This window comes from Ceratotherium simum, chromosome 14, assembly GCF_057802395.1.
Source record: "Ceratotherium simum simum isolate JZ-2026a chromosome 14, ASM5780239v1, whole genome shotgun sequence".
Taxonomy (NCBI): Eukaryota; Metazoa; Chordata; class Mammalia; order Perissodactyla; family Rhinocerotidae; genus Ceratotherium; species Ceratotherium simum.
The window spans coordinates 4,730,916-5,307,631 of NC_141913.1; the positions used below are offsets into that span (position 1 = coordinate 4,730,916).

General features: G+C 41.4%; 3 protein-coding genes across 3 annotated transcripts; 1 reads left to right on the forward strand and 2 right to left on the reverse strand.

The window, feature by feature from the left end:
- Positions 1-2,656: 2,656 nt before the first annotated feature.
- NAPG (NSF attachment protein gamma) lies at positions 2,657-27,387 on the forward strand. Its single transcript, XM_004421075.3, has 12 exons — positions 2,657-2,805; positions 6,378-6,445; positions 9,378-9,462; positions 10,191-10,208; positions 10,877-10,907; positions 14,515-14,624; positions 14,742-14,808; positions 15,092-15,162; positions 21,075-21,153; positions 23,550-23,629; positions 24,185-24,314; positions 25,025-27,387. The coding sequence occupies exons 1-12, from the start codon at positions 2,750-2,752 to the stop codon at positions 25,166-25,168; spliced, it is 939 nt and encodes a 312-aa protein (XP_004421132.1). The 5' UTR covers positions 2,657-2,749; the 3' UTR covers positions 25,169-27,387.
- A 70,096-nt stretch (positions 27,388-97,483) lies between these two features.
- On the reverse strand, positions 97,484-376,851 carry PIEZO2 (piezo type mechanosensitive ion channel component 2). The gene is made up of 48 exons (XM_087439398.1): positions 376,730-376,851; positions 313,884-313,926; positions 280,043-280,205; positions 268,473-268,683; positions 267,009-267,222; positions 221,273-221,435; positions 218,737-218,856; positions 215,868-215,906; positions 214,737-214,875; positions 211,527-211,675; positions 208,134-208,364; positions 203,959-204,082; positions 203,002-203,288; positions 201,692-201,840; positions 199,151-199,324; positions 188,330-188,535; positions 186,214-186,374; positions 178,504-178,680; positions 178,143-178,268; positions 176,546-176,746; positions 175,702-175,906; positions 175,482-175,583; positions 174,215-174,380; positions 169,563-169,806; positions 167,029-167,125; positions 165,767-165,926; positions 161,845-161,934; positions 160,202-160,323; positions 154,658-154,764; positions 153,286-153,384; positions 144,890-144,997; positions 139,863-140,029; positions 130,453-130,815; positions 129,810-130,068; positions 126,617-126,799; positions 123,256-123,508; positions 122,144-122,276; positions 120,796-120,943; positions 120,499-120,713; positions 114,682-114,840; positions 112,798-112,945; positions 108,348-108,536; positions 107,926-108,018; positions 106,227-106,399; positions 104,457-104,585; positions 103,128-103,207; positions 99,941-100,124; positions 97,484-98,844 (listed from the first exon to the last, which is right to left on the reverse strand). The coding sequence occupies exons 3-48, from the start codon at positions 280,148-280,150 to the stop codon at positions 98,592-98,594; spliced, it is 7,608 nt and encodes a 2,535-aa protein (XP_087295524.1). The 5' UTR covers positions 280,151-280,205; positions 313,884-313,926; positions 376,730-376,851; the 3' UTR covers positions 97,484-98,591.
- A 72,216-nt stretch (positions 376,852-449,067) lies between these two features.
- On the reverse strand, positions 449,068-526,137 carry LOC106800320 (uncharacterized). Its single transcript, XM_014779925.2, has 3 exons — positions 525,888-526,137; positions 524,954-525,807; positions 449,068-449,163 (listed from the first exon to the last, which is right to left on the reverse strand). Exons 1-2 carry the CDS (start codon positions 526,135-526,137, stop codon positions 525,095-525,097), a joined length of 963 nt encoding a protein of 320 aa, XP_014635411.2. The 3' UTR covers positions 449,068-449,163; positions 524,954-525,094.
- Positions 526,138-576,716: the final 50,579 nt, after the last annotated feature.

The window sequence follows — 576,716 nt, forward strand, 5'->3', positions numbered from 1 at the left end:
GGATGAGGCAAGTGCAATGCAGTGGGGGAGACTGAGCAAGGCCTGTTTGTTCCGAGTCCTCCCCTCCTCGCTCGGTCTTCAGAGGTAAGGAAGCGCCTTTCCTCTGGTGTACAGAGGGCACCTGTCACATGAGGATTTTATGACCTGTTTCAGGGGAGAAGGATGAGGGCAAGAGAAGGTCAGAGTGACCTTCTTCCTCCTCCCATTTTCTCACACTTCTACAGCTTAAAATAGTCAACGTGCCAAGGTGCCGTATTTGGGGTAGCATGTCCTGAACCCCATCAACCCTCATGTGAGAGGCGTCCTCCCTATACTGGGAGGAAGGGGGCATCCTGATCTCCAAAGACGGAGGGACACCGAGGGGAATCTGAACGAAGTCCTTGCTAAGTTGTCCCCCACTTACTATGCTTGGCTCATACTTGTTGTTCTATCACGTTTTCCCACCCTTCATCAAACCAAGCATAAAATCACTCAGGTTTAACCACTTTTGCGGGGCTTCATTTCCTTAGGAATGCTCTCATGTCAAGTAAAACTTACATTAAATAAATATGTGCTTCCCTCCTGCTGCTCTGTCTTTGCTGATCTCAGTTACAGGGGCCCACTGGAGAACCTCAGATGAGGGAGGAAGAGACTTTTTCTCTCTTACATTCCCAAGCTCACAGTTGTGTCCTGGGTGTGTAGGCACAGTGCATTGTGCAGAGTAGGTGCTCAGGAAGTACCTAATAAATGAGTGTGTGGACACGGGAGAATGAGGAGGAGGCTATAGACTTTTTGTGTGGATCCCTTAGAAAAACTTCTGGGCACTTTCAGTGGTTTTAGAGGTTGATGGCACTGGGTGGATATCAAGTCTAATTTCACTTAAAAATGTAAGGCTTTCCTGTTTCCTGATAAGGGCACCAGTAACAGTCCTCAGACTTAATCAGTCACCCCAGAGTTGTGGTGAACTGGAACTCATGGCCATAATATTTTACAACTCCTCTATTTCCCCACCTCTTGAATCTGGACTTGCCTCGACCAATAGAGTGTGGCAGAAGTGATGCTGAGTTGGTCCTGAGAGCCTAGGCCTTATGAGGCCAATAGCTTCTACTTTTACCCTCTTGGAGGCTGCAGCGTTTGTATAAGGAAGCTCAGGCTAGGCAACGGGATGATGGGAGGCCTCCTGCCTGCATGGTACTTAAACCCAAGAGACTAAATAAGGAATGAGGGTAGACGGGGGGAGAGGGCCAAGGCCAGTTCACCCATTGACACCAGAGAAAAGGCAAGATATTTGGGAACAGATGCAGGTGGACTGGTAGATGGGGTGGTGGGGCGAATTGAAAGATCTCTTCTAATTGCTTCTTTTTTTGCTGAGGAAGATTAGCCCTGAGCTAACATCTGTGCCAGTCCTCCTCTACTTTATATGTGGGACACTTCCACAGCATGGCTGGTGAGTGGAGTATGTCTGCACCCAGGATCCGAACCCGTGAACCCAGCCGCTGACGCGGAGAGCACTGAACTTGAACCACTCGGCCACGGGCTGGGCCCAACTAATTGCTATTTTTTATTAAGCAAGAAGTAAGAGTTGGCAGGCAGGCAGGGAGATGGTGTTGCAGTTTTGAGGAGAAGGAGGGTGTGACCAGCCATCCAAGTGAGGAGGTGAGTGATTTGACCAGGGAAATGTAGCACCAAAGGTCTCACCAAAGGTCATGTGCATGATCATTAAAATGAGTAATGTTCCATGCCGGTTTATTTTTCTCCAGCTACATTCACTTGCTCAGGAGCAGTTCCAGAGTAGGTGGAGAGTTGGGGTTTTCCTAGACAAGGAGAAAGGAGGGAGAGGGGGCCAAAGAAGTTGAGGGTATGCAAAAGAGTAGCTAAAATGATGGGACACGGAATCTATGCTGGGTAGGGAGAGAAGTGTGAGTAAGAGCAGGGGGAGAGGAAAAAGGCTGGAGTTTGTTGAAGGTGAAGAATGGCACAGGGAAGGGTGAGCTGGGATGATAGGAAGAGGTCAAGTGGGCTGCTTGAAACTGACACCCTGGAGGGCCCTGTTACTAGTGATTGACTGGCAAGGCCGACGGTGTGATCCTGGGATGGGTGGCTGCGTGGTTGGGTTAGAAACTGGGAGACTGCATGGGCATTGCAGGAAGGTGATGTGGACACTGAAAAAACGTGGATTATGGATTGAGTCTGCTGTATTGCTGGCTATTGATCCTAACGCCTAAACTTTTCCTTCAGAGCACTCACAACAGTTTGTGTTGGTCGAGTGATTATCTGACAGCAATCAGGACTGACAGTCTGTTCGCTTACTGGCTGAAATACAGCTGGCGCTCAAAAGGCAGAATGAATGAATGAATGCTATTCCAGCTATAAACAAATGCAATAAATTACGGCGCCAACGCGTTTTCACATGAACGAGAGAGCAAGGCTCCACAAGGGCGATGTTTCTGTCTGTTGTACTCCCTGCTGATTTTCTGCTGCTTACTCAGTGTCTGACACAATCAATACTTGTTGAGTGAACGACCGACCGACCTTCGCTACCCCACTGCGCCTGCGCTGGAAGCCCGCGGGTCTGGCGAGCCCGGGCGCTCTGCGCCTGCGTGGCGTCTCCTGCGCCGCGCCCTGCCTGGCTCTCGAGCCTGCATTGCCGCGTTAGGTTTGAGCCCTGCAGGCCCCTGTAGCCGCCGGGCTGTAGCGCGGCCCCGGCGTCCCTCGCGGTGTCTCCCGCCTCCCTCGGCGGGTTCTGTCGTCCGCTGGGGCCGGACCTGGGATGGCGGCTCAGAAGATCAATGAAGGGCTGGAGCACCTCGCCAAAGCCGAGAAGTAGTGAGTGAGACCCTCGCGCGGGCCTCCGTATGGCGCGGGCCGGCCGCGCCCTGGGGCGGCCGGGGCCGGAGGGCGGGCGCTGCGCCTCCGGAGCCGGGCTGTCCCTGCCTACCCGGGGTCGTCTCCCTTGCGCGTCCGGGGCTTTCGGGCTAAAACTGTCGCTAAAACTGTCGCAGCCTCGGCCCTCGGGGCTGCACGGTTCGCTGCGGCGGGGCCGTCCTGGGCAGTGTGGCCTGGTTAGAGCGTCCCCGGCCACTGCCCCCTGGATGCCGGTAGCACCTCTCCGTCCTGTCTGACAGCCAGAACTGTCCCCGGCGGCTCACAGCGCCCTGTCGAGAACCTCTGCTATGAAAGACTTCCTTGTGTTGGGGAGGGGGCTAGAGATTTACCCTGAACGCCCCTCGGCGACCCCTTGTCGTGTTGTGTTGTAGAGTTCCTGGGGGCAGAACTGCGCCCCCTTAGCCGTTCTATGCGTTTATTCTGCCAGCGTATGGTACGGTACGTAGTAGGCCGCCAACGAATATTTGCGGAACTGACTGATGCTGCCTTATCCATCCTTGGGACACTCGCCTCCTCGTCAGTTTCATTACTCCAACGAATTTTCATCTGTCAGTTATAGATAGTGAAAAGTCTACGTTGTGCTGTGTATTAGGTGCTTCACATACCTAATCTGAGGTCTTCGCAACTGTCCCGTAGAGATTCTCATTATACAGGAGAGGAATGAGGCTTGGGGAAGCCTCATAATGACTTGCCCAAGGCTGCGCAGTTGAAAGTTGGCAGAGCTAGTTTTCGAACAGCGGAAAAACTCAAGCTCTTTCTGTCGTGCCACATTATTTCCCAGGCAGTGTGTAAGGGGCGGGGGCTCTTTTGGTGCAGGAGGCGCCCACAGCAATCTTACTTTCTATTGGGAACAAACGGTAATACAAAAGTATTCTTAGAATAGTGTGTGTAGCAAAGACTAGTAAAGCTGTGTTAACAGTGCTTTGGTAACACAGAGGAAGGAGTTTATCCTACCTGGTGAAGTTTAGGAAGATTTGACAGAGGGGATTTCTGAGAAAGGCCTGGAAAATAATACATTTTTTAGGTGGAGGGAAATCCTGTGAGAGAGAATCTAGGCACAGGATGTGGTATATGCACAGGCCTCAGAGTGTGTTGGGGGACAGTGAACGCAGGGGAGCTGCAGTGCCACAGGATGAGCTAGAGCAGAGGGGTTGGGACCAGGATGTGAAGGGGCTGCCCCTCGCATGGCGGGGAGTCTCAGCTGTGCTAAGGATCAAATAACCACTGCAACCTGGTGAGACTGATTTTTGGCTGAAGAAATGTGGCAACGTGGAGAACGGACTAGGGGGGAGAGGAGAGTGAGGACTTGGGCATATTCAGTAAGCAAACATTTATGACATTGTCACCACGTGTCTGTATCAGCCACTGGGGTGACTGAGGTGACCAAAAGTGATCCCTTCCTCAAGAGCTTAGAATTCACAGGAGGGCACACAAGTAAACAGATGAATGAAAATAAGATATTAAACGCTAGAACAGAAGTATACAGTGGTTTCGGTGGAGATACAAAGTAAGGAAAAGTCAGTATCCCCAGGATGGAGGGATGGAAAAGGAGGGCAGAGCAGGAAAGGTGACTTTCCTGTGACAGGTTAGTAGGCTGTCAGGATGAGGGCCCGAATTAAAGTGACAATACAAGGGGCAGGATTGGGCAACATTTGTCAAATAGAATTGACAAGCTTTCATGGCTAGACTGGATGTGGAGGGAAATCCTGACTCCCAGGATTCTAACTCGGGATGGAGTGGAGGAGAGACCTTCTGTTGAGACAAGGGGTATAGACAAGTAAACACGGTGGGTGGGTAGGCCTAAGGGTAGGGAGGTGTTGGCTTGCGTGTGTTGTTTGAAGTGCCTCTAGATGGAGTTGTCAGTAGGTGGCAGGAAAAGTGGGCCAGGAGCTTAGGAGAGATGTGATTTTTCTGTTTTCTAATGCTAATGTAGCTCAATAATGCTGAGTAGTTTTGCAATTATAATTGATCCCCTCAAACAGATGGTGGTTTTGCGGTTTTTGGTCCTATGGAAATTGATCAAGCTGTTGGCCCCAAGAGAATTTCCTTATTGACTCTTTTGACAGAGTCAAAAGCGCTCACAGGTAGAGCCTTTAAAGCTAAATTAACCAGACTGCCTTCTCTCTTCCTGATTTGAGGTGCTGAGTTGACTCGGGATGATTTGCTATATTTTAAAATCTCTAGCTCTTTCCATGTGTAGCACATTAGACAATTGAATGATTGTATCTTGGTTTTGGTGGGATTTTAAAAATTATGTTAATATACAGAGTATAATGAGTACTTTGGGGTAGAGGTGGAGGAATAGAATTTTGCTTTATTGCCTGCTTCCTCAGTTTTGTGCATTAGAGTAGACAGGCTGCAATTTAAGGATTTTATTTTTCTGAGCAATAATATTCTTGGTAAGCTTGAAAAATTGCTTATAAATTTGAATCTAATAGCAGTGTATACACAAACATAATTGTTAAATAAATTTAATTGACAAAAAAATGTTCCTTAAAAGTTAGGGCGTTTGGGCAGTGCATACAACCCTCACAAATGAAGGGTGTACTTCAGAGGGCTCTTGGGGATTCCCTATCTCTCAGTTAAAGTGCTCCCCTGAGTCCTTTGAAGCTTACAGTGTTATATGTGAGCAGGCTTTCTCTAACTGATTTCAGATTTAGAGTTTAATATGGTGTTTAGCAATTCTTATGCACACCCAAGTTTGACAGTGACTGAGTTAGTTTAAACTAGAAGTCCGAAATTATTTTAAAATGAAAAAAGAACGCAGAAAGGACAAGTAAGATAAGGACTCAAAATTGATTGTCCTTTGGTTTGGCCTCTGGGAAGCTAATAGCGATCCTGGAAAGCAGCTTCTCTTGTTTTCATAATGTCCTTGTCTTTCTGGTTATCCTTCCTGTTCACTGGTGGCTAATTTGCAGCCTTTTTGTGACTCCCTCTGTTGTTCTTCTGAATGGTTGTATTCTGTAGTCTTTCTGGCCTCTTTTTACAGTTTCCCTAGGGGATCTTAACTGGGCTCTTGGCGTGGCATAATGCTGATGACTCCTCAGTTAATATCTCTATCCTCTCCTGAGCTTCAGTCTCATTGATGCTGTGCGTCATTGGGTCTCAAACATTAATGTGCCCTCAGGGCTTGTTACACCCTGGATTGCTGTGCCCCCACGAGCCCCCCCCTCCCCAGTTTCTTGTTCTGTAGCTCTGGGGTGGGGGTCAACAATTTACATTTCTAGCACGCTTCCAGGTCATGCTGATTCTGCTAGTCTTTGGACCACACATTGAGAACGTGTGCTCTAATTGGATGTTACACAGGCATTTCAAAAGGAGAAAAACCACGTCTATGACAGTGGGAGGGAAAGTAATGAGGTTGTATTTAATTATAAGTAAGTTTGGGTGGAGGTGGGTGAGATGGGGACTTTGTACCTGATGTAATGTGCTACAAGGTTGCTACAAGCAGGGTTTCTGACTTATAAATGTGGTTGGTAACTTCTGTTAAATGTGTCTTCCTTTCATTTTAGCTTGAAAACTGGTTTTTTAAAATGGAAGCCAGATTATGACAGTGCTGCCTCTGAATATGGAAAAGCAGGTACGTGTGACCATAGCCCTTTCACTCCAATGTGTCATCTTAAAGTAGGTGATAACTTCATCTCAGCATAATGCTTACTCTTAATGCTTCCTATAAGATTTTAATTGTTTAAAATAAAAAAACCTACCCAGACCCTTGCATTTTTTCCACTTATTTTGACATGTGTTATGTGCTGAGTTGCAGATCCAGCTGCTGCTTCCTCTCCTGTGACAGCAGAGATGGGTGGAGTTGGTGGTGCGCAGTGCAGGTTTTTAGCATTGTTCATATATTCTTGAACTTCAGTCAGTTGCATACTGCTTCCAGGAGTTTTGTCATATTTTTCTATTAAACTTCCTATTATTGAATAAAGATTTTTCTTTAACGTTTTTTTAAAACTTAACCTTATTCTAAGCAGAGCTGCAAATCATGTGTTTGTTTGGCACGTGTTTTTTTATAAGCCTCACTTTGAAATACTCTGATAAACATTCATTGAGCATTAAGCTATGTACATATTTTAATACATTTATCTGCATATAAGATAAAAATGATCTGAAATATGCAACAGAAAGGGAATTTACTAAATATTTAACATTTTAAATTATGGAATGATAGCTTTCAGCATATCTATGATTATTTTAGATATAAAGCCTAACATAATTTTGAGTTGTGTTTCAGCCATAGCCCTGATCACATTTGTTGGCCTAGTATAGAGATTACCTAGGTAATGTGCTTTTGGCAAACTTTAGTTTTAGTATGTCACCAAATAAAAAAGAAATCGGGTGAATTGAAACTAATCAGTATAATATAAGATTTATTTTCTGGATAATAGAAGGGATGACAACAAATGAGTCTTTAGCACTTTTATTTGAATTCTGAGTAAATTCTCTCCATTGCATTATGCAATTTATATCTCATATTTAAAAGGAAAATTATTAAAAGTTCAAAATGGTACAAGAACACTTTTGTAACTGAGGGTGCAACATTTTGCAAGTCTCCTCCATGAGGGAAATTGAACACAGATTTGTTTTATATGCATCTGAGACCATGAGCTGCTTTCAAAAATAAATATTTGGTCAGATTTTCACATTAAAGCATTCTTCGTTTATTTTCTTTAAGCGGTTATGCAAAATACGTTTAATCAGTAGAATAAATTTTTTACAAAATGTGGAAATCCAGGGATGAAATGAGTTTCAGTAGTTTATTTTCAACATTTTATTAAAGAGAATTTTAAGAGCATGCGTTTAACAAATAACGTTTCTTAAAATGGTATCCTTTTTTGCTTATTTGTAAGCAACTGTGGTAAGTTTTCCAAAATCTCTAAGATTGTAATTTAGGGCCACTCCTAATTGTTTTGCTCTCATGATGACATTTTTACAGTATATTTTAGCTCTTTGGACTCTGAGAGCTCTTTTTCACAGAGCCCTAAACAGCATGAAAGCTTTATTTTAAAAAAATGCATTGTTAATTTTTTTAGACATTTATTTAAAGATTGTGCCAAAAAGGAGAGTTTATTATAAAAATAATATATTTATTGGCCTTCAGTTTCTAAATAATTTAAAAGATGGAATAAGCTATAACTAAAGCACTGTCCTTATTGTTAAATGTAAAACTGGTGACATAAGATACTGTCTTTTGTGACAGATACTCTTTGGGAGTATTGGTTTGACTGATGCAATCTTAGTTTCTCAAAGCTTAGATGTTAGTGTTAGCAAGACTTGGTTTTGAGTGGAAGTAGCACTGATTAATTGCTAATAGTCTACAATTTAAAAAAAAAAAAGTTTTGGGGCCCGCCCGGTGGCACAAGTGGTTAAGTGCGTGCCCACCGCTTCGGCAGCCAAGGTTTTGCAGGTTCGGATCCCGGGCGCGCACTGACGCACCACTTGGTAAGCCATGCTGTGGCGGTGTCCCATATAAAGTAGAGGAAGATGGGCACTGATGTTAGATCAGGGCCACTTTTCCTCAAGAAAAAAGGGGAGGATTGGCATTGGAGGTTAGCTCAGGGCTAGTCCTCCTCACAAAAAAAAAAAACATTTGAGCAAATCAAAACAACACTAAGATACCACCTCACGCCCGTTAGAATGGCTATAATCACCAAGACAAAAAACAACAAATGTTGGAGAGGATGTGGAGAAACAGGAACTCTCATACACAGCTGGTGGGAATGCAAATTAGTGCAGCCTCTATGGAAAACGGTATAGAGATTCCTCAAAGAATTGAAAATAGAGATGCCCTATGATCCAGCCATCCCACTACTGGGAATCTATCCAACGCACCTGAAATCAACAATCCAAAGAGGCTTATGCACCCCTGTGTTCATTGCAGCATTATTCACCATAGCCAAGAAGTGGAAGCAACCTAAGTGTCCCTCGACTGACGATTGGATTAAGAAAATGTAGTATATATATACAATGGAATACTACTCAGCCATAAAAAAAGACAAAATCGTCCCATTTGCAACAACATGGATGGGCCTGGAGCGTATTATGTTAAGTGAAATAAGCCAGAAAGAGAAAGACAAACACTGTGTGATCTCACTCATATGTGGCATATAAACCAACAGATGGACAGAGAAAACTGGACTGTGGTTACCAGGGGCAGTGGGGGTGGGGGGTGGGCACAAGGGGTGAAGGGAGTCATATATATGGTGATGGACAAACAAAAATGTACAACCCAAAATTTCACAATGTTAGAAACCATTAAAACATCAATAAAAAAATCAATAAAAAAAAAAAAATTTGAAAATATTTCTAAGTCATTGATAATCAAAAAAGTTTTAAGAAAATCACTTAGATAAAAGTAGTATTTTATAGTTTTATGAAACTTCCTAAGTATTTGATTAAAATAAGTATATTTTCTAATACTTCACACATGATGCAGATTTTGGTATGGATTCATTTGAAGATTTTTAGTGATGGAAATAGAAAGTCTGTTTTTTTTTTTTGTTCTATTTCAGCTGTTGCTTTTAAAAATGCCAAACAGTTTGAGCAAGCAAAAGATGCCTGCCTGAGAGAAGCTGTTGCCCATGAGAATAACAGGGCGTATCTTTTTCAGCCTTAACAAAGGAATTCAGCAATTTGATGATTTTGACAGAAACTCATGATTTTTTCTTATAAATTTGCTACATGTGGAGTATAGTGCTATTCAGTTAGAAAATGATTAGAAAAATTCTGCATTTTTAAACTCTGAAGGAGCATTTATACGGACTTTTAGTCATGAGGTCCATACTGTTTTGCAGGGCTACATTTGAGAGTTTATTTCTACTATTTCTGGATGTTCTTGATGATGGTTTACTTGGGATGAAGTGAGGGAAGGATGAAGAAGTAGCACAGGTATTAGAAATGTATAAACTGCTATATAAGTATTTTTAAAATAGAGTCTTCTGTAGGTATTTCAAATAATATTTTTAAGTAATATAAAACAATAAATTTTCCTGAGGTATTTTAAAACTGATAGACTAAAAAAATGTTTATCTCACTTGCAAATTATGGTTATAATAACCTTGCATTTTTAGTAAAAGTCTTTAGATAATGCATAATGGAAGTAGCTTGAAAACCTATGTGATGTTTTGTCAGTGTTTTTGTGAATTATGTAGTTTTAAGAGACTTCAACAGGCATTAAATTATTTCTTTTTTACCTGTTTGTAGGATTTGTCTTTTGGAACCAACTGGGGCAGTGATTTAGTTAACATTGTTTTTTAAATAGTAGATCTTTAGAAACTGTTGATTTGCTTTTTTTCCTTAATTTTGACTTTGTTACATCCATTCAGTCTTTTTCATGCTGCCAAGTAAGTAAATATTCTCCATGTTTTCGTGTGCTTGCAGATTATTATGTTTTAAATGTTGCTATTTTTCCATAGGTAAGTAAATTTTTCCTAAGTTACAAATTCATAAATAGTGAATTATTTTGTATTGATTTAAATAAAATAGGCATTTCCATTTGTTTCAGTCTTCACTTGAACCTTAAAAATTATCACTCCTAACTAAGATATATAGTGTTTAAGTTAAATTCACCATAATATTTTTAGGACCATTTTGTTCAATAACCTATGAGAAAACAAGTAAGCTAGAATCTCTTTTTTCCCTCTTTATAGTCAATAGTGCCTGTGGAAAGAAACAGGAAGCTTTCTCCTGCTTTTGTGGGTCTTATTTATTTGTTTCAAAACTTGGCTTTAAGTTTGTCAAATAGAAAATCATCTCACCTCTCTGAGCTTTACTTAAGTTTGCATCTGCAAAATAAAATCCCTTTAACTTAGATATCTGTTGTTTACAATGCATTATTGCCCACGAAAATAAAAAGAAGGAAAAATGATGTCATGTGATAATGAAAGCCTTAAGTATTACATAGTGTGTGGGCCAGTTTTAATTGACATAATTTCTCATATCTGTGGTAGGAAGTTTCTCCTCCCCCTTATTTCATTAAGATCTCATCCAGGAAATTATGTTCTCTTTGCAGAGCTTATGAGCAAGCTGGCATGATGTTGAAGGTCAGTAATGTTGTGTCACAACTGTTCCGTAGGCAAAATGAATTAACTATAAGGTGTTAAGTAAATTTGTGTTGAAGTTGAAAAGTCTCCTTGCTGTAAGGCAAGAGATACTAAGATTTCTTGACCAAAGTAATGCTAATTGGACCTATAGGGTACCTTCTGCGTGTCTTAAGACAGAGAGTTTTAAAAGTGCAGTTTAAGAGACACCGTTGGAGGGAACTGGGAACACCAAGGTTGTAAGCTTTGTAACCACAAGAGAGTGGACTGCTAAACAAAGAGCTGTGTGGGAAGTTCCCTAATTTTGAGAACTTCAGGACATCTTAACGTAGTAAGAATTTACAATTGTATATTTTTTACTACCCATAGATTATAGAAGAGATTTTTGCTTGTTTTATAAATATCAGTTGACATTGAAGAGAACCTTAGACTTAAGCTATTGTTATTTAACTCTGATTCTCTTTGAATGGAATATTTTGGCTAATGTACTTAAGCTGCTTTTCATATTTCTGCTTCTTAAAAGCACGTTGAGAGTTAATATCCTGTTGTGGTAAGGCAGAACATGTTATTTTATGACACTGACTCTCAAAGTATGCCAAGTGGCATTGAAATAGAACATCTTCCTTTCCATTTTTATGTTCTCTGATATGGTAAAAGCTATTTTGAATTATTTATTATAAAGCTTTGTTTTAAGAACTTATACTTTAATAAAGCTTTTGTTTTTGATTTCTACTACTTTTATAATCTTAACTTACTGATTTTTTTAAGTGAATACATGCTGATTGTAGAACATTTTGAAACACTGGAAAGATTAAAGAATGTTAGTAATAACTGTTAACATATTTGGTTTTTTTCCTTCTAGTTATTTTTCTATACACATACATTTTCATGTAGATATATATATACACACACATCACTGAGATAATGCTCTACACACTTTATCTTACTGTTTACATTTAACCCTTTCATGCAGATTTTCTAATGTCATTTAAAAAATGCTGTCATAATATAGACCAGCGCTTTAAGAATTTTCATAGTCTTTGACCCAGGAGTTCCAATTCTGTGACTTTATCATAAAGAAATAGAGAGAGTGCAAAGATTTATGCATAAGGATTTTTATTGCCGTATTGTAAAGAAAAAATGGCAACTATATAAATTTTTAATAATAGGAAAATATGACATTATGAGGCTTTATGATAAATTGTTATATAGCCATTTGTAATAAAGCTTTTCTGGCTGAAACATGCAACCAAATTGATATTTGGTGATGCAAGTCAGGTTATTGGCAGCAATTCCTCAGCAACTAGAATTTCTTTTATAGCTGAAGAAGGCAGCGTCTGCCCTGACCTTCTCCTGTCTCCGTGTCCCCTGAGAACTAGGAAGCTCCCAGTTGGCTCTTGTAGTCTTGGTGTACTTTGTTAGGATTGTTAGGTTACACTGTCTTAGTACAGAAATGCCAGAACGCTATAATATAATATATAATCCTCACAGTCTCAGTTTCTGTTCTAACAGCTGTGCTAAGACTTGGGTCTTCATCAAAAGTTATTATTCCAACATATTACCATTGCTCTAGTATCTGTTTAATTTGAGGATTTGAAAGGCACTGCGTTGAATGAAGGGAAAATAAACCTAATGGATAGGGAAAAAAGGGAAAAAGACAAAAGAAAATGCTTCTGGCAGGCTCTTGTGTTTAAATTAAATGCCTTTGGACAGTCCTTGGCAGCATTAGGAGTCCTGAACTGCATGGTCCACAGTTAACTCTGTGTGCTAAAATTTCCACCAGCTTGTCATACAGACCTTCATTTATCCCTCAACGAGGCTCAGGAAGTGACGGTTTGTGGATGGGGCATGGGAGAAGACACAGGGACTTGTTGGATCAGCCTCTGGTTCTTCATTTTACAGCTGTTATGATTTCATATCCTGTTTACTCCACAGAAACGAAGTGACTAAGGCACACAAGCCACTGCGAATAGGCATATTTTTATCTTCTTCTCCATGATTTTGCTGTACTAGAAGAACACGGTGAAGAGTATAAAATAGTGTGACTTTTAAGTAGGTAGCCCATCATTTCTTATGGAGGTGTCAGTATTGTGGTTGGGCCTCTGCTAGTCACAGTCACACTCGATTTGATGCAAAAGCAGGGAGATATACTTACTAGTTTTTGAATGTGTGACTTAGATGGTACTTATTTCATACTGCCATCTCCTGTACTTATTGCTCTGTGTCTTATTTATGAGGGTCAAATTCAGGAAGGATAGTACCTGTGTTAGACTTCTTTTTATCCCCCAAATGTTTTGCATGTTGTAGATGCTCAATATGTATTTGATCAGTTAACAGATAAGTCAATTGGGAGAAGAAATACTCTGTAAAGCCCAAGTGACCCTCAGGACTAAAGTGGGTGAAATGGATTTTGTTAGACTTCCCTCCCCTTCATATATCCTTCAGCATATACCCTAGAAGCTTGATTCTTTCGTTGACCTTTGGTTTCTACAGCAAAAAAAGAGTTTTTCACTGAGATTTGAAGATATGTTAACTGATATCATTCTACTTGAGTATGATAGCAACTTTATCTTGTATAGTTTTTTTCAGTCTGTTTTATTGTTATTTAGCTGCATAGCTAAATAATAAAAAAGTTATATTTTGAAGTTGATAAGAATGAGACCATCAGTTTTGTATCCTAAAGAATTTTTCAACTTAAAGACTGAACAGGCAGATTTGAAAACAACCCAAGAGATGTCAGCATGGAGCCTACTTTAAGATACACCATGTCAACCCCAAATAGATAATGCCGATAAACTTTATATCTAGCTTCTAAATGATTTTTTTTTTCAGTTTTTTAAAAAACGTTTTGATTTGGAGATATTAGATATAAGGACCACAGGATGCTGAGACTTGTGCTTTAATGGTAAGATAGAGAGTTACTCTGTGGATGGCACTCGGCGTGGAAGAGGGTCGAAAGCTCAGATCAACTCAGGGCGTAGGGGAATTAGAGGCAGTCTGGGTGTAGGGCAGTAGGGAGTGGGGAGAAATGCAACCACATCCATGCAGCGGCAGGCCTCGTCTGATGGGGACAGCTACTGCTCCGCCCAGCCCACTATTGCTACGTGGGAATGCACGCCTGCTGATGTCATAGCTTTTGACATTTTTTTAAAATAGGAAGCCATAAAACAACTTTTGTGAAAGTATCTGATTTAAAAATACTGAATGGTATTAAGCATGACGCACTTGGAAATGAGATACAGCCTCTGGCTACCAGTTTGCAACCTTTGGCGTAGGCCTTCCATATAGTAGGGACTCAGTAAATGTTCAAAGAATTGTAAACGGTTAGAAAACAGTAAAGAATAAGTGTTTTGGTTTCTCCTATTTGTATAGTTTCCCTAAAACTCTGTGAAGTCATGATGAACTGTGTGTGGAAGTTAACTGATACATTTTTGGTTTGACTAAGTGAAGCTTGATGAGGAGAGTAACCATGTGAAAGCATTTATTTTGAATGTATTTATTGTTGTATAAGGTTTTGAATTAGGGATAAAATAATTGAATTTTAGGTTGTTAACTCTGTATTTCTTAAGTGGATGCAGTTACTGATCCATGCTGTATCCTTTGCCTAAAGGAGATGCAGAAACTACCAGAGGCTGTTCAGCTGATTGAGAAAGCCAGCATGATGTACCTAGAGAACGGTACCCCTGACACAGCAGCCATGGCACTGGAGCGAGCTGGAAAGTGAGTGTGCAGAGCACAAGTCTTTGCCAAGAAGTCATGGCTTTTTGTTTTAATAAAGTCCTTTGAAAAACAAGTTTGCTATTTCTCATATAAGCCAAATTTTCTTGTCTAATTTAGGCTTATAGAAAATGTAGATCCAGAAAAGGCTGTACAGTTATATCAACAGACAGCTAATGTGTTTGAAGTAAGTTTGAATTTTATTTTTTTCTTTAAGTATACTTAGAATGATTAGGTTCACCGTATACAGGAAAACAGAAATGCAGTGGCTACTTTTTAAAACTTTTCACTGCTCACAACTGAACTCCATTTTTTCTGTTGGAGAGTAATGAAATGGATCAGCAGCTTTGGTGTGTTGCGCCCCTCTGCCCCCATCGAGTGCTGTTACTTTTTTATCAAATAATTGTTGTGGGCTAAAGAAGATTCTTACATTGAAGCAGCCAACACTCTCTTTTCTTTGATTCCCTCAGAATGAAGAGCGTTTACGACAGGCAGTTGAATTGCTAGGAAAAGCCTCCAGACTGCTAGTCCGAGGACGCCGGTGAGTTTTACAGGACTGTGTTCCTGTGTGTCCATGTACACCTTCAGTCCACATTTGCAAATTAAGTAATTTTGGGAATGGCTTGTTAATCTTTTGGTGTAAGCCATAGGCACAGCAGGTTACCCAGTAGAAAAATTGATGTCTACAAGACGGCACATTGAATTAAATATGAAAAGATCTGCTGTTTTTCTAAAGAGTAATATATTTGCCAAAATGTATCATGCATTGTGCTTTCATTGGTTAAGACCTGGGTCAGCATGAGAAAGCAGTTTTCTTGATCTGTTATTTGGTTAGATTATAATGTCTCTCTCTTGAGGAGAAATGTCTATATAGGCATAAATAATCGGATGCCCTAAATGCTCACCCGTGAAAACTGACAGGTTCTTGACAGCATACAGTGTCATTAAATAGGATATTTACTGTTTTATCCTTTAAAAGTATGACCTAAGGCACAAATAGCTGGACCCCAGAAACCTAGAATCCTGTTGGATTTTCCTTCTAGTTTTTTTTTTTTTTTTTTTCCTGTGAGGAAGATCAGCCCTGAGCTAACATCCATGCTTATCCTCCTCTTTTTGCTGAGGAAGACCAGCTCTGAGCTAACATCTATTGCCAATCCTCCTCCTTTTTTTTTTTCCCCCAAATCCCCAGTAGATAGTTGTATGTCATAGTTGCACATCCTTCTAGTTGCTGTGTGTGGGATGCGGCCTCAGCATGGCTGGAGAAGCGGTGCATCGGTGCGCACCCAGCATTGAACCTGGGCCGCCAGTAGTGGAGCGCGCTCACTTAACTGCTAAGCCACGAGACCAGCCCTCGTTTTTTACTTTACCTTAATTTAAGCTTAGTAAACAATTTCTATCATTAATAAAATTCTGTTTGCCAGGACCTTGTTTAGTAACATTTAAGGTCAACACCCTTAGGAGACTATAAGTCTGAAGATAGATATCTTAATTGAAATTTGTCCCTAACTCTCCAGTGACAGAAAAGACCCAAGATATGTTTTGTCAAGGAATTGAAAAACAAATGACTGAAGAATCTATTGACCCTTTCTGAGACTGGATTAAGTTTTTTCTTCATGAAGGTGGCAGATTCTAAAATACAATTCAATCGGGTTTAGAGTAGCATCAAAATAAATTAATATAGAATTAATAACTATTAAACATTCTCATTTAGATATACTACTTTATAGGACTTTCTTTCATTGATTAGTTTTTTTGTTGGTTTAAATGGAATAGCATTTTTTTTTCATTGGCCCTGTGCTAACATCTGTTGCCAATCTTCCTCTTTTTCTTTTTTCTCCCCAAAGCCCCAGTACATAGTTGTGTATCATAATTGTAGAGTTGTAGCTCTTCTATGTGAGATGCCACCTCAGCATGGTTTGATGAGTGGTGAGTAGATCTGCGCCCAGGATCTGAGCTGGCAAACCCCGGGCCGCTGAAGTGGAACATGTGAACTTAACTGCTGTGCTGCTGGGCTGGCACCCTGGAATAGCATTTTTATTTTGTTTTCAAATTAGGGCTTTTGTATTAAACCGTGAGGCAAAATTTAATTTATAAATGAGCTTTGGGTCATTACCTTTATTCATCTTAATAATTGTGGCTTCCTAGAAATCAGAACGACTGAATGCTAACTCTGGCAGTTCCCAATTTATAAATGGTGGTCTAATAAGTTCCGTTTAGTCTCTGAAGTGGTTTCCCACAGAAGCAGAGCTGTTGGTGGGGTGGTCCCAGCTGTTGCAGAAGAGCTGAACTGTAAAGTGCTACCTAGCTTCTGACCTTGGTGAGCAGGCCCGGCACTCTGGAAACTGGAGCAGTGTCCTGCACTCTGCTGTTACAGGGCTCACAGTAGGCACCTTCTGGTTTGCTTTACCTCCTTTTCTCATCCATTCCCACCCCTAGTGATCCTCCTGTGATGTTCCCAGTGCCTTCCCAGAGGCCTAGGCCCCTCACTGAGGGCCCCGCTGAAGGCCTAAGAGGTGAGGTTGGAGAGGGGCAGAAGGTAAGGACAGCTCTGTGTGGGAGTCTGCTCCGCTCCAGCTTCCCTGGAGGATTGCAGCTTTTCACATCCTTTTCCCTTTTGCTTCCCAAACTGTAGATTATCTAGAACTGTGTTTTAGGGGAGCAGCAAAGGGGAAGAGAAGGGCCAGGATCTCCCTTAGGGGGTCAGCTGAGGAACGTTTTCCAGCTATATGTACATGTTTCTCTCAAGGGCTCCATTAGGGATGGTAGCCACCATCATTCCGAAAAAGTTACTGATTGGTTGTGATGTGTAATGAGAATCATTATTCTAAAGCAAGTACTAAGTGTCCTTCAGGTGTCAGTGGAGGGGGAAAAGTGTGAACTGAATGAGTAGCAGGATCGGGCATGTTGTGTGGGTATATTTGAAAGGGGATATTTATAAATCCGGGGCAACCAATAAGTCTTTTATTTACTTTGTGAATTTGTTCTATTGGTTTTTTTTCTTTTTAGTAAAAATGCATTTAAAAATGATAGTATTTTATGCAATGTTTCAACAATAATTAATTTTATGGAAATATTTTAAAAAATTGTATAACAATGTAAGAATTGATTTAAATTTATTAAGGAATATTAATGAATTTGATATTTTGAAAAGTATCACTGGGTATGTGTGGTATGAAAGAATTAAAAGTCAGCTGGCACAGTACTTCTATCAGGAATTTAAATAGTGGAGGGTAAGAAAAGCATGGAGCATCTATACTAATGGAAAGATAACTGGGATAATATATGTGATATCTGAGTATCTTGATTATATACTTTGATTATAATCTGATTTGAGGCTATCAATTGCCTAAAAGAACTAAAACTTGTGGTAATTTTATAGTTCATACAAATAACATCTACCAATAGAATGTGGTGGGAAATTTTAATTTTATGCTTGTTATATCTAGTTAGTATGCTTATATTTTTACATTAACGTGAGACTGTAACATTTAATCCTAGTTTAGTCTGTATCTTAGTATAGCAAAATTAAATAACTTATTTAATACATATTGTACTAGTCTCCTGCTTTTCCCTCGTTTCTGGAGAGTCCTAATTCAGCAGTGAGTCAGCTTTTATTTAGGTAGCCTCTGGGAGACCTGAAATCAGTCCTAATCCAGCGCCCTTGTCCCTGCATTGAAAAGGCCTTTCCAGCAAGTTCATCTGCCTCACCAGTGAGACTTCCATTCCTGTGCCTTCCAGAGAAGTTCTTGCAGCTCAGGAGATTGGCAGGCTGTGTGGTTGGCTCTCAGTGAACCAAATCCGGAGTGCCTTCCTGGAGCTCTGCTGCAGCTCCCAGCGGGGACAATGGTCTTCCATGTCGGTTAACCACCCTGCCCTGCCCCGCTCCTGCTTGTAAGACTCTTCGCAAAGCGAAGCACTCTTGCTCACCATTGGCCGAGACAGTTGCTAGATTGTGAATGCAGGGAGGGCTGGGCGAGTGTGTGTGCAGAGATTCTAGTTGAGGGTAGTCACTGGGTTTCTTCTTGCGTGACTGTGTCCTGTCCATTGTGGTGCCAGGTTTATCAGGGATGGTGATAAGCTAAGGTGGTAATGTGACAAATCCGCTGAAAAGTTCCGTAGGTGGTTAAAATATATTCTGGAGCTCAGGAGGTAGTTGGGGCCCGAGGAGGAGTTTTGAGTCATTGTGAGGAGGTGCCCATTGAAAGCTGGGGTGAGTGAAGTCTTATGACAGTTTCCTGTCATACAGGCATAATTTTTGTGGGGCTTACATTTTGTTTTATTTTTGAATTACAGGAAGATAACAATTCTCTTTTCAGCAAAACCTGTTTTGTTAGGAGTATTGAGGATTATCTTTGCGTTTCATTAGAATAAGTAATGAATAATTTCCTGGATAGATTTGAAAATAGATGCTTTATATGTCAATTTCATGAACTTTTAGCAACGTCGATTCATTGTTTTGATTACAAACCCATATAAATGTACAGTATTTCTTTTGGATGGCTGTCTTGCTAGGTAGCTGTTAGCACATAGAAATGCTGTTTTTATACCAAGGAATTAAATAATTCATGCGTGAAGAATGTAGCCTTAATCAAATATAAGAAAAGCTTAAAATACTGAGATTCCTACTAGAATGATATCCTCTGGACGGTATGTTCACAGAATGTTCTGATGTAATTTATTTGTAAAACAGGATCTGTGATAAGCTCATGGTCACAAGTACAAATGATACAGATATGTGTAATCTTCCTTTATTAGTTTTCTGTTTCTGCATAACAAATAACCACCAACCGAGCAGCTTAAAACAACCCTCACTTACCGTCTCACATTTCTGTGGGTCAGAAGTCCGGCACAGTGTGGCTGGGTGCTCTGTTCAGGGTCTTACCAGGCTGGAATAATGGTGTCCCGTGGGGCTGCGATCTCACTCCAGGATCACGGGTTGTTGGCAGGATTCCTTGCAGCTGTGGGACACACTTTTGTGTTTTTTTGTTGGCTGTTGGCCAGGGGTTGCTCTCAGTTCTGGAAGTGCATGCCGTGCCTTGGCATGTGCCCTCTGGGTGGTTTACACATGGTAGTTGCTGCTTCTTCAAGGTTGGCAAGAGCATGTCTCTCTCAACTTGACTTCCAATCTCTAACCTTTCAAGGGCTCACCTGATTGGGTCAGGCCCACCCAGACAATCCCTCTTTGATTCACTCGAAGTCAGTTGATTAGTATCCTACTCACAGGAGTGAATCCTATCATACTCAGAGGTCATGCCCACATTCAAGGGGAGATTATGCAGGGAGTGTATTCGAGGAGTAAGAATCTTGGGGGAGAATCTTAGAATTCTGCTGCCACGTCCAACTCGTAAACTGACTTGGTTCTCAAGTTGATCTTTGGAAGTTCAGAAAGTATTTCTCCAGTGAGCCTTATTTTATGAGGTAAAGTTGCCAGGGTGCCACCCCAGAAATTCAGTTTAATTCATATGTGAGCTAAATCAAGCCACTGAGTGTGTGTGTATACATATATGCACATGTTTTTTAAAGATAATTGTTAACATACAGAAAAATACAGTATAACATTTTTATATTTTTGATTTGGGTCACAGAAACACCTCTCTCCCTCTGTATCCTCACAGTGTAGACTGCTCGCCCTTTCTGGCTGTTGGGAGGGGAGACATGGGTGAAGACTGCACAGTTCATCCAGGCACAAGTTAGCGCCAGGAAGAGAGTCCTGGAATCAGAAGTCTATGGCAGCTTTACAGGGAGATGGGGACCTGGGTCTGATGGGGTCAGGGCTGGGAAGGTAGGAAGGGCTAGGGCCTTGAGGATTTGGGCACAGTTTTGGTGATCCCTTTCCTCTTCATTCTGCCATCTGAGGGGGATGGAGGAAAAGGAAAATGTGTGAGAGTAGATGAAAAAAGGTGAAAGTTGAGGATCAAAGATGGCAGGAAGGACTTTTTCTAGCCCTCTCCCTGCCCCCTACTGCGGCCCTTGTCAGCACCGGGAGCTGTTAGGGCTCACCGGGGCAGCACTGGGGCATGCGCAGGACAGAGCGAGGACAGAGCAGGAGAAATTCCTCAGCAGGGAGGCAGGCTCTCGGGTGTCTGGATGGCCTTTCGGTGGATGATTAAATCAGGATTGTCTAATTTTTTTCACAGATGTTCACAGAGCAGTTTGTTGAATTTGGTAGATACTCATTAATGGATGAACCTTGGAAGACTTAAAGCTGTCCATTGGAGTGACCAGTCCTTACGTTCTTTTGCTTTGTCTGTCTACTTGATGCCTAAAAGGGCAAGTTATGCATTTAAAGGACAGGCCAGAGGAGCAGAGCTCATGGAAACATGGGTTACAGAGCAGCTGCTGAAATACCTGACTTTATTTCTCTAACATTTCCTGTCAAACACAGACAAGAGTGACCTCTGCTCTAGATCCCCTAGGCCTGCCTTATTTCACATTTCTTTGTTTTGTCTTTAGGTTTGATGAGGCGGCACTCTCTATTCAGAAAGAAAAAAATATTTATAAGGAAATTGAGAATTATCCAACTTGTTATAAGGTATGCTTTTAAAGTGCTTATTTTGAGTTTTACAGTAGATAATTTTTCATATTGGTACAACTGTGTACCGAAGACTGGATTCCATGGATATTTGTATATTTTTTAAATAATACTTTATGGGCCTCTGTTTTTGGCCAAGGTGGAGTAAACCCACGATAGCCTATCTCTCCTGCTGATTACAACTAAAACTTCTGGACAAAATACAAAGCCGTTGCCCGGCGACTCTGAAAAGTCAGTGAAAGCAGGACTGGGGAGGGGGTGATACATGGAGAAGCTGCCAGCATGGGATTGGGTGTCCGGGGTTTTTCCCTCTTTTCTTTTTGAGGCACTGCCTTGAGCGAGGCCCTAGTCATGGAGTTGGGCAGCAGAGGCTCCAGTAGCTACAACTCCCGAAGAACCCATCTACCCCTCTTTCTAACCAGAGGGACTGGGGAAGCAGGCCCCTAGTTTTCCTCTCTTTTTTTCTGCTTGCCTTTGCTGTGAGGGTGAGCCCTAGTCGTGGAGCTACAGCTGTGATGGTGGCGCAGGCAGATAAAACACCAAAAGAAACCCAATCTCTTTGGTCAGAGGAACTGGAAAGATGAGCTGAGAGAGCAAGGAGGAAACCCCAGAAAGGAGAGCTGGGAAAGGGACTCCCCTGAGTGTGTGTTTGGGGAGGGGCGCACAAGTCGCAGGTTTTCTCTCCAGCTTTGCACGTGCGGGACAGACCCAGAGCAGCAGAGCATAGGCTTTGAGAACTGAAATAAGATTAAATCACTGTCCTGGGCACATGTGTGGGGCCGAGCAGAGGGGCTGAACTAAGACTAGAGCCACTGTCCACCATAGAGCAGACGGAACATGCAGTCTGAGCCCAACTGGGTGATCCACACTCTCCTGAGAATTAGAGGAGGGCCTCTAGCATAACCCTCCCAATGTCTAGGATACAATCCAAATTACTCAACATAGAAAGAACCAGGAAAATAGGACCAGTCTTGAAGAGAAAGGACAACTTTGCCAACCCAGAAATGACCCAGATGTTGGCGTTACCAGATCAGGACTTTGGAGCAGCTGTTAGAACTGCTCCCTGAGGTAAAGGTAAACACGAGTGAACAAAAGGATTGATTTTTTATTTATTTTTTAATTTTTTTTGGTGCAGAAGATTGGCCCTGAGCTAACATTTGTTGCCACTTTTCTTCTCTTTGCTTGAGGAAGATTGGCCCCGGGCTAACATCCGTGCCCATCTTTCTCTACTTTATGTGGGACGCTGCCACAGCATGGCTTGATGAGTGGTGTGTAGGTCCACACCTGGGATCCAAACCTGCGAACCCTGGGCCACTGAAGTGGAATGCGTGAGCATAACCGCTACTGGGCTGGCCCCTAGGACTGATTTTTTTTTATAGAATGTATTAAAATGAACTAAATGAGAATTTTCTTTTCTTTCTTTCTTTAGTTTTTTGAGGAAGATTGGCCCTGAGCTAACATCTGTTGCCAATCTTCCTCTTTTTCTTTTTTCTCCCCAAAACCCCAGTACATAGTTGTATATCCTAGTTGTAGGTCCTTCTGGTTCTTCTATGTGGGATGCCACGTCAGCATGGCTTGATGAGCGGTGAGTAGGTGCGAGCCCAGGATCCGAACCGGCGAACCCCGGGCCGCCAAAGCAGAACGCGTGAACTTAACCGCTGTGTCACCAGGCCGGCCCCTAAATGAGAATTTTAAAACTGAAAAAGCAATGTATGAGATAAAGTACCAGATGGACTTTTAATCTGATGATGGAGAAAATGAAAGATTCAGTGAACTTAAAGGTAGATCAATAAAGGTTATCTGAAAAACAGAGATTAAAAAAATTGAAAAATGCCTTATGAAGAGCTGTTTTACCAATACGATCTTACCAGTCATATCTTGGATCTTATTAATGCTCTTGTTGGTCTATATGTACTATCATTGTTTCTGTTATGTACAGTTTTCATCCATTCATCTTTTTCCTCGTATCTCTTTAAAAATTCCAAAGTATAGTTGTAGAGCCACCAGTCCCCCTGCTTCTTTTTGCCTTTTTAAGATTAAACCTATATAGATATTTAGAAGAAATTTTCTGTAAAATGTGTGGCTGCTTTGTTCCGCAGTGCCTGGTCTTCAGACTGCAGTGGTGGGACCACCTGGGAGCTTGTTGGAAACAGCAGACTCGCAGGCTTGCCTCGGGCCTTCTAAATCAGTTTTCATTTTAACAGGAGCCCTGGGTGGTTCTTGTGCACGTTACTGTTCTGGGATATTTTCCCTCAGATATCCTGTGGAAGTTACTACAGAATTTATAAATCTCTCTCTATGTAAACCAAGACTCTGAAATTCCAATTCCAGATGTCGGGAAATTAACTTTATTAAATAGATACAAATTTGGACTATAATCACCTTTTTTGTTTTAGAAAACAATTGCTCAAGTCTTAGTTCATCTCCACAGAAATGACTACGTGGCTGCAGAACGATGTGTCAGGGAGAGCTACAGGTAGGACACTGACTTGACGCGCAGTTTTAACATTTCTGTTTCTTAGTCTAAGATTACTACTTAGACAGATATTCTTGGCCATGAAACTTTTTTTTTGAAAAGTAAATTTCTTAGTGATAGGAGTTCTTGACTACCATTTCAGCTTTTACAGCAGGATTTTTACAAGTTGTGTTCTTTCCTGTGTTTTTCTCCTGGGCGCTTCCATGGGAGTGAATGACTTGAATGGTTTCTTGTATTTGCCTTCTAAGAAAAAAAGAAAAGTACAGGAAAGTTCTCGGATTGTATGTTACAGAAGATCAGAATAAGGGATTTTCTTGTTAGAGAGTTTAAAATGGCAGTGCCTGTCGGGGCCTGTTGACGTTCGGGCTGCATAGTTCTGTGGTTGGGCCTGTCCTGTGCGTTGTCGGATGTTGGCCACGTCCCTGGCTTCTGCCCACTGGTGACAATTAGACGTCTCCAGTTGGTGCCAGACATTTGCTGCGGGCAGAGTCATCTCTGGTTGCACTGCATTCTGTTAAGGAACAGGGGGAGACATGTGACTTGTGTTTGCTGTAGCATTCCAGGGTTCAATGGGAGTGAAGATTGTGCTGCGCTGGAACAGCTTCTCGAAGGATATGATCAGCAAGACCAAGATCAAGTGTCAGAGGTCTGCAACTCACCGCTTTTCAAGTACATGGACAATGACGTAAGTGGCCTTTGTTTAGCTTTCTTTTTTCCTCTTGAAAGGAAGAGACTTCTAGTGAGATTATCTTTCTCCCATGGACTTGTGAGCTTTTATTCCTCAATTTCTCACCTCAAGCTACTTCTCAAAAAGAAACTTGGAATTTGCACTGAATTTCACTTTAAGATTGTTTGGATGTCAACCATGTGGGTTTACAGCCATTTGTTTATCCATCTAACTGTTGAGCACGTGTATTTTTTAATTCAGCCCCGTTTTTCAGCTTCTCCTTCCATCTGTCAGCCTCTATAGATTGCTTAGTTTATGAAGTTTCTTTCAGGTTCACTGTCTGAAAGAGGCCCATCATGTAATGGCCTTTGTAACTCAGTAGACTGGAATCCCACTTCTAGCTTACACTCTTCATTTACTCCACAGATCTTTATCTCACAGGTACTACAAATGTTACTTAACTTAGTATGTCCCGATGATCGCAAATTCCTAAGTGCGGAGTATAATTGATATTTTTACCAGTTGTGTACCTGTCACGTCATGGTCATGAGCCATCTGACGGCAGAGCAATGTTGAGTTTTGTTGTGGTTGTTTTTCCGTCTACTGGCAGTATTGGTTTTCAGAAGGCAGAGAGCTAGGATCTGTCTTTTATAGATAACTATTGTTGAGACACCACATGTCAAGATTCTCGTTACTCAGCTTTTGAGAACATGCTTTGTCATTGACAGTATGCTAAACTGGGCCTGAGTTTGGTGGTTCCGGGAGGGGGAATCAAGAAGAAATCTACAGCAACACCACAGGCCAAGCCTGAAGGCACCGCTGCTTCCCCTGCCGAAGAAGAGGAGGACGAATATGCAGGAGGGCTGTGCTAGGAGCTTGCTTAGCAGAAAGGAAGAGAACAGTCCTGAGACACCATTTGCGGACTTGGAATGTGTCTAAGGGTATCCAAACTTCATTGCAGGCCTGGTTTTGAATGCCAACAAAGACTAATTTTTAGTTACCATTTCCCCAAATCATCCATTGTACCCATTATCTGTGAAGCATTTTTTTTTCTTTCCATGATAAGAGCTTTTGTAAGACACCAGCAAGAATTAACAGAAAAATGTACTGTGACGTTTTAATACAGTTGATTTTAAAATTTGCAAGCCAAATTCTAGACAAATTACGTTCTAAACAAAAGGGACAATAGGCATAGATATTCTTTTCTCTTGGGTTCTTGTAATTTATCGTGCAAGGATTTTCTTTGCATTTTATTTAATAATTGCTGCTAAAAGTGAAGTTTACTGGTTAAACAAAATAGTATTACTTTTAAATATTTTTTGGTTTTGCAAAGGAAATTTATCCCCCATGATATTAGATACCTTTAAATTAGTAAATCTATTCAGAGAAGAGATTGGGACAGGAAGCTATTTTGAGTCTTACAATATTATTTAGCCCAGTAAGGTTTGAAAATTTTGAAGGTAGCATATTAAAGTCATTCTATAAATGTCTTCAGTTCTCTCTGAAATATGGATATTTTTTCCACGTAAAAAACACACAGTGACTGTCTCTACACCTACTTGGTTCTTGACTAAATGGGCACTAGTGAGCACCTTTTTTATGCATTCTAACAGACGTAATGTTTCCATCAATCTAGTATATGTATGCATTTCTTCCCTCCAAAGCAATTTCTGATTCATTTAGAGTTGTAACAGGACAGTAGCTTGACATGGGAAATGCTATCAGGGCAGATGGTTTTTGAAGTACTTATATTTAAAGTACTGTACTGCCAATGTGTTAATCCTTTATAGGTATTTCCTAAAAGGGTATTTTTGAAGCATTCCTTTTTCATGCTGTGTGGCTTAGACTCATCTCCCAATCTGTTCACTGGAAGGAGGCTCCAGAGCCTAGCAGTGAGCATTCTGTGGGCAGGTGCTGCCCAGAGTGGTTTTCTGTTTGTCTGCCCTCCGTCTCTTCAGAGTCCTGCTTCGTGGGAGTACAGTGTGCTTAGTTCTGCTAGGCTTCCTGAAAACACTAAGGTAGGCGAGCACAGTGGGTTTAGTCCCAGCTGACTCCGTGGGAGAGCTTAGATGGAATACTATCCTTGTTTGGCAGGTGGGCTTGGGGGGTGGATGTTAGGATAGGAATCTTTATTGAAGGTTTGATTCAAAACACTAATCAATGTAATGTTTTGATTCCTTAAGTTACTTGCATGGTTCTGCAGGTGGCAGCTCATTTTCAATAACTATGCAGATCAATTTTGAACAGTCTCAATAAAGCTGTATTTAGGCATTTGTATTTAATGACATGTTAATATTTAAAGATCCCATCATTGCTGCTCTGCCCTGTAGAGCCAGTCAGAAACTTCAGCACTCTTATGTTAATGCTTATTTGAGTTAATTAACAGTCTGTTTAAATAGATTTGGCAGCACTTAAAAGATATTTTAGACCCTTTGTTTAGACCATATTATAGACCATCCATTATGGTCCATATTATCCATGACAGCCTTGGAAAAAATCTTTTACTCTTTTCATACATATTAAACAAACATGAGGAATGAATCAGTGCACTCTGTAGCAGCAATGCAACTTGTCTTAAGTAAAGGCTTTGTACAAGTGCAGCCTCTCTCCACCCTCCCTGCCCACATGTGAGAACTGACGTGCAGGACTTGGGGATACTTGGGGTCTCAGGGTTATTCTATGTGGTGTCTGATAAAGAGCATTTGTTCCACCTTTATGCGTTTTATTTTTCCGCTTAGTAAGTCTATCCTGAGGGTATAGTCAGAAGTGGAAAACTTGGTGTTTACAACAGGAAAAATTATTTTCCAGAACTCATGTGATCACTTTTACCAAAATGGAAGTCTGCATGAATATGCTCAGAATCTAATAGTCAATATTCTCTTATATCATAAGTGAAGTCAGTCTACAAAATATATTTAATATATTGAATTTATTTGTACATATGCAGAGTATGGTATTTGTGTATGGAATCTGGGCTTTATTCCTATTTTTTCCAGCTCTTTGATGAGTAGAATATTAAATGTGTTGTTATGGAAATGTAGACTGTTGCTTCTCTAGGAAGATAATTATGAAAATAAAATCTGAAACTCTGTATGATGATTATTCTTATTATTCATTTTGCTTTGCTTGCTTATTTCCTCTTTTCCAAGGAGACATTCTCCTTTATTTATATGATTCCAGCTATATTACACAAGAACAATATTTTGTTCTCAAGTTGTATATTCTGCTTTTTGGGAGTCAGTTAAATACCTTTGGGAGTTACTGTAAACTATTTAAACTTTTTAAGATAGTGATCATCCAGTTACTTGAATACTGTACCACCTGCTACTCAGTGAGATGGAAGACTAATATATCTTCCAGGAGAATAATTCTTTCATTGAGGTAAGAGAAGTAAAAATACACGATTAGGAGGCTAAGAAAACAAATGTGAAATGGCATTGTTTTGCATTTATACATTGGTAGCACCTTAATCACCAGTGGATTTACTTACAATTAATCAGACATTTATTGAGTTCCCACTATGTGATATTGTCCCTGTCTTTCATAGAATGGGAATTGATAATATGATTTGATACCAGGACTTAGTAGAAGTTGGAGTGCGAGACAGAAATAATGGAGAGAGAAGAGTGGCTCTGGGATGTAATGCGATTTTGCATTTCTTTCTGGACACCTTGGAGTGTTCTGAGTGTGCTTTGTGGTCACCCGGTATTTGTAGCATTAAGGTGAGACAGGGAGGAAAGATGAACAAAATCTATCTCCCTCTATCCCTCTCCCATTGTTTTCATTAGGCCAGTACCAATAAAAGGCTGAATGTTGACCTTAATTTGATGTTAAATTTAAGGGTATTAAAAATATCTTGAGGGGGCCGGCCCTGTGGTGTAGTGGTTAAGTGTGCGTGCTCTGCTGCTGGCGGCCTGGGTTGGGACCCCAGGCGCGCACCAATGTACCACTTGTCAGGCCATGCTGTGGTGGCATCTCATATAAAGTAGAGGAGGATGGGCACGGATGTGAGCTCAGGGCCAGTCCTCCTCAGCAAAAAGAGGAGGATTGGTATGGATGTTAGCTCAGGGCTGATCTTCCTCACACACAGAAAAAATCTTGGAAGAAGAAAGGACTGAGTCAAACATCAGTTTGAAAAAGGAGAGCAAACCTCTTTCATTTAAGTGGTTTTTTAAATAGCCAAGAGACTTTCGTGAGTAGAAAGAACTTAACGTGGCTTTTAATTAACTTCCAAGGGCACTGAATAAAATTCCCCTAAATAATTAGCCCCAATAACAAACTAGGTTAATTAAATCCCCTTAGAGTTTAAGGCTTAAATATTTTAAATTATATTGATAAATTTTTTTATATCTGATTCTCCCAAAGCTTTTAAGGGCCTAATTAGGGCAGTCTTAAAACTTTCAGAATTTTTGTAAGCACTCAATTAACTTATAAAGCTAATAAATCCAACTTGCACATATAGTAAATTGTTTCCAAATTTTCATATTACTGTTTGTGAACTTAAATGCTCAATCACAAACTTTTAAAATGAAAATCAAAAAGGTAATATGTCAGATCCTGTTAAATGTTTCAAAACCTTAAATATAAACATACACGAGGGGCCAGCCCCATGGCTTAGTGGTTAAGTGCCAGCACTCCGATACTGGCGGCCTGGGTTCGGATCCCAGGCACGCACCGATGAACTGCTTGTCCGGCCATGCTGAGGCAGCGTCCCACATAAAACCGCAACTAGAAGGATGTGCAACTGTGACATACAACTATCTACTGGGGCCTTGGGCGGGGGGTGCAAAAAAAAGGAGGAGGATTGGCATGGATGTTAGCTCAGGGCTGATCTTCCTCACACAAAAAAAAAAAAAATACACGGGTTATCACAATGATTATAAAACTTATTCCTAACCTAACAAGAAAGTATTACCACCATGGGGTTGACTGACTTTATCAGTATGAAATACTTATTTCTACACCTACCCAGGGTAAGTAATCTACCCAATTAAGGGGAACAAATTTGCCATCTTGGGTGGGCCAACATGCTGTTAGGACCACAATACACTTGGAGGTCAGAGACTAGGATGTGGGTGTTGGGTGCTAAATACTTGCAGGATGATTCTGCACATACCACAGATGAGCAAACCTGGCCTTTTCTTTGGTTCTTGCGCTATGTCAATAGAGGACACCAAGCCTGTGCCTTTTAGCTCAGGGTTTAGTTTCACAATGCAGTGGACCACACACCCTCTGGGCATTTCTAAAACTTCATCCTATGCAGGTTTTTTTTTTTTAATAACCTCACAATGTTTTATAGTGTGATTTGGATAGAATTCTGCACCTATAACTAGTTTGAAGATCATTTCTTTCCCTACTTGATTTGGATTCTAGTGTTATCTTTATTGTCTAGTTGGTTTCTGCGTCTTTTCATATTTCATGGACTTTAGGCCATGATTCAGTGGTCTTTATATTGATAAACTCATAATTCAGTAGGCATTATTTTGATAAACAACTACCACCCCAGATAATGTGGTCTGGATCAGAGGGGATTAGTCAGGAAGGGCCAAGTTATGCTGTAGTAACAACCTCAGAATCTCCAGAGAAAACAGAAACAAGGGCTCATTTTCGTTCATGCTCCACGTGCGTCACAGGTCAGCTGGGGGCCCTGCTTCATGTCTTCCACTCTTACGGCAGGACAAGGGAGCATTACGGGTCACAGAGGCAGGGGAAAGGGAACTCAAGAGAGGGTCCCACAGCAATAAGTGGTCCATCCCAGAAGTGACGCACTTGACTTCCACCCACCTAATCAGAAAGGGGCCTGACCTTCAGTCTCTTGTGGGCCTATAAGGAGAGGAGAATACGCCACGCTGGGGGCTACCGAATCACTATGCTTTAAAGCATTTGCAGTCCATTGTAAATTAATTTTTGTTAAATTTCCATAGGATTTTAATAGAAAACACCAAGTCCCACCCGAAGGCAGTCACTGTTATCTTGCTACACGTACAGAGTGATTTCACGGACATAGTCATGTTTATCCCTGACAGTCATTCTCTGTTACCCCCGTTTTCAGGTGAGTAAGCAAACCCAGAGGAATTAATTTACTCCGAGTGTTTTTGGTGTTAAGATATCTAATGGAGATGTTACTTGATCTGATTTCTTGGTTTTCTATCATTGATTTGAAAAGGAAAACAACTTCAGCAGGCCAGCTTGGAGTTTGCGCTTTTAATTTAATTTTTAAATAGGAATGTGAATAATCGGTTGTTAAAAACATTATGACCTGGCTCAGACTGCCTGGTATTCTAGCTTAGATGTGTGTGACTTTTCCCCAGGGTGATCTCTGAGATCTGAGATGCTCTGCACTAGCTGACGCCTGAGCATCGGGGAGATCTAAGGCAGGGTCTCGGTTGTCTTGACGATTTCTTCCTCCCTTTGCTTGCTTTATGTTTCATATTCCAATTTTTTCTGTCAAATCTCAACATTTGTCGTAATTCCCATCTAAGTACTATTTGACAGTGCCTTCTTCATGGTTGGTGGAAGGGTAAAGTGGGTGATGGAGGATGGAGAACCTGACACACTCTTCCCTGTGGGGGTTGGAGGGTGAAATGGTTGCTGGAAAATGACAGTGCCACTGCATGGAGGTTTGGTGGACAATGGAGAGTATGATGCTTTCCCCTTGGGTGGGTGGGAGGCAGAGGGGGGTTGAAGGAAAATGGAGATTATGACCAAGATTATGAGCAAGTTCTGGGGGAGACCCAGGCCCTGAGCGAGGGCAGTCCCGGCTCAGCTCCTCCAGGCTAACGACAGGGCCTCGGACTGGGGGCGGGGGAGGCGTCAGGAGAACAGGCCGCGCGGTGGAGTCAGCGGCAGGCCTGGTGGGGAGCTGCAGAGCTTCCACCAGACAGGCGGGGACTCCTGAAGCTTTTGCCTTCCAGGCAACGCTCTCACGCCGGCGCACGCGCCCATCCCAGGAGGACATGGAGCTGGGGCTGCGTGTGGGTCCCTCCCCGAGAGGTGGGCGAGCTCACGATGGCCGTGAGGCTGAATAACTGTGTGGAAAGGCGGAAGCGTCCCGGGTGGCTGTGATGTGCAGCCCGGGGTCACGTCACGGCCCCGCCACACGAGTCCTCACGGTCTCCAGCTGGTCGTCCCGACAGGGCCGGCGTCTAATCCGACCCTGAGAGCAGAGCCTGAGGGGGCAGGGGTCCCCCCGCTCTGAGAAGGTGTCGGGAACCACAGGGAGGGGACGCTGAGCACAGCCCGCCCGCCCCGTCAACACCTCACCCTGGTGACTCCTCGGAAACTCAAGCGGGCTGAGGGGGCGCCGTCCTGACGGGAAGGAAAGCGGAGCGGTGTCCGCGCCCGGGTTTCTGCCGAGACCACTTCCGCCCGGGACCTCCCAGCCAGCTGGTGGCGGACGTGGGCTTGGACCCCGGCGTTGTGGCTCCGAACTCCGGCGCGGAGCAGGCGCTTCTCCCCCGCGGGCTCCTGTCTGCTGCGGGCCCTTGATGAGCAGACGTGCGGGGAGCGGGGGGAGAGAGGCCGGAGGGTGGGCCGCAGGCCCTGTCCCTGGGGGAGGGGGGGTGAGGGCCGCAGGGGAGAGACTGGAGGGGGCGCCGGGGTGCGGGCTGCGTGCTCGGAGCCGCGGAGGCCCCGCAGGATGGGGGGAGACGGGGGTGCGCTGTGCTGCTCCCGTGCGGGGTGGAGGGGGGCGCGGGGCGGAGCAGGAGACGGGCGGGCGCAGGTGCGGCGGGAGACGGGAGGGTGTCCGTGGACGCGGAGGGAGGGGGCCCCTCCGAGAGGCAGAGCTGAGAATCGGGGATGAATTGGATGCTGGGGGCGGGGAGGGAGGAGGAGGCCGAGGTCCCGGGCTCGCCCCTCCCGGGTGATGACCCTCAGCTCAGGGACTGTGGCTGGAGCTCAGGTGAGGTGCGGACCCCAGTGAGCGGCCGCCTGAGGCTCAGGTGAGGTGGAGGTGGAGAGCCTGGAGCCGTGGCCCAGGGCGGTGCTGGAGGCACACGCGCTCATAGCAGCCGGGCCTGAAGGGAGGAGAGTCATCCAGAAGGCTGGGTCTGGGGGAAGGTGAGCCCGAGGGCGACTGGGACGGTGTCGGAGCTGTTTCCAGGGCTGCTGGTTTCAGGGGCCAGTGGGGAGGGCGGTGGAGTCCAGGTAACAGAGCTGAGGGGAAGTGGCTCAGAGCTGGTGTTAATGTGATAAATGTCATGTCAGACACTGGGAGGAGGTGCGGTTTGAGGAGGGACATTTGGTGAAGGTCTGCCATGGGGTGGACACTGTGTGGGACCTGGACCTCTGGGCCGGCCCTCCCACAGGCAGAGGGAACATGTCACACTTGGTTCTTTTCTGCTGGGGACCCCAGGTCTCCTGCACTGGGTGGGGACTGAGGGGCAGAGGTCAGAGGGCACAGGGTGCACTTGTGTGGTCCCAACACTGGGAACTTCCTCTGCTCAGCTGCTCAGACCCAGCTCACCTGCTACCTGGGTACTTGAACACAGCAGCCTCCTGGAGGCTGGAGGCACCTCGAGTTTGGGGAAGTGATCTGGAGCTGCTCACCCCTATGGATGCCCCAGTTCCTTCATCTGTAAAATGTGGATGACTCAGGTGGGGTGGGGGTGGTGTGAGCAAGAGCCAGCCAGGACCCTGTGGGGGCTCCAGAACCATCGGCATCAGCAAGGCCAGCGGGGATGCAGGCACGCCCAGGATGGGGATGTCCCATGCTCAGAGTGGTCAGGTGTGGGGCCCGAGGAAATTGCAAGACATAGGATTTGGAGATGAAGTGTGGTGACAGCTGCTGACCTGTCCACCAGGCAAGACCCTCCGCCAGCAAAAACATTACGACTCACTGAAGGCTCAGAGGATGGTTAGCATTTTTTAGCAATAACGTATTTTTATTTATTTATTTTTAAAATTTTTTTTTGAGGAAGATTGGCCCTGAGCTAACATCTATTGCCAATCCTCCTCTTTTTTGCTGAGGAAGATTGGCTGTGGGCTAACATCCATGCCCATCTTCCTCTACTTTATATGGGACGCCACCACAGCGTGGCTTGATGAGTGGTGTATAGGTCGACGCCCGGGATCCGAACCTGTGAACCCTGGGCCACTGAAGCAGAGCACGCGCACTTAACCACTACGCCACCAGGCTGGCCCCCCTAGCAATAAAGTATTTTTAATTAAGGTATGGACATCGTTTTTTAAGACATAATACTATTGCACACGTAATAGACTACAGCATAGTGTAAACATAACTTTTATACGTACTCAGAACAGAAAATTCGTGTGACCTGATTCACTGCGTATTTATTGCGGTGGTCTGGAACTGAACCGGCACTATCCCTGAGGTGTACCTCTAAAACAGACATGCCATCTGAAGCATCGGAATGCAGTGCTTGGCTGACTGGGAAGTAGCTTTCCAGAAGGGGCATCATAAAATGAAAAAGGTCTCTGGTGCATCTTAGTATGTAAAGAATGTCCCAGGATTGGGACATCAGTTGACTATTACTAACTATTCAAGAAATTTTTCACTTTCTCCACGTTTAAGACTATAAACCTGGAGTAAGGCACATTTGGTTGTAAACTATTTTAATTGGTCTTTTAAAAAGCGTGCATGACTTTGCTATTAGAGTTCATTGAAGCCGGTTGCAGCAGTGTTGCATAGTGTTGGGGGCCAGGCTTCTGCCTGCGTGATTCCTTCTGCCTCGCCAAGCATCTTGGGCAAGCTCATTTCCTTGTTTAAGAACATGAGCATGACAGCACCCACTGAAGAGTAGTGTTGAGGATTAAATGAGTTCACAGATGCAAAGCACTTAAAAGAGTTATTGGCGAATAGTAGAGACTCAATAAACACTAGTAAGGATGATGAACGAGATCATGAACTTTGTGAAAGAAAAGGTCAGTTAAGAGTTCCAATTTGATAGCCAAACTTTCTTGGGAATTTAGGCATTTCAGACTAGAGTGTAAGTCATTTCCTCTAGGACCTCATGTTATCTTCATCAGGGCCTGGTCACCACTGAGGAATGTCCTATCTCTGTGCATGTGGCACCTCACACTTAGACGCCTGTAACTGATGGGCCTTAGCCTTCAGGATTTGCATCCGGATCACTGCCCATCGTCCCATTCCAGATTTTTGTCTAGATCCTTCTCTGCTTGGTGATCTCTTGGAGGCCATCTGCCTGCCTACAGACCAGGACTGAGGCCCTGACCCTGTGGGGTATTGATGGCCCAACATCTCCCTCCTGCTTTGGGAAGCTGCACTACCTTTCAACTCTGCTGGGCCCCAGCAGTCATGTTTAAACAGTGTGTCCCCACCATCCTGGCCACAGTTGTTTGATCCCAAAATAGGCTTCTGACTCAAGCTAAGCAAATCAGGGTTCCCTCCCAGAGAGTGTGGATTTGCTCTCACTATCCAGATGGCTCGCTCTCTTTATCCTGTTTTATTTTACTTCCTAGTACTGCTCAGTACTTGGAATTATGCTATGTATTTATGTGTGTATTGTCTGAAATGTGAACTTCATTAAATTAAACTGTGGCCTCCAGGAGAGAAGGACCTTGATTCTCTTCCTCACCAATGAATCTTCTGGAACAGTGCTTGGCACATAGTAGGTATGGAATAAATATTAATAAATACATGAACAAAAGCACTCAACAAATGTTATTTTGTTTGTTTTTACTGGAATTGGCTGGTCTCTAGTCATGCTCTTTGTCATTCTTTTTTTGTGTGTGTGTGAGGAAGACCAGCCCTGAGCTAACATCCTCCTCTTGATGCCAATCCTCCTCTTTTTTGCTGAGGAAGACTGGCCCTGGGCTAACATCCGTGCCCATCTTCCTCTACTTTATATGGGACGCCACAGCGGCATGGCTTGACAAGCAGTTCGTTGGTGCGCACCTGGGATCTGAACCTGCAAACCCTGGGCTGCTGAAGTGGAGCGCGAGAACTTAACCGCTGCACCACCGGGGTGGCCCCCTCTTTGTCATTCTTAATTTCTATTGACCAATAGAAATCCAACACTTTTCAGATCAAATAGATCTAACATTCCTAAGTGCATGAAAATGTTCTTTAACTTTTGGGGATTCTTTGTTTTCCCCCACCCTCCATACCTAATTCAGAGGGACTGAACACACCCTACTAGATATTAGCCCAAGGCACAGCTGGGACTTAACGACATGCTCTGAAAAATACATAAGCTCATGGAAATACATTCAGCCACCTGCCTCCCAGGGCCCAGCGAGGGTATCTTGGGTAATTCTTGGGTTCCAAGTTTTCTAAATTTCAGAGCCAAACCATAAAGTTGTTTATTGCTTGAAGCTAAGATGCGATTTGGCTGTGATTTCACAGAGGTGATACATTGGAGGGGTGGTGATGGGGAGAGAAAAAGAAATCTGAAACAAAATTGGTTTGAATGACCCTGTTCAAATATTAGAACTTGTACACAGAAGGCTTGCCTTTCCTCTTCACTGAAAGCACTTCTTAAGCCCTTCCTAGAATTTGGGCTTTCCAGGTCAAGAAGTGGAACGTTCTACAGCTTACATTCTCTACGCTGAAGACCAGTAGAACAAACAACATGGCAGTAGCTCATTGCATCAATAGCTTATAGAATTCCTTTTCTGGAAGATTTCTGTTCAAAATTAGTATTTCACCTGTTTAGTGTGGTTAGGTTCAATCCTGCTGCCAATAGCTCCTTCTTTTAACTGTGGTTTTAGCACATGTTACTTGGGATTTGATTGAATATGATTTTAATTAAGGATGCTTTAGAAATGTCACTGAGCAGAGTGATGCCCTCACAGAACCATGCTGAGAAATATCTTTAACTTCAAGCCTAAAGTCAAGCATACAGAGTGAACTCACAATTAAACTGCAATGTTTAGAACATTGTAGAATTAGCAGCACACGTTTTGATACATTCCTAGATTTTGAAAGTGGTTTTGTAGCTGAGTTGCATTTCCCACATCTTCACCAGCTTCCTCAGTCTCAGAATGTTTTCCCCTTCCTATCCCTGACCGCCCAGCCCCACTTCTACGTCAGCTGCTTTGCTTGAGGTCCATATCCATGGTGTATGTGTGCATGTAGACAGACGAACACCCCACAGGAAGCCAGATGATCCTGTCATCTTGCAGATATGTTTAAGAGGGTATCCAGACCTTATTTTCAGAGCTGAACATTGGCTTAAGTAAACTAATGCCATAATCCTACTGATTCTCTTGGCAAAAACAGTGAGTTCATATATCTGTTTTATCAGAGAAGAGCGTAGAAGGCACAAGAAGAGCAGATGAATGGGATATGATTTATTAAGACCTGACTGCCCCTGAGACGCAGAGACTCCTTACACCATCACTCCTTGTCTGTCCGGGAACACGGATTAAGACATTGTTGTGTGGCTACGAGGAACAGCGAGCTCAAGCCCTGGCAGGAGCTCACCATTGTCCGGCAGACTCTAGCCCTGCCCCCCGTTTCGTGTGTCCTCTTGCATCAGCCGTGTGCCTGAGGACAGCCGCAGAAGAGATGGAAAATGCATGGGCACAGACTGCTCTGATGGTCACTGCAAATTCAAATCAGGATAGGAACAGGATAGGGACAGGATGACCTAGTGGAAATCAGACTGACCTGGGCACCTGGAGGAAGTTGTACGTCATCTCTAAGCTGCAGAGCATCCTGGTCCAGGATAGACACAGACGCCCTTCCCCAAATGACCTAGAATTTCAGGACTGCCAAGCGTTCCCACGCAGCTGCCAGAGATTCCATCCTGGTCCTCATGACTCATCCCCAGCTCTGGCCAGCAGTGAGTCCAGAGTTTGAAGGTGCTCCCCAGCCAGGGCTGGCTGCATGATTTTCAGGGCCCAGTACAAAATGAAAATGCAGGGCCCTTTGTTCAAAAATTGGGGAAAAAAAGGCTTGTTCCTCTCCTCTGCGCACCTCTCTCTGCCTGTCATGGTGTTTGCATTTGCTATTCAATGTCCGTCCTTCAGGAGCAAACTCTCCTGGGGGCTTGGGCCCTGCCTTGCAACTTGGCACAGGGGCGCGTGCCTGACACAGCCCTTCCCACGCTCAGGTCACCATGGGGCAGAGGGCAGCTGCAGGTCGGTGGGTAGGCGTGGGAGCCGGCTGCCAAGACCCGGTCCTGGGGAGATGCCCGGTGGGCCCTGTAAGAGCCGAGGCTCCGAGCCCCTGGCACATCCTCCACTGTCCCATCAGACTTTGCTTACAGAACACAAATCCAAAGATAAAATGATTGAGAAATTCAGGACGACCCCAGGCGCACGCGCCTTTGAGTGTGGGCCCCGCCAAGTCATCTGAGCCAGACCCGGGGTGGGGTGGGGGTGGGGGGCTCCGGTCAGGTGTGGTTCCCCTCCCGGGCACGCAGCTTTCACGTGGGGATGTGCACCTGGGAGTCCCTGGTACCCCACCCTGGCTGCTGTTCTCCCTGGAGGAGTTCCCCAGGGGCCCTGGGCATCTTGGTTCCGGCCTGTGCAAAAAAGGAGGGGAAGATGGATCCTTAGGGTCCTGACGCCCTCACGGTCATGAGCAGGAGTGGGCCGCGGCCTTTCAGGCTCTTCGCTGGGCGAGTAAATAAACGCAAATGGCGTTTCTCATGCTAATATTGATCCCTTCTCATAATCCAGCTTCCTTGAATCATTCAGCTAAGAGGCGCCCCTGGGGGGAGGGGGCGGAGGGGAGACTACACCCGGCCTCACCGTCTGCAGTCGCACAGCCCTGGGCCCAACAGAAATGCACCGGGAAGGATGCTGAAAGTGAGCTGCTGTTTACAGCGGGCCCGAGCCCTTCTCTCAGCAGCTGTGAATTGAGCTGTGAGTTGTGTCCACGGCCTTCCTTGTCCTCTGTGTTGCGTTTCTCCCTCACTTTCTCAAGGGCAGAGCACGTTGGCTTGGTGATGGCGCCTCGGGCTCCCTGGGGTGCCCTCCGGAAATGTCCCCCCACCCGCCACCTAGGTGCACTCAAACCGCCTGATAACCCGCCCAGGAGCCGTAGCCCCGCCTCAGAGATGAGATGAAGGGAGCCAGGCAGACAGGGAGCGCGGCAAGCCCATCTGGAAGGAGCCACGTGAGATTGGGAACTCAGAGGGTGGATGGAAAGGCAGAGAGTGAGGAAGGCCACGGAGCAAGGCGAGGAAGCCACCAGCCCACGTGGAGACAGGAAGCTGGGGGAACCAGTGGGCCTTGTCCGGCTTTCCCGGGGCGACTGGAGGCTGGGAGCGCCATCCGGGTTAGCTCCTTCCTGGAGACAGACCCCCCTCTGAGACCTGCCCCAGATCTCAGCTTGGAATAGAGTTCCGAAGACCACCTGAGGCCGTTTTCCACCAGAAAACATTTTTGGAATGGAACCACCTTTATTTGCTGTTTGTTCCTCTTCTCCTTTTTTGGCATAATGCTTTAGGTATATCAAGGCGAGGCAGCTTCTTCAGGGCCCCAGTGTCAGAATTTTTACAGCCACCAGGTGGTGCTGCAGAGCAAGCCTAGAGGTTGCCTGGTGGGAGACAGCTGGTGGGGATCCTGGGTCTGCTGCCTGGGCAGGCATGGCTTTATACAGACCAGCTCCAAAGTTAATGTTGATGGAGACTGCGGACAAGCTGTAGGATGGGTGAGCAGGATTGAAACTCACCAATCAGATGAAAACCTGCAGCCATGGTGTCTGTCTGTCTCTCGGAATCATGCACGTAGGCGTGCATGCACACACACACATGCACTCTGTGCAAACTCTTGGTTGTGTTTACCTGTTGTTACTCTCCGGGCCACAACCGTAATTTAAGATTATGTAGTGGACAAGGACCGGCCTGGGCCTTTGCTGAGGCTCCGTCCCGGGCTGCTGGCAGCGCTTTGGGGAATTCTTCATGTAAGCCTGCTAGTCCTGTGGCTGGTCATTTAGCCTCCACGGCTCCTGCCCAGTAAATGCTAGTATGTCCCCAAGCATTGTGACAAACCAACAATGTCCTCACACGCACGCAGGTGCCCCACCCAGGGTTGGGGTGTTGTCCTTGTTGGAAACCAAGACAGCTTTGAGAACACATTGTGCCCCTGCCCTGCCATCTAAACGCTGTGTGATGTCAGAACAACAGCGCACGGCTCTGGGCCATGCTCTCCTACACGATAGCCACATGTAGCTTTTAAATTTAAATTAATTAAAATAAAATAAAACTTAATTTCTTTGGTCACACATCGCATCTCAAATGCTCTATAGCCCCACGTGTCTCGTGGCTACCGTGCTGGGCAGTGCACACGTAGAGCTCTCCATCGCTGCAGAAAGTTCTCTCAGACAGTGCTGGTCCGGGTCGTCCTTTTGAAGCGCAGTGAGCTGCTTTGGCCCCATGCCACAGAGCCCCACCTTAGTGGGTCCAGTGCAGGTGGGGCGTCTGCTGACCAGCCCTGGTGATCTGTGGGGTGACAGCGTGGCTCGCTGTGCAGGGACAGCTACAGAGAGAGCAGATTCAGAGCGTCATTTCTGACGCTCTGGAGCCAGCTCTTCCTGAAGCCCTTCATTTGGCCCTTCTCTATGACCCTGAGTCTGACATATGCCTGGTGCTTTGTCTGTCTTACCTCACTGGATATATTCTCTCCTGAGAATTCACAAAGTTTCCTAAATACAAAGTCCTTGGCTCTTTCTCTGTTTCCTTTCAGACTGAATTATTGGATTAGAAGAAGGTTTCCTAGTTTAGCAACCCAGAGACATGTAAAGGTTTCTGATAGAAATGCCCTCTTCCCCAACAGAGAACACAGGGACTCAGGCACACGGAAAGCCTCTGGCGGGGTGGTTGGGGAGCCAGGAAGTGCAGACACTCCTCAGTGAGATACTGTGGGAGTGGCTTCAGAATACCCACCACCCACACACTTCCTGTGCAGGGGGTTCTCTAAGTGGCTTCAACAAGTAACACTGGTACCTTACCTATTAGCAGAGAGAGAGGCCTGCTTCAAGTGAGATAAACATCTCCAGGAGGGACCTTGAAGCTCTACGCAGTATGCTGGTGGGAATGGGAGCCTGCTGTGGAATCGAGGGCCCACCCAATACTTTTTCCATCTCGACTACTTGTTTCTTAAACCTTTCCAGCATGTAGCATTTCCCAGGGTGTGTCACAGGCCATTCGTCTCATGAGATGCTTCTTGAATAAACAGTTCCAAGAAAACAGCTCAAAATGTTTAAGAAACTCGACGTAACATTTTCTGGAACTTCACAGTGCACTATAGCCTATTAAACATTCTGAGGAGTTACAGACAAGAAAATAGTTGCATATTGTGGAACTCAGCATTTCCCTGACGCATTTGACCCTAATGGCCTTCTCTCGTAGAACCCCATCCACGTCCTGCAGACCAGGGCCCTCAAAGACACAGCTGTGGTGTGCAAGATTATCCCCAGGTCCTCCTACCCAGCCGCAGCCCCGGAAGGCCACCCCGATGTATTTCTGAGCTTGGGCTTCCCGTCTGGAGAACAACACTGAGCTGGAGCCCATCTAGAGAAGCCCCCAGCAACAAGCTTCACCAGAGTGAAACAGCTATTTCATAATCTCACAGCCCTGGGGAGGAAAGGCTTCTCCTTATCACTGACAAACACAACAGCAAGAATACAGCACCTTACACTCACGAAAGTCTGCATTTGTGTTTTAATGTCTAACAATCCTGAGGGGTAGGAGGACATTTTATAGTTAGGGCAAAGGGGGTTCAAAAAAGTTAAGTGATTTGCCCTAGATCATCAACCTGCTGAAGCAGAAGTTCAAACCCAATTCTTGTGCTTCTGGGTCCTTGACACTCTTCTCTCTGCCAAACTGTTATGCAGAAATGGCATTTGCTCTCCTGTTTCTTCAACTCATACGTCCTAGCTCTGCCCTCTAGATTCATAAGGTAAAAGTCTATTTCTGTTGCTGTGGTTAAAAGCACAGGCTTCAGAATTAAAGATATGAGGATTTAAATTAAAAATTTGTCACTTAGAGCTGTATGATCTTGGAATAGTTACTAAACCCTTCCGAGCCTCAACTTCCTCACTGGTAATACTTCCTACTTTGGATGGTTGTGGTAAGGATGTGCTAAAATTAAAGAGGGGATGACAGAGTCCACACTTCAAGGAGCTTAGAAGCCCAGAAGGGAATGAGACAGATACACCCTCAACAGGCAGTATAGCACGGTGGTTACTAGAGAGACCCTGGACCACTCTACTGGGGGTCAGATCCCAGCTCCATTGGGCATGTAACTCAACCTCTCTGGGCCTCAGTTTCCTCATCTGTAAATGGAGCTCTTATGAGTCCCCACATTCAAGAGTGGTTGGCAGGGCTGAGGGAGGTAATATATGCAAAACATTTAGCACGATGCCTGGCATATTTCAGGGAGCTGAAGTAGTGGGATGAGAGGGCAGTTTGGGGAGGGCATGGACCACGAGTCAAACCTCGACAGCTCCAGATCAATTGGTGTGGTGGCGCTTGGGTGGTGGTTTGGCAGGTACAGGGCAGCAGGATCCAGAAAGTTTATGGAGAGTCTAAGACTGCGCTTTTAGTTTTACATTTCAAATTCCTAATTTCCAAAGGAAAACATCTAGCCCTCAAAGGAACAGATGACAAAGAAACATCTGGTGTTGACCCCAGATGAGCGTGGCAGGAGTGCAGATCTGAGATCTGACTCTGGGCTGACACTGCAGGTCCGTCCTCTGCCCAGGAATCTTATTTTTTTCTGCTGGTCCCAGCTTGGCATTCCCTGGGCTGAAATGTTGCCCTCTTTCCACACTTGGGCCAAGCATCTGTACACACTGAGGGCCCGCCAGCGTACGCTGGCCTTGGGCCCAGAGAGTAACTGCATTTCCATAGCGAGAAAGAAGGAACTGAGCCTCCCCGAGGGAGCTGGATGGGCCCAATCAGGGTCGCGTCTCACGGGGAGGTGGCGTCCGCTGTCCTTTCCAGAGGGCGCAGGTGCAGAGGAGGACGCCAGGCCCCTCACCCTCTTCTCGCCCCTTCTCTCCGTGGAAGGCCACCTCCTCCCTTCTCTTTCTTTTCTTTCACTGTGAGCACATCTTTTCCTGTGGATTAAAAGACCTTGTATTTCTGAGGATTCCTGAATCTAGGTCTCAGGCCCGACCTTTCTTCTGAGTTCTAGTCTTTTACATCTGCTTGATCCCTCTCATTTCGATGCCTCAAACTCATCATGTTCTAAGACAAACCTGGAGTCCCCACCTCCACTGTCCCATTTAGCAAATAGCTGTGTCCAGTCACTGGTGTCACAACCAGAGGGATTCTCCTTGATCCCTCCCTTTCACATGTCCAGTCCATTAGCAAGTCCTGTCAACTCTGTCTTCAAAATCCATCCATCCATCCCTTCCACTTTCATGGCTCCTGCCTAGCCCAGGCTGTGGTGTGCTGGAGACAGCTCGTTCTGCTCCGGAGAGCTGATGATGAGTACCTCTTCCTAACTCCACCTTGAGAGCTTGAAAACAGCGCTGGGGGAGTATTTCCACCACGGAAACTGACAAAGTCTACCAATCAGGGTTTTTTTCTTTTTTCTTTTCTCCAAAGAGCTGATGTTAAACATTTTACCAGCACAGCACCAGGACAGCTACCATCTTTTACCTCTACAAACGCAATGGCCTCCCGGTTCCCATGCCAATCCATTTTTCTACTCAGCAGCAAGAACAGGTTTCTGGAAATACAAGTGAAATCACGCCCTGCTCTTCCTTAAAGCCTTTTGATAGCCCCTCCTTGCACTTGGAAAAAACTCGACTTCTTCATATGGTTTACCAGGGTAGTCCACGTCTCCAGGCTCATTCGTGCCAATTGCTTTTAGGAACCAAGTCAGCCTGGGCTTGGGTGAGGACAGGTTTTGCCGGGCGAGTTGAATAACGCACGTGGTGATTGTGAACTCCACAGACCTCACTTTCAGGGCGCAGCGCTGAGGCTCTGTAGTTTATAGAATGTGCAGTAACTCTAACTTTGCTACCCCATTCAGTCTGATGAAGAAAACAGTCTAGACCAGCACTGATAAAAAATGCAATGTGCATCACATACGTAATTTTCAGTGTTCTAGTAGTCGTATTAAAAAGTAAAAAAAAAAAAAGGTGAATCAATTTTAATAAAATGTTTTCTTTAGCCCAATGTATGCTGCTCCAGATATAACTTTTTCCCGCTGTCCTAGGGCATGTCCTCGGTTCACTGCCGAACTCCCGAGGGGCTGATTCACCTGGCGTGGCTTCAGGTATCTACCTGCCCTTTGCCCTGCAGCCTCCACCGAGCCCTCCAGGATTCCACACCCCCCCCGGCCCCTGAAGTCAGGGTCCCGGGTCACTCCATGTGGTTCCCAGCCCTCACCTCTGGCCCTGCTTCAGGATAACCAGCTTCCCTGCCTGGGGCCCCTTTCTGACACCCCCAGGACACTGGAGGCTGCCCTTAGGCACTTGCTCTGCCCCTAAACTTCTCACAATGATCTTGCCTTTGTGGCAAAGCTCCCAAGGCCAGGGGTCAGGACAGGCACACAAGACCAGGCCCAGGGTCCACTGGACTCTTGTACCCTCCATCTCATCCAGCTGGAGTGGGATGGGTAAGACACCTGCAGCCCCGTTCCAGGCTCTCCTGCTTCCCCACCATCCCCTTTTCCACGTAGGGGGTTGATCCTCTCTCAGGGGTGGTCCTGGAGAGGACTGGGCTGGGCACTGGGTGGCAGCTTCTTTCACGTATTTTCACCAATGGCAGGCCTGCTTCCAGCCCCTCTCTGCCCAGAGGTGCTGGCAGGGCAACCCCTAGGGAGGCCACTGCCGTCCATCACCCGGCCCCCGCGGGTACACGCTGGTTGGGGGATGGGAAATGGGGTCAGAGAGGTGTGAGATTCATTACCCAGGTGCCCCTGTGCCTGCACTGGAGGGACAGGAATTGAAGTGATTGTCTTCAGGGATCTGGACACAGTTCCAGGGGCCCTGACCTGACTTCCCTCCCATGAGTTCCTAGCTTCAGGCTCTGTTTCTCTCTATCTTCTGTAACCTCAGTTTCCTGGCTTTAATGTTCACCTCCAGGTTGGTGACTTTTAAAATCTTCATCTTCAGCTATGACTTTTCTCCAAAACTTCATCCTCAGTCGTCTGTTATCCCACTGACGAGACTCTCCTGAGGACCAATCTGACTTCCTCCTATCTCTTCTCAGACCTGCTTATTTCCTCCATCCGAGTGTGGTTGTTCCAATCTTTCCTTGTCCCATTTATCAAATCTTTTTTTTTTTGAGGAAGATTAGCCCTGAGCTAACATCTGTCGCCAATCCTCCTCTTTTGCTGAGGAAGATTGGCCCTGGGCTAACATCCGTGCCCATCTTCCTCTAATTTATATGTAGTATGCAGCCACAGCATGGCTTGATAAACAGTGCATAGGTCCGCACCTGGGATCCAAACCTGCGAACCCCAGGCCACCTGAGCTGAGCACTCGAACTTAACCACTACACCATGGGGTGGCCCCCCATTTATCAAATCTTGATCATTATCACACTGCTATTATGAAAATCATCATGTTCATCAGGTCACTATCAGAATAGCCAATGTGTATTGAGAAGGTTTTAGGAACCAGACAAGGTGTTAAAATCTGGCCTTCTGGCTGGGGGCACGTGGCTGTCCATGGGGACGTGGCTGTCCACAACGGGCCCCAAGTTAATCTCTTGCTCTGGTTTCCACCGTGTTTCTTTACACTACACCACTTGTGCTGATCCGGCTGCTGGTTCCCCTCTCCTTTTGCCCTCTGCTGTGCCTTCAGGCCACTCCCTTCCTCTCCCCTCCATCTCCATACATTCAAGCCCTCCTGACCCAGAAGATCTGGGTCAAATGCTCCTCCCTCCAGGTGCCCTCCCGCTCCTCCTCCTCCCATGTTCCCCAGGCGCCCTCCCTGGGCCCTCGTCCCTCACTCCATGTACTGTGGGCCAGGCGTGGAGGGAGGATCCAGGGACACGGGGAGTGGGACCCACTTGTCAGTGACTTCTGTCTCTCCTGTGCCATCTTTAGGTGCTCCTATCATCTCCCCTCCTAAATCGTGAACCCCCACATGGTCTAGAAAACTCTTCTAAATAAAAGAGTGTGAACACCCAATCATGGATGAACAAAGGAAAGTGTGCAGGTTCCTCAACGTTCTTAGGGCAGTGGAGCGGCGGAGGGCAGAGCTCAGAAGAAATGCTCTCGGTGCACCTCTCTTTACACGATACCTACACGTCGTCCTGAAAGTCGAGTGAACACCAAATGTTTACGAACCCAAAGCTCCATTAATGGAGGAACCTGCATCTTTTAAAGAAATCTTTGATAAAGAGAAGAATGAACCTCATTTGTCTTTGATTTAAATCTTGGCCTTACATAAACATTTCCTCAAATCTCCTTATGTTCATTCCTGTAGACATTTTCTGCACACGAGCCTGTGTGCATGTATGTGTGTGTGTGCATGTATGTGTATGTACATATGTGTAGACCTCTGCTCATCGCCTATGTCTGAAGACGACAGGAACAGAGGTTAACAGTGCAGTTGTAGTTGATTTATTTACGCTACAGACACTAACTTAGCCCTTCCTCTGTGCAGGGCACCGTTTTAAGTGTTTTACAGTTACTTCCTCCTTTAACCCTCAGAACAATTTTATGAAGTAGATACCATTACTGCTGGAGATTGGGAGACTAAGGCACAAGGACCCTTTCTGTTACTCAACTCATTACTTATTGCTTGGTTATTGTTTTAGAAAAAAACTTTGACTCACTTTGATCCACATCTCCAGACATGAGAAGGCTCCCTCAGGATTTGGTGTCAAGACACCTCACTGATTTTCTTGGGTGAAGACACAGTAAGGCCTGCGGCAGAGTTCCATTAACACCATAATCTTCAGTATAAAGCAAATCACACTTTGATTCAGCAGCTGGAGTAATTTAAGACTGTTCTTATTGGATTTACACATTTAATTTTGTATATCATTGGAGAAGAGTTTAACAATCAACTTGACAAAGGAAAATAAAGGTAGAGAGCAACAATAAATACTGTTGAAATTATCTGAAACATTAGGGTGGCCAACCATGTGGATTTGCCAGGGTCTGAGAGGTTACCCAAGACCTGGGACTGTTCTGGCACCCTGACAGTCTTGGGCAAGTGGGGTAGCTGGTCTCCCTACTTTGGCGTCAGGCTTCTGACAGCGACGGATGCAAGCGAGTTAGAATTCAGCATCAGTAGGGCTTGTAATCTGGAAAATGTGCCCCTCGAGCCCGCACTTGGGACCCCGCCATTGACAGAAGAAGGGTGCTGTGTTAGAAATGGACTTCCTGCCTTAGAAATGGGCTTTCCCGGTCTTTGCGGCTCCCTCTTGTGTTAGTGCAGCTGCTCTGTATTTTAGACGCAACACACGTTTGTGATCTCCTAAGTATTTTTGAGCCTCTCGACATGATTGCCCTTTGATATCTGACTTTTTTTCCTTTTCTGTTCACTTGTCCCAGCCTCTTCATGAGAAGGTGGATCTCACCAAATAGATGGGTAGAACCAACCTGGGAAAATGTCTTTTAATTCTCCTGGCGTAAAGCTTTGTAATGGGGCTATCTCATGAAGAAACTCTGCAATTCTCATCTTTCAGGTAAGTCTTAAGAGTAAATTTTTCCACTTTAGATCTGATCACATGTCTGAAACCTATATGAACACAGTTTAATTAGCTGTTTTTCTAGAAATAGAGCTTTTTTTTAATTGCTCAAAAGGGGCCGGGAAAAATGAGCCACTAAAATCCAGAGTAAGCATTACCTCTGATGCTGTCCCCTTCTCACCGTAGCTCCATATTTCCTCTCCGTCAATCTCTCTCTTCCCCATGTGTCACTTGCTTAAGAAAAAGGCAAATATATGCCAGTGATGGGCACGTAAGGCGAGAGCGGCCGATCTTAGTAGATAAAGACCCACTGCCATGGAGCCTGTCTTTTTCTCATTTTCTCCATCTCAGTTGTTTCGGCATTCTGCTGGTGCAGTTTTAGATGTTACCCCCATCCCCACCCCGGCTCCCCCTTGTCCCAGCCCAGCAGCGAAGTGGAGCAGTCCTGATGTCAAAAAAACAAAGTTTAGTTTAGTCAAATGACTGCATAATTTAGTGAAAATATTTAGATTTCAGCTCAATCAGTGAAATTAATAGAGCATTTGAACTGTGTTTTTAGGGTGCCAAAATAATTGTTCTAAATGAGACTACTTCAAATACACTGGCTTGAAGTAAAACTGATTGGTTTTCTACCTTATTTTTTAAAAAAGGTTCTGGTGTGGATTCAGCTGCCACGTTGCTTAACTGTGGAGATCTAGCTTCCCACATCACCTTTAAAGCTATTTCATGCAGGAGTAAATTAAGCTCAAAATGTATTATTTCTCCTCTGGTTCATCTATAGCAGTGAAAGCAATCACTTAGTGCTGCAGGATTAGCCTGGTGTGGCAGGAAAACCACGATGGCCCGGCCGCGGAGCAGGGTGCCTGGACCACAGCTGTGACTGTGGGCAGGCCGCTGGACCCTGGGTTTCCTTCTCTTCTGTGAAAACAGGGGCTGGGACCAGGTGCGCATCAAGGTCCTAAATGTCGAAGACTTGGGATTTACGGAAAAGTTACCTAATGCCCTCTTTCCTCCGGTTGGCTTGAGTTTATTTTTCCTCCCCTTTCACAAGTATAAAATTCCATTTCTTAGGTTGTGTATACGCTTACTGCACCTGTAAACCCTGCTCAGGGAAATTAAGATTGGTATTAGGCATCACGCCAAGCTTCTCAACATCCTGCTATAAAGTCCGTTGCTCAAAAAGGGGCTCCAGGCTCCTTCTGCAGAGTGACAGGTCTCCCGAGCGGTGACTCGGCCTGCTAGGGTGTTGGAAACACTCTGCTCTGGGTTAGGCTAGAGGAAAAGTCTCAATGCCTTTGATTAAAACTTTCTGATCTTTTAAGGTCTTGGTCTTCTGCCACCTCTTCCACGAAGCCTCCAGCATCTACTTCCCACACCTGCCCCTTCCTCCCCTGAGCTCCTAGAGCATTTGCTTATGTGCACTAGCTTTACCTAATTCTGCTGCACGGTACAGTCAGACTCTTCTGGACTGTCAGCTACTTAGGAATAGGGATTACGTTTTACATCCAAACTATCTTTTCATTCATTCATTCATTCATTCATTCATTCATTCATTCACTCATTCACTCTTAGTGTCTGTGTCTGTGGAGGATTACATCTGAAGAATGGTCATGTGAGTCCTGACAACCCCACTGCCTGACTTGTGATCTGAACCTTACATGGACGTCGTTAGAGAAGGGTGCTTGGTTCCCAAGGCAGCTTATGTTTTAGGGCCTTCCAGGACTAGGGGAGAGGCCTCAACAAGGTGATCGTAGAAGTTTTTGTAAAACATTCAAATGTGAGATATTTTAAAGACAATTGGGTGAGACAGTCTCTTTCCATTCCGACCTCTCTTCCCCATCACAAATGCATTCTGTGAAGTGGCTGGCCAGGACAATTATAGGCTCCAGCTAAGGGGACTGTTTCCTAATTTCCTAGGGCTACTATGACAAAGTGCCACAAACCGGGTGGCTCCAAGCAACAGAAATTTATTCTCTCACAGTTCTGAAGACTAGACATCCGAGATCAAGGTGTCAGCAGGGCTGCACTCTCTCTGAAGTCTCCAGGGAAGAAACCTTCCTTGCTCCTTCCCAGCTCCTAGTGGCTCCTGGCGATCCATGGTGCTCCTCGGCTTGTGGCTGCCTCACTGCAGTCTCTGCCTCATCTTTACATGGCTTGGTCTCTGTGTCTCTGTGCTTCCTCCCCTCTTTTATAGGGACACCAGCTGTTAGATTAGGGCCCACCCTACTCCATTATGACTTCATCTTAACTAATCACATCTGCAAAGACCCCATTTCCAAACAAGGTCCCATTCTGATGTTCCAGGTGGACACGAATTTTGAGGGGACACTATTCAACACAGCACAGGTTGGTTCTCCGGAAACCAACCCTGAGATGGAGATTTGTGTGTAGGAGGTGTATGGAGTAGGCTGTCAGGAACAACACCGTTACAGGAATGAGGGAAGCAGGGGAGAAGTTGACTAAGAAGTGGCGTGAATGAAGAGAAGGGAAGTGTATTAACACGCTGGGAAAAGACGTGGATTTCTTGCTGACTTATCAAACACTGACATTCTCGGTAAAATTTGCAGTACACCATTACAGTGAGAACATCAGTTACAAACTGGTTAATGAGTGTTGTTAATTGAAAGTGTATTTATGAAAACTTGAAATGTCCTGAAATCTTTCAATTAACATATAAAAGAAACACAATGGAGGCCCCCCAAATTTGACAAAAATTTGATATACAGCATTACCAATAATGAGCTGTTAGCACAAAAGAAACTTTCCTAAATTATCTATAATAGAAAACAAATTTTGATCGATCATGTTACAGAAAAGACTGAACTATTCTCTTTACGGAAAAATGATATAAAGCCATTGTCATATAAGGAGAAGATCAAAGAGTATGAAACCCAAGAGTATTAGGGAAATTAAGTATTATAAAATTATAAGAAAAGTACTAAAAAATTATTAAAAGGAGAGTAAGTTAATTAAAAATATTATTTTATGGATTTTGTGATGTTTATCAGCTTTTTAAAATTTTAGAGTGCTGTGATTTCTTTCTCCTTCTAAATAAATATGCACTTAAACCTAATGTTGCATTCGTATTTTTCTTAAAGAAGGCTCTTCCAAATAGTACAAGCTTCAGGTTCACCCAGGGCGATGCAGCTGTCCACAGGGATGGAGAGCCAGAAGATCAACGGGTATAAACAAGGGAACTCAGGATCCCTGGACCCCAGACCACAGAAGCCCATGTTGCTGAGGTGGCACTTGAGCACAGGTCCGGGGAGTGTGGCCCAGAGCAGAGCCGTAGGTGGAATGGCCCGAGGTCACCTAAAGGGCTGTCCCCTCCAGAACTCTGCCCAGCCCCCTGGAGTGTGCGACACTGCTTGGACCTCTGGGCTTGGCTGCATTGGGGTCGCACGTGCAAGGCTGGGTAGCAGGGGAGGGGATGGCCTTTCTAAAGAGACTTTCCTTGAGAAATTCAGTCATATCCATCATCTATTTATAGTAAATTTTAAATAACCACAAATGGGGGATTCCAGGCCAAAGAAGTGGGGTCAAGAAGCTGCTTCTCTGAAGGCAGCGGGATCGCTCTGCAGAGGAGATGAGGCCCCACGGGTCACGCAGGAAGGCAGCTGTGCCTGTGCACGCACTCACAGCTCCGCGATGGGACTGGACTGTTGGCCCATTTAGGGTCCGATTTGTTCCTACCCTTTGTCAAGCAAGGAAAAATCACTACAATTTAAAGAGCAGATATTTCTTTGGGCGATTAGAATTGCAATTCGGGAGATACAGATACAGGTAGAAACCCCAAATGTATTCTGATTATAGGAGAGGGGCTCAGGGTTTTTATAGAAAAAAGGGAGGATGAGGTGAGTTGTATATAAAGAAGAGTTCACTGGCGCTAGATGAGGTAAGGCCAGGTTTGTACTTCACAGATTGGCCTGAGATTCGATCATCAGGCAGAAGGCTAGACTTGTCCTTCATTGATTTGTTAGCGATTTGGTCATCAGCAAAGTCCAGTTACATCAGTCCTTACAGAGCGGATATCCTTGTCCTCACTGACTTCTTGGAATGTTGGTGGTTTGGTCCAGCTTGGAAGATTAAAAAAAACAAGACTGCAAGGCAATTCCTCTGAAATGGTTGCTCTGGCTCTATTTTAATATGGCTCCACTCATGTCATCTTTCACCTTTCGCCAGGGAAGGAAAAGCCAGCCACGTGACTGCCAAACTGGGGGGAGGCCAGAATACGCCATGTAGGCAGGTACCTGCATTCCCAGCACATGCCGGCTCCCACGACAACCAGGAAGATCTGGGCCAGTTTCACCTTTGTGCTTAGGAATTCAGTTTCGTTGGGTCAAAATCAATTTTCTTGGAGCACAAAGTAGCTTTTTGTTCTAAGTTTTTTGTTGAAACTGGCCATGGGGACACAGAAGGCTGGTGGACATCTTCACATCTCAGAGAACGTGAATCCTACCAGGGACAAGAGAGCCTGCCATGCCCTGCCTCGGAGCACACAGCCCTCTGTACAGACTTCCTGGGAAGCTAGACTCAGAGAATAGAGGGAATATTTATGCAGGTTCAGGGTGGCATCACAATTCTTTCTTCTGTACCCGCTGGCCCTGCCCTCGCCCAAGCCACGTGACTCACCTCTGGTAGACTCTCCATCAGCAGTAGGGGTGATAACAACCCAGGGCATCTCACTGCGTCTGCAGACCCTCAGACACTCTGGGCAGAAGCAGTTTCCCCCTTCCTGGCTCTAAGCTGCCTCATACTAAAACCAAAGCTGTGGCACAAAGGAGGGAGGAATCTGTCCCACGGAAACACCCAGCAGACCTGGGATGTGAGAGGAATTGCTTATTGAATAAATTTTTTAACACAGCCTGTGCCTGCCTCAGGACTAGTCACTACTGTAAATCGATGGGATCCACAAACGGGCAGCACCCGTTTTCTGTCTGAGCCTGTCTGTAGCGGGGTTGGGGTGGATGGGGGCTTGGTTGCAGTCACAGAGGCTGAGGGTCCTTCAGCTGGGGTGGAAGGGATGTGTTGCTGGCTGCACATTTCAAGCCAACAGTGCTGCTCCAGATGCTCAGAAGGCTGGAAAATGGACAGCATGCAGGCAATAGAGCTCGATGACTTAGCTCTTCTAAATACCCTTTGCTCACCTCAGACTCAGCTAACGTATGCTTTACTCCGCTATTAGGTAACTTTAAAAAATAATCTGAAGCTTTCTCACCCTCAGTCAGAGGTACACAGGTTTGCTTTGACGGCCATCTCCCTTCTCGCTGTGGCGTGTACCAGGCACCCCGACAGGCCCTCTCGGTCAGCAGGTGATCTCCACGTGGCTGCTGCTTTGCTGCAGGTGGGTTGCATGACGATACAGCTGAAGCAGGGGAGACCGTCAGACCTCACACGCCCACATCACTGGGCGCAGGCGCCGTTGCTTATGGAGTTTACTCGGGCACTATCTCCTTCCCTGTCTCTTCACTTTCCGGGATGGCAAGTTCAGGGGCGAGTGTAAGGGCCCCCCAGAAGTGGTGGTGAAGTAGCGGTTGCTCTGGTGGCTGGCAGTGCAGGGGCGAGGGCAAGGCGGCCCCTCCAGGTTCTGCCCGTTCCTGCTCCCGCCAGTGCTGCTCCCGAGGGTGGGAGATTTGGGGCCGTGCTCCTTCCTCTTCTGCCCAGCACCAGTCCCGTCTTCCTTAGTGTTCTCTGGTCAAGAGTCATTGTAAAATGTGGTCTACAGATGATCCCATCAACTCAGTCAGTCTTTCACTTAACAAACACGTGGGAAACACTCTGCATGTTCTGGCAAAGTGCTCTGTGAGGGGAAAACAAAGATGAATGGCACAGGCCTTTGCCGTGAGGAAGTCATGCCCTTTCATAGGAGGCTGCCTTGTAGATGATGCAAACAGATGGGCCCCAGCCCTTTCTGCTTTGGGGCGCAATGACACCACGTTAACACTATGTCCACCATGACTTCTTAGATGGCACCTGCACAACTGCAAACTCTTAGGCCTTTCTCCAACTACTACCCCACCCCCGCCATTATTTCTGGGGGTCCCCAGAGTACAGCTTCCCACCCCTCTCAAAGCTACCAGAGTGAATTGGTGTTCATGCTGGGGGAGCCAGCCTCCAAGATATCTCACAAGGACCCTTGCCTTTCGTCATTCCTGCCCTTGCACAGTCCTCTCCCACAATGAATCTGGGCTCAACCGGGGGACCAATCGAAGACAGCGGAAGCGTGGTGTCTGCCTTCTGAGGCAAGGTCATAAAAGGCACTGCAGCTTCCCCCTGGTCTGCGGGATCGCTCATTCTAGGGCAACCAGCTGCCACATTGTGAGGACACTCCAGCAGCTTTGTGGAGAGGTTCACATGGAGAGGAACTGAGGCCTCCCACCAACGGCCAGCACCAGCTTTCTCATTATGTGAGTGGGCCACCTTGGAAGTGGATCCTTCAGCCTCAGTCAGACCTTCAGATTTACAGCCCCAGCCCATATTTTACCTGCAGACTCAGGTAAAACCACTCAGTCAGGCTTTTCCCAAATTCCTGACCCATAGAAACTGTGAGAAATAAATATTTTGTTGTAAGTCTCTAGGTTTCAGGGTGATTTGTTATACAGCACTAGATAGCTACTACACATTCTGTGTAGTGAATCCCCTACCACCAATTGTGTCTCATTTGGGGCCTCAAAGCAGTACCACTTGGGACTCAGCTTCCCACAGACTACCTAATAAAAACAGTTCCTTCTGCCTCTTGCTCTACTCCCACTGTCTACGTTAACGCAAAATCCGAGGGGTCAGAAGCCAGGTCATTATCCTGTCCACTGCCCAGACTATGGGCACCTGTCCAGTTAGCAGTAACTGTCACTTGATCTCAAGGAAAGCAGGCCCTGCCTCAACCCGAGGGCATGAGTCATGGTTGGTCTAAGCCAGGCCTGGTCATCTCATCTCTTTTCATCTAAGGCAGGATTGTCACCTAGTTACAGGCAATGTCATGTCATGGAGGTGTGCCCGAGAGGCTGCCCCTACCAAATGAAAAAAACAAAGTCTTCTAGGAGAAAGCTCTTTGCTCCCACCCCTTTCAGCCTTCTTCCAGCATTGAATGTGGGAACACCGTCTGCACACCTCGCATATGTCTGGCACTCATGGGGCAACATGTCAACACTCTAAGAATGTGAGAGCAGAAAGTAGAGGAGGCTGGAACCCTTTGTGATGTTTTTAAGCTACTGCATCAATCTATTCCAGCTCTGCCCAGACTTCCTGTTAGATGGACAAGACAAACAAACCTATGTGTTTAAGGCACCAAGGCAACTTGTATTGCCTCGTCTTTCTGACAATTCTGCCTTTTCTTCTTCCCTAGGCCCAAAATAAAAACTGGTGCAAGTAGACCTGCCGAGGACTGGCTGCTTCCACCTTACAGAGACCCTGGTCTGAGTTCCAGCCTGGGCTCATCTGGGATGTCCTGATGCACAAATATTTATGAAGTAGTCAGAAAGTACCATGATCCTATGATTGGACAAGAGGAAGGGACTTCTTCTTACGGGGAGGAGGACTCTTACCCGAGCCGTTAAAAACTAGTGAGAACTCGCTGGAGGGACAAATGGTTGTGCTACTTCCTGGGAAAGCACTTTGTCGTTTCTAAAACTTCACATAAAATTGTTGAGGGGGGTTATCACCTTCAGAAAGAAAAGATCAATGTGCTTTCAAACCTGCATTCCTGAAAGAGCCATCTGCGTGCTGGCATTTCAGTAATTCACCCACTTTGTTTTCCATTGAGGTTGGTGACGTTTCCTGTTCTGTGACTAGATTCATATCCTCTCTTGAATTCATAAAGTGATGAAACATGGCCAGTATGCAGGAGGCTTTCACAACGCACTGCCCAGGAAAGCTCTTCTGCAGCATTATGTGGCCTTTCACTTCTCTGATTAGAGCAGCAAACACGTGGTGCAGACACGAAGGCAGTTTTCAGTTCTTTATTGCCTCAAGCTCTCCGCTGGGGACAGGACCAGTAGGCACATGCCTGCACCCTTGAGAGTGTTTTCTCCCGCGAACGACGGAAGACCCTTCCTTCTGAACAGGGAGAAAGACGAACACAGACGAGGTGAGGGGTAAATCAAACAAATGCCAGTTTTATTTCTTTGGCTCCTGAGCGTGTCCCAGCAGAGGGACCGTGAGAGAGCTGTGAGGCTGAGGGCGGCCTCCTCCGCGCCTGCCACATCGGCCTTTCTCCCGGGCTCCCTCTTCCCGTCACAGGTGAATGGTGGCCACTGGTTGTGATGGCCTCTTGGTCTGAAAAACTATGCTTCCTTTACGCCTGTGTAACTAAACTAAAAAGTACAATGGCCGTTTCCCCTTTGATTGGTAGATATTACAATCTTTCAAAAGTCTTGATCAAAACTATCCAGTATATCCAATTTGAAAATTAGCATGACATTTTATTCAAATAGGACACGCTATTATGAATAAAGGAATTAGAAAGTATCTTAATAAATAACAGCACCCGTGTAGGGATATTTCATCTCTCCCTAACTGAGTTAGACAATATCACAATATCCAGAAAATCTTTCTGCTTTTATTTCCTTAGTGAACAAATTGATGGTAAACTCAGATGCAACTGCACGGTGTTCTGGTCGTGAATTACTGTGCTGTTATGTACTCTACATCTATTTGGCTGACTATTTATCTTTCTGTGCATTGCGAACCCATCTTATTTATCATGTATTTATCTCTATATAGCAATTCCATCACCATCACTACCACCAATTCTGTCTGTCCTCCAGGACTGCGCAGGAGGACTGCGCGCACAGTTGACTTCTGTGTGTGCCCTGGAGCTCAAGCATAGCCGGCCAGAGCACACAAAAATAACTAGTCATTAACATTTCTTTTTGGTTTTTGTTTTATGGAAATTATGCAAATTTTTTTTTATTTAAAAAACAAAGTACAGCAAGCAACCCAAAAAGTGCAAAGAAAAAAAATTCTCTCAAATCTCCTCATTCAGAAATGAACCCTTCCTCCGCGACCTTCACTGAGTCCAAGCTCTGTGCAAACTGGTCAAAGGACCAATAGACACAACGAAGATTTGACAGCGTGGCATCCTATTTACTATTTTAAAGTAAAATGGTAACACTTAATCCTCATGGAATTTAGCGAAAGAGAGGAAAAACTAAAGGAATTGTTGGAATTCAGATAAATGGTTCTTCACAACAGAGATGCATTTCCATAAGATTCCTCTCAAATTTCAAATAGACTGGACTGGGGCTGCTCTTACCCCTCCTTCAACCTCACACACTTTCTGTTGATTCCTTGCCCTGAAATATGGAGAGAGTAGCACAACCTCAGATCCTTGCATCTTTTTTCATAATATGTCCTATTTTTTAAAGTTATGTTATTAATTTTCCATTTTCAAGGTTTATAACATTTGCATTCTGTTCTTCAACCACAATTTCCTCAGTTTTTTAGCCTGTTTTGTATTTAAATGAGTTTAGAACTGACCACCACTTTGTAACCATCAATTTTTCTTTTTTAAAAAATGGTTTTGATTCATCCCTTGATTGGCTAAATTTCATTGTCTTTCTTTTCCCAAGAAAAGCTCATGGACTTTTTGAATTATTGACTACTTGACAGCATCTGCTTTTTGTCTTTGTACTTTATGTATAACTTGGCTAAGAAGGAAACTCCTGGGCGACGCTTTCCCCACTCAGAACCTTGTAAACATTACTTCCCTGACTTCTGGCATTGGATATTGCATGGACGAAATCTGAGCCCAAACTAGTCTTTCCCACGTACGTAATGTGGATTTTCTGCCTGGCTGAACACATGAATCTTTCTGTACCCTTGGAGTTCAGTAACCACTCTGGACTAAGTTTGGTGTTGATAATTCTACATCAATCTATCTATATAAATACATATATATATATATTTATAGTGCAGGTTGTATTCTTTTAAGCTGTAGAATCAAGTATGTCATTATTTCAGGAATATTTAATTCTACTAAATGAATTTATTATTTCCATCAAAGTAATATATGCACTTACTTAAGAGTCAAATACACTCTGCCCCACACTTCCCCAAGCCCCAACCCTGTTTTCCAGAGACTACCTAATTCAAATTTTCTGTTTCTTTATATATGTCCTTCCATAGTTCTAAATAACATACTTATAATGCTCTTTCTTGATTTTTAGATTTTAGAAATTATTGAATAATATCCTTTGGTGAAAGTTGAGATCTCTCCTCTCTGAGCACCCCTGCTGGGCTAACAATTTTGATTAATTAGTGCTTTGTGTTTTCCTTATTTTAAGTACATAAATAATGTTTACTACCTGTCCCATATTGCCATAACTAACTCAGAGGTTTTCCCTGAGCACCTGAAGGCTTTCCCTAGCTTCCTGACTCCCATTGTTTTTTCTCCTGCCTTTCCTCCCCTCAAGAATACCATCCAGGGGCTTGATCTGTTTTTTCCCTGCTTCATTCCCACAGCCTAGAATCAGGCGTGCCTTGAAACGGTTACTCATTAAATCTAAAGCTAAGTGAGCAAATGCTGAGAAAATAGACTGCTGTGATTATAGATTCTTTCTTGTGCTTCTTTCTGTTTTTCCTCAAATTGATAATTGCCTGGAATTAATCATTGCCTCACCTTTTTACTTGCTTAGACTTCTATGTAATTACAATCGGTCCTTCCCAAAATTTCCAAAGGCATTGTAAGCCCCCCTGAATACTGTCACTCCATGTTGTAATGACGCATCTGGTGGTCTCTGTCCCGCCCCACAGCCTCCCTGATGTTGGTGTTCAGGACTGTGAACTGCTGTGGGGGGACCCCCTCCTCATGTAAGATCTCTGTGTCCCTCCCCGACTGGGCCCTGCTTCCTGGTGCCCAGTCTTCTTCTTCTTGGTTTATACCCTCATTTTAGTGGAGCATATCTGCCCATAATTTCCTGAAAAATAGGGGGAGAGGTACTGTTTGAGCTATTGCCTGTCTGAACTTTCACTCTAATATTTGTGATTCGGCTGGGACAAACATTCTAGGTTGGAAATCCTCTTCCCTCGGAAATCTGAAGGCATTGCTCCATTATCGTTCAGTTCCCATGTTGCTGTTGAGAAGGCCATAGCCATTCTGACGGTTTTCCCTGTCTCTCTCTGAAATTATTTAGGATGTTCTCGTCAACTCTGGTATTCTGCACTTTCACAATGATGTGCCTTGGCATTGTTCTTTTCATTGATTATGCTGAGAAAATCAAGCTCTTCATTTATTTTTAAAAATAATTTCCACTCTGTTTTTTCTTCTTAGATTTCCTGTTAGTGGGGTGTTGCATATCCTGATTTAATCCTCTAATTTTATTACCTGTTCTCTCCTATTTTTCATTGTTTTACATAATTGAGGATTTTCTCAGTTTTATTTTTCCAATCTTTCAGGCATTTTTCATTTAAGGTTTCATACTTTTAGTTTTCACTGAGCCCTTTCTTCTTACCTAGTTTCCTAATTGTTTCTTTTCTTTGTTTTTTTTTTTGTTTTGTTTTCTTTAATTGATTTTTTTTTTTGAGGAAGATTGGCCCTGAGCTAACATCTGTTGCCAATCTTCCTCTTTTTTCCTTTTTTCTCCCCAAAGCCCCAGTAGATAGTTGTACGTCATAGCTGTACATCCTTCTAGTTGCTCTATGTGGGATGCCGCCTCAACATGGCCTGATGAGCAGTTTGCAGGTCTGCGCCCAGGATCCGAACTGGCAAACCCCAGGCTGCAGAAGTGGAACACGCGAACCTAACCACTACACCACCAGGCCGGCCCCCTAATTGTTTCTTTTTTCTCTCCAACATGAACTTTTTTTATTTCTTGCATGCAATATTATATACTATCTTTTGGAAGATGTTAATTATTGTGCTTTTCAAACTCTGCCCCTCAGTTCCATCTTTGTGCATGTTTGGCCTCCGTCTTTCATGCTGAAGGCACTCCCCAAATGTCTGGTGAGACTTGGTGACTCCTTAAATTTAAGAGAGAGGCACCAAAAGCTAATGAGAAAAGCTGTTTGTGGGCTGGGCTTACCGATGAACTGGCTGTGCTGTAGGGTGATTTGGACAGGCACCCAGAAGTTTCTTAGGGGGGATCCCTAGATGTTCAGGAACTGAAGGTCTTTTCTCTGGGTCTCTGGGTCCTTCCAGAGGAGACACCTCCAGCATTCTGTGAGCAGGCAGAAGAAGGGGCTGAGACTCGCCACAGCCCGTGGACTTCCACTTGGCCTCCAAGACAGCCCTTCACGCCTGCCTCTACCAATCCTGAGCCCCTGTGGAGGGGAGAGACTTTCACTCAATGGAGCACACCCAGCCAGAGAATATGCAGGTCAAACTGCTCTTTAGCTGGAATTGGGGCCTGCTTCCCTGTTTTCCACCTCTTACCTCGCCTCTCTGATTCCTGGCATAGCTAGACTTTCCGGGGCCCGCGGGGGTGGACCGGCTCCCTTCTTGCTGCCATCACTTTCCACAGCCACTTAAGGTTTAGTGCTCTCTGTGCTTCTCTTCTACTTAATTTACAACCTGCAGAATTTGTTAACGTTTCTCACTCAACACTTTAGCATTCTCCTTTGTTGGGGGTTTTAACTTGCTTTATTCTTTCACTCTCCTTTTAGTACAGTTCTGCAAGGGAGCATGGCTATAAGCATGCACTGCATGTGCCATGACTGATCATTAGCTTTTTTGTAATTTCACATCTTTTCTATGCCATTTGCTTTGCTTTCTTCTTCAGGAACATGTTGGATTCCAACGTTATATTTTACACTTCTTCCAACGTGAGCATGTTGGCTTTCCTTTCAGGCCATCCATAACACCCTCTATATGGCAATCTGATAAGTGTACTCTCAGGCTCTTGGTCCTGCCTACCTCATCTCCACAGCTTGTGTGTCTGTTACTTCCAATGCCATTTTTGTCTTTTAAAAATCTGTTTTTGGGGCCGACCCCGTGGTGTAACCGTTAAGTGTGGCATGCTCCACTTCGGTGGCCTGGGTTCAAGGGTACAGATCCTGGGCACGGACCTACACTACACATCAGCCATGCTGTGGCAGCAACCAACAAACAAAATAGAGGAAAGATTGGCACAGATGTTAGTTCAGGGACAATTTTCCTCAAGGAAAAAAAGAGGAAGATTGGTAACAGATGTTAGCTTGGGCTGATCTTCCTCACCAAAAAAAAAATCTGTTTTTATCTTCTATTTCTTCCTTGAGAAGATTACTTTGAACCTTAATATCTTTTTTTTCCATGTCATAGCATTTGTATTAGTAATTTCTTTAAGACTATGGAGACCTATTTGTCTAAATTCTGCCTCTCTTTCGTATGCAGTATCTCCTGTGGTACACACATCCTACTTAAAAAATAGTTAGGCCCAATGTGGGATCCTTCCTAATTATTACTCATCTTTAAGTATTACTCAAGACTTACATGGTGAGGGCAGTATTGCCCTTCAAGACCTGTTGTTTGCCCGTGAACACGGCTTCTGTGTGCGTGAAGGAGAGAAGCTAGTGCTTCTTATGTCTCTGAGGTGTGCAAATACCCAGCTTCTGTTCTCTTAGTTCTGCCAGCTGCATCCTTGAACCCTGTGGGTGATTTATTCCATTGGCTCAGTATTACTTGACTGTCAGTATTTCCAGAGCTGTCTCAGGGATTTGACTCATCATCCTTGAATTCTGGTGAGAAAATCCTACAAAGTACTATATGTGCAGATGTCAGTACGAGGAGGCAGTGTGATTGAAGTGGACTGGCCGACCTGCAGCAGCCCTGAGCCTGGAGCCCTCACCCCTTCCTTCTGCAGGTGGGGCCTTTTCCAAAGAAAAAGAAATCAGAGAGAGGCTTACACAGAGAGCAAGTACATGAACTCTTCAGGAGGCTGCTTTAGGCATCTAGATGACCCCGAGGGAATTTGCTCCTGTTATGGTTCTATTATGCAGAACAGAATTGGCGGAGATGTCAGACTCTCCTACCTGTAGGTCAACAGAAAGGGGGTATTGTGGCAGGAAGAGCACCTCTGTGGGTCAGAATGAGCTCCCTCTGAGCCAGCCAGCCTCAATGAGTCCACAGCGTAGGAGGTGAACGTATGTTTTGACTATCTACTTCTGCATAACAAGCCACCCCAAGATTTAGAGGCTTAATCCAGTACTTTATCATCTTTCCTGGTTCTGTGGATTGACTAGATTCACCGAGAGAGTCTCACTTGGGTTTCCTGGATTGCAGCTAGAAGGAAGCCAAGGTTGGATTCAGATAAAGGCTTAGCTGGCTGAATATCAAAGATGGCACTCTCACTCCACGGCTGGTAGTTGATGCTAGATGTTGGCTTGGGGCTGAGCTACAGTTGTCAACTGGAACACCTACACATGGCCTCCCTGTGTGGTTGGACTTTCTACATCATGACAGCTGTATTCCGAGGTGGAGTGTCCAAGAACAAACATTCCAGGGGACCCAGGTGGGAGCTGTAAAACTTGTTATGACCTACGTTCAGAAGTCTCAAAATGTCATTTCCTCCTCAATCTATTGGTCAAGCAAATTATGGAGGCTGGCCCAGATTGAAGGAGAGGGGAATTAGATTCCACTTCTAGATGGAGGAATGGCAAGGTCAGCTTGCAGAAGAGCATGTGGCTGCCACAGGGTGAGGTGAGAAGGCAGCAAGAAAAGCTAAGGTCAGGACCACCTCCTACCTCCCCCTCTAGTAGGGAGAGGACAGCCAGACCACTCCTTACAGCTTTCTTCCTGGCACCTGCACCGCAGAAATGAATTGGGCCAGACATGAATGAGGTGGGTAGCCTGGGGCATGATCATTATCCCTCAGACCTCCAAGATCAATGTATGCTTCCTTGAATATCCCAACCCGTGAGCACAGAGAAGAACCATGATGGGTGACTCTTCCAGGACCAAGCTGGGAGCATGGGCTCTGCTCTCTGCCCTGGCTCCGGATGCACTGTTCTGACTCTCATTGCATCCCCAGGCCCCAGAGGAGAGAAGCCACCCATGTTTGGACCACATAGGAATCCATGGATTTGCCATGGACCCCTTCACATGCCCCTTGCCCTGTTCTTTTGCTGTTTCTCTGGTTTCATTGCCCATTAGAGAGCACTGACCCAGGGGAGTTGATGGCAGTGCGGAGCTTGATGGGGGCCTTTTCTGTAAGGAAATCTGCCAGTGTGAGAATGCAGAACTGGCTAAGAGAAGGCCCCTCCTCACAAATGGTGCAAATGGCAAACATCTCCAGGCTTAACTTCCCAAACTTGTTTTGGAGGCTTGGCCCAAGACATCTAGATATAGAAGTTTCACACTGGCTATGTCTCTCAACCCAAAGAGGAATTATTTCTTCTTCCTTTATGGGTGGGCAGAGCATGGTGTCACATTCATTAACTAAGACCTGCTGTCCTCCTCTTCCCCAGGAGCAGGATGTCTCTGTGAATAGGGACCGGCAAGCACATGGTTGCTTGCTAATCTCCTCCTGGAACAGGACTCTGGAGTGGGGACCAAGGTGGAAACCAGCTTCAGGAACTTGAGTGTGCTCAGGGCTTAGAGGCTGGCACACTGGAGCCCCACTGGCGGGAAGGAGTAGGGAAGCTGGGTGTGTGGTCAGCAGGCATGCAGGGGAGCACTGCAAGGCGCATTCCCAGGGATGGCTGAGGAGCCAAGCAGGAGCTCAGTGTCCAGCTCTTGTTCCTTGATTCCTGGGTCAGACTAAGAGGGAGGAAAGGTCACAGCGAACATCTAGTGGGTGCCAGGCACACTCCCATATGCCATCCTACGTAGTCACGTCAGTACTCTTCAGGGGACTTTTTAAGAAGATGCAAAGAGGAGGAAGAGGAAAAGGAGGGGTGATCATTACTTTATGTACATTGCCTCATCTAATGCAATTTTCAAAATAAGAACTACTATTTCTATTTTGACTGAAACTGAGGCTAAGTAATGCTTAAGACCACTCAGCTGAGAAGTGATAGTGCCGTGCTAAGAAGCCAGGAGAGTTCCTGTCTCCCGTCCCTCCTCCACAGGGTCTTAGTAGAAAGCTTGGCCTGATGGCCGGCCAGTGGGGTAAGTGTTTTTGGTCTCACTTCAGGGCTGGGTTGCCAGCGCTGAGGCAAAGGAGGTCAACAGCCTGGATGTGGGCTTGTGGGGAAAGCAGATGTAGAGAAGGTAGGGCAGAGATGCGCCCAGGAGGGACCCAGAGGTGGCCGTTCTGTGCCTCACCATCACAGGATGGCTCTGTGTGGTCTACCACATTCACGGCTGCAGTTTTATGTTGAGTCTCCTCACTAGGAAAGCAAATGATGAAAAGATTCCTTTGACTTTTCTCTCTGACTGGAACACTCCCCTGCCACCCATGTCATCAGCCATGTAAACACTGAAAACTAATGTAGTTTACTCTGGATAAATGCTGGAAATCAATGAACCCTCCTACGGAAGTTCTCTTTCATCCCCTGCCATCACTTTGGGACTTACCCGAACATCTCGGGAAAACGAACCCCATGACCAGGATGTAGGTCACTAGCCTATCACTTAACCACGGATAATTTCCTTTGGTTTATTTGGGAAAACATAAGTTCTTTTTTTTTTTTCCAAACTCAAAATAACTCAAGTTGTGCTGTCTGGCAAATGCAGTTTTACCTAACACCAGAACAAGTTAATGGATTTTTCTTTCATGTCGAAAAAGTTTTTGATGGCAAATCCTGAGTTTGGCTTAAAAAGCATGATGAATAGCTGGGAGATGGTTGTGAATTATGTACGAATCCAGAGACTCACACATGGGGAAGTCACATGAAGGTGACAAGGAGAAGGCAATACCCTTAACAAATTGCAGATCATGCCCCAGAGCTTTCATCTCCTCAGTGGGGAATCAAACTCATCGTAGGCTACAGATGTCTGAGCTGCATGGCGGAGATGAGAGGAGAATCGGACCAGGCTGTGGATAGGAGGCCTGGGACCATGAAAATCAATCCAGCTTGCTGTCTTTTCTCTGTCTCTCTCTCCTTCTTGCTTCTTTCTTTCAATGCTTCCTTGCTCCTTTTCTTTTCTTTCCTTCCCTTCTCTTCCCCTCCCTCCCTCCCTGTCTTCTTTTTCATCCCTTATTCCCTCCTTCTTTCCTGTCTTCCCTTCTTTCCTTCCTTTCTTTCCTTTCTTCTCACTTCTGCCCCCTTCTCTCCGTGTATCTCTCTCTCCCTCTCTCTCCTTCTCTCTTTCTCTCTCTCTCTCCCTTTGTTTCGGCAACTAACACTCTGGTTTATGGGAGGAAAACTGTCAAACTAACAAAAACAAATCAACTGAGACAGAAAAATATATACCTGTAGAGCCTCAAGCTAAAGGGCAAAGCATTAACTACATTTGTATTTTGTCAGAGAGGGGCATGTGGTTCCAAAATGCTGGGAATGCAGTTCTGTCTCTTAGAATAAAGAGTATTTGATAACCTGAAGTCAATCTGCTAACTCACTGGCATTCCTTGTGGAAGTGAAGAGATAGTCATTGTGTGGTTTGGCAGCCAGGAGGCTGTGGACAAGTCTTCATTGGCTCATTTCTTTGGAGCAAGGGTGAACAAGGCACTGTGGGAACCCAGAAGTGTGGGATTTTTGCATGTCTGCCGAAGAGAAAGTGTGGAGTCATGAACTGAGAGGTTTGGTCACCATCGTCTCTCTCTCCTTCATGTGCTTTACCATTATAACCTACACCATTACCGTCACAACGTACAGAGTTACCATCACAACCTACAGAGTTACCAGCACAACCTACAGCATTACCATCACAACCTGCAGAGTTACCATCACAACCTACAGAGTTACCATCACAACCTACAGAGTTACCAGCACAACCTACAGTTACCATCACAGCCTACAGCATTACCATCACAACCTACAGAGTTACCAGCACAACCTACAGACTTACCAGCACAACCTTACAGAGTTACCAGCACGACCTACAGAGTTACCAGCACAACCTACAGAGTTACCAGCACAGCCTACAGCATTACCATCACAACCTACAGCGTTACCAGCACAGCCTACAGGGTTACCAGCACAACCTACAGAATTAGGTGGATTATAAAGAAGTATAAAGAAGAGTTACAGGGAGAGTTTAATGTGGTTTATCTAGAAGGCTCTGTTTTTTATTTTGAAACTTGCACTGAGTGGAGGGATGATTGGTTTCCATTCACCCATGTCTCATCTATCTTACAAATATTTTGAGCACCATTAGTTAGGAAAAAAAAGTTGAGAGTTCAAAAGAAAATAAAACAGCAGGATTAAGAAGGCCTCATGCCTTAAGAATCATTTGGACTAAGCCTTAAGAATGAAGAGGACGGGAAGAGAAAAGGTTTCTGGCATAGTGAGGCAGGGGGAGGTGGGGATTCCAGTGGGAGAAAACGCCTGAGCCATGACCAGTGTTGTTCCCTAGCAGCCTTCTGTGCACACAGAACCCCACGTTGTAACACATCTGTTTATTTGTCTGCTCCCCGCCTCCGTATTTCCTGTGAGTTAAGCTAACCCCTGTGCTTGGCATACAGTTGGCATTCCATGTATGTTTGCAAAATGAATGAATGCAAGGGGGCAGGCAGCAGTTGCCAGGTGAATCCAGGAAAGAGTACATATGGCAACAATCCTTTACTGAGGGCTTTCTGTGGGTGGGAGATATAAAACTAGGTCTTAGGGGCTGTACAGAGGAAAAGGTCCCCACAAAGGGCTCAGATTCCCTAAGATATTTTCTCCTAAACAGATAAAATATTTCCCTTCTCTGCACACGCAGTACTTACATACCTGTGGGTAAGCATCCTTCCACTGGGGAGGTGGCGGGGATCATAGTGTATTCCTGCTGGACCCTTGTCCTCATATGGAATATGATACCTAGAGTTTACTGGGACACCACAGCATACAGAGAATTGACACCCATATCACCTTACTGAATCCTCACAAAAGGCTGGAGAAATCAGAGGGATACATTTTAGTAGCCATATATTTTTTCTTTTTTCTTTAACTTTTTATTTTGACAAAATTTCAGACAGGGCTTCAAGAATAGTATAGAATCCCGGTATCGCCTCCAACCCGGTTCCTCAAACGTTAACATTTCACCCCATTCGTTAGTGGGGGGGGGCGTGGGGCCTGGGGGAAGGCGCAGTCCCTGTAGCCCAGGGTCCCGCCCACGTTCTCGGTGGGGGGCGCCACCTGGGGCACCCTGGCGCTCCAAGGTGGCCCCTCCCCTACCCTCGACGCTGCCCCTACCCCCGACGCCCCCCACACGACCCCGACGACTCCCCGCACCCCCCACACACGCTGCTGGACCAGAGGAAGAGAAAACACTGGAGGGAAGTATCGAGCAGGCGGGAGAAGATTACACATGCTGCTAGGGAGCCAGGGTATTTGGTGGGAAGCCCAGAAGAGGGCGAGGGAATTTTGGCTTAGGAATCAGGGAAAGTTCCCTTGTGTCTGCTCCAGCCTGAGTCTTGAAAGCCAACTCACACACAGTGCTGTGCTTCCTGTCTCTGCCAGGAAAGGCAGGCAGGACATCGCGCTGCATTCCAACCCGCTCTAAAGGGCTCAGATGAGCTCCTCGTCCCGGGCCTTTGCTTTCCTCTCTTATTGGAGACCCAAGTCCTTTCCACTTGTATTTCGTGTTGTAGTCTCTTCACCTAGCTTTGCCCTTGTCTGTGGCCTTCTGCTTAAATCAGGCTTTGGTCTTTCCTTGAATAAGCTATTCAAGGGGCCGTGGGCGGGGTTGGGGGGGGGGGGGGGGTGGGGGGGGGTTGGGACACGACCCAACCTTGTCAGTCACGGTTTAATCACACAATACTTAAGGTGATGATTTCCATGGTTGGTTGGGAATTTACATATGTTGTATATTTGTAATACATTTCTCATTTGTATAAATGGGAATCTGCCAACATTTTACTTTGTAATCAACTTTAAAATCTTACGTGTGCGAACATTTTACCGTGTCAGTAAAAATACTTAGAAAACATAAAATTTAATGCCTGTACAGAGATGCCTGCCGTCCCAACTAGAGTGTAACCTTTAGAGGGCAGGGATCCTGGCTGTACTGCTCAATCTCATATCCACAGCCTCTGTCACAGTACCTGACGCACAGCCGGTGCTGAGTATCATTTGAGTGAATGAATATCGATGAAGACTGAGAGGAGGAGGCAAGCTTGTCTCAATAACAACACTTAGGCTGTTGGAAGGGAGGAACAATTCTTATATTTTCCAATATTTAAATATGAAAAATTTCGAACAGATAGCAAAGGCAAAAGAAATTTACACTGAACACCATATACACACCATCTAGATTCTATCATTAACATTTACTATACATGCTTTGTCCCATATCTCTTCATCTATCAATCCATCTTACTTTTTGGGCTGCATTCCAAAGTAAATTGCAGACATTAGTAACTAAAGCTCAATATTTGTTTAGAGTTTTGTTTTTGTTTTTTTGAATGTAAAATCTAAATTCACAAATCTATCAAGAGGTAGAACATTATTGCCATCACCCAAGAAAATTCTTCTGGGTCCTTTTACTTGAGTTCCATTTCCCACCCACCCAGAGGCTCCACAGATCAGTGCTGCCTGTTTTAGACTTTCGTGTAAATGGGAGCAGACGGTACGTGCTGTTCTTTGTAAGGTTTTTCTCACACAGCACAGTGTTTCCGAGGTTCAGCTGCACTGCTGTGTATACGAGCAGTTCACCACTCTTTATCGCTGAGCAGTATCCGTTGTGGGGTTAGACCACCTCTTATCCACCTGACCTCTTAACTGATGATCACCTGGGCTGTTGGAGAGAATTTTCTTCTTCCTTTCTTATTTTGATGACTTTTATTTCTTTTTCTTCTCTTAATGCATTGGTTAGACCTCTGGTGTGGTGTTCAATAGGTGTGCAGAGAATAGACATCCTTACCTTTTTCCTGGCTTAGGTGGAAAGCATTCGGTTGTTCACAATTCTGTACTATAGGGTTTTCATAGATGCCCTTTATTATGTCAAGGGGATTCCCCTTTATTTCTGCTTTACTGAGAGTTTACTTGACTGCTATCATGTTGAATTTTGTCAAATAACTTTACTGCATGTATCAAAATGATAATATTGGTTTTCTCCTTTATTTTGTTAAATTGTTGGATTACAATAATTGATTTTTGAATGTGATTTCAGCCCTGCAATCCTGGGATAAATCTTATTTAGTTGTAATGTATAATCTTTCAAAAATATTACTGGATTCAATTCGTTAGTATTTTCTTAGGAATTTTGTGTCTATTTTCCTGGGGGATAGTGATCTGTGTTTTTCTTTTCTTGTGATATTTTGTCATATTTTGATATTAGGATTATGCTAGCCTCATAAAACAAGTTTAGGAATTTTCTTTTTCTTCTCTACTTTCTGAAAGAATTTGTGTAATATTAGTGTTATTTCTTCCTTAAATGTTTGATAGAATTATCCAGTCACATCATCTATGCCTGGATCTTCCTTTGTGGAAAAATGTTGATAATAAATTCAATTTCTTTAATACACATATGGCTATTCAAATTTCCTATTTCATCTTGTGCCAGTTTTGCCAGGTTTTATTTTTCAAGGAATTTGTTCACTTTATCTGAGTTGTCAGTGTCTTTCTGTATTCAATTTCTCTCTTCTGTGGGTTGGGTACTTTCTACTAATCTTTCTTCAAGTTCAGTGACTGTTTCTTCTGTTATTTCTATCAAGCAGACAAATATTTCCATTTTTTAAATTTGAGTCTCAGAATTACCACTTGGAGTTTTTAATATTTTCTGTTCCTCTGCTGGGGATTCCTATCTTTTTATTCATTAGGAGCTTGCTGTTCACTGAGCATAGTTCTCATAGCTGTTTTAAAATCCTTGACTGCTAATTTTAACATCTGGGTCATAGCAGGGTGGTCTCCATTGTTGTCTTTTCTCTTGAGAATGTGTCCCATTTTCTAGTTTCTTTATATTTCAGATAATCTTAGTTTGTGTCCTGATCATTGTGAATGTTCTGCTGTGGAGACTTTAGATTCTGGCACATTCTTCCAATGAATGTGATTGTTTTGTTTTATCAAAATTAATTCGGTTGCTCTCAGACTTCAAAGCTTGTCTCTTGAGCAGCCGCAGCTCCAATCTCAGCTCAGTTCTTTCCTCTCTAACTGGTTGCTTGCCGCCTCTCTGCCCATGCTCTGTTCCAAGTGGCCAGAAGATTCGAGACTCACCTCCTTGGCTCTCTTATTTCCAGGATCCCCTTCCTCACTCTTCTCACTGCCCTGAACCATGGCCTCTGTTTCCTCAGGCCAGAGGACAGAGGCGTGGCACCCCCGTGGTCACTGCTCCGTGCAGCTCTCCCTGCGCTCTGGCCTCAGGCTGGAGGTCATGAACCCTGGAGCACGCCCAGTGCCTCCGCATCTCCCGGGTGCCGGCCCGCTTGTTCCGTTGCTAGTCCCTCCTTCACGTTGGCTTTCTCTCTCCTCTCCTCCTCCTCCTCCTTCTCGTATTCTGGCCAGTGGTTTATAGCTATCACCTGCCGGAGGGCTTTCCTGGCAGGAGGTACCCGGCCGTATCAAAAGACGGGAGGGCAGTTCTGGTGGAACAGAGTAGTTCTCACACGTGTGTTCGTGGCCTTGCCTGTCCTGGGTTTACAGCTGAGTCCTAGGGAGATAAACCCAAACAAACTGGCAAACAAAACAGATACAGGAGTCTGCTCTGTGGCTTTTGTGTTGACACTGCATCTCTCGCAGCACTGCAGTGGTTTCCCACGTGAAAAGGAAGCCTCCCCAGGCCCATATCCACCCAGAAACCATGGGCCTTGTGGGCATCAAGGCGTCCAAGGGATGCAGCATACTCTGGAGCCCCGCAGACTTCCTTTACGGAGGAGGGGACACTGGTGGATGCCAAGGGGCCACATAAAGGACTAATTCACAAGTGCAAGAAGCCACCTTCCTGGGAGTCTAGAGGTGCCTGGATGTGACTTTGTGGTGGAGCAAGGGGTTCAGACTGGAACAGCAAGAGGAAGGAGAGACTGCTCATTGCTCTTAAGGTGACCCATTTTTTTTTAATGGGGGAGTAAAGAAATTGAAATTACGTGTCATGATTACGAACAAAGTCTCCAGTGCAGCACTGTGTCAAAGAAAGGGATGGACTCTTCCTCTTCCCAGACTCCCAGCAAAAGTGGGCTCTGAGAAAGCCTGGCCCACGTCTACCATCTACACACTTCATGAGGCCTTTGTCCTGGTGATTGAAACATCAGCCAGTCCTGTGGCAGCTAGGGAAATAGCCCATGAGAGGCCTTTGGCTCACTTGATGCCATACAGGTGAAAGGGGACACAGTCTGAAAGGCCACTGTGAGCGGTGGGGATGAAGGAAAGAAAGAACCCCAAAATGCGTATTAATACCTATTACCCTGGGGGCTGAGATGACCCTGTGAATTGTGAGGCAATTAGGATACTGTTACTCTTTTTTTGAGTTTAGGCTGTACTGTCTCAGAGAATTAATGTTTGTCTTTAGGAATGTGTGTGTGGGTTTAATTTTTTTCAAAAGTAGGTAGAGGTACAAATGGTGGATTTTTGAAGAAAAAGGTCCTATTGAGGAGAAGGGAAGAACCTGGGGACATGAAAGAAAGGTTGAGTTCTGTGTTGCTTTCCCTTGGACCACATAAAGGTAAGGATTCCCACTTCTCCTTTCACAATTATGCTCTAATTTTCTGAGGTTTTCACCAGCCCGTCAGTAAGGACTCTTGTGTATGGTACAAGGGGAGAAGGGAGGAAGTGCTGGTGTGTCAGGCAGGGTTCAAGTGGAGAAACAGAACCAGTAGGAGACATTGTGAGGAGGTTTACTATAAGGCATCGGCTTACACGACTGCAGGGCTGGCCAGCAAGTGTGGACTTCTCGGGCTGACTGTGAGGAAGGGCAGCTGGAATCTGGGCACCGCCGCTGTCCACACTTGGAATTTCCTCTTTTTCAGGGAAGCTTGGCTCTCTTTGAAGGTCTTCCAGCTGATTGACTCAGGCTAATTCCCCTTACTTGAAGTTCATTCATTATGGACTTTAGTCGCATCTACAAAGTACCTCCACAGCGACATCCTGCATGAGGGTTTGAATGAATAACTGGGGCTTGCAGCCTAGCCAAGCGGACACATCCAAAAGGCCATCGCAAGAGCTGAGGCCAGTTCCATGTTTGAGACTCTTGCAGTGCTGCTGCCACCCCCATCCCTCAACCGCCTACTGTAGAAGCTGCTGCAGAGAGGACCGCCGAGGGGCTGCAGTTCCTGTGGTGTAGGGGGCAGCCAGGATAATGCAGCCTGTGATCCAGCGTGGCCCAGGAAGGGGCTCATGGCATGGAGAAGCAGTGGGCACTTAGGGAGATGTTCCCTTATAAACCAGGCTGTGTGATCCGTCGTGGGGTGGGGGAGACAGGAGGAACTGACACCTATTGCCCTGGACAGACCGAAGAATCCTGGAGAGATGCATCTGCTTTATCAATAGAAACTTGGCCACTGAGAAGTAAGACAAGTCCGAGTTCAGCTCCACCCTTGGAGGGGAGCCACTGAGCAAGCTGCAGGCGTGGGATCTGCAGAAATCCTCACCAAGTCACCTCGACCTTTCCTCGGTTCCTGCCCGGAGCCCTGACTCATCCCCATGGGGGCATCTGGCCCACAGACAGTTCCTTTATCTCACAGCCCATGCCTTTCAAACTGTGAGAAGAGCGTTGTCAGGAACCAAGGAACCAACCCTTGTTTGTGCTGTGTTCTCTGTAAAAGTCAAACTTAGTTTGTCAACAACGTTATGATAAATCTCTCACACAGCCCTCTGTGATGGCTGCAGAGCAGTCAAACTTCTGGTGAACTTCGTTTTGGAAGTAATGCTCTCTGGACTTACCACCATGGAAATATTGAAAACGAAATCCTTTCCCTCTCGTCTCTGACTGCCAAGCTTTCCCATCCCTAAGCAGTTATTTTTCTCCTTCCTCCTGCAGAGGGAAAGTTCCAGTGGTTATTGCTCTTGCCTGCTTTCCGGCTCTCACTGCCCACACGCTGGGGGGTTCACAGCCGCTGGGTATTCATCCAGGGACCCCCACTTCATCAATAATGCACCTCTGTGGCGGCAGGAACAGCGGGGTTGACGTATTAGGCACCTAGATGGATGTAAGTAGCTGAGGCGTGCAAGTTACTATGAAAAACAAACAAAGCAAAAAGCCTGCCGTCAGCCTCCCTGACAGACTGTCAACTGGCTTCAGTCGGGTTTTGTCTTCCCTGGAGGAAAGCACGGAAAAGTCGGGAAGATCCTGTAGTTCTCCTGTTAGCTCCGCACACATCTGCTGGGGTCACGGGGTGTGTATCAAGCCATTTCACTTCTAGTGTTTCTGGCATTTGTCCCAGCGTCCTGGCAGGTCTTCATGAGCTCTATCAGTGTGTCCAACACTATGGCCCCTCGGGGACCAAAGATGACACCGTCCCTGTCTTCCAGAGCAGGGGTCCCTGAACTACAGCGGGGCCATGTGTACTACAGTTAATCATTTTACTATTATTGGACATTTATTTCATTTATTTCCAATGTTTTATTATAACTAATAGTACATTGAACATCATTGTACATATGAAATTCCATGTTTTGAATTATTCTCTTTTTATAGAAATTAATGCATGCCATTTTAATCTTTATACCAACAGTGTATAAAAGTAGTAATTTCTTCATAAAGCTCACTCATATTAGCTATCTTTTTCTTTTCTTTTCTAAAGCATTAATATTCTGACCTTCTAGATAAAGAATGGAAAAATGTGATGCCTGGAGCCCATCATACCTGGAGACCAACTTGCTTGGACCCCCTCCTTATTGCCCATTTTCCCTATATAAGTGCTTCGAGATTCTGTAATCCTTGAAGATGGTTTTTTGAGACATTAGTCTACTATCTTCCCGGTTACGCTGACTAATTCAATTAAAACTTTCTTTCTTGATCCCTAGCTTGTTGGGCTTAATTGGCTCAGACGCGGCGAGCAGAGAGAGCCCATTGCTCAGTAACACACACTGTTATGCAACCAATCTCCAGAACCTTCTCATCTTGTAAAACCAAAACTCTGTACCCATTAAACAACAATTCCCCATATCCCCTGCCCGTCAGCTGCTGGCAACCACCATTCTACTTTCTGTTTCTATGAACTGGATTACTCTAGGTACCTCATATAAGTGGAATCACATAGTAATTGTCCTTTTGTGATTGGCTTATTTCATTTAACATAATGTCCTCAAAATTCATCTTATTGTAGGATGTGTCAGAATTTCCTTCCTTTTTAAGCTAAATAATATTCCATTGTATGTATATACACCATTTTGTTTATCCAAGTGTCATGTTGATGGACACTGGAGTTGTTTCCACCTTTGGCTATTGTGAATAATGCTGCTATGAATATGAACAGGGGTGTGCAAATATCTGTTTTAGTCCCTGCTTTCAATTCTTTTGGGTATATACCCAGAAGTGGGATTGCTGGATCATATGGTAGTTCTATTTTTAATTTTTTGAGGAACCTCCATACTATTTTCCATAGGGTCTGCACCATTTTATGCTCCCACCATCAGTGCACAAGCATTCCAATTTCTCCTCATCCTGGCCAACACTTATTTTCTACTATTTTTTTTAAATTTGATAGCAGCCATGCTAATGAGTGTGAGGCTAACAGTTGTGCTTGAAAATAAAATTTTATTGGAACACAGCTATGATTATTCATGTATGTGCTGTCTCCAGCTGTTTTTGAGCCTCAATGGCAGAGTTAAATAGTTGCAGCAGAGATAGTATGGCCCATAAAGCCAAAAATATTTACTATATGCCGCTTAACAGAAAAAATTTGCCCATCCCTGTTCTAGAGATTTCCAATCTAGTGGAGGGAATAGCACATACACCTGAATCATTAAGTAGTGATGCAGGGAAGTCCATGTTGAAGGTCCAAATGCAAATAATAGTGTTCCTTTTCATTGTTAACTAGTATTCCATTGCATGGATATACCACAATTTGTTTATCCATTTACCAGTTGATGGACGTTAGCTTGTTTCCAGTTTGGGACTATCATGAATAATGATGCTATGAATATTCACTTCAAAGTCCTTAGGATTTTTCTGTGCCAAAATGACTTTGCCTGCAAATAAAGACAGTTTACTTCTTCCTTCCTAATCTGTATCTTTTCCCTTTGCCTCATTACAATAACTAGAAACTCAAGTGCAGTGTTGAGTAGAAGTGGTTAGAGTAGGCATCCTTGCTTTGTTCCTGATCTCAGGGGCAAAATATACAGTCTTTTACCACTAAGGATGTCAGCTGGAGGATTTTGTTTGTTTTGTTTTTGTAGGTATTCTTCATGAGTTGAGGAAATTCTCTTCTCTTCCTAGTGTGCTGAGAATCTTTATCATGAAAAGATGTTGAACACATTCAATTTTTTTTCTGCATGTTTTGAGATGATCATAAGATTTTCATCACTTACTCTCTTAACATGGTGAATTATAATGATATTTTCTGATGTTAAACCAACCTTGCATTTTGGGATAGAACCCACTTGATCATGATGGAATTGTTTGTTTGTTTTTTTTTTAGTATACTGCTGAATTCTGCTTGCTAATATTTTGTTAAGGATTTCTGTGTCTATGCTCATGAGGGGTGTCTTTCTTTCCTTTCGATGTCCTTGATGATTTTGGAATCAGAGTAATACCAGCTTTGTCAAGTGAGTGGGAAATTCTTCCTATCTCCTCTATTTTTTAAAAGAGTATGTGTAAGAATTGGCATTTATTTTTAAATTTTTGCCTGTATTCTTCAGTGAATCTATCTGGCCTAGGGTTTCGTTGTGGGATATTTTTCTATTATGAATTCAATTTCCTTAATTGGCATAGGGCTATTCCATTTTTTGAAACATTCATTTGAGTTAACTTCTGCAATATATGTCTTTCATGGAAATTTTCCATTTTATTTAAGTTATAAAATTTATTGTTCATAATATTTGTAACCTTATTGTCTTTTTAATAGTCTGTAGAATCTGGAGTGATGTTCCTCTTTCCTTCCTGATATTGTTACTGTATCTTTTCTTTTTGTACTATTACTATCAGTTTTTTGGTCTTTTTAAAAAATTGGCTTTTGGTCTTGTTTATTTATTTTTTAATTATTTGTTTTCTATTTCATTGCTTTCTGGTCCTAACATTATTATTTCTTTCCTTACATTTTATTTTGGTTGAATTTGCTCTTCTTTTTCCATTTTTTAAAGATAGAAGCTTAGACTTTAAATTTTACACTTTTTAAATTTTCTAATAGAGACAGTTAAATTTGTCCCCTAAGTACTGGCTTAACTGCATCCCACAAATTTTGACATGTTGTGTTTTCATTTATGTTCAGTTCTAGTTCTTTTCTAATTTATCTTGTGATTCCCTCCTTGATCTATTAATTTTGGGGAGATTTTCAGATATATTTCAATTTCTGATTTCTTATTTAATTGTCTTGTGATCATAAAACATACTCTACATGCTTTCATTCCTTGTAAATTTATTCAGTCTTGTTTTATGGCTTCACATGTCTATCTTGGTGAATGTTCTACTTGAAAGTAGGTGTATTTTGTTGTTGTTGGGTGGAGTTCTCCACAGGTCAGTTAGGTTCAGTTGGTTGGGAGTGTTGTTCAGATCTTCTATATCCTTACTGATTTTTTTCTACTTATTCTGTCAATTACTGAGAGAGACGTATTGAAATATCCAATGAAAATTTGTTTATAACTTGTTGACTCTTTGTTTCTCCTTTCAGTTTGTCAACATTTGTTTCCTGTGTCTTGGAGCTGTGTTATTAGACATATATATACACACATTTATAATCATAATATTGTACTGCCATATTAACCTTTTTATCTCTATGTAATGTCTCTCTGCATTTCTGGTAATTCATGTTTTCTTATTGTCTATTGTGTCTGACATCAATATAACCTTCCCAGCTTTCCTATGTTAACTACAGATATGGTATATATTTTTATATGTTTTTGCTTTTAACCACTTTGTGTCTCTATTTTTTGTTTTGTTTGTTTTTTTGCTGAGGAAGATCAGCCCTGAGCTAATATCTGAAGCCAATCTCCTCTTTTTGCTGAGGAGGACTGGCCCTGGGCTAACATGCATGGCCACTTTCCTCTACTTTATATGGGATGCTGCCACAGCATGGCTTGACAAGCAGTGCATCGGTGTGCACCTAGGATCCAAACCTTTGAATCCTGGGCCGCCGAAGCAGAGCGAGTGCACTTAATGGCTAAGCCACCGGGCCAATCCCTTGTGTCTCTATTTTTAAAGCTCCTCTCTTCTAGAGAGCATATAGTTGGATCTTGCTTTTTAATCCAGTCCAAAAGTTTCTGGATTTTAACTAGAATTTATAGTTCATTTATATTTGATTATGTGTTTATGTAATTTTATATTAAGTTAATTTAATTGTACAGTTAATCACATGATATGTATAAATTTAGGTCTGTCATTTTCTTATTTGTTTTCTATTTGTCTCATCTATTTTCTGGCATCTCCTTTTCCTTTACTGTCATTTTTTTGTGTTAAGCAAATTATTTTATTGGCTTTTTAGCTTTGTTTTATTGTATCATTTTTGGAGGTTTCTCTAGGGATTAAATTAGCTTCTTTAACTTATCCAAATATTTTAAAAGTTAACACTGAATTACTTCTGTTAAAATATAGGAATCTTGCAATGGTATTGCATATTATACCTATATAAATTAAAAATACAAAAAAACAAAAATACAGTATTATAAATTTTACTTTAAACATTTAGGAAATAAAGGAAAACATACAGTCTGTTAAGGTTATCCTAAACATTTTCTGTTTCTGATGCCCTTGATTCCTTTTGTATATCCTGGTTACTTTCTGGTGTCATTTCAATTCAGCCTGAAGGACTTTTTAAAAAATATTTTTGGTAGCAACAGATTCTCTGTTTTTATTTATCTGAACATGTCTTTTCATTTTGGACGTATAATTTTACTTAGTGTAAAATTCTTGTTTGACAGGTTTTTCTTCAGCACTTTTGAACTTGTCATTTCAACTTTTTCTGGCCTCCCTTGTTTCTGATATGAGATCAACTGTTAACCATATCATTCTTCCCCTGAATACATTGTCTTTTTTCATGGCTCCTCACGATTTTCTTTTTATATTTGGCTACAGAAGTTTCATTAAATGTGCCTAGGTGTAGTTTTCTTTGTGTTTCTCGTATTTCAGAGATTTTGATCTTGGATCTATAAGTTATGGTTTATTTTTTTTAAATCAAATTTGGTAAGCTTTCAGCTGCTATTTCTTCAAATATTTTTTCCTACCCCCTTCTCTCTGTTTTATTCTTCTGGAACTCCTATTACATGTATACGGGCTGCTTGATTTTTGTTCACAGATTTCTATGTTTTCTCCATGTTTCTCAAATCTTTTTCTCTCTCTCTCTTTTTTTTTTTTTTGGATTGGATAATTTCTACTTGTTTATCTTCAAATTCACTCATTTTAAAATTCTACATTCTCATTCTGTTGTTGATCTGAGGTATTATCTACAAACATGATGTACTTCTCTATTAGTTTTCTTTCATTTCCTTCAAGTACATTGTAAATTGTATTCACAGCAGTTTTACACCCCATCTCTCAGATGTATTGCTCAGTAGTTTCAAGGTTTATCCCGTTTTGCATGATTTGAGTGTTATCCTTTTTTTCTGTTACATTTCATGATTGGTTATTTCTGTTTCACGGAAATACTATTGATTTTTGTGTGTGAATCTGTTTTTCAGCAACCTTGCCAGATACTCTTATTAGTTTTATTGGTTTTTGGGTGGCTTCTCTTGGATTTCCTAAATAGACAATCATACCAATAAGGACAGTTTTTTTTATATCTCTGAACATTTTTTATTTCTCATTTCTTTTATTTTCTTTGCTCTCTCTAGGGCATCAAATACAATATTTCTTGGAATCACTAATAATGAGTATTCTTGTCTTGTTCATAACATTAATGTGAATTCCCTAAAGTTTTACTATTACATTTGTTAGATAACCTTTATCCTTTTAAGGGAATTCTTTTTTTGTTCCTAGTTCACTAAGAGATGTTTATTAATGATGAATCAGTATTGAATTTTATCAAATGCTTATTTTCTGTATATAGTGTGATGATTTTACTGCTTTTCTCATTTTAGCTGATATTGAATCATCCTTGAATTCATGGTATTTACCCTAATTAGTCACAATATACTTAGTCATGTTATACTATCTCTTTTTCAAACATATATAGTACTAAAATTGATTCTCTTTATTATTTTTACATATTTATTATAAATGATATTTCATGATTTTCTTTTCTTAAACTGTCTCTGCAGTTTTTTTTGAAATCAAGATTATATTAGCCTTATGATATTATTTACAAAGTTTGCCTTCTTTTCTTGACATTGAAATATTTTGTGTAAAACAGTAATTATCTGTTCTTTGAAAGTTTGGCAAAACTCACGTGTACAGTTTCACAAGATTGGCATGTTTCTTATTTTTGTAGGGTGGAAGGTGATTTTGACTATTAAGTCAATGCTTATTGCTTTAGTCTATTTCTATTTCTTATTGCATTAAATTTTATAATTTATATATTGATTTGAAGAAAATTTTCTATTTGATCTAAGTTTTCAAGAATATTAGTACATAATTGCTTGTAATATTTCCTTATGATTACTTATTTTTATTTATTCTTTGCCTTTCTTTTTTTACTTTTGCTTCTTATCAGCTTTGGTAAAGCTTTGTTTATGATTTTATTCTTCAGAAAAAACTTGATTTTAGTTTACTCGCTTGCATTTTTGCTTTTCTTTTCATGTATTTACTCTCTGACATATTATTTTTTACCTTTTACTTCCTTCAGTTATTCTCTTTCCTTTCTATCTATATTCCTTCTTGAATTGAATGCTTAATTTCATTTAATTCAATAAATTATCATTTAATTCATAAGACGCTTAATTCATTTATTTTCAGTCTCATTGATTAGTGCACCTTACTTACATTCTACAAAGTTTGATATGTAGCAGTTTTATTTTGACAAGTTTAAATTTTTTGCATTTAATTTTTTTAAACTCATGAGTTATGTAGGAATTCATATTTTCCTACCATAATTTAAGAATTATATTTGGTTAGTCATTTGTAATTTAATTTAATATTGGTTTAAAAACATGTTAATCAGGGTATGCTTGATCATGCTGCCATAATAAATAAGCCCCAAATCCCTGTGGCTTAAAATAAAATTTACGTCTTACCTAGGTTATATGACCATCAAAGTTTGGCAGGTAGGATCTGCTCATTGTAGTTACTTAGACACCCAGGTTAATGGAGCAGCCACTATTTCAAATGTTGCCAGTTGCTGCGTCAGAGGTTCAGGGAGAGAAAGAGAGAAAGCTCTGAAGGGATTCCCCTGGGCAACTGAATGCTCCAGGACACAAGTCACACATTTCTCTTCTGCTCACGACTCTTTGGCCAGAACTCGTCACACACTCACACCCATTCACAAGTGAGGCAGTGGTAGGAAATGCAATAGAGAACTGTGTTGGGTGAACAGCATAGTATGATGACAAGTGTTAGCAATTTGTTGATACCTTTTTCCTACCTGGTCAACTTTTTTTTTTTTTTTTGTGAGGAAGATTGGCCCTGAGCTAACATCTGTTGCCAATCCTCCTCTTTTTGCTTGAGGAAGATGGTCCCTGAGCTAATATCCATGCCAATCTTCCTCTATTTTGTGCGTGGGATGCTGTCACAGCTTGACGTGATGAGCGGTGTGTAGGTCCACACTCAGGATCTGAACCCACGAACCCTGGGCCGCCTAAGCGGAGTGCATGAACTTAACCACTATGCCACCAGGCCAGACCCTTCTACCTGGTCAACTTTTGTGAATGTTCCATGTATCCTTGGAGAGTGCATATATTCTCTATTTGTAGAGGCTTGTGTTCTAGAAATAACTAATGCATCAATCTTCTAGCTTATTTGTCCAGATCTTATTTTTACTCACTTGATCTGTGAGATTCTACAAGAGTTATGTTATAATTTCCCACTATTGCTGTGACTTTGGTTTTGTCATTTTCTCCTTGCAATGATGTTTGTTTATTATTTATTTTTTGTTGAGGAGGATTAGCCCTGAGCTGACATCTGTGCCCATCTTCCACTATTTTGTATGATGTGGGACGCTGCCACAGCATGGCTTGATGAGCAGTGTGTAGGTCTGTGCATGGGATCTGAGTCTGCAAAACCTGGGCCACCAAAGCAGAGTGCACAAATTTAACAACTATGCCACAGCGCCAGCCCTGATGTTCATATATTTTGAAGGTGATATGGTTAGGTCCCATTTATTACTAGCTACTTTTGCTCTGTATTTCTATCTCTACCAAAAGTAATGAAAATTATTGGCCAAGAGGGTACATAATTTTCCTATACCTACCATCTTCACTAATTGACAGGACTTAGCACTGGTAGTTATTCATAGCAGATGTACATGATTTTATTTAACCTTACAGCATCATAGTAAGGCCATTGCAGTATTGTTATTCCTGATTTACTCCTGAACACATGGGTCCCAGAGCAGAACCTCAAAGCCCACTCTTTCCTCAGCCCATGCTGCTCTCAGAAAAGACAAGCCAACATTTAAGGCCAAAACAACTTTGAAAGACCCGTTCTCCCCCGAAGCTGTTTTGGTGGATCTCTCCGGTGCAAATACTTGTACTAGAAATTCACCGTTCAATCTCCAAGTCTTGTCGCTTTTCCACGTTGAAGGGCACTTACCTGGAGTGCTGGTGACGTGTCTTTCATTTCCCTGTACACCATTAGCACCTAGCACAGCACCAGGACAAAGAAGGAGAATGGACTATCAGTTCTTGAGTAAACCTTCCTCCTTCTAATTCCTTCCCTGAAACATGCATCCCCTTTTCTGTAGCTCATTTCCTGGGTCACTCTCATGAAGGGTCCCAGGATGCTGTCCTGCGTCTGGTGACTCGTGCTCATACCTCCTCCGCGTGATCCTTTTGGCCCAGTTCCCCTTTGGTGTTTCTGTGGAGCCAGCCGAACTCTGGGATTCTCTCTCTGGCAGACCCCAGCTTGGAGAGGCGACCTGGTGGCCTGGTGGCGTAGGTGGGCTCCCAAAGTGACTGCTGTCTGCAAGGACCCCCTCTCTGCCATTCTGCAGAAAGGCTTTATTTTCAGTATATTAACTGAAACCAGAGGCTTCTTTCCCTCTATTTTCTGGCTTTATTATATTGTCTGGGTTTTTTTTCTGTTTTTTTTTTTTTTCTTTAATATTTTCTGGGTTTCTGGTCCCAAGTGTGATGCAGGACAAAGGCTGCTTGTTATTGACTGCTGAGGGCTCAGGGCACTGCTGAACAACGTAGGCACAGCCATCTGCAAGGCTCATCAATATCTCACCGCTTGCATCAGTCTGGGTGCCACGAAGAAGCATAATTCATAATTTAATACTGCTGGCGTGCTGTTCCCTAATGCATCGTTAGTGTTGGAGGAAGGCCTGGCTCGTGGAGCGCTCTGCACATGTGCTGGCAGCCTCAGAGGTCAGGCTCTGGGCAGCCCCTCCGGGCTGGGGAGGGGAGAGCAGGCTGCACGGAGCAGCCCAGTTGAGAGCCAGAGGCACCCGGAGTCAAGAGAGGTTACCCTAGAACTTTCCATGGCTTAATTGGCCTCTGTTTTTCATGAAGCCTTCCTACATGGAGATGGAACAACATTCATGGACGTAAAATTTTCCCAGAACAAACCTTGCTGACACTGAGATTGTACCAAAAATATCAACAGATGAATGAATTATGAAAAAGCTAGTAGATGAAAACCAATTTTATTTAGTGAGATTTTAAATGTGTCTGTTTCCACACTTGGAAGTGTACGCACTTCGGATTTGGCTTTGGTTTAGGCTTGGTAAAAAGCCGTCGTAGTCTCCAACTTTTGTGTACTTTGTTGAATACTGCATCCTGTAGACTAGTCTGAATGCAGGCCTCTGTGCTGGTCCAAGCTCTCTAGGCATCGTCCCTGGGGTGTCCTTCCCTGGGTGACTCCAGTCTCCCCTACCCTCACTCTCTCATATTTACTACCCACCTGCCCTCCATACATCAGAACGAACTCTCAGAGATCCACCCCTTAGCCTAACTTCAAGGCAATGTGCTACCCTTCCCAGTGTGCTTACATTTAGGTATTCTCTCTAGCTATAGACAGCAAATTTATTTTTTCTTTACAAAATCATTTCTAGTATAATCTAGTGGGAGGAGAATGATTTCACATGAGGTATGAGAGCCTTCTTAGTGTTTGTGAACCCATACCAAGTGGGTGACTCACTGCCTTCTCTGGTTAGCTTAGAGACCAGGCTTGGGACCGCTGGTTGTGCATCATTTATTGTCATTTATTATCATTTATTAATGAGGCTGACCGGACATTTGCAATGATTGGCTACTGGGTTCTGAGCCTAGAGACTTCCCTTGTCAGCCATCATTTTTATAAGGCTGCAGAAAATTTTCACCTTTTTCAGTAAAATTGACCTAATTTTCCCATTAGACATTTGACCAACACCGGAGAAAGTGGAAATGATAAGGAAGTGAATGCGAGGGAAATGGATTGTACCTTCCATCTCTGGAACTTTAGTTTCTTAATTGCTTTAGACATTCCTTTCTTGAGGGTGGTGAAGACACAACTGTGGAGCCAGGCAGGGTAGACAGCCAGCTTGGCTAGAAGGAAGGCAGAACCAACATCGACTGAACACCTTCCATCCAGTGTCATGATGCTTTAGATCTAGAGGTATCTCGCAAGGCTCCCTTAGAAACAGGATGGGAAGGGAGTATCCTCAAACCTGGCTGGTGTCAGAATCATCTGGCAGGATTTAAATACAGGTAGATTCTTGGATGCTGGCCCCCTAAGTCAGAGTCTTGGGGGCAGCATGAAGTCCAGAAGTGTGTATTTTTTTTTTTTTGAGAAAGCTACCTAATATGATAAGGTTTGTTTTTTTTTTTTTTGAGGAAGATTGGCCCTGAGCTAACATCAGTTGCTAATCTACCTCCTTTTTTCCTTTTTTTCTTCCCAAAGTCCCAGTACATAATTGTATATCCTAGTTGTAGGTCCTTCTAGTTCCTCTATGTGGGACGCCACCTCAGCATGGCTTGATGAGTGGTGTGTAGGTCTGCACCCAGGATCCGAACCACCGAACCCCAGGCCACCGAAGCAGAATGCACGAACTTAGCCACTACGCCACCAGGCAGGCCCCCAGAAGTTTATATTTTTTAACAAGAGCCAGAGGTGATTTTGATGACTAGGCAGTGGATTAGGCATAGCGTTCCAAAACACAGATCAATGACCAGTACTTCAGAATCAGCTGAGACACTGATGAAAAGAGATATTTCTGGGCCCTAGATCTATATGATCCAATAAATGAGTCTTGTAGGGTTCTGAATCAATAGTTTTTCAAAGCTCTTCTGTTGATTCTGATGATCGGGCAGGTACAAAAACTCCTGGAATAGAGTGAGTGGAGAGCAGAAGGCTGAAAGCCCACGTGGGAGCTGCTGCATAAACAACAGGAATGGCCTGACTAGGGTGGGGACAGGGCCACAGGACGAGAGGGGCAGAAGTTCCAGAGACTTGACCAGACAGGGAGCTGCTTGACTTCGTGGCCTGAGTGAGTCTCAGACCCTCTGAGGTCTTTAGCCTGAAGCAGTGAGTATTGTTAACAAACTGAAGGCAGGAAAATGAAGAGGGCTCTGGAGGTGAAAATCATGATTTTGGTTTTGGGCATATTGAATTTGAAGTGCCAATGGATCATTAATCTGGAATCCCTCTGAGCAGTTGAAAGGAGCAGGAGTGACAGTAAGGAAAGAAGTCAGATTAGAGATCTAGAGCTGCCTGCCTGGAGGGGGTGTTAAATCCATGGGCATGAATGACATTTGTCACTGATGGTGACATTCATCATCCACAAAGTGAGCTTGGCAAGAGAGACAGAAACATCAGAAGAAAGATGGATTCTTAGGGAAGCTTCTGGTGGTATTTTAAGTACTTTTCAAAGGTTGTCTTGTTATCTCAGGTGCATGGGAGTCCCCGGGAGCAGTGCTGCTCTGTTGGACGATGACTTGTCTTGTTTGCACCCTGGGACTTGGGTTACTGATGAGGAAGAGCTCACATGGTTGATCCTCCACTGAGAGTCAGGCCCTTACATTCCTTCCGTGACCCTGAAGCTCCTGCACTGTTCTGAGCTTACAGGCTCGCCTCTCAGGTGTGGAGACTGGATGGTATCCTCTTCACGCCCAAGGCAACATTAATAAGCCTAGAGCCTGAGAACCCTGAGTAATGGAAAGATGTCTTTTAAAAATATAACTCAACAGGGAAGGAGACAGAAACTCTTTTAGATAAGACAACACAGGAGATATTCCAGTAAGACATGAATCTCCACAGTGGGGAAGGTCCTGTGATCGCTTAGGGTTTCTGCCTGGAGCACAGATCACATGGAGGGCCTCTTTTCCCTCTCCCCTTCCATTCTGGAAAACTGAAGCCCATTTCCTCAGCTTTTTTCTAATCCCACCCCTCTCTCTCCCAAATAGCAGCTGAAACTGGATCTAGCAGAGGATGATGGCCACGCACACTGACGGCAAGGAAGAACGTGAGACAGGACCTGGTGAGGAGTAAAGATACTGATGGGGCTGAGAGGCTGTGGGGAGGGCATGGAGCCTGTGGAGGAGATGATCCTGGGTGCTCACTGTGAATGGGCCAGGCCACCTCGTGGGTTCAGGTGTCTGAGACCACACTCATGCACGGAGCCTGTGGATACGTGGAATAGAATAGGTGGCCTCTTCCAAATCTCTACCTCTCTGGGCCTCTCTCTCTATGCATTACATCACTTGATGTAATAAATTGACTAAATACTCCTCCAGAATCTGGGTGTTTGCTGACACAAGGCTGGGTTCCAAGCCACCAGGCCTACTGAGCTCACTGAAATGAACCTGCCAGGCTGTGTCACTTGCCAGCGGGGTCAACACTGGGCGAATTACTTGACTCCATGGTGCCTCAGTTTCTTCATCTAGGATAGAATTTTGGGGAGGTTTAAGTAAATAAATATTCTGCAAAGCTCTGTAGTGGATGGCACATAGCAGGTTCTTAATAAATATAGTATTATTATTATTTACTTGTATTGACAAAAAAAGATCACACTGTTAATATTGCTTTGTAACCTACTTTTTGTATTTAACAATATATTCAAGAACATCTTTCCACATCAATAAGTATAGGTGTGTATCATAATTTTTGTGGATGTGTTGTGTTCTAATCCTCTCTTTTGGAATGTTTTTTCCCCAGTGTTTGAATATTGTAAACAATACAGAGGTGAACATCTTTGGAGATGTCTGTGTGTAAGTTCATCTGTTTCCTTTGGAGAAATTCTCAGAAGTGGAGTTGTTGAATCTAGGAGGAAGCAGGGTTGTGAGAGCTGATACGCAGTGCTAAATGGCCCTCCAGAAAGGATGCGCCAATTTACTCCACAGACAGGGTGAGGGAGCACCCATTTCTCTGCACATCTCCGCAACGCCGGGAATTAGAAGTCTCTGTATTCCTTGCCAATATGTTAGGAAGCAAACGATCTCACTGATATTTTAAGTTGTATTTTTCTCTTGCTGTTGTCTTCAAATATTTAAATACTTACTAAAAATCTTATGAACACATCAATTAATAATCTAAGATGTAGTTGTGAAGTTGTAATTGATCATTAAAATAAGCACGGAATTTCCCCCCACCACACACACCAACTTAGATATTTCAACCAATATAGCCATGGGTGGTTCACCTTCCTGCACATGTCATCTCATTCATAATGCTCATTAAATGAGCATTTGTTGAAATCCTGAGGACAGTTCTGAGCAAAGGAACTGCCACCATGGCCCAGCAGTCATGCACTGGGGCACAGTCTGAACTGCCCTGGCCTTCTCTCTTGGTATCATCACCTCCACTGGCCTCACCAGCCTCTTGGGGAGGACCAACCACTGGGCTTCCGCTTCCCAGTGAGCAAATTCTGTCTGACTTCAGACTGCCATTCTCAAAAGGAACTTAAGGAACATTTGGAAAAAGAAAGAAGCATTTGGAAGAGGAGCCCAGAAGGGCCATGCTTTTGTGTCTTGGATAACTAGAGTCCAGACTTTTGTGTCTATAGTCAAACAAATCCTCATTCCCTCCCTCTGAGAAGATTCGACCAGTGATGCCTTTGGGAGGGCATGAGTGTTAAGCCTGGTGGTCCTCAGTCCCTCTGGAATGCAGTCCAGTCTCTGAGTGTGGCCTGGGCCGCCTGCCCTTTGCTTGCCGAGTGCCCCTGGCCCATGGCCTGTGGATGAGCAGGGTCCCTCCAGAGTGGGCCCTGCTTCCTCTTCGGGCTGTCCGGGCATCCTGCAGGGGCTTGTTCCGGGTCTGTTCTTCATGCTCTATGATTTCTGCGTTGTTTGCTTCACCACCTGTGCCATCGGTGTGGGTCTGATGGCGCTCAGCTCCCTGGAGGTCCAGGGATCCCAGGGCAAGGCCAAGGGGCACTGAGCCCTCACCCCAGGTGAGGCTGACCTCATCTGCTCTGCTTTGGCCTGTGATCCTTGCACTAGGGGGCCACATCTGGTTCCTTAGAAGACTCTGCAACCCGCCCCCGCCATATGCCACACATGACAATGGACCAACATGCCACGCTCTGCCCTTCCCGCCCAGTGCTTCTGGCTCTGTCCCTGAGGGCTGCTTTCCAAAGCTCTTGCCATTGCCTAAGGAGGGAAGGTTCTGAGCAATAAAATTTATGAAAAACAAACTAACAAAATAAAACCCCACGCCCTCACCCAGGAAAGCAGAAGCCCAGGGGTCAGTCCTCCAGGGGGCCTGGTGAGACCAGTCAGGGCGATGAGACTGAGGGGCCCAGGCAAGTCAGACTGGGCTCCCTAGTGTGTGGCCTCTGGGCCATGCCCATCTCTTTCCCTCCTGTTGTCCTGTCTGAACTGCAGGAACGAGGACGACAAAATGCAGGCTCAGCCTCTCGGGAAAGGTCAGCTTCTTCACCAGCGCTACCAGCTTGTCTCTGATCATGGTGGCCCTCCCAGATAGATTCAGACGGTTGTGCAAAGAGGCCTGGAGCCTTAATCCATGAATGGCACCTGCAAATATGTTAACTTGGGTGGGAACCTCCAGCTCTGGTTGCTCTGTCCTTCTGAGGAAGCAGGGCTCCATGTGCCCACCTTAGAAGTTAGAGGGCTGGGATGGGGTGAAGGCCTCAGAAAGGCCTCAGCCCCAGGAGGGCTTGGCTAAATGCAGGTGCGCAGGCCTCTGCAGAGGCCGGCCTCCTTAGCCTCAGCAAGGCGGGCCTGTTCATGGGCACACGTGGCCTCAGGATGCAGCTGCTGCTGCTCGGTCTGGGGTTACAAGTTCAGCTTGGAGGTTCATCTTCCAGGGGCCGACCTGAGCCTGCCCGCAGATGCGCGTGCAGGCCTCAGCACGGGGTAGGCCGTGTAGGCGGCCTTGGCCAGGGGAGCAGCTTCGCAGCAGGCTGGTGGTGCTGGCCTTAGCCCATGTGGGGGCTGCCCAGGGCCTCAGTAGACTCCGTGGGCCACACGCTCTCAGCCAACGAGCACTGCAGAGGCAGAGTCTTTATGGTCTTGAGACACCTGGGAGCATGTGCGCTGCTTTAGAACTGTGAGTCAGCTGTGTTCTGTGGGCACCACTGAGTGCTAGGGACACACAGCCATATAGTGCTGGCACTATATCAGCTGTCTGCATTTGCACCCAAGGAAGAGGCTGTGGCGAGGCTCACCTTGTATTCATGCAGCTGGTCCCCAAACTCAAGAGCCAATCCCCTCCCCATAGTCTGGATAATTAATTGCACATGAGGAAGAATCCTTCCCTAGGAGGCCAATTTCAGAGGTCGAATAACTCTATGATAAGGGACAACGAAAGCAGTTACTGTGGCTCAGGACTAACACTGCTGTTTTGTGCTTAAATAGAAAGTACACCCAACGGCATTTTAGCATGTAGAAATATGAGGCACAAAGTGGGACTGGAAATTGAGAAGTTACTAAGATATTGGTGGGGAAAGAAGAACATCCCCAATCAGATCTTGGGGCTGGAGCTGCCGTCATTGCAAACCTCTCCACTCCGCAGGAAGGCAGCCCTGCTCCCTGGCAGCCTCGTCTCTCTTAGAGCGGGGGCAGGACGCAAACGTGGGTGTCTCCCCAGTATGGCAAATGCAGCAAGCCAAGGTTAGCCCCCCACCGGGCCATGTCTCTCCACTGAGTTAGGGTCGCAGTCATGGATTCCGCTTGCCCCGCATGGACTGGCTTCCTAGAGAATCTTGGACCGACAGGATTTTCTTGTTTCTCTTCACTCAAGCACCAGTGAGCCTCTGCTCCAGGTTTTGGCAACGTTCTTCACGGTTCTGCGCACATAGTTTTGCCTGGGATAACAGGGGAGGCAGGGACTTGTCATGTTTTAAAATTCAGTTCGTCTAGGCAAGTTCTGTGGGTCCTACTGACTTTTGGATTCTTTAAAAAACGAAGCACAATCAGAAATGTGGTGTTGAATTGAGTTAACATCTGAAGGACTGAAGCTGTGCAGCCAACACAAGCTGCTTTCCTGAGGTGACCGCAAGGCCTCTAAGGTGCTGAGAACGCCTCAGGTGGAGACTGACAGAGTCATAAACTGGGGGTGGTGGGGGCGGGGCACAACGTTAATCTCTTTGATTTTTCACTCGTGAAGGTAAGAGAATTTAATTAATGTTCTTTGGTTCTTGGTTTAATATTTTAACTTTCAATTTTCCCTGAAAAATAATGAGAAGAGGTCTATATTTAAATTTGGAACATTTCCACATTAGCATTTTGTTTCTGAAGTATATTAACACTGTCATTTCATTTCACGGCAGAGCCTCATGTAGGTGACGTTGGACAAAGTGCCTGGGTACAGTTTGTGATGTTTGAATAGAGACTGAAATTTTGGTCTTAGGTATAGAAATTACTAATTAATAGAGTGTTCTGAGCTATTTCACAACCTTCTGGGGACAAAATAGAGACTGACCGTGAGGTCCCATGAGGACATCCCAAAAATCGGTGTGGTTGGCCTTGAAGGATGGACCCACCAATGTGGGTGCAGGAGGGTTGATGGGGCTACTAGGCTGGCTTCCTCCCTCTAGTGGGACGGCCACACGCTAGGCTCGCCAGAGGCTAATGACTAGGCCTAAGGGGTTTAAAGAACAAAAAACTGGGAGGACTTTTTTCCCCCTACTCTGTATGGTTTTTCCATGGGGAGGATTATCATCACCATAGCATTCCTGGTCTCTCTTCACTTTCAAATTCATTCTCCCAGCTGAGCTTTTATCAATATCACAGGTGACATTTTTCAAATCAAGACTTTATTCTTTTAGAGCAGTTTTAGATTTACAGCAAAATTGAGCAGAAAGTACAGAGATTTCCCATATACTCCCTGCCCCACACATGCATAGCCTCCCCCATCAATCAACATCCTCCACCAGGGTGGTCCATTTGTTACAACTGATGACCTACATTGACAGACACATCATAATCAGCCAGAGTCCATAGTTTACATTAGGGTTCACCCTTGGTGTTGTATATTCTGCGGGTGTGGACAAATGTATAATGACATGTATCCACTATTATAGTATCATACAGAGCATTTTCACTGCCCTAAAAATCCTCTGTGTTCTGCTTATTTATCCCTCCCTCCCCTCTAACCATTGGCAACCACTGATTTTTTTACTGTCTCTATAGTTTTGCTTTTTCCAGAATGTCATATAGTTGGAATCATACAATATGTAGCCTTTCCAGGCTGGTTTCTTTCACTCAGCAATATGCATTTAGGTTTTTCCTTGTTTTTTTCATGGCTTGATAGCTCATTTCTTTTTAGCACTGAATAGTATTGTATTTACCGGATATATCACAGTTTATTTATCCATTCATCTACTGAAGGACATCTTGGTTGCTTCCTGGTTTGGGCGATTATGAATAAAGCTGCTACAAACATCCATGTGCAGATATTTGTGTGAACATAAGTTTTCAACTCTTTTGGGTAAATATCAAGGAGTTCGATTGATGGGTCATATGATAAGAGTATGTTTAGTTTTGTAAGAAACCACCAAACTGTCTTCCAAAGTGGCTGTACAATTTTGCATTCCCACCAGCAATGAATGAAAGTTGCTGTTGCTGCACATTCCCATCAGCATTTGTGTTGTCAGTGTTCAGATATTGGCCATTCTAATAGGCGTGTGATGGCATCTCAACACTGTTTTTTTTACATTTCCCTGATGACACATGATGTGGAGCATCTTTCCATATGCTTACTTGCCATCGGTATTATCTTCTTTGGTGTGGTGTCTGTTAATGTCTTTGGCACATTTTTTAATCAAGTTGTTTATTTTCTTATTGTTGAGTTTTAAGAGTTCTACGTATATTTCAGAAATAGCCCTTTATCAGGTGTGTCTTTTGCGAACACTTTCTCCCAGTCTGCGGCTTGTCTTTTCATTCTCTTGACAGTGTCTTGCACAGAGCAGTGTTTAATTTTAATTAAGTCCCGCTTATCAATTATTCCTTTCATGGATTGTGCATTTGGTGCTGTATTGAAAAAGTCATCACCACTCTCGAGGTCATTTAGGTTTTCTCCTGTGTTGTCTTCTAGGAGTTTTGTAGTTTTGTTTTATATTTAGGTCCATGTTGAGTTCATTTCTGTGAAGGGGACAGGTGACATTTCAGTCTGTCATCTTTCCCTCCCTTTCCTCTTGATTCAGAGTTTGTTTCATAGCCCAAGAAGGCAAAATAGGAGCTCTTTATTGGGTATTCCTAAATACTCAACATGTGGTACTTGTTTTTGCTGTTTTGTTTTTCTTTTTTTCGTTAGAATGTCACCTCGATGAGAGTAGAGTTCTCCAGAACCAGTAATTTCAACCTTATTGAAAAATTAGAGTCACCCTTTGGGCTTTTAAGACTCCACGTGCTCAGGCCCCACATCCTTAGATTTGGGTTGACAAGCCCTGAGATAAATGCAAACCTGGGCATTTGCATTTTTTGTAAACTCCATTTGAGTATCTGGCGTGCTGCTAAGGTTGAGAATCAGCATGTTGCACTATGGGATAATTGCAGGAGTTGCTGAGGCATGATGTTAGAGGTAAAAAGCCTGATCACAGTCCATATCTCTGCTTTATTAGGAAAACAATGCCTGTTTTATTTATTCAATTACCACATCCATTATGAATCTCAAACTTTCTGATTTTCGAAAAAAGACAAACTAAAAGCCTAATCATTTGAAAGATACTAAAAATCCTCACCTACAAATTCTAGTGCTTTTACCCTTTGATAGGACCAATTCCAGAACATACAACCTGTAGGATCTCACGGGGTTCTCGTTGCCAGACTGGAGACTAGTAGTCCATTACTAGGATGTAGTTGTAAAAGATTTAAGGCTTTTTGCGGGAGTAGTAAGGAGAAAGGCCTAGATATTAAAGCACGATAGAAGTGGTAGAGGTCTGGTGGGCTGAAAGGGAGCACGTCCAGCAAGAACGTGAAGTAGTGACCGTGGCCACCATGTCTAATCCATCATGACAGTGGACTGACCCCATTCTCCAGGCAGCAGTCCACCATCTCTGAAATGAGGCCGTCTGACAGTAGGAGGCTCAGATCTGCTACCCTGTTACTTTCTCCCATACCTGGATGGAAGGGCTTTGATTCAGATGAGCAACATTTGTTTATTTCACCTAGTGGCTTTTATTCAATAGACACCTGTAGAAACCATGACACCTTGAGATACCCACATTTCTCAAGTACGTTAATTTTTCCATCTTGATCAACTAACCCTTTTGTCAAAAACATGCAAACACAAAAGGAAAAATAGATCTGGCATACAAGAACAGATTAAGAATGAGACGAGCATTTTATAATTTATCATGAGATTAAGGACAGTACTTTATTCCACATGCAAAAAAGTTACTTGAAAATGATCTTCTTCCAGGTTTTCAGATATCTCCCCTTCTCTATTATCATGATGATTTTCTTTGTAACTAGGAAATTGATATGGGGGATTTGGTTCCAAGTAAGGTGGTTCCAAGTATGGCGGGAAGCATGGGTGCTTACGAGCACTGGCTATGTCACACGGGGAAAAGTATTTAAACTCTTTGTGCCTCAGTTTCCTCATCTGTAAAATGAGAAAAACAGTCCCTCCCCCTTGGTTTGCTACACTAAAAGAGATAATCCATGTGAAGCCCATGTGAAGAGGCTGTCCCCATGAAAATGTCAACACATGGCGGTTGTTTCTCTAGAAGACACAGTAAAGGAGGGAGGAACCAGAGAGCCACTTGTCAGAGAGCACTCCACCCTCACTTGCACACAAAAATGTTCTTCTGGCAAGTCCACCACAGTCAGGAACAGAGAGACAACCTCCAGTCTGGAAAGTAATCGAGCCCCTTTTCTTCTTGCCTTTTGGCTTATCCAAGGAGAAGACATTGCCAAGGGGTGGCCAATGATCTCAGTGGCTTAGGAAAGCACTTCTCCTACGTGTGGTTGAGAGCAAGTGACCTAACCGTGGAGGGACTCTGGGCTTGGCTTAGCCAGGTGAGCAGAGGACGAGAGTTTCCCCCGGGACAGGAGCCGGGTGGAGGTTGTCTTCCCTTCCACAGTACTGGCTTTGAGGAGTGCATGCTCACTGTTAGTGTCAGTGAAATGGGGTGACTGGTTAAGGGCAGTATAAGATTTAGCCAACTGTCAACATCAGACATGTTCCCCCAGGCTCATTTTGATTGTGATAGAAAAGTCCTCACACCAGAATGTAGTCCATTAAGTCATTGATCCTAACAGAAGTCAGAACATCAGGATGTAGTAAATTAAGTCACCGATCCTATAACAGTAATATTCTTCTATATTGCCCATATCTGTAGCATTATTTTGTTTATCTGAGCTAACTTATGAGATTGTCAAGGAATATGGAAAGACCAGTCCATCAAGCACAAAAATCAGATTCTTAGGTTAAAAAAGAAACCTGAGAGATCCTATAACTCCTTGGAAGGTTGTTCAATTACCCACATTTGACCTGGGTGGCACTTCAGACCAGGGATGTTCTCTTATGCTCTGTGCTTATTAGAAGAGTCCAAGGTTCTGCAGCCACCTGGCCTTCTGACCTCAGAGCAAGTGGCTTGAGAGAAAGCCGGGTGAGGTGTAGAGGGAGGGTTGCCTCTATTGCCCTCTTTCTCCCATTACTTGAGAAATTCAGCGACACCTCCATGTGGAAAAGGGTGTGTCTCATGGTACGTTTCCCTGCCAGAAACTTGGTTGCCTGGGAAAAAAATATTGTAGGAGACAAAAAGGTGGGCTTGACGAAAAATTGCTCAGTACTACCTAACCTGACACTAAATACACCAAAAAGGTGTTTGGGAATCTAGGGGTCCAGTGAGGTCTGAGAAGGGGGAGTGCTCACGTTACTGACGTAGTGGAGGGCTGACCAGGCCTAGGCTGGGCAGAGACAGAGGCTGGAGAGAAGGAGACTTCAGTGGGGAGGCTATGCCAGCAGGAGGCTGGGGTTCCTGCAGGGCAGGCGGGTTCCTGGGGGAAACGAGTCAATTCCCGGCTCATCCTAAGGCTTCTTTACACCTCTGAGTCCTCATGCTTTTAGCACAGGGTTTGGCGCATCACAAGAAGAGCCAGTTCTAATGGAGCGTTACCTATTACCATTGCTATTCTAGCAGCTCCCACACTCGTTTCCAGCAATCTTCTTCAGGCTCACTTGGATGCAGTGAAGGGTGGGTAGAGAGGCCAGGAACTGTTTCCTTGGGCTTTTCCCGAACATTGTAAACAAAGCCAACAGCCGGTCCAGAGTCCCAGGATGATCTCGGAAGTCCATCTTCCCACAGCTTCCCATGGGCACCCTCGGTGTCTCCCCCCTCTTTCCTCACCATCTCTGTTCCCACTTCTGCTATCAACATGTGACTTTCTTCTGGAATGCTGTGAGACCCCACCTGTGAATGTCCCTAGGACAGAGCTCAGTCCTCCACAGAAGAAACAGAGGGTCCCGCAGTCTCACTATAGATCTAAACTTGGACGGTTTTAGAAGTATGAACACTACAGCTTAGAAAAGGCAATACTCTAAAGGATAACCATTTAATATTTTAAGATACTAATATCTTTCTCATTGCATTCAAAATAACCACTGTCTAGCGCTAGAGGTTCTAGTCAATTTTCAAATTGCAAAAACTGAGCCGCAGCAACTGAAAGGATTGCATTTGCAGGTCATTCAAGAACAAAAATGTATGGGACAGTCTGCTCTGATGCCGCAGCCACGGGTCTGGTGGGGGCAGGAGGGAGCTAGGAGGCCTCCTTGATGAAGCCACTGGTCTGGGACAGGCCAGCCTGACACGGTTGCACATGTGGAATAAAACCCAAAATGTAATATTCAGAGTTCACAAGCTGAATAAGTGCACAATATTTAAATAATTAAACCTTTAAATGACGATTTCTGTAAGTCTGTAGAATTTACACTTCTGATTTGGAACACTGTGAATATAGCCTCAAATGTTCACATTAGAAAAGAAAAATAAGGAGCTCTGGACCCAACCCAGGAAGTCAGGAAAAGAATAAAGAATAACACGAGTAAGCAAAAGAAGAAACAAGAAAGACAGGAGCAGAAATTTATAACTAGAGAGCAGATAAACAATAGGGAAGATTACCAACCACTCCTTGAAAATACTGGTAAGAGAGATGAAGAATAGGCACATCTGATCAATACAAAGTTGTGGGAACATGACTACAGATACTTACGACTTAAAATGATGCTTTAATTAAAAATATTTTATTTTTAAGAAATACCTTTTAGTCCAAACGATGTAGGCTCTGAGAACCAATCATTTGTGCACACTGAGTACACGAAAGCACTGTCATGCCAAATAATTAACTAATTTAAGCAGCCAATGAAATTTAAGACTGTTATCTCTGTGAAATTAAATGTGTTCTTCCCTGTTGAATATGGTGTTTAGAGGAATGAGGGCAGGTCAAGGCAGCAGCAGCTCGCTCAATCACTCTCTATCCCCTCCCTGCCTCCCAAAACCCCAGGCGAGAAGTAGGCCAGCAGGAAGAAACCCCAGAGTCTGTGATAGCACCAGGGCGGGTGGGGGTGCCCCCTATGCAGGGGGAAGAAGAGAGAGGCAATGGGTGGTCTGGCAGAGCTGGGATCAGGAGCCCATACAGGCCACGCTGACCCCTGGACATGCTCAGAGGGGATTTTGCACACCCCACTCAGGGAGGGCAGTGTCAGGGGCAGGGGCTGAGCTCTTACAACTAACCGGCTGACACCGCCTCCCAGGTGCAGAATCCACGTCGAGGAGAAGCTGCTGGGAATAGAGATGGAGCAGAACAGCTACTCTTGGGAAGACAGGGCCCATATAAAGTAGGCGAGGAGAACAGAGCGGGGCCTGAGAAGTGAAGGGTGCGTCTGTGAACACTTCAGAACCACAGGAGTGGGCTCAAAGCCACAGAGCCAGAGGAGCTGTCCCCGCACGCCCAAGTTAGGAAAACTGTCACACACACAGGAGCCACAGAAAATGACTGTGCTTCAATCCAATACCGAATTCTTATCAGTAGAAAAACAATAAGGGGCAGGATCAGGTCCTTAGACATGGAAAAAGTTTACCAGCAAGATATGCCCACAAAATGGGCAAAAACTATAATCCAATATTTCAAAATGAACTACAATAAATTAAGAAAATAGCAGAGGACATTAAAGAACAATAGAAATCAGAATTTGAAAACTAGTGTAAAAAGGAAAGTAATTATTTCAGAAAGGATGACTAAACTAGGACAATAAGACAGTTCCGGCAAGGGACAGGGTCACCTTATGGGCAGGAGTGACTGACCAGGGCCATCGGAAGGAGGGCTGCGGTCATTCAGCTGGGTAGGAAGAATCTGCTGGTGCTCAGGGGGTCCCTGGGGGACCAGGTGGTGCTCCATGGCCAGACTGAACGATAAAGAGGTCAGTGCTGTGGCCTGCGGAGGGCTGGTAACCAGATCCCCAGAGCTGAGGGTCCGGCTCACCCCACCAGGCTCGCTGTGCGATGGCAGAGGGGCTAAACAGGGGTGAGGGGGATCCAGAATGGTGTGGAGGGGATGACAGCGAAGCTCACACATGGACTTGAAACAGCGGCCACACGGAGACGGCAGCTCCTGCATCTGACTCTGCTCAGGTGAGGGCAATAAGACCTTACTCTCTTATTATAAGAAGCCAGTGGGTCTGAGATGCCCGAGGGTAGATGGTGATAGACACTGAGATCTCCTCGGATGCCCTCTGCACACCCACACATCGGTGCCCATGGGTCACGACCGTGACCCTCAAAGGCAGTAAGCTCCAGCTGCAGGGAACGGCCTTGTCAAAGGGGAAGCCCTGCCCGGCGGGTGGCTGTGGCAATGACCTGCATCCACACAGTGCCTTCACTCGGGACAAGGAAGGGCCACCCCAGCTCCTGAGCACCCCATCGGGTTGGGTGAAGCTGAGCTTCGGCTGCATGGCGAGGCAGCCTGTCTCGCTGCCTCATCCTGCCTTCCTCCCTGACTGCTGTAACTCCCAGGACCACTGGCCCAAATGTCCTCTGGTGACCGTCCTCGGAGGCTCTCTCCAGAGAACCCAATCTAAGGTGGCAGGCCACTCTGATAAGGGGCATCTACGGGGCCAGGGTAGGCACTCACTTGAGGCTTAGATTGTGGCTGGTTACAGCTTGACAATCCCTTCTCCTTGTCAGATAAATGAGGCCGAGAGGGGAAGCTACCTGCTGGCCCGCAGCTCCCAATGGGATGGTGGCCAAGCGGGCCTAGAAGCCGCCGCCGCCTCATCCTCTGTGATTTCCACTCCAGCACACGCCTCCCTGGACGCAGTGCTTTCCTTTTACATATCTGTATTTCTGTCTTCTATCTTCTCCCTCTTACACACCGGGAAGCTTTTACTTGAACTCGGGAAACGGTTTTCTTGAGGAATATTACCGTTCTGCTGCCCTTTGACCTTCACACTGCTTCTCAGGAGCATCTTCCTACTTGCCTCTTTCCTTTAACATGCTGTAATACTCTCTCTGGAAGTTCCCTGTTGACGTCTTTAAAAGAAAGAATTCACAAGCAGAAATATGCAGTGATTCTTCCTGTTGTCTGGAAATCAGAACGTGATCCAGAGAGTTCCCCTAAGTGGTCTGAGTTTGTCGTTAAAATGACTGAAGTGTTTATTTCGGAGGGTGGAAGTGTGCTGGCTTTCATGGTGGAGAACAAATACGCACTAATTCTCTAGTAAGACACTGGGCGTCATTTGAACTCTGCTATTTTTTTTAAAGATCCATATTCACTGTAATAGTTTCCTCTTTGGAAATTAATTTGTTACCAGTTGTCTCCGTTCATATTATTCATACAGAGAACGCACATGTGAAAAAATAAATAAAAACAATAAGAAGTGGATTCTTATTTCAGTTAATTTTTTTAACTCCTTGTACACAGTATTGAAAATGATCACTTTTCCTATTTCATGCAAAAAAGGCAGAAGGAGGGGTATTCTTAAAATGACTTTGCAAGATGTGCTTTATTTTAAGTCAGTCCTGAACCCAAACTACATAGGATCATTTTTTGACACATTCTAGTCCATTCAATGATTCTTCTCAGAAACTGTATTTTAATATGGAATGAAAACTACGTTTCAATCATAAATTTTCATGCTACATTGTTATTTAATGAAGAGATTGTATTATCAATAATAATAATTTAAGAAAAGGCCATTTTTTATTTCCCCAAGCTCAATATACATATTTCTTTCATAATTATGAACTTAAAAAACCCGTCTCGGATGTAAAAATGTGAATGGGAATATGTAAACTCTTTGATATACCTGAAAAACAGGGAGGAAAATGTCACATACTGGAAAAACCATTGCCTTAAATCATTGACATGGGAAAAAGCGTGTTGAAGGCTGGGGAAAGGCAGAAGAGAGCTCATGACCTCAGTGAGTAAAGCTACAAAGTCTGAGCGTTCCACACCCAGTGGGGGCACGTTTATCTTTCTGCCTGTGTCTGTGTTTCAGAGGAGCAGTCACTCTCTGAGGCAGAACAGCCACCACCACTGACGGGCGTCACCAGCTGGGCCTCAGCAAAGCCGAGGTCCACATATTTGTTTTGCTGCTTTTTTTTCCTGAGACGTCACTGGTGTTTAATGGAAAGATTTCTTATGAGTCTTCAGTTCAGATAAGGCAGTAAGAGTGTCGCTAATATCACTTTTTGCTTAGAATGAGGCTTATCCTTCCACTGGCGTCTTCACAGCCATCGGCTCCCTGTCTCTCTCCCCTCAGAATTGTTCAGGAATTTTCAGCCTGCTATTGCTGCTGCCTTTCGGGGTGTGCTGAGGCCCATCTGTTCTCCTCACAGCAGCCTCCCCTTTGGCGACAGAGCGCTGTATACTGCATCACAGCATCTCTGCAGGAGGGGCCACGGGCCCTGCACGGGAGAACACGGGAGTCTCTCCTCTTCGTTCTCCCTCTCTTCTGTTTCTCTGAGGGAAGAGACCCATCAATGATTCCTTCACGTAGTCAATCAGAATGCAAGACACCGTTGACTAAACATAAAGCAAGTAGCCCTGACTGCAGAGAAATGGAATTACAAATAACTTTTTCAATAGCGCCTTAACTTGCAAGGTAGCTTGATTGCAAAAGGAAGTTGACTCCTTTTGGCCACCTGCCAGAAGAGAAACCATTTCCATCGAACTAGAAATGTTTAGCTCTTATGAGAATATTGTGCTTTTTTTTTTTTTTGAAAATTCAAATGTTAACTTGATTTGCAGTCTGTGTCCTAAGGTATCAATTTGTTTTTTCCCTGGTCCATTTGATCATGGTTTCTGGTGAACGGTACAGGAATATTAATTTGGCATAGAGATCTTCCTCTAGTTCCAGTTCCCCTGTCTCTCGAACCAAAAAAATATCTGTGCACAACTTCAAAATTCGATCGACATTTGGAAGCTCTTCAAACATGATGGAGTGAGAAATTCCACTGAAGAATTCACGGACAAACTTCCCAATCACGAGGACAACTGAAGCATACAGTCCCATGATACTGAAAAAAAATTAAGTAGAAATTGTACTTAACAGTTAAATATGGTTAATAGAACGTATCTAAAAGAAAAAATAATAACATTTTCCCTCAAACTTCATAGAAGATACGATAAACTTATCAAAGCTTAAATTTTTTCCCTTTGGTGAAAACATTCACTTTTTTCTGATTAAAAAGATAATTTACGTTCTTTGAAAAAAAATTTACACATTACAAAGCTATAAGACATGAAAAATCAAAGTCCTATGAAATCTCACATTCTGGAAATAACGCTAATGGTTTCATGTATGAACCTCAGGTGGATTTCTGCATATATTCTATGCATAGACCACATATTGTATTTGGTAGAAATGCATCTGCACCATATATACTTTTCATACCTAGCACTTTTCACTTTAACAATACTGTCTTTCTCAGAGATTCAACTTTTTATTGAGGTAACATAATTTTATTGAGGTAATATAATTACAACATTATATAAATTTCAGGTGGACATCATTATATTTCAATTTCAATGACTACATTGTGTTCACCACCCCAAGTCTAATTGCCATCTGTCACTGTATGGAGATTCATTTTTATAATAAAATTCTAGATAGACAATGATTTCTTAAGAGGCTCTTTCTGGGAAACAGAAAACTTTCTATTTGTGTCTTCTAGGAGATGTGTGTGTCCTAAGATTTAAGACTCAGAATGTGGTAAAATGGTAACATTGGACATATCAAAAACTGTGATTTCTAAGTGATCCTATATCTGCTAAGGTCAGAAGTAAATGTAAGCAGAAAAGAGACCCTATGCCAATTTCTAAGTTTAAACACTGAATTGCATCAAACTATGCCGTAATAGGAAAGTGTAGAGTTAAGAAGCTGAAAATATGGCTTCCAGTACTGTTATTAATGTTGTGACTCACACAAGGCATTTTGACTTCTTCAGGACACTGGTTCCTTATTTTTTTAAATGAAGGGCCAAGGATATGTGAATTTTAATATTTCAACTATAAAATTCGAGAACTCTAAGAAGACAAAAGGCTTCCCATCCTCAACTTGATATGACACAGAAGTAGACTCCTGTAACTGTTAACCATTAAATGAGTCCTTACCCATAGCCAGCCAGGAACCCCAGGCTAGGGGGGCTGACTTTGTCATTGAAGACCACCAGCTCCAAGGCCTGAGCATGCTGGTTGTATATTCTGTTTCCAGTCAGGTTGAGAACCCACCACTCACTGTTAGATTTAGTTGAAGTGTCTCTGGACAAAATGATGGTGATATTCATGAAATTATTTTCTGGAAGAGGAGAAAAATAAAATCAAGTTAGCTTGAGAATTTTAGAATTTAATGTACATCAACAGTTCTCGGATGACAAAACCTGGTTACCCTTCATAGCATATGGTTCCAGGATGAGAAGGACATTTGGACATGCTAACAATGCAAGTGGAAAAGGAAGAGTGGGCCTTAGAGGTGTATGGGGTGTCTGTTTGTCACTAAAGAGGTCAGTCATGGTCACTACATGTGCATGGCAGCCAAATCACAGCTGGAGAGTGGAAGACCCATCACCTGACCATCTTTGCTGATAGTTCTAAACAACTAACTAGACATTTAAAAATCCAAATCGCCGACTCTTGATTGAATTGACTGATTCATTCACATTACCAGGATTTACTGATTATCTTCTAGGAGGAAGGTACTCTGTTAGGTGCTAGGGGTTAGAAAGTTGCATACAGTATGGTTCCTTATCTCAATGGGAAAGACCATGGACAGGAGCACAATTTAAGGGCATGTGGCAACCACTCAAAGACCTGCACTGACAAGGTCTGTTAGCTTAGAGAGATTGCTTCTGGTTGGTAAGATCCATGAGGACTTCTCAGAGGAGATGACTTCTGAGCTGAGTTTTGCTGAGTGAGAACTTCAATAGGTGGAGATAGGGTGGGCAGAGGAGACCCTTTCAGCAAGGATTGATGCCATGAAGCTCTGCAAAGTTCTGAAAACCCCCGTTATGTATGGTCAGTGATTGCTTTTGTTGAAGCATAGGGTGATTATGAAAGAATAGTAAAAGATAAGGCCAACAAAAAGCTTAGGACTACATTGCAGGTCTTTCTACAGGTCTTTCTAAGAAGAGCCACCCTTGTCAACGATAATAGGGCCTCCACTGAGAAACATGGCAGTGGGTTGTAAACTCTGTGAGGGCAGGAACCATGTCTGTATTATCTCATGCTAAATTCCTAGATCAGAGGAATCTATGACAGTGCCTGGTAAGAAACATCTGTTTGTTGGATGGATGGATGGATGGATGGATGGATGGGTGAAGGAGAGTGAGGAAATGCAGGAGACTGGGAAAGATAAAGTCCTTGCCCAGGAAGAATGTGAACCACTCAGAACATTCAAGAACAGGAAAACTTTGGTTCTGACGTCTAGAGACAGTTCTGAGGGGAAATCTGGCCTGGGGCCCAGATAGGCCAGGTTTCGATCTGGTTCTTTCACATACTGGTTGTATAACCTCACTTGAGTAATTCACACCCTGAGCCTCAGTTTCCTCACTCATAAACTGGTGATAACCAGCAACCTATGCTAAATATACCTTATGGTGAAGATCAGAAATAGCTCAGTGAAGCTCATCAGAAAAGCTGTAGGCAGGATCTGAGAGCACCAAGGCCATGTGGTCTGGGGAACAGGGACTATGGAGGTTGGAATTCAGATCACTCACAGGCAGACAAGCTAGTGTGGGGAGAGCGACAGAACTGGTCAAAGAGGAGGCAGATAAAGGATGCTGCTGGGATGAAGGCAGGGAAGGGATGGGACCCAGGGCACAGGGAGAGGCTGACCTGGCAAGGGAGAGAGGATACATCTTTCTTTGAGGCTGAAGGGAAGAAAGAAGGTGCCTGTGAAAATACAAGATGTTTTGCCAAGAAGAGGAAGGAGGTTGAAAGTGTGGCTCCTAGCAGGCTGGGGTCTGCTGGGAAGGCAATGGGAGATATTCTGCTGAGATAAAGCAGCAGGGAAAAGCCTGTTCAGGGACAGAATTGTTTCAGGAGGAATGACTGATTGTGGAGCAATCTGTACTGTCAAACTAAACATTTCTAGAACTATTCCAGACTGAAAGGGAAAACAGTGGGCCCTCTGTATCCCCAGGTTCTGCATCTGCGGAGTTAACCGACAGCAGATAGAAAGGCCTGCGACTGTTGCATCTGTCCTGAACATGTACAGGCTTTTTTCCTTGTCATTATTCCCTAAACAATACAGTATAACAACTATTTACACAGCATTTACCTTGTATTGGGTTCTGTAAGTAATCTAGAGATGATTTAAAGTAAACAGGAGGATGTGGGTAGGTTATACACAAATACTACACCATTTTATATAAGAGACTTGAGCATCTGTGGACCTTAGTGTCCTCGAGGGTCCTGGAACCAAACGCCCATGGATACCGAGGGATGACTGTACCAAGTTCTTAATGCATCTTGCAATTACCTTGTAAGACATATGTTTTTACTGTTGAGGAAGAAGAGCATACAGATGTGGGCTCCAGCCAGTGCTATCCTCCAGCCTTCTTTTCTGCCTGTATTTCTGGCAATCTCCATGGGGGATTCTAACTATTTATTTACATCTCTATCTTTCCAGCTAAACGTGAGCCATGCAGAGCCTGGTCTCCAGGTCTGGCACATGGCCTGGCGACAGTAAGTGATCCACGTTGGCAATGAATGAACATGAGCTGGATAACTGCACTGTCCTTCTACCTTTACCAGATGTATACATCTACTCTGCTCCAGGTAACTGATTAAGTCACACAATGCTTTCTAATTAAAATAATCTAAAATTACCAATTCACTACCATCACTGTTAAATTGAGAAGACACTGTCTCTCGAGTAGTACTATTGATAGTTAATCACCCTTAGGCTGAATCAAGTATATTTCCTACTATCTTTTTATTGTTCTTATTGGGGGGGCCTTCATATTTAACACTGTATGAGACAGTTTTCAGCCAAAAATATGGTTGCTAACAGAAACAAGTAAAGAGACTGATTAATCAGTAACATAAGTCACTAAACATGAATTTAAGTCAATTGCATTCTATAACAGTGAAAGAAAGAAAATGAAGAATATGGCTCCTGGATGAGTAAATGACTCCTTCTGGCTGGTGAATGCAGCCAGCAGTCTTAGGCTTCTTGCAAGCCACGTCACACAGGGAAAGAAACTGGAAAGGAGCTCGATGAAGGCTGAAAATGCAATGGTAGAAGCTGAATAAAATAAGGACTAAAAAAAGTTCTGAAACAATTCCTCCTTGTTCTTACCAGACAGAAGTTGCTTTATGGGTTTTGAGTTAGAATCACTGGGCGCTTTCACGTAATATGGGTAGATCTTTTCTATAGTCCTGTGCATTAGGACAAAAAAAGAGGTAATTAAGTTTTAGTCGGTTTACTCACATAAAGTTGATTTTTTTTGTTGCTATTTTTGACCTCATATCAAACAAATAATGGTGAGAGTCTTCACACATTTACACAACATGTAGTCATCATAATTTATGGGTCTCCATTATAATCAGAATTCTCTGAGGCTGAGCAAATTCACCAGGTTCTATCCAGATACTCATGTAAACTCTGTATACCAGCTAGTTAATGGCTTAAAACCTGCTACAAACATTTTCCCGTGTCTGTGACTGTGTCTGAAGCAAGGGCTGTCTTTCTTGCCAGGATCCTATAACTCTTATCAATCACATTGAGCACTGTTCTCATTTTAATTTTTAGGATTTTAAAACTATCCATAATCAAGTGGACTGCATGAGTTGATCTCACGCAGAGTGAGGGTCGAGAGGAGACCTGGCGACCTCGACCTTATCCTGCCTCTGCGGTGGACGAGCTGAGTGACCTGAGGCCATTCCGTCTTTCCAGACCTGTGTTCTCGCCTGCGGAATGATAGGGGGATTTGACTGTTTTCAAGGGCCCTTCCACTTTAGGGATTAACAAAGGCCGTCTTGGGGACACATCTGAGGACTGCATCACGGTGGTTCCTATTGTCACCGCATTATAACAGGGCCCGGGCAGACTGGAGGACAGCCTGGGCAAGGGCCGGGGGAAGCTGGGAATACTGCGTTTAGTAGTTTTACGCCAAAAGCATTTTTTTCTCTTGCTAGTTCTCCTATCAGAATCTACACATCACAGTTTGGATTTGTTTGATAATTAAAAGAATCCAAAGTTGTAGGCAGGATTTGTTTGAAGTGGAGTATTTGTATGGCAGGATAATATGTTAAGATGTAGTTTTGCCCCCAAAATTTCCTTTTACCCCTTGTCTTCTCCCACCCCCCATTCATTGGCCAGGCATTCAGTGACCCCGGGGGCAAGAATAACAGTGGCAGAGGGTCGCAGAGGGTCTTTCCCTGGCTTCTGGTGAGTAGGGTCAGATACAGCAAGGTCTGCTACCCAGAGATGAGATCAACCCTCCCCATGCGAGTGGACAGAGAGTAGGAGGGAAGAAATGGAGTTGCTTTAATCCAGCACAGCGAGCCCTCCAAACAGAAATTCACTCAGTTACTGAAGTTCTTGCACACATGCATGTGTAGATGGAGATTTGGTACCAAATACATACATCTATTAAAGCTGTATTAACAGCAACAATCAACTTACACCGGTGTTTTGGAACTTTCTGTGTCGTTGCCAGCTATCATTTTAGCTATATTCTCTCGCGTAGTGTTTTTAAGAGGAAAAGAAAGCTTGTCTGTTGCTATTTCTGCTTTTGCACCCAGACTCATGTTTCTGCGGGGGGGAAAAAAAGAGCTCAATGTCAGTGATTATTCAGAAGTCGGGAAGAGAGATTTAAAAACTCAGATGACTCTTCATTTTATTATTCTCACCAAGTTTTCACTGGATCCACAAGTGTCAACCCAACCCTGTGTGTCCACCTTAAATCTACGTCCAGCCACTTAGACACCAAGTTAGTACAACCCTGGAAGGCCACATACACCTTCAGAACAGAGGTGCGCGAGGAACAGAGCCTCCTGACTCGCAGGAAACCGTCTTGATGCTCTCACATGAGTTTCCCTAACTCCTTATAGTAACCCAATGAAGCTAGTCCCCATGGTGACTAATAAAGTCCACATTTTAAAAAGAATGTTCAATCAGAAGTTGATTTTTAATTTTCACTATTGTTGTTCTTTTTTTGGTAGCTCTTCAGAAAAAGGCCAAGAAGTAAATTTTTGGCAGTACGGAATTCCACGTGAGAAATTTGGAACATTTAAAAGGAGAAAATGAGATTAAAAAAGGAGTTCTTCAAATTCTGAACAGCTCCCTCTGAAATATTCTTTACTGTTTCCTTGTGAATTCACTGTAGATTGCAGAAGGCTTCTTCTCCATCTATCATGATTCTTTATTAACTCCAACCTAGAAACTGGCATTGTGGACCCAAATGAACCTATCCCTTGCCTGTCCAAATAAGCTTGCCCAGAGTCCGGGTCACAGGACTGTGATGAGAGAAACTACTCTCATTAGCTCCTGTATGCATCGAGGCCCCCAAGCGGCTCTACTGACACATCCAGCTGGACGTGTTGGATGCAAGAACGTTCCTAAGATGTGCTCTGTCTAAACGAGAAGCAGTGGCCGCATGCTGCCATCGGCTTAGGTTAGGTGGAAAGGAATCTCCCCAGCTCTCCCCATCCCGGGACTGCCAAGCTGCTCTCACACCCCACACCTGGAGAAAAGATCTGCGAGGCCTTCCCCCATGGAGAAGGCATGGAGTCAGAATCCGAGGTTCCAGAGGCTGCAAATTCTTTATTATTAAGACCAAACTTCAACTTTTCAGGGAAATCTTACAATTCACCCAGACTGCTTCATTTTATAACCATTACCATCTTTCTCTTCTTTCTGTCTCTCTCTCATGTTCGCAGAACTCATTGCCAGCCTCTCTTTCAAAACTGAAGTTAATACAAAAAAAGGAAAACTAAGAAGTTCTTAGTTTTGCCAGTGATTCTCAGGCAAATGATTATTTAATAAATAAAAATGTTAGCTTTAGGGGCTGGCCCGGTGGCGTAGCAGTTAATTGTGCGCTCTCCACTTCAGCGGCCGGGGGTTTCCAGGTTCGTATCCTGGGCGTGCACCGATGCACCGCTTGTCAAGCCATGCTGTGGCGGCGTCCGGTATAAAATAGAGGAAGATGGGCACGGATGTTAGCCCAGGGCCAGTCTTCCTCAGCAAAAAGAGGAGGATTGGCATCAGACGTTAGCTCAGGGCTAATCTTCCTCACAAAAAAAAAAAAAAAGTTAACTTTAGAATGGATGCTCCCAAGATGTAATGTCAACCAAGATCCACATTAATCAAATTTTTCTATCCTTCTACCCCCACCCCTGCCCCAAGTTTAGATGGGGGAAAGGGAGAAATTATGCATGGAAGCACAGTAACTACCTCTGAATACTCCAGGAAAAAACAACAGAGAAGCTACTATTGGGGTCCATGAGTTCCTGTATCATTTTCTGCTTACTGGGAGGGCTGATGGTCCACAAAGAATTTGAGTTTCCTTCCAGTTCTGCTACTGTTATGTCTTCTTTTTCATAATTTTCCAGAAATTGCATGGCACCCTGTATGCACACAAATATACATGCATAAATAGATCACATACATGATGATGTATGAAGAGAGTGATCACTCTGCCTTGTAACTGATTGCACAGAGAGGACTTCTTCCTATGAAAGGAAGATCTCTGTAATGGACTGCCTTGGTGCTCCATTGTACTAACTATGTTCCCACAGGCATGTGCAGTCACATAGCCAGACCCAGTGGTGGTGTTTCCACAGAAATGTAGTTATGGAGTCATTCCAGTTAAACAGTAAAGAAAAATCAGACGATTGTCGCTTTTCCTCCCCACCAAGAAGGAGATCTATCAACTATTGGGGAACGGCCCTCTCATGAGAGAGTCAAATTTAACCCACCCAGGACATCCTGGACCTGTCCCCATAGCTGCTCATTCCTCAAGATTAGTTTTGACACTGTGCGTTATAGGCCGACAATTTTACAAAAGAGAAAAGTTTGCCTAATCACTTTCTTTAAATAAAAAGCATTATTGGGGCTGGCTCTGTTGCATAGCGGTTAAGTTCGTGCACTCGGCTTCGGGGGCCCGGGGCTTCGCGGGTTTGGATCCCGGGTGTGGACTTACACACCACTCATCAAACCATGCTGTGGTGGCATCCCACATACAAAATAGAATAAGATGGGCACAGATGTCAGCTCAGGGACAATCTTCCTTCCTCACCAAATAAATAAATAAATAAAAGCATTACTGGTAAAGCAAATTTTAATTATGAAAACTCATGTTATCATATTATCAAAAGTGTGGAGTGTAGAGAAAAGAATAACATCAGCCACAACTCCACCACCAGAATATTATCACTGTTTTATGCAGTAGGGAATGTATATCTGATTTTTTATCATTTTAAAAATAACAGTGTGTCTCCTTTTTCGTTTGTTTTATCTTGAAAAATTTTCATGCCATGTATAGTTTTTGTAATGATTATTTTTCATTACAAAAGAAGTTGCTTGGAAAATATTCAGACAACATGGCATGTAAATAAAATAAAAAGTGGTAGCCCCTTTTCCTCCGCTGACTGCCCTGGAAGCCAGTGCCAATCAAATCCATTCGATATACCTGCTGTGATTTATTCAACCAGTTCCCACTTGTTGGACCCTCAAGTGGCTTCCGGTTTTCACTACCACAGAAGATACTCTCACGAGCAGGTACCTGCACAGAGCTTTCCTATATTTTGAATTCCTTCCTTTGGATAGATTCCCAGGGTAGACCCACCAGTCAAAGGGATCAATATCTACCACAGTTAAAAAATTTAAAAAATTTTTAAAAGAATCAACATCTGTTGTGCTTAGAATAAAATGTTCTGAATTAAGATTATGTTTGTTAACACTGCGTCCATATAGACATAACGTCTTAGACTATCAAAGTGCCAGGTGGCCAGGAATCTGCTGGGCATAATTGATAATCCCTGAAAGGTCCTTCCCCCCATCACAGGCATGGCAGATTGTGACTCATATGACAACCAGGAAGCTCGCCTAGATGAAAGATCTTCATAGAGATCTGTTATATGCATTTACTTACAGTGTCCCTAGAAAAAGATTTCACAAATTTATTAAACTTTGGCTGGTCCATAACTTTCAACTGGCTTTGCTGGGCACTCATCGTGAAAATAGGCTGAAAAACAAAGATATACAGTGTCGTCAATATTCTGAAGCTGTTCTCTGCATCCTGGATTAAAGAAAACCATTTACATGTATATCACCCACTGAGTACCCAAAGGCAACTAGCCACAGAGATCTCTCAAAACCGGGACAGAACTATTCTTTCACTGTCTTGTGCACCTTGTTACAAACATCACACATTGGGTGACCAGTCAAAATTGATGTGGGAAATATGGACCTGCAACACCTAACCACACGTCCCATAGGTGGTCATCAGGAAAGAGCCCTGTGTCAGGGAAGGGGCCAGCAGGTGGTGGGACGAGAGAAGTGCACAGCCGTTACCTGGTACCCTCCCAGGGTGATTGTGACCGAGACGTCCAGGGGCTGGTTGATCACCCCAGCGACAGATTTGATCAGAGACATGAAGAGAAGAGGAAACCAGACAATGCAGATGAGCAGCACGATGATCATGCCCCCCATGCCGTACTTCACCACTTTCTTCTTCTTCTGCCCCCGCGGCTGTGGGTATCTCTGCAACAGAAGAGTGTACAGAGGCTCAGCACTGCCCCAGGAGGAGGGCGCACACTCTCCCCATGGGGAGGCGGCTGGATGAAGTCCTGATTCTGCTTAGCGGGCAGAGCAGCGTTGTCCCCACCTGGTAGGAAGTTAGGTGGTGACGTGAGGCTGTAACAAGCTCACCGCAGGTCCCCCAGGAGGTACCATGAGGGGCCACCGTGGCCTGAGTGCCTTTCTCCTTAAAACGGCTGTATGGTTTTCAGTGACCCACAGATCAAATACTCTGCTGAACAGAGCTTCTTTCTGCTTTTAAGGGATCATGGGAGAGAAAGACATTTGGTTTTAAACTTCTGACTTTAAATTTCCTTTCAACTGACCCCTTCCTACCCTTGGTGGGTGGAAAAACATGTTTAATTTGATTCATGACACAGGTTGTCAGAAGGTGTTTTTCACACCCTACACTAAGACCTGTAGGGTCAAGAGAGCCCTCTCTGGGCCACTGTGATTCTGCACAGGCCCTCGCTGGGTGCTGTGCTGGGGGTGGTGTTGGAGGGAGGGTAGGTGTGTGTTGAGGGGGGTAGGTGTGTGTGTCACACAAGGGACTTGCACAAGAGCACTGCTCTGGTAGGGTGGAGTCATGTCCATTCGCTTTATCTTTATAAAAGATAAGCACTGAGCTCGGAGGTTGTGCACAGGTGGAAGGGGCCAGCTCTGCTGCCTGGTATTAAAGTTGCTTTACCAGATCTGTATGTGCTTTCCTACTTCTGGGTGGCTTCTCAGTGACCTGCTTTCTTCCAGGGTTACCCTGGAGGTTAGGCTACATACATCACGTATCAGATGTCCCCAACCCGGCCTGAGTTACCCTGGGGCTCACACTCCCTCAGCGGGGATCTGCTCACTTCAGTAGATTAAGGTAGGGAAAGATAATCTACATTCTACCTGTAGACACTGAGCTCTAGGTTACAAACTCGGAGAGGGCTGGGAGTCAGCACTGATGTCCCCCAGGACTGTAAAGGACACTGCTACAAAGGCTCTACAAGCCTTGACACTCAGTGATCACCAGAGACGGGCATAGAAACCAGAGGATGTGGGTGGAGTGGGGTGCAGAGCGGAGCCAGGATGGGGAGCAGAATTCACCCAGGGGACAGAAGATAACGCTTCTAGATGACTCTGCTCTGTGAAAGCGGTGCGAAGTTCAGATCACAGCAGTGTATTTTGATATTTTTACACTGGAATTTGATACTGTTGGTTATAATTTTCTATTTTGAAAGAAAAACTGGAGTCTACTATTTAAAAATTTTAAATATATATCCATACACATACATGCACACATGCACATACCTATACGCATACACACACATACAGGTTTGCTTTTTCATGATTTTCTCAATGAGGCACGTTTAGACAACAGGCCACCCCTCCCACTCCAACAGCACCCTAGCATTCCATAAGGAAGAGCCGTGTGAATTAAGGGAGATTTATCTTATCTCTTCCAAGAACAGCCTCGGTTTCTTTTGCCTGAAGTGGGACCACACCAGTTCCTTTCCTGAAGACTCATCTCAAAGTCCCCAGAACCCCCACCCATCTCCTCCGTCCTCCTGCACACCTCTCCACGCATCTCCCTGGAGAGAACAGGGCCAAGACCTTCGGACCTGTCTCTAACTGTGAGGCCACTTTCCCCCTCGTGTTCCAAAGGGATTGCACCTTCTCGTCCCGCGCTGCTCCATCCGCCCCTTCCTGGGGAAGCCAGCTCTGTCCTGTGTTCCTGTTGCCTACACTTCCAGCCAGCTTCCTACAGTGTTTGGGGAAGTGGCTGCGTGGGGATCTTTGTAAAATATGACTAGGAGTGAGTGGCCTCTATTGTGTGTGTTCATGCTAAGTTTGTCTTTCAGGAAATTGTTCTCACTTCACAAAGTATATTCATAAAGCCCCAGGAGCATATTACATTCGACATGGAAAAAATCCCCAAGAAAAGTAACTTTTAAAAGAAGCTGATTCTTCTGCTTCGTACTCGACAAGTGATTGTCACTGGTAATGTTTCGTCTCTGATAGGATGGAGTAGAAACTAGTGCCAGATTCATTTAGACTCCCTTACTACAACCTCCCACATGCCTACATACCTCAGGAAGTTTTACCATGCCTGACTTCAAAGGCAGATACTCTGAAACAGCCATCAACTTAGCCTACGATGGAAGTATATATTTAAGTAGAGGTGATGCGTTAAAGTGAGGCTTTTTATTTCTTAAAGATAAAATAAAAAGGGTAATTGGAAGTTTTTTGTTGGGTGGGAGCGCCTAACGCTCTAGGCCAGATTGACCCTGTCCTTCATAAGGAGAATGGGCAATGGGTATGACTGCCTCACTACAGTATTAAGAACATTGTCACCTGTTGGCTTAAAGGCAGTGAAAATCGAGTATGAGCTGAGGAACTGGGCAGCCACAGCTGCTCACATGAAAAATGGGCCCGCATCTGCGTGACAGAGTTACTTGAGTTCTGACTCAGAAGCCCTCCGTAAAGGGCCCCCATCCTGTTCATTCAGGGGAAGCAATGTCTCCCCATTTCTGCCACCCTTTGGGCAGGCTCTGGATCTTAGAATGCCATCTCTCACTCCTGTTCTCAACAGATGAGCTCATCTACTCATGGAGAAGACAGGCTATCGGGCATGAGTTTGTTCACTGCCCATCTCTCTCTCCAACTTTCTGTAGGATGGCCGTTCCTCTTTGCTACTGCTGACTCGTTTTTCCACGCCTCTGATTCTATGCTTTCCAGATCCCCATCGGGACCTTCCTCCTTTGGCTCTGATATAAGAATTTTTACTTTTCATTTTTCTCCTGGTCTTTTGCTTACAATCTCAGAGAGGTTCAGACCCTCTCGTTCTGAAATCATCCTCTTGACTTGCCTCTCTTGAACTGATTCTCTCTCTTGCCTTTCCCTTGCCTATGCTTGGTCCCTCCAAAATGGCAGCTACAGGAGTGACCCCAGGCAAGGCTGTCCCCCAGAACTGTGAGCAGGTAAAATGGTTATCTTCAAACCACTAAGTTTTGAGGTATTTGTTAGCAACAATGGACAACTGATACAATACCTGTTGAACGAATGGTTCCAGGAACTGGAGGGAGATCTCCCACCTTTGGAGGTGACCCACTCGTGATGAGGTAGATTTGAGTATTAGAAAGTTCTTTATGTTCCATTGAAACTTATTGGAGCTTTTGTCTACTTGTCTTAATTCTGTTTTCTTAAGTTTCACAAACTAATTTGAATTTTTTGTCTATTTTCCAATATTTCCAATAGTGAAAAACAGCTATTAGTTTTGCCTCCCCCCACTGTTTTCTACTTCAGACTGAATAAGTCTTGATTCTTCCTACTTGTCCTTATATGTCATGATTACCAGACCCATTGTTACCTTGATTGTTACCCTCAATGTCCCTTTGGTAGACTGGCTCTCATATTCTGTCATATCTCAACTCTTGCTCTCCTTAAAAATCAGGACAAGCTAGTATGATTTTAAGTATACTGTCAGTCCCCATCTTCTTCACTCCCACAAACCCCACAAACACAGAGGCCACAGTACAATGGGCCCCATGACTTTAAAGCTGAAATTCCCAGAAGAAGCTACAGAACACACCAGAAATTATACGGAGTGGAGAAGACTTTTCCAAAGAAGGTATTCTCGAGATGAGGAAAAAGCACATTTCATACCACCTTGGCTCATGTTTGTTGGGTATTTCTATTGCTATTATGCAACAGTCTCCTGTTTCAAAACTTGAAGTTCTGAAAAATCCAATAAATAATAGTAATTCTATGCATATTTAAACCTTAACATTCAATGTAGCAGAATAAGAAAATATTTGCACTTCAATTTCCTTTGCACAGAGGTTAGATTGTCCCTCATCAAAGAGTGAATCAGAGGATGAGCCTGAGTCCAGGCCACCTGACCCCACTGCTCTCTACCATACCACATTCTCTCCTGCTCCCAAAGGAGCCATTTAAGAATTATTGGGTCATACAGCTATATATCATTCTTCTTTTTAAAATAACTACAACGTACAGTTGCCAAAAGAAGAACACATCTGGATGCTATTGCTGACTAAGGCAGCAGTAAGTCCAAAATTCCCAAGCCCAGCAGGGTGGAAATCAACGGGACTTTTATAGGTCTTGGTAGTTTTTGCCCCCTGTCTCCACTTATTTGGCCACAATACTCGCAGAAGTTCACATTAATCTTATAACCAGCCTGTATCCAAGAGAAACAAGCAGGGATAAGGCATTTTTATTGGCTTACTTTTTCTGACTCCCGCCAACACTTCAGGATGAATATGTGAGCATAGATGTCCTCCACACAGATCCAGCTGGAGAGGCTCAAGGTCGTGTCTGTCCACACCCAGTCCATCACGGCCCTCAGCTCAGTCAAAAACGGAACGAGGCGGAACCTGGCAGAAACCATGCCTTGTTAGAGAGACAGTTGTGGGATGGCCCTCCTCACCCGGCCAACCCTGGGGGCTCGTGGAGTTCCTTATTGTTTTAGCCCTTGTGACTTAAGAAAATTCTCAAGGTGACCTTTATGGTGAAATCCAACTTGGAATACAACTGACTTTCATTATAAATCCAACATAGGTTTTGGTATTTTCCATTCCTTTTTTTTTTTTTTGGCTGATGGCTTTAACAAATTGGGATTCCCTTTTTAAAGAAGTTTGAAGGTGTCTTCTGCAATTTTTCATCAGTCTTGTAGTTTTCACCGTATAAATCTTTCACTTATTTGGTTAAATGTATTTCAAAGTACTTTATTGTTTTTGGTGCTATTGTGAATGGGAGAGTTTTCTTTATTTCTTTTTCAGATCTCGTTGTTAGCATATAGAAACATAACTGATTTATGTATGTTCATTTTATATCCTACAACTTTACAGAATTTGTTGATTAGTTCCAACAGTTTTTTGGGTGAGTCTTTAGAATTTTCTCTATATAAGATCATATCATCTACAAATAACCAGAATTTTACTTTTTTAAACATTTATTTGTTTATGTTATGAGAATTTGTTGGTCATAGGATGATTGAATTATTGGGGCTTTGCTGCTGAATGAGCTAGGAAAGACTATTCACTTGGTAAGTGGAAGAAGAGGGCAAATGAGAGAAGCGAGATGGAGCCGCACATGTCTTCAGGAGCGGCAGCAGGAGGGCCACAGCCAGTGGCCTTACTAGATTAAGGCCGATGGGACTCTGGCTTAGCCTCTTGTACTTCAGTTGGGAATGGGTTGACCTGGGCTCCTCTCGGGTCTGGGGACTCTTCCTTGTTTCCTGACTGACACAGAGCTTCTCCCGAGCTGGAGAACCTGCGTTCATCACTGGGCCCTCACAGCAGCTGAGTTACCACTCAGAAATCCGCCCTGTGCTACTCAGCTTTGTTCAGTGAACACTAACTCAACCCCTGGAAGAAATATCAGGCCCCCACACGGGATGGCACTAAGTGAAACACCGTTCCACGCATGACAGTTCACAACATCTGAGCACCTTCAACACCCTTTTGTGACTAAGTCACCGGTCCCCAGGTCTTGTGCTACTGAGGAGTCAGCAGTGCCATGAGCAGGCTGACCCTCTACATCATGGTATAATTTCCGAGGGAACAGAGAAGAGATGCTACCACTGAAATCCTCATATGGAAGAGCCAATATGCTTTGTTTGAGTAGCTAACTTACTACCAGGAACAAGCAAGCTGTGTGGCATTCGGGTTGGTATTAGGTGGAACAAATGCTCCTCTTCAATGGATGAACTTACTGTATATCTAAAATTCCAAAGGTATTTTGGAATAGTCCAGATTCCAAATATTCTGTTCTGTTGTGCCCAGAAGTATATTAATACTTAAGGACCATGTATACCTATTTACCTCCTGCAATTTTATCACAGTGATTATGTAGGATACAGAAATAGAAAATTAACCCACGCGGATGACCTAGAACAAATATCCTGGCCAGGTGTGTGACAACTAAGTTTGGAAAGGTGTTTAAAGAGGCGTATCTGTTCTTTCGGCAGGCACTGTAAGAGGCCACGAGGATCGACACTGCTGCCTGTCAGCACTCTCCCTCTCCCATCCGTCCCCAGAGAGGAAAGAGAATGCCTTTCAGTTGCCAGCCTCTCCTCTGTGAGTGACGTGACAATGCAGAGCGTCCTTACCCCTGAAACAAGAAGAGGTTGACATAATTGTAACTCTTTGTGAGGAAGTTTCCAAGGACGCGCGTTGGGTAACCACAACGGATTTGGTAGGCAGACAACCCGAAGTAAACACACTTCACAAAGTACCAAAGCTGAGCCACCAGATTCTGGCTGAATTTCCTAAAATGTAAAAAATCAGAAAAGTGAAGGAATGGAATACTCTTCCGCTACAAAAGGACACCAGTTTAGGATTAAAAAAAAAAACAAAACCTAATTGCCCCTCTGGCACTTAAAGTCATTCAGTCAATTCTAGGGAATTCTCTATATATAGCGGATCACTTCAAAGGCAAAAGGTAGGGTAAGAAAATCTAATAATTAAAAAAAATTCCTACGGATGGTGGCCCCAACTAGTAAGTACATTTACAACTAATAAGTGTATTATTCTGTTGTTTAGGCCATAATTACAATAAATTACTAGGTGAATTTACTAATAAATGCTTTCTTCCAATGTCAATGCTGCTGGTACCATGGCCCAAAGTAAAGCTTGACAAAGAAAAAACAAAATGCATTTCTTACTTAAAAGGACCCATAATTTGGAAGATGTAGGAGAAAGAATTCTGAGAAGAGAACTCCCAATTTTGTTTTGCTACACATCTATAAAGATGGACAATGTATTAACAAAGTTTCGACAACTGGATTTTGGTTCCAGTTCTGTTTATAAGCTACGGGGTTTGTTCCTTAAGCCATCATTTCTCAAGACAGCAACGTCTTTATTTGAAAATCTTCCCTAACTCTGAAAATCTATGACTCTATGATCTAACCTTCCTTTTTTAAATGATGTCCTTAAACATAGAGATGGTAGTCCCTTCTCCTAGTGAATAGGAGACCTGTTCTAGTGAAGAGACCTATAGGGTTGTGCAGTTCATGAATGCTACCGTAAGTTGGAGCAAAAACTTAGCAGAACTAAATTTCACACTAGAAAAATATTTGGAACACATTTTTAAAGAATGATGAGCTATAGGGCCATTTGTTAGTTTGGATAAATGCAGCATTCTGCGTCTTTAACATGGTCAGTACACATTTTAAAAAGGAAATAAAAAGTAAGACTTTTGACTCAGCAAGACCTAGTAGAATCTCCCCTGTGTTTAAAATTAAGAACAATATTGGAAATTTTTTATACAAGCAGTGTATCATTCTTTATGTTGTATTTTGGATTTGTCTTATTAACTTTTAATTTTGTTATTAGAAGAAAACATGTATTATTTTTAAATTGAAAATAGCTATTCTTTAGTTGACAAGATCTAAGGACAAGCCAGGAACATGTGGGCCTATGTGTCTGGGGAACCTAGGGTCCTTTACGTAGATCCCAACAACTAGATCTCAAAAATATTGCTTGTGAATGTCTCCTCTGTAGAGAAATACAGCTTTGGTACTTGAGGACCTAATGAATTAATTTAACTATATTTGACCATGATCTAGCACTTGACAAGTTATCAACAAAAATATCAGATATTTTACAGAGAGCCCATGTCAATTATCCCTTCCCCCACTCTTTCTAGGCACTGTCTATATTTGTAGAGCATTAGGAAGAACATTATTTTAGCCCTCCAGAAAAATGCCCTTTGATTTTACAGAGACTTGATATGAAAACTGCATGGGAAAGAATTCTTCTACATATATTAAAATTATAGTCAAAGACAGATAAGCTGTGTTGCCTTCTATTCTTTATAAAAGGACCAACCCATGTTTTACTCATTAAAAAAAAATAAACATTTTCCTTCCTACAGTCTTAAAATGTGTCAGCTTGGAATAAGTAATAGTTAATCTGTAGTTCCTCAAGTAATCATGTTAAATGTAATTAGGGACATTAGGGTGTCCAATCCCGGAAGCCTTTTTTCTTTGGTGGCCTCTACCTGTTTTATTGCTGCAGCCTACAGACATGCCTTACTCATCTCACAGCACCTACTTACACAGTGGTTTGTAGACTGTAGGCAACTACTGAATGTTTGTGGACTAAATGATGTGCATGAACACAGGAAAACTCATTTATTGGATTAATTATTCAAGATATCAGAGCTTCCTGATGCTCAGTATTCTGACTGGTAGCCATAATTTTCTTCTGTATAGCTTAAAAGACTGCTAATTTATTTCTTCTTTTTTCTTTTCTTGTTTTGAAAAGAATCTAAACAATATGACCATTAATATGAACAATAATGAATTAAATTATCCATAACAATATTTAAAGGAGGAAAAATGAATTTTGGATGTTAAGTAATGGCAGCATGGTTTGAAATGTCAGTAAATTATGTTGCCCCTGACATGCTGGCAACGAAGACAGAAGGTTTGCCAGTCCTAATATAACTTGTATTAAAGATCCAAAAATAAAGATAGGATGATCTGTTGCACTAGGAACGGCCATTAGGTGAGGCTCAATGGTGAGATCCAGTGAGCTGGAAATGGTCTCTGTGGCCACGGCTTTAGCAATTGTCACAGTGCCTTGAGCTCTGAGTGCCACTGTGTGGGCCTTCCCACATGGGGTTGGGTCCATGCTTTATTCACATTGGTGTCATGCCGCTTCTTGTCTGGTCTACTGCCCTGGACACAGTAGGTGCTCAATAAATGTGAAATTGAACTGAATATGCATGACTGCAAGTCACCACAGGAGAAGCCTTCATTCACTCAGTCATTATAACAAATATTTCAGCTCTCTTTCGTTTGGAAGGTGTTTTGTTATGCTGTTAATCTCTTCAAAAGCCTGGTAGAACAGTGTGGTAGATAGAAAAATGCACCCCCCTTCTGCCCAAAGATGTGCATGTCCTAATCCCCAGAACCTGTGAACATGTCATCCTTACAGGGCAAAGAGGACTCTACAGATGTGATTAAGGATAAGGACCTTGAGATGGGGAGATCGCCTGGGTTATCCAGGTGAACCCAATCTAATCAGCAAGTCCTCAAAGAGAGAGACTCTTTCTCAGCTGTGGTCAGAGGCAGATGTGACAAGAGAAGAAGGGTCAGAGAGACGCAATGAGAAAAGGACTCAACAACTCTGCTGCTGGTTTTGCAGAAGGAGGAAGAGGCCACCAGCCAAGGAATGCGGGCACCTCTTGAAGCTGGAAAAGTCAAGGAAGTGGATTCTCCCCTAGAGCCTCCAGAAAGGAACAGCCCTCTCAACACCTTGATTGTAGTCTAGTGAGACCTGTGTCAGACTCCTGACCCACCAAATTGTAAGACGATAAATTTGCATTGTTTTAAGCCCTAGGTTTGTGGTAATTTGCTATAGCAGCAATAGGAAACTGACACAAACAGGAAAAGCAAAGCTATTTGGTGATTTGATCTTGCTAAAGCGACTCTCTGTGGCTCCGCCATTGCCATATTTCTGGAAGCACTGATCTCCGTGGGGCTTCCCTGTTAGGACATGGCAAAGATCCCTGCTCTGGGGCTCTGAGCTCTCTTCTGGGATTGGAACCATCAAATCCTTTTCACACTGCACAATGAAATAGTAGATTCTGTCACTTTAAAAAAACCTGCTTGGGGGGCCGGCCTGGTGGCGCAGTGGTTAAGTGCGCGCGCTCTGCTGTGGTGGCCCAGGGTTTGCTGGTTCGGATCCCGGGCGTGCACTGACGCCCTGCTTGTCAAGCCATGCTGTGGCGGCATCCCATATAAAGTAGAGGAAGATGGGCACGGATGTTAGCCCAGGGCCAGTCTTCCTCAGCAAAAAAGAGGAGGATTGGCATCGGATGTTAGCTCAGGGCTGCTCTTCCTCACAAAAAAAAAAAAGAAAAAAAATCTGCTTGGAACCAAATGCGAGATACTTCCCATTGGTGGGGGTGTATCACATAGTAGGTGTGGTGTACAGTAGGTGTAGTATACCATAGGGCCAAGAGGCCTGGGATTGGGATCTGGCCTCACCAATAATTAGCCCAATGACTTTGGAAAGATCACTCTTCTTTATGGGTTTCACCTATCTCAATCTGTAAAATTACACAGTAGGTCTAGAAAGCTTTTTAAGGTCTCTTCTCTGAAATTAAGAGTCTCTATGAGGGCTGGTGGAGAATGCCTATTTCATGCTTTTAAATATTAAAGAAATAGTCAACATTCATCATCCAGCTACCATGGGTGTTGAATTTGGTTTATTTCTCTGAGTTGAGAGATAGCTATAATTACATATTTATAAAGAAAATTATATTTATTCTATTTTAAAGACAACAAATAAGATTCACAACACTATCATGAACAAATTAGAATATTTTTATGAGCAGCTTGTCTTAATCTGAATTATTTTTTTATCATCAGAGATATGTTTACTCTCCCAACATACAGTGTGGAATGGGAGACTTACCAGGCTCTTGGGTGTCTTCTTTATTTACTTAGTTCTACTAATTCTTTATTTAGTTGTTCTACTTTAGACTCAGGAAAAATTATCCTAATTCAATTTTTCCTTTTAAAATATTTTGCATTGCCACCATTTATTATTCCAAAGCAATAATTCTTATACTGAAATCAGAAAGTTGGAGCCTAAACATTTAGGTGAGAACAGACATTAGCTCCAGCCATTGTTAGGAGAGATGTGGATTTCCTCATCAGGAATTACATTTGAGTCAGTTTATGTGCCACATAAGTAAAATCCATTTTCCCTACTTTCTATTCACACTTCCAAAAAACGGTGTTAGCCAGACTGATTGACATGTTAGTTATAAAGCTTGTCTGTGAATGACTCTTGAGTTATGATAAAAGGATCAAATTAATGTTAAACACGAAGACCTTGTTAACGATATGTTTATTAAAAAAACCATTCCTCTGACCTCATACGGATACTTCCACCTCCCCTTCTGCAGACCTCACACTCACACCTAACAGCCCTCTCCTGTTTCTAGCAATCTCCCTTGTCTTTCTGTTATCCGCTGTCCCATTCATTGGCTCCTGCATTAACACCAACTTGGTCTCAAGGACTGTTCTGAGTGGAGGTGTGGGGTGGGAAGAAATGCCATCTGGGCTGAGATCTAAATAGTGAGGAGGAAGAAGCACTGTGGTTTGGAGCGGGGAGGCGCGGAGGGAGCAGATGGGCTTTGAGGTGCCTCTGGAGGTCACGGCGCCCTTGGGGAACTGAAGAGGGTCAAGGTCACGGAGAGAAAGACAGCAGCCACCTCCTAGGATCTCACTAGCCCTTTTCCTTCCGAACTTCAGGCTGCTCTACTTAAATACCCACTCCTTTAATCCCCCAACCCATTTTAACTGGCAGCAAGAGGTGTGTTAACGGAGCAGAGTCCTGGAGTCACAGGTCTGCATGCTTCCCTCTCCGTGTGCTGAGACCCTGACAGGGCCAGGAGCTTTCCAAACGCCGTTAAACGTAACCCTCACAGCCACTATCTGTGGTAGACACTATTATCATCTGACGCCCCCCATCCCTATATTTTCTTCTACTGGTTAAACAGTCTCTATTTTTTTCATCCACTTCTCATATGACATAGTTTCACATCCTCTCATCCTCTTAATAATGTTCCTAAGATCGTGCTCCAATTCATCTCTGTATCTACAAAGGGTGGAGACAGTCACAACATGAGGACCTAGGTTTTCTCTGATCGTCAAGGCTGTCACCTCCCTTATTCTGAAAACTCTACTTCTACAAATGCATATCGGAATGCGGTGAAAATATTTTTGAGGAATTAGTTCACATTTTGGATTCACATTGAATTTAATATTGATTAAAATCTCTGATTTTTCCTATCTGTGGTGCTGCTCTGCCACACTTCTGCCTGTACCAAAGCACATGGGGTGACTACCCTCTGAGATATATTTGCATCAAAGGGGGCCCATGCCTCCAGCTTCTGAAGACCTTACCTCTCAGTCACACCGGGCAAGATGAAGAACATCCAGAAGTGAATTCCAAACACAAGAATGACCTGGAAAATGACCTTTCCCAATACAGTCTTCCTGAGGTACAGTGCTCGGTCCACCACCATGGTTCCAAACTGAATGAGGACCATCACCAAAAACGGCCCAGGGACCTGGTCCTCGGACAGCGAGGAGGTGATGTCTGCTGCTGCTGAGTGTTTCTGGGAAGGAGACAACAGGTTCAGGCCTGAACACAGGACACCATCACTCTTGGATGTCTGGTGGCCTTCACCCCCAACCTACCCCAAAGGCCCAAAAGCCAAAGACGATGATGACGAAGTCGACAGTGTCAGCCAGGAACATGAGCACGTACACATCAGTCACAGCGCTGTAGTCTGGGTGGATGAGGTCGTAGAAGAACTGTCTGATGGGCACGTATATTTGCAGAGTCCTGCAAAACAGAAACCCCCCACTCACTTGCTTCAGGAGGGGCAGGAGGGGAGGAAGGACCAGATACTGCAACCTTTCTGTTCCTCTGCATTGCTCTTTCCAACCATGTCACCCCTCCCTCCATGGGCCTCAGGACAGTCCCACTGGGGGTGGCTCCTGCTCTAACAGAGAGTGCATGTAAGTTCTTTGCCAAGATAGGCCCAAGGGCCCTTTTTGCCAATGGGATCATGGACCTCTTCTCTTGCTTGAAGCGTAATAGAGTGGTATAACGCCCTGGAAATGAGGTGCTGGGTTTGTCTCCTGATTCAGTTACCCTCTACCTGTGAGACCTTGAGCACCTCTCTGCATTTTCGTTGCTTCTTCTGTAAACCACAGGTAGTAATAAGACCCGAGGCAAGGGGCTGAGGTGAGAATTAAGTGGGAATGTACTAAGGTGCTTAGCCAGAAGTCCTGACCCGAGCCCCAGGTAAACATTAGGGAGCCCCAGCTCCTCCCTTTTTCAGGCCCTGTGCCTCTCCTGTGCCCAGGCATTGCCCTGGGCTTGCTCTCTCCTCAATTATGTGAGCTCCTGGCTCTGGCCTGTCTGTCCAGCCTCTGCCCTATCTTCACTGTGCTCTGGGTTCTGCCTTCAATTCAAGGCCATGTTCAGGTGTGGACAGCCCTCCAGGTCTCGGAGCCCACATTCAGGGCCAGCCTGGATAAGGCTGCACCTCCTCCATCTCCACTCCTGTCTGCTGCCTGTCTGCGTCCCTGACACCTGGGGGAACCTGTGCATTTTTCTGGAGACTGGCTGTGCGATGTTGGACAAACCATTTTTCTGCCAAGGGCCTTGATTTCCCTTCCCTAGGATGAGAGTTTATTTCTAAGGCCCTTCTAACTTGGACATTGAATTCCTTTTTGTACTGTTGGACTTTACTGTGATAATGCCTAGAATTACATACTGTGAGCCCATGAAATTATTTATCTTGTTCAAAGAGAAAAAGTGTGTTTCTAAATGCAATGGATATAAAAATGAATCATACTTATTAGAAAATGATTTTTAAAAACAATATAATAATGGGTCATTTTATTCTGCCTTAAGCAGATGAAGTCTGTGATACAAGGAGTCACTTCTCTGCTCTTCGCCTCTGGTTTACAAGAAATAATTACACCAGTTCCCCAGCCCAAAAATAAAATACAGGACCCAAACTCATGCACTCACTTCTTTATAGTAAATGCTTTTGCTTTGATTAAATGTTCTTGAAGCTTTTCCATATAAAGCTCTCTTTTGCTTTTTTGCTTAACGCTCAAAACACTACTTCCTTTTTGACTGCTGTTTCGGGTGCTTGTGCTGCCTAGAAATAAAAAGAAACGAAGATGGACTGTGAGTTATGGGTTTGTTGACAAGAATATCGCAGAAGCCCCCAGAGCCCACAACGCAGGAGGACGGCTTGAAACTGTTTTAGAGGGTGAGTGGGCATAGACGCTGTAAGATGGGGACTGAGAATTTAGAATCTGCTGTCTCCACTCTACTGCCGTAGTAAAACTCGTTTGTACATGTAGTGCTGGGTCTTTCCTGGGTTGTCACGTAATTTTTGTCCCAGGAAGAAACACATCGCAAGAACAGTTTTTATAGTGCTAAACGGGGTCCTAGGTTGCAGGTTTTCAAGATTGGGTCTATGACCCAGGCCTTTTTTCATGTCCTAATTTCTCTAAGTGTAAAACGAATATGAGATGACCTGCCAGCGTCTGCCCAGAAAGTGTACTCTGAAGATGAATACTCAAGTGTTTGGAAAGCTTCAGACAGGAGCACTATAAATACAAAAGCCCAATTACTCTGAGTGGAAACTGTAAGGCATGTTTGCTTTCTGACTGTACTCGCTGTTTAGTAAGAAATTAATAACTAGTTGAGGAATTGACTAGATAGTTTTGCTAAAAGTTCCCATCAATTAAATCTAAATAGTCTTTTGAAACAGACTGATTTACAGCAGTCTGGACACACCCGCAGAATCTCTGGGTATGATTTTAAATCTACCGCGAGCCCAGCACTCACTAGGTACTAGGCAGTGTGCTGGCTTTTCACAATTATCTGATATCCTTGTCCTGGGGAGGAATCAGACATTTTGAGCAATGATGTGACTGCCCCAGGTCACTTGCACAGCTGAGCCAGGATTTGAACTTGGGTCTCTCTCACTTTGAAGCACTTCTTTTTCACATCACAATATCTATCTCTTTGGTAGCACCCAACCAACTCCCTCTGCCCCAGACCCGATGGCACCAGAAAAACGAGACAGCTAGGGGGTTATTCCAGCCCAGTGACCACATGACGGATACCTCTTTTGGATCTGTTTGAAGAAAAGCTGGACCTATGCGACGTCTGGGAGCTGCTGCCGGAGCGCTTCCTCCGGACAGCCGCCAGCTGCTCTGGGAAGGTCACGTGCACCGACTCCGCGGACGCAGCCAGGTTGATGGATTTCAGAGAATCGGAGGAGGCTCTTCGGCCGTGACTGAGGGAGAGCTCATCATCTGACTCTTCCTTGTCCATGCCACTGTCAGAGACGTCATCTTCATCCCACAAGCCGTGGCACTGAAAGTGGGAAGGGACAGCTCAGACTGCCGTTCCAGGTGTGGGAGCTGGTATTCTGCCCTCCAATATCTCATCCAACGAACTGTCCCCCAAGGTTAGGAAACCAAAAGTAAAACAGGGTGACTGTAGTTGATAACACTGTATTGTATGACTGAAATTAGCTAAGAGAGCAGAACTTAAATGTTTTGGCCACAAAAAAAAAAAAAAGATACATAGGTGAGGTGATGAATGTGTTAATTAACTAGGTGGGGGGCATCCTTTCACAATGTAGACATTTATCAAATCACCATGATGTATGCTGTAAATATCTTACAATTTTATTTGTCAATTATACCTCAATAAAGCTGAAATTTTAAAAAAAATATTAGAAACCAGGGCAGGGTAAGGGATTCTAAGAAACCTTATTTCCCATAATTTTATGATAGTCCCAGCAGAGTGGAGATGGGTGGGTGTAGATGATAAGAGTTTGGCTAATTAATTGAGATGGAGACAGATAATGTTTTGCAGATGGAACAAAGGTGAAATTATAGTCACTTGACTTGTTCCTTGAGTCAAAGCACCTTCCAGAACACATCTCTCCGTGCTTACTACCAGCATTTGAAGTATCAGCAGGTGAATTTAGCCCCACTGCCTATGTTCACCAAATATCTACTTGAGTAATGATGCTGTCCCTCCCCTAGCCTGTAAAGCAAGATGTGGATCCTTGAATCATCCATGGCTGACTTAGAAACAGAGCTGCAAATACTTTACTCAAAAAAAGTTGGCTCACGTGTGAGATAGAGATTATGATGCATTCTACAGAGCCTGGTGTTTGCTTCAAGGAATGGGATAAAAGAGGCTGATAAAGAGGGGAGGAGTGAAGCAGAAGAGGAGGCTGAGAACCAGGGCCTTGCTGGGGTGCGATGCTACCTGGACCACAAGTCACCTTTACGATGACCTTGCTGTTGTTGGACGAAGCTCTCCAATGAGCTCACTGCCTCCTGACTGCTCAGACTGCCAGGCTATGCATTTCTTCCCCAGGACCTCGCCCAATCCTCCCTCTGATGCATACTTCAGAGGATGAGAGCTCCAGCCCAATTTGCCAAAAATCGGTTGCTTAAAAACCAACTCGTAGAATAATCAATTCATCAAAAGACAAAATCACCTAATTTACGGATTATTCTTAAACATTTACTTATAGATATATTATTTTTTAAACATCCATGAATATATTCTTATAAACATAAACATTTTAGATTTTCATAGTGGGATTTTTCAATTTATATCGACTTTCAAAAGTTTTCTCTTTTGCCAACATTTTAACATACTTAGATTCTTTTACTACTTTCTTAGTAGCATATTTATTTGTTTGTGAACTCTTCCAATTATTTATAAAATTTACAGCAATTCATACTAAATAGGAAAGTTTTAACCACCTTTGAAATTTCCCCATTATTTTAATGGTTTGGTTTTCATAGCAGCATTGTTTAATAGGTTTATTTTTTCAAAAGCTGTAGGTGGTTTTGTCTTCTTACAAAAAGATTTGGCATTCCAAAAACTATTTTTCACATCATTAGCCAAAATTTCAGCATAATAGCACCTCAAATAGATTCACCACATATATGAAATTTTCAAAGAAGAAATCAGAGTAAGTATATCAATATGAAACACCAAAATTTTGTTTATTGTATGCTTTAAATATAAAATTGTACCTGTTAAACCATTTAAATATTAATGAAAAAATAGCAAAATGCCTAAAGGTTTAAACAAATTTTTCAAATGACATGAGAAAGGATACAAAAGTTGCAAGAGAATTCTGAAGTGGCCAAATTATACCCTCATGCCTTTTTCTTTTTTTATTGAGGTATAATTAACCTATAACATTATACCATCACGTCTTAAATGCTGAAATTTAAAACTTTAATTTCTAGAAATAAAAAAGTAAGGTTAATACATTTATTAATATACTCATAACAAGAATAGCAAATTGGACAAATTCAGGTAATTTATCAGAAGAACTGGAAAATGTAGGCAAATTCCATTTTGGCCAGCTGGTTTCCTTGGATAACATACCTTTGCAAAATACCCCAGTGACCCTGGTAATGCTCCCCCACAATGGAGGGTTAGGGGCTTGGGCACTTTGCAAGGTGATAGAAGAGACAGAGTGAAGATCTTGACCAAGGTGTATGCAGATGAAACCCAGTTTGAAATAGCCCCTGAGCAGGAATGAAGTTGAACACACGGTTACATAGGTAGGCGTGCATGTTTGTGGGTATGTATATATGCATTAACTTAGGCCAAGCTTGATCTAAAAAGGAACTAATAAAGATATTACTTGATAAAATGAATTAAAAATATTTTATAAAAGGAGACAAGGTTAAAATAAGAGAAGGAAGGTAAGATTGTGACAATAGGCACGTTGGTACATACAATGTATGCTGTGCAATGATTTCTCATTTTTAGAGTTTAGTGGCATATTTACAAGCTTAGCTTATAATTCACATTGTATGAGAAGAAAAAAACCCACACATTGCTCAGGAGGATGACAAGGGTTACTGAGCTTGAGACGGGTCATCCTGCAGGCAGAGCGTGTAATGACTGGCTTTCTCAACAGTAAGCTCACAGGGAGAACCACCTGGCTTCACTGGACCACTTAATGTGTGGCCTTTACTAAAGCTAATGTTTCATGACAAGAAATACCCAATCAAAGCAATTCTACCAAAAGAAGGTGGGCAGAAAGTAGAATGGAGATGAAAGGCAATATAATCCACCCCAGACTGTAGCTCTCTGATGCTCTGGCTTAAACCCGGAGTAGAATTTAGTGTGTCAGACATTAAGATACTGCACACCATCCAGGCAATTCCCACATACATGGATTATTTGTGATATGTTCAATCCAGGGTAGAGATACGGGGAAATTTCCTCTCAGATTTGTTACAAGTTTTATTATTGAGCACACAACGTGGGAGAAAATGTCCACATAACTGTCTGTTAAAAAAAGAAAGAGCACACAAGTAGATGCCACCCACTGGCCCCACGGCCCACCACCAATCCCAGTGTTCAGGCTCTCCACGGACAGGCCGGGGCTGCCGTGGTCAGCATGTGCTGCTCAGTGCTAACGTGCAGTACCTTCAAAATTGATCGATGGAAAAACAGAGCCAGGAGCTGAATGAGATCATAAAGGACATAACCTTCTTTCTTCTCCACTCCTATGATATTAGGTGGGTGGTAAGGTTTATCTTTGTGCAATTCCACATTCTTGTTCCAGGGAAAGAACCCAAATTGAAAGAAATACTTGACCACAATGGCCACCTACAAACAGAGGACAGAAATTAAAAAGAAAATTACTCCTTTCAAGAAGAGTTATATATGAGAAACAGTGATATGAAAATTTAAGAAAAAGATTATTTCACAGGTTTGATGACAAGAATGCACACGGTTATGTGGAGTAATAACATTATCACTCTCACAGTCTACTGATTTCAGAACAAGCACCACATCTTACTTGCGCAGGGGCCTCCCACTGCAATGTATTCCACCGCAAGAGCCTTCAGTGTATGAGCGCCAGCAGGCTGTTCAGGACACTGCTCAAATGATTTCCTCTATTTTTGAAGAGTTGGCTAATTTATACTGATTTAATTAGGTATTTATAAAATTATTCAGCTATGAAAAAATGATAATTAGGACAAACTGGTAGAGAAAGATGTTTACATTTTCCATATTGCTTTAATTTGTCATCTTTATAAGCATATCACACAGTTTTGATGTACAGTTTTCACTTTCCTCCAGTCTCTTTCTTCTCACCACTTTATTGCTCACTAGAAGCTCTCCTCAAGAAGAAATAAACAGAAACGAAACAAACTGGCCAGCTGTGCTAGTAACTGGTCCAGGGTATAAGTGTTGTAGAGAAGTGGTAAGCTGAGACAGAAGGACAAACGGGAAAATCTGTGAGTTTCATGGAAGCAGACCTCTGATGTCTAGATCATCTGGAATTAATTGCAATATACACAATTCATCAATAAAAACACTTTAAATAAAGTCTTCTCTTGAGCTAGAGTCTCCCTTTAGCTTTTCTTCTCTCTCTTCTCTTTTACACAATCAAGCTTCTACAAAGAACAGTCCTGTGTTTCTCATCTTGGTGAAGCGCATCCCCACATACCGGATGCCACAGCAAAAACCTGGAGATCATCCTTGCCTCTCCCCTTCTCCCTCACACCCCAGCCAGCTTCAGTCAATCACTAAAACTCTTCTCATCTACCCACCCCTCTTCAACCTCATTGCCTTCAAGTTCAGACCTTATTATTTCTCACTCAGACAGTTAAAATAGTTTCCTGGCTGGTCTCCATGCCTCCACTTTCATTCTGTATAAAAACTTGCTAAAACACAAACCTGATGGAGTCACACCCTTGTTCAAATCTTTCAATACCAGGGGATAAAGTCCTGACATAAACCCTGTGGACAGTCCCAAGCCCCCTCTGCTGTGCTCTCCACGCACAGCCTGCCTTTCAACCATCATAAGCCACCTGCCATTCTTGGCACGTGCCAGGTTGTCTTATGTCTTACTTTGTTTCTTTGCAATGACCGGAGGTCACTGCTCTTCATCCTTTGGTGAACTTACACTCATCTCTCAAGACTCAGTTCTAAGTGCTTCCACTGAGGAGTCGCCGTGATAACCTCTCCACCCCAGCCAGCTGCATAGGGCACGACATCCGTGTAACTCTTGCAAAGTCTCTAACGCAGTTTTGTATTGTATTGTAGGGCAATTCTTTGTTTACATCATATCTGTTTGCCACATTACTCTGTGAGACATTGTGAAACATAAATATCTTTTTTGGTTTTTTTTCCCACTTATTTTTGGATTCTCATGCCTAGCATAGTTCTCAGGTTTTGGCACTTCATCCAAGTTGTAGAGTTAATTGACATAAACTTAATTTCCCACTTCTTCACTCCTCAGTGTGACAGAGAAAATGGAAAGCCCCAGTTTAACTTAACCAGGAAGATTTTATTTTTAAGGTGAAAGCTGTATAAGCATCTCTTTTCCCCTTCTTCCACTCCTAGGAAGAAACTCCCTCATACCGAGGAGGTACAGAATGGACCCAGTCCCTAAATAGGAGTCATGTCCTGCGTCATGAAGTCATGTAATGGAAGTAATATTTAAGATTAAGTATTTTGACAAGATTGTGATAGACAGGCTAATTAAAGTAATAGATATGTATTTGGCTTTACATCTTTTATTTTTATTATGCAAATAAGATACATGATATGAGTACTCTGAGTACTTTTAAGATGATTTAATATATAACTTTATTTTAATTTTACTGTTGAATTATTTATAAAGATTTATTATTTACAAAATTTCTAGACTGTGCACATCCATCACGAGTACTATCCTTTAAGAAGCAATTACAGTACTACTGTAAATGAATATTTTTCCTTATGAGCCAGGTAAGAAAATTCACCTTCTTCACAAACCTGAGAACACAAGAACCATGATGACCCAAGGCACAAAGTCTCAGAGCTTCCCTTTTCCCAGTTTATGGTTGCCATGGGAATTTGTGATCTTGTATATATTTAACAGGGCCGGAGAGAAAAGCACGTCCAAACAACTGGGCAGAGTGTCTCTCATCCCCTCAAGTGTGATGAAAACGGGTGGCAATTCCCCCTTTCTGTCATTCAGGTTGTTAAGTGGGTGCTTATATGACTTTGGGTTTTTTTTTTTTTTTTTATTGATGTTTTAATGGTTTCTAACTGTGAAATTTTGGGTTGTACATTTTTGTTTGTCCATCACCATATATATGACTCCCTTCACCCCTTGTGCCCAACCCCCACCCCCTGACTTTGGGTTTTGACATGTGGAAACTGGCTCCTAGGTTTAAAAATGGGAAATACATGTGTTGCATCAAACAATATTCTAAGTGCTTACTGTACTGTTAATTCAGTGTCCATTCACTGAACACCCACTGGTGCCAGGCACTAGCTTGTTTCTGTGTAACACTTATTATCTTAGTGGTCAATGTCATAGGGCTTCAAAAACCTACTCTGTCACTTGCCAGTTGGGTAACTTTGGGCCAATTATTTAATCTTACTAAAGCTGTTTCTTTATCTGTTAAACAGAATGATATTGGCACCTCTCTTGTGTGAGGTGTGTAATGTGAAAAGACGTATACAAATACTAGCACGAGATAACAGTTAGTTATACTCATTGGTCTGTCTGAGAGTATCCATCCAGCTGACTGTTCTGTGTGAACTGCCTGGGAGTTTGGCAGGCCCACCTAGAGCAACTGCCCGAGGCGATTTGCAGGAAGGTTCCACACAGGCCTACCTCTGTGTAGACAATGGCCATCATCCAGAACCGTTTGCTAGGCCTAGGGACAGACAGCATGGCCCAGAGGAAGATCAGAATGGGAAGCACCAGGGTGATCATGGAGGCAGAGACCATGTGGTTGAGGATGATCACGAAATAGCACACCATTTCTGAGCGGGCCACCAGCGTGTTGTACATGGCATAGAACAGCAGCAAGAACCGGGGCTGGCCAACGTAGAATTTCTCCGACTCCTCGAGCTCATCGTCATGGAACATCCTGTTAGAGTACACAACACGACAATAACTTTGTGCTTAATTTCTCCAAATGACTGATATCCATTTTGCACGATCTTTCCTGTCCCACGCCCATTCCTACATCCCTAGATTTCTTGTGGAGACAACCTCATATCACATGCATATAGAAAGAACTGTGAGCAGAAGCGTTTACTGCCAGTTTTTGCTAGTTCTAGCATTCAGTGATAGAAGCACTGAAATCGGTTTTGTCTTGGCAGCAGAGAATACCGGAAATCGTGTCTGTGTGCTGCAGACGCGGAGGCGGATTCGCGGCCTGTGCGTTTCCCGTGCGCAGCAGCACGGCGCGCACCAGGCGCTGGCTCCGGGCGGCCTTCCCCGTGCCGGCCCGCCCACCCGCGGCGCTTACTTGTTCAGCAGCAGCTCGCTGGCCGTCAGCTCGTGAGTCAGGGGCGGTAAGATGCTGGACTCCAGCCTGTCGGAGCGGCTGTCGTCGGGGCTGACCGCCATGTGGTTCCGGCCTGCAGAGCCATCCCGCGAGTCCAAGGACAGGCGCTCCAGGCTGACGGCCTTGCTGTAGGACGGCGGGGCTTCCTCGTCGCCCTCCTCACCATCCTCGGGGGCCTCCTCACCCGCCTCGTCTGCGTCCCCGACCCCCGCCTCCTCGGCCTCCTCGTCCCTCTCGGCTTCCTCGTCCTGCTCGGCTTCCACCTCCTCGATGGTTTCCGTGGTCCCCTGGCGCGAGGACAGTATGGTGCACTGGGTGGGCTCGCTGTCAGGAGAAAGGGGCGGCCACAGACCCTCGTCTTAGCGTCCAGCTCCTCCAGTCCTCCCAGATTCCCAAGACTCCTTCTCAGCACTCCCAAATAAAAACATGAAGGCGTGTGAGAAAATGAAATACCCCATTTCTCCCCTGCATTCCGTCTGCTTTGCTCCTTCAGGATGTTCACGTTTGGTCTGCAGAGACCGCAAACAGCAGCCTCTCAAATGCAAAAGCTGACTGTGCACATACCCGGTTGAAAACCAGAGCAAGTCACAGCTCATAAGTTGCTAAACCCACCTATGCAGAGAGATTTTGAACATTGTACCAAGATTCGCAGCCGTGGGTTCCAGGGTTTATTTCCAAATCAAGACAGAGTTAGCACAGCATACCTACCATTGTATACATCGTAAAGAAGAGTGCATATGGAAATGAGAAGCCTTGCCAGTTTGGGTCTCTGGGTGTTGGCCAAGATGTATTCTACTCTGTATGCAGTGGACCCGCCCAGACGGATAAGGGGAGGACAAGAATGACAGAATATTGGCCAAGCTGAACAGCTGCATGCTGTATGAAGAAATGGCATCCTTCTTTATTATCTGTTCCTCCTCCCAGTGCTTCCATCCTCTGCCTTTTTCTTACTGCTGATATGACATGTGACTGAATTTTCACCATCTCTCCAGCCCCCAACCATCTCCCATTGAGTTCTTTGCCCTACACATGGAAACACCTGCCATTTTCTCCTCCCCTGTGCCTCTCCTGCGGTTGCTTGCTCCACCCTCGGGTTGCATGCCTGCACTCTCTCCTCCCATCGCCTTCAACTTACTTTCTCCTCGTTGTTCCCCTGCTAGTGTTGATTTTCCATCAGCTTCTCTACTTTTCACTCTCTATTTTGGGCGTCCTGTTCTTTTCTCCTGCATCCCTCCTCTCCTTCTTTTAGTCTTTTATCTTCTAACTTCCCCTGCCAGGTCTGTGCAGGAAAAGTAGAAAATGAAAACACAGCAGCCACACCAGTGAAATTCGTGGCATGCCTGTTATTACTGTCCACCCCAGACACATCCTGGCCCGAACAGGAGAGGGGCAAAGATTATCTGAAGATGTGGAATCTGGTGGATGTAGGGCCATAATTTGTTAGACTCTGAAATTTGTACTGTTATCTGAATGGCATATAGTGAGCATCTAGGGTCCATAAACACTGAGCTTCTCAAATGCAAATTGTACTTATTTTTCTTGTCATGGACACCGGTGCAGACATGTCAATGAATGCATGAATGAATGAAAGGGCCTTGCCTGAGCCTTGAGACTGAAGAACCAGATTTGCAGGAGCCCTTGGTCCCGCTCCAGTATGTAACATTCCCAGGGCTTTGGCCTTAAGTGAGCACATCACAGAGAAGTCTCTTGGAATGCCAAGCCAAGCTGGCTCTTTGCCAACACTTACCTCGATTAGACACAGCCTCCTAGGAAGGCCACGAAATTGACTGATCACCCCAGGGAATTTTCAGACCTGGAGCAAACCCCACACCTGGTCTTACTTCCAGTTGGACTATAACCAATGACAGGCATGCTCTCTATGGCTTTGGATTTGGTCTGGCCCTGAGGGGATTCAGCAAATCCTGGTACCTTCAGGAATCAACAAAGTGGAATGACATATGTGCCTGCCAGAGGACATCTCAAATGGCCAAGGCATTCCCATTAATGCTAGGCTCCAGTGTACTGCAGCGCTGTGTTAGGATACATAGCTGCCAGCAAAAAGAAGTTAGCACCTCTCTAATTTGCCAAAATTGAAATCAGTTTTGGATTGGGTTATTTTGGGGTCAAGATAAGCACAATGTAGCTGATGCTCTGTGCCTCTGCTGACCATTCAAAAGCAATTCACAAAAGAGCTTTTGGATACTATGCAAATAATTTCATTTCTAAATGATTATTGTTTTATGGTAGGATTCAATGAGAAAACTTAAGCCCAAAGTAATCTTTTCCAAACAAAACAAGTTATGGTCTCCAAACAAGTTATGGTATCCAAAGGTGATAATTTCTACTGCATAATAATATTCTTTTAAAAAACCAATGGTAAAATATATTCTGATTTTATGTCAGTTATGCACATAATATGTGGACAGATTTATTCTGTATCAACTAAAAATGAGTACATATGGCAGATTTTCAGATTTTTCCCACTGCGTTTATCTTCTGATGAAATCTTGAGAAGAAGGTTTCTACCTTCCCTGTCACCTTTCCCCCGTGAGGACTGCCCACGTGAGCTCCCAGTCAAGGAGGAATCATGCTTCTCCTGCTGAAAACGGAATATGTGAAATACTTACAAAATGGAAGACAATGTTTGTAGGAAGGAGTTTTAAGAAACTCTTAACAGACAAAGACTAGAGAGCGATTAGTTTAATGGAATGCCATCCTGGGAACGACCAGTTATGTCCTAGAAAGGGCGGTGGTTATGCTTTTGTTAGTCATGCAAATTCTTAAAAAAAAAAACAAACACATCACAAGAACTTATATTTGCAATGACAGGAAGGGGGAAATGTGATAAAATTACAGAACAAAGCATGCACGAGTTAAGCACCTGGATGCTAAACTGCCACTGTCAGCTGATGAGGAGGACATATCCATGCTGAACATTTTACGGAGCCTAGGTCGAGCACGCTCACTTGTTTTAGGAACAGTTTCTGGTCCATCTAAATCATCAAGGGTAGACTGCCTTGAGAACAGCATGGTTGCTTCAGTGTAGCAGCTAGCAGCGCAAACAGTTACAGAGACACAGTGTTAAATGCCAGTGGTACATCAGTTCACACATGGATCAACTGACCAACACACTGCCATGCAGCAAACCACACGCGACACCAACGCCACTGACAACTATGACCGCCACAGCGGGGTTCAAGGACAGGAAAGGACCTGTTTGGCAGGACAATGAAACACAACAGTACTGGATTTTTAAAAATATATTGGCTAGTGATAAATTATGAAATGTCACTTTCTGGGAGGGACAAGGAAATAGAATAACTGCAAGTCCCAACATTTCTCTCACAGAGAAGAATTCATATCTTTATAGCTTTGCAACTGAGGATGCTTGTAATTAAAGAAAATATGTTTTATTTGGAGCTTCCAATCTGAGTCCATTGAGAGCATTTTGTAACCAAATTGCTTAAGCAGAGCTATCTGCTCATGTAAAATTTATATAAAAGATTTCAATCTTGTTTTTTTTTTTTTTTTTTTAACACAGTATCCAAAATGAGAGAGGGAAGCTCAGGAATGACCACAGCAAACTGAATTTTCCACCCCATTTTCTGAGTAATATTCAGTGAAGCCAAACTCGATGCCTTGCATGGAGAAGAGATGCTGGTTTGAGATGCAACTGGATATAAACCAACATCAAAAAAATGAAATAAAATGGTACAAAGAAAACAACAAAGGAAGTTTAGCAATGGCAGGGTCATTTTGTCTGTTAACTCTTCATTTTGCTTAATGAACTTTTTCTTCTGGATCACGTTTTAAGTCTTGGCAGATGTCATTTGGGCGAGAACCCACTGGCTAAAATCCTCAGCTCCTTTACCCAATGGAGCAACAATTGGGAAGGGAGTGATGGCCAATTCAGGACTGAGATGCTACTGGGTGAGGCTACTAACAAGAAGAAGCAAAGAGAGTTATGGCATGGGCATGATTTCAGTTCAGACATCTAGTTTAACCCCAAAGGCCAATGAGGGCAGCTACTGGAATACAGTCTTCCAACTTGAGTGCTAATGACCTGGCGGACCCAGGGGAACAGGCTCTTGTGATACAGAATGGATTGCCCGGTGATGCTGTTGGCTGAACATTATCATCAAGTGACCGCACTAGGAGACCTACTGTGTGCACATCCTGAACTGCCAGATGCCCTCAGTCAGTAATTGTGAGGCAGGAATGGAAACCATTCAGGCTGTACCAGCCTCTGGGGGTGGGGAGTAGGGACTATGAGTCACTGGCTCATGGAACCAGTTAAAGGGCTCTTCACGTTCCAAGTGCTTGAGCTCAACCCCAGCAGTGTGCTAGTGGGGCCATCCTGCTGTGCATGTCAGACAGGGGCAGGGCAGTGAGGGAGGTGAGCATGTAAGCAAGCAGATGGTTGCTAATAAGCACATGAAGACTGATTTCGTAAGAAGGCCTTAACTCCTTTGGATGGGACCCAAGGTGGGGTCCCATTTTCATCATCTATGACATGAGGGAACTGGATCATTGAGTTTCTGTATTAATTTCATATTTTTAGAGGTGTGATCCCATGGCCTTTTAGGGGTTTTCAGGCAGAAAGATACCTTGTACCCTCTTCTGCCTTACTGCTCAGTTTCTCTCAAGGGAACCCTGGTTCTAATTCCAAAGTCCTATTGATCTTGTTAATTCTTGGGTCGAATTCTCCTGTCACATCAGCCCGCCTTCAGACCCTATACAGTCTCACACAATTGGGTTATTTGTAGTGTGACCCATTTGTCATCCAAGCCAGGACAGTTTTAAATGCGAAAGGGACAGGGAGGAGCTTTACAAGAGCAGGGCCAGGTGACAAGCCTAAAGGGATGGACAGTGGTCGTCACTTCCCTGATCAGGCCTGCACTTGGAGCAACCTCTAGGTGACATTTCTCAAATGACAATCACTCTCTTCTTATGTAGGAATGCTCCTTAGAATGTCGCTAATGTTTCTTGCAGCAATTTAAACTAATTTATTTTCTGAGAAGGTAGATGATATCTGATTTCATGAAACAACCGTTAAAAATATAAGTTGCTATTTTACATCTGGATTTGAAGGAAATTGTGACTATTCCAGTAATTTAAAGGGAAGACAAATTCACTTGGTAGGTTCCCACCTCAACCTTGTCTACTGTATGCCCAAAAGTAAAAATAGGTGACATGGATGCCAGAGCAGGAGCTGTGGCAGGTGGGATGGCTCCACCCAAGGTCGGTCCTCTGCAAAGGGGGTGGGGCCACACTAAGCATGCCAGTACCCACTGGGGGATGATACTAGACCCTGCCCAATGACACAGGTGTCTGAGAAAGAGCTTTGACACTCGGAATCCCTTCTAGGAAGATGACCGCCTTTCTAGCCATCAGCATGGCTTCCTTAGACTGCAGTGTAGACAAATAATTGGAGATTTGAAAGTTTCCTAAAGCAAAGAAAAAAGGAACGTGGCTCAGCCATTAAGAAAAGGGCAAACGTGAACTCATTTACTAACAATGTAATGGACCATATTGTGTTCCCACTTTCTTTAGGTTGAAAACAAAAAGTAAAAATACCTTAAAAACTAATTTTAAAGCTACTGGTGTTCTACTAGTAAGTTCACTGATTGACCATTTTTAAATTTTGACAGTCTTTGTTAAAAAGCAATCAATGGATTTAAATACCTCCTACCTCACGATTCTTGTTCATGGATACAGTTTTATATTTGCCATCTTGGGTCAGATTTAAAGGCAGTCACTTGATTTTACTATAACCTGTCTTTCTTATTATTTTTTTTCCTCCTAAACTGTGATTTATAATATTTAGTTAATTTCTTAATTGGACATATTTTCAATTGTTATGCAGTTAAAAGTTACTAACATAGGAATTATGTAAGTTTATTTTATGGAAAATCTATTTTCAATTCACTTTCTCATACTCTCTTGGCTTCATCTGACTCAGAGTTGGGATCTGTAGCAGCTATTCTCAAGCCAGGCTCGTGGATAACAGCCAGGAGGCCTGTGGAACCCTTGAAAATTTATGGGAAAAATATGTATTTTTGTGCACTTTTCCCCTTTGGGAGATAGTATATAGCTTCATGAAATCTCAAAAGAGGTTCATGAAAAAAGTTACCAACCACTGTTAGTGTCATTGCAAATTAACGAAGAAAGGCTATTCCATCCTTCTCCTTTTTACTTGCCACGCTGAGGGATCCAGCTAATAAAAAAATCTCTGTGTTATGAAACAAGGCAAGAAGGGAGGAAAAATAAATTCATGTGAAAAAATATAAATGACATGGGGCAGCATTTTTTTGGAGAACAGATGCATACATGTGATAATCAAATTATATACTATGCATGTATATAATTGCATTCTTCACTATGTGGGGGGAAATAATTCCAATTGAATATGAACATGACTTGCAGTTAAGTTAACCAGAACTGTCTGAAGCCTTTCATTTTGGAATTCAGAAAGATTCCTCTTTCAAACTCTTTTAGAGTTTGCCTCAGACCCCGTCCATATTCAATAAATGCAGAGCAGTGCAGTCCAAAGCTGAGAGATGTTTGTACATGGTGTACAAAAATAAATGCATCCATAGAAGAGATTTATAAAGGTATTATTTATAAAAAATATATATTTATTTATTACAATAAAAATATATATTTATTTATTACAATAAATAAATATATTTTGGAAAATGTACATCTAGAGTATCTCAGCATTTTTCTCATCCTACCATTCTCCTCTTTTTTGAAAAACGGTTGTTTGGTCATGAATAGGTTATAAAGTGGGTGGACTGGAAACTTTTAGATTCCCCAGTTCCCTTTCATTCACCCTGTAACTAGGAAGCAGTGATAGTCAGCACCTTGAATACTCCCTACGTTCAGATGAATCTTGCCTCCTCCGCACGCCCCCGCCGACACACCTGTGCACTTCTGCACACATGCCCGCGTGGTCTCCATTTATTAGTAAGGGAAGAGCTACCATGAAATAAGGAATATGTATGAGCCTGGGTAGAATGGGGGTACAAGTGGATTTTCAATTTTAGCATGAATATGAATTAAAGAGAAATTAATTCAGTTTAAATATATCAATCAATAGATATAGAGGGAATGGTTGCAACAAGAACAAACTTAAGAAGGTAGGCCGCTTCCAAATAGGACAGTTATTATGGTTTGCAAAAAATAAAAATAAAATCCAAACAATAGTGACTTTTTGTCTCAACAGAGTCTGTCAAAGGAGACGGAAGCTCCCCTTTCAGAATTGCCGATTGTGAGACTTTTCAGGAGGGCACACAAGGGGGCGAGGTCAGCACTTGCCAATCAAAACTAAATTTTCACTTTGTAACTGATATTACTGATGGTTTCAGAAATTAATAATTGAGAAATGTGCATATGTTGGGCAGAAAGAGAATGAGAAAGAATGTGTTATTACCATGCCCATTGTTCTAATAATTATTTTGTTCTAGGAATTAAAAGCTTCTTGAACAGGATCTCAATTAGCAAATAAATGTTTTGACCTTGAAATCCTTCAGAGTTTCTGTCCTGAGTGTTTCTTCTGCCCACAAAAATACATAATAGCTATAATATATCTATTTCTTTAGAACTTATAAATAAGCAAAGATTATTCCCAAATTTAAGGAAGAATATAATATCTTTTATTATGCCTCAAAAGACTTTAAAAGAATCAATACCTAATTTGGGGGGCTGGAAGTGATATAACCATGAAGAATTTTATCTGTACAAAAATCACATTTAAATCAATGTATGTATGAATACACATACTTTTTAAAAATTAAAATGAAGTTGTAGCATACATTCTATTTAAAATTGAATTTTTCTAAAAAATAAAAAAAATATATATATATACGATGAATATCTTTCCTACAATAAACAGATCTGCCTCAATAAATAATTATTGAGTAGCAAAAGAAAGGCACAATTGGAGAAGCTCAAATATAGCAATTCAGCCAATAGCTAAAAACAGCACTTCAAGGTGAAACATTTTTTTACCCACCTCTCCCTGTTCAGGTTGCAATTTCAACTTCTAGTGATCTATTTTGGGTTTCGTATTGATCGAGTAGTCTCAGTTCCCTCCCCTATTTCGTCCTGTAACATATTCAGCATTTGTGAAGGGCGAATATCCCACCAGGCCCCTGTGCTTGCTCAGTGTATGCAGTGTGACAGAGGAATTCAGGAGCTTCTAGACCAGCAGTCAAGACGCAGCCCATCTCTGCTGTCTTTTTCCAGCAGGAATCTTAGCCCAGAGGCTCTTCCCAAGGTCAAACCTTTTAGAGATGACTCTTATCTTTATATCTCTATCCCAGAATTGAGCCCAGGGCCTGGCATGGAATAGGTGCTTTGTAATATGTCTAATGAGAACCATAAATACAAGAATGTCCTCTCTGGTAAAATTCTTTTCCTATAAAGATGGAAACAAGGTGTAATTCATTCAGTTTAGCTAATCACCCTAAGAAAGGCCTTCTGCTTTACTCAGAAGATAGCTCTGTGCAATCGACAGCAGCTTTCTAGAACACTGTGAGCAAAGAATCTGGAGGCTTTTCTGGGATAGGCAGTAAGAAAGACAGGTCAGTTCTCAAAGTTGGCCTGGAGTGCAGGAAGAGGCATTGAGAGGCAGCATACCACGGTGGTTGAGAGCTTGGACTCTGAGCTGAAGTATGTGGTTTTGAATCCTGGGTCTGCTTCTATATACTTCTTTACTGTGTGACTTTGGGAGAATTACTTAACCTCTCTGTAACTGAACTTTGTCTTCTGTAAAATGGGGATGATAATAGCATGCCTCTTGTAGGGTCTTATAAAGACAAAGAGAGGTACCCCCTGTACAGTGCTGAGTGCTGGCCCATGGTCCCTGTTGTGAGACAATGCAGGTGGTCACACGACTCAGGGAAGGTGGAAGCTGACAAGATCACGTCTCGAATGTTTACTATGAACTGTACAGTAACAGCTCTGAAAGGAAAAGATCAAGGATAGCAACAGACGGCAGATGATTCTCGTATAGAAGACACTTTGAAGCAGCATTTTAAAAAGGCATTAAAGGTGCTGCTCTGATACGAATAGTAATTCTGTGATAGGGAAGGCTCATTCTTACGTGCCGCCAGCTTAGAAATCTCTGTCCTGTGCCTGTGAATCACGTGGGTATTTCTAATAGTTTATTATCAATTCCTGATTTAGGATCTAGGAAAGGACAATATTCCTTTTGCTTTGTTGTAAACATGGAGATAGCCTGAGGAGGGTGGGGTCCATGTAAGTTTTTGATTAACTTGCACTTCATCCATTCATTGCTCGCATTGATGAAGTCCACCACTTTTACCTTCATCAAAAGCAAACCCATTGTTTAGAACGTGAAATACCTGGAGATACTGTCATGTGAATCTAAGCTATCCATCCTGTGGGCTGTCTGTGCACCTGAAGCAGCACCAGGACGGTCGTCAATGGTGTCCAGTCCAGACTCTCGGGACAGGTTCATGATGTGGTTCTGATAGTACATGTGGATGCTCTCCCGAGTGGGAACGTTGCCCTGCGGAGAGGGAGACAGTGCCACAGTTCTTACTTGCCTGTGCAGCCACCTGGCATTTCTCAATACCGACAGCTCTCAGCCATCACACACTCCTTGAATAAGGATTAAAACAAAGCTAGTAAAGTTGGCGTTGGATGTCAGCTCATTGAATTAATGGTACCCAATATTACTGGGTTATACTAAACAAGAAATCCCCTCTTATATGTAGATAATTTCGCTAAGTCATAGCAACTTTTCCAGAAATGAACTATTATTCTGAAATACAATCTATAAACCACATATGACTATATTTTGTAGCTCTTCATATATCTTAATTTTTCCTATGAGAAGTTTCAAATCAAACTTCCCAGACCAAACAACATCATTCTTTATGGACATGACAGTCCGTGCATCTGCAAACTCTGGTGAGGAGGAGGGATAGAATGAATAAACTGGCCATTATCCCAGAACTCTGTATGTGTGTGTGTGCAGGGCCTGATTATTTTAATTCTGAGCATGGAACAGATTTAACTATACAGAAGAGCAAGGGGGTTATGCAAAGACTCTGGAAAGAAAGGATTTTGTCTTATCCAACTTGGAGTTCTGGATACTGACTTTTAAAATCTTTACAATGTTGGGGCCGGCCCGGTGGCGGAGCAGTTAAGTGCACACGCTCTGCTGTGGCGGCCTGGGGTTTGCAGGTTCGGATCCCGGGCATGCACCGATGCACCCCGCATGTCAGGCCATGCTCTGGCGGCGTCCCACATAAAGTAGAGGAAGATGGGCATGGATCTTAGCCCAGGGACAATCTTTCTCAGCAAAAAGAGGAGGATTGGCATGGATGTTAGCTCGGGGCTGGTCTTCCTCACACAAAAACAAATCTTTACAATGTGGAAAGAAGCAAAAAGAATTATACCAACAGTGTTACCTTTTTAATTTCTCTGGTCAGCATGCATCTTTCAATTCTCAGAACGGTGGATATATCAATATGCTCCCTTGAAATGGAGTTAAGCCAAGTTGTGAAACTATCCACTGTTGCCAGAAACAGGACCCAGGTAAATTTCAAAATATTAAATATTCTCTTGATGATATTATCTAGGAGGAAAAAAAGCAACCAGATTTCAAAGGAACAAAGAACCATCAACCATTTTGCTGCTGTGTGGCGCAGTGATGTTTTACCAAAGGCAGACCTGGCTGTGGCCCTGTGCACCTCATACAGGTGGGGCACGTGACACTCAGCAAGACAGGGCCACAGGGGAGGACTGCAGGACAGGAGGCTATGGGTGGGTCTCTCCACACATGCACTGGCAGCATCAAAACCAACCTAGGGTAGAATTTTTACCCTTTGGTCAAAACATCAGTCAGAACAGGTCCATATACACACAATAGGTTTGATTAAAAGTAGAGATTGCATTCATGGAGATTTCTGTTATTGACACAGGGATAGAAATAGTCGGCATCTATCCAGGTAACTGCGTCCTTTAATGCTTTTTCTATGTTTCCTGAATAATTGTTGAAAAAAAGTCTGCTGATTCAGGAAGGCTTGGATGCTTCCCACTGCAGACGCATTTCAGTTAAGTCACCTTAAAGCTATTTTGTAGAGTACACATATGAAGAGTGTATCTAAACCACTGTATTATCTTCATCATTCTTATTTGATTGTACTTAGCTGCGCTAACAACAAAATTCTGCACATGGGATCAATCCTCTCCAACGGAAGCCGTGAGGTTCCTGATGTACTGAGGTTCTCTGCCTTATCTGTGGCTGTGCCTTGGGGAGCCCAGGAAACCTGCTCAGCTCAAACTGCCGTCGTGTCCATAACGTTGTCTCCACACAGCACACGCCTCTCCGGTGCCCTCAGAGAACGTAACACCAGCTCCTCGATCGCTGACAAGATTTGAGGAGGTTCCATAACTGTGACCTCACTTATTTTAGGTCAGAATCAAAATAAAAGAGGGAAGATCCCATATTAACTGTCTGTCCTAGTCATTCATTCGTGTAACCAATGGTTTCTCAACTGGGATGCAAGGAATCCTTCAACATGTTTCACCAAATTTCAATCAGTGTGCAATTTTTTTATTTGGCACTTAAAAATTTCAGTCTTATTAACTATTTCAAACACTGACTGTGATAAAGGGAATACTTAGTGAACATGGCAGTGAATTAAGAATTGCCTTACTGTTTATTAAAAAAAAAACAAAACAACAAATCACCACTACCACCACCAACACCAAGAAAGACAGCTTGTATCTTTCACCTTTCCCCTCATCAAAAAGAAAAAGAAAACCAGATTCAAGTGTTATAGTAAAATCTTAAGGAATTATGATTAATGATTATCATTTGGAATTGTAGTTTAAAATCATTAATATAGCATGGAGAAAAGGGCAAAATTCACTGAGATAAGCGTTTATGATCCTGGGCAGGGCCGGATAGTAAATATTTTCAGCTTTGCAGGCCATACTGTCTTTGTTGCAACTACTCATGTCTGTTGTTGTGTTTGAAAGCAGCCCCAGACAAAGAATGAATTGTCTATGAATGGGCATGGCTGGGTTTCTAATAGAACTTTATTTATGGACACTGAAACTTGAATTTCATAATTTTCATATGTCATGAAATACTCTTCCTCTTTTGATTTTTTTCAGCCATTAAAAATTATAAAAGTCATCCTTAGATAACAAGCCTCATAAAAAACAGGTGGCAGGTGGGATTTGGCCCAGGGGTCATATAGTTTTCTGACCTCTAATCCAGTGTAATCAGATGCAACCACTGAATGACTTACCCTGCTCTCCACTAATCCTCTCTCTCTACTTTAAAGACCACAGTGTGAATCAGAGTTTGACTTTGTAATTGAAAAAAAAGTTCTTTATGAATTGGGTGGCCTAGAAGGAAGGCAGAATGTCTCTCAGGTTAAAGGTTTGCCCTTTTCAAAAGGAAAACCATCAACAGGAAGTTTAGCTATGAATGGTATGGCCTCCAGACAGAGTCCAGATGGGTAAGGTGGAGACAAAGAAGAGTTGAACAGTTCTACCTACTGAAGTAACAGGAATCTTGGAGTTGTCAGCTGGTACCTGGAGAAGAAAACTGGGAATCTGCAAAAGGAGATGGGGGGATGATCTAGTGAAGCCAGGCCCCAAGGAACCAGCTGGTGAGAGATCTGCTCAGGTGGGAAGAGTGATGGCTGACTTTCTCTTTGAAGTTGTTTCCTGCCTGTGCTGTCACTACCCCACTGTCCCCAACACCTCTGTAAAACTGTGTCGCACCTAACAGTCACACCTGAGGTGTACTTCAGGGAGCAGGGACATGAGAGAGTATCCTTTGTTGAGCAAAGAAGCCCAGGAAGGGAACAGCTGCTAGATGAAGCTGGAAGGAGTGAGGAGCTACAGATTCCACAGAAGAGCAATTCTGAGCAAGGGAGGAACACTTGAATTTCTCTTTTGACCCCACACCCCTATTCTTGTTTTATTCTTGAGTAAGGTATGCATTTCCCACAGGAGTTTGGATGGAACCTCTAGCTGTTTTGTGCAGACATAAAAGGAAAGTTTGGCCCCCGGAGGCTGGAGGACTTGGGGTTACACCTACTAATAAACTTTAGCAGCATCTTGTATTTTTGACAACTTATTTTTTTTCTCATATTTACAATTATTTTCTTAGCGGTGGTAAAGATAAACACTTATTTCACAGTTTTGCTTATGGTGGTTTGATGGCAAAACTAAAATTGCTGTGTTGGAGACACACATAACATTCACTTTAATAATTTGGAGGATCACAAACTCACATGTGAAATTAGAATTTCTATTTTTATTTATTTTTTAACCATAGAGGCAGTAGAGTGTAGTGGTTAAGAGCACAGACTGTGGATTCAGATTCTTTGGGTTCAAATCCCAACTCTACCCCTTAGTGGTGGTGTAGACTAGAAAAAGTCAGCTAATCTTCTTCGGCCTCAGTTTTTATCGGTTAAAAAGGGTTTTTGAGGGTGTTAAACAACTTAATGAGCCCAAACCTCTTGGAAAAGTACCTGGCAAAGAAGATGTGCACTCTAAAGTGTTAGCCACTATCATTGTATAGAACTTCGCAGCAATAATAGATTATCTGGCTCCATATACATGTGAGTCAAATTATCCGGAAATGGAGGCCAGGTTTAACGATTGTGCCACAGATGGTGTTAGACAGCCTTCGAGAAGTCTCATTTTGTGCCAGCAGATGGCATCCTTGGAAGTATTGTGTCCAGAGTAAAAGAGCCTGAAAATCTTGCCTGCTGATAATGATGAACACAGGCATTCCAACCCCATGAGACAGAGGAACCGGCATGTCTATGGAACTAGAGAGGCATTTAAGTTCATTTCATTGGGAAGTTTTTGTTTTGCCTTTTTTTTTCCTGCATGGAGAAATCTTCCTCCCAATCACATACTACGTGAAGCTCCAAAGGCACTGTGACTGGGGGGATGTTAGAGGACATGGATTCTGTCCCTGGCTCTGTCACTTAGTAGCTGTGGAATGCTGAGCAAACTCACTGGGATTTGGTTTCCCCTCATAAAATGAGGAGGCTGGCCCAAGCTTCTAAAGTACCTATCATTTCCCCAACTATACTTACCTCTCATTTAACTCCTTCTTTCCAGGTTCTTTAAAATTAATTGTCAATATTTTTTGTGCCTCTATTCTGATGGCTTCCATGGGGCATTTCTGATTTTCTCCCTAAACCCCCCTTTCATAGGTACTTGGATAAAGGAATTTACAAACCAGCTCTAATCCAACAGCAAAGATCAGATCTACTTTGAGAGTCATTTGCAGCTTCACTAGAGATGAGATTTCAAGGGACACTGATTATTTAGTGGTAGTCTGGAGCAGGATCTGATTATTCTCAGGCAGCCTTCCACTACATACCATCCGGGCAAGTGTCATTGTCAAATAGCCCCGCTCGTATTTGTCTTCATTTGTTACCTGGTCCATCAGACTTCTTTTTGACTGGTTCATCCTCTCGATCTTCCCACTCTACGGGACCTGCCAAGTGTGTTAACAAACATGAGTTAGATCTTTTGAGGGTAAATTGCATGCCAACACTTTTCTTCTGGATTAAAAGGGATTTTAAAATTAATCCAGAGCATTCTGCCTATTTAGGAGTTCCTGGGGAAAAGGTGTAAGAATGCATAGCTTTCAGATTCTCTTTACTCCATTCCAGAATAAGAATCATGTATACAGGGGTGGTAAGCTATAATCCGCTGGTCAAATCTTGTCACCTTTCTGTTGTTAAACGGACTGTGAGTTCAGAATGGTTTTTATATTTTTAATAGTAAAAAAAATCTAAAAAAGAATAACGTTTTGTACTTGTGAAAATTACACAAAATTCAAATTTTAATGGAGCAAAGCCACACCATTTGTTTATGTATAGTCTGTGGCTGTTTTAGCCCAACAATGGCAGAGTTGAGTTGCAACAAAGACTTATGGTGTGCAAAACTTAAAATATTTACTATCAGGCCCTTTACAGAAAAAATGTGCCGATTCTTGATACATACTATGAAATTTTAATTTTGAATACCTTGGGATAATGTTACAGATTTTAGTTTGTCACTCCCTAAAATGACATCATAGGGTTTCATTTTAATTTTTAGCCTCTTATTTGAGGCTAAAGTTGTCATATCTAGCAAATAAAAATACGGGACACCCAATTAAATTTGAGCTTAAGATACATAACAAATAATTTTTTAGTATAAGTTCTGTGCAATATGCCCACATTACACTTAAGCTAAAAAATTATTTGTTTTTTATCTAAAAAAGTCAAATTTAACTGGGCTTCTTGAATTTTATCTGGTAACCCTATCTAAGACCATTCATGATCTGACTCCAGTTAATCTTCCCAAACTTATTTTCTGCTGTGCTATTTTCTACTACTCTGTCTCACATCTCGTCTCTACCAGCTAAGCTGACCTACTCTTTGTTTTTCATACATGGTCTTGCTTTCTTCTCCCAGAACGTCAGGCTTTATTCAAACGCTATCTTTTTTTTCATTGCATTCTCTTACACTCTTGGCTACAAGTAATCTTTTCTCCCTCTGGTCCCATGCTATTTCATCTTATTTTGTAAATGGAACTTCGTGGTTTCTATGTCATTGGGGATTTTTTTACACTTGTGTTTAAGAGAGAAGGGTCTAGAGCCAGGATGCCTGGTGTGAATTCCAGACCCACCACTCACTGAATGGCTGTGTGACCTGAGGCACTTCCTTCCCTCTTGGGGACCTCCTTTCCTCATCCCTGTAGAGCAGGGAGAACAAAATGCCCCTGGGCCATTGTGAGGGTCAAATGAGTTACTGTAGAGAAAGCACGGACATCAGCACCTGGCCCACTGGAGGGACAGAATCTGTGTGCTTCATCTGTCCGAAAGAAACCTACCAGAGACGACGCCTTGTACCAAGAAGATGCTGAATAAATATTTATTAAAGGACTAAATAAACATTTATTTCAGCCCCGATATCTTTGAATTATTGCTGTCTTTGATTTGTAGGTAAACAGTGGTGCACCTGCACATAAAATCACCTTCATGATACAGAGGAATATTTACAAGATGACTAGAGGACACATTTTTAAAACTGGTCAAACAATTTTGGAAGAACAAATGTCTGAGAATAGCAAACACAATTTTGAAAAAAAAAACAAACGGGAGTTGTGAGGGGAGTTTGGAATTAAATATTAAAACTAACTCTATAGCTACTGGACTCAAAAACAGAGGACATTGGCCCAGAGCAATAATAGGACAGTGGATCAGAATACAGAGTCCAGAAACACATCTAAGAATAAATGGGAGCCTAATACTGACAAAAGTAGCATTTAAATGCAATAGAAAAAGGAAGACTCATTTAATAAACAAGGATAGCATAATTGCCTATCCATCTAAAAGTGAACAAATTAGATCTCTACTTCATGAATATAAAAACTTCAAAATGTAAATAAAATTAGGAGGAAATATAGGAAAACATTAACATAATATTTGAAGGGAGACTTTCTTAAGCAAGATGGAAACCTTGAAACTGCAAAAACAAATGTAGACATCAGAAAAAATTAAGGATTGTTTAGATAACATACTCCATAAACAAAATCAAAAGATAAGCTTTGGGTTGGAAAAAGTATTTGTAATAAATGAAAAAAGGATAATATCCCTAACATGTAAACATTTTCTAGATTAAGAAGGACAAACAACCCAACAGAATGATATTATGGAAAATGATAAAAATGTTTAAATCTTAGATTAGGAAGTACAAATTACCAAGAAAATAAAAAATGTTCAGTCTCATTACTTAGAAAAATTCAAATGAAAATAAAAGCCATTTATCATCCCTGAGAAAGACAAACAATAACAAGAGTAATAATACCCTTCTGGATAAAGCTATAGGGAAATGGACACTCCTGTACCTTACACATGTGAGTGTAAATTACTAAAACCTTGTATGAAACTGTCTATTAAAGTAAAAAAAGGCAGATCCTTTAACCCAGTAACCCCACTTTCGATAATCTATTCTGTGGAAAGCACATGTTCTTCCCGACCTTTTGCTATGCATTTAAATACACACACATACATGTACAACTGTATACAAATTTTTGTGCAAGGATATCTATGCTAGCGTTGTTCACTGTGGCAAAAATCTGCAAGCAAACTTTATGTCCATTGTGATGGAATAATTGAATGAATAATGCATATCCATATTATAGAATATTTTGCAGCTATTAAAGAAGAATGGTGGATTGTAATTAGTATTTGGGTGGTGAACATGAGAACACGACGTAATCCATGCAGAAATAGAAGTATAATGATGTACACCTGAATTTTATACAATGTTATAAACCAATGTTACTGCAATAAATAAAAACAAACAAACGAACAAACAAAAAAAATGATATCGTTTTATAAATACTTAATTGGAGAAATGTTCACAATACACTGCTGATGAACCTACAAGAGTACTTTGTATAGCCTGAGCTCATTTTTGAAAGACAAACAAAGGAAACCATGCCTGCACAAATGTACATGTGCACCTGAGTAAGGAATGGAGTGAACACAACATATTGTGAGGATTTGGCACCTGAGGGGATGGGTTTCCAAGGCAGATTCTGCATCTACTTCTTTACTGCTTGACTTGTTACATCAGCCGTGTCTTAATTTTGTCTTTTTAAACCAATAAATCAAAATAAAATTAAAGTTACCAGGAGGTAGCAGGGAGCAGAATGGTCAAAAAGGAGAGAGGTTTTGCAATTAGAGCTCCATTAGAAATTATGTTTTCCTTCTCTTTTATTTTTTAATGCATTTTTAATTTCACAAGGCATTGATATATATGTTTTCCTTGTAAAGATTCAAAATATAACAGATAAGCCTAAAATTCCCTTTAAGAATACCACTTAACCTCAGTCTCTCTACCCCTCCCCCAAGAAGTAACCACTGTTATTAATTTGCTAAGTATTCTTCCTGATCTTTCTCTTGCATTTATACACTATTATATGCACCCATTAAAAATGCAAAATATTGTCTTGAGGTGCTTTGGTTTCCTTTGTTTCATAAATGGTTTTATAACGTGCATGCTATTTTGCAACACAATGTTTTTCATTTAATAATAGGTCAGGAATTATTTTCCAAGTCAGTTCAAAGTAATCCATCTCATTTCTTAAACTACTGAGTAGTATTCTATAATATATTGGTAACATAATTTACTTGACTCTTCTTTATGTGAGCGTTTAGGATTTTTCCAAATTTTTGTTAGTAGCAAACAATGGTGAATGTTCTTAGACATGTGTCCTTGTGCACATGTACAAATATTGCTTCAGGTTAAGCCACGCACCTAGAAGTGGGCCTGATCTTTAGTAGGACAAGTACATTTTAAATGTTCATAGATATTGGCTCACTACTCTTCAAAGTGGATGTACTACTCTACAACACCGCTCGCTCACAGTGCGTGCAAACACTTATCTTCCCACCAGCTCCAAACAGTGATATTATAAAATGTTCAGGTTCTTGCCAATCTGATAGGCAAAAAAACCAATATGTCAAAATATTTAGTTTGTGTTTCTCGTATTACTGGTGAAGCTGAGTATCTTATGGCCATTTATATTTTCTGATCTGAGAACTGGTTTTCATATCCATTCATCTATTGAGTGGAATTTTTCTTTTCCTGATTTTTAGGAGTTCTTAGTATATCCAGAATACTAACCTTTAGTAGGATACATATAATGAAAATATTTTTCTTGAGTGCCCCACTTGCACTTCGACTTTGCTTTTGGTGTGTTTTGTTGTAGTTTGGAATTATCACCCCCTGAGAAATGTGTCCCTATCGTATGTTTTCCAGTGTTTCGGTATCATGTTGCATGTGGCATTGGTAGTTATGTTCCATTTCTGATTCCTGATCACTAAGCGTGTAATATCCCTCTCCTGCACCCCTTTTCTTCTTGATCAAATTGTCAAAGGTTCATCTTTCTTACTAGTTTTTCCCAAGAACAGCTTTTCACTTAATGATCTGGTCTCGTCTTGCATTTCTTTTCTATGACTTAATAACCACCTAAAGATTAATTTTTTCCTTCTACTTTCTTTGGGTTTATTTTGCCCCCCTCTTTTCCAATTTTATGAAATGCTTCTTAACTTAAATTCAGGTTTTAATTTATTCCAGCATCAGACACGAGCAAGTAAGTACAGGTAAAAACCCTTTGCACTCTTCAGAATTTAAGAATTTCATTCCTCCAAAGCTTCTGTCTTTGCAGTTCCTCTTTTGTAGTCAAGGGCCACAGAAACGAAACGGGGGTGCTGGCGAGGCTGCTGCACCCCCTGACACTCACCCTCCCCAGATCCCTTTCTCCTGCGTTTCTGACCTTCTCTTGCAGACCTTTTTTTCTCTTTGCGCCTCTGACGGAGTGCTGTTTTAGGGTCAGTAATCCAGGCTTGATAAACAAACTGAAGGGGGAAAGTTCAATTATTTTCTGGCTTTTTAATAATTTGAATTAAAAGAAAAGGAACCAACACCAAGCTTCCTGACTTTCAGAAATATTTTTTCTCCCAATGCAAAATAAATATCCCTCTCCCGCACCCCTCAGTATTCTCAGCTGACCTGTGCTATTTCCATTATCATGAAATAAAATATGCAAACAGATGCTGTAGGAATATGTTTCATGAGCTGTCACAGGCAATCATGAGATACTCTGGGAATATACCAACCATTTCTCCCAAGTCCCCACACACATCACCATTTGTGGGACTTAGTTACCAATTCTTTTTCATTACACACAATAGGAATAAACTGGAAGCCTTGCTAAGTATAAATAGAGTAGTTTTCTCTCATTGCAAATAAACTTTCAGTCAAAAACAAAACAACATCTTTTACTCATTTACTTTGGGAAAATAGTTTTGTATATTTGATACTCTTGTGAATAACAGCTATTATCAGCAACTTGAGAAAGGGCTTTGTAGATTGATTAGATTTGGAGAGGAAAAATAATGTGGTATCGAGGTTAAGGAGTTATTCCAGGATGGTATGGAAGGAAAACTATGGTGCTTTTGGTTGCCTTTTGTCATTTTCGTTCAAGAGCTGAAATATAGTTGCATTAGTATATTATAACCAATAACCACAACAGAGCAATTTTGAACAGCCCCCCACCAATAGTCTCCCAAGTCATGCAGAATGAACACAAAGAAAACCTTGATATGCAAAATCAGCCATCTATGATCATGAAGCCAAGCAGGCATGCTCCTCATGCACCCGCAAACACACCTGCGTCTCAGGGAAGCTGGGTTTTCTACTGTGATGATAAAGTTAAAGGAATGTTTCATGGGGGTGCTTGTAAACCCAGATTCTATATTATTTTCAAATTTCTGAAATCTTTGAAAAACACAGTATAAGCAAACCACTGGCATTGTGATGTCATTAAAAATAAAGAGGGATTCAACTTTTCCATATATGGAAATGTAAAGGTCATAGGTTACTAAAACAGAACATTTCTTTTTTCTCACTGGTAGAAATCTGAATCTTATGGGCAATTAACCATGTAACATCTGTATTATTTCTGAATAACAAACCCAGGAGGCAAAAAAAATTATCCTATTTTATGCCAAAAACATATTTTGAAAAACGAGAAGATGAACTGGAATTTGAAGAAGCACGAACTCAAGGAATTCATGGTAGATGTCTATTGAGCATGTTGTCAGGAATTCTATCAAGAATATCTCTGAGGTTTAGTACATTAATAAGCAAACTTACTTCAGGAAAATATTAATTCTTTAAAAAAACTGAACTGCTAAAGGTAAGAAATTTTCAGGCTTAAGAGCAACATATGATGACATATCCTTCAAAAAAAGTGTTATTACACTATTGCTTTAGATAATGTAAGAATGCCAAAAATAGAAAATAAAAAAGTAATTCAGGATTTGTGAATATAATAGGAGTGCAAGTTGGAGGAATTCTTTTGCTCTGAAAAAAATGAAATCACTGGGAGGGAGGCTGAGAAGGAGAGAGAGAAGAGGATGTTTAGGATAGAAGTGAAGAGGTGTTATAGAAAGGGTGAGTGCCAGAAACTTTTTCTCTTATTAAAAGGAAGCTCCTGGTTCTCCATATAATCCCTAAATGATTAAGCCTATCAGTGCTTTCTTGTTGAGATGAGAATTTAGATAGTGCAAGTAAGAGGAAATGAAGGAGAGAGAGAGAATCTTATGATAGGTCCTTATTTGTAGGCAAATTATCTTGATGTTTGGAAATACAAACATTTTATAGTTCCAGGGTCAGTCCGACTGTCTCAGGAAAAAGTTGATAATGAAGGAATAAGAGGAGACATTCAATTCTTACTGGGTCAAAAAATGTAAGTTTCTTACTGAAACTTCTCAATTCTTACATTGCAACTGTAACTATCATCCAATTTCATGGGTTTCCCTGGGGAATTAAACACGTGCACCACTAACCATAAGTAGAAAAATGCATGAAAATGTACATAAATCATCTTTGGCTTCTCCAAACTGCCACTATTGTGTATTCCCAACTTTATCTTAAATGCTATCATAAATATTAGGGAAAAACGGGATTCATTTTACTGAAAACCTATTATGCAAAAAGCATTTAATTTTTAAAATGGGACAATTTTATCGAAGTGGAGATCCTTAACTAAAAATGGCTAAGGTTCATAAACTGTCCTTTGATTCAAATGTAATCTAGGACTTTCTTTATGTTGTAAGAAGATTTTTTTTTTAAAGTAAGATGGGGGATAATTCTATTGCAATCTTTCACATGAATTATCAAAGATAAATGGAGAGACTCATATGGTAGTCATAAAAGGGAAAAGAAAGAATCCTGGGGTGGTGGCAACAGTGAATATTACACTGAAAACCAGAATCCTGGCATTTTAAGAATGGAAGAAACCTAGAGGTCTGGACCCTGCTGCTCAAGGTGGAGCAGCAGCTGTGCCTCACCTGGGGGCTAGAGAGAGACAGACTTTCCGGTCCCACCGGGGCTGCTGAATTTAAATAACTTGCATTCAAATAAGATCCTAGGCAAAATGTGAGAAGCACTGGTCTTCCTCACTGTCCAAACCATTCGCTTAACACTTAAGGAGCATGAAGACCTCCAAGTTTCAGTGTCTGCCCTAGATTAAGTCAGGAGAAACAGCTTTCCATAAAGTACAAGAATAGTAATTCATTATCTATGATTTTCAGTAACGAAGTGACTATAGCATAGGTATCTAGATAATTTCTGTTGGGCATTAGGTTCATTAACAAATAACTTTTTAACAGTTTTTTCAGCACCATCACTGAGGACGTGAGGTGAGGAGCTACACAGACTGTACATGGCAGCACAGCCTAGTGAGGTGCTGGGCTGACCTCAGAATAGCAAACGGAAGCCAAAAAGGAGATGAAGCAAAATGAGTCTTTTATTAGCTTATTCGTAATTTTACCAGCTTTCTGAGAAAATTTATCACACTTTTTACACATCATAACTGATGCATGCAACCAGATGTGACCCTTTGAAACTGAGATGTGACTTAGGCAAAACTATGAGACGGACAGAAAGTAGTGTGTATCTGCATTTTCTCTTTCTATTTTTTGATAGGCTCTGGTGTTGACTGAAAAACAAGAATCGAATAATAAGAAATTTGGCTTCTCAGAACTCTTTTTGGAAAAGTTTGCCTACTATGTTGAGTTGTCATAACTCCTTCACTGTGCGATCTCTAGAACAGGGAAAATGCAGATGAAGGGCAACAGGGGTCTGCTTGTCTACAGTTCTACGGAGCGGAGGGTCACACGCCACACACCAGTAAAACACCAAGTACCTTTGCAGCTCTGATTAAATACTGAAGAATAGTTTTGGGAAGTTTAAGGACAGACTTTGGCAAGGCTAAAATGGCTGACGCAAACTTCCCAATAGCTCTCTACAAAGAAGGACAAAGCAAGAGCAATTAGTAGGAAAAAACCAAAAACTAAGAATTTAATATATGACGTCAGTATGAGTTTGTCTCTACAATTACATCAACCAGGTTAAAATGTGCCCATCATGGAAGCTAGAATAAAATGTGCACTGCTTGTAAGTTAGGAATAAAGAAAAGTCAATCATTGCATGTAATCCATATGGTGAAGATGATCATGTTCTCTCCTTTGCTGCATGATGAGTGATGGTGAGAAAAAACCTCATTAGAACAAAAATAAACAAGTTAAGTCATTAGTAGTTGACAAGCCAGCCACACGCATGCACACAGACACAGTCATCAAAAAACACACACAGATAGCGATGGGGCCAGTGAGAAAGCACCAGAGCGAGGTGTCTCTGTGAATAATTTAGTTCTTCCATTTCACTGGGAAGATGGGGTGGATGTAATCTGCCAGCTTGAGAGGACCTGGCCAGCAAACTGACAGTGGCTTATCATGGACACATCATGTAGCTGACAGATATTGTTCTATGTGCTTTATAGTACAACAAACGGGAAACACCAGTCCTAGGATGTGGCTCCTTCATCAGAGAAATATATACCAAGCTTTCATCCCATATGTAACTCTACTGACAAAGCCTCATCTTTAACAAGCATGAATTATATATTCACTGGCTACAATATATTAGACTGGTGATCTATATAGTTGAAAATGATACGGCAGATTCTGAAAAAGAAAAGCAGTTAAGCTGAAAAGACCAGAACTGTGCTAGATATTTTCATAAATTCTCAAATCTTTAGAAATACAAATGAAACTGATTTTCAAAATTTGGAGCAATATTTAAATGATCGTTTCTTTCAAAATGAAGCAAGTATTTTTTTTCATGATCCACAATTTCACATATCAAAATGTACATCCACTCAAGCAATCCAAAGCAATGCCAGAGAAGTCTTCTTCAGTCCTACTTGCAACAAAAAAATAAAGTTCACCCAAGGAAGCTTTATTTTTTGTTTATAGCATCAGAAAATGTTTTGATGCCAGTGAATGAAGACCTGACTGGAACACTGTTCTTGCACGGCACTAATTCTGACAATGCTGAGAGCAAGCAGCATTATACTTTAATGAGAAATAAACAATTTTGGATGTAAATCAGAAGCTTCTGGGAGCTATAACACATATGACCATGGCAGAAGAATTCTAGGCCTGCAATTAAGGTGTGTCAAAAAGAAAAACTCTCCCAACAAGCAAAGGACATGGTTTCCCCAACCCTAGAATTACCTGGAAAGCTGACCTTCTTGGAGGTTCTTCATCTTCCTTTCTAAATTCTTCCTCTTCCTCCTCTTCACTATCCGTTTCAAACAAATAATAATCTCCACTCCTGACCACTAAGCAAAACAAAATATTTTCTTATTTCTTGAACGAGATATGAGGTAATTGGGGGCTTATTAATGAAATGCTCCCCCCCCCACACACACACCAAAGATACACAAATTGTCCATAAAAGGACCAGAGCAAGAGATGTTGGTAGGGAGAAAAAAACCAGAGATGAACAGAACGCATTCTGGCTAATGCTATGTGGTGTTGGCATGACTGGGTCTACATAGCACAAGGCCTTGTCTATGCCACGTAAGAGAACTGGCTACTACCGGGCTCATCTGGTATTTTCCTCCTTCTTCATTGGAAATTCTACACAGATGCATCAGATCAACTCTGAAGCAACCAGTTTTGTTACTAAGATGGCCAAAACAATTGAAAATTATTGCTTCACAATTCATAAATTTTGGTCCTTTAGACAAGGCCAAAGTGAAGAGGAGAATTTGGTGTCCTCTGAAGGGGTCCAAATTGTTGTAGAAAAGCCAATCTGGATGATCCAGGACCAAGAATCAGTGTCACCAACCTCCTACTTCACTTCATACGCTGCAGACCTGGCTTCTCCAAATGTGAAACAAGGAACATAATATATATGGCAAGACATCTAAGAGAATTTAAAAAAAAAAATCACACATTTCCATGAGGAGGAAATGGGCAGGTAACAATAAAAAAGTACAACCACAAAAACACCACCACCACTCTGTCTATTTCTACGCATAGCATGGGACAGACTGAGGCATGGCAGACAGGGTCCATACTGTTTAGCACTGTTGGGCTTCTGGTCAACCAGGAGCTCCCCAGCGGCTTCTGAAGTGTGAAGAGAACTGTCCTGACCATAAGACACAGAGCACAAACAGTGTGGACCACCTTGTCTTGCCTGACATTTTCCCTTCAGAACATACTGCTGTGTTAAGAGTTGGGAGTAGAGAAAGCTGAAATGTCCAGAGATTTAAAGAAGTTTGAGAATCAAATCTTTACCAGTTTGATCATTATTTTGAGTTTGTCAGAGAAAAGAGACCCAGCATATACATTTCTGATGCTACAAGAACTGTACCACCATTTGTGTGTACCACCATAAAACACATTAATATTTTCAAGTTATGTTCAAGTTTTCAAATGCTGAGGTGTCTTTTGGATGACGTAACAGGATGTCTTTAGTTATCAGTTTGGACTTATACATTGTAAAGTAATGGAAAACCTTGGCTTGCTCTAAATTAGTTGCTTCAATATCACTAAACATGATCAAAAGGTCAGTAATTTTGCCCATGATTTCAGACGTATCTGAAGCCTCCATCCACGAAGATGCAGAGTGAGTGAATTGGGCCTTATATCCTTGAACAGAAGCACTGTAATCTGTCATTTTTATTTTGAAGAAAGAAACAGGCTCAGAGTACTGGGCCCAGGCCTGAGGAAATAAATGCAATACAACATAAGGTAAGAATAAGCGAGAACAAACCAAAGTCACAGCGTTACGTTTGACAGTGAGGAAGCCCATGAAAGTAACGCCTTCCTGTAAGCTCAGAGATTTGCAGGAAAGTCACATGGACTCTACGTCACATGGTCATTTGGTAAAAACAGAGTATTACAGATTGAGCATTTTACCCTCATTATAGGCTCGAAAATCAACAACAGCTTAAATGTATTCAATCATACCTTCTGTAACTTTTATTCATGTGGACACTGTGAGCCCAAACAGTTTTCATCTCAAATAGTATAACACTGATTTTATCATTTAAAAAACTTTACCAATTTGTATGTGAGAAGTAGAGTTAACACACTAGAAAAAGAAGGAAATGATAAAAAAAAAAGTTTCCTATTCCTTTATAAAATGTGATTGAAATAAAACTAGGAAAATAACAGACAATATTTTCTGTAGTGCTGTCTGCTAATACTAAGTACAGAAGCTCTTATATATACACGTTTGTTAGTTCAGACAGACATCCTGCCTCCAGCCTGTGTCCATACATACATCATGGACGTTGATGCTATTGCTGCACAACCAAGCATGAAAATAACTTTTAAAGTCTCACCACCTGTATGCACAGAAACTTGGCCCTTTATTTCAGATATTTAACATTAAAGTGAGCCTTGGCGTTGATTTAGGCAGTACTGAATTGACCCGGAGACATAAGACACTGGAGTGGAAGGTATCATTGAACAGCAATAATGCAATCACATGTGTGCACATAGGGATGGAAGTGGGAGATCTGTCAACTATAGACTATGATAAGATCTTGAATGCTTACCAATAATATGAACAACATAGCAACATCATTATATCGTCAATAGATTTACACAAGGGTATTCCAACTACACTTATTCTTACACTCAGCACCTCTAAGAAATATCTCTTTAAAAGCCCAGTGACTCAAGAGATCAGAAGAAGGGCTTTTAATAAAATGCTTCCAGATCTAAAGATAAATTTTGGAATTTGTTATGGTCTAAAAAATAAACCACATATTCATTCTTTTCCTTTCCTCACAAGCTTGTAAAAGGAAATACATTTTGTAGAAAAATTTTAACATCACGGTTAGAATCTGATTCCAAACTATGAATTACACACATTCCTGCATTATTGCACAGTAAGGTATTGTAACAAGGCACATTTAGTTTGATACCAATCTTCAAGAACTTGATATAATGAGGGTGAAATGAATCAGAAAATCTAAAGTCAATAACCTTTATAGGAAGTTCTCTAAATTATTACCAACATATAAGATGATTATCAAAGACCATATCCAATTCCTTCCAAAATGCAATGTTCAGGTGAGAAAACAAAAGACAACCACAATGATTGCAATGGGAATTTACCCCAAGTGAAAGCATAAAACATTCAGTACGACATAATTTTGAAATGGATAGGTCTCTCTACACTAGCAAAGGGCCCTTTCAAACAGAAAGATAGCATAGTTTACTTGTGACTTGATAGAAACAGGCATACAGTGCACTGCAGTATTAAATCATCAGCGTGATGAACATGGCAATGGACAACAAATTAGAGTCACATAAAATTTCCACTTGAATCCTTGTCTTTTGACTTGGGCATCAAACGAATGAAACTCTTCATAATTCGTGGATTTTTTTTCTGCCATAATGCTAAAATTCAATATTTGGGATTAAATTTAACTACATCCAGGCATACTGAGCAAATTTGGAATATTGCTTTATTCAGTTGGCTTGCTGATTTTAGAAAATTATTTCTTGGGTGACAGAGGCCAATACCAGATCTAGGTGACACTAAGAATTAGACACAAGAAAAGATTCTGATCAATTTGACTTTGTAGTGATTCTGAATATCCTATTAGTAGAGGCCTTCCCATCATCACGTGACTTTGGGGGCCTTGTTGATAACCCTTGTCTACTACATTAGCTACAGTTATTGAGACACAGTATAAGACATAAAAGACTGAAGACACTACAATTAATTTGCAAAATAATTAATGATTATTCAATATTCTCACAAATTTAAGGGGCTAGATTGAAATGGATCATTCCCATTATGATACTATTGGCCAATAGTGAGTGATATTTCCTTTGCTAAATGGAACGAATTTAGCCACGGAGTTCCATAATTCCTCATTTTTTTTTATGATCAGGAGAGAAACACACTAATTCTATGTGGCTATCAAGCTCTGCTTTTCAAAAACTGTTTCCTGACTTTGCTCTTCATTGATCATGGCTGAGTTGCAGGTAGATCTGAGGCTGTACCACGTTCTGGGAGTTGGATTTGAAGTGTCATTTTTGAGACTTTTTGAAACTGGGGAGGAGGTAGAGTGAGAAAGTAAATGCATTTTAAATTATTCTCATCTTTATATTTAATAAATTGCCAAAAAATCTTACATGTAAATAAAATCCAGGCTCTGGGAATGAGGGGAGGGAGGCTCACTGGCATCCACGCCAAGCGCCTGACAAAGAGAGTCACAGACACTGGGAACATATACTTACCCTGAAATCAGAGTCCCAGGAGGAGCCAGAACTCATTTTCAATAAGGGTTTGTAGCCACAAAATGAAAACATATCAGCAGAGCCCTAAACCTCAGAAGTGGATAACACTGTAGTCAGTTCTCCTTCCCTTTCTGAGCCCGCAGATGGTACTCAGGAGGACACGAGCTAGTACCTGGCTTTCTTCAGCCAGCAGGGTAATTAGCTGGTTTCTCTGGCAGATTTGATCCACAGGGCTCAGAGACCCTTTTCATCACAATTTTCCTACACTCTGACCACCTATCAAGTCACAAGGATCAAACCATGCATAGAACACACAGGTCACAGGGACGCCTGAATTCTGGTCAAGGATATAAGGGTTAGAATCAATGAAACTGTAAGAGGATCGAGGAAACCTACTGGAAGCATGATCGACCCAAGGCCGCCACCACTGCTTTTTTTTGCCCTTGGCTTTCTGTTTGTCTGCTTCTCCTAAAATAAAATATGTCCAAATATTAATTCTTATAAAGTGAGAAAACAAATTTTGAAAACCAAGCTTTAACAACTCAATTGTCAAAATCTAGCTAAGTTGCAAAAGTACATTAGGGGTCAGGCAAAGGAATTACACTGACTGAAAAGTTCACATGTATTAGCAGGCGGTTTTACAAGGTAAATACTAAGTGTCTAGTAACATTATGCCACATTTTCGCTTTCTTTTTAGTAACTGAGGTATATAAAGAAATATAAAAAAGAAGGGATTATCTGTCAAAAATCTCACATTGAATTTTCCATTGAGTTAACAGAAAAGAAACATCATCCAAATTTTATAGAACAATGTAGTGGCAAATAATTTGTTAAAATGTATACATTCCAATAACCAGAAATTTTTCTTGTGATTCTTTTAATGTATGCTTGGAAAAATATAAATTTACTGGTGATTAATAGATACTATGTACTAGAAAAATATAATGCACTATTTCTCCATTCCTTTCAAATAGAAAGCATGTAAACATCCGTAAGAAGACTTTTAAACTTAATTGGATATAATAAATCTATAATTAGATATAATAAATATATATTTCATCTTAAGTTTCATTGGAACAGATAATTGAATATTTTAACTACTATATTTAGATGCCACATAAAATATGCATACATATTTCATTTTTGTATAAAATTTTAGAAATCAAAGACAACAGTAGACTGCATATCTGAAATATCTTCCCTAAAGGAACAAATTAAGCAAATTCATGCCCATTTTCTTCAGAAACACGTCTGTGAAACAGAAGCGAGGTTATGTGCTGATTAAGTTGTCTTGATACTTATAAAGTCATGGATTCATTACATATGTACTTTAGGGAACAAATAAACTTATCCCATTCACAATGGGAAGGTAAAACTTTCTAAGTTAAAAAAATACTTTGATAATATTGGCAGAATGAAAACTAATGTTATTTTATAGCCCTACCCAATATCATGCTATTATTCACTGTCAAGGTACTTGAACAGGAGGGAAGTGTCTCGACATACTTTCGTCATCCTCTTCAGAGAGCTTTTGGATGTCTTGGCCTTCCCCTGACTCCTGGGTCAAGCTCAGCATCCTCTCCTTACCCTTTTTGTATTTCTGTTGCCTGGCCTTGATGCGATCCATCCTGTCAAACAGAAGAGCAGCAGCAATGCCAAGAACACATCCCCAGTTATCATATGGTCAGCACGCTGGGTTTACACTTTTATGCATAAAGCTGAAATCATGGACAAAGTGATCAATACTTGAGAATTGTGAATGGTTGCTTACTGGCAACAAGTATCTCCCTGCTTTTGTTTTACATACCCATGTTATTCCGCCCTACATAGACGCTACTCTTAGTAATATGATCAATAATAATTATGCTACGGTTTGATATATAATACATTATGTTCATTTATACCTTGTACCACAGCCATTCTGAAATATAAGTCCTTCATTTTCCCAGGTTTTGCATTCTTAAACAAATGGAAAAATTCAGTGAAAATTGTAGTAACAGGCCTCACTTCTGGGAAACCAGGAACATATTATAAATGGGTCTAAATTTGTTGTTTCTCTAGACCTGATTTAGCTAGAAACAATAAGAGCAACAGTTATACCACATTGTACTTGCATTATATATATATTTTTATATAATGCATATCTTTGTGAAAATGACCATGCCATGGGATAGTGAAACTGATACTAGCAAATATTTTTGCATGGGGAAAAATGCTAGGAAAGGAGGTCAGAGAGGAATGAAACTCTCTTTGCAAACTCAGAGAATTTTCCCGATGAGCTGATAGTGTGTCTGCGTTTTCTTGGGGAAAGTTGCTAGGTTCTGAGTTCTACGGCCATCAGCTGTTAAACCTGGCCCCATACATATGCAGTGTTACCAATCCTCAGAATTTCTGTTCACTGCTGGAAATTTTACTGCAACAAAATTCTTTTCAATGGGCTAACTAAAAAAAAAAAAAGAAAAAAAAAGGAATTCCCAAATCTGGGTGGAGTCAGTTCATTACTTGACTTCTCCAAAATGGTGTGCTGGGAAAGGCTTTAAACTGATTATAGGGGAATACGGGTTGTATTTCTAGTGTCACCTCTAGTTAGTTGTGGATTTTAAGTCATCGAATATCATGGGTCATCAGTTTCTTCCTGAAGAGACTGGATTATATTATCTCTAAAGATCTTTCCAAAGAGAGGGTTCTGCATTTATTCCCTTAACCCACAGATGTAATGCACATTCACCCCAAGTGCCTGGCACTGGGCAAGACCCCATCTCATTCATCAACTCATTTAATCACTACAAAAACCCAGATGGGATTGTGAACTCTGGTTTAAAACACAAAATCAAATTTCAGAGAATTTGAACGACTTGCTCAAGGTTCCAAAGTAAGCAGCTGAACTAGGACTTGACCTGGTCTTACTCACGTTGGCTCCCTTTCCATCACATTGCAGCTATATTTCTTTCAATGACTTCCATTTTCAACCCAGCAGGCATAAGCCACTGCCCTGACACAAGAGCAAATACCTGGGCAGTTGGGAAAGTTAACTCAAATAGGTTTTTCAGGGAGTTGAGGCTCCCCAGGAGCTGAGAGCCGGCTGAATGGTAGTGCACAAACCAAAAACAAAAGGAGAGGAGAAACAGAGTAACACAAAGCATCCTTACTGTCTCTTCAGCTGGTCCATTGACTTTTTCTCTTCCTCAATTCTGGCCTTTACAGCCTTCACAATTGTGGCCTGGAAAAGTTCAGCCCCTCTGAAGGAAAATTGGAAACACAGAACAAATCAGTATTTCTGTCATTGTCACTCACCTTCCCCTGAGCATGAATACGGAGGGATGGGAAACATGGAGTCTCCTGGCTGGAGTGGACGTTGCAAGGCCCTGTCTCAAAGCCTCTTCCAGAAGAGGAACAAGGTGCAGCCTCCCCCTGGGAGGTCAGTAAAGAGAAAATGGTCTGTGTTTTCTATGACATTCAAGGCCATGCATCTCTGCAAACCCATCTGGTAGAATGTTATACTTCAGCAAAGTGTCACTCACCCGACCTTTTTATAGTTGTCCCCTGAGGCGACATTTGCAAGGAGTGAGTTCAGATTGGTTTTCTACTCAGTATGCAGAAAAGGGTATGGAGTGAGCTGGGGCTTCCTTAAGGGAATATGCAAAGTTGGAGTTCGAGCCCAGCTGTGGGATTCTCTTCTTCCTATCCTTCGCTCCCTTCTGTTCTTCCTCACTTTTCAGGTCAACATAAGGGTCCCCAAAGATCTCATCAACCTCTCTTAATATCTTCAACTCTGTCCCATTGTCATCTGGTCCCATCTGCTTGGCAAATCCCAAGCCTGTAGGAACCCAATGGTGCGCCAGTCGTGTGCTCAGATGGGCTATGTGAGCGGTGCAGAGAACGCAGGACTGGGCAGATTATTAACTGCTCCCCACACTCGGGGGAAATTCTTCTGCTTCTCTACAGCACTATTTCAATCTCCCTACACTTTTCTCAAATCTCGAAATCTGTCAAGGGCTTTTCACTCCTGGTAAATGACCCAGCTTCCTACTTCCCAGAAAACCTAAGTCATGAGGCAATAATTTGCCCAACTTCCTGCCACCTAACCCCTGGACACCATTTCCTGCAGTGACAGAGAAGAGGTGACATCCTTCTGCTGATGTCTGCCCATGCTCAGGTCCCTCCCCACCCACAGCCTGACGGACTCCATCCTTCCATTTATTCCTCTCTTCCTGCATTTCAACCTTTGCACTGCTACTGAATCCCGCTTACAAGAGGCAAACATGCTCAGGTCTTACTAATCTTAGAAAAAGAACCCATGTACAGCCCGCAGTTTTCTATGTACAGCCTTACATCCCTGCCCCTGCACAGCAAATATCTTGCTATCGCATCTCCAAGTCTTTCACTTCAACCTCAGCGCATCGGTGTATAGCTCTGACCCCCACCTGCCGAGGTCGCTGACCGCACTCTTCAACTTCCAGTCTTGTCTTTAGATGTCCCGTCTGCTGAGCTTCTGCTTTCAAACAGCCTTCCTCAGGCTGCGACGGCACCTGCTCTTTTAGTTTTCCTTCTTCATTGCTGGCTCAGAGTTCCCGGTCTTCTCTGCCCATCTCTTCAATGTGAACACTCCCCAGGGTCCTCGTCTCATTCTCCACATTCTTCCCAGGCAGCTCCAGCCACTCACCTGCTCCAATACCGTGTGTGTAATGACGACACTCAAGCCTATTCACATCTCCATCTGTCCACTCAGCTGCCCGCCGCACTTCCCCCACACTTCCCAGTGGGGTGAACTTCACACACCCACGAGACCTACAACTGCCCCACGGCAGTTGGTCTGCTTTCCCAGTCTGCAGCTCCATAGGTTCTCTACATTTAGGATTGGCACCACCACTTGCTTAAGCCGGAATCCTGGGCACATCATCCTCTACTCTTCCCTTTCCATCACCATCTCCCTTCCTTCCAATCAACTTTCCAGTTGTGCCAATTTTACCTCTTAATATCTTTCTAATTTATCCCCTCTTGGTCCTAGCTATTATCTGTATCCTGGATCATCAGAGCAGCCACCTAACTGGTCCCTCTGCCTACAGTCCTCCTTATATACCTAACATATTCTCTACACCACAAGCAGAGTGAGCTTCTGAAATGCAAATACAGCCACCTCACTCCCTCGTTTGAACACATCAATGCCTTCCTATTGTCTATGGGATTACTTCTAAAGTCATAAACATGACTTATGAGGCCCCTGATAATCTGGCCTCTCCTTACCTCTCCAGCTTATTTCTCACTACTCACAATCTTCATCTTCAGACTTCCGTGTTTCGGCCACTCTGAGCTTCTCACGATTCCTCAGTGAAAACTTCCCTCAGTAACTTCACTCAGGCTGCTTCCCCTACCTCCCTCCTCTACCTCTTAGTCACCCCTCAGATGGCAGCTCAGAATTGAAGGCTGCCTTGGTTCCTGCCCCCGCTGTTGGCTGTCTGCCCTTGATATAACCCCACAGCTTCCCGAACGTCTCCTCCCATCACACTAGCTGCACTGGATTACGACTGCTTATTGGGGTGTTTATCTCCCTAGCAGTCTGTAAGCTCTGTGAGGGCAGGGCAAGCATCCACGTCCTTGTAGCACAGTAGGCAGTGAGTAAAGGGATGAATGAATGAATGTCTATTCTTCAGAAAGTCCATTGTGAGTTCAGTGCTTATTAGACAGGGCTTTTCTTTGACAGGCATGAGCTGTACTCTGAACCAAAGCCATCACTTTCTATAACAGGAAGAATATGCTTTCTAAATAATTGTGACAACTTTGAGAACAAGATACTGGCTTCTGATTATGGCCTGGATCCCTAAGCACCAAACGTTTAGGGGAAGCAAAAAAGATGCATTTACCAGCGAAATACCAGCTGATATGTACAAGCAAATAAGGTTACTATTGGCACAGGACGAGACATTGTGCTCTGCTCTGAAAATGATGTCCCAGATATTGGTAAAACAATTATAATGGTAAATTCCAGGGCCAATGGTGTACATAAAATGAAGTCACTGTTCATCTACATAGTGAGGGCCAAGGGTGCCACAAGTCTCCTTGCATTAAACGTAGGTCCCCTACTAGGCCCTCTTTCTATCTGGCTCAAAGCTAATTTACAAAGGCTGGGAATTGCCCCCATATAAATGGACTTTTAAAATAAGTATTTTGTGCATCCTGACAGGGAAAGAGAATAGGCTCCAGGAACACTGGTGGTATAAACACAGATGTATTTGTTTAAACTACAATTCAAAATGATAGATATTGGCAATTTCATATGATACAACCTAATGTTTATCAGGTTCGTTAGCACCATGGATCCGATGGGATCTAGGCTGGGATCTAGGCAAGGTCAGTGTCTCTCAGAGGTGCCCTGCAGTCTAGGGGATCACGCACCTGGCCACTGACCACCCCCCTCTCAATGGCGTTCCCTTTAACACTTAGTCCTCCTCATAGTCTTCCTGGTCTTTTCCTTTGAACCTACAGGATCAGGGGCAAAAACTGGAGAAAGGTAGTAATCCAGTAGTGCCAGTGTCCCCGAGAAGAGAAAATCAGGTCGTTGGGGAAAAATAGAGTGAGAGGAGGGGAAGGGGAAGGAAAGACAAGTAAGAAGGGTTTAGAACGAGGCTGCAGTAACACACTCCTCATCTGAGACCTAAGGAATAATAGGTAGTTATGTTTTATCTATTTTCAAGAGTTTCTTCTTAAAATAGAGGCAGGGAGGGGCAGAGGGACCAGACGGCAGCCCAACATGGCCTATGTTGCTGTTCTGACTGAGGTCAGAACCAGCACCTCCTCATGAGGGGTCCACACCGAGGGCTCTAGACCACCAGGCATTCTGACCTTCCAGAGTGTCCCAATTCCTGTAAACTGTGACTCGGCTCCACGGACTTTCTTGTACTTTTCTATTTTTGATTTTAAAGGCTGTAGGCTAAAGCCGTCTTGGATTGATTTTCTTGGAAGGAATTTCTTAATTTCTTGTGGGTTCTACAAGCGAGCTCAGAAAGCACAGCACAGCATTACTTCCAGACAGGTTTCTTCAGAGAAACCACGTGATTCCCTGGCCTGACCCACCTTGATGCCAGGATCTGTGAAGCTTTTATATCTGCCACGACATGTAGAAAATAGTAACTCATGAAAACTCTTCTTTGCAGCAGGAGGAAGGCAAAACATATGCTGTCCCAGATAATTCCTGCTTCACCACTGGGCAGTTTACAGGAGGAGTCGTCATCAGCTGGGGCAAAAAAGTAGAAAAAAATTAACATCCATTTTCACTGTTATTTTATAAAATCTGTAGAATGATCAGATTTGGGAGGTCACACAGGCATAAGAGCAACATTCTTATGCATCGACTCACTCCTGAGTGGATTTATTTACAATTGAGGCCACACACTTCAAATCCAATATCAACACTGATTCATAAGGCTGACCACAAAGTGAACTCTTGATAATGCAAGGTACAGCGGGGCCTCTTTGCCAGGGAGGGCTCCTGAGTATTTCTTTCTCTTAGGGAGGAAGGAGCCCTTTCCCCTCAACAAGGGCTGTGGAGAAATAATGTCAGTACGTCCCAGTGCCAGAACAAATGCGCTGGTACAAAAAAAAATCACCCCTCTGGGAACGGGCTCTCCCCAGCAGTAACCAGCAGAGCCGGTAACGCAGTATGGTCTATTACAAGAAGCACATCTGATCCTAAGTCAAGACAAATTCCCAGTGACTCCTCTTCTTCGGCAAAGCATAGTCTGCATTGGAAGCCACAGTGAGGAAAGTGTCATGTTCAAGTTGCCCCCATTCTGGGCACCATGGAGAACCATGTGTGGTGTTGCCCTGGGTTCTGAGGCAGAGGGATGGGAATGGGACTTCTGCCTCTGTTCCGGGGAGAGTCTAACTACAAAGACCCTGGTGCTCCTCCCCATTATTGTCCTGAGTTTGAAGTTCTCTGAGCTTCCTGAGGAGACAACGGCCTGGAAGTCAGAATTACTTTGAGGACCCAAGATTCTAACTGCAACAACCACAGGCTTGACTGGGTTTCTCTAACCCTTTCCAACCGTAGCTCAAAAAAGTTCAGGGAGTTACTAGAGGCCACACCCAATCCCCAGGCCTGCCAGGGTTTGGGAAGTTTCTAGAGGATGATCAAAGATGCCTCAAGTAGAGACACTTCATGTTACGGGCAGCAGTTTCACAGTGCAATACAATCTCACAGCCTCTGTGCAGAGAGAGAATTGAACGCCACTTTCTTCTCTTTTCTTTATGTGCTTTGGCCCAATTTTTAAACTGGAGCAATATGACTGTCCTTCCTTCTCTGTCCGCCCACTCCCAAATTTGCTTTCCATACTTACGCATTTTATAGCCTTTGACTGTGCAGGCCAGGCTGAAAGCTTGGATCAACCAGCAACTATTTTGAACCAATTTTTCAATGTATCCACATGCTCCTATCTGAAAAACAAATGGGAAAGGCAAATCCTGAAACTCTGCACTCAGAGAAAGAGGCTGATGTCTTGTGATCCCACCATGTGCAAGAATTCACCAAGTCTCAGTGCCAATGACTGCGGAAGATGCCAACAGCACCTAAAATTTCAGTTACCATGAGGCAGTGCAATTGATGCTTCAGGAGAATCATCGTTTCCTGGGGGAAATCAAACCCAGTGAGCAAAGGAGGAGCTTTAGCGTGATGTTTTCTGCACTGGGACTATCCCTCTTTTCAAAGAGGAAATCCTGGACTATTGTAGGAACAAGCTGAACTCTGTGATAGCGAACACATGACCTTGAGCCCCAGGAATTTGATTGCTTAGTCACTTTCTCACAAGTGAAACATAGAAAACCTATGCTACTGCCAGGAGATCACCACAAACATAAGCTGCATGATACACTTGGAATAAGAACAGAGTATGTGTTTTGAGGCTTTTTTTTTTGGCCAATTCTCTGGGTAAAGGAATCTTCTTTATGATTTGCACGTGGTTGTCTCATAACAATGATTTCTTGTCATAGTTATGCTAAGTTCACAACCTGAGAGGGGAAAAGTTTAAACAAACATTGATCATTGCAAGCCAACACAGAAAGGTGATGGCTGGCTTGTGTTTATTTCCTGGGAACATGTGAACTAGGAGAATATAATTAGGATTTGCTCCCAAATCAGCAGTCAGCCAGCGTGAGTACCTCCACACATCAGAACATGATTTCTGAACTAATATCTCAGTCCTACATGGCCAGGCTTTGGTTCAGGTTCTCTAGGTTGGGGATATACTCCCACTTTGTCTCCCTGGACACTCCTGAGTCTATCTTTCTAGTCTCTGATGGGTTCAAATGGCATTGCCTCCAAGAAGCCTGTTCCCAACTCATCAGGCATGATATTAGGTACTCTTTTGTTTTGTTTTCCTAAAATGTTGTGATAATTAGCATTCACAGGTCACATTATAATTATTTATAAGTAGGTCTATCTTCCCTTTTAGAATGAAGAGTTCCTTGAGAGTAAAATCTGGGTTCTATTTATCTCTAGATCTTTAAGATATAAAACTGCCTGGCAAAGAACAGTTCTGCAATATAGGTTTACAAAATGAATGAACGGACTTTGTAGCCACACATTTTCCAGGAATGGCTGTAGGGATCAGCTTCTGGCAATGGATTCTTCACCATCAGGCTGACTTTAGAATGAAATGGTATTCTGCTGTGCTATCTCACACTCTCTCCAACAACTCTCAATACTATCCCGAATGTAAATAAATATTGGTGGGGTAAAATTGATGAATAAAAGTCACTTTTACTATCAACTAGAAAATTAACATTTCAATTGACTGTAGACAAAATAAATTATTCAAATACATATTCATGGTTACATAGACTTGATTTTCCAAGGCCTCTAAATGCAGCAATGGATGTGCCAAGGAAAAAAAAAATCAAATGCTTTCACAGTTGAATTGCCTGGTGAGCTTATCTCTAAGTAGCTCGGAAGGGGAGAGGCAGGAAATCATTACATCTCTGTGCTCCTAATGCACTACCACTTATAGCCTGTGAGTAGCGGGCACAAGGACTAACTAAGTTAGGGCCAGCTACAATTGGATTAACTCGTTCAGCTCATGAAAAGTGGTTTAATATCCTGAAACAATAAATAACTTAAATGGTGTCCTTGTGGCCCAAAAGATTTTATGTGACTCTGGGATGATAGTAGGCAGTTTGAGCTACCTCCCAGGTCAGAGAAAAAGCTGTGCCCTGGAACATGGGAATCTAAGAGCAGAGCAGCCAGAGTAGCGGAGGGGGTTGTGCTTTGCCTCAACCCTCTGCTGCCTCAGCTCTGCCCTGATCAGGGTGCCTGTGCTCAGAGGCAACCGGGAAGCTGTTTCCTCTGTGTCTGCCATATCTCACAGGTACATAAAACATCCGTGCATTCAACAGTGTATTCCACCTCAATCCCCAGACCGCACAGTGTTACAGAGAACATGCTCATTTTATCTTATACTTCCACAGCTCTTTCTAGGTAAGAAAGTTGCTTTTAGCCAACATGGTATGACTTTGAAGAGATTCAATGACTGAATCAACTTGTAAAAGGGCCATTTTGTAGCACAAAGAATGAGTGATGACAAATTATTCCTCAGAAGGGATAGGATTTCAATAAATAACTACACTTTAGAATTTATTTCTACAAATACACATCCTCTTGTCATGTGACCTTGAGATGGTAGAAATGAGCAAACAGGATTCTGCTGAATACAGCAAGACAAAGAGTAATGAATGGCCATTTGAATTCTGAGTTTGCAGCATCTTATTTAGGGCTTTTAAGAGAGCAGTGTGATGGGCAATGGGCTTTTAATAACCACTGAATGGACTGTTTACTCTCGCGCTGAAACCACAAATGCGTTGTACGGTGGGAGCCACTTACTGATAGTATGTTTTTCATTGTAATCACAAAAACGTTGTATGCAATCAGCCAGTCCCAATAGCGCAGGATGCTCCTGATGGGTTTCAATAGCAAATCGCCCCCAAAGAGCAGGAAATAGAAGCAGGCCACCAAGTAACCCATGCAAAAGATGCTGATCCTGGTGGTCCCGGTGATGAAGATGATGGTGAGCACGAACCAGAAGAGGTAGCTGAAGATGATTACTTTGGACATGTCTAAGTATGATCTGGAAGACAAAACTGAACCATCAGAGGACAACAGCACATACAAACAAAAATACTGAGTCGGGAGATCCTCCTTTAATAGGGAAACAATTCAAACTACACATTTGATTCTCTATGAAAGCATGACACAAGTTGTACTGTGAGCTCTGTGTCCATCTCTCATTCAACACTGCCTGGTCTATAGGAAATCCTTACCTAGCCAGTCATGGCCAAGTAGGTAAGTTTGTGAAAACACCATGTGCACGTTTGTTATCAGCGTACTTGGCCCAAATTTCCCACAAACAGCAACATTTTCTGCCTACTACTTGAGCACTGGAAAATCCTCTCTTTTTCTACAGAAGGCATGAATAATTGTATGGCGAAGGGAATTCTAAGATACAGATGCCTCCTGGAGCAAGAGAATGTGAAGAATGGATTCCTCTCGATGAACTAGAAATGAATAGATTAAAACAAATCCCTGTTACACACAAAGGTTACTAGAGATGAAATCTCTCCCTGGAGATGAGAAGTAACTCTGACAAAGCAGATGCAGTCACAGTGTGTGTGTCGGGGGTGCTTTTAAGCTCTTTCTAACACCCCGTCTTTGCACGTCCCTGGTCCCTGGGTGGAGTCAAGATTCTTTTTTTTGGGGAGCCATTCCTCCCCTATGACCTTGCTGAGAAGGCGGAAGGTGAGGCAGCATTCAGTCTGCAGGGAGTTTCCCCTGGTCACTGCCCCCTGGTGGGAGTTGTACCCATAGCCCACAGGCCAAGTCTCATCTGTATTTACTTAATTAGAGCTTCTTTGTTTTGGAGATTTTGCTTTGATTGTTCCTCCTCCCAGGGTTGGGGAGAAGTATAGGAGAACCACCAATTCTGGGTGTTATTTGACTAATGAGCTATTTTGTAACCTCTTGATAAAACATGCACTACACTATCCAGTATCATTGGGAAGGGAGTTGTGCCTTAAAGGTACACTGTCAGACAAGCGAACCTTTGAACTTGACTCTTTTTAGAGTAAAATACTCAACACTTTTAAATGTTTTTACAAAATTCTTTTCTAAAATATATCACACCCTTCCCTGACTTCACACACAAAGGAGAGTGAACAAAATGTCAGTACTGCTCAGCATCCCAGGATCATGACAGCAGAGCTAGTGATTCAGTCCAGCTGTCATATCGGGACGTGTGTGTGGTTTTAAGTCAGTGGAATCGGGCTGCTGGCATTTTTGAGTATGTGTGTATGTGTGCGTGCGAGCCCATATAGAAAGTGCACTGTGTACTTTCTACAAATTTCCCTTCCTTGCCTGCAGTTGTTAATACCTGCTCTGGAGCCCTGGCCCTGACTCCTCAGCACTTAACCTGCGTCAGGTTCAGAAATCATAAAGCTTTACTTGTGAGAATAACATGGAAAACTAGTAACCTGCTCTGAAGAGGAGCCTAAGGCCCCCGAGCAGATGAGTGAGCACTGGGGGCGTGTCCTCAGGTCCAGAGGCCCCTGAACTGCTGGTGCTCTGGCTGCTTCCCTGAGCTGCCCAGGAGTGCGCAGCGCAGAGAGGGAGTGTGGGACAGCACAGTGGCCACTAGCTTCCTGCTCACAACTGTGGTAGTTCACAGGTTACTCTCTGAGGGGGCCACTTCTCTGGCAGTCCTAATTGAGAAACAAATCTGAAATAATTCAATTAAAAAAAAGATACAGCTTTAGAAATCAGTGAGGCAAAAAAGCTTTCCAGTGGATATTTAGGTTTCCCATTTGTACAGTCAGGGTTGAGTACGTATTTTTTTTCCCTTTACTTTAGGGAAAAGAGTGAGCTGGACTGATTTTTCTCTTCGCACCACAGAGAAGAGGCAAAAAGGGAAGTCTTGTTGCATATTAGTGTTTAGTGTGGTCCTTTAGTCATCAAGAGAATCTTCAAGTCTACATAGCTCAGCATTTTAAAGCAAATTCACTGACTAATTTACTCAGCACAAACGGAGTTTCTCACGCTGCCAAGAGGCACGTTGTGCTTACATGTGCAGTCTTTGGAGCTGGAGCGACTGGGTTCAAACCCGTGCTCAGTTTCCTCATCCACGAAGGTGGGAGGATAACATCCCCACTCAGAGGGTGGTCACTGGGGTGAAATGCTGCATCCACATAAAGCGGACAAAACCCAGCCTGCACAGAGTGAGCCCCTACGACTGCCGGCTACTAACACTCTGATGTGCGCTGGAGGCCAAAACGATGTATATGCGTGGGGAATGGGGACAAGTGCAAACATAAGTGAGAAGTAGACTCTGCCCTAGGTGGCCTGTACCTTAGACTGGGGGATAAGACAGGTTCTTAAAATACCAACACCGTGCAACACCATACTCCAGGAGGTCAGAGATGCAGAGCGAATTTCAGGTGTGGAGAGTCGCACTGGCTTGTATGAAACAGCCATGTCCACACTGTGCACGAATGTGCAGCTGCTCACTGGATCCCCACAGCAGTACTGGAGGATGGATGCTAGCTAGTGAGGATCAGAGAGGTTTCATAATTAGTCCGAAGACATACAGTTAGTAAAGGAGGCATAATAAATCACACCCATTTGTCAGACTCCTACTGTGGTGGTTGACTTGAGTCTTAAAGGCACTACAGGACTGAAGAGCTGACTAGAGAGGCAGATGGGACTGCCCTCCACGAAGTGGGCCTCAGGCGAAAAAACTACAAGGACTTGGGAACCCAGAGAACTCAGAAAGAATGCACAGCGAGAAATGTAGTTTGGTTTAAACACGAACTCTGAGGAGGAGATAATCAGGCTGCCAAGATCAGCTATCACTAGACTGCAGAGGGCAGTGGAGGGCAGAAAAGGTGCTACAAAGGGATCCCACACATGGCCACAGAGCGGACACTGCTGGAGAGTGTGCCAACACAGGGCGGGCTGTGGTGACTGGTCCTCCTCGGTGTCCACTGAATATGGGGACAAGAAGGAGGGACGGGGGTGAGGAGGAGGGACAGGGGATGAGGGGAGGGACAGGGGATGAGGAGAGGGACGGGGATGAGGAGAGGGACAGGGGATGAGGGGAGGGACAGGGGATGAGGAGGAGGGACAGGGGATGAGGAACAGAGGATGAGGGAGGGACAGGGGATGAGGAGGAGGGACAGGGGATGAGGAGGAGTGACAGAGGATGAGGAACAGACGATGAGGGGAGGGACGGGGAAGAGGAGGAGGGACAGAGGATGAGGGGAGGGACAGGGGATGAGGAAGGGGACAGGGGATGAGGAGGAGGGAGAGGGGATGAGGAGGAGGGATAGGGGATGAGGAGAGGGACAGGGGATGAGGAGGAGGGACAGGGGATGAGGGGAGGGACAGGGGATGAGGAGGAGGGATAGGGGATGAGGAGGAGGGATAGGGGATGAGGAGAGGGACAGGGGATGAGGAGGAGGGACAGGGGATGAGGAGGAGGGATAGGGGATGAGGAGGAGGGACAGGGGATGAGGAGGAGGGATAGGGGATGAGGGGAGGGACAGGGGATGAGGGCAGGGACAGGTGATGAGGAGATGGACAGGGGATGAGGAGGAGGGACAGGGGATGAGGAGGAGGGATAGGGGATGAGGAGGAGGGATAGGGGATGAGGAGAGGGACAGGGGATGAGGAGAGGGACAGGGGATGAGGAGGAGGGATGGGGATGAGGAGAGGGACAGGGGATGAGGGAGGGACAGGGGATGAGGGGAGGGACAGGGGATGAGGAGGAGGGAGAGGGGATGAGGAGGAGGGATAGGGGATGAGGAGAGGGACAGGGGATGAGGAGGAGGGACAGGGGATGAGGGGAGGGACAGGGGATGAGGAGGAGGGATAGGGGATGAGGAGAGGGACAGGTGATGAGGAGGAGGGAGAGGGGATGAGGAGGAGGGATAGGGGATGAGGAGAGGGACAGGGGATGAGGAGGAGGGACAGGAGATGAGGAGGAGGGATAGGGGATGAGGGCAGGGACAGGGGATGAGGGCAGGGACAGGGGATGAGGAGGAGGGACAGGAGATGAGGAGGAGGGATAGGGGATGAGGGGAGGGACAGGGGATGAGGGGAGGGACAGGGGATGAGGAGGAGGGACAGGGGATGAGGAGGAGGGACAGAAGATAAAGATGAGAGACAGAGGGCAAAGGTGAGGGATCTCTGCTGGAGTGCCAGGAAGCAGTATTATGTGCAGAAGTCAGTTTGTGTATGAAGAAGAGGAGGAAAACTGAGGCTAAAAAAAAAAAATTGGTTAATGCTAAAATAAACAGAAGCAGAACTATAATTCAGAGTCTCAGCTCTTAGAGTACTGATTTACCTGTCTACATTTATTAGCTTCATGTATACAAGTAGCTGATCAATTTCCCAACAATAGCAGAGAGAAAGTGGAAGTAGAGGTCTATACTGTAAGTGAAATGCACACACCAAAATGGCTTTGAAACCCATGCGGCTGTTGTTACCTGCAGTGAATGAAGTCTGGAACAGGGTTATGTTGGCTGAAGGAGGCGGCGTCAAGGTTCATGCAAATCTCAACATTGTCTCCTGCCATGATTCGCACTGCAGCCTTATTTTCATCCTCAAAAATTTGCCTTTGTAAGGAGGCACACAGAAGCAGCATGAAGTCATCTGGCAAGACAGAAATAAGAGAATTAAACCACCTTCATCTTCTGGGTTTACATATGTGAGAAAGAGTCCCAACATGGTCTCAGCTGCTCCCCAACTCCTAGGTGAGTCGTGTTCCCTAAGTTCATAGTATAATTCTTCCTGGATTCCAATGTTGGGGCCAAGTCCACCTTCCCCACCATGGGTGACACAGGAGGGACCACGGACATCGGGTGCTCCCAGTGGGAGAGCCCCTGGATTCTATCTGCACAGTGGTGAGTGAAAGTATCAGGTGCAATTACTAGTCTCCAGGATTTGCTTATATGATCATGTTTATCTGCATTTATCTCCCACCAAATTTCTGAGGAGGCCATTTGAGCACTTTCCCCACCAAAGCCTCTTCCCAGAGCAGAAACCACAGTGAAGGCTTGCTGAGGGCAGACGAAGATGGTGGGCCGATTTGTGGGAGTGGAGGAGAAGTCTGGCGCAGCTGTTCTCGTGGCCGACTGCCCAGAACAGGCCCTCCACCAGCTGGGCTGGCAGCCTCTAGCACCAAGTGGCTTCGTTGTTCTTTAAATTAAACCTGAATGTTCAGCACAATCACTCCTTGGTTTTCAGAGCACCTGGCACTCCCTGTCGTCTTAGGGGGGCTGCTCCAACCTTTGGATCATCAGCCTGCCCTCGGAAGGGCTGGGGGCTGCAGCCCAGCTCTAGAGCATCTGTAATTCGGGCAGCATTTTCCTCGCCAACACAGTCTTCTCCGTAGATTTGGTCTGTCTGTAGTGGCAACCAGAAACAACTGCTTCACAAAATACAAGGCCTGCCTGTCCAGCCTACCTTCTAGAAGACTGTGGGGGGTGGGGGGGTGGCGGGTGGGCGTGTGTGTTGGGAGGTGAAATTATGAAAGTGAATATGGTATTTCAATGTTTATTTATTAATTTTGCAAACATAATAGAGCAAGAAGAAGCCATTAACGACTTGTGATACTAATGCATTGAGATAAGCCTTCACATGGTTAGCAAGTGCGGTGAAGAAGCAAAGGCACTAATGCATAACACACAAGACTAATTAGCAAATGCAACACCAAACAGCAGCGCTCCGTGGCCCTGGGGCTGCAGCACTCACAGATGAGGAACACTGGGTTGGGCCGCACAATGAAGTCTGGGAAGTACAGCCACTTAATGATGTTGTCGTTGAAGCTGGCACCCTTGAATCTCCACGGGTAATCTGCAGGGAGGGAAGTGGTGGAGACAAAGATCAATACCTCTCCACTGCCCTTCGCTCACCCACCCACTCCGGAGGGGCTGGCGGTAAGTGCAGCTGGCTCCTGGCAAGGCCCGCTCACCTCTGCAAGGAGCCGGAGGGATGCCGATGCAGATGAGGTACTGGAACGTGAGGATGCAGGCCAGGAAGCAGCAGTACTTGGGCCAGATCTCTGCAATGGCTTTCCTTCTGCGTCGATACAAGACAGCGATCAACCAGCAGGCGTGAATCATGGCATAGAAGTCCATTCGCTGCCCAATGACGTTAACTGACATTAGGAAACAGGTCTGTGTAAGGAGGAAAAGAGGCACAAAAATTGGGTGTCAGGGAAGGGGAGTGGGGTCAGCTGTCAGCCCTGAGGGTAGGTCTCTGGACATGTTCACCAAGGCTTGCCTCTTTTGGGTGTCTTTCACTGCGAAGACAGAAATACTGTACAAATGACTATTCACTGTTACTAAGAACCACTCCAAATGGTGACGAGAACTACAGCTATGATCTCCTCATGAAACATCACTGTTCCAAATACATTCTGTTAAGGGACAGGCTCCACCACACCATTTCATGTCCAAACAGTCCATTTTGGCTAAGGTTACACTTTCAGAATGCATAAAATAGAAAGAAGATTAATAACATTTTATTCTTAATAAGAAACCAGCTAAAATGACAAGTAATATCCATTCATCTGTAAGAGCACAGAGATGCAGGGGGACCAAGTCCACTACTGCACAGCAGGGGCAATGGCATTTGTCTCGGAAAATTTTCAGCCAGGCCAGGTTAACCCCTCAGGGATCTCCTCCCGCTGATCCTGAGGAGACAGAAATCGTGGCATGGAGATGTGCAATGAAGCTCCAGTGGCCGTCTGCCCAAGGCTGCTATTGGAATTTTCACAGAAGAGAGAAAGAAAACACATCAGCAAGGAAACTTACCTCTAGACCAAACTTGTAGAAGAAGTAATTTATGAAATATTTGGCACAATTAATAAGTCCATCATCCAGATGGAGTCTTGTGATGTCATGAAAGATGGTTTTAGACACAGGGGCCGTGAGATTGTTTCGACCTCGGTAGTATTCCTGATGGCGGTAAATTGTAACCTCAAAGGCCAGAATGGCCAGCATCAGGAGATTATTCTACAAAGCAAGAAAACACAGTTGTGTGAAGCCAAATGCTTTATGATCTGGTAATTTTAAGCAATCCTCATAATAAATCATTTTATTCCATTCTTGATGTCTAAAAGGACAAAGCTTTATAAAATCCCACCTCTATAAAATATAGCCTTGAATTCAATGTTCACTTTCTCTGTTTTCAGGTAACAAGGGTGGAGTTATCTCCATTATGCAAGTCAGGATCGTTTCCATGATAATAGGATCTGGAATCTCTAGGCAAAAGACTGGTGATGCACCTTACTGTTCCTGTACCAGGCAGCAGTGTCCCGTTACCTTGGGAGGGTGGGTCAGCCTTATTTGCAACTAGAAGCATGAAACACTTCTACACGGCCCCCAGGGAAACAGACTAAGCTGGAGGAGTGGGATCTGAGTTAGTGGGGAAATTTTTGTACACCTCCAAAATCTGGCTAGAGAGCAGTAGATTGAGAAGCATACTGATGACGATAAAATAATAACAATAATAGTGAGGATAATAATAATAAAATAGTTAACATTTATGGAACCATATGTGCCAGACACTATTCTAATCATCCTTTTCAAATATAAGTTTGTTTCATCCTTATAACAGCTCTTTATGGTAGAAACTATTTGTACATTACAAAAGATATCTGCCGTATGAGAAAAAACTAGAAAGTTATACAGAGAAAGATGAGATGCTTAGTACATTTTAAAATTCCTGATGTTGAGTATAAATGTTTTATTTTTAGGTGTAGTGTCAGCATAATATTATTAAGACTGCTCAGATTATCCATCAAAGTAAAATGTGGAAAATCTGAAGTATATTGCTTTTATTACGTTTGTTACAACTATTTGCAGAGTTCTTTTTCCAAAGATATGCTCTTTACTTGATTACCTCTAAGCATAATATATGCCCTTTATTAAAATTTGTAGAGAAACAAAATTTAGATAGCAAAAATGTCTTGTAATGCTACACCTACTTCTCAGAAATAATCACTACTGACCATTTGGAATATTTTACTTAATATTTTTTCTCTGTGTCTAAAAACGATCATACAACGCATGGTATTTTGAAATTTGCTGTTTTTTTTTTTAAACCATATATTTAGGGCATCTTTCAATGCCTGACATTATCAATCTACCTCAATCTTTTAATGGTTCTATAATGTGCCAGTGAATATATTTGTCGTACTTTATTCAATTAATCTCAAACTACTCGATCAATTTCTTTTCAGCACAATGCGATACTGATCTTAATATTTAGTCATTTGTTTCAAAGGTGATTTCAAATGCTACATAAGAAGGTGAGGTTCCTATCCAGTGTGATATCAGGGGTCTCAAAGGAAAGGACTGCAGACAGGAACCGTGGAGAGGCACAAACTAAGCTCGACAAAGCCTTTACCCTCAGGTACACCAGCAAAGGGGAGGACTTCCTCAGGCCGACCCACTCTGTCGGGTCAATAGGAGCGTTGTAGAGCAGCGACTTGTTCAACTGCTGGAGGGGGACATTCGTTTGGTTTTCATTTGGCTGAAAAGAAGAGAAAAGGGAGTAAAAAATGGATCCATGGGTTAGGAGAGTTCAGATTATTCTCCTTCAGCTTTGAGCAAAGGGGCACGGGGGGATAGGGAGGGGGACTCTCAGCTCAAGAAGAGACTCAGGTGACTTAAAGGCCAGACAGAATGTGCTTGGGGAGGTAGGATCCCCAGTATCTGCCTCACTTCACTAAAGGCCAGTCAAGAAGATTCCCCCATCTGAGGCTCACCAAGGAACAGTTAACAGAAAAGTTCTCAGGCTTAATGGTTTGCAGCTGGTACAACATTTTGCAGACGATGATCACACACGTCCAGACAGTGCAGACACTTGAAGCCAGACGGCGTAGCTTGGCGTATGGCAGAGCAAAAGCCCAAGAAATCAAAAATACATAGTTGAACAGAGACACCTGAAAACATAAAATCAGAAATGGGGACAAAAATGCATAACACAGCATAACATCCACAAAATGTGGCAACTTGATTTATTCAATTCCGCTCAGTTCAGCAAAGGCTGGTTGAGGTCCTAGCATGTGTGAGGCATTGCCCTAGTGCGGCGTACCAAGATAGGCCTTTTGTGGCAGACAGATAGATAACCGGATGATGTCAATATAACGTAGCATTGGCTAAACTAGAGATGTGAACAGGCTCCTGGGAGAATAGCCAGAAGGGTCCTTGGCCCAATCTGGAGATTCAGGAAGCAGTTCCTGGAAGAGATGTTGCCTGAGCTGAGCCTTGAAGGATGCATAAAGTCAGCCAGGCCAAGAAAGGTGAGAAGTACATTCCAGGTAAAGGATGTATGAGCAAAAGCAGGAGGTAGCATGGTGGGAACAGGTGATCCCCAACAACCCGAAATTCTGGAGTTGGTAGCAGTGAACTGTGGCACTATGTGAGGCTGGAGATGCACCACATTGTGATGCACCCTTTTTAAACCACGCCATGGGCCATGAACCCCTTCTGCAGAAAATCGAGAGCCACTGAAGGGCTTTACACTGGGAAGTCTTAAGGAAAGATTGGTATTTTATTTAGATAAGTGTCACTGAAGAATGGAGGTGCAACAATGGGGGTTAGACCAGAGGTCAGGGGACCAACTCCCAGGCGCTGCAATAGCCCAGGCGCTCTTGCAGGGGCCCAAGCTAGGGCAGTGGGGCAGAGATGGGGGGAGCCGTGGGTTGGAGATGGGAAGTAAAATTAGCAGGATTTGGTGACTGGCTTGGAGGTAGGGGTTGATAAGGGAGACAGTGGGCATGCCTCCCAGGTTTCTGGCTTGGGAGCCAGAGCCTTGAGAGGATGACAGTGCCACTACTGAGATAGGATCTGGAGTCAGGGCAGGTGCAAAGAGGGAAGGCAATGACTTCAACTAGGTTTAGACTGTGTGTGTTTATCAATCCAATGAGACGTCCGCTCATGTCTAACAGTTCTCCGCAGCTAATAGTTCACTGAACGGTATAGAAGCACTACCATCTTATTCTGCCATAGAAAATGCTCATTTATTCTAAATATTTTTAAATATCTGAATATTGTTAAAATAATATCCTAGGAATATTTAATATTATCAGGTGAAAATAAGAGCACGCACCCAACTGATAAAATTGAACATGTACCACGTGCTACGCACCGTGGGCTGTAAGAGATATGGTTACCTGTTTGGCCTACAAAACTATAAAACACAAAATATGGAGACTCCAGGACAAGATTTAATTCTGCAATTTGTTACCTATCTACGCTTCTGCTTAATTGCTTGCCGCTGTCCAAGACAAGGAACCTCTGTGAGAATTAAGTGCTGAAATATTAGGGTAGTAAGAGCTGTCTTATGGAATTAATTAAGGATAAAAGAAATATTGTATGTGGAAGTGCCCTGTAAACTATAAGGCACTCACAAACATATAAATGTTACGTTTTAACAAAATATTTTGATTAGCTGGGTGACTCCTCCTCCTCAGTCATTGGCAAGTGTCACGCTAATTGGGATGTTAAAAAGCAAATCCTATTAAAGATATTCTGAAATTAAGTCCCTTTGTTATTTCTTTTATTATGTATTTAAGGCATTGAGTATAAAAACAGTACAATAAACTTACACAGAACTTTCAATTTTTTGAGTGATAGAGAAAGAGAAGAAAAGATAATAGCTTTTATTAAGTCCAAACTAGGTTCAAGGTAACATCCCAAGTAGATCCCTGCCCTTAAGAAACACTCGGGGTAGGGCCAGTGAGAACTGCATAAAGAGCCGTGACAATATGATGGAGCCCAGCCTACCTGGGGTGAGCCAAGTTGCGGGGAGCACGCAGCTGATCATCTAATCCAGGGCTAGGGAAGATTGCCCAGAGGACCTGAAGTGCCAACGGGAGTGAGCCAGGCAGAGGAATTGCAGGTCTAAGGCCTTACAGGCAAGGGAGAGCACGGGGTGGACATCCTTGGCCAGCTGAGATTCAACATGAAAGCACTGTGATCTGAGTCCATCTGGAGGACTCCAAAATCCACCAGGTGGTGAGGGCATCTGGAAATGGAAATGGCGAAGTGGTCCAAGGCCAGATGATGAGGGTCTTATATCACGTGATTGTGAGGATGAGAGAGAGCTGTTGAAAGTTTTCGAGTAGAGGATTACAATGATCATATTTACACTCTGGAAAGATGATTCTGGCTGCATGATGGAATACATATTGGAAGGAGAAAGGATTTTCTCATTCCAGCAGAGCTGGGAATCTGTTATAGAGTGATCTAAAAGGAAATGAAGTAGAGGAGGGAGCTCTGTTTTAGAGATATTTAGGTAAAGGTGCTTTGGGGACATACAAGAAGTGAGGTCATGTTCAGTTGTCAGATCTGGAGCCCAAAGCGAGGACTGGACGGAAGACACAGACTTCTGACCCATGGCATGTGGATGGCAACTAAACCGCAAGGGAGGATGAGATCAGCCATGGAGGGCAAGAATCAGAAGAGGGCTATGGATAGAACTGAAGAGCCCTGAGGAGGAGGGGGCGGGAGGAGAAGCAGCACAGGAATGAGAAGGAAAGAAGGACCAGGAGTGTGTGCTGATCTGGGCACAAACGCTCAGATGGCCGATATCCAATGTCGGAGAGAATCAAGTAAGATAAGGACTGAAAAGCCTCCATGCGGTGGGTGTTTTTCCTTTTATCATTCTACAAATAGGAAGACTGGGGCTCAGAGAAGTGTGATACTTCGTTCAGTCCAAACGTGGTTAATGAGGTCATTTCGCTGATGATAGAAATCTCATGGAATGTACATTAAAAAAAGAGACAAATACCTGGGCCCCAACCAATACCTGATGCATCGGAATATCTAGGGAAATAACTGGTCATCCGCGTATAGAACAAGTGTCCAGGTGATTCTTATTATCAAGGAATTTCGGGAAGTAATTTTTAGCCTTCCTGACAAAACACTTGTACATAAATTGTCATTTTATCTGACATAAACTTGGAGACTTGAAGCTACCGTTTTGTCTGAGAACTGTGGCTCCCTGGCCTCCCTCCCTCCCTCAGAGCACCCACAGCCTCAATGATCACCCGTATGGTGCAGCCACCTGCAGGAGAGCCCCTGCCTGTAAACCCAGAGCCTCCCGGGGACACCTCGAGCCCAGCACTTCAGGCGCCTTTTGGTTTTCTTTACCAGCCAAGACCATCAGACTGCGAACTGAGACAGGAAGTCTCTCTTTCACGCTTTCGCACCAGCATCTGGCACAGTATAAGCGTTTAGTCAATTGTAATTTATTGCAAGTACATGATAAAGTCTAAATGAATGCTTAGTGAGAGTGAAAGTAGAAATATTAATGAAACAGCAACTGATTTCTAGGAGAAATCTCAGGCTTGCAAAGTTCTTTTATTTACTTCCTTCCTTCAGTCAGTTAACATTTATTGAGCTTCTACAATTGGCCAGCCCTCTGGGAGTTTCTGAGGCTACTAAACGAAATAACGCATGGCCGCCTACCTCAAGGAATAACCTGATCTCACAAAGCTATCTAGGAACCTTCTGAAATTAGAAATATAGTTGCGTATAAAAGAAGAAGAGGCGAACGTTATATATATTTTTAATTTTTAAAATTTTAGTTATTTATTTATTTTTTGTGAGGAAGATCAGCCCTGAGCTAACATCTGTTGCCAATCCTCCTCTTTTTGCTGAGGAAGATTGGCCCTGGGCTAACATCCGTGCCCACCTTCCTCTACTTTATACGGGATGGCGCCACAGCATGGCCTGACAAGCAGTGTGTTGGTCTGCGCCTGGGGTCTGAACATGCGAACCCCAGGCCGCCGAAGTGGAGTGCACATACCTAATCGCTACTCCACTGGGCCGGCCCCATACATACTTTTAAATCTAGGTCATTCCAAAGTGGTGTCGCTCTGAGTAAGACATGCCGAAGTAAGAGAAAGGTTTCTGTAACAAATTCTTTCCCAGTGGCCTCTTCTTCCTCAGATGCCCATGATGATAACCTTGGAAAGGTTTATTATTTGTGGGAGAAATGGCCCTGAAAGTTTGTGAAAACAAGCACCCTTGCTGAGGGCCTTGGAAAGGGATGGTCTGAATCTAAAGCTTGTGGCCACACCTCTTGAAGATTTAACTGCGGATGTTGCTTTGTTCTCATTTTGTCATTTACTGATCCACAATTTTTGAGAAAGGATATTTCTTGCATTAATCAAAATTAAAAAGCTATGAATGGGAAATACATGTAGCAACTGCCATTGCTGATGGGCTTCTCCAGTTGGGGATGAGTCAAGCCTTCAAAGCAGAAGAGGCCCTGCAGGTATAAATTAGACCTCAGAGGGGAACAACCTGGGGGCTCTGGTCACAGGTGAACAATGCCCCTGGAACTGCGCAACACAGCCGCCCTGATGCAAATGGCTGCACGCTCTCCTTTACTGCAATCAGATCAAATTCACATTACACTCTGGATTGGCATGTGGCTCCTGACAGGAACATATACAAGAGCCAGTGCTTGTTTCTCCTCCCCTCTTGTACTCAGTGGAGAAAGGTGTTCATGACAAGAGAAGTGTCATGAAGCACTTGGTTAGAAGAGATGGAGACGTAACATTCCACAATGAGGTGCTAGCCAACCAGGTAGAAATTTCAAAACAGTTAATCTGAAAACATTTTGGGATATTTAAAGCCTTCCAGGAGGATATAAATGGGTCAAGATAGTGAGGATGACAGGAGGGAGTGTGAAGAGATTTCTTGGTAGAGAGGGGTTTCTGTCTGTCCCCACCTCAAGACGATGGGGTGGGGAGGAAGGGATGTGACATTCTCTACCCAAAGTCCCGAGTGAGGAGCTTCAAGCAGGACCACTCAGAGATCTTAGTGTGTGTACCTTGGAGTGTGGGCACAGAGTTTGTGCGCTGATGTACAACTTCTACCCAGAAAACCCAGCTGGCAAGGACAGAGAGGCCGCTGTGGCAGCAGAGCACAGGGGGTGGCTTCATTGGTATCCAGGAGCTCGAGCAGGGCAGAGACTGTGTGAATGCTGCCTTTGGACCTGCTGTGGGAAAGAGAGAGCTTTGGGCGCTGCTCTGAGTGCCGCTCAAGGGGATTGCCTGCCAGGGTGATGGGCCTCCTACAGAAAGGGTCCAGAAGGAGTGGATGCTGGGAAACCAGGGGCTGGGCAATGGGTCACAGCCCCAGAGCTGTTGTTGGGGGACCCCAAAAAGGAGCCTCCATGAGAGAAAGGGTAGGTTTAATTGGCTGCCAACCCAGAAGGTGAGGCCAGCCTATGATAGCACAAGTCAAATCAGAATACCCCCCATCCCCACCTTGCCCATCTGCCCAGAGGCCTGTAACAGAAGTTAGTTCACTGGAGCAGGGGAGGCAGGGAAGGGATGTAAGTGGGAGAAAGAAAGAAGCAGCCATAAGAGGAGATGCTTCCACGTGGGTAAGAGAGCAGAGTTTTGATTCTTTTCTGTGGCCGGACAATTTTAATTAACGAAGTAAGATTTTGCTTGCTGTTTAAGGTAAGCAGAGGACTTTCCATTTTCTAGGAATAATCAGAAAGTGTTTTGCATTCAGGAGCATGGAGAAAAGTTTCCCTATAGAATACATTTTAAAAGGACAGTAGAGGCCTGAAATAAAGTTATTTTTATAATTATGCCCCACATGTTCTGATCACTCAGTGCTCCAGGGACATTAATAAGAATCAGCTGTGAACATGTTGACTGGGGCCCAGAGTCCAAAGTCAGTGCAGAGAGGGGAGAGACCTTGGTGGTGATGGGATCTGAGGATCCTGCAGTAACTCACCCTTGGGTGAGGAAACTTCTCCTGTGGGTGGGAAGACATCGTATGAAACTTTAGGGGATACACTTGGGGGTGAAACCATCTTACAACAATCGGATTCTGGCAGATGCTAGTAGCGGCAGGAGCAGAATTTCTCTGATTCATGAGTCTCTGACATGCATTTTAAAGTTATAGGGGAGAGAGTTGGAATTAGGAATGAAAATTCTGAAAGTTTGCACAATGTGTGAATCACAGAGAGGGAATTGCTCATATGCCATCGAAGGCCATTTTTCTAATGGTGTAATGGGATGAACAGATCACAATCCTTCACTGACTTGATAGTCTATTAACAAGACATTCTTGAGGCTCATTAAGCATGATTTAAAAAAAATACGTCTGCCTTTTGCTTAGGATTTGTAGAGAGTGGTGTCACTTAACCCTCTCTCTCTCTGTCTTTCTGAACTCTGGGATGGACTGCCGAAAGTGGACTTTCCGTGCCCTACTAGCACTCATTTCTCTTCATTTAACGCCCACTCCCATCATTAAACTGTCATATGCCTTCACAACTCTGCAACACAACCTTCACGCCATCAGAAGTCATCTGGACATCAGACTTGGTTAATTCACAAATGGCCTTTGCTCATTTTTACCCAAATGCCTTCTCTTGTTCTTTTTCATTGCTCTTAATATTCTGACCCTCAGATTCTGTCTGAAGTGGTCAATTTACCTATACAGTTAAAATGTGTAAGCTCTTTTGTTCTCAACTAATGTACATATTAGGCTAGATTGCAGTTCTAATTAATGCAATTAATTGGTTCCTTAACAATGGAGCAAACGTCATTTTCTGCCACAAATCTCACAGGGAGAGTGGTTTCTGCTTTGTTCCCACCAGGCAATAATCATCCATCCATTTCAGATGGTTTGTATGAAATGGGAGAAAGTTCTAGTTTAGACTGGAGAATTCAAATTAAGGTTCATCCCTTAGCTACCTACTTGTGAAACATTTTAGGTTTACAGTATTATAGTTGTAATATTATATTATTATTTAACTCTTTAAAAATTATGGGCAGTAGTTCCCTGACTTAATTTTTAGAGGGCAAAGACTGAATTGTCACCAACTCAAAAATAGTCCAGGGACGTTAGAAGTATGTGAAAATTATTTGTTGAATAAATTGAAAGAAAGCTAATCTCTCCACAGTAAACATCAAATAATTATTGGCTGAATGATGACTCTCCTCTTTCCAGATGAAAAAACAGAAGTGCAATTACAATGGTGAAAGACTGTGTGTCTTGTCTCAAAAAATTCAGTAATAAACAAGGTGAGCTCTACTAAAGAGTTTATTAAATTTTGGAACCTGAGTTTCCTTGGGAACATAAACTGGACTGTTACTGTTTTCCTCAAGAGAATTTACGGAGACAGATTCCTACGTGCAGTCAGAAAGATGGCCTGTTCTCACACACTTCAACTAACGGCTGGATGAAATGAAGTAACCTTTGCAACATGACCAAGCCAGTCAGAGACTGAGCAGGACCTCCTTCTCCACTACCCTTCCCTCCTCTCAGGACAACTGCCCTTTGGTTTCCTGTATTACAAATGTATGTGCTATCCTAGAGCCTTGGCGTTCTAACGTAATAGGAATTGCATTCAAAAAAACCCATGGACAGTGGGAAAAGGAAAATGATGACCTACTATGGCTCTGTTTGGCCTAACAATACAACAAATGTGCACTTGCCTCTTTCACAGAAACCCAGATAATGTACGATGAAACAATTTTGATGATATGCAATTCCAAAATCCACCACATGAACACCTGCAGCTTGTGAAAATATTCCAGGAATTTTAAGAAGAGCACAGTAAGGCGGTCAATCACCAGATGCCATTTGTTCCTTAAATCTGCAAAATAGGAAATTCCCCAAAAAGCATAAAAATGTTTTTTTTTCATTATTATTTAAAGCATATCTTGTAACATTCAGATTGGAATGAGATGCTGCAAAATAATAGTAGTGGATGAATTCTAAGGATACCATCATCTGGAGGAAGGGTGGTGGAAGCATCCCATGTCATGACGATGACTTAGAAATCATACACTGAGACTGGGGAACAAGGCTACTTTTATCCACCTTTTCATTAAATTCTCTTAAGGCTGAGCTATACTGACCTAATTTCCTGAGAATATTAAGTAACTGAGCTCCCTCCAAATGGCATCTTTCTTGCTAAAACAGTGCTTGCAGAAGTGTCAGTCTCCTTCCTGAGGCTTAACTAGGTGACGGATCAAGCTTGGCACTCGCCCTGGAAGCGTGAGCCAGGCAGGAAGAGCTGGCTCCTGGTCACAACTGAAAGTGAACACTGAGGGCCTCAACGACCTGTCTCAATTCATGAACTGTGATCAGACTCATTCTAATCATAACTTTTAATCAAATTAGTCATTTTTTCTTTCTCCCTTGTGTAGGGAGTCACATTTTGCAGACTAGGGTCATGCTTCTGTCTAGAAGGACCGTCCCAGGTAATCTGAATGACAGTCACAACAGGACTGTTTCGTGGAATGAGCACGTCACACATCTGGAGACAGAAGCCCATAAGCCCAGGCAGATAAGACCCAAGTGTCCCTCAGCAGCTTCTTTACAAGGCAGGGTGGCTGGAACAGTCACTGTACTTGGTTCTGAAAGTCTAAGTAAGGTTTAGTTACTGTGAAAACTGCTTATTTACAAAATGACTCAGATAATAGTCGATACCAAGATTTAGGTCATGACTGGTGCCAGAGGGAGTGTGAGAACAAGGTGCAGTCCAGTTTTCCGTGAGATCCTATCAGTAAAGCTCAAAGCCTGTCTTCAAGGAGTATAACAAAATCCTCATCCTGAGTCCACGGTCCCCCAGAGCTTGGTTCTCCCGTCTCGCTGAGGAGCCGGGTTGCTCAGATATGGCGAGTGCTTTTCTGGGCCTCTCCTGAGGTCTTCTGAGATGATGGCAAAGGGGACCAGGTTTTGGGGAGCTTGCCTTTGGGAGGGATCTTCCACCTCATGCTGCCCTTTTGTTGCCCACTTTGTAAAGCACAGAGCAGCAGCAAAGACGAGCTCAGCATCTCACTATCACAGCCCCAGAGCATCACCCCCAGAGGCATGCTCTCTGGTTCCTCCCCCACCTTCTGGGAACTGCTGAACAGACCAAGCTCTCCACCCTTTATACTCTGTCAGATAATGGGTCCTGATCACCGAGGCCATCCAATTCTCATCAGGCTCTATTAAGACATTATTTCAAGTCTGTGAATAAAAATAGGAAAGAAGAGCCTAAAGAATAAAGAGGAAAAAACCTAAAATAACAATGATAACAAAAAATCTCTAGGAGTTGGTTAGAAACGATCATTCTCCAATTGCTCATTTTCTCCTCTGGTTCCCATGTCCTAAAACATTAGAACAGAATTAGAAATGTATTCTTAATGATCAGTTTCCTGGAAAAGCCTCAGAATGATTTCTTCGAGGATGTCTTGGAAAAGGCCATGCCTAGCACTTTCAGAAATTCTACACAGCTGCTTGTTCCTGCTCTGGTAGGACACGCCCCCCCCCCCGGGTTTCTGACTGAGCAGAGGGTAAGAGCCACACCCCTCTGGTATCTCGCCAGGATCACCACTGGCGGATCCATAGTTGATAACCAAGTATCTGCTCTCTTCTTCTAAGTCAGAAGTAAAAGGAAATTATTGGAATCGGAATGTTATAACTCTAGCAACCGAAGTAAATAAAACACACCCCAATATTTATTTCACAAACTGGATCAAATATATATCCATTTGGAGCAAGTCAGTGTTTCATTCACTCAGTCAGTCAGTCAGTATTTTCTGGTAGTGAGCAGATTACCTGAGGTCTCTTCCTCCTCCTCTTCCTCTTCCTCCTCCTCTTCCTCCTCGCTGTCTTTCCCAAGCTCACCCTTCTCAGCTTTTTCAAGGCATACCTCCAGTTTCTCCTCACCAGGCTCAGCCACCTTCTTCATCTCTGGCTTCTCTAGGCTGGCGGTCAGATTCATCATGGCAAGGTCCGGAAGGCTTCCTTCAGGGTGGGCCAGTCTGTTGGCAGAGGGCAGCCGAGTCAGAAGAGGAAAGGGTGCCAGGAGAGACTTGAGTGAGGGGCAAGTGAAAGGAGGGTAAACAAAAATGAAAATCAGTGCATGTACACGGGCCTTGCAATGTGGGGTTGTTAGGTTGTTAGCATCTTGTCACTTTTTTTTTAAAGCTCTTTCTATAAACAAACTGTAAACTCAGGTTTGGTTAGCTTTTCCAATTCAAGTTCTAGTGATTAGTCAGTAATGAGAGCTATCGACACCTAAACTTGACATTTTTCCCGGAGGAGAAAATGGCCAGAGTTTAGGATGCAGAAGCATGAAATGGCACCATGTAGAGCAAGCATTTCATGGCTTCACAGGGGGACTTACTCATTTTGGTGGATTGGTAATTTTTTCTTGATGCTGCTCAAAGTAATTGAAATAGAAAGGAAAAAAAGGAGATGAGAACAGAAGAATTATAAGGAATGTCAGAGATCACACATCATGCTACATCATCCACTAGTGCATTCCTGTATGCCGGCTGCAGTAAGTCCTAACGTCAAACACATTCCAGGAGGGCGTCAACAGCGTGCTTCTGCTGGGCACCTATGCTGGGCAGCTGAGTTGAGAGTGGACAGGATTGCAGGTTGTAAAGGAGAGGATATAGAGACTACTGAGGCAAATTATGTCATGCTTTTTTAGTAACGCAGCAAACTATCCCACAAAAATCAAGTCATTCATTTTTTTTTTTTTTTTGGTGAGGAAGATTCTCCCTGAGCTAACATCTGTGCCCATCTTCCTCTATTTTGTATGTACACCGCCACAGCATGGCTTGATGAGTGGTGTAGGTTGGCGGCGCCTGGGATCTAAACCCCGAACCTGGGCCACCCAAGTGGAGCATGCAAACTTAACCACTATGCCACCAGGCTGGCCTCAAGTCATTCAAATTTTAAATAGGTTTTTTTTTTTTTAATTCTTAACTGTGTGCTTTCAGTCAACCTTTGCATAGACTCATCCCACTCTGCGGTCATCTAAAGCATATGCAGGGGAATCTGGATGCTTTCAGAGTAGAGTAAGAAGTCTGCATCCCGCCCCTGGTCCCTGCCCATGGGCACCGACGTGAACCGATGGGCTAGCCATCAGGAGAGGATGGTGTGGGCGAGCCCAAGAGAGGGGACAGCAACGGGAGCCTTACAGCTTATTCCACGGCCGACAAGAACAAGTACGATCTTTCTCCTGAATTTTTAAAAAGTATATCCTTTATTCATAGTCAAACGAATGTTTGAAGGGGAACATATGTGGGCAATAAAGTAGATATTAGGAAAAGCTCTACTGGAAATACACGTAGCCTTCTCCATTTGCAACATTTAATCTATACATTTCAGCCAGCTTGTAACAGGATGGACAATTAATAATGTTATTCTAACTATATAATTATGGGCTCTGAGTAAATTATTTTACTTTTCTGAATTTATGTTATTTTCTATAAAACGAAGAAGTTTGGCTAGATAAAAACCTAAGCTTCCTTGTAAGTCATTGGCTTTATATTTCAAACACACCTATGAGGTAGGATGACTGTTTAAGGAATTTGTATTGTCCTTACACTTTTAGAGACATTATCATTCAAAAGTAATTCCTTTTAACAGGGTGGCAAGCAGGTAAATTATAGAATGCCAGAAACGAATTGTTGATTGAATGAAGAAAGAGTGTTCTGAGGATGGTTCAACATTGGTGGAAGAAATTATACTGACACTACTTTCTTATTTTCAACTCACTCTTCTGTCTCTGGGAAAGTGCCCCACTCTTGAAACTGCAATCCCCTGTCTCACATACCAGCACTGCACGTCATGCGTCAGGACCCATACCTGCTGTTTCCACTTCGTCAGGGAATGTGTGACACATTGAATGGTATTGAACGTAAAAGCAGACAGTTGTTACACGGTTGTCAGCATTTATATGTTCTCTTCAGCACCAGCAGGGGATTGCATGTTATAAGTGAGAAGACACTTTTCATTATGACAGGAATTTGGTAGTTTTTAGTGTGGAAGAATGACCATCTCAGAGCACATTTCTAACATCTTCATGGACACCGCCACGACTTGATATTGACAAGAAAACAACTTTCCAATAATTAGTGTTATTTATGGAGTGAAACTCACAGAGAAGTGGCTGTTTCTGCAGCTGCCACTATGGCTACATAACAAAAAGTCCTCAAGCAAGGAGGCCCCAGAGTGCCAGGGGAGACAGCCAGGGCATACTGAGGGGAAGGCACAGAACAAGAAAGCAAAGAAAAACACCAGAGGAAACCTTATGGAAGTGCATGCAGAAGATTCACTTCTGGAAACTTGTAATAGCCTCAAGAGATCTGGGACTAAATGATGCTGGCAGAGAAGAGAAGAGAGTTTCTGTGTCTAATACCACTCACTTCCCTCTGACATGATCCTTACAAGGGAGCAGGGCACGTAACATCCGGGTGCATGCCCTCCGGAGCAGTCTAACCTCACGGGCTTGTAATGGATAACAAAAAAGGAAAAAGGGAAAACACGTATCAGGCTATCATTTACTAGTCTAGGAGTTTGTTAACTTTCTGAGAAATTTCACTGAGAAAATCTGTGTGCATAAAATGTGTAGAGATGAGAATATTTTCAATGCATGATTGGAGTTTACTATTTTAAAAAGACAGGTGCGAATCCTTTCATTTTTCTTTCATTTTTTCCTTTTTATCATAGCATTTTTTTTGGAGGCAATAAAGAATGTTAAAAGCATGCTCTTTGGAATCAGAAAGACTTAGATTTAAGGCTCAATTAGACACCTCACTACCTGGGTCACTTGGCAAAACTCCTACTCTGTCTTTTAAGTCTCAGTTTGCTGATCTGTAAAATGGAACAACAATGCCTATTTCACAGGATGTTGTGAAAAATCAGGTGATTTCTGTTCAGCGCTTCACACGGTGCTGAGTACACAGGAATAGTCTTAGAGTAAGAAGCCATCTGCTAATGATAGATTTCCACATACTGTGTGGATCAATGTATCATAAATTCATGCTAATGAAGAGCAGGAATTAGAAACATGCCTTTGCAAGGGACCATGCAATGCTAAGGCGCTAAACGTGGAGTATAATTCTGTCATCAGCACACTTTTTAACAGAACTCGAGTATTAAAATGGCCATTCAGAAGAAAAAGAGCAAACGTTTCTTCCCTGGGAATCTGTCTGCAATACTCTCAGTGTTCTGAGCATTCTGCCGCCTGCAGATCACCTCCCACCACTGCCTTCTCTGAGCAGTGGCTGCTGCAGGGCGGGTCTGGCTGCCATGCAAACTTCATCAGCAGGACTAGCTTCCAGGTTGCTATAACAAACAACCCACTCAGTTCTCCAGGAGACCCTACCTTAATTTAGCCGTTTGCTCCCTAGCAAATTTAGAAAAGGGATCCCGATTTTGCAAAAACTAAATGAAAAACCACACTCTAGCACAAAAGCCCCCTGAAACTTCAGGCTACGCAACTTAAAAACTTGACTGATCATCATGTGCAAATTATCTAATCATCACATGAAAGAGTTTACTTTGGGACTCCAAACAGACGGGGTGACAAACTAGATTATCAGAGCACGCCACCCCCACTCCTTTAAATCCCACCTTTTGGGGAGCCTTTCCCTTGGGGAGTTCATTTTCTTCTCTTTGCATTTTCCCTAACCATCCCTGCCACTTCCTTTATTATGGCCCAGGCTCTGGGCTTTAATCCTGTCACTATTTCTTAAACAAAACGGTCCTCTCCTTTTGCATTCTAACAAAGCAGACATTTTTCTGTTTATTCACCCACTCCTTCCTTCATGCTTCCACAGCTTTGTACAGTCTTCAATATGTGAATTTCTCTATTTGTAACTGCATAATTTTATTCTAATGATTGCTCTGGGGACTTTCCCCTTGAGGGAAGAAATCTAGTCTTACTCTACTCACTTCCCTTGCAAAATGTAGCATTGTGCTTGGCATACCCTAGGATTCACTGAATGTTTGCTGAATGAATTCTATGCACTGGAGAGGCATTCTTATTTGAAACAGATGAAACAAATTATGTTACATGGCTAGTTGAAGAGGTTTAATTCCCTACTAGGAATTGACTTTGAAAAGCCACATATTAACCTAGTTTCCATTAAAGAAAATGGAAATTCTACCATTGTAAAATCTCCTTAGTCTAAATTCCACTTATTCATAACTATTCTAATTTGGAATATGTGGTAATATAAACTGCACTCACCCATTCATTAGACTACTAGAAAAAAAGAAGTTTTGTAAATTTGCAGTGTTCATAAGTAATATTTAAAGTAGACTATTTATACTGTTTAAGATTATTTTCTAGAACTGATAAGCACTTTTAGAAGACTGCATTCTCAGATGAGCAATTGATTAGCAAATTGAATACCACATCTTAAATGTGTGTGGTAGTAATTCCTCCAAAAAAATCTACTAGGCAGGTGTGATGGCTCTAGTTTCTGTATATGTGAGAAGAAACAACCATTACTCTTGTTAAAATATTCTAATTCATTCTGTTTACCAATTCAGTTGGAACTTCCCCACAATTATTCACATCATCAAAATTTTATCAGTCACCCACTATCCTCAACAGACCTCCTTGATCTCACACCTTGTAAGGTCATGTCTAAATTTTAACCAACCCAGAAGTTGAATGTAGGTATGTCCTCTCTGTCATCCAGAACTCACATTTACAAACACATTATTCTCCTTATAAAACAACATTGAGCATAAAGAAATAAATTATGGGAGAAAGAAAGCTTAGTTACTTAATGAAAGGATTCAGCCTATCATTCTAATCAAGAGTAGGCTCTATTCTAAATTGGACACACTTTACATACAGCCTTTCAGAAGCACATGTTGTCAAGTGAGGGATGAATTTGTTGGATAACGTTTTCCTTGGAGCCTAGCTCTGGCCTTTCTTAACATGTGAACATTCAGACAAAAATGATAGATTCCACTGGAAAGAAGATAGTGCTAACTGTGGAATGCTTCGAGTATGCTTCGAGTTTTTAATTTTTTAGATGACTTTAGATCTTGATCATCCCAAGAAATCCTGAATGAATTCACTGGCCTGGTGACTTGGGTTAATGGGCATAGGATTTCTCTCGAGAGAAGTCTGGGACAATCAGGACCAAAATTTGTATCAGCCTCTACCATCGGAGCCCATCAAACCAGCTCCAGCCCTCTGGTGTCCTGGCCATCTCCTCATAAGGCAAATAGTAAATACTTTATGAGAAGCTCAGAGAGAGAGAGGGAGAGAGAAGTTCCTTCTTCAGCAATCTGCACAGTGATGCACTAATTTTTCACACTTCTTCTAGAAGTTCTGCCTCCTAGGGTTTGCTATGATTGTCAGCCTTAGGATTTTAGAGAGAAAAGCTAATGGAACAGAAAACCAACAAATCTTTCAGAGTTATTTTGTTAGTTGGATTTATTGCAAAATACATGTTTCTATTACCTAAATTATTGGCTTTATTACTAATGACATGAAGTTATAGGAGTGGGTATTTTAATTCACCTACTTAATAAAGTAAGAATAGTCTTATTAAATCAGATCCCAAAGGATCTTTTCTCTGTACTCTTAGGGCACTTGAGAATAACTCTACACACAACACTATCAAAGCCTACTCTTCATTATGTATGGTCATTTGCATCTTTTATCTCCCAGCTAGGTGACATGCATCTAAGGTGCGGCCAGGTCTCGGTGCCTATCTTTGCTGCTTTTGTGGTAAGCAAATATATAGTGAAATCTGGTGATCTAAAACACCGTTCTTCAATATGTTGATTTTTCAAGTAGAAGTATAGTTGAAGAAATTGATGTTTTAATTTTCTTTTAACCATATATTGTTGTGACTATTGTCACTTCATTCAGGAAGTATCTACTGAGGGTCCACTAATGAGTAAGGCCATGAGGTAGGTGATGTGGGGACACCTTGGTGAATTATACAGGGACTCCAGGCCTGAGGAGCTGATACCTCTGGCGAGGGAGATAAGACAAGCAGGCAGATCATCGAGGGCTGGACGGCAAGTGTCAGGAGGCGGCAATGATAAAGGGCTACAGAAGTTCAGAGGAAGGGCCGATTTCTGTTAGCGGGGAAGTCAGCATTTATGGGCAGGCTTGTGGAGGAGGTGGTTCTTGAGCTGAGCTCTCAGATGTTCAAGAGGGAGATGAGCTCTTGGGCAAGCTTGAACTAATTCTACCAAAGAATGAAACTAATGGGGCATATGTTTGAACCAAGACCAAAGGCTGAGCACCAGCTGAAGACCCTCAGCAACCTCCAAATCCACTTGGCGGCGCCATTCAGTATAAACACCAAATGATTTGCTTTGCAAGATACATCCACGAGCATACCTGAAGACCATCGTCCACTATCTGATGTCATAATTTTTCATTTACAAAACAGTAAAGTGTTTAACACACCAAGAGATTGTTTTTAACAAAAACAAGAGAGAAAACATTGAAGTACCCACCTATTTATTATTAGATACACGCGCCCATTGACTTTGGCATGGCTATGAGGTGAGAGATGGAAGCACAAGGTTGCATGCGGTGGCAACGGGGAGACAGGTTGGAGAGAGAAAGAAGAGATTGTTAGACAGAGACGAATGAAGTAGACGTGTCTCGCAAGCTTTACATCATCAGGTGGGTCATCGTTGACACATTTCATGCACTGAAGAAGAGTCTAGGCAGCAAGATTCAGCAGCAACATGAAATCAGACATATTCAGGAAAAATGCCTGAAGATAACAGGTTTCTCCATTCTTCTCATCCCTCCCATCTCACACACTTTATTAAAAATTTGTAAAGCTTAAATTTTCAGAGTAAATTTATCAAATAAAATACAATTTAAAAGATGAATTCTCGCTCCTTTCCCAGAGTTAAAAAAGTAAAATCCTACTAAATAACCATATTCTACATATTTTCTCTAAGCTTTCCTAAAACTGAGGTAAAAAAAAAGTCATTTTATTTCTATATGCATCACAGTACTTTCTAAAACAAATTATGGACAAATTGCCGTGATGGATATAAGTAATGGATATTTAGCACATTATTATCAAGTATATATTATATAATAGTTATATTATAATTATAATATATATTTTATCAAAGTGAAATGATACTCCTGAGAACTTCTATTTAGAAATAATAATAGTTTCTTCTATCATAAAACTTTTTCATAATGTTAACTTTATAAATTCTGTAAGGCTAAACACAATCAATTCTCCTCCAACACAATGGACATTTCCTTATACTTCGTATATGGACACTCACACAAACAATGGACAAAACAGGAGAAGAACAGTTGGATATTTAGAGAAGCAACAGCTGGAATAAATGGAAGGAATACAATGCTTGTATTATTCTCAATTTATGGGCCGTTTTTTGTCAAGTATCTAAGGAGGTGGGAGCAGAGAAAGCAAAGCACGGCAGTCAATCCCAACTCATAAAATATTTCTTTTTCTTCATCATTTTGAGTTTAATGCAGTCATTGATTAGGACTCTAGAGACAAAAACATACCGTGAGGTGGATAGTATTAGTAAGGAAAATACGACAATGGGGAAGAGCTGCTAAAAAGATGGGATATATATCATATGTTCAAAGTTAAAATGTTGGGACTTTAAACTCTTGCATGAAATCCCAAAATACCAAACTGGAGTGAGTCTTTCAAATTTCTTAAGGTTCTAGAAGACTTTTTTTTTCACAGAACTGAAAATGAAATCCCATGTACCTAACTAAACTCTTCAGATGGCTGGAGAGTTTTATACTCTTACATTCTCTCCTCACCCTTTAAATTTTATGGGAAAATTAACTGTTCATGGAGTGCTGAGGATGAAGCCACGGTGTGAGACAGGCAAGCAACGCCCTCACACTGCCATAGCACCTTTAGATGTTTCCTCCCTCGCCCTGGTGGGAGGGTGAGGGCTGAGGACATGGGGAGAACACTGCTTGACGGGAGGCTGCAGTCCTTCCCCAGAACCTACATAATCACACAGTCTTCTATATACTTAGAAGGAACTCTGTGGAACAAATTCAGTTTTCACATACCCTCTGTCTCAAAAACTGTGATTCTTTAGGCTGGTAAAATCATTGCTGAGCTGTATTATCTTCTATAAAACTGTGGTCCTGAAAATCTCTGTTTTTCTGGAAAAATTGTGACATCTCTATGTGATTGTGTGACAGATGACTCAGACAAATGATAATAAGAATAATGGCAAGAAAAAGCTCCTATATACTAGGGGAGCTTTTATTTATTTATTTTTTTATTATTATTTTGTGTGTGTGTGAGGAGGACCAGCCCTGAGCTAACATCCGATGCCAATCCTCCCCCTTTTTCTTGAGGAAGATTGGCCCTGGGCTAACATCCGTACCCATCTTCCTCTACTTTATACGGGATGCTGCCACAGCATGGCCTGCCAAGCGGTGCGTGGGTGAGCACCGCAGATCCGAACCTGTGAACCCAGGCTGCCGAAGCGTAGCGCACGCACTTAACCGCTTGCGCCACTGGGCCAGCCCCTTGGCGAACTTTTAACGAGAAGAAAATGAAGATGCAAGGGAAGAAAGGCATTTAGAAGAAAAAAATTTTTAAAGACATCATTAGCAATTAGTAATAATTACATTTCTTTCACAAACATATAAATCCACTCCACCAACTAAAATGTTTTTTTTTTTTGATTATTGAATACGACTTTTTGAAAAACTGATGAGGGTTTGCCATTAAATAAAGCATGTTACATTGTCAGAGTTAAATATCAAATACTAGTTTTATCCACAGGTATCACAAGCAATGTCAAAAGAATCAACAAACAATAATTTTTCTAACTATTGACAACTATCACTTTTCTATGCAGGCATTGTTTTTGCAACTTTTAATCTTAGGGTTATTTCTCTTGCCAACAAGTTTGCCTATGAATCATCTCTCCTAGGGGGTTCCCAAACTTCTAATAACTATTTTTCCTAATGTTTGATTATCACTGAAGGCAGCTGCTGACCCCATCCGTGCCCTTCTCCCTGCTGGGGTTTTGGGAGGACATAGGTTTTAGCTGAGCCTGATTATTTACGGTGGCAAGACAGGACAAGAAATAACGACTGGGGGCCGGCCCCATGGCTTAGCGGTTAAGTGCGTGCTCCGCTAATGGCGGCCCAGGTTCGGATCCTGGGCGCGCACCGACGCACCGCTTCTCCGGCCATGCTGAGGCTGCGTCCCACATACAGGAACTAGAAGGATGTGCAACTATAGCATACAACTATCTACTGGGGCTTTGAGGAAAAAAATGGAGGAGGATTGGCAATAGATGTTAGCTCAGAGCTGGTCTTCCTCAGCAAAAAAAGGAGGATTAGCATGGATGTTAGCTCAGGGCTGATCTTCCTCACAAAAAAATTAAAAATTAAAAAAACGAAATAACGACTGGCTGACACCTCTTGGCTGTATTGGTTGGGAGCCACTGACACACTGACAGTCATCTGGAATAGACTCACAGTCATCTGGGATATGCTTAGAATGAAAAGTAAATGTAATCTTAGGTTCAACAAAACATAATAAAGAAAATAAATCTGCTGGTCATAAATAAATAGATAAAGATTATAAAATGTTTTTCATCATCAAATAAAAGTGTTTTAGAATTATACATAATCCCAGCCCCTACTACAGCAGAAAATTGAAAGTTTGGTATTTCACAAACTGTGCATGATGAAATCTTCATCTTCTTTTGATCTACTCATTTTGATGTACTCATTTTATTCCCTTGAAAAAGAGTTAAGGGGAAGTCAAAAAAGCTAGGAGAAATTTTCAGCTGTGGCATCTGTGCTTCTTTTAACACAGCACTTTGCTCCCTTAGCTGCTTAACAAGTGTTTTTCCAAGAACTGAATCATAGGCTAACTATGAAGCAGAGAGGAATATCAGTATTAACATTCATTGGAAGAACGCTTGTAATTTCCCTGAGATGGAACACATTGAGGGATGTGTGATAATCCATTGTGGTTTCAACACACATGGGCGGGGAGAGCAAGATCCCATCTGTTACCTGTAAACAAGTTATATTTATTGAAGAGAAGACAACAACAGAGAGCTCAGGCTGTCTTCACTTTCTCTTCTTAAATGTCATTCTAGGTACTAGCAGCTTGCACTCTGTCCTCTTAGCTAAGATTCTTCATTTCCAAAATGCAAGGGAAAATTCTGCCCATCATTTTTTGGTATGCTCTCACTCACAGTGACCTCTTGACTGGTTGTTAGGGCAATAGAAAACTTGTCCTCTGAATTAGCCAGATTCTGTAAATGTCCTAAAAACACATAACCAGCCTGGACATAAACCACACGTTGCCAGCTCTAAAGTGTCGTATCTGCACCGCTGCTCCGGGTCTACTGCTCAAATGACCATCAAGAGCACTTTACATTAACCAGTCATAAGGCACCACCAGCTGTTTCAGAAAGTGTCATCAAATATCCCACAATTATTGCTCACTTTTTTTTCACTCACAGGTTGATACTCATGGAAAGTTCAAGGTTGAAATTCTAAGTTAGATTGGAAGGTGACCACAAGGTGACCATGGGAAGGTGGAGAATCAAGGCTGCCTTCTGACAGCGAGCCATGTGCTTCCGGCGCTCGCTCACCTGTAAATGGTGCTGTCTTCCTTGCTGGGAATGGACTTTAGGTCTGTGAGTTCCAGGAACCGATCATGGAAATAGTGAAGGTGTAAAATGCACACCAGCAGAAAGGAGGTTGGGATGAATATTCGAGTGAATAGTTCAGCCACGGTAAACTGTTTTAAGCCAAGATCCTCAAGCCTGTAAAACAAAACAAAACGAAAAGCAAGAACCTTTCTTAGGCAATGAAGACACACTCATCACTATAAATTACACCACAGCCTTTCCCTCTCGTCAGTCACACCGTTTACAGCACCCCTCTCTCCCATACATTCCAGTTTGGCTTTTGTTTCCACCAGTCCAACTGACCCGCTCTGACAGTGGTCAATACCGACCTCGATATTGCCAAATTCAGGGGCTGCTTCTCTGTCTTTGTTCAATTCTTTCTCCAGCCCTTCCTGAAACGACCCTGGTCTGGAGGCCGCCACAGTGTCCTGGTTGTTCTCTTCTGTCACTACCTCCTCCTTGTCTGTTGGACTCCAGGTGCTGAAAGACCCCCAGAACTCCGTGCTGAGTCTCTTCTCCAGCTTACTCTCCCCTCAGGTCATCCCACCTCGGCCCGCGCATTCATAGACCATCTTTATGTCAACGACTCAAATGTGCGTTTACAGCTCACCTTTCTCCTGGGGACTCTCATACCCCAAGATCTACTGAAAATTGGTTGTTTCACAGTTATTTCATATTTAGTGTTTTCAAAACAGTATCCTTTTTTTTTTTTTTTTTGGTGAGTAAGATTCGCCTTGAGCTAACATCCGTTGCCAATCTTCCTCTTTTTTTCCTTGAGAAGATTAGCCCTGAGCTAACGTCTGCGCCAGTCTTCTATTTTGTATGTGTGTTGCCACCACAGCATGGCTGACGAGCCGTGTGGGTCCACACCCAGGATCCGAACCCGCAAATCCGGGCCACTGAAGGGGAGTGCACAGAACTCAACCACTACACCACAGGGCCGGCCCCTCAAAACAGTATTCTGGATTTCCCAATTTTCCTTAGCCAAGCTGTTCTCCATCTCCCTTTCGCCACTCTAGTCTTTCCTGGTACAACCGCTGATCCTTTGCAAAATTCCAAAGCCAGGAAGTCTTTCTTGATTTTTTCTTTGCCTTCACATCTCATTCATCCACAGTGCCTTCAACCTCCTAAACATCTCTTGACTCTGTCCACTGCTGTTATCCATCTCTACGGCCACCTATTCTAGGTGAAGCCACCATCATTTCTCACAAGACCACTGCTATTGCTTGCTAATGGTCTTGTTGTTTCTACTCTTGCCTTCTGACATATCACTTCTTCTCAGCCAGTCCAGGGTTCTTTAAAGACTTCTAAAAATTTCAACAAGAATAAAATATCAACCAATGCTACCTACATGCCATGCACGTCCCAGGTGCCTGGCTGAACACTCCCACTTGTCTTTCCACTCTGCCCCTTGATCCCAGCAGGCCAGCCTTCCTTCAGTCCTTCATATGTGCCAAACTCTGCCCTGCCTCAGGGCCTTTGCATTTGCTGTTCTCTTTGCCTGGGATGCTCTTCTGCATCCCAGCTCCCAACGCACACAGTTTTCTAGAGACAAATTCCTTCTTATCCTTCAGGTGGAGTTTAAATGACACCTCCTCAATGAAGCCTACTCTGACCACTCCATGCATAGTTAGTATCCCTCATTGTTCACTACCACAGCCTTGTCACAATTTGTAATTAATTTATCTGCACATTAAGTAGGAGTTTTGTTTGTCTCCTCCACTAGAATATAAACTCCACAGGCTTAGGCTCTGTCTGACTTGCTTCCTGTTATTTCCCCAGGCACAGTCCATGTCTGGCACATGGAAGGCATTTGATAAATATTTGTTGAATAAACATTAAAGATGTGTTAGTCCAGCTACATGGCGATCCTTTCTTTTTAAGCTTTTCTCTTAGCTACCTCAGTGTATTCAGCTCTATGCCCAGTTCTGGTTGGATTTCTAAACTAATTTCAAGTGTTTACAGAAGCAAATTGGAAAAGGATAGAGTACTATCTACTACATGCACAGGAAAAGTTGATTCATCATCACTACTCTATTAACACGGGCAGAAATTTCTTTTTCTATGACACCAACTACTCCTTAGAATCTTAGTACCAGTGACATGAATGAGGAGAGGCTGCTGCTGTATTGTGAGTCCATGAACTCACTGATGAACTGAAGAACTGAGCTCCAGTTTGGAGAGCAGAAAGGGTGAATGCTAAAATACTAAGCAGGTGTGTTTCACAGGAAACTGACATTAAAAAAGCTCATTTCATTAAAATGGGGCTGAAAATTCACTTTTCAGTCAATATACATTGAGTACCTACTCTGTGCCAACCTCAGAGTTACACAGAGAGAACACAACATGACTAAGACATGAATCCTGTTCTCAAAGGAATTACAGACATTGATGACATTGTGTTTTACTAAAATCTTTCATAAAAATATTTTGAACAACATGTATTCAAATCTCCATCCTGGTTGTCACTTTCACATCCCATCATACACCAACATTGCTTACTTTTCTTTTTTTAATCCAGTCATATTTTGCCACAGGCCTGGGAAATTTTCAAACTGATAAGTGTATATAAAGATGAGCACCAGCATAGTATAGATAACCACTGACATCCAAAAATATTTGAGCATTCGCCTCCACCATTCATAGTGCACCTGCAAATCAGACGTTGAAAAACAAACAAGAGAAAAATTGGTTATAGAAAAACTCTCAAATATATCTGGTTTATTTAACTAAGACAGGTGATGATATTTGCAAATACTTGAAAATAAAGTCTATTTCATTTTTAGTTTTCAAGGTTCTGTTCCTCAGAGTTGGATGGATCTGGATTGGAATCCAGTCTTACCAGAAGTTGCTAACTGTGTCTTTGGGCAAGTCGCTGGACCACACTGAGGTAGTCCAATAAGTACCTACTTCGAGAGTTGTCAAGAGGATGAAATAATAAGTTTATAAGGCTCTCGGCACAGTATCTGATCTATAGGAGGCATTCAAGGAATGGTATGGTAGATGCTGCCATCATTGTGGTTATTGCTGGGAGAAACTGGCTCAGGTTTGAAATTCGAAGTGGTGCTATATGAATGAAAACGTGAAACCACCACAGAGGAGACGCTGCTCTCGACCACGAGCCTGTGGATATTCACTAGAGAACATCTACCCTGAATTTTTAAAAGTATTTCAGAACTGTATTGATTTCAGTTGAGACATTTTTCTCTCTCCATGCTCTTGTTCACTGGCGTTGCTTCATTTGTTCTGTTGGTTGCTTCACAAATATTTCACTGTCGCACTTGTTTCTACTGTGGGTTAAAACGTCTATCATCAGTTAAAACTGAATCTGTGGAGAGGCTAACTCACTTTAATATAATCTCTTATAAATTCTAATTAAGGAAATACTAAAGCGGTTGATGCATTATACATATACATGTACACGCACACACACACACACACAGTTTTCTGATTCCATAGTCTGAAATACAAGGGAACTGGGTGTCACCCAATATTTTAGATTATCCAGCCACTCTTCTTAAATCACTATTGAGAAATTAATCTAATTTTACAGGCTTCTTTTTTTTTTATCAAGAATTTTTGAAAAACTCATGAACTTTTTTTGACTTTTTACTAAAATTTTAAAGTGATGAACAAACTGAAGACAGTCATTTCCCATTTTAGGACTCTTAGTATGTAATGCTTGAATTGCATCAATCACTATCCAGTATGTTCGGGAGGTTATAGTATCTTAGCCTCTCATCACAGGAAGCCCACATGGATTCCTGGGACAGGTGTGAGGATAAAAAAATAGAGGACAACTGTTTACCTACCTGATACAAGGCCACACAGAACAGAAACAGCACCATGTAGATGATTTTGTACATCACAATTTTACCCTCGAAGCTGACGAAGAAGAACATTCCTCCACAGACGTAGATCCAGTACTTGATGAACATGGCCACCACCAGATTGCCCAGCACCTTCATGATGTCTTGGTCATCGTCTTCCTCCACTTCCTCTTCCTCTTCCTTCTTTCTCTCCTGCTTTTTTTCCTTTGCTTCCTCTTCTTCCTCCTTCTCTTCGGCCTCTCCTTCCACCTGTATATCTTGCTCGTCATCTTCAAAACAGAAGTCCGTGCTGTTATACTGAGCTGATTCCCTGACCAGAGCCCCACTTTCACCAGGTGTCGTATGTGGGCCACACAGCATGCATTTTATGTGTTACTATATGAGTGAAATGATTGTAGACTCTTCTAGTAAACAAGGCGGCATTTATAACTAATCACAGTCAACTTTCATAACCTTCCTGAAATATAGTGTAAAAGAAATAAATTTGGTAATATTTTATACTAATCTTTTTATAACACCTGTTTCATTTCCAACATCCAATGATAGCTTTAAGTACTGCAGGATCTAGAAAAATAAAGAGGCAGCAATGACACAAATCAATACTACCATATCAGTTTCAAATTCTGGTTGTTTCATGGCTCTAAAAGTGTGACCTCGGAGAAATCATTTAACTTCTCCGAGCCTCAGTTTCTTCTTCTCTTAAGTGGGAATCACTTTTGTGAGGATCAAATGACACAACATTTTCAAAAGCCCCTTGTGAAGCCCCACGTGTACTCTAAATCTTGTGAACTATAATACGGTTATTTATCACTCCAAGTTAACGTTTGGCTTCCATCTAGTCTGAAGCATAGAGACTTTCCAACGTATTTTGGGGACTTTGTCTCCATAATTGCGCTGAGCACAAAAACCTCCAGTCAGACGCTGCAGACACTAATTTACCTTTTTCTTCATTTTCCTGACTTCCAATTTTGACCTCTGATAAAAGAGCTTCCTTTTCCCGAAGAGCTTTTTGCTCTGTGAGGTGCTGCCTCAGCAGTAGCCAAAAAGTAATGGTGAAAAGTATCTGAAAATAGAGAATTTGCAAAGCAAGAATTAAGCCACCATTTGAAGTGTAAATACATTTCAAAAAATACGATATTTTCTCCACATTTCAGTGGGAGCACAATAAATAAACCTTTCTATTTGAGATAGAATCAGGCACCCACTTGATTTCAACTGAAAGTCACTGGCTTGTAAATCCCCTTTCCTGAGGACGCCAGCATGCACCTCGCGTGCCGGGAGCACAGTCCACACCACGAGAGGCCCTTGGAGATGACACATGGGACAGGCCAAACTGCTTCCATCTGGGCCGGAAAAATTGGTCTCCCTCAAGGTGCTAGTCCTTCATTTCCTGCCCTGATGGTGACATCAGCACAACTGTGACAGGAAGACACACTTCTTCTACACAACTTGTTGACTCTGCAATGTTCCTTATTTTGAAGAATTCCCCAGATGGGAAAAAGAACATTTCATCCCAGAAAATAGGACCCCTTAATATTCCCATTCATCTCCCAAAGCTGAAGGAAGTATTGTTCTAAGTGCCCACACCTGTATATTAACATTTTCTTGAGGGCTAGGAAAAAAAGTTATGATTTCCGGGAGCTCCATTCTTCACGGAATATAGGACCTGGCACACAGTAGTTTTTTGTACCAGTTTTACTGAGATATAATTCACATGCCATACAATCCACCTATTTGAAGTGTACAATTCAATGGATTTTAGTATATTTACAGAGTTATGTAACCACCACTGCAACTGATTTTAGAATATTTTCATCATCCCAAAAAGAAGCCCCATAGCAGTCAACCCCCTTACTCCCCACCTCAGCTCTAGTCAACCATTGATTTACTTTCTGTCCCTATAGAGTGCCTAATCTGGACATTTTATTTTATTTTTTTTGGTGAGGGAGATTGGCCATGAGCTAACATCCATTTCCAGTCTTCCTCTTTTTGCTGAGGAAGATCGGCCCTGAGCTGACATCTGTGCCCATCTTCCTCTATTTTGTATGTGGGATGCCGCCACAGCATGGCTTGATGAGCAGTGCGTAGGTCCACACCTGGGATTCAAATCTGCGAACCCCAGGCTGCCAAAGCGGAGCGCATGAACTTAACCACTAGCCACAGGCCAGCCCCTAATCTGGACATTTTATATAAATGGAATTACATAATGTGCATTCTTTTGTAAGTGGCTTATTTTACTTAGCATAATATTTTCAAGGTTTACCCATGTTGTAGCATGTATTGGTACTTCATTCCTTTTTATTACCAAATAATACTCCATTGTATAGATAGACAACATTTTACGTATCCATTCATCAGTTGATGGGCACTTAGGTTGTTACTATTTTTTTGTGTGACTATTATGAAGAACACCGCTATGAGGATTCATGTACAAGTTTTTGTGTGGACACAGGTGTTCAGTTCTCTGGGGTATATATACCTAGGAGTGGAATTGCTGGGTCTTATGGTAATTCTATGTTTAACATTTTAAGGAACTGACTGTTTTTGAAAGTGGCTGCACCATTTTACATTCCCACCAGCAGTATATGATGGTTCCAATTTCTCCACTTTCTCGTTAACTCTTGTTATTGTCTGTTTTTTTGATTCTAGCCATCCTAGTGGGTGCAAAGTGGTATCTTATTGTGGTTCATAATAGGCTTTTAATGAATATTTGCCAAAGAAATGAAAAAATAAATAAGCATTGAATAAATAGGCAATGAATGGGTCATTTTCACTTTGGATAACTGCCCATTTAACTATCCATAAATATTCACTTATCATCTACCGTCAACATAAACCAGTGCCAATAAGTCCTGGTAAATATGTTCAGGACCTAACGAAATCAAGAACCAGAATGCCTACACTTCTGAAAACCTGGCATTAAACTTCTGGAAGTCACAGCAAATTGAACTATAGCTGCACTTTGGAAAGAAATGTTTCTCTAATGCATATACAGAGAACCTAGGAACACTTAGGGGCAGAGGGGACATCCTTCCTAGGGAAGGTGAGTTAAAAGCCAGGTTTTGAAGGTGGCAGTTGATATGGTCTGACGGAGCCGGGGAGCTGAAGAATGCTGCAAAGTAGTTGAGTCTGGCTCCACCAGAGGGTTCCCACCTTTGAGGATCCAGGCCATATTCTTTCTTTCTCTCATTTTCTATCACAGTGACCCACCCAGTACTCTGCAAACAGTGTGTGTTTAGCAATGTACTTTGATGAATGTCACTGTGATAGAGATTTTATGATCTCAGAGTTGTGTTGTTATTATCTATGACAAAGCCTTGCGTTTTTATTTTTTTGAGCTCTTGGATAACATTAAAACATAAGTGCAAACCGCAGTTTCCCCAGAATAACATTGTTTTCTTTTTACAATTAATAAATTTATTTCCCCCAAAATTCACGCCCCCCCCCCCCCAAGAGCTATTAATTTTAAATGAGACAGGAAAGGTAACAATTAGTTAGCTGGCATGCACTTTTAGACGTCTCACGGATAATGGATTTACACACTCAAAAGGATAAGATTTTTATTTCTTTCATAAACAAGACTAACTTACCAGTTTTGTGTGTATGTTTAAGGGGAAAGACAAGGAGGGAGAGAATGAAAGGGAAGAGTGTCAGATAAAGGTGACTTGTGAGTGAGAGTATTATATGAGACTCAGCACGGAGTAAGGTTTGGGAGTAGGGTAGGCATGGGAGTTTTGTATGAATGAATGAATAAATCAGCGAATGAAGTTGCCCTGATCTATGAACAGAGGGAATTATGATCTAATTTCTGTCATTAGCACTCACCTGTTAGGATTTTTTCCTTTACCCCAGTAGCCTTCACCAAAAAATCTGTTATGGCAACCAATCCTTGGTCAAGTCTATTCAGCACCACCATTTACACCTGATTCCCTTGGATATGGGGTGTCTGGTAACCTATAAAAAAGGGGGTTGCTCCCAGGAAAGGTGGATTTCATGTGATGTAAATGAATGTCTCTTTCAGAGACACTAATTTTCCTCTCTGCCCAGAGGAGAAAGATTTTCAAGCCTCCTTCAGTATTTACATGTGATATTGCTTTTACTGTCTTAACACAAAGTCATCAACACAAAGGGAACATGTATTCAGAATCTGCCATTCTGTTCACAAAACATAGAAAAGCTGGGGCACCTCATCTTCTGAAGTAAAAACTGTTAAAATGGACCATGAAAATAAATGAGTGGTGAAAGATTAGGAAGTTTCTAATTCAGATGAAAGCATATTATACAATCAGTAGAAGAAACAAAAGCAAGGGTCATACTAAATTTTTGCTGCTAAAATTTTTTTAGGACATAACTGCAGAAAAAAGTGTTTTCACTAATAATCACTGATTATCTGCAGCAGCAATGTGTTGCCTGTTTTGCAAACTGGTATCTATCAAAGAAAATCCTCTCATCCCTTGACGTATTTGACATTGTATTTTCCTATTTCCCCATCTAATTTCTGCTATACTGTAATTTATGCCAAAAAAAACCTTAGACTATATTTTTTTCTTGCAGTGGAAAGCATTGTCATTTTTATTTTTTTATTATTTATTTATTTATTTTTGTGAGGAAGATCAGCCCTGAGCTAACATCCATGCCAATCCTCCACTTTTCGCTGAGGAAAACCGGCCCTGAGCTAACATCTATTGCCAATATTCCTCCTTTTTCTCCCCAAAGCCCCAGTAGATAGTTGTATGTTATAGTTGCACATCCTTCTAGTTGCTGTATGTGGGATGCCACCTCAGCATGGCTGGACAAGCGGTGGGTCAGTGCGTGCCCCGGATCCGAATCCGGGCCGCCAGTAGCGGAGGGCGCGCACTTAACCACTAAGCCACGGGGCCGGCCCCGATTGTCATTTTTAAATAAAATCTAAAAGCATGGTATAATATTTGTTCGTGTTTAAATTAGAGACCTCTAAGCAATATAAATTATTTCTTATAGTTTCATTTCTGTTCCTTTTTGTATAGCAGTGAATATTTGGAAGCTATTTGTGTAAGTTTTTGCTTAGATATGATTATTATGATTATTGTGGTTTTGTTTCAATGTTTTGTTTTCTCGTTTTCCTGTTCACTTACCTTTGAGGCAAGTTCTCCTGGCTCTTTCTTTTCTAAAAATCCTGGGACCTTTTTAATTTCAGGAAGTTCAAAACTCCATATATACTGTAATATCAGCAGCAGATTTCCATAAACCACCATGAAAGGAGAGCTGATCATGGCATATTTCCTCCTGTTGCGAATCATCCAAAGAGTGCACGACCAGATCAACAGCACGAAAGTCAACCAGCTGTGGTAGGTGATGCTCCAAGCCTTGAGGGAGAGAAAAACAATTGAGGTCAATACAATCTATGTCTCCACTCTGGTTATGTAAAAAGTTAAGTTATCTAAAAAGAAAAAGTCAATAATGTTCAAACTTGGGAGAGGAGAGAGCTGTGGTGAAATCAGGGAGAGAGATCCCAGCCTGAGGCACAAGGAGGGAAGAGAAGAAAAATACTGTCTGCTGAGAATAACGTTGCTTTTGAACCTCTTATGGGGAACAGAGCCTAAGGCAAGGGGGTCTTCATTCCAAGTCCTTTTCCTTAGCCCCAAAGATCTTCATCTTTACTCTACTTTGAAGTACTAAAAGCAACCATAAATGCTTTCTCCCTTTTTTTTCCAAACTATCCTGGAGTCAGCAGTGTAGTGCGGAGTGAGTGGGCCATGGCTGGGCTCAGAAATGGAGGGTGTGGGAGGCACTAGGGTAGGCAGACAAGCTGGGCTTCAGATCACTCTCAGTAGACTACCCCAGAAGATACACACGATAGACATTAGAAAATTTACACGAGGAAGTTGTGTGTTAGGCTTCTGCGCACCCAAACAACAAAGCCAACCTAATTTAAAGGCCAGCTACAGCTTCTGTCCTGCAAGGGGTAGGATTAAGAGCCATCAGACCCTTTGGACAAACAATACATCTTCTTCCATTCACACTAAACTCCCCAATAATCAGAAATGTACCTCAAAGGGCAGCTACCAGAACAATCTGTAAATCAGGTTCACGAATATTATTAACTTCAGGAAATCTACTCTTACCATAATCTCTGATACCAAATTTTTGAGAAAAGACCTTTAAAAACATTTTTAGACATGTTTGGGGCTAACTGAAATCAAGTGTGTGCCTGAATACCATAAATTGTCAAGAAGTAGCTGTGAAGTTGGAAATGTTTGTAACTCTGCTTTGCTTCTGGAAAGTAGATAACTGAAATCAACAGGGAACACACATTTACTCTCAGCAATTTGCAAATTTGTCCACAGCACACCCAGCTTTTTCAGTGGCGAGTTATTTAAAATGTTGGTTAAAACATGGTAAGTATAAAGTGGAAATTAAAACTGCTTCTATTAAAATTAAGTTAGTGGGGCTGGCACAGTGGCGCAGCGGTTAAGTTCACGCCCTCCGCTTCAGTGGCCTGGGGTTCGCAGGTTCGGATCCCGGGAGCCGACCCGCGCACCACTTATCAAGCCATGCTGCGGCAGGTGTCTCACATAAACTAGAGGAGGATGGGCACAGACGTTAGCCCAGGGCCAATCTTCCGCAGCAAAAAGAGGAGGATTGGCATCAGATGTTAGCTCAGGGCTAATCTTCCTCAAAAAAAAAAAAATTAAGTTAGTGACCTACAACTATTATCAAACTGAATTATTTTCATGAAAATATTGTTTCTTGGAAATAGTGTTTATCAAAGATGAGGTAACATTAATGTATTTGCATTAAACAATAATCATAATAATTAGCAATAATAGCAATTATTATGATTATTGCATTTATCCCAGTATCAAATGCAGATAAGATTGCCATTTTGTGTGTGTGACCCAGGAAAATAATCCTCCCAGATATTGTAATTCCAGTAGATTTTTTTCCCTGCACACTATTCTTGTTTGTGAGGGTGAGGGTGGACGAGGGAGAAAAACCAGTTATGAGGATTTTATAAAACCTTTCTTTTTGAGTGTCTACGTCACACACGCCTTCAGTTGCGGGGCTGGGAAGCAGACTCTGCATTATGTCGCTTCTGATGTTCCGTTTCCGGACTGTCTGACAGTTGAGCACTTTGTCCTTTCGAATAAACACACATATCATTCCCCCAGACTTGGCTCCTCAGGACCTCTCTTTCTGTCTGGGATTAGAAGTCTGCTGCAATGAGGGCGCTTCCACGGAAGGCAGGCGCTTTTAAAACATTAATATTGTGGCTCCATTACAACAACAGCAGTGGCACCAGACGAGGGCACGTCTTTAATGAAGGATCTGCTCGCTTATGTTGTTTTCACAACAGATTTTTTTCTAAGTAACAAAACATGTATTCAAAGTTTTTCTTAACGCTCTATTTCTTTACAAAAAAAACCAACCTTATCTGGCTTGTTTTTAGAGAGAAAAAAAGTGTATACTCAAGTTCAGAATCAAAACTAGTTGCATTTATAATATGTTTGATATTTTAAAATCAGAGTTTTGCTGTAGTTTAAATTAGAGGTCGATACGTGGAAAATGTCCATAGGCACGCAAAGAGCACAGAATTAATACTGTTTACAGACCAGAGTTTGCAATCCCAAATCAGCCATCCTGAATTTTGAGGAGCTTGCTTTTCCCGAACCCACTCTCAGATGTGGCAGTGGTCCTTATTAGAAACTGAAGCTGAGTCACACACAGGTTCACCTGGGAGACATTTGGACTGAGTGCCCGCGGAAACCGTGTTTAGGTATTGTTTCCTCTAGAGTTAGAGAATATTTTCATTTTGTATCACCAAAGGTGTCCACGGGATCTCACTATTGGCCACAAAATTGGAAGAGTTTTGTGTTAAATAAATGTTAGGTTTCTCAAAAATAAATCAGATTTCCCAAGAAAATTTTTTAGGAAGGGTAGAAACTAAAACTTCTTTTATCTTCTATCCATAGGCCCAAGGACTATTTTTGAAGCTATGATGTGTTAGAGATGGAAGATGCACCTAGAGGTGAGTAGAAACCTACATAAACTGAGCGCTACAATCGGAAAAGCTCTTGGGGACTCTGGTTGCTTGATGTTTGTATCGGTAACAATTTATTCCAGCTAAGATGGAATAAAGTTTCACTCAAATCTAAGATAAGGGGAATATAACTCTCACTATCTGAAAGAAATAAAAGCAGTCTATGTTAATCATGAACACCTGCAATACACATAGGAAAACTACCCAAAGTGTCCTTTTAAATTGGCAAAATAGGGGACAGTCTGACTTGATAGGCCAATTTGAGAGAAATGTATTAATATTTAAAAGGAGACTAAGAAGAGAAGAAGACAGGATTTCGAAATCTATATCATAAAGATCCCATGAAAAATTAACACAACCAACCGTTCTCTGCCAAGACGCTGGGAAGATTGATATTTGTGCTGGCCATGAACGGATGGCGGAGCTGGGAGCCCGAGGGGGTACATGCACCATTTCTCCAGCACATGCTGTCGCCTCCCATACATACCATCATAGCAATAAGGGCACAGATGTAACTTTGTTTCATAATAAACTGGAACACAGAGACCATGGCGTGAACTTTAACACTTCTTTTCTCCTCATGGCTCCTTTCCTCTTCAAATTCTTCTTTCTCATCCTCTTCTTCCTCTTTCTTTTCTAGATGGACAAATACTTTATGTAACTATTTATGCAAATATGTGAACTTTGTATAAATGTCCCAAGCAGTGCAGCTGCATGAATAGTTTTAGCATAGCCTTTTATTTAAGACTTCAGAGATTATTTCCAATTTACAAAGCCCTTAGAATTCAAACAACACCAGTAAGTTCTGCCTGGTAAGTGTAATGGAACCTAGCACTCAGAAATCTCAGGAAGAAAATTTCAATTTGAGAGAGTGTGGAAGAAAGCTTCTAAGATGATGATCCCCTAATGATCCCCTAATGATCCCCACCATCTGGTATTCATGCCTTTGTGGAACCCTCTCTCCTTGAGTGTGGGTGGGACCTTTGATGGGCTTCTAACAAATAGAATACTTGAGAAGGGAAAGAATATCACTTCCAAGATTAAGTTAAAAAAGACTGTGGCTTTTGCTTTCTCTCATTCCTTTGCTCACTTGTTTTAAGAGAAGCCAGCTGCCATGTTGTAAACTGCCCTCTGGAGGGGCCCAGGTGGCAAGCACTGATGTCTCTGGCCAACAGTCAGCAAGAGCTCGAGGCCAGTGAATAGCCACGTGAGTGGGTGTGGAAGCAGATTCTCCCCTGGCAAGCCCTCAGATGAGACCGAAGCCCCAGCCACGGGGCTCCCCTCCCCATGAGCTTGACTGCAACCTCATGGGAGACCTTGGGCCAGAGGAACTCAGCCTAGTCACACTTGATTCCTGACCCACAGAACCTGTGTGACCCTAAATGTTGTTTTAAGCTAACTTTGAGGGTAAACCACTAAGTTTGTTACTCAGTAATAGATAACAAATACAAAGAGTATACAGAATATGGATAGAGTAAAGGTGCAGAAAACCAACCAACCAACCAACCACTCTGCCAGAGTGAGCTCGGTGTCCCACAGTTTCCCTTTAGGTCATGCTGAGGCAGGAAAGTCATACTGAGGACGGAAAGATCAGGTAAAAGCAAGAAAGCGAAAGTACGGAGGGCTGAGGAGACCAGCAACAGGAAAGTGCTGGCGTGGGCGTGCAGGAAGCGTTCCTCCTCAAGACCCTCCTACAGTGGGCAGGGGAGCTACTTTGATTTCACAGATGAAGTAACGAGTGACACTTAAGTAAAACGCCCTTTCTGCCTTTCTTGTTTAAATTAAATGGGCTACATGTAAATGGATTACATCCTATTTAGGGAGTAGTTTAGCACCATGAAGAGGAAGTATAAACCACCAAAAAATCAGTGACCATGCGTGTCCCCACGCAGGCTCCGAAGGGAGCCTCTAATGGTCATTCCTCATGCAGAAGCCCACAGCCTTCACTCCTCCAGTTTGAGGGTCGTATGATAAGCCTGGGGTTCATATGGGGAAGCCCGTGGATCAGAGACAGTGATGAACACACTGAATGTGATGGAGTTTACAGTTACCGGCATGCTACTCTCTGGTCATGACACCTTTTGCATATATAGATTCAAATAACAAGTAATTTTCCAGCTTTTGTTTTACTTTAGGGTTCCCTTAGTCAGCAGTCACAATTCTATTCATTTCTTCCCAGGTAAGCGGTGTGTAAACAGAGGAGCGTTGGAAGTCACAGCGCTGGTTCTCAGGGCTGCCCTTTGTGATTCCAATGCTGAAGCTCTGGAAACCACACTTTAGAAAGTACTGTATTTCCCTGAGTTATTCAGTAAGAGAAAACCTTCATTTAAGTCCAAGTTGCAAGCTAAAACACGTGCGTGTAGGAAGCAGAAACAGGTAACTACCCCATAAAGTCTGGTGCTCTGTGGGGTCACAGGTGTCATCTGGGGCTGGGGGTGTGGGGAGGATGGGGGAGGGGGGCTGAACTTGATCTGACCTCCCTGAGGAATGCTGGATAATGCGGTTAAGAGGTACACTGTTAAGCAGACGCACTGTCAGGGGCAGCTGCAGGACACACTGATAAAGAACTAGGAAGAACAGCACATTAGGATAAGCCTGGTGAAGAATTATGGAAAAAGGGCATTAGAGTAAGCTTAATGTACCAATAATGCAGGTTGAATAGCTGCTGGCTGTTTCCCAAAGGTAGGATAACGTATAACAACAGGAGCTTTAATTCCATATAAATAGAAAAATCCACTAGAGTTTTGTAGCCACTTCTTGCTACCTGCATGTATTCTGCTATTTTTCCTCTCAATAGTAAACTTAGCGAATTCTGTCTTCATGGAGTGGTGATTGGTGTGGTCTCCGACAGGACAATGACCACAGAGGCTGAGCCAATGGCTGTGTTGCAGAAATAAGGGATTAGTGTCACCAGATATTCACATTCTTCAAGGGATTCCAGAAATTTCCATTTCTAGGTCAGAGCTGCAGCTTTTTAAACGTTGGTTACTATTTAATTTTTTAAAGAAAATGCTGTATCGGCCCAAAAAACAAGTCTGAGGCTCAGATCTCCACCCCAAGCCACCAATTTGTCATTTCTAGTAACAGTCTGCTTTCCGTCAACACAAGAAACTGAGAGAAAAGGGAAACAGGCCCAGTACAAGTTTTGACCCTCTCTTCTTTTTTTTTTTTTGGAGAAAGACCAGCCCTGAGCTAACATCCATGCCAATCCTCCTCTTTTTGCTGAGGAAGACCGGCCCTGAGCTTTGACCCTCTCTTCTTTTTTAATAGACAAAAAGAAAACATTCATCTTTCTGAAAACATTCATCCATTAACTAGCAAAACTATTGACCATGATTATAATATCAACTTAAAGAAAAACTAAAGCACATATATACACATAGGTTTAATACTAAACATACATAAATTGACATGTTTAAAATAATCTTTTACCTTTTATTTTTCAAAGTTCACCCCAATTATGCCACTTTATTTTGTATGCAAAGATAGAACACACAGAGTAATACGCTGGGGCAAAATATAGGCAGAACTTCAGGAAATGAGCTTAATTATACTGACCATGGAAGACAACATCTTGGTTAGAAAAAAGAAAGGACCAAATCCAATAAACAATAAACAAAAGACAGAAAAATGCCCAGCTAATGAGAGGAAATAAATCCCTGGGTGTGACTCGCAACCCCCAGAGCTGGCTCCTTACCCAAGGAGTCATCGGAGGGCTCCCACCGGTACTGCGGGGTGGAGTACAGGTCAGCTTTGGCGGGGCCGTTCTCTATGGGAAGACCGGGGTGGATGGTGCGGTAGTCCACAGGATTGCCGTTCACAGTCACCAGTAGACCCTGCCGGGGGAGTGCGGGGCAAGGCATACCTGTGACAGCAGCCTCAGGTTTCAACATGCACATCCCGCCTCCTTCCCTTACGCTAGGTAAGCCTAACTCAGCAGTGAAGAACTGAGTGAACAACTCAGTCAACTACCCACTTGAGCGAGCTGACTCATGTACACTCCCTCTCCAAATGTATTCTCCCCAGAGTGACCACAGTAAACGTAAACCTGACCTTGTTCCACCTCTGCTAAAGACCACGCAACGCACCCTCTGTTCTCAGTGTAACGTGTAAACCCCGTAAACGGCTGACTGACGCTTCAGATCTGGTGCGATCTCCTCTTTAGCCCCAGCCTCAGGGCTGTCCTCCTCCAGCCATCCCTCCAGCTCTGCAGAAATCCAGACTTTTCCTGGACCCTGGGACCCTGGCCAGGAGCACCGCTGCCCTGGCCCCTCCCGTCCTGTCCTGTCCCACACCCAGTGAAGCTCCGCCCAGAACTAACTCAAAGTCTTAGGTTAGCCAGCACCTCCTCTAAGGATCTCCCCCAGATGCAGCCAGCTTGCAATTCCCTTATTGCAGCACTTCATACGCTAAGTGCCATTTCTCGTTTTTTCCCTCTGTCTCTTTGGCTTTACAATTTTTGAGATGTACGTATACATATAAACATACACACATGCATATATATGTGTGCGTGTCTGTCCACAGATACGCAAGACTTCCTATTCAAATTATGTAATAGGCGTATCTGCAGAGCAAAGCACTTTCAAAAACTCCTCTAACGTGGCTTTTTAAAAGTTTAAACACATTTTACATGATTATACTTGAGCTCACATTATAGGAGTCAGTGCTTTAACAGCAATTAACCAGATACAATTTCTGCAAAAAAATTATTCAAAAACTTACGGCAATTTTATAGATCATTAAAATACGCTTAAAGGAGCTAATTCCATTTCTGTCACTTTTACATCACTTACATGAGCATAAATGATAATTCTAAGGATATACTAACATCAGATGGTTTGTAGTCATCTTGAGTCATGGATAAAAGCTGCAAAAGCAATGCAGGACAGCATGTTAATATGTAAGCGGAAAGCACTATAATGTTTATCCATAAATTTTCACTATACACATACCCATTCTCCTAAACTAGCTGGATGCTAGTATGTTAAAACTGCCATGCAAAATATAGAGGGACAGATAATTGAACTGGACGTTGCTGTTTATTATAACAGTTTCCCAGCTTCTCATGTTAACTTTTAATTATAACAGCAAAAAAACAGCCATAAACTACATGACTACAAAAGTTGATTATGTATTTCAAGTGTGTTTTATTCTAATAGAATAATCTGCTTGGTTTTACACTCCTAGAACCCTTCAAGACATCTGCAGAATTCTGAAAGTATTTACTTTTCAGGAAATAGAAGTTTCATAATAAAGAAAAATTGATTTGTAGTGTGGGCTGAGATTATTTTAAGATTTGCATATTGTCTACAAGAAAATAATTATTATCTGACTATGTTTTTTAACTATGTTGGTGCCAGGTGGTTTGGGCTCCCCTCAAATAATAAACATTTGCTATGCCAACTGTTCCACAACTTTGGGGTCAGGACTCATTTACATTTTTAAAAATCATGAGAGTCCCAAAGAGTTTTTATTTATGTGGGTCCTATCTATCAATATTTACCATAATAAAAATTGAAGCATTTAAAATTGTTTATTTATTAATTCATTAAAAATTAAAAAACATTACATGTTAACATAAATAATTTTATTAAATTGCTATATTTTCAAAAAAAAACCCCACATAGTGAAAAAAGTGGCATTGTTTTATCCTTTTGCACATCTTTTTAGTTTCTGGCTTAAAAGAAGACAGCTGGTTTTCATATCTGTTTCTACATTCCATCTGTTGTGGTATGTTGTTTTGGTTGAAGCATGTGAAGAAAATCTGGCTTCACCAAGCTACGCAGTTGGAAAAAGAAAGGGTATTTCAATAATTTATCCAGGTAATTGTGGGTACTCTTCTTTGATACTACACCAAACTCAGCAAGTATAGTAACTTGAAGGTTAGTTGCAACGTGGACTCTGAAAGCGTATCAGTGAACTTTTCACACTCTGTTACAGTAAGATCCACTGATGTATCTGGCACCTTGACTGGAACCTTCACCCAAGCGTTGTAGTATTATGTGTCGGTGATTTGCTTCAGTGAGTTATATAGCTCTACCAAATACTGACACATTTCATTGCATGATATTTAAAAAGTATATCTGCTAATATCATCACTGATCACATCAGGAAAGTCCTTAAGTATTGGGAAGTTGTCAAGCTCTCAGTGGTGGAAAAAAGTTTTCCAATATTCTAATTTTCACTCAGAAGTTCCAATTTTATCATTGGCAACAAATGCTGTCAGTTGTTTGTCCAGAAGTGACGAGTTCATTTCATTTATTTTCCAGTAATTGTTTGCCAAATTCCCACACTGGAATAACCATAATTTGTCCATCAGTGTCCTTTCAAGTAAATCTGGTGTGTGGTGGGAAACAGCCAGTTCAGCTCACACTTCCAACTATCGCTCAAGGGCTTTTCATCGAGATGGTCGTCATACTTTACAGTGACACTTGACGCGCACTTCCTATTTTGTCACACAGAATATTAAAAAGGCATGTGGGCCAAGGTTGAGATTTAAGAAAATTAATAACTATTTCTGGCTTATCAAGGATATTCTTCTGTGGAACTGGCCTGTCTGCTTTGTCTTCTGTGAGTGTGTGGCCATCAAGGCATGGCCATACGTGTGGGGGTTTGTGCTTTTGTACCAGCACAGCAAATGTCAGCACAGAGAAAAAGGCAAATATTTTAAGTGTTATTACAAAAATCGTTTTGAGCTTGTGGATCCGTGTAAGGGTCTCAGAAATCCCCAGAGGTCCAAGGCCTCACTTTGAAAACTGCTGTGCTAGCCTCTGTCGATCTCCATCATGTAGTGAAATGGGCAGGATAATCTGAAATGTGGTGAGAGAGAGAGAGAAGGGCCCGGGGGAATCCTTGGACATGTTAGGGCATCATACGCGCCCCACATGTGGTCATCCCTAAGGCAGCTCATTTACTGTGTCACCCTCTCTCCACATAGGACAGTCACACCCAGAATAAGATGTGTGTGTCCCAGAGAAACTCACCTGCCACCAAATAAATCAGTCTACTCCTCAGCTCTCTAACATGCTGGGAAGCAAGATGCTGACCCCATCCAAGAATCATAAGAGCATTTGTCTTTACAACATTGCAAATAGGCCCTTTAAAGAGCTCAATATAGCCTGACTGAGTTGAGTTCAGAATGATCAGTAAATGACCAAAAGGCTGTATGAATTACCCAATTGTGACTCCCTTGTCCTTGTCAATCGATACTGTTGCTCAAAGTAGTACGAGATCCTTAATCATATTCATATAAACTGTTTCGACCTCTCTAAGGGGTTCCTTGAGTTAAGGGTGTGGCTGGTCCCCCAAAAGAGTGAAATGATTTTCTCCGATGTATTTCAACACTTGGGACTTCACTGCCCAGTGCTAACAGGTTGCTTCAGTATTTTTTGTTTGTTTTAAACACAAAATTACCTTTAAAAATTAAGAACATTCTTTCTTTTTAGGATTAAGATTTCAGTAGAAAGCACTGAAATATAAAATGGTAGGGTATGATGGAACCATGGCATTTCCTTTCGGAGCACCAGGTTCCCTTCCCTGAATAGAGGTCTCTGGTACTAAGACTTAAAATCAAACTATTTCTACAAACTGTGAGCAATCTGAGTTTGCATATGATATTATATGACTCATATTCAGCAATATAATATGAAAATAGCAAAATAAATTAGGAGAGGAAAATTTCTTTCTCGGTGGCTTACTTTTCTCTCATCGGTTGGGTAATGGGTCGCGTACCACAGGCTCCGCCTCCTCTCAGCGGTTATCTGCAGGGGGCTACAAGCCAGGGCTCTGTCCTCCTCCTTGGTCCTCTCATCCTGCACCTGAGACACAGAATAAGCCACAGGACTAGCTCTGCTTCCCAGAGCAGTGCCCTCGGGCCCCTGGGTGCCCCCAGAGGAAGCTTTCACCTCGGCCTCAATATGATTATTGTTTAAAGTTAATGTATAAAATATATGTGCTTTTATCAAGACACTTTAAAAAATGACAAAAATGCTGCCTGTAAATGCTCAGCGCATCAATATTAAATGTTTCCTGACTTCTACTAAGCCCCACAAATTACAGGAATGTGCTCTAATGGTGAGTATCCGCAGCTTCTCAACGTGTGTTCTAAACTGCCCCGGAAAGCAGCTGTGCAAATGGCTCTCAGAGGAAGAGCTTTCCGAAAAGTGCACAGTTAACTGTGTAAGCCAGCCACGGGCAATCTTTAATTAAGAAGAAATTTATTAGAGGCAGAATGCTCTGGAGCTTACACATGATATTAAGCAAGAACGTATCTAATGCACAAAACTCTTGCCTTGCCTAATGAGACATTGGCCTCAATTAGACAACTGGTCTGGGAGACATGATAAGGAACAGAAGGCACCTAGGTGATCTATGGTTTCCCAGCAAAGAGGGCCCAATAAAAAGGGCATTAATGCACTGTCGATACTGGAGCAGAGGGAGGAGACTTATCTTAATGCCCAATTCCTGGGTTCTAGTGTGCCAGCATAGAGCATCCATAGAGGCATACCGATGCCCTGGGTGGGAACTCATATTCACCAGGTGGGAGCCCATCTATAATGCTTAACTCGTGACACCTGTTTCTCTCTCTTGCTCTCTTTCTTAAACATGTATCACAGACTTTTACCTCAGAACTCACATTTGCTGGCTGGCATTTTTCATGAAATGTGCCAGATCATCTGGAACTATGATATAATCAGCCAGCTGTCTTCCATCATTGCCTCAATGAGAAAGTCCTGTGTCCCAGCCTATTTAAAATACGGACCACCTGAAATGTCGATGAATTAAGCCCTGTTCTCTACACACACCTCCAGAAGCCGTGATCTGTAATACTGCTACTAACTGTGCGGCCTGTAACTTAGATGTCTCCCTAGCTCTCTACCTTCCTTTATCCCCAGAGGGCCTGTGGCTAAGGGACCCACATGTCTCATGAGCCTGAGGGGCTGTAACAGACTTCACCTTTCATGAGAGCATGAGAGCATCCGTACACAAGCTCCTGCCGGTCTGCGAGACCCGAGACATCATGGAGAAAGCTAAGGGCACCTGGAACTCTTACTAACAACAACGCCTTAAAGTAATTTCCCTCACTGGTGAGGCGTTGTTCAGAAATAGTTCTCATAATATATTTTAATTTCTTTTGCACACATTTTTATTTGTATCTATATACATATCCGTATGTGTGTTTATGGAGGAAGAGAACACAATAAACACTGGAAAGGATTTTACTGGCACACAAACTTTGGAAGAGAATTGGAGAAAATGTAAGACAAGATGATTCGGATTCTTTATGACCTCGTGGGGCATTTCTGTTTTATGCAACCGCCGTCAGTGTGCCCAGAAGACAGGCGATATGTGAGAGCCCTGGGGACATGGAGGGCCTCTGTGGCACTCATAACTGGGCCTGTCTGCGCCATGGGGAGGAGGCTTCACACAGGCGGGAGGACAGACAGAGCCCCTTTCTGCAGCTGGCACCTCCGCCGGGGATGGACAGAGATATGCATCTCACCCAGTTTCACTGTACTATCTGACTCGGATTCGGATCCCACTTACGTCTTTTGGATGCTTTGGAGAAGATACAGCTCCTCCAGGTGGGGGCCTTGCCTACCGTGTCGCTGCTCTATCCCTGGCCCCCAGGTTAGTGTCTGAGACATTTGGCCTTCAATAAACGTTTGTTGACTGACTAACTGAGTAACTCAATGTGTGGATATAGTGAGTGGGTGTGCAAACAGAAAAGGGATAAGTAGACAACTGCACCAGGGCCCAAGCTAGAAGTGAGCCAGGAGGAGGTGTGACTGGATCGCAGAGACGTCAGCCCAGCATGCTCATCAGAGTGGGCTTCTAGCGTGGGCTCCTCCCCCGGTGGGTGATGGATGGTGTGACAATCCTTGTCTACACTCCCTGCCTCCCTCGTGTGCCAATAACCTACCTTACAACTGAGCTTCTTACAGTCATCTAGGGGAGGAAACAAAAGCGGACTAAGGTTTTCTGTCACTGAAAGGGAAAAGAGAGAAGTCACACACTCTCTGGTCCTGCCCTCAAAAGTGCCACAGCCTTGTTAATATTCTCACGGGAAAGAAACCAGTCCTCACTTGTGCCCAAGGAGACACCCTCATCCCCCTGCCTCACTTAGTCTGCAATATAGTATTGATTACTCAGCGGTTAATAGGAGAGAACAGTTTCACCTGGAATTTCCAGGTTACTTGGCAGACAAGATCATGAAAATCTTTTTATCCTTACAAGGGGTTCCTGCAGCCAGATGCGGATCAGAGTTGCCAGCGTGTAGTACATCACCAGCAGTAGGATGGGGTTGGCATGGTGATACCAGGACAGATCTGGGTTTGCAATGATCTTCCACGTGCTGGAACAGTCTGTTTGAATTACTGATTTTATACCAAACAACCTGTTTAAAAACAAAGAAAACTATTAAAAAGATGCAACAAAGATCTGTGTCTCTAACGGAATAAAAACATCTTGTTTTTAATACATTCATGAGCTACTCCTAGGTTAATCCATCCTATTTTAGGTATTTCATTACTCTTCTATATATATAACCACATCTTTAAACAATATATGTATGTATATATATAATATACATATAGTATATATCCCTAAATTATATATATGTGTGCATAAAATTGATGCCAACATTAGCCAGATGATCTTTACATTGGCTCAAAAATCTAGCTAATACGAAATCTTTGCACACCTGTTAGAAATTTATGTTTTAACTATCAATCAGCCCTATTAAAACCCTGCATTATTGAAATGTCAGGTATGTAGTAACATGTTACTAAGTCCAGCTAAATGAGCACATATTTGTTTTTGCCAGGATTTAGCATTAGATACTCAGTTAGTGTTGATATTATTGGGCAAATATTGAAATTGGACACAGTTCTACAATTTAGCCATAAAAGCCAGATATTTTATACTAGAGTTTCTGTAAGATATATTGCTGTCGAATTTTATTTATGGACAATTTAATTTTTTCAAAGCTTTATAATTGATTATTTACTTTGAAATATAATTTTGAGGCTTGCTAAATTCTGAAATGTTTTTTTAATGTCGATTTCTATTATATAACAAGAATGTATCTGATTACATAATGGGAAAGTGTGTAAAATATGATTCATTAAAAATTCATTTTATATGAATTTTTTTCTAAGAAAGGAATCCACTAAGTGACTAAAACTTTTTCATGTTATGTTAAGGAGTAACATATCTTTCTATTGTTCGTCTCTTTTATATGTGAACTTCCTTTAATTTGTATGTTTCACTCTTCATTCAGATATAAGATCTTCCGGGATGACAAGGCCTTCACTCGTAAACCTCTCAGGGTTAAAGTACTGTTTTCTATCACAAGGCGAATACGCTACTAGCAACTTGCTGAACACAGAAGTTAAAGTAAGCTAACTAGAAATTAAACTTTCTTCAATTTGTATGAGAAAAAAATATTATACTAGAACTTGCTCTTATTGTGTGTAGGTCTTTCCTTCTAGGTCCACGCAGATTTGTTGTAGTTAACATTAGGAAGAAAACTTTCCTGAGAACGAGTTACATCCCACCTAGAAGGGTGGGACAGTCTGAGCATTGTTTTGCAGTCCTAGACTAAAATGTAAATTTCTTGTATAAAGTACATGGAACTGAAATCTTTTAGATTTAGAATCAGACGAGCTGGGTAGTCTGGAGTGATCTGAACAGAAGGTTTCTGCTACCAAGTCCTCCCTCTTGTGCCCCAAGCGTGGCACATTTGCCAGAAATAACCTCATCACTTGTCAGTTTAAAAATACCTGTTTTGCCCCATCAGAAGGTTAGTGGTCATTTCTGCAGCTGTTTGTAAACTGAACTATGTGCAGTTTACAAAAGACTTGGCGTCACATCGACACTCCACACCTTACCCTTGATGTCATAGCTTCTTCCAGACTGATTTTGCACATTTCCACAAGAACGCAGAGGACTCAGTCTTATGTTCCGTACTGAACAGTACATGGACTAACAAGCATGGGTAGAAGCTGTAGAATGGGAGAAGGAATCTTTTCTAACAGGGCCACGCAAACATTGTAAGACCTGAGATTTCTCTCTCTCTTGTTTTCTTTTGCTGAGGAAGATTCACACTGAGCTAACAGCCACTGACAATCTTCCTCTTTTTTTTTTTTTTGTATGTGAGTTACCACCACAGCACGGTCACTGACAGACGAGTGGTGTAGGTCCACACGCAGGAACCGAACACACCGAGGCCACTGAAGCAGAGTGTGCCAAATTTAACCACTAGGCCACCGGGGCTGGCCCTCTCGTTTTTTTTAAGAGGCTAGAAACTATAGAAAAAATTTCTATATAAGATGCAAAGTTTCTCCTTGAAGTTTCTCATCCTTTCTGGCACTACAATTCTTGGGTACTATGTAATACCCAACTATTATTTAACTTAACTTTTTATTGTGGATCTCTCATAATCCAGGATTGTTTCTCAATATTGACAACACACAGAAAAGTGATATCATAGCACCTGCCCTCCAGGAACTCACTCTCCATCCAGCTGTAATGACGTGATATGCCAGTTTGGTGAGAGCAAGGTGTTAACGGAAAACCCTTCTGTCCGTGGGTGTTTGGGATGCTGGGCAGTGTAGTCAGGAAGAAGAATGCTGGACGTTGGGACGGTCCAAAAAGGGTAGATAAGTAAATGAGAGAAAAGAGAAATCCTGAAGGACTAGTGAGATGTTGCCAGGTTGTCAGGTTGGACTGGGAAGAGAGAGTCACAAATTGGGTACAAGGAGAGCAAAAACTCTATTTCGTTATTTACGCATCATCAGATATTTGCAAACTTCATTCTATTTTAATGGTTCCCACATAACTACTACTGTCTTTACAGTGGTCCTAGTCTAGCTTTCAAATTCACTGAATAAAAATATCTATATTGTTAAAAATTTTTTTTTTGATGAGGAAGATTGGCCCTGAGCTAACATCTGTTGCCAATCTTCCTCTTTTTGCTTGAGGAAGATTGTCGCTGAGCTAACATCTGTGCCAATCTTCCTCCATTTTGTATGTGGGATGCCACCACAGCATGGCTTGATAAGCAATGTGTAGGTCTGTGCCTAGGATCCAAACCTGTGAACCCAGGGCCACCAAAGTGGAGCGCTTGAACTTAACAACTACGCCACTGGACCAACCCTCTATATTGCTAAATTTTCAGTCATTAAAGACACTTAAAAATGACTATCTTACATCTTTCCATAGAAACATCTGTTTGCCTGAGAAGTATAGGTGACACAACTATGGAGAGGTGCATTCCCATTTATTGCTTATTTAGAAGCAGACAAAGTTTTTCTCTTCTATGTATTTGGAATATCCTTTGTTTAGCTTGGACCCCAGCCCCAGTTCTATTGATAATGGACATGGGTACATTTGGTAGGTGGCTCACTGTCTCTAAATGTCCAATTCCTTATGAAATCTAATAGAATTGGGAGTGGGTAGGGGGCATAAGCATGTGGACAAAGAAAAGACATTTTTCAGAAGATCTTATGATAAACGCTTAAGATCTCACAAACTCTTCTATTTCTTAGAGGACCGCTGAAGATAGGTCCCCACATGACGGACAGTTCCCAGTAGAGACCCTTGGGGCACACGCTCCTGCTTTGATACCTGGCCTGTCTTGCTCTACTCTCTATTTCATGGCCAACATCCCTGTCCATAGAACAGGTCCTCTACTCCTCTTCCTGGACAATTACACTGTAAAGGGCAGTCTCTAGTTTCTCTTGCTACTAGATTGTGACCATTGCCAGAGTCACCTTCAGAAAACTCAGGTTCAGCATGTCACCTTCCTCTTTCTTGTTTCCTATTCTTCCACTGCCTGAAGAATCACCCCAAGTCCTGGCAAAGCATCCCCCAAGCCTTTAGCAAGCTGGTCTCCTTTCTCCCAAACAACGTGAACTTCAGCTACACTGGACTCTCTGGGGTTCACCATAAAATCTCAGTCCCTTTGGTCTTGCTACTCCTTGTTTACCAGGGTTATTTCCAAGCAGTTGTGTCTTTTCTGGGGTTGCCAAATCACGGATTAGGGGTGCATGCACCAGGTAAGCTTTGCCCACTCCCTAGCAGTTCAAATCCAAGGCAGCAGGCTAGGCAGGGCTTCGCAGACTCTCTGATATCTCACAGGACACCTCCAGCCCCACCCCCAAGTGCATCCCATAATATATTATGGAGGATATATATATATAGGAGGAATATATCACGTATTCCTCCTAGGAATGCTCACCCATCCCAAATTACTGCAGGGGTCACCCAGGACACCAGTGGTCCAGGAACACACAATTATGTTACTATCATGGCCTATTGTCAAACCCTCGTGCTAATTTATGACAACTGGTGTTTGCCATAAGCATCAGTTCTTCTTCATTCTTTCTTTCAGTCCAAATACTCTTTATAGCTGACGTCAACTGATACTCTTAATACCAATTTCTGACACTCTTCATTCAGGCTTCTTCTTCCTATTCCTTTCTGTTGTTGTAGTTGGACATTCTTGACATCATCAAGGCCTAGCTCCCATGCCACCATTTCTGGGAAACCTCCTCTGATTTCTCCTAATAGGGATCAATCTGTCCTGCCCTATGCATCCACAACAATTACATTTATAGTCATAGTTTGTAATTCTATTATTGTTAGTTTATGTGCTTGTTTCTTTGCCCAGTTTGATTCCAATTCCTTTAAAAAAGGATATGTGTCTTGTGATCTTGCCTTTGGCACTTTGGCAAGTGCCTTTGGCACTTGGCAGTGCCTAGTATATAGTGGACTATAAATGTAAGCTTATTTAATTGAATTAAAAACACTGAGACTAAGATATTCCATTCAGTTACAGTAGGTGATCCTGGTCACAACAGGAGTAGAGACTAAGGGATGGCCAAGGTCTTGCTTTTAAAAAAAGAAACAAAGAAAGAAGGATGGAAAGGAACTGTAGACACACAAGAGCATTCGAGAATTTTTAGAGAAACATCGCTGTGGCCTGATCCTTGACATCCACGTTGTGCTCTTGGTCTGGGAAATAAGAATGCAGAGCAAGAACATAACAGAGACACCAAGAGAACACTTTAACTTATCCACAGACAATTTAGGTCACAGACAGCAGATAATTGTTCTGTTCTCTATAGGCTGCCAATGAGAATCTTGAACTTTACCTTCTGGGTGGTTCAATAAATAAATGTATATAGTTAAGAAATAACAATTCTTTTTTAAACCTAAGAATCTAAGTTTATAATGAAGAAATAATAAGAGATGCAAATATCCAAGAGGAACACAATATGGAGCAGCCTGAATGACTTCTTCAAGATCCTACAACCGCACTTTACTCTGATTCTTACGTATAAAAATGCATTCCACGCTTTTTGATAGAAGAGGACATCACAGCTACAGGAAGTATCTCCTCCATCACACCACTTTGGTTACTCCTCCTCCGCAGGCCCAGGTATACAGCTGACACTCTCAGCTCTTCTGGGGCTCCATGGGCTCAGCATACATGTCTCCCTGCCTCCCATGGAGCACTTGCCTTGCATTTTCTCTCTCTCTCCAAAGCACCATAACATCTGACAACATATGGTGATTATGAATTGGCAGGCTATTTGTTTCTACTTGCACATGTTGGCAGATTTATAAAACCTCCATCTGTTTTCAGGTTCGCTCCAGACCACATCTGCTCAGTCTCTAGTAATACAGAAACCCAGCCATTTGCGAGAAATACGTAATACTGAAAATAACACCACACTTTAAAAAATTTTAATTGTGGTAGAATACATATAACATAAAATTTATCATCTTAAATTTTTAAGTGTACAGTGCAGTGGTATTAGCTACATTTACATTGTTGTGCAACCAATCTCCAGAACTTTTTCATCTTGCAAAACTGAAACTCTACGTGGTAAACAATAACCCCCCATTCCTCTCCCTGATCAGCTAGTGGTGCCCCCCATTCTACTTCCTATCTCTATGGATTTGACTACTCTAGGGACCTTATAAAAGTGGAAACATATAGTATTCTTCCTTTTGTGACTGGCTTATTTCACTTAGCATAATGTCCTCAAGGTTCATCCATGCTGTAGCATGTGTCAGAATTTCCCTCTGTTTTAAGGCTGAATAATATTCCATTGTATATATATACCACATTTTGTTTATCCATTTCTCCACAGATGGAAACTTTTACCTTTTGACAACTGTGAATAATGCTGCTATGAACACAAGTGTACAAATATCTCTTCAAGACCCGGCTTTCAATTCTTTTGGCCATATACCCAGAAGAATTGTTGGATCACACGGTAATTCTATTTTTAATTTTTTGAGGAACCACCATACTGTTTTCCAGAGTGGCTGCACCATTTTATATTTCTACCAACAGTGCACAAGCATTCCAATTTCTCCACATCATCACCAAAACTTGTTATTTTCTGTTTTTTTGATAGTAGCCATCCTAATGGGTGTAAAGTTGGACACCACACTTTTAATTTAGCCTTTTATTCTCAAGAGCTCAGAGCTCTTTAAGATCCAGGCCTCTCATCATGATACAGAGAGGTACTTTCTTCAACTCAGTAACTAGAATGGATGAGTATGCAGATAGGTTGATAAAAGTCTAGTCAGGTTTTAAATCCTCTTATGAAGCCAGGAAATATATTCTTTCCAACTAGGGTAAAATGATTATTTTGAGACAAAGCCTCTAGGGAAAACATCGTTTAATAATCTTCTCATTTTAATCTTAGATCCTTTAATTAAATCAATGAGGAACGGAATGGAGGGAAGAAGTGGAGAGGGAAGAAGCACAGGAGAGGCAGAGGTTCCTCAGGGAGTCTGCGTGCCAAGCGCAGGCTCCAGGTCAGGGACCAGGCCCAGAGGCAGGAGGCTTGCTGATGCTCCATAGCTGGGTCAAGAGCGAAATTCTCGAGTTGTCAGACCTCCGGGGTGCTTAGTCATTTCTATTCTCAAACCATTTTCCCTGCAAAAGGGTGGGGTGGCCGACCCCATGGGGCCCAAGGCTCCCTATGGAGAATTCGTATGCTGAGCATTCAGGAGATTCATGAAACAAAAGGAACCAAATCAATCAGTGGTCATTACCATCAACCAGTTACATGCATCCGTTTGAGTCAGGTGAGTACCCAGTAACAAGTAGCAAGTGGTCTTCAAAGAAGAGCAGTGAGGCCTCATCTCGGTAAGCAAGTCGTGGTTCCAAGGGAAGCACAGAGCCTTTGGATGGACTGTTTGACAGTGTAAGCCAGCAAGAACTCCACGTGCCCACAGAGGTCCTGGGATCTAACACTGAGCAAACATCAATACCCTAAAGAAGCCTGTGGAAGTAACTGTGGGGGAAATCACCAACCACCTCAACATAACTGCCTTTTCTTTTTCTTCTATCCTTGCCCATTCTTTCCCTACCTTGAGGGCCATAAGTCTAAGGGTAACAAAATATGAGTTTTATTTTTAAAGGTTAAAAAATAATAGAGATTCAGGTGACACATATTCTATTTTTAATATTTTGATTTTAAAATGTGTCCCTTGGCGCTGGACCGGTTGCATGGTGGTTAAGTTCGTGCGCTCTGCTTCTGGTGGCCCAAGGTTTGCAGGTTTGGATCCTGGGAGTGGACCTACTCACCACTTATCAGGCCATGCTGTGGCAGGTGTCCCACATATAAAGTAGAGGAAGATGGGCACAGATGTTAGCCCAGGGCCCATCTTCCTCAGCAAAAAGAGGAGGATTGGCAACATGTGATAGCTCAGGGCTAATCTTCCTCACACACACACACACACACACACACACACACACACGTCCCTTGAATCAAATGGCCTTAGCATGAACTCATAATAAACTTGAAAAAAATCTTAGACTGTAGGGCTCAATGGAAAGAATAGGCATCCATATATGGATTCAGATCCTGCCTGTATTATTAGCTATGTGACCTTGTGTATGGCATTTAACTTTTCTGAGCCTCAAGTTCCTCACTTGGAAAATGAGACTAGTAAATACGTATCTTGAAGAGATACTGTGAAGATTAGAAATAATAGGCATAAAACTTTGGAAATCCTTCTCATGCCAGTTCAACTTAGAACTGTTGAAATGGGGTTTGGAAATGTCCTGTGTAAAACAGTTTAGGATTGCAAGCTAGATGGTCATGAAATTTCTTTTCAAAATAGATGGATATTAATGTCTCTGTCATATAACAGTATTGATGTAGATAATTCAAGCTGGAATGATATAGCTATTGTTTGGACAGCAGTGTACATAGCTAACATTTGGATTAATTGTTGTTAATGAAGAATAAAGGAGAATAGTCTCTTGATGGTACACTCAGGTTACAACCTAAATATTCGCATATACTTTCTTCTCATACATAGAACATACTCTTTCCCTTCTAAGAAAAACCACTCCAAAATGCTACACAGTTATCCAGTTCACCAGCTGGATCCCTAGGTGATGCTTGGTCCTTTCTTCGGTACTCCGTAGAGTTCCACAAAATTGCAACCAATATGCTTCAGTGGAGCAGTAACATAATAATTGCAGCAAAAACTCCCATTTGGAAAAAGGGAGGATGGGAAACACACCACACCACCAGGCTGTAGTTATCATCAAATCCTGCTAGGCAGGAACTGGGAAGACTTCCTGCCTGGCAGACCAGTGTCTCTTGCTGGCAGCTCTTGGTTCTTCTCGCTGGGAGGGACTTTCCTGTCCATTGTCTCTCATGACCCCTGGATCTCTGCCAATATGAATCCCATCCATTCCCCAGGACCACCTCAAATGTTATGTGTGGTTGACATTTTGGTGTAATGTCTATCGTCCTCATTTAATCACAGATCACAATGTCTTATATTACTAGTCTTCTCTTATGTCTGTGTTCTGAAATAGGCAAATTCCTTAAGAGCCAAAACCATATATTTTTGATAATTTTATTTATTTATTTATTTATTTTTCCCTCAAAGCCCCAGTAGATAGTTGTATGTCATAGCTGCACATCCTTCCAGTTGCTGTATGCGAGACGCCGCCTCAGCATGGCTGGAGAAGCGGTGCGTCGGTGCGCGCCTGGGATTTGATCCTGGGACACCAGCAGCGGAGTGCGCGCACCCAACCACTAAGCCACAGGGCCGGCCCCCGAAACCATATATTTCTAAGTAGCTTCTATAGCACTTACAATAGTTTTCTAAACACGGCCTATACTCAGAATTATTACAACAGTGGCTGTAGGAGTGGCTTTGTTAATAATTTTTCAAGATTCATTGGAAATACCAATCAAGAATTAAAGATTTTAGATTTCATTCATATAATCAATGCAAAAATAATGCTGCAGACATAAGATTGCAAATTTCTTCCAAGGATTCAGGTATGAAGGTCTTGAAACTGCCTGTTTGTTTGATTATACTTTGACCTTGACTGCTCCATCAATGTTTATGCCTCACTTAACAGAAAGCCTAATGACAAGGGTCCAGTGCTTTCTCCTTTCCCTTCTGTTGTTCCCAATGCATTGTCAATATTCACCTTCACGTTTTCTCTGATGGTCACAAGATAAGTGCTGCAACTTCAGACATAGCATCTTCAGAAAACTTCACTGAGAGTTGAGAAAAGGTGAATTTTATTTCAAGAGCTCTTTATTTGTAGCTCCAAATTTCTACCTAGAATCACTTCCTTTAGTCTGAAGAACATCCTTTAATATTTTGTGAAGTGCAGGTAGGCTGGTGCCAAATACTCTCAGTTTTTGTTTGTCTGAGAATATCTTTATTTGACCTTTATTTTTTCCACCTAAATCCTTGGATATAATGTTATACCTTGAGAGGTTTTTTTTCTTTCTTTCAGCAGAACTTTAAAGATGTTGTCCTATTGCCTTCTGACTTGCATCATTTCTGGTGAGAAGTCTGTAATAATTCTTATCATTATTCCCTTGCATATAATGCTTTTTTTTATTGGGCTGCTTTTAATATTTTCCCCTATCATTGGTATTCAAACATTTAATTATATTGCGCCTTGGTGGGATTTTCTTTGTATTTGTTTAGATTGAAGTTTGTTGAACTTTTTGGACCTATGGATTTATATTTTCATCAAATTTGGGAAACATTTGGCCATTATTTCTTAAAATATTTTTTTTCTGTACACACACCTTTCTAAGACTCCAATTACACTTATGTTAAACCTCTTAAAATTATTCTACAGGTCACTGTGGTCTGTTTATTGTTATTATTATTCAATCTTCTTTCTCTCTGTGCTTCTATTTGGATAGCTTCTAATACCCTCTCTAAGTTCCTTGATCTTTTCTTCTGTGGTGTCTAATTTGCTCTTAAGCCCATTCAGTGAATTTTTTATTTCAGCTATGGTATTTCTTTTTACCTCTCCCATTTCCATTTGTTCTTTTGTCCATCAGTTCTTTTTTATAGATTCTATTTCTGTCTTCATTATGTTCATATTCCTTACTCTTAAAAATAATTAAAAGGGCTGTTTCAAAGAGTTTGTTATTTCTAGGTCAATTTTCATTGACTGATTTTTTTCTTGATTCTGCATGTATCTAATAATTTTCAACTAGATGTTGGACATTGTAATTTTTACATTATTGAGTGTCTGGATTTTGATGTCCTCCTTTAAAGAGTGTTGAGTTTTGTTTTGACAGGCAGTTAAGTTACTTGCAGATCAGTTTTCTCCTCACAGGCTTGTTTGTAAGTTTTATTATGGTGGGTCTAGAGGAGCCTTTACTGTATTATAGTTTAGCCTGAGTAGAGTAGTCTACTCTGGCCACTATAATTGGCCAGAACTAAAATGTTTTCCCAACCCTATGTGAGTTTCAAGAGTTATTGAGTTTACAGTTCCTCAATATTTGTTCTTTGCCCTGGAGTTTTGCTTCCCCTGACTTCATGGAGTCTCACCCTCTGCATGCACAGCTTAGAATTCAGCTAATGTATCTGGGTGACCCCATGCAGATTTCTGGAGCTCTTTCTCTGCCTAGTTTTTCCTCCTCTCCATTAGTCTGTGCCACAAATTTCAGTCCACTCAGCCTCTCCAAACTCTGATCTCTGTTTCCACAGCCCAGCAAGACCTCCACGCTCTGCTTGGGTTCCTTTTCCTCTACAACACGCAGTAAATGCTACCAGGTAGAAAGCTGGAGTAACCACAGAGCTTAGCTTGCTTGTTTCCCTTCTCTCAAGTATCACAATCCTACATTCCAATATTCCAATGTCTAGAAACAGTTGTTTAACATATGTTGTCTATTCTTCTCCTTGATTATGGGAGGAAAGCTAGTCCAGTACACTTTATATATCTTTTTAACATCTGCCTTACTAATATGCATATATACTTGCAAAATGGTATCTACTCACCTACCTAGAAGTTGGGTGTTCTAGTTAACAGAAAATTTTTATCATAGACTTACCATATATACACACAACCTGAATAATAAGTATCTGATTTGCAAACAGCCCATAGATAAAAGTGGATGATTGTATCTTGCCTCATTTTTTCTCTTCTTACCTCATTTCAGAAACAACCCAAAAGTATTCCAGGTTGCTATCACCAGGAAATATTAATCATGTATCACCACCACCATCCTCTTCATCAGATATTTACCCACAGCACATTCCTTCCTCTTTTCTTCCTCTTTTCTGTCTCCCACCATTTACAACACACACTCCATGTAAACACACATGCTCTCCCATCTCCTTCCACATTCTCATCTTTCCTCAACTCTCACCAAAGAATCTCAGGAACATTTCTTCTTTTCTCTTTACTCTCTCTTTATGTTACTTGTAAATCCAAAAGTGATTTAAGTTATAAATTACACATGCAGTAGTGCTGGTGATGAGTGAGTATCAGGGAAAATCAAAAGTTAAATGTTTTGTAATGAAAACAGATTGAATAACAAATCTCATCACTTTCTAAAATGTGTTTCCCAAGCTATCTCTGAGGACCATTTAAAAAATACCTATCCATTGAGTACTGATACATTTGTAAAATAGAATAAAAGGTAATTAGTAGAGAAATGATCACATGCCTTAATGTCACAGCAATGTCAAACTGCTATATAGGTTTTAAATGCTTTCTCTCAATTTCTGTATTTAACTTGTTGAAAACCTGTTTCAAACAATTCATGGACCAGCACTGATCTTCTACTTTGAATAGCAGTGACTTGGAGTATCCAGAAGTCCCTGTCAGATCAGAATGCTGTCAATAGTCTCTTGCTAATGGTTTGACCATCTCTAATTAAACTTTTTCTCCGGCTGCATCATTTAAAATAAACACTTAAAACTTTTCTTCCCAATATAATTGATGTTCTTAAAATTAACAGTATAATCAATGATGGTGATTAAAATTCCCTTGTGTGTGTTATGTGTAGGGGGACAGGCTTAAAAATATCTTTGAGGAAACAACAATACATATTCCCTATTGTGCTCCATGCCTTAAGGGTCCCTGACAGCTAGTTGGAAGAGAAGCTCCCTGATCTGGCACTTCAAAAGGAATGCTGGCTGGCACAGAAAAGCACTTCCTGCTAAGTCCCAGACCCTGGAAAGTATGGAAGGAACCAAGCCAGGATCTGCAGGCCTCTAGTCAACCTATGGAATCAGCTCTCATGGGTAAAGGAGAAGGAGTGGACTGGTGACTGAAGAGCACACTAACTGAAGCCACTTTCCACACTTCCTGGGGATGTTACCAGCATTTCTCTTTGCAATTTTGTATTCCTTGTATATAGGTAGGAAAGCACTAAGCTGCTCATTAATGTCTAACTCCCCCAGTTTCTAGAAGGGACTACAAACCAAAAGGCAGCCAAAAAATAGAAGCCCAATACTTTGGATTAAACTAGCTTTCATAGATTAAACTCGGAAGCTAACAATTATATCTAACCGAAATAAATCAGAGGCTTAGCAAACTTTTGGAACTCAGCTAGATTGAAATCTGTGGACTTCTTATATGTTATATAGGTCACTATTTTTAAATAGAGTACATCTTAATATTAGGATTTTTTGAATATAACTTTTTTTCACGATTCAGAAGTAATTTAGGATATTTCACGACCTTGCAGCCAATGTTAGGAACATCAATTCCATTATATGGTACTGCACTGATAGAGGTACAGAGGTCATAAGAATTTGCACTGGCCCTCTGAAATATCTGAGAAGTTCTCTATTTAGACAGAAAAGTTCCTGTTAATTTATGTCCTAGCATTTTTGTCTTTTTTATTAAAAATAATTAATTTGAGCTTTCAGATTATTTAATTTTGAATAAGTAGAAATTTTTCTGTTGCATATGTGACTTTGAATTATTATTGCATATTTTGGAGATTCCTTCTAACAAAAACTATCTGCAGCTTCTTTTTTATCCCTTTCGTAACTATGATACCTTTTTAAATTGTCTACTCGACAATAAAAGTATTTAAGAGAAACACTACATACAGCCCTGAATTGTTTCTTCACACACACCGTCAATGGCGCTAAAGCAGAGTTTATCATCCAGGACATGTGGGAAATGAAAGACCCAGAGCTGGGGGCTCGTTTGCTGAATGCTTGAGAGAATAAAACTTTTTCCTTGAGTTAGTTTTCATTCTCTGATATGGCTGTGCTTAAATGGAAAAGAACACAAAAGAACAAAAGAAAGGGAGAGGGGAATAAATCTAGGTGCAATCAATGGTGCAGATCCTGGCAAGATAAAGATTATCTTTGAGGTATCAGTGGGATAAAGAATCCCATACTAATTTGTCAACAATGCAAGGGACTGAACTGAACCACATATTAGTAAAATGATTTTAAATTTTAAAAATTGGATGTAAAGATAGAACTTACAATACCCATTGCTCAGATTAAAAAGATAAAAGCGTTCTGCCACATTTGCTTCTGCTCTCACACTTAAGAAAAAGAAATAAAACATTAGTGGTATAGCTAAAGACTCACTCCTCCCCCTTCCTCACCAAACACTATCCTGAGGATAGTGTGTATCACTTCCCTGAACATTTACTCACTTTTGCTACTCATGTATGCATCCAGAAATAATGCATACTGTTACATGAATTTGACTTTATATAAATAGTCATATTTGTATACATTCTTATGCATATACATAATAGAGTTCATTTTAATTTCTGGGTAGTATTTTATTGCATAAATAAACCAACTACTCTAGAAATCCAGAAACAGGGAATAATTTGCATGAATAGAAAGATACAAGTATCATTAATTTGTGGGAAAAAATGTACTAAAAATAAAGACAACATAAAGGTGACATAAAGGCCTTCAAGGCCTTGATATTTCAGAGCCTTTGCTTCCTACATGTAGCTTCCTCTACTGGAGCTTTTCAAAACTTCTTTTGGTTTTATGTTTTAGATACAGACAAATTCTTGTATATGTGCACACATGTATATTTAAGGATGTTAATTGGGCAGGGACAGTAATAGTACAAAGCTGCTAAAATTCTAAATGATCATGATGGGGATGTCTAAATAAGTTATGGCATATCCATGTATATTAGGGAATACTATGCATCCATTAACAATAATAAAGAATATCTATACATATTTGACATAGAAAATGTTCCAAGACATATTTTAAAATAAGTTTTAAATTTTAGGAGAATTTCAGATTTATAGAAAAATTGCAAAGACTGTACAGAGAATTTCCCACACTGTTTCCTCTATTACCATCTTACATTAATATAGTACATTTGTCACCACTAATAAACCAATACTGATACATTGTTTTTAACCAAAGTCCATCATTTATTCAGATTCCCTTAGTTTTTACCTAATGTCCTTTTTCTGCTCTAGAATCCCATCCAGAGTATAGCACCACAATGAATCACCATGTCTCCTTAAGCTCCTCTATACTGTGACATCTTCTCAGACTTTTCTTATTTTTGATGACCTTGACAATTTTGAGTGCTTATCAGGTATTCTGTAGAATGTCCCTTAATTTTGGTTTGGTTGCTTATTTGTTTACTCATGGTTAACAGAAGTTATAGGTTTTTGGCAGGAAGATCACAGAGTAAAGTGCCATTCTCACCACATCATATCAAGGGTACATGCTATCACCATGACACACTACTGATGATGTTGGCTTTGATCACTTGGCAGATTGTTTGTTAGGTTTCTCCACTATAAAGTTACTCTTTTCCTCCCTTCTATTCCTTACAGTTTGCAAGGAAGTTACTATGCAGAGCCCACACTCAACGGGTGGGAAGTTATGCCCCGCCTCCTTGAGCAGTCAGTATCAACATGAATTATTTGGATTTCCTCCGTATGGGAGGATAGTCTCTTCTCCTCCATTTATTTATTAAATCATTTACTTATATCTATATGGACTCATGGATGTGTATTTTATACCTTGGGTTTTAATCCAATACTGCTTTATTTATTTTGTTGCTCAAATTGTTACAGTTTTGACCATTGGAAGCTCTTTCAGTTTTCTCTTGTGTTCCATTCACAAATATCATCATTTTGTTATTTTCTGGCACTAAAAGATGTCCCAGGCTTATTTTGTTCTCTAACCAAAGCTTAGAATCAACCATCTCTCCAAAGAGCACTGGTTCCTTTTACTGGAGAATGGTATTAGAAACCAAGATCTGGGTACTCAGTGTGCTCACTGCTACTGGGGTCTCACTGCTTCTATGCTCTCTCAGCTGACAGAGCAAGGCAATATATGTGTGCATCCTTATCCATGCATATACACATATCTGTACATATTTCTCTATGTAACCATCTGTACCTATATTAAGGTACACAAGAGTTCATACTTATGTCTCCAACTCTAATCTGTTATCAAATGATTCTAGCCTTCCACCCTTGTTTATCTGTAACCTTCCACTCAGTCAGTGAGAAACCTGGCTCCCCAGCTGCCATCCATTTACTGATTTGTTTAATCCCAGTATACAGGTTCAGCAGTCTCAGAATTAACCTATATCTCCATGGGAAACAACTTTTATCAACTAGAGTATAGTGCTTATGTACAGTTCCTTTTGTCTTTAGTCTTACAATCTCCACTAATTTCCAAAGTTCCTTAAGTCAGCACCTTTCTCCCTATCCCCTTCAGTGAGGTTATATCATACATTTGTAAAACAGATTCTTTTGTCACAGTCTGCATTCCATCCTGGGATCTTCCAATCTCCTAATTGATTATTTTTTAATTTGCATACCTTAAGGTTCACTCTTTATGCTGTAAAGTTTAATGGGTTTTGACAAATGTATAGTGCCATGTATCCACCTCTATAGTCTCATACAGAATAATTTTACCACCTTAAAATATTTCCAGTGCTTCATCTGTTCAACCTTCTAACCACCCCTCCCCCCAAACTTCTGGAAACCACTGATATATTTACCATCTCTACAGTTTTGCCTTTTCCAAAATGTCATATAAATGGAATCACATAGTATGTAGCCTTTTCAGACTGGCTTTTTCACTGAACAATATGCATTTAAGGTTCATCCTCCCAAGCTTACTTTGACCTATACTTATGTTCTTTTGTGTGCAAATATATAGGAAAAATGTTTGGAAGGATCCTTACTATTGGCCTCAGCTCTCTCTGGTGGAAAAGAATTGAATTAGGTCTAGGAACAAGTTAGAGGGAGGACGCTTCAATTTTATTCTCTCCAATGAGCATGCATTGCCATTATAATTTAAAGATTATTTAAAAATATTCCATTTCCTGCCACCTTTGTTTTCCTTCTTTGCTCCTGTCTTTGTATATTTCTTAGATTTCCATTTCTATAATTGATGCAAAGAGTTTTGATTAAAAACTTTTACAATATATACAGAACAGACCTAGAACTTCTTTCATCATGCCCTTTGCCTATGTTTTGATGTTTAAAAAAATTAAAACTGACCCCCGTTTTCCTTACTTAGACCAACATTTGCCTCCTTTCCTTTTTCTCTCTCTCTGGTCTTTTCTCTTTTTTTTCCTTCTGTATCACCACCTCCCCTGAACCTTAACTGTCATTAGACAGTTAACAGCAACACACAAGGCTTATAAAGATAGTTTTCAAAAGAACTACTCTGAGAACTCCCAAAATGTGATTGCATCAACCATTTTGAGAAAAGGACATGGAAAACTGGCATCATCTTCCAACAATTTCAACTACAAGTTTTGCAGCAGTTACAAATAAACACCACTGCAACCTTGGACAAGACCATAGTCATGTGCCCCTCTCTTCTCTCTGCCCCATAAAAACTCTAAACCTACATCAGCTAGGGAGCTGAAATTTTGAGGGGCTTCTTTATGCACATGAATTGAATAAAGGCTTTCATCTCTATTTGAGTATCTTAACTTTTTTGTTTGTTTGTTTGACAATGTCTAAAGAAAAATTAGTTTCTCATAAAAAAATCTCTCCTATGCAAAAAATAAAAAAACAATTAAATCTCATGGATAAGTTATTATTTTATAAGCAAAAGAGAGAATAAAGGCATAAAGTATTGCTACCCCAAGGCAAGCTTGCCAGTGAATAAACCTGGGAAAACTCTAAATAGCATGAGGGCTTTTAATTAAAGTAAAGCCAGTCTTGTAGATAGTCCCTATGCCACTGACCTTCAAACTTTAATAGTCTGAGACAGGATGTTGAAGTACTACTTGATATAGACTTTTCCCACCTTCTTAAAAGCTTGCTAATAATGGAAAAATTCCCCAAGCCTTTACAATTTAAAGTTGTTCGAGTTTGGATACCCACTAACTAAACTGGCTATTGCACAACAAAATTCATCAAAATGAGAAATTGAGGTAGTGCCCTGTAGGAATACCCATTTTAATAAAGTGGTTGGCTGCATTGTGACTGCTTTTATCAACTAAAGGAGTCAAGTTTACCTTCCATTGTTTCCTCAGTGATGCTGGAAGAACTGTGAACTGAAGCTAAAATATACACAGAGCGAGTTCTAGGTGGATCACAGAATTATTGCCAAGTGTGAGAGATGCAGATGCCAGGCAGGAGCCTGGATCTCACGTGGTGAACTGCAAACTCTGGTTCTTCTCACTACCAACAACTTATACTTATGTGTCATCACCAAGTGGGTGACAATATTGGGTCCTGCATTCAGAGAAATTCCATCATCTGCAATCTGAGCATCCACAGACATATCACAGCCTCACAATTCATTCTCTCCCTTAATAGCTGAGGCTGGAAGTTCCATGTCATCCCTGTCAGTGCCAAAGCACTGTCCCCTCAGTGTTCTGGTGGATGCTCCTTGACACTTTTGTAAGTTCAGTGTAGGCTGAAATAAACTCAGAGAGGCAGGCAGGGGCACACAGGTGAACTTGTTTTTCATGAGCCTAAGGAGAGCTCCTTTTACATCCGGCCTTCCGTGGTCCACAGTTCAGTCCCTCCATCCTCCCTGCTTCCCAAAGAGAACCTGTGTCCTGATCAGGAAGCACTGTCAACCTCCCCCAACAGCTCTAGCTCAGAGCCCTCTCCCAGCTGTGCTCAGACCTTTCCCTCTTCCTGGAATTTCCTCCTCTTCTCCCTAACAAACCTCACTCCCGGTTCAGGCGGCTTGCCTCCTCCATGAAGCTTTCCCACAGCGCGTGGCGTCCACATTGGTCTCTCTCTTCTCTCAACTATGTACCCCTTACTTGCCTCAAGTGTTGAGCGCTCCCTTATTTTTATGGTCATTTATGATTTGCACCCTAAGTTACTTCACAGGCCTTATCTTATCTGATGGGTATTAACTTCACACTTGCCTGTGTATGGAACTCAGCTTCTCAGTGATCCCTGAACTTCTCCTAAGAACAGGGTTTAAAATTTATGCTTCTTTCATCACCCAGAGCATTGCACTCCGTGTTTCTCCAAGTGGGATGTTTTTTGATAGCCTGGAGAAGCTGTTAAAATGCCAGGTTCCACATCCCAGCTCTAGGTATTCTGTGTTCCTACGTCTGAGGAGAGCCCAGGGGTAAGCACTTGTCCTCCAGTCCCCGACCCTAGTAATTCTTCTGCCACCAAAGTTTGAAAAGCATGGATCAGCTCAATGCTCATCTAAAACAACGCTGAATAGATACAAATTAAATGGAGCTGGAAACATTCTCATTAGACCTAGGACATTTCTAACTTCTAATTTCTCATTAGCATTGAAAGAAAGGGAGAACACATGTGGAGGAAAGGATTCCTACGTGCAGACAAGGTGCTAGGAGAAGCAACGTGGATGTTTTATTTTATTTTATTGAGGCTTTCACAGAGCTGCTGTCTGCGATCTACGAGAAGGGTACCATTGTTGCACTAATTTTAGAGACAAGGATGATCACACATAGAGAGGATAAAGTACCCAATGCACGGAGATCCTTGGAACCGGCTGAGCAACATCTGAATGCAGACCAAATTGGCCTATGAAGAGGGGAGAGGTATTTTGTTTTCTTCAGTAAGAACAGAGATGGTAGATGCTTAATAATAATATTTGTTGAATGACTGAACAAAAGCAGGAAGGACGGACCTGAGGAACTTAAAGCTATTTCCATCAATTCCTTCAACATGGGATACATGGTGGGCTCACCTGCCCATGGTAATATGATGCAAAATGCTTCTCTCTGTGTTTCTCATACACCTGCAGAACATGCTAAAATGCCAATCCCCAGGCCCCCGCTCTGAAAATTCTGGATTCTCAAGTCAGGTGGGGCCCAGGGATAAGCATAGTTTGTGGCTCAGCATGTCAGGTAATCCCTACGTGCACCGAAGTGTGAAAGCCACTGACAGGAGGCACCCCAAGCTGGAGGACCTGACGTCTCCTTCAGGGAGCTGCCCCACCCCCGCCCTCCAGGTGTGCATGTACACTCAGCATGCTGCCTGCCTAATGAGCCCAATTCAGAATCCTAGAGAGGCAGAGGGCTGGGGGAGGCATTTACTTTAGAACTCTCTTGCTGGCACCTGTTGGCAGACTTGCCTCCTAGAGAAATTTCAGCCCAGATGGGCAACTGTGGCTCTGCTTGGCGGGGATGTGGCAACCCCGAGGGTGCAGTGGCCTGAGGAGGCGGCAGGAATTGTGAAAGCAGCACTGGGTGGAGGCTGAGGGCTTGAACACTGGTCCAGGGCAGGAAGCACCTGGGGCTTGAGGGGTGGTCCGGGGGTGAAACAGGGTCCCGAGGCTCTGGGAGTCACTCTTTCCTGAGCTTTCTTCCCCTTTGGTACTCAGAATCCACCGTGGCACCTGTAGCTTCTCCCCTCTCCAGCCTAGACCTGTACCTGGCCCTACCTCAGGCCACCTGGAGTCTCTTCGGGTAGAGCTGCAGGCGGCAGAGTATCCACAAAGCTCCCCTCTGAGTCCTTATTTGCAATCAGAGTTGAGACTAACCCATCCATGATTGTGTTTACTCCAAAGGTGAGCGAGTCTCCAGCACAAGTTGTGCACAAATGAAGCCAGTTGTGAAGACATCACCTGACAGAGGCTCGGAGATCCAGGCTTACTGTTTCAGTCTGTTTCCAGCCTCAGGCTTAGACCAGGCTCCTCAAGCTGCGCAGGGCCCTGGAGAGACCCCTCCTTCCTTCCTTTCAGCTTCAGGTCAACTATGCTTTCTCTCCTCTGTCTAGAACCTCAAGACTGCTTACAAAAACGTATCTGCAAGTCCTGTGTTTGGAGAACTCCTTAAATTTCTCCTCCCATAAACCAAAGCTTCCCTCGTAAACACGGCCTCAGCCCTGGCTGACATTTCCCTCTCATCCGTGTTTTTACTGCTTTTCTACAGAGCTCACTGCCTTTCTGTGCAGTAGGAAAGTGGTGTAGGGGAGGGATTCAGAGGATGGGCTTCAGAGTAAGATTTGGGTTCAAACTCTGGCTTTGCCATTCCTGTCATGTAACTTGGGGAAATCACTTATCTACTTCTCAGTTTCCTTATCTTTAAATGGGGATAATACAGGGCTGGCCCAGTGGTGCAGTGGTTAGGTGCGTGCACTCCGCTTCTGCGGCCCGGGGTTCACAGGGTCGGATCCCAGGCGCGCACCGGCGCACTGCTTGTCAAGCCATGCTGTGGCGGCGTCCCGTATAAACTAGAGGAGGATGGGCACGGATATTAGCCCAGGGCTGGTCTTCCTCAGCAAAATGGAGGAGGATTGGCATGGATGTTAGCTCAGGGCTGATCTTCCTCACCAAAAATAAATAAGTAAATAAAAAAAAAATGGGGATAATAGAACCTACCTTATAGAGTTGTTGGGAGGATTCAATGAATTAATTAGAACCTGACAGTAGTAAGTGTTCAATAAACATTAACCATTCTAATTATGAGCCAGCCCATCATATAAAGAGGAGGCCTGGTTTTCCTTTCATACTTCTTCACAGTCACGGAGCCTTCTTGGGAAAAGGCAACAGAGAGCGACTGAGTCCTATCAGATGCCAGGCACCCTACGTCCACGACCTGTTCCAACACTTCACTGAGGCCATGGGGTGCGCATTGTTCAACCAATTACAGTAAGAAGAAGCCAAAACTCCACGAGGTTAAATGCCTGAGAGTCTCACCATGAGTCAGCCAGGTCAAATGGGACCCCAGGCCTGTGTGCCTTCTGAGTCCTTCCCTCTCACACGGCCAAACTGCCGACGAAAGGATGAGTCCCTGGAACAGCCGCATGAGAGAGACTCTTCCTCTCCCTTGAGCAGGAAGCCCCCTGTTTCCTTTTCTCACACCTGCCTCCATCTCTGTCACTTTTACAAGCACATTATCGTAGGCTCTCCTGGGCTGAAGGCCGCACAAATGACCTTAGTCTATTTGGGACACACATGGAAGACACAGGATGAGAAATAGATGTTCCAAATTTAGAATATTGAGCAAGAGGCCACTGAGGAGTGTTTATTGTCAAATATAAAACAGATCTTTCTATAAAGACAGAGAAACTTTCCAGATATCTGTTTTATATTTTTCCAGTATTCTTTACACCATAATTTCATTTAAAAATGTAAATAATGTATGTATGCATACATACATATGTATAATATGCCTATGACAAAACTGAACCACACAGTAAAACTCCTGACCAAGCCTGTCCTTTGATCACTCACATTCCTAGGAATTCTCACAAAATCCCAATTCTGACTCGCATTGTCTAAGCAAGCACTCCATTACAAAGATCCAGCGGAAGTTTTTATATTGATTTCCTTCATGAAAAAACATTTGCTTACTCCGATAGTGTAATTAATGTCATTGTCAGAAACTGATATAAATGAGTCAAAATAAACCAAGGTCACTTACGCTTCAATTTTCCTCCTATTAGGATGTAAAAGAAAACTTCTGGTTGTGTAAACACTTTGTGAAATTTTCCTGGTTACTGGATTACATCAACAAATTCCCACAAAACGGAACAAAATAACTCTCAGCCAGAATTAATCACACTCTGGAATCATTCCCCTCATCTCCACGTTTAATAGTCCTGACTTGTACTAATCTTTTTTCCCCTGACTGATTATTACTGGAATTTATAACGCTAAATCTCAGCGGGTAATAGAGCTGCTCTCCATCAGTGAACAATCCGAAGCCCATTGACTCACTTATTTTAGGGCTTGGAGATCTGTTTCAAACCATAAATACTGTTGAGCTGAAAAAGATCTTAGCAATCACTGACCTCTACCCTTACCCTCCCTTGCTGTTTTCAGTGCCATTGAGTCGATTCTGACTCCTAGTGACCCTGCGGACAGCATAGCAGAACCCTGCCCGATATTTTTGCCCCATCCCCCCCTTTCCGGTGCTATATCAGACAATGCTCCACTGCTATTCATAGGCTTTTTATGGCCAATTTTTTCAGAAGTGGGTGGCCAGGTCCTTCTTCCTAGTCTGTCTTAGTCTGGAAGCTCCACTGAAACCTGCCCACCATGGGTGACCCTGCTGGTATTTGAAATACCAGGGGCATAGCTTTCAGCATCATATGACACACAGTCACCACTGTATGACAACCAATAGAAGGGTGGTGTGGTTCCCTGACTGGAAACATGGTGGTGAGAGGGCCGAATCTTAACCACTAGACCACCAGGACTGGCTCCTCCATTCCTATCTCCACCCAATACCCTCCCCACTTTTTCCTGGCCCAGATATAACTTGTTCAAGGTCACTTACTACATTCTAGAAAAGAGCTAGAACCGGAAAGGAGAACTCTTGAAAACTGTTGTCAATCCACTAATTGAGGTATTGAAGTAACGAGGTATATGATACAATGCATATAAAGCAATATCACAGAATGTGGCACATAATAGCTGCTTAAGAAATTCTGGCTACTACTACTATTATTGGTCTTACTATCAAGCATAACATGAACTAGATTTATGCCAGGGTCACAGCTTTTTTTATAATACCATATTGTTGTTTCCAGCAAAGAAGAAGAAATAATGTTTTCTTTAAGGTAGAGTGGAACCACCGTCGCCCTCAGGGGACAGGGTCTCTTCAAGAGTGGTGATCTTGGCACAGGTTGGGAGAGTGTGGGTGAGGTGGTAAAGAGGGTGTGCAGAATTTACGACATTGTGTTATTAATATTAGGTTATCCACCAAGAAAAATCTCTTTTTTTCATCTTGGTAATGGGATCAAAGGAAGGAGAAGAGGGCCACTGAAGATACTCCAACTGTAGAGTGGTTTTTGCAAAACACATATTCTTCAGTTGTTTTGCATATGTGCATCTTACACATTCATAGACTGTATGTTAGTTTCTTGTATTAAACAAAAAAATACTCTTTGCACAGAAATGGCCCACAACTACCTTCCCAGCCAAAAAGAATGTGAGGTGAGAGTGATGTGTAGTCTTGTTTTGGACAATAACAGGACACAGGAATCAAGTCTTCTCATGGGCTTGATTTCAAGTCTTCACTAACTTTCTTTATATGATTTTCCAAGCCTAGAATGGAGAAAGTCTGTGGATTCAGTTATCCTCAAGGAGAAAAGAAGTCCCCTCTAAGGGGACAAAACAACATCTCCTGGGGTCACCTTTTCAACCTCACCCACCTTGCCTGCTCCCACCCTCCACCCCCATCACTGGAACACATTTACCTGCAGTAATGCTCCTGCACCCCTGCAGTACTGGGATGGGTGGCGGAATGGGCATCGAGGGAGGACTATCCTTGAGAATGTTGGGGCCGGCAAGGAAGCTTGAGAACCACCGGTAGATGGTGTCAGAATCTCTTCCCAATCCAAAATTCTGTGGTGCAATTAGCACAAGTAAAGGCCTAAAATCTAACTGCTGGCGGGGGGAAACCGGAATTCACTTTTATGTGCGAACAAAAGCAAGGACACACCGTCAAAAAGGCAAGGGAGAGCGGATGTCCACAGAAAGGGAGGCTTGCGTCTCCAACCGTTTTACGAACCATCCTCAGTGTCAGACAAACGTTGTTGCTGGAATGAGCCTGCATCAATATTGCAGTGATCTTTCCAGCGAGACTCCCTCTTTCTGATGGCATCCATCCCTGTGAGTATAATACTGCTTTTCACACACAAGGTTTTGCTCCTTTGGCTTCCAATGCCCCTTCCCCTCTGCATTGCATCATATGAAAAACACAGCCAATGTTTAACCATCTTTTTTCATTAGTTTCTTACTTAGGCTTTAAACACATTTCCATGCCAAACCCATAGACACTTTTGTGCGTGTGGGAAAACTGAAATCTGACATTCACACTACATTGTTTTTTTAAGCTTGGAAAAACTTTGCATTGAGTCCCTGGGCTCTGCATCATGGCTTTGAAGTCTGTTTTTGGCACATATGTGTCTTAACTGTTTGCCAATTTGCTCTAATGGGGCTCTCGGCTCCATGTGCAGAACACTGCCTTGTAAGAAAAGCGTTCTGTTCAAAGGACAATTTTGCACCAGGTAGAAGGTGTGCTGTCTTCAGAAACTGAGACTGTTGACGGACAAGTTGAGGCTATTTGGAAATTCTTTTCCGTTTAACTATTAAAGGTACTCTATCCTTCTCTGACATCACATCTAGGGTTCATAAGAGAACGTTTATATTCTATGAGTGTTTTAAATTTATGGTCTATTTCCTTTGCCTGGACACATTTTCACCTCTGTGAGAAATGAGTCAGGACCAGGACTCCCAGGACCAGTTGTTCGTCCAGGCTCCTTCCTGTACTGCTTCTTATGACAAAAAGACCAACCTCGACACATAAACTGTGCGGTCTTCCATACTGAGGAGCACAAGATAAGAAGCAGTAAATGCAGGCACTTCTATTACACACACATAACTTTCCCTAAGTAGCTATAATATAAACGTGGATTTAAATACTTCTTGTTAGAGTCTTATCCTACATAGTTAATAGCCAATAAAGTTACAAAGTGGGAGAGAAGGAGACCCACACCAAGTAAGCAGCTCCTCTGATGAATCAGGTGCTGTGTGAAGTGTCTTACACCAGCTCTGCAGGGTATCTGCTATTGTGTCCATTATCCATGGAGATCTGAGGCGGAAATGAGTGAGGCAGTGAGTAGTGAGGCTTAGGAATCCAGGTCTGCCGGCTTTAAATCACAGCGCCCTACTTCTCAGATGCAATAAGTGGTGACATAAGAAAACTGAGAGTATCAGGAGACCCTAAGGGAAGGGTGATAGTCACAGGGAAGTTTCTTTAGAGGACTCATTTATTAACCCATTCTTTTATATACTAAGTCTCAACTCTGTTGGGTGCCAGTGCTGGGGATACCCAGTTAAATAAGATACTATTCCTGTCATCAAAAAGCACCACCATCTGGAGGGCATATTACTCAAATATCGTGGAATGCTTTTAGGAAATTGGCTCTGACCTGCTCACCCCACAGCAAGATGGTTGTCAAGCTTCTCCTCCCATAGAACTGCTTTACCTGGGTGGTGGCAGGGGGAGACAATGACTCACCCCACCTCTTTCTGAGCAGCAGCGCAACAAGAGTTGGCTCTGAAGGGCACAGGGCCTCTTTACTGACTTCGCAGGAGGGGATCTTACTTCCCAGGAGAGTAGCTGCTTGTCTGCTCCTGCGTTTTGACTTATAGGAAGAGCACTAAGGAGAAACCTGCTGATTAATGACCAATGAATTTCATTTAGTGCCAGAAAAGTCAGAGAAATATCAGGAAAAGGACTGAATAATCCATTTATAGAGGCATGCTCTAGGCGGGGAAAGCAATAAATCTGTAAGAAAAGTTGTAGCTAAACGAAAACTACTCGAGGAAGAAATAAACTTATCTAGAAAAGGAAACAATTGGCCAAAGTCTAACTAAAACCTGATCTTCTTGCTGCAAGTCCAGGTAAAACGGTTCTGTTTTCTGGGATAAAGTCCTAAGTTTCTAAGGAAACTTGACATAATAAATGACCACTACTTTCAACGAAATATCCTTGTAACGTGATCCAACGAGAAGTACATACTGAATGGGTCGTTCTTGGATATTTTCTTTTTTAGGAATCTATAAACATATTTTAATGTACAACATGTATCATTGAAATATAGTTCAAAGTAATTTTATTATTATTATTGTTGTTATTATTTTTTGTGTGAGGAAGATCAGCCCTGAGCTAACATCCATGCTAATCCTCCTCTTTTTGCTGAGGAAGACCAGCTCTGAGCTAACATCTATTGCCAATCCTCCTCCTCTTTCTTTTCCCCTTTTTCTCCCCTAAGCTCTAGTAGATAGTTGTATGTCATAGTTGCACATCCTTCTAGTTGCTGTATGTGGGACGCGGCCTCAGCATGGCCAGAGAAGCGGTGCGTCGGTGTGCGCCCGGGATCCGAACCCAGGCCGCCAGTAGCAGAGCGCGCGCACCTAACTGTGAAGCAATGGAGCCGGCCCAAGTTCGAAGTAATTTTAAAGAGAGACAAAGTTTATATTTTTGAAAAAATCCTCTTCCATCAATGAATGTCTAATAAGTAAATTATTGATTTGTCCTAAAATAATTTTTTATTTATGTTTGCTGTCATAGAAATAAAATTAATATGCAATTCACTCTTTCATGTCACGCATGTTAGTGTCAGATGGGATTAAAAGGTTAGGAAGAGTAAGATATTGGCTCAGTGGTCACATTACCAGTTCTAAACCCAAGGAATCATGGGAGTGGATATCAGAGCTGTTTCTTTGTCATTCAGGGTAGCAGAGATCAGGAAGGTGACTGACTACAACAAGTTCTCATCAACATTAACTTCAAGTATGATTTCTTCCACAATTTTAAGTCAAACCAGTCCTTTCAATAACAGATGTGAAAAATCTAGCTCAACAAAAGTAAACTATGTATAGTTTGTAAACAAGCACCCAAAATATCTGATTTTGACAATAAAAGGCCCATTTCAATAAAAGGTATGATGGGAAAATACTGGAATTGAATCCATTAAGCCACTTTAAAAGTCCCCCTACATAAATGGTTTAGATCTGCTATCTGAACCAGGCTCATAACTGTCACAGTTGCCAGATTCTTCCTGACAGCTACATTTGGGGGCCGGAGGACAGATCCTCCAGAACAGCCAGGAAAATGTGAGAAACATACATTTCTCTTGCCCAGTGAATTTTCACTGGATGTTCAGATTATTATCCAACTCCTTCCCATCAGTGATGACACATATACACTAGTTAAATTTTGGATGTGAGGAAAGCCTGCGTGTGGCTGATAGAGAAAGGCTCCTTTCTTAGTGTGTTTGCCAGCATCAAGGTCTGGAACGATGGCAGGGGAACGGACAAACACCATTCTGAACTTCTGTCATTAGCACCAATAATTACACAGAAATGTGTTTCTTGTCAAGGTGACTGACAGGGATTGGATTTACCTTCTTGACTAGAACAAACAAAAATATATGAAACAATGGTTTGGTAGACAATGCACATCAGGGAATGAAGGATAGTAATCTCTGAGGAATGAGAGGAAACAGGATAATCTCTAAAACTGCCCAAGCTTACTTCACTGTGACAGTTTCCAGAATTGAAATTCCCTCCTCTGGTGCTGGCAGGGGAAACCCAGGCAGAGTGTGGCAAGTTCTGTAAGTTGAAGAGATGTAGCTTGTAATTGAGAAGTGTTTAGGGAGGACACAGTAGCTAAATTTCAGAGGACAGAGTCCCTGAGAGAAGGGAACTGTACGTAGAGAGAACTCCTGAGACCAAAAGAGGGTCATCCTTGAACACTCTGCAGAGTAGAGTTCAGTGCGTGTATGTGAGGAAACTACCTTGAATGGCAAAAGAACCACCTAAATGGCTAGAGGTAGCAGTACCCAGTGTTCATACAGGGCAGGGAAGAGTGCCTGTCCCACCAGCCAGAATAAAAACCCATAGGATCATGGAACACTGGGTAGAATACACAGAAGGACCTTGCCTCAGTAATGCGGAATAATTCATCCTACACTGAGCACTGCTTTTGTCCCTCCTAATAAATCTTAAAAATAACACCCATCATGAATAACCTTAGGAATAAAAATATTCAGCACCCAACAAGGTAAAAGTAACAATGTCTGGAATCCAAACAAAAATTACCAGGCATACAAGAATGCAAGCAATCATGACATAATAAAGGAGAGAAAAATTAATATTGAAACTGACCCAGATTTGATAGAGATGCTAAATCAGTAACCAAAGTCAGATAGATATATTCCATATACACAAAAAGTTAAGTAAAGACAGAGAACATATAAAGAAAAGAGACCCAAGCTAAACTTCTATTGATAAAAATTATAATGTGTGAGAAGAAAAATACGGTGGATGAGATTAAGAACAGATTAGAAATTGCAGGAAAAATATCAGTAAACTTAAAGACACAGGAGTAGAAAGTATACAAAATGCAACACAAATAGAAAAGAGAATAACAAAAAATTGAATAGGATATCAGTGAGCTGAGGGGCAATTTCAACTGGCCTAATATATGTGTTATTGGAGTTCTCAAAAGTGGATGTATATTTGAATAAATAATGGCAAAAAAATTTCCAGATTTGATGAAAACTAAATTCAAACAGTTTCAAGAAACTCAATGAACCCAAGAGCAAGAAAAATAAAGAAAAACTAAACTACAGTCAAAACCAGTGATAGTGAGAAAATCTTAAAAGCAGCCAGAGGAAAAAGACAGTTACATACAGAGGAACAATACTAGGAACTGCAGATTTCTTGTCAGATATGATGCAAGTGAGAAGACAGTGGGGCAACATCTTTAAAGTAGCGAAGTAAAAACCATGACTCTAGAATTCTATATCCAGTAGAAATAACTACTACCAGCAGACTCGCACTACAAAAAATGTGAAAGAAATCCTTTCATATAGAAGAAAAATAGTAAGAGATGAGAATGTGGACATATATAAAGGAATGAAGAACATGAGAAATGATAATATATGAGTAAATATGTGTTTTTATCAATTAAAAATCCTTAAAATATAATTGACCCATTTAAACATAGTATGGGATTTATATTATATATGAAAGTAAAATGTATGACAACAATGGCACAAATGTTGGGAAGGGAGAAATTGTAGTTTATCATTGAACAGTTCTTATACGACACAAGTGGTATAATATCACTTAAATTTGAATGCATGATGCCCTAAAGCAACTACCAATTTACCAAAACAAAGAGTTGCTGGCTAATAAGTTAACAAAGGAAATAAAATGGAATCATAAGAAATTTTAATTTATACAGAAAAAGAGGAAGAGAGGAAGAAATAATAAATGAGAAAATAGAGAAAAAATGGAGAGGTGATAGATACCAGTTTAAAAATATTAACAGTGAAATTAAATGTAAAGGGTCTAAATACCTCCAGTTAAAAGGCAGAGATTGGATGTCAGGGAGAATGATGGAGTAGAAAGCACTAGGAATCTGTCTCCTGATCTAGACAATTGTATTGGCAGAAACTGTCTGAAGCAACTATTTTGGAACTCTGGAGTTTACCTGATGGCTTGAAGTTTCCAGAGGAAAACTTGGCTGGAAATTACATTAATACTGGTCAAATTCAGTGTTAAGTGTGGTAGTAGCTACCCATCCCTCATGCTCCAGCACCATGGCAGGGAGCAATGGAAAAGGCAAGCTGCATTCCTGGTGTGGCTTGCTGGAACCAGGGTGGCAACAAGGACCTTGTCTTCCAAATATCAGAGTTTGTATTTGAATTGCAGATTGTCACTTAAGGGTCACTGAAGTGCAGGTACAGAGGCTGGCCACCGTTGTTTCAACCTCCACTGACTAAAACAAACAGCTTCCAGGGGATTTAAAGGAGCCACAACCTGTTTTTTTGTTTTGTTTTGTTTTGGACATTCAAGAACAATCACATGTACAGAAAAATTTGGAAAGCTAGCACGCAAGCTCAGGGAAAGAGCCAGGCTCAGCAAAGACCAGGGAAGACGGTACGCTTTCACCTCCAGCTGATCCCCAGCCAGTACTCTCTACAGCAATTTAAAAAAACCTAAGCAAATTCTGGATGTGATTTCCAGAGTTAACCCATTATAAGATTCAAATGTCCTGATTTCAACCAAACATCACAAGGTGTACAAAGAAACAGGAAAGTATGCCTATCCAAATGAACAAAACAAATTGACAGAAACCATACCTGAAGATGCACAGACACTGTACTTACTAGATAAAGACTTTTAAAAAACTATCTTAAAGTTGATCAAAGAACTAAACAAAGACATGGGCAAAGGCAAAAATATTATGTATGAACAACATGAGAATATCAATAAAGAAAAATTATAAAAAGAAATTCTGGAGCTGAAAAGTTTAGTAACTGAAATGAAAAACACACTAGAGGGATACAAAAGCAGATTTGAGGAGGCAGAAGAAAGAATCAGGGAACTTAAAAATAGGACAATTGAAATTATGGAGTCTGAGGAACAAAAAGAAAAAAGAATGAAGTAAAGTAAACAGAGCCTAAGGGACCTGTGGGATACCATCAAGTGGACCAAGAAATGCACTGCAGGAGTCCCAGAAGGAGAAGAGAAAGGGAAAGGGGAAGAGGGAATATTTAAAGAAATAATGGCTGAAAACTTCCCAAATGTGATGAAAGACATGAATATTCAAGAAGCTTATAAACTCAAAAAGACACACTCTAAGACAAATTATAATCAAACTGTAGAAAGCTGAAGAAAGAATCCTGACAACAGCAAGAGAGAAGTGACTTGTCAGATACCTGCAATCCTCTGTAAGATTATCAGTTAATTTCTCATCAGAAATCTTGGAGACCAGAAGGCAGTGAATTGATATATTCAAAAGAAAAACAACTGTCAATCAAGAATTCTATATCTGGCAAAACCATCTTTCAAAAATAAGGGAGAAATGAAGACACTCCCAGATAAACAAAAGCTGAAGATGTTCATCACCACTACACCCGCCCCGCAAACAGTGCTAAAGGGGGCCTGCAGGGTGAAATGGCTCCAGTAACCAGCAGCCATGTGAAGAAATAAAGCTCTCCATTAAAGGTAAATACATAGCAATTAAAAAAGCTAGTAGTATTGTAATTTTGGTTTGTAACTCTGCTTTTTAAATGTTCTACATGATTTAAAAGACAAATTCATTAAAAAAATTATTCTTTCAAGTCCACGTGGAACATTTACCAAAATAGACCGTATTCTGGACTACAAAACAAATTATATCCTGTGACAACAATGGAATTAAATTAAAATCAAAAGAGAAATATCTCTGGAAAAATCCCCAAATATTTGGAAACCAAATACATATATAAATAGCTGATGGATCAAAGAGGAAATTCACATGGAAATTAAAAAGCATTTTGAACTGAATGAAAAATAAAACATTCCATATCAAAATTTGTAGGCTGTCACTAATGGAGTATTTAGGTGGAAATTTAGATTTAAATTTAATTATAGTGTTTCTAAACATTTATATTAGAAAAGAAGAAAGATCTCAAATCAATGACTTCAATTTCCACCTTTAGAATAGCAACAGAGAAGAGAAAAAAAAGAAGAATAAGTTAAACCCAAAGTTTAATTTAATTAAGTCAATTAAAAACAAAGGAAGTAGAAGAAAAGAAATTAAACATCTGAGTTGAAATGGATGAATAGAAAACACAAGGGCTAGCTCTTTGAGAAGATGATAACTTGATAACCTCTAGCTGGATGGAACAGGAAAAAAAGAAAGAAAGCACAAATTACTAATCTCTGGAATAAATTAAATAACATCATTACAGATTGCACAGATATTCAAAGATGAATACAGATATTCAAAGTAAATATTTATTAACAACATTATGCCAATAAATTTGACATTTTACATGCAAATTCCTTGAAAGACATAAACTACCAAAACTCATTCAAAAAGAAAGAACCTGAGTAGTCTTATATCTATATAAGAAATTTAATTTGTGGTTAGAAACCTTCACATTAAAAAAAACTTCAAGCCCATATGGTTTCATGGGTGAATTCTACCAAACACTTAAAGAAGAAATAATGTAAATTCTAAACTAGCCCTTTCAGATCACTGAAAAACAGGAAATACTTCCAAAGTCATTGTATGAGCTATCACTACCCCACACCCAAACCAAAGACAACTCAACAAAAGAAAACTACTGGCCATTATCTATTATGAACATAGATGTGAAAATTCTAAACAAAATTTTATCAACTCAAATTCAACAATATATAAAAAGGATAATACCACTTGACCAAGTGAGATTTATCTTAGGAATACCAGGGTGGTTTAATATTCAAAAATCAATTCACCATATTAGCAGACTAGAAAAAAATTAAAAATGATGCAGAAAAAGCATTTGCCTAAATCTAATATCCATTGTGGATAAAAATTCTCATCAAACTAAGAATAGATGGGGATTTTTGTCAACCTGATAAAGAACATCTAGAAAAAACCTACAATCAACATCATACTTAATGATGAAAGACTGAATGCTTTCCCCCAAAGAGGGAGAACAAGACAAGGATGTCTGTTCTCACCACTTCAATTCAATATTGGACTGGAGTTTTAGCAAATGTGATAAGACAAAAAAAGAAAGAAAAGGTATCCAGATTAAAAAAGATGAAGGTAAAATATGTTTATTCATAAATGACACAGTCATCTACGTAGAAAACCTGATGGAATGTATAAAAAATCTTGTAGAACCAATACATGTGTTTAGTAAGGTGGCAGAATACAAGATCAATATATAAAAATTTATTGTATTTTTAGGTACTAGCAATGAATAATCAGAAATAGAAATAAAAATTACCATTTATGATGGCATTAAAATTATGAAATACTTAAGGGATGACTCTGACCTGTGCATGACCTGTGCACTAAAGACTAAAAAGCACTGCAGAGGAAAATGTGAAAAGACCTAAAGAAATGGAGAGATGTACCATATTCACACATCAGAAGACTTAATGATACCCAAATCCTTATAGAGAGTCCATGCAATCCTAACCACAATCCCAGCAGGCTTTGTTGTAGAAACTGATAAACTGATTTAAAATTCATATAGAAATGTAAAGGACTTAGAATAGCCTAACAACTTCAATAAACAAAAAAAAAAAATGAAGGACTAACACTACCTAAATTCAAGATTTATTATCAAGCTACAGTAATCAAGACAGTGGCATAAAGATGAATAGATAAATGGTACAGAATAGAGTCCATATTTAAACCTAACCACATATACACAGACACTTGATTTTTCACAAAGGTGCAAAGGCAATTCAGTGAAGAAAGGATAATCATTTCAATAAATAATTCTGGAACTATTTGACATTATAGGCAAGAAAACTATAAAACTTCTAGAAGAAAATATAGAATAAACCTTTATGAGTTTGGGTTTGGCAAATATTTCTTCACCACCACACCAAAAGCATATCATAAAAGAACAACTATTAAGTGGACTTCATCAAAATTAAAAACTCTGCTCTTGCAAAGACTGTTAAGAGAATGATAATTCACAGACTAGGGAAATATTTGCAAAAACGTACCTGATAAATGACTTAATTTTCTAAACAACTCTTAGAACTTGATACCAAGAAAACAAGAAGTTTTGATATTTTTTAAAAATGGGTAAAATATTTTAACAGATACTTCATCAAAAAGACATACGAACGTAACCTCAGCTCATGAAAAGATTCTCAGCCTCAACAGTCATTAGGGAAATGCAAATTAAAACCACGATGAATTGCCGGTATACACCGATTAGAATGCCTAAGACTAAAAAAGATGGATCACCTGAAGTGTTAGTGAGAATGTAGAAGAACTGAGTCACACTACCACATGGCTAAATCTCAAAATAACGAGGGTAGTAAAAGAAGCCAGATCTGCCCCCTGTGCCCCATCCCCTAGGCTAACAATAGTAATAATAATAATAATAAAGAGTACATACTGTGTGATTTCATTTATATAAAATCCTAGAAAATATAAACTAATCTAGTTACAGATAGCACATCTGTGGTTACTTGGGGATGGGATGGGAGGAGGATGAAGGGCAGGAGCGAGAGATGACAAGGGTGTGAGGAAACTTTTGGGTTTGATGAGTATGTTCATTATCTTACTGTGGTGATGGTTTCATGAATATGTTTATGTCAAAACTTATCAAATGGGGCTGGCCGGTGGCGTAGTGGTTAAGTGCGCACGCTCCACTTCCGCGGCCTGGGGTTCGCAGGTTCAGATCCTGGGCGTGGAAATATGCACCGCTTACCAAGCCACGCTGTGGCCGCGTCACATATAAAGTAGAGGAAGATGGGCATGGATGTTAGCCCAGGACCAATCTTCCTCAGCAAAAAGAGCAGGATTGGCAACGGATGTTAGCTCAGGGCTAATCTTCCTCACCAAACAAAAACAAAAACAAACTTATCAAATTGTACCCTTTAAATATACTCAGTTTATTGAATATCATTTGTACCTCAGGGAAGCTGTTAAGAAAAACAGTTACACTACTTACACCAATAATGAGTAAGTAGCAAGTTTATGAAAACCTTTGTCAAATTTTCTCAGCAAAAAGCTTCTTTGGAGAAATTCCGAAGAGAAAATTAAAGCATCTTGGTTCTCATTTTCAGAGCTAATCTCTTATCCTTGAGTCAGAGCTGCTCAGAACTATAAAGGAGAAACAACAGCAGAAGTTACTGCATAAGCCACATTCTGAACTTTAGTAAGCCAAGCCGTTATGAGGCAATATCGTTCAGTATATTTATTCTCAAAATACTTCACCAGTCAGCCAAGTCAGATTATCTACAAACTAAAAAATTAATGAGACATTGCTGCAATCAATTAAAATCCAGATGAGACCATGGATGAAAATCTTAACTCTAATAAACAAGATGGTCACACTTTCCAATAAAATGTTTGATGGCTAAATAATTGTTTTGTTCCAAAATGCCCTTTCTCAAAAGATCACTTTAGATTTAATTTTTCATAAGCTGTTATCTTAACTTGAAAGAACAGTCCATCTTTCTACCACAAGAAATTCTACCATCATTAATTTGCTATTAATTTTTAAAGTCGAAAGAGCCTAAGTGTACCACCTAGGCATAGTTTGTAATATGTTCATTAATACCAGTCATTTGGAGCAAATTTAGAAAAAATGAAACTGTGACCTATGCCTAATCTTTATTCCTCTTCATATTTTGAAAGATTAAATGTAAAATGAGTCATTTTTTCACTGGAGAGTGTTCAGTGGAGCCTGCGGCATGCTGGGCAGGGCTCCAGATACCGAGGGAACACAAAGATAAATTCGATGTGCTTCCTGCCTTTGAGTTGCTAGTCAATCCTCTAACACTGCTCCTCGCCAGATCCAAATGCTGTGTATCCAAAAGGCCTAGCTCAGTGCACCTCCAGTAGGTCCAGACCAGAGGGCTGCCTCTCTTTGCTATGGCTACAGATGTCCCCCAGATGGGCTCCAATTACAAAGCCCCTGGACCTCTAAGAGAGAAAGAAAGTGCTAAGACTGGGTCACTTGGAAGCTGGTAGTATGAAGGGTAAATATTCTAGGAAGGTGATGGGAACATGACTTTGGGCTCACTTTTTTGTGAAGGTGCTTATGCTCTGTATGGCTAACGGGGCACAAGGTTTGGAGTCAGACCAAATTAGGCTCAAATCCGTTCTGTCATTTAATAAACATGTGGCCTCAAAGTGTACTCAACCTCTGTGAGTCTCAGTTTTGTTTATTTAAAAGTGGGATAAGGGCCAGCCCCGTGGCTTAGTAGTTAAGTGCGCGCGCTCCGCTGATGGCGGCCCAGGTTCGGATCCCCGGTGCACACCGATGCACCACTTCTCCGGCCATGCTGAGGCCGCGTCCCACATACAGCAACTAGAAGGATGTGCAGCTATGACATACAACTATCTACTGGGACTTTGGGGGAAAAAAATAAATAAATAAAATTTAAAAATGGCATAAAAATAACAGGACCTACGTCCTAGCGTTATCATGAGAATTAAGTAACACAAGAAATACAAAGCCCTAAGCAAAGTGTTTCTACAAAGCAACTGACCAAAATGACAGCTATTTCTAAGTCACATAACAAGGACCTCCAATTATATTGCCTAAAACCAAAATTCTTGTTTGAACTCAAACTTTACAAATAAAACATATGAAAGACTATACTTACATACTGTTACTAAAGTTCTAATCAAAGGCTTGAATACCTAATTAACTATTAGGACACTTATTTAACAAATTTATTTAATAAACATCTCTATACAGATCTTACTATGTGCTAGGAACTGTTTTTTTACAAATATTAACTCATTTAATATATATGACAAACCCATGGGGAAGGTAATATTATAATTATTCCTATTTATATATATATCCCCATAAACCTATGGGGAAGGTACTATTATAATTATCCCCATATATATATATATATATATATATCCCACACATAAATATATAAAATTTCAACTTAGATTTGCTTAAGGAATATGCTTTGTTTTATAGGGAGAATTAAATAGTACTGAATTTTCCCAGATCAGGACTGATTTTTTATCAGTAATACAATGATGTGGTGAGACTTTTAAGGAAAGATGAAAGAGGAGGTATTTTATTGGAATGTATTTTACTAAACTACTAGATGCCATATAAATTGGAAATCAGCAGATACAGAAAAACATTATTACTTACTAACCCCCACATAAAACAGTTTATTTAATGAAAAAAAAATCACACTGTGTATGCTTTCTACACAAATAAAACTATAGAAGGAAAGCAGAACTGACATTGCTTAATTGCCTTCTGATTACAGGCACGGGCAGACTCTGCGTGCACCACCTCATCACCAGTCGCCACGGCCTCATCACCAGTCGCCACGGCCCTCTGGAGCAGGGACAGTGGCCTCATCTTTAAGACGAGGCCCAAAGAAGTGAAAAAACGTTACCCCAGGTCTCTCAACAAGAAGAGGGAAACCGGTCCCCGAGAAACACTGAATATGAACTGAAATCTCTAATTTCTTCAAAAGTGAAAGCTGCTTACTCCTTTAACCATGTTTATTTTAACCACCAGGGATAAAGCTATTCTTGAGTTTTCTATACAAATAAATTTAAAACCACCATTTTTCTCAAGCAAAAACTAAATATTTGTCAACACCACACTTAAGGAACCACGTATACTAGGGCCTGTTTAGTTTCTTGCTGAACTTGATATTCAGTGACTGGAGGACGTGTACCACAGAGCATGGCGGGTGGACTGCAGTGGGTGTATTAAAATTGACGATGACCTTTCTGGGAAATAACGCTCCCATACATCTTATAGCCAGTGGCCATATCTGGGGCTGGGAGTTCAGGAAAACCTAAACAAGTTTTACATTACTGCCATACACTAGGAGATAAAATGCAAGGGTTTTAGGAGACAGAGAGAAAAAACCAGCTCGGACAGGGATTTCCTGAAAGCCCGCTGTGTGCACAGCAGTTTTAGACCCTGAGAGAGCCGAGGCCCCCAAACCAGAGCCTAAAGAGACACACGCACACAAACAGATCATTACGGTCCAGTGCAGCAAGTGCTAGGAAGTGAGTCTGCATAGGATAATTGCCCAGAAGATAATTCTTGTTCCTCACAGAAGGAAACGTGGAAGGTTCCAGAAGGAGGTGCTTGTGCTAGGTTTTGAGGGAAGAGTAGGAGCAAGTGACATGAGGAAGCAGAGGAAGGACATTTCCAGGGAAGGAAACAGCATAAGGGTGGAGTAGCTGAATGAGTCAGGGAGCTACACCTGCGATGCCAGGTGAGGCTACAATTGTTAGACATGGGGAAGTTCGTCTGAATAAGGAAAGTATTTCATGTGTGTTAATATGATGACTACAACAGTAAGATCAGTTCCTTTTCAATAAGCCCCTCCATGGCCAGGCACGCGACATGCACTCTCCTACTTAATACCACACTCTGCTCTGAGACAGGCACCATTTTCACCCCTATTTTGCAGATCAGGAAATGCAAGCACAGTGTTCAGTAAGGTTGCGCCCAGGTGCTCTGTCTAGAAAGTGGAGGGGCCGAGATTGAGCCCCTAGCCGTCAGACTCCAGAGAAGGAGCTTGTAGGCATTAGTATAATTCCCTCAGTATCACATCCTAAGAGAGTGGCCCCCACTTCATCCTTGACAGCTGGGATAGCACCTGGCAGAAAGGACCTGATCTGTTGTGACGTGTGTGCAGGTGAGCTGCTCTTGGAGCTACAAATCCTCTAGAATGAGTCTGCACTGTCAGGTCAACCAGGAGCACTCCAGGTCCCCACAGAGGATAGGGCAGATTCTCCAGGAAAACTGAAAGGGAGATCCCTCCTGGGAGATGCCATCAACAGGCAAAAAGTGAGAAAACTGGTCCACAACATTAAATCAAGGCCAAAATTCTGGAAGGCGGGTTTGTTAAGTTTTAGGTCTCTGGGTTAGACGGACATCCTGTGCAAAGGCGCACTGACCTGGTCGGAAGCAGCAGCTGCTTTTGCACACAGTGCCAGGTGTCATGGCAGGGTAGGACTTCCCAGGGATCCTGGTCCACAACACACCCCCTTACAGCCCCAAGTAGCAAATTGCCCAGATAGACTCAGGGGTTCAAGTATTCACATTCTATTGATTTTCTGTTTATCTTTGGAAAGTCAATTAATTTCTCTCTTGGCTCCTATTTTCCACCTTTCAGATGAGCACAAATGATCTCTGTCTGAGACCTACAAGTCACTTAATTATTAAGAATCTTTTCAAATTGAAACCGAAAGTTTGGTCATCATTATATCATCTACCAACTCTACAAATTAGACAACTCTATAGGTTAACAATGGCCAGTGCCATCTTTTAGCAAAATGGGAAAGGGAGTGTTAATGTGGTTGGGTTAACTTACATTCCTTAGCATTAAAATGACCTGCGTTACACTTATTTTCCCCCACACACTGGAATGCTTTCAAATGAAGTTCTTGCCAACTGGTCTCCATTAAACACAATTTAGTCTTTCTGCGCTGTTTCTGTTACTAAACCTCAGACCACCCTATCGCAAGAGAGGCAGAGATAGCAACCCCAGGCCAGGCTACAAAAGTGCATTCGTTTAAATAACCTGGATTATATAACCGACTGTAAGGCAAATTGCGCAGACCTAACGGAAAAGCTGATGGCACTGTTTCATTTTCTAAAGGACCCCCTGGCTTCTCTGAACTGGAAGAAAAAGACAGGCAGCATTGAGACCTTTATTACCCTCACATTTTACAGACATTGTTATGACTCGTATAAAAATAGGATAAATACAATAAGTGATATTGTGCTTTTAATGTTTGGCTTTTTAATGTTTTTCTCATTTGTCATGGAGTAGTTAACTCATGATGCTGCAGTTCTAGGCTTTGCTTTTTCTTTTTTTACATTGTTCTAACACTGAAATAAACATTAGCTTTTCCTTCACTAAATATAATGCATTTTCTTATCATCACCATTCATTGAAAGAGGACATAAAAAGGGTAACAGAGGAGTCATTGTCTGTTATTGTCTATTATTTAATAGAGAATGCTACTTTCATAGAGAATGGCCTGAGAATCTCTCATTCCTTCCCACCCTTTCATTTTCAACCTTCACAATTTAAGGTGAAAAAAGCAGCAAAACAACAAATTGAATTTGAGCAAACGAATCCAATCCCTGCAGTAACTCCTCGAATGTTCTAGAGAAAGTTCAGGAGTTGGAATGAAAGCCAGTCGAAGATTAGAAGAGACAACTTAAAGAGTTATTCAGTCACATACTCATCTCAATGCTTAAGGTACACTAAGTGTTCATCAATAGGGCTGAGAAATAAATTTATGGTTCCTTATGTCTGCAACGTGGTTAAGAAAACAACAGGTACTTCCACATCCTGCCATGCCCTCCACCCTGCCTACGTCAGAACTGCTACCTGTATTACCTGGATAACTCAAGACTAAACACAAAGAACCCACTTTTTGTCAAGATTGCTTTCAGATGAGTTCACCTCAGAATTACTTTTGGTATCATCTTCACAAGGAAGCACAGGCAGTGATGTGCTGTCAAACTATTAAAATTGGCTTTTAGTTCATGTCACCAACAGGTAGAATTTTCTAGCATTCTAATGCATTTGAAAGCCTTCAAGGCATCTCCCATTCATGATAATGAAGAACAAATCAGGTCCACTGTCTCTGTCCCCCTCCTTTGCCCAACGCACCTTCTGTACTTTTAATGCAGAAGGCCCACAGGGCACAAGCTGTCTAAGACTCGAAGCTTCACGAACGTGTCCAGCCTTACCAGGAGGAAAGAGACGAGGTGCGTGCAGGTGTAACTGGAGGAACCTGAACACTGGCCCACCACCTTTAATTCTTGCTTCATGTCTTTCAAAATTTAAGGTGTTTGCTGTCTACAGAAATTCCCTATGAAAATACAAAACTTTTGGAAGAGACTACACTTTGGATTAACTAAGCCAAATTTTGTGTAGTTCACCGTTTTCCTTAGGGAGACCTGCCAGAATAACAGCTGTAACGGGTTGCTCTATTAAACAAATGATGGCAAATGGTGTATTATCCGTCTTACGTTTACTTATGTGAATTCCTTTTGAAGCTTTATTTTGCTGGATCAACTTCAGAAGAGTGATAACTAATTTTTTTTTTTTGGTCATAATATACTACAGCATTTCACATTTGGGAAGTATAACCCTACTTTCAGACCCCGTGTTTTAACCTTCCCATAAGTACACTCATAACTATCAAATAATGAGCCCTGACTTTTGTTTTGGAAAATATGGTCATGTGACAGCCACATGCAAAAATGGAAGGAAATCACTAACTCTCCTCCCCTAGGCAATGTCACTCCCTTGCTTCACCTCCCCCTTAACCTTGGTCTCCTGTCCATCCCATGGACTTGCTGGTTCCTGTTTGCCTTCTCCACACACTTCCCTGGCTAAACGTAATGGAAAAACTCCACGACAGGTCTGGATGGAGCTGGAAGGAAGCTTATGATCTCTTGGGGCCACTGGTTGAGAGAATGGATCACCCTTGAGAAAAATAAAACCCCTGATCTGTGTCAGACCTACGTATGGGATTTTAATTTACAGCACTTGCCTGGTGAGGGAATTACTATCCGGTAAATTTTCATAACGTTGGCCCAGAACCATTGAAACCTCCAGACCCCAGCAGAAGCAAGCACCAAACTGCCCTGCAGAGGCGCTTTCACAACTGAGGGAACATGAAGTTTCATCTTGCTCGTCCTGAGTTTTGCTTAAATTTAGAAGTAATGAGGGTGCTCATCACAGCATTGCTCAAGAGAGCAAAAATGAAGAACAAGCTAAATTTACACCGTCAAAAGCCAGGGATTGACTAAATTATAATACATCTACACAATCAGACACTTTGCAGCCTATGAAAATCACATTTTAGAAGAATGTTGCATAATGTGGGAAGGAAAATGCCGAACTTGAGTAAAGCAACTTATAAAGCAGTATGTGCGTTATGATTCAAAGTTTGTTATAAAAAAGTACAGTCATGCATAGAAAAAATACTGAAAGAATAGAGATCAAAAAATAAATAGTATTTATTTCTAGGAGTTAGGATTACATTTTTAAAAAGTGTTTTTCCTTATTCTTTATTATATTTTCCCAAATAATCACCAACAAACATGTTATACTAATGATAAGCAAATGAAGTTAATTTTTCTAAAAATAAAGATAATTTTCACCAGAGAGCCTATCTGAAAGCTTACAAGAAGATAAAAATGGCTTGGGTTGTTTTCAGAGGACAGTCATGTCCGAAGCTGGAAATACGGGCTGGAGTCTCTGCAGTTATGAAATTTGTGACAAATGCCCACGGGAGACGATTTTTTTTGTTTGCTAGTTTCCAGTTTGCTTTCCTCCAACTCAGAATTTGGAGTTAATAAGAATGCATTGAAATGCCTTAAGAGAAAGCTATTGTTTTAAATATGTAAATTTCCAAGCTTTCTGGGACTAAAATGCAATGTCCTACCGTCACCAAGTTACTGCAGGAGGAATCTACAACAAGGCAGTTTATGTGGATATATTGCATTGTTTGGCTCAAACTGTCTCTATGAGATTACAGTAATAGACTTTTTAAACTGCTTAAAAAGGATTATCTACAAAATGTCTATAATGAATTACAATTATAATTTTAAGTTTGGAACAATTCAAATGAAAAATAAATATACATTATTATATGATTAGGACCGTTATCATCTACACCATAGATTGGCAAGCCTGGTTCACCACCTGTTTGGGTACAGCTTGTGAGCTAATAATGTGGTTTTTACATTTTTAATTGGTTGGAAAAAATCAAAAGAAAAATAATATTTCATGAAATGTGAAAATAATATGAAATGCAAATTTCAGTGTCCACAAACAGAGTTTTACTGGAACACAGCCACACTCATTCTTTTAAACCTTGTCCATGGCTGCTTTTGCTCTGTGACAGCTTCTTGAAAGAATTGCGACAGAACAGGCCTGCAAAGTGTAAAATATTTACTAACTGATCTTTTACAGAAAAAGTGTTTTCAAGGTGGTTCTGAATATTCTTTGTATTTCCTATCATCAGTCTCTAGATGGCAGAAAAGATCCTTAAACGGGGGGGGGGTGGGCGGGGAACGCGGGCCGGTGGGGTGGAGAACCCACTGCCCTATAGAGGAAGCTATTTACATTTACAATCAAGTCATCCCCTGAAAGTCAGCCCTTCTAACAGTACAACACCTTTTTTCTATATGTGATCAATAACCAAAAATCAAATATCTAAAAAACGCCAAAGGATTCATTTAGTCTAGAACTAACATCTGTACTGAAATTTAGCATTTATTCACTCCTGCCTAAAATAAATATTACATAAGTCTGTACCATTAAAGGGCCTTCTTCTCAGTTTTTCCCCCAGCTTTACTGAGGTACAATTGACACGTGAAATTGTAATATATTCAAAGTGTACAATGTGACGACATAAGTATACACTGTGAAATGATTACCTCAATCAAGTTAATTAACATATCAATCAGCTCACACAATTAAATTTTTTTTTTTTTTGGTGAGAACTCTTAAGACTTACTCTCTTAGCAACTTTCAAGTAACAATACAGCATTATTAGCTATAGTGACCCTGCTGTACATTAGATCCCCAGAATTTACTCATCTTATAACTGAGTTTGTACCCTTTTACCAGCCTCTCCCTATTTCCCCCACCTCCCAGCCCCTGGCAACCACCATTCTAATCTTTGGTGCTATAAGTTTGACTTTTTTGTTTACATTCCACATATAAGTGAGATCATACAGTATTTGTCTTTCTCTGTCTGACTTATGTCACTTAGCATAATGCCCTCCAGGTCCACATGTGTTGTCACAAATGGCAGAATTTCCTTCTTTTTTATGGCTGAATAATATTCCACTGTGTACATATACCACATTTTCTTTATCCATTCCTCCATCAGTGGACGCTTCAGTTGTTTCCGTGTCTTGGCTTCTCAGTTTTTTTTTTTTTTTTTTTGTGAGGAAGATCAGCCCTGAGCTAACATCCATGCTAATCCTCCTCTTTTTGCTGAGGAAGACCAGCTCTGAGCTAACATCTATTGCCAATCCTCCTCCTTTTTTTTTTCCCCCAAAGCCCCAGTAGATAGTTGTATGTTATAGTTGCACATCATTCTAGTTGCTGCATGTGGGATGCAGCCTCAGCATGGCTGGAGAAGCGGTGCATCAGTGCGCACCTGGGATCCGAACCCGGGCCACCAGTAGCGGAGCACGCGCACTTAACCGCCTGCACCACGGGGCCAGGCCCGGCTTCTCAGTTTTAATGTGTCTATGTAACATTCTTCTCTTCGTAGACAGAATTACACTTGTTAAGCTTCCAGGTTAAGCCAACTGGACTTAGAATTAGGAAGGTTGTGTGTGGGTGTTGGATACTAACTTATTTTAACTGACTATACGTGGTTTTAGGACTTGATTCACTTTTTTTAAGCATTGTATAGACACCGTCACAAACTAGCTTTTATTATGGCCAAATTTACACGTGAATCAATAAAAGTTAGATGAGTAGATCTGCACACACGTTGCTTCTTCATATTTACTATCACATACAAACCACATTGAGACCTCTTGAAAGAAGGATGCAAACCTATATTGTCAGTATGGCAACGTTAATCATGTTCTTCTCAAATACAGATCATCATTTTTCAACCAGAAGACAAGAAGCACGGACACCACTTCCCAGAGACACTTTACAGAGCAGAGTTCTGGCATTTTCACCCTGCCCTCACATTCTCTCCTTCCATTTCTGTCCCCTTTCTCCTGTAACTTTCAATTATGAACTTTTCCACAGAAAAAGAGAAGTTAAAATAGGACAATAGACAACTCAATGTTAACCACTTAGCTTAAATAATTTTCTCTCTTCTCTGTGTGTGTGTCTCTCTCTCACGGTTGTGGCTAAACCAGCAGAAAGTTGCAGAAATCGTGACACTTCATCCCTAAAAAATTCACCATGTATCTCCTAAAATAGTGACATTTTCCTGTATATCCACAATACATTCATGCTCCTAGGAATTAACGATAATTCTATACTGTCAGCTAACAACCAATGAATATTGAAATTTCCCCATTTAATCTCAAAATGTCTTTTAGAGATTTGCCATTGAAGCAGGATGTAATCTAGAGTCACGCCTCACATTTGTTTGCAAGGTTTCCTTAGTTCTCCCTTAAACTGGAACAGTCCCTCCCCTATTTCCTCCACATACACTTCTTTTTCATGATGCTGATTTTTGAAGAGACCAGATCATTTGCCTTGTAGAATCTATATTCTGGATTTTTCTGATCCTGTACATTTAAATTATTTTTCTATCCTTTATATTTCCTGTAAATTGGAGGTTAGGTCCAAAGTCTTCACAGTATGATGCTGTAGACCTCATATTGCATCACATCTACCACTGTGCCATGTTGAGCTAGCCCATTTTTGGTAATGCTAGTTTTGATCAATTGCTTAAGGTGTTGACCACAACTGTAAAGGTCTGATTTTTTTCCTTTGCAATTAGCAGATTATCAGTGAGGTTATACTTTGTCATTGTTGCAAACATCCTTCATCAACAACCTTTTTAAGTAATGGTTTCAGTTTGTGACTAGAATCAAGCATTTCATTAAGAATTGATAAATGGTAATTTTTCTAATTCTAGTATTTCTTTCCCTTTCATTAGTTGTCATTATCCTGTAAAGAGGAGTATTCCCTCATTAACTGAGAATGGCCTAGAGTTCCTACTGAAAAATCAAAGTAAATGCTGGATTCTTTGCCTTTAATTCCCATTTCACAGTAAAGAGTTGGTGTGATGGTTGTCTCCAATTGAAGCAAATTAGATATTTCTTTTCCTCTCTGTCTTTCACATCATGGACTCATGTATTTTTATTTTTAAATTTTTACAATCAGTTATTATTTTTGTTGCTCAGTTTGTCCTCTATTTGGCCTAGGAGAGTTCCTTCTAGCTGGATGCTTTAACACATCGCTACTATTCTTTGATGTAAAATGTTCTTCTGGGTCTCCTTCCACAGCTGAGACCACGTTTCTGTTCTACTTTAGCAAACAGCAGCTTCTTCTCTTTCTGTGTCCCAGCAGCAGCTCCATCTGAAGAGACCGTCTAGCTCCTTCCAGACTGTGTCATTCAATACATTTAAAGCACTAGACTGCTCCCCCCGCCCCCACCAAATCTTTGCTTAACCTATCGATTGGCATCAAGAGGAACCCGTGAACATTCCAACAAGATCACAAAAGGGGCACTCCCCCGGGATGCCCGAACGATTTCTCTTACCGTGCATAGTAGTCATCGGGTGGGACCGCTTCCTGAAAGAACTGGAACTGGTACAAATAAAGTCCGATCAAGTGGCCCGCAGTGAAAATAGCCAGAAGAACGCAGAGACAGCCGAACAGCAAGGGGTCGAACGTCCGGCACCAGGACCACCAGGTGCACAGACCCAAAAATACAAAAAAGTACACAGATGAGGTCAAAGATGGTAGCATCATCCCTAAGGAAGAAGACATTCGGTCATGAAAACCTGCACAGGACTGGAAAATTATTTACCACTCAGAAAATGTAACTATTGGAGATTATACAAATTTCCTTCATATGCTTTAGGTATTGATCAGGTTTTTAAAATATTAATTATGTTTTATTTATAAAATAAGAATTAATACTATTTTTATTGTGAAAAAAAAGTCACACACAAAGTGATATTCGTAAAGATGGGGAAATACCAGATGATTAAGAAATTCTACCTGTGGTGTTTGAGTCGAGTAAACATCTACTTTTCACACCAATAAGACTTAGCATATTTATTTGCCCAAATTTTTCAGGAACAGTTGTATGTCCATTCCAACTTTCCCTGATACCATATTTTACAATGACTTACAAAAATCATTATAAAATAACATTATATGACACTATAAAATCATTAAAAATGATTTGTTTTGGTTAACTAGGGTTCATACTAATATTACATCCTGTGGCAGTTAAAGTCCACTGAAACTTTGTCCCACCTGACGAAATCTGATTTGCACTATCACCAAAAAGGGAAATGTAAAATGAGGTTATTCTTTATAGGCAATTAGAAACATTTTGGGGGGCATTTTGAAATGACTCTTCATTAAAATACTGGGTTATATTCCTTGAGAAATTCTATTCTCTTTTCCACTTTTTTATTTTCCTATTAAAAAGCAGTTAAGTAGTTTCATCTCATGACATTTCAACTAAGCAGCATTGGAATAAACTTCACAGTAGCTCAGGAGTGGAATGGAAGAAGGGAGAAGACCAGGATAACATTATTATGGAATAAGCAGTCTGTAGTCAACATTTAAAGGAAGTGAGTGTCTGTGCTGGAAGATTACCATCTAACTTAGGAAGAAAAATAGTATATCCTGGAGAGTTAAATTAAGATTGCTCAGTGTAAACAGACATGCTTTCAGAAGGCACATGTGCAGCTTGGGATGGGTACACTCGAATTGTTCATGGTAGCCTATCACCATCCGTAGGCTCTAAGGGAGAAGGATAGCTGTTTTTCTAATTTACACATAGAAAATGACATCACTTAACAGATATGGAGAAATGTTGTTTTACAGAGGTTAACAGAAAGCATCTAAAAACATAAAAATTAGAACTAAACAGAAAAAACTATTTTTGTGTGTGTGGTTTGTACACGGCCAGTTTTACAAAAGCTACAGTCATTATTTCAGTGTCATTCACCAAAGTGCTACTTGTGCTCTGCGCAGAAACTCTCACCTGATGACCCCAGTAAAATCGTCACAACAACTTTTCCAGCGGTGGTTATCATGTTGCCAATAAACTCCTTAAGCTTGGAAGCCACAGAGGCAAGCCTGCGGAACATTTTTAACTTTGTGCTGTCTTCCAACTCGCCTTCAACATCATCTCCTTCGCCTAAATCCTCTTCATAGATCAGTGCCTCTTCTGAATCTATTTTTTCTCCTCCAGCCTAAATAAATGAAAAACAGAAAACACTGCAGTCCAGAACTCTGCCTATCCACCCAACAGATTACATGGTTTATAATTTATGGGTCAGTCAATGAGGTGGATTTCACAAATCAGGAAAAAAATGCAGACCATCACCAAAGTGCCTTCAGGTCTCTGACAGTCCCTGTAGGAGCCTAGGGAACTTTGATCTTTCCTGAAGGAGTAAACAGGAAATATCACTAATCATAGGGTTCCTAACTGCATGCTATCCTACCTGCGAGAGCTCACTTTTTATAGGCAGAAGAAGAAACTGTCTGAAACATCTATTAACAATCTTAGCTTTCATCAGTGTGGATTTGGTTCCCCAAATTTACAGAGTTTGCCACCAAGCTGATGGGAGTTTTGATTCCAGTACCCATAGCTTTAACTGAAAGGGTGGGCCAAGTCAGTGCTTAGGATATCCCTTTTCTTTCTGAAGTCTGTCTTTGCTCACTATCTTAGTATTTCCTGACCATGGGAGGATGAGTGGTCTTGGGCTAATGGCTAAGTATACAGGTGCTTCCTGCCTTCTCCTTTTAGAGAATGATATACCGGTTCAATCCGGACAATTCAGCACTTCAGTACTATCCTTAGAGATTTAGGGAAGAAACACATGTACAGAACATACACATATGTCCATGGGTTATTTTAAACTGGGTTGTTTTGTTTTTAAAGAATGCATAGGAATCTTTTTGGACTAATTAGAATCTTTCCCTAGAAGGGTTAGGATTTTTTTAAGGGAATTATAATTATAAACCATCACCTAAAGACAAAAGGAGGCTGTTTGAGATGCATGAAACTTTCTTTGCATTTGTCCCTAGGCCACCAGGCTTCAATCTTCAGCCTGACTGAAAAGCCTGCAGCTGGCTCCAGAGCCAGAAGGGTCTTTACGCCCTGTTCAGACGTTTATTTAAGGCTTAAAGACAAGAGCCTGGACTCTTCATTTTTCCATTTTGAAGGTTCTTTCCTGATACACGTAGTTCAGATATTTATCTAATATCCACTGCTAGTATCTGAACCTCTAACTATGCCGAGGTCACTGGAGGAAGGCAGGCAGAGGAAGGCTGGTACAAAAGTCCAAGTAAGGCCTTGAGAACACAGAGATCTTCTGTTGGCCCAGGAGGGTACAGACCACGTGTGACTTAAGTTGGCTAAGGATGAAGCCAAGGGTACAGGATATACACGCACCCCTCTACACACACACACACACTCTCTCTCTCTCTCTCTCTCTCTCTCTCGGGGATTTAATCCCAGGCCTATTCAAGTTTATATACCCAAATTGGGTTCTATTATATTCCATCACAACACATTTGTCTTTTTTCTTGAAGGAAAAGGAATGTCTCATGTTTATTCATTAAGATTTTTCTATCTGTTCAGGGCCCAGTGTGTGCTAGTATCTCTAGCAATAGATACAGCAATAAACATGTAAACAAGTAAAAAATTAACAAGCTAAATATCTCAGAGTAATAAATGCTATTCAAAGAACTAAAATAGAGTGATGTGGTTGTAGCGACAGGGTGGCTATTTTAGATTCTGAGGTGAGGGAGAACCTCTCTGTGGAGGTGACGTTTAAGCTAAGACTTGAATCTCACGAAGTCACCAGCCATGTGAAAATCCTAGGCAAGAGCATGCCAGGCAGAGGGAAGAGCTGGTTAAAGGCTCCATGGTGTGTTCAGAAAGAAGGCATGTGTCTCCAGACCCACTTCTTCCACCAGTGATCTTCCTCCTCGTCAGCTGATAACCCTCTTCCTACTACACTGAGAGAAGAGGGGCAAGCTCTGGTCAGTGCATCAGCCCCACCTACCTAAAGCCCACCCGTGGAACAGACACTTGGGTCCCCCTCCTGTGACTGTGGATGAGCTGCACGTGCTGGGACACCAGGAAAAAGGATGGCCCCAGCCATCCTTCCTTCTCCCCTGAATCATCGCATGCTCCCTTTCTCCTGGATCACTCCATCAAGAAACAAACATGCCGCACCATCTCACCTTAGAAAAACACACCCCTTCCAACCCACATTTGCCTCTCAAAGAGAAACTCTCCAAAACTTGGCTAGATGCACGGCGCCACTTCCCCTACACTTAATTTCTCTTGAACCCGCTCTAATAGGACTTTGATTGCCAACCACTCCACCCAGAGACGGGTACAACGTGATCTGTTTCACAAAGTGATTCCCAGGGAGACCAGAGCTAGGAGTTATTGCTGTGGTTGAGGAGGGGGAGCTGCTGAAGCTGAAGGAGGTTGGTGTCTTTGTAGTATGTCTTAGAGGTCAAGTCAGCAGGACTAGTTGGTAAATTTGATGTGGAGGGAGGAGGGATAGAGGAGAACCAAAGATAGTTCCTATATTTTTGTTTTTATTGATGAGGTGGGGACAATCAGGAGTGGAGCAGATTGGGAAATTCATTTCTGAGATGCTTTCAGGCGTTCTTGGTGGAAGTGTCATGGGGACAGCTAGTATAGGAATCTGGAGTGCTGGAGAGAGGTGGGAAATAGAGAACTATTTGAGGATCACGGGCATATGGATGGTTTTAAAAGTTGGGGGTCTAATGAGATTACCTGGAGAAAATACAGAGGTTGCCACCTCTCAGGTGCTACCACACCCTGGGAGCAGTCCAGCTCCCCAACCTTAGCCTCATCTCTTTGCCTAGAAGCATCACAGGCAGGAAACTACGTGGAGAACCAGAGTCCACAGGCTCTCTTTGCCTTAGAACGTGCTGTTCCCACCCCACGGGATCTCTGCCCCAGCTGCGGCTCCACCTCCCCCAGCAGAGTTACTGCAGCGGCTGCCCCAGCGAAGCTGCTGTTTTGGCACTCACACACCATCCACACACGAATGATTGGCTCGTGGGGCATCTGTTGCTGAATACCCCCTCACAACAGGTGAGCACATTAATAATCCTTGAGGAAGGAAGTCTGGCCAAAACCTTCAATCGCAGTACTCGAAAAAGGACATAGAGAGAACACAGCAAAAGCTGCCTGGGTCACAGTCAAGAAACACACGCGTAACTTTCATAATAAATGACTCATTATTCAATTAAGATTTGCTATGGATGTAGATTAAATCAAACAGAAATCTCTGGTCAAGAACCTCTGTGAGATTAGACAAATGCATTTCCCTGACCTCTCTTAGGCGGGACTGGGGCCCTGGTGATTTTTATAAACATTCCACTGTACTTGAGGTTTTCAGCATTTTTGTACCAGAATCCCTGGGGCCCTCAGTTGGAAATGCTTTCTAAACCTGACAAGCTGAGAGAGAGCCGAATGTAAGATGGGGTTCGCCTCTGTGAGCCCCTCTGTCCAGGCTGGGGCCAGAACTGCCATGAGTCACGTCAGGCTGGCTTATGAACAGGCAGGCTCTCTCTCCCTCAATGACTCATCTGGTGAAGCATAAACACCGACGCTCTGGGAGAGCCTCGATGCACTCTAACATATTTACTGACAAGCAGCCTTGTTGCTGGAGTTGTGTACTGGAACACAACTCAAAGCTGGCCTGGAAGCTAAGGAGGAGGAGTTGTAAATAAAGACTGAATTCCCCTGGTTTCTGAGCTATCTCAGAAATTAAAGACAAAGAGAACCCTCACAGTTTAAAAACAAACAAACAAACAAAATATTACACGTTATTACTGTCCATGTCAAAATCTAACACTTATTTGAAAAAACCTAAGTCCTTTAACTCGCCTTCTTTACACGTTCCTGACTTCAAATGCACCAACAGGTACTCTGGTAGCATCTCTCATCTCACGTGAGGAGCTCCAAGTGCTCCAGAATCATCTGTGTGCCAGGTCCTACTCTTCTGTGAACCTGCATCAGGCCGAAAGGCAAAGCAGCCTCCGCATCTCTTCCCACACCTGCCTCTCCCCCTTCGGATCCATCCGTTAGTCACACTATTAGCAGTTTGCACTCAATTCTGGACAGGGAAGACACAATAAATTACTTTTGGTACAACACTAACATCCATTTTTCTTTACCCGAAGCACTAAAAGATTCAACCTGGCTTGGAAGAAATCCTAAGGATCACCTAGGAATCTTTAAGAGGACAGATTACCAAGCTCCACCTCAAACCTCCTACATCAGAAATTCTAGGAGTGAATCCTGGGAATCTGTATGATTAAAGAGCCGCCCTGGGTTACTTTGAAGCAGCCAGCCCAGAACCCATGCACTGGTTGACATCCGTAACCACTGACAACTAATTCTACGTTCAGCTGACTAGGCAAAATTTGAAATATTTTGTTTGAATCATATCCTAGGCAGATTCCCTTAATTGGAAAATATATTGAAGTAATTCATCTGTAGACCCTCCTTCAGGTTTCAGCCAAACTTTAGACAGAGCTTTTCATGCACTGAATCCATTTTCTTCTTCTTCGTGGTTAAAACCTAGCTATTAAAAACATTTTGATGGGAGTGTATCAGAGTCACAAATAATGAGCCAAAAGATCTGGGAGGCAGAGGGAGCATTTTTCTCAAGTGTCACGAGTTGTTTATTCATTGTTTATTATTAAAAGTTAACAATTTATCTTAACAGAATGGGTTCATCTCAACAGAAGAGCCCAAGGAAGGAAGAGGCCAGTGTTGTGAGTCACAGCTGAGGATAAACGCAGTCCACAGTGCTGCCCCGGGAGGCAGGCAGGCAGCGGGGGAGGGACTTGTTTGTATGGAGTCATGTATGTTATGCAAACCTAACGTTATAGCATTGTACAGACACAGCAAACGCTGTATTCTGTTGCTACACTTGTTTTAGGAAGATTATTTTTCCAAAATTATAAGAGCAGTTTAAATAGTCCCCTGTTTCATTTGGAAAAGGGAGGATATAGATAGATGTATGTTTTCGACCACCTTCTACAGAGTAATGAAAGTTTAATAAAGGACAGGTAAAGAAAGACAAACTGAACTGGCAGACAGCGACTAGTTGGTTAGCGGTTTTTAGCCAGGACAGCAGGGTCTGTGGAGCTTTAGAAAAAACAGTCCCAGGACCACCACACACATTCCCCTGCCTGCCAGAGATTCTGATTTAATAAGTCTGGGATGGGCCTTGCAATAGAACCTTTAAAAACTTCCCAGGTCAAATCACCAATTTAGAGATTACAACAGCCTTTGAGAATTATCTGAACATCATTTGAAAGAGAAATGAACAACAATGGAGATTAGCCAAATTGGATTGCCCACTTATTTTAAAGGTTTTTTTCTTTAAGATTTATTTTTAAAAATCACTTAATAGAACACCATAAAACCAAATGAGCATTAACACACACACACACACACCTCTATATCTACTCAGTTTGTCTTTGGTTACGGAGCCTGGGCTCTGCTCTGTGCACTGGGCCAGGTCCAGGGTGGGATACAAATGTGGATCTGCCATGGGACCCCAGAGGTCTGCAGTCACTCAGAGGAAATAACCCAGGTATATATAGCTGTCTATAAAATGAGAATATAAGAGCTGAAGAACATTGAGAGGAAAAAGGGGTTGCATCTGACTACAGGGATTTGGAATGCCCTATTCCAGTTATTCCCAAAGCAAATGAGCTGGAAAAAAGGACAAAGGTCATGGAAAGCAAAGCCAGAAAATAAAACATGATCTTTGTTAGATAGTAGTTTTGACCATCCTGGCACATAGTAGGTGTTGAATAAATAAGCATGCCTCTAGATCAGCACGCATCCTCCTCTGCAGTCACAGCAAGATTAGTCAAGGCAGACGGGTGGGTTGCCCTGGCCCAGCTAAGTCCTCTGACAGCTTGGGGAGAAGCAGGTCTGCTGACAAGCCTGGCCCAGGGCTGACCCTCATGCCTTCTTACTCTAGTTTCATACCTTGGATTGCCCTGTGCAAGCCTCCATATTAATCATGCTCATTCAGTTAACTCAATAAGTACCTGAGTATTACTATGTGTACAATCTTAAGTTACCTTGCTAACTTAAGATTTGCTGCAACAGAGAAGACAGGTGTGATACTTTCCCTCATGGATCTTCTAGTCTACTGAGGGAGACAGACAGTAAATATGGAAACGAAGCCTAATTATAGAACAGAATAATTACAGGTTGTGCTAAACGTTGTGAACACACAGAGCAGGCACCGTGAGAGAGAGACTCTGGGAGGCTCAATTTGGGAAGGTGGTAGTGAAGGCCTTGTGGGAAGGACGCGACCTGATGATGGAGGATGAATCAGCCATGCAGTAAGTGGGGAGTGAACGGCAGGGCAGAAGGAAAAGCCTGTCAGTTCCGGGCACAGAGGGAGTGAGAAGGAGTAAAGGTGAGGATGGAAAGGCAGGAAGTGGCCAGACTCTGCAGAGCCATGGCTGTCAGGGTTAGGAGCTTGAATTTATTCTTGTTTAATGGGAATCCAATGAAGTGTTTTATCTAGGGAAGGGGCATAATTTGATTGATAATTTTACAAGAATAATCCAGACTCAGTGTACGGTATCAGTGGGTTAGGGTAAGAACTGAAGGTGGAAGGGGGAGACTTATTTCAGGGTCTAGCTGAGAGGCGGTGGTTTCTAGGATGAGGATTGTGGCGGTGGAGATGGAGAAAAGTAGACTGATTTCAGACAAAATGTGAAGGTAGCACCCACAGGACTTGCTGATGGTAATGGAGAAGTGGTCCAGAGACCAAGGGTTATACCGGGTTCTTGGCTCCAGCCACCGGTGGAGAGCGTGCCTCTTAACTTGGACGGGAGTCAAGACGAAGGCTGGGGAGGTAGAGGTGGGAGCTGTGTCTCCTGTCCCCAAACACATAGCCAACATTTTGAAAGGCACATGGCAAACTGCTTAACATTAAGTTGGTGACAACTCCATGTCAGGGGTATCTAGTTGAAAGAAGGATGGAAGGCACGACCGCCCTCAGAGGAGTGACGTGCACTCCTGTGGGTGATGCAGACCCTCAGGAGTTGGAGCAGGTGGCAGTGGTGGCACTCTGTGCCTCTCACTTCAGCACGTACCTGACTATTCTACCCCCCACTGAAGGGACATGGGCTCTGCCATTCCCCCCAACAAGCTTCCCATGTGGGCGTTTTGTTGTTATTTGCAGTTCAAATGCCGGAAATTGCCTATCAAGTATTCCAAGGACAGAACAAAACGTTCTGAGAATTTCTAAAAACATGATCCAGAAATATTGTTAAAAGTACAAGTCTACTTTGGAGCTTTGATTCTTTTAAAAAAGCAGAGAAGTGGTACACACTGTGAAGTGTTGTTAAGTGAATTAAGAAGTAGGTGAGATAGAAATGAAGATGTAATTTGTAATAGTTTCATTTTTAATAGTTTAAAGATATTTGAGCTGACTTCCTAACTGCTCATTCTTTAAGTTATTTTTACTATCAGTCACATATTCAAATCCAGTCTAGGCAAAGTTCAGTTAGTTAACACACTGCCAATAACAAGGTCCCTGCCTTTCTAGGTGATGATGACACCTCTGAGTGACTGTCACAGCTGCTCCCCACATGTGTTTTTACCAGAGGAAAGGATGAGTGGGAGTCCATGCTCTTGCCTCCTCACACTGCAATACTGAAGCCTACGTGAAGCTTCCTTGAAGACGACAGGCTAATGATTTCCTCCAATGAAAAATTTTCTTTATCTAAACTAACGGCATCCAAAATCACTTGAATTAAAAGCTGTGCTCAAATTGTGAATGTGTTTAACCCAGAGAAGGCAGACCAAGTAAGCTGCATTTTGAGGGACATGTGACCGTAAGTTCTTGCCCAGTTTCTGAGAGTGACCTTGAGAGGCAGCAAAAGTTATGAAGGGCAAGGTTTGCAGGGCCGCTGGGCAGCTTCTTCCCACTCTAAACGGCTCCGTGTTTCAGCGGGTCATGTCTGTGTGCCTGAAAAAACAAGATCTAGAAAATGTAAAGCAGGTAACTGCGGACTAAATCTTGGGTGAGAACTGAGCAAATGGTGGATGCCTAATTAGAAGGCGACAGTCAAAAGAAGGATTTCTTCCATTCTTTGTTTCTTCCTCTTTTAAAAAAATAGTAACTTGACTCTCAAAGCTGAAACCTGAAGCACAGCCCAGTTGGTCACTTTATGGACCAGCATGCAGATGCCACAGCAACCTAACGGACGGTAGAGATTAGAAAGGAGGGTGCAGGTTTTGAAGTTCAGAATGAATTTCCAAATAACATTAGCAGGACCTAAATGTTGCATCACTGAATTTTTAACACACGGGTGATGACTTATACTGGAATATTCTTTTTACCCTTCATATTTGATTTGTCAGACTCTTTAGAAGATGCCTCTTTAAGTAGACCAAGTCATGACTAAAATTCTTATTTGAATAAACATTTAATTTATCATAAATTTGGTTTAATATACATATTAATAATGTATTTTTTTAAGATTTAAGAATAGGAATCTTTCTCCCACTTATGATTTGTAGATCTGCTTCTGAATTAAAATTAACAAAAAAACAAGACGACAGATGTGTCCGTTGGAAAAGAACCTTTTACAGTCCTTGAGGAGTTGGTCGCTCTCCGGGAAATGCGAGTGCAGCAGACGCTCCCGCGGCCTGCTGGTCTCCACGCCCAGGGAGTTTGAGGGGAGTCCTTGGATTCGTGATGCTCTTTAAAACAGCAAACTTGAGCCTCATTATTGAGTCGATGAAGATTAGGGAAGACTGAGTCTTCCCCAGGGATTAGTTGCTACTTTAAAACCAGGCTGGACTGGAAAAGGAATTCTCCCAGGCACCAGCGAATTAATCCTGCCGTTTCCGCACTGAGATAAATGAACAACGAAACAATGCCAGCACACACTCTTCTTTCAAAGGATCCTCAGAAACCAAACAATCTAGAGAGCAAACGCCAAGATTTATAAGCAGCAGGAAGTACGCTGGGTCCTTCAAAAATAAAATAAATTCCCCTGTTTCTCTTGGCCATGTACTCCTATTCTTTTCAGACTCAAGCCAGATTGTTCGCATGTGAGAAATATTTCCTTGCGGATGCATCTCAGAAGATTCACACCCCAGCCTGCTCCTCGTGGGCTGCCTGGTGGGCAGGAATGTGCTAAGAGAATGGATATGAATATCTAAATTAGGCCAAAACAAATTTAACTGAGAGGAAAATCAAACTCATAATATGATGTTTAGTATTTTCAAAGCCCCAAATAAATAATGTTTAGAGTATCTACCCCTCATATTGTTATCATTAAATAATGAGATTAATAATATATGGGGCACAGATATTTAAATGAATTTCAAGTGGGAGAGAGGTACCATAAATCGGTCTTTGAGAGTTGAGTGAAGTCAGGAAGAAAACACGATTTCAGAAGTAATCCATGTGACAGCTTTGTGTCTCTTCACCAGATGTGTGACCCTAACCATAACCTAACATCCATTACCTTCTGTCAGTCAACGTAGGCTTCCTAGTCCTTGGAGATAGAAGTTCTTTTTATAAGAAGCTTTGTAATTCATTCGTGGTTGTCTGTTACGAATGGCACAGAAGGGATTCTCTTACTGAGTGAGTCCACCTCTAACATACTGTCATTCTGTCATTCTAAGAGGACCCGCAATTTGAAATTGCTCTATTGCCTCTCAAATTGGAGAAGACAACATGAGAAGAGCAAGTAGCATTTTCCTAAGCAACCCAATTGAGCAGGCACTGTGCCTGGGGTTTTTATTTGGCATTTCATTTAGTTCTCACAACTCTGTGATGTGGGGTTCTTATTATCTCCACTTTGCAGAAGAAGAAAGAGAATAAACACTTTTCTCACCGTCACACAGCCACTATTAGGTGGCTCCCAACTCTGACTTCAGAGTCCACCTAATTTGTGAGAAATATCCTTTACCCTCCATCTGTAATATGAAGATAATTGTAAAACAATCTTGCCTCTATAAAAAATAATAATGAAAAATCCTAAGTCTGGAGAGCTTGAGTTAATAGGTCTACTTTCACTGAACTTGGACAACTTATGGTAAGGATTATTTAAGCCAGATTATTTTCAAGGATGTAAATATTATAAAATAAAATTCAAATGTTAAAAATGCATATTAAAATTTTTAATTTTCTGTCTTAAAATTGTAAGTCAACAAGAAGCAAAAAGCACTTTCATAGTTTTATCTGCTTTGGGGCACTAAGAAGTGTGGTACAGTGTGTAGACTTGGATGCATGATGTGGTTAGTGACTAACCTGATAGAATTATTTTTAACACCAAGTACCTTTTTAATGTTTGCCTTAAAAATTGCAGAAAATTGATATGCAATGTGACTGCAACTTTTACCCATAAGGATTTTAGGCAATAATATCATTTCTAGTTTGTACAGAAGTATTAAATTATATCCTCTCTTTCTTTGTTGTTTTGTTTTTAATAAGTATACACGGCAATTTGCTGCTTATTTGTGAAGCACACAACTCATGTGCCATAACCGAGAATTTTCTTCCTTTGATGCCTTTGTGGTTACCAGTCTTAATATAAGTAATTTCAATCAACTTCAGTTTTAAAAGTATAATTTCTTGCCAAAGCTTACGAATAAAGACATTTGGTAGTTGTGTCTTGTGTCACATGTCCAAATTAAGTCTTTTTAGTAACTTTTTTCTTTGTAAATGTCACCTTTAAATTACCAAATCAATTACTTTTTAAATCGATGTCACCTAAACTCACATAAGAAAGTAAAGTTATTAGAACATAGCAGTGTTCTGAATCAGGTCGGGGGACAGGCTCCCATACAATGCTACTCGCTCTCCCCATACACCAAGGAGTGAAGTCTGACATGGTCCCTGATCCAACAGCTACTCCTGAAACCCTTCCCAACAGAAAACACAGCTAAAAATTAACATACATTTTACTCATTATTTTTACCTTTTTTTAATTCTTACACTTTTCCAAATGTATATATTTTTTTTCTCTTAAGTGTTTTAAAATAACTTGATCAAAGCATGCTGAGTTAACACAACTCCACTCTGAAGTGCACAGACCAGAAAGCTTCCCTTCAAGATAGAATTAATTTTTTTCTCCTAAAACTACCTGGTGTTACTTGTTCTCTAAATATTTTGCAATAACTAAGGTATCTAGACCAATGGACCATAATACTATGAATTGAAAAAGTTAACCATCTGAGATGATATTAGATAACAGTTTGGGACAGTGAAAAGAACACTGGGTCAAGTCCTGGCCCTTGGGGGCTGAATGTCTCACGGAGGGCAGCACTCACGTTCCCTGAACGTGTGTTCTCACGGCCAAGGTGTGGCTGAGAATGCCTGCCCATCAGGACTATACAAGGGGGCTGTGCAAAGTCACTGTTACCATTTAAGCCAAGCATGGTAAAGCATAAAGCGCTATGCATACTTAATTATTACTATTACACTTCCACAAGCTATTAAGTGTCCAGGCCCTCAGAAATCAAAGAAGGAAGATGCATGAAGTTTGATTTACCAATTCTTCATTTTCAAACTCCGGGTTACACTGTGCTGCTTCTTCTGTCACTGGTTTCTGAACAATGTTCCTACAGACGAGCCAGATGGTCAGACTAGCAATGAACATCCCGATATCAGGTACAAACACTCTGATCCCATTGCCAGCGTCGGCTCCCTTTAAGCTACAAGGGAAAAGAGAGGGGGAGGAAATTTAGTTGTTTTTATATTTTTGTGGTTAAACTGTCTTAAAGTATGTTTGAAGCTTCTTAATCATTTAAAATAAGGGATGCTCAGTTTCTGCCTGGATGGGTGCTAGAAAGCTTTGCATTGACCTCAGAGTCTTATGGAATCTACTAAGAATAAGGAAGGTTCCAGGGTTTCACTGGAGTTTCTGAAATATTATGAGGAATCCTAAACCAATTCTCACTCCTAAAACATGCTAATGAACTATATTGTTATTAAGTAAATCACATGTCCCACAGATACAGGCGTCTGCAAACTAGCTGAAGCAGTTAAAAACTAGACATGTACTAGCAGCTAGGAGATATTTTACCAGATGTAAATCAAAGCTGGAAGGGAAAAATAGAGACAATGTTAAAGTAATCCTTAAACCCAGGGCCTCCTCATTATTTTGAGTACTTGGTTGATTTTGTTTTCCCTACTGTTCAAGAAAGGTATATCTAGTATGTCTCTTCCTCTAATCTTGGAGAATTAACAGTGAACTTAGAAGTAGATTTGGGTTCAAGGGCAAGTATGACTGCCTCACTGCATTCCACTGGAGGAATTCTCCGAGTTAAGTGATCTTCCTCTGTGCCAAAGAGATAAGACTATTTGCCTTCTTTATCTCATTTGAGTCAAATGAAAGTGAGTCAATGTTTACCAGAGATAAAACTTGTTTAGGGATAGGAAGCAAAAGACAGGAATATATATCATGTAAAGATACATTTTTTTCATATATACTTTATGTGATTAAATACATACTGTAATCATTTATATTGTATGTATTATATATTTTGGTAAAAACATAAAAACATCATAAATAGCAAGACCCCCATCACCTAGAAATAATCATTGTTAACATTTTGGTAAATTTTAAAAAATTATTAATAATATCTACCACTTACTGAGCAATTGCTTTCTGCTAAGAGCTGGGCACATATTATTTAATCCAACCAACCCCATATAGAGTTAGGCATTATTATTTATCCTCCTTTTACATATGAAAAACTACGGCCTCAAAAGATAAACTTACTTCCCTAGAGTCACAGAGATAGAGTGAGAACAGAATTATACTCAAGCTCTTGTTAAGTCCAAATTTTATGCTCTCAACCACTGTGTTCTCACAGGTGTATCCACATGGCCTTCCCTTAGATCTTCCTTTTCTGCATAAATTGCATATTTAGAGTTAATAAAACTAAGCTCATTCTTTACCTATTGTTTTGAAACTGATTTGATCATTTAATATATCACTAACATTTCTACAACCCATTGATGATTTTTAAACATTACGATGCTCATGGTCAGACAGTCCACTACTACTGTACACTTAGAATATTTCCACTTATTTGTTACTATAATATACATAAAAGTTAAATCTTAATTAAGTAAAGAGTCTTCTAATCTAGGATCTTATAGGAAAAATTCCTCAGACCAGTCTAATTGGCTTTTTAAAACAATGGTCTGGAAGAGGCCATGCCCTGCATAAGCTTCACTTTTACACATGGCTCTAAAATTTTCTGAACAGAGAAACATGAAAGTGATGAGAGATCCCCTTACCTCCATAAATAAAACAAACATGGTTGTGTGAGAGGTTTCAAAAAATGGCAAATTTCTTTCATTTGGAGTGAGACTAAGAGCATTCAATCAAGAAAACTTCATACAAACTAAATTTATAATAATGAAATCTGATGATTGATTTTACCATAGGAAGAATGTAGAGATTTGTTGTACACTTTTTAAGTATGGCTAATGTGATCAAACAGCGCAACGAGAATTAACATTGTTAGAATGAGAAGGAAAGGGGGATCAAGGAGGGAGACCAGAAAACAACAGCCAGGCTTGGTGGGTGCTTCCTGTGTGGGGCTGAGGTCAGGAGAGCCAGCCGGTCCTCCTCGGGTGGATTTTGGGGAAAGGATTATTATAGCTCCTTCAGGAAAACAGATTGACTATGCATTTTATGAAAAACACCAAGCAAGCGGAGTTGAGGGAAAGAGTTCTTAAAGGAAGGGAGCCAGAGCTCCAGCTGTGGCCTCAGCTGCTTCTTGCACCACAACAGAGACTCAAGAAAGCAGAGCAGAGCCTTTCCCGCCTGTGGACTGCATTAAGTTCTCAATTTGCAAAGAGTCGCTTTGACGCAACAGTCTCGCCTTTGTGCTTCCTGGTTCCAAAAGAGACATTTCATAGCATACCTATATTAACGGAGTAAATGAATGCAGTTTGCAAAAGCAGTCACTCCACCCAATAGAATTCAGCTACTGGATCCAGCCTTGGGCTGCGATCCGATTTAGAATGGAATCCTTCAGCCACAGAGGTGCAAACCTATAACTACTACTCTTGGCTTGCTGAGTTAACAAAGCAGTGCATTCATAATACTGCCCTGGCAGAAACAATGAGACTTTGGAAGAATATAATGAAGAGTATGTTTGATGAACACATCATAGTCTAATTGATATGTCACTTAGGGACCATCTTATTGATGAAGCTTCGTTCTTCATTGTTTAGACCAGTGTCTACTAAAGGACATTAACCAGAATGCTAGTCTTCAGAAACGCCGTGAATTAAAACAAAACAAGACAAAACAAAAGAAAAAAAGTCTCTAGTCAAACAAGTGTTAGAAAACCACAATGCATATTACTGTTGTAAACGACTTGAGAAGTTCTATAGTAAAACAATAAATTTGAGTTTATTTAAAATTCTGTTTCCCAAATTTATTTGACCACAAGCCATTCTTAAACATTTTATTTAACATCTAATACATTCTGCTGAGCCAGAGCTCATGGTACAGTTTTAGGAAATGCTGTGTGGCTGCTCATTGGTCTAGATTGTTTTTTTTTTCCTGAGGAAGATTGGCCATGAGCTAACATCTGTTGCCAATCTTCCTCTTCTTCTTCTTTTTTCTCCCCAAAGCCCCAGCACATAGTTGTGTATCATGGTTGTAGAGTTGTAGCTCTTCTATGTGGGATGCCACCTCAGCATGGCTTGATGAGCAGTGAGTAGGTCCACTCCCAGGATCCGAACTGGCAAACCCCGGCCCGCCGAAGCAGAACGCACGAACTTAACTGCTATGCCACCAGGCTGGCCCCCGTCTAGATTTTTGGTGGAAATAAATGGATAATTCTGAAACTATACTAAAGTGTGGCTAATTCCTATAAATTTGGTTTTCAATAGGCCTCTAATAATTTTAGAAGTCAGTGACATCTCATTCTATTCCCTCATCCAATCACCCAACTATCCACTCATTCACTCAGTAAGTCATTGCAATTATGGAGATGGAAGAGAACTAGAAATAATCTAATCTACCTCCTCATCTTACAAACCAACCAGGGGAAAAGCTAAAGGGATGGCTCAACTGCACAGTTAGGGACAGAGCACCTTCTGCTCAGAGCTGTCTTCTGAGTACAGCCAACACTCACTGCACCTGTCCCCACCTCACCCATCTTCTACCTACTGCAACAGGTTTCCTTGCCCACACTGCTCAGAAAATGCCCTGTTAGGGGTCACCAGTTATCTCCTAAAAGTAGGGACTCATTCTAATTCTCATCATACTCCACCTTTGTGCTGCATGTAACAAACAAGATCAACCCCTTCTGCTCTCAAATCTACCCTCCTTGGTTTTCTTACCTCTCTCTTCCAGTTCTTTTCCTACCTAAGAGTATCCCTGAAAATTCACATTGCTGGGAAATCCCCCTAAGAAATACTGGGCTGGATTGTACCTACCAGACTCTTCTCCACCTCCTCCATGATGAGTCTGCAAGGTTCTGCTCTTCACTTATTTTTCTTCTAACTCTACATGGTAAACCTGAATGATATATCCATCTCCAAGACTCCAATCAGCACCTATCTGATGACTTACAAATCTACATATCCAGTGCAAGTGTGTGCCCCGAGACACAGTAGTAGATATGTGTCTGCTACTGGATTTTCCTACTAGATATCTTCACTTCAGTATTTCATAGCTTTTCAAAACTAAATGTTGCCTTTATTCCAAAATGTGCTCTTCATCCTATATTCCTAACCTTGAAAAATGATGTTGTCATCAATCTAGCAATCGAGACAGAATCTTGACTCTGCCACTCTTTAACTGAACAACTATGGAGATTTTGTCTCCACAACATTTCTCTTACCTGTGCTCCTCTTTATCTCCAGGGCTCAGTTCTGGATCCTGGATTACTGAAATAGCATCTTTATTATTTTGACTCAGGTTGTCCCTTCTGCCAATTAGGCCTCCCCATTATTGCCAGCGTTTAATTTTTAGAAGCATAAGCTTGAGCATGTTAAGTGCACGGCCTCCAGGCAAGGTCCATGTTCCTGAGCATAGCATAGGAGGCCCTCTGTGTTCCAGGACCTGTTTGCCTTATTTCTGGCTGTGATTTCAACATACCTCAAATTCCAGCCACCCTAAATGCATATACCCAGAATACGCAAGTGTTTTTCCCTCTGAGCTAGTCTTCTCCCTTGGCCAATGATGCCCTTCTCCCACAACACTTTTATATTCTCCTCATCTCTCAAGACTCACCTCCCACATCTCCACTCTGAAGCTCTTCCGCCATCCTTCTTGTAATAGAATTGACCATTTCCTCCTTTAGATGTCTGCCATACCTTGCACATATTCAATCAAAAAATGTTGAACACTTTATGTCACTCACTTATTTACGAATCTGCCTGACAGAGCCTCCTGTCTATTTCCTCTCTGTATCCATGAGGTCTATATATGTATGTATATATGTATACTATATTTGTGTGTTTGTGTGTGTGTGTATATATATATCTGTAGTACAGAGTGCACTCTGAGTAAAGGCTGGTGGAATGAATGCTATCTCCAAATATTTACTCTTTGCTTCTTATGACAGTAGCTTGTGTAAAGTACTGTCGAAGAATTAGACAAGATGTCTGCCACAAAGGGCCCTGTAATTTAGTTCAGGGAAGATCAAATACAAACACAAATGGGAGGACACATTACTGTTGTCTAGGGAATGGCTGGAGATCGGGGGAGTTCATGAGTAACATCTCAGTTATCTGGACACAAAGATATAATTGTCAAAGTTGGAAATTATAAATCATTAAAAATATATATTCAGTTTAAATACATACATTGGTTAAAAAAGCATTTCAAGATCAAGGGATATGAAGTGTATCTATTGAACATTAAATGGCTCGATTTGGCAGAATTTTTTATTCATTCATTTAAAAAATATTTATTAAGCATCTACTATGTGCCAGGCACTGTCTCTGGGCACTGACTGTTGGTTACAAAGGTGTGTAAGGGATATAAAGTCAGAAAGATGGGTTATGGTCAGGTTCTACTGGGCCTGAATTTTTGGCAAAGAATTCACATAACCAGAACTACTGAAGAATTTGGAGCAAAGGAGGAACATAATCATCAAGGAAACTGGGACGGTAGGAGAGATGGCAATTTGGTTTTGTGAAGTGAGGTGTGGAGGTGGTGCTTTCATGCTAAGTGTGAGTGCAGTTAGGACATTCAGGTGCACAGGTGATAGTTCATGCTAGAAGCCACATGGGATTTGTACCTGCGAGTGGCGTCACAGCTGAAGGGGTAGATTTGAGAGTTTTCTTCTCACATATGTTGGCTAAAGTCATTGTCCAGGCACAGTGCATGGCACAGAGTAAATATATGTGGGAGGCTCTCTAAACTAATTATAAGTATACATTACAGGATATATAACAATAAATTAAATTTTATTTTGAGTAAATTCTGCATTTGGAATCAGACTAACCAGGTTTTGTGTAGAAGTCCTGTTTTAATAAATTAATGAGATTGATGTACACATTTTCCCAGAAAATGATATCCTAGATAGTGCTGCTTTCCAGACATGTGACAATTACATTTCTCATATATAAAAGCATATGCTAAGCTGCTTAAAACATCATGTTCTCTTAAACAGGCAAACATTTCCCTTCCAATCTTGTTACAGTCACATTGATCTTATTTGTTCAGAGTGATTATACCTCTTGAAAGGGAGTCGAGGAAGCTGGAAATTGAGAATAACCCACACATCCATCAAGAGGAAAATGAATAGATTAAATTTGCACATATCCATAAAATAAAATAAATAATATAAATCAAAAAATTAGTGCAAATACATGTGTGACCTAGATCTACATCTATAATTATGGATGTATCTCATAAACATAATGTTGAGCAAAAAAGAAAAAGTAGAAAACATGCAGAATATAGATCGGTTAGGGATTTGTGCATAAGGAACTACATGAAAATGACAAATATCTATTTCTGGGCAGGCGGGAGGGATATAATCACCTGTGTTGGTAATGTTCAAGTTCTTAAGCTGGTTAGTAGGCACAAAAGTACATCTTTAATGTTTTACATTATTTTTAAAAGTTGGAACAGTCATACTGCTTAGAATTCCTTGTGTAGAACATATCTTAAAAACATTAAGTCAATTACCTTGCCTGGGAAAGATAATGACCAATTGATGCCATAATGGCCATGATTATATTTGGTCTGATTGACTCATTGATCAAATTCAGTTACCATTTTCCTGTCAAAGTCCAGAGAAGAAGTGAGACAGGCATGTAAATTCATGGCAAAACTACTTTATTTTTCTAAGTTTCAGTTTCTCACTGATTAAATGACTTCTAAGGGTCTTTCCAATTCTAAAATTTTATTTCGACTAGGAAAATCCAAAATAAGAAGGCGATGAAATTGACATGAGACCAGGAAAGAAGAAAAATGAGTTTCAGGTATTGCCAAGAAGGACCATCCAGGTATGAACACAACCACAGACATCTTCAGAAGTTCAAAAAGAACAATTCCATTTAGGCTACTCTCTCTTTTTTTTTTTTTTTTTGTGAGGAAGATTAGCCCTGAGCTAACCTCTGTTGCCAATCCTCCTCTTCCTGCTGAGGAATATTGGCCCTGGGCTAACATCCACACCCATCTTCCTCCACTTTACACGTGGGCTGCCCGCCACAGCATGGCTTGATAAGCGGTGCGCAGGTCCACACTCAGGATCCGAACCCATGAACCCCGGGCCGCCAAAGTGTAGCGCACGAAATTAACCTTGATGCCAGCGGGCCAGCCCTCTAGGCTACTCTTTTTGGGGAGCAAGTCCTTTGGTTCAGAGTTGGTAGGAAGGTAAATTTCAATTGAATTCCAATAAAATGATCAAAATATCAAATGAGCATTATTTAAATGAATACAAACTATTAAAATGGTTGTACCTAGTTCTCTGGTGGCCTCTGAAGTTTATGCACTAAGAGTCAGTCTACTTTTGTTTTTCTTAAGTTTCTTATGTATGACTCTATCTGATCCAGGTCCATTAGTCACTCAGATTTAATAAACAACTTTAAGAGCAGACAAATAAAGTGAATGTATATCTAATAGTAAAAACAATGAAAGACATAGGACTCTGATTTCAACTGCTTCCCACATATGTCTTTAGAATATGTACCAAGGCTATCTTTTTATTTAATATCTGACCTCATATAGCAAGTTACATATAGCAAGACTAACATGTTTGATGTAAATGGAGAAAGCCTTAGATTAGAAAATCTGGAAAGAAATGCAACATTTATTGAGAATTACTGTCAACATTCAAATGAAGGGATTCCACAGTTGATGATGCATTAGAGAATCCAAACAGTTAGCTCATTTCTGTAAATTTAGACATCTTTTCTATCACTAAAATAGCAATTAAATGCCAATTTCTAATTATCTAAACGTATGAGTTAGTGCTGGATTTTCTTGATAATTTCTTTTTTTATATTAGTGGCTGGATTTGTGTTGAGTACTTTAAAGGTCAAACACTGCTTGAATATTTTAATCCACTTATCTCATTGTGATAAGTTGCTACTTTCCATTTGGAATACACACACTTCATTCCCATATCAGCGTATTGCTGGCTTTTTCACTTCTGTAATTTATGAGGCAGAGGGTCAGTCCAGAGAGTGCAAAGATCCTGGCTTTGAAGGAAGGCATTCCCAGAGGGAAAAGAAGAGAAGGGAGGAAAAGGCTAAGGGGACTGTCTGGTCTTCGTCCTTGTGCACTCGGCTGTTGAGGAGTGTGCCGGAGCTGGCGGGACAATATATTACTAGCTTGAAATCGACCATAGCAGGAGTAGTTATGTCATGGAAGTTGGCAAAAGCTGCAAATCAGGTACTTTTCCCCAGAGACCTGGTTGTTCAACATGTACCAGCACATCACAGCTGTTATCAAAATACCAAAACAAACAAAATAAAACAAAACCCCACAACAGTAACAATAAAACTCACTCCCTTTGCCATATGACTCACTTGGGTGAGATTCTAAAAAATACCCTAAAACTGATAGCAGCAAATCCATAGTACTGCACCTGGAGATCAAGGCTCCCCATCCTCAACCTCAGTTACTGTTCCTTTTAAACTTATACTCCTTCTAGACTCCTTGCCATCCTATGACGCTGACATATTCATTCCAACTTCTGGATCTTTACAGATGCAGTTTCTATCACTTTGAATTTTCTCCCTTCTCTTCTACACTGTCCCAATCAAAAATAACACGTGTGCTTTTTTGAACTTGTCAGTAGTAGCATCGGTGAAAAATGTCATACATTCTCTCCACTAGTCTCACCTCTTGTCGACTTCTCTCGGCATATGAAAGCTCCACATTTGCTTCATTTTTATTGATTTTGTGACCACAACAAGGCTATCACCAAGGAAAGGCTCTGGTGAAACTCCCTCAGAAAAACTTTCTTATTGCTTGTCAAAAAATGATAAAAATGCCAGTGTGGTGACCCAAGGACTTTTTCTAGTTGTCCTCTGCTCCATGCTGGGCAAGGCACGTGCCCTGCCTCTTGCATTTGGCTTTTTCTTACTTATTTTCTCTGAGTTTGCAAAGGATATTCTGTCTTCCCTCAACAAAACTAATTCCTATAGATCATTATTTAGAGTCCCCAAGTCATTTATTCATGACAAAAGAGAAAACTCCATCATAACATTTATAAAACAGCTGCCCCACCCGGCGCGCATCCTGAAGTGGTCTGCCTTCCGAGTCAAAGCCAAAGCATTGGTCACGCTGTCCAGCTGGGGAGCTACCAGCTTCTGTGGAAAGTGGGGTTACAAGGACAACATTAAAAACAACCAGAAATCTCCATCCTTAAGACACACTGGCAACAAACACAATGTGTCATATCAGATGTTCCCTCCTGCTTGAATTACTGCATTGAATAGCTTGGGAAAAATGAATAAAAATTAATTTTGTTACAAAGAAAATAAGACATGCAATGGGTAGCTGCAACGGAGTAGCACATTCATCCTCTTCATAAACACTGGACCAGAAAAAAGCGAGGCATTGTGTCACTACTGGGAGATAGCACGGAATAAAGAACATAGCATGAACTTTGGACTTAAAGACCTCAAATTGAACCCCATTTCTGCTAATTTAATTCAACAAATATGTATGAGTATCTGTCAGACCGCAGGCATTTTGCCAGGTCCTAGGCAGGCAGTGCCGAAAGAGACACTCTGACCGTTTGTAACGAGGTCTTTGTATAGCAGGAGAGGCTTATAGAAGGCAAATAAATTCCTGCAGGCAGATAAAGGTACATTACATGTGTGTTGAAGGCTCAGCACAAAAGAGGGAATAATTCACTCTGTTTGTCAAGGAGGCTATAGGGACAATTCTCTCAGTTGGAGAAGTCTGAGACGGGTTTTGAAGGATGTCTGAAACAGCATGGTGTCCAGGGAATTATAAGAAAATTGATTTTGTTGTGATATAAAAGATGAGAACAAATGGTAGGAGGTAGGTTTGAAAGGCACCAGGGTCCAGGCCAGGGAGGACCTTGAATGTCATTTGGACATTCAAATGTCAATGCCAAGGCATTCAGAGAGGTATTGGTCAATATTTATGAGCCACTTGCTTTTATGTGAACATACGGCAAGTTATTTAACTTCTCAGCTTCCTGAGTCATAAAAAGAAGAAAATATTACTTCCCCCATAAGGGTGTGGCAATAAACCAAAATGTTTATTGTGCCCCTCCCCCTCCCCCCCACCTCTAGGCAAATTTTGGGTGAGTGGCAGAAGCTTGACCTGGGAGTGGACAGGGGGGTGGGCTGAGATGAAAAAAGAACCAGTGCTTGCTCCTATGTAAGTTCGTGAGTTTAGAAACAAGGAGAAGACACAACGTCAGGCCCAAGGAATCTAGTGGAGAATCAATCCAGGATCTGAAGAGAGCTCTAAGCAAGAGGGACGGGTAAACAGAGCAGCCCAGAGACCGACAAAATGATCACAGTGCACACGTGTGCACTCATGCACGTGCACACACACGTACACACACTGCAAATGGGCTAAATCAAGTGAGCAGGAGCTCAGTTCAGGTGCAAGAGGTGTGTGCTGGTGTGTTTTGTGCATTTCTGTACAATGAGTCTGGATAAGATATCTCCATTTCTTGTCACCACTTCTCTCTACACAAGTGTGTACTTCCCCCAGAGAAGGATCCTCTTCTCCCCAATCAGGAAACCAGCGTTGACACAATGCTGCCATCTGATGACAGACCCACCCCTATTTCACCCAATGTGCTGACAATGCCTCATCCTCCTTCAGGGCCAGGACCCTCCCCAGGAGGAGGCAGTGCATGTGGCTGTCACATCTCCTTCCATCTGGGACAACAACTCAGTCTTTCCTTCTTAGTCTTCCATGCCCTTGACAGTCTGAATGAGTGCAGTCTTTCACTCCGTAGGATGACTCTCAACCTGGCTCATGCTTCTTGGCCAAAGTACCGCAGAAACGATGCTGTGCTCTTCTCGGTGCACCAGTCGGGGGCCACGTGGTCAAGCTGTGTGTGCTAGCTTTCTCCACTGCAGTCACCATTTCGCCCCTGGTATTTGATTTATATTTTGTGGGAAAATATTGCAAAACTACACCAATATCCTATTCCTTATCAAACTTCATCCACAACTCTTAGCTGTCATCAACAACTCCTGCCTGGATCAACTACCATCAGGGTGGCTGCCAAAGGTGATTAGCTATGTCCGTCATTATTAATTGGTGTTCTACTGCGAGCGAGTACTTCCCCTTATCTTCAATTAATTAATTATTTAGTTAACTAGTATCAGTATGGATCCATGAAGTCCTGTTTTACTGGATGGGTTGTAGTTTGAAACTATCATTATTTATTTTGATGCTTAGATTGCTCCTGAGTTGGGAGAGCCCCTGGAAGCTGGCCCCTGTGACATGTCCCTATCATTCATTAAGCATTCTCCTACTTTCTAATACAGTAAGGTTTTCAGGTCCATCCTCTATTTCCTCTGCTCCCAGCCCTTCTCGCCTCTAAGAGCGCTGTTTAGTTGTGGAGGAGATGGTATTCAGCACCGGGCACTCAGAGGTCGGGGAGCTTGGCGTGCTCACTGCTCCTGGGATATCATTGCATGTGGGCCCTCGCACTTGACAGAGGTAGGGAACAGATATTTATGTCTATTTTAATACACAGAAATGTACATTTACAACTATTTCTGTGTCTTTCTGTGCACATATATTTTAAAAAGCCATGAGTTCATTCTGATCTTCCCATTTCAATTTAACACTTCACAATTCTTACCGGTCTCCGCTTTCCATACTTATAAATCTTTGCCCAGACAGTGAGAAATCTGGCTGCTAGTGTTTTTAATATATTTAGTTATATGCCCAATCAATTTTTTGTTCAATGTAACTAATTTCCAAATCACTCCAGCTACCTCATCTACCTGCCACTTCTGCCACCCCTGGTACAGGGTCTCTTTCTCATACTGGGGATGCTCCCACCAGCAGCTCCATGCAACCCCTGCCCATCACCCTGCTTCCTCAGACGCCTGCTGTGCAGCTACAGCCAGCACTTCAAGGCGGCACTTCACCTCCCACCTTGTGCGCTTCGTGGACACCAATATCTAAGTGCTTGATTGGAAAGGGAAGGAAAGGAAAATGGAGAGGCAAGGAAGGATGGGAAAGGACCTCACTGATTCTTGATAACAGGGAGATTTAAAAAGAGGTGATGGTAAGGAGAGACAAGAACACACTCGAGTTAGTCCGTGTGTGCACGGGTACTTCTGTCACCTGCAATGTTCCAGGTTCCAAATTCAGCTTTGCATTCTCCCAAGTGCTCTCAGGTTTTTTTCCACCAATCTGCAACTTGTCTAGTGAATAAAGTACCACTGAGCAAATGTCTAAGGAAAACAGCAGCAAATTAATCTAAACCTTCTATTTAATAGAAGTCAGAGTATTCCGATGAGCTCAGATTGAGAAATCTTTTTTTTTTATATGAATTATTTATGTGACTATAACATCTTTTCTGACTACAGAAACTAATCATGAGCATTTACAATATGTTTTTTGAAGGCAATGGTTAAGGGCATATAGAATAATAATCTGCAGTTTACAGTAACCTCCTCAGTGCTTGGTTGTGCTGTATCAGCTAGGTTAAGGTGAGGGCTGTTTCCAGAATCCTGACGCTGCATTGTTCTGATTTAGAAATGTCCCAAGAGACACCTGTGCATGATCTGGAAGGTGCAGGTGAAGCAGGACCAGTCTTTCTGAAGTACTTTCTTTTCATAGTAGGAAGCAGTGAGGGACTGACAAAGAGGCACTGGGTAAGTTCCACATGTCCTGGTTCTCCTCCACTCGCTGCCCAGCCCTTCTTCTCAAGAGCGGGCTGCCGGCCCAGCACCAGATGCCTGCCTGTAGACCCACAGAAGCAGGAGCTGCACAGAGGACAGAGCTTCCTGAGCACCCTCCAGAGTCCATGAGTGCCCAGCAGGGCCCCACTTCAACTCCGGGACACGCCTGACTTCTTAGCTGGACTGGTGCACCTCCATCTTCCCTTTTGGACCTTCACTTCCCCAGCACTGCCTACAACTGTGTACAATCTAGTTCCTAGAATAAACTCTTTATCTCATAACAGGGTGGCTCTGCTCCCCCACAGAACCCTGACCGACACACTCCAATTGTAATTCTTTAATTGGCTCGCAAAACTCTTGTAAATTATTCCAAAATGGGAAGCAAGAAAAATCTACTCTGTCTAAACTACAATCCACACTCTGGAGGTGAGCAATTTGTGCCAGGTTAATGGAGGATACACAGTCCTGGGGTCTCCATGTGCTCGATCTGAAATGTGAAGATTATGAATTTAACCCCCCCCCGACACACGTCTGAGGCAGAGCAGTTCTCATTTGTCAATGGGACAGTCTGCAAATGTCATGAAACATAAGCATTTGCCATCGTTGCAGGGAATGGCTCACAATAAACAGCCGAAATAGAAAGAAACTTCTCATCTGCTTCCGAACTTACTGTAAATCACACTGGACATTACTCTCCAGCCCGGTGTTTTCTCACCGCAGGTCATGACTAATTAGTTTATTATAAAATAAGTTTAGTGGCCATCAACCAGCGTTTTCTTTTGCATGAAGCAGTAGAACAAAACAGAATGAAAAATATAGTTGTGCATTGCTTGCGGTAAGAATAGCTATTGTTTTTTGAAATTTGATATATTTGCATTGTACTGGATCATGACATAAAATGTATTTCTTAGCGTGGTCACAGTAAAAAGAGTCTGAAAAACATCCTCTATCACAACTCTGTTCTATCAAACAGGTAGGGTAGCTGTGTAGCGCACAGATGAAGATGACACAAACCCTTTCTCCAAGTCTCTCAGAGCAAATGCATTTCAAAATGCATATTTTTCCAGATTTCAGAAAGGCACCTCTACTATATGATGTAATACTTGCAGCAGGCAATTCACATGAACTGCAATGTTCTCCCCTCAGCTACCAGGTGAATTCAGGTCAGGTTAGGTTTTATCAAAAAATTAGGCTAGGGGCTGGCCTGGTGGCGTAGTGGTTAAGTTTGCACACTTCACTTCAGTGGCCCAGGGTTCATGGGTTTGGATCCCGGGCACGGACCTACACACTGCTCACCAAACCATGCTGTGATGGCATCCCATATACAAAATAGAGGAAGGTTGGCACAGATGTTAGCTCAGGGCCAATCTTTTCCACCACCTACCCCCCAAAAAAATTAGGCTAAATGTTAAGTTTTCAGACATTTTTGATTTTGAGATTGCAGGTGAAAGGTGTGGATCTGTATGCAAGAATATTATAACAAACTAGAAGTACTAAGCTGTAAAACAAATCAAAATTGTCCCAGGAATAAAATATTAATCACATGAGTGGAAAACATCTCTGAATTTTTAACTACCAAAAGATATATTCTACATTAAGTAAATCCAAGAAATGAAGATATAAATCTGTAAAGCAAAAACTATAACGTGATGATCTACACTACAAATAGAATTGCCAAAGAATATCTCTAAATCTACTTCCCCACGCAGTTAAAATGTGATTTAGTTTTCAAAAGTTTTCTCAGTAAGCATTTTGAGTAATGCAGGATTGACTGACTGGCAGGCAGACTGAAGGCAGAACAGACAATAAGAGACTCCTGGAGTAAGAGAACCAAAAGTATACGTCCACACAAAGAACTGCATGCAAATGCTTATAGCAGCTTTATTCACCATCACCAAAACCTGAAACATCCACAACCCAACCAACTGGGGAATAGCTAACTGTGGTGATCTGTACAATGGAATCTTAGTAGCAATAAAAGGGCATGAAGTACAGATACTTTCTACTCTAAGGATGAACCTAAAAAGCATTATGCTAAGTGTATGAAGCCAGATACAAAAGGCCACATGCTCTATGAGTCCATTCACATGACAATCTGGAAAAGATAAAACCACAGAAACAAAAATTAGAGCAGTGGCTGGCTGGGACTGGGGGAGGGAGGGGATTGACGACAAAGGGGCAGAAGGAGACTTTCTGGGATGAAGGAAATATTATATATCTTGATTGTGGTCATGGTTACATGACTGTATACGTTTGTCAAACTCATAGAACTACACCCCTAAAAAGGGTAGAATTTTACTGAATGTAAATTACACCTCAATAAACCCAATGAGAGAGAGAGAGAGAGTGAGACCATCCTCTCTGGAGGAATCTAGCATGAAGTGGCAAAGGCAGTCTAGAGTGATGGCGCAGGACTAGAGGGAAAACCGGATCTGAGACAACATAAATGAAGGAACAACAGCAAACAAACCTAACCAGCACTTGATATGGATGTCATGCTTTAAACAAGCTGCATCTGTAAATATGTAACTGTTGAAAATAACACAGAAAGTGTACTCAACAGTAGAAATTGTGTGACTCTCAACATTCAGAAAGAAAGATGGTCCCACAGGTCCTTGAGCACTTCACTGTGGTATTTCCACAGAAGCTGCCTCATCGGCTTCTCTCCCCAGGGGATTTCCCTAAGAGAAAAATTTATGGCCAGGATAAAATTAACATTGCTGGATGCAGAGGACACAGTTTTTGCTGCGAATCCCTCTGCTTGAAATTCTGGGAAATTGTGTTTTAACAGTTCAAGACCTATTACAAAATCACTGATTTAGGGGATTGTGGCTAGGTTATTGAGAGACTTTCTCCTAAACAAAGATTCATTATTTTTATAAATAAACAAATAAAATAAACACTCCTAGAGTGTGCTGTGGCCACTGAGATTTGAATGCCTACAAATTTGAACAGGGCGTGTTTCTCTCCTATTTTCAGGATACGAGCCTTCTGCTCTAGCCAGGCCAATTTCTCAATGATGCTCACGCAGGTCACGCTCACTCGTATCCTTACTCCTGTCACTGTGCCTCACAAACTCTCCCCTCTCCCTGTGCAAATACTACCCCCTTTGATTCACCAGGATGGAAGCAGCTGCCCACATTAGGTCTTGGCCTGCAATTCAGAACATGGTCTCTCCATTTGGGTTGCTTGGTCACTAATGCAAACGCTGTCCATGGCAACATTGAGCTTTTCGGGTGTCTATTTGAGAATGGGTGAGCAATTCAGGACACCATTTCTTATGCTTCTTTCCCAGCCTCTTCATGTCTACCTCAAAGCTAGATAGAAAGTATTTATTTAATAAATATCTCTTTATTGGACTGTACAAGAAATCATCATTTTTTATAGTTGATAAATTGGTGGGGCTGCATGTTCCATAACCGCTAACTGTTCATGCTGTCATGAAGTTCTCACTTCTTTTTTTTTTTTTTTGTGAGGAAGATCAGCCCTGAGCTAACATCCATGCCAATCCTCCTCTTTTTGCTGAGGAAGACTGGCTCTGAGCTAACATCTATTGCCAATACTCCTCCTTTTTTTTTCCCCCAAAGCCCCAGTAGATAGCCATATGTTACAGTTGCACATCCTTCTAGTTGCTGTATGTGGGACGCGGCCTCAGCGTGGCCGGAGAAGCGGTGCATTGGTGCGCGCCCGGGATCCGAACCCGGGCCGCCAGTAGCGGAGCGTGTGCACCCAACCGATAAGCCACGGGGCTGGCCATGAAGTTCTCATTTTACCAGGCAATTTAACAAGCACTTGAATTAAATACTCTTTGAGTGCCCAGGAAGTGCCAGGCACTGTCATGGCCCTAGGGCATCCTCCTGGTAGATGGGTGTTTTAATGTCACATGTCTGTAGATTCCACAATCCCTCCCCCTCCTTACTGAGAGGAAAATTCTCTAACAGAGAAAAGAATGTGGCCTATGCTTCCGCCTGGTTTCTCCTCCCCCTGAAGCCTCACTTGGCCACTGTTTGCCCAGAGAGAATGTTGTGTGTCCTCCAGGCACTTGCAAGCCACCAGTCCAGGCTACTCCCGGCTTGTTTGGTAGAGAATGCCAATGCCCTCGTGAGGCTGCTCGGCTCCCACAGCAGAGCCACTGACAGAACAGGGTGCTGGGGGGAGGGTGCTGTTGGTCAAATACATGTGCAGGGGCAGGGCCTGAGTAGACTGGCAATTGTGGGGTGCCTAACTCGGACGACTAGTGTAGGAAGATTAAGAAACAACCTTAGTGTTAGCCACTGGAATGGGTCCACTCCTTTGACCCCGAGGTTTTACCTCTACCCAATGCCTCCCAGCAGCAGATGGAGTGGGCTTTTGGTTTTCTGTTTGTTTGTTTGTTTTGTGGGGGAGTTCTTTGCTAAAAGTAACTCAGGGCAACGTGTGGAAGACTGGTAAAACCTACCACGGGGCTGGCCCAGTGATGTAGTAGTTAAGTTCGTGCACTCTGCTTCAGTGGCCTGGGGTTTGCGGGTTTGGATCCCGGCCGTGGACCTACACACCGCTCATCAAGCCATGCTGTGGTGGCATCCCACATATAAAACAGAGGAAGATTGGCATAGATGTTAGCTCAGCGCCAATCCTCCTCAAGCAAAAAGAGGAAGATTGGCAACAGATGTTAGCTCAGGGCTAATCTTCCTCACCAAAACAAAACCCCCAAAACAAACACATACCAGCATTCTTGGTGGGATGGGGATGGAGACAAACACCAGCCACTCAGCTGATGCATCCTAGTAATAATGAATGAGTCAAACAGAACAACATTTATATCTTCCCACCATTTTCCTTCAAGAAGTTAAATACCTGTTTTCTGGAAAGTGCTGATGACCACCCAACAAGTGGGGGCAAAGCCTGAGCATTCGATTTCAGATTTCTAAGGACAAGGGCCTCCTTATCCTCTGCACAATGCGGTCTACATCCATTAGTGTTCTAATACAAAACACGAGCAAATTCACTGATATTACATTCATTCCAGTATGGAATTCGATTATCTGTGTAGATTTCTAAGTAAATATATTGCCGGTCAGAGCAGAGTGCAGAGAAGATTTCAAACCCAAACATTTCTCATGATGACCAAGTGGAAACAATTTTCTCTCTGTTTATGGCAAGCAGGTCAATGAACAGCATCCGGTACAAGCCATTTGAAGCTACTTCTGAGGCTTCTCTGACTTCTGTCTTTTAATGTTTATACTCCTCTGTGCTATTGACTCGTTAATTGATCAGCGTTTTCCATTTGCTCTGTGAATGACATGCTCTCAGGATTTTTATTGCTCACATGTTAGGAGATGAGGGCAGAACTATGTGATGCTAGTTCACTGCTCTGCTGGGGGTGTTGTCACTACCTGTCTCCACTTGTTTGAAGAGCTGGTTCCTGTGGTTTGTTCTGCTTACCACCTACTGTGCCACCAAAACTTGTAGGGGGATAGGGTCCAGAATTATTTGCTTCTTCAGTATGGCCTTCAACAAAATTTCTGGAGAAAAAAATCTCTCAGCCTCTCAGGATAGGATGAGCCACTCCTAATTCATTGCAGCAATGGAAAGATGCAGTATTGATTCCCAAGCCCTAAGATTCTCTTGTGAAAAACTAAAAAATACTAAATATCACTGCTTTCTCCTATAGCTATGACTACTGATATGTCTTTGCTACTAGCACAATACTCATGATTTTTCTTCATTTCCAATGACTTTAAACACAAGTTTCAACGTACATAGATGACTTCTAAAACTGTTCTCTTACGGTCAAAGAAAAATATCATCTGTTACTAACAAATTGTAATGATTTTAGATGATCCTTCCGAAATAAGGGCCACAACTCTCGTATGTATTTCCACAGGAAAAGATTACTCAGTCTTCATAAAATATTCTGTCTTTAAAGCCTTCTCTGCTATAGAATGCTACTCAGGTCCTTCCTAGTTATGCAGATAAAGTTCTAGCTTACAAACTATCTATGAAATTCAGTGCAACCAACGTTACTTTACATCTGCTCTGCTTCTGTGCTGCACTAGGCACTCAGTCATGAATATAGTCCTCTGTTTTGGCACTGATGCTATCTGGAAGGTGAAAGCTTTACCTAAGAGAAACTATATATAATATGTAAAATCAGTACAGAGAGGTGTCAGAAAGGGGTGAAGAGGTATAAGGGGATGTCTATAAGATGGCAAGATTCTGACAATAAGGCAAGAAGCGAAGGGTGTTCCAGACAGAAATAGAAGCTAGAAAGTGTGGGAAGAATTCAGACTCCAATAATTAGGAATCTTAAGATGTGTGTAGAAGGAACTAGTGAGAGACAATTTGACTGGAAATGTGGCGGGTGGGGGGGGTGCGAATTTGGGAAAGTTTTGAATATTAGGCTGAGGACTTAGAAATTAATTCAGTAGGGAAGTGAATGATTTATTATATCTCTGTTTTAGTAAAAACAATTTAGTTTTCCTGTCTAGTAGGAAGGGAACGTGGAAAAATTGGAATAGGGCAGTAAGATAAGGAGGAAGGCCATTTCACATTCCCAAGGAAGAGTAAAGTTTAATGTTTAAAGTAAGGTTTAAAGTAAACCTAAGTAAAGATCATAGGAAGTGTGTAGCAAGGAGGGAGCAGACACCAGAGCCTTTCAGAGGCAGCAAAGAGTTCCTCCCATATGTGTAAATCAGTGCAGCACAGGTGCTAGCCAAGAGGAGGGCCAGAAGGAAGGGAGTACACAGGCATAAGTAGCTTGAGAGTCCTGCCTGATGGAAGCTTCCCTGGATCCCCTTAACAATGAGGGATGCAATAACCTGAGGCCTTGAAAGGGGGAGGAGAGAACACAACCAGTGACATTTACGCAGGATCACCACTCAGGCAACAGGACGGCCCCTGACGTCTAATAAGACCTTCACGACCTCCACAGAGGTTAGCAAAGGGAAGGAGCATGGGCTCAGCAAACAGAAAGACCTAACTCTCACTTGCTTGTGTGTAAAGCAGTTACTTAATCTCTTTGAATCTTCATTTACATGTTACCTATGGGAATGGTGCAATACTGTAATTGTGCACTACTTCAAATATTTTGTGTAAGTTTAGAGAGGTTTGTGTGCCTGTGTGCATGCGTAGAGATAGATCAGGAAAAAGAAGAGCCAGAGGAATTGCTTCCACTTTGTTCATCTTGGATAATGCATTTCCAAGGATCCTGATGGGAAACTCAAACAGTCCCTATGAGATACACCTAATACAAACTGTCACTTTGTCCAAGCAATAATGTCTTAGTCCCGAGCTAAAGTGTTTAACTGGCTGAGCTACAGGAAAGACATTTTATAGCAGTTAGACTATGAAAGACCTAATTTCAGACTTGTAAGTAAGATGCAAAACAAATAAGAAATCTGAATCTATGCTTGTATCTGACTGTTAGCACAATTCTCCAAAACATTCCATTTTATAGACTCAACATTCAAATTTTGTCTCCATATCAAACAGCATGAATTTCCTATCTACTATTCATCATGCTGTCTATACCAAGACTTGAAAACTTTAAGTGATATATTATACAGTTCATTTGTTCATGTCACTAATGAAATCTAAATGTTCCTGCTGGTACCTCTAACTGTGTATAGAACAATGTGCCAAGGTAACTACCAGGGGATTCAGTTTTTAGTTCCAGAATGCACATTCTCTGTAGGACCACGTCTTTATCACTCATTAACTCAAGCACCATTTATATTAGTCATAATGACCCAATTTAGCAAAGATGGAAATTATAAATCAGAAGATTTTTTTCTTCCAGCTATGTTTTCAAGGAAAGTGAGTTTTAATTAAGGACTACATCCTTTTTTTCTAGAAGAAAAATAGACCTGGTCACCAAATACTTATTAAATGATGTCACTATGCTTGAATGAAAAAGGTTAAGCTAAGTACTTTCGAAGTTGGAAGCTGAAGGCTTAGGTAAAGCTCTCAACAGCCTAAGGAATGTAAATCACCTCCTTCTGTTATACACACACATGTACATATATTAGCCTGTGTTTTAATATACATAAGATATTTGGCAGATCAAAGAAAACAGCAAATTCAATCAATTGCATGAGAAAAGTTTAATGAAACTGATTAAATGATCCCACATAGATGTAAAAACCTCAGATGTAAGATCTAGCTTTTCTTCTGACTGTGTGGGAGTTACAGGCACTTGTTAGGATGGAATACTTGTGTCCCCTCAAAATTCATATATGGAAATCCTAACCCCTATTGTATTGGCATTAGGGGGTGGGGTCTTTGGGAGGTGATTAGGTCATGAGGGTGGAGTCCCCAGATAAGTGCCAATATAATAGTGACCTAAGAGAGCTCTCCTGCTTTCTTTCTACCATGCGAGGACACAGTGAAAAGATGGCCATCCATGAACCAGGAAACAATTCCTCACCAGACACTGAATCTGCCAGTGCCTTGATCTTGGACTTCCCAGCCTCCAGAACTGTGAGAAATGTTTGCTGTTTAAGCCACCCAGTCTGTGGTACTCTGTTACAGAAGCCTGAACGACTAAGACAGCACTTAATATGTACTTATAGCAAGAATGAATGAGACCTCTGTCTACCCTCTCATGACAAAATGTGGCACTCTCATGACAACGGGTTTAAATAAAATCTGAAGAATTCTGGGCATCTGACAGGTGTGCTTTGGCAGCCAGTACTTTGTTTGGACTAAAGATAAAACCACTCAGTTGGTCTTAGTCATGAAATGTAGTTTTCTCTAATGGTGCCTGAGGGGACTGCTAGTCACCATGTCCTCGTAAATCTGTGATATACACACTTTGATCCCAAACCCTGACAGCCCACTAGGCTAGGCTGGGATATGAGGATCTCTCCTGCCTGGCCACAGCACTCATTTTTGCCCAAAATCTTTTTAATTGAGTGCTCCAGTCAGCCACTAGCAATGAATCTGAGTTCCCTGGATACATGCTTGTGGAAAACAATATTATTACTTATTACTGTGCTTGGCTCTTTATTTAACAATAAATTTTTGAAAGGAAAGAATAAAAGGAGAGGAAGAAAAGATTTATGTTAAAAAAAACAGTCTGCTAGTGCCAAAGAATATTGATATATGCACACCATCCTTGTCTGAGAGAATGAATTCTGTGACTTTAATAAAAACTCAGTGAATGCCAAAGAATGATGGTGGAATGCAGGAAGAATCAAGCTCATCTGCTTCTCTGCTTCAAGCTTGCCTTATTGTATCAAAGTCAAAGGAGTCTTGGTGTTTCTTCTATTTTATAAGAGGAATATAGCAATAGAATTGCTGCAAATGTTTCCACCAGTAAGGACACTCTTGGACCCTCCCAGGTTCTGGTTAGTCTTTCTAATGGTCTGATAAGCATACTGTGTGTGAGCTGCAGAGGGTGTGAAGCAGGAAATGTAAATCCCTACTTTTGTTAATACACGCATGCTCACAAACACACACATACAGGCGCACAAACACACAGACACAGCAGGGGGCATTAAGAGTAAAGGAAAATAGTGTTATTTCTGACAACTGTCACTCTGATCAAAGGCAAAAAAGCAGGTTGAATGGTGGTGTTCAGAGTTTAAATCCACTGTCTACGACTTATAAACCATGTGATCACTGGGTGAAGGTGCTCTGAGCCTTGGTTTCTACATCCATAAACTGGGATGGGGCTACAGCCCCTTCAGAGGGTTGGGAAGTTTAAGAGAGATGATGCATACACAATCTTGTCTATAGTGCTCAGTTGAATATTATTATTGTTATCATTGATATAATCTTTCTTATTAAATGGTGGCAAAACAAATTCATTAGTAAAAAAATTCCACCTCATTGAATTTATTCAATGCAAATTCAGATCTGGGTTTTGACCAATTGCAATAAAACAGTTCCCATTTCCAGCTCTTCTGCTTTATTTCTCTGTGCCTCGGCATAACCACATGCAAAAGAAGGGAGAGGTTCTCTCCAGGGTCTCTGCAGCTCTCCAATTGCATGATCCTTAAACAGGTTTAACTCCTATTGCGCATCTGCTTCCAGGTAATTGAGGGAAGGAGACGAATATTTGTAGATTTTATAATTTTAGAAAGAAATACAATACTATGTTCATCTGAAATAGGGCTTTTGAACTGAGGTTCATGGACAGTGCTGTGTTTCTGAAGCTCTTTGAATCCTCTGAAACTGCATGTAAAATGCTTTGTTTATGTGCATATGTGCATTTTTCTGGAAAGTGAGTTTATTACTTTTCATCAGATTCTCTAAGGATCTGTGACAAGACACCCACCCCCTCCCCCCAAAAAAGTTATGAACCAAGCATTTCTAAAAGTTCACAATTTTGATTAAAATAATAATATTATAAGTAGTAATAATGTCATTTTGTACTTTCATAAAATAAATCCATGCCAAAAATAAAATTGCAATCCAAACTTTTTGGTTTTGTACTAGTTAAGATAGTTTAGTACTGGTATCTTAGTTCAGGTCCTCCAAAGTGTAGACCCTGAGCAGAGGCTTTGGGTGCAGGCCATTTATTTGGGGAGCCTTTCTGGAAAGTACAAGGAGGAAATGTGACAGTGAGGGATGGAGCAGCGAGAGAAGCCCACTAAGGTGTATTGTTAGTGCGTCATTGCTGTAAGGGGTTCCTAGGAAGCTTTTGCAGAATCCTGTATGGAATGTGCCTTGGATTGCCCAAGGGACTGAATAGGGAAGCTGGAGCAGCTATCCACTACTTCTGTTGTTCGCCGATGCTTCTGGGGCTTTCATCTCAGGCCCTCTCAGGATGCCCTGCCTGCATGCTGAGCAAGTTTCCAAAGCGCTGGAGAAAGCCCTCAAGCAGAGAAGCAGAGAGCTGCAGGCACTAGACGGGGAGATAGCAGCTACAGGGTGGAATCAACCAACTGGTTGTGGCGCGTTCCAGAATCCTTCTCCACACACCCACATCCAACTATTCAACAAGGTGTAACCACAAATTTTACTTCCTAAAACACATTTGGTATACATCCTCTCTACCATATTCAACTGTCACTGCCTCAGGTCGTTCTTCTCAGCTGTCACTTCTGGAATAGCTTTCCAGCCAGTCTCCTTGCCCATCCAAGCCATCCTCTGGTCTATATTGCTGCCCTGGTGGCATTTCTAGAAGCACATCTAACAATATCCTCCTCTGGTTTTACACCTTCAATGACTCCCCAGCAGTATCAGTAATCCAAACTTCTTGGCATTGTCTGTAAGGTACATGCTGACGTGTTTTTCACCTTGTTCTCTGTTTCATTTCCATTCTCATTTGAACCCTCATGCTCCATCCCTGATATCAGATGGATGGACTCCAATGTAATCATCCTTCAAAACCCTGCCCAGGCATCTCCTGAAGTCAAGCTTTCACAAACAACTCCCTTCTCCCTGCAGCTAGGCAGCCAGGCCTCATCTCAATCCCCCCCCAACACACACATACATTGACCCATCCTTTCTCTCTTCCACTTCTGTACTACACAGATCTTTCTAGTGGTACCTCGTATATGGTAGCTACTCAGAAAACATTTTCAAATGATTGCCTTCAATGGTAGCATGTAACTCACTGTATTATATTTTATGTTTACATATTGGTATCTTCTTTAAGACCATCACTCCACCCCCAGCCCCCAGCATAGTTATAATAATGTGTGCTCAACAAATGCTTGTCAACATGGAGCATCATAAATGCTGGCATGGTGGATTGTGAATGAATGGAAGGCAGAGTCACATAACACGGAGTTCACATCTTGTCTCTGACATTCACTAGCTGTGTGATCTTGAGTAAAATACTTAACCACTCTGATTTTACTTTGCTCATTTGTAAAATGAGGATGGTATACTGCAGTAGATTACATTATTTCTTCCAACTATACATTCTCCTTCCCTATAACAATAGTATACATCCCTACCCCTTCCCGTGGGACTTACAGTGCACCCCAATAGGAAGAGCGTGCTTCTCTGGCCAGAGAGTTGAGTCGGCCATGTGACCTGCTCAGGCAACTGCAAGTAAGCAGATGGGACATATGTCCCATCCGAGCAAATGCTTTAAGAGCCATTGCTTGCCTTAGCCACAGCAACTTTTTCCCAGCTACAAGGAAGGCATATACCAAATGAAGGCTCTGTTTCAGCCGGGATCCCAAAATGAAGAAGGCACTTGGAGAAGAGCCACAGTCGATCCACAGCCTCTGCAACTCACATTTAATATGAGCAGGAGATAGACCTCTGGTCTTGTAAGTCACTGAGATGTGAGGTTCCTAGTTAGCCCAGTATAAGCCAGCAGAATCCAACTCTAGAATGTTGTGAGAATTCCATAAATTGCATGAGCAAAGTGCTCAACAGAGAGGTCAGCACACGGTAGGTTTTTAACAAATCTAAGTTCCTTTCCCCCATCATATTCACATGAAAACTCAAATCTAGCCCAGGAGTGGGCACAAAGTGGAGGTCTGAAAACGTTCAAATAAACAAATAAGTTAGGCTTAATTTTAAACACCAAAATACAGAAATGTCCTTTTCCTCTAGTCATTTCCTGAATATAAATTACTTTGACAAGAATTTTATATCATTATTTCAAAATAGCCTGCTAAAGTTTCCAGGAATATTTATATACAGTCTGAAAGAATTAAACAATTGAGAAGCTCATTTTTCAGGAAGCCAGCACAACAACAGGTTAAATCATTTAATTAAGAAACGTACTGTGTGCCTCTGTATGCAAAAGTGCTGTTGGCTTATGGCTTACATCTACAAGTTTGACAACACATTACTAAATCCCAACTAAGAGTTCCTTTGTTTAACTCCACAGAACACAAGACTATAGTAATGGTGTGACTTGAATGTAATGTTTTTTCCTTTCTGTATGCTTCTCAGAGAGGCAATACAAAGAAATACTTGTCTTAAAAAAAAAAAAAAAGAAATACTTGTCTGAATCTAAATGAATAGGTATTCAAATTATCCATTTTATCCTACAGAAGTTTGGCCTTGAACTTCATAAAAATACAGCAATAACTATAGAAATTAATGTCTTTGTTTCTATCACAATTGATTTCACGTAACTATCTCATTTCTTGGAGGTAAGTTTTCTTATAGAAAAGCATATCATAAAACCATTGTTGAAGTCTACCTTTTCATTATTTGTCAGATTTTACAAAACACTATCCAAAGAAGCAGCACAAATTTCAATTATACAGCTAGTGAGTTACACATAAAGCTAGAGGATAAAAAAGAATTTAAAAATTGGCCCCAAATCTCCCATGGAATCTGTTCATTTTCCAGAAGAAAAGTCCAATGGAAACTAAAATTTATCAAGAAAGGCAGATTTCATGAAAGTAGGGGCTGGGCCCACAGAGAAATGATACACTAATATTTATTTAAAAGCCCATTTATTATCACTTATTAATTGCCTATTATTTGCCAATACCTGGGCCAGCAGTAGAGGTTGTAAGATGGCAAGACATATGTTCTGTTCTCAGAAGCACAGGTCTAGTGCAGACACTACCAGGTACATACAGGAATATGACCACATCTGGTGGCTTTATTCTAAAAGAAGACAAGAGGTGATGGGAAGGCAGGAGAGGGACCGCGAGGGGCAGTGGTTCTGGGAGGCAGTGGGGTTGGAACAACGCACTTGGGCTGAAAGGAACCGTAGGCAGGAATGGGGCAGCCATGAAACACGGTAAGAAGACAGTTGCTCAGCCTCACTCATGTCTTCCTTTCCAGTCATCCCACTTTGCTCCCTGCGTGGGGTAGGTGTGCAGTGCCTCTGTTGACAAGACAGACACAGCCCCCGCCCAGGTGGAGCTCTCCTCTCCTTACAGTGATCTTGCCGTGGGGAGCAGCAGGTGCCCAATGCAGAACATCAGACTCAGTAGCTTGAGTCTCGAGATTTGGAAATATTCCATTGTTGATTTGAAGGTCAGTGAGTTAAGTAATTGTTCGTACCAACACACAGAAGAAAGCCTCGTCTTCCTCCCCATGCTCTCGCGTGAGCCAGCTCTAGCTGTAGATGCCCTATCCTCCCACAAGCTGCCATGTAGTGACAAATGTAGCGACAGAAAGATGTCGGGGCCCTGGTCTCTTGCCTTTCTCAGGAGCCCACTCTTTAACAAGCATCGTCCAACCACATCCCTGTGCACTTCCCCATCCAGGACTCGGTCACGTATTCACCAAACATCTGATTAGTGTCAGGCAGCGCCCTGGGTACCGCACGCTTCACATCCCGAAGGAGGAGAAACACAGGAAAAAAGTTTCAATACAGTATGTCCAGAACCGTAATAGAAGAATGTAAGAAGTGTTACAAGAAGAAGTGAGAGTCCTGGGAGTCAGCCACCCAGAAGGGTTTCACAAAAGCAATAATGTCCCAAACTTGAAGGATGTGTGGAAACGCCCCACGGAACAGATGCACCGGGAGGAGCCTGACAACAGACAGGCTGCAGGAGGCAGCAGAGCCCCCAGAAGACACAGCCGTGCCTGCTGAATTATGTCTACACTTAATTTTCCTACATTCCTAGGAAAAATCCTAGGAATATTTGTGTTTCACCATAGCAGGCTGTTTTCAGGGTGATTTATATTTTAAAATATTCTTTGAAAGGGCAAGATATTTCGTTCCACAATCCAAGTAGAGCATGAAATAAAATCACATACAATTTTGTTAATAATAATGTAATCTGAGGTACTGTGCTGATCATATAGATTTATTAAAAATAACTTCTTTGCTTTTTAAGTAAAAAGGGGTGAGAGATCAGTAAAAGATTGTTGTTTTTAAATAGGCAGCAGAAGGATTTCCCAGAAAGCAGGAACTTTTATTTCTGTTGGCAGGTTACTACGCACGAGCCTATTTACTTGCTGAAATATTTTTTCTCAGATGAAAAGTGTAGCTTTGGAAAGAGAAAACCATGTTCAGAGCTAGCTCAGAGGTTACTGTGGCAGATATTACTAGAGCTTTCTGATATTTCCACTTTTTTGTCCCCTTCCTGCATACAGTGCAGAGTGACACCTATCCTTCCCCCTAAATTAACAAAATGACTCCCTTTGGGCCATAAATTGTGAGCTGCAGTGACAAATGCTGCTTCCAAGTGGAAACATTTAAATCCAGTGTGCAATTCTCCAAGGTCTCCTTCCACGTTTAAGCAAACTCGGAAACGTAGTGTTGAGACAGAAGTGTCACAGATTGAAGCCAAACAATGAGACACCATGTAGAGGCAAACTGCCCTGTAGATTTTGCCTCCTCATCAGATTTTGCACCAGTGAGAAAGAAACATTTATTGTATAAGCCCCTGAGAATTTGGGCCGTTCCCTAGCTGATACACTCATTTAAAGTATGCAGATGATGGATGAATTTCCACAACCACGCCCACCTGCATCACCTTAACAGAAGTTAATGAATGACTGTGATTTGGAAATAGTTACAATCATAAGCTTAAAAATCTGCACAGAAAGTTGAACTTTCTGACTGAAATGAAAATACGTTAGGCACAGATATTTTTTCTCTATAATCAAAACAAAAAACACAACTGAGTCTTCTTTTGTTCTGTAGATATCAATACTGTAGAACCAGGAGGGGGAAGGGGTGTTGGAGGGGGCAGAGGAGATATGTGAATGTAGATCCTTCCTATGTGACAACACATAGGAAGTGAAGTCCTAAAACAAACCCCTGATCTGCTCCGCAGAGGGCAGTGGAACCCTTTGCAAGGTGAACATAACATATTATCATGCGCTCAGCCATATAAACTGTGACAATGTGTATTTATTCTGAGACAATGTATACAATTACAGTTTCCAAAAAGGAAATGGCTGAACATCATCTCATGGCAAGTGTTCCTGCAAGGAGGGCACACAGAGCAGATCCCTAGGTTTCTCAGTTACAAAATGTACAACAGAGCACATCGTTGCTTCCTTATTCTTGGAGAAAGCTTTGAAGCTTTAGCTGACTCAGTCACTTCTTTTCCTTTAGATGTGACCACTTAAAAATAATCTACTAGAAAACAGACTGACGGGAAAACTTAAAAGGACATAGTGTTGAAAGGATCAATATCTCTTACAATTGCTCTAAAGAACCAGATGGCTTCATTTAAGATAGAATTGGAATTCCCTTTAAGAGAAAGAAGACGTTCAACTTGAGAAGAAAAAAGCAAAGCCATATTTAACACCACTGCTTGACACAGTCTTTGCAACTGTAAATGCACAATAAATCCAAAGGTCAATAACTGTTCTATATTTTAAGACACTTGATGCAATACAGAGAATACTCTCTGCCCTTAAATGAGAAAACATGGGATATTATGGGAAAACACAGGATAATGTTTTAAGATGATATCTAAAAATCAGGATGATCACCAAACTGAGACTACTGTTAAAAAATAAAGCATATCATTTTATATATTCCTTAATAATATTTTTATTTGTATGCCTATTTGGAAGCATAACAAATAGGGAGGCCTTGTAATATGGAGTTTGTAGTATCTGGCTTTATTAAAGTATTCATAAAACGAGAACAGTCAAAAAGACGTGTGACTTGAGATTATGTCCCAGAGCCACAGAGATAGGAAAAATAAAACAACACAAAACAAACAAGGTCTATAATTCAAGATTTTAGTGTGGTTTGGTGCAAAAATCTTAGTCTTTGGAACCAGGCAAACCTGGAACTGAATGCAGGTCAATACAAACGGGTAGACTACTTGATCTGAATTTCTTTACCTGTGAGATGGTGACCAGTCTACAGTGGGGACAAAAGATAGCCAGCAGCCAAGTCCTGCCAGCTGCCTGTTTTTGTAAATCAAGTCTGATTGGAATGCAGCCATCTTCATTGTCTATGTCTGCTTTCTGTTATAATGGCAAAACTGAGAAGGTGCAGCAGAAATTGTATGGCCTATAAAACCTGAAAATGTTTACTATCTGTCCTTTACAGTAAAAGTTTGCCAATCCCTGGTCTACAGGGTTGTCATACGGACTAGAAATTATTTAACATGGTGTTTGGCACATGGTAGCTGTTTGCATTAAATCATTATTCAAGTAAGCAAAGGTTAAGGTCATGTAAGCCAGGAAGAAAATGTTTCAATCACCAAATCCTGTTGATAGATGAAATTTTAATTATCTTAGAAGAAGTTCTTCCTCAAAGTGCTTCACTTAGGAGATAGTGAAGAATCTCGACCTGTGCTTTACTCTATGAAAAATGACCCAGGATAAATGCAAATTAAAAGGACACTGAGATACCATTTCTCACCTACCAGATTGGCAAAACCTCAAGTTTGACAGCATATTCTGTTGGTGAGGCTCTGGGGAAATAGTCACTCTCTCGCGTTGTTAGTGGGAGTGCAAATTGTTGAAACTCTGGGGAGAGAAACTTAGCAATATTTAGCCAAGTTCTGTATGAATTTACTCTTTGATTGTACTTGGGAATCTATCCATAAGATAGCTGGCAAATATACAAGTGTGTGCAAGGTTATTCATTATAACATTTTTCTATAAGAGCAAAAGACTTGGAAAAAACTCAATGTCCACCCGTAGGGTACTGGGGAAGGAGGAGTCAAAGCAAGCAGCCTGTGAGCCCTCCCCATTTACCAAGGAGACAGTGGGATGGGGGCAAGAAGGTAGGGGACCTGATTTAGGCTCCTTGTAAACATGTGAACTAGATAACTGAGCAAATAGCTTAATGAATTTTTTTGCTTGGGAGAGAGTTCTGACGAGTGAGTGGAGTGCTTCGAGCAGGAAATCCCTGGTTTAAGATGTTATGGGAAATAAATCTTCAACCCATAGATTTATAAGGCATGACTGCCTGGATAGTGCAACAGGAGCTATTCAAATTTCTTAGGTCTTAACTGGAGATGTGGCAAAATTAAATGCTCCCTGCTATGTGAGGAACCTGCAAACCTCATTAGAAACTTCGTGGTCTAGAGCATGGGTTTGGAGTAAAAAGAAGGACCTGGGGAGCCACATGGGATATCCTGGATTTCTCCCTGCATTACCAGTGTCCCTTGGTCACTTGGATCCTTGACATTATTAGTAAAGCTCCATACTGGACAAGACCCTGGATTTGACCAATCTCATTCTTTGTGTTAGCTCATCCACACAAAGGACACCATCAGCAGGTTAGTGAAATGACAAACACTTATATAAACTGATGTGGAATCATCTCCAGGATACACTCTCAGTGAAAAATTAAAGTGCAGAATAATGTATATCATATGCAACTCTTCATGCAATAACCGGGCAAGGCCACAGATATACATAAGTATTAGATTACATATGCAGAAATACACATCTGAAGGTTAAACCAAAAGCTAATAACCCTGGTAATTGTTTAGAAGAAAGAAAGAACTGAGCACAAGGGAAAGGGATGAAGGTGACATTTCTCTGAAAAAACTTTGTCATGTGATTTGTACTTGGAGACATATAAATGTTATATATTCAAAAATGAAATGAAATCAAAAGGAAAACATCTGTTGAAATTAAAAAGATTCCAAAACAAATGAGCCAAATTATATATAAAACAGGATACGACCACATAGAGAAAAAAAATTTCAAGCAACTTTAGTTTTCAGTCTTTTGGTTGTACATCCTTAATGGAATATAAAATTACATCCTTAATGGAATATAAAATTAAGACAGTGCAAATTTTTAAAACTTCATTCAGTAGTCTTATTATTAGTGGTAACATTAGTATTAGTTTTAAAAATACTATGTATACATGAAAATGAAACAAGTTCTGTTAAGAACTAAGATTTTCAGTGAAAAAGAAAAGAGATACAAATGTAATATCAGAGAAGTTAAAAATTCTGTAATGTTACATTTGAATTGGAAATATTGTAAGACTTTAGGATTGATTTTTCTTAAAAAAGGTATTTCCTAGCTCCATCTATTGAAAAGGCCCAGAAACAATGCCACTCCAGAATTGATGAGCATCCCTAGTATTTATAGATTTATAGATTGTGGTTTCCAAATACCGTTCTCCACAAAGGAGGAAGGGCTCCCTGGAGGAATGGCTGATTCCAGGTCCAAATCCTGGATGGACGTGGTATGTCTAGTTGTGCTAGAAACATGGAAACCATAAAAGACCAGTGCCTGCATCCAATGGACAAGACATGACAAGGAGTCAACACGCTCCCAATGACTGAAAGGGAGCAATTTGAGTTTACATAAAATACAGGAGAGAACAACAAGTTAAACAATACCACAGACAAATCCAGAATGTGAGACTTTCTACAAGACAAGTGACCTGATTTCTTCAGAGGTTAATGATGTAAAGAAAAAAAAAAAAATGAAGTTGGGAGGTAATTGAGGGCATCAAGAGGCTTAACAGATCAAAACGGAACATGTGGGCTTTAGTAGCATGCTGATGCAAACCAGTATTTGTAAAATGACATTTCTGAGATGATCAGGAAATTTAAACATTGACTGGGTATTAAAGGATGCTAAAGAGCCCGGCCCTGTGGCACAAGCGGGTAAGTGCGCGTGCTCTGCTGCGGCGGCCCCGGGGTTCGCCGGTTCGGATTCCGGGCGCGCATCAACGCACCACTTGTCAAGCCATGCTCTGGCGGCGTCCCATATAAACTGGAGGAAGATGGGCTGGATGTTAGCCCAAGGCCAGTCTTCCTCAGCAAAGAGAGGAGGATTGGCAGATGTTAGCTCAGGGCCGATCTTCCTCACACACACAAAAAAAAAAGGATGCTAAGGACTTGTTTGTGTTTGGTATGGTAGTGGCATTAAGATTCTAGAAGAAAACACCCATTTTTTTTCAGAGATGTATACAGACCTATGTAGGGACAAAATGACACGATATCTGAGATTTTCTTTAAAATGTTTCAGCCGTCCCCCAAAAATATAGCTAAAGCAAGAATGCCAAAGTCTTACTGAAGGTGGGAAATGGATCTGTGACGTTCAATTTGCTGGTCTCTCTCCATTTGTGTATTTTGACGTTTTTTCATAATATGAAAGAAGAATCAAGAGAAAGATGCTCTGGGGAAAGATTTCACAGGACATGAAGCTGCGCTGGATCTTCCATTCTCTGTTTTAAGTTGGCCTGTGGCATCTGCCCTTCCCAGCTAGCCTCCTCCAGTAACCTTCAGAACTAAGTATAAGGACTTACTGTGGGACCCAACAGTGATGGTGCTGACTGAGTGAAAGTTTACGCAGAGAAATAAATGAATCTTTGAACCAGTTAAAAAATGGTACAAGAAATGCCATCACAGGCCACCTGGTGATGAGCTAGTCTCACTTGCTACTGGAGAAATAATGGATTTTAAAGTATTTTGTTATTTTTTTTTACATGCTTTAAGCACTGTCAGCTTGATCAATGAACATAAAAACACATTTCCAATATGATGAAAAGAACTAGTCAAAATCTACTTTTAGAGTAAAAAAAATTAAAATTACTTTTCTCTCTCTCAATAGCGGTACCTACATTGCAAGTTCAATATAAGATACTAAATGCCGCTGGGAGAGATCGATCCGACAGGCTGCCATTCAGTTCCAAGGGCAGGTGGCTTAGTAACTTTACTGACCCTTCGTCTACATTTTCTGATGTTATAATGAGTCAATTTTTTTCCTTTAGAGGAGATGTTGGTGTAGAAATGCTTTTAGCTAAGAGTGACGTGATCTCAGCCTTTTACTTAGAGCTAATAAGACCCAATAATTTTAATAATTGAGAAGATATCAATATAAATATAAATTTCTCTGTACTAAAACTGTAGAACTGAATATGACACATGAGGTGAATGAGCTGGGAGAGAGTAAACTCTAATTCCTGTAATCATGAACTCTAATTCATGTAATTCTCTCATTATACAACTTACCTTTTATACTGTTTCACAGTTTAAGAAGCATTTTCAAATAAATTGCTCCATTTAACCTTCATGTCCACTCCGTGTGCAAGCAAGGATTTTATAAGGAAAGTAAAGCTCTACTTTACCAAGAAATTGAGTCTCAGGGGGCAAAATGATGACTTATTCAAGCGCACGTGTCACTGAAGTAGTGGTAGCAAGACCACTGATTTATCATCAATAAATTACTTAGAATAAAAGAAGATCTTAGTAGCTAACAGTGGAGACATGCTAAACCCTGCTTACCTTTCAAAGCCAATCTGCCGAAATGTCTTTTCCCACGTGGAGCCTGTAACAGAAGGAAGAACCACCATCAGCGCACATCAAGTATCCGGAAAGCTTTGTCCTGTCTTCACACATCCTGGCAGTTAATCGGTTTTACATGTAAGTGGAAGACTTTCTTCTTCCTCAAATGGCTCACTCCTCATCTCCGGTCCCCAACTGGCTTTTTAAAGAACATTCCACATAAGGATTTAAGTGCATATTCCCTGCAATGTGACAAAGCTCTACCCTTTCCCCTGGGAAAGCAGTAGGCCACTAAGTCATTCTCTAAAAGTCCAAATGTGTTTGGTTCAGAATAATATGAGCAACTCTCCTCTTCAAAATAATGAAACAGCATACTGTAACCTGTACTCTCTAAAATTTAACTTTTAATTTTGTGTAGCACAGGGAAAGCTAAATAACACACTGAAGTTACAGCTCATTATACACCATGGCTTTATCTCACCAATGTGGAAGCACAGGGTTAACATCCTCCCCCTCTTTTTTTTTTTTTTTTTGGTGAGGAGATCAGCCCTGTGCTAACATCTGCCAATCCTCCTCTTTCTCTGCTGAGGAACACTGGCCCTGGGCTAACATCCGTGCCCATCTTCCTCCACTTTATATGGGACACCACCACAGCATGGCGTGCCAAGCAGTGTGTCAGTGCGCGCCCAGGATCCGAACCGGCAAACCCTGGGCCACCGCAGCAGAGCGCGCGCACTTAACCACTTGCGCCACCAGGCTGGCCCCCGCCACCCCCTTTTTTTTAGCTAAACATTTAAATCAGAAGTCTCTTGAATGCAAAAATGTTGTTTCAAGTGACATGATTTGAGGAATAGTATATCCAAATCCACAAAAGAACAGCTGGGTATAAAAAAGATTTTCTACTATTTTTCCTTGCAATAATTCTTCCCTACATTATAGACATGATAACTTTCCCAGTACTTGATATAAAGAAAAGTGCTAATTTTTATCAAAGACCATTCTAATAAAAATTCTGCATTTACAAAAGTTAAGAGTTTGTGCTTAACCCATAGTTTTACATTTTCCTGATGCTCAGTCAGTGGCAAAAATATTTTGATTTCAGTAACTATTTCAAGTAAACACCCACCTAGTCCTAAATTCATAACTTGTGCTGTGCACCAGTTGCTTGATAATCACAGCAGATAATAACTGCCTTTCTGTGCAATTTAGTTCTGCAAACAGGAAGCAGAGGATTCAGCAATGGTCTCCAGAGGCAGCTATAAAGCTACCTTGCTTCTTTTCCTAAAGTCACAATAAATCAGGATGGTGCTTATGTTTCTTCCTTAAGAACTCTGCCTCACATGTATAATCTTCAGGTGGCCACTCAGTGTCTCCTCAAAATCAGACAGACTTTCTGGAAAGGCAGAAGATTATACAGGACTAGTTTCCTGGGCCCTCTCTGAGGACTGAAGTAGTCCCAAGAGAGCACAAACATGGTGCCTGACCACAGGGTTTGGGTACATACTACTTGGCTATGATTGAGCATTTTAAATAATTTTTATAAATAATGAAGGACTAAATTTCATATATGAATTAAACACACATATGCACACACAAATTTAAAGCAGATTCAGGCTTATCTCTGTGATGAAGTCACTCTGATCCAACTGGATTCCAATATGCTTTGCTGAGTAGGAGTGAAAGACGTGGAATTTCAGTCAACCAGCCCAGGAATTTCTTATGGCCCCCGGCCCAGGGGAGTGGGCCCCATATGAATTCCATCTGTGCTGTGAGTCACACGCAAAACAATTAAGAATCCTTATTTCAGGAATTCTTTGAAGACAATCATCCTTCCCCTGAGATCCTAGCAATTAAGACACTGGCGAAGACTACACAACCTGAGTCAGAGACCACATGGTATTCCAGGGCAACTGGCAACCGCCAGGCCAAACTGAGAAGCAGAGAGATTGAGTCCCCTGCCAAGGGAGAACCAGACAGACAGTCTGGGGCAGACCAAGTGGGCAGGGTCTAGGGGAGTGGGGGTGGCTGCTGAGGGGGTGTAGATGCTACTTTTTTTGACTTCTCTTCCTTCCAGTGAGAAATGAAGCATCTTTTAAATTTTTCTACCTTTGCATTTTTTTCTCTGATCTTCTTAGTATATTCCTAAATTGACTTTTTAAATAAATTTTTAAGATAACTCCTTTTTTAATAGACTCAACTTATTATCAAGGTAAAATGAAAATAAATGACTTTGCTAAACTGCACTAAAAGGCTTTTAGAAGATGGAGCTTTAGTTAGGAAATAAAGAAGAAATAGGTTCCATCTTCTTATTTCTGAGAAAAGTAAACTTATTCCAACAGGCAGAACAAGTTAAAAGTTTCTGGTGCGGGACTTCCAGTACTCTTTAGAATAAACATTACTAAACCACTCAACCAAGCACAATAGAGCTGGTGGAACAACGACTTTCTTCTAGACACGAGAAGTCAGTTTAATTAATAATTCGAGGGTCTTCCATACCATGGGCATCCATCACTGTTTGCCATTGATCCTCTACTGACCATCTGAAATGTTAGGTAGAGGACTGAAGATATTAAAATATGGTTTCTGCCCTCAAACACTACATACCCTAGAGGTTTGCGTTTTTATGTCTTTTGTGAGCACTTAGCCATGATGAAATGAGAAACACACGATAAAGGAACAGACATATTCAGATCCTCTGGCACCAAGAACATTTTCAGCAGCCCATTATTCAGTTGCGGGGGAATTCTTTTAAAGCCATTAGCCATGTTTTACATGGTAAGGTAATATTACTCTCCTTTGCCAGAGCAGTCCAACATGGAGAGAAAAGCAGAGAAAACAAAAGTAGCTGGCAGACTTCCTTGATTTTACACTTTTTAAATGAGATTTATAATATGGAGAAGTATAACACGTTAAATTCTTCAGGAAAAAGCAAACAGCAACAACAAAAAGAAAAATATGTAGCATAGAGAAATGGATGCAATTCATAAGAGAGATTTTTCCTTTCCATTGTTAGATGAAGTACTTAGAAATAGTGAATTGTGATTCTTCACTTTAAAAAATTGCCCTTTAGGGGCTGGCCCCGTGGCATAGTGGTGAAGTTTGTGCACTCCACTTCAGGGTCCTAGGGTTCACCTGTTCGGATCCTGGGCGCGGACCTACTCACCGTTCATCAAGCCATGCTGAGGCTGTATCCTACACAGAAGAACTAGAAGGACCTACAATTAAGACATACAACTATGTACTGGGGCTTTGGGGAGAAAAAAGAAAAAGAGGAAGATTGGCAACAGATGTTGGCTCAGGGCCAATCTTCCTCAAAAAAAAAAAAAAATGTTGCCCTTTATAGCACTGACATCCCAACAACAGAACAGAAATCTAGAGTGGAGGATCCCAAATACCGGAGACTGGAAACAAACCCTCTGAATGTCATTTGGTCTGCAGAGTAAGTTTCAGTATATAAGCCCCTGTGTGTCCAGGTGACAAACTACCCTTTACTATCCTTCAGCGCTGACACTCCCGTGACTCCAAGGGGAACTACCATATGGAAGTGTAGGACTTCCTCCAGGAATAAATCAATCAACGATTGCTCCTTTACAAACAAACAAAGCTCTATCTATCCATTCTCACTCTCCCTCCCTCTGGCAATCCATCTACCTATCAGCCTCTGCTGGTTCCATGTTCCCTCTTCTTTCCTTAACAGAAAGAAGTTATGGAACCTTCCTTTCTTTGGGAACTGCTTTCCCCAGGCCGGTGAGTTGCTTCTGCTGGGGCCCCAGTCACATTGCCTCTCCCTCCCTGGCCGGTGAGATGAAGAGATCTGGCCAGTCCTCACAGCACCCTGTCTCCCTGGCCACAGGTGATCAGGACGGGCATGTGACCAGCTAGGTCAGGCCAACACGGAACCTTTCCCGGGCTGGCTCCACTTGCTCGCCTGTCAGAGAACCAGGATGATGAGAACCCAGCCCTGATGACATTCACAGTGTGGCCATTTTCCAGCCACAAGGAGAAAGCCTGTGTGAGAGGAAAGAGGGATCCATGAGCAGAGGTAAGCCAGGAGAGAGAGAGGGGACTCCTGATGGCACCCCTGTCTCTGTTCCCAGTTCTTTCTGATGCCCTGGCGTTCCCTGCCACTCCAGTTACAGGAGAGGAAACATAATCTAGTTGTTTACTCTAGTCTTTACGTCTAGTTTTACATCTGACATTTGCATCTCAAAGAGCACTGAATATGAACAATGAAAATAAGATTTTAACACAGCCGGCCCGGTGGTGTAGTGGTTAACTTGGCGCACTCCGCTATGGCGGCCCAGGGTTCCCCGGTTCGGATCCTGGGTGCGGACCTACACACCGCTCATCAAGCCATGCTGAGGCAGCGTCCCACATAGAGCAACTAGAAGGACGTACAACTCCGACATACAACTATCTACTGGGGCTATGGAGAGAAAAAAGGACAAAAGGAGGAAGACTGGCAACGGATGTTAGCTCAGGGCCAATCTTCCTCAAAAAACAAAAAATAAAATAGCCAGGAGGGATTCTTTAAAAGAAAATAATAAGATCTTAACAATGCTTTAAGCATCCAAATTTTAGGTGGGAAAAAAAACATGTTAAATAAATTCTAGCCACTTTTAGCCATATTTTAAATCAAGAGAGTGGATGTTCTCCCCAAAATTAACATAGCAATAAAAACAGCTTACACTTACACCTTTACCAAGTGCTAACTTCCTGTATACTAGCTAATTTAATCCTCTCAAATACTGCCTCAAGTCAGCACTATTATCATATCCCCCTTTCAGGTGAGAAAACCTGCGCCTCTGCTTTTTTCAAATAATTAGCAGAAAAGGACTAATAATTCATAGAAGGGGTGGATTTTTGCCAGCATATTCCTGTAAACATGGAAGTATTTTCATATGTGGGAGCTGCTAAGTGGCTGAACATGTGACCTGGCACAGGAATTGGTGATGAAACACTCAAATATCAGGAAATTATACCCTATATAAGTTTTCTGGTGGATGTTCCGTCACATTATTTTTAACTCTTGAAAGGATCAGATTTTCATATCCAATCAAAGAGTCAAGATTTTACCACGCATTGAATATTGAACATAATGTGAAATTCTAAGAGAAAAATAGATTCTTTTCAGTTAACCAGTAGTGACATTTTACTTTGCAAATATTACGATGCTCCTGTGTTGAATTGTAGCTGAAATTCATTTAACCCCAGAAATGCCTGTTCTAATGGATGAGATATACCTAAGTAATGTAATTTTCCCAGCCAATGAGCAATTTCAGCATTTTGGGTTAAACGGTGAGATCTACAAAATTTTTCAAGTTGAGTCCTAATTCCCAGATGAAATTTGTCATTAATGGTTAAAAGTAACTGAAAAAGATAGAGATAAGAGAAAAAACATTCTTTACCATTGCTTAATTAATAATTTTCATATTAAATGACCCATATATTTTTAAAAACATCATTTCACCTCTACCTAATACTCTGGTTTTGTAATGTCAATTATCTCCTGTTCTGATCATTAACATCTAGATGACAACCCTTTATGTACATGATAACCGGCATAAAGTTGCATACTTTGGATTTTATCCCACTTATTCTTTTGTCAGTTCTTTTCACAATATGTCTTAATTTTCCATCAGGTAAGGGTGATCCCTTCATAAAAGCTGAGACTCATCAGTCTCATCAACAACATGGCGGAATATACAGAACATATGTTCCACAGCGTACTTTTCAAAACGAGCAACTTTATGTTTTTCCTTATCTGTAAAATAACATAGATCATTACAAAACATGAGAATACTTACAATTTTTTTATTTTTGCATAAATACTTCCACATACTAAGACCTTCACATCCATACTTGCACATATAAAATAGGGGTCATCCTATTTTGAAACCTGCTTTAATCACTTAATAACATATAATGTAGCTCCTTCCATGTCAATAAATATAGGCATGTAATCATTTTAATGCCCATATAGTATTCTATAATTTAACAAAATGCAAATCCTTATTCATTAATATATAAATTATATCAACATTTTGCTGTTACACATTACAATGTGTTGAATACATTTTACATATATCTTTGAACGTTTGTTCAATTATTACTTTAGGATAAATTCCTAAAAGTAGATTTACTGCATCATTATACATGCATATATAAAAATTTGACTAATATTATCAAAATTTAATGTTAAAATTTTATTCAAATACATGTATTTGGTTGAATTCCGTTTTCTGAATCCTTTTTATCTTTTATAATACATTTTATTTTAACTTATATTTTCATAAATGGTAATGAAATTGAACAAGTTTCTTAGGTTTATAAGCAATTTTAACATTTTCTTTTGTGACTTGCCTATTCATGTTCATTGTCTGTTTATTTATTAGAAGTTTGTGTTTATCCTTTTGATTTGTAAGAATGCTTTATATATCAGGATCACTAATCCCAAATATGGCATGTCCTCAACAAATACATTTGTCCTTTAGGTTCAAAATTTCAATATCTAATTATTTTATTTTCCTGAATAGAACTGATGAATGTTTACAGTATTAATTAATTTCTATCATATTCAGTTTTTCAGTTTACATGTTTGTTGCCCCAGCAGATGGGAACAAATATTACTATTTGTTTCTTTGATAATCATGAATCCTTTAATATCCAAACATCTCAATTCCAGCAGGTCCTGAATGAGCAGAATCCATGTTTTATGCTCTCATTCTGAGTTGACTAGTCGATCTGAAAACACCCACCACCACTATTCACCCTTTGTAGAGACTAGGACAGGCTTATTCACAAATATTCAAGTCTATTCACAAACATGCAACCTTGGTCTATGAATGGGGGATGCTACACCATCTTAAAAGATCTTCTTTTGAGAAATTACTGTAGAATTACTCTAAAATTAAATGTAAATCCCAAACAATTAATTTCTTCATCAAACAATGGATTTTTAAAGATAATCCTTGACTATAAAATTTCTGGTTTAAGACTGGATCTCTTGGGCAGTCTGTGATGCTTCTTCTACCAAATTCCCACTAAAATAGCTATGGACACACTGGGAAAGAGAAACACGCACACACAGAGTAAATCTATCTTCAAAAATCTTGAAGGAACTTTCACTAGTAGGTCAATTGAACTGAATTGTGAAACTCAACTTGTATTGTTCTGTGCATATGTCTCCCATGGAAACCAAACAGTCAGCCTTAAAGAAGATAAAAGCATGTTTCATTCTTTTCCCACTGTGTTCCTCCTAGTTCAGAAACACAAAGTCCATACTAAACAGAAAGTGGGCAACTGTGCCTTCTTTGCATAGGATGCCTCTTTCTAAGGAAGCCAGACTTTTGTTCCCATCATCACTGTCACCACCCTCCTCTCTCCTCCCCTGCCCTCCCTGCCTTCAGTATCTTTCCACATCCAGTCCAACTCTCAGAAACCATTGGCAATAAGGTTTGTTTGTGTCTGTATTTATGTTTGCCTATGCTTGTGTGTGTATTTGTGTTTATGTGTGTGTGCATTTGTGTCTGTGTATGCATGTTTGCATGTATTTATGTTCGCCTATGCATGTGTGTATATTTGTGTTTGTGTTTTTTTGTCTTCTGTGTATGCACATTTGTGTGTGTGTGTGTGTGTGTGTGTGTGTAGAGTGATGGGCAAGAGGTAAGGGAACCAACCCCCCTCGCCCAGTGTTTTTGGGACACACAGTCCTCGTTAGTAAAAAGTTATAGGAATAGTTAGGGTCTCAAAATCCCTGGCAGTTGTCCATCCTGAGCATGGGAAACAGCCTAAATATGCAATAATTATGAAATGTTTATATACACTATTTATATACAATGGGATAGTATGTAACATTAAAGTTAGATTTTTGATAAAAAGTAATAAGATAACTGAGGGACTTGGAACCTTTATATAACTTTATTGAAATTATAGTTGACATGGTGTCACACTCATTAAAATCCAGGTTTCCATGACTCCAGATTATTTTTGCTGCTCTTTCAGCAAGAGTGTTTAGAGACATAAGAAGGTCAAGAATAGAATCTGGGGAAAACTAGCAATCTTTAAAGAGCAGATTAAGAAAGACAATCCAGTTAAGAAAAAAAAGAAGGCATAAGAATGTGAAAGGAGGAGTTTTAACAATGAGTGAGCCAAAGACAGTAGCAAAGGCCAACTTCTATAAGAGGGGAGAAGACTGGTAACGTGAGTCAGAAAAGTTTCAGTGGGATTATAGAAAAGACAGTGTGAAAGGGGAGTGAGTTGAGAACCAAATGGAAGGTCAGGAAGTGGAGACAGTGAGAGCAGACTTCTCTTTTTAAAAGCCAGGCCATACTGAGACAGGGAGGGCTGAGGAGGGAGGTGGGAGTTGAGAGGAGAGCTGGAAGAGGAGGCCAGCCACAGGGAAGTGTGGCGCCTTCAGGCTAAGACACATGGCATCTTCCTGAGCCGGAAGACACAAGAGGAAGGATGTTCCAAGTTTCCTTAGTAGCTCAGAGAGGAGAAAACTGAGCAGGCAGAGGACTCTGAGACCAGCGGGAACAGACCAGGGAGGAGGCCCTGGGACCACATTTGCAGCAGGGGGTCAGGCAGTTCACGCAGTGCTCTTTAAAGAGGGCTGGAAAGTGAGGAGTACAAGTAATGGGTACCCAAAAAACTGTCCTGGTTGACTGCCTCATTGGATAAATGCACTTACTATACAATCCAGATGTAGATTACTCCTTTCGAGGACTTATAATATATAGGACGCCAAAATTATAGAAAATAAAGCCATCTGTTTTAGACTAGAAGATACTTAAGAATAATGGCCATGTTCTTCATTATGAAGACTAAATCTTTACTGTAGAAGTTTGGAATGCTGAGCTGCCTCTGAATTGACCCCATGATGTGCTCTGAAATCTCCTTAAAAAATAAACCTCTGATATCCGTTTGTTTATTTGTTTTCTGTCTCCTTCTCACAGAAGTTGACTGCAGAAGATGTTTCCAGGAACTGTAATTTCAGCTGTTTCGAAGCCAGATGAACAGGAGTTTCCTGCAGTCTCTTAAATATTACATTTGCCCAGAAAACTGCTTAAACTCAACTCGAGACTTTTAAAATACTATACTTCTATAATGCAGCCGTGCTCTTGTTTACCTGAAATTCTAAGATGCTTGCATAAGATTCCATCCTGCTCATTCTTATATGAACTTCATGATATGGCTTGAGATAAAAATTTAATGAGACTTAACAAGTGGAAAGTCACCTGAAAGTGCTAATTGTTAAAATTCACAGTCTGCAATCCACCTCTGGTGGTGGTCAGCTTTTGGGAATACAGGGGGACACGACGTTCTGATGATTCATGAACAGCCCATCAGAAGAAAGTCCTGATCTTTAGCAGGATACCAAGCTACAGAATTCCCTTAATGAGGCATCAGGAGCCTGGCAATCTTGATCCTTACATGTCATAACATCTTTACAAGGTAATATTCAATTCATGTCTACTTATTTTCTAGGGCTCAATATAAAATTTTACATTTCAGTGTCTATGGTATATAGCTGTTATCCTTTCTTAAACTAGCTTGTCGTTTCATATACTTTGAGTAGATGACACCAACGATACTAATTTCCCTTTATTTCAGGGTGTCAGTTTTCTCTCAAAACCAAAAATGAAGTACCTGAAATTTCAGCAGGAGATGGCAATAACTCAGCTCTTGTACCAAAATAACTTTGGCCTGAATCCCTACTCTACTCCTTGTTGTGGTGAGCTATGATGGTGGACACTCAGTCTAACTCCACTACACGTTGTCGTGAGCTATGACGGTGGACACTCAGTCTATGAAGTAGTCAAGGCATCTCTGAAATGAGGATCAACAGCGCCTTTGCACAAATACAATGAGCACATGTATTCAAGGCACCTGTGCAGCATCTGGCACGAAGTAGGTGGTAGGTAACTGGTAGCTGCTACTAACATAAGGCTCTCAACTAGCATTTTAAATGAACAATGCTGCCATGTAGGGTGTACCTGGGGGCCCGAGAACATTAACTATGCAGAATAACCAAAGCCCAATTTCCCTGTCCATCCCCCATCCCAACACACACACACACACACACACACACACACACACTCTCACACACACTTCAACAAAGGTGCGACTTAAAACATACAGAGAATAAACTTTGGCATTGTTTCTCTTTTTAATTTGGCACATAGTTATGTTTTGTGGTTTGTTTCAGTTAATCTATGTTGTATATACACTTTTTCTTTTAGTGTGTTTGCCAAAACTTTCCTAAAATTATGTTAGGGGAAAGTCATAGAATGTGTATCTAGGTTAAACCTATAAATAACTTCACTCATTGAAACCTAAGTCCTTCCTAAAGAGCTTACCAAGCTCATAAAAATATTCAGATTGGTGTTTATGAGGCTGTACCCCTAAAAATACACATGAGGACATGAATTGCATATTGGGGATCCTGTCATGTCTGCAGAAGCCAAAAGAGTAGGGTTCCCATGCTGCCAGTCCCAGGTGTGTGCCACACAAAAGGAGCTGAAATGATGAAATGCAAAGGTGACCAGCAAGGTGTCTTAAAAAACAACTGTATTTTCGCCAATAATAATGCACTTACAATCTGAGATAAGGAAGAAGAAAATCGTTATTTCGGTTTTCTTTTCTTTTCTTTTTTTGCTGAGGAACATTGGCCCTGAGCGAACATCTGTGCCCATCTTCCTCTATTTTGTATGTGGGATGCTTGCCACAGCATGGCCTGATGAGCGGTGTAGGTCCGCGCCCGGGATCTGAACCTATGAACCTGGGCTGCCGAAAGAGAACACGCCGAACTTAACCACCGTGCCCTGGGGCTGGCCCCTATTTCAGTTTTCTTATTTGCCAGTATTTATAGAACGTTGGTGAGTATTTGAATGGAGGATGCTTAGCTTCCTAGGATGAGGATTTTCACTTCTGTGCTCTGCTAGGCATCTTTTATGGCATTACAGTCCCTTCATATGGTTTGTGGCTTTCTTTACACTAACTACGAACTCCCCATTGCCAGAAGTGTGTGCCAAAGTGATGTTCATTTGTAAAAATTAAATAAAGAAGCACTGGTGGACATTCTGATAGATGGAAATTTTATGAAAAAGAAAAAACTTATGAAGCATATTTAGTTTAAACTTGCAATAGCAGCTTAGTTCTTGTTTTCCCCGAACACGGGTCAAATATAAAGTTCAGATAAAAGGCTGCAATACTTACGTATTACCTAGGGGGCCAGGTGGTTTGTCATTCTTCATTTTTAATATAACTGATAAAAACATATACTGTGACATATCATAAATGTGACATATCATAAAATATCAAATTTATGTAGAAAAATCTCATCTCACCATCTGTCACACATTTTAAAATTTTGACTTCAAGATTACTTTATTCTTGAGAACACCACATATGTCTAAATAATTAATTCTATAATTATTTTAGTTATCTTTGCTCTTAAATGTCAGATATTATCTTTGGGTCAATTTTGTGAAAATAAAATGGACTCGTAATTTAACAACATTCATGAAAACAGGTAAAAGTAAGATATTCATTCAATTTATTCAATAAATATTCATTAAGCCCTAATACATGCTAAGCAGTGGGAATATAGCAGTGAATATGGATCTTACAGTTTACCAGGGGAGAAGGAGTAAAAACAATCAGGCTATATACACATACACACGCATACATACTATGGAGAAAATGAAGAGAGTGGGGTGAGGGAGATTGTTAAAATGAAGTGAAACATTTATAAGTTTTTAAGTTTGCACTTTTTTTGAGCCACATTCACGGTGGGTGATGAACTGCAATCTGAGGTTTGGCTTTTATGGTGTCCTTCACTCATTCTAAGTTAGCACACCCTCTTCAACTGGCTGCTGTCACTTACAGAAATACTAATTTTTTAATGCATGTTTTTTGTTTTGTTTTGGTTTGGTTTGCAGGGGAAGAGTCACCGTAAGCTAACATCTGTTGCCAATCTTTCTCTTTTTTTCTTCCTTTTTCCCCCTCAAGCCCAGTACATAGTTGTGTATAGTTGTATGTTCTTCTGGTTCCTCTATGTGAGCCGCCACCACAGCGTGGCTACTAACAGATGTATGGTGTTGTTCCATACCCGGGAACCGAACCCAGGCTGCCAAAGCAGAGTGTGCTGAACTTAAGTGCTAGGCCATCAGGGCTGGCTTAAGAAATACTAATTTTTTACTTCAGACATTAGGAGGTGTCTCCCCAGGCTTCCCTGCTGGTTCAGTTTGCATTCCAGGGTGGAGACCTGTACTGAGAAAGGTGCAGAAGATGAGTGTCGTCCAATGTCAGCCTGAGTGAGGATGCAGAGGTCAGGGTGTGACCCTCAGGGGAATTTCTGGCTGACCACAGCCTGGGGAGCAGTGGTGTGACGGACGCACCTGCTCAAAACCTCAACTCCATGGTCAGTAACATCAGATCCACAGCTTGGAATCACCCCTGGCCGGGGCATTTAAGCCGTGGAAACTGGTAAATACTACAAACCAGGTGGTCTTCCCTTGACTATCCGGTTATTTGAAACTTCCCAGTGCACCATAGGCTGGGATATATTTTCTGGTGACTGTCTTAGCAGGTAGAAAGGCTCAACTCCATCACGCAGATGAAACAGGTTAAAATTGGAGGCTTTGAAAATCCAGGCCCAATAAATCAACTAGAGAGAAAAGCAGGTTACAGTGAACTTAACTAGGTAGAAGCTTCAATAATCAGACTTCCATTTGATGCTAAGTTAGGCATTTTTTCCCCTCTAGTACTCTGCTTTTAGGAAAAAAGGAATAATTGAAAATGAAACAAACTGAAAGAAATATTTAATGAAAAAGATCGAGTCCAGGCGACTTTTTGCACCTTCAGTAAATACCCCCATCCTCTCTCCAGGACCAGCCTGCAAAGATTAATAGCCATCAAGACTCTGAAATGCTCTTGTTGGAGCAAGAAGGAGACGGCATCATACAAGGATTTGCAACAGCAGGGATCTACAACTATCTGTTGACTATAAAATGCAAACTGAACACCCTACTGAACTAGTCCTTATTTTTCCTGAGGCTTTATTGGAAATGACTAAGTAACTATGCAGTCCGAGAGCTACACACACACTGCACGCCACACAGCCCTCATGTACCTGCTTCTGTGAATCAGACTGAAAATGCTGTGCTCATTGCTAGTTTCACTCAGTGGCCACAAGGAACAAGGGGCAGCCGTGTGTGCATCTGTCATCAGGGTCACACCCCATAGAAGGAGGCAAGCTGCACACTTCCTGAATGCCTTCCTTTGCATCTCTGTTCTCTCCAGAGACCTCGGCTACTTTTCCAAGCACTGTTATCTGCTTCGCCTTGCAACTCCCTCAGACGTCCGGATTTTCTTTTCTTTTCTTTACATTTTTTGACAGAGATCTCTTTTGGAGCTCAAGTTCTTGGCCCAAAAAAGCATCCATGGGCAATTCTGCTTTCCACACAGAAACTTGAAATTGGTTAGACAGGGAGATAATAGGGAGCTTCCAGGCCACAAATGGGGGAGGGCTCCTTGGGCTCCCCTGGGACTTGGAGAGAGGCTGAGGTAACACTGCTCTGGACAGCCAAGCTTTTTCTTCAGAATCATGCTTTTTACTGATAAATATTGCAAACATTACATTCACATATAAGAATGTCTGACTAATCTCTTGGCACAGACCAGAATCCCTGAGTTTTAAATCTGAAGCAGTTGGAAAGCAATCAATACACATTTAAAGAACGCAGCAAATATCAGACTTTTTCAAAGTTTATATATATATAGTATTTTCAAATCCGAGGTATTTAGTAGTACCTAAAATGAAGGGTAAAGCTTTCTTGGACAACCTACAGAATTTTCCTCTCTCTTTGTGGTTTTCCAGTAGTCCAGCTCAAATCAATCCACACTAACCCTGCTGCAGACACGAGCTTTTCTGGAGCTGATAACTGTAGCAGGCTTGCTTTATTTTATTGTACACTCTCCATGCTCAGGTCAAATTGGAGATATAAAAACTGAATTTTTAGGGAAATAAAATGTTTATGACAAGGGCAGGAGACCAAACCCTGAAGAACTTAGACGTGGATTAACATTTTTAGTCTGGGAAGGATTCAAAATTTCATAAGCATAAACATAATGACAAAACCATACCTTCGCATGGCGACCCACGGTTCCTAAAGCAGCCTTTCTGGTGTGATCTCACGTGGAAGTAATAAGGGCAGGCTCACACAGACTAGTAGGAAAGAGGACAAAAACCTCCCAGGCCTTTGGCTTTAAAACCAGTATCAATGTTTCCATTTTACAGAGAGAGAAAGGGGGCCTGTGAAGTCAAACCAAAAATCTTCAAAGCAAAGATGTGTGAGTTCTGATTCTGGGTGCAGTATAACATAAGAAAGCTTTTCATAAGCATGCCCAACAGACAGCTGCCTTAAGGAAGGAGGAACAGGCGCACAGCGCTTGCAACCAGAGACGGGCCGCGCGGAGAGTCCGTCACTGCACGCATTTGCCAGTGACGGTCTCCGTGGAATGACGTCATCACGCATGCTTGATTTCCTGTATCGTGATTTCTCTGCTCCGCAAGTGCTGCTGACTGCCCTTTTGAGGGGAAGGAGGCAGAGTTTTATTCTATTTTTTAATCCTCAGTTCTTAAACAGTGCCTGGCGCATGCATGCTATGAATAAAAGAAAAAGGGGTATTGTAAATGCATAAACGTGATCAACATGGAACAAGTGATTTAGCAAGTCAAGTCCCTGGCCTCAAAGCCATCACATCTAGTCCACAAGTACATATGAAAACCAGGAGGTTTTTCTGGAGCCAGCATTACAATAGCTGAAAGCTCCCCTTATTTATTAGTGACCTAAGGAGACTTGTGGCCACCTTGCTTGGAGCATCCATTTCACCCCCATTTTACTGGCCGGAACATCTCTTCTAAGGCTGTAATTCAAAGTGGAGGAACATTTGGAAACAGCCTATGAAGCCTTCGGCATGAAAGGTGCAGAGTAACACAAGTTTGATCACAATGTCTCAAAGCTAAACACTACCCTTTCCTATTTGTGTGAAGCTTTTACAGCGCTTCACCTTCATCCCTGCTTAATGGTTTAATTCGGATGCATTAACGGGAAGAGAAAAAAAGATTCTTCGTTTGTCTTAGTGCTGACTCAAAAAGATTTACAGTACTTTGCTGAGGTTTTGGCTGACTGTAGTCTCCCAGCTGTGTTGAAAAGGTATCCATGTATCAGGCTTTATGTAAACACGCGCAGCATTAACCACAGCTGCAACGTAAATTAGAGCCACAGAAAGTACGCTTGTTTACGCGATGAGCTGGAGCATCTCAACCGACTGCCCTGCTGAAATGTGGAGCTCCGTAAAAGAAACCAGAGAAAGGTGTGATGCGAACTGCACACGCTCACAGATGATACCAAGACCCGCTGGTGCTGTGTGAATAGGGACTTGGGGACTTCCTACATTATGCTGTCTTTACTGAAGTAATTCAGAATGGTGCAGAATCGCCACAGGTGCAAAGAAATTCTGAATTATTTTAATTGGATTTCTGCACCTTTTCTTGTATTTTCAAGTAAGATGAGAATGTTGAACAAAAGAAGAAAAAGCTCTTACTAATTGCTTACTTAAAACAACAATTTTGTATTTCAGAAGTTTCATATTTGGGGGCAGTTTCAAATGAGGCAAGTAGGGAACTGGACCCACACACTCGCCTCTCCCCTTTGAGGGGCTGGACCAAAAACCTCACTGTTGAGGTTGTGAGAGGATTCACCACCAGCGCTTCGAACAGAGGCTGCTGTTCTCGCCCCTAATTTTTTAAAATTCTTGTATAGTGTTTAATGGAGTTTGACACAATTTGGTAAATGGATGAAATGTTAGCGTGTACACGCTTGTCCCAGGAGATCTTCAGTTTACAAAGGTCCTGGTGTTTCTTAGCTGGGTGAGGGAGGGCACTAACGCTTATGGAGCCCCCGTTCTCTTGCCATGTGGGGACCCACGCTGTCTGATCACAGTTGCTTTTTGAGGTTCTCTCTATACTTTTTTTGTCACTCTAAAATATTTTTTTCAAAAACAAATATCCAGGGCGCTATTAAAGAAAGATTTTGATAACTCTGTTATAAAGAGCAAATGTGCCTTCAGTGCAGAGAAAGAGATCCTGGATATCCCTGCAGGTCCTCTCCTGCCGTGTGCCCAAAACCAATGTGGGGTGGGGTCAGGGCATTTCACTGGATTCTTCTTAGCCCTTTTAGTTTAAAATAATTGACGAATACCTTATTTTAAACTGTAGAACTTCACATTTACTACCTAGACTTCAATTATAAAATTAGGGACTCTGTTATGTAACTGTATTAAACACAAGTTGCTTGTGATTTGGTCTGAGGGGTAGATCTCAATGGAATCATCATTCTACTCTCTCTCTTCCCTGTTTATCATCTGTCATCTATCTAAACATATATCCATCTGCAATTTTAACAGGCTCTAGATCTTAATATTTTCAAAGAATTTTTCCTTATTACAGAAATAATGTATATTCATTTAAATAATGAGTATAATTTCACCATCCAGAAATTAACCACTGCTAATACGTTGGTATATATCCTTCTGATTTCTTTTTGCTCTGTGTGTGTGTGTGTGTGTGTGTGTGAGAGAGAGAGAGAGAGAGAGAGAGAGGGAATGAGGGAGAGAGAGGGAGAGGGAAATCATATACACTGTTATGTAATGGACTTCTCTCAACTTCATGCAGTAAAATGTGTCTGTCAACGCATACTCTTAAACAGCACAATTTTTAATGGTGACAAAGCATTCCAGTGCATGGATGTACCCTAATTTAACTAGCCAGTTATTCAGGATTGGGCCTTTAGGCTGTTTCTAGCTTTTCTTATTATTACTAAATTATGAATAAGCATGTGTGTGTGGCTGCCCCTTTGCATATCCTTAGGTAGACACATATCCTTAGATAAAGAAGTAGCAAGAGTATGGACGTGTTTATGTCTTTGAACACATAACTAAAAATGTCCTCAGAAAATCACATTAATTTATAAGTTGAACCTTCTGAAATTGGTGATAGTTGACCATTTTGCGTATAAAAATGATTTCATACGACTCAACATACCATAAGCATAACATTTATTTTAGGAGTCTTAATAACCCCACTTCATTAATTGATTCGTCCATTTGGAAAACATAAATGGAGCAGCAACTGCATGCTAAGCATTATACTGTTAGGCCCTGCATAAATCTGTGACCACACCAGCCACTTTGCAGTTTAGTCTAGAGAAGATAAGCAATAAAGACAATTATATGATTAAAAATTGCAGCAAGCTTTAATAAGTAAAAGAAAGAGGGAGACCACTTTAAATTGGGAGGGCAAGGGGCATTTAAGCAAAAAGGACAAAGAGTGGGGGAAAGACTTTCCAGGCAGAGGAAAGAGCAGGAGAAGACCTGGAGACAAAGTTGCTTGTTAGCACATATGAGAACCCACTGAACACGGGCGGAAGTTGTAATCAGGGGACAAGGCTGCAGGCTACAAGGTCGGAGAGTAGAGAGGGGCGATTCACTTTTTACATCTTTACTGATTTTATGGGTAAAAAAATGGTATCTAATTTTTCCTTTAACTTACATTTTTTTAATCCTAATGATACTGAATCTTTTTTACATTACATTGGCCATTTAAAATTCTTTTTAGGGCCGGCCCCGTGGCTTAGCAGCTAGGGGCGTGCGCTCCGCTGCTGGCGGCCCGGGCCCGGATCCCGGGCGCGCACAGACACACCACTTCTCTGGCCATGCTGAGGCCGTGTCCCACATACAGCAACTAGAAGGATGTGCAGCTATGACATACAACTATCTACTGGGGCTTTGGGGGAAAAATAAATAAATAAAATTATTAAAAAAAAAATTCTTTTTAGTTGCCTATTTTTGTTTTTTCTCTACTTTTCTATTGGAGTAATCATTTTCTTGTTCATTTCTAAGGTTATATATTAAGAATATTAACAATTTTTCATTTATTTTGCAATTTCTTTCTCCTCTTCTTATTTGCCTTTCAACATGTGGTTAATTCGTGTGTACCTTATGCCACAGGGATCCCTGCTGTCATGGGAACAAACCATGCCAGACATGTCATTTGTCATTTACTTGAGATGATGGAAATGTAGCTTCTCTATATCCACCTAACACACTTCTTGGAGGAATCTGAGAACCCCGCATCTGACCACCATTTGTCATGCAGACATGTCATGTAAAGGATCCTTTCCTGAGTTCTCATTAAGGTGAACTGATGCTATGATGTAAGTATTTTTCAAAGTCTGAAAAAAGTCAGCCTATTAAGGTCATTCATGACTTCATTAGCTGTTATATGCTGCCATCAAGGTTCCATTAAAGTGTTTTCATAAAGAAAATTATTGGGTGCTCATTGAAAACTTGTCATGTTCAAAGTCCTCCAGCAGGATTAACTACTGTAATTTCCCAGTACCTGAGTGAAGAACAGCCTGCATTGTGATGCCTCCACATCAGGGGGAGAGATTCAGGCCCTCACTGGAGCATCCCCCAGGGAGTAGACTCAGGTCAAAATTAGTCAAGCATTGTGGCTCTCATTTGCTCTCAAACTCCACACAGCACTCATGGTGAATGTATTTTAGTGAGAAAGTATGAAAAGGGGCTTCTGTGATCCCACTTCCACCCCAAATAAGGCAGAAAATCCATCTTAATTCCCACTGTTCAATTACAGAAAGCATTTGCTATATGCTAAGGAACTCTGACGGATGTCAGTGGGTCACTTCGGTCTTACGAAAAGAATTAGAAACGAGGAGCATTAGGAATTGTTGATCTATATAAATATATATTGTACATATTTACAGACTATATATTACTTTTGGCAAACATACAATGCCTTCACTGATGAATATGTGTGTTTCTTTTAAATATGTGTTAGGTCCATTGGGCATAGCAAAAAGTGCCTAAACCCAAACACCAGAACACAGGGCCTATTAATGCCCACCTCTTTGCTCCTCTTGAGACCCGATCCAGTAGGACAATTTCACCCTGTGTCTTTCCTATGAGCCCATTCTTTAACTGTTACCTATCAACTTCTGAAGAAACAAAACTCTTTCTTCTTAAATGACTTCCTTCCTTTCCTTCTTTCTTTCATTTTATTGAATAAGTAATTATATAGCACTTACCATGTACCAGGCATTATTGTTAAGTCTTTACAACTATTAACTCATTTTATTTAATCCTCACATCTACTCTGTGAGATAGGGATTATTATTACACCCATTTTACAGATGTGGGAACTGAGGCCACAGAGAGGGTAACTACCTTGCTCTGGGTCACACAGCCCTTAAGAGGAAGAGCCAGGATTCCACAGCAGGCCATCTGGCTGTAAGATCTGTGCTCTAACCACTGTGCAATGGTGCTGCCTCCCTTATGGAGCAGTTTATGTTTTGGTCCTTACCCAATTCCAATCAGCTATTCATAGCTGTTACCATGACGAAAAAGTATGTCAATTTTTTATAACTGAGGAGCATATCATGGTAGAATTCCTGGTTTTTTTCTTGGAGACAGTTCACTGTGGGGCTCTCAGAAAATGTTCACCATGATGCCATTCATGCTTATGACTAAGAATGTTTGCTTGGCTGGAGGAAACCTGGATTGTTTAGCCTGCAGTGGATCCAAAGGAAGGAATTCTTGATAACCGCTTTCAAATACTCCAGTGCTCTTATTCAGAAGAGAGGTTAGGCTGGTTAGTGCGACTCAGAGGGCAGAATTAGAAGTCGTGGATGAAAACGACAACAGAGGTTGACTGGGCTCCCTCTAATAGGACAACAATTCTCAATTATTTGAGACAAGACTCTGTTAATGGTGACATAGGTAAAATCCATTGTAAGGGTAGAGGGAATGATGTGCAGTACTCCAAGTCTTCAGAACGTAAGGTTTTATGAAAAGGAGATTTAGTGCACGTAAAAGAAACCTGCTGAATTAGAACTACGAACAAATCTTGGCTTTAACTAAGGCAAACTTTGTTCAAAAGGAGCAACTGGGGTTGATTATTCAAGAGCCAGGACTCAATTCTATTGCTGGTAAAGCAGCCCCCACTGTTTACTGAGACTTCTCTCATCTCCAGCACACCCGCAGCCACTGTCCATCACCCTGACAGCTGTCACACCCCAGCGACAGCAGTATGGAGTGACACTCATCTGCGGAACGTGAAGTTTTTCACTCCCTGTATACTTGGAAGGAGACACCAACTCTCAGGACTCTCCTTTTCCTACGACTTTTGAGGAAAGGGTTGGTGGTGTGTCCTAATGGGAAGTGATTCATTTAAATGGTACCCTTAAAAACCTTCTTTTCTACACATCATCCCTAGCTGGTATCTTTGGAGACATCCTGGGCAGTCTTTATATAGGAACCAAATTCCAATTACTTTTCAGAGCAAGAGAGGTGAGGCTCTCCTGAGGTGACTTTTAGTGCTGTAAGCTGGCATTTGCCTTCCCAGAAATTTTCTTGGGCTAAAAATGATGCTTTCTTTCTTGGAGCATGAATGCTTCTCCTTAAGGCCTTGCCTTAGTTTCTGTTGGGAGAATTTTAAGATCACAGTCTTGAAATTGCAATGTCTCAATTCCTTCTTTTTTTTTTATGTAATACAAACTTTACAGCTCATAAACCTTCATTGGATTTATAAAGGCGGAGCTTGCTTTGGAATGTCTCTTGGGTCTGTACTCACTGAGATTGCTTTTCAACACACTCCTCAAAAAAGCAAGCAAGAAGAAAGTCTTAGCATCATAGAAGGGAGGCTTCATTAGCAACCAGGCTGTAGCAAGCCCTCAGCAGCACCACTGATAGACATATCTCGCCCACCGCCATCCCTTCATATCTGCTGATGTGCTGGGTGGCCAACTTTCCGGCCAGAGGAAGTTCAAGGCTTGACAGCTAAAGCGTAAAATTTTGCCAAGACTAAAATACCTGGGGCTAGAATGTCAGTCCCTGAAGGTAGGAAGGAAATAGTCAGATGTCATCGCCACAGGCCAGGCAATCAAAGACTTAACCCAATGGAATATATCTTTGCTAGAGATAAGAAAAACAAAACGTTGCAAGCTGGGTTACACTGGGTTCTGTCTGAGGACTGTGTGGACATAGCCAACAGCACCCTGTCCGTGATGCAGATGCTCTGGCATGAATCCTGTAACAACATGGTCTCCCCTCCAGCTTTGCATGACAGCGCGAGAGCCACAGGCTACTCTGAGCTCCCTTCTTGCAAATGCCCCCAGGTCTTCTCCTTTACGCCCCTGGAGACCTGGGCAGTTGTTTAAACTTGTTTAGAATGTTCATTTTAGCCTTGTCTGGTTTCTCCACAATGACAACTCCTAAAACAGACAATCCAGCTTACTGTCATCAAGAGAAATGAATATTTAGTTTATGAAGAGTAAACTATTTGCAAGAAAATTACATATAATGGCCAGGAGATGGCACAAAATTAAGGACAGCTCCTCGAAAGAGCTGAATGGAGCCAATAATGCCAGGAGCTACTATGTGGATGAATGAAAGGCAGCCGCCCGTTTGTTTGGTACTTTATGGATTTCAGCGTTCTTTTGTAACACACACAAGAAGGCCTAATTAATTCCCTTCTGATTTTGAGTTTGGCATCTTAACTGAGGCATCCTAGATCTTTTGGAGGTATGCTCTTGGGACCAGCTTGTGCCTGTGACAGCGTCTCCACATGTTTGGAGCCTGTAAGACTGGAGGTGAGTTTCATATAGGGAGGAAAAGGTCAATCCTTACCCACCCTGTGCCCAGGACTGGGCAGATTTGGAGAATTCTGGCAGATTTCCCTAACTGTCTATAGGTTATCTTCCCTATGCACAGAGCTAGTGCATTATAATGTTGCCTTTATGCTCCGTGTGATAGATGAAAGCAGTTCAAAAATAGCCCTGTACTAGAGTCAAACTTGGATTTCCATAAAATTGTTTTTTTTTTTCTTATTCCTATCATTTTACCAGTGTTCTACCTCCCAAATTTTGGGAATTTCCTTCTAAGTGAGATTTACGACCTAACCTTCCAGTGCAATTTATGATCTTCAGGATGTCCATCTCCTCATCTCCCTCCCTGACAATTTCCTGAATTATGCTCCATGTTCTCAAAGGCTCTGCCTTGGCTGTGGTTATCTAAGAAGATGGTAAATTAAGTCACATTAGAGTGTTCTGTTAAAAAGCTGCTTTAATTCAATTAGAAGTGACACAAACAGTGGATTTCAGAGAGCAGAGATGAGAGAAATGACTCCAATAAGAATTACGTAGGTAAAGGTCACGTAAGTCTTGTGTATGTAAGGCATGTTTTGCTTTTAATATGCAAATAACTTAGCCAATCTGAAAGGGCATGGAAAGTTCTCACTTTAGATTTAATTCCACTTTATAATTCACAAAAATGGGAAGTAAGGCATCTACGGAGTAACAGAAAGAGCAAACGTGGGCTCAGAAGACCTGTGGTCAAATCTTAATCCAACCCATGGACTAACTACGTGGCTATTGGCCTCTGCTTTCTAATCTGTAAGATGGGGTTAATAATATTGTTTCATGTGGTTCTTAGCATTAAATTTAAATAACAGTGTGAAGAGTATTTTGCAAAGAGCTCAGTGCTACAGAAATGTAAAATCTTGAATAAAAGTTAATATACTAGGCATCTAATAGGTATTAATAGCAGCAAAGTCTGACCACAGGCAAACACCTATTTTAAGCTCTGACTTGTGCCAAAAATCCAGGGCCAGATTGAGGAAGGAAAGGCCCATAAATCAAACAGTCTCCTTAAGAAGCCTCCTTAGGAAGTCAGCAAAGATTTCAACATTTTTAGCTTTCACTTTAATTAGCATTGAACAACTCCAGAAAATACTAAAAATTAATTATTTAGGCTTCATATGCCATGAATAAAACATATTGTTCTAATAGATGACAAAAAACATACTGAAAGATTCTTCATGACAGAAGAAAAGAGAACGCTTAATGCATTGTATAAATGAATTTATAAATGAATGCATTTTATAAATGAAGATGATTTTCCAAAAAGCAAATTCTTAACACACAAAAGAGATAACTAGGTAATGATTATTCACATTTCAAAAGTGGGTTTACATTCCTAACATAATTTCAAGAGGAGACTCTTTAAAAGTCGGAGGCTTAGTGAATATTATATTTTAGGTTGTACCGAAAATTTCATTCCCAGCCACTTTTCAGGTCAAGGACGCATGTGCATCTATGCCAGCAGAAGAGCTGAGACTGACAGTGAGGATCCAGAAAGAACATTCATCATACACCACAAAGTGATAACTGTGTAACAGAAAGTGTGTGGTTGGTACGGGCTCTGTAGTTAACTCTACAAATGCTTTGGCATCGGCCGGGTGAGGTCCGTGTGTGCTAGCTGATTTTCATCTACACCCTGGGGACAGTCAGTTACCCTTGTCAGAGACACAAACTCTGGGGGTTGTTAGCCAGCATTTCCTACAAAAAGCCACTCTCCAGAGGAGGCTGCTAGTGCTTTGGACATCTTTATCTCTGATTAACACAAGGACTTGTTATTTCTTAAAACAAATGTGAATGAGTGTTCATTAGTGAAATCAGTGGCATTTAGGCTACATGGACTGGCCAGCACACAGAACAGCCCTGGCAGGAACAGGTAATATGAACCTAGCGAGCTCTTCTCCCTCACGGCCTAGCACAGTTTCAGTTGGGAGAATTGATTTTGCAATAGTGCTGGGTCTACCTACTGATTTCACAGGATTAGTGCCGCACCAACGCCACAACAACTATAACTGAATCCTACCTGGAGAATACTGTCGTGTTCTCCCCTAGTGAACATTTCAAGCAAGGTGTGCTCAAGGTCCTTCTAGGACTAGGAACTGGGACTTTGTGAAGAATAGGACAGGACAGGATATACTACTGCTTTTGTGCCTGCTAACAATGAATGTTTACATCTCTCAAAGAATTCAGTCTGAGATACTGTAAGATTCAGTCTGGGAACTTATAACCTAGTAGCAAGGTTATAGGAAGAAGACATATGGTCCTAAATTTTCTCTAAATATCAGGGACTATTGCTGTTTACTAAAAATAACTTAATAGTTGAGCAGGACCAAATTTACTTGGGTCCATTCACAACACTGACACATTGATTTGAAAATACGAATTGTCTCAAAATTGAAATATCTAAACACAACACACTTTCATCTTTGGCAGTAAAGCCAACTTGGTACCCTAAACAATTCTCCCAACTGAAAAATAAACAAAACAAAAAATATTGAGTTAAAGATTTTAAAGGATATTTAAATGCATCACTGACCTGAAAAGAAAGTCCTTGGAAGCCAAAAAATAAGTGAAAAGTAGGCTGGCACTCTAGAAGTATCTGCCTTACCCTTGTAACCTGGACAATCATACAGAGCACTGTGAAAAGGTTATCAATCCCAGGTCCCATCCCACACTGGGAAGTCCAAATGGAGACATGTGAATAAAGTTGGACCCTAAATGGTTACACCCTTGGTGTGAATTTTAACTGGAAATAACCCAACACAGAAGGAAATGGCAAGGTAACTTGCCTATCTATTAAGCAGACAGAGAAAAACATTTTTCCTGAGAATTCACACCTACACACTGGTCTACACACAGGTTTCCTGACTGAATTCACATGACCTATGTGGTCTGTAAAGCTACTACCTAAGAATTGATGTTTAAGGTGATGCCAGGTCGGTAGGGCCCCTAGGTACCTGGAAGAAGCAAACAAATTCTCTTAGAAAAGAAGACACTTTCAACCTATGCCTCTAGGTATTCCTCTAAGACAAATTTCCCAGGAATAAGAGATGAAAATAAAAATAATACAAGAGTCAAGAATCCAAAGCATCATGATTGAAAACCAAAAGTAACTACTGAGAGTTGAAATATCAGAATTATAAGACAAGACACAGAATATAAAATAAATTGGTTTAACATATTTAAATAAACAAAAATAAAGATTGAAAATGTAAGTAGGGAGGAAAAGACTAAAATGAAAACAAGAGGATTTTAAAAAGAACCAAAAACTAGAAAAGACATGGAAACATAAATATTGAAAACAAATACTCAGTGGATGAAGTAATCATCAGTTTGGGCACAAGTGAAGAGGGGATCAGAGAATGAAAGATTAAAAAAAATGATCCAAAATACAACACAAAGGACAAAGTTCCACCTAATCAGAGTTCTAAAAGGAAAGAATAAAAAGAACAAGAAAGAAATAATATCCAAAGAGATAATGTGTACAAATTTTCCAGATTTGACTGAAGATATCAGTTCTTGAATTATATTATGACAATCCAATGAAACACAAACAAGAATGAATTAAAATAAAGTTATACAGATAAACATCTTAATCAAAGTACAGCTCACCAAAGACAAAGACAATATCTTAAAATCAGCCTGAAAGCAAAGGCAGATTATCCACAAAGGAGACACAATTAGAGGCAAGAGTGGGTGAACTAATACCTTCAAATTGATAAGAGAGTTTCTGCTTCCAGCCAAGATGGAGTTACGGGAATCAGATTTATTCTCCCATCTGAGACAACCAAAAGCAAAAAAAAAAAACAAAACAAAAATATACCAAAGACAAATTTATGAAACGATTTTTTTTTTTTTTTTTGTGAGGAAGATCAGCCCTGAGCTAACATCTGTTGCCAATCCTTCCCTTTTTGCCAAGGAAGATTGGCCCTGGGCTAACATCCGTGCCCATCTTCCTCTAATTTATATGGGACACCACCACAGCATGGCTTGACAAGCGGTGCATCAGTGCATGCCCAGGATCCGAACCCGTGAGCCCTGGGCCACTGAAGTGGAGCATGCGCACTTAACCACTGTCCCACTGGGCCAGCCTCAAAACAACAATTTTTAAGACACTGAATCTCAGGCAACAACAGACAGTGAAGCTTGAGGAAAAGAAAACAAACTAAGCGAACCCAACAATGGCTCCCAGATTACTGCCAAAAGAGCATGTCCACATGCAGCACAGGGAGGGAAGGGGGAGCCAGGCAGAGTCCAGGGGCCTCCCTGGGTGGAGGAGACCAAGGTAAGAGTCCAGGCGGTCCAAGGACACCACAGTTCCCAGGGAAGGGTCTCAGAGAGCAGCACAGAAGAAGGACCCGAGACATCCGCAGAGTGTTCTACTGGAGTATTCAGCCAGGCAGTGGTCAGCACACATACGTGAGGAAACTGCATGAACCTGAGGAGGAAACCACCTGAAAGGGTTAGGGGGCGAATACCTGCCTTTCTCACAAGGCCAGCAACACTGCCTGCTCCTACCAGCCAGCACTGCCTACAATAATCAGAAGGATCTTGCCTTAGTAGTGGGGAAAAACTGGCCATAGACTGAATATTGTTCTGGTCCTGCCTAACAAATATTAAAAACGAGACCAAGCAGTATCAAAATGTTTCCAAATAACTTCATGCTGGAACAGAGCTGAAGAATATTTATAGGAATACAAAAATATCCAGCACCCAAAAAGATAAAATTCACGAGGTAAGCATCCAAACAAAAATTATCAGGTGTGTAAAGAAGCAGAAAAATATGACCTATAACGAGTAGAAAATTCAATCAAAATCCTCCCAGAACTGCCACAGATGTTCAAATTAGCCAATAAGAAAATTAAAAGTTATTATAATTGTATTCTATATGTTCAAAAAGTTAAGTAGATACACAGCTGATATAAAAAGACAAAAATTGTACTTCTTGAGATGAAAAATATAATGTCTGAGATGAAAATTACACTGAATGTGATGAACAGCAGATTAGACCTTGCAAAAGAAAGAGTTAGTGAGCATGAGGATACAGCATCAGAAACTAACCAAAATGAAACACAGAGAGGAAAAACAATCAACAAAAATGAAAAGAGCATCATTGAGCTATGGGCAACCTCAAGTGGTATAGTATACATAGAACTGCGCCCTGAAATAATGGCCAAATATTTTCCAAACTTGATGCACATCATAAACTTATAGATCCAAGAAACTCAATGAACTCCAGGAACAAGAGAGATGAAGAAAATCACCCTATGGCATATCATAATTTAAATGCTCAAAATCAATGAAAAAGGAAAATCTTAACAGCAGCCAGAGACAAAAGACATGCTACATAGAGAGAAACAAAGATAAGAGGGACAGGAGATGTCTTATCATAGGCAATTGAGAAGACAGTAGCACAGCATATTTAAAGTACTAGAGGAAAAAACCCTATCAACTTATAACTTTATGTCCTGCAAAATACCTTTCAAGAATGATGGGGATGCCTAGTGAGGAAGTGTGATTTCACTCCCACCCAGCAGCAACAAAGCAGTGTATGTCAGGCCTCTGCTTCTCCATCCCTGGTACTAGTGGGCTCAGCAAGGATCTGAGTTTACACCCGGAGGCAATAAGGTGGTATGAGGCCATCCTCCATTTTCACTAGGAAGGGGTCAGTGAGGTCAGTGGGGAGCTGAACCTCTCTAACATCATCATCTCTATCCTCACGCATCACTTACAGGGCAGTGTGAGGCAGCATTCTGCCTTTCCGGGTCAGTTTTGGCAGGGATCAGTGGGAAGATGAACACATACACTCACCTGGCACCTCAACAGGGGGACTGCTTGTTAAGGAAAAAAAAAGATTAAGGGGCTGGCCTAGTGCCGTAGTGGTTAAGTTCGTGCTCTCTGCTTTGGTGGCCAGGGGTTTGTGAGTTTGGATCCCAGGCGTGGACCTGCACACCACACATCAAGCCATGCTGTGGTGGTGTCCCATATGTAAAGAAAAAATAGAGGAGGATGGGCACTGATGTTAGCTCAAGGGTAATCTTCCTCAGCAAAAAGAGGAAGATTGGCAACAGATGTTAGCTCGGGCTGATGTTCCTCATCAAAAAAAAAAAAAAAAAAAAAAGATTAAGTAGGATCCAGAATCTCATCTATAATATCTAACATGTCCAAGACACAACTGAAAATCAATCATTCTAGTCAGAATGAGAAAAACTACAATTTGCATGAGAAAAAAATATTAACACAGACCTACACCAAGATGAATCAGAGTTTGGAATCATTTGGCAAGAATTTTAAATCAGCAATCATAAATATGCTTTAATAAACAATTATGAATTATCCTGAAAAAATGAAAAATGGAAAATCTCAACAAAGAAATAGAAGTTATAATGAAGAACTCAATGGAAATTATAGAAGCAAATAATACAAATCCAAAATTTAAAAACTCGCCAGATGGGCTCAGTAGTAGAGGGGTGATGATAGAGTATAGAACCAATATGATGAATTTGAGGGAAAGAATCCATAGAGTTTACCTAATCTGAAAAACAGTGAAAATAGAATTTAAAAAAAGTGTAATTAGACCTCAGGGACTTTTGAGTGAAGAACAAAAGAGCTAACATTCATATCATGGAGTCTCAGATGAAAAGGAGAGAGAGTGAGACTGAAAAAGTTTTCAAGGAAATAATGAAATAATGAAAACTTTCTGAAGTTGGCAAAAGACAACGCTATGGATTCAAGAAGCCGAGCAAATCTCAAGTAGGTTCACTCCAAAGAAATCCATGCCAAAACACACCGTAATTAAGCTTCTCAAAACTAAAGATAAAGAAAAAACTCTGAAAACAGCCAGAGAAAAATGATGCATGAGCTGTGGGGGAAGATCAATTCAAATCAGGACAGAAGGAAGTGCCACAAAATTTTTCAGGTATTAAAAGAAAAAAACTGTCAATTGTGAATTCTACGCCTGGCAAAAATTTGTTCCAGGAATAAAGGGGAAATAAAGGCATTCTCAGATGAAGGAAAACTAAGAGAATTTATTTCTAGTAAATCTACCTTTTAAGAATGAAAAGAGGGGCCGGCCCCGTAGCTTAGCGGTTGGGTGCGTGCTCTCCGCTACTGGCGGCCCGAGTTCGGATCCCGGGCGCGCACCGATGCACCACTTGTCCGGCCATGCTGAGGCGGCGTCCCACATACAGCAACGAGAAGGATGTGCAACTATGACATACAACTATCTACTAGGGCTTTGGGGAGAAAAAGGGGAAAAAAAAGGAGGAGGATTGGCAATAGATGTGAGCTCAGGGCCAGTCTTCCTCAGCAAAAAGAGGAGGATTGGCATGGATGTTAGCTCAGGGCTGATCTTCCTCACAAAACAAACAAACAAAAAAGAATAAAAAGAAATTTTTTTCATTAAATGAAATGATAACCAAGGAAGGCTTGGAACTTCAGAAAGAAAAGGACATGGAATGGGTAAAAATAGGGCTAAAAGAGAATAAACTGTCCCTTCTAATGAGTTTCTTAAATCATATTTGATGATTGAAGCAAAAGTAATAATACGATTTGATATGGTGCTCAATATATGTAAAGGAAGTAATTAAGACAATTATATTTTTAGATGATGAAATTAAAGAGAACTAAATGGAAATAATCTTTCTACACTTCATTTTAACTGTTAAAACATCAATACCAGTAGGTTATGATATGTTATATATGTATATTGTGACACCTAGAGCAACCACTAAGAAAACTATATGAAGTGATATACTCAAAACACTATAAATAAATCAACATGCTTAAATAACCCACAGGAAATTTAAAGAAAACCAAACAGAAAACAAATTACAAGGTGGCAGACTTAACCCCTAGTATATCAGTAATTACCTTAAATATAAATGGTTTCAATACACCAATTAAAAGAGATTGGAAGAGTGAATAAATAAAAAAATAAAAGAGAAAACATGATCCAACAACATGCTGTCTACAGCATCTCACTTCAAATACAACATAGGGAGATTGAAAATAAAAGGATGGACAAAGATATGCCATGCAAACATCAATCAGAAATGAAGGTGAAATAGACTTCTTCAGACACACAAAAGCTAAAATTCACTAGCAGACTTTCAGTACAATGAATATGAAAGGAAGTCCTTCAGGTAGAAGGAAACGATAACAGGTGAAAATGTGGATTATCATGTGGAGGAAGAGCACTGGAAATGATGACTACGTGAGTAAATATATATATAAGACGTTATATGTATCATATAAATCTCACTGAAAGTGACTGTGAACAAAAAGAACAAGGTATTGTGGGCTTTATAACCTACATCAGTAAAATGTATGACAAGAACAGCATAAATGCTAGGAGGAAATAAATTCTAGCACACTATAGCAAGGTTTATAATAAGTGAAGTGGTATAATATCACATGAAGGTAGACTGTGACAAGCTAAAGGTGAATATTATAAACCCAAAGAAAACCATGTACAGGTAATTTACAGCATGGTGACTATAGTTAACAATACTGTATTGTATATTTGAGAGTTGCTAAGAGAGTAGATCTTCAAAGTTCACAAGAAAAAAAATTTTTAACTGTGGTGACAGATGTTATCAGGATGATCATTTTGCAATGTATACATACATCAAATCATTACGTTCTACACCTAAAACTAATACAATGTTATACGCCAATTATATCTCAATAAAACTGGAAAAAAAAGAAAACCATTAAAAGAATCAAACACCGAGTTTTAGCTAAGTCGTCAAAAATGGAATAAAATTTAATTTAAAAAATACTCAATCCAAAAGAAGGTAGAAAACAAAAAGGGAGGAAAAGAAGAGATAATACAAATAGAAAAAAACAGTGGATAACAGATATAAGCTTAAATATACCAATTATCACATCAAATGTAAATAGTATCAAGATTGTGGAGGGGCACACTTCAAAGACACAGGTAACGTTTTAGTTGTATTGTTAATCTTTATATCTTAAACATGATTTCAATATATATTAAAATTGAAATATACATACCAATGTTCATAGAAACTCATACTAAAAATTACTGTAACAATATTCATGAATATACAATTGAACTATTTTCATATTCTTTATGAGATATAATTAATTTTGTTAAACCAGAAGACTTTTCTGTAAGAGAAGTATTCTTAAAAAATCCTATGATGCATTATTTTTGATTAATGCAATCTCTGAATGCCAGCAAATGTTAAACAATCCTAATAAGATCTGAACTGGTTCTCAAATTGTTGCATTGATGATGTTTTAAGATTGATACATTTGTTTCTTGATTGGAATGGGTGCTGAGAGGGTGAGAAATGACAAGATTCAGTGTGGTACAGACCAGAAATACGCAGAGTGGGGGGGATTGTGTGAAGACTGACACTCCCAAAGAGGGAAAATATCTGAAGCAGCTTCAAAAGCCCAGTCGATTCTTTTTCCAAACTGTTATCTCATTTCACGATAGTAATTCACAAAGATGTGATCCTCTTTGCCAACTTTAACTTACAGAGAATCTCACCTTAGACTTTATTTTATAACATGTATGTGTTTGCACATGCGTGCATGTGTGTGTGTTACAGAAACACAAAGTATACAAATAAGTTAAGTGGTGTGTTCTGTATAGATGTATATGGATGCATGCACTCACTCCCATGACGACATAAGTGAGGGTGTTACAGCCTGTTGTAAAAGCCGGCCTCTTGTAACCATGTTGATGTTATGGAAGCACCTACTACTATCTGCTCCAGAAAATAGATGGAATGTGTCGTCTCCATGCAAGGCCAAAAGTCCTTAAAAGAAGGCTGGATAACAGAACGCTGAGTACTAACACAGAGATAATCATTTATTGGTTAGCAGAAATCATAGTTATATCTATTTTAAGATAAAATTTCCCAGGAGGCAATAACCTAAGCTTTGAATTTTTTAATTGGCTCATGACTGAGAAATAGGAAGCATTTTTTTCTCATTTCCTGCCACTCTGTAGCAGCCTAAATCAATACTAATGCAGGATATGAGTGAAGAGTCTACATACATTTGCCCTTCACTTAAGCAATGCAACAAGCCCTCCAAGAATAAGAAAAATCAAACAAATTACATCAATACCAACCTGAACATGCTCAAATAATGTTTAAAGAAAGGAGGCTGAACAAGAACTTTATGGGGCTAACATGTCCCATTTCTCAAATACTCTTCCTAGAGCTCATCCGAGGGCTGTCTTCTCCAGCCCAGGGGTGAGAACAGAGCTCCAAGAACCCCTCTTCCCACCCCCTGCGTCCAGGAGGTCAGAGGGGCTTCAGGGAGAACTTCAGGCTATCCCAGCCTCCAGGGCCCATGCAGCAGCCCTGCACAAAGTTTTTCTATGCCATCTGGAAGAAAGATTTCAGAAAAGTGTTGACATTGGCCCTGACAACAGCCACAGTTGGCAGGGGAATTACTGCCTCGCCTCGGCTAACAAGGCCAGCTCACGCAGAGCACCTGAGAGGTATGCAGAGGGGCTCCTCTCCCCAGGGACTCCAAGAAGGCACTGTCACACACTTCAACACAGAAAGGGAAAATCATTCAGGTGACCAAGGGACCGATGTGGTCAGGTGCTGCTCTTCCACCTTCAGCTTACATCCTCCAAAATGAATGAACCGTAAGGGAGCCAAGAAACAGAGGAGGGAGCTTTCTCTGGACCCAAATGCTTTCCAATAGTGTTCTTGAAAGACAGAGGTGAATTTTCAGAGATTTCACGAAAAACATATTGGATGAATAAGATTGAAGCAGGAGTAATGGTTTTTATTAAAGCTTAGGAAAACAAATATTTTTTTAAATTCAGGAACCAGGGATTGAACTCAATTTATGTTGTTAAGAGTTTCTGAAAATGTTGGCTTCACCCTACATATTTTAATGAGGGTTAATACGGAAAATAAATGACCAGTTACAGTTTAACTCCAGCCGGGGGGTTAGCACAGATAAACCTACTTTCTTTTCTGCTGCAAATTAGTGTGCTCTATATAATGAGACTGAAGAAAGGTTAATAGATAGTATACCAATCATTTTGTCACTTAAAAAATTTGTCTACTGGGTGCCAGACACCTTGCTTAAAGCTGAAGGTGAGAGAGAAGTAAGCTTCTCTGAAGGAGTTCACAACCTAACAGAAGAGGCAGACATAAAGACACATAAAACACACGTTTGAACAACAGAACAAAACAAGGACTGAATGAAATATACATGGGAAAACTAACTCATGATATTTCATCATTTCAGCTGAGATCTCTGATCACCAACTGAATCTTGCTTATGTCTTCAGCTATTTTTTCCAACTAGGGAGCAGGAAATGTAAGTTACTGTAAATGCGGCTCTATCTATTACCAGTACCCTGAGAACATCCACCTCTGTGTCTCCAAGAAGATGTGTTTTCTGAACCATAGATCCATTTACACAATGACTTATTGGACATTTCCACTTACCATCCCACAGGCACATCGATCTCAGGGTTTCAAACACTAAACTGACACAGATCTTGCCTCTCTAAGTCAAACCTGAGCTTCCTCGAGTGGTCCTCATACTGTTTAAATGGTGCCTCTCTCCACTGAGTCAGCCTCTCTTTCTCTTTCCTCCAAACTGAATTAGACAATAAATCATATTCTTGAAGCATCTCTTCTTCTAAAATTCCTCTGCAATCTCCTTAGTTCAGGTCCTTATCACTTCACCCAACAGGCCCGTGACTGACCTTTCTGCCTCCGTTGCCCCAACCTGTCATCACATACATACACATACCCGCTCAAAAATTCACACTGTGGCCAGAATGGTCTAAAATATGATTTACTCATGTTTCTACCATTGCTTAAAACCCTCAGTGGCTCCCGCCACCTATAGGTTAAATTCTAAACTCTTATAAATGATGTCCCTGGATTCCTTTCCATGGCTCCACACTGGGGGATTTCTTCAATCACTCTTTTTGGGGACCACTGTACCTCATAATTATCTCTAGGACAGCTTCCTCCTATGTTCTTGCAGGGATTTATTTATGTGCCTCCCTCTTACCTTAGACGTGGAACTCCCCAGGGAAGGGGACTGTAGCTACTTATCTGTGATTCCCTGAGGCTGGCAGACTTCTTGGGACACAGGATGCCCATATGTTCAATAAATATTTGTTGAATAAATGAATGAAGAAAATATAAGCTATGAAACTGTTTCAAAAACATTATCTAATTCAGTCTTCACAATAGCTCTTGAGACAAGTAATCCTGATCTTGAGGACCTGTAGTTAGAAACAGAATCCACTGCTCTGCTCCCTCCACTCTTCATTCAAGTCCCGAAACAAATAATGAGGAAAAATTCCAATTTATTCCAACTATGGGTCACTGATTTTTTAAAAAACATTTTTCTTATTAAGGTATAATTTACATAAATTAAAATTCACTGTTATTTTGTGTATAATTTTTCAAGTTCTGACAAATGCTTACGGTAATGCAACCACTTCTGTCAAGATACAGAGCAGTTCCATCAGCCCCTAAATTCCCCGTGGCCTTTATAGTCAACCACTGTACTGATCCCCCAGCCACTGGTCACCACTGATTTATTTTCAGTCCTTAGACTTTGACCTTTTCCAGAATATCACATATGTAATCATATAGTAAGTAGCATTCTGAGACTGGCTTCTTTTACTTAGCATAATGCATTTGAGATTCAGTGATGTTATTGCATCATATCAGTAGTTTGTTACTTTTTATTGCTGACTAATATTCCATCCAGGGACCAAAGTGTAGTTATCCATTCACCAGTTGAAAGACATTTGATTTTTTTCCAGTTTGAGGCAATTACAAATAAAGGTGCTGTAAATATTTGCATAGAGATTTTTGTGTGAACATAAATTTTCATTTCACTTGAGCAAATATCCAACAGTGGGACCGCTGAGTAGACTAGGAAGTATACGGTTAACTGTATAATATATTGCCAAGCTGTTTTTCAAAGTGGCTGTATGATTTTGCATTCCCCACATCAATGTATTTGAATTCCAGTTGTTCCACGTCTACACGCCTTCATTAGAACTTAGAGCTATCTGTTTCTTTCTTCTTCCTTTTTTTTTTTTTTTTTGGCCATTCTAAGAGGTGTATAATGGTAATTTGTATTTTTAATTTGCATTTCCCTAATGACTAATGATGTTAAGTATATTTTCATGTGTTTATTTGCAATCTATATATCTTCTTTAGTGAAGGGTCTGCTCAAATTTTTTGCCCATTTTCTTTTTGTTATTAAGATGTATGTTTTCTTAATATTGAGTTTTGAGAGTTCTTCATATATTCTGGATACAAGTCCTTTATCAGATATGTGATTTGCAAATATTGTCTTCCAATTTGTGGTTTGCCTTTTTATTGTCTTAGTGGATTTTCAGAAGTTCTTAATTTTGATGAAGTCCAATTTATCAATTTTTTTCTTATGAATCATACTTTTGGTGTCATATTTAAGAAATCTTTTTCTTTGTCCAACCTAAGATCACAAAGATCCTACATTTTTGTAAGAGTTTTATGGTTTTAACTTTTACATTAGGTCTATGGTCCATTTTGAGTTAATTTTTGTATATGTTACAAGGTAAGGACTGAAGTCCTTCTTTTTTGTTTTTTAAATATGGATACCCAATTGTTCCAGCACCATTTATTGAAAACTCTTTTCTTTCTCCACAAAACTGCTTTTGCATCTCTGTTGAAAATCAATTGACCGTGCACATGTGGGTCTATTTCTGGACTCTCTTACCCTGTTCCATTTATGTATGTCTGTCTTTTCGCCACTAGCAAACTGGCTTGATTACAGCAGCTGTATAGTGTTCTGATCACCTCCTATTCACTCTGTCAGTGAGGGTGGGATCCCCTGCCCTAAACAGGACGACGTGGCTGAACACACAGCACACAACAACAGATGGAGCAGATCCACAGCAGTCTCTTAGTCACTCACCACCTGAGGAAGGAGGACACTGCACGCCACGCAGGGTGACATGGGGTGGCACTCGGGAACAGAGTGAGGAAGCAGCGCTGTGGGCGGCAAGCTTTGTAACGTAAGATGATAGGGTAACCCCTGGTTACTGTGGGAGAATACAGCTGGCTTGGTTGAATGATTTGGGGCTAGCAGGGAACGAAGCCCGTTAGGTTGAAGACAGGTGGAATGCGGCTGGTCCAGCTGAGAGGAGAACCAGCCAGGTGGGAGCCCTTCCAGCTGTGGCGAGTGTCTGGTGAGAGCAGTGGAGCCCACAGTTTGGCCCTGGGGGCCTGTGAGCCTCAGAGATGTCAAGGCAGCACATGCTACTGAAGTAAGTCTTAAAATCATATAGTGTAAATATTCAAACTTTCATTTTTCTTTTTCCAAAATTATTTTGGCTATTCTAGTTCCATTGTTCTGCACATATATATTAGAATCAGCTGGATTTTTACAAAAATGCCGTGCTGGGATTCTAACTGGAATTGTGTTGAGTCTATAGATCAATTTGGAGACAAATGACATCTTAATAATAGTGAGTTTTCCAATCTATGAATGCAATATACCTCTCCATTTGTTTAGATTTTATTTCGGCAAGATAAAGATCTTGCACATATTTTGTTAGATTTACATTAAAGTATTTCCTGTTTTTTGGTGCGACTGTAGATAATACTTTTTTTGAAAACATCTTTTTCCAATTGTGGATTGCTAGTATATAGAAATACAACTGATTTTTGTATGTTGACCTTGTATCCTGCAACCTTGATTTTTTGGAATTTTCTCTACAGATGGGGCCCCTGACTGTGTACATGTTTACATGGGTGTGAGGAGCATTTATCCATGTACTGCATGGCAACGATGCTGCTTAATCACGAAACGAAAACAGTGGGAAAAAAGGGATGCAGTGACTTAAATGAGTTTTCAGCAGGTTCCTGAAGTGCTACTTGAAGACAGGTTTTGTTTTGACTTCCAATTAGCAGGAGAGAGAATGGGAACTTGGTGGGCCTGCTGGCCCCATCCATACACATCTGTGGTGTATTCAGAGCTTGGGAATAGTGACCACTGAGGCATGACAGCAGGCGGAGACTGGAGCCTTGATCTTGCTCTCTATTTATTCATTTATTTTCAAGAAATAAAAACAATTTATGGCTGTTTTCCAAATCTTCAAAAACTTTCAAGTAGTCATGACACTATCTTTTCTCTAAAGCTGACGCATACACAGGTTGGTGAGTCATGAGAGCTACTAAACCATCTAATAGAGCCCCTACTCTGTGGATTATTTGGCAAAGCAGATCAGGGCAATATGAAATAGTCCAGAAAGTTACGCTTCACCCTCCCACTCCATCCCCTGCACAGGTAGGCTGGTGGAAACACATTTTTGTTTGGTTTACTTAAGTAACCAAACATGAATGCTGTCTTCAGAATTTCTAGAGATGTCTAATATCCATAAATGGGTATATAAGCTTGATTGCTGAGGAAAATGTTTGGCTGTAGGCACCTGAACCTGGGGACATACAGGAAAGAGGTCACGACCAGAAGCTCCAGGACTAGGAAGAGCAAGCTACAGCATGGCTGCCTCAGCCTGAGTTCCCCAGAAAGCAGACCCTGAGGGCCTTTATTCGGGAGTGCGGTCTTGAGCAGCAAGAGTGAAGAGGAGGGGAATGAAGCAGGAAGGGGATGCGCTAGCAACTGGCCACCTCCTGGTGCCTCCAACTGCTCCACCTCACAGGACTGTCTTCCAAAGGGTCATACATGTCACAGCTTCTCAGGACCATCCATCTTGGGAGAAAGGGAGACACACCTATCCTCCAGCTCCTGACTCCCCCTGATGGAAGGTTCATCCCATGAGGTATCCATTCCCACACCCTTTATGGGTGACACATAGGAAATGCTTCCTAGCATTTTGTGCTTCACCATCAACAGAGAACCTTCTGGCAGAAGAGCAAGGTCCCAGCCCGAGTGGCTGCACCCTCACAGAGTTGGCTGCAGCCCACTCAGAACTGGTTGCCATGGTGATAGCTATGGCTGACCCAGAGATAGGGCAGGCTAAGACAACCTGAAGCAACACATAAGGAGCATCTGACACAAAAGGGAACAGAGACTCTCGGGGCGCTGTTGCCTTTGTCTCTCCTTATGATTCCCTGTCGGGGATGTTTTCCTTTATCTCCGTGAGAGTGGAAACTGCATGAGATGAAGGATATTTGCTAGGTTCATTAAAATTCTCTGAGTGCATTAGATTCAAACATTGTGACTATTCAACAGAAGAGAAGAAGGATAGACAGAGAGGAGAGAAGGAACGAGGAAAGAACAGAAAGGAAGAGAAGGAGAGTAGGAGGAAGCACAAGAAGAGGAAAGAGGCGGCGAAGGGAGCTGACAGGGACCTGAGCTTGCTGTACCTTAAAAGCTCTGCAACACGTTTCCTGAAGTTGTATTTCCTGGTAGAATTGAAATATGCAGGTTTAAACACGAAAGATTTTCTAGAAATCAAGTCCAAATTACATTGAGAGCAAGATTAGCCTGAATCCTCGTGGACAAAAGGGCCTGGGGGAGGGGAAGAGCCAGGTGGGCTGTGGCAGGAGAGGAGGGAGCGGAAGGGCCCGGCGGCCTCTGCCTGGGATGCTTGGTGCAAGTTGTTTAATTCCGTCTGAGTTTTCCTCTCTTGGTTACCTGTTATCTGGGGATCCTGAGGTGAGAAGGATAATCACTAATCCAACCACTAGAATAGAACTGCTTGTATTTTAGTGTTTTTCTTCAATCTACTTAATATTTCAGCTCTGTAAACAACTACGTAGAGTGCATGCTTTGGAAGCAAACTAAAATAGACACGTGATGCCATATTTTTTCCCATTTCCACTTTCTGTTTTTCCACGGCATCCCTACCTAAAATTTCAAGCACGGCTGACTTCAATATTTCATTTCTACCTTCCTGGATTAATTTTTTTCTTAGCTATTATTACCATTAGAACATTATAAAGCTTACTTATTTATATGTCTTCACATTCCAGAGCATCAACTCCTCAAGAGCAAGGATTTAAGTTTTCTTTGTTGTTTTTAATCTGCCATATCTCCAGCATATAGAACAGTGCCTGATACATAGTGGATGGCTAGTAAATACGTGTCGGATGAATGAAGGGACTTGAGCTGTGCTTCCACGATTCTTTGACATCCTTGGGGGGCAGGGGGGTGGGTGCATCCTCTCTCTGTTTATTTAAATTGTGTCCATCATTATCTCATGGAACTAATATATGGGGCCTTGAGTCACTGGGCTACCTGGGAATGTGTTTTCGACTGATCAGTCTTATCATGATCCAGTTGCATGATTCTCAACCAACTCCAACATCCTTATGCTAATACCCTTTGGTTTCACCATAATAGAAACAAAATGCCTACTTTTCCCAGAGTGCATTCATGGACTTCAGACAGCCTATCATTTAAAATAAGTGTTAAGGCCATAAAAATGTAGACATATTCTAGGGCATAAATTTGGTCACTCTGACTTTAAAATATAAATAAAAATACCAACTCTTATGAGAATTGTGTATTATTGAGTATAAAGTTTACTAGTATAGTTACTAAAACATAATACATTTTAAAATTACATCATTATTGAGAATGTTTACTGGTAAGACTCAAACCCAAGAATAAACAATTCCAAGAGTAAAATAAATGCCAGTTACTGTGGACAATAATGTCTGTCTATAACTGAAGCACAGAGAGAAGATACTGAATATATTCCGTCAACAGAAGATATATGTTCATTATTCAATCTTATTAGTGAGATGCCTGTTGTTGCATTTCACTAGCCTATTGATTCAAGTTTGAAAGTACGAAGTAATGTGTCAAAGAGCTGTTTTAAATGGAGCATGTATTTTGTTTTGTTTTATTTTCAAAAAGTCTTCATAGTAGAATAGTATGCTCACCTGCATCTGAAGTAATGGAAAAGGTAAGTCATTTTATAGAGATTTCATCAGAAACTTCACATGCTGTCTTTATTTTAAGCTTATAATTATCTAAAGGCAGATTCTTAAATAATAATTTAAGTTTTGGATTAATTAATTGTTTGGATTGAGGGAAATGTCACACACCAAGTTCATCACCAATATGTCAGAAGATCACATGCAGATAACCCATTGCAGGTGCCGTTGACACGAGATGTCTTGTGACACACCCACATAGATATAAAGAATTCATTCTTAAAATTTGTTGCTAAGACTCTGCATCTCACTTTGTCAACTTCTCAATACCACCTGTGCATACCAACACCTCCTTTGAGACACCCAATCAGTTCATATGCTTCCACCACCACCTTTTTATTTCATGAAGTCACAAAGTCCACTAGGGAACAGTGACTTATCCAAGGGCAGAGAGTCAGAAGATTTTCAGACTTAGACAAGAGCATCTGATTTAAATTATAGCTCTAATATAACAAGCATCTACATTTTTTTAAGTAAAATATTCATTCGGTATACCTTCAATAAAGTCAAGTAAATAACATAAACTTTAATCTTATCACAAGGTACTTTATATTAATAAGTCTTTATTATATCCTAGGTAGATATAATAAAGAAATAAAGAGATGACTCTCATGTCACAAATAATAATGGTTAAAGCTACAATATTTCTAGTTTCAGAGAATCTTACATTTATTTTATAAATAAATACTTTTTAATATTTGTACAAGTCCAAAAATTATCAAATTCAAGTAAATCAAGCTTTCTGTCAGCTTTGGAATATTTGAGATCATAAGACTCTGAGCTTTATCTTATAGAAATGTGGTTACTGCTTTTCATCTTTTTATTGAAGTTAGAAAACCTTAAAAACGCCCAAACAATAGAGTATGTACTTTAAATATCAACATTGTTTTATTCAACCAAATGCTCTAGAACTCATTTAAAATATGTTAAATATAGATTTAAAAGAGTTAGCTGTACGATAGCAAGAAGCAAAACTTCTATGTTCAATTTTTAAGATGTTTTTCAAGAAACACTAAAGCCAGACTCTACAACAGAAGTAAGAATTCTCTAGTCTAAGAGCTATTGTTTTTATACTATTGCTTATCTTTATTCAAACTCTAAAAAGTAATTAAAAACATAAAGGGTAGCATTTTCAGCCCTAAAAAATTCATTTATAAACACAGGATATGGTAACACCTTCGGCGACATCAAGGAGCAATAGAATCATAGCAATTACACTGCTGTGGCCATAAAAAATGAGTTTTCTGACTCCATGGTGAGCATCTATTTACTTGATTGATTTTTATGGATCAACTGTGTGTTATTTTTTTTTCCTGAGTTGATGACTCAGACTAGAAAAAGTCCCTTAACCCTAATTTTAAAATTATATTCTAGATTTTCTCAAAAATATTATTAGATGAGCATTGGGCTGGGTGTCCCGGTGCGATCTTTGCAATCAGCTCTCTCAATGACCTGGGGAAAGTCACATAAGTACTGAGTCTCCGCTTCCTTATCCCTTAAATGAAAAGGCTGGACTGGATAAGTGCTAACGTTCCATTTGGTAGAAGGGCCCTTTATTCGGTGGATACAGACATTTAAAAATGAGTCAGCATATATATATATATATATATATATATATGCATATATATCAGCATATATAATATAACTCCCAGGAGATTCCTGTTTAGAATGCTCCTTCCAGGTATCCTCTTAAGCTGACAATGAATACAGCAGTTTTGCACTCTACTTACACTGCTGGGGATCCAACTGCTCAGAGGAAATTTGAGTTCAGTAGAAAAGAATTTTCTCACGAGTGATATAAAGCCACTCTTATCCAACCTTAAATGTAAAAGTCAATATGGTTAGATGGCTGTTATGTCTGAGAGGAAATAAATATAAACAAATAGCAAAGAAATAGACACAAGGACTTTCCCTAGAGATCTGTTAATGAAAACATCTCACAACCAAACATCTGCATGGGAGCATGCTAGCTTTCCCTGGAGGACGTGCATAAATCCAGGTGAATTGCTGCACTCTGTGGGCCATGTGCAAAGCCTTCCAGAAACACACTCTTAGTTCTCACAACAGCCACACTTTGTCCAAGAACCTATAGCCACAGACTATAATCAACTACATTAGCAGCACAACAAACTCTTTATATTATAGGCTTGCACTGATGCCCCAAATTGCAACTGAATCAGAATTCATTCCAGATGCTCTGTTCAATGAAACAGTCTCAAAAGAGGTGCGAAAGAACGGCATCTCAGGCTGTCTGCAGTAGGTATAGTGGGCAATCATCGCCCTTCTGCCCATCTATTCGGCATCTCTCCTCTGCTTGCCCACAGCTTTTCCTTGAGACTCACTGCCCTCCTTCTCCCTACAGCCTCATACTGATGACAAGCATTTTCTTCCCATGCATTCTCAATTTTCCCATAGCACCCTGTGAGTGGAGAAATGTAAAGACTGGGAGTCCAGGAGCTGTACACAGGATTCACCCCTTGCTCCTCGGTTTGGGATTCATGGTTAATTTTCATCCAGTTTCTGCCATTATGATGGTTTCTCTGTCAATCTTTCCATCAGCTCAGGTGACCTTACTTTATGTTGTTCTGGAACCAGGCTTTTCTGCTTTATACAGCTGTGCTACATTTCCCCTCCTTCTTCTACTTTCTTTTCTCCATAGGCACACTTCCAGTAGTCACCTGAGATGCAGTATCATCTCCATTTTTGGACTAGTAATTCCATTCCCAAGATATGTCAGTCACTGAACCTCTTTAAATGGAAGGGCCCTTCTAGCAGTCACATTCTATGAGCACACTACAGCAATATGAGGGATTACTTTGCCCACTAAGCTATAAACTGAGAGATATTGGTTGTAACGACCATGAAAGCTCCATTCTATCATGAACTGCAAACACCTCGATCATCTTATGAATTCTAAAGATTAGAATTTGCTCTGGGGCTACAAACATACTCAGAAACATTCCTGCAATCAAGATTAAATAGAAATATTCTTAGAATCAGTTTACTGTGAGATACTGGACAGCTCTTAAGATAGGAGAATTTCAGCATCTTACTCTGAAATGAAGATGACTGCACATATGAACAGATGCTGATTCAGTCTCCTAGATAGATTTTTTGCCGAGTGGATATGAAGGAAAGAACTAACAAATACAGGATGTAAATCAAAATGTATATGGCACATGAAACGTAACATGAAAATATCCAACCAGGTCTCTCATCAACATCTGAATTCAACTGAAAACCCTGTCCTTCCCACAGGACTTCATTATCCCCTGTTTCAGGGAAAGGCACTGTTCTCCAGCACCTCAAGCCATAAGCCTGGGGATCACTTCCTCATTCCCTAACACCCCACTATTAAGCCATTCATTCACCAAATCGTTGATTTCTCCTCCTTGCCATCCCGCCACCATCTTCACTTCTCTGCTCCATCATCTCAACTCCCTAGCTGAAGCCGCCACTGTCTTCTGCATGGATTGCTGCTACAGCCTACACACGGCTTCCTGCCTCCAGTCTGCCACTTTTAACCCATTCTCCACACATATGGCCAGTGTGCATTTTTCTAAAGCACAAACTCTGACAATTCTCTCCCCTGCTTAAAAGTTGTCAAAGCATCTCATTGCCCATAAGAAAAACTCGTAGTTCTTAATATAATTTGCATTAGAAGTCCTCTCAATATAGACTGCAGAGTAAATCACCACGGGAGGTTTTAAAAGTGCCCAGGCCCCATCCCAGAGACTCAGTTTCAACTGATTTGGGGTGAAGCCCAGGCATGGGTATTTAAAAAGCAACCTGACAGGTGATTCTACTATGCAACCAGGTTGGAGCCCATGGGTTTATATATATGGCCCTTTGTGCCCTGGCTCCTCCTTAACTCTCTGTAGCATCTTTAGTCACTTCCAACCTCACATTCCCTGCCCCAGCCATACTGCACTTCGTCTCCCAATTCTTCAACTGTGCTGTGATCTCTCTTGCGTCTGTGTCTTTCTACTTGTTTTGCCTTCGGTGGGGAATGGTCTTCTCATTCTCTTTGGCAAGATTGCATATATTCATCCTTCGAGTTTCTGCTTCAACATCACTTCCTCCAGGGAGTCTTCCACTCTAGACCAGAGTAGGTACCCATGATGTATATTCCCTTGTTCTCTGTACATCCTCAATAATGGAGCTGTATCAGACTCTATTATTGTTCATTTGTCTGCATCCGCCTTCCACCAGTAGACTGCAGAGCCTGCGGGCAGGGCCTATGATGTCTGTTGGCCACTGTACGGTAAGCACCTAACAGAGTGAATGCACACAGCAGGCATTTAATAAATAGTTATCAAATAAATTAATATGCGACAGGACTGTGGGATTATAAATAACCTGAATTATTTAAAACTAATTTACTTTATGGTTGTTGTTTATCTACTTTATGGAAAAAACATTTTTAAAATTAACAATGCAAGATATAATTATCATTGTTATAACTTAAATATAACATTCTTTCAAATTTTTCAATTAAGGAAATACAGAATAATATTTTTTGAGGAGTACCTATAAAAATAAACATGAGATTGCAGTGAAAATATCATCCCCATGATTCTGCAAAACGGAAAAAAAGGGGGCCCAGCCCCATGGCCAAGTGGTTAAAGTTCTGCACGCTCTGGGGCTGGCCCAGTGGCATAGTGGTTAAGTTTGCACGCTCCACTTCAGCGGTCACCCAGGGTTCACAGGTTCAAATCCTAGGCGTGGACCTACACACACACATCAAGCCATGCTGTGGCAGCATCCCACATACAAAATAGAGGAAGATTGGCACAGATGTTAGCTCAGGGCTAATCTTCCTCAACAAAAAGAGGAAGACTGGCAACAGATGTTAGCTCAGGTAGCTCAGGGTAAATCTTCCTCAGCAAAAAAAAAAAAAAAGGAAATCTTTGTGTGTGCTCTATTCTGATTAGTTTAATGCGGTTTATATGTCATGGATGCTTTGGTTCTTATTATTATCCATTGGCAGTGGCAGAGGTGCAACCACCACACGAGAATTTTTGGAAATCAGCCATCAAATCATATTCCACTGCACTGCTTCTTAACAATGGCTTTGGGCTCTTCAAGAATGATCACCCATTTAAAAATTAGAGGTTATAAACTAAATAACAATGCAAGGTAATAAAAGAAGAGTATTTGAAACCATAATTATCAACATGACACATATGTCTGCAAAGCAAATACACAATGGCATACTACTTAGCCATAAGAAACGATGAAATCCAGCCATTTGTGACAAAATGGATGGACACTGAGGGTATTATGCTAAGCGAAATAAGTCAGAGGGAGAAGGCCCAATACCATATGATCTCACTCATAAGTAGAAGATAAAAACAACAACAAACAAACATGTAGAGACAGAGATTGGATTGGCGGTTATCAGAGGGGAAATGGGGAGGGAAGAGGGTGAAAGGGATGCCTACATGTGTGTGGTGATGGATTGTAATTAGTCTTTGGGTGATGAACATGATGTAATCTATGCAGAAATAGAAGTATAATGATGTACACCTGAAATTTATATAATGTCATAAACCAATGTTACTGCAATAAAAAAAATAAAAATAAAAAATAAAAAGCAACATTATTTCCTTTTTAGGAATTAAAAATAAAATAAAATAAAATGGAAAGAAAACTAAAAAAAGAAAATAAATGATAAGGCAATATGCAAAATATTTGTCTATAAATGTATCATAATATTTTATAGTGATATCTTTAATATTAATATCCTATATACACACACATCTTGCAATGGGAATCTCAGGAATGTTTAAATGTTTCCAAAGATGAATGTAAGAGATAAATTATATTAGCAACGTTTTTGCCAATTTTCTATATCCCTGAAATATATTTTTAATACGTGAAATCACAAGGAATTTTCTAACTCCAAACTTCTGTTTAGAGGAAGAAATGGTTTTCATTTATGAACCCGGTACCTAAGTCCTAAAACATACACCAGTTTCATGAGTCTGAAGAATAACTAAACTTGTGTCATACCATTAGTATTGTCTGGAATGTCATAACTATTCTTGGCCCAATTTTGTTGCTTCCATTATGCCCTTGAAATACCCTTCCATTATGCCATGAATTTGACCCTACAGTTCCAGCTTTGTGTTGTCCGTCTATAATTTTGAGGTTAAGTTTACTCCCATACCACACGGACTTACCTTAGTGCTTTTATGGTAAATAATTTACACTAGAAATGCTGCATTGTGAAACTGAGGTTAGGGAAACTGTTATTTAAGCAAACAATCGATCCCGAATCATTTTACATTTCCTGCACTGTGATCTCTCTTACAGCAAGGACTGTGGGCATGGGGTGGGAGCAGATGAGCTGGAGGAGAACAGGAGAACGGCATGTCTGGAGGCTTCTCTTCCCTCGCTGATTATTAATGCAGCACACCCACCCTCCAACTCCCTCTCTCCTCTTCCCTCCTTGCGACTTCCAGCTTTGTTCACTCCTAATTTCCCCAAATCGAAATGGAAATCCAAGTTTACTTTTGCAAAGGAAATCAATACCAGGTCACTTTATTTGATATATACTTTTTAAAGAGAAATAGAAGCCCTCCAGTGACCATGTCATTCTCATATTTCCTCATGAATTGAGAAGAGGGGAATGGTGACAAGTGTCAGAGTAAGGTTTCAGTTTGCACCTGAGGGCAGAGTGGGGATCACATTGAGGGCTTAGCCATGGACCAGAGGGTGAGGATCCACTGAAAACTGGTCACAAAACAAGAGAGATACCCAATTTCATCTTCATCACACTTTCATTTCCTTTTTTACTGCTATTAATTCATTTATTCTTTCTTCAAACAGTTATTGGGCAGTATACTCTACATGGGCCACTGTGGTAGGTGTTCAGTAATAAAAATAAATAAGACATGATAGTCCTACCCTCAACCTGATCATATTCTAACGGGAGAATATATAAAATCAGTGATCATAACTCAGCATGAGAAGTTCAATGACGGATGCTTAGAGTATTTGAGGAGCCCAAAGTCAGCTGACCCAGCCTGCCCAGGGCTCCCGGAGGAGGTGGTCAGCACTGAAGGATGGGTCTGGTGAAGGAGCGAGAGACGGGGGTGTAGGTAAGAACATTCTCCCAGGGGAATAACAAGGGCAAATGTATGGACTGGGAATAGGAAGCTTGCAGGGGTTGGGAGGGGGAAGCAGAAACGACAACCACGGAGGGGGAGAAATTAAGCTGGGATGTCGTCTTCCTTCTTCTCTCCCTTCTCCATCTGAATGGGCTCACTGACCTGCAGGCACACGGGCCAGCAAGGCCCCAGCACCCCGCCTGGGGATCCTGTATGCTACTGACACTGTTCCCACTTTTTATCTAATCAGAACATAACGCTGGTGTTGCTCAGTTTCTTTATCTGCAAATGAGTAAAGTATCAAGTACCTTGCAGAACTATGAACTTGAGATATTATAAATAAACGATGCCTGGCCTGCGCCAATGTGTAATGGGTAATTACACATCGAAACTATTATCATTATTGATTTAGAGAAAAACTTAGAACCAAAAAGGTGTTATATATATATAAAAAAAACAAACAAAGAAGAAGAAGCCGGGTGTGAGATCTGGTGAGGCAGGAGGAAGAGTAAAGGAAACTACGACGTACTGGAGTGCTGGATCTGTGCCAGGAACTGTAAAATGTTCACTGCATTCAGGGCTGAGATTCAGATGACACATGGTAAGGAAAGAGGTTCCATGCACAGGTAGAATCAAAATCCCAAAACAAGGCCGGGGGCACATCTACCTTAAGAGGATCAGAAGTAGGATTTCACAAGAAACGGATCTGATATTTTAGGTAAGAAAATATCCACATGACAAACATACAATATGTGACAGACCTACAATTTTAGCTGATAGTAAGAAAGACAGCTACCAGAAAAGGAAAGTTGCAGCCCTGTGATGTTTGGCATAAAGCTGTGGCATTAATGGGGCCACAGCTACCCCACTGGATAAGACACTGACACTCTCTCACCCGATTATCCACATAAGACATTGATGAGCTGAGCAGAGAGCAGAGGACAGGGACTCAGGATGTATCTGAAAAAATACTTAGACGTCACATCACAGCTGTCTTCAAGTATTGGAAAGACTGTTGTGTAGAGAAATGATTAGATGCTATATGTCTAGTTTTGAAAACAGCCTCAGAATCCAGGATCTCAGGGGTTCACATTTCAGGGAAGTAGATTTCTGCACACCAAAAGACATCCCATATATTCTTGTTGCTTTATTGACTGATTTACATCTTCAGAAAAAAGTCTCCAATTTTCTCAGGTTTTAAAATACAGATTACAATCACTCACAGACCAGAAGGCTTTGGTTGTTAGCAAGTTGACACAGGGCCTACGGCAGGACCCTCCTGAAGGCAGGGAGGCGGGGGAGTGGATCAGGCAGGACTAGGAAATACACATCCCCAACAACAAACATGAATCCATGCACACAGCCGTGCAGCTCCTGTAGTGTCCACATTGCTCACTCTTAGGGGTGAAGATATTCTTTTATTATTATTATTAAAGTAAAGCTGGTACATAACCTTATATGAGTTTCAGGTGTACAATATCGTAATTCAATATTTGTATACACTACAAAGCAATCACCACCATGAGTTTAGTTACCAGCCATCACCACACAATTGACCCCCCTTCACCCAATTCACCCACCCCCAAACCCCTTCCCATCTGGTAACCACCAATCTGTTCTCTATATCTATGAGTTTCTCTTGTTTTGTTTGTTCATTTGTTTTGTTTTTTAGATTTCACATATAAGTGAGATCATATGGTATTTGTCTTTCTCCATCTGACCTATTTCACTTACTGTAATGTCCTCAAGATCCATCCAAGTTGTCACAAATGGCAGGATTTAACTCTTTTTATGGCTGAATCATATGCCACCGTTATATATATACTACATCCTCTTTATCCATTCATCCATTGATGGGCACTTAGGTTGTTTCCATATCTTGGCTATTGTAAATAATGCTGCAATGAACATAGGGGTGCATATATATTTTCAAATTAGTGTATTTGTTTTCTTTGAGTAAATACTCAGTAGTAGAATAGCTGGATCATGTGATAGATCTATTTTTCATTTTTTGAAGAACTTCCATACTGTTTTTCATAGTGGCTGCACTGATTATGTTCCCACCAACAGTGCACGAGGGTTCCCTTTTCTTCACATCTTTGCCAGCATTTATTTCTTGTCTTTTTAATAACAGCCATTTTGCCGAGTGTGAGGTGATATCTCATTGTGGTTTTGAGTTGCATTTCCCTAATAATTAGTGATGTTGAAAATCGTTTCATGTGCCTGTTGGCTATCAGTATGTCTTCTTTGGAAAAATATCTGTTCATATCCTCTGCCCATTTTTTAATTGGGTTGTTTATCTTTTTGTTGTTAAGTTGTATGAGTTCCTTATATATTTTAGATATTAACCTCTTACTGCATATATGATTTGCAAATATCTTCTCCCATTTAGTAGGTTGTCTTTTCATTTTGTTGATGGTTTCCTTCACTGTGCCAAACTTTTTTAGTTTGATGTAGTACCATTTGTTCATTTTTGCTTTCGTTTCCCTTGCCTTTGGAGTCAGACTCAAAAAAACATAGCTAAGATCAATGTCAAGAAGCTTAGTGCCGATGTTTTCTTCTAGAAATTTTATGGTTTCAGGTCTTACATTCAGATCTTTAATCCATTTTGAGTTAATTTTTGTGTATGGTGTAAGATAGTGGTTTAGTTTCATTGTTTTGCACGTGGCTGTCCAGTTTTACCAATATCATTTACTGAAGAGACTGTCCTTTCCTCATTTGTATATTCTTGGCTCCTTTGTCATAAATTAATTGTCCATATATGTGTGGGATTAGTTCTGTGGTCTCTATTCTGTTCTATTGATGTGTGTATCTTTTTACGCCAATATCATACTGTTTTTATTCCTGTAGATTTGTAGTATAGCTTGAAATCAGAAAGCATGATACCTCCAGCTTTGTTCTTCTTTCTTGAGATTGCTTTGACTATTCTAGATCTTTTGTGTTCCATACAAATTTTAGAATTAATTGTGAAAAATGCCATTGGAGTCATGAGAGGGATTGCACTGAATCTGTAGATTGCTTTGGGTAATATGGACATTTTAATAACATTAATTCTTCCAATCCATGGGCATGGGAATATCTTTCCATTTATTTGTGTCTTCTTCAATTTCTTTCATCAAAGTCATATAGTTTTCAGTGTACAGGTCTTTCAGCTCCTTGGTTAAATTTATTCCTAGGTATTTTATTCTTTTTGACGCAGTTGTAAATGGGATTGTTTTCTTAATTTCTCTTCCTGATAGTTTGCTGTTAGTTGTATAAAAATGTAACAGATTTTGGTATATTGATTTTGTATCCTGCAACTTTACTCAATTTGTTTACTAGTTCTAACGGTTTTTTTGGTGGAGTCTTTAGGGATTTCTATATATAAAACAACGTCATCTGCAAATAGTGACAGTTTTACTTTTTTTCTTTCCAATTGGGACGCCTTTTATTTCTTTTTCCTGCCTAATTGCTCTGACTAGGACTTCCAAACAATGTTCAATAAAAGTGGCAAGAATGGGCATCCTTCTCTTGTTCCTGATCTTAGGAGAAAAGCTTTCAGTTTTTCACCATTGAGTATGTTAGCTATGGACTTGTCATGTAGGCCTGTATTATGTTGAGATACTCTCTGTCTATACCCATTTTGTTGAGAATTTTTATCATAAATGAATGTTGAATTTTGTCAAATGCTTTTTCTGCATCTATTGAGATGATCATATGATTTTTATTCTTCATTTTGTTAATGTGATGTACCATATTGATTGATTTGCAGATGTTCAACCATGCTTGCATCCCTATATTAATCCCATTTGATCATGGCGTATGATCTTTTTAATGTACTGTGTGTTTATTTTGGTTTGCTAATATTTTGTTGAGGATGTTTGCATCTGTGTCCATCAGGGATATTGGCCTGTCATTTTCTTTTTTTTTGTGGTGTCTTTGGTTTTGGTATCAGGGTAATGCTGGCCTTGTAAAATGAGTTTGAGAGCATTCCCTCCTCTTCAATTTTTTGGAAGAGTTTGAGCAAGACAGATATTAAATCTTTTTGAATGTTTGGTAGAATACACCAGTGCAGCCATCTGGTCCCGGACTTTTGTTTGTTGGGAGTTTGACTATTGATTCAATCTCCTTACTAGGAACTGGTTTGTTCAGATTTTCTATTTCTTCATTATTTAGTCTTGGAAGATTGTACATTTCTAGGAATTTATCCATTTCTTTGAGGTTGTCCAGCGTGTTGATGTATAATTGTTTATAGTAGTCTCTTATGATCCTTTATTTTCTTTGGTATCAGTTGTAATTTCTCTCTTTCATTTCTGATTTTATTTATTTGAGCCCTCCCCCTTTTTTTTCTTAGTGAGTCTAGGTAAAGGTTTGCCAATTTTATGTATCTTTTGAAAGAACCAGCTCTTAGTTTCATTGATATTTTCTATTGTCTTTTTAGTCTCTATTTCATTTATTTATGCCCTGATCTTTATTATTTCCTTCCTTCTACTAACTTTGGGCTTCTTTTGCTCTTCTTTTTCTAGTTTGTTTAGATATAAAGTTAGATTGTTTATTTGAAGTTTTTCTTTTTTTCTTGAGGTAGGCCTGTATTGCTATAAACTTCCTTCTTAGAACTGCTTTTGCTGCAGCCCATAGATTTTGGTATGTCGTATTTCCATTTTCATTTGTCTCAAGGTATTTTTTAATTTCTCCTTTGATTTATTCATTGACTCATTGGTTAGTCGGTAGCATCTTATTTAATCTCCATGTATTTGTGATTTCATCAGTTTTCTTCTTGTAGTTGATTTCTACTTTCATGCCATTGTGGTCAGAAAATATACTTGGTATGATTTCAATCTTCTTAAATTTATCCAGACTTGTTTTGTGGCCTAGCATATGATCTATCTTGGAGAATGTTTCATGTGCACTTGAGAAAAATGTGTATTCTGCTTCTTTTGGATGGAATGTTCTGTATATATCTATTAAGTCCATCTGATCTCATGTGTCTTTTAAAGCCAATGTTTCCTTACTGATTTTCTGTCTGTATGATCTATCCATTGATGTATGTGGGGTATTAAAGCGCCCTATGATTATTGTGTTGCTGTCAATTTCTCCCTTTAGTTGTGCTAATATTTGCTTTATATATTTAGGTGCTCCTATGTTGAGTGCATAAGTATTTACAAATGTTATATCCCTTTATCATTATGAAATGCCCATCTTTGTCTATTATCACAGTCTTTGCTTTAAAGCTTACTTTGTCTAAGTTTAGCTACTCCAGCTTTCTTTTGGTTTCCATTTGCATGAAACATCTTTTTCCATCACTCATTTTCAGTCTGTGTGTGTCCTTACATCTGAGGTGAGTCTCTTGCAGGCAGCATATAGATGGGTCTTGTCTTTTTATCCATTCAGCCACTCTTTATCTTTTGACTACAGAATTTATTCCATTTACATTTAAAGTAATTATTGACAGGTATGTATTTATTGCCATTTTGTTCATCATTTTCTGGATGTTTTGTAGTTCCTCTCTGTTCCTTTCTTCTTCTCTTGGTTTCTTCCCTTGTGATTTGATGGCTTTCTGTAATGTTATGCTTAGATTCCTTTCTCATTATTTTTTGTGTATCTATTATAGGTATTTCTTTGTGGTTACTTTGACACTCGTGTATAACAGCCTATATATATAACAGTCTATTTTAAGTTGATAGTATGTTATGTTTGAATGTATCCTAAAACTCTGCATGTTTACTTCCCCCCATTTTATGTTTTTTTTTCTTTTCTGAGGAAGATTGGCCCTGGGCTAATATCCACGCCCATCTTCCTCTACTTTATAGGTGGGACGGCTGCCACACCATGGCTTGGTAAGTGATGCGTAGGTCCATGCCCAGGATCTGAACCCACGAACCACTGCTGAAGCAGAGCATGTGAGCTTAACCAGTACACCACCAGGCCACCCCCCCTTTTATGTTTTTGATGTTACATTTTATATTTTTTTATTTTGTGCCTTCCTTAACTAATTATTGTACTTATAGTTATTCTTACTATTTTTTTCTTTTAACCTTCACACTAGCTTTATGGGTGATTAATCCACTTCCTGTACTATATATTTACCTTTACCAGTGAGATTTTTACTTTCATATGTTTTCTTGTTACTAATTAGTGCCCTTTCAACTTGAAGAAGTCCCTTTAACTTTTCTTGTAAGTCTGGTTTAGTGGTGATGAACTCCTTTAGCTTTTGCTGGTCTGGAAAACTCTTTATCTCTCCTTTGATTCTGAATGATAACTTTACTAGGTAGAGGATTCTTGGATAGAAGTTTTTTCCTTTCATCACTTTGAACATATCCTGCCACTCCCTTCTGCCCTACAAGATTTCTGCTGAGACATCTGCTGATAGTCTTATGGGAGTTCCCTTGTATGTAACAAGTTGTTTTTCTCTTGCTGTTTTTAAGATTCTCTCTTTATCTCTAACTTTAGACATTTTAATTATAATGTGTCTTGATGTGGGTCTCTTTGGGTTCATCTTTTTCGAAACTCTCTGGGCTTCCTGGATCTGGATGTCTGTTTCCTTCCCCAGGTTAGGGAAGTTTCCAGCCAATATTTCTTCAAATTTGTTTTCTGCCCCTTTCTCCCTCTCTTCTCCTTCTGGAACCCCTAAAATGTGAATGTTATTCTGCCTGATGTTGTCCAAAAGGTCTCTTAGGCTACCTTTACTTTTTTAAATTCTTTTTTCTTTTTGCTGTTCTGATTGGATGAGTTCCACTGCCCTGTCTTCCAGCTCACTGATTATTTCTTCTCCTTCATCTAGTCTGCTGTTGAACCCCTCTAGTGTATTTTTCAGTTCAGTTGTTGTATTCTTCAGCTCTGTGACTTCTGTTTGGTACTTATATTTTCCATTTCTTTGTTGACATTCTCGCTGTGTTCATCTATTCTTCTCCCAAGTTCAGTGAGCATCTGTATGAGCATTACTTTGAACTCTTTATCTGGGAAATACTTATCTCCATTTCATTAAGTTTTTTTTTTTTTTTTCTGGAATTTTAGCTTGTTCTTTCATGTCAAGAAACATATTCCCTTGTTTCTTCATTTTGCTTGACTCTGTGTTTGTTTCTATTAAACGAAACAGCTATCTTTCTCAGTCTTGATGGAGTGGCCTTGTGTAGGAGATGAACCTTATTGTTTAACCTTGCCCTAGTTCTTGATTGACTCTAGAACTGTCTCTCTGATTGTTTCAGACCTGTGGGGCCTAGAAATGCAATCCCCTCTAGCCACCAGAGCCTAGCACTCCAGGGGCATCCCCTGTGTGGGCTTCGTGCACCTGCTGGCTTTGGTGGGGTCACAGGAGCAGTGGGGGGAGGCGCTGCTTGTCTGTCACCTCTGTCAGGGCTGTTCACATGCTGCCTGTCAGGGCTGCTCATGGGAGCAGTATGAGGGGGCAGAGATGCTTGCCTGCCACCTCTGTTGGGGCTGCTCACAGAGGTAGAGGTACTGGGGGGTCAGGGCTGCTTGCCCGCCTCAGCTAACAGGTTAGGGTGAGAATGAAAACATGGTGCCCACCAGTGCAGCACTAGCAAGGTAGAAAGAGAACATAAAAATGGCACCTGCCAGTGCCTCCACCCCCAGAGGGAGTCCCAACAGACTTCTGCCCCTCTGGCAGATGCTTTAACATTAGAAAATGAATCTCCTTCACCTATGGTCTAAGCTCTTTCAAACTGCTGCTTTTGAGCTGGGTTCTGGGGCGAGTGAGCCTGCATGTGAGCCCTTTAAGAGCAGAGTCTCCATTCTCTACACACCTATGGTTCTCCTGGATGTAAGCCTCATTGGTTTTTAAAGCCAGATGTTTTGTAGCCTCATCCCTCTGATGCAGGTCCCAAGGGCTGGGGTGCCTGATGTGAGGCATAAACCTCTTGCTCCTCAGGGAGGAAGCTCCATTTCTTTTTTTGAGATCCCTCACAATCATGGGTTGCCACACCAGGGGTGGGGTTTTTTGTGAGACCATGTATCTGCCTCTGCTACCCTTCCCACTGTGGCCCTTTTACCCTTTGTTGTGGAGTAGCTGTTCAGCTAGTTCTCAGGATCTTTTCAGGGAGAATTGTTCCAAATGAGCTGTAGTTTTGTTGTGCCTGTGAGAGGAGGTGAATTCAGGTTCTTCCTAGGCCACCATCTTGAACCACTTTGGGGTGAAGATATTCTTAAAGGTCAATATTTACCAAGTAAAGCATACTAAGTCACTACTAACCTTAAATACTTTACCTAAAGTTAGTATATCAGATAAATAATCCTCTCACCCAGCACATCCTCCAAAATTTGCATATCCTAATCTTACCTATTCCTCAATATCTAATTAACCAGAGCCCAATTTCCCCATAAAATTTTCCCCAGCAAACTTATGAGGCTGCATGATGCACTGGAAAGAATATGGGTGGTGGAGTCCAGGAGACCTTAGTTTGAATTCTGACTGCCACTAATTGAATGACCTAAGGCAAGAAACTTTCTGCCTCTGGTCCTCGCTTCCCTGTGAATAATATGGTAGTGACAGCCACTCTTTTTTAAGAGACATAGTAAGGATTAAAGTGAGATAAGATGAGCAAACTGTTAGTTTACTTTACAAAAAATATTTAGCTCCTCCTCTTCCTAACATTTTCATCCTTTGTCTCTTTCTTCTAAAATCCTATAACATAGAAAGGGTAATAAATACTGAATAATACATGTATTATATATTCCTCTGTGCTGGAGGGCACAGGATGGATAACAAGCTTTAGGGTAGATGAGGGAAAGAGGAGAGGACCATAATGTCTTCACAAGACCAGGCCAGACCCAACACTGCAGCCACGGAGCAGGTGGATGAGTTCCCTGGGGGGAAGTTGCTAAAGAAGAGAAAAAAGGACTGGAAGGAGAGTGGAGGGTCCCTCAAGATCCACGTCATTGATGCCACCTTCCAACCAGCACCATTTCACCCGTTTACCTGGGATTTCAACCTCACAGCATAGAGTAGGTATAAACCCAAATACAACAGAGTTAGTAAGAAACTGAGATAAAGGCTGTAATAGAGAATTATCGGTACCATGTAAGTGTCATAGGTCTCATAACTTCCAAGTTTCGCCCAGATGACTGTGTCTAATTTGGAGATGGGATTTGGTTCTGAGTTGCTTCTGCTATCTTGTAGTTTTGTGTGACCTTGGGCAAGAAATATGACTTCTCTCATAATAATAATGATAACAATAACAACAACAATAATAATAGCTTATACTTACTGAGTGCTTACTAGGGGTCAGGCACTGTTCTAAGTGCATGGCCTGTATTAACTCAACCCCCACAACAACCCTGTGAGATGGCGGACTATTATTATCTTCATTTTACAGTCAAGGAAACTGCAGCACAGAGATGAATAACTTGCCAACAGCCATATAAGATGTTAAATTTACTCATATAGTGGACGATATGAACAATTCTCATGAAAAATATTTCTCACAATAAAATGAGATATTCTATTTGAAAAATGCTATGTCAACTGAGCATCACTATAGGACTATCACTCTAAGCAAAATCGAGATATCAGAAGGCACTGGCCTAAGAGATTTTCACCCTGATGGGGTTCTCTTCCACACGGCGCCACCTCCTCAACTCTCCCTCTTGGCTGTGTCCAGCTTTTGGCAGTGAAAACCGAATGTATTCGTCATTCCCAGACAGTCTGCTCCATGAAACATTAGGGTCCCATCCAGAGTCTCTGGTCACACATTAGTCCTAGATGGGAGCTGCCTTGCTCACCCTGCCGAGCATCGGCTCCACCGCAGGCTGGCACGTGCCTACGTGTGTCAGTGGTGGAAAAAGCAGTCAGCCTCAGTTACAGGGCTGAGGGGAATAACATGTACGCCTAATTTCTCTTATTATAAAGGTTATCAGAAGGTGTATATTCAATCCAGATACTTTTAGACTATTTTACTTCAGAGGAAATTATACGGGTGTCCTCGTCCTGGCACAGAGGGCCAGAAGAATTACAACGTGGTCCAGGTTTGTTTGTTTGCTTGTTTTTAATTGTTGTGTTGAGGGGCAGTACTTGCTTTCAGGAAGCTGGGAGAGGAGAGGAGAAGAAAAGAAGGATGAGAACAATCAAGACTCTTCCAGACACCACCTCACGGAGCCTCCAGTCCACCCTTCATAAGAAAGCAGGCAGCAGAAAGTGATTCCGAAAAACGATTCCTAAAGCAAGCATGGGGCTAGCTTCCTTTTACATATTTTGTTTCTCATTTCATAAATATTAACTCTTTCTTCCACAATACTGTGTCAAATATAAAAAGTAAAAATAAAGAATGTCCTTAGGCTATGTAATTATTTTTATGAGTGTCCTGAGCTCTTAGAATGAGAGAAGTTGGAACTCTAGATGCCCCTCCCCACAAACAGGCAGAAAGCAGCAGATGGAGGGGTCTGAGCCTCAGGGGAAAACGAATCTGTGATGCCGCAACTTAATGAAGCAAAGGAGATACTCAATACGGTACGGGGATGAATATCCAAACAAGAGAAAACCATTGACCAAATACCAGAAACTCTTATTTCAGTCCTTTGAAACTAGACTCATCCGAAGTCCTAAGAAGTGTAATAGAGGAAACAATCCTAAACAGATGATAAATAAGGACTTCCACAAAGAGGGGAAAGTCAGCCAGATCAGTGCTTGGATTCCAGCTCAGACGCATGGTGACTTCGGGCAACTCTCTTACTCTCCCAGAGCCTGTTTCTCCATCATCACCCTCAATGCTGCCCTCATCCCTACCTTATCCATCATAACCCTCATCCCTACTCATCCATCATAACCCTCATCCCTACTCATCCATCATAACCCTCATCCCTACTCATCCATCATAACCCTCATCCTTACTCATCCATCATAACTCTCATCCCTACTCATCCCTCATAACCCTCATCCCTACTCATCCATCATAACCCTCATCCTTACTCATCCATCATAACTCTCATCCCTACTCATCCATCGTAACCCTCATCCCTACTCATCCATCGTAACCCTCACCCCTACTTATCCATCATAACCCTCATCCCTACTCATCCATCATAACCCTCATCCCTACTCATCCATCATAACCCTCATCCTTACTCATCCATCATAACTCTCATCCCTACTCATCCATCATAACCCTCATCCCTACTCATCCATCGTAACCCTCACCCCTACTTATCCATCATAACCCTCATCCCTACTCATCCATCATAACCCTCATCCCTACCTCATCCATCATAACCCTCATCCCTACCTCATCCATCATAACCTTCCATCCCTACCTCAACACGATGTGCAGACTGGGCACTGCATTTATACTAAAGAAAGGCACCTCCTTGGAGAAGAGAGATCACGAAAAGGCACAGCACTAGAGGAGCAAGGGTTGGCCAGCAGATCAGCCTCTTTGTAAGAATAAGATGATTCCCGTCTCCAGCTGGATCCAGTCTGGAAGAGGGCACCTAGCCTGGCAATCGGAGCCTCGGCCAGAGCGCAGCTCCCATTCACCTCCTCAGGCTGTGCCTGCAGGCTGTGCCCAGCTGTCCATCTGCACAGCCCCACCCACCCTAAAGACATGTTTAGAGAAGGGAATGGGATCATGTGGATGGAGTGCCCTACTTAAAGACTCTTGGAGCTGATGTGTAACAAGAAAAAAGGAGTCATTAATTGGAAAAGGGATATGATGATCCCTGGTGTCCAACAGTTAGTAGGCGCTGTATAAACAGTAGCTATTATCACCACAAATTCTTCCTTCAGAGTTTTGAACTCAAAGGTTTCTTTCAATCAATAGCATACTTTAACACAGCACAAGAATCCGGATCAGCCTTGCAATTTCACTGACACTGCCACACATCCACCACCAAGTCAAACAAACTACTTCTGTGGAATTGGTAATGACATAATCGAAACCGGGTTCACATTTGTTTCACTAGCATAGTTTTGATGAAATGAAAAGATTTTAGTAAGCGGCACAACACAGGTTTGAAGAAAATTTACAGAGGTTCCCCCCTGCCCCACGGACTTCCTCACTTACCTGTAAGAAAGCCGTTTGGAAATGAAAAAGGAGAGGGAGAAAGAGGGAGGGGTGCTGAGTTTCAGTTCTGCACAATGGCACCTTTAACAAAGCTGCCAGCTCATCAAAAACCAAACAGCGTGGTTTGAAAAGTCTTTACTACTGCCAGTTAACACGCACAGGGCTCGGGGGGAGCCAGAGCCTTCCATGACTCCGTATTTATAGATGCTACTGTTGTGCCAGACACGTGTCTCAGGTTCCTGAGGGCCCTGGGCGCTTCTGCCACGATGAGGGTGCCGGCACACGAGTTTCAGATGGGGAGAGGAGGAGGTAGGAAAACAAAGCTAAACACGCAGAAGTGAGCGCCTAGAGGTCTTGGATTTGCTACCACTTGAAGAGGCTGGGCCTGACCTGTCTCGGTTATTCCATTTTAATTTACCAATATCTTCAATGTGGAGAAAACGTTCAAAATGCACAACGCTGCTGGCCAAGACAGTTTTTGTCTTTTTATTTGAAATTTTGCTACTTTGCATCTGCAGATGCCAAAAAAGGTTAAACTTCCAAAGATAGATATCAAAGGAGCTGAGTTTGTTTACAACTCTGATGGTGTAATCGAAACTCCAAATGCTCGAGAAACAATAACATTAGTGAGGTGAAGCCAACCCTAAATTAAAAGTCAGTGTTTCCATTACCCACTCTAACAGTGTTTTCTAGAGTTTATATAACTTGATCATTAAAAAATGCTCTAGGCTGAAAACCTGGTCTGTGTCAATCTTGGACTAAACCAGTTTGCAAAGCTCTGAAGTTTGTTTGCCCTCCTCTTTTATCCCTTTTCAAGAATGCATTACTTTAAATGCTACACATGAAACTGAACCAAAGAAACCTATAACACCTGATGAGCCAATGCTGTTGCATGCATCACTCATTTTTCACAAGAAATTTATGATTTCTGTAAACTCACTTTCAAGGCACCTATGGTTGGAAGGAAAGAGCTTAATTTTCTTTTCTAACTCAATCTTTAGCATATCCCTTCTCTGTTGGTTACTTCATCAAAAGTACTGGAACTTCAAATTGGGATGTTAACTTCTGTAGAAATAAACTTCAAATTAGAATTTAGCTAAGTAGAAATAACGTTTACTAATATGACTTGATTAGATTGGCTCTTTGTGGAACAGAAGAGAGCTTTTACATGGGGATGTTAAAAAAGAAAGGAAGAGGGCCAGCCAGGTGGCATGGTAGTTGGGTTCCCACGCTCCACTTCTGCACCCTAAGGTTCACGGGTTCAGATCCTGGGCACGGACTTACACACTGCTCATCAAGCCACGTTGTGGCAGCATCCCACATACAAAATAGAGGAAGATTGGCACAGATGTTGGCTCAGTGACAATCTTCCTCAAGCAAAAAGAGGGAGACTGGCAACAGATGTTAGCTCAGAGCCAATCTTCCTCACCAAAGGAAAAAAAAAGGAAGGAAGCAAGGACAATACATTAGATTTGGACATGCTCCAGTTATGCTGCAGTGAAGAATAAGAGCAGAGGGCAATTGTGCATGAATAAAAATATCTCTGACTCAGACACGGAAATATCTTGGTATCTAGACACCCAACTATTTAGGCTGTGAGGTTAGGAGAGGCAGGTCTAACTCCCAAGACTGGGCTGCAAGGAATGCTTAGGAAGAAGAGGCATGTCAAGAGGCCAGTTCTGCCTGCACCTGAGACAGCCTCCACCCTTCACCACTGAGAAATACAGACTTCTTCACAGTATTAATGTAGGACCCATCCAAAGGATCTAGGTAATTTGGATCCTTGCCTGGGAAGGAGGAGACAAAGCAGGAACACACTTGTGTGTGTGTGTGTGTGTGTGTTAAGTTGGTATGTCTTTCTGTCTGTCTGTCTGTCTCTGTCTATACCTTATAGGGGAGACCATACATAGAGTAAATACATTTATAAATGTGGAAAAGGGAATATTGTTTTAACATTTCATATTATTTTATTGTTTTATTTATTTATTCATTGTTTTAACATTTCATATTACATTTTTATTTTGACTTTTGTAGAACTATGGAAAATCATCATTTTGAAGAAAAATAGAAATGCTGAGACTCTCTGGGTCAGAAGAAATGATGAATTTCACTTGCTAATCTAGACACCCTCAAGTGCAGTCCTTTCTACAATATCACTCAGCACCTAAAATTATTTGTAACAACAGGCATGATATATATTTATAAACTCAAATTTAAAAAATCTGATGAATGGTAATATATCCTATGATTAAATATTTCCAGTGATGGAGAACTCATTATTCATGAAATAGCTTTTCATTCAGACAACACTTATGGCTCAAAAATACTTCCTATGGTCCTGGAAATGACTTATGAAGAAATGTCCAAAGGATTTTTGATTATGAAGCACTATAAAATATTGTTGCTAACATTTCTAAGTCCAAAAAGATTTGAAGCTGGCCAAATGTAATAAATGCTCTTTATCACTGTAACACAACTAAAGTACCATTATTTAAACACTGTATTTTATCAAGTTTTTAATAACGAAGTGACTTTTACAAAACATTAAAACCTTATCTTAACAATGGAATATTATTCAGCTGTGAAAAGGAATGCAGTACTGATACATGCTACAACATGGGAGAACCTCAAAAACATTATGTTAAGTGAAAGAAGCCAAATACAAAAGGTCACATATTATATGATTCTGTTTAGATGAAATCTCCAGAACAGGCAGAAAGTAAATCAGTGTTTGGCTTGGGTTGGGTGGAGAGGAAATGGGGAGTAACTCTTCATGGGTACTGGGTTTCTTTTTGGAGTGATGAAAATGTTCTAGAATTAGATAGTGGTGATGATTGCACAACCTAAAAACCACTGAATTATCTTCCTTAAATGGGTGAATTTTATAGTATATGAATTATATCTCAATTTAAAAAACAATAACCATATCTTAAATCATAGATTTTAAATCAAAAATCATTTTGATAAGCATTGTTAGCCAAGGAACTCTGAACTCAATGAAGTGGCCAAAATGAATACTAACTTTAGCTTTGTAAAGTTTAGCTCTCTAAAAGTTATGCAGTGAGGGATACTGAATAATTTATGAATATGGATTTTACTAAAGAATCTCTCACTATATTTATGTTAATACTCTTTGATCCATGAAGAATTTTGATCCCCTTTTTATTTTACAGGGAGGGGTAGGTTTACTTCATATTATTTGTGCTTGTACTTATGAAAGATCAGGAAATTTGAAAACCACAAAGGGGTTCCTCAAAGAAAAACTGACAATTTAAACCTGTTATTATGTTTCATTTCAAATATCTCAGGGTTTCTTTAGGCTTAATCTAAAACATGTGCACTGTATTCTATCTATTTGAAATGCTTCTGTTTTATCAAATGACAATCACACATCCTACAAAAACTGAATTAGAATTTATCCGATGGCGGTTACTTTCAGAAAGATGATACTAAAGCACACACATGTTGACTTTTTCAGATTGTAACTTCAAAATATAATGTGTATAAGACATAATAGTTCCCTATAAATAGCTATAAAGAACTCCCAATTTGAAAAACAAAAAAACTGTGTGTATCATTACATTTTTCCCATAAAGACATATGAAATCTTACTTTATGCTTCAGAATAGGATTGAGGTCACTCTCATATAACGTTATTCAACTTCTGTACCCTAGTTTGTCACGTGGGAAATTGTGCATGTCTTGTCTCACTAGCAGTAGTGTAAGCTCCAAAGACTATATGTAAATCTTGATTTTTTTAGATTAAGCCCAATGATAATGTCTTCCATACAGATAGGGGCCTAAGACCTAATATATATTGACGATTCATTAATTAAGTTGCTTGCATTCCCCAATTCTCCATGGCAGAGTTTCTTTGTATGTATTTATAGTATACTGGACTGCCAAATGACCAAAAATTGCCATGAATTTTATAACGTTAATTATTACATAGATATCTATGAGTGTTATGACACATAGCTTTATTATGCACATACCTAATATGAAAAAAAAAATCACAATACTCACAGTTGTAACCAGGTGCAATACGGTGTTGAGCTTCAAGGCTAGCCAACGTGATGTGAAAAATGATGTGCAGCAACAGGAAGGAAAGACTGGTGAAGCACAGAGACTTTAATAACCGTCCCGTATGTCCTAGGGGATCAAAGAGCAGAGACTGTGAGAGAACTTCAGATGACACACTCATTCTGACCTTCCTAGAGTTCCACATGGAACATGTTTCTACATAATTTACTGTGTAGACTGATTCCAAAGTATATGACATAACAATTACTCTCCTATTTACTAGTCTAAAGCTAAAAGCTATTTTATGACCTTTGTAAAATTATACAATTAACATTGATAAAAAATTCATTGTAAAAGAAAGATGCTTCCCTATTCATCATACAATATGTTACCACAAAATGGAACCACAGATAGCGCCTGGCCCAGAAAATTTTATAAGGGAGTTCTGCCAGATTTGAAGGCACAGATAATCCCTATCTTATAAGAGTAGTTCCAAAGAGTAGAAAAAGAAGGACAGTTGCCTAAAACATTTTATGGAGTTAGAGTAATTTTAATTTCAAAATTAAATAAGGCTGGAAAAGAAAAGGAAATTATAAGCCTGTTTTACTTATGGACATAGACACAAATTATTAAAAAAGATAATTGCTAACCAACTGAAATAGCATAGTAAAAATATAATACACCATAATAAACTAGGGTTTATTGCAAAAAAACACGTTTGGTTTACTATTAATAAATCTATAAGTGTAAGTCACACAGTAGTGGGCTGATATCATGATTTTCTCAATGGATACAGGAGAAGCATCTCATAAAGTTCAAAATCTGTTTATGATTAAAGAAAACAACACTCAGAAAACTAGGAATAGAAGGAAATATTCTTACTATGATAAAGGATTTATACCATAACTAAAGCAAACATCCTGTTTGTGGTGGACTTTTAGACACAGCCCCGTTAATGTCAGAGAATGATCAAGGACACTTGATACCTTTGCCACTTAACATATCACTGGGAGTCCTGGCCAATGTCATAAGATAAGAAAAAGAATGAAGAGTTGTAATACCTAGAATTATTTGCAGATAATATGATCGAATGGAATTATTTACAGATGATATTATCATCAATGTAGAAAGTGAAACTGAATCCATAGACCAACTATTAGAATAAATACAAGAAAACGATTCAGGTACAGTATCATCTTACAAAAGTCAATATAGCTCCTCTACATTAGCAACAATCAAATGGAAAATAAGATACCACTTAAATTAGCAACCAAAACCATATTGTAATAGTTTTGCCAGTGTTTCAGTTTGGCTAGGCTACAGTCCTCGGTTATTTAATCCAACACTAATTTGGATGTTTTTGTGAGTTTACAGAAGTGATTGAAGTCCACTGCCAACTGACTTCAAGTAAGGATATCATCCTTGATAATCCGGGCAGGCCTGATTCAATCAGCTGGAAGGCCTGAAAACCAGGCTGAGAGGGAAGGAGGAGAGAGAAAAAGCAAGGAAAAGCTGCCCCTGTGGACAGCAGCTTCAGCCGGTGCCCATGAGCTCCAGCTTGCCCGTGACCAGGACCTGCCCTTCCTGACAGCCTACCCCATGGATCTTGGACTTTCTCAGCTGGCTTGCATAATCAATGGTGCAAGCCAATTCCTTGTAATAAATCATATACAGAGATATATATAATGGATATATATAATCTCCTACACGTTGAACCTTGACTGATTACTGTATCTAAGAACTAACCTAAACAAAAAATGCACAAGATCTTTATGGACAAAATTATAAAACTCAACAGAAAAACAAATAACAAGACCTGAATAAATGAAGGGATATGCCACATTCATGAATGAGACGACTTAATATGATAAAATGACAATTTTTCCAAAATTTAGTCTACAAATTCAATGCAACTTGAATAAAATACCAGTAGGAACTTTCAGATCTTCAACAAACATATTTCAAAATATATATAAAAAGATTTTTTGAGGAATTCAACAAACTTATTTTAGAAATATGTTTGGAAGAAAGAAGTCTATGAATTGCCAGGTCAATTTTGAAATTTTGAAAAAGATCGAGTGGGTGAGGTTTGCATGTCCTAGCAGACATTAAGATATCCTATAAACCCATGAGTTAAAATAAAACAAACAGAAACTTAAGATTCCTTATGGAGAGAAAAAAAAGTTAAATGGAATACCATACAGAGCTCAGAAGAAATCAACTTATTTATATAAACTTGATAAATGTCAAACTTGACCCCACAGGTCAGGAGGAAAAGGATAGGCTATCTAGCAGATAAAAACCGACTCAATAAATACAGACAAAAATAATGTTGGATCCCTGCCACAAAGGTGACCTCTAGCTGAATAAAGACCTAAATGTGGAAGATAAAATTCTAAAGTTAATAGGTGAAAATACGGGATAATAACTTGATGCCTTTGCTGTGGGGATTGCCTTCTAAAACAAGGCCCCAAAACATAAACTATAAGACAAAAAAAGATGAATTTGACTGCATTAAAATTGAAGATTCAACAAATGCCACTATAAATAAAATTCACAGACAGATGATTAGTTGAGACATCTAAGATGTACATGAGATTAACATTTAGAATAGATAAAGAATGGCTACATATCAACAAGAAGAAAGCAGGTCAACCAAGAAGTGGACAAAATGTCTAAACAAGCATCTTACAAGGGAAAACCTGAGTGGACAACACGTTTATACAGAGAAGCTAAAGCCATCAGTAGAGAAATTATAACAGAAATGAGCTAACATTTTAGACCCATCATACTAGCAAAAGTTATAAAAATTCAAAATATTGAGTTTTTGTGAAGGGAAACAATGTTTTCGTAGTAGTGTGAAATTGGTAGAGCCTTTCTGGTGGTCAGTACTTAAGGAGGCCGAAATTCTCTGACTTAGTAATCACACTCTGAGTTATAACCTCCAGAGAAATGTTTGCAACAGGCCTACATGGGGACTTGAGTAACGACATTCATCACATCATTGTCTGTAGTAGCAGAGAATTGGAGATATTCTAATTTTCCACCACTGAAGGGATGGCTATGTTACAATGTGGTGAATGTGAGTCTTGAAATATTTGCACCATTAGGTGCGTTAAGGTAGAAGAATATGGAACAACATAGCTGGGTCTTAAAAACACAGGTTAAAAATAGCAAGAAACAACATGAGACACATGGCACAGCATAATGCAGATAAATTAAGAACACAGATGTGGATAAAATGACATATATGTTTAACAAATATGTTTATGTGTATTTAACATGTGTGTTTGATACATATGAGGAGGTAGAAAATGGGAATGAGAATTGAGTATGAACAAGAGTAAATCAATAAAACAAGAGAAGCTCTTTGGCTAATCCTATAATAAAACTATTCGGTGAATTGAAGAGTAAATTGTTTCAACTCTCTTCACCCAGAGATGGGGGGCACTAGATAAATATTGGACTAGATGACCAACACTCTGGTCCTTGGTCTGCCAACTTTGGGGAACTGATTAGACAAGTTCCCAGGCCTTTGAAATTCTAAAATTTTATATATAAATAAAATTAACTTATATGACAAATATATACATGATAAACATATGATATACTTACGAATTTATGTATTTATAAATATATTTTTAATTGGTATTTACATAATGATAAATATAAGCAATATACATGATAAACATATGATATATTTACGAATTTATGTATTTATAAATATATTTTATATTGGTATTTACATAATGATAAATATAAGCAATATACGTATATATGTATAATTTTATATTCAAATATACATGTGTAAACACACTGATTTTTAAGATCTAACTAGAAGTTACATTATCTCATTTTGACATAAAATCCTACTTTAGTGGTAAGAAAACTGCTTTACATACTCTAAATGACTTGATTACTAACCTGGTGTCAGGAAAGAAAACTGAAAAGTTCACCTAAAATATTGAGATACCATAAATTGAATGTCTCTCGGGTCTACATTCAACAAACCCATACCGGAGAGAGTGATTTCTCAGTAGCCCAAGGGAAATTACCATTAAAATCTGTGCAATATTTAGCTGTGAAGCCAAGCCGTATCATGAGAAACCACACATCTCATTTCTGACCCTTTTCAACACTGTGTTAACCACCCCAGTCCATCGCCGTGGTAACTCTCCCCAGGCTCTGAGCTCAGGGTATTTATCTTTGCGTTTCTAATGGTGACTCGAAAGCCTCAGTGTGCGCGCGGCTCACATGGACTGAGAGCAGAGGAGCCCATAAAATGCCCTCAGGAAAAACATGTCATTGCCATAAGAAATGAAGCCTAGAAGTCTAACGTGTCATAAACATAAAGAAAAATATAATTTAAATGTGTATTTCATTCTATAATGCATTTTCTTTATATTTTCCTAACTTGACATAATATAGTTTGGCACGTGGTCAGTCACTTAAATAAAAACGTAGCTTAATGAAACTGAATTTTATTAGCCTTTTAAGAAAACGAAAAGTTTAAAATAAATGGAAGCAGAAAGCAAGGGAATTAGTCTTTTGATTTGTTCTCAATCCTACTGTAGTTTTTATTGCTTTCATTGGGGACAACTAATCCTAACACACAGATAGAATTTTCTCAAGATCAGTCAAATAATGTATAATTATGTTATACAAATTATTAAGTTTTGCTTGTCAAGTACTCCCTATAGTAACATTTCCTGAGTGCAAAGGGATGGATACATATTGGAGATATTCTAATATATATTTACATAGATATATTTAATCAAGGTAAAATTCACATAACATAAAATTAACTGTTTTAAAGTGAAAAATTCAGTGGCATTTAGTATATTTACAATGTTGCACAACCTTTGCCTCTATCTACTTCCAAAACATTCATCACTAAAAGCACCCATTAAGCAGTTATTCTCCATTCCCCCTCCTCCTTACCCCTGGCAACCACAAGTCAGCTTTCTGTCTCTATGGATATTTCATTTAAATGTTATCATGCAATATGTGGCCTTTTGTGTCTGGCTTCTTTTCACTTAGCATAATGTTCTCAAGGTTCATCCATATTGTAGCCTGTGTCAGTACTTCGTTCTTTATATGGCTGACTCATTCCATTGCATGTATGAACATTTATTCATCTATTCACCTGCTCATGGAGATTTAGGTTGTGTGCACCTTTTGGCTACTGTGAATAGTACTGGTGTGAACATGTGTGCACATGTATTTGTTGGAGTACCTTTTTTCAATTATTTTATGTACATATCTAGGAGTGGAATTGCTGGATCATATGGTAATTATATGTTTAGCTTTTTGAGGAGCAGCCAAACTATTTTCCATAGCAGGTGTACCATTTTACATTTCTATTGTCTATGTACAAGGGTTCCAATTTCTCCACATCTCTGCCAACATTTGTTATTTCCTGTTTTTTTTAATTATTATTTATTATTATCATAGTCATCCTAGTGAGTGTCAAATGGTATCTTGTGGTTTTGATTTGAATTTCCCCAATGACTAATGATGTTGAGCATCTTTTCAAATGTTTGTTGGCCATCTGCATATCATCTTTGGAGGTGACACTCAACTCTATTTTATTGGTCTGTATTTCTGTCCTCATGGAACTATCACATTATTTTCATTACTGTAGCTTTGCAGAAAATATTAAAATCAGGAAGCATGAGTGCTGCAACTTTGTTCTTCTTTTTCAATACTGTTTTGGCTGTTTGGGATCCCTTGTAATTTCATATAAACTTGAAGATTAGCTTTTTTATTTCTGCAAAAAATGTCATTAGAATTTTAATAGGGATTGCATTGCATCTATAAATCATTTTTAGTAGTAATGACATCTTAACAATATTAAATCTTCCAATCCATAAGCACAGGATGTCTTGCTATTTTTTAAGATCTTCTTTGATTTTTGTCAGCATGTTTAATATTTTCAGTATACAAGTCTTTCACCTCCTTGGTTAAATTTATTTCTACGAATTTTATTATTTGGGGTGCTACCATAAATGGAATTGTTTTCCTAATTTCTTCTATAGATTGTTCTTTGCCTGTGTACAGAAAAACAACTGATTTTTGTGTGTTAATCTGGTACCCTGCGACTTTGCTGAATGTGTTTACTAGCTCTAGTAGTAGTACTGTGGATTTTTTGGGATTTTCTATATATACAAACACGCCATCTGCAATTAGGGATAGTTTTTCTTTTCCAATTTGGTGGTCTTTTATTTGCTTTCTTGCCTAATTTCTCAGGCCAGAACTTGCTATACAATACTGAGTAGCAGTGGTGAAAGAAGATGTATCGGTTTGCTAGGGCTGCCATAACCAAGTACCACAGCTGGCTGGTTGAAACAACAGAAATTTATTCTCTCACAGTTGCAGATGCAAGACATCCAAGACTAAGACGTCAGCAGGTTTGGTTTCTTCTGAGGCTTGTCTCCTTGGCTTACGAATGGCTGCCTTCTGGCTGTGTCCTCACATGGTCCTTTCTCTGTGTGAGTGCATCCCTGGTGTCTCTTTGTGTGTCCAAATGTCCTCTTTTTATATCACCAGACAGAATGGATTAATACCCACCCAAATGGCCTCATTTTAACTTAATTACTTCTTTAAAGGTCCTATCTCCAAATGCATTCTGAGGTACTGGGGGTTAAGTCTTCAACACATGCATTTCGGGGGGACGCAATTCAGCCCATAACAGTGGACATCTTAGTCTTGTTCCTGATCTTAGGAGAAAGCTCTCAGTTTCTTACCATTGAGAAAGATGCTAGCTCTGGGTTTTCCATCTGTGGCTTTTATCACGTTGAGAAAGCTCCCTTCTATTCCTAGATTTCTGAGTGCTTTTATCATGAAAGCAAGGTGAATTTTATTCACGTAGTGTGTTTACACTGATTAATTTTCTTATGTTGAACCACCCTTGCCTGCTAGGATAAATCCCACTTAGTCATGGTGTAGAATCTTTTTAATATGCTGTTCGATTCGGTTTGCTAGTATTTCATTGAGAATCTTTGCATCTATATTCATAAGGGATACTGGTCTGTAGTTGGTTTTATTTTTTCTTGTGTTGTCTTTGGCTTGGTTTTCAGGGTAATACTGGTCTCATAGAATGAGTAAGGAAGTGTTCCTTCCTATTCTTTTTGTTTTTAAGAAGTGTGAGAACTATTGGTGTTAACTTTAATTATTTGATATAATATATCAGTGAAGTCATCTGGTACAGGACTTTTCTTTGTTGAAAGGTTTTTGATTACTGATTCAATTCTTTACTTCTATAGGTGTGTTCATATTTCTATTTCCTTTTGTTTCAGTTTTGTTAATTTGTGTGTGTCTAAAAATTTCTCCATTTCATTTAGGTTATCTAATTTGTTGGCCTACCCTTGTTCCTAGTATTCACATATAATTATTTTAATTCTGTAAGGTTGGCAGTACTGTCCCCACTTTCATTTCCGATTTTACCATCTGCATTGTCTCTTTTCTGATTTGTGAGTTTAACTAAGGGTTTGTCAATTCTGTTGATCTATTCAAAAAACCAACTTTTGGTTTTGTTGATTCTCTCTATTATCTTCCTATTCTCTGTTTCATTTAGCTCTGCTCTAATATTTATTACTTCCTTCCTTCTACTAGGTTTGGGTTTAGTTTGCCTTTCTTTTTCTAGTTCCGTAAAGGTGTAAATCTAGGTTATTGATTTGAAATCCTTCTTATTTTTAGTGTAGTTGTTACAGCCATAAATTTCCCTCTGAGAACTGCTTTAACTGCATCCAATACGTTTTGGTATGTTGTGTTTTTGTTTCCATTTGTCTCTATGTATTCTCTAATTTCTCTTGTAATTATCTCTTTGACCCACTGGTGTTTAAGAATGCATTGTTTAATTTCCATGTATCTGCAAATTTTCCACTTTTCCTTCTGTTATTAATTTTTAGCTTCATTCCATTGTAGTTTGAGAAGACACACTTTATGATTTAAATCTTTTCAAATTTCTTAAGAATTTTTTTATGGCCTAACATATGGTCTATCCTGGAGCATATTCCATGTAAACTTGAAAAGAATATGCATTCTTGTATTGCTGAGTGGAGTGATCCATATATATCTGTTAGGTTTAGTGGGCTTGTAGTATTGGTTCAAGTCATCTTTTTCCTTATTAATCTACATTCTAGATGTTCTTTCCAGTATTGAAAGTGGGCTATTGAAGTATCCAATTATTATTGTAGACCTGTCTATTTGTCTCTTCAGGTCTGCCAATGTTTGATTCATATATTTTGGGGCACTGTTGTTTGATGAGTACATGTTTATAATTGTTATATCTTCTTGACAAATTGACCTTTTATCAATATATAATGTCCTTCTTTGTAACAGTTTTGGACTTAAAGGGACTTTGTCTAATATTAATGCAGCCACCTCAGCACTTTTTTGTTATTATTTGCATAGAATATCTTTTTCCATCCTTTTACTTTGCACCAACTTTGTCTTTGGATTTTAAGTGAGTCTCCTGTGGACAACATATAATTGGATTATGTTTTATTATCCATTCTACGATCTTTGCCTTTCATTGGAGAGTTTAATCCATTTATATCAAAATAATTACTGATAAGGATACACTTCTGTCATTTTGCTATTTTTTCCTGTATGTCTTATACCTTTTTTGTTCCTCTTTTCCTCCACTACTTCCTTCTTTTGTGTTTACCTGATTTTTTGGTAGGGTAAATTTTGATTCCCTGCTCATTTTCTTTTGTATGTACTTTTTAGATATTTTTTAGCAGTTACCATAGGGATTATGATTAATATACTAAATTTATAACAATCTAGTTTGAACTGATACCAACTTAGCTTCAATATCATACAGAAACTCTGCTTCTGCACAGCTTCATCCTCCTTCTATATGTAGTTATTGCCACAATTTACATCTTTTTACATTGTGTGCCAATAGCACAGATTTATAAGTATTACTTTATGCATTTGCCTTTTAAATCATATAGGATATAAAAAGAGAAGTAATGAGCCAAAGATACAGTAATATTGCATTTTATATTTACCCTGCAGTTAACTTTATTGGAGTTCTTTATTTCTTCACATGTCTTTGAGTTATTGTCTAACGTCTGTTTATTTCAGCCTGAAGTATTCTCTTTAGCATTTCTTCTAGGGCTAGTGAAAAATTATCTTTTGTTTATCTGGGATTTTCTTAAATTATCCTTTGTTTTTGAAGGATAAATTTGCTGATATAAGATTCTTGGTTAACAGTTTTTTTTTTTTTTAATTTTTCTTTCAGCGTTTCAGAAGTATCATCTCACTCCCTTCTAGTTTCCATAGTTTCTCATGAGCTCTGGTCCTAATCTTATTGAAGATCCCTTGATTGTGGTGAGTCACTTCTTTCTTGCTATTTTTAAGATTTTCTCTTTGTCTTTGTCTTTTGACAATTTGATTACAATGAGTCTCAGTGTGTATCTCTTTGTTTTATCCTCTTGGAAGTCACTGAGCTTCTCAAATGTGTAGATTCATGTCTTTTTTCAAACTTGTTGATTTTTGGTCACTGTTTCTTCAAATATTCTTTCTGGCCCTTTCATTCTCTCCTCTCTTTCTGGGACTCCCATTATATGTGTCTTGATATGCTTGACAGCATCCCAGAATTCTCTTAGGTTCTGTTAATTTTTCTTCATTTTTTTCTATTCTCTCTGAGATTGGATAATTTCAATTGACTCATCTTGAGATTCATTCCTTCCTTCTTCTGCCTGCTCAAATCTGCCACTGAAACCCTTTAGTGAGTTTTTCATTTCAGTTATTGTACTCTTCAGTTCCAGAATTTCTGTTTAGTTATCTTTTATAGTTTCCATCTCTTTATTGATTTTCTGTATTTGTTGAGAAGTTGTTCTCATTTCCTTTAGCTCTTTTCCCACGGCTTCCTTTAGCTATTTGAACATATTCAAGACGGGCAATTTAAAGTCTTTGTCTAGTAAGTTCAATGCTTGTGTTTCCTCAAGGAGAATTTCTGTTAATTTCTTCTATGAATAGGCCATATTTTCTTGTTACTTTGCATGTTTCATAATTTTATGCAGAAAACTAGACATTTTGCATATTATCATGTGGTAACTCTGGAAATCAGATTCTTCCCCCTCAGAATTTGTTTTCATTGATTAATGTAGGCTGTAGCTGTCTGTTTGTTTAGTGACTTTTCTAAACTACTTTTATGAAATCTATATCTTTTTTCACACATGGTCTCTCAAGTCCATTCCTTTATGTTGTCTTCCACTGGTGTTTACATAGACTTCTTTGAATGCCAGGGGCCAAGAGAGAGCAGACTGTTTACAACTCTGCCTTAGCCTGCACTTCCTATTTGCACTGAGCCCAGAGATCATATAGAGGTGAAAGCTTAGATCTTTTCAGAGTATGCACCCTGCCCTGGGCATGCATATGACTTTCTAAATTCCCCAGTATACACGGGCACTTTGGGATGCCATAATTTCCCAAAGAAACTCTCTCCTTAGCTTTTCCTCTCAGGCTTTCAGCACTCTATTGTTTACCTCAATTGTAATCTTTTGCAACAGACAGCTATGAGTTGTTAACTTGTCTTATAAGGTTTCTAAGGAATGTCTGCCCTTATCTACCCTGAGTGAATTCCGATTTAGGTGAAACAAGTCACATGCCTTGTATTAACTTTTCAGGCAGTCTGCAGACATGGTAGAACACAATTCTTTGAATATAAGGTCTGCTCTCTTCCCTCTGGAAGCAGGGACTAGGGTTCCACACTGCAAATGTTGGCTGCTGTCTTCAAGACTGCCAACATGCTGGGGATGGGCATGGAGCAAAGGCAAGTAAAAATGCCAAAACGCTATCCTGTCATTAAGTTGCCTCTTTCTTGATTCAGTATTTCTTTGGTTGCTGTAAATCTGTGACTGTTTTCTAGGGTTCTGAAAAAGTTTATTCTGTTTTTGCTTGATTTTTATGTTTCTGTGGAGGGAAAGCCCTTGAAGCTACATACTCTGCCATTTTCACTGATGTTCTCATTTGGATTCAAAACAATTTTGTGTGTGTGTGTGTGAGGAAGATTAGCCCTGAGCTAACATCTGTTGCCAATTCTCCTCTTTTTGCTGAGGAAGATGGGCCCTCGGCTAACATCCGTGCCTGTCTTCCTCTATTTTATAGGGGATGCTGCCACAGCATGGCTTGATGAGCAGTGCATGGGTCCACACCTGGGATCCGAACCTGCCTTTCCCAGGCCACTGAAGCAGAGCACACAAACTTAACTGCTACGCCACCAGGCAGGCCCCTCAAAACATTTTTTATTCCAACTTCTGGTTTTCATTTATTGTGCGTACATATACTGTGTATATATATTGTGTGTATATATATTCTTTCAAACTAACTGAATAGGAAATGATTATGCATTTAACTAAATAAAATGCAACACAAAAACTAAATCCAACTTAAGTAATAACACCAAAGGCCGTTAGTAATGTCTTACTCCATTCCCATAACTTCCTGCTAACTAATAATAAGACTGGATTGGGCCGGCCCCAATTAACCAGCTTAGCCGTTAAGTGCGCGGCTCCGCTGCTGGCGGCCCGGGTTTGGATCTCGGGTGCGCACCGACACACTGCTTCTCCGACCATGCTGAGGCCGCGTCCCACATACAGCAACTAGAAGGATGTGCAACTATGACACACAACTATCTACTGGGGCTTTGGGGGAAAATAAATAAATAAATAAAATTATTAAAAAAATAATAAGACTGGATTAATTATTGGCATGTAACATCGTAAATATATACTCTTTCAAAACCTTTTTTTTCTTCTACTCCAAAGACTGTCCCAGTTGCAAAGCTGCACTGCTGCTGCTGCCCTTAAGGCATCTAAAGTCCCTGCCTCCCTCCAATTCTATCTCTTTGATCAGAGGAACTGGGGAAAGGGGTCCCAAGAGCTAAAGATTAAAGGAGAAATCCTAGTGAGAAGAGTGCCAGAAGGGGGGATCCTCTAATTCTGTTAAAAACCAATACGAGTCGTGGTCTCACCCTCCAACTACACATGTGTGGAACAGACCGAAAGAACTTTGAGAACTGAACTATGATATAAAGAAACACTCAAGTCCCAGACTGATCCCTGAGTGGTGCATGTGCAGGGCAGATCAAATAAAAAAGCAGGTGTTTCGAGAACTGAACTGACATTGGAACCCCGACCCACGGAAAGTGAGACAAAGCTTGTGACGTGAAACCAACCAGACTGATTGCTTGCTAAAACAAAGAAACAAAGAAAAAAAAAATCAACATTCTCTAGAGGATTTTAACATGATCCAATGTCTCACAGCATAATACTCAAAATGACAAGGATACAATCCCAAATTACTTGACATATAAAGCACCAGGAAAATTTGACAAATTCTCAAGAGAAAAGGCAACCTTGAAATTTCCCAGATGTTAGAATTACGAGAAAATGATTCTTACACACATCCATTACAACCACACTCCATGAGGTAAAGTGAAACAATCATGAATGAAAAGATCAAAGTTGTCAGCTGACAGAAACAAAACCAAAAATTTTAGAACTGAAAAAATATCTAAAAGTTAAAATTCACTTGATTGGCTCAATACCAGAATAGAGATGACAAAGGAATGAGTCAGTAAACTTGAAGAGATTAACAGAGATTATCCAATATGAGTAACAGAGAACAAAAGATTGAAAAAATTAATAGGCCCTCAGTGACCTGAGGTTCAAAAGCTCTATCATTTGTGTTATTCCTGTCATTAGAGTTATTGAAGAAGAGGAGAAAGAGACTAGTGTAGAAAAAAATTGGGAAATAGCTAAAAATTCCCCAAATTTGCTGAAGACATAATTTACGCATTCAATAAGCTTAGCAAACCCTAAATAGGATGAACTCAAAGAAACCACTCCCAGACACACAATAACCAACCTGCTGGAAACCTAAGGTAGAGAAATACTGCTGAAAACAGCAAGAGAAAAATGTCACATTACATACAGAGGGACAACGATTTGAATGCCCACATATTTTTCATCACAAATCACGAAGACCAGATTACGGTGGAACAACATCTTTAAAGTTATGAAAGAAAAGAACTATGAACCCAGAATTCTATATCCTGTGAAAATATCCTTCAGGAATGAAGGCAAAAAGAAGACATTCTCAGATGATGGAAAACTAAGAGTATTTGTCACCAGCAGATCAGCTCTAAAAGAAATGCTGAAGTAGGTTCTTCAGGCTCAAGGCAAATGGTACCAAAGGAAAACCTGAAACTTTAGTCATAAAGGAGAGCAACAGAAATGGATAAAAAGATATCTGTTTTCACACACACACACTCACACACACACACACACACACACACACACACACACATACCCTAATTACAGCCATGCTCCAATTAATTCATGGCATTTCTAGAAATGATCTGTGTTTTCCTGGTTTTGGAAATATTCTGTGTGTACAGAAATAATTGAGGGTATTATGTTGCCCATGTCTTTTGAGTAGTCCTTCTTATTTATACAAGAAATATGAATTATCCAAAGATATGTCACCTAACAAATAATCACTCATAATTAGAAACATAAGAAAACGGGGCATATATTTAAAATGATCAAAAATATATATGATAACTTCAAGAGGATTTCCAAAAGTAACCCAGAGAGCAGATTCACAAAATAGGTAATTTATGGCCAGAAGGACATGGTAGCAAACTGTATATTAATATACCATTTTTCTCTGATTATTAGAATGCCAGAGCAGAAGAAATTCAGTATTAACAGATGGAATAAATAACAAAAAGAGGAAGTAGAATTTTTTAAATAAATTTTAACTTGGATTTTATTGATCAATTTTATTTGTAATGTATTTCCTTAAACAGAGCTTAAAAAAAAAAGACTATCATTGCTTCATAGATTTCATCCAGGAACTGGGATTTAAACATAGGTATAAATCTAACTCCTCATTTATTAGATTTTTGTAAGTAATTCAGAGGCTACTGCTTTAGCCAACATTTCCAATTCTCTAGCTTTCAAGTGATTTTAAATGTGATATGCAAATGTGGAAGATCCATGGTTCTCATGATTGTACCGATATTTGTAAGCTAATTTTGAAATTTTCCACTTAAGAAGCAATCCATTCCAAAATCTTATCAATTCTTAAAGGAAAGCTCTGACCCTTGTGCTAATCTTTTTGGTGAAAATGAAACCACAAAAAGTTTCATTGATACATGTTTATAGATAAGTTAATGCAAAAAATGCAAATTCTGCATAAAGACAGAGTTTGAAGAGTTTTATATATATTTGAAAATGTTTTTCAGCCTACCTCCAAGATATTTTTATTATTTATTTAAAACTTAATTAGAAAGATCTAGTAGAAGCACCATGTAGCCAATGTATATGGCATTTAGAAAAAAATAGCTTGGAAAGCAAGTATTTATATTTAAAATATTTCCCACAATTTTAATCTCCAGATAGAACAAATGAAAAGCAACATGATATAAAACTGAGGGTTTTCTTTTCAATTCAAAATGAGGTAAATAAGACCCCTATTACAGTTGGAAAGAGTGCACGGGGACTTAAAAATCAACTAAGTAGTCAAGCTTTTAGGATGAGTACATGAAGTTGCTAATACCAACCATTTGACTTACAGGAATGGCCATTTCATTAGTATCAAACTAACACAAATGGAGAGAAGAAATACACAACTACTACATATTCTATTGAAATCTCATTGAGGTTATCATTCCAGCACTCCTCAAAACCCTTTTTTGTGAAAAAGAGTAAATCACAGAGAGGCTTTCTGGGAACACTACAAAAGCTAGTGGAAGAATGATTGACAGATCATTTCCCCAGAGTTCTTCCCATCTTTCCAAATTGGACTAAAAGCTTCCAGTGCGTGTCTCCAAATGGGACGTGGAATTCTCCACCATGCCCCACTCCTTAATCTTCCTGCAAAAGCTCAACTTTCTATTTCCAATTTTTTATTGCCATATATTATTGGAGCCAAAAAAAAGGTTAGTTTTTTTTTTTCCCTCTCCCGTCCCATTTGGATCTATCATTTATTGCCTTGGCTTTATGTGCTATTATTTAATAACTTTTAAAGTGTTGTAATTTCTTCAAAAAGGTTCCCCACATGAAGTTGATATAATCAGAGAGAAAAATGGTGCTCTGGGCATACAGGGGGATGATAGCTGAGGAACAAGGGAAGAGGATGTGAAGCCGCCAGCATCACGTGTCCATTCCATCCTTCCTTCTCAATTTATCATTCATGACCAGGTCTCATTTCATTCACAACATCTTTCCTTACCACTCTGACCCAAAGGGACCTCTTTCTGACTCCTTTGCTGCATAATATCAGCATCTGACACCTGGGAAATATTTATCTTATAACGTTAGTTACTGTCCTAGGTTGGGTTACCAGCAAACAGACTCTGAGATTGAGAGTGGTGAGCAGGAAGTTAGGGGGGGGAGGGCTCTTGGCAACAACACGGACTGGGGAGTGAGGGAGGTAGGACTGCGTCCAGGGAGAAGCTGGACTGCGACGAGGTTGCAAGGGACCCTCAGTACATCCTCGGGGAGCTTTAAAGCTGGAACGGCCCTTCAGAGTTGTCTAGCACTGAGGCAATGGGGCTGAAGCTTTGTACCCCACCAACCTCTACCACTGACCAGAAATTAGATGGGCTGTCCCCAGAGATGGGTGTTACTTAGGCAAGGCAGCTTCCTACAGCTCACAACCATTATTGCTGTGAGCGGTCCTGAGTCAACACTTCAGGAACCTGGGGGACTAAGTGCCACAGGCATGGAGGGAGATCGGGGTGGCACCTCACAGAGCCACTAGGTCATCTTGTTCCAGACATGTATTGTCCTCAGATAGAGCGTAAACATCCTGAAGGCAGGAGCCGACTCTAGCGTAGGGTCTTAAGCTTAGTAGGTACCTCACGGCCAAATCTCTGTGGGGCAAGAAGCAGGTCTGAGGGCGTGAAGCCACAGGGCCTTCCACGTCTGGGAAACACTGGGGGCCTGGGACTTCCAGGTGATAGTGTCCTTCTTGGTTTGAGGTACCTGTTTTGCTCTAAACACATGGAAATAATAGGTAAAATATGAAGCAGATCACCAGAAAGACATAAACAGTTACCAGCATAAGATAAACATCTCTAAGAGCCAGAAATGCAAGTGAAATGCAGAGCTGTGCGCATGCTAGCCTGGAAGCAGGCAATAAAAATGGAAGTTGGTTTCCTGGTGAGCACTTAATCACATGCTCGGTGTCAATAAGGAGGCCATCGCTAGGAACGCTGATTAGAACAAGGGTTTGGGTTACAGATTTTAAAAGGATGCTGGAAAAGAATCTGCTCCTGACCACGTTATGATTCTTGGTTTACAAGGAGCTGTGTGCCGAGGGAGGAGGGAGAACATAGATATGACAGACCTAGCAAGCCCAAATCCACAACGTCATCAGAGGACGTATCTCTAAATCTCCACGGGTCCCATGGGTCAGGTGGGAACAACTGACAATGCCTTAGGAGGAGAGATGGGCACAGGGGCATGGAGACAGAAAGCCAGAACAAGAGCAAGAGAGAGAGAGAGAAACTGAGACAAAGGAGAATTTTCCACTCAATATGAGTAAACGAACCATAATCCAAAAACACATGAAGAAACATAAAGCTAGGAAAGACAATTGGGACACGAACTCACTGAAGGTAAAATGAAAAATTACGAAACATACTAAAAATGACTTTAAACTAAGTTGCCTGAGATCCTCAAAATGGTAAATAAATTAAATCCTGAAAAGTGAACAAGAAATTATTTTTTAAAAATAGACAGAAACGAAACAAAACAGATAACACGAAAAAAAAAAGCAACTATATGTCTTAGAAATTAAAAATATAGTCATTTAATTAGTTACGTAGATCAACAGATAAGCTAAACCCTAGATTGGATAGACACAAAGATATATTTAGTGAACCAGTGACTGAGTTCACTCAGAACTCAGCACAAAGTAACAAAGAAGATATAAAACAGCAGCTGGGAGACATGGAGGACAGATTGAAAGAATTCAACACATATCATTAGGAATTCCAGAAGAGCAGCGGAAACAGTGGAAGAAATACTTGATGAATTGTCTTCTATTCATTTATTTGTTAATTTATTCATGAAACAAACAACTGTTTCACAACTACTATGTGAGAGACATCTTGTTAAAGACTTCATAGTCTCCAGCATAGAACAAGAACATATTGTACTCTTGAGGTCATGCATGCTATTGAGAAGCAGAGAAAATGCTAGATGCATCAGAAAGGTAATAAAAATTAGAAAGCAATTTGAAGTGAAATTTTTTTTTAAATTAAGTAGAAACAATATGTGTAAAAACATACACGCACATGAGCATGTATAGTTTGTAAGGAGCCAAAGCTTTCAGCGGAATTGGAAATTCTAGATCCTCTAGCTCCGAGAACCAGAGAGTAAATATTTTAGGCAACAAAACAATTCTGCCATTGTAGTGAAAAGCAGTCACAGACAATACATGAACAAATTAGTAATGGCTGTGTTCCAGTAAAACTTTATTTATGGACACTGAAATTTGAATTTCAGCTAATTTTCATATGTCATAAAATAATTTTTTTTCAGCCATTTAAGTGAGTTCACGGGCCATAAAAACCAGTAGTGGGGAGAGGCAGATTTGGCCTGTAGGCTGCAGTTGGCTGACCCCCACCCTAGCAGAAGAAAGCACACTTGAGAGCAAAATGTTCATAAGTACAGAGAAACAAAAAGGACTGTGCTTTGATATTTAAGAAGTCTCCTAGTAGGCATTCCCCCGATAACATGGTGTCTGAGGGTCAATCCCCATCTATGGGGAGTAAACAAAGCACGGTGTTGACTCCTTTGCACCAGGTACTAAACCTGGCACTCACTATTTGCATTCACATGGCTCAGGTCCCTGGAGAAGAACCACCACACACTTTCACTTTCTCTAATTTCACCATTTCCAAAAGGAAATCAGGCCACAAATCAGAACTCAAGTTGTAAAGATATGCCTAATTCCTAATATTATGAGGTAAGTGTTTTCTTGTGATATTTTATTGTGGGGGAAAAAAGATACTCAGGTACAAATGTATTAATACACACAGAACCTTGCATAAGCACACTTAAAATTTCCTGCTAAAGTCTGAAAAGCTGAACTATGGAAAGGAGTCCAAACTGAATAACTCAATTTCAAGCACCCAAATAAAATGGCTTTCCTTGCACATTCTCATGGCCCTTCATGGCGGGTTTGGCAGAGAACAGGCCAATACAAACATCCAATGTGGAGATGAAGAATTTCTTTAGTAGGGTCAATTGATTAACCAGTCCCACTCAGACAGAGGAAGGCATTTCCAAGTGCAGTGAGCACAGGGGCTTCCTTGTTGACTGGCCAATGCCTTTGCATGAGGTCAAGGGCAGGCTGAAGCAGAGACTTAATTAAGCACAGGAGTCAGGAAGTTGCTCAGCCCTCTGCAGAGCCACCCCAGTGATGAGCCTTGTCCCTCTCTTTCCAGGTCTTCCTTCTGGAGGGCAGGTGGGCACTTGGAGGCTGAAGGACGCAGTGAGCTTCGAGACTGTGTATGGTATTTAACAGAGCACTGAGGAAAGTTTTCATGTAAAAGGAAACCTCTGAATTGGGGCTTTTTGCCAACTCGGTAAACAAACTATAGAACTAAGGGAAGAGAGTTAGTCACTATTTTTTGTTGCTTTTACTTTTTTTTAAAACCATGTTATGACTTCTGAAACTTTGACCCTAATCAACTGACGGTTTCCATGTTTTTCTGCCAAGGCCTGAGATGAACAGGGTGGGAGCGGGGGCCTGCCCACTCAGAAACTCCCTGACTGCAGACGTCCTGCCCAGGCCCCTGTGAGTTCCCAGGGAGGTGCACACAGCATATGGAGGAGTTGTCAGTAGTCACACCTCTGAGCACTGGGTGGGGGTGTGTGTGGGCAGCCATACTGCTCCCTGGTTCCCTCTGGATGGAAATCCTGCAAACTTCAGAGGGAAGCAAAAAGAGAGGAAATAACTTAGATATTTACCAGATATGGCTTTGAAATGTCCCGATTGGAGACCCTGCCCCACTCTATCTCTGATTCTGGGATTACATAGATTTCCCAGACTGAGCTGTTCCCCCACATTTATTGTCAAAGAGATTGCACAGCAAGTCATCTATATCAGGGAGTAGCCATTTGGGAATAAAAAGCCTTGGTCATTTTTCAGACGATTCAAAATATGATAAGTATAGTTTGATGTCCATACATTTATTTTCAGCCTAGCTGCCTTAGGGAGTTGAGTTAGAGAGGATATGGAAAGGAGAAAATACAAAATAAACACACGAAGGAAATCTGCTCTACTGATCAAGCTGTGAAAATCAGAAGGGAGAATCTTTTTTGAAGAAATTTGGAGGTTAACGGGTCTCATTTCTGAGAACTTCAGTTATCTTAATAATTCCTCATTCAAAGGAAGAAAAAGTGCCCTTCTAACATGGGCGTTTCCATGAACTCTCACTGCATTCAACACGACACAGTTCTCTCCAAGGAGGAGTCCATTCCCACACGCTGCTCCAGGTCACTGACTCCTGCATTTCCTAACAGTGACCAGACTGTCAGCTTCTTGAAGGTAGGAGCCAAACACTACACCTCTCTAGACACTCCTGGGTGTCTAGCACAGCACTCTGCACATAAGAGACCCCATTGAATGGTTACTGAAAGGACATAATAAATGAAAATCACATAAACGAGAAAAGGTGGGCCTTGTGGACTGATCTCCATATACCTTGGCAAGCACATTTCACATCAAGCCAACAAGAGGTCCTCACACTTTTTGTTATTTTATTAGGCCAGTTTGCCAAATTCTGCACCAAGGGACCTACAAATGGTAATGAATGGGGAAAAACATGCAGGTTATTGAGTCTATCCCCTCCATGGCAGGCTTATTCCCTGTGGAGCATTCTTCCAGCAATCAGCTTTCCATGTCTCCTGTATGGAATTATCTTGCAATTCCTTTGGAAAACAATGAATTTGACTCTGAAAAAAGTCTGCCCTGCTACACTTCATTCTCTTATGTCCCATATAACTTTGCATTTGTCTTCTTTTTCTTTAGCTTCTCTTTTCAAGAACTCTAGTTTAGTTCCACGTTTACTGAGTGTCAGGCATGAATAGCTGCATAAAGGACGAGTAACTGCCTTCAGCTTCGTATTGATGGAGATTCAGAACCTCAGGGGTGCTGGGGAGATCACCACACAGCTGAGAGTGGTGCTTATCAAAGGTATCAGAGGCACAAAGGTGTAGATTAGTGACTGTTCACACGCCCTCATCAAGCTTTTTTCACATCTGCTTTTTCCTTGGCATGAGATGTCCAGCTCAGCTGGCCAGGAGAGTCTTTCTGTCCTGGCTGGCTCATCAGGAGAGACTTTTTGTGCTGTTATCTTCTTGTTTTTCCCACAGGGAACACGTACCAGGTTCTCTGACTAACTTCCTCGTGACCTGCTGTGTTTATTCTAACCCAGAGCTTCCCTCTCCCATGCTGTGTGAGCCAGGCCGGGCGGCTGTCAGCCAGCACCGCCTTCTGTTTGCTATTTGTGCTCACAAGCAACAGAGGAGTGACTCATCTGCAAAGGGGGTCTGCAGGAAAAGGCATATATTATCCTCAACTTCTCTCCTCAGCAAAAGTCTAGCACATTGTCGAAAACCAACCTTTTAATTAGCTTTTCTTCATTGCTACAAAGGTATATTTTATTTATCTATGAAACTGGCAGGAAGACAATGCAATTTCTCTTTTTAGATTATACATACCTATCTCTTTCCTTCTGCTCAGGTCTCACAGATCAGATGTTAACCCCTCAGACCTTCCCTGGTCCTCCAAGCTACAAAAGACACTGTCCCAAATGGACACAAGCTAAAACGGATCACCAGGTGCCCCCTACCACATCACCTTGCTTTACACACCTCACTGCTCGCAATTACCTTATTTGATGTATTTCTTTTTTTTTTTTTTTTTACCACCTGTCTCTCTCTCAAATGTAAGCTTCACAAGTACAAGGTTCCCATTTGTCCTGCTTGGCTACCACTGTATTCCCGATGCACAGAAATGTGCTTAGCAGCTAGTTAGCACACAATAAATATTAGGTGAATGAATGAACAAATGAATGAAACGTAACAGATGAACTAAGAAGTCATATGTTAATTTACACCTGTTAACACAGCCATGTGGATTAGGATCTTAGGGGACATGATGTAAAATCTTTAACCTTCACCAAGGTAGAAGATTGAGGGAAGCAGGGCAATAGTGCACGGCAGGGAAGGGAACACACAGTATTTGTCTCCTCAGAGTTAAGTTCACTGAGCTCAAAAATTCACCTAGTATTAGCCTGTTAGCCTTGCCTTCACACACCTACATCTGCTATGAAACAGAGCAGCCAAATTCACAAATCTTGCCTTCCCATCATCTTCAAGTTCATTCCTTCTTCCCTTCCTTCCTCCCTCCCTTTCTCCCTTCCTTCCACCTTTCCTTCCTTCCTGCTTCCATCCCTCCCTCCCTTCCTTTTTCTTTCTCATCCTCTCTCTCTCTCTGTCTCTGTCTCTCACACACACACACACACAAATCTTAAGGTGCTTCCCTTTCAGTTTTATCTGTTATTGACTCTTGAGTATATTCTTAGTATGAAGATCCTTCTGTAATGGTCTAAAAATGATCTTAAAGTATCTTTCTTTTTTATCATATTACCTACGGGTTTTTTTTTCATTTTTAACAAGGAATTATATCATTTAGATGATACAAATATGTGCAGAGATTTAAAAAGTGTCCTCAGAAACAAAATGGTAAATTGAATGCCCAAACTTAGTCATAATAGACTTATTTACTAGGGAAAATTAATACATCTAGGTTCCATAGGTTACATTTTTTTTTTACATAAATCTTTAAGTCGCTTGTCTAGGCTGAATAAAGTGAAATGAATAGATATTATAAGTGTAAAATTCAAAGAGTTTTGGCAAATGTTTGCATCTGTGAAACCACCATGACAAGATCTAGAACATTTATATCACCCAGAATGTTCTTCATGCCCCTTTCCAGTCAATTTTCACCCCTTCTAGAGATTTAAGAATCTCAACAAACCCCAAGCATAATAAGCTCAAAGAGAATCACTCTGTGATACATCATAGTCAAACTAAGTCTAAGATAAAGAGAAAACATTTTAAGGAGCGAGAGAAAAATAACACAGTAAGTAAAGGTCAACAATGACAAGATTGATGACTGACATCATCAAAACGATGGAAGCCAGAAGATATTGGAACGAAATAGTCAAAGTGCTGAAACAGAGAGGGAAAAGCTTTTCAACCAAAAGTTCTATATCAAAAAAGAAAGCAAACATAAAGACATTTTTGGACAAAAACCAAGAGGATTCACAACCAACAGGCCTGCACTATAAGGAATGCTCAGAGAAGTTCTTCAGGGAAGGAAAATCACACTAAATGGCAACTTGGACCTACAGGAAGGAATGAAGAGTACAGAAATGGTAAATATGTGAGGAAATAGACAAGTCCGCTCCCCTGCCCCACTGGCTCCAATGGTCTCCTCCCTTGACCGGTGCCATGTGGATCTGACAAGGAGTAATACATCTATATAACAGGAATATATAAACCTGGACTTCTTTCACCAACAGCTTTTCCCATCAATCACTTGGTGGGCATCAAATTCTCTGAATTTAGAAATGTCCCCTTAGGGCCGGCCCCGTGGCTTAGCCGTTGGGTGCGCACGCTCCGCTGCTGGCGGCCCGTGTTCGGATCCCGGGTGTGCGGCAACGCGCTGCTTCTCTGGCCATGCTGGGGCCGCGTCCCACATGCAGCAGCTGGAAGGATGTGCAGCTATGACATGCAACTATCTACTGGGGCTTTGGGGGGAAAATAAATAAATAAATAAAATCTTTAGAAATGTCCCCTTAAAAAGGAATCTTTTTGCCAGATCAGCTAGAAAATGGCCAAACTACCTTTGCCTTCTGTGCCTACAATCTGCATTCCAGCACAGCAGTGACCTTGTGCTAATCACCCAACATGCTGCCCTTGCATTGGAAACAGGCCAACCACGCCACAGCACCAGTTTCTGCCCAACCAAGAAACATCAAAGCAAATCCCAAACTCACGCCCTCATCTTAACTAGTTCATACTATCAGTGGCCAGCTAACTCTCGTGATTGCCTCCCTTTCTGGTCACCTGCACATTTCATGGCCCAATGATGACTTTCCCAGTTCCTCACCTGCTTGCCTATGCACATCTGTCTTTGGCTATCCACTGGGCCCCACTCTTTAATTTAGTTCACTAGTTTCTGCAACACACGCCAGCTTTTGACTTTTGGTAACTAGTATCTCTGGACCTCTAGCTCTGACCATCTAGATTCCAAATTGCTTTTATGGTCCCAAGTTCCATCTTTTGCATATCTCTTAATCATTCCTTCTTCCATTCTAACATTTGTTGGCTGCATACTATATGCCAACATTATGCTGGTTGCTATGGTGACGAAGGTAAACAACACACAGTCCCTGCACTGGAAGCACTCACATTTCTGAGGGGGTGAGGAGCCAGCTAGTTGATTTAAGGGTAGAGGGGGTGACAAGGTATTTTAAAAGTCTAAGACTTGAATAAGTGAGTGCTGCTCTTCACCAGTAATTAAAGATTACAAATATTTTTGGAGCCCTCCTGCTAGCTTTCAGCTGATTAATTCAATAGCAAACGGGCATATAAACTTTCTCATACAATACTAATTGTTTTTACTAACCTATTACCCATTGTACTGTGTTGAGGGTTGAATTTTGCAACATGACTACTTATGTGATTTTGTCCGAGTCTTTCAGAATCCGTGATTTACTCTCTTACTACATAAAATCAAAGATTGCCTCAAAGTGGAAAGTGTGGTGGGGTGTTCTTGAAGTGTAGTTGTTATTTAATTGGACAATGTATCCCAGGGGTTCTTATTAAATTATTTTGATTGCTGAGTCTCTGAAGGGTGCAGGGCTTCACAGAGGTTGCTGCACATTAAGGCTACTTGGGGGCCTTTGCAAACAGAATGTCCAGGCTCCACCCTCAGAGATTCTGATTACATTGCTCTGAGGTGGGTCAGATCGTGGGTTTGTGGTCAAAGTTTCCTGGGTAATTCCACAGTGAGCCAGGGCTGAGAAACACTGTGCAGAAAGTTCTAGTGGAGGGAAGGTTAGGCCTGGCTCAGCAAGCAGATGTTGGAGGCAGATTGTGGAAGTGCTGCATAGGTCTTAACAGTTCTCAATTTTTTAAGATTTTTAAACTTCTTTTGTATTCACATAAAGTAATAAATAAGTGGGGCACTGAAAAAATAAATGTTGTGTTATGGGCTGAATTGTGTCCCCCTCAAATTCTTATGTTGAGGCCCTAACTCCCAGTCCCTCAGACTGTGACTGTATTTGGAGATAGGGTCTTTAAAGTGGTAATGCTTCCTGCAGGTTAAAATGAGCTCATTAGGGTGGGCCCTAATCCAATGCGACTGGTGTCCTTATAAGAAGAGAAGACCAGGACACAGACACACACAGAGGAAAGACCATGTGAAGACACAGGGAGAAATGGCCATCTGTAAGCCAAGGAGAGAGGCCTCAGGAGAAACCAACCCTGCTGACACCTTGATCTTGGATGTCTAGCCTCTAGAACTGCGGGAAATAAACTCCTGTTGTTTAAGCCCCCTACTCTGTGGTACTTTGTTATGGCAGCCCTAGCAAACGAATACATGTGGGCAGTGTGTGAAAAGAAAAGAAAGATTATGAAGGGACTTCAAGATTTTCTTAATCAATAGACTTCTAACCAAAGGACGCATTTCAAAGTGCTGCATAGCTTTAGTTCAATAAATGTGTACCAGATACCTCCTTGGTGCCAGCATTGTGCCAATGCTATGGACAGCACCTTCTCTGAGTGACACATAAACCAGAGGGAAATAAAGGCCCTTAAAGAGATCATTACTCTTCTCTCTGGTTTCCAAAGTTGTAAAATTGAACCATTCAAAATGCTGCCTGTCTGCTCCCCGTGGTCCTTGCAATCGTGCTTAATTTAATTAATTGACTTAATTTAATTGTAATTTAATGCTCATAAAATGCTCTGAGAAGGATAACTTGCTGTACAAAACCCAGGAATGACAGACACCTAATCACGCAATCCTCTGGAAGCCAGAATCTGACTCCACACACTTTACATATGTCTACAATACCTCTGGGAATAGAAATGTACCAGTGAAACGCATCTTCACGCAAAGGGCACATGAATCAGGTCACTGAGTCAAAGGGTCTTTATTCACTAACCCTCATTTATTCTCTAGCTCTGTTTTCTCTGAATAACTCATAAACTTGGAATGGGTGGCTCTGAGAAAATGGGGAAAAACAAAACTATAAATGGACATCTGTGATTCATTAAATAATACAAGAATCTGTGTATGTTGACCATTAATTTGCCTTCAAGGTAACTGCCGTGAGGATGGGGCTCATGTCTATTGTCTGTGTATCTACATACTTGGTCCAAAGAAGTACTTGGCCCAAAGAGGAAGCCCGGTCAATATTTTTTAAAAGAATAAGTATTTATGAACAGCTTCTTATTGAATCAACGAAGAGCTGAAATGTTAGATTAGTTTTTAAATGTACTGAATTTCTTTGGTCATTCAACATCTATTCACGGTACATTTATAAAAGACAAGATACTCTGCCACGTAGTGTGAACCAACAGAGAAGGCAAGGCCTCTGACCACAAGCTGTTACATTCAGTTCTTCAGGCGCAGCGTGCACGGAGCCTCCTATAGGCTGCAAGGACGCAGGACGCAGGAACTTTTAAAACACGTTTTTGTCTCTGACATTTTAATTTTCAAATTAAATCTTTTATTTCTTTATTCCTTCATCTATTTGACAGGATTTGTTTACACTTGATCTTTTTTCCTATAACTATACTTGAAAAAAAGGTCTTAATTCAATTATATTACCAACAATTGAAAAATATACTGGGATTAAGGTTACAAATATCAGTATCACCCCAGTCTCCAGGGCAACTGGAATCTACAACACTGGAGTTTCACTTTTTTCTGTCATGTAAATCGGAGCGTGAATGCATGCTAATTCTTTTCCTTTTGTAGTATATTTAAACCTAAAAACATTTAAGTATTTCCTTCTCATACCTAAGACAGACCTTATTACTGCATATATTAGGACAACGTTTATATTTTAAATATGCTAGGTAATGTTACTTCAATACTCTTATATAATAGAATTAGAATTCTATTTTAAACAGAATATAAAACTTTGCAGTGGGTATTCATGTTTCTTTTCTATCACACCTGCGTTCTGTAACTCAACTGCTATAACTTCATAAGAAAGATTCACAGCCTGGACAGCTCATGCCATTGCCTCAGGAGAAACAGCCACAAAAAAAGCAGTTAGCTGCTCTTTGACTTAATTCCCAAGGAAAATTAAATCCACAATCCTTGATATACCTAGGTTCACCAAAAAAATTAAATATAAACATATATATAATTGAATACAGGTATATCATCAATGGGGTTTATTCTTCCTGTCCCTTTGCAAAAGAAAAAAAGAAGCTATAGGGAAGAAGTTATCAGGTTGTGCTCTATTCTTGAAGGTAGAATATTTTCAAGGGTACATAAACTGAATGATTGTTACTTTAGCTTTGGAAGACTGTTTTCAGCATCCTCTTTAACTTCCTTAAGAGCTCCATTGCACCATCTACATGCAGCTGGAGCACTTCCCCACACTGTCGAATGAGCAGGCTGTTCTCAAGTGCAGCACATCCACAGACTAAAGGTCCCGGAATCGTCTCTAGTCCCAGCACACAGGACACTGATGGCCATTCAGTCCTTGTTGATCGTGTATCTAATCTCCAGAGACAGTGTGAAAAGCCTATTATACCACTCTAGATTCTTACAATTTTTAATTAAGCTTAATTTCTATTTAATAATTAAACACATAAATACTTGCAATTTAAATGTAAATTTCTGATTTTCACTGTGCACTCTAGGACGCCCACTCAAGTAGTGATTTAGGTTGATGTTCTCCATTCCTCAGCTATTCAAATAAACACATCTTTAATCCAGAATACAGGCAGCCATCCTTTTCTATCCATTAGTCTACAAACCAGTGTAATACTTGATTTTACCTTACACTGGAACTAGTTATCAATGCATTCTTTCAAAACATTAAGTTATTCATACATTACAAAATTTTCTGATTAACTATTTTATTTCCTCATTATCCACTTGAAAAGTTATTTAGCAGAATAATAGCCCCCAAAGATGTCCACACCCTAATCCCCGTAATCAGAGAATATGTTTCCTTATGTGGCAAAAAAAACTTTGCAGATGTGACTTAATTAAGGATCTTGAGATGGGGAGATGATCTTGGATTACGCCAGTGGGCCCAATGTAATCCCAAGGGTCCTTACAAGGGAAAGATGGAGGCAGGAAAGAAATGGCATTGCGAGAAGACTGGACTAGCCATTGCCGGCTTTGAAGTTGGAAGGGGACAAGGAGCCAAGGAAAATGTTCCTGAAGCCTCCAGAAGCTAGAAATGACAAGAAAACGGATTCTCCTCCAAGCCTCTAGTAAGGACTACAGCCTTTGATTTTAGCCCTTTTCAGACTTCTGACCTCCAGAACCATATGTTAACACATTTGTGTTGTTTTAAGGCACAAATTTGTGGTAATTTGTTACAGCAGCAATAGGAAACTAATACCTAAAGATTCATCAACATTTGATATTGATTTTACCATTCTATTGCACTTTAGTCACTAATTCAAGGTCATCCACATACCAGAAAAATCTGCATTTTTAAGCAATTTGGGAGGTTGTGAACAGAGCAGATGGGCCAGCTGCTACCCCTACCTATTTTCCAGAACTAATCACCTAACAGTAAACAATGAGATGTTACATTCTGATCCGTTAGGAACATTACAGTCCATGTGGGTGGTCTGATGTGGGACCAAATCAGAAAATAAATGATCCTTTTAAAGTGGTGGTATGGGAAATCCCACACTAAGATGGAATATGTCAAAGAGGCTTCGAACAGCTGAATGGTGCCCAAGACTGTACTGTTTCAATCCCCAAATGCGTTATTCCTCCTAAAATAGAGGTCATTCAAAAACACAAGATTCCAATGTTCTCAAATTTTTACAGAAGTGATACAAGAGAGCTAATGTGACTTTAAGAATGTTGCAAGTGGGCTAAGAAACCCAGAGGAACAAAAAGGCAAATGATGGTTTACTGAGTCATGAATACAGAGACCGTGTACTGACAGTCCCTAATGAAACCCACAGCATCTGCTGGCATGAGCAGCTCAGAGGCACCATCACCTGCTACAGGTGCTGCCGTAAATCCAAGTGACAGAAGTCTGAGCCCCTCTGCATATCTCAGAGGCCAGGCATCACCAAACCTCCATGATTTCATTAGGAGCCAAAAAAGAATATTCTCTGGCAATAAAGATTTCCCAGCTTCCCACCTTATTCACTTGGTTGTGTGACCCTGAGGGGAAGGGGGCACAATTCCTATGTGCCATAAGCTACAGAAAAGAAAAAGCTTACAGCCCTGGTATGTATACCTCATTTCTGTTTATTTGCATGGCCCTCTATGGCAGACTTGAATTTCTTACGGAATATAAAACCCAGACACACACACCCAAAAACCCTTGAAGACGAACAATTTAAATCAGAACTGATCACAGGAGCACATATGTTCAACTTCATGTTTTAAATATTTTTTGAAAATGAAAACCTTTCCAACTATCTTGTGACACAACTTCAGTAACTGAAAGCTGACTCCGCATTAGTGAGAAATAGCTGTGCACAGGGCGATTCTGGCGAGTCTTCCTCTTCCCTCTTGCCTCTCTCTTCCTTTCCTCCTTGCCTCTCTCTTCCTTTCCTCCTTGCCTCTTTCAGTTACTTTCCCTCTTTCCCCATCACTCTTGCAAACCAAAACCAACGAGGACAACAGAACTTTTTATTACCCTACGTTTACACCTCAATGTGGCAAATGTAATCAGTGCCATGGCAGGAGGAAGGGAATGAGCCTTGGATGACTCTTTAGGGAGCTGTACTCTCATGGGAAAGAAACAGAGGGAGAGTGGCCAAGACGTCAGACAGAATGGCAGTGGACAGCACCATCGTAACAGGACAGCCGTGGACACTGATGGTATAGGAAGCAAGAGCAAAGAAAGAGGCACAGACAGAAGAAAGGGAAAATGGAAGCTGTCATGAGGACAAAGGATGAGATCCACATGCACAAAGTAGACTGAGGGTGTTAAAGGAACAAACCAACCAAAGCCCAGATAATTTAAGGCCAGGAGAGAAAGTGAATGCTGGGGAGCCTCTGCAAGAATTTGCGGGCTGAAGTGCTTCACAGAGAGGAGATCCAGAGGAACGTAGTCAGTCATCCAACACGGGTCACAAGGTATCCATGTCAACAAGTGATCCAGTGAAGAAGAAAGGGACATAGAAGTTGTGCTTCTCTAAAAATAGACACATGGGACTGAAGAACTCACTTTTAACTCTCAAAAAGACATCAAAGGATGCCATGTGTTTTCACTGGAGCCATATTCCCGTCCAGGTTTTGTCCACATGCATGCAGATTGTATATATTCGTTTCGCTTTTTCTTCTCAATGTGGTGGTTGGGAGAAGTTCGTCTTTTCATGCTCGGAGCCTTTTGCTATTTCCTTCTCCCCTCACTACTGATTGTTAACATGGACACTTGGATCAGCTGATGTTTCAACACGGGGTTGGGAGAGATGCGGGCAAGCAGAAGGGAGGGCCAGAGGAGACCATGAAGTTGATGGGAGCTGCAAACAAGCTCAGATGAAAGTCCAGAGAAACTTCTCACCACAAAGCAGCTGACAGCATCCACACAGCTGCATGCCGTTCCAGGTGATGAGGCATGGAATTTAACTTTGAAATTTCTCAGTGGACATAACTCGGGGAAATCGTTCAAGTCACCAAGAGATGGGTTTCTGCTGGCTAAGGTCAAAATTTCTAAATGTCAAGTAGATGGGCTGCCTTGGAAGTCAGTGAGTTCCTTATCTTCCTGGAAGTGTCTAAGTGGGAACTGAATGATCTGTTCTTGGTAATGTCAGAAACTTAAGCATTAAGAGAGGTCTTCTAGAAATAACCTGGGATGTCCCTTACAATTCTGAAAATGCATGGTATTTCTAATACTCTGAACAAGTATAGATGACTCTCACTATAACACATTTCATTACAAGCAAACATGATCATTATTAAAGTATTAATGCTTTTTATTTACATTCACTGGGTGTGTATAATATAATATAATATAGCATAATACAATCATGTAATATGTGTTTCAATCATTCCAGGGACGGAAAGCATGCTGTAAGATTTCATGCTTATTTATTTTCTCAGTGTTTCCGGAAGTTGCAGTGCAGAATGATTCTGAAGTATAAATTAGATAGTATCATGCTACAAACAGACATGCCCTTCACTCTGCCTGCAACATTCTCCCTTAGGGTCTTTGCACTGACGGATTCTTTTCATCTTCACATTTAGATCTCTTTCTCTGAGCTCAGACAGACATTGTATCACATTGTATTAGTTTCTTATGGCTGCCATAACAAAGTATTACAAACTGGGTGGCTTAAAACAACAGAAATGTATTGCCTCACAGTTCTGGAGGCCAGAAGTCTGCAGTCAAGTTGTCAGCAGGGCCGTGCTCTCTCTGAAGGCTCTAGGGTAGAATCATTCCTCGCCTCTTCCAGCTCCTGGTGATGGCCGGCAATCGGCGTTCCTTGGCTTGCAGCCACATCACCACAGTCTCTGCCTCAGTCACTGCACGGTGTTCTCCCTGTATCTGTGTGTCTGGTCTCCATGTTGCTTCTCTCCTTTTATAAGGACACCAGTCACATTGGATCAGGGCCCACCCTACTCCAGTCTGACCTCATCTTAACTAATTACATATGCAACGACTTGACTTCCAAATAGGGTCACATTCTGAGGTACCAGGGGCTAGGATTTCAACGTATCTCTTTGAGGGACACAATTCAACCTGTAACAGGTATCTCAAACATAACATATCTAAAATGAGTCTCTTATTTCTATCCCAAACACTCCCTCACCTATTTTTCTCCATTTTAGTAATTGTCACCTCCATCCATCCAGTTGATCAAGGCAAAAACTCAGGAGACATCCTTGATTTTTCTGCACCCTCCATAGTCCACATCCAATCTATCAGCACAACCTGCTGATTCACCTCCAAAATGTACATGAATCCATCCCTTTCCCAAGGTGGAGACGGGTCCCCAAGGTCCCCAGACCTCTGTCCGGGACCACGGAAGGCAGCGGCCTTCTATGGATCTCCCTGTTACCCCGTCTGCTCCCTTACCGGGCATTTTCCATAGAGATCTTTTAAAGAAATAAATCTTCTCATACAATCCCCTACTTAGAACCCTTTAAGGCTTCCCGTAGCACTGAGAATGAAGTTAAAACTCCTTGCCAAGGCGCCCAAGGCCCCGAGGCCCCCAATGCCAACCTTCCCAACTTGATGTCCTGTCACCCCCTCGGGCTGCCTCTCACACTCTTGGAACACGTAAACATTTTTACTGCCCAAGAGCTTTTGCACTGCCTGTGTGGTAAACTAATCCCCCGATTCTCAGCATGACTGGCTGTTTTTCCTCCCTCGAGTGTCAGTTTAAATGTCTCCTCCTCGGAGAGGTCTTCCAAGATGACACCATGTAAAACCCTTTTCTAGTTTCCCTCATAGCCTTGAACTGTCCCATTCTTGGCTCCCTTGCAGCAGTGTCTGATATCAATATCCTTGCCATGCCTCATGCTGGGCAGAGTGTACTGAGGTCCCTACCCCCAGACACACGAGTGAGCCAGAAATGCTGATTTCTGTATGTCACTGAGATACTATGATTGTTTGTCATGCAGCAAAAGGTGACTGATATACTTTCTATCTCACTTTCTTGTTTATTTTTTCATAGCACTAATTACAATCTGTAACGGAATTATTTACTTGATTCTTTCCTTGTTTATTAGCTCTCACTAGAGAGTAATTCCATGAAGACAGGAAGCATCTCAGTACTGTATCTCCAGGACCTAACACTGTGCCTGGAATGAGCACAAGAAGGGCTTGTGAGACAGAAGCACAAACTCCTTTGGGGGCTGATTTTTCCTATTCTTCATCTGACCCAATATGTACTCTCTTTTTAAAAAATGCTTTCTATGAAGCAAATTAGAAATTTCAACTTCAATCTCCTAGTCTTCAAAGTTTGGGATTTGGAGACTGGTTTAAAATAAAAAACAAAAACACAATTCTGCAAGAAAAGACAACACAGAAGGGATCACTTTTTAAAAGACTAGATGTGACTTTTAATTATGTTTTATGCAACTCCATAGTTTGTAATACTTGACCTCAGTCCTTCTCTGTCTGACGGGTTCCATTAACATCTCAGAATCACCATCAGAGCTCAAAGGCTCCAGGGCTCTTGATGATCCAACAGTCTTCACCAAACGACTTCCTGCAATAACATTTCTGCTTGGCTTAAACTGAATTGGCACTTGGGGTACAATTATTTCCCATCATTAGTTCAAGTCAAAATGCAAAATTAGGTATTTCTGATTTGCACGTTTACAGACCAGTTGTTTTCCTGTCTATGCCTGGCACTGAGGAATTACTGTATTTTTCTAGAAAAACAAATTCTCACAACTCTTGGGATTGTGGACAAGCTTGTGGCAGACAACTGTTGTCCAAAATGCCCAGCAATTGCAGAGTAGTGTTTTCAAAATATTAGAATCACAGCTCTCCAGCAGTTTGCTAACCACTAAGTAGAAATTAGTAAGAAGGACAGGCAAATGATACTTTATATTTCACAAAGTGAGCTCTTTCTTCTTAAACAATTAACTGGTCTCACTAATATAACCCTTTCTTGAAGACTGAGGCCTAGCAGAAAGCTTTAAGAATACTTGAAATTCATGTTTTATTTAAAAAAAATGCAATCCTGCTACTGTATTCTTCTATCTCATACTTCAAGTGATTTCTTGTTATCTTTCAAACTGAAAAACAAAAGAAACAAACATAAATGCTAAATAAAATCAAAGAAGTACAGGAGGTGAATATGTAAGAAAGCAGACGGGGATTAAAAACTATTTCATTACCTGAAGTGGACATACTTGCTTAGCAGAGAAGCACCGTGTCTCTCCACCATAGGAAAGAGCGTGTCTGGGCTAGGTAGATAAACAAAACCCCTCTGAGAGGTCTATAATTATCTTCCAGTTCATGATAAAGGAAATTCTAATCATCTCCGCCTGTCCCTGAACCACAATATCTCCACCAGCTCAAAGGTCAAGGCCTAACTCAAAGGTGCTGGCCCAGGTGTCAAAGAGATGGCTAACCCTCCTCCTTCAAAGAACTCAAGCTGGCTTTTCATAGAGCAAATGGCAGTGTGATGTTCTCAGTTCTTGCTTCCTAGTCTCCTTTACTCTGGAGAAAACACTTTCTTTTCCCTTCAACAAAGGCATCACACAGCTTGTGGTCCATGCGGTCTAGGTGTTTCTGAGAGAATGACCTGCTCTCCCCACATCTCCATCTTTCAGGACTCCTTGTCTTGCATCTACGAGCAAACAATAAAGTGAATGAAGGGCCAGGCACTGATGCATATGCATTTTGTTCTCAGTTTTACTGGCCTGCACTCCATGTGGACTGAACTCCATATGCCAAACTACTGCTCGGCTTCGTGGGGCTACTCCTTATGCCTGGAACGCCCTTCCACTGCCCCTCACCTGCTCAACCCTGCTTATCCTTCACCTGAACTCCCAAAGGCTCAACTGCCCAACTTCTGTTTCCCCAACACTCTCTTCAAAATTCTATTGCTTTACTTATGTATTAAATTATGTGTTAACGTAGCTATCTCCCCATCTAACCCATAAGTGGCTTAGAACATAGACCACATCACATTCAGCTCTGTATTTTCAGCTCTCAGACAGGATGAGGGGAAAAAAGGCATTTACTAAATGTGTGTGGAACTGAACCATACCCAAGGACAGAAGGGAAAAAGGAAAGACTTCTGCCCTGGAAACAACCAACCACAAGTGTCTATGGCAGCACTTAAGCTGATACGAGCCCCTTCCAAGTTCTGTACAGGATTCATGGTTATTAAACTTGAGTCTGACAGAGAGCATTTCACAAACCGTTTGGTGACACAAGACCAACACACATGAAACATCACAGAGCAGCCAACTGCTCAACTGTGTGAGGAGTGTGAGCTCCACCGCATTTTAATGATAGAGAGAGATTCAGACAAACTGAAGAAGGTGCCAGAATTCATGGGGGATGTGGATGGAATCTGAACAGCCTTCAGAGTATGGGTAGAACTTGGAGAGATAGAAGCAAACAGCATTTGAGATGGAGGACAAGAAGGAACAAACTGTGACCCCTGAGCTCTGCAGATTGTATGCAGGAATACAGGAAGGAGTGTGCCAATCAATCAACCAGTCAGATGGTGTGGGGACTGCCGGGCCAGAGCACACGCTCATGCAGGAGCTCTGGTAATAAGGCTCAAGAGGTTAAAAAAAAAAAAGGAATCAAATTGACAGTGAAACAGGAAATATCATTTAAAATTTAATTTTCAAGATAATATAGGCTTTGCATGAGAGCTACACTTAAAAGTCATCTAAAATAATCTGCAACTTCACATTTTATTTGTATTTTTTTTTCAGAAACCATTGTTTTTATCTTTTTTTTTTTCCACTGGAGAAAATTTAATTTAAACATCTGTCTCAGGTAATTGGTTGATGGAAGAATGGGAGTTCAGTGGCGTTTAAGTTCCATCTGGGGTATTCTTTCACAATTATGCTGTACAAATAAATGTAAAAATTATTAACATTAACTGAATATAGCCATTCACTATGACTCCAGGACTGACCATGATCTTGACATATCATTTAGAATTTCAGTTCAATAGTGAAATTTCACCTTATGACTTAGTAAGTGGTTTTTCTGTTTGAAAAGTTTTCTTTTTTTAAGAGCAGAATAGACTTAAATATAATTGTTAAATAGACTGAAAGAGTTTTACTAAAGTAAGGTCTTTTTTGATAAATTCTTCAAAAATTGTACCTGAGAAGGACACCACAGAACAGGGAGACCTGACAGTCATGATTAGTTCAAGGTGACCTGCTGGTCCCTGTGCTTTCACACGTGCTATCATGGAACCACAAGCAGGCGTTACTTATGTTCACAGATCTGATGCTCACATTCATATTTACGTGTGGGGGCACCATGAGCTGTAAGTCTGAGAAACTCTAGTTGGTATTCTGCTTCTAGAACCAAATTCCAGTGAAGAAATTAGGCCTTGCTGCATTTGAGCAGCGTATGGAGGGAAGGAGCATCATGCATGTGCGATGGCACGGTCACTGACACTGCCCTTGAGGTTCATCTTCATGTTTCCCATGACAGTGTGTGATAAAGTGGAGAGGACACACTAAAAGTCTATGTGTTTCCTTGGATGGATCCTCACAGATTCTGGAAAGAGAAGAACTGACAGACTAATCTGTTCTGAATAATATGTGGCCACCCAGAGTTGGCCATGGGGCTGAGAAGACCATCAGTGTTGGTCTTTTTCGTGCTTAGTACATTACCAGAATACCTACTGGTTCATTTCTTCAGCAAATATTCATCAAGCACCCCCATGCCAAAGACCATGTTCAGCATTACAGGAAAAAACTTTTTAAAAAACTTAAAAGAGATGGTAGTTGTGTTGGAGTGGAACATCTTACCTTGCATCGAAAGCACCATCAATTGCCACTTGCACCATCAATGACTCAGTAATAACTGGGGCAACATCACGTGAACTGTAACAGTTTACTAACTTACAACAGTGTAAGGTTACCAGGATATTACATTAAATTTTCGCAATCATGGTTAAAATTTAATCTAGGCCTTCTTCATATTCAATTTGAAAATATACCTGAATTTGGCTCACATGACAGCACAATTTGGCAGATTCCTTGCCAACTCAAACATATCCCATCCAAAAGGCAACTCTGGTTTTTCCTCCATCAGCTCTATTCTACCCACCATTTCAGTAAATGTGCACCACCACCCAGCCAGTTGCTAAAAAACAAGTCGAAACCAAGAACTTTTCCTTAATTCCTCCTCCTCCCTCCTTCCCACCTTCCATATCAAATCCATCTGCAAGTCTTGTTGATTTTTCCTGCGAAACAGATTTGAATGCACGCTCTTTCTCTATCGCTGCTGCCACTACGCTGGCCCCAGCCCCACCTCATTTCAGCAGGCTCCCAACTCATCTCCCCTCCCACGCTGGCCTCAGACGGAGCTTTTAAACAACAAATAAGAAGACCATGCCATTCTCTTGCTTAAAACTCTTTATGGTTCTCCGTTGCACTTGGAATAAAAGTGAAACTTTTTGCCATGACCTACAAGACACTGCTTTCCTCTCAGACCTCAACTTGCAGCATCCCTCATTCCTTCCGCCTGCTCCAGCCATTCTCCCCTCCTTCAGCTCTTCAGCAGGCCAAAAGGCATTTACAACTCTCTCTGCCTTGAGGATTCCCTCTCTCCTGCCTCTGCCCCATTCTTCACACAGCTAGCTTGCCTTCCTTCATCAGAGAGCCCTGACCTGACCCCCTAGTGGAGCCAGATCCCCCCATCACCTGTCTCCTCTGTTACAGCACCTTCTTCACTTTCTTCACAGCACTTAACCCAACTTGTAATCACATCCTTGTCTATCATCTGTCTCCTTCCCTAAGCTGCAAGCTCTGTGAATTGATCTAAACAACCTTAACCAGCTTGAAAATATTTTATCTCTTCTGAAAAATTTGGCGATTTTTATTCCCTTTAAGTAATATAAGAAGGCAATGTTCTGCATACACATTTTTTAATTTCAATGCTTCTCATAGCAGGATATTTCTAAAGAATGTTAAATGACAAATTACTACCCAAGTTTCAGTCAAGAAACCAACCCCTGGCAGTGTTATTAATGTAAATAAATTCCACTAAAGTGTCAAGTATCTGAAGAGATACTGACTACCCACGGCCAAGTACACAGGTGATGGACACGAGAACTACAAGGCAATTTACTTCTCAATTATAACATGTTTTATAATTTCAAAAGTTCCAAAATGAGGGAAAAAGTATCCAGGAATCAGGAAAATACAGTACTGGTTTTTATTATTCTCTATAAAACTTCCTTTAGTTTTGAGGCCATATTTATGAGAAAATATGTGAGAAAACAGAGGCCCAAATAAATGGCTTGCCCAAGGTCAGACTTTTATGGCTATTGGGAGGACCTGATATCAGTTAGAAAGCTCTAGCATTTATTCACCTGGTATCTCTGTAAAGTTTCACTTCTGTCCTGGTTTCTAAAAGTCAAACACAATGCCAACTTGGCTCTCACCCACTGAAGAGCCAGAAACCCTGGTCTCCTCGGGGTCCATGGTGGGGACCCAGGTTGTCCAGGCAGAGCAGGCACTGCCCACTAGTGGATTACTGGTGAGACCTAGTCCAGGGCTGGGCACATTCAAGATGACTCATTGATCTGAATGATAAAGTATGCCCATAAAGACAGGCATCTAGAAAAAAGATATTTCACCAAATAATCACATTTTTTATTAACTTGGGTTTAGCCCTAGTTACTCTGCAAAATGTATTTATACTTTTAGTGGGATTTGAGAAGCAATCTCAAACATACCACTTCACTGTGATGAAATCTCGCTTTTGTAATTTTTAAATTGGCCCATCAGGATCTTTAGCAAGCTTACTTTTTGTCTCCAAGAAGACACATTTCACACATGATAACTTTGAAAATTATACTCCACTCTTAATACTTAGATTTCACATCAGAAAAAAACAATTGGTAAATACCAATAGAATTTTTTTTACTTGTCCCAGTGATTTCTTAGAAAAATAGCTGAAATGTACAACTCTGGAATTTATATTTTTTTGATATTTTAATAATCTTCACAGAGGTGATATTGTACTCTTTATATATTTTTATAATTTTTCCAGGAATAATATTCAAGATGTTGGGGACCAGTCTGTCTAGACACCAGCTGCTCAGAACTAATACTAGCAGACCACTAGCACAGGTTCTGGAGGCCTCTAGGTGAGTCAGATGTAACCCCCTAGGTGCTGTGTCATAAGGTGATCTCGTAGTTCTCCGGGAAGAGACGGGGGCTGGGACATGAGGGCAGTAGGGGATGGGGGCTGGCAAGCTCAGGGCAGCGGCTATTGATTAACCTATTGGGCATATTTCAGTATTCTATCATCCATTTGGCTGCATAGGCATATGCCAGCTCAATATCAGCCCAACTCTTTATTGGGCTGATACTATCATCACATATGTAAGGCATAAGACAAAACTCACTCTCTCTCTCTTACATACAGATATTTACAGCTGATTCTACAGATGATGACAATAATAATGAGAACTAACATTTTTGAGGACCTGTCATGTGCCAGACATACTTGACGTTAATTACATTATGTAACTTAAGCAACAAACCTATGAAGTGAAAAGCTTTTGTGAATGGCAGGAATTTAAAGCCCAAGTGAATACAGCGGCAGAACCTTCTGTCCCAATATCGATTTTCAAGTCTCCAGTATGGTCTAAAGGACAGAAGACTGCATTTGAAACAAACGAAGCTCAGGGGTCTCTTCACTAGGCCACAGAGATTTCTGCAAAGGAATAAATGAAATTCACACTGCCACTTGCCATTCATTTCCGTGTCTGCAGACAGAAGGTAAGAGCATCTGCCCACTACATCCTTACTTCACCTGGGAATAAAGACTTGCTGAGTTTCAGCCCATGCGTCTTAGTATAGAGAGCTATTCTTGGACTGCCCTAGTCCAAGCATAAATACTTTAGCCACTCTGGGAATTCCAGCTACCATGGTCTTAGGAGCGCCAGGGGCAAACACAAATGCTGGTGAAATGATTTTGAAAGACACAGGATAGATTTATGTTCATTCAAAAAGGTAGTATGATCTAAGCAACAAGGCAAATGCCTTTCCATTTTAAAATGTTCCTGTACACAGACGCACACTCTATACAATTGTGTGTGTGAGTATGAACGCGTATGCGCACACACAGACCTAGAGTTACCTGGAGAAAGAACGTTCTTCCACACTACTTAGTCTAAATGCTTTTGAAGTCAGATATCTAAGAATTCTTTTGGACCTTGCCTCTTTAAGGAACCCACCCCAAGCACATAATAGGCCTGAGGAACAGATTATTCAGACTATTCGTGTGATTCAGGAGAGAGAAACGAGAACGTCTGAGACCCCTCCAGCCCAGGATAGTGCTCAACTCACAGTCAAGGAACATAAGGAATGAGGGTACAAGTGACCAGTGGCAGCCAGCCGCCGCTCTTCCAACCGTCAGGCACGGACAGGCGGGGAAATGGTAACAGCCAACACCTTTTGAGCATCCATTCTGAGCCCGACATTTTATGTCACTGAATGCTCTCTACCACCCTGAGTCAGCACTCTTCTTACCTTCGCTTTAAAATGAGGAAACTAAGGTTTAGAGGCGCGAAGTGACTTACCAAAAGCCCTAAGGCTAGTCAGTGGAGGAGGCAGATTCAACTCTAAGTCTATGTAACTCCTGAGTCTAGACCAAGACCACCAGCGATTTTAGGGCCGACTCTGGCTCATGGTGGAGGGCCTCCACGCCTTCCTGCCCATCTAACGCAGACACAGCACTGGATCTGTGCAAGCACTCTATCTGTCATGCCGTTGTATTTAGAGTGTGATTAATGTCAAAGTTAGCATAATGTTGACTTAGAGAAAGGCATATTTTGCCATGGTTTTTGACAGCACTACCTACAAGACGCTGGAGGAGCACATTCCATGACAAATGTTTGACTCCTGGAAACTGTCTCTGATGGCTAATGTCAAAATAACTGCATTTCACTGAAAAAAGTCGGCCTCAAAACATAAACAACATAACAAGAGTCAGATGCGTACAGTGCATGCCAGAAATGAAACACTTTCTGTCACGTGAACCAGCCGTACCAAGAGCACAAGCATCGCTCTCACAAGCTCTCAGAGGAAGTCAAAATTTGATTTAAAATTGGCACACAACTCACCAGGCTTGCGATGCTCAACATAATTAGGCACATCATCACTGTCTGCTACGAATGTGCAAAGCCAACAAACTAACATTTTTTCCCAACATCCTACCAAAAATATTATCTGCAGATTTTACTGGGTTGGGTTAGAACTCAACACTTGAAAAACAACCTAACATTGTGTCGAATTGAAATTGAAGGGAGAAAAAAAACTCACATTTTTAATTTTCACACTTTTTAAAAGTCCCAAAACTTTGGGCTTCCCCAGTGGCCTCTTTTCACCCGGCGCTGTGCCTGCAAACTTCCGAGGGCACCTGGAGCTGACGCTTATCAGTTCTGCATGAGGTCCTCTGTCCTGCTCCTCACCCTGAAATATCTGAGTCAAAAGTGTCACTTTAGTGTCTTCTGACTCAAACAGGAGCAATGTTATTTTCTCTATTAAAAAAGGAGTGGGGACTACTGGGAATCTATCCAATGAACCCAAAATCAACAATCCGAAGAGGCTTATGCACCCCTATGTTCATCGTAGCATTAGTCACTATAGCCAAGAAGTGGAAGCAACCCAAGTGTCCCTCCACCCATCACTGGATCAAGAAGATGTAGTATATATATATATAATGGAATACTACTCAGCCATAAAAAAAGACAATTTGTCCCATTTGCAACAACATGGATGGACCTGGAGGGTATTATGTTAAGTGAAATAAGCCAGAGAGAGAAAGACAAACACTGCATGATCTCACTCATATGTGGAATATAAACCAACACATGGACAGAGAAAACTGTATTGTGGTTACCAGGGGCAAGGGGGTCTGGGGGTGGGCACAAGGGGTGAAGGGAGACTTGTCTATGGTGATTGACAAACAATAATGTACAACCAAAATTTCACAATGTTATAAACTATTAAGACATCAATAAAAAAAAAGAGTGGGGAGGGGGCTGGCCCAGTGGTGTAGTGGTTAAGTTCATGTGCTCCACTTCGGTGGCCCAGGGTTTGCAGGTTTGGATCCCGGGCACAGACGTATGCACTGCTTGTCAAGCCATGCTGTGGCAGTGTCCCATATAAAGTAGAAGAAGATGGGCACGCAAGTTAGCCCAGGGCCAGTCTTCCTCAGCAAAAAAAAAAAAAAAAAAAAAGAGGAGGATTGGCAGATGTTAGCTCAGGGCCAATCTTCCTCACCAAAAAAAAAAAATAAAATAAAGAGTGGGGAGGAATAAAGTCTGTTTATTAAACAAATGTGCCATCTTTTTAGGATTGTCTCCACTCTGTCCTACTGATCCTCTTACCACCACCATCCATTAGTGAAACTAAAACAAGCACACAGGCTTTTGTGTGCTTAAAAAAACTTTTCCAGTGTCAAATATCTGGCAGGCATAATCATGAAATTGTGTATTATGTGTTCACCAAATTGCAACTTCCTGACTTGCCAGGTGGATCCTTTTCTCGCCAACACTAGAGATGAGAGTTGAGGACGCAGGAGGTAACTCAGGACCTTCCTTATCCCGTGGAGCAAAAGCAGAAGCAACCCGCGCTCTCAAGTGCATCGCAAGCCAATTCACCTGAGAGAACAAACCGTTTCCTACAGTGTCTGGATGGGGCTGAAGCCAAGGGCTGCTGCTGACCCCTCTTACTAGAAGTGGTCACAGAGAGCATACCCCGCAGTGCAGAGAGGGTGGGCACAGGCTCATTATCAGGAAGCAGAAAAAATACCAAAGACCTCCAAAACGGGTAGGAAGTCACTTTTACCCCTGAAAAATGTCCACAGAGGGTTAGAAAGTAAGACAATGATGAGGAAATCAATAGTCCACAAAGCCAATTACCAGCGGGAGGATGTACTGAACACGTACAGCACATACTTGTAAATAAGCTAACTCCTTAAAAAACATGATACCCTGACTCTGAAAGCCCAGGGGGTTCTCTGCTAGGAGCAGCAATAGTATCAGTACTCGAGATACCTGACAAAGGGCAGAAACTCACCTTCCTCCTTGTGCCTCTAAGAGCCCGTGTCTGGGGGACAGCCTGCAGGCAAAGGCCAGGCCCGGCCAAGCTCTGGACACCTGGCTGTCAGATCCAGCAGGTGTGGCCTCATCCAGACACTGGGTCTAACCACAGGTCCAGGCACAGCCTCCCTCATCCAGACACCAGGTCTAACCAGAAGCCCAGGCACAGGCTCCCTCATCCAGACACTGGGTCTAAGTGGAGGCCCAGGCCCAGGCTTCCCAGGTGCGTCTAAGGTGGCTGCAGCATGGAGACCCTCAGCATGAGGTAGATGCAATCCTCTGTTCCCTTGCACATTACAAGTTTTATCTTATGCATAATATAAGCAAGAGAATCACTGTGGTTATTTTATTTCCTGAAGAGATTGTAAGAAGGGGCTCACAGCTTCTCACGGTGTCCCCTCCTGAGGATGAAGAAGTGGAACTGACTCCCAGCTGGACCCATAAGAACTGCTATATTTCTAAGAAACGTGACGGTTTTCATCTCAGGGACTCTAGGTTCTTTACATAACTACTTCCTCCTTTGGGTGCCTCCTAAAAGGCTTGGAGTTTCCTGTGAACCCACCTCTGCTAAAGTCTGCAGAACTTTGGGTATTAATTTTATCCTTGAATTTATCTTTTTCCTGTACTATGTATTATGCTATACATATTTTTGTAAGCCATGTTACATCCCATTTGGAATAAAGCGAGATATAAAGAAAAAAATCAAATATTTACATTTGATAAAAAAATACATGTTTTATATAAAACTTTTGACAGCCTTGAAGGCATTGAATTATTGAAGGCTGGTTTTACCAATATAACCAGTATGGTCCTATTAAGTTTGTTCTATGGGATAAATTGGGAGAAAGTATCATTAAGGTCATAATAAAATTAATTACATTGGTATCTTCTTGATGCTGAATTATTCTAATAATGGGTAAGCATCTGCATACCAGACCAGGTTACTCCAGTAATCACTGTTATGTCCTACTATCGAGAATGATGAATCAAAATACTGCATCATCCTGCAATAGATACAACTTTACTCCAGTCCAGGCACTTCATGTTTGCAGCTGAAACTTTTAAAAACATCCTTGGCCTCTATCTAACTTATAAAACAGGAAAGTCTAATACAGAATCTTTTTGTAACACTTAGCAGAGATAAGTCACATATTTACTACAACAATTCGTTATTCCAGCTTGAAAGAATGTATCCTAGAAAACATATGACAAATAAGGGAGAAGAGGAAGCAGAAATGAAAATTCGTATTGATAATTTATCCATTTGCAAACAAGCTGAACTGAAAACAATTACCACGCTCTCACTCCATCCTATGAAAGAGGTTACCATCAAAGGAAAAGATGATCTAGCTGGAGACACAATTGACATTTATCAAAATATTCCAAACAATTAGAGATAAATTAGAAGTTCTAAACTGTGAGGTTCAGACTTTATGTCCTACTGGGGTTCAGGAAAGAGAGTTTATTGTGGATTGGAAAGAGAGAGAATTTCACACACACACGGAAGATATCTTTTCTGCTGTTTCTGAAAGGACCGTCCATGTCCAGCCCTCCCCTCCAGAAGACTTCATGGCTCACAAATGCAGGCGAAACAATGGGCCAGTCTGTTCGATGTGGTGTCCTATCTGAAGAAAGACGAAGAAGTAAATAAAGCCTGATAACTTGTTATGGATTTCTTCCAGGACTATAATTCTGTGTTGAAACACCAGAGGCTTTAGGAATAACTGGGTAATTGGCACCTTCTCGAATGCCATATAACGTGCAAAGTTTTCTGACTTTTCCATGCAAATAGGTTTGTTAAACATTTAAATAACTTTTGCAAACTAATTTTCTTTCCCAATTTGACTTTCTCCAAACAAAAACACTTCTGGTCCAAATAAGACTCTGAATAAGAATCTGAATGTCCCTTTACCACACACATGCATGCACTCACACACACCTGGACTTCTAAATCAAACAAAACTGGGTGAGATGCAAGATAAGATGGACAATATCACATTTGTTTTTCATTGGCTCAAACACTGTAAGATACTCAGCACACCTTAAGGGTAATTTAGTAATAATATTAGAGTCTGTATAACTTTTCTCTTCTTCTCTAGATCCCAGTCACCAGAATCACTATAAAATAACATAGCCATAAAAATCATACTACCTATGCACACAGAATTCATCATGTTATATTTGGATAATGTAAATTACTTGCAAGGAAAAGCCACAAGCCTTAAAACTACTTAGCTGAGCAATATTATTTCTAAGTTATGTTTTCTTTCCCTAATTTTTAACCCAAACTTACTCAATGACAGGAAATTAAAAAGTAACCATTCCTATGCCAAGTGTAAGTTCAAGCTCTTATTTAAGAATCTCTATCCATTCCAAAAGTTTTAGGTCCAATTCAATGTCTCCTCCTCACCTATCGTTTTTCAACGCCCATGGAAACCTGGGATACAGTGCTCCTTATGCAAACTTCCTACATGAAGACCTGGGATAGAGGCACCACACTGCAGTTATGCAGCAGCATGGTAGTTAGGAAAGAGCACTGAATTAGAAGTCAAAAATGTGAGTTCCTATATTGGTTCTACCACTTGCTTGCTTTGTGGCTTTAGACAAATTATTTAACTTCTCTACATTTCCATCTCTTCATTGGTAAAATGCAAAAGAAAAGAACTGAAATGAAATGAAATTAGCTCCACACAACTTATAAGTATAGTAGTGAGGGACAAATTAAATAACATATGAAACTTTTAAAAATTATAAAAAGTTATGCTTAATTTTTCCATTTCTTCAAGATAACAGACAGACAGAGAAGACAGGAAGAATTATGACTTTGAAACCACTGCAGTATTGACTGGAAGTAGGTGGATGGGTGCTGGACGTGTACTTAAACATAATAACTGACCAAGGGACACTGTTTACAGCATGTCTAATTTACAGAATTAGTTTTAACAAACCTCACGCTGTCCATAAGATTCCAAGCTGAAAATGAAAAGAAAGGAGGAGGGAAGGGAAAGGAAAGGAAGGGAAGGAAGCAAGTACACTCCTAGAACCTAGAGTAATAACTGGAAATTCATTAGCATGGTCTGCAGGCAGAGAGCCCACGAGCAGTGCTACCCGCAACCAATGATTAGGTGACAGTAGCACACTCTGCAGAAGGTAACACCCAAGCACTGACTTTACTTTTTTCAGACAAATGGAACGTTCTATAGGCAGGAAGGAAAAAAAAGCTGTGCCAAGTTCCAGAATATGGTAGAGACATTATTTTAACAGATTCTGTCTAAAACCAGTCTACTTTGGAGAAGCTTTTGTTATGCTTCACTTTCTGGCTTTTGTTACAGAACAGTACTTCCCTCCTTTCAAATAGTCAGGCAAATGTTCCGAATTCTCCTAACTTGCTCATTCTCCCCCTTCTCTTCATCCTCTTGTCCTAAATAACCCACTTCTTAAGTTGGATCTATTTTAAATAAACATGTACACACTCCCACACTTATACACATACACACACACACACACTTTCTTCCTCTTTCCAGCACCACCTTCAGGATTAAAAGTGAGCTGAAACACTGGATATGTTAAGATCCCCCAAGGATTTCTCTTCCTGATGCTTTATTACGAACAGGAAAGACAACTGCATTAAACTCCCAAATCCTCCCTCCCTCTATGGACGCACAAACAGACCCGCACTGTTAACTGAGAGCAGTACAAGTCGGAACCACCTTTAGGTAAACTGTAGCCCAGAAAGTCACACATACGTCTCTACACAGATGACGGGGACCTGCTTTCATTTTTCAGGAGAAACCTCAAAAAACATATAGAGTTGTCGGCCAAACACTATCTGAAAGAGGGGCTAAATATTAATTATGCCAACCTAAAATCAGAACTTCCAGTAGATGCTTCTCACCATCCAGAATAAGTCCACCCTCTTTAGTTACGTAACAGTAAACTTTAGTTATCTGTGTTATTATTCCTATTACTGACATAGTTACACTTATTTATTTACCATTATTTCCAAGTATAAGCTCAGAATTAGATTGTAAACTCCTTGAGTTTAGAGACATTGGTTTATTTGTATTTCTTTGTATCCTAAGTCCTAACTTGGAAAATCTCCAATAAAGATTCCAGAGGTAATGGGTATATTGATGAGAACATAGTGAGAACATAACTGTCATCTTCACTATAGATAAAATAATCATATGTCTGTGATATAATTAAATTAGTTACATAAGTGGATGTTTTGCTGCTATACTTGAATGATAGCATAAAAGGATTTGGATTGGAATGCTATGTAATGTTCAGGATTATATCTTTCACATTGAAAATACATAATCTAATATTATCTATGTACCTACATATAAGGGTTACTTTCTAACTCTATACTTATAGTAGTGTACTTCCCTTTCTGAAATCTTTTCTCCCATCCTTTCATACTCACCCCCATAATTAACCTCAATTTGGGGGGAAAAAGTGTATTTTGGTTTATCATTAAGTCAGTTCTTGCATTAGTGCTATTTTTCTTTCCAGTAAGTTTGATTTTCATGAAGCTGGATTCCATTAGTCCCCTTTCCAAACATATTCTTGTTTTTTTCACAATTTAAACTCAAATAATACTCACAGAAAAGGATTACTTAAAATTATTTTTCTAGAAAGAAGTATGAATGAGGCCAATTAAACAGGGTTAGTAGGAATTGTCTGGAAGGCCTTGAAGTACCATAGCTGGTGAACTGTTTTGGACAGAGTGGCTCCCTCTGGTGGAAACAGGACCCTTGCTCTGGAAGGGACGTGTTCCACAGCCCAGACTGTGGGGATGTCTTCTGACGATGTCAGAGCAAGTAGGAAGAGGGTGCTGTTGGTGTTTTGAGAGTCTGTGGCAGGTGGGAAAACCAAAAAATTCTAAAACCTGAATCATTAAATGATTTGCCTTCAATTAAACTGCTCTGGAGACACGGGCCCCCACCCTCTGGAGTAACTGGCCAGGGGCACCCTGAAGAGTGATGTGCAGGCAAAAATATGCAGACTTGGGGTTCAGAGAAGCTGCTCGCAGCCACTAAGCAGATGGTATGACATGACTCACAAGTTCCCCAAACTTAATCACAGAGCTCTAGGAAAAAAGAGAAAGAACAGCTAAATACCACGCTCAGAAGCCATGAAAGGTCTGTGCAGATGGAAGGAGGAATAAGCTGGGCAGCTTGGCCCTGGGGTCATGAATGGACAAAGACATGATTTCAGAGCAAAAGCAGCATTATAGAATCCATCCTGTGTTCCAGACAGACAGCTACTCTCATTGTTTCTAAAGGTCAGGGGGTTTGAACTGAATAGTTGGAACTGGAGGAAATCATGATATTAGTCATTGTTTATTTTACCATATTATCTCCCCACATCTGTGGTCTTTTTCTGTTTAGACTAAATTTGTTCATCATTTTGTTACTTTGTCAAATGTATGGGTCTTCTTGATGTGAGAAAGCATTACAAATTATTGTTGCTTTAATACAACTTATAGAAATGTAAATACTATATAATTTGGAAAATTGCGTTAAAAATGCTGTAAGAAACTAATCTACTTCTTCATCTAATTCTCTGACAGAGTAACGTCTGTTCTCTCAGTATCTTTATTACCACTTAGTGCAAAATCCAGCTACATCAAAAACTATACCTGGAACTGAGCAAAAGGAGTGTGTCTTCACCCATTACAAACATGTCTCAACTGTCTCTATCTAGATGGCCATTTTCTCTGAGCTCCTGGTTGGCTAGCATCTTCTATCCATTACACCTATTTCACACTACTCGTTGGAAGCCAAATGTTCTCGGAAAGATGCTGTCCTTCGGCAGTGTTTTGAGGGAAGGCAATATGGAGCACCCTGTAACCATCTCCCCTGAGAGTTACAACATGTGTTTTCATTCAGGTCAATCAAGAAAAAACCCGCCCCTACCAAAGCGACATGCTAAGACATGTGCATTTCGCAGAGGACAGACCCTGGGTGTCAGCCCCAGGCATCCATCATCCCCTCCAATCTCAGGAGGATTTGCAGCCTTCACAATTCAGTCATACCGGGTCATCATCTCACACATGCATGGCTCCTAGCTGGGGGACTGACTTTGTGTGCTTTGTACACACAGCCCCCACTGTCCCTTGTGTGGCCAAGTGTCAGACAGCCAGTGTGGGAAGATGAAGTTATGCTGCTTCACCAATAAAAGCATTCCAAGACTCACCAGAGAGTGAATAAACACCACCAATGATTACTCAGTGGCTTGTTGGCAAAACAATGATGCCCTGGTGGTAACGCTGCCTGAGACTTGCTAACAAAGAAGTCTGGAGGGTAGGGGCAGGAATGACCTGTGTCCAGCAGATGTGGACCTTCTGAGAACCTGAGAGGAGGCTATCTGTCAGAAAGCCAGTTGTCCCTGTCAGCAGGGCAGGTGTGTCTGATGGAGCATTCACTCAGGTGTTGTCATAAACCTGCAGGAGGCAGGAGAAGGAAGGCCAGAAATCAAGCCCACAGCAGTTTAAGTACATTGTGAAATGTCAACAGGGACCTTGACCAACCTTTTAAGTTGAATAAAATTTAGAATTAAATGAAATACAGACAATGTTTCTTTAGAGTATTGTTCTGCTGATAACTTTCAGTTTAGTTGTATCAGTACGCTGGCTCTAACCCCAAAAACATTTTATCAAAAAATTGTCTTGGGGTAGAGAAGTCAAGACGGCAGCGTAAGGAAACTCTGAACTCACCTCCTCCCACGGACACAGCCAATTTACAACTACTGGTGTAAAAATTACCCCTGAGACAGAACTGAAAGCTGGATAAGAGGAACTCCTGCAACAAAGGACAATCCTAATTGAGGTAGAAGAGGCAGAAACTCCCTTCTGGAGAGAAAAAACGCTGCCTTCACAAGCCGCCAGCTTCACAGCCACCTGGGAGCAGCCCAAAGGTACGCGGCCCTCCCTGGAGGAGCGGGGCCCTGAGCCGGGGAGAGCCCCCACTGTAGGCACTTTGTGGACCCAGCACAATTGAGATGAGTGGCATAATATCTGACTTTGCCTGCTACTAAAACATTGGGGAGTAACCCCAGAAAAGCTGGTTCACAAAGAAATTAAAACCGGCTCTTAAAGGGCCCATGTGCAAACTCACCCGTTTCAGAAAGCAACCAAAAATCACCAGAAAGGAAGGTGCACAGTGCTTTGGTGAAAAGACACTCACCTGATAGGCTCTGAGTGCATCTTGGTGAGAGGTGAGACCTCTCCAGGGACTGGGACATTGGTGGTGGCCATTGTTGTGGCCTGGGGTGGGCGTGCTGACACTGACGCCATTGGAGTTCTCCCTGGGGCCTGCTAGCCCAGGGTCTGCCTCACCCACTAGAGCACTGATTTAATCCAGCTCAGCCAGGGCAGGCAGCCCACCCCAGAGACTGGACCCACCCAACAAGCCCTCAGGCAACTTGTGGACCTGCATAGATTGGTGACTGGATTCTCTGCAGCCTGGCAACTGAGCCCACTTCAGGGGGCAGGGTGTGCACAAGGAGCGGGTGGAGAGTGTGGGGTGGTGGTGGAGTGTGTGGGACTCCCGCCATGGAGAGACTGGGTCCAGTTCAGTAGGTCGGGGCGCACACACGGAGCAGGACTGTGTTGACTGTGTGGGTGGACCTGTGGCTGGCAGGGCTTGTCAGTTGCAGAAGACTTGTGCTTCTCAAAGATCCACATAGGGGGTTTTCCCCACCTTCCAAAACCTGAAACAATTGGGTGCTCCCATGCCTGAGGCCAGCCACACCCAGCTGCAATCCTCAGACAGCTGACAAGAGACCTAAAGGCTGGAGGTTTATAGCAATTGCAAGCCCCTGAGCCTAATAACCTGCCATGCTGGGGGCCTACTCACTTAAAACAAATATTGCAACATAAATGTGGTATTAGAACTTGCAGCCAACTGTGCTGGGGCTCCCCACACCTGATAAAGAGACTGAAGGGCCCACAACAACTACAAGCAGCTGAGCATTAGAACAGCTGGCCAGGAGCATAACTTGGCCTCCCTGGGCGCCTACAGGGAGAGCAAACAGGCCACAACAGAAGGGCACACATAGCCCACATAGGGGTCACCCCTGGAACATTGAGTACTGAGGGAAGCATACTGCAGGCCTCCTAAGGCATCACTTATATAAGGTCACCTATCCAAGGGCAGGAGACATAGCTGACTTACCTAATATGTAGACACAAGCACAGGGAAAGAGGCAAAGTGAGGAGGCAAAAGAATACATTCCAAGTAAGGGAACAGGAAAAAAACCCAGAAAAGCAACTAAGTGAAAGAGAAATGAGCAAACTACCCAACAGAGAGTTCAAACAAAGAGTATTAAGGATGCTCACTGATCTTGGGAGAAGAATAGATGGACTCAGTGAGGATTTCAACAAAGAAATGGAAGATATAAAAAAGAACCAATCAGAAATGAAGAATACAATACTGGAAAGGAAAAATTCACTAGAGGGACTTAAAAGCAGAGTAGAGGATACAGAAGAGAGGATCTGCGAGCTGGACGAAAGACTAGAAGAAATTACCCAAGCTGAACAGGTAAAAGAGAAAAGAATTAAAAAGAGTGAGGACAGTCTAAGGGACCTCTTGGACAACATCAAGCGCACTAACATCCATGTTATAGGTGTCCCGGAAGGAGAAGAGTGAGACAAAGGAGCAGAGAATCTATTTCAAGAAATAATAGATGACAACTTCCCTAACCTAAGGAAGGAAACAGACATCCAGGTACAGGAAGCACAGAAAGCCCCAAACAAGATAAACCCAAAGAGGCCCACACCAAGACACCTCATAATCAAAATGTCCAGAATTAAAGATAAAGAGAGAATCCTAAAAGCTGCAAGAGAAAGACAAATTACATACAAAGGAAACCTCATAAGGCTATCAGCTGACTTCTCAGCAGAAACCTTACAGGCTAGAAGAGAGTGGCAAGATATATTTAAAGTGCTAAAAGGAAAAAACTTACAGCCAAGAATACTCTACTCAGCAAGGTTATCATTCATAATGGAAGGAGAGATCAAACATTTCCCAGACAAGCAAAAATTAAAGGAGTTTGTCACCAAGAAACCACTGCTACAAGAAATATTAAAGGGACTGATTTAAGGGGAAAAAAGACGACTGCAAATAGGAAAAATTATCTATTTCCATGATAAGAGGGTAATGGATACAAATGCACAAAAGAGAGGTTAGATATGATACCAAAAACATAAAAGGAGAGATGAGGGGAGCTAAAGAGTAGAGCTTTCAGACAGAAGTCAAACTAAAGAGACCATCAATTCTGTATAGAAGGAGAAAGGAACAGAGAAGGACTACTAAAACACTGAGAAAAAAAAAAAGTTTAAAAATGGCACTAAGTACATACTTATCAATAGCTACTTTAAATGTCAATGGACTAAATGCTCCAATTAAAAGGCATAGGGTGGCTGATTGGATAAAACAACAAGACCCATATATATGCTGCATACAAGAGACACACTTCAGACCTAAAGACACTCACAAACTGAAAGTGAAGGGATGGAAAAAGATACTCCACGCAAAAGGCAATGAAAAGAAAGCTGGGGTAGCAATACTCATATCAGACAAAATAGACTTTAAAACAAAAACTGTAAAAAGAGACAAGGGCATTAGATAATGATCAAGGGAACAATCCAACAAGAGGATATAACACTTGTAAATATTTACGCACCCAATGTAGGTGCACCTAAATATATAAAGCAATTATTAACAGACATAAAAACAGAAATAGACAGTAACACAATAATAGTGGGGGACTTTAACACTCCACTTACACCAATGGATAGATCATCCAAACAGAAGATCAATAAGGAAACATTGGCCTTAAATGATACACTAGAACAGATGGACCTAGTAGATATACACAGAGCATTCCATCCAAAAACCAAAGAATACACGTTCTTTTCAAATGCACATGGAACATTCTCCAGGATTGATCACATATTAGGCCACAAAACAAGTCTCCATAAATTTAAGAAGATTGAAATAATACCAACCATCTTTTCTGAACACAACGGTATGAAACTAGAAATCAACTATAGGAAGAAAATAAGAAAAGCCACAAATACGTGGATGTTAAACAAAATGCTACTGAACAACAATTGGGTCAACGAAGAAATCAAAGGAGAAATCAAAAAATACCTGGAGACAAATGAAAATGAAAATACGACATGCCAGAATTTATGGGATACAGCAAAAGCAGTTCTAAGAGGGAAGTTTATAGCAATACAGGCCAATCTCAACAAACAAGAAAAATCTCAAATAAACAATCTAACAATGCACCTAAAGGAACTGGAAAAAGAAGAACAAACAAAGCCCAAAATCAGTAGAAGAAGGGAAATCATAAAAATCAGAGCAGAAATAAATGAAATAGAGACTAAAAAAACAATAGAAAAAATTAATAAAACCAAGAGCTGGTTCTTTGAAAAGATAAACAAAATTGAAAAATCTTTAGCTAGACTTACCAAGAAAAAAAGAGAGAAGGCACGAATAAGTAAAATCAGAAATGAAAGAGGAGAAATTACAACAGACACCTCAGAAATACAAAAGATTATAAGAGAATACTATGAAAATCTATATGCCAAGCAATTTGACAATCTGGAAGAAATGGATAAATTCTTAGAATCATACAACCTTCCAAAACTGGATCAAGACGAAATACAGAATTTGAATAGACCAACCACCAGTAAGGAGATTGAAACAGTAATCACAAACCTCCCCAAAAATAAAAGTCCAGGACCAGACGGCTTCCCTGGTGAATTCTACCAAACATTCAAAGAAGACTAATACCTATCCTTCTCAAACTCTTCCAAAAAATTGAGCAGGGGGGGAAGCTCCCTAACTCATTCTACGAAGCTGACATTACTCTGATACCAAAACCAGACAAGGACAACACAAAAAAAGAAAATTACAGGCCAATATCACTGATGAACATCGATGCAAAAATCCTCAACAAAATACTAGCAAATCGCATACAACACTATGTTAAAAAGATTATACACCATGATCAAGTGGGATTTATTCCAGGGATGCAGGGATGGTTTAACATTCACAAATCAATCAACGTAATACACCACATTAATAAAATGAAGAATAAAAATCACATGATCATCTCAATAGATGCAGAGAAAGCATTTGACAAGATACAGCATCCATTTATGATAAAAAATCCGAATAAAATGGGTATAGAAGGAAAGTATCTCAACATAATAAAGACCATATATGAGAAACCCACAGCTAATATCATCCTCAATGGTAAAAAACTGAAAGCCATCCCTCTAAGAACAGGAACCAGACAAGGATGCCCACTGTCACCACTCCTATTTAACATAGTACTGGAAGTCCTAGCCAGAGCAATCAGGCAAGAGAAAGAAATAAAAGGGATCCAAATTGGAAAGGAAGAAGTGAAACTGTCACTATTTGCAGATGACATGATTTTATATATAGAAAACCCTAAAGAATCCACCAGAAAACTTTTAGAAGTAATACACGAATATGGTAAAGTTGCAGGATACAAAATCAACATACAAAAATCAGTTGCATTTCTGTACAATAACAACGAAGTAGCAGAAAGAGAAATTAAGAATACCATCCCATTTACAACTGCAACAAAAAGAATAAAATACCTAGGAATAAACTTAACCAAAGAGGTGAAAGATTCATACACCGAAAACTATAAAACATTTCTGAAAGAAATTGAAGACGACACAAAGAAATGGAAAGATATTCCATGCTCTTGGGTTGGAAGAATTAACATAGTTAAGATGTCCATACATCCTAAAGCAATCTATAGATTCAACACAATCCCTATCAAAGTTCCAACAACAATTTTCACTGAAATAGAACAAAGAATCCTAAAATTTATACGGAACAAGAAAAGACTCCGAATAGCTAAAGGAATCCTGAGAAAAAAGAACAAAGCTGGAGGTATCACACTCCCTGATTTCAAAATATACTACAAAGCTATAGGAACCAAAACAGCATGGTACTGGCACAAAAACAGACACACAGATCAATGGAATAGAATTGAAAACCCAGAAATAAACCCACACATCTACGGACAGCTAACCTTCGACAAAGGAGCCAAGAACATACAATGGAGAAAAGAAAGTCTCTTCAACAAATGGTGTTGGGAAAACTGGATAGCCACATGCAAAAAAATGACAGTAGACCCTTACCTTACACCATACACAAAAATTAACTCAAAATGAATTAAAGACTTGAATGTAAGACCCGAAACTATGAAACTTCTAGAAGAAAACATAGGCAGTACACTCTTCGACATCGGTCTCAACAACATATTTTCAAGCACCATGTCTGACCGGGCAAGAGAAACAATAAAAAAAATAAACAAATGGGACTACATCAAACTAAAAAGCTTCTGCACAGCAAAGGAAACCATCAACAAAACAAAAAGACAACCTAACAATTGGGAGAAGATATTTGCAAACCATACATCGGATAAGGGGTTAATCTCCAAAATATATAAAGAACTCATGCATCTCAACAACAAAAAAACTAACAACCCATTTAAAAAATGGGCAAAAGATCTGAACAGACATTTCTCCAAAGAAGATATACAGATGGCCAACAGACACATGAAAAGATGTTCAAAATCATTAACTATCAGGAAAATGCAAGTCAAAACTACAATGAGATATCACCTCACGCCCGTCAGAATGGCTATAATTAACAAGACAGGAAACAACACGTGTTGAAGAGGATGTGGAGAGAAGGGAACTCTCACACACTGCTGGTGAGAGTGCAAACTGGTGCAGCCACTATGGAAAACAGTATGGAGATTCCTCAAAATTTAAGGATAGAACTACCATATGATCCAGCTATTCCACTGCTGGGTATTTATCCAAAGAACCTGAAAACACCAATGGGTAAAGATACGTGCACCCCTGTGTTCATTGCAGCGTTATTCACAATAGCCAAGACTTGGAAGCAACCTAAGTGCCCATCAAGGGACGAATGGATAAAGAAGATGTGGTATATATACACGATGGAATACTACTCAGCCATAAGAAATGATGAAATCCAGCCATTTGTGACAACATGGATGAACATTGAGGGTATCATGCAAAGTGAAATAAGTCAGAGGGAGAAGGTCAAATACCGTATGATTTCCCTCATTAAGTAGTAGATAATAACAACAACAAACAAACACATAGAGATTGGATTGGTGGTTACCAGAGGGGACAGGGGGAGGGAGGAGGGCGAAAGGGATAATTTGGCACAAGTGTGTGGTGATGGGTTGTAGCTAGTATTTGGGTGGTGAACATGATGTAATCTATGCAGAAATAGAAGTATAATGATGTACAACTGAAATTTATACAATGTTATAAACCAATGTTACTGCAATAAACAAAAAATTTAAAAAAAATTGTTTTGGCATATAAAGGGGGGAGTATTCTAGACACAAGTTTAATCAGGTAATTATAATCTCAGCCTGATCAAATTTCTAGTGCGTTTTGTTGTAATACTGTATCTGTATAAAGGAACAGTTGGTATAGAGTAGATCAACATTTTGCATTACATTGAAAAGCAGAGTTTAGAAACACTTACCTTATGGAGCCCAAACTGAGCAAGCACATGGTGATTTGAAAAAGTAGGGAATATCACCTCCCTTTACATACACACACATACACAAACACATACACACGTGCACATATGATTACTTTTACGGTTGCCGGATTTAGCAAATAAAATTCCAGTTAAATTTGAATTTCAAATAAAAAATGCACAATTTAATTTTTTAGTATAAGTATGTTTCCATGCAATTTGGGACAAAATTATACTAAAAAGTATTTGTTGTTTATCTGAAATTCAAGTTTAATTGGCCATACTATATTTTATTTAGTAATCATAATTATTACATATACATATGTATGTGTAGACTACATATAATTTGTATGTTATTTTTGGAGATTTTGTCTTTGTGTAGGAGAAAGAGAGGTTGAGAGAGAGAGAACAAATCTATAGGTTAAACAAGAACTGAGAATTAGAAAAATTCATGAAAAGAAATTCATGAAAAAAAGTATCCATTTTCTCCTTAGCCATATATACTTTCTGAAATAAACAGAAAGCTTACCGATATTTTTCAAAATAATACTACCGTAAGAGAAAATTGTCTCAGTGACAATAAAATTGTCTCTATATCAATACAGCAGTCCCCCTTATCTGTGGGGGTATGTTCCAAGACCCCCAGTGGATGCCTGAAACTGACCACATATATACTGTTTTTCCTATACATACATACCTATGATAAAGTTTAATTTGTAAATTAGGCACAGTAAGAGGTTAACAACAATAACTAATAATAAAATGGAATAATTATAACAATATACTGTAATAAAAGCTACTGTAGACCTTAGCAACCTCAACATATGATTCTTTTTCTTTCTTAACTTGAGAACTTTCACCTTTTCACTTAAAGGAAGCATTTTATGGATTCTCTTTGGCATATCCGAACTGCCAGCATCACTACTCTTGCACTTTGGGGCCATTATCCAGTAAACTAATGGTTACTTAAACACAAGCACTGCGATACCTGGACCGCCAGTCTGATAACCAAAACTACTACTATGTGACTAACGGGCCGGTGGCGTGTACAGTGTGGATCCGCTGGACAAATGGATGAGTCACGTCCGAGCAGGACATCGAGAGATTTCCTCATGCTACTCAGAATGGCGCACACAATTTAAAACTTATGAATTATTTCTGGAATTTTCCATTTAATATTTTTGGACTGTGGTAGACCCCAGGTAACTGAAACCATAGAAAGCGAAACCTCGGATGAGGGAGGACTACTGTATGTTAGTACCGACAATATCCAAGATTCCTGCTAACATTCTTTTCACACGTATCATAATTATGATACATTAGACACATTGGGATACCAAAATTTAGGAGAAAACTATATATAGATATGAAATCTGACAAACATCTGGCAAGTTAACCTGAACCTATTCCTCATTTGTAAGGTGGAAAAATAATAATACCTATCTCTTAGGATATTGTGGTGAGTATTGTAAGAAATAATGAAAGTAAAAAGTCTTTGTGAAATATGAAAACAAATATCATTATGATTAAATTAATGAGTAATGTAAACATGGAAAACTTTAAAAGTGCAAGCTTCTTTCCCACCCCTCTACACCACACGTGAAAGGATAACACACATCTAACATAGCACGGCACTCCCAGAGATATATCTCTGTCTCAAGTTTAAAATTCCAAGCCTTTAAGAAAACAATTCAGGAAAGACACTATTAATTGCAAATCAAATACAGAGAATGCTTCACCAAAAAGGAAGGTGTAACAACTTCACAGAGGCTCTCCTCCGGCTCGCTATTTCCTAAGCTGTCATAATGTAACTCCCCTGAAAGAAAACTCTCACTCCGATGTTTAAGGAATCCCTTCCACACAAGATGACAGTTACCTCTCCCACTTCAAGCTCCACACCTCTACAACCCTAACCCTCACATTCTAGCGAGAGATGCAGGCAGTTAATTCTTGTTATTAAGGTAGTTACGTTCTGTAACGTTACCATGAACACTGAATTAGTGAATACTGAGCCACTGCTCCTACAGGAAACACAGGGTTAGGTTCCTGGGAGACTCTGGTTACAATATTTTCATCAACCGAGCAATACTTAACCTTGTTTTATGTGCTGGTCTGTTAAAGACACCGTATTCAACAGATATTATTGATTCATTAACCTAGACCTCACAGCCACAGCACTGTGACTCATGCACAAACAACATTTCTTTGACAAATGTATTTTCTCCGTAGGGCATGTCACTGCCTTCTTTTACTAGACAGCACTTCAGCACTACACTGGGGGCCATTTTAAACAGCAAAATCACCAACAAAGACAACAAAAATGTGGAGAGCACGGCACTAAATAGACTGTGAAAAGGACATTTGTTCACAGACTGAGAGCTGAAACAAAAGGCAGAGCGTCATCTTGTTCTTCCTCAACTGGGAACATGTGTGCTGGGCAACTCTAATTCTCTGCCCCTCTGCGCTTGTCCCCAAATGACCATGAAAGCACTTTGAGCATTATTCTGAGTTATAAGTAAATTTTCGCAGGTAGGCGAATTCACAAACACAGAATCTGCAGATAATGAGGATCAAGTGCATTTAGACTTTAGAATATATTCTAAAAAATTAAACTTATACTTTAGTATCACCAACTAGATAGTAAATTTCTGGATTATAGAGCTATGTTTATTTGCTTACTGTTGCATTATCAGTTCTTGCATTATTTGCAAGAGTAAATAACTCATAAATATTTGTCAGATGAATGAATGCATGAATCAATCAATCAATCAACACTTCATCCAGTCCTGACACTCAATGTAGTTATATCTTCCTGTGATAGGTTGTCTTGTGAATAAATGTAGGAGGCTTGTTCATTCAGATTCTGTTAGGGCGTTAAACACAAATTCACAAAATCTGCAAAACTCTGGACCACAAATATTTTTAAATTTCCCAGGTAACCATTCCCCAATCCGCTCCTGCCTTTCAACTAGCTGGTGCCCCATTTCCCAACAAAAAAGGTAAGCCAAGCACAGCTTTCGGAAGCCAGGTCTCCTTACTTCCTGCCGCATGTGCATGAGCCCATAAGAAGCCTTTGTAAAAGCTCGCTGCTGCATATTTGATGAGCAACATATGGCTGAATGATAGAAGCAGTTACCGCTTGCTCTTCAAAGACACATGCAGCCCAGTCAGCACCTTGTCACAGTTGTCAACTCACTCAGATGGACAAATGTTTGCTAAACATTGGTTTTTATGAAAAGGTAGCCAGCAGAACCATGTCCATGACCATGCCTTTCTAATAAGCTGGTGTTGAATGAGCCTGACAGTAAACAGCTAATTAATCCTCACCTATTGCAGGGCCCCTAGCAAGTGATTGTGGAACAAAGAAAGAGCAGACAGCAGTAGCATATCACGTGACCTGGAAGGCCCTCCTCCTGCAACTTTGTTGCCATTTCTCAGCTCCTCAAGGACTTTGCCTTACCATTAGCCACTCCTCTGCTCACTGTCTCTCATGCTCTTAAGAACCTGACCACTTTCTAACTCTCAATATGTGCAAAAGCAGTGAGGGATCATTTCTACCACTTAGCTCTGTGTGGCAAGGTCGCCAAGGAGGCCAGGGCAGGAATCTTACATACTGACAGACAGCTAGACAACCTTCTGCCCTGTAATCAACTCAGGCATTTCTCAAGAATGCTGAGGAAGTTAGGAGGGGAATTCACAGGATCATTGTGTGTAAGATAGGGCTTATGTTTAGGAAAATTGTGTATTGCTCTAAAATGTATCCTTGGTGTGCTCTCTGCTATTTTTTCTGCTGGGTCACGGCTAGTGCAACCATAGGACTCCTTCCTCTGGAAGCACGCGATTCTGTACTGGAGTATTATTTTTTGGTCAGTAAAATAGGGGTCAGAATTCAGCCTTCATGCGCCCTCTCAGCCAGGGCCCCGTGTGGAACGTGGCCTGGAGGAGCTCTCTGAGGTGCCCCGTTTCCCAGCACATGTCCCCCCAACAGACCTCTCCGGGGGTCCTGCCCTCCTCTGTGGGGTCTCTCATGATTGCCGTCCTTGGTCTCGGAGGGCAGACACAAACATGTCAAAGGTTATTAGATTATTAGAGGTTATTAGACTCTGAGAGGAGACTTTGCCGGGGAGTGCGTTCAGGAGCGGGGTGGGAGGGAGTGAAGGCGGCAGGGTTGGAAAGAGGGGGAAGTCGGGGTGCAATGCAGTTACAGTAGAGGTTTCAGACTACCCCGCAGGAAGCTTTGGAGCTGAGACAGCAGGGCAGAGTTGACCGAGAACAAGGTAGCAGGACCTTTGTACCCCGCCAATGACCACACATTATGGGGGCCACCCCCACCACCAGGAGGGGGCAAACGTTGGATCAGATCTTTTCAGCTTAGGACAGTTCTCAGAGATGGATAGACATGGCTGTGACCCCTCAGCCACCAACATGCCAGTCAATAGGGAGAATCAATGCCTTGGTCCTAAAGAGGTGTGTATGTGTGGGGGTGCAGAATCCGCACAGAGCACTACAGATCCACTACAGGAAGAGTTAAGGCATTCTCCACTGACTCCTGGAGTACTACCTTGCCAGGTGTCCTTGCATTTTAAAAGAGCAATTTTCATTTTGCAGATGCCATTAAATCCAAAGCAACGTGATATAATCGTGAAGGGCTGATATATGAGGGTGACGTTCCTTTGCACCCAATTGCAAAGGGATCCTGTAACACTGATCATGGCTAGCCAGGTTGCAGGGGAGGAAGAAACAGGCTATCCTGATGACTTGAAACCACTCCAGAACACACATATGCAGTCCTCAACACATACACGCCCACAGACTCCAGGCCTTCCTCCTGCCCAGTCTGGGGCTCTGGACAGGGGCTCCAGGCCAGCCCACCCTGCGCCAGCCACAGAGGCCAGATCACCAGCATCATGCGCCACCTCTCACAGCTTGACAGCTCTGGCTCCAGCAGCCTGAAGAGGCTGTTAGTGACTTTCCCCAAATATTCCTTAAGTGGACATAGTATTGGCAAGTTGAAATACAGAAAGTATATTTAGGCAAAATTAATTTTAAAAAAATAAATGGAGAGAATGAGGATAGAAAGGAGGAAGGAGGGAGAGAAGGTGGGAAGAGGGAAGGGGGACTAAATGGTGGGCTATGTGATTAAAAGGACAAGTCACAGTTACCTGTGGCTCTAGTGCCAAGTGGATTGCCTGGTGCACCTCAGACACTCACTAACACTTATTCAGTGAGCAGGAGAAAATCAAGGCATATTTTGTATCAACACTCTCAGTGTATTTACTTTCTGCTTAACGCTGAAGAAACATACTAAAAAGTGCTTTAAAGTACATCAATTGTCCACTTACATTGTTATAAGGCAATTGGACAACATGCATAATCTCTACACTTATTTTTCACTCTATATTAATTTTGTAACAAAACACAGTCGAATGAGGGAAACGCCTATGTAGATAACTGTATTCTTTGTATTAGAAGCTTTCACTCATTGAATCAATTTTAAAAATGGTTCGTTTCAGGAATTCTTCATTAACCTCTGTGTATTTCTCAGTTTCCTTATCTGTAAAATATAAATAATAGTAATAGCTATCTCAAAGGGGTGTTGTAAGGATTAAATGAGTTACTGTGTAGAAAGCTTGAGAGAGTTGCCTGGCATAGAGCAAGCAATGCATGTGTTACCTACTTACTTTTCTTATGATCAATAATTAACTCTGTTTGAAAGTTGAATGTAAGTTTTCATCTCAAAAGGTTATTTTGTATGAATCTGGGCAAATACACGTGGGTCTGTTTAAGAGTAACAGTTACACATGAAGTAAAGCCCAGACTGACAAATGAATCAATCATAAATTAGTCTCATCCAGGCTTTAAAGTAAGCCAGTTTCAAAACTGAAATAAACTGACTCAAAATACATACATAAGCACATCGAGTAAGCTGAATACTCTCAAAGGGAAAATAAACATAGAAAGTGGGAGAGGAGCTGTGATTTCCTCCTCTAGAGCTCTTTCTCCATCTATCTGGCACATATCACATGACAAGATGCCCGTGAGTGACTCCCATAGGCAGATTTCTTAATATTTTGTCCAGGACTAGGGCCAAGGACTCGACATATGAAGAAACCACGCTCTGAGAATCTGAGGAACTTGCCCAAGACTGTGCAGCTAATCAATGGCAAAGCTGGGTTCCTATCCTGAAGACAGAGAGCCTGTCCTATTTACCTTGGGATGTCCAGTTGCCTAGCACAAGGCCCGACAGGGTAGGCACCAGGAAATGTTTGTCAAAAGAATAGTAATTTGAAGAGTAGATCAACAAACTAATATCAATTCAAGTGAACTGCCTCACTGTAATGACAGGGCAGCATTTAAATAATAGGTGAGGTCATATTGTAGATTTGGTTTATCATAGCCAAATAAAGCAAAAAGTTTGGGACTTCTAAAAACCTCTCCTAGTCATATAATATGACCCAATATTTCCTGAGCTGAGAATTATATGTATTGCCTAAAACTCCCTCTGTCTGACTGAATAGTGTTTACCAAATTTAAAACAAGAGAATGTTACATCTGTACCATCCCCAGAAGAGGACAGATAAAATAAGCTAAAAGGCCTATAATTAACTTATTCAAAAATTCAATAAACAAGCATCTAATTTTTGCCAGCTTTCCTTTTGGGGGTGAGCTGATATTGATAACAAAACACTTACCTAATAATTTACTCAATTAAATATTTTCTTGCTTTTTACTTTATTAAGACATAATAAAACATAGTAATAATAAGCTTAATGGTACAAAAAAGTGTTTTTAACAAAAACCAGATGTAAGCAGTTTTAAAGATCTGCTACTATTTCCTCTCTGATGTCTAAACACGTCTTTACAAGTTACAGACCTCCTTACCTCTTTATGTAGCAAATTGAAGAACAAGTTTTTTTCTTTTCTCAGGGTGCCTTTAGTGATTCTGATAAAGTGTAGCCTACGTCAGAACCTCAGGATAAGGTTGGTGATTATTTCCACACATGTAGCACACACTATGATTACTTATGGTTAATACAATTTCCTCTTAAACTAGGACCCCTGTTCAGAGCTGGCTAGAAAAAAATATCTTTTTTCCCTATCATCTTAGAATAACTTTGATGACAGTTTACAAAAGTTAACTTGGTCTTCCAAAAATTTCGCTTGCTCATGATTGTCACCAAATTACAATTAAGCCTCTCCTTTACTACCCCTTTCTATCTTCCCCCCAAATGTTGAAAGAATCCCAATAGCTAGAAAAAATAAATTAATAACTTTTGAGTGTAAACACAAGCAAATACATTGGGGGAATTGCTACCTTGCTCAAAATAACAAAGTGAAGTTTATTAGGAAAAAAAAAGATATTTCTAAGACTCCCTCCTTTCATAACAGGAAGGAAAAAATCTCCACAAAATCACGTATTGAAAAATATTTTGAGGGCAAATCCTGAAAGGGTTGGCAGTGTGCAGTTCTATTCTTGTTCCTCTGGCAATCTGACTGGTCCACTATCTGTGTTTCACCTACTTCAGGAGGAGCCAGCGTCATAACTGAACAGAGAAGACTTCAGAAAGACCCACACAGGCGCCTAAAGCCCTTCCCTTTCCTCTCCCACTGGGAGTTTGTTCTCATCCATTCCAGTGTCGTCCAATCTTAGAGAACATCTGGAATGAAGGCTCTCAGAATGCGTATGGCTCCTTGGATAAGACAATTCTGTCATTGCAAATAATTGCTCATTGTGACAACAATCATCTCTGTTGACAACAATCATCATCTGACAACAATCATGTGTGTGTGTGTGTGTGTAACATAAATATTTCACATATGAACTGATTAGATGACGATGATTCTAAGATATTCTTGCTGTAGGTCAATGGTTAACATTGCCCAGGAATTGCTGTAGTCTCGTAATTTGGAGAATTCCCTTTCAAGTAGCCCCCAATAAGCAAATGACTATCCCCCCAAAAGAATGGATAAGATGCTCTTATGCACTCCCGCTTGTAAGAGAACACATTAACACAGATAATTTTCTGGCAGGACCAAATAAGCAGACGGAAGCAATTTCCAGCAAACAGCAAATTTCACACTGTAGCTAGACGTGTCTTTCTCTCATCTCAGACCATGGGTAATACACTGACATTATAGAGAGTAAATGGAAGGATATAAAACTTTCTGATGAAAGCAACTGAAAAACACTCTGGACTCTGAACATTTACACAATCAAAAACTAAGAATTTATGATCAGGTACATGAAATGAGGCAGTCTACCCCAGCTTTATGGGGAAAGAGCTCCACGGTCACATGGGAAGGTTGGTGAAGTGGGATGACAAAAGGAGAACAGGAGTCTAGACTAGCCAAAATGTGACTAAATGTCACTAGTGTAGATTTCTCACCAATTCCTTAACAGGAGGAGAGAGCATTAATATCAGTACTTCTCCATGGAATATTCCTAGTTTGTTCAGTGGATTTACAGTCCAATTAACTTTATAATAAATGTGTTTTTTTCATTCCAGAATGGAGGTTCTGCCTTTTCAATAAATCATTTTTCTGTCCTCTAATTAAATGAGTTGGTGTATAGGGAGTACTTAGAACAGGAAATGGGACATCAAAGCTGGCAACTTTTATTATCATCAACATCCTCGGTTCAAGCATCTCTCCAGATATTACATCTGAGTCTCTGGTCTGGGTCAAGTAGGCACTGTCTGACTATTATAGTCAAGATTCCAGGATAAATCTAGGTAATCAACACTTCCTTCAGGATGCTGCCTTCTTGTCTGGGTATCTCATTTCATAACAACATCCTAGATCACATATATCCATATATATCCATAGATCCACCATGGAAAGATGTTCCACGTGTATTTGTCATTCATGTGTATCAACCACGGTGTTCTCACTCAAATAAACTTTAAACCTCATCATTTATAATTAGGAGTGATCTTCAGACAGTTTGTTTTCTACTAAACACTCTGGGTTTTGTCTTTTTTTTTTTTTCTGAAATTGATATGACTAATTTCATCACCAGTTTTCTTTTTTTCCCATTGAGTTCGACTCCAAATGCTATACAAATTAGACTCACCTTAGAAGGACAATGGTTTGTCACCATTGGGCCTCCAAACTCTTAAGGCAACTGCAAAGGAGTAATCTAAGGTCAATTCAGAGAAACGACGCCATCACTGCAATAAGCATGCGGCTCCCAAAGACAACCTCTTGGAGAGAGCTACCATTCAATGGGATACACAAGATCAACGTGTTTGGGAGGCCACTCTGAGAAGCACCATGTTTTCTCCTTTTTATCCTCCACAAATCCAAACACAGTGCTTTGTGAAGGATAGTCTTTCAATTAATATTTGTTGAAAGAAATAACCAGTCACACTTAATAGGATATGTTTTCCATATAACATACACATGTCATCAATCGGCACCAATGCAAATTAAAATATCTTCTTTCAATGAAATACTCAAATTCTCTCTCCAGACCCTTGTGCCCCGGGCCTGGTTATCTATCAACCAACAAGTATTTATTAAGTGATTAGGTTTCCCTCCTCCCTGGTAAATCCCCAGAGGACTTTGTTCTGTCCTAGGCATGAGTCAGAACAACACAGTAGCTAAGCGTGTGGCCCACCCACACACCACCATCACATGTGTGTTCTTAACCCACTTAGAACTCAGTATCTGTCTGTAACATGAGAATTTTTGATAATAATTTTTTTTTTTTTAGGAAGATTAGCCCTGAGCTAATATCTTTTACCAATCCTTCTCCTCTTTTTGCTGAGGAAGATTGGCCCTGGGCTGACATCCGTGCCCATCTTCCTCTACTTTATACGGGATGCTGCCACAGCATGGCTTGACAAGTGGTGCATCAGCCCACGCCCAGGATCCGAACCTGCGAACCCTGGGCCACAGAAGCGGAGTGCACAAACTTAACTGCTACCACCAAGCCAGCCCTGATAATAATTTTAATGACGATAGCAGCTCCCTCAAAAGGTCGTTATAAGAATTAATATATGTTGATGCATGTAAATAATAATATGTACTCAGTAGGCAGCGCTACTGGCTCTCTATTCATAGTTACTTAACCTAAATATTATTTAACAAGAAACCCTGGAAATCACATAATTCTTAGCTGTCATTTAGAGAGCACTAGGAAAAGTCCTGAGGCGAAGACTGGCTATCGTCACATACAGGAGACTGAGATTTCTATATCTAGCTCACTCTGGCGTTCAAAGTAATAATGTTGTACTTCAAAATAATAATAATATTATTATTAGCCAATATATACTGAGCACTTACTGTGGCTTTCTTCTGTATCTCATACATTTTATTACTTATATTCCAACCAAACAAAATACAAACTCCTCCAACATATTGACCAACGTGCTCTACTCGATATGCCACAAGGTATACGGAAACTATAATGTGAACTTATTATCTCATCAATTTGGAATATTTGGGCCACCTGAAGTTAATTATATATTAGTTAATAAATTTAATGGAGTGCAGTCTCAAAACGAATGCAAAGTACACTAAGGGAACAGCAAAAAAAGATTTATTTCCTTCCTATAGTATTACATGCTTAAATAAAATGCCTATCATTGTAAGTAAAAGAATAAAACATTTTGATTTCTTCAATTACTCATGATCCTCTGATCCCAATTAAATCGAAAATAGCAAAATGGCCTATTATAGCCCAAGCTTCTGTCTCCAGAAGCCAGGTGGACACAATAAACTATTGTATGATGTTCGCTGCTATGGAGACTGGGGTAAGCACAGGACCATAGCAGTGTTCGTAAATGCTTCTAGAACTGCAGACTCTGGAAATACATTCATTCATTCATTCCATAAATATTTACTGAATGCCTGCTACATACCAGACACTGTTCTGAGTCCTGGAAACACAGCAGTAAACAAAACAGCAAAATCCTTGCGATCTTGAAGTTTACATAGTAGAAGGGAAAGAGACTCAGTAAATAAATGTATCAAAATGGGACTCTGGTTCAGTTTCAGATGAGACCCTAAATGACTGAGGGACCAAGCCTCAGTGGCACTCGCCCCCTTCTCCAATGAGCACTGTGACAAACGATGTTTGTTTTCAACCCATGGTTCCTTGCCCTGTGGAGGATGGGAAAGAGAATATTGGAGAAGCCGAGAGAGTTGGATATTGTAGAGAGAATTCCAAGCCTAGCGAGAGGGGTTTCCATGAGACCACTATGTGGGCTTGGGGGACGTACCAGATTGAAACATGACTCTTGCCTAGGAAACCCAAGGAGGAAGGAGAGAGGTTGGCTGAAGCAGCTGTAACAGCAGAGATGAGGGTCCTGCTGAGGGAAGAAATTGCAGACTCATCAATGGTAGGTAAAAGGTGCCCATGCTCCATGCCCTGAGTGTGCATGCCAGTGTGTGTGTGTGTGTGTGTGTGTGAGTGAGAGAGAGAGAGACAGAGAGAGGGAGACAGACAGACACAGAGGAGAGAGAGACAGAGAATCAACCCTCCTGGAGAAAACTTAAAGTCACTTTGTCCAAGAACGACAACGGGAAAGAAAAAGGAGGCCAGCCTTGGACCAAGGAGGTCAAATGGAGTCAGAGCCACTGGGTGGGGAGAGGGCCCCACCTGTCTGGGACCTGCTGGTGAGCACGCACCAGGGAGATTCAGTCCAGCTCAGGGCAGGAGCAGCCACAGCAGGCCAGGCAGAGGCACAAGCTGTGGTCCAGAGGGGATCCCCCAGGATCCCCATGCCCTCTCCAGGCTTCTGCCAGCAGTGGGCACACACTGGCAGTGGGAAGAAGCTTTAGTTTTAAATAATGTTTTATAGCTTTAATTTTTACACTGGCTTGGGGATATGAATTACTGATCTAAGACTGATTGGGGCATGAAAGTGACCAGAGGACATTTTATCATCTTAGAGTTAGCAGACGAGCTCTGTGGACTGCTTAGAATTTCACCCAAGGGCAGGAGGAGGATCCGTCCCACAGAAGGGGTGGGTAGGAATAGTCACAGGGAAGAAATAGGACAGCTGCATGGCTGGGACTTCGGAGTCTTTCTATGGACTAGTTACACAAATAATTTCAGGTAGGTACAAATATGGAGAAAAATCAAACTGGTTCATAGTATGAAAATAAGATGGAAATAGGGTAGGACAGCTTTAGTTAGGGAGGTCGCCTCTAAAGAGGTGACATTTGACATAAATCTGAATTCTCAGACGAGGCCCCCTGTTTGAAATCTGGGGAGAGCACTCAGGCGGAGGGAAATGTAGAGGTACACACATGCCAATTCAAACTATGTCAGTTCTACAACTGACAATAACTACTATTTGTGTAATAATCTTATGTTGTGTTTAAAATTCATATCTGCTCATGTGACCCCCACATAGTCAGGTAACCTTGAAGAAGATGAGTCCCCACTTGTAAAGGAGGAAAACTTGGCCAAGAGAAGCGATATCAGGTCAAGTTAGTTGCAGGCTAGGACCCGCAGCCACACTGGCCTTGGCTGACTGAGGCCCTGGGCAGGGAGTGTTGAGGCTGTTTCTGGATGGCAGCCTTGCCTCCAGTGCTCGATGCCTCTGCCTCCTGAGCTCCTAGCCTTCCGCCAATACACGTTCTCCCATCTGATCGGCCGTGTAAGGCGCTGGTCCCAGCTGTAGGGACCATTCTAGGTCTGGTTCCCAAAAGCAGACGCTGAGGTGGATGCACCTGGCAGGAGGTTCAAGGGGCAGTGCTCTGGGCAGCCACACCTGTTGGGGAGTGAGGGCAGCAGCACTCATCTGAGGAAGAGAGGAAACTGTGACGCTCTCACAACAGCTGACGGGCACTCTGGAGTTAGCATGGCCCTGCAGAGACTTTCCAGACCGGAGGCCTTTGCACCCTGTGCTGAGCAATCCCTGGGTACCAGCTTCCTCCAGAGTCTGTGCGGGGGCGGGAGGGTAGGGGGGCAGCTCCTTTCAGGGAGGGATTCCGCTGTGAGCTGTCACAGACAAGGCCTCCTGGCAGCTGGGGAATGGGGCCTCAGTCCAGTGAGGCGATTCCAAACGTACACCTCAGCATCCTGCATACAGCATTTTAGGAGAGATTCTGACAGACGGAAGTGCCTCCAGAGGAAGTCCGTCTAGATGCAACAGTCGAAAAATCACACCCTTGAGTAAGTAGGGAAGTTTTGTCTGGTGAAAAACAGAGTGAAGGGAAAGAGGATCCCCTCCCACACCCGCTCCTGACATTTGAAAAGCAATGGGTAGCTTATCAACGATTAACATGGAACTGTCTCACTGGTGGACATAACTAATAGTTGTGAGTGCCAGTCAATGCCTGTCTGCAAAGATCCGTTCCCTGGCTTCCTCCCGTGGTTCCAGCAACTCGCAGACAGCCCTTGTTTCTGAGTTCTGCGCATGACCCCTCCCACTCTCCCCCGCCTTCCTGCTTTGCTGACATCGACGTTGCCTCAACACCACTCTTCCACGACCTCTAGTAACCAATTCCCTCTACTGCAGCTCCTCCTCTTAACACACCTGGAGTAGTTCCTGATTTCTGGTTGGATCCTGACTGACACAATGCTGCTAAGGTAATTACACATTTGAAGGTCTTTAATAGAAAAATGAGAGTTCTAAAATCCTAGACTTATAAAAGACTCACGAACTCATTTAGGCAAATCCCCTATCTTTGAGAAGTCCCGTCACAATATTATTGTAAAGCCATCTTCTCGTGTCTGTTCACTCTTCCATCAGTGCTCTGGGTTGGAAACGATGGCTTGGCTTTGCAGGGAGGTGGACTTCAGGTCTACTCAGGAAAGAACTGCCTAGGACTTCCTGGGGAGATGGGGAGCTCCCTGGCACCATTAGTATATAAGAAGAGACCACACGGACGTTGTAGAAGGGACTCCACTGCTGGTTGCTGGAATATGCTTGGTAACTCCCAAAGCTCCTCCAACTTCTGCCCATCAGGTGACCCCAGACCTAAGTGAAGTGCTTTGAGCCCCCAAGCAATTGTCCTCCCTCTAATTCTTTTTTTTTTTTTTAACTTGATCACATTTCAGCACAGCACTAACTGCTACTGATCTTCCTTCCTCTACAACACAGTCGTTTCCGGCCTCACAGCACATCTTTGTTTATCACAGGCATGGGGAAAGCCTCAATGACACCCAGATGCTCTGTGTCCTGCTGATGGCACTGAGATCAAAATAAGTGGACATCTTTGTCCTACAACCACGGTGGAGAGACTGGGATTTTACACTTAGGGGTACCCCAGAACCATGCCAAAGAACCATCCCCTAAGTTACGACGTGAAATTCTATGGGTACACTCCTAGGAAAAATAATCACACGAGAAAAGAACATCCGACAGACCAAATGGAGGGCAGAGGGTCATGGGGCAGCTCTCATACGTATGCACCACACTCCTAGTTCAGAAGCAGCCCACCCCAACACCCGGTCCCGGCAGAATGCACAGAGGGCTCATCTGCACCGCAGGCAATTCGGCTTCACGTGCTGTTTCCGGCAGAGGCTGTCTGCAAGCAGGCGGTGCAGAGGTTGCTGACAGTTCTTGCACTTTGCCAGTGTTCCTTCTTATTGATGCCTGAGAAGTGTGTGTGAACACAAATTAGAAAGTCTGAGCCTGTCTGTGCCCGAGTCTCCCCGAAAGGCCCCAGGCAGCCACTCCTCTGGGCCCATCGCTGTGCACATCTACCCACATCGGCTTCACGTCCTGGGACCACGCACGGCCAGAAATGCCCAATGTGGGATATCTCAAGACACAGACTTTAGAAACATCTAGATCGTGAATCCTACGTGTTCAGAAAAAATATGTGAGACGTCGTTTCCTAGAGTCCCTCTATGTTTCCATAAACAAACAAATAAATGAGGTTATGCTGAATATCAGTCACACTTGTTGGCACTGAAATGCAGGAAAGAGGAAGATACATAATCAAAAGGCTGCTTCCAGAGAGTAGCTGGAAAGATGCCTGCGGGTCCCCTTCCCTCCTCTCCCACCAGGAGCGGCACCAGCAGATGTCTGTGCACTGGCCTTGTACATTTTGTGATTCAGGATATTTCTTTACATGGAGAGGAGGTGCTCTTTGCTTTTTGATTTTATGTTTCCCCTGCGAGCTTCCTGTCGGTGTCAGTCCTCGGCGCACCCGGGCCGAAATGCTGGGCCCATTATCATGCCCTTCCGACAGAGCTGCACATCCCGCCCTTCCAGAGACCGAGGCAATCTGACAGAGAGCATGGCCGGTTCGTTTGGGAAGAAGGCAAAGCCAGGCATTGTCACATGGGTATGAAGGGGAAATTCCGGTCACCTGATTTCCAGATAAAACAATAAGGGGATACTTTCATATAAAAGCAATAGATAATTTAATTGACTATACACAGGTACTCATTTTCAAAGCACTTTATTCTGAATGTGCATGAAACTTCCTTTCTTTGAAACATGAGTTCCAAGCCATGAAATATGAGTTGCCCATATGTTATAATCTTGGTTCTGAGGACAGAAGCTATTCTGTTTAAAAGTCTTTGTTTATAACTCTAGGAATGAGGATAGAGTGGGTGGGGTCCCATACACAACATACCCATTGGTTTGATGAGGATTTGTATAAACTCACATTTTTCTAGGCCTTCTTAACTTTATGTTAAAGATTTAAGTGACTTAGAAGAGCTATTTTTTAGATTCTTCCTGAGGCAGGAAAATCAACATGGCATGTGAGGATGAATGATTACAACACATACTACAAATCTAATAGTTAAGGGGGAGAATGAAAAAGGTAGAGTCATTATTTGCGGCTCTGCATACACCTCATCTTTACTTCTTTTCCTGAAGAGTCACCACCATGATTTGGCAGCATCAACCAATGGCTGTTTCCACATCACTCCTTAGGCTGGGTCAAACACAGCTCCCTTTTCCTTTCATGCAAACATACAGCCATCACACTCACCTAACGCATTTGGCACAGTCCTTATTTCTTGTAATGGTATTGTTTTAAAAACAATTTATTAAATTAACTCAGTGTGGTTTAGTTTTTATAATTGTGGAAGAACTTCAAATATATAAATTTACAAACCAGACTATGCTTCCTCATTAGAGCCTCAGAAAATGTAGTCACTATTCTTTTCTACGCCTTTAGGTTCCTGTAGAGCAGTGGGAAAGGGATCCAAAGTTTTGCAGCAACATGCTGGGGAAACCATCCTTTAGACTCAAATTACTCTCTTTCAGTACCTGATTGAGGCATATGTAAGATTTCTCAACTGATGTTTGAACAAGTCGTGACCAGGACCCGGCTTCCTACTCAGTTCTCCTGCTATGTGGCTAAGAAATGTAAGTCATTGCTCTGTCTCTTTTCCACTTGTCATCACGTTCTCCCCAGCAATCCAATATGCAGATCATGTGCCAATGTTGTCAGCCATCTGCCTTATTTCATTGGCAATGACACTGAGTTCATCTTAACTAGCCAAAACATACAAGATACACTGCACACCAACTGGGAAAGACCTGCTGGGAATTGTATGAAGAGAACAGCTGTGTAAGTGACAAGAACACGTGTCACCAACAGGTTGCATACCGCTCTACCTGATGCAGCTGTTCAAATGTCTGACACTTGCTCCCCACTGACCAGCGTGCTATAGAGACAGCATCTATCCCATTGGATAAAGACAAATCCAGAGACCCAGCAAAATGCATTCAGACTGTGGTACAGAATAGTAAATGTCTCTTACCTTGCATCGTCGCTTTTGTTGGTTCTGAGAACAGAGGGATGAGCAAGAGGTAGATGAGGTAGACAAAGGACAGCCCATTGTATCGGAATGCACACGCTGTGGTTGGGAAGAGAGAAGAGAGGGATAACCATTAATAATGGCAGGCTGACAGGCCAAGGTGCACGCAGCTATGTGGGTGAAGGCATCAGGGACGGCTGGATCCAACGATCACTGCCCATGTAGACACGTCAATTTACAAAGTAAAACTGGACACTTACTCTGTGCTCATCACTATGTGGAGCCTGATGAGAAATAGAGAATTAAAACACTGGTCTCTGCTCTTAAAATCCAACCAGGAAGGCAACACCAATATACCTGAATGAAGGCAGGCCATAATTTAGTCCTAAATTACACTGGGCAGATGAAAATTACTACAGAAGTGCAAATTGCAACAGGATTTGAAAGGGTTTGAGATAGTCAGGTAAGGCTGTCAATGGGAGAAATGAGGCTGAAGAGAAAAACCAGAGAAGAAAAACTTTTGTTAAATGCTCTGTGAGATGGTAAGAAAAACAAACCATCTCGTTTAACCCTCATTTTATAAGTAAGGACACTCAGGCTCAGAGAGACTCAATCACTCACCTGAATCCCCCAAGCTAGCATTAGACCCAGTTAGAGTTGAATTCAGGTTTGCCGGGCTCCCAAGTCCATGTTCCTTCCTCTGTATCAGGCATCTTAGAGGTAGCACAGAATCCAGAGATGTACCCCAGTGGTGCCTTACCTCTCTCCAGGTTCCCATTTCCTCCTCTGTGAAATGGATATAATAATTGTCTCCACCTCATAGACTTATTATAAGGAATAAACGTAATAATATGCTTAAAACACTTGGCTCAGAGACTTATACACAGGAAGCCCTCAAAACTTGGAGCAATTATCATAAGCATCCTCATTATTAGATATGGAGAAGAAAGAGTGGAAGTATTCCATGTAGAAAGAAAATGAGCACACTACAGCAATTAAAAATAAATTTATTGGATGAATGAAGAAAAACTAAAGATGAGAAAGAATAAGTATGAATTTGTGGGATGAGGAGATCAATTTGACAGATGTCATGGAATGGAGAAATGCCGGAACGAAAGTTAGTTAGTAGGAGAGAAAATGGAGGGCAGGGAATATGGAGTGAACACATTAGAAAATAACTAGTCACTGACAATTCTGATCAGGAGAAAACACTTCAGAAAGATGAATCTGGCAACGGTACATGAGCTAGACTGGCGGGAAGTGAAATTTAAATGTTGCGGTAATTGGGGTACAAATGAGGACTGCAGGAGGTGCGTTAATGATGGTAAATTAAAACAGCAGCAGATGGAATAAAAAAGCATTTTGTAAACCCTGATGGCCTAGTGGTTAAAGTTCAGTGCGCTCTGCTTCGGCAGCCCACGTTCAGTTCCCGGATGCAGAACCATATCATAACTCGTCTGTCAGTAGCCATGCTGTGGCGGCAGCTCACAAAGAACTAGAAGGACCTACAAGTAGAACATACAATTATGTACTGGGGCTTTGAGGAGGAAAAGAAAGAGAGAGAGGAAGATTGGCAACAGATGTTAGCTCAGGGAGAATCTTTCCCAGCAAAAAAAAAAAAGCATTTTGTAAAATAAATATGGAGAGGTGTGAAGAGAAATCACACAAAATTTACTCCAAGGCCTATAACCCTGGTAACGATAAGGATTACTGCCATGGAGGAAAACAAGACATTTAAGAAGTGGTAAGTTTACCTTTAGACACCTTCATGGACTCAAATCATGGGCCTCAGCTCAGGAAACAGTCAGTGGGGAGTGCGGACAGCGTGGCTGCTGCGTGACTCTAGGGGGAATGGAGATGAGTGCTGAGCAGAGGAGTGAGCTGAAATGGCAGGAAGCGATGACCTCTCCAAAAGCAAGAGCAATAAAGAGAAGCAGAAAAGGTGGAGGCATCTGCCTTGGCTGTTGCCCGCATATGGGGTGACGACGGAAAGGAAAAATTGGCAAGTATGAAAGAAAAAAGCAGCAGAAAATTTAGGACAGCTATGAGAAAAACCTGGGAACTGCAGTTTCGCAAGAGGAAAAGTTTTCACGAGAGAAGTTCATTACAACAGAGAGATGAATTTGTCTTTTTTCTGTCAGTAAGGATGTCCTTGAGGGCCTCAAAGAAAGGGCTCAGCCCAGGGGAAGGACAGAAGTCGAGGTATGGAAGTGGGAGGGAGGCACTGTCATAACCAGGAGCAGGAAACAAGGCTTGGGTCCCAGGGGGGTCCAGAGGCCACAGAGAGGGTTGGGTAGGGGAAACAGCATGAGCAAGGCCTGGGTGCTCCTGGTCACACAGTGTGGAGGGTCTGGGAGCAGGGGACAGTCCAGTGTGGGATGCATATCAGTAATAAGAGACAGGGTACCCAGACAGGGAGACCAGATCAAGAAGTGCTATTTCCAAGACAGAATTTGAACAACAGGCACATGGCACATGCAAGCCCAGGGCCCCATGCTTTGGTGGCTTACTCGAGAAGCCAACAACGAAAGAGGCAAGATGGGGCAAAGTGAGGATGGGGTGGTAGGGAGGAAGGAGTCGACAAAAAGTGCTTCTTCATCCCAAAGGGTCATGCACATATTTGTAGCTTTTTACACCATCACTGACATTCCCAATCTCCTTTATGAAAGATCCAAAGCAGGAAGAAACTTCCACACTATTGACTGGACCATCAGGAAAATATATGAACGAGGCAATATCAAAGAACAAGAACAGAGGCTTGAATTGTCTCTAGTATTTTTTTCCTTCTGCTTCTTATTTTTAATTCAGAGCTGAAGTTCCTTAAAAACAATCCAAAGACATTCGGTTATTCATCCACTCAATAAATATTTATCGATCACGTACTGTGTGCTGGGACCGACAAAGACCCCTTCCCGCCTCTGGGAGCTGACATTTTGGTGAGGAGATGTATGATGAACAACAAACGTAGTCAAAGCTCAAATACGAGGTATGTTGGAAGGTAAATGCTACGTAAACAAGAATCCAGCAGGAGAGGTACCAGGGGCGAGGCAAGCTGGCTGCAGCACTCATTCGGAGCACCGAAGGTAGACTTCAAGGAGAAGGGGAGATGTGAGCCAGGAGGTGAGGGAAGTGAGCGAGCTGACCCAGGCAGCCTGTGGGAGAGCATGCCCATGGGTCAGTGGCTCACGCTGAGGTCCTAGAGTAGAAGCAGGCTGGGCCTGTCTGACTTGCCCCAGGCAGCCCCACAGGGAGCCCAGCACGCTGGCAGAGTCCAGGATGGGGCTGAATCAAGTGGGCCTTGCAAGAGATCAGAGGACTTGGGTTTCACTCTGAGAGATCAATTACATGATGGTTCTCACCCTCAGATCAAGGTCGTGGGCCTGGCTCCTGCCTATGCCTGCAGCAACATTTCCCACTAATGTGCACCCTGCATTCTGTGCCACCATTGCCCAACTAAACAGCCAGCATCTTCCGTATGCTCCGCTGCTTCCTGCCTCTAGCCTGGCAGGCACCATTCCCTCCAACGAGAACACCTTCCTGTCCTTTCTCCATCAGGCATATTCCTACACAGCTGACACGCTTCCTCTTCTGAACAAGTGTCCCTGCCCATGACCTCCCCCAAACGGACGTGCATTCACTCTCTGGTGCCTCTTCCAGAGCCCTTCCCATTCGGTGTCACACGCATCTGTTTATGTGTCTGTGACCATCTCTGTCACCCCAGTGCCCAGTGCACAGAAGGTGCTCATGCTCACAAAAGGCATGAACAGTGAGTGAACAAATGAAATGGAATGAACAAGACATGAGGGCATCTAAAGAGGAAATCAGGGTACCAAGGGGTACAGCACTACTGGTAGCACAGAAACATCACAATTGACATTGCCCAAGATAAACATTTAATAACCTAGAATGTTTCTTTGTTTTCAGCCTTAGGTTTTTGGGTTTTTTTAAATGTTAATGTGTATTGTGCAGCAAAATTACCTAATTCTGTGTATTTCTGAGTAAAGAGAAAAACAGAGCTCATTTGCATGACTGTATCACTTTAATGAGCAACCACAGTATACTTATCTGCTGTTAATTTGTATCAGTAATAGCTTACACTAATATGCTTACTATGTGTCAGGCCCTGACCTGTGCACCTCACATATATAACTCATACCATCACTAGCCTCCTTCTACAGATACTGTTACTATTTTCTTTCCGCCGATGAAAAAGCAGGTACGAGTAGGAAGCACAGCTAAGCAGCCGGGCTGAGGTTTGAGCCCGGGACTCCAGTTCCTGAGTCTGCACTGCCAGGAAGCTTGGAGGCCTCAGCACTACTCTGCATCCTACCTGGTCTACCTCCTCCCCAGTTAACCGTCAAGGGCTCGGTGAGCCAGAGCCTTCCTTCCACAGGATGGCGACGACTCTGCATGTATTCTGCTGCTTCATCTTTATAACCTTGCTCTGTAAAGTTTTGTATTACGCACAGTGGAAATGCATATACTGAGGAAATTCCCAATGATTAACTCTGGAGGAAGGAGACAGGAGCCTACTCTTGGTTTCCCACATCACAACCTTGAGTTACCATTATTTATAGCAAACTCCAAAGAGCTTAAGAGGAGGACAAGGACAACCCAGGGTGGTAGGCAGAGTCTAAATGGTCCCTAGTAATAGCCACCTCCTGGTTGTCACACCCGTGTGTAATCCCCTGCTCTTGAGTGTGGGCTGGACCTAGTGACTCTCTTCTAGTGAACAGAGACAGTAAAAATATCTGGATACCGGTGGATGGCTTCTATCCTGGGGGCTCCGCTACCTCTCCCCTTGCTCTCACTCTAAAGGAAGCCAGCTGCCAGGCTGGGAGTTGTCCCGTGGAGAGGCCCATGTGGCAAGGAACTGAGGTCTCTAGCCAGTAGCCAGCCGTCACCAGCCCACAGCCACATGAGTTAGCTTGGAAGCAGGTCCTCCTAAGACTGCGCCCTAAGTGACCCCTCGATTGCAGCCTTGTGAGACAGCGTGAGCCAGATGCGCCTGGCTGAGCCACACCTGGATTCCTGACTCCCAGGAACTCTGAGATAGTGTTTGTTGCTTTCAGCTGCTAAATGTTTGGGTAATTTGTATGCAGCAGCAGATGACTAATACTCAAACTTTAAAAAACATCAAGCCACCTCTAAAAATCCAACTTCATTTGTTTTTGTCTGAAATTACCCTATTTGACTGATGACAGAAGCAAGATTGCTGAATGCTCTGCTTTACTATATATGTGTGAAGCTGCTACCCGGGAGTCACCCACGCTTAAGGGAACTTTAAATGCCATATCCCCATCTAGGGCAAAATATGCCTTTGAACTTCTTAATACGGCACATTCAACCTAGAAAAGCCTAGAAGGCAGATTGCAACTGCTCCTTTGTTGAGCATGGTATTGCCTTTGTTCAGGACCTGGAGACACGTAGAGCACACTCATTACTCTTCCTAACGAGCTACCGCACTCTGGCTGCACAAATGTTCCCCTGATACCCCACCCTCACGGGCCATCAGTCACCTGGACTTCTGTCCTCTGCCTCAAGAACTTTACTGTTGATGGAACAATTTTTAAAATACAGATCAAGGTGTTCAAAGGAAAAAGATTCTTTCCTTTAACTAAGAATGCACAGTAGTTTCCACTATTCCCACCTGGTTTTAGTCATCTAAAATTATATGGAAACTTCCCCAAAAGGATGACACCAGTTGACAGGAATTTCCCAGACAAATGACCCTACCAGGCCCAAAGAGCTCACAATTACAAGCTTTGAGATAAGTTATCAAATGAAGAGCTTTGTAAACATTAATACTGCCATTTGAATTGTAAACAAATTGGACTCGCCTCATCAATGAATTTCATTTTCTAAAGATGAAAGTTGGCACACAGTTTTGGAAAAACTCTCCACGTAGGAAAAATGATAGATCTGACTTTGACAACTTAGAGTTTATCAATATATAAAGGGAGAAAATCTCTTGCAAATATGAAATTGTCAGGATGGCCACATAACATTTATAAAAATACTTGTGTTACAATACATGTATAATAATTTTCCTATTACTACAATATGATCATGGAGAGCTTTATGCACACTTTAATTTACTCTTCCATAATAGCTGAAGGTAATAATTTTAGAATATGTTATTAAAGGTAAGTGCTCTTAGAACTGAATTTTTAGCAAAGTGTGACCTCCTACTTCCTTCATGCTCTTGAGCAAGGCCAAGCAACATCTCGCTGTTAATGGCCTGGGAGATGGTGCCTGAAATGTTTAGAACTTCCATTTCAACTAAGTACATTCTAAATGCTCTTTATTGCCTCAAGGAGCTTTGTTTATTTTAACAGTTGCCAGAGCAGTAGATACACATTATTCAGAATAAGCAACTTCAATACCAAGTGACAAAATGGTTCTGTCAATTCAGCGATTCTACAAATTTTTTGCTGGTTGATACTTCTAATATTTTCCTTTTGTACTCTGAAGCAATGGACTGCTTTCGAAAGGGTGTCCTCTCAAAATTCTGGTTATTTTACATTAAAAAAACCAACAACAAAAGAAAAAGCTGCAAAGTAGTTACAATGGAGCAAGAAAAAAGTTAAACAGTCGTAGATTTTTCCTAAGGAAGCAACACTATCAAAGAAGTGAGAGACAGGAAAAAGTCTGTAATGTCACTGATTCATCGTCTATTTGTGTAGAATTCTCTCCGCCTTTATATACCCCCGTGTTTTATATCCGGTTAAAACTGTAAATGTCTCAAGTAGTGGTGCTTTAGATCAGCAGACAATCAAGACAAGGGTGCTCTCTTCCCTTTTCCTTTGCCTCTGACCTCCACATCCCCCCAGGTCTTGTCCCACGTGCTTCCTTCAGAAAGTTACAACAATTATTTCTGCAAGAAAGATGATACCAGAGAGTCTATTCCACTACACTTCAGAACGGCAAGACATATGCTTGCACACTTATTCTTGTCATGTAGCATCCGCATTGTATTCTTCATGCATACCATAAGGATGTTCACACATTTGTGACACAAAACGCAAATAGAAATATTTTCTCAAATAAGAAAATATGCTACACATTTAGGGATAGTCCCTATATTTTAACATTGCATTTTAATCCAAAGATGTATGAAAGCTGACTTTGTTCCAGGAAGTTTGTCAGCTCAACACTGAATCCATCAGTCATGTATTTCTCACACTTCAAGAAACAGAAATATCTCACCACAAAATAGAAATAGTAATTGTGTGACGTGATGCAGGTGTTAGCTAATGCTACAATGATCTCATTTTGCAATAAGTAAGTGTATCAAGTCAATCCGCCTTAAACTTACTCAATGTTATGTCAATTATACCTCAATAAAGCTGGGAAAAAAAGAAATAGAAATATTATGTAGTACGTTAATTTTATTAAAGAAGTAGGTTAAAAGAATGTAATTTTAGAGTAAAGCCTCAAGGAAAACAAGACTTTTACAGGGTAATAAATTACAAGGACTTAGAATCAAATTGTATTAGCAGAAAATCATAACCACTATTCAGTTTGCTAAAACTTTTAAGCCAGTCTAAGGAACAGTTGGGTGAAAGCATCTCTTTACTATAAAAGAAAAAAGCCTTTGGTCTGAGTTTCCTACTTTTCCCAAACAACCTGGGGGGCTGTCTGTACAATATGAGTTGACCAAGACGATCACTAAAATCTTAGTTTGATTTTTCAGCTTGTGAGTCTAAAAATTCATTGCCTTTTTAATTATTATAAATAATATAATATTAATTCACTTAGTATCTATCAGATTGAATATTACTAACAGTATTAAAAGTTTAACTGAGTTCTCTAAACTCATCCTGACTGATTGTACAGTTTGCACAAAATAAATTTTAACGAATACAGTGATAACTTTTTCCTCCTTTAAATATATCTTTTAATATGTTATTCACCATTTTACAAGTTAATCCATACAGAGTTTGAAAACACAAATCCTTAGGCTCAAGCTTGACCCTGCTCCTGCTCCATACCCATCCTCTGATCTGAGAGTAACAGCACAGATTCTCTCCCATGATTGCAAATAAGGAAATGAAGCTTTTATACTAACAGATAATTCCTTAAGCTATCTGAAAAATTATGTTAGAAATTAGATCTATTTCATTATGAGTATGAAGAGCCCAGCTCCTACACTTACCCAACATAAAATTTTCTCTCTTACCACTGAGATAAGAAATTAGGGCAGAAGAGTGAATGCTGAGAAAAGGTCAAACGTGAAAATCATTTATTCGCCCACCCATGTAGGAGCTTTTTTATCTACTGAAGAGGGCACTTAGTATTTGTAGACTGGGAGACGCAAAGTCCAGACCTCGCTCGCGTCTTAGGCTTGTGTCACGGTGTCAACGGGCTGAGAAATCACCATCATCCTTCATGCACACATTTATTCTCACTTGAGGAAGCCACCTTTAACTTAATCTTCATTCACTTTTATGTAATTCAACAACTTACAAAACCCTCTAGTAGTCCATTATTAGCAGAATGTAGATCATCTTTTAGTTTTTTAAATTAATTACAATTAAGCCTTAAGCTGTAAAAAGCTATTAATCTTTAAGAATTTAAAACATTTTCCTCAGTAAAAACATTATTTTTAAAGTATTAAAGCTGATTATCACTCACATTTAATTTTATACTAAATTTTTAATTCTAGTTTTTGATTTTTAATTAACTCTGTCTTTATTAACTCTATCTTATTTTTAATTAATGCTATTTTTTTATAATTTTCCCAGAGGTTAACTTATCTTCCTAGTATACACAAATTATACTACTACAAATTCACTGTGGTTTGATTTTTACATCACTGGTCCTCTGAGAAACCTAAGAGAAGTGCTTAGGATTCCAGTAATAAAGCACAGTTCCTTCCCGGACTTTTGCTTCCTTAAATGTGTTAATGCCACAGTCTGTAGAGACTTACTGAGATTGCAAATTTGGAAAGTTACCCCTCCATCATGTTGATATCAGTATCTCTAAACTATTAGGTTGAACCATTGAACCTAATGGCTTCCTATGCCAAACTGGTTCAATATGAGCAAGCTCATACAATTCAACCTGACATAAATTGGGACTGGCTTACTAGACTGTGTTACAAGTGGAAAATAACTGACACTTTCATTTCAGAAGTCAGCTGCAATGCTGTTCTATCCCCTGACATCCAAGTGCCTCCCACATGCTCATCCCTAAGCAATTGAGACAGTTATGGAAAAGGGAGGGCAGCGAGGGCTGGAATACATATGTGCATGTATGTAGGTATGTAGGCTTCATGCAGCAGCAGTGGCTTTTTAATAACAGGATTAATTTACTGCCTGCCACAGTTTCCTTCTTTTAAGAACTTAGTAAGATGATATTATTTTTTTTGTAGGCTTTCACTGTAGGCTTTAGAATATTCTATATTATTCTTGGCAGCATCCTCCCTGGACTGATGTGTGCATTAGCATGAAAAGAAATCAGTTCAGCTAACTATGATGAAGTCATATTTCTTCTGTCTTTACCACATGAAGCTGCCCAACATTGTATCTTGTTTAACGACTAACATGGCTGAAGATCGATTAAAAATGATTGTCTTTATCTTGATAAATTTACATCCTGCCTACTTCTTCCTGGGAATACCCTGCTCCCTGACATATAGGGAGCTATCCTATTATCTTCAAATATTTCTGTAGCTGGAAAAGTAGACACACCTTTTATGGCATGAATTCAGCCCTCGACTATGTCTGGGGTTTGTGCTTATGATACCACACTAATGAGGACCAGCCTCTGACCGCAGTGTGAAATACTGGCTCCCAGAACAACATCCAAAATAGCAATGAATTGGACTAATGCCTCAAAATTAGCCTCTTCCGCCAGATCACTCTGCTCGGTCTCTAACTACTCAGTCTTTGATCCTGCATTTAGTCTTCTCTCTACTGCGAATGCTAATCACATACAAACTCTTTGTTACTGAGAATGGAGTGGGGTACAAAAGAATCCTCGCAGTGAACAAACTGAAGAGACATTCACACACCCACCTCATCCCCTCCCCAGGCTGCCTCAGCCTTCTGCTCTCTCTCACTATCCTTCTTTTCAATATACACCACATCCTCCTGCCTTGTAAAATTAAGGAAGTTTAAAAATTGCTGGTGGGATGCTCCATTCGGAGAAGTAGAATAACAATTCCCGTAACATGTTTGAGCTTACTACAGGTTTTTTCATCAGCTCATGGCCTTGACTGAGAGAGTGTCTGATTTTAGGTCAATAGATAAAGAAGTCTTGGATCTCCCAAATTTCCAGGTATAGATGACATTTCACTTTTCCTGACCCGTTGTTATGCCTTGTATTTACCAGATGACCCATAATGTGTCAGAACTCTCCCCAAAGTCCCTAAAAGTAAGACAGTTTTGGTATCCTAGTCTATCTCCAAAAAGTAGATATGACTTGAGCCCTTATGAGGCTAAGGTGGATAGTTCATATCAAAATTCTGTAGAGGTTGGGTTTCCTCCACAGATGTCTTTGCTAGGTCACTTTGTAAATTTTCATCGGGACAGAGAGGTTGCAGAACCCTGCCACTCTTGGCCTATACCCTGAAAAAACTCAAGCAACACTGCACTTCCTTAAACATACCTCCATTCTAGCCAAACCCCGCTCTTAGCCAATTCGTCAAACATGAATATCACCAGGCCAAGGCCACTCTGGAACAGGGACTCCTTCCTGTCATCACTGTATTTCTAGTTTCTATTTCTAAACATAGTAAGCATTCCGTAAATATTTACTGAAAGAGTAAATAAATTCCTGCCTCTTTCTTTGCCAACCTGTAATGCCCTCTGCCCAACAGTGTATTCCAAATTCCTAAGCATCCTTCAACCTAGCTCAAATGTTTGTCTCCTCCCAGAGAATGCCCTCATCATTCCAATAAAAAGTATCTTTTCTGAATAAAAAAGCATATATGTCTAGCAATAAGGGAATAATTCAATAAGGATTGCCATACCATGGAACTCTACGCAAGAGCCACAAAGAGTGATATTGTTGCACATGTGAATGAACACTGACAGATATTCACAATATAATGGGTAAAAAAAATTAGGTTATAAAACCGTATGGTATATGACAGGTCTATGACATCCCCCATTTTCAGGAAACTAAGGCTCAGAAAGGATAAACCTGCCCAAGGTCAAGGTGAGCCCGGGATTTGATCCCAGTCAGGCTGGCTCCAGGGTCTGTGCTCTTAACCACTCCACTCTGTTCCCCTCTTCTGCACACAGGAAACAGCTTTAAGAATATATCAGACTATTAACAGTGATCATCTCTAGGAAGAGGTATTGAAGGAGAGAGAAAGTGGCTTTTTACCTTATAAAGTTTCTCATAATGCATATGTGTATAGTTGGTATTTTAAAATAAAATTAAGAAAAAGTAGTCTCTTCCATTTCTGAGTATGCATGACATTTTGGCTTTATCACTCTTATGACTTGACAGCATATGGCCTTGTAGCATTTGACCGTGTAAGTGTGTTCCTATCTTGATTAGACTGTAAGCCCCTTAAGAGTAGGCTTTGCCATCATTGTGTCTTCGGGAACCCAGTATAGTACTTCACACATCATAAGCACGTGATGACTGTGCGGAATGAATAAAGGAATGAAAGTTGAACTTCCACTGCCCTTAAAAACAGAAGAGTCAGAGAACAACTTTCATATCTGACTAGTGGGGTAAATGTTCAATAGCTTTCACCAAATAGATTATTCTGCAATACTCCATCTGGCTAACACAGTGACATGGCTACAACAACCATATTAAAAAGGAATGAGATGAAAGTGTCTGTTGGAAAAATAATATTTGGGTAATAATTTCCACTTAGGCATCCAAGAAGAGACAAGAAATAAGAGAGCCTCTTGAATCATCAACCTTTTCTGTCACAAAGAAGTTAAGCTCCAGGGAGCTTCTCTTGGAAGAAAAAGGTGTGTTAAGTTAAACTCCAAATCTTAACAATTTTTTTTCTTACAAATGGAGTCACTGCAAGTTTTACTTCATCACAAGAGGCTCTATGAGGCTTTGGTCAGCTTTCAGGGATAGAAAGACTTTTATGAAGCTTACATACTACACAAAGAAAGTGGGGAAATATGCCTTCCAATGTCCATCTTTAGCAAACACTGAACCTCATAGTATGACGCCTAATTGGTGGCAACTAGAAGAGGAAATCAAAGTCTTCATCCTAGCAGGGCTGCATTAAGCAAAGTCACGAATACCCAAAGACTCAACTTCCTTTCACAAAAAAGGAATTACGCCAAGTGTAATGTTTTAATGTTACTGGAGGCTAGCTCACTCAGAAGTGCTTAAATAACACAGGAGATGAGTTGCAAGGACTTTACAGACCTCCCTGAGCCGTCCTGGGGCCACTTTTCTGCTAGGGGGACTGAGTTCCCAGCTGGGACAGCACCAACTGAGGTGATCCAGGAGCGAGGCTCAGATGTCTGTCCTGGGAGTTGGAGACAAATGGCTCTGAGGAGAGGAAAGATGGGTGGGAGCACTGGGAGCAGGTTTCCAGTTGACTACTTCAAAGGAACACACCCTTCAGGACCACCAGAGCTATTTTTCTTCCATTGTCCTTCAGCTAAAAATGGTGGGGGGGGTGTTGCAACAACACGGATGGACCTGGAGGGTATTATGCTAAGTGAAATAAGCCAGACAGAGAAAGACAAACATTGTATGACTTCATATGTGGACTATAAACTAACACATGGATAGAGAGAAGAATTTGGTGATTACCAGGGGGAAGGGAGTTGGGGGGTGGGCACAAGGGGTGAAGGGGCGCATTTATATGGTGACTGACAAATAATAATGTACAACTGGACTCTCACAATGTTATAAACTATTATGACATCAATAAAAAAATGAAAAAAAGAGAAAAAATATGCATTCTAAACCTAAAAATGAAATGCTAACATTAAAATTACCAGAAGTAAATACATTATGAGCTTGAATTGGACAAACATTTTTTAGAAAAGAAACAAAAATCATAAATAACAAAGCAAAAATCATAAACTGGAATTTATCAAATTAAAAATATTTGTTCTTTGACATGGTTAAATAAACAAAAAAGCAAACTGCAAATCACAGATATATGGAACTAGTACCCAGTATATATAAAGAACTCTTACAACTCAATAAAAAGATAATCCAATAAATAAGTAAGCAAAAGATTTAAAGACGCTTTACAGAAGATACACTAATTGTCATATTCATATAGGATGAATAGATGTAAAGCTGTCCAACATTATTTATCATCATGAAAATGCAAATTAAAACCCAGATGAAGTAATATTAGATACTCATTAGAATGACTAAAATTATAAAGACCAAAAATATCAAATGCTGGTGAGGATGTAGAGCAACTGAAACTCTCACACACTTACGGAATACATCGTACTACAAAGTAGACACACTACATACACTTGTGGTGTAAGAGAAATATAAAATGCTAAAAATACTTTGAAAATTCGTCATTTCTTTAAAAATTCATATATCTATAATAAGATGCAGTCAATCCCCTCTTTTTTTGAGGAAGATCAGCCCTGAGCTAACATCAGTTGCCAATCCTCCTCTTTTTGCTGAGAAAGATTGGCCCTGGGCTAACATCTGCGCCCATCCTTCCTCTACTTTATATGGGGCGCTGCCACAGCATGGCTGGACAAGCCGTGAGTCGGTCCGCACCCGGGATCCGAACCTGCGAACCCGCAGGAGAGCGCACGAATTTGACCACTGCTCCACCAAGCCAGCCCTGAGTCAACCCACTCTTAATACATATCCAAAGTAAATAAAAACACTTGTCCACACAAAGACTTGTACACAAACATTCATAGTGTCTTTATTTGTAATAGCCAACAACAGGAAATAATATAAATACCTATTAATAAATGAAAGGATAAAAAATATGAAACAATAGGGGCCAGCCTATTGTTTCTGTATATATAGATATATATATATACACATTCTATCACGAGTACACATCAGATAAACTCAAACTGAGGGACATCCAAAGTTCCTGAGGTAGTAATAAAAAAAGCAAGGTCAAAAAAGAAAAAGAATGGCACGCAAACTGCCACTGATTTGAAGAAAGTAAAGTGATAAGACATCTAAATCTGATGTGCAGTCCTGGATTGAATCTCAGACCTATAGAAGCCATTATTGGGAAAACAAGTAAAATTTGAATGGCGTTTGTGGATTACAAGGTAGTACTCTATCCAGGTTAATTTCTTGGTTTTTATGGTTATAATGTGATTATGTAGGAGTGGGTCCTTATATTTAACAAATAGTAAAGAATAAAGGGATAGCAGGAAAAAATGTCTGCACTTTAATTTCAAATGGTTCAGAAGAAAAAATAATGTATACCTAAAGAGATAATGAAAGACAAATGTGATAAAATATTAACAGTTTAGAAATATGACAAAAGGATAGATGATATTTTGTATTATTCTTGTAACTTTACCATATAATTATTTAAAATCAAAAGTTAAATAAAAACCAAAATGAAATACCACACAAAAAAATGCGGGGTAACCTGTCAAAACTAAACTTAAACGATTTGGGGTAAATCACAGAATGGCCAACAATCCATTGGTAACATCCAACCCCTTCATCAGCAAGAACTAACTTAGTAAATCCAATTAAGACTTCACAAAACGACTGAATTACTGAGGGCAAGGGAGGGGAATGAGAGATCACAAATCATCTCTATTTGAATGGACATCACTTTGAGGTGGTTTTCCACTTTTAAGTTGACTAGCCCTTCCTTGGAACAAATGAATCCTGAAGAGCAAATAATTCGTATTTTTTTCTCAGAAAAAGAACTAAAGTTGTTGTTATTTTTTCTCAGCTATCATCTGGAACCTGTTAATTTTTGTAGCAGATTGCCTAGAAAGACAACCCAGAGGGTAAAGGAAAGCAAACTCCAGGCTCCTCCTCCCTCTTCTTCTTCTTCCCCCTTTTCTTTAGAAATGCATCTGGGGCCCCAAAGCTCCTCTCTCCAGGCCTCTTTCAGACTGCAATAATGGGGGGCATGTCAAAGGAAAAAGACCACAATTTGGTCCTAGCAAGTTATATTAAATACATACACTAGGATGTAGGAATGTTAAAACACACTGGACTGAATCAAGCTGTAGCTTCCTATGAATCAGAGGTGACCCTGTCCATCACAGAAATTACCTTAGCGGCCATTACTCCTTTATTCTGTAGACTCACTCAAGGTTGGCCCAGCGGCCCACACCTCCCACCAGCACACGTGATTCACAGCCTGAGTCCAGCCCACATCATCTTTTTCCTTCCTTCTCATTCCGAACCAGCAGCTGGTATAAGGTCAGGCTTCTCACTTAGGCGAGTGTGAATACGTTCGTTCCATAGATGAAGGCTCTAAGGCAGAATGACTTACATGTTTTAACTTTATTTCATGTCCAACTACTCTAAAAAGCTGATTTGCTGTGATTTATTACAAGATGGAAATATTTTTATTCATTTAGTAGCTAGGACCAGAATTTCTCTTAGAAAGAGAACTATATTTGTTTGGACGTTTTCCATGATAAATTCTTGGGGTAGAATGAGAGATTCGAGGAGTCCAGGCAAGCACACAAATGCTCTGCTGGAGAGGATAATGCTGTCTGGGCTTCAAAATGGAGAGGAAATAGGAAAAGAGGGGAAGAAGACTGAGCATCTGAAGCCACTCAGATGTGTAAGTCCTGCAGGACAGGGCGTGGCCTCTCGCTGGGACACGGAGAGGGAGGCTTGGTGCAAGAGCCTGAAAGGCCTGCGCTTTGCGTCCAACTTGACGTGAGATAGAATCGAAGCAGGATACAGCCGTGGGAAGCCCCAAGGCAAGAAGACTTGGAGAATTTTCAGAAATCGTCCTTAGAGAGCTCTGGGCTCTCACAGGCCGTGCAATTGCTCCGTAGGACAGCCACTGTATATGTGTTTGATACCAAAACAAGCAGTCTGTAGTCCATTTTGATTAAAAAGTCAATTCAATTAGGAGAAGGAGAGGTCGGAAAAGAAACCCTAGTTATTTGATATCTGATAGAATTAATTTTCTCTTCATAATCCTTTGTTTAATCAATCAAATTTTATAGAGAGTATGCCAGGTGCTAGGAAAAATAACTTGCCAGCACTGTTCAGGTTACAAAACCTGTATCTCATTTGATACACACTAGAGTCCTGTGAAGTAGGAGTTGTCATCACTCCCTTTTCAGCGGGCCCACGATCACACGAGGCTTAAGAGGGAGAGCCAGAACTCAAACCTTGGCTTCCAGAAGCTTTCCTTCCCTCACACAGGCTGCCCATCACCATGGAGACCCAGCCACAGCGACCTGGTCCTGTGGGCTTCCTCCTTTCTTATCCCTCTCTCTTGAGTGCACACAGTTGGCTTGGGTTTGGATTCTCGAGTGATTTAATTTTACTTACCCTTAGCAAATCTGACCATACTTTTTTTTTTTTTTTTGGTGAGGAGATCCGCCCTGAGCTAACATCTGCCAATCCTCCTGTTTTTTCTGAGGAAGACTGGCCCTGGGCTAACATCTGTGCCCATCTTTCTCCACTTTATACGGGACGCTGCCACAGCATGGCCTGACAAGCCATGCTTTGGTGCGCGCCCGGAATCCGAACCGGCGAACGCTGGGACCGCCGCAACGGAACGCGCGCACTTAACTGCCTGCACCACCAGGCCGGCCCCTAAATCTGACCCTACTTTTGTTGGCTATTTTCTCTACGGAGAATTCCATGCTCATAATTTGAAACGGTGTTAACTCCACTAGCCGTCACGCCACCAGCAATTTGAGCTTCTCAATTCTGATTTTCAAGAAATCAAGTTTGAGATGGAAAGGAATGAGATGCTCCCAGAATCAACTTTCTAGAATACAAATGCGATCACGTCCCTCCTTTGCCTTCAGCTAGTTGTGAGAGAGTAACAGTAATCACAATTATTAGTTGCATACACAGTGCATCATCTATTAGTTATCCTTACGTTAGAGACTTTACATTTTCCGGCTCTTTGGTTTGTCTGCTTTATCTCCGTCCTCTAGAACGAGGCTGCCACAGAGCAGTTGTTACGTAAATGAGCGGAAGACGGAATGAACTAACACATGAAAATATTTTTTCATCTTCACAAAGCCCCACGAGGTACTGTCATTTTTATTTTGAATATGAACATAATGAGACTTTGAAAGGATAAATATTTTGCCCTAAGTCATGTTGTAGCTGGGAGACAGTAGGACAAGAATCACAACTGGATCAATCTCTCAATTTCAGACTCCTTCCACGTCCTCACACCAACCCTCATCCACAACATTCCATACCCTTCAAAATCTGGACAACCTCTCTTAGCCTCAGGCCTCACCACACCACAGACTTCAAACAGTCACTTGCTTTCTCAAAATGCTCCACAATTTTTCATTCCTCCTTTCCTTTTGATGTGCTGTCCAATTTCCTGGAATGCCCCTCCTTGTCCTGTCCCTTCAAATGTATCCAGCTCCAAGCCCATTTGCTGACTAAGCTTCTCCAGCCCAGCCTTCCACATGCCCACCCTGACTTAGGGGGCTCTTAGTACACACAGGTTTTGTTTTTTAAATTGTTTATTGGTCATAAACTATGAGCCAGTACTCCCATCTTGATAAATTATGAAATGAATCTCCTACCCTTCCTTCTTCCTGAGTCCTTTCCTCCCTTCTCTATTAAGGCTGTAATTTCCTAGACATTAATGGGAAGCTAAATATGGAACAGCAGATATCACTATGAAAATAAAGGAAAAAATTTTTTAAAACCTTACTTGAATTTTAATGCTTACCGGCACACAAAAAATACTGCTTTGGGAAGGAAGGAAGAAAGGAAAGGAGAAAGGGAGGGAGGAAGAGGCATACCTCCCATAATGAAAACCATAACGATATATGTGGTGATCTGAAGCCTTGTGAACAACCCAGGACAGAGACCATAAAGTATCCCTTGCATTCCCAGCATCTGGTACAATGTCCTGGCATGGAGAGAGGGATCAATAAATGTATGCTGTACCAAACTGGATTGATATCACATACAAGGAAATAATCTATATTATGATACACACAGATTTTTAAAAATTGATAATATGTCAATAGTGGGAAATATTAAAATTATTAGTTGACATAAAAACTAATTAATGTGAAGTCGACTTTTAAAAGCATCATCTTGCTTATTCCAGTGATGTGAAAATTCAACATGGAAGTCTTAATAACAGGTTAATGAGACCAATAAATAAATGGAAAAAAAATAAGTAGGAGGAAAATGAAGTAATTATAAAATACCCAAACAATATGAACAAATTTACAAATTTGCCAGTAACTATTCTGAAGGAAGCGAAAGACACAAAAACACTATTATGTGGTGATAATGGATCCTTGCTTCTCCAGCCAAACTTCCTTATAATTAAAAAAATGAGGCAAATAAATCATTCAAGTTTTTTTTTTAATAGGAAGAAGTGAAGGAGCTGAAAATGTCATATCTAAGAGAAACAGGATTTTTAATTCAAAATTGTACCTCAAACTCCAAGGATTTTTTCAGGGAATAAAGTAAGTCTTGTATGTTTTGGGAAAAAAATGGCCAATCCTGTCTGTGGCATGTCAGGAAATTGTCCAAATTCACCCTCGGTGTCGCTTTCGGCCCTGAGCGCTGTCCGAGTTTGGATTACATTAGCACAGGGCCAATCCACCTTCTCTGCGGGCAGAATCCTGCGCACGCAGGCGTCTCTCTCTCCCAAGCAATACACTCAGTCTTTCTTCATTTTAATCTAAATATATTTATCTGACTCTAGATAATGAAAGCGTTTTTCCTCTGCAAATTAATAACAACATGGTGCTGGTGCCCAAGGAGTTCACAACCTCCATGTACAGGGAGAAGAGACCAGCTTTATGCTCTGCTGCTTCCTGCGGACACAGATCATTTTATTCCGCACTTTGTCAGTCTACCTCTGCATATCCCCTAATCAGACTGTGCTCACCTTCTCTTCCTCACTCTTCCCACAACTTTTCATCAGGGCACATAAACCCCCACATCAGGTTTTCATTTGTGCTTCTGTCCACCTACATAAAGTTTTCATCTTTCTCCAAGGGGAGCTACTCCAGCTCTGAAGAAGGTGCAGCAGTCAGAGGGCTTTGTGAGCAAGCCCGAGCCTTGTGTGCGCTGGTTCCTCCTGCCTTTCTACCCGCCACCGTCCAAGCGCACTCGGAACCTCAAGCACAACTACCTGCACGCAGCCCCCATTGCTGTTCCTTCTTTTCTGGTTCTCTCTTTGCCTTTGAATTAAAACATACTGCTTCCTGTATTTCTTTCGTGATCAACTCAAGAGTCTCCTTCAGGAAGTCATCTCTTGAATGCCTGATGATGAGTGGGGCACTTCCTTGGCTGTGTTCCCATGGGGCCCTGTCCAGACCTCTAGGTGTACTCACACTTGACCTATCTGGTTACCAGTCTTTTCCCCCACAAAACTGTAAGCACCTGGAGGCATTGACTGTGTCCTATTTGTTCTTGTATCCCCAGGGACTTAACACAGAGAAGGTCCTGAAATGAATACATGAAGCAGAATTCCAAGTCAGTCAGAATAATGAAGAACTCCCGTCTTGATGTCCTGCTAATAACTGCTTGGTTAGCAAACCTGGAAGTGCTACAACACGTCTCCTTAAATGAGAAGTCCAGAAAATTCTTTGACTTTCTATTCACTGGATTTCTATATTAGCCAACACTTCTTCATCTTTACGTTGCAGAAATAAGGAAAGTTCAGATGAGAACTCTTCAAGGTCCTGGCAGACTCTGAGTGAATTTTATTGATAGGTTTTGCTATGTTCCAATTTTTGTATTCTTTGAGCCCTAGCATAATCATTTTAGCAGTTGCTTTCTTTATCATATGTACCATTTCTTAGCTACAGATAAAGAAGACCATGTCAACCAAAGTCCTAGCAGAATACAGGTGGTCCACTCAAATCAGGTAACTGAAGAGAGTGTAATGAAAGGACTACACACAGGGGTATAGTCTGAGTTACAAACAGGTACAAAGGATAGCACGGAACCAGAGGACTATCAACAGTGGGGAGCCACTTGGCCCTGACCTCTCTCCTCCTGCCCTTCGATCTCTTGCCAGCACCTCTCATTGGCCAAAACCATCCAGAAGTGCAAGGGCAGAAAAGCTCCTTAATGCAGTCGGTCCAGGACAGCCTCCCAGTGCACCCTCCCAGTGCACACAAGGGGGGCCAGTGGTCTGGAGGAGCAAATGGAAAATATCCAGCACAGCAACTAATCCCCACAGAGACCAGCAAGTGCAGAGAAATGCACTGCCCATGGGGATTAGCCAGGTAACTACGCAAACAACATTTAGCTTTATTGAGTTATCATAAAAACTGCTCTCCTGGTGTACTGTTTATAAATCAATTACAGCAATTATTAGTCTGCCTAGTGTTAATGATATGTGTGTATCCTCTTCACTGGTCAGTGGTTCTTATAACTGGCCACATGTCAGAATCTCGGGGAAGTCCCATCCACACCCTCTGAGTTCAAATCCCCAGGAGCAGCACCTCAACAACTACATTTTTCCAAAGCATTCTAGGCAATTTAGATGTACATAATGGTTGACAACCACCCCCGTAAGCTCTCAGAGCTCAATTCATCTTAATTCATCTTGATAATAGAATGCTTAACAGGATACACTGAGGACCCACCTAGTAAGACTTAAAACCTGTTGTTGAATTGAGCAAAAACAGGAAAATACAATGTGTAATCGAGCATTTTCAACAGAAAAGACATAATTGAGTTCAAGAAATCATCCACTTCATCAAGAGATAAGAATCCAAAGCAGTGGTGACTGGTGACTCTGTACTGAATTACCAACACCCTCCATAACCTCCAAAAATGCCTTCCCATCCCAGGACTCTGGAAATAATGAGGAAAGGATGTACGTACAATAATTTGATTGCCCCAACTCTTGAAATTCCTTTTAAGAAACAAGCTTGTGTAACTGAATTTCAGGTTAAATGACAGAGGGTGGGGGAACCACCTCTTTCAAGGCATAATAGCCACATCTGGCATTCTGCAACACCAGCTGTGCTCTAGGTGCCTTGTCAAGTCCCTGTAAACTTCATCACAGAACTTTCTAACTGGCACATGATTTATTATTGACCTGATAGCACAAGAATGTTGTCTCTTCAAATAGTCTATCTGACCAACGAGTCTGACCACAGAGGTCCTCAACAGGAGGAGACTTTCCTTTGTATGTCTACAGGGCCTGAGGAGGTAAGTAGTGTTTAAAGACAAATCTCTCCAAGCTTCGTGCAAGGAGCACTTCCTGTCCTAACTCTTCACTGCAACCACTATTTAAGCTCTGATAAAAATCCAGCCAATTTTAAGTCCTATGAAGAGAACTTATTGATCTCATGATCTACGGTCTCATAAGAGATCATAAAATCATGATAAAAGATGACAAAAATTCTCCAATTGCTCTTCTCATCATAGGGAAGAGAAGTTCACAAAATAGTTTAATTTGAAATCCCAAGATGGGCCTCAAGGTATTGACCAGCCAGGCAGAGCCCATCAGAGCAGGATGGGAAGGCCAAGCAGGAAACCTGAAGTCCTGATGCTGAGATTCTGTTGGTTGTGCCTCGTGTTCAATTCAGCTTGCCAAGGTTTTTTTTTTTCCTATCGATTCTCCATTACAGAGCATCTGTAACGGTGCCCTGTTCCTGGAACAGACTGCAGAAGTCCCCTCTGACCTTTGATAAGCTGGCTGCCAAATTGGGTCTACCAGATTAAATGGGAAGGAAGGAGAGAGAAAGAGGGAGGAGGGAGAGAGAGAGGGGAGAGGCAGAAACACAAACTGCCCCATAAAAAACAAAGTGAAAAATAAGCATTTATATTTGGCTTTAAGCTTCAAAACGGAAGTGAATGTGAAACCACTCAATGAGGGACGCACCAAATCCAGCACAGTCTGATGGCTTCACAGCATCCACTGACTGGCCAGACCAAACGCTGTGGAAACCTACTTTGGACCTGAAGGGGTTGGGGGGAGGTCGGGGCAGAGGGAAAGGGCAGGGGAAGTCAATTACCTCTAGGCAAACTGCCCAAGAAGCTTAAAGTATAAATACAGGGCAAAAATAGACGCACAACCATTTTATCTTTCCAATCAGAGTTTCACAACCACATCCCCTACTTTCTTTAAAAGTCTGCACAGGGCATATTTCTCTTCAAAAGACAGTGCCGTACATTTGCATAGAGAAGATAAATTTGTTAAGTTAAATCTGTTAACATCAGGGATCCCTGTGCTAGTGTACATGAAATTTCAACTTTCTAGCCTCTGTTTAAAATTAAACGAGAAGAATTCCCTAATAAATTTTTAGGTATAGTGGAGAAAAATTACAAGAATGGCAGGTTTTGAGCACTGGCATTAATAAGGGATGTTTCTATTGAAAACTTACTCCAAGACAAAAATAATTTAACTAACAATTCATTTAGTAAGTAACAACTCATGTGGCATGAACTTTTGGTTCTGTTATCTCATGTACAACATAGGGCTAAGAAGCCTCCCTATTTCATGAGTGACAAGGGAGGGGCTGAATAAGACACGAGCATGCCAAGAAAGGCCTGGCCCTTCGTGAGCACTACAAAAGTGTTAGCTCTTGTTCATAATGCTCTTGTTGTTATTGGAAGTCTCCTCCCAGCACGCAAGGTGTTCTCTGGGATAAAGATTTGTTAACTGCCAATCCTTCATTCAGCTCTCAGAATCAGGGATTAGTAACTGAACACCAGCTCCCAAAGGCAGGAGCCCCAACTCAAGAGCACAAGGCAGGTCTCACTTGTCAGTCACTGCTCAGACACGGTCAGAAGTCCTTCTTCCACTTGAACAAACTCCTAAAACACAGCATGTCCTGCTACCCAGTTCTGTAAAGGGTAGACCAGTGGGTTTCCCTATGATATGAGCGAAATATTATTTCAATAAAGGACTCTTTGGAGAGTGTGGCAAATATGGTCTTTGATGCAGGCTTAATTTCACTCAGAGAGGTGGCTAAAAAGTCAGCTTTCAAGAGGTTGTCTGATACCTTGACTACAGAAAGAGATTTGAGGATGGAAATTCATGGAGTATCTTTGACTAGAGAAAGAGATTTGAGGATGGAGATTAATGGAGTATCTTCTGGTCCAAGGTCAAAAGCACATCATCTCAAGCACTAAGAAAAGAATTGGAAATAACAATAGGAAAATGGTTAAAAATACTAAGGAAAGTCATACTGTGGAATACTGTTCATCCATTTGAATCATGTTGATGGTGAATATGTACCGAGAGATTGTTAAATAATTATGGCAAATTATAAAAAATATAGAACATATGATTTGATTTTATGAAGACGTCATATGAAGTGATATCTAAGTATTCACTTGATAAAAGCTGGGGTAAGGGGACATGAAGAGGAGCAGCAGTCATCAGCACTCAGTAGGACAATTACAATTGATTTGTATTCCGTATTTACAGGATTTCAGTCTGTTTTTATATTTTCTAGAATTAATACAGATTATTTTTGAGACCAAGAAGTTATTAATTTTAATGTTTTTTTAATTCTCATGAAAAAACCTAGACACATTTTTTCACAACCAAGAATAAACTTTACTGGGCAAGGCAATCTGGATTCAACTTTGGATCTTGAAGAGATGTGAACAAAAAGCTTCTGTAAAACCACGAGAGAGACTCACAGATGACGTTCAGTCTTTGCCTTTTAGTAGTAGAGCCTGTGTCATCAGGGTTGGAACTGAGAAAATTACATGCGTGGAGTTCCTCGGCCCACCTCTTCTAACCCTGTGATACCCACATATCTATCCTTGGAGCAAGCAGCAGATGTCACATTTTCTCTCGCCTTTCCCTGTCAAAACCTGTTCTCAGAAAAATTGGCTTAATATGTGTCTAAGGTGTTCGTTAAAACCACACCATTCTCACTTACCCTAAGGCCTGCCAAGCCCAAGAGCTTACATTATTGAATGTGTTTGAGGTTAGGATCATTTGGTTCCCAAAGATTTTCCAGTCAAAGAATGATTTCTGGAAACATTCTAACTTCAATAGCTTTGCTTACCACTGACACATTGAAAAAATAATATGGGGTAGATTGTTAGGTAGCCTAGAGGAAAACAGTATCTTTTCCCTCTGGTCTATAAGGTGACTTGCCATTTCCAGAAACGCTGTGTAGCCTGAATTAAGCAAGGCCGCCATTTTGGGGCAGTGGCCCAACCTCACCAATCAAGCTGGTTCCCAACCAATACCCTCCATGGCAAACACTGTTGATCCAATTTGAAGATCCTGAAACAGTTCTAAAATCACTTCATTTTAATGTATATAATTTAATAAACAAACGACAACTGAATATGGTTTGGCTTTTTTTCATCTTTTTAAGACTTCATACAAATTCACCAAGAAAACAGGCTTGTTCTGATGATGTAATCAGATGATTATAGTCAATTTTGGAGCACCAGATATTCTCTTCTGCAAGATTTTCCCTTTACAGATTCTGGGTAGGTGCCAAAAGATCGATTTCTTTTTGGTATCAAATCTGTTTCACTCAATATCTTGAACTACCTTAAAAGAAACTTTAAAAGTTTTAAATCCTTAGCATTAGTGGGATACATAAAAGGCTTCTCTCTGACTGTAAGCACCATGAAGGTATGTAATATATCTTTTTTGTTTTCCCCCATACACTCAGCACCTGGTACAGCACCCAGTGCATTGTAAATACTCAATAAATGGATATTAAGTGATGGAACGTTAAAAGTACAGCAGTTTAAGTCTAGTGGATTGGATGGCTGAAATAACTCAACTTTTCTATCTAATAATTTGATCAGCTCTTTTGTGTTCAGCCGTTCACATGCATCTAATAGTTAACCCTCCCAAACCACTGGGGTAGCCGTTTATCATTAAAATTTTACAATTGAGGGATCTGTGGGCAAGTGACTTTTGTAGACTCACACAAGGAGAAAGCAGGTTAGAGGACTCAAACCCAGGCCTTTGACTCCAAATTGATGACTTTTTCTACTATTTTCAGCTGTCTCGATGGGTAAAGCAACTTCCTTCTCTTAAAGGCCTAGGGCCCAAATCCAGGAGACTCACAGAGCTGCAGGTTCCTGGAGGTAGCAGCAGCATTCTAGCACTCTCCAAAATCAATTAACTTCTGCAGGTGCTCAGAAGCCCTGCCGTTCACCTTTGGAAAACAGACATGAGCACCCACTGCCCGCCGACACCCCAAGCCTTCCTACCTCACTCCAGCTGGTCTTTTGCTTCTCTTAATAAAGCGAAGACGTTCCTGCTCAAGTTTTCTGTACAGATTCCAAACAGGAAGAAAAATAGGGACTGGATGAAGAGCTGATTCTGCTACATAAATTATAAAATATCTTTAAACACTGCTTGGGATCTTTTTCCAGTTGTCATAAAAAGTCCCGTTGTAAACATTAGTTTGCAAATTTAGAAGTACTTAATACAATGTCAAGTGAAGCATCCCAGCCTCTCTCAGGGGCTCCATCAGCCCTTCCTAAGAATCTGAAAAACATCCACTGAAAGCGAATCCGAGCCCACTTGGACCAATCGGACCACCGCAATTGTGTGGCCTCACATTTGGGAGTGGAGGGAGTCTGCTCTGGTCCCCACCCACTGCCCATGCCCACCCCTCCAAAAAGGGACTTCTTGCTCATGCCAAGGAGATGCTGGTTGTGTTCCTCAGAATGGAAGAGGGATTCCAAAGTTTGCTATGTGGTAAGTTAACAAAGCTGCTAACCGCGGAGTTTCATGAAAGAGTAGCCATTCCTCTTCCAACTGTAGATCAAAACTAAAAGTATAAATCTAATCAGCCCTTGGAGTTGGAGTTTAGACACTAGCCTCCTTCCCTTTCCTCCTGGGGCCCCTGGAGGAAAAAACAATATTTTCCCTCCATGCCATGAAGGAGATACAAGCTACTTACAAACAAAAATGCCCTAACTCTGTGTTTTGGAATCAAGGCGTGTTTGAACTAAGAGGTGGCTTTCATTTTAAAAGTGAGGAAGCTGACACCCAGCGAGGGAAGTGACTTGGCCCGGGTCAGAACTATACAAACCCAGGTCAATATCAACGCAGCGCCCCATTTACTCCTCCCACACCTGTGCTCCTCCTTCCATTTTGAAAATTAATTCAGTATGTGGTCAAAGATATTTCTGAACAATATGGAAAACATAACAAACTCATATAACACTAGTGAAAATTATTTTATTCATACTGAGCAAGAACCAAAGGGGAGTGGAAAAGAACCAGACATATCCTGTTTTGTGGTTAACAAAAGTTAATAACCTCAACATGAACCCCTTTCATGTGATTCCTGGATCCTAAATCAGGATGTCAACCAATCTGAAAGATTTGGTCTAAACAGCCCTGAAATCCCCTGCAGCAGATCAGGGGACAGATAGAAATGAATCGGTCTCCTTTTCCTTTTACAAGTCCCTCAGACTTCCAAAAATAATACTCTGGCCCAGCTGTTCGGTAAGGCCTGTAGTTTATTTGTAGTTAGTTGAAGCAGAAGACTATAAATTAAACTCAGATGCCGTGAGGGAGAAATGTCAATCCTTCCAAATTCAACATTGAAAAGCCTTTCTTGTTTTCGTGCTGAATGAAAGACCACAGGGGCAACAGAGCTCTGACCCAGTACTCCACCGATTCCAGGTATATGAAGAGCCCAGAATAAAGTGTAGTTGTCCTAAAATGGTTCACATTCTCTAAGCCAGCAAGCCGGCTCAGGTTCCTAGTTTGAATCCCCAAGGTACCCGGACAGCGGCAGATCCGAGAAGCGGCTGGGTCTTCCTGGACGTGGCGCACGGCCTGAGTGAAGCAGCCACAGAGCCCTCTGTCCAACCAAGCCTGTACATCAAACAGCCCCTGTGGGCTCCCGGCACTAGGTTCCGTGTCCTGCTACCAAATACCATTTCATTGGCTTCTGTGATATTTGCTTGGCTTTTAATGCTGAACCTGGTCCAAAGGGGTGGAGGCCCAGAGCAGGAATACAGGAGCCTGAATTCTGAGTGCCAGCCCCGCTTCTGCCACCAGAGAGAGGGGCAACCCGAGACACACACCTCACTGTTTCTAGGTTTTGATCTCCTCATCAATAAAACGAAGAAGATTTACTAAGCATCCATGGGCCCTTCCCAGTTCTTTTCAGCAAGGATTTCGGCAAGGAAACAGGAAGTCGACTACCTTTAAATGTCACTTCTCAGATGTATGCTTTCTTTCCTGCCCTTGACCCTCACTCCCCCCCTGCTACCTCTTGTCGCTCCAACAACGTCTGCCTGGAAACTGGGGAAGAGGAAGGTGCAGGAGAGAAGCAGGGACAGTCACCTACCTAGCTCAAGAACAAGAAATTGACATCAGAACATTCATTCTCCTGTGTTTCATGCCCACTGCCAGCAAAATTGGAAACTTGCTCCTGTCCACCCTCCGCTCCCCACCCTAGAAGATGCGAGCTGCCGGCAGATTTTTACTTGCTTTGTCTAAGAAAGGTTTAACATCCGAAGTCAGCAAGATTTTTCCTCTAGGACACTGTCAGACAAAAATAGCTAATGAGTTAAGTCTGTCACAGCGCAGGACATTTCTTTTGTATATGAGGCAATTTCATACCTTCCTTGGAAATGGTTCCCGCTCCATTTCATTTTCTACAAACAGGTGTCAGCAAATTACGTCCCTTGGGCCAAACCCCACCCCGCAAGCTGAGGATGGTTTTTACATTTTTAAATGATTGGAAAAAAGTCAAAAGAAGAGTATTTCATGAGATGTGAAAATTATATGCAAGTCAAATTTCATTGCCACGCTCATTCTTTTAAATACTGTCTACAGCTGCTTTTCTGCTACGATGGTGGAATAGAGTGGTTGGCGTGCAAAGCCTGAAATATTTACTGTCCAGCCCTTCACAGAAAAGGTGTGTCGATCCCAGACGCAGAGGGATCAAGTCCAGAATCGAGTACAGAGCAGGCACTGAGCTGGGAGCCCTCTGACAAGAAAACGTAGGCTTGGCCAGAACTAGTTTACAGTCTGAGGAGAGCAGGAGCTCTGTACGGGGAAAACAGCCCACCTACCACCAGACAAGTCATCTTCACCTGACCTCTCCTCTCCACTTGTAGGTTCATTCCAAACCCACTTCAGTTCATTTTAACATAAATGTGTTATCTCTATTTTCAACAACTTTGTTTACCCATTAGAAAGATTATTTTGGGGCCGGCCCCGTGGCTTAGCGGTTAAGTGCGTGCGCTCCACTACTGGCGGCCCGGGCCGCGCACCAGTGCATCGCTTCTCCGGCCATGCTGGGGCCACGCGCCACATAGAGCAACTAGGAGGATGTGCAACTATGACATACAACTATCTACTGGGGCTTTGGGGGGGAAAAAAAAAAGGAGGAGGATTGGCAATAGATGTTAGCTCAGAGCCAGTCTTCCTCAGCAAAAAAGAGGAGGATTAGCATGGATGTTAGCTCAGGGCTGATCTTCCTCAAAATAAAAAAAAAAAAAAGATTATTTTGTTATTAAATGTTTGGAAATACTGTTTTATGGTAGATCAATATTCCTTGGTCAGAAATAGTCTACCCACTTGGCTGTTTTCTGAAGACATCTGTGGACTTCTCTGTTTTGCCCTTATTTAAAATGCTACATGTTGGCGACAGAGGAAAAATTCGAGCCTTTCATTTTTCACCTCATAGTCTTCTGTTCCATGATTTTTAAAATTAAAATACACTAATTATATTATAAAATGAATTAGTAATTAAACAAACACTCATATAGTTTAATCCAGTAGATTTACTTCTAGGAATTTATCTCAAAGAAATAATCAGAGCTGCAGGCAGAAATTTACGTGTCAGGATGGTAATCCTAGCATTAGTGGTAATATTTAAAAATTAGAAACAAGTCAATATCCAACAATGTGGAATACTTAAATTAATTATGACATTGCCCTGGGATGGGATATCACGAAACCATTATTAAACATGATTTTCCAAAACTATTGATCCATAGGAAAATTAGAAAACAAGTTATCTGCACACACATATGTGGAAATACATACATGAGAGTATTATTGGTTACATGTAGGTAGTAAAATTATGGGTGACCTTTTTCTCTTCCTATGTCTCCTTATTTTCTGATTTTCTAATTTCTTTCTAACAAAGTAATGTGCTATTTATAAAATTTTCCAACATTTAAAAGTTCATAAAATAAAAAGACAGTTCCCCACTCCCTACTTTGAATTCTTTTCCTCATAAGAACTCATTATTAACTTTCAGTATGTATTCTTCCAAACCAATTGCCTTTTTACAAAAGCAAGAACATACTATTAACAATGCTCTATAATTTGCCTTTTTAAGTAAACAATCTATTTATTATGTCAGTACATATATATGTATTATATTCCTTTTTTAAAAGACTGCATAGTTTCCATAGTTCCCATGATTTATGGAACCAATCCCCTATGACTAGACTTCAGGTTTCCATCCTGCCTTCAACAATCTTACACACTTATCTCTGCTCATTTGTGCCAGTATTTCTGTAGGTTACCATCCTATTGGAAGATAAAATGGGAATATTTTAAATTTCAATACACCACACCAAACTTTCCTCCAAAAACAGTTGAAAAACATTTGCTTCATATAGAAGTTCCTTGTTAAATGCACCCTCAGCAATATCAAAGCAGTCCATTTATTTTTTGATAGGTGAGGTGTGAGCTCTTGTTATCATTTTAATTTACATTTTTATTATTAATGAGTTTGATTTTATATTTGTATGACTTATTGGTAATTTGTACATCTTTTATAAGTTGTTGATAAATGTAATCTTCCATTTGTGTTGTAGGCTATTTCTTTTATTCCAGCTGAATTGTTACATCCTCTTATATATTATAGAGAGCAAACCTTTGTAGTCATATACATTACAAATGTTTTCTCTCAGTTTATCATTTGCCTTTATACTTTATGAAGTCTTTCATTATAAAAAACACTTTTAATTACTATTCTTACTTTAAGAAAATTAAAAGTATTTTAAAATGGATCAATATAAAGCTTTCAATAGATATGGATAAAATGGAAAGTTGAAGCAACAATATGTGGACCAAAAAATTTTTTCCTCACTGACCTGTGTATTAACTTGCTTCTTCCTCTGCAGGGAACATTTGAGAGTTTAGACTTGGAAGAGAGTTTCCACATTTATTCAAAAAGAATGAGGTTTTTAATTGAATATACCCATTGCCCTAAATCTACAATCATTTGCCTTGCTAAAACAATTGATGTTTCAAATGATTGCTCCATTTGATTTTTCCTTCCATTTGAACGCTTTTTAAAAAGAAATAGAATTAATTATCACAAAAATACTCATGTAATAGTCAAATGTCATTGAAACTAAAGTGATGATTTAGATGATTGAGCTGGCTGAGGTCTAGCTAGCTTCCATCCTAAATGCCAAGGACAATAGCGTTTTAAAAGTCCATCCTGCCCAATGAGAATTTCAACTTGCACCATGTCAAAAGGTGTTTCCTTATACTCTATCATGATGTCCCCTTTGATTCTTTCCAGGGTCATTCTCACCACATTTTCACTTTTGTAATGCTCCAAGTGCCTTGGGAATCCTGGGTCATGGGAAGGTGGGCAGAGAGGACCAACTTAATCTCAGGTGGCTACGGTAAACACAAGAGTTCATTTGGGATGGGATGGGATGGGATGGCCTGAGATGTACTTTAGAAAGTATTTAACAATCGTGGCCTCCCCAGGGTCTAGGAGTCCATTAGGGTCTGGGTTTGGTTCACACTTTTCACAAGCCTCCCCAAGGCCAACTGGAGTCCAACCCTAGCTTAGGTCCATCCTACTCAAGCCCAATTGGGTTCCTCCCAATTGAGCCAACCCAATCCCTCTACTGACCTTTCCTAATCCTCAGGAACATTCCTGCAGACTTCTAAATCCCCTCCAGAATCCGGGGACTTGATTGAATCAATCCAGAGGCTCTGGGAGTAGCTCCATGCACCTCCCCATCCACCCATTGCTTGCCCCAGGACTTCTCAAAGGGCCCTGGGAATAGAAAAGGAAGTGGTTCTGTTAAAATTATAAGAAAATGTAAAAATGTCTGTTTTCAGCAAATCCTGTCTTTCTTAGACTATTTTATACAGCAGACCATCAATTGTAAAGCATAACATCGTTTTTATGTACCAGTAAGAAAAAAAAGCTGCCAAAAATTTTAATATATTGCTACTGCACAAAGGGCACGATCTGCTCGCCGCGAGACAAAAGCCAATCGTCAAGAGGCAGGGTGATGGCAAAAAAAGGGCATTTTACTACAGCTTGCTAGCAAGAGGGAAGATGGCTGACTAATGTCCAAAAGAATCATCTTAAGGGGGACAAAATCTTACAGCAGTTATATGGGCCGGTGGGTTATAGGCGAGGGGGTTAGGAATGTTGACCCTCGGGTGTTACAGATTAGGAGTCACCACACCAGATCTTTCAGTTTTCATTGATGATAGCTATCAGCATAGACTCTCTGTTCAGGGGTCATCACTTTCCTAAGGAACTCAAAAGAACAAAGTTATCTTATTGCAGCTGGGAGGTACGTGCACAAGCAGGGGTCGTAAAATCTACAGAGCAGTTAGGTCTCCTGGAGGGTGCATATCAGCTGGGTTAGTTAGTCAAAGGTCATTCAAAGTTACAATAGGGTTTCTTTTCTATAATATGGCTTCCCTCATGTCACCCTTGTCTTGAGCCGGTATCAATATCAATAATTTTAAAAACACATTTTAATTAGAGCTGTTGAAATTTTTCAAATGAAAAAAATGTGATATTTTTCCCACAAAATTCCATTTCTCACCTGTCAATTTGGCCAAAACAAACAAAAAAATGATGATGATATTCAGTGTTTATATCCTCACAAAGAATTTCCTAAACTAATTAAGGTAAGTCGGGTTGGTCATTTTCCTCTTAGGTCCCTGTAAAAATTGCTACATTGATAGAACCCCAAAAAAACCTCCACGCAGACACCCACAGGGCAGAAGGCCTCTGGTACTCCACAGCTAATTTTCTAGGACACACAAACTCTCATACTTAGCATCCTAATTATAGGCTACCAAATGTAAAACCATACAACAATGTGTTTTGAAAGTGAAGGAAAAATATGTCAAGCACCTGTCTTTTTCAATGATAGCCACATCCTTTTAAAATTCTTTGATACCTGCCCTTTGCTTTCTTCCTTTCTGCTCAGTATTTTTTCTAGACCCATGGCACAAAAGTGAGGAAGAGATTGTGGTTGTCCTATGACCTGTCCTGATCATTGTCACACTGGAAATTTTCAGTAAAAAATGAAGATGTCAGTTGCTATAAAGGGATAATCATAAGAGAGTTAAGCTTTTCATTTTACAGTATGCATTCTCCATTTGGTTTAGGCCTAGCTCACCCAGAACAATGTTCTTTATAAAACAATTTTTTTTAAATTTCAAATTCTAAATGGCTTTGCAGTAGAAGCACATGGTTTGGCCTGTTGGATGGATTCTGAGTGAACGGACCTTGCAAGTCATGTCTCCATCACTCTTGACCAATAAAAACCTCTCTGATATTTAAAATAAAATTGTTTTCAAGGGCATGAATCACACATAAAAAGCCATCAAAAGTTACTGAATTTTCTGGGTTGTACATTGAATTAATTTAAGCATCAATTACTAAATATAAAGCTTATAGAACATATAACCTCTACATCCAAAATCAGAGCGTTGAACAATTGCACGACGTCATGTAGTAGAAATCTATAGTTTGCTTCCACATCTCCCCTCTCATCTTCTAGAATCAGCATCTTGCATTTGGGGGAACATCCCCTCAGACCCCTCCCCAAACATTTCTTCCTAGTGATTGCCTCAATCCTAGTATACCCAGGCCCTGGCCAAGGATGATTGGCCCAGGGGCAGACCCCTGACCCACAGAAGACTAGTGAGACTCTTTCCTGGGTTTTTTTTTTTTGTTATTGCTGGGGAAACTGGGAAGTGCAGTGCCCTGGGGCTGGATCAGCCAAGTTTCTAGACTTGCAAATGATCTAAGATAATAGAGTTTACCCAGAGAGTGAAGGAGAGATGCAAAAAGTAAAAGGAGAATCCTGGTGTCACCGAAATTCCTGGCTCCAATTTCCCTGATGCCAACTGTATTCCTCATCTTCCTACAATCACACAAATATTCCAGAACTTTCTTCTCTTTGTGTAAATTAGTCTGAGTTACACAGCTGTGACTTGGAACCAAGAGGACTTGTGGACTTCTATGTGACAAAATTGAACCCTACATTCTTCTTATTCTAAACAGCAAGGGGGGATTGGGTTCAAATTGTATGTCCAGTTACCTCACCACTATATTGACATCTAGAACATTCCCATTGAACTATAAAAGTAATTAAGATTCATGAAAGAAAGCAGTGAAAAGCGGTCACTTTTGATGTGGTCATTGACACACCAGACCCAGAGCTAACATCCCTGAGTGCTTACTGACAGACAACAGGGTTAGAACAGCAATAGCTGTGTCCGTTGGCTGAGGATCCAGCTTGACTCAGCTGGGAGAAATCAGCTGGGAGAAACTCAGCAGGACTCCTCACCTCTGTGGACCTCTGTGTACTAATCTATAGTGTGCAATCCTGAATGGGTAATCTCCAAGGTAACTGCCAGTTCCTTTTAGCTCCCACTATACCTATTTAGAGAAGTCTCTCCTCAAACAGCCATTTTCTGAGAACAATGACTGGCAATAGTTCTGGGTATTAAAAAGAAAAATCTAAGTAAACCAAACATTTATGCAGGGTTTGTGACTTAGAGGGAGTCATATAACTGCTCTGAATCCAGTTAACTTGTCACACAGAAAATGCCAGTTCCTCCATTCTCTCACCTTTCCTCCTGCAGCAGGAGGCTCTCAGGACTCAGATCAGAGCAGCTGCAGGAAGAACAGTCTTGAGTAAAGGCAAGTGAGCTCATTGGTGAGATAAGTTGCCAAAGTCACAGGAAATAGACTTCACAGTACCTGGCATGCATTACAAAAATTCTTTTTTCAGCCTTTCAAAGTACTGGACAAGTACTCATGATGTTTAAAAATTAATCCATCACCATGGATCCAAGACAAAGTTCTCAGTATGGAACTGTCCCTAAAAGGCATCTAGCTTAACTTCCCAACCTATTCCTGAATCCTCTCCATCCACCAGACTTCTCTAGGAGGAAGGAACTTTGCAGATAACATTCCATCTCAAAATAGCTTTAAATGGTAAGAAGTTCTTCCTTTTATTGAACCCAAATCCCTCTGGCCCTCTTTCCAATCACTTGGTCCTAATTCTAACCCACAGGTCTCAGAAGACACGTTTACTCTGTCTCATTATAAGAGCCCTTCAGATGTCAAGAGGCAATGCTCGCTGTCTTTTCCACGGCTAGCTATCCACTTACCTGACAAGATCCCAGGTCCTTTCACTCTTCATGGCTCCCCACACCTCACCTGGTCTACACGCCCTTCAAGCATGGGCCCCAGGACAGACTGTGGCCAGAAAGTTCATTGCAGCAGAGCCTGCTGTGTGCCGGTGCCATTCAGCCCAACATCCCAGGGCAGGTGGGGGAGCTTCTCTCAGATGTTTGGGCACTTCCAGCTGCCATTTTTTGACTGCCTTTTTAGTAGATTGTATTATTGTTCACAATCATGGCTGCAGCCCCAGGGGGTCCCACTGCAGGAGGATCATATGACCCACTGCACTGACACCAGGCTTGACCTTGTGACTTGCTTGACCAGCCGTATGAGAGGAGTGCCACCCAGACACAATGATCCATACTGGGATCCCAGCAGGAACATTAAGCATTGTCTCTGGGACTTGTGTGGGAGCTAGTGGAAAAGAGAGACTTTCTTTTCATGGGAATCACCAGTTCCAAGTCTTTTAGTGTAGATCTGCCACTTGCCAACATTTGGCAAGAAACAGCCTGACTAAGAATAACACCAATACAGAAGAAAGCAAGGCCAGGAAATGGAGAAAAAGAAGTGAGATTTGGACCCTTGCCTTGCCATGATTGAGGAAGTGCCAATAAATCACCCACTTTAATCAAGATTTTGTTTTATTTCTGAAACTTGCAACCAAAATCTACAGTTCTGAGCCAAAACATTGCAAACCAAAATAGACTCACACCCCGTCTGACAATCAGTGTCTGGGTGGAAGGGAACTTGAAAATTAGACTTCTTCCTCTAGCCTGTGGATCAGACAGAAACCAAGCTATTCTAAATTGATAAGAATATGCCCCATTTATAAAAAGCTTCTAGGGATATGTAATAAAGAGCTTGACTCAGAAACTCATTCCCGCACTTTACATCTTCATCATCGCAACGTGCTCCACAGTTAAAACCACCACTTGGCAAGTGTCTCTAGCACGGTTGATCACAGTCTCTTCAGCTTCTTATCAGCTTAGGAAGCTTCAGGTGAGCAGCTTTAACAAAATGGACATAATCATTGGCACAGTGCTTCAGTCTGGCCCACAGGATCCCACAGAAGTCTGAAGGCAGCCACAAAACAGCATTACAGCATCGCATGTCCTGCAACAGTCTAACTGGGGAATGTTTCATCGAATGCCAGTGCTTCTTGAGTTTTGACTACAAAGCTCCTAACTGCATAAAAATTGTGTTATAAAATATAAGCAAAATTATGTTGGACAACAACCAGCAACGCATTTAGATTGATCTTCCCTCCAGGCAAGACTCAGCTGGAAGTATCAGTGGCCCTAATGGACCACGTATATTCCCGAACATCTATCCCTCTGCTGTAGGGTCATCTGACTGGGTAGGTCGTCCCAAGGGCTTCTCAAAAGCACCAAAACCTTCTGTTTATTCGAAAAGTCCAAGCTTCATTTTTTGGCACATGAGAGGAAAAGTCATTCATGAATAAATTTTAAAAATATCTTTTGGTCATCGTGCCTAAACATATCTGAAAAATGCTGCTTTAGACCCAAACTCATGTGGCAGCTGTTTTTATCAACAGGTCATCTCCTCATGACCCTTCAATCAGGGGACCCTATTCAGCCTTCCTCTCTCTCCTATGTAAACTGTCAGGAGGGTGACATGCCTTCACACATAGGTTGGGAGATAACGTCAATGCAGCTCTCCCTGAGACACCAGGGAAGAAACGGCTGCCAGAGTGGGCTCGTCTCCACGCTGCTCAGAGCAGGCTGCGGGTCCTGGGACTGGGAAGAGTTCCTGCAGTGCTGCTCAGAAACACCCTGAAAGATGGATCCCTGGGGAGAAGTCTACGAATCAAGTCAAGTTGCAGTCTGACAAACCATTTTTAGTGGACCTCCCAGTGGCTTTGTCCTCTGAACTCAATTGCTGTACCTCATGCACGTTTTTTTTGAGGGGAGAGGTGGATAAAAATGCCATCTGAATTATTTTGAAGATAGATCACATTTCTAAGGGGAGAGAAGAGGTGCATGTCAACTGTATGCACCCTCTAGGACTGTTGTGAGGCTTAAATGAACGTGAAGGGCTTAGAACAGTGCTAGCTCGTAACACAGCGGAGGTGTTTGCTGTTATCTTGAGACTTCAAAATATCATTACGAGCTTACGTTGTTCTCCAAGTGTGAGAAATTATGCCAGGAGATGTTATTAGATTATCGACCTTCAGGAATTCTGGGGGGTAAACAATCAACTGAAAATAAGCAGATAAAATTTAAGTATTTGAATAAAATAATATGTAAGAATGTAGTGGGTAAGAGAGTATTTTTCTGCTTCTCCAAAGTAAAACATTCAAAAACTCAGTAGAGTTGGTTTTTTCAAAAGAAATCTTTAAAATTTTATATACAATAGTATGTGGTTTACTGGGCGACAGCCGCTCGATTCTTCTCACAGACACTCAGGATGACATCACAGAGCAACCAAAATAGCAGACATGGGCTTAACACCAGGGGGTCTCAAACCCTGGCCCTGCCTAAATTTGGGGAAGGTCACTAAAAATCCCTTTGATTCCAATGTCATATTTAGATAAATCGTAAGGTAATATTTGGTGTGGATGAGAGCACCTAGAAGCATCACTTAATTACAAAAGTTACGGGCCGGCCGGGTGGCGCAAGCAGTTAAGTGCACGCGCTTCCCTGCGGCAGCCCGGGGTTCGCCGGTTTGGATCCCGGCACGCACCAACGCACCGCTTGTTAAGCCATGCTGTGGCGGCGTCCCATATAAAGCAGAGGAAGATGGGCACGGATGTTAGCCCAGGGCCAGTCTTCCTCAGCAAAAAAGAGGAGGATTGGCATCGGATGTTAGCTCAGGGCTGGTCTTCCACACACACACACACACACACAAATTATGAAAGTTAACACTGAAGCTGCAGCAAAGGAAAATAAATCCTTCTCCCTCCGAGTTTCTTCAAATGATATAAATTCAGAGCACATTCCTGTAGTTTGACAGTGGCTTCAAGAACACAATATACAGTACTGAACTTATATCTGTTACATTTCCTGCTCTGACTTAACCTACAAGTAGGGTAGATTTAGGAGAAAATCAGTCAACTGGGTTCCACAAAAACAAAGAAGCCATCAGAATTCACATTCACTGGTATTTATTATAATATTAACTTAATAAAAGACTTCGGGCCACTTCTTTGCCACTGAAATTACTTATGTAAAGTTCTCATTGAAATTCCATGTCCAGTGTATCAGTGTGCTCTGCATTTGTTCAAGGAAAACACAGAAGAGACTATTACATATTCAACATACACATTCAGATCTGTGGCCTCAAATAAAAATCACAATATTTTGATTCCAAAAAATAGCCAGATTCTACCTGCAGAACTTCAGAAGGGAAAAATATCACAGTACAAAGTGATGAACAGGAAAAGCTGTTCAACAAAAAGAGCAATAGTAACAGCTGACATTTAGTTTTACAGTTTATAACGTATTTTCACATATATTATTTGATTTTATTCTCACAACCCCATAGGGTGGGTCTTGTTTGTCCTGTTTTAGACAGGTTTGTCCCAGGTTTTTTCCCAGGTTTAGGTGCCAAGGGTTAACACCCCCATCCCAGCTGCTAAGTGGAGCACAGGGCTAGCAAGCTGAAGACCAGCGCTCTCTCCACTGTACCACACTGCCCTCCAACACATCGGCAAAAAGATAGAAAACATCACCCGAGGAAGTGTTACAGAGTCATGTGGATTTCGTCCTGCGCAGGAACTTTCCAAGAGATTTTCAGCAGAACCAGGTCCCCTCTCCTTGGTCAGAGCACGGCCAGCACCAATGTGGGGTAACCTGCCAGCCCACCACATCTGCAGCTGCCAGAGAGGTCCTGCCACCAGGGACCTGAGAAAGGTGACATCATGCCAGTAAACAGTCTTCAGGGCTCACAAACCACCCCTCCACACTCCACTGAGCCCGCAACCTCACGCCAGAGCAGCTGGAGGTTTCATTAGCACCTTATGGTTCACATGATCCTTTAAGGAGGGTCAAAGGCGTCTCTGGCCAGAAGTATTGCTGAATTAAACAGCATCAGCAAATCTCTGTGAGATGAAAATTACTGTTCTCGACATGTATTTTAATGGCCCTGCTCTTTTGGCTATTTGGCAGGTTTGTTGGGGAGGGAGGCTATCTCCAGTTCGATATGGAACTAGAAACAGCAAATTGAATGCTAAGAAGTAAAAAGTTGTGTGCATTTGTCAATTCTTGATACAGTGAGACACTGAAATCTTAGTTTACAGACCCTTCCTTTCTTGTATTTCTTTTGCTAAAATTTCTAGTTAGGTTTGACTTTACAGGCATCTAAAGTGGAACAAAGCAATTTTTTTAAATCAGAAGCTGGAAAGAAAAACACATGGCTAGAATTGAGAGAAAGTTGCCATTTTTACAATTAAGTCCTGAAACTACCGTCCTTCCCCATCCATCTGCACCACCGTGGGTGGAGGAAGACAAGTTCAGGAGTCATTGGAAGCTCTTCATTTTCCCAAGACTACACCTCCAGAATTTCTGCCTTCCATCCCCATTTTTCTAATAAACATACACATAAAATGTCTTCAAAGGTAAATCTCAATTCTGTTTCTTCTTCTACAAAAATAATTATTTTATTTAAGAAGAAAATAGGAAAGTCACCATTCTGTAGTAAGAGCTGGCCCTCCACCACATTCTAGCCGAGCAGCCTTTCTGACGGGCCTCGAATCTTCACAAATCCAGTGGTTTCCCATGTGACTTTAGTCCAATCACTTACCCTATTGTGATATTGTGATTTATAATAAGGACTGTATATTTGGTCTTTGTTCCTGTTTTTGGCACAGGGCTCCTAAAACCCTTGGAATTTCCTAAGTAATAAGAGCCATAAGGATGTCTTTTGTTATTTATAACAAGCCCCTTTCAAGTACCTGAGTTTATGTCAATGAGGTGACTTTTGGAAAGCCCCTAAGGTTGGGGCTGGTTGCCAGAGGAACCAACCATGTGACTGGAGGGTTGGCACTTTCAGCCCCAATCCTCTGACCTCTGGGGAGGGGAAAGGGGCTGGAGATCGAGTTCAGTTACCAATGGTCAATGATTTAGTCAGTCATGCCAGATAAGGAAGCCTCCATAAAAACACGGGGTTGGGAGAGCTTCTGGATTGGTGAACACATGGAGATTTGGGAAGAGTGGCGTGCTCAGAGGGCATGGAAGCTCCGTGCCGCTGCCTACATACCCTGCCCTCTGTATCTCTTCCATCTGGCTGCTCCTGAGTTATAGCCTTTTATAATAAACCAGTAATCTAGTAAGTAAAATGTTTCTCTGAGTTCTGTGAGCCGCTCTAGCAAATTAATTGAACTCAAGGAAGGGATTGTGGGAACCTCTGATCTATAACTGGTCCACCAGAAGCACAGGTGACAACCTGGACTTGTGATTGGCATCTGAAGTGGAGGCAGTCTTGTGGGACTGAGCCCCTCACCTGAGGAATCTGATTTTTCACTATCTCCAGGTAGATAGCATCAGAATTGAGTTAACTGCTCGGTGGTGTTGGAAAAAACACATATTGGACCTATTAAGTGTCTGGGCCTTTCTCCAAATAAAACAGAAATTGCAGATGTGGGGAAAATGATAGTTGCTCCTCTATTTCTCAGAGATCCTGGGAGTTGCGGAGAGGGGAGCAAAATGGATTCAACAGGTCAGCCCATGGCCCAGTCCTGAATCAATCAAGTTGACTTGGAGCCTTGCCATCTCTTCTGAATTGGCCTGCCTCCCGATGCCTTTGCACCAGTCCTGGGTCCTGTGCTCCTGCCATTCCTCCTGTCCAGCTGACCACAGGCAGTTCTAGCCCACGCATGCATTTTCTTTGGAACACACAGTGTTGTCGAGTACAGTGTTTTAAATTTAAACTATTTGCCAAACACAAAGTCCGGGAGTGGGCTGGATTGTCTGTGGTCCAGTTGCCATCACTAGCAGCCCTTTCTAAGGCCCTCTCCGCACAGCGAGGTGAGTCCAGGACTGCTCTGCCCAGCACCCTCCACTGCATGTGGTTCTGTGTTAGAATCTGCCATGAGAGGCACTGCAAGGATTTGGAAGGGACGAGAAGCTGAGATGCTTCCAGAGCAGCTGCAGACACACACGTGGGCAGACAGGTCAGAGGACAAACATGAAGGTCTCAGCAGCCTCCCTCGGGCCCTGGAAATTACCCACTTTAGTGCTGTAGGCACCGAGACGGCTGACAGCAGCTTCTTCGGGCACATGGAGTGTTGGGACTGCCAACCTAGAGTTGCCTAGAGGGTCCCAGAGGGTTCTGAGATGAACCGAGGATGCCCTACTGCATCTTGGTACCACAGACGGAGAACTGTGCAGTCTTGGAGATCTTCCTTTGCTTACCTCCTTTCCAAGTGGTATAAATCTGCAATTCTCTTAATTAACTAGATAAAGTGGTTTCTGTTTTCCTGGCAAATCTTGAGCTGCCATAAGATTTCTTATAAAAACTTAGTTTTCCAATTTCTTCTTGTTTTTTAATTCTATCGTCTGGCAGAACTAGGCTCACATGCCACATGGCAGCAATGTCTCCAGCAGCCTGCCTTCTTGGAGAAGCATGCATCCTCCAGAGGCCAGCGTCCCCTAAATCTGTGATACTGAGGCCACTTTTGGCACCACCTTCACCTGCCTGGAAACTGCAGGGTCCTGATCCAGTTCCTCTGCCACCCCCACTTCCTTGCTCCTGTTCTCAGATGACATCGAGTCACTACTTAAACTTGAAATTCACACGGCGTCTTAAACCAGGTACCAGTGAGCACTCAAAGCCACAGGCTAAGCATGGCTATTACCCCCGAGGCTTCTTGACTATTTCATTACTCTTAATGAGAAGTAATTTAAAATAGTATTTTTATATCAAAACAACTATGGATAAATTATAAAGTAGAATAAAAAGTGTATCTCTTTTAAGATAAAACTTCAAAGAAAGAAATTTCAAAGAAATTTTTATCTTAGGGCGGCCATTCCATGGACACTCGTGAGTTCTCCTCTGCAGTTCTCACTGAAGAGGAAAGCTGTTCACTGAGTCTGAGAAGCCAGGCTGAACGCTGTACACTCTTGACAGTATTTATATTAATAAATAACTCTTCACAACCAAAAGGATTAAAATAGACTAAAAGGGATTTAACTTTGAAGATAGGATTTCTGGATTATGATGAATTCCTATGAATATTCAGATATTCATATTTATATATATATTAATATTTATGTTTTAGGTATTTATCATCTATAGGATCAGATATCTGAAAATTTGTAAAGATAAAGTTGACTTTTTAAACTCTAAGTAAACAGAGATTTTTTTTGGTATCAGGAAGACCGTTTGAATTTAAAATCAATTAAAACGGTTGTTTGAAATGACCGCTTTGGTCGATTCAAGACTTCCTGATCCATCCTTCCAACTAAAGGCACAAGCACATCTATACTGACAGCAGGTCCTCAATAGTTTAATCATCACGAGACTCAAGAAGGCCTGCAACCTCCACATCTAAGTGTCACGACCAAAACAGGCACGCCAGTGCCATCGCTTATTTATATGGTACCACTGAGATCCCAGTCTCCAAATGACACACCAATTGACAGGCCATAGACAAAGTTATCACAGCTCGGCCTTGCTGTGGCTATTGAAACCACATAAATATTTCAGATTACTCAGGGTCTCGCTAGGGTTGTGAACATGGGTTACACACTTAGTCGTTAAGTCAACATTTTCCAAGGAAAAAACCTAAACAACTTTCTGAAAATTTGGCAAAGGACACATCGTGTCCTACTAACTACTGTGAAAATGCATAATGCCCCACAATTTCACTGGAAATTTGGACTCTGTCCCTTTTTCCTTAGATATAGCCTATACAGGAAGAAAGGGGCACTACAGAGGAAGAGGAACAAGCCAGGCTACCCATCAAGTATCCTGATCCTGGAGACTCTCAAACTCAGTTCCTGCCCCATGCATCTATAACCATTTCCCCAGGGTTTCCTCAGAGTCAGTCTCATCTCTAGGTTTAGATCTGGACATACAGGCCATGGTTTGTTTACTCATTTTTGCATGTTACCCTGCGCCCAGCACTGTGTAGGCACTCAAGAACTGCTGACGAACTGATTCACGACGTGCCCGAAATACACCTTTGGTATAAATATAGTGACAGTGTTCAGCTTCACCTGAGCCCTGTGCACTTGGAAAACAGCAACAGTTAAGAAATCCCCCATCTGGGAGGGCACTGGGAACCTAGTCACACTTTGCGATTAAGGGGGTGAGAAGCAAATTTGGGTCATGCAAGCAGAATCAAACCTTAAAATTTTACCCTTTTATAATAGTTATGATATACCTATACATGATATAATCTTTGTACATATAAAATCTGTTTGTTTAATTTGAACCATTCAATCTAAGCCAATGTAGAGGTATACAATAAAAAATTTAAATGCTTTGTTATTTTTCCCAACACTGTATAAACCTTTCTCTGACAGAGGGATTTGCAAACTTTTGATGTGAACAGCTTTGCTCACTCCTTGGCAAGGACATTTCAATATCTCATTGGAAATGGAGCCAGGGGTTGAAAGCTACCTTTAAAGACATGTGCAAATAGTTGTCAAAGTAATGTTATTAAAATAGATTTAATATAAAAAAAAAAAGAACTCCCCCTACCCTTTTGTGTTCCAGGAAACAGCTCACGGCAAAGAAGTACCTTCTCCCTGTGACTTAGATGAGACTCACAGAGGCCCCTATGCCAAGGCCAGACATGGACCCTCCACGTTCCCATTCTTTGTCTCATAAATCATTAGCTGAACTGTTTGTCCCCATTAACCAATCAGGGCAAAATACCCACCTCCTTGACTTGACCAAACTTCAGTCAGAGCCTCCCCACAGGGTCCTAGACCTGACTCCCCATGAGCAGAACAGGCTCCCCCCAAGGGGCCTCCTGAGAACAGACTGACCTCAAGGAGAAACTCCTCGACCAACTGATGGACTGTCCCATCGTGCCACCTGCTCATCCCACTGCCAACACCCTTGTTTACTCTTCCCTCTGAAAGAAAATCCCTTTCTTCTTGATCTCTGAGATGCTGGCAGATCTCCTAGCCAGAGCATCCTCCCCACTGCAGTAGTCTTTTCAAATAAAGTCTCTCCTTACCCAAGTCTGAATTTGTTTTTTTATTTCACAGAAGGAACTACTCAAATATGAGCAAATAGGTTATCCCCTTAGTACATGATCTATGACAATGTAGGTCCTTCCTGTCACCACCTCCCCAACCTGCTCCCCAGGCCAGAAAACAAAAGGCTGGAAGTGGACAGAGCCGGAAACGCAAGATGCCCAGGTTTGTGTCCAGACTTTGTTGGTATGTTCCCGACCACATAACCTTTCAGACATAAGTTTTTAGCATTGCCCTTTTTTAATACGTATCACACCACTACCCTGACTATTATGGAATACTCGTGTGGTCTCGATAGCTACAGCAAAGTAGCTGCAGCTGCCCGTGACAGGCTGCGACAACTCTGCCGATGCACAACGGAGGCTGCTACAGTAACGTGATGGATGCGCTACGTAATCAAATGTCACTGTACGTTGAAAACCTCTTTCACAAAGTATATGCCTCTTTTAATAAGTTATTACACTAGTCCAGTTGCATCACACAACCTTAAACACCTTAAAATGTTTAGGTTAAGGGGGACTTTATCACTGGTGTGATAGTTCCCCTCTGCACAAACTCCAAATTCTTTCTGCTGGCAATCAAGGTCCTCAGAACCTCCTCTCAAACTACTTTGCAAGCTTATCTGCCTATGACACTAGTTGTAGTACATAGGGCTCTTCACAATTACAAGGAGGAGGCATGTGCAACTATCTCCAGTAATAAGGGGTTTTTCTAAAGCTACCAGAGACCATGAGATCATAGGAGGAATCATCTTCTTAGCCATAGACACTCAATTCCAAGGCCAGCAGTCCTCATGAGACACCCAGAAAAACAGTTCAACATCCCTCAGAATGCCACCTGTTCTTCAGGGACCTTCCTCTCTGTGCAGCTCACATTCAGAGATCTCAAAAGAGAGGATCACTCCAGGTCAGCTGGTCACCACCCTGAAGGAGTAGTGCTAGGAGCCACAGTTCTGCATCAGGCACTTCACAGCCTTCACTTTTCTGTAGCTAGCCTGTATGCAGCTGTCTTGGATCAGGAAAGAATCCTGATTTGATTCATCAGATAGGATTGTGGGATTGGTTTCACTCCACAGAAATGGCATGGTCCCCAGGTAATTTTTGCAGGAAAAAATCCTAGTGATTCTTTCCGAGAAGCAACCATGGATTCAAGAAGTCCTCCCTGCAGGCCTGCCTTCCTTTCCACCCCTAAACCCTGTCCATATGGTGGAGGAAGCAGGGACTGCTTCTCTTCCTCAAGCCCCTGGGGCTTCTGACCCTGCTGCACACCATTTACACCATTTGCTGCTGCCTTATGTCTAACATCCTTCAGTCATGGAGCTCTCTCATCTTACCAGCTATATTTTTATTGCTTGTTTGTTTATATACACCTTGCCTTTTTCCTGAAAAGATTCAAGGGAGCTATACGGCAGCATATTTTCAACATTATATACAAGAATGGCCAGAAATAAAAAAGAAAACACTGCGGGTTGTTTTGTCATCATCAGCGCGGTCAAGTCGATTCCACCTCCTAGTGACGCTGTGTACAGCAGAGTGGAACTCTGCCCTGTTTTTCTGCACCATCCTCTCACCTTCCGGCGCTATATCAGACAATACTCCACTGCTATTCGTAGGGTTTTCATGGCCAATGTTTTCAGAAGTGGGTGGCCAGGTCCTTCTTCCTAGTCTGTCTTAGTCTGGAAGCTCCGCTGGAACCTGTCCACCATGGGTGACCTGCTGGTATTTGAAATACCAGTGGCGTAGCTTTCAGCATCACAGCCACATGCAGCCACCACAGTGTGACAACCGACGTGTGTTCCCTGACCAGAAACGAACCTGGGCCATGGCATTGAGAGCGTCGAATCTTAACCACTCGGCCGCTGCAGGTGGCTACATGTTTATTAGTCATTTTAGTATAATTAACACAAAGGGAAGGCTGTTGGGAACAAAAGCACATCAAGATAGAAATATTTTGTACTGCTGAAGTAATTCTGGAATTGAGAAAAACATGCTGTAACACTGTGGAAAGAAAAAAGCATTTTAGTAAATTTGCAGTTACCCACCCATACCATATGAAATGCTATCAAGTTATGACTTAATTTGTTGCATGAAGGCTCAGTTTCTGTTTAAAGCATTTATTTATTCTTCATAAATCCCGTGAGAAGAAAATGAAATGACTAAATGACATATTGATATTGAAAAAACTAAGTTAACTTGGGAATAAGATGATTTTATTCTAAAATTCACTATTAAAATTAATTTTCGTAGAAACACAGGAAAATATTTAATATATGGTTGAAATGTATTTCAGAGAACTTAATCCTTCTAAATATAGGGTACAAAAATATCAGAACACCATTTCAAATTAAGACAAATTTTATGAATCTGAAGAAACTCAAACCTTTTGCTAATAAAGGTGGGCAAATAAATCTAAATTTTGATTCATGACAACTTCAACTCTTCAGATTCTTCCCCTAACAAACTGAAATCCAAGTCATATTTCAGACCTCAAAATTTCTAACTGGTATAAAAAAAATCATAACTGGTATAAAGATGTTTTAAAATTGTAGCTGTGGAGGGTAAATTTACCAAATTTCTATATGGTCTCAAGAGATTTACTTTCTAAATAATTTTACAAAAACTTGATTAAATGTTTTCCCATGGGGAAAATACATAGAGTTTATCTAAAAAACCATGTTATACAGTAACAATAAAGAAAGATTCATTCTAATAATTAATATATTATTTACAATTTCTTAAAATTTGACCTAATGTAAATTGTGGACTTTAGGTGATAATGATGTATCAATGTAGGTTCATCAATTGCAACAAATGTATCACTCTGGTGTGAGATGTTGATAACGGGGAGGCCGTGCCTATGGGGGGGCAAGGGGTATATGGGAAATCTCTGTACTTTCTGCTCCTTTTTGCTGTGACCCTAAACCTGCTGTAAAAAATAAAGTCTGTTGAAAAGGAAACAAATTTTTGATGTACTATTATGAAAAACAGATATCTGAATAGATATCAAATCATCTTCCATTATCTTTTTGTGCCAATTTTAGCCCCAAATTCTAAATTTGAGGGAAAAAATGCACTGCCTAAAGTTACTCTATCTCAGCTACATGAATTCCTCCCAGAAATTCCTTCCTCATCTAGTCCTGAAGCTGAGTAACAGTTTTTGAATGCTCTTACACTAATTAAATCCTGCAAAGCTAACATGTAGCAATGACTTTAGAAGCATTTTTCTCACATATCGTATGATCTCACTTGTATGTGGAACCTAAACAGAAAACCAAACTCATAGATACAGAGAACAGACTGGTGGCTGCCAGAGGCAGGGGATGGGGGGCAGGCAAAATGGGTGAAGGGGGCCAAAAGGTACAAACTTCCTAAAACACATAAGTCCTGGGGATGTAATGTACAGCATGGTGACTGTAGCTAACAATACTATACCGTATATTTGGAAGTTGCTAAGAGAGTAGATCTTAATAGTTCTCATCACAAGAAAAAAAAATTGTAACTGTGTGGTGACGGATGTCAACGAGACTTATTGGGGTGATCATTTCGCAATATATACAAATATCGAATCATTATGTTGTACACCTGAAACTAATATAATGTTATATGTCAATTATCCCTCAATTAAAAAAAAAAGTGTTTTTCTTATTCTAAAAGTTCCCAATTGAGATAAGAAAAATTTGGCCAAGCTTACCTTAGTGTAATGGTTCTCAAACCAGGGGCACTTGGCAAAACACAGGCACCTGAGCCCTACTCTCAGCGTATCTATGTCAGTGGGTCCAGGGTGGGGCCTGGGATTTTGCATTTCTAACTAATTTGCTGGTTCTGAAGTTGAGACCCACTGTCTTCACATAGATCAGGAAACTCCAGGATCTTTTTTTTTAATATACGAAGCAACAAAATTCTGAAGTACATACTTCAGCAAAATTCTCAATATATATACACACATATATGTATCTATATGTATCTATATTTTATATACGTATATATTCACATATATGTACGGGCACATATGTTTTATATAAATACAATTATATAAAATAAAACCCCGTTACAGTTCCTCATGGTATTTCCTGTTGGTTACAATAGGTAAATATCCATTCTACTTAAGGATTTGTTCGTTTTTCCCCACAATGTCAATCCTGATAGCGTTATCTTTTTCTTTCCTACTTAGCTAAAAGAAGCAGCTGGCAGCCAACAATCGGTAGGCTATCCTGTTCTCTCCTGAACATAAAAAATTTCACAAATTATCACAAATCATCACCAAGAGTAAGAAAAGGCTGGTGAGTTTCAAAACAATCAAAGAATCCCAAAAAAGCACACAGACCATTTCTAAATCTGCCAAAACTTTGATCAATTTAGCTATTTAATCAGCAACAGAGGAACAATTATCTTGGTCAGGAGTTTTGATATCACCTAAATCTAGCTATAGATAAGGGCAAATATAAAAATCCATAACTACTAATGTATTTAATTTTCCTTTATTCTTCTGTCTCTCCTCAAAGATAATGTCTTATGGGTTAATCAACTGTTTTCTACATAATATTTAAGAGTTTTGAAGTTCTGGCTACTTAGGATTGATGGTTTAATTACGGACAGTTAAATGACTGCTCATGGAGACAGAACTTAGAAATAAATGCTCCTATTTTAAGGGTTTGAGATTTTAAAAAGGTATGTTCACTTATCACACACTTGGTAATTGAAAATTAACTTTTATAAATGGTTATTAAGCTTAAAAGAGTCTACAAAGTCAGTTAAGGAAATGTTATAAAAAAAAAAAAGAATGAAAATCTTTGTGTTTATTCCTATCCATGCTGTACTTTTTAAATCCCTTTGAGGTCAAGAAAGTTTCAATTACTGCTCCAAGTGAAAACAGTTGAGACATCCTAAATGTCTAAAATAGGGAACTGTTAAATAAGCATGTTATTTAACTCATGTTAATAGTCTACAGCCATTCAAATACTAACTATAGAAACTATGTAACAAAATAGAAATATTATTATGACCCAAGACTAAGAAGAGAAGAATGCAAAATGTATATATATACAATGTAACAAATCTGCACAAAATATATGAATATGGAGAAAATCATGTGTAATCCTCCAAAATACTTCAAGGAGCATACTATACTAAAAGAATAGGCTTGTTTATCTGAAATTAAAATTTAACTGAGAGTCGTGTATTTTATTTGGCAGCCCCAACAGTAGACAAAATGCTTGCACTAAATTATAAGCATTCAAATTAAGTGCTATATTTAATTAAACAAGTTTGTGTCCTAGTGGAGAGGGTAAGGGTAAAGAAGAGCATCACAGCCTATAAAAAGAAGCTTTATTCCTCAAAATGACAAAATACAAACATATATGGACATTTGGAAAAGAAAATTTCAATATCAATAGATATTTTTACTTTGCCATTGGTTTAGGATGAACTTCTCAGACTTATATTAGGAGGAAACATAAGTACTTGAAAGGAAAAGTATTTTCACCACGTTTAGAATAATGAACATAATAATAAGCTTGAGAAAGTACCCTATAAAAATGCAGTAGCTGTAATAATTGCTTTATCCAACATTTTTCATCACAGATTTTAAAAGATTTATAAAAATGACAAAATGACCAGTGTTCAGAGTGTGCCGATGCCTTCAATATCTGGCCTTACATATCCTGTTTGGTATTTGACTTTGGAAACTTGCAAGAGTGTGGAGCTCCTATGAAGGGCAGAGTGTCTTTGAGCCTCAGAGACACTGATGAAACATGTGCATAGGAACTTTGAGAAGGTAGCTTCCAGCAGGCATGAAAATACACTTCTGTAATGCTGGTTGATTTGTTCCCCGGGTGTGAATGAATAAAATTTGCAAACTTCCTTTCCTACCCCATAGCACTAAGTTGAACATTATTTTCTGTGTGGAAGAAAATATGATACCTAAAGTTAAGAGTTCTGGTTAAATCCCAAGGAGGTCTTCAAACCCGAAAATTTTCATAATTCAAAAAGAAACAGATGCTGATAAGCTATGTTCACTGAAAGATTCGACACAGCTGAAGTTAACATGAGTCATGATTTTATTGAGCACTTAGAAAAGAAATTTTTACACTACCATCTAAGGACACTATAAAAAAATTATTCCAGTATACAGACTTCACAATTTGATTTGTAAATAGCCAACACAAAGGACCTGTCTGACTGGTTGGTGAGGACACGTTTTAGTCTTTCAGAACCCTCAAATAACGCAAGTTTGTTTAGAATGTTTTCCCCACATTTTACTCACCACCTACATTAGCAAGTCTTAAAATTTCTTCCAAAGTCTAAGAATTTAAATATTTCTAGTTGCAACAGACAGAAAATTTGCCTTTGGATGTTTGTCTATGGGATGAAAATGTGGCCTCTACTTGAAAGACCCAACTAATCCTTAAAAACTGGTTGCGTGGGAAGAGGCTGTGGAATCAATGGGGTTCTTCTTTAGGTGTCAGTCTTCACTAGGAGCATCCCCAGGTCCAAGAGTGGGACATGAAGTCAGTGCCCTCTGCTTCCAAGACTGAATTCCATAAGGATATTCCTGCTCAAATACAGCTGCTCCAACGCCAACGGATACAGAGGCTGCATTCAAAGACAGTCCTAAGAGCAACATCTCGGCTTCTCTTCCTTTGACTCAGAATACTAAGCCTTCTGTTTATTTACTAGTTGGATGGCTAAAAGTTTATGTTGTCAGCACACATGTAACAATTTTTATATTTCCTTCAATCCCCATAAACTTCTTGACACATTCCACAGAATTGACATTTATTTTTACCTCTGTTAAGTCCATCATCTACTCATTCTACCTGTGTAAATTATTTCTCTGGGTACTGTAATCACTACAAATGGGTACATCTGAGGAACAGCTACACAAATTGCCCACCACTGACAGCCAGATGTGAACTCAAGCGCTCTCATTTCACAGTGCATGTTCCTAACTGCTGCACAATCCACCTCTCTACTGCTGTGCCCGTGAGGGACTCGGTCGCAGGAACCGTCCAGGACCTGTCCTCTTCCATCCCTGTTTCCTTTTTATTTCATTGCACAAATGATTGAGATGCCTGGAGTGAGAACTCCAAGATGGGTTAGCATCATTCATTTCCAACTGGCCTAAGATGAGAACAAATTATTCCAAACAGCTTTAGAACGTTAGACTGAATAGTCAGGCACAATCGATTGCACCTAACCTTTTGGTCTCATTCAAATGCCAAACAATGCCAGAATGTTTCATAATAGAAATAATGTAAAAAGAAAAAAATACCACCAAGAAGTGGAATGAGAAGTAGGAGAAACACCTCACATGCTCTCATTTTATGGTAAAACAGTTTCCTAAGGATAAATCACTGATTCTGGTTGGGTATACTGTTTCACAGTGAATTTTTAATGTAAAGAACTAGTCAAATAAAAATCACTCATCCATCATATCAGGTTAGTTATACGAATAAAAATCACTCATCCATCATATCAGGTTAGTTATACGAATAAAAATCACTCATCCATCATATCAGGTTAGTTATATGAATAAAAATCACTCATCCATCATATCAGGTTAGTTATACAAATAAAAATCACTCATCCATCATATCAGGTTAGTTATATCAAAAAGAGACTTAAGCACCTGACTCTGTTGGAAGAATCTGCAGTTCAAGTAAAAACCTTAGATGTGATTGCAGACAAGGGTAAGACTCAGAGCAAGAAACTTTATAAACACTAATTTACAGGAGAGTTTTTAATTCTTCATCTTGAGAACAATTGAAGTATATAAATCTACGGCTAGGGAAACTTGTATCCTGTCATGTAGTTACATATCCATAACTGCAGGTTCTTGTAGAGCCTCTAAAGAGATATGAATTGGGAGCAAGGAGGAAGCTAAGACCATCCAGTCTCCATTCTCACTGATTTATAACAATATGAAAAAGATGAAAAGAATAGTTCTTTGGTTGGATGTGGGAAAAAGCAACAGAACAAACATTAGCATTTGATTACAAATAAAACCAAGTTACTATGGCTCAATTAAAAAATCATCAACTGATAACTGTCTTTGCCTAATTATGTTTTAAAAGAACTGTATTTGTGGCTTTCTCTGCTAAAAGCTAATTTGGCCTCTATGGTATATATTAACAATGAAGCATGAAGGCAGCAGAGTCGCAGAGTAGGGAGAAGACAATGGAACTTGGTTCTCGAACATAAATGTAGCATTCGGACCCCCTGCATGTACTTGAGTCTAGCTCTGTTACAAACACATCTAACACTGCCTCTTGTCATGGCCAACACCAGATCACACCAGGGAATAAATGTAGGCAGTGACCTTTTCAAAACAACTCTCCTTTCTGTGGCTTAAAATATACTAAATTGGGCCGGCCCCGTGGCTTAGCGGTTAAGTGCGTGCGCTCCACTGCTGGCAGCCCGGGTTCGGACTCCGGGTGCGCACCGATGCACCGCTTCTCCGGCCATGCTGAGGCCGCGTCCCACATACAGCAACTAGAAGGATGTGCAGCTAAGACATACAACTATCTACTGGGGCTTTGGGGGAAAAATAAATAAATAAATAAAATTAAAAAAAAAAACAAAAAAACTAATAGCTGTAAAATAATGACTATATTTTAAAAAAACAAACAAAAAATATACTAAATTATTAGTTTCTTACAGTAAATAAACAATTATATGAATATGAATGCAAAGAAAAATCAACCATAGCCTGGAATTACTAACTAGTTGATATTTCTTAAAATTGCAGTGGTTTTAGTCACCAAAATGTAAGTTTAGAGGTCAGGTTTGCTCCATATTCTAATTTGGAATCATTATAAGATAGTCAGGCTGCATCCAATAGAATGAGTCAGAATGGCCTAGGGCACGAGCCTCCCCATCTATGTGGTCGAGTTGCAGTCACGGTGCCAATCAGCATTCCAGACCTTCTATAGTTAAAACCACCACCAGCCACAGCTACCACCAATCCAGAGTACACCAAGTCACCCGTGGTTAACCAATCACCCAGCCTTCTTTTAAACTTCACATCTCTTATAAAGCACCAGCAAGATGGCATCACCACGACCCAAGCGTGAGTTCAGTGGCGTCTTCTTAGTGAAGAATATTTACCACAAAATAGGTTCTCCACAAAAAGACACGTTTTGTTGCTTTACATTGTTAGCTACATTTTCTTGGGTGCATTCTTCATGTCCTGAGGGAAGTTAGGCACTTGAGCATTTAAACAGGACAAATGCTTACCCTGGTTCTGGTTACCACCCAGGAAACTGGCAGAAAGAAAACAATGCAACACATTTTGTTGAGCACCTACCACATAAGTGCTCAGAGGTCAAGGAAGACAGGCGGGCTGCCAGATAGGAAAACGAACAGCTGATTCCATCCACCCTCCACTTAAAAGACTGCTAAGCAGTCTGTGACCCCAAACCTAAAAAAGAATAAAATAAAAATAGGAAGCTTCAAAGAAGTATCAACAATTTATGGAAATTCTAGTTACCTAAATTAAATCTAAATCTAATGACATATCTTTATAATCATGACTACAAGGCTCTGAGGATATTCATATAAATATGAATCAAATACCTAACTCTGCAAGGCCATGTTACTGTTTCTACTGTATCTATAGTTGTGGGACCTGTGGTCTGAGAGAAAATATATCTTTTCTGTTCCTAATTTACTGATTTATTTTTTTAAATGACAAATACATGCAAATTGAATCACATTTTAATTTGAACAAATCATCTTTCTGAAGAAATATAGAATTATATTAAAAATACAAAATTCAGCAAAACATCATGTCAACTCTATTTTTTCCATTAATCAATAAAGTTAATGGAGTATTACTTTATTCTCACACATCTGAGGAATTCAGGTTGCTCAATAATTGCTCATGCTCCCCAACATACTCAAATATTTCTTGGCAAATGTTTCCTTTGAATTCCAAAAGATTTTACAGTCTGAAAGATCAAGGTCTTCTCATTATAAAATCATGCGTCTAGGTGCCAGCTCTGGTGGCCTAGTGGTTAAGTTTGGCATGCTCCACTTCGGTGGCCTGGGTTCGGTTCCTGGGTGTGGACCTACACCACTCGTCAGTGGCCATGCTGTGGGGGTGACCCACATACAAAATAGAGGAAGACTGGCAACAGATGCTGGCTCAGGGTGAATCTTCCTCAGCAAAAAAAAAAAAATCATGATCCAATAAGAAGACTTCTTTCAATCTCATTTAGGACTTTTCAACTTTTCCAGTACAATTGATAGATATTATCAAAATTTACCTTCCAAAAGTCTCGATTTAGACAATTAGCCAAGAATTGCTTGGTAATCTCCTACAGTAGATGCAAATGGCAATGAGAGGCCAGCCCAGTGGCGTAGCAGTTAAGTTCACGCATTCTGCTTCAGTGGCCTGGGGTTCGCTCGTACAGATCCTGGGTGTGGACCTACTCACTGCTCATCAAGCCATGCTGTTGCGGCGTCCCACACAGAAGAGCTACAACTCTACAACTACGATATACAACTATGTATTAGGGCTTTGGGGAGAAAAATAAAAAAAAAAGAGGAAGATTGGCAACAGATGTTAGCACAGGGCCAATCTTCCTCAAAAAAAAAAATTGGCAATGAATACCATCACTAAGAATTTTATTCCACAAATGTCATCTGAAAAACTAAAATTATAGTTTTCATTCCTCTAAATTCTGGCCCAAGAACAAAGATTCACAGACAGCTTCCATCTCATATGGCCCACCCTTTTATTTTAGATCTAAGTCATGGGCATTAGCAGCACTATTGCATAGAAAACAAGCCAAAGTTCTGAAATAAAACTTTTACAATAATTATTCACAAGTAGATTTTTCTATTAATAAAAACGAGGTGAAACTCATTAGTTACATTAATGAGGAGGGAAAGTCTCAGAGATCTGGTCCCTGAATTCAGCAAGATTTGTCTACAAGACACTTGGATAAAATTTTATGTATCCAAGAGCAGCCAGAATGGTCTTTCTAATATGCTGATTACAGTAGTACTGTGCTTGGCAGACAGGTATCTTCAACACATATTTGTTGAATAAATGAATGAGCAACAGTCTAATAAGGATCATTTCAGGCTAAGTGCAGATGAATATGGAGAAGTTACTCAACATTTGCCTAGTAGACTGAGCCACCTGAGATGAGATCATTCTGCGACTTTCTACTCCTCTAGGATCACAATGGCTACCATATAAGGACCCAAGATGAATGAAGACAATGAATTAATGAATTTAACTCCTAGTTCCTCCTAGCCTTTGCTGTGATACTCAAGTAGTCATTTATTGTGTCAAGCCATAGAAATATAACAACACTGTGCAACAGACAAAAACAATCCAAAAATGCTAGTTGAAAATACCTACAGGACACAGGTTAGTGCATAGATGTCCCCCTGAATGAACGTGCGGAATGCTGAACACCTTAAAGCTTAGCAGTTAAAGCCAAGCGTTCTGAATGCAGACAGTTATTCAAGAGGGAGCCCCATGACCTCATGCCATCTGCCCCTCTAGACAGTAGACAGGACAAGGTCAGTTCGGGGGCAGAAACCTGACTCCAGGAGGGTCAAGCCCGGGGAAGAGACCCGCAGAGAGACAACAGCACTGCCCTTCCTGTTGGCGGAGCAAGGAAAAACCCAGCAGGGAACCCTGGCCCTGTTACCTGCCCCTCAGAATAAACTATGCACTCCAGTCTAAAAGCTAATGCAACATTGTAAGCACTGGACTTTATGTGGACTTAGATCACTCTGGCAGAAATGGAGAAGAGAGATGGAAAGATCCAGATTGGGAACATTTACAAGAGTCAGTTCTTTGTGAGAATCACTTTTTTTGTGGCTGAACATTTCATTTTCTCCTGTAAAACCTATTTCCTTGTGTATAAATTCAAGATAGTAATAGCTATTTCACAGAGCATTTGCAAGTATTAAATGAGAGAAAGAACACCTATATATAAATATGTGTATACATGTGTATACATACACGTGCACACATACATATAGAGAGAGCCCCCTATGTACCAGGCATCCAGAGTGGGGGATGGGAGGGATACTGGAATGAATGAATAAACCACAGTCCCTGTCCTTCTTGAGCTTATACTGCAAATAGTATAAGAACGTGTTTTATAAACTGCAATGTATCAGCAGGTAAAAGACATTGTTATTAAGTCATCAGCAGTGTTACCACACTTGCAATAATGAATGAGGCATTTCAACAATTTTGAATCCAACTTTTGCCACTATCTCAAAATACTTGAGGAAGGAAATAAGTCATTCTTATCACATACACAACTACATCACCCTATTTAGCTCACAAAACTCATGTTTAGTGCTAAAAGACCAGCACTTCGTTAAGTTGTTGCATTGTTTCCTGAACATTTCTGAGGAAACCAAGACACACTCCATTCTAATAAAGGATTACCCTTCAGGGAGGAGCCTTCTAGCGTTATGAAGTCCTGTTGTAACCATAAGGAAAGAAAGAAAGAAACTTCAAAGCCAGGATCAAGTAGCTCTATGCCAAAAAAACAGAGAGAGCCTCTAGCCCTAGACAGGACAACCTTCTAGCCTGGCTGACAGAAACTTCAGATTCTCTCTTTGAGCAGTGCCAGTTTTTCTGAAGTGTTTACATGTCCTCGCCAGCACTGGCTTTTCATCGACTTGATTGTATGAAGTGGCTAAGCATGTCCGAGATAAAATAAGCCAAGAGAAATACAGATAGAGTAATTCACATCTCCTAATCCATGGACCTGCAGTGCAATCCTGCCATAAAACTTTAGAGGAAAGATACAGCCTACCGGAATACGGACAGGCAAGAAGTGACTATGGTTTTATCCATGGCGTGCTGTCCTCATCCCAAATCAAAGTATGTGTAACTCTGTTATTTTACCAAATATGTCAGCTTTCAGTCTGTCCTTACCCCTTATCTGCCTTACAAGTAGAACAGCTGGGCAGTCGAGCCCTTATGACAACCAGGAGCAGCTGGGAGACCCTGCCTCCTCCTCTCCCTGGCCCTGACCACAAAAGGTCTACAGCAAGATAACCCACACATAATTCCATGCTTGAGACTCTGGCTTAAAGTCTTTGTCCCCCTGTTTTAAAGTAAAGCTTCCCAGAAGTGTCAACACAAAGCTTTTTTTAGTTACAGTTCTATTATTAATCATCTTCTGAAAGTGGGTCTTGGTGGTAAGGCATGGTCTGTGATTAGCCAGGCATTACTCCCCTCCATCCTCTGTTCCCCTTGTCCTCTAACTCTTTCTAGGTCTCATCTCATTGCAACGTACTAGACTGTGAGCTCCCAACTGGCAAGTACTAGCACTTTTTCATCTTAGTGGCCCCAGGCTGCATAAAGAGCCATTGTTCACACACTAGGAACTCCTTTTCCTACTTTTGGTTCAGTTTCTTGGTCACCTCCCACCATCATTCGAAATACTCAAATGGCATAACATAATGGGATGGACACCATTAGCAATTTTCCATTCTGAGTACCACAGCAAATCTGGGCTACGTAAAGTTTAAAGAGACTCTCAAGAGCAGGAACCATGCCTTATACATTTTCTGTATCTGCAGAATCTAGCCATATTGGTTGACCAATAAGTGACTGTTGAATGAACCAATAAAAGATTAACATCATAATAATTATTTATATTTATTAAAGTCTTACTATATGCCAAGTACTGTGTTAACAGCACTTTAAATGCATTTTTTTTTAAATTTCCCAGTCACCCTATGAGGTATGTACTATTATCATCTCCATTTTACAGATGAGGAAACTGGGACACAAATGAATGAAAGAACGAATGAACATGGTGACACCACTTCCAATGTTGTTGTGTAAACATTAATGTAATGAATTGGGTGCTTACTGTAGGCAGGGCCTATTCAAGATGCTGAAATGGGAGCATGGGGGGGAAACTGAAGGGGTGGGAAGCAGATAACGATAAACAAACTCACTAACATGAAAGGAATTAGACAGTCATAAGTACCATGGAGATAATTACAAAAGTGTGATGTGGTAGTGAGTGAGCGGTGGGTGTTCAGGTGGCGTGGAAAGACATCCCTGAGGAGTGACATTTGCAGGAAGACTGCTCATAAGAGCAAACAGCAAGGGCAAAGGCCTTAAAGCAAAAATAGCTGTTTCTGAGTAAGATAAATAATTCCAGTGTGGTTAGAGGGTGCAGGAACCATGGGCTTTATAGGCCAAGTTAGGGAGTTAGTGTTTGTTTTTTATGCGCAATGAGAAAGTGCTAGAGGTTTTAAAGCAGAGGGATGACCTCTGACCTACATGTTAAAAAGATCAGTGTGACAGCATGTGGAGAAGGGACTGCACAGAGGTCTATGAAGCAGGAAGACCCTCGGAGGCTGCTGCAGTGGCCAGTCCAGAGATGACAAGATGACAGCAGGGATGCTGCAGGAAGTGGTCCTGCTCATTTAACTCCCTTATTGCTGTTCCACTATGGAGCTGCTAGACCTGGAAATGTTCACAGCCTGATAATTTGCAGGTATTCAACAACAGCTGGAATTTCTAGTTTCCGAAATAGTTTCTCTCCTTTTGACCACTTTGCTTTTAAAATAAATGATGGTACAAACATAAGTCAGCAAACACACGCAAGAAGAGGATAACCATGTTTATTCTGTCCTCTAGTAGGTTCAACAGTGACCACCAGTCAGGGTTGGCTTCATGCCCACACCTAAAAAGAGATTTGGGGTCTTCTGAAAGGCCCCTTATCCCAAAGTACACTCTTTCGTTGATCTACCAGTTAGCTCAAAATTCCTAGAGAATTTTCCAATATATACTCCTCAGAACACTGGTGCCAAGGGAAACAAGCAGGAGTTCTGTGGTCAAATAGGTCTGGGAAACACTGCATGTTACACCAAACTCTTAGAAATTCACAATTCGCATTAAGTACCAAGCTCTAAATAGTCCTGCCATAAATAACATTTACATTTATTTAGACCAGCATTTCTCAAAAACATCCAATCATAATTTTTTTTAATATCTCACTGCCATAAAATGCTGGATTATGATATTGAAAGTCTATGTAAAATGGAAATATTTCCCGACAGGAAACACATCATAAAATTCTGAGTCCCTTGGGGAAGAAAAAGCAGTAGATGATTTAATGCGCATCCTTCTCTCTGAGCCACAAGGTCACCCCTGAAATGGCTGAGGTGGCATTTCCCACTCTCTGTGTGAACAGTTGAGTCATAGGCCACTAGAATTCGGATAGACAGCCAAACTCCCGTATTCTATTGGCTAAGACTTTAAGACTAGACTTGCCCAGGATCACAAAGTTAGTGTGTGACAGGACAATGCCTGGAATCCAGCTGGTCTACAAAACAAAACCCATGGCAACACTGCTGTTGCCTCCTTCCACTGCAGTTAACCCCTGGTGTGTGCCTGTCAGAAACAGCCGGGGAAGGGAGCAGAACAGACCTGGAGTCTTTGGAATCTTTGCTTCACGTTAATATAAAGTGGTACCTCTGTGACTCCGGGAACATCACTGGGGCTGTCCAAAACACAGTATTTTCATCTATAAAATAAGATTTAACATCTACTTTGGGAAGTTGTAAGAATAAGCAATACTACGTGGAAAGTGCCTGGGACATGGGACCGGGTGGTTTCTCCTTGAGCCCACTTGTGTCTTCAGCATTCCTCACAGTCACTATCATAGTCATATGTACAAAGCAGTCACTTAGTAAAGTTTTTTTAAAAATTGAACAAATCAATCAACTATTCCAAATAATTTTTCCTATTTCAGGTACTTCAAATTTTCCACAGAATAAGCATATAATAAATTCTAGATATTTTACATATTTAGGTTTAAAATATGCCAGGCACTTCTAAGTTTAATCCTTTTAACAATCCTATGAGATTTGTCCTATAATTTTCCCCATTTTACGAATGGGAAAACTAAGGTGCAGAGAGGGCGGTGGCTCACCCTATGTCACACAGATTCCATGTTGCAGAGCTGAGATCAGATAAAGGCAAGCTGGCTCCATGCCAGATGCTCAGCTGCCATTAAAATGGTGACTATTTAATTCTGGGTGGTGACTTTCTATGGCATTGTATGAAATTGACAGTAAAGAGGAAAAATTAGAAAGATAGTGAAGTAGAGCGTGAGGAGCACAGGTGAATGACTTTACTTTTTAAGTAGAATCAATGTCTGTCTTGATGTGACCCATTCTGGAACCACCCAGATCAATGGCTATGACTTTATGAAAATGTGTATAATTCTTGCAAGGGTATTCGAATTTCCTGATTGTGTCAATCAATTACTCTAATTAAGCCATCAAGTCTGAATTAACAAATTCTTGTCTTCCACACTGATAAAATATCCAAAGCTCTACTTCATTTATTTGCTCGTTATTTTCCCACATAGAGAAACTGGCTAACATCGGGTAGATAACTATCACATACACAAATGTTAATAAACAAATTCAGAATAAACTGTGCACTCAATGAGTCTGTCCACTGATTTTAATACATCACAGGAGATCTGTGATGGGACTTATGACCCCTTAATATCCCTTCCTGGAAATTCACAGGATCCTACAACTGTAATGTGCCTGCAGGTTCCGCCATCACAATAAGGCTATATGAGATACCTAGTGGAACCACAAACGCAGCTCCACACTTGGGGGCAATTACTGTATGAGAACCACATATAAGTCACCATCACACGACTCATTCTAATTGTATAGCAGAGCCCACTGCCCACAGGGACTAGAAATCTGTTTGACACATACCTGAAAATGTTCTTCTTTGGAGGAATTTTGACATTACTATGATAAAAAATTTTTGACACCCTCAAGGTATTTAAAATATCCTCAGAGCATAAGATTAAACAATTTAACACTGAAAAGTATTTACTTACTCTGTTTAATGTCTTTCCACTTATTACAAAAATTATTAATTTTTATATTTATAGATAAGCACAGAGAATCCCATTTGTACCATGTCTTCAAAGTTTTTCTTTTTTTTAATTGTGCAAAATATGATAGTCTTTTACACTATTTTAGAATTCTCAATATTGGCTCACTTAACAACTATCATAAAATCATTCATTCTTAAATAATTCTTTAAAAATGCTTAAATCTGAAAACTATAATTATTAAATCTATCCAATTAAACAAGCCATCCCGAAACGAATTACAAAAAATACTCTTTGGAGCTTAGTGTCTGACACCTAACATACTCAATTTGAACCAGGTTCTAAAGGCAAAGGAAATTATTCAACTTCACCCAGTTTTTTTTAATGAAATTACCTGACTGTTATCATTTGAATCTCAAATTGGGAATATGTTCACTAAATGCAAATATTGCAAGAATTACAATTAGGTAGGAAAATTAAGATTCCCAAAACTTAAAATATAAGACAAGACATTTTAGGGCCGGCCCCGTGGCTTAGTGGTTAAGTGAGCGCGCTCCGCTGCTGGCGACCTGGGTTCGGATCCCGGGCGCGCACCGACGCGCTGCTTCTCCGGCCATGCTGAGGCCGCGTCCCACATACAGCAACTAGAAGGATGTGCAGCTATGACACACAACTATCTACTGGGGCTTTGGGGGAAAATAAATAAATAAATAAAATTATGAAAAAAAAAAAAGACAAGACATTTTATGGCTATTAAGTTCAGTGTCTGAAATAACAATAAGAAAAAAAATCAACCAACAAATACAACTCAAGTATTACATATACAGCTCTGCTATTTAATAAGACAGGAAAATAGGTTTTATTTACTACATATTGTATCACCACTGCCCTAACATAGCAAACCTGAGATACTGTTCCATAGCCTTCATCCATAACCTACCACTATTTAAGACGGATCCACCTTAGTTCCTACCCTTTGCATACTTTTACTAAGTAATCATGTTAAAGAATTATAACTGAATTTAAAGTACCACGATCTCCTCAGAAAACGTGACCACCACGGATGGAAACAGAACTGGCCTTCTTTTATCCTCATCAGTCACTGAACTCGATCCTCAGAATTACCCTCTTTCTGGTAACAGCTTTTCGTCTAGTTAACACCAGGTGCCCCGAGAGGCAAACATATGGAGCCAGTAACACGTTCCCTTGTTGCCTTACCAATCCCCAAAGCTCTGAACCAGAGGAGCCAAGGCTACATTCAGGGTACAGTGCCCAGAAAACAGGTGGGTGGAGAGGTCCAAGCGGCAGAAGAGAAAGGACGAGAAGCAACAGAACTTGCAGTTAGCCTTTAATTTGTCAGCACTGTGCTAGGCGCCTGATGTACATCATTTCATTTACTCCTTACTGTTATTTTTGAGATAGATGCAATTTTTGCCACTTTTTAGATGGGGAAACTGAGGCTCACAGAAGCTATACAATTTCAACTTGTCTTCATCTTATCAGTAATGAGCAGTCAAGCAAAGGTTTGAAACCTGGTCTGATTAACACAAAAGCCCATGTTCTTCCCCACACCCCTCACCCTCCCTGGAAAAGCCCTAGAAGCCTGTGGAGCAAGGGAGAGGAAAGAGAAGGTGAGGAAGCAGCTGTCACTGAAGGGCAAGAAAGTGGGGTGGGAAGGTGCTGAACTGTGTGTAGTCATGTCACATTTGTGCCTACGATCAGCTCTGGGTGGTGAGTCTATGAACCTTAACCTCCACCTGATAAGAGACGGCTATACCTGTATCTATGCAGCCACATGTCAGATAGACATCTGTGGTGCTCTCTAGAGAAAAATGCTGACAACAAACCAAAACATACGTTCATTCTGGACTCATTCAAGGATCAACATCAAGAAGACATAAGAACGGTGGTGCTAAATAACAAGTGTTTACAAAGCAACGGCAATTTAATTATTTTTGCTAGAAATACACACACAAGAATGAATGAATAAATGACAAAGACCTTTAAGGAACACCTAATAGCTTATTGTTAGCATGGAAACAAGAATCCTAGGAACTGAGACCCCTCATATGGCACGCAGTGGGGAGTGCAGAGTGATCTAGTGAAGAATGGAGCAAGGAAACCAGTGCCTGGGTCAGCACTGAGTACAGACACCATGAGTAACTTGAGTAATCTCTCTTTTACATTTGTCCCCTCCCACCTCCCACTGTGTTGCTTAATTTTTAAGGAGAAAGAAGAAATTAGGCAACCAAAAAATACTTCTCATGTTTTTATTGAGAATTGAGATGGAGATGAAGTACTAACACTTGAGCCAAAAATACACAGATGGGAAGGTATAAATGATAACAGAGAATTTCAAGACAAGATTTTAAAAAACTGTTAAACTCCTCTTGGACAAGAGCCAAAAAAGAAACCTAGAAAACAATAATGTCAAAAGTGATAAAGAGATATGAATCAACAAAGAAACCAGATATGAGTTTTCTTTAACACTGGAGTGAACAAAAGCCAGCACTATTTTACGATAGGAGAAGCTAGGCACATTAGGAAACAGTCTTGGATTATTGCATTCTTTTAGCGAATTCTAGAAAATGTATATAGATCTCAGAGGGGCTGGAATAAGAAAAAGTGCTCAAAATCAGAGACTAATAAAAAAAGTGATTGAAAGAAACAAAGTCACCAATGGACAACTAAAACTACACTTCAAATACGTTCTTCTTGAGAAAATGCATTACGTGCATATTAAAATTTATAAAACATTATTATAGTGTGGCTCATAGTGCAAAGATATTCTAAACAAAGTTTATTTGACTAGTACACGGCTCCCTCTTTGAAGGCCAGCACTATATTAATATACTTTCCAAGACTAGATCTAATATGCAAATCGAAGTATGGATATATTGGAATATCAGAACCCATCAATATCATAAGGGTAAGATAACATCTCAGATTTGTTCCCTTCTAGGTAGTAACTTTGGGAAGATGTATTCTATTGTAAAGATAATTGCTCAAAATATTTTGATATACAATTTAAGCAATGCTTTGGGACCTGTGCCACATCCTTTTTAGATGACCTCGATAGTGGGAAATTGTTGCCTGTTGAGGGTGGTCTTAATGCTTGAACATAGCCCAAAGTAATTATAAGCTGAGCCCAGTGAATGAGTGGGGGTTGTTAGGCAATGCCACCACGCGTCAAAAATGCAATGTGACTCGGGAGCCGGCCCCATGGTGTAGCAGTTAAGTGCGCACGCTCCGCTGCTGGCAGCCTGGGTTCGGACCCCAGGCACTCACCGATGCCCTGCTTGTCAGGCCATGCTGTGGTGGTGTCCCATATAAAGTGGAGAAAGATGGGCACAGATGTTAGCACAGGGCCAGTCTTCCTCAGCAAAAAGAGGAGGGTCGGCATGGATGTTAGATCAGGGCTGATCTTCCTCACAAGAGAAAAAAAAAAAAGCAATGTGACTCTAAGGCAATGCAACAGCAAAAACGATGATGCTTTGAAAATTGTTGCAAAAGAAGTTTGTGGTTGTTAATGAAAAATTCTAGGGAGCTGTAGGTTTCTGGAAAATACTGGCTTCCCAGAAACAAATCCCATTTTATGACTATCCCTCTTCCCATAGCCTGTCATCTGACCTTTAATCCTCTCTCCTGACTGAAGACGATCCACCAGAGGCTGTGCGCTACAGCAGCTCTGTCTGGCGCAGGGGTGGTGGGCCTGGCTCCAGCTAAGCATCCTTCATTGCTTACCGGCTGCACTGACTTCAGGTCCCAAGGCCAACGAGAGTCAGGATTAGCCTGGCCGGGCAAGCTCCAATCTTTAGTTTAAAAAAGAAAAAAGAGGACAAAAAGAAGGAGGAGGAAGAGAAGGAGTGGGTGGAGGCTTTGAAGTGCAGGAAGCTCACCCCCAACAGCTATCCCTGAAGCCAAGTGACAGCGACACCTGCATGTGAGGTGGGAGGCCCCCCGCCCCTGCGGTGACTCTCTGACTTCCACACCTTTAGCTTTTGTGCACCTCCCATTCCTTTACTGGATAATAGAATTGTCCAGCTAAGATCTCATCAGGTCTACAATGTCATTGAAATGCTACACCTTGTGACAAAATTGAGTATTTTACTCAAAATCTCTTTTCTGATTCAAATCTTGTTTATATATTTCTATGCCCCTACAATTTCATTTAGCTTCAATTAATAACTCTATGTGGTCTGCTTTTCTTTATAGGCATGTCTGATCATTAACTAGACGTGGTAAAATTCCTTTATTTTTGCAAAGCCACACACAGCCAATTCCAAGCCAAATTTGACCACACATTTTGTTGTTCTTCTTATGACCATCACTGATGATGCGTGGTGTGTGTGGTTCTGTGTTGGAAGCAAGTGAAGGAGAGTCACCGACATCCTAGGATTGCAAAACCTAAACCAGATTGTCTCTCCTTCATACCAACTGTTCTGAAAAATCCTCAGTCAAATACCTGATACAAAATCATTTTCCTTAGCAGTTGCTAAGATTTCTTTGAGGTCAAACGTGAAATAATGTAAATATGATGGTTATTAAGAGGCCAGAACAATTTAGATGTAAAAATTCTGGTGTGTTGGCAAAAATGTAGTGCTTTATGGTCATACCTTCTAACATTGAAAAAAAGGTACGTGCAGAAATATTACTGGAGAATCATGAAAATATTTCTTAACTTTGAACACCTCATTTTATAGATGATGTAATTGAGGAATAGAGAGTTTCATGACTTGGCCAAGTCCTATAACTCATTATTAACAGGATCAACACTTGTTCCTTAGACCTTCAGACCAGGGCCCTTTCCAGAATATTCACTGCCCGGATCTCTAGCAGGGGTGCATACTCCTGAGGCAATACTGAGGCAGAACACTGCTGGCAGGCAGGTACAGTCTGGGGAAGGCAGGAGGAGGGAAGAAATGGCAACAGCAGGGACGACTCAATTCTGCACAGATCTATAATTCATTTCCGTGGAGCTTTGCTCCAAAATTACCAGCTTGTTAAGGTTCTATATTCTTCCTCCTGTTCTGCACCTGTGGCCAAAACTGCTGACCTAGTAGACTTGACCACAACAGAAAACAGATCGATTCGTGTGGTTCCAAAAGAGCTGAAAATATTTTTTAAAATAATATGCACTTCAAGGATGATGCTCCGGTCAAGATTCACCATCATCAGATGGGATTTTTCTTCTTTTTTCACTGCAAAGCAAGTAAAAGGTATTAATTGCCATACTGTAAAATTCACATCTGTGAAAGTTGCAGAGTGTGTAAATTAGACTGTTATGAATTTTATATTCAAAGACATAAAACCAATAGCGATGAGAGCTAGACCTAACTCTATTTTCAGATTTATGTGCTAGTCAAGAGTAAAAATTTAGTCCATGAATTCCTTCATTAAACAATTGGCAAATACTTCTCCAGTGTTCACTATGTGTAGCCCTTGCTGGACAGCTGAAGTGTAACAATCGGACACAATCTTTGCACTTAGAAAACCTACAATTCAATATATATATACGTATATATATATATATATACGTATATATATATATATATTTTAAATATCTGCTATATGTTAGGCAGTAAGTTAGTGCTGGGGAAATCAAGATGGATTACACAGGGTCCCTGAGCTTGCACATACATGGAAGAGAAGAGAGCAATCACATCACTAATACAAAACCCTGTGATAATGTGAACCAAGCACCAGGTGAACACAGGGGAAAGCATTCATTCTGCCTGGGAAGGAGAATTAAAGAGGGCAACAAGATGTCACACTGTTTCAAAGGTAACAATGAACAAAGGCACAGAGGCCTTCCAGCCCATCTGATGGGATGGGGGCAGGGCTGGGCAGGACCAGACAGACAGTCCGCAACCTACAACAGGTTGTGCCCCAAAGCTTCCTTGGAAGTTGACCTGAACTCCAAACTATCTGCCTGTGGAAACTGTTGCTCCTGATGAGCAGCTGCTCAAACTAACCTTTGACTAATAATAATGTCTAAATTCTGAGTCCAGAACTAATAATTAGACCTAAGATCTACTGAGTATTTACCATGGGTCAGGTACTTTGTCAAGCCTTGCAACAACCCCAACTAGGTGCTGTTATCAACTCATTTTATAGGTGAAATAACTAAAGAACAGAGAGGTCAAAAAACCTGATCAAGGTCACAGAGCTAGTATGACAGGCCAAGATCTGTACTTAAACAACCAGGTTTTGGAGCTGGGGCTCTTAATCAAAACAGCATGTTTCCCCTTGGATGTCAGAAACCATATATATATACACAAACCAATATAAATAAAAGAAGGAGGAAGAGAAAGAATTTGTATGTTCTGTTTCCTGTGTATAGAATGAGCCCCAGGAAAGATGCGTTCCTTTTGGTATTGGAACTCTTCTTGGTAAGCCCCTGAATGCCCAGTGATGTTACAACTGCCTAAAAACTATCCCCAGGATCTAGACCACACATGCATCCACCACTGAACTACTATCTCTCCCTGATCAGTTCAAACGACCACTCCATCCTAACCAAGCGGTAGGAGAAGAACCAGCTATCTGAACTAATGTACACTGACATACTGTCATCCTCCCACAGATTCTACACTTCAAAAGACAAGACTTGTTACTCAAAGAAATGGGGGTGGGGCAGTGAAATGAAAGTATAATTGGCAGCGTAACAGGGTCCTTCCTCAAGGGGACCTGGTCTCCTCTTCACTCAAGGGGTTCTAGGTCTGTAACCTGGAGCAAGTCTGGGAATTGATTGAGAGGCCAGGACTCTCTCTGTTGGTGATTCAAATTAGACTTTTCTTCACTTGACCTGGAACTCTTCCACTTACACAGATCAACTCAGAATTTAGTAGACCGCCCATCTATTTCACTTCTAGGAACACCATGAACAACAAGCCAATGCCATAGGTCTCTGCGTGTCAGACTACTCTGGAGTATTGCTGTGACTCCACTGTCCATTATGGTAACTATGCCCGCCTTGCCTTTGGCAATTAAGTGGGCCACTTGGTGCCCAGGATCCAAATATCCTCATTATATTTAAGGATCCCCAGTTCAGCGGCAGCAGTTCTCACTGTACTTTCTGACCTACAGAGTTCTTCAAGGATGTTGGGGTTCCCCTCCCAAACCTATTTCTCACAGTTGTGGAGAAAGGTGTGTCCTGTGGACTCTCCCAAGGTGAGTGAGCTGGTCTTTCGTGATAAATCCACTCTGCCATTCCAGTATCCCTAAGCCTTTGGATCCCTTCCTCTACAGTTACCAAGACAGGTCTAGCATTTCAACTTCATTTGGTGTAGGTCACCTTTTGGTCCATGCTTCAGCCAACCAACCAGTTAGAGCCCTTTCTAGTGGTTCCGTATCTATAAATTTGGCCAGATCCAACTTTATGTTCCTTCCACAATTATCCCACAACCTTAATACCCCTTCCCAGACATTTCTCAGATTTCTGTCCGTATAAATTGGGAAAATCATGCAGTTTGAAGTGTAGTGCACCTCCTCATGGATCACACTTTGTACCTCACATTTAGGAGCCTGCTGGGACTTGAGTCTAGTTATAGGTCTAGAAGCAAAGTGGGGATGGTGGGGTAGAAAAATCAACAGTGTCTGCAAGGCACATTAAGTTACCTTCATCTACAGGAGGCAGAGACTATATTTGTATGCTAATGTCCATTCTCTCTTTATCACTGCAATAGAACCCCTTCCCCCATTTTTAGCTGAGCACATTACCAGCCAAAATAAAGATGACATTTCCCAGTTTCCCTTGCATTTAGGTAGGTGAATAATATTATTAAATTCAGACTAATGGGATGTGAGCAGAAATGATTCATACAACTTCCAGGTTGTGTCCTTAGAGTGTGAGGAAGGAGTGTCTTTTCTCTGTTTGCTTCCTCCATCCTTCAGCTTGATGCAGACATGGGAACAGGCTATGTTGAACCACGAGGATGAAGGCCATACATGCAAGACAGTAGAGCAATGATGGCATCCCTGGGCAACCTCACAGAGCACAGGTCGCACACCAACTTTGGATCACCTACGTCTTGACTATCATGTGAGAGAAAGAAAGTTTATTTTATCTAAGCATCAGTACCCTGAAAAACCCACAATGAAAAGAGGACTTGTGAAGAACAGAATTGTCTGTGCTTAGAACTGACTGAAAAGACCATCTAACAACTGGAGAAGAGAATTTGCTTGCTACCAGGACAGGAATACATGCGTGCTGGGTATGAAGGTAGGGACGGCAATGATGGTTTGTCTGATCTGACTGAGGGGAGGCTGGAATGTAACTGACACTGAGAAACGCACCAAGTACTCTTAACTGCAGAACAGATTCTGGAGGGCTTCAAGCCATGGAAGGCACATGTGGCTCAGCACATGGGAAGGACAGACAGAGGCAAGAGGCCAAGGTGGAGGTCTGAGGTTCTCCAGCACTGCAGGACACATGGAATGTGAGCCCAAGGCAATACTTCTGTTGACCAAGATGCAAGAGCAAAGACAAAACGAGAGAAACATCTCTGAACGAGGCACTTGATTTGGAGAGCACTCGCACCTGAGGGGCAGTGGCACCAACAGTATTGTTGTACGTGTGCGAGTTAAGGAGAGGAGGGAGGCCTGCACTGAGCACACCAGAGACGGCTGCAGGTGAAGATAAAATGCCTGGTGTGGACCCAGTCAGTCTAAAGGGAGGAGGGGGAGGGGCGAGCTCAAAGTTGCAAAAAACACTGAGGGGAGAATCATCTGAGTCCAGGTAGTAGAATAAATAACTCCCTAAGAGAGCTGCTATGGTCTTAGCAAAATCTTCACCCCCAAGTGACTAGTGAAATTGCAACAGAAAGCCAGAACTAACCACACAGATACACCACATCCATTATTTTTTTATAAAATGCATTTAAAATTTGAAATTCATATACAAAAAAAGTTTAAATATGCCTATCCTTAATATCCTAGTTTAATGTGGAATTGTGCCTACCATACAGCAAAAACGGAGAATTCAAAAATAACAGGTTATTAATCAGAAAACATCACCATCCTATGTAATAAAACAAGGCAAACAAAAACTATATATTCTGTAGGAGCCTGGAAAAACATATTTTAAAACTGCTATTATATATAGTTTTTTAAAAACCCACCAATAGGGGGCCGGCCAGTGGCAGAGTGGTTAAGTGCGCGCCCTCCGCTGCTGGCGGCCTGGGTTCAGATCCCGTGCAGACCGATGCACCACCTGTCAGGTCATGCTGTGGCAGCGTTCCATATAAAGTGGAGGAAGATGGGCACAGATGTTAGCCCAGGGCCAGTCCTCCTCAGCAAAAAGAGGAGGATTGGCACGGATGTTAGCTCAGGGCTGATCTTCCTCACACACACACACACAAAAAACCCCACCAATAAATAGAAAATCAAAAATTGTATGTTATCACTCTTAAATTTTAAAAATGATTTAGCTAAATGCTCTATGCATGTTAGATAATCATTGGTCAGTGCAAAAATTATGAAGTTATTAAAAACTGTATGTCTGATGCACTCTCTCCACAGCTATTTAGTACATGGCTTCCTGTCTCCTCATCCTTCCTGATCCTGTCATGTCCCGGATGGGTCTGAAAGGCCATACGTAGGGTCTGGTGAATGTGATAGGCTTCATCCGCGCTTATCTCTTACAGCCAAATATTGTTTAAATGTTTTCTAATACAACTTTGTGTTTAGTCTCAATTCAATGGGATATTTGTTTTATTTTGTTTACCCGATTCCACGTCCTCAAAACAACTGTTTAAATCTACAATTCTTACAAAATTCTTAATATTTTACATTATATACATTGTATCATCATGTTGTTCCTTTTTTTTGTGTGTGAGGAAGATCAGCCCTGAGCTGACATCCATGCCAATGCTCCTCTTTTTGCTGAGGAAGACGGGTCCTGAGCTAACACCTATTGCCAATCCTCCTCCTTTTTCCCCCCAAAGCCCCAGTAGATAGTTGTATGTCGTAGTTGCACATCCTTCTAGTTGCTGTATGTGGGATGCGGCCTCAGCATGGCCAGAGAAGCGGTGCGTCGGGGCGCACCAGGGATCCGAACCCAGGCCGCCAGTAGCGGAGCGCGCGCACCTAACCGCTAAGCCACGGGGCCGGCCCCACATCGTGTTGTTCTTAATCAATTACTCTTAAATATCCAGGTGTGCTTACACTATTCTAAGTTCTCCTGAACATTTATGGAAAAAAGTATAGTATTAGATATTGTTACTATGTAACTTCGTATACAATTAACTGTTAGTAGCATAGAATTTAAAAGGAAAATGCCATGTAAAAATAGATACATAAATAAAATCATATTAAATAAAGACTATGAAAATTATGGTGTAGTGTCAGAAAGACAAAAGTAACACTGTCAGTATAGTTCTAGGGCAAACATATTACTTAACTGGAATGTAAGAGCAGATATAGAGAATGTTGAGTAAAACTGGTGAGAAAAATCCTGATAATTAAATATTATCCTGCCACACACACACACCAAATTTCAGTTGCATAATTTGGCCCCAGGAAGGTACTACGTTGCTTTCATATGCATCCCACGTACCCCTCTCAGTCTCCCCATGACTCATGTTACCACCTGTTAGTCTGCTAATTTCTAAGACATTCCTCAAACATCTCTGCTCTTTTACTCATGTTCATAAATGCAGTAACAATACCTCCCTTTCTGAGCACCTGCACTGTGTCAGGCATGGTACACGGTGTGTAGTGCACAGTATTTCACGGCTATTCAAAAAAGGACGTATTACTAGCTCCATTTTACAGACAGAAAAGAGAAACAACCAAAAGAAAAAAAAAACCTCTAGGATCACATAGCAACAGGCAGAGCCAGGACGTGAGTGGAGGTCTCTTAAACCACCAAGTCACAACAGCCTCCTCCCCCAAAGGTGAATCCACAGCATCTGCTCATCTTTCCCCTGAGCAAGCACAGGGCTTCTGTAGAGCGACCCGGCCCCTGACCACCACGGGTGCGCCCCAGCCCTAGCTTCCACAGCCCAGGTGACAAAGCGATCAAGCCCATCTGTGTTTAGAGACCATTTTATTTGAGAATTAAATTCTAAATTTCTAATGCTTTTCATTGTTACATTTTTCCTTTCTGAAAGTGATAAATATGATCTACTATACAAAGCTGAGAAAGTGTGACAGAAAAGAAAGTGACTTTGCTGTCAACGCCTTCTTCAGCAGCTGAAACCTCCTACCACTGAGAGCCTCTCAACTCTGATTAGGCTTCATCTGTAATTCTTGGGGTGTGTATAAGTGTGATTTCAAAATGACATGCTACACAGGGAAAAGTATATTATGCAACAGAGAGAAAATAATGTTCAGATAGCCATACTCCTCACACATTTCAAAAGTGACTCCATGTTTTTGCTCAGACTTTAAGCCAACTATCTCTAAAGGGAATTTTAGAGGTTCTTCTTGGATTTGCACTATCACCCAAGTGTCATTTTTTCCTCAGAGCGTTAGTTGGTTGGTTGATTCTTTCTGTGTGCTACACAGCCTCCTGACCAGCTCTGTTCTCTCCTAACCTCCAGGCCCTTTTTATTTAGGGGAAGCACAAAAACTATAGATGCCACCACAGCTCTGCCCTCCTTCACCAGTCAGTCTGTCCATGCCAGCTCCCTCCCCTCCTCCTGAAAATGGGAAAGTCAGCTCTTCTAGAACTGCAAGCAACACTAGGCAAGATGGAATGAATAGGTCAGGGGCATGTGAATAAAAATACACCAATCTATTCCTGACCCAGGAATAAACTCAAATCATAAACTTCAATCATATACAAGTACTATATTATATATAGTAGAATCATGCTAAAAGAAAATAAATGTAAAAATATTTCTAAAGTGCTCAACAATTATCAGATATTATTGATTATTATTACAGAAAGTTTTGTCTTTTTTTTCATGCACTATTTGCAAGAAAAAATCAGAACGACTACCCAAGTAGTCAAGGATAATTTTGGAGATCTTTATTAGCACCACGCTCTAACCAAGCAAGCTAACTGGCCTTCTTGGAGATCTTTAAAATTTTCGGTTTCTATTGATGCGGGAATATCTGTCACCGGATGTTCATTTTGGATGGCAAACAATATATTACATTACATTTTGTTTTTGTTTTTGTTTTAACACTCAAGAGCCACAGAACACCTGCATAAAAGAGGCCTGATTTCACTTATCACTTCTCTGTAAACTTCTCTTACAGGGAAAAAGAAAAACCTTAAGCATCATATTAAACACAATGGCAGTTACTTTTTAACATTAAACACAATGGCAGTTACTTTTTAACACCCATCATTAGGTGAAAAGGCTAGGGCATCTCTGTGCAGAACAATTTGAACATCACTGTTAAAGAAACGGTTAAAGAGAACACATAAGCTTCCACAAAGACTTGGCTTTGAAGGCTGCCTTGCACAGGTATAAAAATAGATGGCTAAAATGTAAAAATCGATTCTAATGGCAAACAGATCATTGACTCTCCATGCCCAGGATGTGAGAGAAACCTGAATATCTGACTTAGTAGCACCTTGGGAGTAGGTGGACCCGAAAACCCTCCAATAACCTTGAAAATATCCACTTCCTGTAGAACAGAATTGAATGCTCAAATCAGGGGACACCAACCCAGCTCCCTCTTGTCCCTACAACTACAATGATTAGAAGGCATCAGTAATCCTTGGAAGCGGGTTGTCTTTCCCAAGCAGCAGCCCACAAGTGAGGAGGTCAGTTAAGGGGTCAGTCCTCTGGTCTTCCCAGGAACTCTTGCTCTCTTCCACGCAGGGGGAAGGTCCAAGGCCACGCACTTCTCCTGCCCCTAGGTCAGCTTTCCACAAGGGTGGGCAAAGCAACAGGCTCTACACCCAACTGGGGGCCTCTACCGCCCCCTGGCCTGGAGATCACAGACAATACCACCCCACCCCGTGTACACACACGCGCACACACACACTCTCACACACCCAGGTTGGCCTCCCTGCGCCCAGAAGACTTGTGCGAATCCGTGCGAATCCAAGCGAATGAGCTGGAAAGGGAGGGCAGCCGAGGATTGTCTAGGCCAACTCGGGCTGTCCCCGGATCCAGGAAGCAGGACGGCGGGCGGGCGGGCGGGAGAGCGGGGGCTGTCATCTTTGAGTCCCTGGAAGCAGCTCTGCTTCCAGGAAGGCCGGGGCCGCGGCGCGGACAGGCGCCTCCTGGGCCCCGAACGAGCCTACCCTTGGGCCCCAGCCTGCGGGCAGCGAACATTGCGCGGGGCCCGCGGGGCTCCGAGTAAGAAGCCAGGAGGCGGGGGGAGAGGGGCTAGGCCGTGTGGGGACCCCATTCGCGGGAGAGTGGTCCCTGCTCCGCCCTGCGCCCCTGGGAGCCTCCGGGCCGCTCTGGAGCTGCCAGCTCGCGCCGCGCGCCCCGGGCGCCCCATCCCGCCCCTCTGGAGGGCAGAGCTCCACAGCTCCACTGAAGGGCTAGACGGCGTAGACCAGCAACCCTAATCAGTCGGAATGACACGGCCCCAACCCGAGCGGCCGCGGAGCATCGGGGCAGGTGGGCTTGGGTTTCCCTCGCAAGAGGGGAAGCCCAGGGCGAGGTCTCTGGCAAGCAGCATGTCGCTCAATTAGCTGTGCAAGTCACAGAGTGGACTGAGCTGGCCCAGGTAATCACCTGCCTAATTCTTCCGACAGTCACCGCAAGCTGCTACCCCGCGGAGAGGGGAGAGAGGGGAAAAAGCGAGATGGAGGTGGGGCGAGAAAATGACTGTGGGGAAAGACGATGTGGGGCGATGCAGGGGTTGCGGCAGAGAAAATAACGCCTCCTGACCCAGCGCCAGTCCCAGGCTTCCTCCCCGATCAACACTGACAACCACAAATAGGCCCTCACAATGAAAGCCTCTTTTTAACCAAGCACTAGCTTCCATTTGGCAAATACCAAATGTGCCAGGCACGGTGCCAGGCGCTTCAGATACAGAGACGGTCCCTAGATCGTGACACGACCTAAGCGTAACGCACCAGAAGTAGCCCGGCGCTGTTTTCCCCAAATCGCTTTCCCAAAGCCTTTTTTCTCTTTTCACACTTAAACTAGAGGAGAGAGAGATCCACATCAGCTTCGTGGAAGCTGTGCTCCTCGTCTACCTGAGTGATTACTAAGGACAAAGATCCCTGCAAGAATGGTCCTTCCTCAAAACTCAAACAGTGAAGTAGAGGCCAAGGCCAGCATGCTCGCGCTGGCCCCTCCTGTCGCCCCAGGACCCTGCGACGCACAGACCGTTTCCACTCTGAGAGCCTTCTCGGGTTTTCCGCCGAAGTTTCTTGCGTGTTCATGCTGACTACAAAATCCTCCCGGTAGCCGAGTTCCACCCTCAGGACACAGGCTAGAGCCCCTCTTTCCACTACCTGCACCGACACAACATTTAGTTTAAGTGTGATGCTGAGTCCTCAACCTCAGGCAAAATGCAAAAAGGTGGCCTCTTCTGCGAAGGCCACGCTCTCTTTGTAAATACAGTGCTACTTGGTAAAAAGTGTGCTACTGCACCTATTTGAGCAGAAACTCAGAAATTCTCTCCCTCCAAGCGCGCTGCCAGTGCCTTCAGATCTGACACGCAGTTGCTTCTACGGCCCTGCGAGCCCTGCAGAAATAGTGAGATCCTGGACCAGGAGTCATGAGGCTCCCTTCTGGCCCTTCCTTAACTCTCGCCAGTCCCAGGGAGCCCCAGTCAGGCTCTCCAGCCCTTTAAAGGTCTGGAAGGGCGGCGTCTGGAGGGCGGGGGTCGTCTTGGTGGTCTAGAGCCTCAGCATCTAGCACTTTTGTCGCAGGGGTTTTTGTGAAGGTAAAAGAGAAAGAAACTTGAGGGCACTGTTTCCCTGTACCCTCTGCCTCTTCTTTTTAGAGCCACTGGAGCCCTTCACTTCTTCCATCACACTTGCTGAGATATGGGGTGGGGGAGAGATGGCTTCGGTACCTTCCGGATGCACCCTGCGCTGTGCGTCTGGGGACAAGGGAGGAGCAGGCTCTAGTATGATCCTGCTCTGTACCTAGGAAAGGGGTCTACAACCGCCTTCCAGCCAGATTTGCATCCATTGTGCAAAAGTCCATACTCCACGACAGAAAATCCACGTGTGACTAAATTCATCACAGTCTCCAGCACATGCCGATCCCAGTCACCCGGTCTCTGCAGCTGGACGGTTAAGAGAGACCCCGATGGTGAACCCCAGAGAGGGAAGTGAGAGTGCCAGGCTGTGGCACTTGGGACAGCGCGCGTCCGACGCCGCTGGCACCTGGACCGCGGCACGGGCTTCCCGAACCGAGTCCCGGAGCACCAGAGCCGCTAACTTTGGTTTGCTTGGGGGGGTCCCCCCGCCAGGAGCCCTCTTCACCCTTCCCAAGTAACCTAGGCGAGCGGACCACACTCACCTACTGCCAGGCAGATGGGGAGCAGCAGCCTGAAGATGAGCCCGCACACCACTTCCGAAGCCATCGCGTCGGTCTGTGGAGTCCGAGCAGAAGGGCTAGGCTCGAGGGTCTTTAGGGAGGGGGCGCCAGGTCCATGCTCGCCTAGGACCTCCTGCGGCCCGCGGCTCGCAGCCGCCCGGGCATCGCCCCGGCAAGGGCCGCCGCACTTTCCCCCCCGAGAGCGCGCTCACCCCGCTCTCCGCAGCCCCTCACCAGGCTCTCGGTAGTCCCCTCAACAGGAGCCCGAGCCCCCACGGCCGGCCCATACAGTGGAGAATCCCCAATCCGGTGCCGGCGGCTTCTTCCGAGGATGGCAAGGGCCGGAGCCGTGGAGGGGGGCACTTTGGCAGGGTCCTGCGGCGCGGCGGCGAGGAATGGGGGCGAGAAGGGCGTGCTGTCCTCTCGCCTGGCTCCTGGGGCCTCGTTCCGGGGCGCCGGCGCCGCTTCCTCCGCGGAACCCCCTCTGAAGCCAAGGTGCCTCGGCTGCCCGCCCCGGCCCTCTGCCCACGCGGGCTGCCGCGCGCCGCCCTCGGCCCGGGCTTTCGGAGCTGCCCGCGCGCCCCGAGCGGCCCCGCGGCGGATTCCCGAGCGGCGGCGCAGCTCAGCCTCTGCAGCCCCCGGCTTCGGGCCGGAGGGACCCGGGCGGGAGCGGCCAGGCGCGCAGAACCATCCCCCACAGCCCGGGGCTCGCGCTCTCGGTCCGCGAGTTGCGCTTCGAGTCCCTCCCTCACTAGATGGAATCCTGCGAGCGTGGGCAGAAATCGACAGGAAAGCGCACAACCAGTGCGTCAGGCTCCAACTCCCTCCTCCACGGCCTCAGTTCAAAAAACTAAAATGAAAACCAAACGCCGTCCAGATGCCAGCGCGCCCCCGGCCCGCCGCGGTGCAGCCTCACCCCTGCGGCGCAGCCCCGGCTCGCGGGCGGGCGCGCACTTCTCCACCTTCAATGAAACTTTCGAAGCCTCACTCAGGGACGGGCGTGCCTCCGGGCCAATGGGACGGCGGCTCCGGGGCGGCGTGGGGACCCCGCCCCTGCGCGGCTCGCTAGGCGGGCTCAGTGCACGGGCGCGAGGAGCGAGCCCCCACCCGCGGCGCCGGCGCGCAGGGAGAGGCCGGGCCTCTCCAGCCCCGTGGACTTGACGCATTTGTTCGCCCCTGCTTTGCGACTTCCACCGCTGCTCGCTCCCGCAGACCCGCAGCTCTGCTGGGTCTTGTCATTCTGCAGACACAGAATGCACACCTCCTGACATCCTGTCCACATGGTGTGCCCTTGAGCTTACCCAAACCCAGGGAATCGTTTGAAGTTCGAGGAAAAATGCACAGACGCAGCACGAGAGTAGTCAGAGGCTTGAACAACTTTGTGGGACTGTCACTCGTGCTAGGTCCACGCATCCGCTTGCATTCTTAAGAAGAATAGAACCAGAATTAAACCAGACCAGTGACCCTGTCCACATTTAACCTTGTGAGAAGTTTCCACTCTGAATGAGCTCTGGGAAATGCCAGTTCTGTCAGAGAATGAGCATCTTCCTCCAGATGTGCATCCACTTTGTACATTTTGGAGAACTCTTGTTTCTGCCTCAGGTTTGTTTGTTGCTTGTCATGGCTCCTGGGAAAGAGAGTATATTGTTTCCCTTTTCTCCTAATAATCTCCTTTTTTCTTGTTCTCTGGGTAAGCTCTAGAGAAATCTGATTCTAGCTGGGAGACGCCAGTGTGTCTGGGTCTCTCATTTCACGATTATCCAAGAGTGGGGAGATCTGCTGGAACACTGACCACAAGGCAGATGATCTTCCTACCTGTAGGTCCATTCAGAATGGTCTGAATGGGAGGACCATTCAGAACTGGCATTTCCATCAAGAGGACAGAAAGGGAGGAACTTGACTTCCGTTCTGCACCAGCATTCTGGCCTTGAATTGGTTGGAGATGGAAAAGTCTACTGGTTCTTTTGTTAACCTCCCTTGCTTCTCTGTGTTAACTTCCCTTTTTAAAGATAAGTTTGTGTTTGAGCTCAGATGCCTTCAGAAATTCTCTGAGAATAGCAAACTGTGAACGATTACTTTTTATGAAAACTGGAGGCAGCAAAATCTTGTGAAGACGCCTGAAACAGACCATCCAAGTGCTCTGGAGCCCTCAAGAAGCCTAGATATCTAAACCCCCAATGTAGTCGTGAGCCCAACAGTAGGGCTGGAGGATGGTGGAGACCATCGGAACTTAAAATTATCAGCAAATCACTGACTGCTACCAGGAAATGTTTTGTGTTCTGTAGAAGCCTGACATAAATCTGCACCCATCTTCCCACAAGTCCAGCATATTGATGCTCATAGGTGGTGTCCTCTCTCTCCCTCTCTTTCTGGTACAACTTGTTCTTGAGACCTACTGAAGAGATCACAGTGTCCTCCTGAATTTTAAATAATATTGTGTCACCACATGAATCCTCAATTTTCTATGAATATTTTGTCATGTTCTTGGTAGGCTTCCCATGTTGACGACTGTCTAGATTTCTTCAGAATAACTATCTTGGATGCCTAAGTTAGGAGACACAGAATCCCATCAGATAGGTGGTCTTACCAAATACAGTTCTTGCTTTCTCTGACATGTTGTGTGCCAATTTGGCTGTTGACTTCTTAGAGATTTCAAGACCTGCGTCCCACTTCTTAGTCTTACCCAACACATATACTCAAGGGGTTTCAGTTGTCTAGACTACACATATGAAGGGTTCTCCATCCCGGCTGCATGTTACAGCCACCTGGGGAGCTTTTTATAAAATCTAAATGCTAGGTCTCCACACTCAGAGATTCTGATTTACTCCCCCCACCGCACCCCACCTACAATGCCTGTATTTTGGTGAAAGCTCTCAGGGAATTCTCAGGTGTGCAGTCGGAATAGAGAACCACTGTCCTCATTCACATATCAGAACTCAGGAAACGTGCTATTGGTTTTCAAAACTAGCATTGCCAAAACAAATCCACATTTCTGGAGTTGTATTTTCACACTGGGGTTACATATGCATGCATATCAGGAGCCAGTGGCTTTGTCTGTACCCCGGCTGTTTTACCCTAACATTTTCCTAATCTGAGGAGCAGTGTCTAATATCTCGACAGGCTTGTTTTTTAGGACTCTCCAGCCCATCAGGTTATTGATCCCATTGGGCAGAAGCCAAGCTTGGCTAGAGACCTTTATTCTCAATGTGAGCATGATCTTGCCTGAAACCTGGCATGAGATAGAAAATGCTTTGGGGAGAAAATCAACTACCTAGAATACTCATAAACATATTATTTTGATATTTGATGGTACCTAAAGCATACGACTACCAGTTGAGCACAGGTGATGAGTTAAGCACCAGTCACCCCAAGCCCCTCTGTGTCTGTGTGAGCAGTCGATGGCTTCTTTGGATCATTGTTGAGACTTTACTGCCTCATATTCCTCATCTGTAAGTTGAGGAAAGTAATAAACCCTATCTAATGTGGAGTGCTGTGCAGACAGAGATGATTTATCGAGTGCTTAGAGAAGTGCCTGGTGCATGGTAATCACTCAATGAATATTAGCTGCTATTGTTACTACTATTATTACAATTTTATTGTCATTATTAGAAAACAAGGACTGGTCCCGTTTCTGAAACTGTAATGCTGAAACACAGTAATGTGCTCTGGCTCTTAGCAACATGTTTAAAAACTGGTATAGTCCAGTGATAGTCATTTTCCTAAGTGTTTACATTTAGCCATAAAGAATATGTCACTTTGTGCCTTGTGTGGGTTTCATCTCATCTGCTTAGTATCTCTTCTGAACTTGGTTTAATGCTACACTGATGGACAAAAACATTCAGAAACACCATCTCTGTCCCAAATGTTAATTTTCTCTAACGTGCTTAATATGCAAACACAGAGTTAAAAAGCTTTTTCAGTCCCATGTCGTGTTTTGTCCCATGTCAATTATTATTTCCCAAAATACTTTGTTAGCTTCTTTTGGAAGATCTCAGGGGTGGATATTGTCTCAAATGGTAACTTTACAAAACAGTATTTCCCATAGGAATATAAAAGTTGTCAACCTGGCATTGTCTTCTCCCAGTGAAATCTGCCAAAATCCACGGGTGCCATCTGGCCTGTAGAGAATGAGGTGCCTCTCGCCAACGTGAGGATGTCTTCTAACACTGGTGACATGGTTCCCCTTACACGTGTACTGATATAACACTTTTAGATATATACATTTCTATATTGCATTTATAAATCACAATATTTGTTTAGAAGTTATTTTAGTTAGGAGCCGCACAGTTTTTGGCTCTCATACTAGAAAACATTTGGAAGCAGAATGGAAGCCTTTCTTCTTTTTGCCAATATATTGTGGTTGTAATTTTTTTTAAGCTGTCAATTTAATGTTTACAGCAGAAGTATTTTCAAGGTTTCCAAATTCCAAAAACCTAGATGACTTCTAATAATTTGTAGGAGACAACATCTTGTTATACTTCTGCTAAAGAGGTTCTCCCCTACAATCTTTCCACAGACATCCACAGTGAAAATGCACAAAACCCTGTATGTATTCCCCACTTGACTGTCTCTGACATCTGGCCCTTACACAAAGTCTTCCTGCTGGGTGTATGTAAAGTTTATACCATAGGAAGATCTCACATGAAAATAAAGGAGCATGTAAAATTGTATTTGTTTTTTTGTAAGATTGACACATAAAGGAAGAGATTACGAATTTGTGGGGAGGGTGCTCTATTGAAGTTGGTGACTTGCCTTGGGCACACAGGCACCCAGATGGCTGACACTGAAATATGGAAACCACCATTCATTATTCACAGCCAACACCATGAGCAGATTTTTATCTCAGGGGTTGTCTAGCTGCTTTCTGTGTGTTTGCTCCTGAATCTTTTGAAAAGGCTGCTGATTTTAACAACATTTCATCCAGAAAGGCATATCAAACTCTGGGAAGAGTTTTAAGGAGGGAACTGGAATTCAGGGAATAATTTAGCAGTGAAATTTAGAAATTCAAAGCAAGTTACTAAGCAAAAAAATTACGCGTTTTTTTCTTTACCCACAATCACTGAAACAGGGAAAGCCTCCTTGTCTACATCCTAGTAGATATTTACTAGTTAATAAACCCACATTTCAGAATGATTTGGATTCCAGTTGTATTTGTTGTAACTCCATCAGCGTCTCTTCAACAGCCGTGGAAATGTTAATATGCTTAGTAAACCTAAGTGATTTTCATTCATTGGTCTTCTTAAGAGATTTCAGATGTGTGTATGCATGTGCGTGTGTACAAGTTTTAGAATTGGCTACTTCTGATTATTAACATTAGCCTATAACTGGGACTCATGGAGCCATTCAATGACTGTTGAGTCAGCTAGGTTGAAGCTTCATTCACTTATTCTCCTGCAGTGCCACCTTTTGGCTGAAAGTATATTGAAAAAATACAAGGGTTTGGAGTCCATAGAAAGCAACTAGGCACAATCAACAAATATCTCTTGCGGCCAAGATATGCTGATAGGCTCAGAAATACGGCAATGAGCAGAACCAGCACAGCCTGCCATCATGAAGCGGCCATCTGGTAAAGACATTAATCAAATAATTATCAGTAATCACGTAAACAATACATGTGTGCAGAGGACTAAATAGAAGTGGCAGGCATTATGGGAGACAATAAACGGTGACCCTAACTTACTCCCAGCGAGTTCAAGGAGGACAGATGCCCCGAGAAGGTGGTGTTTATTGGGGTTGGAAGGGTGACCATGGAGGCTCCAGAGTGTGAGCTCCACGGGGGCAGGGACTTCGTTCTGCTCGTCGCTGCACCCCCAGTTCCTAAAGCAAGTCCATGGCAGGCGCTGTGTAAACACTGGTTTAAGGAATAAAGGTTCCCCAGGTGAGTAGAGTAGGAGTAGCATTACGAGGCAGGAAGAACAGCCAGCATCCTGGAGGCAGAGGAGAACATGATGTGGTAAAGGAATCATGAGACATTCACAGTCAATTTCCATATCCCACCAACTGAGGGTCCTCCAAAGCTTAAACAGTTCTCCAGATCCTGTGGTTTCCATTTCATATCCTTTCTATCTCCTTTTCAATTACAGTGTAACAGTAACAAATACCTATTAGGCACAAGAAGAATAATGGACACAGCCAGGTATGTTACAGCAGTAAGGACAGTCACCGTGGAAACCTGGGGAGTTTCCCAGTCCTGGTGGGCCCATCTCTGTGCTGCTGCTGTTCATTGCAGACCTGAGAGTCCGTCAGAGACCACTGGTGGAAGTCTCCAGACCTGGGTCACTGCAGCCGTGGCAACCTCTTGCTGAAATGATGCCAAATAAGTCACTTGACATTTCTTAATCTTGTGGGGTTTTCACCACTTTGGGGTTTATGTGTGTTTAAGCTACTTTCTCTTAAATCTTTATACAGAGAGAGCATATTCATATGTGTTCTCTGGGCCTGTGGCGATAGTGCAGCCAATGAGATGTTATTCTTTGGGCCCAGAATTTATTTGTTTTGTCATTTACTTTTCAGTGGATGGGAGGCATTGGTGATTCTGAGCAATACTTCACCACACTCGCCAAGCAAGCAAAGCGGACGCTGTGGATGAACTTCCTGACTCGGAAAACTCCCGTCAGTGTTCTCCGTGGATCAGTGTGAAACTTTCACTGGCTTGCCCAGTGATGAGATAAACACTGGGGGTTTTCCCAAGATTCTTTTAGGTCCTTCGAACAAGGGTTTTGCTTGTTTGTTTTGGGATGTGACGAAATGGCCGCTCTTACTAACAGAAATGTAAGACGCCAGTCCCCTCTCCCCACGTCTGAAGCAAGACCTCCAGGTCAGAACCTGTGTGGAGAGGGGCTTCATCTCACCACCACAGAGCCAGCCCCAGGGCTCGCTTTCCCTCCCTTTCCAATGGGGGAAGACATGCCTCTTTTTATATGCTGTTAGAAAGCTGAGAAAAGTAGACATTTTAAAAACAAAACATGCTACAAAAGTAAAGGTGAACAAACCACAAATGGTATAAAATGCCTTTTCCAAAATATAAGTTTCTGATGTTATACATCTCAAAACAATGCAGCATTCTGAGGTGCCCTAAGAAAATTGGTCTCCCACCTCGGGTGAGTCCAGGGCCAGCTACACAATTTGCAAGTCCAAGCACAAAATTAAAATGTGGACACCTTGTTCAAAAAGCAGGAAAAAGTGCTGCTAAGGGGACTGAAACATAAAGCTTCTCCCTTCGTTCCATGTCTTTCTCTCGAATTGCCACAGCATCTTTTATTTGCCATTTAAAGTTGTTCTATGTGAAGAAAAATTAAAAATTTAAATTATTAGCGTGAATTTAACCATCTCTTTATATTCTGCAATGCCGCTTTGACATACAAATACAAGAGCGTGTAACTCATATGCAGAATCATTGAAATCACACAATTCGTGTTTTGTAGCTTATACACGCTTTCCTATTTTGTTCTTAGCAAATTGTTGACACGCTGCACAAAGCTAATTCAACTGTTTTTATTTCACTTCTTGGTACACCCACATTCTACCAACACTCTCTACTTTTAGTTTACTGATGAGTGAGAGAGGACTAGAAGAAGGAACTAGGGGTTGGCTCTTTTCTCTTTCCCTCTGTCATCACTTTCAGCGTAAGTGGTTGGCTAACACAAGAAAGTAACATGAGTAAGAAAGGATATGATCACTAGGGTTCCTTGGTCATTAGTGGTTCTTACAATGCCATTGCAGATTCTTGTTCAAGCAGCAAGGGTGGCTCCTCGCCTTCCTCAGTCATACATAACACACCTACCTTGTACTCTCACTCAGTGTGAGCCAAATGGAATACTGTGCTCATAGTCACTACGAATGTCAAATGTGAATGGAGTGGTGAGCAACAGTGGACATGCATATTGTGTGTATCATCTCTGCTCACGTCACGCTTCATTGCCCTGAATAGTGGACATGCACATTGTGTGTATCATCTCTGCTCACGTCATGCTCCATTGCCCTGAACAGTGGACATGCATACTGTGTGTATCATCTCTGCTCACGTCCTGCTCCCTTATCCTGTGGACTTCACCTGCAAAACATAAGTTCAAAGAAAAAATTATTTAAAATTTTCCTTAAAAGGAAAAACAGAGCATTAAACCAAGCACAAGGCCCTTCTGGGGGGCAAGAGGGAGCACAGCCCCCCAGACTTCACGGCACAGCCATGAAGCCGACCCTGGATGAGTGAGTAGGCATCCTCCTTTCCCTGGCCCCTCACTCAGCTCCTCCTCTCCAGCTGTGTGTCCCTGTGTGGTCCTTCGTGTTGGTTCACCCGGACATCTAACTCCATTCCAAGGAGTATTCCAACCACTCATAGTCCACCTGCTCGTCCCCCTTAGGGTTCAACTATGTAGTTCCAGGTTCTGCTGTAAATAACCCGCCGAGATAAAGATGTATGTTTCACGGTGTCCCTGACAGCATGCCTGGGCCCAAGAAGTGGTCTCCCTGTCATAGTTCTCACCCAAGAACCTCCAGTCTCTCCATTATCCTTCCCACATATACTGGCAAGAAGCTAGGCTTGCACAAACCTACTCACAAAGCGTTTCAATATTATTAGACTTTAACCATTCAATAATAAAAATAAGCGTATAAGAAGACTTAGCATCATGAAAATGTAGACTAAAAGAAAACAACAGACCTAGGAGAATCTCCACAACACGTATGGCGATGAGTTGCAGTTGCAATCCATATTGTTTAAATCATTCATAAAATTTACCTAGGAGAAAAATAAACTAACGCATGGGGAGATACTCAACCTCACTAAAACTAAGATTAGAAAAATTAAAACCAAAATGAAGTACAATTTTTCACCCATGAAACAAATGATTAATTGTAAAATGTAGTAACCAACGTTGGCAAAACTATGGTGAAACGAAAACATTTGTTTCTTGTTTAATCCAATGTAAATTTGAAGACTCCTTTTGTAAAGGAATATGGGAAAACATATCCACATAAATTCTATAAACTTACCCAAAAGGACTAGTCCAAAATAGGGAAGAAATTTTCATCATAAAATGTGCATTAAAACATTGATAACAGTGGAAAGACTAGAAATAACCTGATTATCTATCAGCAGGAAATGGATCAATAGATTTCATTTATAGGTTATTCATAGAATAGTATTCAAATATTTTAATTATAAAAAAATCAGTAGCAAGATATTTCTGGTATTTTATATTAAAACATTCAAAATCCTATCTAAGCTGTGATTACAGTATATAAAATGAATATGCTAAACAACAGAACAGATTAATACAGTTTGATTCATTCAATAACAGATTGTAGAATTTTCCCCCTTTTATCTTGGTTTGCAGCAACATTCTATGATGTTTCTTGGGCAATCACAATTTTTTTATTGTGGTTATATTCATATACCATTTAATTTTCTCAGGAATTATACAATGATACTGATTTATGATTTGGCATAAGCAAGCCCAACTTAACACGTAGGGTTGTTGTAAAAATAAAACGAGGAAACACGTTTGAACATACTTAATAACCTACAAACTATGGAATATAAACCAATATGTAAGATCATTATCATCATTATTATAATAATTATTTTACTTTTTAAGCTATCGCTTTAAGAATTCTCCAACAAATAATGTGTATCAAACATATTTTTCTGCATGCATCTTTATTTCATTTATTTTATGCACTAGAAGAGCAAATCCTATTAGACTTGATAACCTGATAGAACCTTAGATGCGAGGAGGGTAGCTTTTGGGGCATTTCTTTTTCCTAGGGAGTGAGCAACATGTTTCTTCACATAGTTTCTAAGACAGGTCAGCATTAGCAATTTCAGGAAGAAGTTCTGATTCAGAATGGAAAAATGGCACAACTGAGTGGACAGGAGGTGAGCCGGAAAACCAGAAAGTGTGGGGTTGCCTTCGTGGCTTCCCTGCCAAGAAACATGGAACAAGCCACAGAAACTTTCTGAACTAGGGCTTCGGCAGCTACAAAATCTAAGCAATAATACTAATAATCTTTATTTCTCAGAGTTGTTATGAAGATTGAATGCACTATAAATACTACAAAGCTTTCTGTAAGTATTGCTATAGAGCTTAGAGACGTTCTGAGAAGTGGTCTCCATGCTTTTTGGATCACACACACTCATCAGAAAAAGGTTTGTGCATATGTCCAAACTATGAGTAATTACCTACTTGTAAGTTATAAATTGTATATCAGTATTATATGTGTTGTCTATATGTAGTAGTTATATGCATACAATTATACATGGTATCTATGTTTAGTAATATGTTATTATTATATATTTACGTATATATGTATGTGTTATATATACATATACACACATATCTCATTATCATTACCTAATAAATCAAGGCATACTATAAATTTAGGGCAAGGATCATCATTAATAAGACGTATTTCAAACATTTCTTGATAGTGTTGAACTCTTTTGTCCAGTTCTTGTTAGATCTGATTAAATGATAATTGCTTTAACCCTACAAGAGTGGCTTCACCAAACCAGAATGAATTTTCTCACGAGCCGCAAGTCCTGAGACGGGTGGTCCGAGGCTGGTGCAGCAGCGCCGTTTCATCTCAGCACCAAGGCTGCTTCGGTCCTTCCATCCAGTCATCGTGAGCCACTGAGTTTCTTCTTCACGGTGACTTTCATGTGTGCAAGGTGGCAGCTCCGCCTCTAGTCTGTCTGCTTTCCAGGCTGGAAGAGGAAAACAGTGACAAGGAAGCTGAATATTCACTGAGCATTTTGTGTGTTCCGGGTGTGTTTTGAGGAGAAAGCTTAGGTTAAGAGGTGGTGACTCAGTCTTCCTGTCCCTTGCCTCCAAACCGTACTTTTTGCCTCCTTCCCAACTTACGTGGCACCTGAGCTGCACAGAGCTTTGTGACGTGCTCAAGGTCTCCTCGCTAGCGTGGGGCAGAGTTAGGACCAGCAGCCAGGTGGGCAGACTTGACCAGAGTCCTTTCCGCTGACCCACAGTGGCTCCATGACAGCAGGCACTGACTGAATTCTGTAAGGGGCTCAGGCTGTGCTCCCCACCCTCAGCACCCATGATCTCGGGTTGACCTTTGCGATCCCCCACAGCTACATCTCTGCGTCCCCCACAGCGTACGTCTCCGCGTCCCCCACAGCTACGTCTCCGCGTCCCCCACAGCGTACGTCTCCGCGTCCCCCACAGCGTACGTCTCCGCGTCCCCCACACCGTACGTCTCCGCGTCCCCCACAGCGTACGTCTCCGCGTCCCCCACAGCGTACGTCTCCGCGTCCCCCACAGCTACGTCTCCGCGTCCCCCACAGCGTACGTCTCCGCGTCCCCCACAGCTACATCTCCGCGTCCCCCACACCGTACGTCTCCGCGTCCCCCACACCGTACGTCTCCGCGTCCCCCACAGCGTACGTCTCCGCGTCCCCCACAGCGTACGTCTCCGCGTCCCCCACAGCGTACGTCTCCGCGTCCCCCACAGCGTACGTCTCCGCGTCCCCCACAGCGTACGTCTCCGCGTCCCCCACAGCGTACGTCTCCACATCACTGTAAATACCGCGGTTCTTCATGACAGGGCTTTAAAGGGACTAAAGAATCATTGAGAATGACTGAACCCACATTGTGAGATGAAACGCTCTCTCCCCAAGCTCTTACCACAAGATGAATATACCTGCCATGCTGGAATTGCTACACAGTGTTATTCAACCTCATCAACTTTCTTCCTAATCAGGGAGGTTAGGGGAGCTATTTCCTATTCTCAACAGTAGGAAAACAAAGTGTGGGGGGTGGATGAGTGGAAGGGATTTGAGGTTAAACAGATCTATGTTCAAATCCTAGCTTGTGCACTTAGAAGCTGTACAACCTAAGATGGGTAACTTAATATTTTGTATTTTTGTTTCCCTTAAATAATGAAGGTGAGGTGTGGCCAGAGGGAATAGTAAACTCACAATCTGTGTAGAAAGCAAGGGTCTGGCCACTTGGGTAAAAAACTACTGGAAAGGAAGAAACAGCTTAATTATTTTCCCAGAAGTGTCAAAGTTAAGCAGAATATAGTGACTATAATGAGGATCCCTTGCGTTTATCTGGGTCCTTTCTCTTAAGAGCTCAGAGTGCTTCTCAGACATTATCTCATTACTTTGCAAATCATTCCTGGGAGTTAGGTAGGAATGAAGCCAAACAAAAGTTTCTAGCTCACCACTTACTAAGAGCCAAAGACTGAAATGTCCTTTCCGTGCAAGTGGGCGCCCCTTCTGTGCGTACATACACTGTTACACCAGCTGTACACAGGTGAGATCAATTCGCAGGTTCGTATCATCTTTAAAATAACACATACCTTTCCGAAGGTAAGTTATTATAACAAAAGTCTTCTTCCTTGGTTTCTTGATAAATGAAAGTGTTTCTGGGGTTTTGCTCCCAAAGGTGACAAGGGAAACCAGGGAAATTCAAACCCAATAACGTATTTAGTACACGTAAAAGTGAGCTTTCTCCCTCAGCACATGGCAGTGATTGGAGTCTGATGGCCCTTCGAGAGCTAACTATACAATCAACACAAATCTGATGAGGTCAGAGATATGCAAGTCACCTCAAATACACCGAACGAGGCACAAGCCAACGTGGTCTGACTACCCTGATTGAAGAGATTAGTACATCTAAAGAAGGAATATGTCAATTAAGAAGAATAGAGAAGTATGGAGAGCGGGAAGCAATATTTGCCAGTGACCAAATAAATACTATGCAGTAAGAAAGGAGACTTGATCGATACACTGCCAACATTTGGTCCCATTAGCAAGGCAGTTCCTAGAGAGGATGTTTCCCTTGACAATTGTTTTTGGCACAAGGATAAAGTGGTAATGATGAGGTCCCCAGACTCGTGGAGTCTGGGAGACGGACCTCCAGCTGGGAGGTCAGGCCAGGAAGAGAACAAAGCCTTGTCAAGAAGAACGACGAACCCTGGCTGCCCTAGGTTAGGGTTCCTGCTTTCCTAGAAGCAGAGCCTGAGCGGGGTTCTGGTGCAGGTGCTTGATTGAGGGGCTCTCAGGAGAAGAGGGTGAGGGAAGCAGGTGGGCGGGGGAGAAAAGCTAAGGAATGCGGACTCTGATGGAGACTAGTATCAGCCTTGTTGCAGAGAGCACTCAGAAAAGCAAATTGCACCACAGAGGTGGTCCCAGTTTAAGAAAGGAGGCTGCTGTTGTGCCTCCTTGTCAGTCAGTCACCAGCCGTGAGTTGCCCAGGGCGTGTGGTGGGATCATAACCTCCCTGGAAAGGTGGCCCTCATTCAGCCCAGGGCCATGCTCTGTGAAAAGGCAGCTGCGACCACTAACAGCCAATATTCACAGCACGCCTGCTGAGGGGATAGAGGAGAGGTGACAAGAACACCCCTTGTGCTGGCTTTTGCTCTGCTCAGTGAGCAGACAACCGAAGGCACTGATGGTCTCTCTCAGGACATGAATTTCGGGGAGATTGTACTTTCCTCACCAGAGCATCTTCTCTTCTCTTCTAATAAGAAGATGCTACCAATAAACAAACTCACAAAAGAAAATAATAAATTAGTCAGCTGTGTGAAACAAGGTGTTCAATAACAGCCATGAAATTCCCACTATTCTCAAAGTACCATGGCTGAACGACTCTCCCTCTCTCCACTAGTCTAAATCCTATCCATCAACTTACGCAACATTTTTTGAGCATTTGCTATATTTCAGGCACTGTCCTCGGCTCTGGGCACCCAGTGGTGAACCATGGAGTCTCTGTCCCCACGACCAGTCCAGTGACTTTAAAAAGTCACGCCACCTGGCATGCATTCTAGGCCCTGCAACACAAAGTGTTGGCTCACAAAGCCAGTGTTCTCTCTTCTTTGACTTGGTGCGTTTCCTGAGAATCCTCACCTTAGGTCTCTCCTTGCCCAAGTGGACAGTCTCCAATTAGGTCTGCTTTTCTACTCTGCAAGATTCAGACAGATGCTAAGAGTTGGGCCAGTCTGGTGGAATGTGTTGTGGCCAATCCTGTCCCACAAGGCAGCCCAAATGTGGTTTGACAGAGTAGTCATGAATCCAGGCCAGGACAATGCATATTGTTTCTAATATACTTTCTATGTTAAAAATGATTAGAAGTGGGCATTGATATTGGCTAAATGCCTTGTACATACAGCTAGTCAAATGGTTTTGATTTCCCTCCACATGAAAACACCAAGTTTTTTTTTTAAGGCTTCACACATCTGGTTTCTCTCCCCAGAAAGCTCATCTTCCCTGTCTTCTTATGAAGGTCTTCTTCTCATTCTTCAATCCCAGCTTCAGATCACCTCCTGAGAGAATCTTTCCCTGAACGCCTACTCTGTAGCTCTCATTCTGTCTCCCCAACCTGTGATTATTCTATTTCTCAGTGGCCTGTTCTTTTCCTTCATAGCACTAACCACTATTTTAAATTTTATACGTATGCGTGTGTGTGTATTTATTCACATCTGTCTGTCACCCTAGACTGAAAGCCCCATGAGGACTGCAAACATGTATTTTCTTCATCATTCACGTTCAATTCCCAGCAGAGCACCTGGCACAGAAAACGTACTTACTACATATCTGAGGAGAGTATGGTGCAGTGATTAAGATCATGGGCCTGCACTTAGATGGCCTGGGTTGATCCTGGCCTACCACTTATTAGCTTCCTCATCACAGGACGGGGATATTGATGGCACCTGTGTGTTTGCCTTATCCTCGTATTTAGATGGACTACTGCATGTAAAGTGCTTAGGTGAGAGCCTGGCACGTGGTAAGCACTTGATGAATGTAAGCTACGTCTGTCTGTGGCTTGGATCAAGAGGGAAAATGTGCAGAGCACTTTGAAATCATTGGATACTAACAGCTATATTTGCATGAGGCAACTGAGTCAGAAGAACGAACTTTTCAGACTCATTACTGAGTGTTTTTCCTGAAGCTTTCGGAGTTTGTGGTGCTTGCTTTTCAATTATCCATTACTGTCCAGGGGAGAGAGGAGGAAGTGCACTCTTGCTTTTCCTCAGCGCTCCACCTGCTGGCTTCAGTGCAGGGAGTCAGGAAGCAGAGGCGGGAAACCCACGGGGCCCTTGCTAAGCAGATGCGTGGAGCACCTGTCCCAGCACCACACAGGCTGGTGATCACTAGAGCAGGTGAGGGGCAAGCTCTGCATCGCTGAGCTCTCCATGGAAGAGGACAGTCACTGCTGTCACCATGAAGTGCGCTACTTATGACAGGACCTCATAAGCACAGATGCAAAGGAAAACTATTCTTTGCAAATGGGAAAAGAAAAGATTAAGAGAGAGGAATTTATTTTTACAATCTACAAAGAAGAAATGACAGCTATGGAGACAAAAAGGAAAAATATTCCTGCCCACAGGATATTTATAGTCTAGGAACTCCAACTAGGCCCATAGGAAGAAACAGAAAACATGAGAATTTGCCCACACTACTACTGTGAAAACCATTTCCCTACATTTTGCCTTCATGAAAGGCTTTTCCATACTCATGTATGGACAGAGTTAAGAGAGAGGCAATATCTGTGGATTCTAAACATGCTTCTGCAATTCCTTCCTTCATGAGGGGCCGCTTGTTCTCAGTTGTCTGATAAAGGTAAGTGTCGGAGATCACACAGCACAGGAGAAATCCCGCTAACGCTTTCCCAGTAGAGCAGGCCAATCGCCAGCGTTTGCTGAGGAGAATCTTCAGGGTCCTGCGAACAGGGAACCTCGCAAATACTGGTCAGAAGAAGGGGAGATTACGTGTAGAGATGGTTCTCTGTTATGTCTATTTCTCCTTAAAAAAAAAAAACCGATTCCCCCTGGAGGGAGACACTGAAACTGAGAAGCTGATTAATTTACCTTGAGCTCAGGAAACAGGCCTGAACGAGGCTATCCTCGGGAAATTTGAAGCACAGAGTGTTACCAGCACGCAGGTCAATCAGAGAACTTTGGGGAAAAACACAAGCTTGGCCTTGTCTCCGTTCCATCTCCCCAACGTCCGACCTCCTTGACCTTTTCCCTCTAGACCTCCTGGGTCTCTTCTCCCTGTCTCATGTACTTGCTTATTGTACAGAATGCCCCACTCCACCTTCTCCTATATACTCCTTCTGAAAATTTTCTCTTTTATTAAAAAAAAAGAAGAAAAAGCCATGTCTTTAGATTGGAACCAGAAAACCACCAGAAGACCCATGGGCTGAGTCTAATGCTCTGCTTATTTTTATATAGTTTATTGGAACACAGCCACGTTCATTTGTTTTCATGTTGTCTATAGCTGCTTTTTGCTAGAACGGCAGAGTTGAGTAGTTAGTTTCAACAGTGACTGTGTGACCTACAAAGCCTGACATTTACCTGGGCCTTTATAGACAATGTTTGCTGACCCTGCTCTCAGTCCTCTGGTCTCTGTGCTCAGTGGATGATGTTTATTGCAGTGTGGTTATCTGACTACCCACAATAGACCAAAATGTTGTTGAAGGCAAGGTGGTATTTCCTCCAGCTTTTCATTTCTGCCTTACTAGTGGCATTATTTAATAAATGTTTCATGGAACCAAATGATCAAATTAAACCAATTAAGTCTGCAAAGAGTTCCATTTTATTGTGAACTGCAATAGGGGTTGAGACTACCCAGATCAATGGGATCTCAGTCTCTGTCCTGGATAACTCATAAATTAAGAACTAGCTCATGGGATTGCACCAAACTGAAAAGTTTCTGCACAGCAAAGGAAACAATCAGTAGAATGAAGAGACGACCTATGGAATGGGAGAAAATATTTGCAAACCATACATCTGATAAGGGGTTAATTTCCAAAATACATAAGGAACTCAAAAAATTCGGTAACAAGAAAACAAATAACCCGATTTTAAAATGAGCAAAGGACTTTAATAGGCATTTTTCCAAAGAAGACATACAAATGGCCAACAGGTATATGAAAAAATGCTCAACATCGCTAATCATCAGGTAAATGCAAATCAAAACCACAACGAGATATCACCTCACACCTGTAAGGATGGCTATTGCCAAAAAGACAAAAGATAACAAACATTGATGAGGCTATGGAGAAAAGGGACCCCTTGTGCACCATTAGTAGGAATGTAAATTGGTGCAGCCACTATGGAAAACAGTATGGAGAGTCCTCAAAAAATTAAAAATGGAACTACCATATGATCCAGCAATTCCACTTCTAGCCATATATCTAAAGGAAATGAAATAAGTATCTCAAAAAGATATCTGCACTCCCATATTCATTGTAGCATTATTCATAATAGCCAAGATATGAAATCAACCTAAGTGTCCATCAATGGATGAATGGATAAAGAAAATGTGACATATGTATATATATCATATGTGATATCACATATACATATAGGGAATATTATTTTACCTTAAATAAAGGAAATCATTGTGACAATGTGGATGAACCTGGAGGACATTATGTTAAGTGTAATAACCAGGCACAGAAAGACAAATACTGCATCTTCTCACTTGTATGTGGAATCTAACAGCATTGAACTCATAATAACAGAAAGTAGAATGATATTTGCCAGAGGCTGGGAGGAGGGTAGGGGAATGGGGAGATATTGGTCAAAGGGTACAAATTTTCAGTTATGCAAGATGAATAAGTTCTGGGGATCTAATGTACAGCATAGTGACTATAGTTAATAATACTACATTGCATATTTGAAATTTGCTAATTGAGTAAATCTCAAATGCTCTTGCCACAAAAAAAAAAAAAACAACTATGTGAGGTGATAAGAATATTGATTAGCTTGATTGTGGTAAGCATTTCACAGCATATACCTGTATCAAAAACCATATTGAGGCATATTATTTTCAAATTATAGAAATTGAAGATAAAGAAAAACTCCTGAAAGAAGCCAGAGGAAAAAACACCTTACCTATAGAGAAATAAAGATAATAATCACATCCAACTACTCCTCAGAAACCACATAAGCAGAGAGAACCAAGTGAAATATTTAATGTGTTGAGACAAAAAAATCCCATCAACCTAGAATTCTATGCCCTCCAAAATTATCTTTCAAAAGTGAAGGAGAAATAAAGACTGCCTCAGACAAACAAAAATTGAGGGAATTTGTTGCCAGTAGACCTGCCTTGCAAGAAATGTCAAAAGAAGTTCTTTAGAGAGAAGGAAAATAATGTAGGTTAGATCCTTCTATCTACATAAAGAAAGGAAGAGCATTAAAGAAGAAATAAGTGAAGATAAAATAAAAACTTTCATTTTCCTTGTTCTTAATTGATCTAACAGATAATAGTTTGTTCAAAATAATAACAGACATAATATATTCAATTATGTATGTTTAAGTATATATCATATATATATGCTTATGTATGCTTATATATAAGTGAAATGAATAACAGCAATGATACAAGGAACAGGAGAAAGGAATTAGGATTATTTTGTTATGATGATGTACTTACCCTACTTGTGAAGTATTGTAGTGTTATTCAAAAGCAGACACACTAATTCTAAATGTATATTGCAAAACCTAGGGCAACCACTAAAAAATGTAAAAAAGAAGTATCACTCATTTTCCATCTATATCTCTTTCTGGGAGAAAATATTTGCAAAAGATACATCTTGTAAGGGACAGTTACCAAAAATATACACAGAACATTTAAAACTCAACAATAAGAAAACAAACAATCTGATCAAGAAATGGACCAAAGACCTTAACAGACAGATCACCAAAGAAGATATACAGGCTGTAAATGAGCATATGGAAAGATGTTCCGCATCATATGTCATCAGAGAATTGCTAATTGAAACAAAGAGATACCACTACACACCTATTAGAATGGCCAAAATCCAGAACACTGACAACACCAAAGGCTGGTGAGGATGTGGAGCATTGGGAACTCTCATTCTTTGCTAATGGGAATGCAAAATGATACAGCCACTTTGGAAGACAGTTTGGCAGTTCCCTACAAAACTAAACATATTCTTACCATATGCTTCAGCAATCATGCTCCTTGGTATTTACCCGAAGGAGTGAAAACTTACTTCTACACAAAAACCCACACATGTTTGTTTATAGAAGCTTTATTCATAATTGCCAAAACTTGGAAGCCACCAAGATGTCCTTCAGTAGGTGAATGGATAAATAAACTGTGGTGCATCCAGACAATGGAATATTAATCAGCACTAAAAAGAAATGAGCTATCAAGCCATGGAGACATGGAGGGAAGTTAAATGCATATTACTGAATGAAAGAAGCCAATCTGAAAAGGCTGCATACTGTGTGATCTCAACTATATGACATTCTGGAAAAGGCAAAACTATGGAGACAGGGAAAAGGTCAGTGGTTGCCAGGGGTTAGGGGAGAGTCCAAACTGACTCAAGAAGAACTGGGAAACGTGAATTGCTTCATATCTAGTAAAGAAATTGTATTTGTAATTGAAAACCTCTCCATCAAGAGAACTTCAGTTTCAGATAGTATTATTGGTAAATTCTACAAAATGTTTAAGGAAGAAATAATATCAATTCCACAAATCAATTTCTAAAACTAGGAAATGATTTCGAGGAAGGAACACTTTCAAGGAAGGAATACTTCCCCAGTCATTTTATGAGGCAATGTTGCCCTGACACCAAAATCAAAGACATTACAAGGAAAGAAAACTACAGATTGATGTCCCCAAGAAACATAGATTAAAAATCCTTAGTAAAATACTAAATCAAATCCAGAAATGCGTAAAAAAGAGAATGATACCTCATAACCAAATAGTGTTTATTTCAGGATTGCAGCATGGTTTCCAGTTTGAAAATGTATTAGTGTGATTCACCATATTAGAATAAATAAGAAAAATATCTGTGCTTATCTCAATAGAGGCAGAAAAACTATTTGACAAAATTCAACATCCAGGTCAGCGCAGGTAGCTATGGAACATAAGTTGCATTGCTGATACGTCCCCCCTTGAGGCAAAGGCCACGAGTTGACTCATGTCAGCAAGGGGCAAAAGGCAATTTTCTGGAGAAGGGGGGCAGTCGTGAGGGGAGCAACTGGGCGATGGGTGCACCAGCCGATAAAGGGCATCTTTAGAGGCTCCAGAGAGTCTTCTATGCCATATATAGGCTGAAGTACGATATCTTTTTAATTTGTTTCTTGTACTTTCATCAACAGATCAAAGATATTTTAGGATATTTCACACTCAGTCATTGCCTACTTCTCTACACAAAATGGATGCTTTGTAGTTCCCTACTGCAAAAAGTCTACTTAGGTTGCACGAGGAACTCCTGCAAGCAAGAGCCATTGATGCCAACTAATGTCCCAGAGGCTGGTAACTGCCGTGGTTCCCACCTCTGCCCTGTAGACTCTGCTCATCCTCCCATTCACCATGACATGGTGGATACAAAGAAGCCACCTGTAATTTCACTAACCATAGCGTCCTGACTCCCTTTCAGTCTTCGTGCTCCTTGATTTTGATATCACCCATACACGTTAGAAAAGAATACTATGGAGCCATACAAAAGAGAATAAGGAAGATTTCTATGTACTGATCTGGAAAGATCTCACACTCACTGTTAAGTGAAAAACCAAATGGCAGAATATACATATAGAATGATCCTTTTTGTGTCTGGAAGTGGGTCAAATAATAACATATAATCATATTCATAATATGTTGTAAATATTATATTATATTAAAAATTATATTTAAAGTTATATTTGCAACAAAATAACCAAAATGAGTCACAAGAAACAAATAAAAATATTGTCTATAAGTGGGTAGAAGTGCTGAGGTGAGGCAGAAAGAACAAGAGTAGGAATGAGAATTCTCAATATATGAACTTTATGTTGTGTGGAATCTTGAACTACATAAACTTATTACATGGAGTAAATTTTAGTAAACAAAAATTGTTAAAATTTGTATTATAAAATTGTATTTAAGATTGTATCTTGATAAACAATTCTAAAACAACATAGTTTAATTTAACAATGCATGACTGCATATCCACTAAGTGAAAAAACAAAGTAAGGAACAGTTAGTGCCCTACCTTTTGTGAAAGCAAGAAGAGGAAGTGCATGTTTGTGTGTGTGTGTATGCTTAAGTTTGCTTCTTACATAAAAAAAGAATGGATAACTAGAAACGACAGCATAGCATGGGAGTGAGACTTCTCTAAGTGCACATTTTTACATAATATTGCTATGTAAATGTTTTCTATATTTAAAAAAGTAAAATTATATAAAGAGATAAAAAAGAAAATCCTAAAACTGAACACAAATGAACTTAATTTTATACTAAATTGATATCTTAATTACAGAGAGAAAATAATTATTTTAAGAAATCTTTGAACACAACATTCCAACTATATTTTATGCACACTTCTCTCACTAGGTTATTGTTAATAGCAATATTGGTATTGTAATCTTGAAACAATTTTATGTTTACTGTAGGCTAAAACAATAAGAATGAATATTAATGTTAGGAATCAAAAGTTTTAGTGTAAGAAAAAAAGAGATTCAAATGCAAAATAATGATTTAAGAAAACACAGTAATGCTAAAAGCGAATTGGAAACATCAATATTAACTCATGATTTTTAAAAAATGCATCTTTAGGGGCCAGCCAAGTGGTGTAGTGGTCAAGTTCCTGTGCTCCACTTCGGCGGCCCAGGGTTCTCGGATTCTCGGATTCAGATCCCAGGTGTGAAGCCATGCTGCAGTGGTGTCCCATATACAAAATAGAGGAAGATGGACACAGATGTTAGCTCAGGGACAATCTTCCTCACCAAAAAAAAAAAGCACTGAAAAAGTCAGGAAACAAGGATGTCCGAGTAGCAATTAGCATACCTACTGCCATCTTTGCCTTTGTAAAAACCATTTCTCACTAGAAGGAGTCCTGACTCAGAGAAGAAATGGCTGAGTCCAGGTCTGAGGCAAGCAAAGTACAAAGTGACCTTGTGATATACCTCGTGCCAGAAAGCAAAGGCTCAGAGGATGATGGGACGTGCCAAAATGACTCAGGAGATGGTGTGAAGGGATCTGCCTTTGTCAACTTTGGGAATTTTGAACATTAGTAAAAATAATCACTACAATGGATTTTAACACACTGAATAAATAAATAATATGAGTCCATACTAATAATTTTTTTGTGTGTGTGAGGAAGATCAGCCCTGAGCTAACATCCATGCTAATCTTCCTCTTTTTGCTGAGGAAGACTGGCCCTGAGCTAACATCTATTGCCAATCTTCCTCCTTTTTTTTCCCCAAAGCCCCAGTAGATAGTTGTATGTCATAGTTGCACATCCTTCTAGTTGTTGTATGTGGGACACGGCCTCAGCATGGCTGGACAAGTGGTGCGTCGGTGTGCGCCTGGGATCCGAACCCCGGGCTGCCAGCAGTGGGGCGTGCGCACTTAACCGCGAAGCCACGGGGCCGGCCCCCCATACTAATAATTTAAAAAGAAAAAATGGAAGGCTAGAGAGAATACTTTTCTTTATATATAATAATATATAAATAATAATAAATATAGCAGAAATGATAGAATTTGAAAATCACCACTTTTGGGCACACGCACAAACAGATCTGGGCAGGAATCATTAATGGAATCTAAAACCATCAGATGAAAGGAGGAAAGGAAGTTGCTGGAGAACGGAGTATTTGCAAAATGTCACCCAGTCGATTAGCTGCCAACTGCTAGAGGAGAATGGAAAGATCCGCAGTCGTCACTTTAACCAAATCATCAAATTTAATTTCACTAGTGGGATAACCTGACATCATGTGCCTGTTGATTTGATGCTATATGAAGGACCCGACATCACCTGTCAAGTATTTAAATGGAATATAGTAAAGCCTCTAGAGTTCCAGTTTAAAGGAAATTCAAGGAACAGCATGGACAAGTTAAATCATACCATGAGGAGGCAATCAGACAAAAAATCTAGAACATCTGAAATGTAGGTGGGACATTTTATAAGACAAAAGGTAAGATATAACAACCAAACGCAGCACATGAACCTTGATCAAATGCTGGTTCAAAAAAAAAGCTCTAAAAGCCATTTTGGGGGCTTTGGGGAAAATCTGTTGGATATTGGATGATATTTTTAAATTGTAGATTTTTAAATAGATACAACAGTGATATTGTAGAAGAAGGGTCTTATTCTTAGGAGATGCCTGAACTATTTAGGAGTGAAGTTTTTGTCATGTCTGCAATTTATTTTCAAATGGTTAATAGCAACAAAATCTCTCTCCATATATATATATGTCTATATATATGGAGAGAGAGAGAGAGAGAGAGCGAGAAGGGGGACAAATGTGATGAATGTTAGCATTTTTCGGATCTACATGGAGGATATATAAGTGTTTATTGTATTATCCTTTCAACTCTTTCTGTGTGTAAAAAATTTTGAAAAGTTGGTGAAAAATGTAAATCTCTCCTCTAAGTATTAAATAATTCTAGAACAGTATAAAAAACAATGTTTTTTCATCAAATGCATAGAAGATGCTCAATAAAGCTTTGCTGACTTTAGGATGTTTCCTTTTAATTTAGTTGTGTGCAAGTGACAAACTGCTTATAGGATTAGATTTTCTGAGAAAAATATGTCCCACAGATATTTAGACCTTAGAAAGCTGTGAAAACAAAATGTATTTTAATTTTCAAACAGTTTAGGTCTTTTTATATATGCATATTTTAAAAATGACTTCAACATTTAAGATTTTTCATATGTCTTATTTATAACTAATGCAAAGCTTCTTTTGACTTTCAAAAGTTAAAAAGTTAAAAACATTGAAGTTATTTTAAGAGTTTTATGACGTTTATGAGAACTATGCAGCAATTTTGTGACTGCATAGCTTGGTATGGACCTAGTATTTTGGTTTGGTAATTACAGAGCTATGGTATTTAAAATCACATTTTTACAGTTTTGTATTATGCTATTCTGCAGCCAAGAGAAAAAGTAGAACACCATTTTTCATTCCATTTTTCCCAAAGAAAAGAGAAACAATACCATAACAATAAAAACATTGTATGAAATTAACATGAATTTGCAAATTCAATGAATATGAAAAGTAGCGCTTCTAGCTTTGAAGTTCTCTTGCTATATTCCCCACCACACTTTTTCTTTTCCTTTTCCCATTTTCTCTCTTCCTTCCTCTTCCCAATTCACAGCTCTCACTATCAAGTTCAAATTCAAATTCAGTCTCCCTGGAGCATCTTCAGAAACAGGGGTGGAGCGGACAAAAGGGGCTGAGATTGTTCCATGAGAAGATTGCAGAAGGAAATATTTCTGGGAGATCGAAGACCAACAAAGCTCAGGAGGCACAGAAACAGCCAGCACAGCCTATTTGCCACTGTGTCCCTGGCCACACGGACCACTTCTACTTCTCACTTAGAGAGCAGTCCTTTGCTCCATTCACTTACCTCTCGCTTCTCTATTTCCACTTCTCCTTTTCTCTCCCCTTTCTTTCCCCCCTTCGCTGCCCCACTGCCACTTTCAGTTCAATATGCAGCCCAATATGAGCCTGGTGACAGCCACGTGTGCCACATATTACATCATCGGTACTAGAATCTCAGGTCCACCCCTGTTCTGGCTCTCCTTTCATCCCTGAAGGCCCCGAGATACTCAGAAGTTATAGTGAGTGGCCAGCCTAAGAAAGAGAGGCGTGAAGAAATTTTGAAACTGAAAGGCATTGAAAAATTCCCTCCGGGTGCCCTACATGCTATGTAGCTTCACTCAATCTATTCAAAATACAAGAATCAATCTATGATACACTGACCCTATCTTCAAATGATATTTTACGAGAACAGTCATGCATAAGTCGACTGACTAGGTTTATGGAAAGGATTTAAGTTATCTGCAAAGTAAAGGAAACTCCATAATCACCATTGTTACTGTTCTTGCCTTTAAAATCACATAGTTTATCAAATGCAAAGCAAACATTGCACTATACTCATATTAGCAAGAAGGGAGAGGCACAGAACAATGCCTGAGTTCCAACCGTGTAGAGCTTTGGAAATCTTTAAGTATAACTGTTGGAATACAGACTCTCTTTTCATAATATCTTACACCCGTAATAGCAACTTATGATTTGTAAGCTAGGCCCCAGACACATCCTGGCAAGTGCTCCCTAATCCAGGATAGTTAATATTAAGTGTCTCTTGGAATGTTTGTGTTTCTCGGGCTATGCCACTTGGTAAATTCCATGATATTTTGGCAGAGTCTATCCGCCTCCTCCATCCTCAAGTCCCTCAGGATCGCCAAATGAAGCGATTCCGTATGACTCAGACCATCCCTGGACCTGTGTCTCCTGCAAAAGCCATCAGAAGTCAGTGCAGGGTGGAATAAAGCTCAAGAGAACCAGCAGGAGATGGTGCATCTTCCCTGGAACATCAGTCCTGAAATAACCTCTTCAATGTCCAGGTCAGGCAGTTCCCCCTGGAAGCATCAAACAGGCATTACAGCTTGAAAAATAGAAAAACTGGACTGCCCCCAAGAAGGAAGGAAAACAGCACCAAATTAGCAATACCACAAAGCCACAAGCAAACCTGTCTCCTTCCTCCTGTCCTGCTCTTTTCATTAAAAGCATCAGTAAGATGTACCGTGTTTGGAACACGTTTACTGAGCTCCTACCATGGACCAGGCAGCCTCCTACTGCCCCTCTCCTCATCTGGCAATTAACTGCCTGTGCCCTCACCAGGCGCTTCATTGTCTAACTTTTCACACACAACGGTAACTCCCTCTTTACTTGGTGTCCCCCCACTACTTGGCCCTAAACCCCTTGATGGTAAAAGGCTGTGTCTTATTCAACTCTGTATGCCCAGAACATAGTAGGGGGAGTGGCACATAGTAGGCAGTCAATGAATAGCGGTTGAACAAATGAATGTTGGGGCACTCTGTTGAAATGTGAACATTAAAAATATCGTACATGCTGTGTTATAGGCAGTGTGTTCAGAAATGTGTTACATTGTTTCATTTAAACCTAACAATAGCTCTGCAATGCAGGTGCCATTATTCCAGGGTTACAGAGGAGGTCATTCAGAGGGAAGAGGTCACTTAACACGGCCAAGGTCACGGGCAGCCAACAGGAGAATCAGGATCTGCACATCAGTCTCTCTGGTGCCATAGACGTCCCATATCCTCGAGGCGCCCATGATTAGCAGAGAGAAAGCATATGGGACCTGAGGGCAAAGTGCTATGGTAAGTGCCCTAATGACTCTTCGCTCAGATTTCTGTGAGGCTGCAGCGAGCTCAGTCTGATAGGAACGCGGAGGGAGGGAGAGGAGGGTAGGAAAGGTTTAAGCTGAGTCGTGAAAGACAAAGAGTGGAGAATCTGGCCAAGTTCATTATCAGCAAGGACGTAAAGAGCGTGCCTGGGGAAACACGTAGTTCTGTCGCTGGAGACCGGCTGCCTGTCAGGGCAGCCCTCACAGGTCACGGGAGAGAGCCAGACTCTTCTCTGGGTGACGGAGGAGCCGATGGCGCTCACAGAGAGGTGCGACTTAATCCCATTCGTGGGTCGGAAAAATGTTCCTAGCAACAATGTAAAGAGAGGTTCATCCTGGAGACACAATAGGGACAAGATGCTAGTTAAACTGGGAAGAAAGGTGGATGAATATGAGGGGTGAAGGGCAGAGAAGAATTAAAGATGACCATGTTTCAGAGGGCTGAGTGAAGAAGTGGAGAGGTTTGTAGAGGACTCAGAATGCTTGACGAGAAAACAGAGTAACATAGTGGTCGGATAAATTTTTGAAGAATTAACTTATGTATTGAGTTTTTACCCTGTGAGTCTTCTCATTTTGGTAAGTGGAAGGTGACTACAAAATGGAGTCAGACACACACACACACACACACACACACACACACACGTCGAGGGCGCCTAAAATGGAGCCGAGGCCATTACGGATGTGGGGCTTATGCTCGTCTCTGCCAGCTAGAAGGTACACCTTTCACCTGTGCTTCACTGCTATTGTCCTGACCTTCTTCCGAGAAATGTGCTCACTCCCATAGATGAGAACTTTTTGCCTCAGAGATGGCCTTCGCAACCACTCATGTATAGCCAAGAAGCAACAGTTGTTGCCAGCACCCATCACAAATCTTGCAGAACAACCTGTGTAACTTTGCTGGAATTTATCTCTTTTTGCTCTGATAAACCCTTGCCTCTTTTGTTCTCCTTGGAGCACATTTGAGTTTCTACACGAATCTGTGTCTCCCGAATTGCAATCCTAAGACTCCAAATAAGCATTTTTGATTCTCTTACAGTTTATGCCTCTTATTCATTGACAGGTATTGGTCAAAGGCCTTGGGGCCCAAGAGGCAGTGTCACAGCCTATCTCATTCGTTGCTGCAGAAAACCCCTGATGACATAAGTGGTCCATGGTTCTTGCTTCCTGCTCCTCTGATTGTGTCATTCCGTCACGGTTCCCTCTGGCTTGAATTAACCGGGAGAAGTCACCAGAGAACACGAGCAACTGACACGGGGATTTCTCGCTGGCACAGAACGTGCAGCACGTGGACCTGGGTTCGGTGAGGCCCACAGCACTGCGGCCAGCCATCCTTGCCAGCAAAGGCAAGGGAGGTGGCTGAACGTGTCTTGGTGAAGACGTTTTACATTTAAGGGACGTGACAGAATGCTTATCTGGGATTTTGGAATGTGAGAAAGAGACAAGCTTTGGCTAAACTGGCCCTCAGCAGAGGAAAGAAAACACAAACTTGGTTCAACGCAGCCTTTTCTGTGCCTCCAGGACCTGGCCCCCTTTCAGAACCAACTGGCTGCCCCAGCATGTTGGTGTGCTCAGGTCAGCCAGGGGCACACAAGACAACCCACTCCAGTCCGCTGGAAACCCCGGGGCGCTTTGCATTTAGAGCTCCCCTTTGGGATCAGCGACAGTGCGATGCCCACAGGTAGGTACTAGCCGACGTCAGAGTCGAGCCGCCTGACAATGGGGGTGGGAATGTTTCCAGCATCGCCTGCTCTGCTGGGGGTGGGCAGGAGAAGGCTCTGGCTGCTCCAACCCAGACTGGCGTTTCCACAGATCCCGCAGTGCGAGCATGGAATGCAAGGCTATCGCAGGCACTGGTGAGGGAGTGGTCCAGACGGCCCTTTGTGGGGCCTTATGGTGGCAGGGCATGACGAACAACAGGTGGAGCTTTGTCAATTAAAAAAAAGATAGAGCTTTGTAAATTTAGGAAAGAGATGCTCCTCTTTTGTAGGAATTGGCCATTCTGTATTTTTTTTTCATTTGAAAACCTCACTTCTCTCCCTCTAGCTGATAGTTACCAGGAGAGAAGGGCTGCATTACACGTAGAATAAAATCTTCACCTCACAACACCTGTGGCTTAAAGAACACATGAAAGAGAGAGAGAGAAGACAAAGAGAGAGAGAGCGCCACTATAGAAAACATGAAGGAATGAGATAGCCTCAGGCGTTGAGAACAAGAAAGTCACAGCTAAACACAAGAAGGAATTTCTGACTTAGCCCTACAAAACAGGCAACAAAACCCAGTGCTTAAACTCAGGCTGGTGACTCATCGGGGGCGACCCCAAGCGGGCATGATAAGTTACAGGCCTGGCAAACCCTCAGCAGTGTTCGGGCTTGTGTGGGGGCAGCACCTCAGAGCGCACAAGTCATCGCTGCCACGTGCTGGGGCGGGAGGCTCTCCTTCCAGGTGCGCAGCCCTTTGTCAAGCCAGAGCCCGGCAGAGTTGATGGCAGGAGACTCTCAAGCTCTCATTCCTTTTTGAGTTTACTTTAAATTTGACTCAGGAAAGAAAGGAAATCAAACGTTTTAAAGATCATTTTTGGCTCATTTTTTATCCAGACTTACTCAGCTTTAGAAAAAGAAACTCATTTTCAAGAAACATGGTCTTTGTCAATCTCATTGAAGAATCCATATCAAAACGCAGGAGTAATTTAACAGGCATATTGCTACATCTATATATATTCATAATATGTGCTTTGCTTTAAAAGAGAAATAAGATGGCAAAGGTCTTTAATGATTCTAAGTGCCATCACAACAATAAATCCATTTATTCTTCTAACACATAACAAATTACATCAGTAGTAACATTCTTCTTGAGAATAATCCATCTCAAGCATCTAAGAGAAGAATGCAAATTAGCAAAATGATGTGTGTTCCAAAAGTTGAATTATATTTCAGTTATTTGGGCTTTAAATCTAGGATAGGGAGAGGTGGGTTACAATTACATCAATAAATAAGCCAATTCATTCAGGATAATTTAATCCATTATACAACTAAGTAACAATACTTCAAAATCTAACCACCACTTAAAACAACATTTCTGTAGCAAATGGCCTCAGGTTCCCAATCAGGATATTAGGAAAAAAGTTAACCCCCACGCCTCCCACTTCACCCGCTGGTGACTGAGAGCCTGGGTGTGAAATCTGTGCCAGGAGCCGAGCTCCCTCTGGTGATGACTTCTTTCACCCTGAGGAGGCGAGACCAAGTGGCTAGCCGGAGGCTCAAGGCAGGGGCTTATTGCTGAGCAGGGGATGGGAGGTGCTGAGAAGCAGAGGCATCTCTCCTCCTGTCCCACTTCATTCTCCTTCTGGCAGGAGCCTGATAAATATTTAGTTGAAAGATTGATCTGTAAATGATAAGTGAGTGTGCTTTCCCCTCACTGCACAGAGTAGTTAATGAATTATTTGTAATTATTTATCTAATGCCTTCTTTTCTCACCAGACTCTCAGCTCCAGGATGTCAGGCCCCTCTCTGTCTCATTTTTTGCTGGCCATCAGCACAGACACTTGTCCATACTAATACATTTGTATTAATAAAACAAATGAAAAAAATAAGTGAATCAATGCGTGTAACTGATGACAATGGAGGCTCAGAGGGATCTGTTGATTGTTGTATATTTTCTTCCGGCATTAGAAAAATCACCCTCCGTGTCTATTGTCATATTATATGTGAAGAATAAGAGAATTTACAAAGGCTTGGAGTGCTCCCTAAATAAGATTCCCATTTATATCTCAGGGGCCCCCAAAGCAGTTCTGTGCATAACACTGGGTGACACCGGGAGGGCTGGAGAAGCGAAGAATATACTTCAGATCCTAAATGTCAAGACACCCTTCAATTCCAGGAATATCTGCTCTGTCTCAGACTGATTTGCAGGTACTCCCTCCCTCCACCCATCTCAAAGATAATCTTCCTTGAAAGTGATGGTGTGAGAAACACCGCAGTTCTCGGAAGGCAGAACCTGGCAGAGGACCTTACGTTTACTGTTCACCAAATCTCCACTTTTTATTGATGTAGCCAATTTCTTGTTAGAAAAGGTTACGATTTGAACCAACTTATCACACTAACCACATTCTTCCATTCAGACAAAGGTGTTTTTAAAAGTAGAGTCCACTTTGGAGGCCACCTGGATACAACCAAAGGGAGCAGCAGCTGGGTTAATCTCTGCCCCGAAGACCACCTGTCTGGAGAGTCAGGACCCTGCAGAAAATGAGCCCCGCCCACTCTGCAGCCCAGGAGCACGTTGACTCCTTTACCCCCTACCCCAGCTACCGCCCATCCCCAAACAACCCGGTGGCGTGCAGTCTTTTCAAGTTGTATGTAAGACGCGGTATCACCCGGAGGAGCTTCTTTAAAAAGACAAGAAAAACCCTCTACAAACCTAAGTGGGGTTCAGACACATGTACATGGACCAACAGCTCGGGCCAATTTTGAAATGGTTCAGAAGCTCTGTTCTAGAGTAATTCAAGCCCTTTCAACCACAACCCACTGTAAGAAACACGTTTTACTCCCAGACCACACTTGAACACACACAAAACCAGAAACAAACCTTTGCTGAACACTGTTTATCCTTGTTGTGTGTGATGTAGCCTATTTGCTCTTCTTTTCTATTTCATTAAATTTTTTTTGGTTGTGACCCATTAACGAGATTGAGATCTCTAGCTAAATAAACACTTTAGAAGATACTAAAACCTGTTTCTAAGGTCACTTCAGAAAGTGTATTTTAGTAAGCAGACTTTTTCTATCTTGATTTCACCATTATGCATCGTAATCATCACTACCACTCCTTTCCTTACATCATTTAAGCCCATTGAGCATTATTGGAAGTTATTCAGCCAATTTTTCTGTTCAACTACCATTCAAGCCAATATTGTCGTATGTGACTCCTCGCACCTGGGCAAGCATTTAGCTTTCTGTTCTTTTCCACTAGAGCCTTATAGAAATGGGAGTGGTTTGTAAGTTTCAGGTCATAACACATGTCATCCTCGGGATCAAATGTATAAAATAGAAAAGAATTGAGTCAGGTTATTTGGAAGAATATCTGGTACAGATACTTTAATTATTCATATTTCTAAGATCTCTGAACCTTAGAACGTTGAAAAGGACAAACAAAATGGGACTGTGTAAGGGTGATAAGAAAATATATTAAAACAATGAAATTATTCATCAGTGTACACTATAGAAATCATTGAATGTTAACGCTTAGAGGGGATCCTAGAAATTATCTACTCCAACTTAATCATGCTCCTTTTCCTTTAAACTGTCACACTAAAATAAAGCGGCACACTCATGTTCCACTTCTTTTGATTATCCTTCACAAAACTGGATGTTTCAAACTCCTAAGGAATGGCTATGAAATTTTTGCAAGAGCAAGGATATTTAAAAATACGTTATGTAATGCATGGTAGGCCTTTTTAGGCTCAGATAACGTAAAACCAGAAATAAACTGGACTTATGAAAACACTTTGGCCTACTCTCCCAATCTCTGATTCAAATGCTTAATTTAGCTTCTTCCCACATTCTAGTCTCAGCCAAATAATGTTGAAAAACCCAATGGTCAGAGGCAGATGCACAAGTTTCTACCAATGAACTTGTCAGAGTCACTTTACCCTTTCTAATTAAGAGCAATAATACTCATAATTAAGAGCAATAATTCCTGATAGCTTTTATCTTTTAGGGTTAGCCAGCTAAAAAGAGCTCTTGATTCTGAATAGGTAAGGACGCCGTACATAGTCTCTAACACCAACCACAGAACTAAGCACAAACAGGTATTTAAAAACTAGGAATTAATTAATAACTCCCAAAGATTTCATTGCAGAAATTCTGGTTTTAAAACGACAAAAAAAAAAAAAAATGGACCATAACAAGAGAGGATACTGTTGATGTGGTTTTCAGTAAAAATTACCAAAAGCTAAAGCATTTCAGCCGCACAAATTATTCAATCACCATGCTGAAATTTCCCAGAAATATTCTGAATGAAAAGTAGAAAGAACATATTTTTATTTACCAAACTAGAAGTTCTTTGATAGCATTTGGCAAAAATGTACCACTGTTTTCATAAGGAAAAACTTCTAGAAGTGTCAGATAATCAGGAACTTAAGCAATAATAAAATATGATGTATTTGATTAATTTTGGCTGAAATTGCTATTGTATAAGACCAGCTTCATCAGCTATAAAAATAATAAATTTCAATGGGGAAAGTCCCACAATTTCCAAATAAATCTGTGATACATCAGAATGAACTGATGAAACATGAAGAAAATAATAGAACTAAAAACATAAAATCAGTATTGTTATTCCCAACATAATTCATGATTTGGACTCTGAACACAATTTGAATAAAGCTTAATAATCTGTTGAGTGTATAAAATTTTACACATTGCCAAAGAGGCAAAAAGAAAAATAAAACACCTGAATGACTCATATAGGCTTTTCATGTAAAAAACACCTACTTATCATGGAAGTTATGACTTGGAGCGACAGATTAAAATTTAAACATTTATTGCCTTCCTATGCAAACAAAGTATAATTTGTCTTTTATCTAACTTAATTATTACAATTATAAATTAATAGGGTCTGCCTTCCCAAAAGTATCCATCCAATTTTTAGATTATGACTCTCAGCATTTGGAAAATCATTCATTTCCATCACTGGGCTAAAAGGCTTCAAAGGCTCAGAGAAGCTGGGTCATCAGTCCGGAAGTCATGCAGTCAAAGAAAAGTTAACCACAAAATGCAAACTTGCTTTTTTTTTTGGTGTTTTTTTTGTTTTTTTAATTTTTTGTTTATTGCAGTAACATTGGTTTATAACATTGTAAAAGTTTCTTGCTTTTAAGTTCACAGGACGGTTTATAAAAGTTACTCTCATACTTACTGCAAATTGAATCACACAAAAGTCAATACATAACAATATATTGCCTTTGTTCGATAAGGATGTTTTCTCAGCCCAAGCCAAGTTTTTACACAGACCTCTGCAAAGTCAGCAAATCAACAAGGAATTCAGATCAATGCAGCCTTTAATTCGCTTTTAGGGGTGAGGGTGAAGGGAATTATAACAATAATGTGACAGCCTAAATGTTCAGTAATCTAAGAAATTTTTTGTTTATTTAGCAGAAAGCACAGCAAGGGATGCGTGATAAGACATCTTTTATGTGGCTGCTTTCTGTTTTTGGCTTGTTTGTTTCTTTTTTTCTAATGAAAATAATCTTATTTATACCATATCATGGAAAACATTATTAAAATATCTAGTCATTCTTTCATGCCAAAAAATATGTGCTAATATACAATATTACTTAATCTCATAATTATTTTATATTTAGAGATTTATAAGAAATCCTGAGTTAAATAGCATAAGAATTGTGAGCTTCATCATGGGAGAAAAATTTACAGTCATAAATGTAAAAATGAGCATATTCAGGTGTGTCAAATTGTTCTTTCTTCCTACTCACTTTGTTTTCATGCTTATTCATCATTTTGTGAAGCACCTAAAATCTTGACAGTGTGCCTTTGGACCAAACTTGCTGGGCCACAGCCAAACAGCACTCTAGGGATTGCTGGTCTTTTAGCTGAAAAAGCATGGACACGTGGAATGACCTGGACCTTAGAGCAAGTATGTGCAATGGCATCTTCTAAGATGGTTTTCTTTTCCAACAACCTACGGGGATGAAGCCACATTGCAGGGACAGATGAACAAGAAGGCCCGACCTGGGCCTGATGGTCTTTCAAATTTCTCTAGAATTGTTTTGCCAAAAGTGATGAGAAATGTCTTCCTTTGTTCTCTCTCTGGTGCTGGTTTGATTTGGAACTTTAGTTTCATTGTTAGTCCACGTGGATGTGCTATAGTTATCTGTAGGCTACAAATGTATGTAATTGTTTCAAAATCAATTGTTTGATTTTTGTTAAGCAAATTTCTATTTTGAAAATAATCCTGTAGTTGAAAAATCGTTCGATTTAGAGTCAGAACACTTGGCTCCTCAGTCATGACTACTGGGTAGAAGAATGGTCCCCAAAGATGTCCAGACCCTAATCCCCAGAGCTTGTAAATATGTTAGGTTACATGGCAAAGGGAAACTTAGGCTTTCTAAACAGCTGACCTTAAAAGAGGGAGATTATTTTGGATTATTTGGGTGGGCCCAATGTAATCACAAAGATCATTAAAAGTGGAAGAGGGGGCCGGCCCCGTGGCTTGGCGGTTAAGTGTGCGCACTCTGCTGCTTGCGGCCCGGGTTCAGATCCCGGGCGTGCACCGACGCACCACTTCTCCGGCCATGCTGAGGCCATGTCCCACATGCAGCAACTAGAAGGATGTGCAACTATGATATACGACTATCTACTGGGGCTTTGGGGGAAAAAACAAGGGGGAGGATTGGCAATGGATGTTAGCTCAGATCCGGTCTTCCTCAGCAAAAAGAGGAGGATTAGCATGGATGTTAGCTCAGGGCTGATCTTCCTCACAAAAAAAAAAAAAAAAAAAGTGGAAGAGGGAGGCCAAAGAAGAGAGTCAGAGAAAGAGATGTGGTGAGAACTGGGGTAAAAGAGATGCTGTGTTGCTGACTTGGAAGGTGGAGGAGGGGCCAAAAGCCAATGAATGCAGGTGGTGTCTAGACGCTGGAACAGGAAGGCATGGATTCTCCCCTAGAGCCTCCAGAAGGAACAGCCCTGCTGACATCTTGATTTTAGACCAGAGAGATCTGTGTTAGACTTCTGAACTACAGAACTGTAGGATAATACATTTTTGTTGTCTTAAACCTCTAAGTTTGTGGTAATTTGTTACAGCAGCAATAAAAAACTAATACAAGAAGTAAGTCTGCTTTCCAGAGGTAAAAGTCACAAAATCTCTTTGAGATCTGGTTCTATCATCTGTCAAATAAATAGGTTACATTAGGGCCCTTAGGGCTCTGAAAACAGGAAACACCATGAAATATTAAGCCTTTTCCATTGGCAGGACCGAATATGTAACTGAAGAGCCCCATGCTGCAGTTTCCACTGTTTCCAATAACCCTGGAGAGAAGATGGAGTTTTAAACACCATGGAGAGTGCAGATGATGATAGGGCACTGACACAGAGTCAGGGTGGTGTTCAGCATGCTCGAATGTGATACTCATAATATTAATCTTTACTGAGTGCTTACTATGCATCAGACACGGCAGTGTCCTTCCCATACATATGATCAATTCCCCAACAAACTTAAGAGGTAGATATAAAAATTATGCCCATTTTCTCTGTATGAAAACTGGGGCTCATTGGCAGTCTTTCATCCCAGGTCATACTCCTGATAAGTGGCTTAGGTGTGATTTGAACCCTGACACTTGCATATTAAGCCTGCCTTCTCAACCATTCCATGATTCCGCTTGGTCAATGGCTCCTACATTCACCAAATATTCATCAACTGATAAATATTTATCAAATATCCACTGTGTGATAGGCACTATTTCAGGTAACAGAGTTACAGCAAAAAAAGATAATGCCAACCTTTCAAAGAGCTTACAATCAGCAGCAATTGATATATCCGACAAATATTTACCAAGTGCTTATACTGTGCCAGGCAGTATGCAAAGGAGTTCACTGAATACTGGAGCCCACGAAACCTAGCATATGCATCACAAGCATAGGCCAGGGTTGTCATCTTGGAATTGTCTCATGCAGGATCATTGTCTGGTGCATCCGGTCCTGTCACACGTGGACTGAGCTGTTCACTGCTCGCCTGTGAGGGGCTCTGCTTTTACCAAACAACAAATGGTGGATCTGACAACTGCTGGATTTCATCGAAGCCTTGAAGACTTGACCTTATTGCTACCTGGAAATGAAAAGGAAAATAGTGTCAGAAAAAAGAGATTTTATATATATCAGGTATATCGAGTTTAATATTACAATGTTCAAATTATAGTAGAGATACTGTAGTTAGAATACTTTGCAGTTTCTAATTGGAAAGGACACCATTGAGTGGAAGAAAAGCCACGTATGTCATACCAAATATTAAATTGGCAAAATCACTAACTTTGCTCTTATGATGGCAGAGAATTTTGGTTTCTCAAGTTCCTGCCTTGCATCATAGTTCACTTGTGAAAAAAGGTTTTAAGCTTAAAATGACACAAAGTAATACTTATTTATATCAACTTTTATTTCAAAAATATTGTGATAGCTAAATGTCATGATTTTAAGGATTTGGTAACTAAAGCCACTAAATGCATAATTTTAGCAGATTCTCTGGAAGGGCTTAATCTTTTTTCCTAAAGTACCACAAATCTTCACAAGAGGTTATCTTTTAAGAATGCATTAGAATTCTTTCTCATTCTGCACAGCCATGAATCACATCAGAATACCATAATGAAACTTTGTTTTCACTAAGCTTTAAAATTTTTAAAAAAAATATTTTGATAAATTAGTATTAGAATAGTGAGATTTGACTATGGCAAGAGGAAGAGTACATTCCTACTTAACGGATTACTAAAATGAAGTGGGCATATATATCAAAAGCTAGGAATGAGGCAATGCCATGGAGATGATTCTGTTCCCTCTAAATGGTGATATTCTAATCAAAGTTCCATAGACAATATAAGCTTAAGTAATTTTCATTTTTTTTGTGAGGAAGATTAGCCCTGAGCTAACATCTGTTGCCAATCCTCTTTTTGCTGAGGAAGACTGGACCTGGGCTAATATCCTACCCATCTTCCTCTACTTTGTATGTGGGACGCCTGCAACAGCATGGCCTCAGGAGGGGTGCGTATGTCCACATCCAGGATCCGAACCTGCGAACCCAGGCCACCAAAGAGGATTGCGTGAACTTAACCACTAGGCTGCCGGAGCTGCCCCTGTTTTTTGTTTTTTGTTTTTGATAGTTACTTCTCTCCCCTGGAAATTAACCTATAAAGTATGCTCTACAAGTATATGTCTGTTACACACGCATACACTACCTCACAATTGCTCTAGGTACCCAAAAAGTCAAGCAACAAGAACAAAACGCGGTTGACTTCAGATTTGCTTTTGGATAAAATACCATACATTACAGAGAAAGACCTACACTGCGGGCAGAATTAAGAAGGAGAAGGGCATTAACTCTGGGTGAGCGTCCCGTTGCATAGCCGGCTGCTGGGAGGGCAGGGATGGAACGTCAGGTCTGAGGGGCTCCAGAGCGCTTGTCGCAGGGCTCCAGGCAGCCAGAGCTCCCGCTCAAGACGACTGCACGATTGGAGGGAAGAGAAGACCCAAGGGAGGGGCCACCGTCCTTATGACTAAAGATGCAGGCTCCACAAAAAGTCCTAGGATGGTTAGGAAAATGGTTGGACGATTTGTTCCCTATGCAGCATCTACTACTAAAATGTTTGCATTGAAAAGATAATTATAGAAGAAAGCCATTGCTTACCTGGTCTTCTTAGGGAAGAAAGAATAGTACGTTCTAAGATAATTAAAGAAAATAAAGAAGGAGGCTTTTAGTGTTGGAACTCTAGAAGGGCAGAAGGATAAGAGAGCCCAATGGGAGCTGTGTCAGCCGCCGCTGAGACTCTGCGGGGGGGTGGGGGGAGCTAAGGAAATGCGCTGCAGGTGTCCTCAATTGTGTACTGAAGACTTCGCAGCGACTGCGGACCGTCCCAAGCTTTGGCGGTACCCGGCTTACCTGAAATGTCTGTCCACAAGTTTCTGTAGGTTGCCGACCTAACCAGGACTGGAATGCCAGAGATAAGGGAAGTTTTACTGCTAGGTTAATTTTAAGGTAAATACCGTTGATCTGAAATCCCCACATTGAATATGTACATGGTAAACATCTCTACATATAGATTACTTTTAAATATATTTTTATAATTAATGTATACAGATAATGAAAGTTTTTGGTGGGTAAAAGGACATTTGGATTTTTAAAACATAATTTTGCCAAAGTTCATTCTATATCCCAATTTAATTTAGTAACAACTTCCTAAAGACAAACACTTGAAATGGAGATTGTGTCAAAAATAAGTAACCTTGTTTTGCCAGCCCTGGTGGTCTAGTGGTTAAGATTTGGTGCTCTCACCACTGTGGCCCAGGTCCGTTTCCTGGTCAGGGAACCAAGGCACCCAACTGTTGGTTGTCACACTGTGGTGGCTGTGTGTTGCTGTGATGCTGAAAGCTATGCCACTAGTATTTCAAATACCAGCAGGTCACCCATGGTGGACAGGTTTCAGCAGAGCTCCCGGGCAAAGAAAGACTAGGAAGAAGGACTTGGCCACCCGGTTCCGGAAAAAATGGCTGTGAAAACTCTGTGAATAGCAGCGGAGCATGGTCTCATATAGGACCTGAAGGTGAGAGGATGGCGCAAAAGGACTGGACAGGGTTCCGCTCTGCTGGACACAAGGTCACTAGTCAGAATCAACTTGACAGCACTAACAGCAAAAGCTTGTTTTAGGAAGAGTCCATCTTGGTATTTAATGAAAAATCATGGCAGTTGTCATTTATCGGAACTTCCTGTGTGTGGAGGGGAGTTTAAGAGGCAGTGACACTGACAGACCTCAGACCCTTACTCATCGGCGTCCTTGCTCTTTGGGTGGTCCAAACACCATGAAACAACCATCCCCACAACTGGCCACAGAAACGCTCTGTATGTTTTGTAGCATCCGTCACCCTTCCTTTGACATCAGGCCAGAAACAGCCTGGGACCTTGAGTTATTTCTGTCCCCAAAGAAACTTGTGCTTACATTTAGGGTATCTAATGCCAGCCACTTCTTCCTAGGCTTCTCATGCACCCCTAATCCCCTGTGCCTTCATAGAGCCTCATCTCTTACCTACTGTACTTTCCCAGCTCCTATACTAATGAACCCATCCTCCTTCCACACCTCTCCAGTGTTCCTTTGGAAGGGTCAATTGTAAACCAACTCCCTCACAATGTTATGGTTTGAGGAAACACTCTTCCTATCCACTTGCCTTGTCCACTTGCAGCCACAATGCATTGGGGCTAGACTATCAGCGACATTTTCCTGCCTCCTCACTACTATGATCATGTGCCACATAATGACCTTTTGGTCAACAATGGACCTAATATGTGATGGTGGTCCCACAAGATTAGTATCATATAACCTAGGTATAGTAAGCTATACCATCTACGTTTGTGTAAGTACACTCTATGCTGTTCGTACATTGACAAAATTGCCTAACAATGCATTTCTCAGAGTGTATCCCTGCCATTAAGTGATGCAAGACTGTATACATAAAGATCTTCCTCGATTTATGGTGGGATTACTTTGTGATATACCCATTGTAAATTGAGAATATCCTAAGTTGAAAATGCATTCAATGTATGTAACCAACTGAACATCATAGCTTAGCCTAGCTTACCTTAAATGTGCTCAGAACACTTACATTAGCCTACAGTTGGGCAAAAGCATCTAACACAAAGCCTATTTTATAATAAAGTGTTGAATAGCTCATGTAATTGATTGAGTACTGTACAGAACAGTACAGTTCAGTTGTACAGAACAGTTGTAAGTGTATGGGTTGTTTACATTGTGATCGCGGAGCTGACTGGCAGTGTGGTTCCCTGCCGCTGCCCAGCATCACAAGAGAGTATCGTACAGCATATCACTAGTCTGAGGAAGAGCAAAATTCAAAATCTGAAGTACAGTTTCTACTCAATGTGTATTGCTTTTGTACCAACATCAAGTCAAAAAATTGTAAGTCAAACCGTGGTAAGTTGGAGACTGTCTGTAGTCTAGTACTCTCTCATTAGCTCTCATTGGAGCCTTGAAAACTGGTTATATCAAACTGTGTATTCTTACCATTGTCATTTACTAATCTCACTCTAACATGTTGGCTCACATCACAGTCTCGTGCTCTACCCTAACTCCTACCCACACCTTGGAAGACTTAATATCCACTACAACAACCCATCCAATAATTTAACTTTACAATTACTATACATTCACCTACACTTGACTTCATAGATCCACTTCTAGGTTCACTCTCTTGATTTTATTTTCCCTGGGGATTCCTCACTCTCTGAAATCTTAAACTGCAGTGCACATCGTTCTTTTTTGCTGTTTTTTAAAAACAGTTTTATCCAAGGTAATTGACATATAATTAATGTCACATATTTAAAGTATACCATTTGATAAGTTTTGACATATGTATAGTTGTATGAAACCACCATCACAATGAAGAGAATGAAGAATTTCATCATCCCTCAAAGTTTTCTCATAACCCTTTGTAATTTCTTCCTTCTGATCATTCTATTCCCTGCACCCTGTCTGAGGCAAATATTGATCTGCTTTCTGTCACTATACATTAGTTTTCATTTCCCAGAATTTTACATAATGGAATCATAGACTATGTGTTCTTTTCAGTCTATTTTTCTTCAGTCAGCACAATTATTTTAAGATTCAAACTTGTGTTTGTATCAATAGTTCACTTCATTTTATTGTGTGGGAGTATTCTATTGTAAGTATATGTCACAATTTGTTTATCCATTCATTCGCTGCATTGTTTCCGGTTTGGGGGTATTACAAATAAAGGTGCTATGAACATTCATGCACAAGTCCCTGTATGGACATTTAATTTCATTAATCTTGAGAAAAGACCTAGAAATGAAATAACTGGGTCATGTAGTAGGTGTATATGCAATTATTTAAGAAACTTCCAAACTTTTTTCCAAAGTGGTTCTACCATTTTATATTCCTATCAGCAGTGCATGAGAGTTCCAGTTGCATGTCCTTGTCAACACATAGTAAGGTCTTTTATTTTTAGACATTCTAATAAGAATGTGGAATATTTCATTGTGGTTTTGATTTGCATCTCCCTAATAACTAATAAAATTGAGCATCTTATTTATATGTGTATTTGCCATCTGTATGTCTTCTTTGGTGAAATATCTGTTCAAACTTTATGCCCATTTTTAAAAAAATTAAATGTGTTCTTACAATTGAGTCATGGTAGTTCTTTATGGATTCTAGATAGAGGTCCTTTATCAGATATGTGATTTGCAAATGTAGACTCCAAGCCTGTAGAATTTTTGTATCTAAGTTCATGTAAAATATTTGTCTATAGTTTTCTTTTTTTGGTTCTATTTTTGTTAAGTTTTGGTATCAGAGTAATACTGACCTCATAAAATTATTTGGAGGAAGTATTCCCCCTGCTTCTATTTTCTGGAAGACATTATGTAAAATTAGTGCTAGCACTTTTTTTAAATGTTTGTTAGAACTCTACAGTGAACCTGTTTAGCCCTGGTGATTACTATCTGAGGAGCATTATAGTTATAATTTAATTTATTTATAATTTAATCAATATTTGTAGTACTGTTCAGATCATCTATTTAATATTGTTTGAGTTTTGGTAGATGATAATTTTTGAGGAATTCACCCATTTCTTTAAGTTGTTGAATTTATAAGCTTAGAATTGTTTGTAGGATTACTTACTATGCTTTAATGATTGTAGGATCCCTTGTTTCATTCCTGATATTGGTGATTTCTTGTCAGTGTTGCTACAGGTTCATCAATTCTGTTGATTCCTTTTTGAAGAATCAGCTCTCTGTTTCATTGATTTATATGTTTTCTTGTTTTCAGCTTCATTATTTCATTTTTTATCATTATTTCCTTCCTTCTACTTGCTTTGAGTTTATTTTGCTCTTGTGTTTGTCATTTATTAAGGTAGGAATGTACATTATTAATTTGAGACTTTTTCTCTTTTTTTATGTAAGCAGTTAGTGCCATAACTTTTCAGCATTGCTTTAGCTGTGTCCTACATATTTTGATATGCTGTATTTTCATTAATCCTATGCATTTTAAAATTTCCTTTGAGACTTGCTGTTTGACACAGGTTATATCAAGATGTGTTGTTTGATTTCCAAATGTTTGAAAAATTTCTTGTCTTTCTGTTTTTGATTTCTCAATTGATTCCATTATGATCAGAGAACACACTCTGTATAATTCCAATTCTTTTAAATTTAATGAATTTTTTTATATCCCAGGATACAGGCTATATTGGTGAATGTTTCATGGTCACTTAAAAAAATGTTTATTCTGTTGTTGTTGGGTGGAGTGTTCTTTTATACATGTCAATTAAATCCAGTTGGTTGATTGTTCAGTTCTTCTATATGCTTGCTGATTTTCTGTTTAGTGCTACTATCAACTGCTGAGAGTGAGGTTTTGAAGTCCTCAACTATAATTGTGGATTTGTCTTTTTCTCCTTTCAGCTCTATAAGTTTGTGCTTCATGTATTTTTGAGGCTTCTATGTTTGGTGCATATACATGTAGTATTGTTATGTTTTCTGGAGAATTGATCCTTTTATCATTTTATAATGTTGCCCTTTTATCTCACTCTGAAGTCTACTTTACCTGATATTAATATAGCTACTTCTGCTTTTTTGGGGGGGGGGTGGAGGGGGTGGAGATTATAGGTAGCATGATACATCTTTTTCCTTCCTTTTACTTTCAACCTACCTATGTTGTGTTTGAAGTGAGTTTATTGCATACAGTGTATAATTTGTTCATGGGATGTTTTTAACACACTCTGCCAATCTCTGTCTTTTGATTGGTATATTTAAACACTTTACATTTAAAGTAATTATGACTATGTTAAGGTTTAAATCTACCATTTTGCTTTATGTTTTCTGTTTGTTTCCTCTGTTTCTTGTTCCTCTGTTTCTCTTCCTGCCTTCCTGTGGGTCACTTGAACATTTTGAAGGATTCCATCTTGTTTTATTTATACTGATTTTGAACATATTGCTCCATATAATTTCGTAGTGGTTTCTCTAGGTATTACAATATACATATAGAACTTCTCACAGCCTATATGTATTGATGTTTCACAACTATGAGTGAATTATTGAAACCTTACTTCCATTTACATTCCTTTGCCCTCCCTACTACTAAAATATAATTGTTTCAAGTATTTCCTCTACATACATTGAGCCTAGCATCAGATGATGTTATAATTTCTGCTTCAACCATCAAATAGGATTTAAAGAAAATCATGAGGATAATAATATTCTATTCAATTTGTCCCTGTTTTTATCTATCTGTTGTTCTTTCCTTTCTAAGTTTCCAAGCCTTTTTTTGTTGTCATATCCTTTCTGTATGGAGAACTTCTTTTAACCATTCCTTAGGTGTAAGTCTGCTAGTGAAAAATTCTCTTACTTTTCCTGTCTGAAGATATGTTTATTTTCCCTTCATCCATGAAGAATTGTTTTGCTGGAATTACAATTTGTCATTGACAGTAATTCCAGTACTTGAAAAATGTTTTACCACTTCTTTCTGGCCTCCATGGTTTCAGAAGAATTATCAACTCTAACTCAAATTGGTTGCTTCTCTGTAGGTAAATGCACCATTTCTCTCTGGCTTCTTTTAAGATGTTTTCTTGGTCTTCAGTTTTCTAAAGTTTAGTTATGATATATCTTGGCATAGGTTTCTTTGGGTTTATCCTATTTTATTTCATCCAGCTTCTTGAATCTGTAGGTTTATATCTTACATTAAATTTTGAATTTTGGAACTTTCCAATCGTTATTTATTTGAATCTTTTTTTCAGCTGCACACTCTTTCTCTTCCCCTTCTGGGCTTCAGACTCTATGATCTGCGATAGATCTTTTGTAACTGTCCACAGGTACCTGAAGATCTTTACTTTTTCACAGTATATTTTCTCTCTGTTTGACAGAGCAAATTATATTGATCTGTCCTCAAGTTTACTAACTCTATCCTCTCTCATCTGCAGTCTATCTCTGAGCCCATTCAAGGAGTTTTTAATTTTGGTTACTGTATTTTTCATTTCTATAACTTCCATTTGGTTCTTTTTTATAACTACTATTTCTTTGTTGATATTTTGCATTTTCTAATTGCTTTTGGAAACATTTTTATGACAGATGCTTTAAAATCCTTGTCAGATAATTCTAACATCTGATTGATTATAGTATTGTGATTTTTTTAAAAAAGTGAGTACTTTATTTTTTAGAGCAGTTAAGATTTTCTTCATTCTTGTTAAGACAATAATTTTTTTTTTAATTGTATCCTGGACATGTTCAGGTGTTATTTTAGGAGAGTCTAGATGCTATTAATTCTTCTATTTTAGCATGCATTCTCTCTGTTTAGGTTTAGTGTGTAATTCAGGTCCTGGCTTAATTTTGTGGGTTGTATGCTGTGATTTCATGACAACTTAGCTTTCAGAGCCCTTGCCATGCTATTCTGGTCTGCTTCATTCACCTGTCCCCACTGGGGTGCCCATTTAATCCCTGCTGGTGCCATCTTAAGGGAGAAAATACATTTCCCTTGGCCTGTTGCTATCCGGAAGGACACGTGAGGTACAGGTAGAGAGAACTACCCAGCCCTCCAGCCTCCTGGGTGCTGGCAGAGCTCATGCTCAGTCTCTCTTGATGCCCTACCCTCAAGGTCAGAAGAAGCTTCTCTGGTATGCCCAGTGCATCTAGGAAGGGTGTGGTCACTGGGCCTGCTCTCCAAGTGATTGGTTCCAGGGGCTGCCTGCTTGGTCTCTGCCAGTGCTTTTGGGAGGAGAACACTTATCTGGGCCACTTTCTGCCACTGGGGGTTGATGTGATGTGTTGGGAACTTGGTGACCCTATCGCATTGGCATCACAGGAGATGCCAAGGCTGGGTATCTTTCTTCTGCTGAGTAGAGGACCAGGAGAGGCAGTCTCTGCTGGGCTTCTCCTTTTCTAGTCCTTTGGTCAGAGAGACCATACTTTACTTGGGATTTTTAAAAAATCTATTCTTGTCGGCAATTCTGAGTTGGAGGCCTCTCCAGCACCTACTGTGGGATATCTGAGAAATAAAAAGAAAGCCCAGGGAAACCATCACCATGTTCTTTCTCAAATTTTTCCCTCTGGCTAGTCAGAACAGAAACTATTTCTGACCCTCTATGAGCTCTGATCATTTATTATGCCCTTTAATTCATTTGGATTATTCTAGTTCAGTCAAGGAAAGTTTCCCCTCATGCATGCATTAATTGTGCTGAGCAGAAGACTTGAAGTGAGCCCTTTGTAGATCTCCAGAATTCCAGCAGAGTACTGTGGCATGTAGTTAAAGGCCACTCTCAAAGTTGTTATCAGTAGAATGCACTCATCAGTAGAATAGTATAAACCAGTTCTAGCAATTTATAATTTCTGTATTTATACTATAATCCAGTAGTTGCTTAAAAGTTATACATACACATACCATGTGACTCAGAAATTCTGCTCCTAGGTAAATACCCAAGAAAAATAACAACATATGTCCACACAAATCTCTGCTTAACCTAGTGTCACAAAGACTTATTCTTACATTTTCTTCTAAAAGCTTTATAGTTTTAGGTTTAAATATCTTGAGTTAATTATTATATAAACTGTGAGGTTTAGATTACAATTTTTTACTTATAGATATCCAATTATCTCAGTACCATTTATTGAATAATTTATTCTTTCTCCACCAAATTGCCTTTGTATCTTCGATAAAAGTAAATTGACCATATTTGTGTGGGTCTATTTCTGGACTCTGTATTCTGTTTCATTAATCTATCATCCTATCTTTAGCCAATAGCATGTTGAATTGGTTACTGTAGCTTTATAATAAGATTTCAAGTTGGGTAATATAAGTCCTTGAATTCTGTCCTTCTTTTACAAAGTTGTTTGGCTACCTTAGGCCTTTTGCCTCTCCACATGAATTTTAGAATTAGCTTTTTGATTTCTATGAAAAAAGTATGCTGAGATTCTGATCAAGGTTGCATTGATTCTATAGATCAGTATGGGTGGAACTGACATCTTAACCACATTGAATCTTGATCTACAAACTAGTAGATCTCTCCACATACTTATGTCTTTGGTTTTTCCCAGCAATGGTTAATAGTTTTTAATGTATAAGTCTTGCACATCTTTTGTCAGATTTATCCCTGTGTATCTCATTTTTTGTGCTATCCGTTATCATCATATATGATTGAATTCTATGTACTATGACTTTTGTTAGATTTTTCTTGCAGTTTTGTTTGTGAAGGATATTTATCTATAGCTTTCATTTGCTTCAATATCTTTGTCTGTTTTTAGTATTAAAGTAGTGCTGGCCTAGTAGAATGAATTGGGAAATTTCTCAATTTTTGAGAAAAATTTGTCTGTAATTGCTATTCTTTACTTCTTAAATGCTTGGTAGATTTTGCCAATAAAGACATCTGGGCCTGGAGTTTTCTTTTCAACTACATTAATAAGTATAGTGGAATTTAGTTTCTCAATTTCTTCTTGAGCAAGCTGTGTTAGATTGTCTCTTTCAAGGAATTGTCCATTTCATCTAAATAATTGATTTTTTTGTCATAAAGTTGTTTATAAGTTTATGTTATTATTCTTTCAATACCTGTATAATTTATTGTGATGTCACTTATCTCATTTCTGATATTGGCAATTTTTGTATTCTTTTTTCCTGATCACTCTGAAGAGATGATTGTCAATTTCATTTTGTTAAATTCAAAACACGTTTTATCCCCCCCCCCCTTTTTTTCCATGGACTACTTGGGTATGCTACTTAGTTTCCAAGTATTTGGGGATTTTGCAGATATTTTTCTGTTATTGACCTTTAAATTATTTTCATTGTGGGCGAAAAATATACTTTGTATGACTTGGATCCTTTTGAATTTTGGGGATTTGTTTCATGGCCCAGAATATGGTCTGTCTTGGTAAGTGTTCCACATGGACTTCTGAGCACTCTGCCCGATGCCCCATGAATTATGAGGTGTTTCACTCTGGCTGCTAGGAACAGGAAATATTCCCACCTGCTGTGAGCTCCAGCTTCATTTCCTCTCTTAATTTTGGGTGAGTCTTTCCCCAGTGCTGGGCATTTTCCTTACATGCATGCAGTGATTCATACTCAACTGAAGACCCAAGGGCAAAGATCTCCAGAGCTCTTTTTATGTGAAGCTCTTTCTCCCCAGTGTTCTCTCTCTGTGAAGTCTGGCTGATTTGTCCTCCTCAGGCTCATAGCTTCCCTTCTTCAGTCAGCAAGACCTCCCTACTCTCCCTGGTTCCACCTTCCTTGTGCAGCCACCTAGCTTAATAGAGAGTAGCTGGATTCTCATATGTGCTTCCACATTCACAATGTTGCAATATGTTGTTTCAGATGACAAAAATCCAGCCTCCCAGAGATGTATGATTTATTTGGAAAGTAAAGGATTATTTAAATAGCTTTTTCAGACTATTATAGTTATTTTTCATTGACAGCACACCAAAACTTGACAAGTCGTAATTTCTTAAAGTGTAATTGCAGTGAGGAATCTGTAATTATATTGATGAAATATTTTTATTATATCAAAATTCATTGTTCTACCTTTCACTTGGAATGGATCATTTATCTATACATGATTTTGTTACATCATGCATTCATCATTTGGAAAATATTGACTCAAAGTTATGCTGACTTTATAAATGTTGACACTTTTCATTACACAATATAAAAATATGACGTGTAATTTTCATTACAAATCTCATCACAAATTATTTAAAATTGGGAAGAGGTCAGGTTCATGGTGGCTATTACTAGTTTTTAAGAATTCTAATTTCCACTCAAAACTTTTAATTTTATCATATCATTTATCAACAACCATCTGGTCTGTTGTTTTCTTTAAAGTGAAAGACTCACTCCATCTTTGGCAAAACACAAGTCTGAGAAACTGAAGTCTCTGTTATTTTTTCAGTAACAATTGCGTAGACTGCACCTGAAGTAACTGCATGGTGCTTTCTGGCAGGGAACCCATCCTACTTGAGCACGCAGCAAATGCCCTTCTCATTGCTCCACAGGAAGTATTAAAGAGATGTACTCAGGGCCAAAATTTCATACAATTAATAACGTGTTCAGTTTCACCAATGGCATTCTTAAGTGAGACTGACATTCCTATCTGACTGTGAGTGTGTGGCAGGGAATAATACAACGACAACCTACAGTTTTTGCCACTGCCTTGGTTTGTACTAAGGTGCTAACATTTCTTTCCGTCTTTGAAATACAAAAGTCAATATTGTTAAAAAGGCAAGTAACATTTTAGTTTTATTATGAAAATAATTTTTGACCTCATGAATTCCCTGAAAAATTCATAGAAACTCCAGGAGTCTAAACTTTGAAATCACACTCAGAATCACTGGCTTAGGAAAACCAAACATGATTTACACTCTATAACAATTGGTTGAATCAGTTTTCTTTTGAGTAGAACTGACTCCCAGCTCTTTCCCCCACTCCATCCCAAATGTCTTCTCAGTCTTATGTCTGGCATTTGGTATTATGAAGTGTGGTGAGGTGAAAGAGACAAATGTGATTTTTCTTTGCAGCCAAGTCTTACCTTTACTACCTTTTTCTTATTAGCTTTCATGTCATTCTACATTCCATTAGGTCAGAGTTATAAGAGCTAAAAGCATTATTTTTTTTCAGAGTTAGAGAGTTTATTGCCAAAAGCCAGCTAAGCTAGGCTCAGGCAGAGTTTTCTTTCTTTTCATCTTGAGGCAAAAGAAACAAAAAAAGTCTAAACAAAAGACATCCAGACCAGGAGCTTAGTGTTGCTGCTGAATTTTAATGTTCAGGCATACCCTCTTGCCAGAAATTTGCCTTCCAGCACTGACTACTGCCAGGCCTCAAGTTATTCTGCATTATGTCACTCATAAGTCTGGTTGGGTGGAAAGGAAAGGGTATCTTTTAATAGGGAAAATATGTATTTTCTTTGAAATTAAGTTATAGTTATTGACTAAGAATAATTTGAATTGAGAAAACATATTCACATGAATATCCACTTTATTTAGTTATTTCAAATGAGACATACATGATAAATCCTTTGAAGGCTAACATTTTCATTGCCAATTTTTTGTACCAGCGCCCCTTGTTTATGACCTGCTGGAAAATCCTGGCCGTCCCATCCCAGAACTCACTGTGCTAGGCCATTGGGCCCACAGTTCTAGCCCTTTCCAAATGATCTGTGTTTGATTGAGAAAAGGAATCTTGGCCAACTAACAGAACTGGCTCAATGCATAGGCATCTTCCTACTGAAAGTATTTTGAGGGCTCCATAATTGTCCCTGAGATTTTTTTAAATGATTATTGTTTTAGATTAAGATACTGATGTTCTGTGAAATATCATGTTTGAAGTCACTTGGGAGGGGTAATATATTACCAAAGTATTACTTACTTCCCACATCCAAGATGCGATATACCCAAACTTTTAGCTAGTCACCTAGGAAGATCATGAAATGTGGGAAAAAAGTAAAGGCTGATGAACATAGAGTAGAAGGTACTGCATGGAAAATCTGTGGTACCATGTCCTCAGAGTCATTCAGGTAACTTCTAGTGTATTGTCAACAGCAATGCCTTATGTGAGTCACCGAGAAACAGATTTTTATTAACACCTGATTTGAATCAACATGTAAACAATCATGGAGAGACCACTACAGATAACATACCTCTATTAAAAAAAAAAACTGTCCATGCCCATTTTACATGGATATGAAATAATTTGTTTTTAGGAGAAGTTCTGCTTTCGTTAAAAATTATATACAAGTTTGCTAGGAGCTGGAAGCTTTTAGAAAACAAGTGATGATAACAACTTCTGTGAATTATAGCTTAAATATCAAACACTCATTTCCTAGACATGGGTAGAGGACATAGGCCCACTACCGGAAAATCTCCTAATTGGAAGAAAAACATCATAATGTTTAACATGCCTAACTCAACCATTCTATCCTTGTTCTCTCTGACTGGAGGGAAATAGAGGTAAAGAGCCAACAAAGGGAAGAGAGAAGCAATGCAATGACTCTTGGACTCTTATTAACAATATAATGTAAAATTATTTTTTCTAGATCCTCTTAGAACTATTATTAGTGCACTAACAAGCTGCCTCAAGTCTGGAAACATAGACTTTCACAGTGAAGGGTTGAAAAGCAAAGAAAAGAAAGAAAAAGAATAGGTGAAATAGAAGATACAGTTGCAGATTCATGAAAAATAACTTCATTTTTATTTTTGTTTAAATTATATAGTTTTGTAGTTAATATTTGGAGAGCTATTTCTGAAATTCCTAGTCCTGCTAAAGCTTGGCTGTTTGGACAGCAAAGGTGTCACTGTTACCTCGCTCTCCACCCAGTGCCAGCTGCCCATCATCAGCTCTGCCAAGGAGGAATCCACGGCTTCGCACGTGTTGGCAAACGTCACTCCAGTACGAGGAAAGCAGCGTCGGTGCTCTCGAGGCGAGTCTCAGTGGTGGCAAAGGCTGCCTTTTTTTCCTCCTGATACACATGTTCAGAATGAAACTGTGTCTGCTCCACAGTGCCTCAGATGCACCACGGGGATGTTTATGTCATTACAGAGAACATCTGCCACGTTTTGAGGTTGCTCAGTACTTTTTGAATGACCATCTAATCTTTGAAGAATTTCTTACCTTATAAGTCCCACATCCCCAAGGTAAAGCCAGAAATTCACCTACCGCCTCCCTTGAAGATCTGGGCCTCCCCTGCTGCAGGCTCCCCAATCAAACACATCAATGAGAAACTTCAAAGCAGAACAAGGAGGCCTGTGGGACCCATTTCTGATGAAAGTGGTGGCAGAGGCAGCCAGAGTGGGGGTGCCTGGCTTTCTTGCCCCATATGGGTGGTATGAACCAGGGCTCTGTGCTGGGCAGCAGCAGCTGGGACATCTGCATGGGGGCAGTTTGGCCTGTCCCTGGCTGTGATGCTTCTAAGCCCATCTCTCTGGCCATCCCAGAGAGCCTGGAATGTGCTAACTCCCTTCAACAAACTCCTTTCCAGCTTTAATGATGAGGTGGGTTCTGTAGCTTGCAGGCAAGAACACTAACTGGTAGAGTGTTTGTGTTCATTTACTGAGCCTTGCCAGGCCTTTCATGATTGCCAGTCTTGTTGAAGATGTGGTAGTGCCAGGCCCTACGTGTGGGCCCTAGAGATGCTCTGTTTCTCATGCTCTGCACGAAGACATGAGTCCTGTGTAAGGAATAGCCATCAGAACCTGGGCTTCAGAGTCAGGAAGACCTGCAGTTAAAAGGTTAGATGAGGGAATTTATATTAAGTACATAACTGCTTAAAATAGTGGTTGCCTGGCCCATAGTAGGCACTGCATACATTTAACCATCAATAGTAGCTTTTTACAACTTTCATTGTTACTATTACATACATTTTATAGGTTAGGAAATAGAACCTAAAGGAAATAAAATTATTCTCAGAATTATACAGCCAGTAAGTGGAGATGAGATTCAAAACCATCACCTTTTCCCGTTTCCAAAACCCACATCCTTTCTTCTCTGCAAAACTACATGTATGCCCTGAGTTGAGGGACGGACCTTGCTTGACTGATTGACTGATTTTTTGGAATTTCTAAACTGAACTTCTGACATCTTCAGTAGTCTAAACTGGCACGTCCCTCCCGGGCCCACAGCCGTGGTGACCTCTTCAGCCCAGCACGTGTGGTCGTGAGCGTGCAGATGGAGTATGTGGAACGGGGTCAGCGGGCATTTTCCATTGGAAGGTAAGAAGGAAGAGGGTGTCTGTGCCCACCTGGCTAGTTTTACTTAAGACTACGCTTCTAAGCACTGGTTGGGATAAAACTGAAGTGAACTGAAAAGAGGAACACGCAGAAGGGTCACAGACCACCCCTGGTCCCTTTATTGCACTG

What these genes read in the sequence shown, in the direction of transcription:
- NAPG (XM_004421075.3), top strand. Translation starts at nt 2,750, where the DNA reads ATGGCGGCTCAGAAGATCAATGAAGGGCTGGAGCACCTCGCCAAAGCC. An exon ending in AGACAGCTAATGTGTTTGAA is followed by an intron (nt 14,809 to 15,091) that starts GTAAGTTTGAAT and finishes TGATTCCCTCAG; the next exon opens with AATGAAGAGCGTTTACGACA. An exon ending in ATTATCCAACTTGTTATAAG is followed by an intron (nt 21,154 to 23,549) that starts GTATGCTTTTAA and finishes TTTTTGTTTTAG; the next exon opens with AAAACAATTGCTCAAGTCTT.
- PIEZO2 (XM_087439398.1), bottom strand. Translation starts at nt 280,150, where the DNA reads ATGTTCATTGCTAGTCTGACCATCTGGCTCGTCTGTAGGAACATTGTT. An exon ending in TCTGGCTGCAGGAACCCCTT is followed by an intron (nt 218,857 to 221,272) that starts GTAAGGATAAAA and finishes TCTGTGTCTCAG; the next exon opens with GTGCAGGATGAGAGGACCAA. An exon ending in AATCTTTTTCTAGGGACACT is followed by an intron (nt 106,400 to 107,925) that starts GTAAGTAAATGC and finishes GTGTGCATACAG; the next exon opens with GGTGCCATGCAATTTCTGGA.
- LOC106800320 (XM_014779925.2), bottom strand. Translation starts at nt 526,137, where the DNA reads ATGCGTCAAGTCCACGGGGCTGGAGAGGCCCGGCCTCTCCCTGCGCGC. An exon ending in GCCGGGGCTGCGCCGCAGGG is followed by an intron (nt 525,808 to 525,887) that starts GTGAGGCTGCAC and finishes TTTTGAACTGAG; the next exon opens with GCCGTGGAGGAGGGAGTTGG.